This window comes from Chiloscyllium plagiosum, unplaced genomic scaffold (genome assembly GCF_037043375.1).
Source record: "Chiloscyllium plagiosum isolate Xiang-an unplaced genomic scaffold, Cpla_swu_hap1 HiC_scaffold_11, whole genome shotgun sequence".
NCBI lineage: Eukaryota > Metazoa > Chordata > Chondrichthyes > Orectolobiformes > Hemiscylliidae > Chiloscyllium > Chiloscyllium plagiosum.
In genome coordinates, this window is record NW_028270149.1 from 87058908 (window position 1) to 87546494 (window position 487587).

The window sequence follows — 487587 nt, forward strand, 5'->3', positions numbered from 1 at the left end:
AGTATATGTACCCAATGGAGGAGGCCAAATTGATGAATATAGCCCATGATATTGGAATTTTAAGAAAAAGCAATGTTTTTAGGGGATGAGACCATCGCTGGCAAGACCAAAATTTACTCCCCATCCTTTTCGCATACAGGCTGTCGAATCTATAATATGCAGAAGGAGTCTATTTGGTTCATGAAGTCTACACTGACCTTCTCAAGAGCATTCCACCCAGTCCCTCCCTCTTACCCCATCCCTTTAATCCTGCATTTCCCATGGCCAATCCACCTATGCTGCACATCCTTGGACTGTGTGAGAAAGCTGGAGCACGCGGAGGAAACCCACGCAGACACAGGGAGAATGTGCAAACTCCACACAGACAGGTGCCCCAGGTTGGAACTAACCTCAGGTTCTTGTTGCTGTGAGGCAGCAGTGCTAACCATGAACCACCACACCACCCTTTTAAATTACAACCAACCCCCTGCAATAAACCGCTAGAAAACCTGTGAACCCGGGTTACAATAAAGCCCATGTGCCTGATGTGTAGAAGATTAAATTGGGTAGACACAATCTATGATGGGGAATGGGTACATGGTTTGCATGGTGACACTAACCTTCATAAGATTCTGTTAGCTAATGTTGAAGCTCTTGGAATTGAAGCTATTCACTAGATTAAAATAGGTTGAGCAGCAGGAGACAAAGTAAAAGAATGGTGGATGCTCTCAGTGTCAAAATGTGATAAGTACTCTGCAAGGGTATGTGTTGGCGACTTCAATTCACACCATTTTTTTAAAGACTTAGGAGATTGGATAGAAAACCACATTTCAGGTTTACCAATTACACAAAAATCAGTAGCATTGTGGATGGAAGCATAAAATTACAAGGTGTTATGGCTAAGTGGGGGTCAGTTGGCTCAGTTGACATGTGATTCAGAATATCACTAACAGTAAGAGTTCAATTCAGGTTTTAGCTGAGGGAGACTAGGGTCCTTTCTCCTCTACCTGTCCTTGAGAGTGGAAGGAGTTGGCCAGCCACTGCTGACAGAAATTCCCAGAAGGACATCCCTAGAGGAAGCATCAGCAGAAAGTGAGGCAAGGAACCATCTTCAGGTCAAACACAGATATATGAATGAATGAGTTAATAAATAAATGAATGGGTCAAATCAGCATAATTAATTCCATTTCGTGGGCTAGAATACATAGGGGGTGGTGGTCACACTTCTGCTACACAAGCCCTGATTTGTCCGCACTTGGAGTTCTGTAAGCAGTTCTAGACATGCATCTCACGAAAGATTTATTAATCTTGAGAAGAGCATAGCATAGATTCACCAATAATATCTGCCTTCAAGCTTTAAATTACAAGCAGAGATTGCACAAAGCATTCTCTGGAGATTTGACAGTTCAAGATAATTTCATTGAAATTTTCAAGATATAAAGTTGACTTGATGGGATGGGTAGAGACAGCTATGTTTATTGATTATAGAATCGCAACAGTCCCAATGGTGCAATTTTCAAAAGTCCCTTCTCAACTAAGTAACCAAAAATATTCCTGTTCACAGTTAGAACAGAAAAGTACAGCACAGTACAGGCCCTTTCGCCCTTGATGATGTGTCAACCTTTTATCATAATCTGAGATCAAACTAACCTATGTATTAGGAACGGCGAATCGATGTTTTGGGCATAAGCCCTTCTTCCTGAAGAAGGGCTTATGCCCGAAACGTCGATTCTCCTGTTCCCTGGATGCTGCCTGACCTGCTGCGCTTTTCCAGCAACACATTTTCAGCTCTGATCTCCAGCTTCTGCAGACCTCACTTTCTCCTATGTATTAGGAAGATGTGTTGGGTAGGCTAGAAGTTATTAAGGTGGACAAATCCCCAGGACCGGTTGGAATCTAGCCCAGGTTACTGAAGGAGATGAGAGAGGAAATAGCTGGGGCCCTGACAGATATCTTTGTGGCATCCTTAAATACAGGTGAGGTGCTGGAGGACTGGAAGGTTGCTCATGTTGTCCCCCTGTACAAGAAGGGTAGTAGAGGTATTCCGGGTAACTACAGACCAGTGAGCCTGATGTTAGTGGTGGGAAAGGTACTGAGAGATAGGATCTATTTATATTTAGAAAAGAATGGCTTATCAGTGAAAGGCAACATGATTTTGTGCGGGGGAAATCATGCCTTACCAACTTAATAGAGTTCTTTGAGGAAGTGACCAAATTGATAGATGAAGAAAGGGCTGTTGATGTCATATACATGGACTTTAGTAAGGCATTTGATAAGGTTCCCCATGGTAGACTAATGGAGATAGTGAAGTCACATGGTGTGCAGGGTGTTCTAGCTCGGTGGATAAGGAACTGGTTGAGCAACAGGAGACAGAGAGTAGTAGTTGAAGGGAGTTTCTCGAAATGGAGAAAAGTGACCAGTGGTGTTCCACAGGGGTCAGTGTTGGGGCCACTGTTTGTAATATACATAAATGATTTGGAAGAGGGCACTGCAGGTATGATCAGCAAGTTTGTAGATGACACGAAGATTGGTGGAGTAGCAGAAAGCATAATGGACTGTCAGAGAATACAGGAGAATATAGATAGACTGGAGAGTTGGGCGGATAAATGGCAGATGGTTTTCAATCCAGACAAATGTGAGGTGATGCATTTAGGCAAGACTAATTCTAGAGTGAATTATACAATGAATAGAAGATCCTTGGGAAAAGTTGATGGGCAGAGGGATCTCGGAGTGCAGGTCCATTATACCCTGAAGGTGGATAGGGTGGTCAAGAAGGCATATAGTATGCTTGGATGGGGTATTGAGTATAAGAGCTGGCAAGTCATGTTAAAATTGTACAAGCCATTGGTTCGGATACATTTAGAATACTGTGTACAGAACTGGTCGCCACATTACCAAAAGGATGTGGACACTTTGGAGAGGGTGCAGAGAAGGTTTACGAGGATGTTGCCTGGTATGAAAGGTGCTAGCTATGAGGAGAGGTTGAGTAGGTTAGGTTTGTTTTCATTAGAAAAAAGGAGATTGAGGGAGGACCTGATTGAGGCTTACAAAATCATGAAGGGTATAGACAAGATGGATCGAGACAAGCTTTTTCCCAGGGTGAAGGATTCAACAATGAGAGGTCATGCATTCAAGGTGAGAGATGGAAAGTTTAAGGGGGATACACGCGGTAAGTACTTCACACAGAGGATGCTGGTCATTTGGAATGCGTTGCCAGCAGAGGTGGTAGAGGCAGGCATGGTAGATTCATTTAAGATGCGTCTAGACAAATGCAGAGTAGATGGGGAGCTGAGGGATACAGATGCTCAGGAATTGACCGACAGATTTGGATCAGCTCAGGCTTGGAGGGCCGAAGGGCCTGTTCTTGGGCTGTAAATTGTCTTTGTTCTTCTTCTTTGTTCTACATACCCTACATTTTACTATCATCCACATGCCTATCCAAGAGTCGCTTAAATGTTCCTAATGTATCTGACTCTACTATCACCACTGGCAGTGCATTCCATGTACCACCTGTCTCTGTAAAGAACCAAATGTCTGACATCTCCCCTCAACCTTCCTTCAATCACCTTAAAATTATGCCCCCTTGTGATAGCCATTTCTGCCCTGGGAAAAAGTCTCTGATTATTCATTCTATCCATGCCTCTCATCATCTTGTACACCTCTATCAAGTCACCTCTCGTTCTTCATCACTCCAAGTCACCTCTCATTCTTAGTTATAGTGCATCTGCTATTTTCCCACAGCTTTCCACATGTTAGACCTTTCTGGTCAACTTACATAGACGTCCAATAGCTCTTATCTCCTTTCCTTTGACAAAAACAGAAAACTGACCACTTCCTGAGAGTGTTTTGTTTCTTCTCACAAGAATTCTGTGTGTTCCTCTTTCTGACTATGCTTTCTGTTTGAGTCTATAATTTTTGCTGGTCACATACTCCCTGCTGCTCTCCTATCTTCAATCTTGTCCGTGTGTAGCAACATTGTTTTCACATCCTATAGTTGCTGACTTGGCAGGTCACATGGACCAGTATTTCTTATTATAAGAAAACTATAATTGTTACTTTTCCTAATCAATACAAAATCTTAAAAATCCTTTTCAGCCATTCTTAAAAACAGTTCTGTCTTATTAATTCAAGAAGCTGGCTGTATCAGTGTTTTTTGCCAATCCTGAGTCACCCTTGAGAAGGTGTTGGTAAGCTGTCTTCCTGAACCGCTCCAGTCCATGTGCTATAGATAGACCCACAATTCCCAGGGACAGTGAAGGAGCGGCAATAAATTTCCAAGTCAGGATGGTGAGTGGCTTAGAGGGGAGCTTGCAGATGGTAAGTTTCCCATGTATCTGCCAATCTTGTCCTTTCAGATGGGAGTATTGTTGATTTGGAAGGTGTTGTCTGAGGAGGCATGGCTGCAATGCTGCAGTCATTTATAATCTTGAATGTGACTCTTGCTGGCAAGTGGAAACACAGGCTGAGGTTTGCATCTTGAAGTCAAAGAGTCAAAGAGAAGTACAGCATGGAAGCAGACTCTTTAAACCAACTTGTACATGCCAACCAGATATCCTAAACTAATCTAGTCCCATTTTGCCAGCATTTGGCCCATACTCCTCTAAACACTTCTGTTGAATATGGTTGATGGTCTCACATATGCCAATGCCCAGGTTGGACTATCCCACCTGATCAAATGCTTCTTTTGTTGTTGTCGATGCAAGTATGATGCTGAGTGGCAAATCATGTAGACAGTGAGCCAGAGGTTCTCACAATGGGTGGGGTCTTCCGGGATTGAAGGCTCTAGTGACATAGTTAAAAGTCAGGCTGACCCCATCACTTCAAATGTTGCAAACCAGCAGCCACTTCCTTCGCCTCTGCTAGTATCCCCATGAAGCCATGAAATGGTTCCCAAGGAATCAAAGTCAGCTTCCAGCTGCACCAATTACACTTCTGGATGGGAAGATATGTGTGAGACAGAGTACGCAGTCTTAGTAAGGGGATTCTTTAACCATGACATCCTTTCCCATGAAGCTCCAGGTTATGACTTAAAAAGTGTTGTTATACCTAGCTAAAGCCCCAGGGAACACACACTCCATTTGATCCAGCGTTTGTGAAGAGCACAGCACCTTGCCACCCACCTCATTGCAGCTTGTAGATACATACAACTACAAGATTAACATCAGGCTGACAATTAACCTTCCCACGGACATTAATCATTCATGTAAAGTAGCCTAAAGAGGTGTCTAATTGGATTGGATGAGCTCCTTGGCCAAATCCTCCAACACGATCCCCATCCTCACAATGTGTGAAGCTGCAAATGGCTAACAATCCAAGAAACCATGCACCTTGGCCACTGAGGAAGGTGAGCTACTGACTGAATGTGCATTGCTCCATTGACTTTAAAATACCAACAGAGGCATACTGTCCTCTTAATCAATGAGCTGAGATCAGAATGGGATGGAAATATTCTATAACAAATCTGATCTGTTGTGTTATAATGCACCTCCGGGGCAGATAAGACTTGAAGTTGAAACTTCCAGCATTCTGTTGAACTGTGAGCGGGAGACCCATGGGGTAATACTGGGTAATCATTGGAATCCTGCAGTAATGTTTCAGGAGGCTTCATATTTCAGCCCTGAAAATCACACCCTTTTAGCAATTTTTGAGAAGGCTTGTAGCTCAGGTTGATGATAAGTATGTAAGTTAACTCGCTGAGATTGAAGGTTTATTTTCAGATGTTTCGTCACCATACTAGCTAACATCATCAATGAGCGTCTCCAGTGAAACTAAGGTCTTGGTTTCTTAAGGCAAATGATGTCATTTCCGGTTCTTTTTTTCAAGGGAGTACAGATAGGATCTAAATTGATGCGTTTATTGATAGAGTTCCGGCTAGAACGCCCTTTTGATACCTTGCTTACTCTCCCCACTTTGGATGATACTTTGCTGATATCACAAGCTGATTGGGAGTAGTTCATTTTGAAATCAATATAGTGAGGTGTTGACTTTGCCTGTATCTCATGAGGTGACTCCCACTCCTTTTTCGTGTTAACCTATTGAGTTGCATTTGCTGTGCCCCCAATGACAGCCCCCACCCCTCTCCCCCATTCTGATGCTACACCTCCTCCCCATGTTGAGGCCTGAGTGGCCATGACCTATTCAGACCCTCAATCCTAGACTGTGCAGTTCCTGTCCCTCTCCTACCAGACCCTATCCTACACTATTCAGTTATCCCCTTGGTCTGTGGTTATTCCCTCAGCCACCAAGTATAAGTCAGGCTAGTCCACAAACATGAGCTGCCTGTAACCTCTACAGCACCATGGGCTGACTCTTAAAAACCCCTGGATTATACTTTGACCCCCAACTGATTATGGCCAAGACAGTCCCAATTGATTGTCACCCATCTCCTGGACTCAATTTGAAAGAAAACCCCAAATAGATTTTCAGCATGCCCGGAAATGATTGGCTGCTGGTACTGAGTGTGGTCATTTCCTGGCATGATTTGCTGCTGGTACTGGGGCATGGCCATTTCCAGGACTGATTAATTGCTGGTACTGAGCGTGGTCGTTTCCTGGACTGATTGGCTACTGGTACTGGGCGTGGCCATTTCCTGGGCTGATTGGCTACTGGTACTGGGCGTGGCCATTTCCTGGGCTGATTGGCTACTGGTACTGGGCATGCCCATTTCCTGGACTGCAATGTCTATGATCACCAGACTTTGGTGGGATCTGACTAGTTGTGGTCAACCCCCTTCTCCCCCCCCATCACAGGCTGTGGGCCAGCCCCTGGACTGATTACTGCTGTACCCCTGATTGACACAAACATTTTCTCCTTTACCCATTCCCATGCTTCACAACCACACGCAGTGTGCTTGACATGTAAGATGTCGGCACATGCACCACCCTGAAGTTGACAATGTGGCCATCCAGTGACATGCACCCACCTTTACAGTGTTGATACTTCACTGTCTCCTAAAGCTCCTTTCTGTGCTAAAGTGCCAACTGAGAAGTGGACATTGGCAAGTTGCCAATCGCCAATTGGGGAGAAGTGATGATCCAGGGACACCATCATGCCTTGGTCAACATGGAGGTGCCTGCTGTAGTTGTAGAGGTTCCAATGAAAGTGAAGGGAGAGTGGGATGTAGAATGGATGCCACCCAGAATGGGCTGTCTGTTGTGTACATATTGCTGTGTTTCCTTCAGTGCCTAAGCTCCAATAGGTCTTTAATTAGCAGTCCAGGGCTTCAGGACAGCCGGCAGGAGTTTGTAAACCCATGTCTCATTTTGATCTTTATTGATATAGCCTTGATACTGACACACTTCAGCTTATGTGGGCAAGTGTTTAATCTCCGCACTATCATCCATCATCTCATTGGAAGCATCATTTATCAGAAACAAGGCAACTCCAACAAATTAAATAAATCTGTGCAGTGATGCAGAACAGGGCAAAACACAAACCACGACCTCCCTCCAATCCTCCCCTCCCAGCAGCCTTTAGTAATGCAAATACTGGATTGGCCTTCTCCAAAAGACAGAAAAATCCACTTTGCTGATAGTCAGCATTTTCCGCATAAAACATAGGCAGAATTTTGAGCTCCTGAAAACTGATTCTGAAGATGGAGCCTTTGTGATTCGGTACTGAGCTCGTTCAGTCATTGTGTTCTGGCAGATATTTTTGCAGGAGGCTCTTCATGATTGTTTCTTCTTAATGGCATTTCATTTTTGTCCTTGTCATGAAAGAGAAATCTGCAGACTCAATTAATCATTTCGATATTGCTTGCAGTGACAGCTGGCTGCTCATTCTAGAAACACATAAATCACAACTATCCGATCATTTCCACAGAATTTAAGCACAGTTCAAGCAGTTTAACTGCCGAAATCAGCTCTTCACCTCCCTCCAAACACTAACAAATCATTTTAAATTAGCGGTAACGTTTCACATGGGACGCTGAGAGAGGTAATTACATTTTACACAGATCCAAAAGATCTAAGAACCCCATTAAATTAGTATCAATCTCTAACAGCAGTCTCATTTAATACTCCTCTTATCCCCCTGTTTATCTCAAACATTGTCCATTCCGGGTGCTGAAGAGGATTATAGGAATGAGCCCAGGGATGAGTAGGGACTTCAGTGAATGTGGAGAGGCTGGGGGATCTGGGGTAGTTCTCCTTCAGTCAGAGAAGATGTTCAAAATTAGGGAGGTTTTAGGCAATAGTTCAGAGAAGAGAATGACAGTGAGAGGTCAGTCAACAGAAGACACAGATTGAAGAGAACTGGCAAAAAGAACCATAGGAGAAGAATAAGTGTTCCTGTTTCTTGCAAGTGAGTTGTAACGGATCCAGAATGTGCTGCCAAAAATCTAGGCTATGGAAGAGGCACAGTGGTTAGCACTGCTGCCTCACAGCGCCAGAGACCCGGGTTCAATTCCCGCCTCAGGGGACTGTCTGTGTGGGGTTTGCACATTCTCCCCGTGTCTGCGTGGGTTTTCTCCGGGTGCTCCGGTTTCCTCCCACAGTCCAAAAATGTGCAGGTTAGGTGAATTGGCCATGCTAAATTGCCCGTACTGTTCGGTGTAGGGGAAAATGTAAGAGAATGGGTCTGGGTGGGTTGCGCTTCGGCGGGTCGGTTTGGACTTGTTGGGCCGAAGGGCTTGTTTCCACACTGTAAGTAATCTAAAATCTAAATCTAAAATTCAGTAATAACGAGGAGTTGAGGTTAGAGTGACTGTCCTGAGCATCAAGGCCAGATTTGATTCAACATGACATCAAGGAGTCCAAGCAAAAAAACTGCAATTACCAAGGAATCAGAGGGAGTCATACCTGGCACATGGGAAGATAGTTGTGGATGTTAGAGGTCAGTCATCTCAGTTTCAAGACATTTCTGTAGGACTTCCTCAGGGTAGTATCCTAAGCACAAGCATCTTCAGTTACTTCATCAATGACCTTATCTCCATCATAAGGTCAGAAGTTGGTACGTTCCCTGATGATTGCCCAATGTTCAAAACCATTCGCTACGCCTCAGATACTGAAGCAGTCCATTTGCAGTCATAGCTAGATAATATCCATGCTAAGGCTAATTAATGACAAGTAACTTTCCCTACACACACATGCCAGACAACATTCATCTCCAATGAGAGAGATTACCCTTTGATATTAAATGACATTTCCAACACTGAATTGACTATTAATCTTGGGGCTACCATTGACCAGGAACTGAACTGGATCATAAATAATGTGCCTACAAGAGCAAGTCTGAGGATAACAATCGGTGGCATGTCCTGACTCCTCTGTCTACTATCTATAAGGCACAAGTCAGGAATGTGACAGATTCTCCCCTCTTACCTGGATGGGCACAGCTCCAACAATACTCAAGAATCTCAACACAATCCAGGTTAAAGTAACCTAATTAATTGACGCCTTATCCAATACCTTCAATATTTACTCGCTTAACACAAATGCACAGTGGCGGTAATGACTGCTATCTACAAGATGCACTGCGGTAACTCACCAAAGATCCTTAGACAGCATCTTCTAAATCTACAGCCTCTGCCACCGAGAAAGATAAGGGCAGCACATGCATGGGAGCACCACCACCTGCAAGTTCTTTCCAAGCCATTCACCATCCTAACTTGGAAATGTATTGCCATTCCTTCAATGTTAGAGTCAAAATTCTAGAGTTTTCTTCTTAATACCCTGAAGTTGCACCTGTTCAGGACAAAGTACATGGTCTTTGGAAACCTGGAGATTACAAAGACTGAAGGGCAAGAAAGTGGACTTGAAGAGTGTCAGATCAGCCATGTTCCTATTGAACTGTGGAGCATGTTTGAGGGGCCGAATAGACTACTCCTATTCCTATTTCTTATGGTCTTAATTTGCATACAGTATATGCTCACAGCTTATAGTCTTTGGAGTTGAAGGACTACTGACAGATGTCCAGCTAAATAACACTGGAGGTACTTGGTGAACCAAGATTTGGTGCAATGACAGAACAGCAGCCATCACATCCAAGGGGGTAACAGAGGGTCTCTGCCCAGGTACAAAAGGCGGAGCCCTGACTCAAGAATTACAGGAGGCCACAGCCAAAATCCATTGGCAACAAAGGACAGTGGGCCAGCTACAGGACTTCAGTTATTGCCTCCAGGTGTAACACCTGAACAATGCACAACGATATGACCATTACTTGAATGGTCAATGCCAGTTGTTGGTGTGAAGGAGTCTTGACCACTCACACCAATCTGAGCAATTCTTGTTCGTAGGACCGTTGGTTTGTGAAGTCCATGCTGTGACAGACAAACATAGAAATGCCTTTATTCTCTTTTGGATCTGAATGTAATGGTAATATCATTGGCATCAAAACACGTATAGTGTGCGTTGTTCAAGTGTTACACCTGGAGGCAATAACTGAAGTCCTGTAGCTGGCGCACTGTCCTTTGTTGCCAATGGATTTTGGCTGTGGCCTCCTGTAATTCTTGAGTCAGGGCTCCGCCTTCTGTACCTGCATCTGTGGATTAGTTGATTAATCCACAGGGATATTGCTCTTGTCTCCAAGTCAGGTGCGACTACTGTTGATGTATGGGGCCTCCCATTCACAGACCACCCTGACACAGAAGAGGGAGATTGTCTCAGGCTGTTTCCCCTGAACAATAGAGAAATCCCAATATGACCTCATCCGTCAGGCTGTGCAGCCATTTTCCCCAGATCTTTACGGTCTGGTGTCTGTTGTGCTTCACGCAAAGACAAAGTGGAGGTTAATTGTACAGATTCATCTCAGCTCTGTGAGAAGCTGGGATTGCTGTTATTGTATTATTATTTTTGGAATAATATCTCTTTAAGATTACAACATATGTATGAGCCAAGTATTCCAGAGTTGCCACATGATCACAGGCTGTCTGCACTGTAACACCCCAGGTATAGGCTGTGTATAAAAATGACTCCATATTGTACAGTTTAGCTGTAAACAAACACGCCCCAGAGGTCTCCAAGTAAATGCAATCCATGTACCTAATTTCAGCTACATTTAGATAGCACCAGAATATTATCACTGACTTACTTGGCAAGAATTTGATTGGGACCTGGCCAGAGTATACAGGGAGATATGATCTGAATGCCTCCTACTGCATGGTAACTGACTCTTCACTCCTCAACTATTCACATTTTTGGAAGGATTCAGGATCAGAGGACATTGATTTAAGATTAGTGGAAGCAATGGCAACATGAGGTAATACTCTTCTACTGAGTGAGTGTTTATGATGTGAATATGCTGCCTGAGAGTGTGTCAAGGCCCTGTCAGTCAAGGCATTCAGAATGGAATTAGGTAAATACCTGGAGAGAGAATAAATTGCAGGGATGTGGAGAAAGAAAAGAGAAATGGGATTTGGTGAATTATTCTTATAGAAAACCAATGTAGACCCAATGGGACAATGCCTTTCAGTCATGCTAAAACCATTCTCTAGATTCTCTGATTGAGTCAGGACTGTAACTCTTCTCCTTGGTGAATAACACCCCACTTGGACATCAGAGCAACCATGAGAAATATACTCGTTTCTGTCTCTCTTTTAGTGGCTCATATATCACCCTTAAGAAGCCCAGGCAATAGAAAAAGAACAAAAAGTTATTAATCTCTGAGAATAAAAAGTTGATATGAGCAGGGAGAGCACAGAATATTATGCTAGCAAGTACTTTCTGGAGATCAGATTGATTATAGGATAAAGTATGTTCACTGTGGAAGAAGGTTAAATGGATGGATGGACAAAGTTTGGGAGAAGATTTGTAGCTCGGGTGCTCGTTGTTGTGGTTCTGTTCGCTGAGCTGGGAATTTGTGTTGCAGATGTTTCGTCCCCTGTCTAGGTGACATCCTCAGTGCTTGGGAGCCTCCTGTGAAGCGCTTCTGTGATGTTTCCTCCGGCATTTATAGCGATTTGTATCTGCCGCTTCCGGTTGTCAGTTCCAGCTGTCCGCTGCAGTGGCCGGTATATTGGGTCGATGTGCTTGTTGATTGAATCAGTGGATGAGTGCCATGCCTCTAGGAATTCCCTGGCTGTTCTCTGTTTGGCTTGTCCTATAATAGTAGTGTTGTCCCAGTCGAACTCATGTTGCTTGTTATCTGAGTGTGTGGCTACTAAGGGTAGCTGGTCATGTCGTTTCATGGCTAGTTGGTGTTCATGGATACGGATCGTTAGCTGTCTTCCTGTTTGTCCTATGTAGTGTTTTGTGCAGTCCTTGCTTGGAATTTTGTACACTACATTGGTTTTGCTCATGCTGGGTATCGGGTCCTTCGTCCTGGTGAGTTGTTGTCTGAGAGTGGCTGTTGGTTTGTGTGCTGTTATGAGTCCTAGTGGTCGCAGTAGTCTGGCTGTCAGTTCAGAAATGTTTTTGATGATGGTAGTGTGGCTAGTCCTTTGGGTTGTGGCATGTCCTCATTCCGTTGTCTTTCCCTTAGGCATCTGTTGACGAAATTGCGGGGGTATCCGTTTTTGGCGAATACATTGTATAGGTGTTCTTCTTCCTCTTTTTGCAGTTCTGGTGTACTGCAGTGTGTTGTGGCCCTTTTGATCAGTGTCTTGATGCAACTTCTTTTGTGTGTGTTGGGGTGGTTGCTTTCATAGGATGGATGGATGGAGTCCAGAAGGTGGAGAGTATATGTAGTCTACGGGAGGAGATTAATAGATTAGTATGGAGAAGGTGGTGGTAGGGTTTTCAGTCCAAACCATCACAGTCCTTGGGGCATAGAGACATCGACAGGGCTAGTTGAAAGGGATTTCCAGGATTTTGATCCTGTGACACTGAAGGAGTGGCAATATATTCCCAAGTCAGGATGGTGAGTGACTTGGAGAGGAATAGTGTTCCCATGGACCTGATGCCTTTGTCCATCTAGGAGATAGTGTCTGTGATGTCGTCAAAGGAGATTTGGTAAATTTCTGCATTACATTATGTTGATGGCATTCACTGTTGCTACTGGGTATTGGTTATAGAGAGGGCGGCACGGTGGCACAGTGGTTAGCACTGCTGCCTCACAGGCCAGAGACCCGGGGTCAGTTCCCGCCTCAGGCAACTGACTGTGTGGAGTTTGCACATTCTCCCAGTGTCTGCGTGGGTTTCCTCCGGCTGCTCCGGTTTCCTCCCACAGTCCAAAGATGTGCAGGTTAGGTGAATTGCCCTTAGTGTTAGGTGAAGGGGTAAATGTTGGGGAATGGGTCTGGGTGGGTTGCTCTTCGGAAGGTCGGTGTGGACACGTTGGGCTGAAGGGCCTGTTTCCACACTGTAAGTAATCTAATCTAATCAAATGTTTTAGACGTGGTGCCAATTGAGCAGAATGCTTTGTCCTGGATAGTGTCAAGTGTCTTGAGTGTTGTTGGAGCTGCACTCATCCAGGCAAGTGGGGAGTATTCCATCTCACTCCTGACTTGTGTTTAATAACTGTTGAATAGACTTTGGGGAGTCTGGAGGTGAACTACTCACCACAGAAATTCCATTCTCTGACCTGCTCCTATAATCATATTTACATGGTGGGACCATATCAGTCTCCTGTCAATAGATAGTCCTAGGATGGTGGCAAAGAAAGAGTCTGTGACTGGAAAACCAAGGGACTATGATTAGATTCCCTCTTATTGGAGATGGCCATTGCCTGGCACTTATGTGGTATGAATGCTAATTGTCACTCATCACCCCAGGCTTGGAAATTGTCCAGGTCTTGCTGCATTAGGAACACAGTACGTTTCAGTATCTGATGAATCATGAATGGTGCTGAACATCGTGCAATCATCAGTGAACATCCCCACTTCTGACCTTATGATGGAGGGAGGGTCACTGATGAAACAGCTGAAGATGTTTGGTCCCAGGCCTAAACCCTAAGGAACTCCTGCAGAGATGACTTGGAGCTGAGATGTCAGACCTCCAACAATCTCAACCCTCTTCCTATGTGCCAGGTATGACTCCAATCAGGGAGAGATATTCCCCTGATTCCCATTGACTCCAGTTTTGCTAGGAATCCTTGATGCCACACTCAGTCAAATGGGGCCTTGATGTCAAGGGCTGTCACTCTCACTTCACCTTTGGAATTCAGCTCTTTTCTCCATGTTTGAACCAAGGCTGTAATGAGGGCAGGAGCTGAGTGGTCCTGGTAGACCCCAACTGGGCGTCACTGAGCAGGCTACTGCTGAGCAGGTGCTGCTGGATAGCACTGTTGATGACACCTTCCATCACTTTACTGATGATTGAGAGTAGATTGATGGGACAGTAATTGGACAGGTGGTATTTGTCCCACTTTCTGTATATAGCACATACCTGAACAATTTTTAATACTGTCGGGAAGATGCCAATGTTGTAGCTGTAGTGTTCCTCAGGAAGGGACTTTTCATTTACACTTTGTAAGCTTGTGGTAAACTGTGTCAGAGTCATTAATCTTTCAGTGTGGATGCTATCAGCAGTCATGTCATGCAACTGCAAACAATGACATCTGCTGGAACACCCACTACAGTCACAAATAACCTCCAGACAGAGAATGCAATGATCCCCACCGGATACATTATATAAACCGAAACTACAATCAGTTTTGTGCCTAAATTCATCAAACTCTAACTTCACTTGAAGTTAGTTTGAACTGGCACAGTTTTCTCTTGTTAAATGGGAATAGCTTTGAGCCACTTGTCCTTTGTAAACTGCTGGTTGTGGTTTCGAGTCCATTTCAAGTACTTGAACACCTAAGGTCAGATGAATAAAGTTTGGGAATTGCATTCCTTCATTTAGAATCATTGAGTCATAGAGATGTACAGCACAGAAACAGACCCTTCAGTCCAACCTGTCCATGCTGACCAGATATCCCAACCCAATCTATTCCCACCTGCCAGCGCCCATCCCATATCCCTCCAAACTCTTCCTGTTTATATACCCATCCAAATGCCTTTTAAATGTTGCAATTTTACCAGCCTCCACCACTTCGCCTAGCAGCTCATTCCATACACGCACCATCCTCTGCGTGAAAATGTTGTCCCTTAGGTCTCTTCTTTATCTTTCCCCTCTCACCCTAAAGCTATGCCCTCTAGTTCTGGACTCCCCTATGCCAGGGAAAAGACCTTGTCTATTTACCCAATCCATGCCATTCATGATTTTATAAACCTCTTTAAGGTCACCCTTCAGCCTCCGATGCTCCAGGGAAAACAGCCCTAGCCTATTCAACCTCGCCCTATAGCTCAAATCCTCCAACCCGGGCAACATCCTTGTAAATCTTTTCTGACCCCTTTCAAGTTTCACAACATCCTTCCGATAGGAAGGAGACCAGAATTGCATGCAATATTCCAAAAATGGCCTAACCGATGTCCTGTACAGCCATAACATGACCTCCCAACTCCTGTACTCAATACTCTAACCAATAAAGGAAAGCATACCAAATGCCTTCTTCACTATCCTATCTACTTGTGACTCTACTTTCAAGGAGCTACGAACCTGCAATCCAACATCTCTTTCTTCAGCAGCACTCCCTAGGACCTTACCATAGGTATATAAGTCCTGCAAAGATTTGCTTTCCCAAAATGCAGAACCTCGCATTTATCTGAATTAAACTCCATCTGCCACTCCTCAGCCCATTGGCCCATCTGATCAAGATCCCATTGTAATCTGAGGTAACCTTCTTCGCTGTCCACAACACCTCCAATTTTAATGTCATCTGCAAATTTACTAATTAACCTTTTTCTCCATTTGTGGCTCAGTATTAATGCTTGTCTAATGCTTCCCCTGAGAAAGATTACTGTATAAAAGAATAATAGGTGAAAACCAAAAGGTGATGTATAAACTGTCTATGTGTACTGAATAGTGCCTGTTAAATGGAAAGCAGGAAGATTTTAAAATGCTTGGTTATTTCTCTGTATCTTATTTCCTTCGGTGGGACAATCTGCATTAAGGGGAGACAATCTTAAATCTAGATCTGCGTGGGAAATCCCAGAGCACATTTTCACATGCGACATGTGCAATTGGCACAAAGCTGGGTGGGAGAGTGAACTATGGGGAGGATGAAGAGATGCCTCATTGTGATTTGGACAAGCTGAGTGAGTGGGCAAATGCATGGCACATAAAGTGGAAAGTAGATAAATGTGAGACTGTCCAAAAACAGGAAGGCGGATGATTATCTGAATGGTGATAGATTGGGAAAGGGGAGACACAACGAGATCATAGAACATAGAACATAGAAGAATACAGCGCAGTACAGGCCCTTCGGCCCTCGATGTTGCGCCGATCCAAGCCCACCTAACCTACACTAGCCCACTATCCTCCATATGCCTATCCAATGCCCGCTTAAATGCCCATAATGAGGGAGAGTCCACCACTGCTACTGGCAGGGCATTCCATGAACTCACGACTCGCTGAGTAAAGAACCTACCCCTAACATCTATCCTATACCTACCACCCCTTAGTTTAAAGCTATGCCCCCTTGTAATAGCTGACTCCATACGTGGAAAAAGATTCTCACTGTCAACCCTATCTAAACCCCTAATCATCTTGTACACCTCTATCAAGTCACCCCTAAACCTTCTTTTCTCCAATGAAAACAACCCCAAGTGCCTCAGCCTTTCCTCATACGATCTTTCTACCATACCAGGCAACATCCTGGTAAACCTCCTCTGCACCCGTTCCAGTGCCTCCACATCCTTCCTATAGTATGGCGACCAAAACTGCACACAATACTCCAGATGCGGCCGCACCAGAGTCTTATACAACTGCAACATGACCTCAGTACTCCGGAACTCAATTCCTCTACCAATAAAAGCCAGTACGCCATATGCCTTCCTCACCGCACTATTTACCTGGGTGGCAACTTTCAAAGATCTGTGTACATGGACACCAAGATCCCTCTGCTCATCCACACTACCAAGTATCCGACCATTAGCCCAGTACCCCATCTTTTTATTTCTCTTACCAAAGTGAATCACCTCACACTTAGCTACATTGAACTCCATTTGGGTGATCTGGGTGTCTTTGTACACCAGTAACTGAAAGTAAGCACATAGGTGCTGCAGGCAGTGAAGAAGGAAAATGGTATGTTGGCCTTTGTAGTGAGAGGATTCAAGTGCAGGAGCAGGAATGTCTTGCTGCAGTTGTATAGGGCCTTGGAGAGATCATACTTGGAGTACTGTGTGCAGTTTTGTTCCTTGATTGGAGGAAACCTGTAAAATTCTAACATTACTAGACAGGATAAATGCAGAAAAGATATTCCTAAAGACTGGGGAACCCAGACCAGGGGTCACAGTCTAAGGATATCGGGTATGGAATTTAGGACCGAGAAGAAGAGAGTGGAAAGCCTGTTTAATTCTCTGTCACAGAAAGCAGTTGAGATCAAACAATTGAATATTTTCAAGAAGGAATTAGATGTCCAGTAGGTCCTAAGGCTAAAGGGATTGGAGGGCGTGGGGAGAAAGCTGGAACAGGGTAATCAGTTGGATGACAAGCTATGTTCATATTGAATGTTGGAAAAGACCTTGAGGCTGAATTCCCTCCTTCTTCTATTTTTTATATTTATATTTCTTGATGGAACTCTTTCCCTCACAAGGCTGTTTCTGGGAGTTGATTGGAATTTTCACATCTGTGTGCTGGATAGATTTTTGTTCGGTAACATAGTGAAAGTTGAGCTGGATAAATGAAGCCAAGGTAGAGCCTGGAGATCCTGAATATCCTCTGCCTACTCCGAGGTATCAGACCAGATGGGCAGAATGACCATCTGCTGCTGCAGTCTAATGTCCAGTTGAAGTCAAGTGGTTCTTTGGTTCCTAAAGGATACATTAAAGCACGCTGTTTTTTTGTCACAGCCATGTGTCAAAATTGAATTGGCCATTTTAATAAAAGCAAGTGGCTGAACTAGGACCACGCTGTAATGGTGACCACACCTCATTGGCTTTGGTGAGTAACCAATTTGAGACATGCCTCCTAATAGTTACCAGATCTGGTTTGGTCCTGTTTTCTGGCAAAGTGATAGGTGCATGGGACAGGTAGTTATGCCTGCCATCTCTCCCCTTCCCTCCTTCCTTAATCCACTTTATCTTTCCATCTTTCTTATCTTCCATTTCCTCTAGAGTATATCTCTCCTCTCTATCTCACAGCCCCTCTTGCCCTCTGAATCTCTCTCACAGTGTGTGTGCATATGTGTGTGTGACTGAGTGTGTGTTTTTGGGGATTGCTGGTGTGGAGTCTGTGAAGTTCTAGTTTTGTGAAACTTCACTGTCTATCTCACCATCGAGAGCAGTCTCTTGCCAAAACATAAAATGTTTAATTTCCCAGCACTGACATCTGTCATTTTGATAAGTGTAAGAACTTTAAACAACTATTGGCAGGAGTTAATTAAAGCACTAATTCAGGTATGCACTCCCACTGACACTCCATTCTTTTGGTTTGTGGCATTGCCAGTACAGAGTAATTGATTAGCTGCCCTGTCGCTCACTAGCAGCCATCCATTACTCTTTACATCCGAGACAGGAGGAAGCAGACAATCCCAGCCTTGCTGTACATGTCAATAGCGAGTTGCAACGTGCTGGTGCAGAGATAACATGATGATTTCAGCCTGGGGTCAAAGTCCCATTCGAATTGTATACTTCAGTGCATTAACAACAAGATTCATATCTCATGTCAACAACCAAAAGGGTATTCCTTTTGTATTACATTGAATCTACACATAGAGAAATGCTCCGAGTGACTATCACCTGTATTTACACTCCACAGAGCCTCCTCTCACTCAAGTTACCTCTCTGCACCTACACCTCAATTCCCTTCTTCTACTTAATGCTTCTCTTTCACCTTTTTGTTTCAAAGTGGCAGTGACTTCCACTTTCTCCTCTCTCCACATGTAAGAAACTCTGCCTTTTTTGACTTAGAGTCAAAGAGCGTGGAAACAGACCTTTCTGCTCAACTTGTCCATGCTAGTCAGGTTTCCTAAACTGAACAAGTTCCATTTGCCAGCATCTGTCGTATCCCTCTAAACCTTTCCTATCCATGGACCTGCCCAAATATCTTTTTAAACGCTGTAATTGTATCTGCTTCTACCACTTCCTTTGGCAGCTTGTTCTATGTCCACACCACTCAATGTTTAAAAAAAAGTTGCCCTTCAGGTCCCTTTTAAATTTTACCCTCTCACCTTAAAATCATGTCCTCTAGTTTTAAATTCCCATATCATGGGAAAAAGACCTTGGCTTTTTAACTTTGTCTCTGCCCCCCATGATTTTATAAATATCTATTAGGTCACCCCTCAGCATCCTATACGCTAGGGAATAAAGTCCTAGCCTAACTAGCCTCTCATTGTCACTCAGACCATTCAGTCTCAGTAATATCCTTGTAAATCCTTTTCACACCCTTTCCAATGTAATAACATTTTTCCTACAACAGGGTAACCAGAATAGTATACAGCACTCCAAATGTGGCCTTACCAATGTCTTATACAGCCATAACATGACATCCCACCTCCCACTCAATGCTCTGACCAAGCGTGCCAAACACCTTTTTCACTACCCTGTCTACCTGTGATACGTTAAAAATCACACAACACCAGGATTATAGTCCAACAGGTTTATTTGGAAGCACTAGTTTTTGGAGCGTTGCTCCTTCATCAGGTGATTGACAACCACCTGATGAAGGAGCAGTGCTCTGAAAGCTAGTGCTTCCAAATAAACCTACTGGACTATAACTTGGTGTTGTGTGATTTTTAAATTGCACACCCCAGTTCAACACCGGCATCTCAAAATCATGACTATGTGTGATGCCATTTTCAAAGAACAATGTACCTGCTCCCCTAGGTCTCTCTGTTTGACAACACTCCCCACAGCTTTACCATTAACAGACTTGTCTGTTGCTATGCTAAATCATATTGTCCAGGGCTCATTCAGGAAAGGATGCAGGTTACCCCTAATAAACCTCTTCATTATTCATTCTGTTCCTGAAGAAGGGCTTATGCCCGAACTGTCGATTCTCCTGTTCCTTGGATGCTGCCTGACCTGCTGCGCTTTTCCAGCAACACATTTTCAGCTCTGATCTCCAGCATCTGCAGTCCTCACTTTCTCCTATTTTGTTAGGTAGGAAAGTTGGCAGCCAATTTGCAATTGGCAAGATCCCATCCTTGATAAAGAGATAACAACCAGATCATCTGTTCTGGTGAGGTTGTTTGAGGAATGAATAACTAATGTGGAAACATGGACAGTTCTCCTTCTGTTCTCCTTCAAGACAGTAACTCAGGAACTTTATTGTTTAACTCAGAGGGCAGAATGGCCACCAGCACCTCATCTAAAACACTGGCACTATGACAGTGTAATACTCCCTCAGGATGGCACTGTCGTTCCCAGAGTGAGGTTCAAACTCACAACAGATTGAGTGGTGAGAGATCTATCCACGGAATCACAGCAGGCAACTGTCCAGGGTGAGTGCTGAAAATCAAGTATTTCCATTCCAGAGCCCATGAAAGAATCAGTCACTCTCAGCAACAGGAACATCACTAGGTTAGATAAAGAATAAATCTCCCTTGACAATGTCCCACTCAAACACTCCCAGGACAGGCACAGCATAAAGTTTGACACAGAGTAAAGCTCCTTTCACACTGTCCCTGCCAAACACTCCTAGGACAGGAAGATACGGAGTAAAGTATTAGGTTAGATACAGGGATACAGGGTGAAGCTCCTTGGAACACTCCATTTGTTCATGGTTGTGATAATGCTTACCTTATTTAATAGATAGTGATAATTATGGACAGACCCAGCCTGCACATCACCCAATCCATACCCAATCCCAGCATCTAGTCTACACCCAATCTCAGCAGACCCAGGACCCAGTCCCCAACCAAACCCAACACACCCAGCACCCAGTCTACACTTTATCCCAGCGTACCCAGCAGCTAGTCACCACCCAACCCCAGCACATCCAGCACCCAATCTCCATGCAATCTCTGAACATCTAGCATCCAATCTCCACTCAATCCCAGCACATCCAACACTCAGTAAACACCCAATCTCTTTGTCAGAACCGAGCAGTTTACGTATTAGATATATCACGTAAGGTGGCACAGTTGCTCAGTGGCTAGCACTGCTACCTCACAACGCCGAGGACCCAGGTTCAATTCCAGCCTCGGGCAGTTGTACAGTGTTTAAGCATTCGCCCAGTGTCTACATGGGTCCCTCTGGATACTCTCACTGCCCCAAGATGTGCAGGCTAGATGGATTAGCCGTGGAAAATGCAGAGTTACAGCAGTAGGATAGGGGGTGGATCTGAGTCAAATGCTCTTAAGAGGGGGAGTGTGGACTTGATGTCCTGCTCCCACACTGTAGGGATTCTATGAAATGAAGGTTTAGATTAGATTAGATTAGATTACAGTGTGGAAACAGGCCCTTCGGCCCAACAAGTCCACACCGGCCCGCCGAAGCGAAACCCACCCATACCCCTACATTTACCCCTTACCTAACACTACGGGCAATTTAGCATGGCCAATTCACCTGACCCTGCACATCTTTGGACTGTGGGAGGAAACCGGAGCACCCGGAGGAAACCCACGCAGACACGGGGAGAACGTGCAAACTCCACACAGTCAGTCGCCTGAGGCGGGAATTGAACCCAGGTCTCTGGCACTGTGAGGCAGCAGTGCTAACCACTGTGCCACCGTGCCGTTACTGGACTTAAATATTAACTCTGTTTCTCTCTCCACAGATACTGCCAGACAAGTTGTGTTTCTCCAGTACAGTCCATTTTTCTTTCAGATTTCTGACATCTGCAGTTCTTCATGTTTATTTATCTGTTGGCAGCAGTCCGCTGTACCTACCTTCACATTAGGCTGAGCACTGAATCAAGTCAATCTCAGAGAGCTCTTCATTATAATTCATATTGTGTCTCTGGAGGAACAACTTTAAGTCAAACCACCTACTTATGGGCCATAATGATATGCGATGCATTTTTTCACCGTTATATAGTCTTGACAGGGTGTTTACCAATTTCCATATCTCAATTGCTAGCTAAAAATTCCCCTTGTCATAAGCTGTAAACTGGTGCCAGCCTCAGTTGATGGGGCCCTTATGCTAAGATATGTGGGGTTAATAATGAATTGTGTGTGCTGTATCTCCATGTATTTCTCACTTTATCACTTCCTACTGCAAGTGGATTTTCAGTTCTGCATTAAACACACCCACAGAAAGTCTGCCAGCCTCCAGCAAGTGATAAGAAACCTTGAACAGCCCAGGTATTTAATCAATCCCAGAATTTTTAAATTACATTCTGTTTTTTTTTGCCGCTTTGTGAGCAATGAGTTTGATTCTGATCAATGTTCCCCTTCCTGCTTTCTCATTTCAAGGCTGAGTATGTCCAGCATGTGCTGCTTTCTTAATGTGTGCTTGGTGTTTAGATACTCCAAGCTGAAATAGCAATGAGCACTAACCAGGAATAAACAATTCCTTCAGTGCAAACAATTAAGAGCAATTAGCAATTCTCTAATGTACGGTGACATGTTAGAATGGAGAGTCCATTCAACCCCTTGAGCCTTTTTCATTCATTTCAATGAAATTGTGTCTTGTCTGTCTCCCAGCTCTCATTAGACGATTGTGATACCTTAACAGAAATCTATTGCTGTCAGTCTTTTCTCCCAGCAGCTGCAGCCTTTAGAGAGACAGTGAGAGTTACAGATTTTCACAACCATTTATGTGAAAAAGTATCTTCAGGTTTCATTCCTGAATGGCCAAGCTCTAGTATTATTTACACTGGAGTCAGTATTAACTCCACATACATTGAGCAAAGCACATTCATTTTAACATGAATTGTAAATGAGTGCTTTCTGTAACAGTGACCAGTAATGAATGTTCCTTCTTAAGTACTCACTTCAACATAAACTAGTGCTCAATGTTCACTGTGATTGTATTTTTCTAAATTTCACTATGATTAATCCATCAAATATTGAAAAGTATTGAGTAGTTACTTCACCATTAGCTAATGATTACTTATACTAACATTATACCTTCAACATTCATTGGAGAGTGTGAATCCCAGCAGAGGGAGGAGAGAGACTTCTACTCCATCACCTATCAGACTTTTCAAATATTGAACAGTCCTGAGCAAACATACTAACATTTGCTGAATCCATTTATTTACTCCAACGTTAATTAATAAGGAGATCCTGTCGCCAAACATTAACTGTAATTGAGAGAAAACAATAAGGATAGTACCATCTACCATTGTTGAAATGCCCAATGTTGAATAATGATAGGCTGGTGGATTGGAGATGTGTGTCTATCTCTCTCGACTGGGATCAACACTGTTCCACTGGAGGGAGAGTTCTGTCTATCTGATCTACATTGGCTGATCCAGCAAAGATCTCTTTCTACCTATGGAATCTACTCTGGGCAGACAGAGAAGTTCTCTCGTTTTCTCTCTCTCTCTCTCCGTGAGATGCTCACTGACTGCTAGAGTGGGAATCTTTCCCTTCGGACATTTTTATTTGATTGTTAAGTTCTAAACTGTGGGGTGTAGAGCTAGCTTCTCTGAGAAGCAGGCACCAGGGAGACATTGCTGGGACTCCCACCTGACCTCATCCAGCTTTCCCACTGCTAGGTCTTTACATCTTTGGGTTTCAATTTATGTGGAATTCCTGACTATTCCTGATTTGTAAATAGAAAGAAAAGAAGGACTTGTAATTGCAAAGGAAAAAAGATCATGATGGGAGTTATTTACAGGCCTCCTAGCAGTAGTCAGGATGTGACAAAGAAAATCAATTAGGAGATTAAAAAGGCATATGAGGAAGGCACTATTACTGCAACCATGGAAGACTTCAATCTGCAGGTAACAGGAAATATCAGGTTGGTAGCAGATCCCAAGGAAAGGAATTAGTGAAATGTCTACGAGATGATTTTTTTTGGAGCAGGCTGGAGTAGATCCACTGGGAGCAGGTAATTCTGGATTTGATGATGTGTAACGAGGCCAAGATCATTAGGGAGCTGAAAGTAAAGAAACCCCTAGGAAGCAGTGAACATAATATCATAGAATTTACCCTGCAGTTTAAGAGTGAGAAGGTGGAACCAGATGTAATGGTATTACAATTTGCAAAAGCATAACTACAAAAGCATGGATGAGGAGTTGGCCAGAGTTGATTGGAAGGAGACTGTAACAGGGAAGATGGTGGATCAGCAATGGCAGGAGTTTCTCGGGTAATTCAAAGTCACAGAAATTCATCTCAAGGAAGAAGAGACATAGTAAGGGGATGACAGAAGGCATTTGACAAGGTGCCGCAGAGGAAGCTGCTAAATAAGATAAGAGCCCATGGTCTTAGGAGCAAGGTATTGACATGGATAGAAGATTGGCTGACTGGCAGAAAGCAGAGAGTGGGGATAAAAGGGTCTTTTTCAGAATGGCAGCTGGTGGAGTCTCACATGGGTCAGTGTTGGGATCACAACTATTCATGTTATATGTTAACAATCTGGACAAAGGAATTGAGAGCATCGTTGCTAAGTTTACAGATGATACAAAGTTAGGTGGAGGGAGAGGTAGTGTTGAAGAAGCAGGAAGACTGCAGAAGCACTTGGATAGGCTAGGTGAGTAGGCAAAGAAGTAGCAGATGGAATATAATGTGGGAAAGTGTGACACTATGCACTTAGGAAGAATAGAGGCTTGGACTATTTTCTAATGGGGAAAGGCTTTGGAAATCTGAAGAACAAAGGGACTTGCCAATCCTAGTTCACGATTCTCTTAAGGTTGACATACAGGTTCAGTTGTCAGTTAGGAAAGCAAATGCAATGTTAGCATTCATTTCAAGAGCAGGGATGTACCGCTGAGGCTATATAAGTCTCTGGTCAGACCGGATTTAGAATATTGTGAGCAATTTTGGGCCCCATATCAAAGGAAGGGTGTGCTGGCTTTGGGGAGGCTCCAGTGGAGGTTCACAAGAATGATCCTGGGGATGAAGGGCTTGCCATATGAATAATAATTGAGGACTCTGGGTCTGTACTTGATAGAGTTTAGAATGATGAGGGAGGATCTGATTGAAACTTACTGAGAGGCCTGGATTGAGTGGATATGGAGAAGATATTTCCACCAGTAGCAGAGACTAGGATGCGAGGGCACAACCTCAGAGTAAAGGGATGACTCTCTAGAACTGAGATGTGGAGGAATCGCTTCAGCCAGAGGGTGGTGAATTTGTGGAACTCATTACTGCAGAGGACTGTGGAGGCCATTGAGTGTATTTAAGACAGAGATAGATACAGGCTTGATTAGTAAGGGGATCAAGGGTTACTGAGAGAAGGCAGGAGAATGGGGTTGAGAAGCATATCAACCATGATCAAATTATGGAGCAGACTTGATGGGCTGAATGGCCAAATTTTGTTCCAGTATCTCATGGTCTCAGGGTATTTGTATAACATCTTTCATGACCTCAGGATGTCACAAAGAGTTCTGGACTGACAAAAGACTTTGGAAAATAAACCCCTCTTCACTGGAGGAAATACATCAGCCACATTATTGACAGCAAGTTCACATGACGAGCATAAAATACAGCATATAGACAGACCCTTTGGCCCAAACTGGTTCGTGCTGAACAAAATGTCCATCCACACTATCTCCATTTCCCTGCACTTGGCCCATTTCCTTCTAAACCTTTCCTATCCATGTATTTGTCTAAATGCCTTTTAAATGTTGTTACTGTACCCGCCTCAATCACTTCTGCTGGCAGCTCATTCCATATGTGTACCACCCTCTGTATAAAAGAGATTCCCTTTTATTCTTTCCCCTCTAACCTTAAACTGATGCCCTCTCGTCCTCACTTCCCCACCCCTGGGAAAAAGACCCTATCCATGCCTCTCATGATCTTATACACTTCTATAAGATCCTCCCTCAGTCTCCTACGCTCTAAAGGGAAAAGTCCTCGCTTGTCCAACCTCTCCCTATAACTCAGGCTGTCAAGTCCTGGCAACATCCTTGCAAATTTCTTCTGCACTCTTTCCAGATTGATAACATCCACAAGGTGACCAAATTTGAACAAAATACTACAAGTGTGGCCTCACCAATGTCCTGTACAACTGCAACATAACTTCCCAACTTCTACACTCAATATCCTGACTGATGAAGGCCATTGTGCCAAAAGCCTTCTTCACTGCCCTGTCTACCTGGGTCTCCACTTTCAGAGAACCGTGCACCTAAACTCCAAGGTCCCTCTGTTCCTCTACACTTCTTAAGGCCCAGCCATTCACCATGAAACACCTACCTTGATTTTACTTTCCAAAACGCAAGACCTCACACTGATCTATATTAAGCTCCATTTGCCATTTCTCGGTCCACATCCCCAGCTGATCAAGGTCCTGCTGCAATTTCTGATAACCATCCTCACTGTTCATGATGCCACCTATTTTAGTGTCATATGTATTAATCGTGCCTTGTACATTCTCATCCAAATTATTGATATCAAAAACAAACAGCAACAAGCCCAGTACCGACCCCTGAGGCACTCCACTAGTCACAGGTCTCCAGTCTGATAAGCATCCTTCCACTCTGCTTCCTACCATCAAGCCAATTGTGTTTCCAATTTGACAGTTCCCGCTGGATTTCATGTGATCTAACCTTCCAAAACAGTTTACCAGGTGAAACCTTATCAAAGTCCTTATTGAAATCCATATAGACTTTGTCTACTGCCCTGTCCTCATCAAACTTCCTGCTCACTTCATCAAAGAACACTAACAAATTTGTGAGGCATGACCTCCCATGCACAAAACCTTGTGGACTATTCCTAATCAAGCTCTGTCTTTCCAAATGCATGTATATCTTATCTCTCAGAATCTTCTCAAGTAACTTACCTGTCACAGATGTTAGGCTCACTGGTCTATAGTTCGCTATCCTTCAGTCTTCCAGGACCTCACAGGTGGCTAACGATGATGCAAAAGTATCAATTTCTTCACTAGCTCTTGGATATATCTGGTCAGGGTCAGGAGATTTATCCATATTCATACATTCTCAAACATCCAACATCTCCTCTACTCTGAAATGGACTGTCCCCATGTTATGACAACTAAGTGTCCAAGGCTTCATGTCTTTCTCCATGTAAACACAGAGGAGAAATATTCATTGAGGATCTCGCCTATCTCTTGTGGTTCTACACATACATGTCCATTTTGGTCCTTGAGGGGTCCTATTCTCTCTCTAGTTATTCCCTCTCCTTTAATCCTTCTCGTTGGATTCACCCTAATCATCTTAGCCAAGGCTATCTCATGACCCCTTTTGACCCTCCTGATTTCCTTCTTTGGTAAACTCCTGTATTCCTTGCATACCTCCAGGGATTCCCTGGATCCCAGCTGCCTGTACCTGAGCTGTGCCTCCTCCTTTTTTCTGGTCAAAACCTCAAGGTTTCTTGTCATCCAGGGTTCCTATTCTTATCAACCATGTCGTTCACCTTTAGAGGAGCATATAGACCTTGAACTCTAGTTATCTCACGTTTAAAGGCCTCCCAAATGCCAGAGGTCCCTTTGCCTGCAAACAAACTACTCCAACTACTCCAAACTACTCCCTGCAAGCTCCTGTCAAAATTCACCTTGCCCCAATTTTAGAACTTGAACCTATGGACCAGTTTTGTCCCTCTCCATAACTATTTTAAAATGAATAGAACTACGGTCACTGGTCCCAAAGTGCTCCCCCACTCTCACCTCAGTCACCTGTCCTACCCTTTTTCCCAAGAGGAGGTTGAATTTTGCCCCTTCCTGAATAGGACCCTCTATATACTGCTTGAGGAAACTTTCCTGAGCGCACTTAACGAATTCCACCGCATCTAAGCCCTTAACACTATGGCAGTCCCAGTCCATGTTAGGAAAAACTAAAATCCCCTATTATAACAACCCTATTGCTCCTGCAAGTCTCCCCAATCTCCCTGCGTATCTGTTCCTCTAATTCCCATTAACTCCCATTTGGGGGCCGATAGTACAACCCCAATAATGTCACCATTCCTTTCTTATTTCTTAGCTCCACCCACAAAGTCTCACTGGATGATCCTTCAGTTATTTCATCTGTGATTACTGCCGTGATACTCGCCGTAATCAAAAATACAACTCCCTTCCCCCTTTCCACAATCTCTGTCCCGCCTAAAGCAGTTGTATCCTGGCACATTAAGTAGCCAGTCCTATCCCTCCATTAGCCATGGTTCTGTAATGGCTATAATATTCTAGTCCCATGTACTTATCCATGCCCTGAGTTCATCGGCCTTACTTGTCAGCTCTCTCGCATTGAAATAGATGCAATTTGATCCAACAGGCATTCCTTGCTCCTTCTCGTGTTCCAGCCTGACCTGTTTCTACAACTTAATATTTCTGATCACTGTGTCTCCTTCCAGCCTTGCACTTGCCTCCCTGCTGTTGGGAATCCCATGCCCCCCACCCCCCCCCCCCCCCCCCCCCCCCCCCGCCCCCCCCCCCCCCCCCCCGCCAATCCAGTTTAAACCCTCCCTTATAGCATTAGCAAACCTGGCCGCCAAAATATTGGTCTCCCTCCAGTTCACATGCAACTTGTCCCTCTTGACCAGGTCACCTCTGCCCCAGAAAAGAACCCAATGATCTAAAAATCTGAATCCCTCCCCCCCTGCACCAATTCTTTAGCCACGTGTTCATTTGCCATATCCTCCTGTTCTTACTCTCACCAGCATATGTCCTCATTTTTAACCTTTTTCCTAGCTCTCCATAACCATTCCGCAGAACCTCATCCCTATTTCTACGTATATCATTTGCGCTAACGTGCTCAATGGCGTCTGGCTGCTCCCCCTCCCCCTCCCCCTTGAGGATGTTATGCAGCCGTTCTGAGACATCCTGGACCCTTGCACCTACGGGGCAACACACCATCCTGGATTTCTATTTGTGGTCACAGAATCTTCTGTCTGTCCCCTTAAATATCAAGTCTCCTATCACAAAGGTCCTATTTATCTTTACCCTTTCCTGCTGTGCCTCAGAGCCAGTCATAGTGCCAATCACCTGGCTGCAGCTGCTTTCCTCTGAACAGCCATTTCCTCCAACAGTATCCAAATCAGTATACTTGTTTTCAATGGGAATGGCCACAGGGGTTTCCTGCACTCTTTGTCTACTCCCTTTGCCTTTTCTGGTGGTAACCCAGCTGCTCTCTGCCTGCACCTCAGGTGTGACCACCTCACTATGAAGCACTCACCATCTTGGATAATCCTGAGTACATCCAGCTCCAGCTTCAACTCCCTAACACAGTCTCCCAGGAGCTGCAGCTGGGTGCATTTCCCACAGGTGTAGGCATCAGGGATGATGGAAGTCTCCCTGAGCTCCCACATCCTGCAGGAGGAACATACAGCTGACCTAACTGCCATCTCAATTGCTGTAAGTCTAAAGAGGAAAGTTAAAAGGACTTTACCTGAGCTTACCTATAGGTTTTGCTGTGCCACTGCTCTCCAAAGCCTCCTGAGCCAAAACCTTACTTTTGTTTTTATAAAACACATTGGTTTATTTATAATGATTGGAGCATGTAAACATTTTTGCACATACAAAACATTTTTCTACTTTGCATCCATTGCCTGTTGCCATGCCCAGAGTTCTTTAATGATCTTTGGGTCTTCCACCTTGAAGCCATTTTTCACAAGTTTTATGAATTTGGACTTCAGTTTGGGCAGACCAACACCTTTTTCCAAAGATGTCTTCAACTTGGTCTTGATTTCTTCTGTGGTCATTGGGACCTTTGGGGTTTTGGGTGTTTTGGATTTACTGCTGGATTCTGGAGTCTTGAGCTGCTTGTTAGCTGGTGTAGATTTGGTGGGTGTTTGGTCATTTTGCTTGGGAGTCCCCTTCGATTCAGGGGTAACCTTGAGTGGAGTTTTCTCAAGAAGCTTTTTTGCTGGGGTCACTGCTCCTTCTTCATCATCATCCTCTTCCTCATCGTCCTCGTTATCATCTTCCTCTTCATCATCATCAGCATCTTCCACTTTCATTTTCTTCTCCTGCATTATTTTGGGTGCACCAGTAGCTGGTCGTTTAACTGCCTGCTTTACTGTGTTCTTCAACGTGCTGACATCCTCATCGTCAGATTCTAAATCATCGTCTGATTCCAAATCTTCATCATCCAATGCAATGAGGTGCTGGCCCAAAGCCTTATTACTCATTCTGCTACCACCAAATTCATTCTCTCTCTCTCTCTCTCTTTCTCGGGAAACACTACAGATCCTTAAGCACTCCTCGATCTATTCTTCCGTGCAGGTGACTGCTCCTAGGCTCTAATGTATGTGCCGAAGTCATGACTCTCTCTCTCTCTCTCTCTCTCCGTGGCCCCCTGCAGTATGTGATTGAAACAATAATCATATCCTAGTGATATCAATTGAGTGGTAAACATTCATCAGGAACAATGGCCATGCTATTTTTCAAAGAGACCTTTAACGTCCACATAAGAATAGTTAGGGCCTTGGTTTAAAGTCCTATCTGAAAGGTAGCACCTCCAGTAGTGCAGCATATTTGAAACAACTTGACAGTGTAGTGCTAATGTTATTGGCTCAGTAATCCAGAGTCCAACAGTTACGATTTCACAATCCCCCACAGAGGCTCTGCGGCGTTAGGTGATTATTAAGTAAATCTGAAAATAAATGCTATTCTTATTTTTCTTCATTTTTATCAATACTAAGCTCGGGGGAGGCGAATGTTCAGGGCAAAATCAAGATGCTTTGGATTGATTTGGACAATTGGGTGAGTGAACAACTGCATTGTGGGTGCACTGTAACACGATGTGTGTGAGATTATTCACTTTTGTAGGAAAAACTGAATGGCAGACTATTATTTACATGATGATAGACTGGGAAATTTTGATGTACAAGGGATCCTGGTGCCCTTTTATACTGGTCACTGATAGCAAATTTGAAGGTGCAGCTTGCAGTTAGGAAGGCATATGATATGTTGGCATTCATTGCAATAGGGTTTGAGTTCAGGAACAAGGAACTGTTACTGTGACTGTATAAGGCCATAGAGAGACCACAACTGTGTGGTTTTAGTTGCCTTATTTAAGAATTCAACGAGGCTGATTCCTGGAATGCCAGTTTTTTCTCATGAACAGAGATTTGGTTGTAGTAATCATGTCATAAAACCATGATGCAGAATTCCAAGCCTGTGTTCTGGGTTATGAGTTCAATTCTCATGATGAAATTTCACTTCCATAAAAAGTATGGAATAGACAGCCAGTCATATAATTGCTGACAGTTGCTGTAAAAGGCAAACTAGTTCACTACTGTCCTGCATGTGTTTCCAGATGCACAATGTGGTTAATTCTCAATTGGCCCTGAAATACTGTGACAAGCTGCTCAGCTGCATTAAGCTGCTACAGAAAAGTTAACTTTGATTATAGATGAACAGACCAGATGACATTCTCTGGTTCTCAAATACCACTCAGTTTGTGGAATTAAACAGAGACTGGTTACAGCATAGAATTAAGCTATTCAGCCTGTTATGTCTGTGCTAGACCTGTGTAAGAGCAACTCACACGGTTCCCCTGCTCTGCTTTTTTACCTTGTAACTGCAATATTTCCTAAATGCTCAAATTCCCTTTTGAATGCTTCAACTGAACCTGCCTAAACCATGCTCTCAGACAGGGCGTTCCTCAGGGTAGTGTCCTAGCCCACACCCCACTCCTGGCACCTTTCCCTGCCACTGCAGGAAGTGCAAAACCTGCACCCACACCACTCCCCTCACCTCCGTCCAATGCCCCAAGGGATCCTTCCACATCCGTCAGAAATTTACCTTCACCTCTCCCAATGTCATCTACTGCATTCGTTGAACCCAGTGTGGTCTCCTCTACATCAGGAAGACAGGACGCCTTCTTGTGGATCGTTTCAGAGAACATTTCTGTGACACCCGCACTCACCAACCCCATTGCCCCGTGGCTGAACACTTCAACTCCCCCTCCCGCTCAGTCAAGGACATGCAGGTCCTGGGCCTCCTCCACCGCCAAACCGTTACCACCCGACGCCTGGAGGAGGAACGCCTCATATTCTGCCTTGGGGCCCTGCAACCACACGGAATCAATGTAGTTTCCTCATTTCCCCTCACTTCACATTATCCCAGTCCCAAGCCTCCCACTCGGCACTGCCCTCCGGATCTGTCTATTACTGCCCCCTCTGACCTATCACCTTCTCCCTCACTTTCATCTATCCCAGCTACCTCGTGACAACCCCACTCCCCTCCCATTTATCTCTTAGCCCCGACCCACAAGCCTCATCCCTGATGAAGGGCTTATGCCCAAAATGTCGGTTCTCCTGCTCCTCAGATGCTGCCTGACCTGGTGTGCTTTTCCAGCAACCCACTCTCGAATCTGATCTCCAGCATCTGCAGTCCCCACTTTCTCCTAGTGTCCTAGGCCCGACGTTCTTCAGCAGCTTCATCAAAGATCTTTCCTCTATCATAAAATCAGAAGTGGGGATGTTTGCCAATGATTGCACAATGTCCAGCATAATTTGTTACTGAAGCAATCTGTGTCCATTTGCAGCAAAACCTGGAAGATATCTCGGTTTGGGCCGACAAGTGGAAACTAACGTGAACTAACATTCATTCCACACAATAGAATCATCTCAAACTACAGAGAATCTAGCAATCACAGCTTTGACATCTAATGGCAATACAATCACTGAATCCTTCACTATCAACATCCTGGGAGTTACCATTGTCCAGAAACTCAACTGGACTCACCATATAAATACAGGTCAGAGAAAGAGATATGCAGAGAATAGAGATATACAGAGAGTGCATCATCTCTTGACTCCCCAAAGCCTGTGCACTGTCTACAAGACACAGGTGAGGAATGTGATGGAATAGTCTCCATGTGCCTGACAAGTGCAACCCCAACAACACTCAGGAGGACTTGACATCATCTCGGACAATGCTTGAATAGTACCCCATCCACCACCTTGAACATTCAGTGATCAGAATTGCTTCCTCAGAGCACCAGAGACCTGGGCTCAATTCCACCCTCAGGCAACTGTCTTTGTGGAGTTTGCGCGTTCCCCCTGTGTCTGTTTGGATTTCCGCTGGGTGCTCCGGTTTCCTCCAACGGTCCAAAGATGTGCAAATTAGGTGGATTGGCCATGCTAAATTTCCCACAGTGTTCAGGGATAGGGAGATTAAGCGCATAGCCATGGGAAATGTAGGGTTACAGGGAAAGGGTAGGAGGATGGGTGTGGGTGGGATAATTTTCGGAGGGTCACTGTGGACTTGTTGAGCCGACTGACTTGTTTCCACACCATAGTGGTTCTATGGAAAACTATTGAAAACAATCACTCCCTCCACCACCAATGTTCAGTAGCAGCAGTGAGTACCACCGATAAGATGCACTGCAGTAACTCACCAAAGCTCCTTCAACAATATATTCCGAACTCATGACTGTTATTACCCAGTAGGACAAGGGCAGAAGATACATGGGAACACCACCACCTGCAAGTTCCCCTCCAAGCCACACACCATTCTGACTTGGAAATAATTTGCCATTCCTTCAGTATCTCTGGGTCAAAATCCTGGAACTACCTTACCAACAGCATTATTGAGTCTACCTATAACAAATCATACACAAAGGCAAATGACTATCATTATCTCTCAGAATCACAAAACTATTTCAGTGCGAACAGAGGCCATTTGGCCCATCATGTTTGCTTTGGCTTCAATGCAGTTTGAAATGCTGGACGAGACAGTACCAAGCATATCCCATGAATGAAAGAAAAACAATTACTGATCCTAACCACTGTCTTTGTTCAGTCTTTACTTCATGCCATGTATTGACATTGCAATTATATACAGTCATAGAGATGTACAGCACGGAATCAGACCCTTCGGTCCAACTTGTCCATGCCGACCAGATATCCCAACCCAATCTAGTCCCACCTGTCAGCACTTGGCCCATATCCCTCCAAACCCTTCCTATTCATATATGCATCTGGATGTTTTTTAAATGTTGTAATTGTACCAACCTCCACCACTCCCTCCGGCAGCTCATTCCATACACGCACCATCCTGTGTGTGAAAACGTTGCCCCTTAGGTCTCTTTTGTATCTTTCCCCTCTCACCTTAAACCTATGCCCTCTAGTTCTGGACTCCCCCACCCCAGGGAAGAGACTTTGTCTATTTATCCTACCCATGCCCCTCATGATTTTATAAACCTCTATAAGGTCATTCCTCAGCCTCCGACGGACCAGGGAAAACAGCCCCAGTCTATTCAACCTCTCCCTGTAGCTCAAATCCTCCAACCCTGGCAACATCCTTGTAAATCTTTCCTGAACCCTTTCAAGTTTCACAACATCCTTCTGCTAGGAAGGAGACCAGAATTGCACGCAATATTCCAAAAGTGGCCTAACCAATGTCCTGTACAGCCACAATATGACCTCCCAACTCCTGTATTCAATACTCGAACCAATAAACGACAGCTAGATGACCACGATTAACATGACTCTCATTATGCCACACTGCGAATAACAAAGACACAGACTGTACACCGAGAATGGTTCGGCAGCTGCACTATTGTCTGAGCTGTTTAAATCCTAAAGGACGTCTACAACCTCATGGTCTGACATATTCCTCAGTCTACCATTACCATCAAGCTAATGGCTCAGCCTAGTTCAATAATGAGTGTAGAAGGGTATGTTATGAACAAATTTTAAAAAGAGATATCAACTTGGTGAAGCTACAACACAGGACTACTTGCATGTCAAACAGCATAAACAGCAACTCATGGACAGGATTACAAATATTAGTTTGGTGGTATAACTTGTGTATTGCTGAAAAAAGACACATTTTGTCATTGCCATTCATCTTGCATTCATCAGGACAGTTCACAAGAATATTAATTTCAGGGGGAAATAAATACTCACTCTGTACAAAATGAGAGTCATGAATAAACTGATTGGTTGTCAAAATGATTGTGATTGTCAGAGGTGTTGCCATGGTGAATACACCAGTAGAAATGATTGACAGTTAATTGCCAAGTGTTGTTTCAAACTAAACCAAGCAGTTTGACTCAGATTGGTCAAAAATCTCCCCTAAGAAATGAACAAGCCAATTGGCTCTCATCTACTTTAAGAAGTTGGAACAGGTTCAGTGTAGGTATGTGTTCTTGATCAGTGATGAACAAAGTCCTGTGTGCTGCTCTGACAACCAACAGATCAGATTAAGTCCTATCAAATGGTAGCAAACAATTAGACTAACTGGAGAAGAAGAGTCCATACCATCCAGAGCTAGTTGTGTCCTTAGTTGTTGAGCTGTCCTCGTGTAGCTAGTACACTGGGGATGGGGGTGCTTCCAGCCTACATTGAGGAAAATTGCCCAGTTATGTCATAACTATAAAAAGCTATATAAATCCAAATAGGGCAGCTCAATAGTTAGCACTGCTGCCTCAGAGCACCTGGGTTTGATTCCAGCCTTTGGTGACTGTGTGGAGTTTGCACATTCTCCCCGTGTCTGCGTGGGTTTCCTCCGGGTGCTCCGGTTTCATCCCACAGTGCAAGGATGTGCAGGTCAGGAGGATTGGCCACGCTAAATTGCCTGTTGTATCCAGGGATTTGCAGGCAAGTTGGGGTTAGCCACTGGAAATATAGGGTTACCGGTGGGAGGGCTGGTTCTGGGTAGGGTGCGCTTCAGAGAGTTGGTGTGGACTTGATGGACTGAATGGCCTCTTTCCTCAGGGTAGGAATTCTATTTAGGACAATTAAAGCCCCATCAGTCCATTCTCAAGCAGCAATAAGGTGATGGAAAGGGCTTTTGCCCAAAATGTCGATTTCCCTGCTCCTTGGATGCTGCCTGACCTGCTGTGCTTTTGCAGCACCACAATCTTGAATCTGATCTCCAGCATCTGCAGTCCTCACTTTCCCCCTGATGGAAAGGGCTGTTGACATTGCTGTGAAGAGACACTTAAAATCCTCTCACTAGTGCTGAGTTTGGTGCTGCTAAAGCAACTCAGCCCCTGACTAAACATATCCTTAACCCAGTTAATGATGAAAGGGTTGAATTCTCAAGGTGAAGTAAGAATGATTGCCATTAACATTAAGGCAATAGTTCACCAAGTGTGGCATCAAGAAGTCCAAGCGAAACTGAAGTCAATGGGAATCAGGGGCAGGTTTATCCTCTGGTTGGAGTCATACTAAGCAAAAAGGAAGATCTCTCTGATTGTTGTGAGTGAATCATCTAAATTCCAGGATACATTTACAGGGGTTTCTCAGAGTTGGGTCTGCTGTATAAGGCAGGTAGTATCTGAAAGTGTTACTGACATCATGAGGCAAGCTCCATCTATTATGATCAGGACGACCTGTCTCTGTGAGCCAGTGAGGTCTTCAGATACTGGAGGTCAGAGTTGAGCATGTGTTGCAGGAAAAGCGCAGCAGGTCAGGCAGCATCTGAGGAGCAGGAGAGTCGATGTTTCGAGCCGGAGCCCTTCATCAGGAACTTTTTCGACGAATCGAGCCAGAGCCCTTCATCAGGAATCTGTGTTCCTGTGACAATAGGAGCACAATCTTGTGTTCCATCCAACAAGAGTTATAATTGTTCAGTCCAAAGGTACAGAGGAACCTCGATTATCCAAAGGATGTGGGCAGGAGTATTTCGGTTGGTTAATCGAATACTGGATAATTGATGCCAGATAACATAGTTAGCAATGCATAGGGACCTTATGATCTTGTTCAGATCATCCGAAATTCAGTTAATCAAATGCTAGATAATTGAGGTTCCTCTGTATACAGGTTAGGTGGATTGGCCATGATAAATGCAGGGTTAAGGGGGTAATGTAGGAAGCTGAGCCTGAGTCAGATGCTCTTTGAAAAGCTGGTACAGACCCAATGGGCCAATTAGCCTCTTTCTGTACTGTTGGGATTCTATGATTCTATGATCCATTGAGTTGTCTCTCAGTTGTGTACCAGAATGTGTCCGATTGAGCCTGATGTCTCACAAGAGATTATCATGTATCTCAGATATAATATTAATGCTAATTAAGCAACTGTAATAAAAAAATTCTATTAATCAGGGCAGCTTAATGCCATCTGATGATGACTTCCTGCAGGCATCCTTCCCCAGTTAGATGGATATGAAGGAGAAGGATTAGTGACAGATCATAGAACACAGTACAGCACAGTACAGGCCCTTTGACTCTTGATGTTATGTCAACCTTTATCTTACTCTAAGGTCAAACTAACCTACGTACCCTTCATTTTACTATCATCCATGTGCTTATCCAAGAGTCACTTAAATGTGCCTAATGCATCTGACTCTACTACCACCACTGGCACTGCATTCCACACACTCACTACTCTCTGTGTAAAGAACCTAGCTCTGAAATCTCCTCTAAACCTTCCTCCAATCACCTTAAAATTATGACCCTTCTGCCCTGGGAAAAAGTGTCTGGCTATCCACTCTATCTATGTCTCTCATCATCTTGTACACCTCTATCAAGTCACCTCTCATCCTACTTCACTCCAATGAGAAAAGCCCTTGTTCCCTCAACCTTTCTTCATAAGACATGCCCTCCAGGCCAGACAGCATCCTGGTAAAGTTCCTCTGAATCTGCTCTAAAGCTTCCACATCCTTCCTACAATGAGATGATCAGAACTGAACACAATATTCCAAGGGTGGTCTAACCAGGGCTTTGTAGAGCTGTAGCATAGCCTCGCATTTCTTAAACTCAATCTCCCTGCTAATGAAAGTCAACACATCATATGCCTTCTTAACAACCCTGTCAACTTGGGTGGCAACTTTGAGGGATCTATGGATGTGGACCCCAAGATCCCTCTGTTCCTCCACACTGCCAAGACTCCTGCCTTTAACCCTGTAATCTGCATTCAAATTCAACCTTCCAAAATGAATCACTTCATACTTTTCCAGGTTGAACTCCATCTGACACTTATCAGCTCAGTTCTGCATTAATGTCTCATTGCAATCTACAACAGCCCTCCACACTATCCACAACTCCACTAATCTTCATGTCATCAGCAAGCTTACTAACCCACCCTTCCACTTCCCCATCCAAGTCATTTATTAAAATCACATGTTCCAGAACAGATCCCCACAGAACACCACTGGTCATAAGCTCCAGACTGAATACTTTCCATCTACCACCACCCTCTGTATTTTATGGGCCAGCCAATTCTGTATCCAGACAGGCAGATTTCCCTGTATCCCATGCATGCTTACTTTCTGAATGAGCCTACCGTGGGAATCCTTATCAAATGCCTTGCTAAAATCCATGTACACCATATCCACTGCTCTACCTTCATCAACATATTTTGTCACCTCTTCCAAGAATTCAATAAGGCTTGTGAGGCACGACCTGCCCATCTCAAAGCCATGCTGATTATCACTAACCAAGCTATGTTTTTCCAAATAATCATAAATCCTGAGTCTCAGAATCCTTTCCAATAATTTGCCCACCACCAATGTAAGATTGATTGATTTGTAATTTCCAAAGTTATCCCTATTCCCTTTCTAGAACATCCGTTTAAGGTATCCTTAAAGGTTCCAGTGAATGAGTGCGACGCTGTAAGAGGGAATCATTGGTGGTCACTGAGAGTTAGCCATATCATTATAACAGTGCCCTAGGCTCAAACATCCTCAGCTACTTCATCAATGACCTTCCCTCAGGGTCAGAACTGGGGATGTTCGCTGATGTTTACACAATTTTCAGCACCATTTGCAATCCTCAATTACTAAAGCATTCAATGTTCATATGTAGCAAAACCTGGATGATATCCAGGCTTGGGATGACAAAAAAGTGGTAAGTAACATTTGTACCACACAAGTGGCAGACACATCTCCGGACTGTGAAGCTGCACTGCACAATTAATTGCCTTATCACAAGGTTGCATAGAGAATCACATGTTGCTCATGAATCAGATTTTTGTTCACCAGTAACTTTCAATCTAATTCACTCGATTAGTTTGAATATCACTACATTTCAGAAAGCCTTACTCCTGCTTAAGTGGATTTCATTTTTCAAAACTGCATTACTTATCACAAGCTTCATTACAACTCGATTGCTGATGACAGATTTCATTCAGTAGGCAGCATTTATGTCTCTGTTTGGATGTTGTGGGTTCAAGCCATACTCTAGAGCACATAAGCTAACCAATCTGATGTTTGCTGAATAGTGTGTGTTCTTTCCAATACATTGATGGATGCCACTGGCTTGGCCAGTATTTATTGTTCATCCATAATTGACCTTGCCACCTTCTTGAGCTATTGTGGCCAATGAGTGGGGTGTGGTTTGTAGGTACATTCACAGCACTGTAGGGAAGAGAGCTCATAGTATTTTGATTGAGAGACAATGAAATATATTTCCAAGTCTGGATGGTGAGTGGCTTGCGACGGAATCTTGTCAGTGATGATATTCCATGTATCTGCTGCCCTTGTCTTTCCAGATGGTAAAAGATATAGAATTGGAAGGTCTTAGGCGAGGTGTTAGGGTTAGGGTTAACATTACTTGTAGATGGTAAATGCTGCCACCACTGTGTGTCAGTTGTGAAGATAGTAAATGTTGAAGGATGGATAGAATGTTGGTCAAGTGGACTGTTTTGTCCTGGATGGTGTCAAGCATCTGGAGTGTTGTTGGAACCACACACAGCCAGGCCAGTGGGAAGTATTTCATTCACTGTCCTGACTTGTTCCATTGCAGATGATTGACAGGCTTTCTGGGTCAGGAGCTGAGCTACTCTCTCAGGTTTCTAGCCTCTGACCTGCTCTTGTAGCCATAGTAATGATAATGTTGATGGTTGTGGATTCAGTGATGGTAATTCCATTGAATTTCAAAGGGTGATGGTTATATTCTTTATTGTTGGAGAATATTAGCCTGAATCTAACTTTCTTGTTTGTCATTATTGTGCACTGAGTGAATATCTTCATTTCTTTTAATGAGCTTAGAATTGACTCAAACATTAAAAAAATTTATGCAATTGACAAATGGACTGAATTAAGTTCGGATACTACATAATAACGTGCATTTGTGAAGTTTGCATGCTTTAGGTATGCGTTTTTTTCATGAAAAGAAGTTTTTTGATTGCAATGAGAATGACCCATGAAGTGAATCATCTGTTTCCCTATTGTCTAGAGCTGGGATAGATTGAGACACATAGCAATTCTGTCAGGAAGGATTTATGGCCACGTTGTGACCAAAATTGAAATTCCAAGGTCTGTTAAACTGAAAGGTGATGAATGATTTCCTTTGACATGTTTTATGGGACTGCACCTTGGCGACGAATATTTGGACACAGGGATTTCACCGCTGCATGAAAAGCTCAAATCATTTCTTCCACTGTCGACATTGTTGACAGCCATCATTCACATCCAGAACCTTTATTTACCCTCAATCCTTCTCCTCTTGCTGGTCTCGCTAACACTGACAATATTTGATGGGTCTGTGAAGATGGAGCTTTATCCAGGCATGACTACCACAATCAATCACTCAAAGATGTGGATTGGTGGAAAGTGAGAGCAGAGGTGATTCTCAGGATGTAGCCATAAAAAGGGACACAAGTAAGAATACAGCCTTCAAGTATTTGATTTTGTTCTAAACTTCATTATCCTACCTACCTTCCAGAATCTGCACACCTATAAATCCTTGATACCCTGCTTGATCAAAATTAAGAAACACATCTGTTTTTGGAGACAGGGCATACTGAGACAATTTTCTGCATTGCCAGGTAGATATCAGGGTTGTAGCTATATAAGAATAGCTTGGCTAATTCTGGTATTCTCAGTAATACAGCTATATTTTCAGAGTCAATAACCATTCTTGTTTTCAAGGCTTCAGCTCCATCTTGATAACATGTACAGTGAAGTGAATCAGCTGAAAACTGGCATCTGTGCTCATATCCTTGATCGTAAGACCAGAAGACATTGGCGCAGAAATTAGGCCATTCAGCCCATCGAGTCTGCTCCACCATTCAATCATGGCTGATAAGTTTCTCAACCCCATTCTCTTTCTTTCTCCCTGTAACCGTTGATTCCCTTGATATTCAAGAACCTATCAATCTCAGTCTTAAATATCCATAATAAGCTGGCCTCCACAGCCTTCTGTGACAATGAATTCCATAGATTCAACACTCTCTGGCTGAAGAAATGTCTTCTTTGCTCTGTTCTAAAGGGTCTTCCCTTTACTCTAAGGCTGCACCCTTGGGTCCTAGTTCCTCCTACCAATGGAAACATCTTCTCAACATCTACTCTGTCCACATGATACATCTTTCTGCAGGCACTTGCAACGACTTCAGTCTTCACAAAGGATAACATATTTGGGGGACCTCCTCTTCCCATTAGTTTAATTGTTTACCATTATTCATAACTGAATTAGGGAGAATTGCTGACCTTTGACCTTATATACTGGTTATGGAGCTACTTAGCCATGTATTTTACATGCTTCTGCTGAAGTTTGGTATGCAAATTGTCCTGTGTTGTAATTTCACCAGGTTGACACCTCATTTTGCTTGGTACTGCTCGCGGTATGTCCTCCTGCAATCTTCACTGAGTCAGGCTTGGTCTCCTGGTTTGATGGTCATGGTAGGATGGGAGACATGTTGGGCCATGATGTAACAGAATGTAATTTTGTTGCTGCTAATGGTCCACAGTAAGCAAAGTGAAAGCAAGAAGTGAGGAAAATGGATGAACAATGAATGGGAAGAAGTCCAAGACAACACTGATAAGCAGAGATCTAATCCATGAAGTGGAAATTGAGGTAAGTGGACAAGTCTGAGAAAAGTGAAGAGGTACACATTCCTTGGGCAGATTATCACAAATATTGGGCGATATAATTGTCGTATTCAAACATGAATTGAGATAAGCAAAACTGACTTTGTCAGAATGAAAGAGGCGTTGATACAAAAGAAACTGAGCCTGAATCTTAGGGGGAAGAATGCTGTAGTATTAAGTTTGTCATCTGGGTCATATACCTGAAAAACAAGGGCAACAACAAAAATACTGTTGTTAAGTTGAATGCATTTGAGATGTAGACATAGAGGAGAATAGTCCACAGAATAGTACAAAGATGTGCAAGTCAGGTGAATTGGCCATGCTAAATTGCCCGTAGTGTTAGGTAAAGGGGTAAATGTAGGGGTATGGGTGGGTTACGCTTCGGCGGGTCGGTGTGGACTTGTTGGGCCGAAGGGCCTGTTTCCACACTGTAAGTAATCTAAAAAAAAAAAAAAATCCTACATGGACAGAAAGACTAATGGTGAAATGCTGGACACAGTTGGATGAAAAGAGGAAATTAATACACAGAACCAATGAATGAGAGGTCACAATCTTTTTGTTCTCATCAGTGGAGAGGTGGTGACAAAGATACCTATTGAAAGGAAAGATTGACAGAAAATGTAGGAGGGGGAAGCAGAAAAGAAAATGATGATGGATGTAAAGCACTGAGTGCAATTGACCCATGGGAAATGTGTTCAGGCAGGACAGGACAGACAGTCAGAGAAATCCATAGCAGAAAACCTCCTGGGAAGAAGGGGTCACCATAAAATGATTGAACAATAGTCCACAGCTTCATGGATGGTCAATTCTGAGCAACTAGAGTCATAGAGCCATAGAGGTGTACAACACGGAAACTGACCCTTCGGTCCAACTCATCTTTGCTGACCAGATATCCTAAACTAATCTAATGCCATTTGCCAGCATTTCCTATATCCCTCTAAACCTTTCCTATTCATATACTCATTCAGATGTCTTTTAAATGTTGTAGCTGCACCAACCTCTATCAGTTCCTCTGGCAGCTCATTCGATACACGCACCACTTGCAGTGTGAAAAAGTTGCCCCTTAGGTCCCTTTTACATTTTTCCTATCTCACCCTAAACCTATGCCCTCTAGTTCTGGACTTCCCCACCCAGGGAAAAAACCTTGTCTATTTACCCTATCTGATTTGACTATCCCTATCCCATTGGCACTGCTATTGATTTCTGTATTTCTTTCAATTTGTTACACTATACTTTCTGCATACCTTCTCTCAATGGGTTACCAAATGCAAATTAGGTGACCACTTTGTGGAAAACCTTCATTCAGTCTATAATGTGTGACCCTGATCTTCCAATTAACGCTCAGTTGAATTCTCTGCCCCACTCCCCCTCTGACCTTTCTGTCTTCCATCCTGGACTCTTCCAATGAAGCTCAATGTAATGTCAAGGAATAACACTTCATCCTTTTATGTGCAAGTTATAGCCTTCAAAATTCAACACTGAGTTCGACAATTTCAAATCCTGTCCTTTGATCCTTTTTTTCCTCAGTAGGAGTTGCTGGTGATATCTCTGCTGTTATTTTCCAAACTTCCTCGAGACACACACTCTGTTCCTTGTCATGTCCCAATATCATCACCCTTTCTGTCATTCATTTTGTCATTCAATCTCTCCTGATTTCCACCTCATTGTTGACTTGTTCAGCTCTAAATTTTGATATCTCAGTCATTGGTTAAAAACCTTATGACGTTACTGGGCTTGACCAATTTTGGCTGAAGGTCATGAACTGGAATGGAAGCCCTAGTTTTGGTCTCCATTTTAAAGCTATATTGAACGCACATTGCCATGATTAGCGAGCTCAATGCTCAAATAAACATTAACTTAACTAGAATGTGCGAAGATATAGGGAAGAAACACTAGAGGGAGGTGCAACTAAAGATTTGCAAAATAATTTGAATGTGTTCTGCAACTGAACAAATCAATTTTAACACAACCACAATACCAAGAAGTAGGGAGCTCTCAATATTCACCAAGTAATGAATGATTAGTATGGAACAGGATTAGCTTTAGGGCACTGAAGTAGAATAGACACATTTGTACTAAAATTCTGAGAAGGTGGAAAAGCAATAAATGTAGCAAATAGACTGCTAGATCACTCCCTTCCTGGACCTCTCCATCTCCATTATTGACGACCGACTTGACACTGACATTTTTTACAAACCCACCGACTCCCACAGCTACCTGGAATACACCTCTTCCCACCCTACCTCTTGCAAAAATGCCATCCCTAATTCCCAATTCCTCTGCCTCCGCCGTATCTGCTCCCAGGAGGACCATTTCCACCACAGAACACACCAGATGGCCTCCTTCTTTAGAGACCGCAATTTCCCTTCCCACGTGGATAAAGATGCCCTCCGACTCATTTCGTCCACATCCCGCACCTCCGCCCTCAGACCCCATCCCTCCAACCGTAACAAGGACAGAACGCCCCTGGTGCTCACCTTCCACCCTACCAACCTTCGCATAAACCAAATCATCCGCCGACATTTCCGCCACCTCCAAAAAGACCCCACCACCAGTGATATATTTCCCTCCGCACCCCTTTCCGCCTTCCGCAAAGACAATTCCTTCCGTGGCTACCTGGTTAGGTCCATGCCCCCCTACAACCCACCCTCCCATCCGGGCACTTTCCCCTGCTACTGCAGGAACTGTAAAACCTGCGCCCACACCTCCTCCCTCACCTCTATCCAAGGCCCTAAAGGAGCCTTCCACATCCATCAAAGTTTTACTTGCACATCCACTAATATCATTTATTGTATCCGTTGCTCCCAATGCGGTCTCCTTTACATTGGGGAGACTGGGCGCCTCCTAGCAGAGCGCTTTAGGGAACATCTCCGGGACACCCGCACCAATCAACCACACCGCTCCATGGCCCAACATTTCAACTCCCCCTCCCACTCTGCCGAGGACATGGAGGTCCTGGGCCTCCTTCACCGCCGCTCCCTCACCACCAGACGCCTGGAGGAAGAACGCCTCATCTTCCGCCTCGGAACACTTCAACCCCAGGGCATCAATGTGGACTTCAACAGTTTCCTCATTTCCCCTTCCCCCACCTCACCCTAGTTCCAAACTTCCAGCTCAGCACTGTCCCCATGACTTGTCCGGACTTGTCCTACCTGCCTTTCTCCTTTTCCACCTATTCACTCCACCCTCTCCTCCCTGACCTATCACCTTCATCTCCTCCCCCACTCACCCATTGTACTCTATGCTACTTTCTCCCCACCCCCACCCTCCTCGAGCTTATCTCTCCACGCTTCAGGCTCACTGCCTTTATTCCTGATGAAGAGCTTTTGCCTGAAACGTCGATTTCGCTGCTCCTTGGATGCTGCCTGGACTGCTGTGCTCTTCCAGCCGCACTAATCCAGAATCTGGTTTCCAGCATCTGCAGTCATTGTTTTTACCTGCTAGATCACTGTGCTGAAGTTGGGTTGATGTTGTTGGTGAAAAGATGTGGGTTGGTTCAGGGTTGAGAATGGTGTATGGTTTGGAGTTTTAGAAAAGATACACAATTTCATAACATTGCAAGCAGTTTGTCAAAAACCTGCTACGATCCCTTTGAAAGAATTACTGTATACATAGGAACCGGAATAGGCCACGCAGCCCCTTGAGCCTGTTCCACCATTCAGCTAGATCATGATGATCTCTTAAAATGTGAACTTCAACCTTTTAGAGCTCACCTTACTGTTCAGGCATGATATTTCTGAGAAATAATAAATACTCAACACCGATATTAAATGTTAATGCTTCCATTAGTTTTGTAGAAATATCAGTTAACACAATTCAATTCTTTCAATTTTCCCCTTGGCGGGTGCTGAGAAGAGCAAGTAATTGGATAAGTCGGTCTTGGAGAGATTTGCGCTCCATCTTGCCGTCTCAGTAATTAAGTGCTGATTGGAAAGATCCATTGGTGGCGTCCTTAACATGATGTCAGTTAAGGCCTTTTATTGATCAATTAATGGACATTGAAAGGCCTCAACTTGCCATCTCCCCAACAATGTGCCGCCTTGGTGGATGAGAAAAGATGCTGCTTCCCCTTACTGGGAAACCATGGCAACCTGCTTGCAAAATTCAATCCATTTGTCCTGGTCAGTGGCAGAGATGGGTGGCAAGTAATTGGTTTCTGATAGCTATCACCCTACTCTTGCTCTTGTCCTTGACGCCACCAAGCTTGGTCCTTACACTACCACCCCTGCTCCTCCCAGTCAGGGAAACATGCAAGAGAACAGCCTACCTCTTCAACATTGGATTCCTGAAGACTAAGCCTCTGATGCTGATCTCTTGGACTCAGAAGCCATTGACCTTTGATTGGTTGGCAGTTTCTGGTGAGCCAGGTGTGCAACACTGAGGCCAGTGATTTGTCAAGAATCTACCTGATTGGACATCGATCATGTGAGCTTTCTCATTGGTGAGGACAGAGTCAATCACCACTGAGCACGTCCATTCTTATGTTTAGTGCTTTGAGCATTAAATATATCTGCTAGCAATCATCCCTTAGTCACGAAACAGTCACATGGGGTCATAAGCATGGTTACACATTGAGTGGTCATAGCGATCATATTCTCCTGTCATTGATCACATTGCTCAGTCACGGTGCCTAGTCATCCATGACAGAGAGTTTTTTTACATCTTCCTTTCTAAGGTGAGCAGAGTGTTTCATTGCTAAAACCATAGAGTCCTCCAAAAAATCAGCTTGTGCTACAGTTGTCAGACAGGTGTCTTACTTCTTGATCAAAGTACAAGGTAAGAGTCTATCCTGATGCTTCATCATCTTAGATGCCACAAATGCCCGTGGATTATCAGCACAGACAATGACAGCTTCTATGTGAGACCTCTGGGTGTGTGATTAGGGAGCCCACTACCGCATGTAAACTTGAGAGAGCAAAGCATGATATGAGATGGGCTACTTGAGAAGGTCTGCTGCCTTGGTTCCCAGTTTTGTCCATTCTTGTTGCCTTTGTGGCCATTAGCTTCACCTCCTCAAACCCCACCTCTCTACAAGGCTTTGTTTAAATTTTAAATTTTAAATCGGGCAAGTTAACTCTGACTGGTCAGAATATGGCCCTTGGAAATGAGCCAGCAAATGTCTCTCAATTATTTTGTTGTGATGCAACAGGCACTGAGTGTGTACATGTTATTTATGTCTATAACGGACCCTGTGTATTAATATATGCAGCATCCAGTATACTAAAGTGCACCGGACAGTTACCTGTAAATTGTCATAAACTGGTAGATTTTTCATAGCAACATCTGTACCTTTCAGAGTCCACTTACCAACCAATCAGCATTTGTCTTTTTTCATCAATATTCTAAAGTTTAGAGACTAGACAACTGAAGACTTGGCAGCTAATGTTGCAAGAATTAGGATCAGAGATACACAAGTGATCAGAGCACAGATGTGATTTAAGATTGTGGGTTTTGGGGGAGATTGCAGTGATAAGGAGTGGTTAAGCTATGAGTGAACTTGAAAGTAAAGGATAAAAATGATCAATTTAGACATTAGCAATTAGGAGTTAGTGTGAATTAAGATATGGCAAGTTCAGCAGATGTTTTAGAAGATACAATGTTGGGGGGGTTGGTCAGGAGGACTTTCGAAAACCCAATATCCTTGCCAATAGAATACACACTGGCCAAAGCGAAATACACACTGGCTGATGCCAACACTGTCGAGATTTTCAGGGAAAGGTGGGCACTGCAGGGAGTGGAGTGTAATATTTCCCCCTCCAACTCTATTTTGATTTAATCCCTGCTCTCCCCTTCACTCTTTGATCACGCAGCATTGCCCTTTGATGTGAAGGACTCTGCTTGTCACTGGCCACTCGGGTGTTTCCTTTCTTCCTGGTGGTGGAATATAAATAAAGATTTACACATCTTGTTGTCTTTCACTGTGTTTGACACCTACACACACACATCATGGATGCTGGGGAAAGGTAAGCACTACCGCTGTCAGGCAGTAGTGTGGGAATAAGAAAGAGGGAAAAAAAGAATACAACCGAGAGATTTAGAATCGCCTCAGTTGAGGTGACTGACTCTGAGCTGACTGGCCACAGCCAGTGTACTGTGCATAAGTAAATAATGGGTGACTTAACAGGAGACCAGCCTCTGTGCAGTTCACCAACAGTTAAATATGCATTGGCTAATAATGTAATATATACTGGCTGACAATGAAATATCTACTGGCCAACAATGAAATATACATTTGTTAATAATGGAATATACACTGGTTGGCAATGGATAGACATGGATGGCAGTGGATTACAAACAGCTCGCATGGGGGGCACACTGATCCCTGATGGAACATACACTGGCTCACAGTAGAACACATGCTACCACCAAGTGGAACACAGACTGTGCCCCAGTGGACCCCACAATGAGTCCCAGTGGAATGTGCATTGGTCTGCATCTTGGACTGTTCCAAATGCGTTTCTATAAAATAGTGATCACTTTGTTCAGTGTTCAGAATCTGATCCTGCACTGGCAATGAGAAAAATGTCTCTTTTGAGCCATCTCCATGACCCTCAATATCAAAGAAATTCTAACTTCCCGACAAAATCATGAATGGGAGAGAAATAAAGGGACAAGGAGGACTAAAGATTAAAAACAGGGAAAATAGAAAACAATGTTGGTTAAATCATAAAAGAGAAAAGGGGAAAGGTGCTGCACGGGGAGAAATGACATGCAGGTTTAATAAAAATCCATTTGTTGAGGGTGTCCAGTGGTGAATCGATCTCTGGAGTTTGAGGATGTTTGTTATGTAATGACACAGATTCTCTATATTTCATTTTCACAGAGACTGTGATTGTGTTCCACCCAGTAGCTGTGGACTGCAGAAGTTTACATTTCCACCCCTCCTGTAATAGGAAAGATAATAGAATCTTTACTCAACAGCGCAATAGAGAAACATCATGAAACTGAGACTATAATAAAGAGGAGGCAACAGGGATTTCAAAGCAGAAGGTCATGCTTCATCAACCTCATTTGAAAACGTACCAGAAAGAGCAGACAGAGACAATGCAGTGGGTGTGATAAATGTGGATTGTCAAAAAGCCTTGAACAAAGTACCACAGAGCAGGCTCATGAATAAGGTCAGAGCAAGTGGAATTATGGAGTACGTGGCAGACTGGATCAGAATCTGGTTACAAAACAGAAGACAAAGCAGGGTTAAAGGGAATTGTTCAGACTAGTGTAAGGTGCGAAGAGGCATTCCTTAGGGACTGTTTTTATATGTGTTTGTCTATTCAGATGAACCCAACCCTAACCTCAAGGTGTTTCTTCAAACACTATTTAGTTTCACTATGTATAGGGTATTCCTGCAGGATATACCTCTGTCCGAAGCTGCTCCAGTTCCAACCGGCTCGTAGAGTCTCTCCCACAAGATTCTGATGTGACAGTTGCATCAGTATACCATATTTGCATATCTCATAAACCCTATCTCTGCATCTCTCACCAAGTATGTTCATTGTTTTCAACATTATTAGCTGGAAGTATTTCTGTAACTTTATTGAATGAAAATTATAGCAGAAAGTGTTTCCACACCGCAGTCTGGTGTTCAGGTTTCTACCACAGTGACAACTCTCCTGTTGAAAATTAGGGTTCTCTTTAAATGAGTTACTTTAGTATTTCATATTTACTGTTCTCTGTGTGGCCTGAGACAAGAACTAGCCTTCTACCAATAAAAACAGATCTCAGGAAAGTCATAAGACCACTGAGGTCATACCGATGTTAAAGTTTTATTGGGTGCCATGGTACAGTATTATCGATGCATTGTTTTTGAAATTAAGACACATTTATCCTAAGAAAGAAAGGTAAACTAACACTCAGATGAAGGTGAGCAAAAGGACAAGGGTTATCATGAGTAACTGCCCTTGGTCATTGGCTGAGAGTTCAGGGAGGGGATTGAAAAGGGGGTGAGGGGAGGGGAAAAGAACAGTTTTTTCTATCAAAGACTGTGTGACATCAGAGACATACACTCCACCATTACAAACCACAGAGGTCCATTGGTCCTGCCCATCCATTCTACAGAATGCATCAGGAGCAACAAAGTGTTCTTATCTGACACAGATTGTATACTTCCTTCGTCTCATTCATTAATGTATCATGCGCAGACTTCTGTTTCTTAAACTAAGCTTTCTGAAAATCACATATAAATTGTTGATTGCCTATATTAGGCAGCTGTAATTGCCAGCCCTCTAAAATCAACACTCAGTCCTCCCTAATTTTGCTGTGGGAAATGCAGAAAGTGATGGATGGCTAACATTGAATATATTTTTAGTACGTGAAGCCAGTGTGGTAGGCTTAGTAACATTGTCCCAGCCTTCATAATGCTCTGAAGTAATCATAGTTGAGTCTAGCAGAATGAACACTGCACTGTTATTTCTGAAATATAGGACATTGGTTAAGCTGTTTGAGATTTATCCTGAAGCCTATCTCCAATGGGATCACGATTGTCCGCACGAAATCAGAGCAACAATATCAAAGGATGTGGACAACACCAACTTAAAGGTATAATGACCGCTAAGGAAGAGTGTAACACGATACAGAATGGAGCCTTATTGGGACATCATGGGTCACAACAGTCAGTGGGAGTCTCATGCTGCCTCTTTCAGGGATGATATATCTACTCACACATCAATTCGGCAAAGCCAAGGCCACTGGCAGACTTTCCCTTGGAATGGAGATAAAGTCCTGCCTGATAAGAGTTAATCAAATGCTGAAGGATCCAACACTTGGCAGAACCATGAATGGGTTTATGGCTTTGGGTGGAAGAGCAGACCCAAATTGCCAAGATTGTGGAGGACCCAAGGCTAAAAATAAATGATTTCAGGGAAGGTGGGGTTGTTCTGGGTTCAAGATTATGAGGAGGGTGTTGGTGGCAAGGGACTCAGAAGTAAGGGCTGAGGCATAAGCCGCATCCAGGAATGAGCCTGATGAAGGGCTTATGCCCAAAATGCCAATTCTCCTGCTCCACGGATGCTGCCTGACCTGCTGTGCTTTTCCAGCACCACACTTTTGACTCTGGTCCCCAGCATCTGCAGTCTTCACTTCCACCTTGCAATGTTAGACTATGTTAAAAGTACTAGATAAGTGCAGGGTGTTGTTATTGTTGTAGACTAGAAGCTTTAGCTTATTTATTTAGCTTGTCCCACAAAGACATCTCCACAGTAACTGAAAGGAGTGTGAGGTGAGATTCCACAAGCTAATGTAGAACTGCGCACTTGGGGATCTGGACTGATTCTATAGGCCCCATGAGAAACATCTTGGACTCATTGCCCCAGCCGCCCAAAATTCGCCTCAAAACCCCTCACTATATAATCCCCTTCCTCTATCAACTCATCAGGTTACCATCCTCAGACTGTCACAGTAGCTGACCAGTGAACTGTGGATGAGGTCTTGTTGCTAATGCTAAATGGTATTCCCAATTTTTAATAGATTCCAAGTTCATCCCTCCTCTCTTCCCCACTAAGAATTATAATTCCACTGTGACCGGAAAGCATTTCAGAAGTGCTGAGTACTGGAAAGGTTGCTACCATTCTTTAGTCCCACTATCCATGACCAACATGCTCCACATCCTGTGTGTGAGTGGCTTGCAAAACATACTCCATCACAAACCTGAGACGAGTGATGACTGAGGTCAATCAAGGCTGTGACACTGCACCATATTCCTCTCCATTTGTTTCACTGCGCAATTGCTGCACCTCACCCACAAGCGTGAAGATAATTTGCAGAACAGACGAGAAACTTTCTCCCTGATTCCCATTTATTCCAAATCACAAGGCCTGACATAAGCCGTGTACTCTGAGCACCATTGATGACAAACAGTTACCAGGAGGGCAGGGAAAATGTTTCAAAAACCTCCACAGAGCCCTGTGGAAGAAGTGCAATATCCCTAGGCCTTGCGAGAATCTGTAAAGGTGTCAATCATCTTGCACATCTCCAACATGCCTAGGTGTAGGCAAAGAACAAGCAGCAGAGGGAGGTGTGAACAACTTATCCACCCATCGCTTCAAATGTAACCTGCCCCAGTTGGGGTAGTGTGCATGAATCCAGCATTGGGCTGTCTAGTCGCCAGTGGACACCCAACTCTGGTGTGCGTGAAGGTTATTATCGGTTTCAAGGAGCCGCCTAAGATTAAATTCATAATCTTTAAATCATGCTTGTTTCCCTTTGGTAAGTGTATATGTTGTCATAAGCTCTTCGTGTGGCATCTGCTTGTTCCTCCAGGGACTGCAATTTCCATGGCAAGTTCTGTTGATGAGATTAATGTTACTGCTAATTCATTTATGATCCTGAGGAACTGTGGACCTGTGGAAATGATGATCATTCTGTTATCTGCATAGGTGGTGTGACCCCTTCTTCCTGATTCATTGCTGGCAGTGAATGAATAGCTTTTCTAGCTGTACATATATTTCTGATTTGGAGGTGCTGGTGTTGAACTGGGGTGTAGAAAGTTAAAAAACACACAACACCAGGTTATAGTCCTAAGATTTATTTGGAAGTACTAGCTTTCGGAGCACTGCTTCTTCAGCAGCGTTTGTTGGACTACAACCTGGTGTTGTGTGATCTTTAACTATACATATTCCAGTGGTTACACCTGAACTGTTGACTTCTCCACCTCCTGATGCTTCCTGGGTTGCTGTGTTCTTCCAGCCTCCTGCTTGGCTACCTAGGATTCTAGCATCTGCAGTTTTTCAGTCTCTAAGGATATTTAGAGTCTGGAAATGTATTCTTCATATCATAAATAAGGAATTTGGTTTTCTGGCATTTCATTATGGGTTTTTTTACTTACTCTTGTTGCGTCTTCTGATTTCTGTAAGTTTTTGTAAATTGGAAGAGCAGTTTGCATATCGCATGTCATTAGTAGCTGGATTGGACTAATCCTAACCTTAACCCTATCACCTTTGGTAGATTTGTTTGTTTAACTAAGGAATGCCTTCTAAAATCTGTGCTGAAATTACTCAATTTCTTTAAAGTTCCTTTGGCAATTTTGACTGCCGCCTCAGACTTTCCATTTGACAGGTTTAGCAGGGAGATGATTTATGTTATTGAATTTCCTAATCATGTGAGAAGTCACTGTGAATTTTTCACTTGTGAACTGTGGGCTATAGCTGCTCACCAGTAACGGGGATTCTTGTAATGACCTAACTGTGTTTTCAGGACCATCCCACCATAGTCCTTGACATCAGCTGGTCTACCTCTCAGGCACCAGAATAGCAGTTGCAACTGACAGAATAATCAGTTTCCGCAAGACTGAAGAGGTCTACTCCCAAGCTTCATCTATGATTTGTTTGGGATATTATGTGTCATCAGCTGCTCTCTAGCTTCCTTAGCTTGGTACTCATTCCCAGTCCTGAGCTGGCTGATGGAATCCTTGACTTTGCCAGTAGAGCACATGTCTTGCCTTCCTCAATCTTGATTCAGTTCCTTGGTAGCTTGCAAAGGTGTGCTTCAGCATCTCTTTAGAGATAATGATCCATTTCTTTTATGGAAGATGACACCTTGCGAAACCACCTCCTGACTCCTCAAAGCCTGTCCACCATCTCCAAGACACAAGAGTGTGATGGAATACTCCCCACTTGCCTGGATGAGTGCAGCTCCAAGAACACTCAAGAAACTTGACACCATCCAGGACAATGCAGCCTGCTTGATTGGCACTATACCCACAAGTCCCACTCCTTCCACCACCAAAGCTCAGTCGCAGCAATGTGTACTAGCTACAAGATGCACAGCAGAAGTTCACCAAAAATTCTCAGACAGTACCTTCTAAACCCATGAGGAGAAAGTGAGGTCTGCAGATGCTTGAACCTCCTTCTTCAAGGACCGCAATTCCCCCCCCGACGTGGTCGACGATGCCCTCCACCGCATCTCTTCCACTTCCCGATCCTCCGCCCTTGAGCCCCGCCCCTCCAACCGCCACCAGGACAGAACCCCACTGGTCCTCACCTACCACCCCACCAATCTCCATGTACAGCACATCATCCGCCGTCATTTCCGCCACCTCCAAACGGACCCCACCACGAAGGATATATTTCCCTCCCCTCCCCTATCAGCATTCCGTAAAGACCACTCCCTCCGTGACTCCCTCGTCAGGTCCACACCCCCCACCAACCCAACCTCCACTCCCGGCACCTTCCCCTGCAACCGCAGGAGGTGCAAGACTTGCGCCCACACCTCCCCCTTCACCTCCCTCCAAGGCCCCAAAGGAAACTTCCATATCCACCACAGATTCACCTGCACCTCCACACACATCATCTATTGCATCCTCTGCACCCGATGTGGCCTCCTCTATATTGGGGAGACAGGCCGGCTACTTGCGGAGCATTTCAGAGAACACCTCTGGGACACCCGGACCAACCAACCCAACCACCCTGTGGCTCAACACTTCAACTCCCCCTCCCACTCCACCAAGGATATGCAGGTCTTTGGACTCCTCCATCGCCAGACCACAACAAAACGACGGCTGGAGGAAGAACGCCTCATCTTCCGCCTAGGAACCCTCCAACCACAAGGGATGAACTCGGATTTCACCAGTTTCCTCATTCCCCCTCCCCCCACCTTGTCTCAGTCAAATCCATCGAATTCAGCACCACCTTCCTAACCCGCAATCTTCTTCCTGACCTCTCCGCCCCCACCCCAGTCTGACCTATCACCCTCACCTTGACCTCCCTCCACCTATCACATTTCCGACGCCCCTCCCCCAAGTCCCTCCTCCCTACCTTTTATCTTAGCCTGCTGGACAAACTTTCCTCATTCCTGAAGAAGGGCTTATGCCCGAAACGCCGATTCTCCTGTTCCTTGGATGCTGCCTGACCTGCTGCGCTTTTCCAGCAACACATTTTCAGCCCTTCTAAACCCATGACCTCTTCCATCTAGGAGGACAAATGCAGCAGATATATGGTAACACCACCACCTTGAAGTTCCCCTCTAAGCCACTCACCATCCTGATATGGAAATAAACCACTGTTCCTTCATTGTCATTGGGTCAAAATCCTGGAATTCCCTCACTAATGGCATTGTGGGTCAGCCCACAGCAGGTGGACTGCAGCAGTTCAAGAAGGCAGTTCACTACCACCTTCTCAAGGGAAACTACGGATGGGCAATAAATGCTGGCCATCCAGCAATGCCTACATCCCACAAATAAGAAAAAAAAATGCTACCTCTGTATGTCCACAAATCTCTTTTAATAATGTGTCCTTCGAGCTTAAGGCCATAATTTCATCCTTTCATCACTTCGTCCTGCAGCATTTAGAAAGTTGCCGTTTGTTGCGCTTGGTTTTGATTTGAGCAAGATGATTGTCTTTCAGATTCAACATTTCTGCTGGATTGATGACTTCTGGAGTATATTGACTTATTGCTTCTCATTCAGTCTGGAAGATTTCACACTCTGTCATAGCATTCACCTATTTTTGTCATTGGGAATGCCATTTTTGACAGCATGTCAGCAATGTACCCTGCTTCCCTAGCTTGTGTGTGAAGAGAAATATCCTTTGCCAAGTCTTTGGAGCAGAAAGAAGCAGTTGAGGAAGATGCTTTGAAGTGACTTACGGTCAGAATCTACACCCACTTAGTATCTCTCAAATCAGTAATGATTAAAGTGCTCCCGGGTGTAACGTTGTTCAGTTTGTGTTAATGCCCTGGATGCAAATGCAACTGGTTGTCCTTGTTTTTCACTGTTACCATACTGCTAACCTAATTGGTAGGAACTGTCACTTTCTTTATTACTCCCTTCCTTTATATCTCTTGTCCCACTCCTTTCAAAATAGATTTGAGATCAGCAGAAACTTTCCTTTGCAGACATTGCATTAGTCTCACGCTCTCAAATGCTTCAAGATGATATTCATTAGGAAGATATCTCACACCGAAATAAACATCTTTTGTAATCTTTTGTTTCATTCAGCAGTCAATGGTTTACTGACCAGTGTAATACTACAGATCTCCATTAATATGTGTAGGGTTATTAGTCCAAGCTTTAGACTTGCTTCAGCTGAGGTGAATGGATTTTAAATAACCTTTGCTTAATATCTGAAACTTCAGAACTCCATTTTCCCATTACATTGGGCTCTCAGCTTTATTTTCACTGTGTGGATGAGAATTGTTCCATCATATCCTCAATCTCATAACAGAGATTTCATCTTCAGGTCACCCTCTTGAGCCACTTTGCACAGGTCACTGAAGCTCAGGGTGTTACATGAAGCACCAATGTCTACCTGACACTCCACATTCATTTGGTGTTCTCCTTCTGTAGCTATCACATACCATTGATCACCTTTCGACCTCATAATTGTTTTGAATGATATGGAATCATTAAACAGAACCATCGTTCTACATCACTCCAGCACCATCTTTAAAGCCTTGCTTTGCTTCTTTGCTGCTGAATACTTGTATGGAAATTGATGCAGCTTCTTGCAGTTAGAGCACTGCTTTCCCCATTTTGGACCTTCTCCCTTTTCCTTTGGGATATGTCCACCATAATAGTTACATCCTCTGGTTTTGATTTTTCTGCTGCTATTCTGGAAATGCTTTTTCATGTTTTTTCCATCTCATTATTCTCATTCAACCTTAAGTCCCTCAACATAATGCAGACCCTTGTCTGTTCTCCTGTCAATATGTCGTCGCTGATGATTGAATCAGAGAATCTCGGAGATGTACTCTCAAAGCAGTATCTCTCTTTCTGGCAAATCTATCTCCAATGAGAATGATCTTTCCAACATTCAGACTCAGGATTCACTGCCATGTATATCAATACGATCGGACTGATCAGCAGTTTCCATCTTCTCCAAGATCTAACATTGAACAAACACCATAACATTAATGTGAAATTAGAAGTGTATTTTTTAAAGCTCTGCAAAACCTCTGTCATCTGGCTTTTCCAACTCCCAGTGGAATGTGAGCTGCAATACAAGTTGTTATATTCTTTTACCCGAACAAATAGCTCCAATCTGTAAATTCCCATTTTGTCTCTTATCTCCTTTTCTGCTGGCAGCAGCTTGGAGTGGAAAATGAACAGCCAATTTACTCACCCAGTACTTCAAAGTTGCAGTCTACGTTTTTATAATTACTTTTCAAAGTTTTATTTGCTTTTTTCTCCACCCAGTGGCTGTCTCTCTTAGAGCTCTGAAGACCCACACATTCGCAGCTACACCATTCCCCGATGCCATGTTTCAAGTCATAGAATCCCTACAGTGTGGACGCAGGCCATTTGACTCATCGACACCACACCAATCCTCTGAAAAGCATCCCGCCCAGACACATTCCCCCTGCCCTATCCCTGCATTTCCTATGGCTAATCCACCTTTTCTACACATCCTTGGGATACTGTGGGAAATTTAGCATGGCCCATCTAACCTAACCTGCACATCTTTGGACTGTGGGAAGAAATGCACACAGACACAGGGAGAACGTGCAAACTCCACACACACAGTCATCCAAGGGAGGAATCAAAGCCAGGTCCCCGGCACTGTGAGGCAGCAGTGCTAACCACTGAGACACCATACCAACCTTCATGCATGTTTAGTGGCTGCCGCAGATGGCACTTACAGCAGAACTAGAGGTTACATAACTATAGCAAGTCAGCCAGGGCACTAAGTACAATTGACTCTGTCTAAACATTCTCTCTGCCTTTTAGACTGTTTCCTTTCCCCTCCTCCCTCTCACTGAATCTACAGTTTTCTTTCTTTCCTTGTTCCTTTAAATTGGTCCCCCCTCAACTTTCCCTCTCTCTGGCTCTTGGTCTCATGGTGACTGTCTTTGCTCATTTTACACACAACACAGTGCCAGCTTAACCAGGATTGATGGATCTGCACTGCTGAGTGATTGAGAGAGGAAAGGCCTGCTCATTAACTTTATGTAACCTTGAGGCAATGAAAGGGTGACAAAGTGTTGTATGCTGTAAATTGGGGTGGGAATGACACCCAGCACCAATTGACAGGTAAGAGAGCTTGAGGAAGAGAATGTTGCTCTGGTCTGCTTGACAGTAATAAGGGGGTGTGGATCTGTCAAATTACACAGTTGAATACTTAAGTGTGTTTCAGGTCTTAAAACAGTCTTTGCCATTAAATTCCTGTCTCATTATTGCAGCTGTAGGTTAAAAGCAGTTACATTATCACAGACTCATTCCTACATGGAAATGACTCCAGTATGTATAAAGTGAGGGTAGAATATTGAATGCATTCATCTCACATCTCTGAAACTTTAGTAGAAGTGGAACCTACTTACTTTTACAGGAGATAAGACTTCAGTTATGGGCTACAGGGATGGTGCAGGAGGGAGGGTTTCGGGCTTTTGGATAATTGGAGCTCTTTCTGGGGTAGGTGGGACCTCTACAAGCAGGATGGTCTTCATCTAAACCAGAGGAGTGCCAATCTCCTGGGTGGGAAATTCGCTAAAGCTATTAAGGTGGATTTAAACTAATACAGCAGGGGGATGGGAACCAAAATTGTAGGACAGGTACAGAAGAGGATGAGAGTAGGGAGTTCCAAAATCAAGTATCTGACACTGGCAAGCGAGAACCTGGATTGAAGTGTGTGTACTTCAACTCGAGGAGCATCAGAAATAAAGTGGGTGAACTGGCAGCGTGGGTTGGTACCTGGGACTTCGATGTTGTGGTCATTACGGAGACATGGATAGAGCAGGGACAGGAATGGATGTTCCAGGTTCCGGGATTCAGATGTTTCACTAAGAACAGAGAAGATGGTAAAAGAGGGGGAGGTGTGGCATTGTTGATCAGGGACAATATTACAGTTGTAGAAAGGATGTTTGGGGACTTGTTAACTGAGGTAGTATGGGCTGAGGTTAGAAACAGGGAAGGAGAAGTCACCATGCTGGGAGTTTTCTTTAGGCCTCTGAATAGTCCCAGAAATGTAGAGGAAAGGATAGCAAAGATGATTCTCGATAGGAGTGAGAGAGGCAGGGTAGTTGTCATGGGGGACTTCAACTATCCAAATATTGACTGGGATCACTACAGTACAAGTATTATAGATGGGTCAGTTTTTGTCCAGTGTGTGCAGGAGGGGTTCCTGACACAGTATGTAGACAGGCCTACAAGGGGCGAAGCCACTTTAGATTTAGTACTGGGTAACGAGCCTGGCCAGGTGTTAGATTTGGAAGTAGGTGAGCACTTTGGAGACAGCGATCACAATTCTGCCAGGTTTACTTCAGTGATGGAAAGGGATAGGTGTACTCCACCGAGCAAGAGTTACAGCTGGGGAAAGGGAAATTACGATGCAATTAGGAAAGATTTAGGAAGCGTAGAATGGGGAAGGAAACTGCAGGGGATGAGCACATTAAAAATGTGGAGCTTATTCAAGGAAAAGCGCCTTTGTGTCCTAGATAAATATGTACCTGTCAGGCAGGGAGGAAGATATAGAACGTATGAGCCGTGGTTTACTAAGGAAGTGGAATCCCTGGTGAAGAAGAAGAAGAAGGCTTGTGTTAGGACAAAATGTGAAAACTCAGTTAGGGCGCTTGAGGGTTACAAGAAAGTCAGGAAAGACCTAAAAAGAAAGCTCAGAAGAGCCAGGAGGAGACATGAGAAGTTGTTGGCGGATAGGATCAGGGTTAACCCTAAGGCTTTCCATAGGTATGTCAGGAATAAAAGAATGATGAGAGTTAAATTAGGGCCAATCAAGGATAATAGTGGGAAGTTGTGTGTGGAGTCAGAGAAGATAGGGGAAGCACTAAATAAATATTTTTTGACAGTGTTCACTATAGAAAATTAAAATGTTGGCGAGGAAGATACAGACATACTTGCATCTAGACTGGAAGAGATTGAGGTTCACAAGGAAGAGGTATTAGAAATACTGCAGAGTGTGAAAATAGACAAGTCCCCTGGGCCGGATGGGATCTATCCTAGGATCCTATTGGAAGCAAGGGAAGAGATTGCCGAGTCTTTGGCATTGATCTTCAAATCATCATTGTCTATAGGAATAGTGCCTGAGGACTGGAGGATAGCAGTTCAAAGGTTCCCTTGTTCAAAAAGGGTAGTAGAGACAACACTGGTAATTACAGACCAGTGAGTCTCACTTCAGTTGTTGGTAAAGTGTTGGAAAAGGTTATAAGAGATAGGATTTATAACCATCTAGAAAAGAATAATCTGATCAGGGACAGTCAGCACGGTTTTGTGAAGGGTAGGTCGTGCCTAACGAATCTTATTGAGTTTTTTGACAAAGTGACCAAACAGGTAGATGAGAGTAAACCGGTTGATGTGGTGTATATGGATTTCGGCAAGGCATTCGATAAGGTTCCCCACAGTTGGCTATTATACAAAATGCGGAGGAATGGGATTGTGGGAGACATAGCAGTTTGGATCAGTAATTGGCTTGCTGAAAGAAAACAGATGGAACATGTTTATCTTGGTATCCAGTTACTAGCGGTGTACCGCAAGGGTCGGTGTTGGGTCCACTGCTGTTCGTCATTTTTATAAATGACCTGGATGAGGGCTTAGAAGGGTGGGTTATTAAATTTGTGGTTGACACTAAGGTCGATGAAGTTGTGGATAGTGACGAAGGATGTAGTAGGTTGCAGAGAGACATAGATAGGATGCAGAGCTGGGCTGAGAGGTGGCAAATGGAGTTTAATGTGGACAAGTGTGAGGTGATGCACTTTGGACGGAGTAATCGAAATGCAAAGTACTGGGCTAATGGTAAGATTCTTGGGAGTGCAGATGAACAGAACGATCTCAGTGTTCATGTACACAGATCCCTGAAAGTTGCCACCCAGATTGACAGGGTTGTTAAGAAGGCATACAGTGTTTTGGCCTTTATTAATAGAGGGATTGAGTTCCGGAACCAGGAGGTTATGCTGCAGCTGTACAAAGTTCTGGTACGGCCGCACTTGGAGTATTGTGTACAGTTCAGGTCACCGCATTATAAGAAGGATGTGGAAGCTTTGGAAAGGGTCCAGAGGAGATTTACTAGGATCTTACCTGGTATGGAGGGATGGTCTTACGCGGAAAGGCTGAGGGCCTTGAGGCTGTTCTCGTTAGATAGAAGAAGGTTGAGAGATTACTTAATAGAGACATACAAGATAATCAGAGGGTTAGATAGGGTGGACAGGGAGAGCCTTTTTCCAAGTATGGGGACGGCAAACATGAGGGGACACAACTTTAAAGTGAGGGGAGATAGGTATAAGACAGATGTCAGAGGTAGTTTCTTTACTCAGAGAGTAGTAAGGGGTTGCCTGCAACGGTAGTAGATTCGCCAAGTTTAAGTGCATTTAAGTCGTCATTGGACAGACATATGGAATAGTGTAGGTGGGATGGGCTTTAGATTAGTATGACAGGACGGTGCAACATCGAGAGCCAAAGGGCCTGTACTGCACTGTAATGTTCTATGTTCTATGTGGAGAGCATGTGGTTGTTTGTATAGCTCCCTTTCAAGCAATGGTTTCATCAAAAAAATGCTGCAAACGATGAAGTGTTTGTGTAGACCAAATGGAAGTGAAAGTGTTTGCACTGACAGGAGGAGGGCACAGGACCCAGGTTAACAATAAGCAGCAACAAAATGAGATGGGAGATGTGGAGCCGCTGTGTTTTTAACACAGGAAGTTGTTATGAATTGGGGCACTCTGACAGAAAGGACAGGGGATGCAGATTAACTGAGAAATCTAAAAAGGAAACTGGTCTAAAGCATAAAATGGAAAAGAAATGTCAGGTCACAAGGCAAGAGCAGTGTGGTAGGTCTTTCAAAGCTTGCACAAACAAAATGGGCTGAATGGCCTCCCTCTATTACGTTATTCCAGTATCAGTGAGAATTATAGTTATTTATTTAAAAACAATGCACTGCAGATGCACTCAGCGGTGTCTCTCCAGTACTTTCTGTTTTTATTTCACATTTATTCACTTAACAAGTAATTCTGTGGATACATCCTTGGAATGAATAATTTTGCAAATGATTGTCAACATGGCCAGAATCAGAGAGTATTATGTATTTGTTATTGCTCCCACTGCATGGAGGAAGAATGTGATGATTAGTTCACTGTAACTGGCTGTAGCTCTCCAGGGTAGCAACCAGTAAACAGAGTGGGAACAAGCAATAATGAATATAGCTGCTAGCTGAACCGCCCCAAGTGAAACAGCAACAACAGGCTGACTGCTGCTGAGGTGTTGGCATTGTGTCAGAGGTTAAAGTTCAAGGATCTCTTAAAAGAAGCCAACCTCAGACTCACCACTTCCTGTTTTAAAAGAAGAAAGCGAAGTAACGTGACAAATCAACTCAAAGAAAGTAATGTGAATATTTAAATATTATGATGAAGTTGCACGGCTGGAACAGTCTTTCAACCTGATTGGGCTTCAGGAAACCCAACAGGTGAACAAAGTGAATAATGGTTGAACCCATGAGCTAAGCACCTTGATAATACTGCTTGTGGAGTGCGATGTACAAGACAGCAAGCGAGAGTCTTTTTTTATATTTGTAAGATATAAGATCATTCTACGATCTATCTTCCTCCACAATAATAGCCTCACCACAAACCACCATCTGATCTTGCCCATCCTCAGAACACCAACGTGCACACTATTGCTTTTTCACACTCTGTTTACTAAATACACATACTTCAACCACGTAATGAAGGAGCAGCACTCTGAAAGCTAGTGCTTCCAATTGAACCTGTTGGATTATAACCTGGTGTTGTGTGATTTTTAACTTTGTCCAACACCGGCATCTCCAAATCATGACTATTGCAATCCAGGATCCTTACTTCCCATAATCTCTAATACTACCACTACTTGATCTTCCTCCTCTTCTCAGATTGTGGCCTTGTGTTGTAAGCTTCTCCACCTGACTAGCCTCCTGTTTGTCAATAAAGTTGCTGTAGGAGGAAAAGATTGACAGAAAGAATTTTAAAAGAACTCTGTAATGAAAATGACAGTATCTTCAGCAGAACCATCTTTCCTGGTTCCCTGATCTTCCATTGTCATCCTCTTCCTCAACAATCTCCTCAGAAAATACTCAGAACAAGTTAAAACACAGATTAATATGTCTGTACTCAGACACACAAATGAAAGACATAGAACATGTCATGATTTCTTAGAGATAGTGAGCCGTAATCCAGAAAGTTATTGATGAAGATTAAACCCGCTGAAATTGCCAAAGAATTGACTGTTCTTGCTTCTGAGTTGTATGATGCATGCCCTGTTTTAATAACAACAAGCATAACTTAAAGTATTCAAAAGCTTTCAAAAATAATTTCTGACTACATGAACCCGAGTTTTACTGGTTTGAGAACAGGAGAAGCAATTATAGTCTGTCCACTGCAACCTGGAAAATAATCTAATTCGCTATGGGATTCAAACCCACATCCAGCCTCGGATTCATTGCACTGCCCACAATTAATAACAGTGCCTGCCACAAGTCTCCACCTAGGCACAAAAATGGGGAATGGCCACTTGGGCAAGTTGTTCTCCGGTTGTCAGCCTAACATCGTGCAGTATTGTTCGGAGAGCTGAGGGGACAGTGGGCAGAATATTAGGAAGACAAATTAGACCAGCCAGGCTGAGTGGGCTCACAATCAATCAGAATCTCCTAACCCTAGAAACGAGCAGTGATGTGAATTGAGGATTTACTGAGTAACTGTCACAGGACTAATTGCTGGTGAGTCTGTCAGAGCTGACAGACTCACAGCTCAGCAGCTTAGAGGCCAGCAGAGCTTGCTGAGAACATTCCTTACCAATTATTTAATAAGAATGATTGACCGTGTCAAGGTGCTGACTCTTGCAATTCTGTGAAACAGGAAGCTGGCACCTCGGGGAGAGAGCTTCTGTCGAACAGCAACATTCAGAGGTGAACTCTTTGAATCGAGAGAGGCTTGCAGAGAGGTTGCTAAGTAAAAGACCTCATCATATCCCCAGGGCACTGCAAAGCACTTCGCAGCCAATGGGTGGCTGAACTAAAGCACAGCAACTGTTTTTTTCATAGGGAAATAACAGCAGTTGGGTTGTGCACTGAAAGATCCTGTAATGAAGCAATTCAGATAAGTGAATCTGATGATCTGTTTTTAACTGTGTTGGTTTGATCATATATGAGATTTTCAATATTTCCACCCAACCTTTCCACAACCACTGACACCAACTCCTCTCTCCCTGTACCAACTTCCCACATAACTGTAGAAGGTGCAACATTTCCTCAGTTACCTCCTCCCTGCTCACCATCCAAGGGCCTAAACAGTTTTTCCAGGTCAAGCAGTGTTTCACATGTACCTCCTTCGATCTTGTGTATTGTATGTGCTGCACCCGATGTGGCCTACTCTACATTGGAGAAAACAAATGCAGACTGGGTGACTGTTTCGCGGAACATCGCCAGCCCGTACACAAACATGACCCCAACCTTCCTGTAGCTGGTCATTTTAACGTAACGTCCTGCTCATATGCCCATGTGTCTGTCCTCAGCATGCCACAGTGAGTCAGAGTGCAAACTGGAGGAACAATATCTCATCTTCAGACTGGACACTGTATAGCCTTCTGGGCTTAACATTGAGTTGAGCACCTTCAAATTGTGAACTAATTCCCATTTCTGGCCTTTCTTTTAGCTTGTTCCATTCTGATATCATACCCTCTCTCTCCTTCCCCCATCTCAGTGGGACTATCTGTCCTTTCAAGTCTGGTAGGTGACACATCATTGTTCTGTCATTCTTACATTCTGATCACTTAATCTGAACTATCAACATCTTTTCTCCACCAGCACTCTATACCCACTGCCTTCACACCTCCCTAAACCAAAGCATAAATGCTGTCTATCCATACTTCATTTCAAGCTGTGATTTGGAGTCATTGAGACTTGAAATATTAGCTTACTCTCTCTCCATGAATGCTGTCTGACCCGTTGTAATCTCCAGCATTCGATGTTTTCAGTTCACTTTGATTTGGCCTTCTATGCAAATAATGGTGCCTTATCCCAACAACCCCTCCATACAGTCTCAGAACAGACTGGACAAATGGCATAAATGGATCACCATTACCAGAGGTGGTATTTACTAGAATACCACCTATTATGTATTGATCTGGACAATTATCTGATCATATTGTGAGATCTTGCTGTGTGCAAATTGGCTCCTGTGTTTTCTATATTACCAACAATAACTACACTTCAAAAGGACTTCATTGACTGCACAGCACTTCGTTGTGTCCTGAGAAAAGAACTTTTCTGAAAATGCTTCCTTCAAAAAACATTGTCAGAGATAAAGAGCAAAGAGAATTTCCTACTGAGCGGTTACTGCTCATTAATTCTCCAAGGTTAGATAAAGGGCAAAACCATCCAGATATAGTCTGTCCTGCCATTGCCAATATTAAAGGATGCCAGCAAGAGAAATAAATGCAAACTGAACAAATAGCCCCTCCATATAACACTTAACACAAAGGGAATAGAAAATATCTGTTTATATGCGAGTTTATTCTTATAATGATGTACATATGGATTTTTTGTGTTTGTGTGTTTTTATTTATATATATATGTGTATAAATATATGTATGTGTGCGCATGTATGAGAGAGAACAATACCAATGTGTATGTTTCCCTTTCTGCCAAATAAACATATGCAGAAGCACGCACACAGACAAATAACTACAAATACATGTATGTATGTAGTTTATAAATATGTACACATACAGGGTGGCAGGGTGGCTCAGTGGTTATCACTGCTGCCTCACAGTCCCAGGAACCTGGGTTCGATGCCTGCCTCAGGTGACTGTCTGTGTGGAATTTGCACATTCTCCCTGTGTCTGTGTGGGTTGCCTCCTGCAGTCTGAAGATGTGCAGGTTAGGTGAATTGGCCATGCTAAATTGCCCATAGTGTTTAGGGATGTGTAAGTTAGCTGCATTAGTCAGGGGTAAATGTAGAGTAATAGGGGAGGGGTCAGGGTGGGTTACTCAGCAGGGTCAGTGTGGACATGTTTGACCAAAATGGCCTGTTTCCACGCCATAAGGATTCTCTGAAGTAGTTTTTTCTGAAGATGTGACAGATAACGGTAATGAAGGTTAAAGGAATAGGAAGACATGTGACATTTGGAGTTTACAGTAGAGTTGCCAAGCTCATAAAGTATGGAAACAGATCCTTTGGACTACTCATCTGTGCTGACCAGGTTTTCTAAACTAAACTAACCCCATTTGCCTGCATCTAGCCCAAAGTCCCAGAGGATTACTCTCTCATTCGCAAGATGTGACTGGTGGTGGTTTACTTTTAGGGTCCCATACCTCAAGCATGGGGAGAGGTTGAGAAGACAGGAATTTCATGGTAAGCTCAGCCAGTGTGAGAATTGAACAGCTTGCATCACAAACCAGCCAACTCAGCTAACTGACACCTACTTTTTATAAAGCAGAATGAGGTGATGTCCTTTGATGGAAGGGCTAAGAGGAAACAATATAATGGCACAGACATGAACAGTATGCAGGGGCAGATTGACCTAGGACTTCCTATGAATAGGCCTTTGATGGTGACAGGACGTTCTGAAAGTGCTCTTAGCCGAGTGTGTAGAATTTTGTTCTTTATAAATATGCTGTGAGTGGGTGGAATTCATGATGATGTTTGTATTGCACTATTCTGAGGTAGCAAGATTTCTAGACCCTTGGTTTTTTTTAAAAAATAGTTTGTTACTTACACGGTACTGTGTATATACATTCTGACACTTCTCAAATCCGTATTATTCATATTCTAAGTTTTCCTCATTAGCGCGTTGATCATATGGTCGTGACAATATCACCGACATAGTTTCCCATGTACATGTTCAGGATTTAACCTTTCATTCTGCTATAAATAGAGGTAATGAGAAGAAAACCAGGGATACTATGCTGAACCTTTAATAGACCACGAATCAAGTCTCTTAAAATACTTTTTTGCAGTCCTCTCCTGGGAAATACTTCAAATCCACATCATTATTGCTTTAGAGACCACTTACCACAAAGGCCAACTTTCTAGAAGTGAGCATTTTGGAAAAAATAATTCTATAAAACACACTGAAATTGCGATATAAAGCCCAGGGCGATGCAGTTAATTGTGAGTTCCTTGTGTGACCAATCATAACAAATGGTTGTAGCAGTTTTGCAGAATCAGCCCACCATGATCTCCATACAACAAAATTAATCATCATGCTGGAAACCTGAAATACAAATGGAAAATGAGAGAAGTGCTCAGTAGTTCAGGCAATGTGTGGATGGCAAGAAAATATTTTTGCTTGCACTTTTCAGGGTCAAAGGTTATGGCACTATATTTAGATACAACATGAGCAACAGGGTACCTTCACTGTCCTTATGTCCATCCTCTGGCTCCCATCCCAGGAGATAGATTTGGGCAGCACTGTGGCTCAGTGGTTAGCACTGCTGCCTCCCAGTGCCAGGGAACAGGGTTCAATTCCAGCCTTGGGCAACTGTCTGTGTAGAGTTTGCATGTTCTCCCTGTGTCTGCATGCGTTTCCTCAAGTGCTCCAGTTTCCTCCCACAATCTAAAGATGTGCAGGTTAGGTGAATTGGCCATGCTAAATTGCCTATAGTGTTCATGGATGTGCAGGTTAGGTGCATTAGTCAGGGGTAAATGTTGAGTAGTAGGGGAATGGGTCTGTGTGGGTTACTTTTCCAAGGGTTGGTATGTACCTGTTGGATCAAATAGCCTGTTTCCACACTGTAGGGATTTTATGAGCTCTATATTGGTTAAGTATCAATAAGCATAACTGTGCTTCACAGACCCTGACCGAACCTGGCTCCAGGCTGCATGGGGCCACCTGGTAAACCCTGTTCCCCTCTGATGGGCCAAAGGAGCCCTCCCATCAGAGTCAGGCAGCCTGGGCCCTCGTTGCAGGGGAGGGCTGTGCCTCCAGCTGGTGTCAGGGGCCAGGACAGGAAGTAGATGAGCAATCACCTGGTTTCCATAAGGCAACATACCATAATGTTCTCACTGCAGCCTCACACACATGAGGCCATCACTCAGTCTAACATTACCAATATACAGCCAGGCCACATCAGCATGTCAACCTTACCGTCACCTGTGTGATGATCATTGAAGGAGTCAGCCTTATCTCATGCTGCTAATCCACTAATGTACCCCAGACAATGCCCAACCTACTGACTTACTTGGTAGACCTATACATACTCATCAGATATTCGTACACCCACTCCCCTTACACTCAAATCTCTCTCTCTCTCCTCTCTCTCTCAGTGTAGGGCAAGCTGCACAATGTGGAAGAAAAGGCCCAGACTGGCAAGGGGCCTTCCTGACCCATCATCTTTGAGTTCAGTTAATGGGTGGCGAACCAAGGCTGGTCCCATGTTGATGGAGAGATCAGAATGTCAGGGAAGATAAGGATATCATTTTGGGAATCTATGTGACGTGGCCAGACAAACAGGTTTCTCATTGACCATCATATTGCCAGCTTTTGCCCATCATTCCTGGGAGAGTGCGTCATCTTGCAATGTTTCTACACTCTCTCCTGATCAGCCTTTCCTCCAGCTATTTTGTGTTCCAAGGGTAGCTGCCTCCTTGGTGGCTTCGGAGGCCGGTTCCTTGCAAGTACCATGACAAACCTCTGTGACAGCAGGCATTACCTGGATTACTGAGAACATGCCAGCCCACCCTCGAATGCGCAATGGTTAGTTTGCTTCGGGGAGGTTGAACCTGTCACAGGGTTTGATGGCTCTGCCACCCATGGCCCCCTACCCTGCTCCCTCCCCCCCAAACTGAATCTTACCGCTGTCCTAATTAAAGCAACCTGCACCTTGAGGCTCCTTAACTCCCCAACCTTCCACAAAATGAACATGGTCCCCCATCCAAGTGACCATTTACTCCACTTCACCAGGTGTCAAATGAGTCCCAGATTGACTGTCAGACCATGAATTGGCCTCAGTAGTGCTGAGGTGCTGGACAGACCCTGCAAACACCCAGGCTGACTGGAGATTCCCACCCTGTCAGGCTGACTGGCAGCCCACATCCTCCGGCTGATTGGAGACTCCACAGCCCTCAGACTGACTGACAGCCCCACCTCTCAGACTGACTGACAGTCCACACCCCTGACTGACAACCTACACACTCAGGTTGCCTGACACCCCCAGACCCCCAGACTGACTCACAGCCCCAAGCCCTCAGGCTGACTGACATGGCCAAGCACCCCATATTGACTGACACCTTCACTCGCTTGGACTGACTCACAGCCGCAAGCCCTCAGGCTGACTGGAACCCACCATTACCCACACACCCCCTAACCACCGGTCTGTCCCTTCCCTACTCCACACCCCACTGTATTGACTGGAGCCAGTGCCAGAAATCAGAGGCTCCAGTGCAACTCTTGCAATGTCCTTACCACATCCCCCTCCACTACCCTGCTACTGAGCTAGGTGCAGAGATCTTTGAGAACTCTGGGCCCCTGTTGGGTTCTCAGTCACCATTAGTATGCAACATACCTTTAAGAGACATGCTTATGATATTGTCATCGTATCATGGCCTATGACCTTGGGTATAAAGCTTTCCCTCCGAAAGATCTTAGTGCATCTCTCTCCTACTGCAATGCCCTGGTCATCTCCTCCACCCTGAACTTCTTCAACCACATCCTGAAGAGTCATGATGAAAGATTCTGACCTGAAATGTCAACACCCCCCTGTTCCTTTGATGCTGCTTGAACTGCCATGCTTTTTTCCAGCTCTATGCTTTATCTTCTATAAAGTCATGATTTGGATGGAGTATGATGCTCAACTCATCGACCACCAGTTCCGATGTGCCACAGCAAGGAACCGCAATGACCTCCTCAGGAGACAGACACGTGCTGCAACCAACAGGGTACCCTTCGTCGTCCAGTACCTCCCAGGAGCTGAAAAACTACGCCATGTCCTCCGCGATCTGCAACACATTGTCAATGAGCATGAGCACCTCGCCAAGACCTTCCCCACACCTCCACTGCTCACCTTTAAGCAACCACCGAACCTCAAACAGATCATTGTTCGCAGCAAATTGCCTGACTTTCAGGACAATACCATACAATCCTGTCACGGTAGGCGCTGCAAAACTTGTCAGAGTGTGGACACGGATACCACCATTACGCATGGGGACACCTTCCACCATGTATGTGGCAGGTACTTATGTAACTTAGCTGAAAATGTGTTGCTGGAAAAGCGCAGCAGGTCAGGCAGCATCCAAGGAACAGGAGAATCGACGTTTCGGGCATAAGCCCTTCTTCCTGAAGAAGGGCTTATGCCCGAAACGTCGATTCTCCTGTTCCTTGGATGCTGCCTGACCTGCTGCGCTTTTCCAGCAACACATTTTCAGCTCTGATCTCCAGCATCTGCAGCCCTCACTTTCTACTCATGTGACTTAGCTAACGTTGTCTATCTCATACGTTGCAGGCAAGGATGCCTGGAGGCATGGTACATTGGGGAAACCGAGCAAAGTCTACGACAACGGATGAATGGGCACCGCACAACAATCAACAGACAGGAGGGTTCCCTCCCAGTTGGGGAACACTTCAGTGGTCCAGGACATTCGACCTCGGACCTTCGGGTGACCATCCTCCAAGGCGGACTTCGGGACAGGCAGCAGCAAAAAGTGGCCGAGCAGAGGCTGATAGCTAAGTTTGGTACGCATAGGGAGGGCTTCAACAGGGACCTTGGGTTCATGTCACATTACAGGTGACCACCTTTGCACTATACACACCCGGGCACTCTGACACACACACACACTCCTACACGTACACATACACACAGATACATTTATACACAGGCACGCACACAGACATTCACACACACTCCTACAGACACATACATTCCCACACTCACACATGCACCCTCTCACAGACTTAGACCCCTTTACGCTCACACACACACACACTCTCTCTCACAGACACTCACATACTTTGCTCAAAAACTGCATGAATCCATGTAAGACTGTTAACTCATTTTTTAGATTAGAATCAGTCTAAACATCATGGCACAGACAGAGACCACAGGGGGCTAACACCTTCAACATCTTATCTGGGCTGACACCAATTGTTACAATTAACCTGAGAATGTATCTTTTAATTTAAAAAATTTGGTTTACGTATGAAAGATGTGAAACAAACATAGTCATTCTAACGGATGAGAGACTTAACAATCAAGGTATTCTTCAATGTATAATTTCAGTGACATCACACTGTAAACTTTTGCTATAAATTTCTGTGTCTTATAATTGTGCCCTCCACAACCATCTGATGAAGGAGAGGTGCTCTGAAAGCTAGTGCTTCCAATTAAACCTGGTGGACTATAACCTGGTGTTGTGTGATTTTTAACTTCGACTATAAAGCTCTCAGTCTCCATCTTACTGGGTCCATTTGCAGCATTACATGCTTAGGGAGGCATGTAACACTTGTAACCAAATTGCTCAGTGCTATCATTATCATTGACGGTTCCTCACAGATGAGGATGACTCTCTTCTAGTCTCAGGATCATGCTGTAGGCGGCTGTACAGTCCAACGTCGATACTGCAGGCTGTGTTATACTTGAGGCAGAGCGTGGTTATGGGAAAGGGTGGGTCGGCATTGCTGTGGTAGTGCGTTCTTTATGCTATTTTCACCTGGCATCTACTTCCTCCTGAAGGCAAGTCCCCCTGGATGGTCCTCCTCCACTTTGGATGGCCTTGGGCCAATGATTCCCAGGTGCCGGTGGGAATGCCAGTGTGGCTTGAGAACATCACCAAAGTGCTTCCTCTGTCCACCTGGGGCTCGCTTGCTGTTTCACAGCCTGGATTACAGCACTTGCTTGGGGAGTCACATGTCGGTCATGCAGATGACGTGCCCAGCCCATCGCAGCCCACCAAGGGTGGTCAGTGCCTTGATGCTGGGAATGTTGGCCTGGTCAAGGATGCTGATGCTGTGTGTCTTTCTTCCCATTGGATTCGCAGGATTTTGCACAGGCAGTGCTGATGGTACTACTCCAGCACCTTGAGGTGTCCACTGTGGACAGTCCACATCTCAGAGCCATGTAGGAGGGCAGGACCACCACAGCTTTGTTACCATGAGCTTGGTGTTGGATCTGATGTGGTTGTCCTCAAACACCCTTTTCATCAGGCTGTTCCGAAGGCTGAGCTGGCATGTTGGAGGCACTGTTGGATCTCTTCATCAATAGCTACTTTGGCCGATAGGACAATTCTGAAATATTGGATGTGATCAATGTTCTCTGAGGCCTCCTCGTGGAATGTGATAATTGGGGGTTGGTGGAGGACTTTTGTCTTGTGGATCTTCAGGGTGTTTGGATATACCCTTTGTCGCACACACTGTAGTCAGCCCTTGTGCCTGAGGCTGCCCCGTTTGCTGTGTTCCAGATGGACTTGAAGATGGCCCAGGGAGACAGTCTCCACAGACTCATTACCTGTACCTTGAGCAGTGACACTTCAAGCACCTGTGAGCACCCCATTTAAAGCTGTAACACTGTAAGATCCTGCCTCTCTTCCAACCTAGTTTACTGCATCAGGTGATCCAGATGTGGTCTTCTCTACATCGGGGAGACTGAACGTGATCTTAGGAAACGGTTCACTGAACATCGCAGCTGGGTCCACAGGGGCTGACCAGACCTCCCAATCACCGCCCATTTCAATTCCCACAACTACTCCCTTTCCAACATGGCCATCCTTGGCTTCCTCCATTGCCACGACAAACCAAACCACAAATTGGAGGAACAACACCTCATCTTCTGCCTTGGCAGCCTACAGCCCGGAGGACTCAACACTGAGTTCTCCAATTTCAAATTTGTGGGCGGCACGGTGGCACAGTGGTTAGCACTGCTGCCTCACAGCACCTGAGACCCGGGTTCAATTCCCGCCTCAGGCGACTGACTGTGTGGAGTTTGCACGTTCTCCCCGTGTCTGCGTGGGTTTCCTCCGGGTGCTCCGGTTTCCTCCCACAGTCCAAAAGATGTGCAGGGTCAGGTGAATTGGCCATGCTAAATTGCCCGTAGTGTTAGGTAAGGGGTAAATGTAGGGGTATGGGTGGGTTTCGCTTCGGCGGGTCGGTGTGGACTTGTTGGGCCGAAGGGCCTGTTTCCACACTGTAATGTAATGTAATCTAATGTAATCTAATCTAATCAAATACCCTCCCTTCCTATCCAGCGACTCCCTCCCCAGCACCTTGCCCTCCCTTTGCTGCTCCCTGCCACCAACTGGATTCATTCCTCCCATTGACCAACCAGATCGTGCCCTCTACCTGTCTTCACCTCTCCCCACTTCACCACCCTGCCCCGCCACCCCCTTTATCTACAGCTCCTCCTACACCCACCCCTAGTCCTGAAGAAGGGTTATACCTGAAACATTGACTTCTCCACCTCCTGATGCTGCCTGGCTTGCTGTGTTCTTCCAGCCTCCAGCCTGTGAGGACAAAGCAGCAAATACACACCCCAAGGTGAGGAAGAAGTGCCAGTCACCACACAGTTGTGTTTTGCTGGTGAAATTCTGAAGGGTTGATAGAGTTGAACTATTTGATCAGGCGAAGTTAATTCTCGCAGGTTGTGGCATTAGTGAGATGCTAACGCATGCGGCTACACCTCTCACTACCTGCTGGTGAGACACTCGACCTGCCACTTGAAGGGGGCAGAATTTAATTACTGAGGCCTAACCCAATAGCATGAAGCTGATTTTTTTCACCTCTCGTCTAATTAAGCTCACCCGCCCACCATTATTAATTCTGTGTTTCCTTTGAACCAAAACAATGGCTTGCAGTCTGTTCATTGTTGCAGGATCCAGAGAGAATCTAATTCCCTTTTCAGACTATAACTGGGTGAAATTCTTCATGTTATTCATCAGGGAAAATTTATTGGAACAAGACAAGCTAAGATTGCTGTAAATACCATCGAGGGTTTAAATTGGAGCTGGTTATTGGAGCAGAAAGACTTGCATTAATCCTGAGAGCAATTGGACATCATCAGCAGTGCTGTGTGCAATTCACTGATAAATGCCAGATCCTCAGAGCCTAATAGAAGCTAGATAAATAACGATGAAAGTGAGTGCATGTGATTTTACAATATTTCATGTAGCTCTGTAGTAAACTATAGCTGAAAATGTGTTGCTGGAAAAGCGCAGCAGGTCAGGCAGCATCCAAGGAACAGGAGAATCGACGTTTCGGGCGTAAGCCCTTCTTCAGGAATGAGGAAAGTGTGTCCAGCAGGCTAAGATAAAAGGTAGGGAGGAGGGACTTGGGGGAGGGGCGTTGGAAATGCGATAGGTGGAGGGAGGTCAAGGTGAGGGTGATAGGCCGGAGTGGGGTGGGGGCGGAGAGGTCAGGAAGAAGATTGCAGGTTAGGAAGGCGGTGCTGAGTTTGAGGGATTTGACTGAGACAAGGTGGGGGGAGGGGAAATGAGTAAACTGGAGAAATCTGAGTTCATCCCTTGTGGTTGGAGGGTTCCCAGGCAGAAGATGAGGCGCTCTTCCTCCAACCGTCGTGTTGCCATGGTCTGGCGATGAAGGAGTCCAAGGACCTGCATGTCCTTGGTGGAGTGGGACGGGGAGTTAAAGTGTTGGGCTATGGGGTGGTTGGGTTGGTTGGTCCAGGTGTCCCAGAGGTGTTCTCTGAAACGTTCCGCAAGTAGGCGGCCTGTCTCCCCAATATAGAGGTGGCCACATCGGGTGCAGCGGATGCAATAGATGATGTGTGTGGAGGTGCAGGTGAATCTGTGGTGGATATGGAAGTATCCCTTGGGGCCTTGGAGGGAAGTAAGGGGAGAGGTGTGGGCGCAAGTTTTGCATTTCTTGCGGTTGCAGGGGAAGGTGCCGAGAGTGGAGGTTGGGTTGGTGGGGAGTGTGGACCTGACGAGGGAGTCACGGAGGGAGTGGTTCTTTTGGAACGCTGATATGGGAGGGGAGGGAAATATATCCCTGGTGGTGGGGTCCGTTTGGAGGTGGCGGAAATGACGGCGGATGATACGTTGTACATGGAGGTTGGTGGGGTGGTAGGTGAGGACCAGTGGGGTTCCGTCCTGGTGGCGGTTGGAGGGGCGGGACTCAAGGGCGGAGGAGCGGGAAGTAGAAGAGATGCGGTGGAGGGCATCGTCGACCACGTCGGGGGGGGGGAAATTGCGGTCCTTGAAGAAGGAGGCCATCTGGGTTGTACGGTTTTGGAACTGGTCCTCCTGGGAGCAGATGCAGCGGAGATGAAGGAATTGGGAATATGGGATGGCGTTTTTACAGGGGGCAGGGTGGGAGGAGGTGTAGTCTAGGTAGCTGTGGGAGTCGGTCGGTTTATAGTAAATGTCCATGTCGATTCGGTCACCCGCGATAGAAATGGAAAGGTCTAGGAAGGGGAGGGAGGAGTCTGAGATTGTCCAGGTGAATTTGAGGTCGGGGTGGAAGGTGTTGGTAAAGTGGATGAACTGTTCAACCTCCTTGTGGGAACACGAGGCAGCGCCGATACAGTCATCGATGTAGCGGAGGAAAAGGTGGGGGTGGGGGGTGCCAGTGTAGCTGCGGAAGATGGACTGTTCCACATATCCGACGAAGAGGCAGGCATAGCTGGGGCCCATGCGGGTGCCCATGGCTACTCCTTTGGTTTGGAGGAAGTGGGAGGATTGGAAAGAGAAGTTGTTCAGGGTGAGGACCAGTTCAGTCAGTCGAAGGAGGGGGTCAGTGGAAGGGTACTGGTTGGTACAGCGGGAAAGGAAGAAGCAGAGGGCTTTGAGGCCTTCGTGATGGGGGATGGAGGTGTACAGGGACTGGATGTCCATGGTGAAGATAAGGCGTTGGGGACCGGGGAAGCGAAAATCATGGAGGAGATGGAGGGCGTGGGTGGTGTCCCGAACGTAGGTGGGGAGTTCTTGAACTAAGGGGGACAGGACCGTGTCGAGGTATGCAGAGCTGGGTTCGGTGGGGCAGGAGCAGGCTGAGACAATGGGTCGGCCGGGGCAGTCAGGCTTGTGGATTTTGGGCAGGAGGTAGAAACGGGCGGTGCAGGGTTGTGGGACTATGAGGTTGGAGGCGGTGGATGGGAGGTCCCCTGAGGTGATGAGGTTCTGGATGGTCTGGGAGATGATGGTTTGGTGGTGGGAGGTGGGGTCATGGTCAAGGGGGCAGTAGGAGGAGGTGTTCGCGAGCTGGCATTTAGCCTCAGCGGTGTAAAGGTCGGTGTGCCAAACTACTACTGTGCCCCCTTGTCTGCTGGTTTGATAGTGAGGTTGGGGTTGGAACGGAGGGAGTGGAGGGCTGCACGTTCCGAGGGTGAGAGGTTGGAGTGGGTGAGAGGGGTGGAGAAGTTGAGATGGTTAACGTCGCGGCGGCAGTTGGCTATGAAGTTGGCCAACACTTTAACTCCCCCTCCTACTCCACCAAGGACATGCAGGTCCTTGGACTCCTTCATCGCCAGACCATGGCAACACGACGGTTGGAGGAAGAGCGCCTCATCTTCTGCCTGGGAACCCTCCAACCACAAGGGATGAACTCAGATTTCTCCAGTTTACTCATTTCCCCTCCCCCCACCCTGTCTCAGTCAAATCCCTCGAATTTAGCACCGCCTTCCTAACCTGCAATCTTCTTCCTGACCTCTCCGCCCCCACCCCACTCCGGCCTATCACCCTCACCTTGACCTCCCTCCACCTATCGCATTTCCAACGCCCCTCCCCCAAGTCCCTCCTCCCTACCTTTTATCTTAGCCTGCTGGACACACTTTCCTCATTCCTGAAGAAGGGCTTATGCCCGAAACGTCAATTCTCCTGTTCCTTGGATGCTGCCTGACCTGCTGCGCTTTTCCAGCAACACATTTTCAGCTCTGATCTCCAGCATCTGCAGTCCTCACTTTCTCCTGTAGTAAACTATTCAATATTTATATAATCATATCTCTCTCTATTGTTGAATTGTCATACTGTCTTACTCACACATTCCATGCCTCATGAACCTATTTCTTTCTCAGTTATTTGACACTCTACCAAATTTGTCAAAATGTTTAAAAAATTAGACTTTTAGAAAATCATAGTTTGTATCGAAATGCAATCATGTACAACTGCCCTAACATGCCATAGTCATGTGACATAAACAGGGAACATCTTGCATTTTACTTTAATAAAGTACATATGTCGTACATACATGGCTGTTGCTCACACACTTGATACACACAGGTAGGTGTTCAGAGCTGAAATAGACAGAACACAGGTGCAGAGCTTTGAGCTGTAACTGGAAAAGAAAATTGAATTGAATTTATTGTCACATGGACTGAGGCAATACTGTGAACAATACAGGCAGGTCGCAGTTACATAGCATAGATAAGTAAATAATAGGTAAACAGCAGCAAAAACTAAAACACAGGTACAGGAGAATGTTAAGAGTTTGTGAGTCCATTCAATATTCTAACAACAGTAGGGTAGAAACTGTTTCGAAACCGGCTGGTGGGTGTGTTCAGGCTGATAGTACCTTCTCCCTGATGGTAGAAATTGTAGAAAAATTGTATAAATGACCTGGAAGAGGGGTTAGAAGGTTGGGTGAGCAAGTTTGCGGATGATACGAAAGTCGGAGGAGTTGTTGACAGTGAGGAAGGATGTGGCAGGTTACAGCAGGATATAGAGAAGCTGCAGAGCTGGGCAGAAAGGTGGCAAATGGAATTCAATGTAGCTAAGTGTGAGGTGATTCACTTTGGGAAGAATAACAAAAAGATGGGGTACTGGGCTAATGGTCGGATACTTGGTAGTGTGGATGAGCAGAGGGATCTTGGTGTCCATGTACACAGATCTCTGAAAGTTGCCACCCAGGTAAATAGTGCGGTGAGGAAGGCATATGGCGTACTGGCTTTTACTGGTAGAGGAATTGAGTTCCGGAGTCCTGAGGTCATGATGCAGTTGTATAAACCTCTGGTGCGGCTGCATCTGGAATATTGTGTGCAGTTTTGGTCGCCATACTATAGGAAGGATGTGGAGGCACTGGAACGGGTGCAGAGGAGGTTTACCAGGATGTTGCCTGGTATGGAAGGAAGATCGTATGAGGAAAGACTGAGACACTGTTTTCATTAGAGAAAAGAAGGTTTAGGGGTGACTTGATTGAGGTGTACAAGATGATTAGGGGGTTAGATAGGGTTGACAGTGTGAACCTTTTCCCGCGTATGGAGTCGGGTATTACAAGGGGGCATAGCTTTAAATTAAGGGGGGGTAGATATAGGACTGAAGTTAGGGGTAGGTTCTTCACTCAGCGAGTCGTAAGTTCATGGAATGCCCTGCCAGTAGCAGTGGTGGACTCTCCCTCTTTATGGGCATTTAAGCGGGCATTGGATAGGTATATGGAGGATAGTGGGTTAGTATAGGTTAGGTGGGCTTGGATCGGCGCAACATCGAGGGCCAAAGGGCCTGTACTGCGCTGTATTCTTCTATGTTCTATGTTCTATAAAAACATTGCCAAGGTGAGATAGAACATAGAACATAGAACATAGAAAAGTACAGCACAGAACAGGCCCTTTGGCCCATGATGTTGTGCCGATGTTTAATCCTAATGTAAAATATAATAACATGGGTTAAATGCACTCTTCAACTCAGTGCTCTCCATGTGCATGTCCAGCAGTCGCTTAAATGTCCCTAATGACTCTGCTTCCACCACCACAACTGGCAACGCATTCCATGCATTCACAACTCTCTGTGAAATGAACCTACCTCTGACGTCTCCTCTACACTTTTCCCCTAATATCTTAAAACTATGACCCCTCGCACCCGTCAATGCTGCCCTAGGGAAGAGTCTCTGGCTAGAGATGGATCTTTGAGAATGCTGGCGGCCTTTTCTTGACGGCGGGCCTGGTAGATGGATTCTACAGATGGGAGGTTGGCCTTTGCAATTGTCCAGGCTGAGTTCTGATCTAGAATGGTACAGTTGCCATAAACGTCTCCGATCTAGAATGGTACAGTTGCCATACCAGGTAGTGATATATCCAGACAGAATGCTCTCAATGGCACACCTATGAAAGTTGGCAAGGGTATTCGCCGTCTTGTCACATTTCCTCAGCTGCCTGAGGAAAAAGAGACGTTGTTGGGCCTTTGTAACCAATGTGTCCACATGAAGAGTCTAAGAGAGCTTGTTGTGGATGACCACTCCCAGGAGCTTAACACTCTCCACTCGTTCTACCTCTGTGCTGTTACTGTGTAGGGAGACATGAAAAAAACAAAGATCAATAAAAGTACTGAGAGAACTTTGCTGCTGTGTCTCCCACAGCAGTTCCTGTTCAAATGATTCGGATTATGAAGCAAAACTGGGAGAATTCTTCCATGAACAATGTTAAAAATCACACAACACTAGATTATAGTCTAACAGCTTTATTTGGAAGCACTTGCTTTCAGAGCACTGCTCCTTCATCAGGTCGCTGCGGAGCAGGACCATGAGACACAGAATTTATAGCAAAAGATTATAGTGTCATACAACTGAAACGATATATTGAATGAACCGAGATTTCTGTTAAGTCTTTCATCTTTTAGAATGGGTTGCAGGTTTTAGTTCGTTAATATGTAAATCCCAGAACTTCTTTTAAGTCACATTCTCGAGATAATTTAAGGTTTTATATAAAACAAAGGTGACATCGCAGCTCACGCAATGTATTAAAGGTGTGAGGTTCGAGTCTGTCTGTATCCCAGTCTTGAGTCAGACTGGCTCTATTTCCAAAGTGGGAATTTATAAAATATGGAATGGATTGTCTGCATTGACTGCCTGGAGATTGAGCACTTTCTCAGCAAGACAGAATGTATCTGCAAATATAATTTTGTAAATGTAAATTCACCCCATAGACTTATATGTTGTGTGGGTGCATGGGAGAGAAAGTGTGAGTGTGTGCATGTGAGTGTGAGTGTGCGTGAGATTGTGATGGAATATAATCCTGTGAAAGGGTATGTGCGTAGGTGTGAGTGTGAGACTCTTTGTGTGTGTGTGTATGGGAGAGTACATGTGTATGAGAGAGGGTCTGCATGAGTGTGGGAGCATGTAAGGGTGTGCGTGTGCATGTGTGCTTGTTTGAGAGACTGTATAGTGCAGTGGGTCACCTGTAGTGTGACATGAACCCAAGATCCCAGTTAAGGCCATCCTCATGGGTTCCGAACTTGGGGGCTGTCAGCCTCTGCTCGTTGTTGCGTATGCCAAAATCTGCCTTGGAGGACGGTCACCCGAAGGTGTGAGGCTGAATGTTCCCAACCGCTGAAATGTTCCCCGACTGGGAGAGAATATCCCTGTCTGTTGATTGTTGCATGGTGAAAGTGAGGACTGCAGATGCTGGAGATCAGAAAGGCTGAAGAAGGGCTCATGCCCGAAACGTCGATTCTCCTGCTCCTTGGATGCTGCCTGACCTGCTGATTCCTGAAGAAGGGCTCATGCCCGAAACATTGATTCTCCTGCTCCTTGGATGCTGCCTGACCTGCTGCGCTTTTCCAGCAACACATTTTCAGCTCTGATCTCCAGCATCTGCAGTCCTCACTTTCTCCCTGGAGATCAGAGTCTAGATTAGAGTGTTGCTGGAAAAACACAGCAGGTCAGGCAGCATCCGAGGAGCAGAAAAATCGACGTTTCGGACAAAAACCCTTCATCAGGAATGAGGCTTGGAGCCTCCAGGATGGAAAGATAAACGGGAGGTGGGTGGGGCTGGGGAGAAGGTAGCTAAGAGTGTAATAGGTGAATGGAGGTGGGGATGAAGGTGATAGGTCAGAGAGGAGGGTGGAGCAGATAAGTGGGAAGGGAGATTGGCAGGTAGGACAGGTCATGAGGATGGTGCTGAGCTGGAAGATTGGAGCTGGGGTAAGGTGGGGTGGAGGGGAAATGAAGAAACTGGTGAAGTCCACATTGATGCCCTGAAGTTGAATTGTTCCGAGGCGGAAGGTGAGGCGTTCTTCCTCCAGGCGTCGAGTGGTGAGGGAGCGGCAGTGGACAAGGCCCAGAACCTGCATGTCCTTGACAGAGTGGGAGGGGGAGTTGAAATGTTGGGCCACAGGATGGTGTGGTTGCTGGCGTAGGTGTCTCAGAGATGTTCTCTAAAGCGCTCTGAGAGAAGGCATCCAGTCTCCCCAATGTAAAGGAAACTTCATTGGGAGCAACGGATGCAATAAATGACATTTGTGGATGTGCAGGTGAAACTTTGATGGATGTGGAAGGCTCCTTTGGGGCCTTGGATAGAGGTGAGGGAGGAGGTGTAGGCGCTGGTTTTGCAGTTCCTGCAATGGCAGGGGAGGGTGCCAGGATGGGAGGGTGGGTTGTAGGGGGGCGTGGACCTGACCAGGTAGTCACGGAGGGAACAGTCTTTGTGTAAAGCAGAAAGGGGTGGGGACGGAAATATTATCCCTGGTGGTGGGGTCCGTTTGGTGGTGGTGGAAATGTCGGCGGATGATGCGGTTTATGTGGAGGTCGGTAGGGTGGAAGGTGAGGACCAGGGAGGTTCTGTCCTTATTGCGGTTGGAGGGGTGGGGTTTGAGGGCGGAGGTGCAGGATGTGGACGAGATGTGTTGGAGGCACCTTCAACCACGTGAGAAGAGAAATTAAGGTCGTTAAAGAAGGAGGTCATCTGGTGTGTTTTTTTAGATTAGATTCCCTACAATGTGGAAACAGGCCCTTCAGCCCAACAAGTCCACACTGACCCTCCGAAAAGTAGCCCATCCAGACCCATTTTCCTCTGACTAACTCACCGAACACAATGGGCAATTTAGCATGGCCAATTCACCTGACCTGCACATATTTGGACTCTGGGAGGAAATTGGAGCACCTGGAGGAAACCCACGCAGACACGGGGAGAATGTGCAAACTCCCCACAGACAGTCCCCAAGGCTGGAATCGAAGCTGTTCTGTGGTGGAACTGGTCCTCCTGGGAGCAGATACGGCGGAGGCGAAAGAATTGTGAATTTGGGAGAGCATTTTTGCAGGAGGTAGAGTGGAAGAAGTGTAATTCAGGTAGCTGTGTGAGTCAGTGGGTCTTCCTTCCCACCTATCCGCTCCACCCTCATCTCTGACCTATCACCTTCATCCCCACCTCCATCCACCTATTGTACTCTTGGCTACTTTCTCCCCAGCCCCACCCCCCTCCCATTTATCTCTCCACCCCAGAGGATCCCTGATTGTTGCATGGTGTCTATTCATCCATTGTTGTAGCGTCTGCTTGGTTTAGCCAATATATCACGCCTCAGGGCATCCTTGCCTGCAACTCATTGGCTGAGTCACATGAGTACCTCTCGCATACATGGTTGATGGTGTCCCACTTGTAATGGTGGTATTCATGTCGACACTGACACATCTTGCAGTAGTTGCCATGACGGTTTTATGGTGTTATGGTCGATGTTGTGCTGAAGGCTGGACAGTTTCCTGCGAGCAATAGTCTGTTTAAGGTTTAGCAGTTGTTTAAAGGTGAGAAGTGGAGGCATAGGGAATGTCTTGGCAAGGTGTTCATCCTCATCGATAACATAATGCGAAGAACATGGCATAGTTTCTCCACTCCATGGAAGTACTGGACAATGAAGGGTACCCTTTCAGGTGCAGCTCGTATCTGCCTCCTGAGGAGGTCATTAAGGTTTCTCACTGTGAAAAGTCAAAACCAGTGATTGATGAACTGAAAATGGCAGACTTATGCAGTTGTTAGAGATCTATTGAGTAAACCATAACAGCTGCAAGTCACTGCACTTTTATCACTTTTGGGAAGAGATTGTTTCACAACATGTTCCAATCTTGCGAGCAGAAAAAAGCACCCGGCAGAAGTTTTGAAGGCTTGTGTTGAGGCCCAAGTGAACATTATGAATACATAATGTTCATAATTAATACTGAAGAATTAAGTGAGAAAGAGTCCAATCCATCTTTAACTCAGCTTGCAGAAACCTGTGTATTTGAGCCATTAAAATTTGAGGCTTATGAGAAACAGGATTGTGTTAGGAATTCAGGATCTAAAAGTGAAAGCACAACAACTGAGATAAGACAAACTCACATTGAGGAGACCAACAGGAATGCCTGAGTGAATTAATAACAACAGCATATTGATGGCAGAGTATTTTGCTGATAAATAAACCAACCTCAAATGACAAAACAATCTCAAACACTGGGCAGTATATAAATAGTGCAGTGAACATCTTGTAAAACGGAAGAAAGACATGTCCAACAATGGGGAAACCTATGTTCTTTCTACAAAGAGCTGAATCATGTTACACAGCAGTGTCTGTTTAAAAGGAAACACATCAAGCAGATGGAATGGTCCCTGGAGGGACAACAGCTAAACATTCTGTTGAATCACTATACGTCAAACAACAGGTTGGTTCAGTCATCATGAGACATGGTTGTGAACCTTAGGATGAGGACTGAAGAAGGTCAATATAAAGTGCCAGACTGATCCCGATGTATTTTTCAATGTCATGATCTTCATAGACCTGTGTGAACTGGCTAAGCTTGATGACTGAATATTGAAGCCCTTGAAAGAAATGTTGATGCTATGTGATGGCACCATTCTTATGCCAAGAGGACAGAGGATTTTATGAGCTAAGTGCAATAACAGCAATCAAATCTGTTGTTCCAGTCATAGATGGCAAGAAAATGCATCACATCTCATCCAGAGTAAGTCTACAGCTTGGTCTGGTGACCCTCAGATGCCAAAAGAGATTTGCAAAATGTCACAGCACAATTAATCCTTGAACAGATCCTAGAGGTGATCGAAGATGTGTTTACAGGATGCCTTCCGGGACAATATCTTCATAAAGCAGATGACAATGCAAGACCAGCGCAGCATCTGTCGAGGAGAGTGCCAGCTGCTCTTAAGGCCAACCTGGATGACAAGATAGAGGGAGACAAGAAAGGACTAATCAAGAAAGGGATGATTCCTATTGAATGAATTAGCAGCACGGCAGCAGTGAAACACATGGAAAGCTGAGTACCTAGTGACCCAAAAATCTATAAATAAAGCACTGAAGGGATCTCACTACCTCTGCCAACAATGGAAGGAATTTTGCCACTTCTTGCAAAGGTAAAAATCTTCGATACCTAGATACAGAGCGTGGTTGTTGCCAAGTGAAGCTGGATGAAGTCAGCTACTTTCATTCTGGATGCCCTTTGGGTGGTTTAGCATTTCTACTGCTCTTGAAAGAATATAAACACTAGCATAAGATAGTTCATGATCTTTCTGAAGTAGAAGCTATAGTGGATGATCTGCTAGTTTATGGTTGTGAAAATACAATGGAAGAAGTTATTGCTGTTCTTGATCAAAATCTAGTATGAAATAGCTCACCAGGTGAAACAGATGCTAATCAAGAAGAAAATTTACAATTAAAAATCTCTGAAAAATCCCTAAAAATCCAAGAGCATATGTATTGTATTGACAGTAAAAGGAACTCCACTGGATTCTGAAAAGATGAGAGCTGTAGTAGCAATACACTAGCCAACATTTGTAAAAGCTGTGCACTGATTTGTTGGATTCGTCAACTATTCAAGTCTCACCAGAAGTCACTTCAAAGCATTTTTCTCGAGCTTCTGCTACCTGCTCCAAAACTTCTGTAAATAATATTACTTTAGCTACAGACATATCATCTGGATTTTACAAACAACTGAAGGAATCAGATACATATTGGAAACATGCTGTCAAGTGCACCATTCCTGATGAAGAAAGTGGAGGATGTTCTAACAGAGCATGAAATGCTAATTCAGCAGAGACAGTGAATGTTACAGATACGCATCTTACTCAAATCCAAGCAAAATACCATATAGATGCAGATCACCAAGTGCTGCAAGAAACAGTAATTAAAAGGATGACCAGAGATCATTAAGGATAGACTGTTGCTATAAGAGCATAATGGGAATCGAGAGATGAACTGAGAGTTCAAGATGGCATATTGTACAAAGAAAATTGAATCATTATCCCAAGGAGCTGAGAGGAGGTATGCTAAAGCATATCCATGTAAGCCACCAAAGAATTGACTCAAGACCAAGAAAGGCAAGTGATTTGCTCTACTAGGTAGAGCAACAAAATCAGGGAGCTGATCAACCAGTGTACTGTTTATGATAAATACCAAGCTAAGAAAGCACGAAAGCAACTGAACACACACATCATTGAGGCAGACAATGCATAATCTGGCAGTAGACCACTTCATTATCACAGAAATTGATTATCTTGTCACCATCAACCAATATTCTGACTGCAGGAAGTTAGACCAGATCATTTCAGAGACTACCATTGAGATTGTTGAATGCCTGAATGCACACTTTATCCATTCCTCACTTTGTGGTGAAAAATAATGGCCCTCAGGTCCTGATTAAAGAATTCAATTTGCTTCATAAACAATTGGGAAATCCAACACCATACATCACCTGCACACTGTCCCCAGTTGAATGGAAAAGCTGAGGAGACAGTGAAATTCATCAAAGAAATTCTAAAGAAATTGAGCCAGTCTCGCACAGATTACATGCAAGGCAATCTTCGAGTGGAGAAACACATTTACTGAAGGCATAGAAATTAAACCTGCACAAAGACCAAGACCATGCGAACACACAAACCAATCTTCAAGTAGTAGAAAAAGCTACTGAAACCAGAAGTTGTAACAAGTATGAGTGACAAAATCTAAGTGAAATACAGAAAGACCAATTTCAATCAGACTGCTAAACTATTGCAAAAGTGAAGACTGCAGATTAGAGTCGAGAGTGTGGTGCTGGAAAAGCACAGCAGGTTAGGCAGCATCCAAGGAGCAGGAAAATCGACATTTCGGGCAAAAGCCCTTCATCAGAAACTAAACCACTGCCACAGTTGAGCACTTGAAAGCAAATTAAGGTATTTACCTTCAATGGTCTCAACAGGAGTCAACCTAAGTGACAGCATTGGGCCTGTTAGGAGCAGTTGTCACTTTCATCATTTGTGATGGACATGAATATTAAGATTATACCATCGCAATATTAGGCAAATAAATCCAACTGGGTAAATTGTTCCTCAACTGCAAGTGACTGGTCAAGAAGAGGTGAACACACGCCAACACAAAATACGTATCAACACAGAACACATATCAACTATCACACCCAGAGTCGGAAAGGGTGACACTGGAAAAGCACAGCGTGTCCAATGCCCCCCTTTTACCTCTGACTTCTGCAGCATCTGCAGTCCTCACTTTCTCCTAGTTGTGAAAACTCACACCCAGGGGTCCACAGTAACCTGACAACAGCAACAACAAATGACACGAGAATGGCACTCTCTGGTAAAACAACATAACCCTGAAGAATGGTGAATGACAATAATACACATGCATACCATTAAGAGACGAGTGCAGTTTAAATTTGCAATGCATACAGAGACTGATGGACATGTATGAGGATAGTACTTGTATATAGTTTATAATTTGGGTAACTGAAAATGTATATGATAATCTTTCCTTCTTTTTGTAACAATACGAGAATATTTGTCTTTCTGGATGTATCACTACCTGGTATGACAACTGTACCATTCAAGATCGGAGACGGTTACAGAGAGTGGTGAACTTGGCTCGGACAATCACAAAGGCCAACCTCCCATCTATAGAATCCATCTACCAGGCCCACTGTCAGGGAAAGGCTGCCAGCATTCTCAAAGATCCATCCCACCCTGGCAATGTTCTTTAACAAGCTCTACCATCGGGGAGAAGGCGCAGAAGCCTGAAGACAAGCACCAGCCGGTTCATAACAGTTTTTACCCTACTGTTGTTAGAATACTGAATGGGCTCACAAACTCTTAACATTTTCCAGTACCTGTATTTTTGTTTTTGCCACTGTTTACCTATTATTTACTTACCTATGCTACTTAACCCTGTGATCTGCCTTTATTGCTCGCAAGGCAAATTTTTTCATTGTGCCTCGGCACACGTGACAATAAATTCAATTCAACTCAATTCAATTCAATATTTGAATTGAAATGCATGTACAAAGATGTTTCCTACACCGCTGTACTCATGTGACTTGGAACACAGGCAGGCAGACACCTTCACATCAGTAAAGTCTTCATACTGAACACAGTCCTCTGTGCACACTCATTTACTCTATCTCTCTTTTTATATCGCTTTGTCTCCCTGTTCCTGTTTACACTGTACCTTGATATTTCTTTTATCCTTTTGTCTTTTCCAATTTTTTTTGGTGCAGCTGAGGCAGGTAAGGAATCTGATCGAAATGGAGAGGCGTGACAAGACCCAAGGTGACAGTTACCAAGGGCATGCATGGAGTGCTTTCTGATCTCCTCCCAGCACAGCGCCTTTGCTGCAAGAAAGGCAAAGGACATCATTGCGAGACACCGCTGAGAGATGAAAAGAGAGGCTGATACAATGTGAGACCACAGCAGCAGGTAAACTCCCCCTCACAGCAGACACATGCACAGATGAAACAGTCCTGCTCCACATCCACAGACAAGATCCTGTCACTATTGAAGTGAGATATCAGCTCAGCTGTTATCAAAGCTATACCAGGTTCCTCACCAAAAGCAACATGAATACCCTGCAGAGAGCAAGCGCCACTAGACAGGATATCAGCATCTCTGTGATGTGCTTATAGAGAGGAGAACTGTAAAAAAAAGTGATATTTTTAGAATGATAACACAAAAGAGTTTGTCAAAGAGATGTGTCTCAGTGAAAACTTCCTTCCCCAGGACCTATAATCTCAAATAAAGAATAGGAAAACCCCTTTTGAAAATTTCTCAGCTGTACTCATGGCAGGGAGATCTTGTCTTTCTGGAAGATGCTGTGACAGAGGAAGTTGATGAATGACACCATGAGCACCATGAATCTTGGAGTCACAGTACCTGTCTGTGGACGAAGTTCAAACTCTGATTGCTGAGCTGTATAACCTGCCATACGGGACTGAGGCACACAGTGCAGAGTTAGTCTGATATCATTTCTCTACTTCAATATAGCCACCAAGGACCAAGCTCTGGAGGCAACAGGGCATTTGGTATCTGCTGAACTGTTCAATCCCTAATAGGAACAATAGAAACATCAAGTGGGCCTCCAGGTGACAATTGCTAGGTCCAAGTGCATAGATATCAACAGTCACAAGATTGTACTGAGATACCATGTGAATATAGGATTTGGGGGCAGGAGTAGGCCATTCAGCTCGACAAGCCAGCTCCACCACCTGATCAAATTGTGATTATTGCCATATCTTTTTCACAAAGTTCACAGACCAGTGAGTGAATGGGAGGGGGAGGTTTATGCCAAATGTGGACACATGACAGACTCATTAGTTTATTGGACTTCTGAATGGGTTCAAATCTGCTCTTTCTCTGTTAAAATAGTAGCCACAGCAATGGCAGAACTTTACATTTGACCAGTAAGAAGTACATCCTGCCCAAGGTACTCACAATGTGGATCAGTGATAATGACTTTGGAGAGGAAATATTGATAGCAAAGGGCACTGCTCACAATACAAATAGCAGAATAATTCTAAGGGATTAGAATTATTCTGCTAGCTAGCTGAAAGATGACAGAGGGTGGTGGTTGATGGGAAATGTTCATCCTGGAGTTCATTTACTAGTTGGGTACTGCAAGGATCTGTTTTGGGTCCTCTGTTGTTTGTCATTTATACAAATGGCCTAGATAAGGGCATAGAAGGATGGGTTAGTAAATTTATGGACGACACTAAGGTTGGTAGAGCTGTGGATAGTGATGAAGGATGTTGTAGATTACAGAGAGTCATAGATAAGCTGCAGAGCTGGGCTGAGAGGTGGCAAATGGAACTTAGTGTGGAAATGTGTGAGGTGATTCACTTTGGAAAGAGTAACAGGAATGCACACAACTGGGCTAATGGTAATATTCTTGGTAATGTAGATGAATAGAGAGATCTTGGTGTCCAGGTAAATAGATCTTTGAAAGTTGCTACCCAGGTTGATAGGGTCGATACGGTGTGTTAGCTTTTATTGGTAGAGGGACTGAGTTTCAAAACCATGAGATCATGCTGCAGCTGTACAAAACTCTAGTGTGGCCACATTTAGAGTATTGTGTATAGTTCTGGTCACCGCCTTATAGGAAGGATGTGGAAACTTTGGAAATGGTTCAGAGGAGATTTACTCAGACGTTGCCCTGATATGGGGGAAAGGTCTTATGAGGAAAGGCTAAGGGACTTGAGGCTGTTTTTGTTAGAGAGAAGAAGATTGAGAGGCGACTTAATTGAGACATATAAGATAATCAGAGGATTAAATAGGGTGGACAGTGAGAGCCTTTTTCCTCGGATGGCGATGGCTAGCGTGAGGGGACATAGCTTTAAATTGAGGGGTGATAGATATCAGAGGCAGTTTCTTTACTCAGAGAGTAGTTGAGGTATGGAACACACTGCCTGCAACAGTAGTACACTTGCCACTTTAAGGGCATTTAAATGGTCATTAAATAGGCATATGGACGAGAATGTGCAGGTTAGATGGGCTTCAGATTGGTTCCACAGATCGGTGCAACATCAAGCACCGAAGGGCCTGTACTACGCTGTAATGTTCTATGTTTTATGATGAGTCAGCCAAAACAAAACAACTGGAAACATCTGCTGTAAAATACTTCAACCATCCCCCAACTAATATTGATTTGCATAGTGGAGAGCAAGGGACAGGTCCACAACCATTTGGTGAGGGTGTGCAATTAGACTTTATATCTTATGTATAATCAAAATGATGAACACAACTTGGATAATACCAATTTCCTCAGTTAGTTGCCAGAAATGAAAAGCGATGTCTGGATGAACTGTTTACAATATTCTACTTTAGTGACCTTTACTCCCATGGAAATCAAACACTGGATACCTTATGGTCATTAATTCTGGCCTTACTAATTGAAGGACAGTCAATGCAATTTTGCAACAAATTTCTAGCATTACAGGTAAGCTCAGAATTCTCTATGCAACTTTGCCATGGCACCTTGACTGGAATGGAGATATCTGAAATCGTGAACATAAAACAAAGTCAAATCTGTCCTTCAAAACTTCTGGGGATTTTCCATCAGGGAATAAGGGAATCATAGTTCTGCATTATTTCAAGACTTCACCCCAGAGAAAAACAAGTGTAACAAAGAGCTTCTTTAATCATGAGATCTGAATGCACGCTACTTATATATTCACAATCAATTCTTCAGCGTGTGTATGCAGCTGTCTGAATGTGAGTGGGTGAACAGCTGCATATATTTGGCTGCTGAACAATCAACATTTATCTTTCTTTCAAAACTTACGAGAAAATCTGCAATTTATGTGTTCCTGTCATTGTAGCACTTGGAAATAAAACAACATTTTTTTAAAAGCATATTGCTTTTGATCAGTTGAGAGTTGAAAAAGGAGGGGACATATCAGCGACCATCTCTCCCCCTGTCTTTAATAGCATGAGCGTAAAGAGGACATATATTACTTGGAAAATAAGAGTCTAAATGGGATAGAAGTTGAAAATGCAACTGATAGCACAAACAATCACCACAAAAAGGCAGCAGTGCAGGTTAAAAAGATAATAAAAATGCAAATCAAATACTAGGGTTTATTTTCAGGGTATAGAAGTAAGAAGTAGAGAAGTCATGTTAAACCTATATTAAATCTTACTTAGGATTCATTTGCTACAGCATTGTGCAGAGTTATGGTGGGATGGGGATGATCAGTTTATTTAGGTACCAGCACGGTACAGTGGGCGGCACGGTGGCACAGTGGTTAGCACTGTTGCCTCACAGCGCCAGAGACCCGGGTTCAATTCCCGCCTCAGGCGACTGACTGTGTGGAGTTTGCACATTCTCCCCGTGTCTGCGTGGGTTTCCTCCGGGTGCTCCGGTTTCCTCCCACAGTCCAAAGATGTGCAGGTCAGGTGAATTGGCCATGCTAAATTGCCCATAGTGTTAGGTAAAGGGGTAAATGTAGGGGTATGGGTGGGTTACACTTCAGCGGGTCGGTGTGGACTTGTTGGGCCGAAGGGCCTGTTTCCACACTGTAAGTAATCTAATCTAGCATCATAAATAGGACAAGGAAAGATATTTTGCATAGTCAATATGAAGATTTTAAAAGTATAACTTCAAATATAATAATCTACGGATTATTACTACAGACATGTGCAAATTGACACAGGGTATGTGGTTTAAAGACTGATGCAGAGCTGAAAATGTGTTGCTGGAAAAGCGCAGCAGGTCAGGCAGCATCCAAGGAGCAGGAGAATCAATGTTTCGGGCATAAGCCCTTCTTCAGGAATGAGGAAAGTGTGTCCAGCAGGCTAAGATAAAAGGTAGGGAGGAGGCACTTGGGGGAGGGGCGTTGGAAATGCGATAGGTGGAAGGAAGTCAAGGTGAGGGTGATAGGCCGGAATGGGGGTGGGGGCGGAGAGGTCAGGAAGAAGATTGCAGGTTAGGAAGGCGGTGCTGAGTTCGAGGGATTTGACTGAGACAAAGTGGGGGGAGGGGAAATGAGTAAACTGGAGAAATCTGAGTTCATCCCTTGTGGTTGGAGGGTTCCTAGGTGGAAGATGAGGTGCTCTTCCTCCAACACCTTCCACCTAGGAACCCTCCAACCACAAGGGATGAACTCAGATTTCTCCAGTTTACTCATTTCCCCTCCCCCCACCTTGTCTCAGTCAAATCCCTTGAACTCAGCACCGCCTTCCTAACCTGCAATCTTCTTCCTGACCTCTCCGCCCCCACCCCCATTCCGGCCTATCACCCACACCTTGACCTCCTTCCACCTATCGCATTCCCAACGCCCCTCCCCCAAGTCCCTCCTCCCTACCTTTTATCTTAGCCTGCTGGACACACTTTCCTCATTCTTGAAGAAAGGCTTATGCCCGAAACATCGATTCTCCTGTTCCTTGGATGCTGCCTGACCTGCTGCACTTTTCCAGCAACACATTTTCAGCTCTGATCTGCAGCATCTGCAGTCCTCACTTTCTCCTTAAAGACTGATACTCTCAAATTCACACCAACTGCTGCAGTGGATCATTGTCAGAGGTTAAAAAAAGTGTGTTAGTGTAAATAATATCTGCAAGAAAATTTACTGGGCAAAACTACAGACCTAAATTTGACAAATCCCCAGGAGCAGATGGTGTATATCCTTGGACTTTAAATAATGCAGAGCTAGTGAACCCACTGGTTATGATTTTCCAAAGCTGTCTCGATTCTCAAACAGTCCCAGTGGATGCCAAGTTTGCAAATGTAACATCGCTATTTAATAAAGGCCACAAGTTTGCCTCGCATTAATCATCAAGAAGGTATTGAAATCCAGTTTAAAAGATGTTTCATTTCGAATTATTGATTTAGAAAATCATCGACCATTAAATTTGAACACAGACATCCAGATAAGATACTAAATCCTGAGGGACCTTGACAAGGCAGATGTAAAGGGGATGCTTCCTCTCATTGGAGAATTCAGAACAAGAGGACATTATTTAAAAATCAGGGGTCACCCATTTTAAGCAGAGGTTAGGCAATACATTTTCTCTCAGCGGGTTTATGGGTATTTTAAACACTTCTTGAAAAGGTCGTGGAAGTGGAATCCTTGAATACATTTAAGGCAGAAATAGATAGATCTTCCTAAGCAAAGTGGCCAGGAGGATGGAGATTTGATGTTACAATCGGATTAGCCATAATTTTGTTAAATATCAGAGCCAGCTGTATGGGCTGAATGACCTATTCCTGCTCCTAATTTGTATGAAATCACATAACACCACATTATAGTCCAACAGTTTTAATAGAAAGTACAAGCTTTGGAGCACTAGCCGACGAAAGACTGTAACCTGGTATTATATGATTTTTAACTTTGTGCACCCCAGTCCAACGCTGGCACCTCCATATCATACCTAATTTGCTTGTTCATAGAAATAACTTGTCTAGATCAATACCATTTGGACACTCTCTCTCATCACAGTTGCATGAATTGAAAAACCTATTGGAAGGCCTCACCGCTGTAAGCAGAGAGTTTTGAAAAGGGAATTTGAAATCTATACCACTGTCTCCAGAGAAATGAAATTTGCCAGCCATAACTGATTCAGGAAGACTCCCAGTGTTAGCAATTTCTACGCCAAATGACTTTGGCTATAGGCCACTATTTGGACAACACATGAATGATTCTTCTGTCTGTATTTTTAATTGCTAGTGGGGCAAAGTACTTTTGAGATAAACCCTGCAGAAACTTACATTTTCCAGAGACTTAGAGGTTGTTTTATTGCTCATTTTCATGATGGGCAGTTAAATATGTTTGCACAAAATTAACCTTTGCTTAAATATGTTTTTATTGCATGAACTGGTTATTTATTGGTTCCTTGAGAAATTTGGCTGACTTGTTTCTGATACTGAGCTACATACAAAGAAAGCAATTAGTTCACGTCCCCTAATTTAGTTGCAACACCATTATTAAGAAAGGCTCTTGCAATTGGATTGAGGGCTAGGTGTAAAGGGTTAGAGTTTAGACTGGAGTTAGGAAAGTCTGTGGTAACTTTTTGATAACTTTTTTTGAGATCTCAGGCTCTTAACATTGCGGCTCTAGCAATCCCTAAGCTTTTATTATATGAAAGAGAACATTTGGACAAGTGAAGAATATGCTAGCATTGAATTGAATGGGGGTGGGTTGTGCAGGTTAGACTAGCAAAATGGCCTCCTCCTGTTTTCATACTTGTTTCAAGCTTTCTTAATTTCCCTTTCAAAGAATTTTGCATGTATTTATTAATTACGAATTAGGATGGCAAATAATCAGCCATTATAAAACTGCATTGATATGCAATTACAATTTGTCTATTTTCCACATATTACGTTTTATGAAGCTGTAATCATAGTGTTACACATTCGTTTATCATAAATGGCATTGATTATTAATGTTTGTCTGAGAAGTCTCCAAGAGGGAACACTGTATACAAAAGATTAATTACACAAAAATGAGCTCAGCAAAATGCAAACTAAGAGACTGTGATACCGCCAGCTACAAGACAGCACAATTTGCTAATTAAATAAATATTCAAATGGAGAAAGTGTTAGAATTGAGTGGGAAGTCTGGTTAAGGACAATTGATTAATGGGCAGGGGAAAGGGAGATGCTGTACAATCAGATAGTTCAATATCCTGATTTTGGATGTGAATATTGGAGGAATGGCTAGTAATGGTTTACACATGACACCAAAGTTAGTGGTGTAGTGGACAGTGAAAAAGGTTATCTCAGACTACAATGGGACCTTGATCAGATGAACCAATGGGCTGAGGGGTGACAGATGGAATTGAATTTAAATAGATGTGAGGTATTGCATTTTGGAAAGGCATATAGGGGTAGCTGAAAATGTGTTGCTGGTAAAGCGCAGCAGGTCAGGCAGCATCCAAGGAACAGGAGTCCAAGGACTCCAGCATCTGCAGTCCTCACTTTCTCCCCATATAGGGGTAGGACTTGTATAACTAATGGGAGGATTCCAGGGAGTGTTGCCTAACAAGAGACCTTGGAGTGCATGTTCACAGTTCCTTGAAGATAGAGTTACAGGGTAATGAAGAAGGTGTCTGGTAAACTTGCCTTGTATAGGAGGTGGGATGGTCATGGTGTGGCTGTACAGGACATTGGTTAGGTTGGCTTTGGAATTCTGCATTCAATTCTGGTCTTCCTGCTATATGAAAGATAGAACGTAGAGCACAGAACTTACAGCACACGAATGGGCCCTTCAACCCATGATGTTGTGCCAAACATGATGCCAAATTAAACTAATCCATTCGACCTGCCCTAGGGCCATATCCCAACATTCCTTGCATGTTCATCTGCTTATCCAAAAGTCCCTTAAATATCCCTATCGTATCTGCCACCAGCATCACCTTGTACGCATTCCAGAATCCTACCACTCTCTGTGTAAAAAATCTGCCCCTCACATCTTCTTTGAACTTGCCCCCTCACCTTACATGCGTGCTCCCTAGTATTAGATATTTCATTTCTGGGAAAAAGATTCTGACTGTCAAACCTGTCTATGCATCTCATAATTTTATAGACTTCTATCAAGTCTCCCCTCACCCTCTGCCATTCCAGGGAAAACAACTCAGGTTTTTCTAGCCTCTCCTGAAAGCTTATTTCCTCTAATGCAGGCAGCATCCTACTAAACCTCTCCTGCACCCTTTCCAAAGCCTCCACATCCTTCCTGTAATGTGGTGATCAGAATTGAATGCCATACTGTATGTGTGGCCGAACCAAAGTCTTACGAAGCTGCAACATGACATCCTGACTGTTGTACTAAATTCCCTAACCAGTAAAAGCAAACATGCCATATGCCTTCTTTACCATCCTATCTACTTGTGTGACCACTTTCAGGGAGCTATGGACTTGAACACTAAGGTCCCGCTGTACAAAATGTTGTTGAGGATCCTGCCACTAACTGTATACTTTTCTTTAATATATGATCTCCCAAAGTGCAGCACCTCACACTTACCCAGATTAAACTCCTTCTGCCATTTCTCCATGCATATCTGCAACTGATCTATATCCCGTTGTATCCTTTGACAATCCTCTACGTGATCCATAACTGCACCGATCTTTGTATCATCTGCAAACTTACTAAACCACCCATCTACAATTCATCCAAGTCATTTATATATATTAAAGGTCCCAGTATGGATCCCTGCAAAACACCACTAGGCATGGACATCTAGCCTGAAAGACAGCCTTCCACCACTATCCACTGCCTTCTATGGCCAAGCCAATTCTGAATCCATGTGGCCAAGTCCCCATGGATCTCATGCATCTTAATCTTCTGGATGAGCCAACCATGAGGGACCTTGTCGAAAACCTTGCTAAACTCCATGTAGACAACATTCATTGATCTACCCTCATCGATCATCTTTGTCACCTACTTGAAAAATAACAATCAAGTTAGTAAGACATGACCTCCCCTGCACAAAGTCATGCTGACTGTTCCTAGTGAAGCCTCACTTTCCCAAATGCACATGAATCCTATCCTGAAGAATTCTCTCCAATAGCTTCTAAACCACCGAGGTGAGGCTCACTGGTCTATAGTATCCTGGATTATTCCTATTTCCCTTTTTGAGTAGAGGAGCAATAGCAACTCACCAGTCCTCTGGCACCTTCCCAGTGGTTAGCGAGGAGACAAAGATCTTGGTCAAGACCCCAGCAATCTCCTCTCTTTCTTCTCTCAATAACCTGGAGAGATACCATTGGACCCTGAGGACTCAGCCACACTAATGCTCTTCAAAAGATCCAACACCACTTCTTTCATGATCTCAAAATGCCCTAGCATATTAGAGTGCTCCACATAAATATCACTATCCTCCATATCTTTCTCTTGGAGAATACCAATGCAAAGTATTCATGTAAGATCTCACCCACATCCTCTGCCTCCAAGCACAAGTTCCTCCCTATATCCTTGAGTGGTCCTACCTTCTCCCTACTCATAGAATATAGAACATAGAACATAGAACAGTACAGAACAGTATAGGCCTTTGACCCTCGATGTTGTGCCGACCTTTTATCCTACTCGAAGATCAAACTCACCAACCTACTATACATTTTACTATCATCCATATGCCTTGCGACTCTTAAACTCAATCCCCCTGCTAATGAAACCCAATATACCATATGCTTTCTTAACAATCCTAACAACTTGGGTGACAACTTGGAGGTATCTATGGACATGGACCTCAAGATCCCTCTGTTCCCCCACACTGCCAAGAATCCTGCCTTTAATCCTGCAATCTGTATTCAAACTCAATCTTCCAAAATGAATCACTTCACACTTTTCCAGGTTGAACTTCATCTGGCACTTCTCAGCCCAGCTCTGCATCCTGCCAATGACCAGCTGTAACCTTACAGAACTCCACACTATCCACAACTTCGCCAACCTTCGTGGCATCAGCAAACTTACCAACCCACCCTTCCACTTCCTTATCCAACTAATTTATAAAAATCACAAAGAACAGAGATCCCAGAACCAATCCCTGCAGAACACCACTGTTCACCAAGCTCCAAGCTGAATACTTTCCATCTACCACCACCCTCTGTCTTCCATGGGCCAGCCAATTCTGTATCCAGACAGGCAGGTATTCCATGCCTCTTTACTTTCTGAATAAACCTACCACACGGAATCTTATCAAATGCCTTGCTAAAATCCATATACACCACATCCACTGCTCAACCTTCATCAATGTGTTTTGTCACATCTTCAAAGAATTCAGTAAGATTTATGAGGCATGAACTGCCTCTTACAAAGTGATGCTGAGTATCTCTAATCAAATTATGCTTTTCCAACTAATCATAAATACTGTCTCTCAGAATCCGCTCCTATAATTTGCCACCAAAGACGTGAGACTGACTGGTCTGTAATTCCCAGCATTATCATTTATTCCCTTCCTTGAACAAGGGCTGGCATGGTGGCTCAGTGGTTAGCACTGTTGCATCACCGTGCCAGGGGCCCGGATTTGATTCCAGACTCGGGTGACTGTCTGTGTGGAGTTTGCACAGTCTCCCCGTGTCTGCGTGGGTTTCCTCTGGGTGCTCCGGTTTCCTCATGCAGTCCAACAATGTGCAGTTTAGATGAATTAGCCACGCTAAATTGTCCTTAGTGTTCAAGGACGTGTAGGTTAGGTGTGTTAGTCAGGGGAAAATATAGGGGAATGGGTCTGGGTGGGTGACTCTTTGGAGGGTCCTTGTTGACATGTTGAGCCGAAGGGCCTGTTTCCACACAGTAGGGATTCTATGATAACATTTGCTACCCTCCAATCATCTGGTGTCCACCCTCCAGTGGACAGTAAGGAAGCAAAGATCATCACCAAAAGAACAACAATTGATTCCATTCGTAACTATGGGTATATCCCGTCTGGCCCGGGGACCAACTATCCTCATGTTTTTCAATATTCTCTCCTTCTTAACATCAATATTTTCGAGTGAATCATTCTGTTTCATGCAGTCCTCACAAACGACAAGGTCCCTCTCAGTAGTGAATACTGCAGCAAAGTATTTATTAAGGACCTCCCCTATTTCCTCTGACTCCAGGCACAAGTTCCCTCCACTATCTCTGATCAGGCCTACCCTCACTCTGGCCATTCTCTTGTTCCTCACGTAAGCGTAGAATGCCTTGGGGTTTTCCTTAATCCTACCCACCAAGGCTTTTTCATGCCACTTCTAGCTCACCTAAGTGCATTCTTCAGTTCCTCCCTGGCTACCTTGTAACCCTCTGGAGCCCTGTCTGATCCTTGCCTCCTCAACCTAAAGTCAGCTTCCTTCTTCCTCTTGACTAGATGCTACACATCTCTTGTCACCCAAGGTCCTTCACCCCACAATCCTTCCTTACCTCAGTGGGGCAAACCTATCCAACACTTGCAGCAAATACCCCCTAAACAACCTCCACATTTCTGTTGTGCATTTCCCTGAGAATATTTGCTCCACAGTTCCTGTCTAATAGCATTTTACTTCCCCCTTCCCCCATTAAATACTTTCCCATACCATCTGCTCCTATCCCTCTCCAAGACTATAGCAAAGGTCAGGATGTTTTGATCACTCTTAACAAAATGCTCTCCCATCGAGCGATCCGACACCTGACCTGGTTTGTTGCCAAGCATCAAATCCAATATGGCCTTCCCTCTAGTCGGCCGATCTACATATTTGAATCAGGAATCCTTCCTTGTCACACCTGACAAAATCTGCTCCATCCAAACTATTTGTACTAAGGATGTTCCAATCAACATTAGAGAAGTTGAAGCCCCCCATGACAACAACCCTGTTACTTCTGCACTTTTCCAAAATCTCCCTCCCAATCTGCTCCTCCGTGTCTCTGTTGCTGTTGGGGGTTCTATAGAAAACTCTTAACAAAATGACTGCTCCTTTCCTGTTTCTGTATTCCATCCATAGTGACTCTGTAGACAAACCCTCCTCAACGACCTCCCTTTTTTGCAGCTGTGACACTATCCCTCATTAGCAATTCCACTCTCCCACCTCTTTTAGCGCTCATTAGCAGAGGGATTGAATTCAAGAGTCGTGAGGTGATGTTGCAACTGTATAGGATCTTGGTAAGGCCACATTTGGAGAACTGTGTGCAGTTCTGGTTGCTTCATTTTAGGAAAGATGTGGAAGCTTTGGAGAAGGTGCAGAGGAGATTTACCAGGATGTTGCCTGGAATGGAGAATAGGTCGTACGAGGATAGGTTGAGAGTGCTAGGCCTTTTCTCATTGGAACAGCAAAGGATGAGGAGTGACTTGATAGAGGTGTATAAGATGATCGGGGGAATAGATAGAGTAGACAGTCAGAGACTTTTTTCCCCGGGTACAACAGAGTGTTACAAGGGGACATAAATTTAAGGTGAAGGGTGAAAGGTATAGGGGGGATGTCAGGTGTGGGTTCTTTACCCAGAGAATGGTGGGAGCATGGAATGCGCTGCCTGTGGGAGTGGCAGAGTCAGAATCATTGGTGACCTTTAAGCGGCCTTTAAGGTACATGGATGGGTGCTTAAGCTAGGACAAATGTTTGGCACAACATCGTGGGCCGAAGGGCCTGTTCTGTGCTGTATTGTTCTATGTTCTATGTACCTCCTTCTCTATTCCTTTTGAAACATCTAAACCCTGGAACATCCAACAACCATTCCTGCCCCTGTAATATCCAAGTCTCCGTAATGGACACAACATCACCTCAACCCATCACACTGGCTGAAACTTTCTCTAAAAACTGTCTATCCTTCTTCACAGACTCTCTGCAGGCTGTATCTGCCTGTTCACCTGCTCCCCCATCATCTGATCTGTAACTCTGGTTCCCATCCCCCTGCCAAACTAACTTAAACCCTCCCAAAGAGCTCTCGCAAACCTCCCGCCAGGATATTAGTACCTCTCCAGCTCAAGTGCAGCCCGTCCTCCTTGCATAGGTCCCACTTTCCCCAGAAGGTATCCCAATGATCTACATCTCTATAGCCCTCCCTCCTACACAGCTCTGCAACCACGTATTCATCTTCACTCACGCTCTGTTCCTAGTCTCACTAGCCTGTGGCACCAGTAGCAATCCTGGGATTACTAGCGTCCTACCTTCTAGCTTCCAATCTAATTCCCTGTATTCACTTTTCAGGTTCTCATCCCTTTCCCTGGCTATGTCATTTGTACTGATGTGTACGCTGACTTCTGGCTGCTCTCCCTCCTCATGAAGAATCGTGTAGACTCGATCTGAAACATCCCTGACACTGGCACCCGGGAGGTAACATACCATCCAAGAGTCTCATTTGCGACCACAGAATCTCCTGTCTGTTCCTCTAACCATTGAATCTCTTTCAGTATTCGGAAATGTTCTCCCACTGAAAGGTCCATCAACAAGCCAGGCTCATTAACCAACACAAGATCCAGTATGGCCCCTTCTCTAGTTGGACTATCCACAAACGATTCGAGATGTTGTTAAGCTTGAAAGGAAGCAGAGAATATTTACAAGGATGTTGCTGGGGTTAGAGGATTTGAGCTGTGGAGAGAAGCTGAATAGTTTGGACTATTTTGTCTGGAGCATCGGGGACTAAGGAGTGACTTTATAAAATGTTATAAAATCATGAGGCGTATCAATAGGATGAATCTTTTTCCCAGCGTTGTGGAGTTCAAATCTACAAGGCATTGGTTTAATGTGAGAGAGGAAAGATAAAAAGGGGGCTTAAGGGACAACGTTTTCACATGGAGAGTGGCGCATGTTGGCAATGAGCTGCCAGAGGAGGTTGGTAAAATTACAACATTTAAAAGGCATCTGGATGGGTACATGAATAAGAAAGGTGTAGAAGGATATGAGCCAACTGCTGGTAAATGAGACTAGATTAATTTGGGATATCTGGCATTGCTGGGTTGGGCTGAAAGTTCTGTTTCCATGCTGTACAACTTATGACTCTCATAAGCACAATGTGAACATACATCCTCAATGGACTCTGTTGATTGAAAAAAATAATTCAATGCTCTCTTCTCATGGGCATCTAGGACTGGGAAATAAATGCTAACCATATCAGTGATGCTTGCATTGTGAGAGGTTTCAAATAAAAAAATTATCAGTGAGTCTTAGTTTCACTTAAATTGGAGCTGGACTGGCAAAATGCCAAGAAGGCTTTTGTTGCAAAGGGTCCTCAGTCAGTTAGCATTGAGGTCTGGTCTCACATCATAGCCAGACAGAGAGGATGACGACCATTTCTCTCTGGGGACAGATTAATTGATTCTGTAAATTTAGCATGCTTTTTTCAGCTAGGAGGTTTGCTACTTGAAGAACAAGGAATTAATTTCAACTGCATTTGAATGAAAGGCAAATGTAGTGACTGCCATCAGCATAGATACTTCCACCAATGGTGATGAGGAAACTTCTGTTGTCTCTATTTGCTGATTTTGGAGGAAGGAAAAATATTGCCCAGGACACTGAGAGAACTCCCTTCTACCTTCTGACCATTCAGTATCCCAGCAGTCTTTGCATATGTGTCAAATAGCCCGGGACAATGTAGTTTTCTAAATCAGTTGTGATATGTTTTTAACATTGTATCTCACTTACATTATATCTTCACACATTTTGTGCAATTTGTTGCCTTCTCTCTTTCTCTCTTCTTTCAGACACTTTTTCAAATGCTTTGATCAAGTTTTTCGTTATCTATCCTGACATCAGGGTCACCTTTATATTCTTGATGAAGTGCCTTCGGATGTACTGCACTATGTAAATGTAAGCTGTTGTTGAAATGATGATTGTTTAAGTGTGTGTGGAGGTGCATGGCTCTTTCTGAGTTCTGTACTAGGTATTTACAGCGGGGTGATAAGACTCTGCCTTAAATGGAAAGCTTCTCATTTTAATTGATCCTTGAGGGATAGGAATGATGATTTGATTCATCCCACCCAGTCTGCTCAGGGTCTAACAGGCTTGTGAGTCAACTGCTGCTGTTATTCCATCTCACTGTTCAACTTAGGAACACGAAACACTCAGGGACCTGCTTAAGGGAACTCACTGTAAACCTCTCTGGGTCATGGATCAATTGCACTCCTTTAAGGAAAAGGGTTCAGCTGAGCTAGTAATGTTCAGATCCAAATACATCTGTCAGAGACATGAGTTCATAATCCACCATGACACCTGGGAATTTAAATTCAAATAATTAATCCATCTGGATTAAACAGGTAGTCTAATTTGTAATGGTCATGAAATGATTGAATTGTTATAAAAACCTTATCTGGTTCACAAATGTCTTTCAGGAAAAGAAATCTGTTAACCTTATCTACACTAATCTCCAGAACCTAGTAATGTGATTAACTTATAACTTCCCTTTAAAATGATCTAACAACTGGGGCAGCACAGTAGTTAGCACCAGGGACCCTGGTTCGATTCCAGCCTCGGGCGACTCTCTGTGTGGAGTTTGCACATTCTCCCCGTGTCTGTGTGGGTTTCCTCCGGGTGTTCCGATTTCCTCCCACAGTCTAAAGATGTGCGGGTTAGGTGAATTGGTCATGCTAAATTGCCCGCAGTGATCAGTGCATTAGTAGGGAGTAGGTGAATGGGTCGGGGTGGGTTGCTCTTCGGAGGATCGGTGTGGATTTGTTGGGCCAAAGGGCCTGTTTCCACACTATAGATAATCTAATCTAATCACTAATTTGACCAAAATGTGAAAGGAAAACCAAATGAGAATAATGCTTGACTTCTCGGCACTAGAAATGCAAACCTTGCGCTGTGAACCTTGTGAAGTCCTCCTCATGATGTGAGTCAAAATGGGCAGAGCTCTCTCACAGATTAGTGAAGCAACAGTTGTACTCACAGAATCATACGTTACATCCCATGTCTGGACTAGACCATTACCATCCCTGGATATGTCCTGTCCCACTGGCAGGGCAAACTCAGCAGAGGGGGCACCACAGTGTTATACCGTCAGGAGGGAGTTGCCATGAGAACCCTCAACATTGACTCTCGACGCCATAAAGTTTCATGGTATCAGGCCAAACATGGATAAGGAAGCCCCTTGCTGATTCCCACCAATTGCCATACTTCAGCTGATGAATTACTACTCTTCCATGTTGAACACCATTTGGAGGACTGATTTGGAGATGGGGTGTGCAAAGTTACAAATCACACAACACCACCTGATGTGGGAACAGTGCTCCGAAAGCTAGTGCTTCCAATTAAACCTGTTGGACTATAACCTGGTGCTGTGTGATTTGTAACCATTTGGAGGAAACGGTGAGGGTGGCATGAGAATAGAATCTCTTCTGGCTGGGGGATTTCAATGTCCAGTGCCAAGACTGGTGCAGAAGCAATACTACTGATTGAGCTGATTGAGTCCTAAAGAACATAACTGCTCGGCTTGGTAGCTTGTGAGGGAACCAACAAGACAGAAAAATATAATTGACCACACCCTCATCAATCTGATGGCTGCAGATGCATCTGTCAATATACTATCGATAAGAGTGACTACTGCACAGTCCTTGTTGAGACAAAGTCCAGTCTTCACATTGAGGATACCATCAATTGAGTTGTAAAATGACTGTGCTAATGGAAGAGATTTTGTGAGTAGGTGTAGCAACTCAAACCTAGGCAGCATTATCAACAGATTGTAGTGCAATACAATCTGCAACCTGGCCCAGCAAGTCCCCAGTCAACCATTACCATCAAGCCAGGGGCTCAGCGCTGGTTCATTAGAGAGTGCGGGAGGGCAGCACGAGGTGTACTAAACCTGAGGCATCAACTTGGCCAAGCTACAAAACAGGACTTCTGCAGTGGCGCACAGGGGAAGTTGCCTGCCACAGATGAGCTAAGCAATTTCACAGCCAGTGGATCAGATGGAAGCAGTCCTGCCACATCTAGTTGTGAATGGTGGTGGCTGGTTAAACAACTAACAGAGGAAGAGACTCCTCTGCAGTCAAGGTCAGTGCCACTGAAGCCTGCTTTTGTGCTGCAGATTGGGTTCTGGTGTTTGAGAGATGGATTAAATGAGCTTGTCATGTTTTGGTATCGTATTGGATTCGTGAGTGGCTCTAGACAGTATAAAGATTTAAGAGGAAAGGAAACAAGTTGTCAGTATATAATGTGTCACAGTTCGGTGCACATGAGCTGATGACACAACCAAGGAATTCTCCAGTACACAGGAAACTTATGGGAGAAACCAGGAGATTGTGTCTTTCACAAAGATGTGCAGGTCAGGTGAATTGGCCATGATAAACTGCCCATAGTGTTAGGTGCACAGTCAGGAGTAAGTATATGTTAGCGGAATGGGTCTGGGTGGGTTACTCTTCAGAGGGTCGGTGTGGACTTGTTGTGCCAAATGGCCTGTTTCCATACTGTAGAGAATCTAATCTAAAAAAAACCCACAAAGTAGAGGGAAGCATCTGGCACCAGGTTGCAACAGGAATCCCTCCATTGGTGTGCTGGAGATGAACAGGGACAGGTACAGGTATGGGGAAAGGAGCGGGGACAGTGGCAGGGACAAGGACAGGGATAGGTACAGGGGCAGGTACAGGGGCAGGTACAGGGGCAGGTACAGAGACAGGTACAGTGGCAGGGACAGGGGCAGGTACAGGAGCAAGTACAGAGACAGGAACAGGGGCAGGTACAGAGACATGTACAGAGACAGATACAGGTGCAGGTGCAGGGTCAGGTACAGAGACAGGTACAGGGGCAGGTACAGGGACAGGTACAGGGGCAGGTACAGAGACAGGTACAGGGACAGCGACAGGGGCAGGTGCAGAGACAGATACAGAGGCAGGTCCTGGGACAGATACAGAGACAGGTACAGGGGCAGGTACAGAGACAGGTACAGGGGCAGGAACAGGAAAAGGGACAGGTACAGGGGCAGGTACAGAGACAGGTACAGGGGCATTTACAGGGGCAGGTACAGAGACGGGTACAGGGGCAAGTACACGGACAGGTACAGGGGCAGGTGCAGAGACAGGTACAGGGGCAGGTACAGGGGCAGGTACAGGGGCAGGTGCAGAGACAGGTACAGGGGCAGGTACAGGGGCAGGTGCAGAGACAGGTACAGCGGCAGGTAGAGAGGCAGCTAGAGGGAAAGGTACAGGGGCAGGTACAGAGACAGGTACAGGGGCAGGTACAGGAGCAGGTACAGAGACCGGTACAGTGACAGGTACAGGAGCAGGTACAAAGACCGGTACAGAGACAGGTACAGAGGCAGGTACAGAGTCAGGTACAGAGACAGACACAGGGGCAGGTACAAAGACCGGTACAGAGAGAAGTACTGAGACAGGTACAGAGGCAGATACAGGGACAGACACAGAGACAGGTCCAGGAGCAGGTACAGAGACAGGTACAGAGACAGGTACAGGGGCAGGTACAAAGACCGGTACAGAGAGAGGTACTGAGACAGGTACAGAGGCAGATACAGGGACAGACACAGAGACAGGTCCAGGAGCAGGTACAGAGACAGGTACAGAGACAGGTACAGGGGCAGGTACAGAGGCAGATACAGGGACAGACACAGAGACAGGTCCAGGAGCAGGTACAGAGACAGGTACAGAGACAGGTACAGGGGCAGGTACAGAGTCAGGTACAGAGACAGGTACAGAGACAGGTACAGAGGCAGATACAGGGACAGACACAGAGACAGGTACAGAGGCAGGTACTAAGACAGGTACAGAGGCAGATACAGGGACAGACACAGAGACAGGTACAGGAGCAGGTACAGGGGCAGGTACAAAGACCGGTACAGAGAGAGGTACAGAGACAGGTACAGGGGCAGGTACAGGGGCAGGTACAGAGGCAGGTACAGTGGCAGGTACAGGGGCAGGTACAGGAACAGGTACAGAGACAGGTACAGGGGCAGGTACAGGGACCGGTACAGGGGCAGGTACAGAGGCAGGTACAGTGGCAGGTACAGGGGCAGGTACAGGGGCAGGTACAAAGACAGGTACAGAGACAGATACAGGGACCGGTACAGAGACAGGAACAGAGGCAGATACAGGGACAGACACAGAGACAGGTACAGAGGCAGGTACTAAGACAGGTACAGAGGCAGATACAGGGACAGACACAGAGACAGGTACAGGAGCAGGTACAGGGGCAGGTACAAAGACCGGTACAGAGAGAGGTACAGAGACAGGTACAGGGGCAGGTACAGGGGCAGGTACAGAGGCAGGTACAGTGGCAGGTACAGGGGCAGGTACAGGGGCAGGTACAAAGACAGGTACAGAGACAGATACAGGGACCGGTACAGAGACAGGTACAGAGACACGTACAAGGGCTGGTACAGGAACAGGTACAGAGACAGGTACAGGGGCAGGTACAGAGGCACATACAGGTGCAGATACAGTGGTAGGTACAGAGACAGGTACAGGGGCAGGTACAGGGGCAGGTACAGAGACAAGTACAGAGACAGGTACAGGGCCAGGTACAGGTGCAGGTACTGGGACAAGTACAGAGACAGGTACAGGGGCAGGTACAGGGGTAGGCACAGATACAGGTACAGTGACAGGTACAGGGGCAGGTACAGGGACAGGTACAGAGACAGGTTCAGAGACAGCTATAGGGGCAGGTACAGAGACAGGTACAAGGGCCAGGTACAGGAACAGGTACAGAGACAGGTACAGGGGCGGGTACAGGGGCAGGTTCAGAGGCAAGTACAGGTGCAGGTACAGTGGCAGGTACAGAGACAGGTACAGGGGAAGGAACAGGTTCAGGTACAGGTACAGGGGCAGGTACAGAGACAGGTACAGCGGCAGGTACAGGGGCAGGTAACGAGACAGGTACAGGGGCAGGTAAACAGACAGGTACAGGGTCAGATACAGGGACAGGTACAGAGACAGGTACAGGGGCAGGTACAGGGGCAGGCACAGAGACAGGTACAGTGACAGGTACAGGGGCAGGTACAGGGACAGGTACAGAGACAGGTTCAGAGACAGGTATAGGGTGCAGGTACACGGGCATACAGAGACAGGTACAGGGGCAGGTACAGGGGCAGGTACTGGGGCTGGTACAAAGACAGGTACAGAGACAGGTACAGGGCCAGGTACAGGGGCAGGTACTGGGACAAGTACAGAGACAGGTACAGAGACAGGTACAGGGGCAGGTACAGGGGCAGGCACAGAGACAGGTACAGTGACAGGTACAGGGGCAGGTACAGGGACAGGTACAGAGACAGGTTCAGAGACAGGTATAGGGGCAGGTACAGAGACAGGAACAAGGGCAGGTACAGGAACAGGTACAGGGTCGGGTACAGGGGCAGGTTCAGAGGCAAGTACAGGTGCAGGTACAGTGGCAGGTACAGAGACAGGTACAGGGGAAGGAACAGGTTCAGGTACAGGTACAGGGGCAGGTACAGACACAGGTACAGAGACAGGTACAGGGGCAGGTAACGAGACAGGTACAGGGGCAGGTAAACAGACAGGTACAGGGTCAGATACAGGGACAGGTACAGAGACAGGTACAGGGGCAGGTACAGGGGCAGGCACAGAGACAGGTACAGGGGCAGGTACTGGGGCAGGTACAGGGGGAGGTACAGAGACAGGTTCAGAGACAGGTACAGGGGCAGGTACAGAGACAGGTTCAGAGACAGGTACAGGGGCAGGTACAGGGGCAGGTAACGAGACAGGTACAGGGGCAGGTAAACAGACAGGTACAGGGTCAGATACAGGGACAGGTACAGAGACAGGTACAGGGGCAGGTACAGGGGCAGGCACAGAGACAGGTACAGGGGCAGGTACTGGGGCAGGTACAGGGGGAGGTACAGAGACAGGTACAGGGGCAGGTAAAGGGGCAGGTACAGAGACAGGTACAAGGGCAGGAACAGGGATAAGTACAGAGACAGGTACAGGGGCAGGTACAGGGGCAGGTACAGAGACAGGTACAGAGACACGTACAAGGGCAGGAACAGGGGCAAGTACAGAGACAGGTACAGGGGCAGGTACAGGGGCATGTTCAGAGGCGGGTAGGGGGGCAGGTACAGGGGCAGGTACAGGGACAGATACAGGGGCAGTTACAGGGACAAATACAGAGACAGGTACAGAGACAGGTACAGGGGCAGGTACAGAGTCAGTTACAGGGGCAGGTACAGGGGCAGGTACACGACCAGGTACAGAGACAGGTACAGGGGCAGTTATAGGGATAGGTACAGAGGCAGGTACTGAATCAGGTACAGAGGGAGGTACAGGGGCAGGTACAGGGGCAGGTACGGAGACAGATACAGGGGCAACTACAAGGGCAGGTACAGAGACAGGGACAGTGGCAGGTACAGGGCAGGTACAGGGGCAGGTACAGGACAGGTGCAGAGACAGGTACTGGGTCAGGTACAGGGGCAGGTACAGAGACAGGTACTGAGACAGTTATAGGGGTAGGTATAGGGGCAGGTACAGAGACTGCTTCAGAGACAGGTTTAGGGGCAGGTACAGGGGCAGGTACAGGGACAGGTACAGAAACAGGTACAGGGGCAGGTACAGTGGCAGGTACAGAGACATGTACAGGGGCAGGTACAGGGGCAGGTACAGAGACAGGTACAGAGACAGGTACAGGGCCAGGTACAGGGGCAGGTACTGGGACAAGTACAGAGACAGGTACAGAGACAGGTTTAGGGCAGGTACAGAGGCAGGTACAGGGACAGGTACAGAAACAGGTACAGGGGCAGGTACAGAGACTGGTACAGGACTAGGTACAGGGGCAGGTACAGAGACAGGTACAGAGACAGATAGAGGGGCAGGTACAGAGACAAGTAGAGAGACAGGTACAGAGACAGGTTCAGAGACAGGTACAGGGGCAGGATTGGGTTTGGGGATAGCACAAGGTCAGGGACAGGAGCAGGAACGGGGATGGTACAGGGACAGGGTCAGATGCAGGGGGAGGAGCATGGGTCGGAGTAACAACATAGTAGGGAGAGATAAAAGAGTAGGGATGGGGCAGGGCAGGAGCAGGGGCAGGATCAGGTACAGAAACGGGAGCAGGAACAGGGGCATGGACAACAGCAAGTACTGGAACAGGGGCAGGTAGAGGGACATGGTCAGGAGTAGGAACAAGGGCAGGAAGAGGTACAGGAGTAAAAGTGGGATAAAGGTTGGTACAGGGACAGGGACAGGAGTGCGCCAAGGACAGAGACAGGAACAGAGACTGAGGCAGGGGCAAGGACAGGTGCAAGGGCAAGGACAGAGACAGGAGCAGTGGAAAGGACAGGGCTGGGGCAAGGACAGGGCTGGGGCAAGGACAGAGACAGGAGTTTAGACTGAGGCAGGGGCAAGGACAGGGGCAGGGGCAAGGACAGGGGCAGGAGCAGGGGAAAGGACTGGGCTGGGGCAAGGACAGGGCTGGGGCAAGGACAGAGACAGGAGCAGAGACTGAGGCAGGGGCAAGGACAGGGGCAGGGGCAAGGACAGAGACAGGAGCAGGGGAAAGGACTGGGCTGGGGCAAGGACAGGGCTGGGGCAAGGACAGAGACAGGAGCAGAGACTGAGGCAGGGGCAAGGACAGGGGCAGGGGCAAGGACAGGGGCAGGAGCAAGGACAGGGACAGGAGCAGAGACTGGGGCAGGGGCAAGGACAGGGGCAGGGGCAAGGACAGGGGCAGGGGCAAGGACAGGGACAGGAGCAGAGACTGGGGCAGGGGCAAGGACAGGGGCAGGGGCAAGGACAGGGGCAGGGGCAAGGACAGAGACAGGAGCAGAGACTGAGGCAGGGGCAAGGACAGGGGCAGGGGCAAGGACAGGGGCAGGGGCAAGGACAGGGACAGGAGCAGAGACTGAGGCAGGGGCAAGGACAGGGGCAGGGGCAAGGACAGGGGCAGGGGCAAGGACAGGGACAGGAGCAGAGACTGAGGCAGGGGCAAGGACAGGGGCAGGGGCAAGGACAGGGGCAGGGGCAAGGACAGGGACAGGAGCAGAGACTGGGGCAGGGGCAAGGACAGGGGCAGGGGCAAGGACAGGGGCAGGGGCAAGGACAGAGACAGGAGCAGAGACTGAGGCAGGGGCAAGGACAGGGGCAGGGGCAAGGACAGGGGCAGGGGCAAGGACAGGGACAGGAGCAGAGACTGAGGCAGGGGCAAGGACAGGGGCAGGGGCAAGGACAGGGGCAGGGGCAAGGACAGGGACAGGAGCAGAGACTGAGGCAGGGGCAAGGACAGGGGCAGGGGTAAGGACAGGGGCAGGAGCAGAGACTGAGGCAGGGGCAAGGACAGGGGCAGGGGCAAGGACAGGGATAGGAGCAGAGACTGGGGCAGGGGCAAGGACAGGGGCAGGGGCAAGGACAGGGGCAGGGGCAAGGACAGGGGCAGGAGCAGAGACTGAGGCAGGGGCAAGGACAGGGGCAGGGGCAAGGACAGGGATAGGAGCAGAGACTGGGGTAGGGGCAAGGACAGAGACAGGAGCAGAGACTGAGGCAGGGGCAAGGACAGGGGCAGGGGTAAGGACAGGGGCAGGAGCAAGGACAGGGCTGGGGCAAGGACAGGGGCAGGGGTAAGGACAGGGGCAGGGGCAAGGACAGAGACAGGAGCAGGGGCAAGGACAGGGCAAGAACAAGGACAGAGACAGTGCAGGGACAAGGGCACGGGCAGGGACAGGGCAGGGGCAAGGGCAGGGGCAGGGACAGGGCAGGGGCAAGGGCAGGGGCAGGGACAGGGCAGGGGCAAGGGCAGGGGCAGGGACAGGGCAGGGGCAAGGGCAGGGGCAAAGGCAGGGGCAAGGACAGAGGCAGGAGCAGGGACAGAGGCAGGGGCAAGGGCAGGGGCAAGGACAGAGGCAGGAGCAGGGACAGAGGCAGGGACAAGGAGAGAGACAGAGCAGGGACAAGGGTAGGGGCAGGGACAGGGCAGGGGCAAGGACAGGGGCAAGGACAGAGACAGGGTAGGGGCAAGGGTAGGGGCAGGGACAGGGCAGGGACAAGGACAGAGACAGGGTAGGGGCAATAACAGGGTCAAAGGCGGGGACAGGGCAGGGGCAAGGACAGGGGCAAGGACAGAGACAGGACAGGGGCAAGGACAGGGGCAAGGACAGGGGCAAGGACAGAGATAGGGCAGGGGCAAGGACAGGGGCAAGGAAGAGACAGGGCAGGGGCAAGCAAGGGGCAAGGACAGAGACAGGGCAAGGGAAAGGACAGACACAGGGCAGGGGCAAGGACCGGGGCAAGGACAGAGACAGGGCAGGGGCAAGGACAGGGGCAAGGGCAGGGGCAAGGGCAGGAGCAAGGCAGGGGCAAGGATAGGGGCAAGGACAGAGACAGGGCAGGGGCAAGGACAGGGGCAAGGGCAGGGGCAAGGGCAGGAGCAAGGCAGGGGCAAGGATAGGGGCAAGGACAGAGATAGGGCAGGGGCAAGGACAGGGGCAAGGGCAGGGGCAAGGCAGGGGCAAGGATAGGGGCAAGGACAGAGACAGGGCAGGGGCAAGGCCAGGGGCAAGGCAGGGGCAAGGACAGGGGCAAGGACAGAGACAGGGCAGGGGCAAGGACAGGGGCAAGGACAGGGGCAAGGGCAGGGGCAAGGCAGGGGCAAGGACAGAGACAGGGCAGGGGCAAGGACAGGGGCAAGGACAGAGACAGGGCAGGGGCAAGGACAGGGGCAAGGCAGGGGCAAGGACAGGGGCAAGGACAGAGACAGGGCAGGGGCAAGGACAGGGGCAAGGACAGAGACAGGGCAGGGGCAAGGACAGGGGCAAGGACAGAGACAGGGCAGGGGCAAGGACAGGGGCAAGGACAGGGGCAAGGGCAGGGGCAAGGGCAGGAGCAAGGCAGGGGCAAGGACAGGGGCAAGGACAGAGACAGGGCAGGGGCAAGGACAGGGGCAAGGACAGAGACAGGGCAGGGGCAAGGACAGGGGCAAGGACAGAGACAGGGCAGGGGCAAGGACAGACACAGGGCAGGGGCAAGCAAGGGGCAAGACAAGGCAAGGACAGAGACAGGACAGGGGCAAGGACAGGGGCAAGGACAGGGGCAAGGACAGAGACAGGGCAGGGGCAAGGACAGGGGCAAGGAAGAGACAGGGCAGGGGCAAGCAAGGGGAAAGGACAGAGACAGGGCAAGGGAAAGGACAGACACAGGGCAGGGGCAAGGACCGGGGCAAGGACAGAGACAGGGTAGGGGACAAGGATAGGGGCAAGGGCAGGGGCAAGGGCAGGAGCAAGGCAGGGGCAAGGATAGGGGCAAGGACAGAGACAGGGCAGGGGCAAGGACAGGGGCAAGGGCAGGGGCAAGGCAGGGGCAAGGATAGGGGCAAGGACAGAGACAGGGCAGGGGCAAGGCCAGGGGCAAGGCAGGGGCGAGGACAGGGGCAAGGACAGAGACAGGGCAGGGGCAAGGACAGGGGCAAGGACAGGGGCAAGGGCAGGGGCAAGGCAGGGGCAAGGACAGAGACAGGGCAGGGGCAAGGACAGGGGCAAGGACAGAGACAGGGCAGGGGCAAGGACAGGGGCAAGGCAGGGGCAAGGACAGGGGCAAGGACAGAGACAGGGCAGGGGCAAGGACAGGGGCAAGGACAGAGACAGGGCAGGGGCAAGGACAGGGGCAAGGACAGAGACAGGGCAGGGGCAAGGACAGGGGCAAGGACAGGGGCAAGGGCAGGGGCAAGGGCAGGAGCAAAGCAGGGGCAAGGATAGGGGCAAGGACAGAGACAGGGCAGGGACAAGGACAGGGGCAAGGCCAGGGGCAAGGATAGGGGCAAGGACAGAGACAGGGCAGGGGCAAGGCCAGGGGCAAGGCAGGGGCAAGGACAGGGGCAAGGACAGAGACAGGGCAGGGGCATGGACAGGGGCAAGGACAGAGACAGGGCAGGGGCAAGGACAGGGGCAAGGACAGAGACAGGGCAGGGGCAAGGATAGGGGCAAGGACAGGGGCAAGGGCAGGGGCAAGGCAGGGGCAAGGACAGGAGCAAGGCAGGGGCAAGAATAGGGGCAAGGACAGAGTCAGGGCAGGGGCAAGGACAGGGGCAAGGGCAGGGGCAAGGCAGGGGCAAGGATAGGGGCAAGGACAGAGACAGGGCGGGGGCAAGGACAGGGGCAAGGACAGAGACAGGGCAGGGGCAAGGACAGGGGCAAGGACAGAGACAGGGCAGGGGCAAGGACAGCGGCAAGGCAGGGGCAAAGACAGGAGCAAGGACAGAGACATGGCAGGGGCAAGGACAGGGGCAAGGACAGGGGCAAGGGCAGGGGCAAGGACAGGGGCAAGGACAGAGACAGGGCAGGGGCAAGGACAAGGGCAAGGACAGAGACAGGGGAGGGGCAAGGACAGGGGCAAGGGCAGGGGCAAGGCAGGGGCAAGGACAGGAGCAAGGGCAGGGCAAGGCAGGGGCAAGGACAGAGACAGAGCAGGGGCAAGGCCAGGGGCAAGGACAGGGGCAAGGACAGAGACAGGGCAGGGGAAAGGACAGGGGCAAGGACAGAGACAGGGCAGGGGCAAGGACAGGGGCAAGGACAGAGGCAGGGCAGGGGCAAGGACAGGGGCAAGGACAGAGACAGGGCAGGGGCAAGGACAGGGGCAAGGACAGAGACAGGGCAGGTGCAAGGACAGGGGCAAGGACAGAGACAGGTCAGGGGCAAGGATAGGGGCAAGGACAGAGACAGGGCAGGGGCAAAGACAGGGGCAAGGACAGAGACAGGGCAGGGGCAAGGGCAGGGGCAAGGACAGAGACAGGGCAGGGGCAAGGACTGACACAGGGCAGGGGCAAGGCAGGGGCAAGGACAGAGGCAGGGGCAAGGACAGGGGCAAGGACGGGGCAAGGACAGAGACAGGGCAGGGGCAAGGACAGGGTCAATGGTGGGGCATGGCAGGGGCAAGGACAGAGACAGGGCAGGGGCAAGGACAGAGACAGGGCAGGGGCAAGGCAGGGGCAAGGACAGAGGCAGGGGCAAGGACAGGGGCAAGGACGGGGCAAGGACAGAGACAGGGCAGGGGCAAGGACAGGGTCAAGGCCGGGGCAAGGACATAGACAGGGCAGGGGCAAGGACAGGGGTAAGATCAGAGACACGGGCAAGGACATGGCAGGGGCAAAGCAGGGGCAAGGACAGAGGCAGTGCAGGGGCATGGCAGGGGCAAGGACAGACACAGGGCAGGGGCAAGGCAGGGGCAAGGCAGGGGCAAGGACAGACACAGGGCAGGAGCAAGGCAGGGGCAAGGACAGACACAGGGCAGGGGCAAGGCAGGGGCAAGGCAGGGGCAAGGACAGACACAGGGCAGGGGCAAGGACAGAGACAGGACAGGGGCAAGGCAGGGGCAAGGACAGAGGCAGGGGCAAGGACAAGGGCACGGACGGGCAAGGACAGAGATAGGGCAGGGGCAAGGACAGGGATAAGGACAGAGTCACGGGCAAGGACATGGCAGGGGCAAAGCAGGGGCAAGGACAGAGGCAGGGGCAAAGCAGGGGCAAGGACAGAGGCAGAGGAAAGGACAGGGCAGGGGCAAGGCAGGGGCAAGGACAGAGGCAGGGGCAAGTACAGGGCAGGGGCAAGGACAGGGGCAAGGACAGTGACAGGGCAGGGGCAAGGCAGGGGCAAGGACAGAGGCAGGGGCAAGGACAGGGGCAAGGACAGAGACAAGGCAGGGGCAAGGACAGAGACAAGGCAGGGGCAAGGACAGAGACAGGGTAGGAATGATCTGATAATCCTCAACTCCACTTTCCTGCTTTGTCGCCATAATCTTTGATTCTTTTACTATTTGAAAATGTATCTACCTCAGCCCTGAATGCACTTAATGACCCAGCCTTGCTAGCCCTCTGCTGTAAAGAATTGCACAGATTCTCTACCCTCTTAGAGAAATGGCCAGTAGTTGAACTCCATTCACCATGTTCCTTATCCTTCTGCCTGGATCATTTACCTGGAAGTAAATTCCACAGCCTCACACTATTCTCTGTGAAGAAGTTTCACACCCTCTGTTTGAAATCACTCACATTTATTTCTGCATAAATTGCTCCCCAGTCGAGATCTCTCACTAACTAGAAGCTGTCTGTTTCTATTGACCATGATGCTCGACGAACGATTCCATTAGATTCTCTGTAATTTGGTTGCCCTTGTGAAGAAAGACTGAGTTTTCCAGCCACTGTTGGTTTTTGTACATTGTCATACCAGGCAGAAGCCTCTGCAATGCAACCTCTCCGATAATAAAACCAACTTCATTTTCTTCTTTGTTTGCTACTTTAATTTTAAATACTGGAGCCAAGATTTTCCAGGACAGAACCTGCTCCGCCATGGAAAAATTCAGGATGGCATCCAAACTCCTACTTCCCACCCTTGAACCCAGCATTCCCCATTTCCATGGGAGCGAGACTGAAGTTAGACCGTGGATCACTCATAAACAGCTAGCTCATAAACAGATGTCCCTGACATCTGGAGCCTGAAGTGTGGACATCCAACCAGATCCTTCTTAGTGCATTATTTGGATAGCTGTGGTACTCCTATGGAGATGGTCCCAGGATACTTCGGAGGTAGGGATCAGATATCCACTGGAAGTATTCCTCGAGGCATCCTCTGCAGTTGGTATTGTGGAAAATATGATGTGTCAAAGACGCAGAAGTCCCTTGGAGATCCCCAACTTATCAAGAGTTATTAAGAAATGTAAAGATCTGTCAACAGCTGTCAGTGTGATTTAGGAAGATGCATGCTTTGAGCAAGTGAGTATAGTCTGTAATATAGAGCTCTAAATAATACAGCAACATTTTATCTCTACTTGCATGGGACCTTGTGAATACTAGGTGAGTTGCAGGGGAAGGGGAAAGGGTGATGAGTGGAAAAAGATACTTAAGAGTGGCACGGTGGCTCAGCGGTTAGCACTGCTACCTCACAGCACCCGGTTCAAGGCAGCACCAGCAGGGTCCCAGGTTCAATTCCAGCCTCGGGCTGTGTGGAGTTTCCTCCGGGCGGTCTGGTTTCCTCCCACAGTCCAAAGATGTGCAGGTCAGCTGAATTGGCCATGCTCAATTGCATATAGTGTTAGGTGCATTAGTCAGAGGGAAATGGGTCTGGATGGGTTACTCTTCGGAGGGTCAGTGTGGACTGGTTGGGCCGAAGGGCCTGTTTCCACACTGCAGAGAATCTAATCTAATCTAAACAAAAGTAGTACAGGGAGCATATTAAGTGTATAAATCCAGCTAAGATTTGCTTTCCCAAAATACAGCACCTCATATTTATCTGAATTAAACTCTATCTGCCACTTTTCAGCCCATTGGCCCATCTGATCAAGATCCCATTGTAATCTGAGGTAACCTTCTTTGCTCTCCACTACACTTCCAATTGTAGTGTCATCTGTGAGGATGTGAATATATGAGGACATGTGGGGGCATACAGAAGCATGGGGACATGAGGGTCCATTGGAGTTGAGTAAATGAGGGTCCAGTGCATAGAGGTTATGAGAAACCACAAGATTGAAGTCTTTAAATATTATGGATTAGCATTGATGGGACGTGGGAAGTGTGTAGGTGAGGAATGAAAGTGTGAGGACTGAGAATATTTTACATTCTTCTTTTAGTTAAATCTTTTGTTACAATGTGGAAACTCGAGGCAGCCATGGTGCCTGGCCCACCTCGGGAATGGGCTGTCTCCTCAATTCTTCCTGGGCCACCCAGCCCAACCCCAATTCCAGCCAGGCCCCATAGACTGAAGCTGGGACAGCAGTATATCGATAGTAAAGGTCACGTTGGCAGAACTGCGATTTCTCCTGCCCCTGCCCACCTGACCTGGGAATATAAACTCATTTCACTCATCTCGCTCATGGGGGCAGCACGGTGGCTCAGTGGTTAGCACTGTTGCCTCACAGCGCCAGGGACTCTGGTTCAATTCCCACCTCGGGCAACTGTCTGTGTGGAGTTTGCACATTCTCCCTGTGTCTACGTGGGTTTCCTCCGGGTGCTCCGGTTTCCTCCCACAGTTCAAAGATGTGCAGGTCAGGTGAATTAGCCATGCTAAGTTGCCCGTAGTGTTAGGTGCATTAGTCAGGGCTAAATATAGGATGGGGGCCTGGGTGTAGGTGGGTTACTCTTCGGAGGGCCGGTGTAGACTAGTTGGGCCTAAGGGCCTGTTTACATACTGTACGGAATCCACTCTAACTATCTCCATTTACTCAGTCAAGGAGGGCTATCAGTTCAACTGGGATAACGTAACCAACTTGGGACAAGTTAAACAAAGACATGTATGAGAATTTCTAGAGGCCTAGTTCTCAACCCAAAATGCTATCATCAGACAGGTAGAAATGGATCCTATATAAGAGCCACTGAGGAACAGGACTGGAAAGGACACAACCCACCAGAACAGACTGATAAATAATGAGCAGAGCAGTATAACAATGCTTCATTGGAAGGCGCACTGATGATGTTACCTAGCAGGGTGGCAAAACATCTGCATGCAAACCGACCAGCTTGGGGGGTAACCAACAATCACAATGTAAAGTGAGTCCAGGATGTTTGCTATGACGGTGTGGTCACTAGCAATGTTCTACATGGTCAGTGAGCAATTTAAGACATCCTAAAAATGGCCAATGTCCTATTCCTGAGGACACAGTTCTGAATCTGACTGCCAGTTTTATTAGGCGGAAATGGGTACTGCAGATGCTGGAGTTCAGAGTCAAGATTAGTGTGGTGCTGGAAAAGCACAGCAGGTCAGGCAGCATCCAAGGAGCAGGAAAATCGATATTTCAAGCAAAAACCCTTCATCAGGGATGGTGAAGGGCTTTTGCCTGAAACATTGATTTTCCTGCTCCTGGATGCTGCCTGACCTGCTGTGCTTTTCCAGCACCACTCTAATCTTGCCAGTGCTTCTTGACAGTTTGATGCCAATGTCCATTCTGGACCTGAAAGATGGCAATATGTAACTAGCAGTGGGTAGACATTTTATAGTAATGTAATTTTTTTGGTGGTAGTGGTGGCTGGACTGATCTCTCATCTCCATTCTCAAACAGCACTAAGGTGATGGAAAGGGCTTTTGTCTGAAACATCAATTCTCCTGCTCCTCAGATGCTGCCTGACCTGCTGTGCTTTTCCAGCACCACATTCTTGACTCTAATCTCCAGCATTTGCAGTCCTCACTTTCTCCTTCTTCCTGAGAGTGATTTGCTTCTGTGTCTGCCTGAATTCTCTGGGTTGAAAATATGTTGCTGGAAAAGCACAGCAGGTCAGGCAGCATCCAAGGAGCAGGAGAATTGACGTTTCGGGCATGAGCCCTTCTTTCAGCTCTGATCTCCAGCATCTGCAGTCCTCACTTTTTCCTCGAAGATTTTAACCTACTGCGAATCCTCTTGCAAGGATGCCTTCCTTGAAGAAGCTCTTCAGCTCTGATCTCCAGCATCTGCAGTCCTCACTTTCTCCCTGAATTCTCTAGGTGTTCACCATCCAGCTCCTCTGCTTGTAGCTATCCTATCTATTTGTTGCTCCTCTTTGTCCCTGGCCACATGGAATCTGTTTTTTTAAACTTCTTTCATTTTGGTACTTTCTCCTGGTCAAGTTTTGTCAGGTTACCTGGATAAATCTGTCTGCCTTGTCTCTTCTCCTGTCTTCGTTTCCTTGCTGTACCGATTCACCGTCAAAGGTTGCTGCACTATTTAGTTTTGTGCCTAACATTGTGGAGACAGCAATGCCACAAGAAGTTCCAAAAAGACAGCCCAGCATCGCAATGTCCTCAGGGTAACCACAGAACGGCAATAAACACCCACTTTGCTGAAAAAGATGAAAAAATGAATCATGGGTTTAATTTGGAAGATACAGAAGAAACTTTTAAATAGTTTCTCGAGGTGATGGGAGAGGTGGGGTCCAATTTCTATCAGTCTATTGCAGGAAGCAGACATGCCAGACAAAGTCACATTTTCCCACACGATCTAAATGGATGGTACTTGTAATTAAACTATGTTCAAAAGGTCTGCTTTGTATTTATCTATGAATGCTATCAACAGATTCACAGCTTAGAAGGTGGCCCATCATGTCCACATTGACCAACACTGAGATATTCAGCCTGATCTTACTTTCCAGTTTTTAGTCTGGAGTCTTACAGGCAATGCCATTTCTCATGCATAGGGTAGTAATTTTTAAAATTTGATAAGGCTTCTGTGTCTATCATCCTTTCAGGCAGCGAGTTCAAGAGTCCCACCAAACTCTGAGTGAATAAAATCTCTCCTTGAGCTACTACCTCTTTCCTGGCTATGGACCTCTCAGCGGTGAAGGAGGAAAATGACATTGCTCCCCATCATGGGGCAGCACAGTGGCTCAGTGGTTAGCGCGGCTGCCTCACAGTGCCAAGGACCTGGGTTCAATTCCAGCCTCGGGTGACTGTCTGTCTGGAGCTTGCATATTCTCCCTGTGTCTGTGTGGGTTTCCTCCCACAGTTCAAAGATGTGTAGATTAGGTGAATTGGCCATGCTAAATTGCACATAGTATTCAGGGATTTATAACTTAGGTACATTAGTCAGGGGAAATGTAAAATAATAGTGTAGGGGAATGGGTCTGGTTGGGATACTCTTTGGAGGGTCAGTGTGGACTTGTTGGGCCAAATAGGGATTCTATGAACTATTCATAGTGAGAGGGTATGAATGCCAGAACAAGAATGGCTTCTTATAATTGCACAGGGTCCTGTGAAATGACATCTAGACTATTGTGGACAATTCTGGTCTCTTTATATGAGGAAAGATGTTCGAGAATGGAGGAATTGCAATGAAGTTTTACCAGACTGATTTCTGGGATAGCAGGACAGATATATGAACAGAAACTGAATTGGCTAGGACTATATTCACCAGAGCTTAGAATAATCAGGGATAATGAAATTCTAAGAGAAGAAACCTGTGTGGGGGAGCCCACAGCAGGGGAGCAGCTAAATGGCTAGTTTCAAAGCGTAATCTTGCTGGGTGTTTTTTTGGTAAATCTACAATAGAGAGTACACTGGATTCTTTTTTGATTACATGTTTTTATTAAGACCTGTCTCTTGATTGAACACTAAGGTACAAAACAAAGGTACTATGTGAGCCCGCAGCAGTGTTTTCAGAGCAGTAAGACTTTGCTATTTCTGGGTCTGTAGATTGTTAAGGAGCATAGATGGCCTTCAGTATAGTGATGCGCTCTTCCTGTTGGATGTGGGAGATTAGCGAGTTTCCATATTACTGATGCTTTTGTCTGCAGGAAGTGTGTTTGATTGCGAATCCTATTGGATCGCATGGTGCTGCAGATGGAGGCAATGAAGAATTTACAGGAGCGAGGGGGTGTGACAGATGGCAGTTATAAGAAGGGAACAAAACCACAGATATGGTCAGGTAAATGGGCGGCACGGTGGCACAGTGGTTAGCACTGCTGCCTCACAGCGCTAGGGAGCCGGGTTCAATTCCCGCCTCAGGCGACTGACTGTGTGGAGTTTGCACGTTCTCCCCGTGTCTGCGTGGGTTTCCTCCGGGTGCTCCGGTTTCCTCCCACCGTCCAAAGATGTGCAGGGTCAGGTGAATTGGCCATACTAAATTGCCTGTAGTGTTAGGTAAGGGGTAAATGTAGGGGTATGGGTGGGTTTCGCTTCGGCGGGTCGGTGTGGACTTGTTGGGCCGAAGGGCCTGTTTCCACACTGTAATCTAATCTAATCTAATCTAAATGGGTTAGCTTCAGGAAAGGTAATGCAGGGGTCTCCTGTGGCTATCCTCATATCAAACAAGTGAACTGTTTTGGAAAATGTAGGGGGGGTCGGTGATGAACTCTCAGGGGAATGTAGCACTGTCAGGCAGGATTCTGGTACCAAGACTGGCTCTAACGTAATGAGGAGTATGTCAGGTTCCAAGTGATTGATTATGATAGGGGCTCTCTAGCCAAAGGCACAGACAAGCATTTCTGTGTTTGCCAACAAGACATCAGAATGGTGTGTTGTCTCTTTGGAGCCAGGATCAAGAATATTTTTGAGAGGGTACAGTATATTCTCAAAGGGGAGAGGGACCAGCAGGAGGTCATTGCAAATATTGGAACTGATGACATAGGTAGAGAAAAGGATGAGATTCTGAGGAGAGAATATAGGACATTAGGCAGGAATTTAAAATGTAAGTCCTCAAGGATAGTAATATTTGGATTAGGTCATAGAATCATACAGAGGTACAGGCACTTCAGTCCAATCTGAAGATATCCTAACCTAATCTAATCCCATTTGCCAGCAATTGGCCCATATCCTTCTAAATTCTTCCTTTTCTTACACCTATCCAGATGCCTTTTAAATGTTGTATTTGTACCACCCTCCACTACATCCTCTGGCAGCTTATTCCATACATGCACCATCCTCTGTGTGAAAAAGTTGCCCCCTAGGTCCCTTTTAAATGTTTCCCCTCTCACCCTAAACCTATGCTGTCTAGTTCTGGACTCCCCCACCCAAGGGAAAAGAGCTTGTCTGCTTACCCTTTCCATGTCCCTCAGGACCTTATAAACCTCTACGATCACCCCTCAGCCTCTGATGCTCCAGGGAAAACAGTCCCAGCCTATTCAGCCTCAAATCCTCCAACCCTGGCAACATCCTTTTGAGAGGAGGAAGACCAGAACTGCACACAATATTCCAAAAGTGGCCTAACCAATGTCCCGGACAGTTGCAACCTGACCTCCCAACTCCTATACTCAATGCTCTGACCAATAAAGGAAAGTATACCAAATGTCTTCTTCACTATCCTATCTACCCTTGACTCCACTTTCAAGGAACTAATAACCTGCACTCTAAGGTCTCTTTGTTCAGCAACACTCTGTAGGACCTTACCATTAAGTGTACAAGTCCTGCCCTGATTTGCCTTTCCAAAATGCAGTACCTTGCATTTATGTAAATTAAACTCCATCTGCCACTCCTCAGCCCATTGGCCCATCTGATCAAGATCCTGTTGTAATCTGAGGTAACCTTCATCGCTGTCCACTACATCTCTAATTTTGGTGTCAGGTGCCAATAGCTTGTGAGGATAGGAATAGGAGGATAGAGCAGATGAATCTGTGGCTGAGGAGCTGGTGCAGAGGAGAAGGATTCATAGTTTTGGATCATTGGAATATCTTCTGGGATATAAGTGACCTGTATAACAAGGACCAATTGCACCTGAATTGGAAGGGGACTAATATACTGGCAGGAAGATTTGCGAGAGCTACTTGGGAGGATTTAAACCAAGAAGCAGGAAGGGGTGGGATCCAGAGAGATAGTGACAAAAGAGATCAGTCTGAGACTGATACAGTTGGAAAAAGGAGCAAGTTAAACTGTTGGGGCTGGAAGAAATAAAACAGAGAATGAGGTAGGACTGATAAATTAAACTACATTTATTGCCATGCAAGAGGCCTAACAGGGAAGGGGAATGAACTCAGGACATGGTTAGGATCATGGGACTGGGGTATCTAGAGATTACAGAGTCATGGCTCTGAGATGGACAGGATTGGCAACTTAATGTTCCAGGGTATAAATGCTATAGAAAAGGGGGCGTGAGAGGTGGGGGAATGGGCATTTTTGGTAAGGGGTGATATTATGGCTGTACTTAGGGAAGGATATTCCTGGGAAGTTATTTGGTGGAACTGAAAAACAAGAAAGGGATGGTCACCTTATTGGATTGTATTATAGTCAGGTGGAAATTGAAAAACAAATTTGTAAGGAGATCTCAGTTATATGTAAGAATAATAGGGTGGTTATGGGTAGGGAATTTTAACTTTCCAAGCATAAACTAGGATTGTCAGAGTGTTAAGGGCTTGAATAGAGAAGAATTTGTTAAGTGCATACAAGAAAATGTTCTGATTCAGTATGTGAATGAACCTATTAGAGAAGGTGCAAAGCTTGACCTACTCTTGGGAAATAAGGCAGGGCAGGCGACCGAGTTGTCAGTGGGGGAGCATTTTGGGGCCCGTGATCATAATTCTATTAGTTTTAAAATAGTGATGCTAAAGAATCTAAAAGTTAAAGCTCTAAATTAGAGGAAAGCCAATTTTGATGGTATTAGGCAAGAACTTTCAAACATGGATTGGGGGGGGTAGATGTTCGCAGGTAAAGGAACGGCTGGAAAATGGGAAGCCTTAAAAAATGAAACAGCTAGAGTCCAGAGACAGTATGTTCCTGGTAGGCATAGGGAATGCTGGATGACTAGAGAAATTGAGGTTTCAGTCAAAAATAAGAAGGATGGTACAGACAGCAGAAATCAAGTGAATCCCTAAAAGAGTATTAAGGCAGTAGGAGTATACATAAGAGGGAAATCAGGAGGGCAAGATGGGATTAAGGAAACTCCCAAGGGATTCTACAAATACATTAAGAATAAAAGGATAACTAGGGAGAGAATAGGGCCCCTTAGATATCAGCAAGGCTGTCTATATGTGGAACCGCAGAAGATGGGGGAGATACTAAATGAGTTTTTGGCATCAGTGCTTACTATGGAGGAAGGTATGGAAGATGGAGAACTTGGGGGAAATAAATAGTGTCATCTTGTAAAACGTCCATATTGCAGAGGAGGAGAAGCTGGATGTTTTAAATGGCATAAAGGTAGATAAATCCCCGGGGACTTTATCAGATGCACTATAGGACTCTGTGGGAAGCTAAGGAAGTGATTGCTGGGCCCATTGCTGAGATATTTGTATCATTGATAGTGCAGGGGAGGTGCCGGAAGACGGGAGGTTAGCTATCATGCCAGTATTTAAGAAAAGTGGTAAGAAAAGTCCAGAAAATTGTAGACCGGTGAGCCTGACATTGGTGGTAGGTAAGTTGTTGGAGGCAATCCTGAGGAACAGGATTTACATGTATTTAGAAAGACAGGGACTGATTAGAGATAGTCAATATGGCTTTGTGTGTGGGAAATCACATCTTACTAAATTGACTGAGTTTTTTGAAGAAGTAAAAGATGAGGATTGATGAGGGCAGAGCAATAAACGTGATTTAAATGGACTTCAATAAGGCGTTCAACAAGATTCCTCATGGTAGACTGGTTAGTAAGGTTGGACCAGGAAGAACTGGCCATTTGGATACAGAACTGGCTCGAAGGCAGGAGACAAATGCTGGTTGAGGAAGGTTGCTTTTCAGGCTGGAGGCCTGTGAACAGTAGTGTACACGAGGATCAGTGCTGGGTCAACTGCTTTTCATCATTTATAGAAATGATTTGGATATGAACATAAGAGATATGGTTAGTAAGTTTGCAGATGACACCAAAAGTAGAGGTGCAGTGGACAACAAAGAAGATTAACTCAGTGGTTAGCACTGCTGCCTTACAGTGCTGGGGATCTGGGTTCTATTCCAGCCTCAGGCGACTGTCTATATGGGGTTTGCACATCCTCCCTGTGTCTGCATGAGTTTCCTCCAGATGCATCCGGTTACCTCCCACAATCCAATGCAGGGTAGGTGAATTGGCCATGCTAAATTGCTCATAGCGTTCAGGGATGTGTCAGTTAGTTGCATTAGTCAGGGTTGATGTAGAACAATATGGTAGTGTAGGGGAGTAGGGCTAGGTGGATTACTCTTTGGAGGGTGGTGTGGACTTGTTGGACCAAATAGCCTGTTTCTGCAATGTAGGGATTCTAAGATGGGCCAATGGACTGAGGGGTGGCTGATGGAGTTTAATTTAGATAGCTGTGCGGTGCTGCATTTTGGAAAATTAAATCAGGACAGGACTTGTACACTTAGTGGTAAGGTCCTGGGAAGTGTTGCTGAACAAGGAGACCTTGGAGTGCAGGTTCATAGTTCCTTGAAAGTGAAGCCACAGTTGGAAAGGATAGTGAAGAAGCTATTTGGTATGCTTGCCTTTATTGGTCAGTTCATTGAGTACAGGAGTTGTGTGTGTAAAATGAGCTGCCAGAAGTGGTGGATGCTAGTACTGCTACAACATTTATGGATGGGTTTATGAGAATGAAGTGTTTAGGGGAATATGGGCCAAATGCTGGCAAATGGTATTAGATTAGGTTAGGATACCTGGTCGGCATGGATATGTTGGACTGGAGGGTCTGTTTCCATGCTGTACAGCTCTGTGACTCTATGAGGGTGGGGAGGATCACAGTCTAAGAATATGGGGTAGGCCCTTTGGGACTGAGATGAGGAGAATTTATTTTTCACTCAGTGAGTGTCGGGCCTGTGGAACGCACTGTTATAAATAGTGGTTGAGGCTAAAACATTGAATACTTTCAAGAAGGAGATGGATATAATTCTTAGGTCTAAAGGGATCAGAGTAAGAGGAGAAAGAGGGAACATGGCTACTGGGTGGATAATCATGACCATTCTGAATGATGGGTCAGGTTCAAAGGCCCAAATAGCTCCTATTTTCTATGCTTCTATGTTTCATCCCTGTGCATAAAGTTGAGAGAAAGCATTTTGGGGATTCTGAATGATTTCCCTCTGGTCCCATATTAGTAAGAGGTTGAAATTAGTTATTATCCAGGTAACATAGGACAGTATTGAGTGGAGGAACAGTACGAGGGAAGTTGCAGTGACTGAGAGGTTTTGTGGGGAGAAGGCACTTCCCTTCTCTATATAAGTGTGAGTTAATGGGCCAGATTGAAGATCGTCACAGCAGTGGAGACTGGAGTTGGCCTTTGCGATGAAGCAGACGTCCCATTTCAGTTGACACTATGGGAATTGCTAGGGAAGTTAAAATATCCGATGGGAAATTACCTGGCATCTGAATCCCTCAGAAGGTTCTCCAACTCTGAACTGAATTGGAAGCTTCAGGTGATTAAAGCAATTTTCACTTGATAGCTTCCCAGGAAAAGTGAGAGGATATGAAAACTGATGTTTCAGTATTTCTCCAGGGTGACAGCTTTGAGAGTGAGAGACTTCTTTATTAAGGTGAAAACAATTTGAGATTCACAAGCTGTAGATTAAGCAGTCAGGTGTGAGCCAGGCTTCCACAATAGTGCAATCTTTTATTCATGGACCATCTGAGGCCCCAGTTCTGGTGTTTCATTGGTTGGCAGAATGATGAATGATTCACTAGCCTGGTTGAGGCGTTAATGATGCTAATAAAATATACAAACAAGACGATAAAATTTTATACTGTTGATGCACATTTGTGACATCTGTCTATCTATGAAAAGGAAGGGCACGCCACATTTTTAAAGGGGTCTGTTTGATAATCCAAGCAGTTTCCAACCAGTGCATTGTTTACAGTAATGCTTTCTGGCATTAAAAGAAAAGGTGAACCGAGGTGAACCGATCTGGCATCAATCTCCTCTAACTGCAGACAGGTCAAATTTAAAATATCCACATTTTAGACCTCTATCTTTTCACCTCCAGTATAATTGCAAACGACAGAGGTGGCTTCAGATTAAGTTGTTTCTCAGGAACCATATTCACAATCTGTGAAACAATTCTTCGATTAAACAGTTTCTCCTTCATTACTTTTGCTGAAGTGCAACAAAGGACTTTGTGGAATTACTGCACAAATTGTGAAATAGGCTGTGTCAATTCCATGGTAAATCCAACAGGAGAACTGAATATAGCAAAAAAAAGGTCCCTGAGAATAGCAGAATGCCATTTGAGGAGAAACTGAGGACTGCAGATGCTGGAGATCAGCGTCGAGAGTGGGGTGCTGGAAAAGCACAGCAGATCAGGCAGTATCCGAGGAGCAGGAGAATTGACATTTCAGGCATAAGCTCTTCATCAGGAATGCCTTATGCCCAAAACATTGATTCTCCTGCTCCTCAGATACTGCCTGACCTGCTGTGCATTTCCAGCACCCCACTCTCGACTCAGAATACCAGATGACTGCTATTACTTGCTAGAAGAAAACATTCATTTTCTAAGTTATTTTGTGCTTGGTTTAACTGTATTTGTGTCAATAACATTGGCTGGGATGTTGATAGGAGGCATTTAGAGATGATAATTTTTAAATTCATTCACAAATGTGGGCATCACTGGCCAGGCCAGCATTTATTGCCCATGCCTAATTGTCCAAAGGACATTTAAAAGTCACCCACATCACTATGGGTCTAGAGTTCCATGTCGGCCAGACAGGTGAGGATGGCAGACTTGAACTCGGTTTCACCAGTTTCCTCATTTCCCCTCCCCCCACCCTGTCTCAGTCAAATCCATCGAATTCAGCACCGCCTTCCTAACCTGCAATCTTCTTCCCGACCTCTCCGCCCCACCCCAGTCTGACCTATCACCCTCACCTTGACCTCTTTCCACCTATCACATTTCCGACGCCCCTCCCCCAAGTCCCTCCTCCCTACCTTTTATCTTAGCCTGCTGGACAAACTTTCCTCATTCCTGAAGAAGGGCTTATGCCCGAAACGTCGATTCTCCTGTTCCCTGGATGCTGCCTGACCTGCTGCGCTTTTCCAGCAACACATTTCCAGCTTCCTTCCCTAAAGGACATTAATGTACCAAATGGGTTTTCCAACTGTCTCATGGTCATCATGAGGTTATTAATTCCAGATATTTTTAAAAAATTGAATTTGTATTCCACAATCGGGTAGACTTTGACCCTGGCCCTCTAGAGCATTACCTGGGCTACTGGATTAATAGTCTAGTGATAATTCACTAGGCCATCACCTTCTCAATGCCATTCACTGTCATTGAATGTCAAGGGGTGTTGGTTTGATTCTTTCTGGTTGGTCATTGCCTGGCACACATACATTGCAATTTCCCAAATCTGAATTGTGTCCAGATCTTTTTAAATACAGACACGTGTTGCTTCATAATCAGAGGATTCGTGGATAAACAGTATACACATGGAGGAAGTTCCCTAGCTGTAACCCATTGGAGAACAACAAACAAGATTTCCTTGCTGGCTTTGAGACCCCGATGTCAAGATCAACCAGGACTCCTGAGCCTGAATTTCCCTGAAGCCAGGCTGGCTTGTGGTGCTGTCCTATTATGGATAGCTTGGTGGACTCATGACAGTGCCCACTTAGTTAGCTCTAGAACCTTACAATGGAGGCAGCCTCAGATTAAATGGAATGAAAAGCTCAGTGTGGCCTCGAAAGTTTTTAAGTAGCTGTATGAGCCTCCGAGGTCCAGGTGTGGCTTTGATTTCTGGATTTGAAGGTCAGTACCACGATTAGAGTGTTGACACCAATCACCCTGGTATGGGACATCAGAGCAGCGCATCCTAGAGGGAACATTGGAGAAAACCCTGGCAGTGAGGGGGATGCTCCTCCAAATTCAATATTTGGTCCCTAAGATACTGCGTTTTCACCCCGATGTCAGCTTGATCCTGACATTGGGGTCTTTAGGAGGTGAAATCGCCACCTCTGGTGGCTCATTGGCTGACCTTTGAGCTATCACCTCCATGAAACTGGTGGCCAGCACACATGGCATGGAGATGCTAAACCCTGGCAAAATGCTCAGTCTTTGTGTGACTTTTACCTGGGGCTTTAATTACTTAAACTGGCTGCCAGTGGAGCAGTCACTTGGTCCCTGCCTGCTCCTGGGAAATTCCTTGGGCATTCTCCACCCTTCAACATCCAGTTGGTGTCTGGCCATGTACATAGCGTCAAGCACAAAAAGAAGACTTGTGTCTGTCTAACACCTCTCATGGTTATGAGGCAAATTACAGCCAATGAAGTGCTCTTGCAGTCTAGCTCGTGTCCAACAAACTTCCATAAACAGTAATGTGGTAATGGGCAGATAATCTGTATCTTGTGACAGCAATACGTCTGACAATGCACATCTTCAACACTACGCTGGATTTTTGTGCGCAAACTTTGCGTGTGGGATTTGGGACTCAGACCAATGCCTGGTATTGTGGCTTCAAGCTTGAGTGGTTGCTGGGCGAGAAGGGCCATCCACTGACCATATAGATCATAACTCTAGTGAGTGTGGATGGGCAGTCTGAATCAAGTGAAAACCAAGCTGCCACTCAAAGTGATATCAAGCAGCTCATTAAATTGCTTGAAGAACTCTTCTGCAGCTGCACAGTTCAGGAGGAATCCTGCAGTACCTGGCAGAGGGTACATCCCCAATTCTGGTGTCTGCAGCATGTGACTTAACCTCACCATCAAGTGACAGCACAGCATTTGCCATTTGCTGTGCGATTATCAACACAGAAGGGGAATGAGGAGAAGGATTGGGATTAACAGAAACTTCCCATCATTAAATATTTACTACGTGTCAGTCTATTGATTAGACTGAAGTTATTGCTTTGGTCAGCTCTCCAAAGTCCATTTCCTAACTGTCGTTGACTCAAGGTCCTTTGAAATGACCAGGCAAGCCATTCAGTTCTATCAAAGTGTTTATCAATGGTTAATTAAGAGTAAAATTCGATGAATTGCCTGGCATTGCATGGGGCACCAAAAACAGCAAAAACAGCCCAGCCCACCCTACAAAGTCCTCCTTTTCAAAATCAGAGGGCTTGTGTCAAAATTGAGAGCTATCTCACAGACCAGTCAAGCAACAGCCTAACATAGTCATACTCACAGGATCATAGCTTATAGTCAACGTTCATCAACATCACTCACTATAGTCACCAGGGACAGAAAGACCCAGCAGAAGTTGCAACACCATGGTATACAATCAGGAGAGGGTGGCACTGGGAGTCCTCAATATTGACTCTGGACACCATGAGGTCTCTTAACATCAGGTTAAACATGGGGAAGGAAACCTTCTGCATCTAATTGACAGAGTGAAGCAATCCTATATCCAGCGGTGAATGATGGTCTGAAAAATGTGTTGCTGGAAAAGCACAGCAGGTCAGGCAGCATCCAAGGAGCAGGAGAATCGACGTCTCAGGACGTTTCGGTGAATGATGGTCGACAATATAAAGACTCACAGTGTCAGAGATGCCAGTCTTCAGCTCCAGTTCACCCCAGATGATACAAAGAAATAGTTGAAGGCATTGGACAATGCAAAGAATATGAGCTAAGCAACATCTTAGCTATAGTATTAATGATTTGTGCTCTAGAATTAGCTATGTTCTATGTCAAGCTGTTCCAGAGCTTCTAAAACTCCGAAAATATCTGACAAAGTGGAAAATTCCCAAAGAGAAGGAAAATCAATTTGGCCAATTGTTAGATGATCAGGCTACCTTGGAATATGAGCAAACTCGTCGAAAGCGTCATTGGCTATTCAATCAAGTGGAACTGACTCATCGCTAACCTGTTCATTGACACTCAGTTTGGGTTCCTGACCTCATTGCAGCCTTGTTTCAAACACCAACACTGCACTTGATCAAGTGGCAACACCAAGCCCTAGCAAAACTGGAGCCAATGATAATCAGGGAGAAAACTCTTCAATGGTTGAAGTTGTAACTTGCACAAAGGAAAGTATCTGTGTCAATCATCTCAGCTCTAGGACACCTCTGTAGCATTTCCTCAGATTAGTGCCTTAGGCCCAACTACCTTCAGCTGCTTCATCAATGATCTACTTTACTGGTTGTCTTTCTAGGTTTTTCATGTACTAGCAAAATGAATATTATACTCTCTCTGCAATGTGATTACCTCTTTTGTCTCTTCACTTTAATCCATATTGCATCATTTGATGACTTCTTTAGTATAGCCTCCAGCCTCTCAGCATTGTTTGGGTCTTTAACTAATGTTGCAATGACCCCCGTTTTACTCACCTTGCTTAAAATCCTGATGAAGGGCGTATGCCTGAAACGTCAACTTTCCTGCTCCTTGGATGCTGCCTGACCTGCTGTGCTTTACCAGCACCACACTCTCGACTCTGATCTCCAGCATCTGCAGTCGTCACTTTCTCCTAACACCCCGTGACTGGAAGGCTGCAGCTACCAATCCTGCCTCTTTAAACCACGTCTCAGTAATAACTACCTCATCATTCTTCCAAACATTTACCCACGGTCTCGGCTCATCTGCCTTCTTTAGTTTGCTTGCGTTGAAGCATTTGCAATTCATAACTGAATAGCTTTGATGTTTCTCTTCACCTTTGTTTCCTCTCTCTTTCGCACTTGCTTAATGAGTTCCTGCCTTGCATTTATAACATGTGGCTCTTCATTCTAAATTTGCATTCGAGTTCACATTCCTCTGTCAAACTGTTTTAAACGCCCACAATACAGCACCATCTTTCACCTGGTAACACACACAACACTCAGATTCTCCTCCTCACTCTCACAAAGCTCCCAATGCTGCCAGTCTCACACCCACCTCTCACTGCTTCTATGTACTTTGAGTGTTTAGTTATAACAAGGACATTGTCCAACCGCAGTGGGACACATCTGCTCCCATTCTACACTAAGCCAAGGTGATCATTGTAGAAAGTGCCCAGTACAGAACAGACAGGAGACAAGGACAACTCTACTTCCTGGGCCTTCCAGAGTAATAAACGTGGAACGAAAAACATAGAGTGTTCATAGATTGCAAACATTACAGTCTCCTGGCATCCAATGGGATTGAGAATATTCAGGGTGATGGTATATTCCTGCCTTCTGCCTCTTCTAACCTCCCAACCCACCCACTTCTTGTTGTGGGTATGATGCACAAACTGCTGATGGCATCGTCACACTGGCCCTCCTGCCCCTTGCCTCAGCCACCTTTCCTCTCTGGATTTTATTGCTCACAATTTCAAATTCAGAGCCAGGCAGGGCACATACCTCAAAGACTTAGAGTCAAAGAGTCATAGAGATGTACAGCACGGAAACAGACCCTTTGGTCCAACCTGTCTATGCCGACCAGATTCCCAACCCAAGCTAGTCCCACCTACCATCCCCGGCCTATATCCCTCTGAGCCTTTCCTACTCATATACCCATCCAGATGCCTTTTAAATGTTGCAATTGTATCAGCCTCCACCACTTCCTCTGGCAGCTCATTCCATACATGCATCACCCTCTGTGTGAAAAGTTGACCCTTAGGTCCCTTTTAAATTTTTCCCCTCTCACCCTAAACCTATACCCTCTAGTTCTGGACTCTCCACCCTAGGGAAAAGAGCTTGTCTGTGTACCCATCCATGCCCCTCATGATTTTATAAACCTCTATAACATCCAGGGAAAGCGGCCTCAGCCTATTCAGCCTCTCCCTGTAGCTCAAACCCTCCATCCCTGGCAACATCCTTGTAAATCTTTTCTGATTCCTTTCAAGTTTCACAACATCCTTGTGATAGCAGGGAGACCATAATTGCACACAATATTCCAAAAGTGGCCTAACCAATGTCCTGTCCAGCTGCAACATCACCTCCCAACTCCTATACTCAATGCTCTGAACAATAAAGGACATATATGCAATTGGGGTGTACACAAGATGATTCATCCAGTTGTAAGCAGGTAGCAGGTAGGTAAGCGATAAGCCAGGTTTATCTGCCAGGTCACCAAATGGCAAAGTTGCAAATAAGTTCTGCTGCAAGGGTCTGCGATGATCTCCTTAGTGGAATAGTCTATAGGACAACACTGATGGGCATGCACACTGGGATGCTGGGTATATTAGCACATCACGTCCGCCAGAAAGCTTCTTGTCGCTCTCAAGGTGCTGGAGGTTTTGGGCACAAGTTGGCCTAAGACATGGCACAGACACGCCTATGTCTTGCTGCAGAAATGATACTTGCCCAATGATCTTCTAACTCAGAGGGAAAAGTACTACCACTCACTTTGACATATCACCAAAGCAGAGATCAGCTGACTCATACTGAACAGGGCAAGTGGTTGGTATGTTGCATCATTCTCTGACTGAAACACACACTAAGGTCCTGAAGAAACCTTTTGCTTGTTTCTCCATATATCAGGGATCATTTTAATCAGCATTTCCACAGTGTAGGTATTTCCCAAATCACTGTTCTAATCAGCACACAGCATGCCTGTTTCAATCACTAAATATTCACTAATTTGATTTCTCACTCCCAAAGATCTTAAAAGTTAATTCCAATTTCTGTCACCTTGCACAGGTTGGTACATAATGTGATGCTCTTTCATGCTTTTTTGTTGTTCATTAGATATTCTGCTCACTATTTCAAATTTCTGTAGACTCGGTTTTGTAAATATCTGTCTGCAGAAGTTGCTGGAAAAGCTCAGCAGGTTTGGTAGAGAACATTTTGGGTCTGGTGACCCTTCCACAGAATAGAGTTAGGGGGTGAAATGGCAGAGAGCATGTAATCTGGGCAAGTGTGAGGTGGTGCATTTTGGGAGGTCAAATGCAAGGGGAAAGTATACAGTAAAATGGCAGGACCCCTGAGGAGCATTGACATACATAGGTTTCTTTGGGTCCAAGTCCACAGCTCTCTGGAAGTACCAAAACAAGCAGTATAGATAGTAGCGAAGAGGTATGGCTTGCTTGCTTTCATTTGTTGGGGCATTGAGTAAAAAAGTTAGCAAATCAAGTTGTAACTGTTTAAGATTTTAGTTCGGCCACATTTAGAGTACTGTATGCAATTCTGGACATTACACTATAGGAAAGATGTGGAGGTTTAGAAAGGCTGCAAAAGTGGTTTACCAGGATGTTGTCTGGATTGGAGCGCATTAGGTATAAGGAGAGGCTGAGTTGTTTTTGCTACGGCATTGGAGGCTGAGGAGCAACCTGTATAGAAGGACATAATAATATTATGAGACACATGGATGAGGTGGATAGTCAGAGTCTCTTCACGAGAATGGAAATGTCAAAAACTAGATGGCATAGATTTAAGGTGAGAGGGGGAAGGTTTAAAGGAGATGTGCTAGGAAAATGTTTTACACAGAGTGTGATAAATACCTGGAATGCACTGCCATTGGAGGCAGATCTGATAGTAATGTTTAAGAGGCATTTAGACAGATAAATGAACAGGCAGGGAATAGAAGGATACAGACCACATGCAGGTAAATGGGATATGTTTCAAATAGCATCATGATTGACACAGACATGGCAGGCCTATGAGCCTATTCCTGTGCTGTCCTGTTCTATGTTCTATTTGCTATCCTATTACCTGCTGATCCTGGATGCTAGTTTTTTTTTGTGTTTCATCTCAGCATTAGAGTGTGGGAAGGACATTGATGAACTGCTGTGTTTATGGAATCTTATCCTAGTAATACTTAAAATCTTCCATCAAAATACTGCACAGAGCCTGGCCATTCAGCCTCCTGAATCAAATCCCACATTTGTGCTCCACATGAACCAGCTTTCACTCGACTTCATATCATCCTGGCAGCATCACCTTCCACTCCTTCCTCCCTCATTTCTCCCTCACGCATTTTTCTAATTTCCTCATTATTATTTCTTTCTTCCTCAACCACAATAATGAGCTCCACATTTTCAACACTCCTTGACCAAACAAGCTTTTCTAAATTATTTATAGGATTTATTATTGTTTTATTTTGCTGGTCCTTCTCTTTTGACAGGAAGTGGACCATGTTTAGTGTGTGGGCTGTTATCTGTCAATCAGTTTTGCCTGTCTTTATTTAAATCTTAAACCAAGTGGGTTGATTCTGACTTTCAGAGCAACGAAACCCTGAAAAATGAGTTGAGTTGAAACATGCACAGGGCACGAAAGAATGCAGCAGTTAACTGTCAATTGTTATTGAATGATGCATTCTCCACAGTAACATATCTACCAATCAGAGTCCACTTGCTAACCAATCAGCAATCTCCTCCCATACAGCATAAATGCTGGTTTTCCTGTTGAACTGTTGTTCTTTCAAATTCTCCTGATAAATACAAAATGAACAGTTTTAACAAACGGTGTCCTTTTTCAACAATACGCTACTTACATACTTTTGAAATCTAAAAGTCATCCCCTGAAATGATGGTGGACCTAAAATATGATATTAAAATTTGACAATCTGTTGGTGCAGTGGTTACATTTGATAGCCTGGTTTGGTTCCATTGCTGCTTTTAATGCTCCATGAGTAAGTGTGTATATGGAATGAGCTGCCGGAGAAAGTGGTAGAGGCAGGTACAATTACAGCGTTTAAAAGTCATTTGGAGAGGTACATGTGAAGGAAAGGTTTAGAGGGATATGAGCAAAAAGACTGGTAAATGGCACGAGTTCGGTTTAGAAAACTTGGTCAGCATGTATGAGTTGGGTGGAAGGGCCTGTTTCCATGCTATATGATTCTAAATTCTTATGAGTCTATATTTCCAAGGTCCCAGTGCTTATCTACCCATTAGAGATTCTTACTTTTCATGAGTCTATATCTCCTCGTTCGAAATCATTTCATTATTTAGAAATTTATTCTGCTCAGTTGATAAACCCTTTTGTATACTTTATCTCCCTCAGTATTAAATATATTGCCAAGTTGGTGGCGCCTACGCATCATGATATTGTTATTCTGATTTCTGTGTAAATAAAAGTCCTTATGGAATGTCACTTTCTACCTTCCCAATTCCCTTTAACCCTGGCTTCGTGTTTTGGTTTGTAACCAGATTCGTATCCACTCTGCTACATCCCCCATAATTTCACATGGTTTGATCTTATTTATGAGCCTGTTCTGTGGTAAATTATTGAAGGGTTTTTGACACTCCATGTTTATCACGTTTATCACATCGTCTCTGTCTGCTCTCTCTGCTACATTTTCAAATAAGGATTGTGAAGCAAAATATTCTGCTTTGAAGCCCGTGTTTTGCTTATTCTTTATTATAGTCTCAGTTTCATGATGCTTCTCTATTGCACTGTTGAGTAAAGATTCTATTATCTTTCCTATTACAAGAGGGATGAAAATAGAAACTTCCACAGTTCACAGCTATTGGGTGGAACACAATCACAGTCTCTGTAAAAATGAAATATCAAGAATCTGTGTCATTACATAACAAACATCCTCAAACACCAATGATCGATTCATTTCTGGATATTTCTGTTAAACCTTTATCCAACAGATTTTTATTAAACCTGCATGTCATTTCTCTCTGTGCAGCACCTTTCTTTTTTCTCTTTTATGGGGTAACCATAATTTTTGTTGTCACTTTAAAAAAACTTTATCTATTAAATCCTAGCAGTAATGGCTGGTGTGGAAAAAATAGTCATGAAGTTGTTGTTATCCAGCTTCACTGGATGCCAATGGGGGTTCCACTGTCAGCTAGTATGTATTTCACTGTCAGTCAGTGCGTATTTCTCTGTCAGTGAGTGTGTACTTCACTGTCAGCCAGTGTGTACTTCACTGTCATTCAGTGTGTATTTCACAGTCAGTGTGTATTTCACAGTCAGTGTGTATTTCACTGTCAGCTGATGTGCATTCATTGCAGGATAGACTGTGTTCTACTCTTCTCATGATTGACCTCTCACATTCAAAATCTTTTTACCCTCATTTTATCCAAAGCTCAGTTGCACAAATCTGAACTCATACAGACTCCTGTTCACCTACCACCCGTTTGCTCACCTGCAGTTCAGTATTTGTCAGTTTGCTGAATACTCAAATGTCTATTTCATCTCAGGACAGTGCTGATGTGGTAATGGTTCCATTATTACAGCAGGTACATTCACATTACTTTAAATTATCTCAGAACCCAAAGGATTTCAACATCCATTTGATCTCAACCAGAACTCAGGTCTTCTCTCTGGATGCTTTACAGTTTAATTAACTCATTATCCTTCACATTTAAACATAATGTTCTGTTACCTAGCAGACTAATGGAAAGAAGCTCACATCAGCCAAAAGTATTGAACAGTCCACATTCTCCTCACTCCTTTAACTATTATTTTAAAAATGTATTTGCAAACAATGTCATTATTTCTTAGAGTTCGGCTTGTCTGATTGCTCTAAAGACAGTAATGGTCCTTATGTTATGAAAGTCTCTTTGACTGACAAGTAGGTCCACAAGTTTAACACAGTGCTGTGCAAAATTGATTGAGAAGTATGACCTACATAAGCCATCAGGAAAGGAAATGGATCCTCATCATCATTTCCCTTGAAAAGATCGCTGTCAAATATCTAAACACTTGGTGTTTTCCATCTGAGTGTTCGTACTAAGCAACAATCTGCTCCTGATGGAGATGATGCAACTTATGGTTGTGATTTGAATATTTGATGTGAACCCAATCACTGACTCCATCTTGAGATTTATTTTTGCACTTGCCTGTTTGTCAAAATGTGGAGATGCCGGTGCTGGACTGAGGTGTACGAAGTTAAAAATCACACAACACCAGGTTATAGTCCAACAGGTTTAATTGGATGCACTAGCTTTCAAAGCGCTGCTCCTTCATCTGATGAAGGAGCGGCCCTCTGAAAGCTCGTGCCTACCTGTTGGACTATAACCTGGTGTTGTGTGATTTTTAACTCTGTTTGTCAAAATGTGCTTTGCTTTGCCTTGTTAATTTGTAGCTTCTTCTGCTTTTATTCTGATATTTTTATTGACTGGTGGTGACAGCTTAAGAATGGAAAGGGCATACAAAAGTTGTGTCCTATCATAATTTGGGTTGGTGTCTTTCCAGTCAGGGACCATGGGGTGCAGTGAAATATGTAGAGTAGAAAATGAATGGATTTTTCGATGTTTTCAGGCTGTCCTGGATCATATGCTGAATTGTTCAGTGCCAACATTCAATTGCAAGTTGCATGGTGATGCCAGATGGCACTGAGTTCCTTAACTTTGAATTACGAGAACTGATTAGAAATAAACTGGGGTCAATTGTCTGTCATTTTAGTCTGTGTAAGCCCCATTCTGTGAACAAAGTGTCTGAAGTGCCACTTTTGAAATGGTTGTTCTGGAATATGTTGGAATAATTTCCAACCAAGTAAATGAACAACGAATATAAAATGTTAAGTGCTAGGAGCTACTTGCACTTTCCCAAGAATGTCTCCCACAATGGGTAATTTCATTTTGCCTTTTGGGACTATAAACTGAAGTGGAAATCAAAACGCTACGTAGTCCAGTATCTGGATCTGGAGAGATTTGCAAGTCGTGCACATTTTTAACTGTGAAAGTCAATGTGGCTGTTGGAGCAGTGAGATTGATACATTATTGAATCAGAGCAGTGCCAGGAGTTTTTGAGTGAAGGGAAGGCTCCTGGATGATAGCCTTTGGATTGATACAGCAGCGGTTTGTTACAGACCCAGGTTCAATTCTACCATCAGGCTACTGTCTGTGTGGAGTTTGCGCATTCTCTGTGGGTTTCCTCCGGATGTTCCGGTTTCCTTCCACAGTCCAAAGGATGTGCAGGTGAATTGGCCATGGGAAATTGCCCACAGTGTTAGGTGCATTAGTCAGGGGTAAATGTAGGGAAATGAGTCCGGGTGAGTTACTCTTTGGAGGGTCAGTGTGGACTTGTTGGGCCGAAGGTCCTGTTTCCACACTGTAGCAAATCTAATCTAATCTGGAAGAGCAGAACAGTTGGAGACCTCCATAGCCAGCAACAGAAACTATTCGTCTTTCCTTTCTCTGAGTGTAAGGGAGAAAACAAGAAAGTTTAAAAGGGAGAATTCTAAAAAGAAGAGATGTTGTTGACCTGGAAAAGCGCAGAGGGTCAGGCAGCATCAAAGGAACAGGAGAATTGACATTTTGGGCAAAAGCCCTTCTTCAGGAATGAGGAGGGTGTGCCAAGCAGGCTAAGATAAAAGGTAGGGAGGAGGGACTTGGGGGAGGGGCGTTGGGAATGCGATAGATGGAAGGATGTTAAGGTGAGGGTGATAGGCCGGAACTGGGGGTGGGGGCGGAGAGGTCGGGAAGAAGATTGCAGCTCAAGAAGGCGATGCTGAGTCCGAGGGTTGGGACTGAGAAAAGGTGGGGGGAGGGGAAATGAGTAAACTGGAGAAATCTGCATTCATCCCTTGTGGTTGGAGAGTTCCTAGGCGGAAGATGAGGCACTATTCCTCCAGGCATCGTGTTGCCATGGTCTGGCGATGGAGGAGGCCAAGGACCTGCATGTCCTTGGCAGAGTGGGAGGGGAGTTAAAGTGTTCAGCCATGGGGTGGTTGGGTTGGTTGATCTGGGTGTCCCAGAGGTGTTCTCTGAAATGTTCCGCAAGTAGGTAGCCTGTCTCCCCAATATAGAGGAGGCCACATCGGGTGCAGCGGATGCAGATCCTTCCATATCTGCCAGAAATTCACCTGCACCTCCACACACATCATTTGCTACATTTATCTTAGCCTGCTTGGCACACCCTCCTCATTCCTGAAGAAGGGTTTATGCCAGAAACGTTGATTCTCCTGTTCCTTTGATGCTGCCTGACCTGCTGTGCTTTTCCAGCAACACATTTTTAAGCTCTTATCTCCAGCATCTGCAGTCCTCACTTTCTCCTATGTTGTTGACCTGGTCAACCATGGAACTGATTTGATTTGATTGGCTTTATATATTTGAGATACAGTGAAATGTACTGTTTTGCATGGTATACAGGCAAATCATACCTTACATAAGTACTTCAAGGTAATAGACAGAATGCAGGATATAGTGTTGTAGGGAAGAGTGATCAATGTTTTGGAGAGAACAGCGTGTCATCATTGCTAACATCAAAAGAAACTGAGAAACAATTTAACACGAATTGAACCAATGGGTCTGTTTCTCTGCTGTATATCTCTATGACTCTATGTAAGAAAAGAGGTGTTGGGCATTTTAAAAAGCATTAAGGTAGTCAAATCCCCAGGACCAGTTGGGATCTATCCTAGAATATCACGGGAAGCAGGTAAGGAAATTGCTGGGCCTTGTATGATTTCTTCGTCTTCTCTCTCATCACAGGAAAGGTCCCAGCTGACAGGAGATTAACCAACGCTGTCCCTTTGTTTACGAAGGACTAAAGGGGAAATTACAGGCTGGTGAGCCATACATCAGAAATTCTTGGAGAAGATTCTTAGGGAGAATTCACATTTGGAAAAATACGGCGATAATCAGCATGGCTTTGAGTGGGGAAGGTTATGTCTCAGAAACTCAATTGAAATTTTTGAGGAAGTGACACAAATGATTGATGAGGGATGATGAGGGTTGTTGTCTAAATGGACTTTCATGTGGAGGTGCCAGTGTTGGACTGGTGTGGACAAGGTCGGAAGTCACATGACACCAGTTGTAGTCCAACTGGTTTATCATAACACCTGATAAGATGTGACTTCTACCCAAAATGGACTTTAGCAAGGCCTTTGACAAGGTACCACATGTCAGGCTATTACAAAAAGTGAAATCACATAGTGGTGAGCCTATAAAATAAATGCAGGACTGGCTGAGTTATAAAAGACAGAAAGTAACAATGGGAGGATGTTTTTCTGATTGATGTTCCACAGAGATCGATTTTGGGACCGCTATTGCTTGTAATGTATATAAATGATTTGGACGAGAATATAGGTGGCCTAATTAGTGAGTTTGTGGACAACACAGATTGGGGAAGCTGCAGATAGTGAGAATGATTGCCACAGGATACAGCAGGGTATAGATAGGCTAGAGACTTGGGCAGAGAAATGGCAGATGGAGTTTAAACTGGACAAATGTGAAGTGAGGCACTTTGGAAGATCTAATGCAGGTGGGAAGCATGCAGTAAATGGAAGAACCCTTACTATCAGCAACATGCAGAGCAACGTAGGTGTACAGGCCCACAGCTTGCTGCAAGTCACAACACAAGTGGACAAGGTGGCCAAGAAGGATTGTAGCTTGCTTGCCTTCATTAGTCATTGCATAGAGTATAAAAATTTGCAAGTCATGTTGCAGTTGTACAGAACTTTAGTTCGGCCACGTTTAGAGTATTGTGTACAGTTCTGGTCGCCACATGACAAGAAGGTTATGGAGAGGATACAGAAACAGTTTGCCAGGATGTTGCCTCGTTTGGAGGGTATTAACTATCAAGAGAGATTAGACAAACTTAGTTTGCTTTCACTTGGACATCAAAGGATGAGGGGTGACCTGAAACAAGTTTACAAAATTAGGAGAGGCATGGATAGAATGGATAGCTGAAGTCTTTTTCCCAGGGTAGAAATTTCAATTACTCAGAGGTAAAAGGGAGTCAGTTTAAAGGAGATGTGAATGGAAAGTTTTTTCAACAGAGGGTGGTATGTGCAGAGGAGGTGATGGAGGCAGATACAATAGCAACAATGCAAGAGGTATCTCAACAGATGTATGACTAGGCAGGGAATAGAGAGATATGGACCATGTTGAGGCAAAATATTTTTAGTCTTTTAGTTAAGAAAGGCATCATGTGTCAGCACAGTCTTGGTGGACTGAAGAGCCTGTTCTTGCACTGTACTGTTCTTTGTTCTTTGTGTGTGTTGGTGTACTTGGGGGAATCAGAGGAGTATAGTTTAACTCACATCAGAATAGTTTAGTAATCCCTTCTTTCCTCTGCCATCTGTTAAAATTATGGATGTTCACAGTAGAATTATTTTCTGTGAATGTTGAAACCTGGTATGGATTGTTTTCGCCCTGTAAAGCAGTCAGACAAGTTAGTCTTCTTGATGATCCCATGAGGATAATATACATTTTGGGAGATCTTGGGGAAACTAGGGCATGATTATCAGTGCACTCTTCCCAGTTAAGTCATGGCAGTACTTTGAGTTGTTGCCATTGTTTTGTTAGTCATGGGGTTGGTTGTAGCAGTGCAGAACATGGTTAAACTGATCTCCCACTGAGTATATTAGCTGTGGTTTCCAATAAACTCTGTTATTCAGCAAACGACAGCTAGTCACCAGACTGCTTCCATCGTCACATCACCCACGTATCCTTTTTTTGCAAGAATCAATATGCGTTGCTGCAGCACTTTCAGGATAACTCCTGAAACTCCACGTGAGATACAGTAATCACCAAATAATGCAAGTTCATTGCATACTCTGTGGTAGGGACTACTTTATCCACTATTCCAAAATCCACTTCGTTTTATGCTCTTGGCTTATTTGCTGATTCTGCCTTCAGTTCATTCTCATCGAACAGGATTTGTAATTGTTTGCAAAATCACTGCAGCTTTGTAGTCTTCAATATCACAAATTACATTGTCATTGTTCAAACTGTCTTTGATAATAGCATGACTCAGTCTGTCAGCTGCTCAGTTGCATGAACTTGTGAGATTTTCTACCTCAATGTTGTATTGATGACTACAATCTCAACATCAATAGATCTGGAGAGGTTGATGACCAGATCCTGACATGGTTAACAATGTAGGCAGTACTTGCTGATTAATGCAGAATGATTTTTCTAACGAAGAAATGTGCACAAGAGTGGATGCAGCGATATTCCCATTCTCCTGCTGAATATTTGTGTTTGGTTTCTGCCAATGTGTGCAATCCATCAGCAGTCATTCAATTCCTTTAATGTACTATAAGAGGACAGCGACAATCAAATTTTCTGCCACATCTGTTGTGACACCCCTTTCTCGGTTTGGGCTGAACAATGAGAGGACTGGTGGAGATGCTATCTTTTAACATTTCAAACACTGTTTACGAAATGAATTGCCCTCCCCATTGTGTTGTAGCTTCTGAAGTGGCCCCATAATCACTGCATGGTTAGGCGCAAGTTAGTAATAAACATAGGAGGTACTGAGGAACAATTATATGTGGTTGGAAGTGCATGAACAAACTTGATGTTGTCTTGTATTGGTTTTACTCCAGCTACTGATGTTCTGCACTCAGGAAGCTAACCGTAGGTGCTGCCGGTGTGCATTAATCATTGTTGATGGAAAATGTGATTTACCAATTGAGGAAGCTCCGCTGATAACCACAGATCAAATTCTGCTTTGTCCCCTCCATGAACAATGATATCATCAAGTTGTTGAACATGCCCTCAAATTCTGACAAGGCTGAGGAAATGATTTTCTGGAATGTGCTAGTTGCTAAACCTAGTCCATAAGGCATTCAGAGTTACTGAAACACACTACCATATATCACAGAAGCTGTATGATACTTGAGTTTACACTTCGAGAGATATCTGAAGATAACTTCGTTACATATCAAGATTTGTGAAAATTGTCTAATTGTGAAATTATGCTGAAGCAGATGCATGTCTAGAATTACAGCTTTTGGGACCACCTTAAAGTTGACAGTGCTCGTTCATCAATTGCATTGTGTAATGACTGAGGTATTTGCAGAGATGAACTGAGTCCTCAATGATGCCATCAGTCTGTAGGCATTTCAGTTGCTGCAACACTCCATCATAATAGGAAATGGAAGCCATTTCAAATTTAGTGTATCTGCTGGACTTGGCATGTCAGCTGAGAGGCAAGAGAGTATCTCTTGATCTCCTTAAATCCAGTAAATAAGGAAGAATGCTGGTGTATATAGATTGCACAATCAATCATGTTAATGTGAGCTCCAGTGGGGTCTTCAAGTTGAATCCAGGACTGGAAGTGGTTGACTACCAAAGATTTTGGTCTTTGGTTGCACAGCATGTGAACCTGTCTAAGGTACAGTTTTTACAGCAGACTGGAATATGATCGTTCCTGAAACTGGAACAGACTTGGAGATTTGCCGAGGTGACAGAAAATTATGGATAATATTGATGGCAGAGGTTATCACTGAATATAAGTGCCTGCACACCAACATGGATTAGGAAAGACACTGAGGAACTACCAATCTTGACTGAGCACTGAGGGGTGACCTTATTAAGGTTTACAAGATCATGAAGAGCATTGATAAGGTGATCAGCCAAGGTCTTTTCCCTCAGGTGGCAGAGTTCAAAACTAGGGGACATATTTTTAAGGTGAGAGGGGAAAGATTTAAAAAGGACTTAAAGGACAACTTTTTCATACAGAGGGTGGCTCGTACTTGGAGGAAGTGGTAGATGCAGATATAGTTACAACATTTAACAGATATTTGAATAGGTACATGAATAGGAAAGGTTTAGAGAGACATGGGCCAAATGCAGGTAAGTGGGATTAGTTTAGTTTGAGAAAGTTGGTCAGCATGGACATGTTAGGTTGAAGGGTCTGTTTCCATGCTGCATGACTCTGTGACTCAAAATAAGTTTTGCTTCTTTTACTAATTATTTTAAATCTGCACCTTTTCATTCTCAATCGTTTTACAAAGGGAAACATTTACCTTGATTTACTCAGTCCAGATGCCTCATAAATTTGAACACTTTTATCAAATCTCCAGTCAGCCTACTCTTCTCCAAGGAAAACAGTTCCAGCATTTTGAATTTATCTTCTGAACTGAATTTCCTCATCCCTGACACCATCCTCATTAATCTCTCCAATACCTTCACATCTTTGCTAAAGTGTGCTGCCTAATACTGAATATAATACTCCAACTATGAACAGATCAGCATCTTATTATTTCGTTGTTCTTGTACTCAGTGTCCCAATGGTAAAACCTAATAAACCATAATGGGCACATGTTAATGAGACTGCCAAGGCCTCCTTGTCTGTAGTCCTTGCAGTGGAACTGGTTGAGCAAACTGTGTCCGCAAGCCAGTGTCAATGAGTGCATTTCTGTGTAACCACTTTAAATTGAACATGGCAGATTTGATTTGAATTGCTGAGACTGTGAATTTTTTTCAATGTTCAGTCATATAGTCATAGAAATGTATGGCATGGAAACAGACCCTTCAGTTCAACTCATCCATGCGGACCAGATAGCCTAACCTATTCTAGTCCCATTTGCCAGCACTTGGCCGATATCCCTCCAAACCGTTCCTATTCAAATACCCAGATGTCTCTTAAATGTTGCAATTGTACCAGCCTGCATCATTTCCTCTGGCAGCTCATTCCATACATGTACCACCCTCTGCATGAAAAAGTTGCCCCTTAGGTGTCTTTTATATCTTTCCCTTCTCACCCTAAACCTATGCCCTCTAGTTCTGGACTCCCTCACCCCATGGAAAAGATCTTGTCTATTTATCCTATCCATGCCTCTCATGTATAAACCTCTATAAGGTCACCCCTCAGCCTTCGGCTCTCCAGGGAAAATAGCCCCAACCTATTCAGCCTCTCTCTGTAGCTCAAGTCCTCCAAACCTGGTAACTTCCTTGAAAATCTTCTCTGAACTCTTTTCAAGTTTCACAACATCCTTCTGGTAGGAAGGGGGCCAGAATTGCACGCAATATTCCAAAATTGGCCTGGCCAATGTCCTGTACAGCAGCAACATGATCTCCCAATTCCTGTACTCAATGCTCTGACCAACAAAGGAAAGCATACCAAATGCCTTCTTCACTATCCTATCTCCCTGCGACTCCACTTTCAAGAAACTATGAACTTGCACTCCAAGGTCTCTTAGTTCAGCAACACTCCCTAGGACCTTACCATTAAGTGTATAAGTCCTGCTCTGATTTGCAGTACCTCACATTTATCTAAACTGAACTCCATCTTCTGGTCCTCAGCCCATTGGCCCATTTGATCAAGATCCTGTTGTAATCTGAGGTAACCTTCTGTCTGCTCCATTTCCAATTTTGGTGTTATCTGCAAACTTACCAATTATGTGCCAGCCACATTTCAGAGACTAACCAATGAGGTAATTGATGAATTACCCAACTGTGTCATATATATTGATGACCTGGTGATTTTTAGTTACAAATGGAAGGAACATTTACAATATTTATCAGACTCATTCGATTGACTTCGGAATGCTGGATTTGGTGATAAACCTGGCTAAAGGTGAATTTTGCCAGAGCCCAAGTCACTTTCCTGGGCCATGTTATTGGATATGGACAAATGGCCCCACGGGATGCAAAAACGTAGGTAACTGGGGAGTTTCCCACACCATCAACAAAAAAGAGCAGTACTATGGTTCCTGGGATTGAATGGATTTCATCAAAAATTTGTACAAAACTTTAACAGTGTGGCTGCTCCACTCACTGAATTGATAAAGAAAAGCAAGAAGTTTCAGTGGACAGCAGACTATCAGAAAGCATTTGACAGCTTGAAAGTTGTATTAATCACTGCCCCTGTATTAACCACTCCGATTTATGCAAAGTCATTCAGAATGGCTATCGATACAAGTGATATGGGTGTCGGTGCTGTGCTCTTGCAAAAAGACGACGAGAAGATAGAAAGACCTATTGAGTATTTCTCCAGGAGCCATGTCTCCCTTGTGGAAGTGAAGTCAATTTGATTTGATTTGATTTAATTTATTATTGTCACATGTACCTTGAAAGTTGTTTTGAGTGCAGTACAGGCAGATCAAACCATACAAAGTGCATTAGGGTAATAGAACAGAGCAAGGAATACAATGTTACAGCTGCAGAGCGGGTACATGAAAAGCAAGGTCAACATTAAATGTGAAATTTGAGCGATCCATTCAAAAGTCTAATAACAGCGGGGAAAAGCTGTCTTGAATCTTTTGGTCCCTTATGTTTAAGCTTTTTTATCTTCTCTCTGATGGAAGAGGTTGGAAGAGATTATACCTGGAGTGGGAGGGGTCTTTGATTCCAGGGGCAGCAAGAAGTCTAGATGGAATCAATGGATGGAAGGTCAGCTTGTGTGACAGAGTGGGCTGTGTTCACAATTCTTTGTAGTTTCTTACAAAGCAGTTACAATACCAAACTGTGATGTACCCAGATAGAATGATTTCAATGGTGCATTTACAAAAATTGGTAAGAGTCTTTAATGATATGCCAAATTTCCTTAGCCTCCTGAAAATGTGGAGGCACTGCTGTACTTTCTTGACTGTCGCATCAATGTGGGTGGTCCAAGGCAGATTATTGGTGATTGTCACTCCAAGGAACCCGATGCTCTCGAACATCCACAGCCATCTACTCCCACCACTGATGCTCAGTAGCAGCTGTGTGAACTATCTACACGTTGCACTGCAGAAATTCACCAAAGATATGGATGGCACAGTGGTACAGTGGTTAGCACTGCTGTCTCACAGCGCCAGAGACCCAGGTTCAATTCCCGCCTCAGGCGACCGTCTGTGTGGAGTTTGCACGTTCTCCCCGTGTCTGCGTGGGTTACCTCCGGGTGCTCCGGTTTCCTCCCGCAGACACAAAAATGTGCAGGTCAGGTGAATTAGCCATGCTAAATTGCCCGTAGTGTTAGGTGAAGGCGTAAATGTAGGGGAATGGGTCTGGGTGGATTGCGCTTCGGCGGGTTGGTGTGGACTTGTTGGGCCGAAGGGCCTGTTTCCACACTGTAAGTAATCTAATATCCACCTCAGCATTGATGTAGATAGGGGCATGCCCTCAACCTTGCATCCTGAATGGAAGTCTTTTGGCCAACTCTTTCGTTTTGCTGACATTGAGGGACAGATTGTTATCTTTACACCAAGCCACCAAGCACTCTGTCTCTTTCCTGTATTCCATCTTGTCGTTGAGATCCGGCCTACAATAATGGTATTGTTACCGAACTTGTAGATGTAGCTAGGACAACAATTGGCCACAGAGTCATGAGTGAAAAGGGAGTGCGGTAAGGGGCTGAGTGCACATTACTGTGGAGTACCAGTGTTGAGGATTGTCGTGGAGGAGATCATAAAATCACAGAACCCCTACAGTGTTGAAACAGGCTATTTGGCCCAACAAGTCCACACCAACCCTCCAAAGAGTATCCAACCCAGACTCATTCCTCTACTCTATATTTCCCTAACTAATGGACCTAGCCTACACATCTCTGAACACTCTGGGCAATTTAGCATGGCCAATTCACCTAAACCGCACATCTTTTGGACTGTGGGAGGAAACTGGAGCACACCCATGCAGAAACGGAGAGAATGTGCAAACTCCACACAGACATTTGCCCGAGGTGGGAATTGAACCAAGGTTCTTGGTGCAGTCAGGCAGCAGTGTAAACAACTGAGCCACTGTGATGATGTTGTTGTCTATCCTCACTGATTGCGGTCTGTGGGTCAGGAAGTTGAGGATCCACTTGGAGAGGACGGAGTAGAGGTCTAGGTCTTGGAGTCTGAAGATAGCTTGGTTGGAAGTATAGTGTTGAAGGAGGAGCTGTGGTCAATAAGTAGCATCCTGACGTTGGTATCCTGGTTATGAAGATATTCCAGGGATGAGTGTAGGGCCAGGGAGATGGCATCTGCTGTGGACCTGTTGATACAGTAGGCGAATTGCAAGGGATCATGGTAGGCTGAGAGGCTAGAGTTGATATGAACCATGACTCGAAGCATTTCATAATTGTGGAGGTCAGAACCAATTTAATTGGTTATGAGCTGACTCATTAGTTAGGGCACCAAATTTACACATGATGCTGTAATGCTGCCTGCATTATTTTTTGGGCTCACTGTTTTGTTGGGATCGCTGATGGAATATAAATGGCTCTATCATCACACTTTTCTAGGCCCAATGTACTCTTTGAAAGTGCCTAAGACTGTATCAACTGTACAGGTATCATGTGAGAACTGTTTGGATCTTCCACCAGGCTTCTGCTCCAAAGCAATGTTTTAATATTGTAATCTTGAATGCCAAAGTCCATCAGGCCTACAAAATGGGAGGGTCTTATGGCAATGGATAATAAATTGCTCTGAATCTGATAAAGTTAAACTTTTCTCAACCATCTTTGTAGTCAAGTTTTGTTATGTATCCATTGGTTTACTTAGATTTCTGATTAATTGCAGAAATTGCAGAGCTTATAATGATTACAAATAAAGTTTTATTGCTATTATTTTAAAACATCTTAGAACCTACAAAATTTTAATATATACCTGGTCTGAGCCAGAACCCAGGTCTTCCCTCTGGGATATCCTCTGTTTAATTTGTATTCCGGCTTTGATGCATAGTCTTAAACCATCAAAAACAGTGATAAAGAGCAGCAATCTAACTAACATAATCAAACACACATCAATCCAACCATTGAACAAGCCTTGATTAATGCCTGAATTCGACACCCTTTAGCTTTGTTTTTCAAATTACTTCAGGGTCTTCCCCTTCCTATCTTTGTAATCTATAAATATATAAGCAAACAAGTTAGAAGCAAGGGTAGGTCATTAACTTCATCAGCCTGTGCTGATATTCAATAAGATCATAGAGTCATAGAATGCCTACAGCGTGAAAGAAAGCCATTTCGCACATCGAGCCCTCCGAAGATCATCCCCCTCTAGACCCAGCCCTCTGATTAGTCCCATGGCTGAACTGATTGCAGCATCAGCTCCAGATTCCTGCCTAACTTTGGCAACCCTTGAATTCCTCTTAATCAGGAATCTGTAATTACAAAGGGCCAACATTGCAATCTCTTCCAGCTTCACAATCCCTGAGAAACCAAGTCTTCTGAAGAGTTAACTGTATTCACTATTGAGCTTGTGAGTAAGGAGCTATGCCAGATCATATGAGGCTGAAACAAGATGGAAGGAGGCACCAGTGAAGTTCTGCTCTATTATGGTTCTGTGTGTAATTTGTGTGCAATAAATGTTAACATCCTGTGCTCATCCATCCTGAGTCTCAAGATCCTCAAAGGCACAAATAATATTTCTACAGCAGTGACCACTTTAAAATCCTTGTTTACAGATTCCAGATTCCAAGATCTGGAATCCTCTCTCTACACCTCTCTGTCTCTCTATCTTGCTTCCTTCTTGTTTTTCCTTTTAAAGATTACCTAATTGACTGAGATTTTGCCCTAATATCTTCTATTTGATTACATTCCCGTGAAGAGCCTCTGGCTCATCAAAGATGCTATTTCAGTGCAAATTGTTGTTGCTTGGCTCCATTATTAGACTCATGCATTCACATGGGTTAAAAACCCAGCTTATTTTCACACTCAATATTTTATTGAATTTTCTTTGTAACTATTCGCTTGGGGAATGGAGTGCATCTGTGTGTAATGTACCATTTCAAGCAGATTCAGTTGAAATGCAAATTCTCAGTGGGTGAGTGTAAGAGCGAGGTGGGAAGGATGGGGGAGGGTACATGTTAATGTAGCTGAAAACTCAATTAGCTTGGCACCCCGGGTTGTTGTTGCAGCTGAGTGAGACTGAAGGTTTCTTTTGTGTTGAGGCATCGGCACAAAGATGATGAGCCGATTACTTTGGTTTCTATAGGAACTGTAGAACTAAATGTCAAGGGGCTGCAGAGTTAAGTGTGAACATTGAATCAATTGAAAGTGAGGTAAATTGATTCTTTAAAACTGATTTTGCATCTAGAATAGGCTGATTGGACTATCATGTGACAGAGCCACTATAAATGTATGAATATTTATGATAACAATAAAGAAAGACTTGTATTTCTATCACGTCTCTCAAGACCTTATTTCACTCCAAAGTACATTACAGTCAATAAAATATTTTTTGATCTGTGTAAAGTTGGAAACTCAGTAACCATTTTGTACACAGAAAGATCCCACAAATAGTTTCTTCTCTTTTGGGTCAATAAACTACTTATAGCTTCAACGCTTGTAGATTCTTTAGCGACTTGCATGGTCTAGTGCGTTTGAAGGCAGGGGTGGCACTGTGGTTAGCACTGCTGCCTCACAGCACCAGGGATCTGGATTCGATTCCTGCCTCGGGCAGCTGTCTGTGTGGAGCTTGGACACTCTCCTTGTGTTTGTGTGGGTTTCCTCCAGGTGCTCTGGTTTCCTCCCACAATCCAAAGATCTACATTGTGAGGTGCATTGGTTGGGGGTAAATGGGGGATAGGGGAATGAGTCTGGGTGGGTTGATCTTCAGAGGGTTGGTGTGGACTTGTTAGGCTGAAGGGCCTGTTTCCATACATAGGGATTCTAATCAAGCCACCATTTGTTTTTCCTTAATTCATAAGATATGGGCATCGCTGGCTAGCCAGCATTTATAGGTGGTCCCGAGTCACCCTTGAGAAGTAGGTGGTAAACTGCTTTCTTGAACCATTGCAGTTCATGTGCTGTAGATAAACTTACAATGTCCCAAAGGAGGTGATTCCAGGATTTTGACCCAGCGACACTGAAGGAATTATGATTTATTTCAAAGTCAGAATGGTGAGTGGCTTGGATAGGATTTTGCAGGTGGTGGTATTCCTACGTATCAGCTACCATTATCCTATTAGATGAAAGTGGTCATGGGTTTGGAAGATGCTGTCTGAGGATCCCTGGGGTGTGGATATGTCTAATTCAGGGTTACACTATGTGTGTAAATGCAAGGTGTGGAGTTAATAAAAGGGTCACAGGTGCAGATTGCCTTGTGGGATCATGATACTGTGGTGATAACAGAAACCTCTTTCAAGAAATTGCAAGTCTGGATGTTAAATATTCCTGGCCACAAGGTGTTCAGAAAAAAATAGGAAGGGGAAAATAGGATGTGGCATTTTATTTAAACTCAACACTGCAGTGCTGGAGAAAGTGAGTGGTTCAGAATGTTCAAGGGCAGAATCAATTTGGCTAGACCAAAGACATAAGAAGACTGCAATTACATTGCTTGGTGGAGTCTAAAGACCACCAAACTAGCAGGATTGATATAGAGGAGGAATTCAGTAAGGGTATTACTGGGAAGTGTAAATATCATTGAGTTCTTATAATGGAGATGTTAACTACCCTAATATCGACTGAGACAGTAGTCTTTTAAGGGGCAGCGAGGGAGAAAAGTTCAGGGCAGTTTCCTACAGCGATATGTATGTTCAGTCCAACAAGAATGGAGGCATTTCTAGACTGAGCTCTAGGGAATGCAAGTAGCTCAAATGATAATGGTGGTCCAGTTCGGTTACAGCGAAACATTATATCATTTCAGTCAGGATGATGGTGGAAAATGTCATTGGTCAATCCAGACTAAGAAAAATCAACTGATGGAAGAGTGTACTTCAGTGAGGCAGGATCAGTGATGGGGGAGGACACAGATGTGGGAGGGGTTTAAATGGGCGGGTAGTATGACTGATGGGAGAGGTTGTGCATGGGAGAGTGTTGAATGGGAGGGTGGAGTCCTTGATAAAATCGGTTGTAGATGAGTTGTGGAAAAGTTAAACTAACTTAGATAAATTGTTGTTGCATTAATTATTTCTTCATGTTGGTTGAACTGGAATTGTCCTTACTCATTGATGTTTTGGCCAAAGATTCCTAATGAAGGGCTTACACCCGAAATGACGATTCTTCTGATCCTCGGATGTTGTGTGACCTGCTGTGCTTTTCCAGCACCACATTCTCGACTCTGATCTCCAGCATCTGCCGTCCTCACTTTCTCCTCATTGATGTTTTGGTCTTACTCAGCATTTACTCTGGTCTGAAGTACACTTGAGCTGAATTCATAACCTCTGGCAAAGCTTTGATGTGGAACTTGTCAGTGTGTGTTCACGCATCAGCAAACTCCTTGAGCTTCAAAGGCATTTTGTTCAATAAAGGCTCCTTCTATCTGATCCATAGGAGTAAGGTTTCATTCTGCAGTTGTGATAGAGTGATATCTTTTCTATTTAATTATTTAATTAAATAATTTAATTTAAAGAAAATGCATAAATTTAGTCTGCAGACACAGCAAGGTATTAAGAAGGCAAATGGAATTTTGTTGATTATTGCAAGTGGAGTGGAATATAAAAGTCAGGATGTTTTACTTTTGTTATGTAGGCTGACAGTGAGGCTATATCTGAAATAATAATGTATTGTTTGGATCTCGTTATTTAGGAAAGGATATAAATGCATTAGGAGCAGTTCAGAATAGGTTCACTCAAATAATTCTTGGAATGAGGAGCTTACTTTACGAGGTAAGGTTTGACAGGCAAGAGATTAGCAGAATGAGTGGTCATCTTATTGAGTGAGACCAATTGGATATGGCAGGGTAGATTAGAGTGGTGCTGGAAAAGCACAGCAGGTCAGGCAGCATCCGAGGAGCAGGAAAAAAATCGACATTTTGGGCAAAAGCCCATCATCAGGAAGGCTGATAAAAGGCTTTTGCCCGAAATGTCGATTTTTCCTGCTCCTCAGATGCTGCCTGACCTGCTGTGCTTTCCCAGCACCATACTCTAAACTTGACTCCAATCTCCAGCATCTTCAGTATCCACTTCTGCCACGGCAGGGTAGATGTTGAGGGGATACTTCTCCTTGTGGGAGACATTAGAGCTAGGAGGGGACACAATTTTAAGATAAAAATATATCCCTCTTCAGATAAATAAGGAATAAGTTTTTCTTTGCTTGAGTGTTGTTGCAGAGAGTGGTGGAGGCTGGATCATTCAATGTTTTAAAGCCAGAGATCTTAACAAATCAGAGTTTCAGAGTTTATCAGAGTGTGGCCACAGTTACATCAGCCTTCTTTGTACTGAATGCAAAGGAGGATGGAGGGGCCCTACATCAGACACCATGGCAAACGACAGTATCAATGTGCAGAACACTTAGTTCTTGTTAGAATACAGAAGGTATGAGAAATTAAAAGACACACTCTAGCAGAAGGAGATGTGGCAAGAAATATGGTGCAGACAATGCCCAAAGTGGCAGTTTTGCCTAGCCACTATTACTGAGGGGCATGTGTATCAGAACAGGGGCCTTTTCCAAGAAAAGTCTTTTTTAATGAAGACGACAAGTGACCAAAGGTTTGATGATGCTGAGGACCAGGATATCCAGATATAACGGGTGCTCCAGAAAGTATTTTAATTTCAGCTGCCCTGGTTATGTTGACATGCAGATAATTTCTATTTAGCTGACACCATTGTTAATGGTGAAGAAACTGAACGTAATTTGGATACAGGAGCTGTAGATTCCATTCTTTCAGCCTCAGTAAGGAAAGAAGAGCCAAGAATAAAAGGTGACCCATCACAACAGGGCACAACAGGAAAGAGCAGCAGAGAATGAAATTGCTGCTGCTGCTGAAGATTTGGTTAAAACAAGGCAAAAATATTAGACACACTGTTTCATTTAAAGAGACAGTAAATAAAGCTGAAATGGTTACAGAACAAGAGTTGCTATTGGACAACAGGGAATTACTCAGAGAAAAGTAGGAGTGCCACTAACAATCCTCTATCCAGGAGCAACCATTGCTAGTTGGAAATTGCCGAATGAAAGAAATGCTTTGATAGTGTAAAAACAATTACTTTTTTACTAAAATACTCAGTGCTTGTAGTGCTTGTGGATTATTAGCCAAGGAAAATATGCTGCTACAGTCTACAAGTAAGAAACTTACATTTAAAAGAACAAGCTTGTGAGGATGGAAAGAGAGATCTGCATTTAAGATTGCTGAAGGCTAGCCTGGAAAAGTAAGCCTTCAACTTCAGAATGTTTATGACTTTTTGAGAAAGGAATTAGAGCAACTGTGAAGGAAAAACATAATTTAAGCCTTCAACATTAAGTCAGTCCAAACATTTTGATGAGATTGAGAACAATAGGAATTGGCAGACTTTGAATGTTCGGCTGTTGTACATTTTTCAGCAAGTTATAATTTAGAGTACTATTGAAAAGGATCTCAGGACTTCCATTCCCAATGAAAGAATCCCAGAAATTCCACCTCAGAGTGCTGACAATGATGTGATCATACTCTTTCCTGGCATTATGGAATTCAATGTGAGCAAATGCGAGGTCTAACACTTCGGAAAAAAGAATATAAGCATGAACTACTTTCTAAACAGTGAGAAAATTCATAAAGCCAAAGTACAAAGGGATCTGGGAGTGCTAGTCGAGGATTCTCTAAAGGTAAACATGCAGGTTGAGTCCGTGATTAAGAAAGCGAATGCGGGGATCCAAGATGGCGGTGACCCAGTAAGACTGAGTCTATAGTGCTCCTCCCAAGACTTGGGCACAGTGGGTCACCTACCCCCTACCAAGCTCACCAAACCATTTATAATAGTTTAGTAACTCAATTAGTTGTGTAATATTACATTTAAACAACTTAATCCTAAGTTAAAATGACTAAAGGGAAGGGAGCCCGCAGCTCTCAGCAAGCAGGAACCCCTCCCCCACACTCTCCAGCTGCAGCAGAGGCGTCCACAGCCGCCCCTGGGGACTTACCAACAGTAACAAGCCTTGCAGAAATGCTTTCCAAGCTTGACTCGAAGATCGATGCTTTTATTGTCGAATCCAGAAACCGTTGGGAGTCGCTTTCGGCCGCGCTGAAGAAGCACGACCGTGAAATTGATGAAATTCAACGCCGAGTCGGAAGGGCGGAGCTAAAGGCCGCGACCTCCGAGACAACCGCTCAATCGGCCGTGGATCAGGTCCGGACTCTCGAGCAGCGAGTCCGGACCTTGGAAAATCATATTGATGACCTCGATAATCGAGGTCGCCGAAAAAATATTCGTTTGCTGGGCCTTCCCGAACGGGAAGAGGAAGGCCAGCTTACAGCATTCCTGGAGCAGTGGCTGCCACAACTTTTAAATCTGCAAGCTGGATCAGGCCAGGTAAGGGTGGAATGGGCCTACCGGGTAGCAATACGCGGGCCCGGCTCGAACCAGCGCCCGCGCCCGGTCCTGTTCCGGCTGCAGAGCTACAGGGAGAGGCAGATACTCCTAGAAGCCTCTAGAAATCTCGGAAAAGACCCCCAAGCTATGATCTACAAAGGATCCAAGATCATGCTATTTCAGGACTTTTCCCCGGCTCTGGTTCGAAAGAGGAAGGCATTCGATGAGGGACTTAAATGTTCAGTACTCCTTACGCTACCCAGCGATGTTACGTTTTAACCATGAAGGATCCGTATATAACTTTGGATCACCAGAAAAGGCTAAGGAATTCTTGGACTCTCTTAGATAAACTGTAGGACATAATGGATGTTGGTTTGCCTTTCCCCCCCACCCCGCTTTGGTTTATATCCCCTCCCTTTTTTTTTCTCTTACCTTACTGCTTAATATTATCATGGGGGGTGGGGAGAGGGATTTGATTTTCTCCCCCCCCCCCCTTGGAGTTGTTTTCTGTTATTATTTTATGTATATATGAGGGATGTATGTATATGTGTGTGTATGTGTGTATGTGTATGTATATATATATATATATATATATATGTGTGTATGTGTATGTATATATATGTATATATATAAGCTGGGGGATTTGGTTAATGTTGGTGGGGGGAGATGGTTACCTTATTCGATTTTACCTCTGTCTTTAGGAGCGGGGTTGTTTTCCCTTCGTTATTTTGTATTATCATATTTAATTATTATTTGTTGAAGTGGTAATTTTATAGTTATATGTTTATATATGGTATTAACATTACCAAATATACCCAGGTGTTGGTATGGGTCGGGGTGGGGTGCTCACTGTTAACTCTAGCTTTGTATTATATTTGAATTCTCCTCATTTTATTGAGGAGTGCCTGGGTCAAGGGTGGTGCATTGGTTGGGAGAGGATATGAGGGACTTTTGGAGAGGAAGTGACGCCCCCTGGGAACAAGGGGGAAAGTCTCCACTTAGATACGTTTTATATTTTTTTTATTTAGAAATAGTTTTTTACTGTATTGTTGTGGGTGTATTAAAGAGGCTTTATTTTTGTAAATTTTACATGTTCCATGCTCGGGATGTTCTGGATAGGGTTCCCCCTCCCGAGGGGTCTCGGATTGGCCCAGAGGATTATGGTTGATCAGTCGGTTAAGTGGTGCACCTGGATTGTCAAGGGGAGTAATTCGCCACTCAAAAGGAAGAAAATATTATCAAATCTTAAGAAGGAAAGAGTTGATATAGCTCTCCTACAGGAGACACACCTGTCAGATAAAGAACACTTGAAATTACGACAGGGCGGATTCGATCAGGCCTTTTTTTCTTCTTTTAGCTCAAAAAGCAGGGGAGTTGTTATTCTTGTTCGGAAGAATTTCCCTTTCAAAATCCTAAAGCAGATAAAAGACGAATCTGGACGATATATCTTGATTAAAGCCCTCATAAATGGAGAGGAATATGGGATTTTAAATTTGTACTGCCCCCCGGCACACCCCTTTAAATTTATAACGGAAGCCTTTTCAAAATTGATGGCTTTTGATGCCCGTCATATAATTATAGGGGGAGACTTTAATTGTATTATGGATCCGGAAATAGACAGGATTCCCAAGAGTACTGCAGGAGTATCTCCCAGATCTAGACAATTGATGGATCTGAATAAAGAATTAGGATTAGCAGATATATGGAGATGTCTTCATCCACAGGGTAGAGATTTTTCTTTCTACTCTAATCCACATAAATGTCATACCAGAATTGATATGTTTTTTGCCCCCTCGATTTTTTTAAATTCCATATCATCCTGTAAAATAGGTAATATAGCAATTTCTGACCACGCTACTGTATATATGGAAACTAAGGCGAGGAACAGTGGGACATCCCCTCGGCATTGGCGTATGGACCCCTTCTTAATGAAAGATAGTAAATTTGTAAAGTACTTCTCTCAAGAATTTAAAACTTTTTTAGAAATTAATTCAGGTACAGCTAGCAACCCGTCAATGATGTGGGAGACCATCAAAGCTTACACGCGAGGCTTGATCATCTCCTACTCAGCGACCCAGAAGAAATTAAAGGGAGAACAACAGCGTCTGCTTGAAGCCCGCTTAAAAGCGGCTGAAACAGCATACACTGATAGACCTTCTATTATTAAATTGCAAAGGATTACAGCTCTTAGGACAGCTCTAAACACTACGCTTACTCAATCGGCTAAGAGGGAAATATTATTTGCAAAGCAAAGGTTATATGAATATGGCGATAAACCGTGAAGATACTTAGCATTTCTTGCAAAGAAAAAAAGGCCCCTCAGACTATTATGTCTATCAAGGAAAGTACGGGTATTTTGACTCATGATCATAAAAAGATTAATGCGACCTTTAGAGAATTCTATTCTGAGTTATATAAATCACAGGATTGTGAAGATAGGACGAAGAGGATGCAATCATTTTTTAAAAATTTGACTTTTCCAGACCTAACTCCGGAACAAGTATCGGTCCTAAATGCTCCTCTTACACCCCAAGAAATAGTTGATGCAATTACGCACCTTCAAAATGGTAAGGCGCCGGGCCCAGATGGCTTTCAAGCTGAATTCTATAAAGAATTTACAGAAATACTGGCTGGTCCACTTATGGACATGTATAACTATGCATATAGTCAGGGCTGTATCCCGCCTTCGCTGAAAGAGGCAAATATCTCTCTTATCCTTAAAAAAGGAAAGGACCCAGAAGATTGTACATCATACAGACCAATATCCTTGCTAAATGTAGATTTTAAAATCCTCTCTAAAACGTTAGCACTGAGACTAGAAAGGATACTGCCACATATTATAAAGGAGGATCAGACGGGGTTTATTAAGGGCCGTAGATCATCCAATAACGTTATAAGGGCTCTGAATATGATTCAAGCTTGTCATCAGGGAAAGATACCAGGAGTAGTGGTTTCATTAGACGCGGAAAAGGCATTTGATAGGGCCGAATGGTCATATTTGTTTTACACATTGGAGAGGTTTGGTGTTGGACAGGTGTTTACCAAATGGATCTCAACATTGTATAATGATCCCAAAGCAGTTGTGGTTACCAATGGATTAGGCTCGGATAGCTTCAGTGTGGGTAGGGGCTGCCATCAGGGATGTCCCCTCTCGCCATTGTTATTCACGCTAATAATTGAACCACTAGCAGAAGCTATACGAGCTGATCCTAATATAATGGCCCCAAGGATTGGTACAGGTAAACATAAAATTACCCTTTATGCAGATGATGTTCTTCTATTCCTCAGTAACCCTTTGATGTCCATACCTCGCTTAATCCAAGTTATTAATACATTTAGTGCATCCTCAGGCTATAAAATTAATTTTTCAAAATCGGAGGCTATGCCAATGGGTGGCCTTGCTATGATACCCCGCTTAGCGGACGGTTCCCTTTTTCCCTTTCGCTGGTCCCTGGAGGGTTTCTTATATTTAGGCATTTTTATTACTCCAGTATTTGGTCAGTTGTATAAGGCTAATTTTGTGTATTTATTGGAAAGGATAAGGCAGGACCTCCAGCGATGGGGAGACCTGCCAATTTCCTGGTTGGGTAGAATAGCATTAAAAAAAATGAATATCCTGCCCCGTCTCCTATATCCTATGAGAATGCTTCCGGTGATGCTGCCGAGGACGGCTTTATGTAAATTATACGGCTGTATCCTTATCTGGAATTATAGGCGGCCCCTCATTAAGCTGAAGAAGCTACAGCTTCCACAGGCAAGGGGTGGATTGGACTTCCCAGATTTTAGGAAATATCAATTAAGTTCCCTATTAAGTTACATAGCTGATTGGGTCTTGTCTGATCCACAATCAATCTGGTTGGACATTGAGGCTTCTCAAGTAAAATACCCACTTATTAACCTTTTATTCTCAGACAAGAGGAAAATCATTACAGATCACTGTAAAAACCCTATAATACTAAATACAATCAAGGCTTGGAATATAATGCGGCAAAATGAGGGTAATTCACATAAAACATCCCCCTATGCACCGATAGTGGGAGCATGGGGATTCCAACCGGGGTTAACAGATGCCACTTTTAAACTCTGGAGATCCAGGGGTATCTCATGTCTCGGGGATTTATTTAAAGATGGGGTCCTGATGTCTTTCGAACAGCTGCGTCAGAAATTCGGATTACCCAATGGAGACCTCTTTCGATACTTCCAAATTCGAGATTTTATACAGAAGAAGACTACGTTATTAGATAGTCTTTATAAATCCGATAGAGAATGTAGTGTTCTACGACCAGTGGGGGTATCTTCCGTCAGTAATATTTATCATTTACTACATGATGAAGTATCGGGAGATATGGATAATCTGCTTAAAACATGGGATCAGGATCTGGGACTAGAAATCTCCACAGGAACGTGGAATGATATCTGGGAAAATGCTAGAAGAATTACTATTTGTAACAGAACCCAGGCTATCCAGCTGAAGATACTTCATAGGGCCCATATAGCACCGGTTCGATTGGCAAAATTTAAGGCAGGAGCATCTCCAATGTGTCCTAAATGCAAAATAGAGGTGGGCACTCTTGTACATTGCTTATGGACCTGTCATAAGATCCGTAGATATTGGACTAAAGTAGCAAGTACCCTGACAGAAATTTTAGGAACGGAAATAAAAGTGGACCCCGTATCTCTCCTCTTGGGCTTTTCGAACTTTCCCTCCCTGGACACGTATGGGAAGAGACTATTTTCTATTCTTTCTTTCTGTGCAAGGAAAAATATTTTGGTGAACTGTGCGGCGGAGGGCCCCCCTGGACTTTCAAATTGGCACAGACTAATTATGGAATGTATTCCCCTTGACTTCCTTACAAATATGGTGCACCGAAAGACCGAATTATTTTATAAAATATGGCAGCCCTTTTTGAATTACATAAATACAGATATTTCGGCTATCCTAACAAGGGCTTTTATTTAATTGAGATTACAAACCTGGCTGGTCCGCAGCCCCTTGGGGGAGGAATCCCGCACGAATACGGGTTTTATTATATCTGATGCTAACACATCCCGAGCATGTAAGAGACTTAAATATACACCCTGGTTAGTTGTAGGTTAGATTAGTAGATAGTTGAGTTTTGTTTGTTTGTTTTTTTTTCTTTTCGGTTTTTTTTGTTGTTTTGTTTTTTTTGTCAAATTTTGGCTATTGTATATTTGAGCTAATTGTATATCAATGTTTATATCTGAGAGTTTTGTTTATTTTTATAAACTTGTAAAAATGTTCATTTTTTAAAATAAAAATATCTATTAAAAGGCAAAAAAAAAGAAAAAGAAAGCGAATGCAATGTTGTCATTTATCTCAAGAGGGTTGGAATATAAAAGCACTGTTGTGCTACTGAGACTTTAGAAAGCTCTAGTTAGGCCCCATTTGGAGTACTGTGTCCTGTTTTGGTCCCCACACCTCAGGAAGGATATACTGGCACTGGAGCGAGTCCAGTGGAGATTCGCACGGATGATCCCTGGAATGGTAGGTCTAACATACGAGGAACGGCTGAGGATCCTGGGATTGTATTCATTGGAGTTTAGAAGATTAAGGGGAGATCTAATAGAAACTTACAAGATAATACGTGGCTTGGAAAGGGTAGACGCTAGGAAATTGTTTCTGTTAGGTGAGGAGACTAGGACCCGTGGACACAGCCTTAGAATTAGAGGGTGTAAATTCAGAACAGAAATGCGGAGACATTTCTTCAGCCAGATAGTGGTGGGCCTGTGGAATTCATTGCCGCAGAGTGCAGTGGAGGCCAGGACACTAAATGTCTTCAAGGCAGAGATTGATAAATTCTTGATGTCACAAGGAATTAAGGGCTACGGGGAGAATGCAGGTAAGTGGAGTTGAAATGCCCATCAGCCATGATTGAATGGCGGAGTGGACTCGATGGGCCGAATGGCCTTACTTCCACTCCTATCTCTTATGGTCTTATCCCAGAAACCATGTCCAGATAGAGGAATGACTAACCGGTGAATCATGTGAGGTAGCGAAGGAATGGACAATTCCCACCAAAGATCCAAAGATTTTTGTCCAGACCAGTCTCAAGTTTACATTCAGATCATCATTAGAGAGTAGAATGCCAATCTGTGAGACATTCCCCTCCCAAGGACAACCATACAGAGCTCAGTTGCACCCATCCTGAAAAGGTGCTGAAGAATTGGTGCTGAGCCCTCTACTTTTTGGGCGGCACGGTGGCACAGTGGTCAGCACTGCTGCCTCACAGCGCCGGAGACCCGGGTTCAATTCCCGCCTCAGGCGACTGACTGTGTGGAGTTTGCACGTTCTCCCCGTGTCTGCGTGGGTTTCCTCCGGGTGCTCCGGTTTCCTCCCACAGTCCAAAGATGTGCAGGTCATGTGAATTGGCCATGCTAAATTGTCCATAGTGTTAGGTAAGGGGTAAATGCAGGGGTATGGGTGGGTTGCGCTTCGTGGGGCGGTGTGGACTTGTTGGGCCGAAGGGCCTGTTTCCACACTGTAAGTAATCTAATCTAATCTAATGTGATTGGAAATAAAGGGAAAGAAACTTTGGAAATAATGGATAATGCAAATAGTTTAATGTTAAGTGTTAAATAGTCATCGTTAAATGTTAACAAAGAAATCTAGAGACACAGAAAATAGGAGTTGATTTGGGCTATTCAGGCCATTGACCAACTCAATACCCTGTTCCCATTTTTTCCTCATAGCCTTTGATCTCTTTAGCCCTAAGAGTTATATCTAACTCCTTCTTGAAAACATTCAATGTTTAGGCCTCAACTGCTTTCTGTGGCAGAGAATTACATAGACTCACCACTCACTGGGTGAAGAAATTTCTCCTCCTCTCAGTCCTAAAGGCCTACCCATATTCTTTATCTATGAGTCCCGGTTTGGGACTTCCTGGTCTTTGGGAACATCTTTCCTGCATTTATCCTGGCTTACCCTGTTAGAATTAGATCCCCCCTCATTCTTCCAAACTCTTGTGAATATAGTCCTAACTGATCCAGTGTCTCTTCATACATTATTCCTGCCATCCCAGGAGTCAGTCTGGTAAACCTTTGTTGCGCTCCCTCCTTAAGCTAAAAATAAACCCTTCCTCAGATTACGAGATCAAAACTGCACAGGTGTGGTCTTACCAAGGCTCTGTATAATTGTAGCAAAACATCTCTGCTCCTGTACTTAAATCCTCTCACTATGATGGCCAACATACCATTTGTCTTCTTCATTGCCTGCTGCACCGACATGTTTACTTCTAGTGACTGGTGTACAAGGACACCTAGGTCTTGTTGCACCTTCCCATTTCTCAATCTAACATCAATTAGCCAATAATCTACCTTCCTGTTTTTGCTATCAAAGTAGATAACTTCAGGTTTATCCACATTGTACTGCATCTGCCATGCATTTGCTCAGCCTGTTCCAATCACACAGAAGCATCTCTGCATCCTCCTCGCAGCTCACCCTCCCATCCAGCTTTGTGTTATCTGCAAACTTGGAGATATTATATTTAGTTCTGTCATCTCTTCCTCCCTCAGTTTGAATGTTTGAAAGGGGTACAGTGGAAGACTTGTGAGGCATTGGTGTGGACATCTACTAAAATGGATTATTTTGATAGTTGAGAAATACATAATCAAAGGCATCATGATGATATCAGAACAAGAAGCAATCAAGAACCAAGTGTACAATTTAAGGACTGTCCTCACCCCTCTCCCTTTATCTGACTGAACTAAATCTGTTGCTGTTGAGTGCCAAGCTGATTTTGATACAGACCAAGGAGAGATGGCACAAAAGGATGGAGGTGTAAGGAGAGACAACTGAAAAAGACAAGCAATTTATGAACAAATTAGGATGCATAAAGAACAAGAAATGATGTTGGCTACCACCAATCAGCAATTGAAAGTGATTGGGTGGCCAAGCGTAGCTTCATTCATACTGTTACAACCACTAGACATGTTCACAGCATTGTCTATGAACTGTGAATTAATACACAGTGGTTAGTTCCATTTTTGTTTAATGTTCCACTTTAAATTAAAAACATCAACAAAACTTTAGTTTTGAACACAACAAGGGAGAGAATAGGGCCTCTCAAAGATCAGCAAGGTGGCCTTTGTGTAGAGCCGCAGAAAATGGGGGAGATACTAAACGAGTATTTTGCATTGGCATTTATTGTGGAAAAGGATATGGAAGATATAGAATGTAGGGAAATAGATGGTGACACCTTGAAAATTGTCCTTATTACAGAGGAGGAAGTGCTCGATATCTTGAAATACATAAAGGTGGATAAATCCCCAGGACCTGATCAAATGTACCCTAGAACTATGTGGAAAGCTAGAGAAGTGATTGCTGGGCCTCTTGCTGAGATATTTGTATCATCGATAGCCACAGGTGAGGTGCCGGAAGATTGGAGGTTGGGTAACGTAGTGCCACAGTTTAAGAAGGGTGGTACGGATAAGCCAGGGAACTATAGACCAGTGAGCCTGACCTCGGTGGTGGGCAAGTTGTTGGAGGGAATCCTGAGGGACAGGATCTACATGTATTTGGAAAGGCAAGGACTGATTAGGGATAGTCAACATGGCTTTGTGTGTGGGAAATCATGTCTCACAAACTTGATTGAGTTTTTTGAAGAAGTAACAAGAGGACTGATGAGGGCAGATGTGATCTATATGGACTTCAGTAAGGCGTTTGACAAGGTTCCCCATTGGAGACTGGTTAGCAAGGTTAGATCTCATGGAATACAGGGAGAACTATCCATTTGGATACAGAACTGACTCAAAGGTAGAAGACAGAGGGTGGTGGTGGAGGGTTGTTTTTCAGACTGGAGGCCTGTGACCAGTAGAGTGCCACAAGGATTGGTGCTGAGCCCTCTACTTTTTGTCATTTATATAAATGACTTGGATGTGAGCATAAGAGGTATAGTTAGTAAGTTTGCAGATGACACCAAAATTGGAGGTGTAGTGGACAGTGAAGAAGATTACCTCAGATTACAACAGAATCTTGACCCGATTGGCCAATGGGCTGAGAAGTGGCAGATGGAGTTTAATTCAGATAAATGCGAGGTGCTGCATTTTGAGAGGGCAAATCTAAGCAGGACTTATGCACTTAATGGTAAGGTCCTAGGGAGTGTTGCTGAGCAAAGAGACCTTGGAGTGCAGGTTCATAGCTCCTTGAAAGTGGAGGCGCAGGTAGATAGGGTAGTGAAGAAGGCATTTGGTATGCTTTCCTTTATTGGCCAGAGTATTGAGTACAGGAATTGGGAGGTCATGTTGAGGCTGTACAGGACATTGGTTAGACCACTGTTGGAATATCGCTTGCAATTCTGGTCTTCTTCCTATTGGAAAGATGTTGTGAAGCTTGAAAGGGTTCAGAAAAGATTTACACGGATGTTGCCAGGGTTGGAGGATTTGAGCTATAGGGAGAGGCTGAACAGACTAGGGCTGTTTTCCCTGGAGCATTGGAGGCTGAGGGGTAACCTTATAGAGTTTTACAAAATTATGAGGATAGGATAAATAGACAGTCTTTTTCCTGGGGTGGGGGAGTGACCACCCAACTAGAAGGCATAGGTTTAGGGTTAGAGGGGAAAGATATAAAAGAGACCTATGGGGGCAACTTTTTCACACAGCGGGTGGTACGTGTATGGAATGAGCTGCCAGAGGAAGTGGTGGAGGCTGGTACAATTACAACATCTATAAGGCATTTGGATGGGTATATGAATAGGAAGGGTTTTGGAGGGATATGGGCTGGGTGCTGGCATGAGGGACTAGATTGGTTTGGGATATCTGATCGGCATGAACGGGTTGGACCGAAAGGTCTGTTTCCATGCGGTACATCTCTATGATTCTATGATGACTGTTTTTAAAACCTACAAAGTAAAACCTTACTTTAAAATTAAATATTAAATATTAAAACATTATTACTAAGGAAAATAGTTATTAGATAAAATACAGGTACAAAGATTAAAAACAGACACAGATAAAAGCACCTTGTAAAGATGCCGTTCAATTCAATCTATTATCACCGCAGGCCTGTTCACTTCTTTGAAGATTTTTCTTTCCAAATTGAAGGATTTTGTAAACATAGGAGTCATAATTAGCAATTGCAATGGCTTCTGAATGGTTAGGGGTTCCTTTGACAGGGAGATTCAATAATTAGAGTAGGTTTGAGAAAGAGAAGGATTCTGCTTTCTCATTAGCTTTGTAGGTAGGATAGCTGCAGGTGTCCAAATTGCTTGCATGTTTTTGGAGGTCCATAGTAAGCCATTCCTTTCAGTTCCAATCTCCATAGAGCTCACATTTAAGATGGCTACTCTCTTAACATTTGATAAGCAGTTGTCCACAAAGCAAAGTTAATTATCCTGAAATTCTGTGTTGGGGTTTCCTTCAAGACTTGTGTCAGAATTTGTGAATGTTCATACCTTCAAGGACCCACTGTGTTGTCTGATGGGTTAATTCAGTTCCAAAGGTGTCCCCCTGTGACTGATGTTGAGTTTAAATGCCAAACTTGTCTTATTTTGGCTGGGAATGAATTAACAGGGATATTTATTTGTTTTCTGTTCACTTTTTCTATGTGTTGTGCTCATTACTTAAAAAAACACAAACAATCCTTCTTGATAAACGAGACAAGACTATAACATAGAAAACATAGAACAGTACAGCACAGTACAGGCCCTTCAGCCCTCGACGTAGCAACCTACAATCCTACCCTAAGATCAAACTAACCTACATACACTACATTTTACTGACATCGATGTGCCTATCCAAGAGTTGCTTACATGTCCCTGATGTATCTGACTGTACTACTACTGCTAGCAGTACATTCCACACGGCTACACTCTGTGTGTAAAGAACCTACCTCTGACATCTCCCCTAAACTTTCCTCTAGTCACCTTAAAATTATGTCCCCTCTTGATAACATTTCTGCCCTGGAAAAATGTCTCTGGCTATCCACTCTATCTATGCCTCTCATCACCTTGTACATCTCTATATCACCTCTCATCCTTCTCTGCTCCCAATGAGAAAAGTACTAGCTCCCTCAACCTTTCTTCATAAGAAATGCCCTCCAGTCGAGGCAGCATCCTGGTAAATCTCCTCTGCACCCTCTCTAAAGCTTCCACATCCTTCCTATAATGAGGCAATCTGAACTGAACACAATATTCCAAGTGTGGTGTAACCAGGGCTCTATAGAGCTGCAGCATAACCTCACAGCTCTTAAACTCAATCCCCCAGCTAATGAAAACCAACACACCACACGACTTCTAAAACACCCTATCAACTTGGGTGGTAACTTTGAGGGATCCTTGGACATGGATCCCAAGATCCCTCTGTTCCTCCACATGGCCAAGAATCCTGCCTTTAACCCTATAATCTGCATTCAAATTTGACCTTCCAAAATGAATCACTTCACACTTTTACAGGTTGAAATACATCTGCCACTTCTCAGTCCAGCTCTGCATCCATTGCAACCTACAACAGCCCTCCACACTATCCACAACTCTACCAACCTTTGTGTCATCAGCAAACTTACTAATCCACCCTTCCACTTGCTCATCCAATTCATTTATAAAATTACAAAGAACAGAGGTCTCAGAACAGATCCCTGCAGGAAACCACTGATCACTGAGCTCCAGGGTGAATACTTTTCATCTACCACCACCTTCTATCTTCTATGAGCTCGCCAATTCTGTATCCACATAGGCCGGTTTCCCTGTATCCCATGCCTCCTTACTTTCTGAATGAACCTATCCTGGGGAACCTTATCAAACACCTTGCTAAAATCCATATCCACCACATCCATTGCTCTACCTTCATCAATGCGTTTTGTCACATCCTCAAAGAATTCAATAAGGCATGACCTACTTCTCACAAAACCATGCTGACTATCTCTGATCAAACTGTGCTTTTCCAAATCATCATAAATCCTGTCTCTCAGAATCCTCTCCAATACTTTGCCACCACTGACATAATTCTGACTGGTCTGTAATTCCCAGGATTATCCATATTCCCTTTCTAGAACAAGGGAATAACATTTGCCACCCGCTAATCACCTGGTACTACTCCAGTGGACAGTGAGGATGCAAAGATCATTGCCAAAGAAGCAGCAATTTCTTCCCTCACTTCCTGTAGTAACGTTGGGTATGTCCCCTTGGGCCCAGGGGACTTCTCTATCCTCATGTTTTTAAAATTCCAGTAAATTCTCCTTCTTAACATCAAACTGTTCAAGCCTATCAACCTGTTTCATGCTGTGCTCACAAATGACAAGGTCCCTCTCACTAGTAATAACTGAAGCAAAGTATTCATTAAGGACCTTCCCTGCCACCTCTGACTCCAGGCACAAGTGTCCTCCACTATCCCTGATTGGCCATATCTTCACTCTGGCCATCCTCTTGTTCCTCACATAAGTATAGAACACCTTGGAGTTTTCCTTAATCCTAGCCGCCAAAGCTTTTCCATGCCCCCTTCTAGCTCCCCTAAGTCCATTCTTCAGTTCACCACCCCACGGCCGTGACAATGCTTTGATCACTTTGGGGATTTTAATGGCACTGAGGTCATGTGATGAGTCCAGGTTGGGCTACGGGTATAAGGCTGTCAGCAGACAATGGACAAAACAGGTGAAAATAAGGAAAAATAAAAATTACATTTGTGCAGCATCTCTCACCGCCTCAGGCTGTCTGTATTACTTCCCAGATGGGGAAGGACTTTCAGAATGCAGTTGCTGTTGTAATGCAGGCATTTGTAACAAGCAATGTTCACACAACAGCAATGTGATCATGGCCAGATCTGCTGATTGTGTGATGTTGGTTCAGGGAACACCGCAGGGAAATCTCCACTGCTGCTCTTGTGGAAAAATTGAATTTTTTACATCCGCCTTAGAGGCCAAGCAGTGCTTTGGCTTAAAACCTCATTTAAAACCCCAACAGTGTCTCACTCCTTCAGTATTTTACTGCAGTGGCAACTGAAATTACATGTTAGAATTCCTGGAGTGACACTTGAAACTACAATCTGCTGAGTACTATCATTTGAACAGCAGCTAGGAGCATTTCAGTATCAGCCACAGTTTATTAGTACACTGTGCAATCCCAGAGTTCCCACAGAAATATTGCTTAGCAATCACGGGATTGGGCACAACATATGTTGGTGAAGTGCAAATAACTGCAAGCTAAAGTGGACAAGTGCTTGATAACACTATTATAAGACAGGACAACCCAGCTTGGATATAAGGAGTGCGTTACAGAATCCAGAAATTGTTTGGTCTAGTGAATAGATTCTCCAGTCTTCTGCACAACGACTGCAGACATTTTGACTTGCATCTTCTCCAATTTATTGGTGGCATTAACAGATAGAAGCTTTAATGCATTTGCAAGTCAATCTTTGGCACTTTAAACTGATTTCTTTGTACCAGCTGAAGTTCTATAGTCAGCAATCAGCCCTGTCAAATAGGTCTAATTGAGGCATTAATTAAACCTTTAGACATTAGGTAGCTGGATTTTTTGACAAGTTAAGTCAACATAATCTTACCAGGCCATAGCGCTGCTCTTTCATGATACAGAGACAAGTGGTGATGATTTTAACCTAAGGACCACCATCCCTCAGGCAAGGGGAGAAGTTGAGAGAAGATTTGTCTCACTTGTGAAACCCACTTGAATCATTAATCCCCAATCTTTACACGTCTTTCTGCAATGACGTGTAAAAGTCTGAAATTGCAATGCCAAACCAGGGCTGCATTTTATAGCGTACACTCAATCAATGTCCAACCTGTTTGAATATTTATTCTCCATCCCTTTGCTCAATTCATCTAACTCAATGAAAGCATGTACTTGTAAGAATTCATTTGCAGCAAGTCTAACATGTGTCTCATTTTGTAAAAAAAACTGTTTTGGGTTTTTGAAGGTCCTGTGGGAGGCAAACCTGCAGAATACAAGAGATCAAATTAAATGTAAAGGGCATCACAATGAATAATAGATCAGGCCTTGTAGGAAATAACTTCAGTGAAACAATAAGAGAAGGATTGAAGGAAGTGCATTCAGACAGCACTTCTCACATTCTCTGGCTGTCTAAAGACACTCTGAGACGGTGAAGTAGGGTGATAGACTACAGCACAGAAAAAGGCCCTTCGGTCCAACTCGTCCATGCTGATCAGATATCCTAAATGAATCTAGTTCCATTTGCCAGCATTTGGCCAAATCCCTCCAAACCCTTCCTATTCATATACCCAGCCTTTTAAATGCTGTAATTGTACCAGCCTCCACCACTTCCTCTGGCAGCTCATTCCATACACGCACCGCCCTCTGTGTGAAAAGGTTGCCCCTTTCATCTCTTTTAAATCTTTTCCTTGTCACCTTAAACTTATGACTTTTAGTTTTGGAACTACCTTCCCCTGAGAAAAAGACCTTGGCTATTCACTTTACCCTATGATTTTATAAACCTCTACAAGATCATCCCTCAGCCACCAATGTTCCAGAAAAATAGCCCCAGCCTATTCAGACTCTCCTTGTAGCTCAAACCCTCCAACTTTGGAAATATCCTTGTAAATCCTTTCTAAACTCGTTGAAGTTTCACAACATCTTTCCTATAAGAGGGAGAGAAGAATCGAACACAGTATTCCAAAAGTGGCTTAACCATTTTCTTGTACAGACACCATGTGACATCCCAATTTCTAAACTCAGTGCACTGACCAATAAAGGCAAGTATACTGGACATCTTCTTCACTACCTTATCTACCTGCGACTCCACTTTCAAGGAACTATAAACCTGCACTCCAAGATCTCTTTGTTCGGCAACACTCCCCAGGTTTCTACCATTAAATGTTCAAGTCCTGCCCTGATTTGCCTTAACAAATGCAAAATCTCCCATTTATCTAAAGTAAACTCCATTTCGAACTCCTTGACCCATCTGATCAAGGCCCTGTTGTACTCTGAGATAATCAGTAGATACATCCACATACTATATAAAGAAATTTTCTTTTACATACTTAACACATTTCCCTCCATCCAAGCCCCTCACACTATGGCATTCCCAGTTTATTTTTGTAAAGTTAAAATTCCCTACCATTACAACCCCCTATTAATCTTCCAGTTAACTTACAAATTTGCTTCTCAATTTCCTGGGGACTACTGGGGGCCTTTCTTATTTCTCAGTTCCACCCAATTAAATGCACTAAATGTACTCCCAGGGATTGCGAGTGTGGCGCTGGAAAAGCACAGCAGATCAGGCTGCTTCCGAGGAGCAGGAAAATTGATGTTATGGCTCCTGATGAAAGGCTTTTGCCTGAACAGTCAATTTTTCTGCTCCTCGGATGCTGTCTGACCTGTTGTGCTTTTCCAGCACTACACTCTCAACTCTGCTTTCCAGCATCTTCAGTCCTCACTTTCTCCTAATTGATTTTAACCTGTACCCCCAGGAATACCTTCCCTGAGTGCAGCAGTAATATTATCCATAACCAAAAATACCATTCCTCCTTCTCTCTTGCTCCCCCTTTCTATCCATCTATAACCCAGAACATTAAACTGCCAGTCCTGCACTCCCTGCCTACCTCTCCTACCTTTCCTAGAGGTAATGCCTGACTCTCTCTGCGGTTTTTCTACATTCCTGAAACTACTATCCATCACACCATCCCTGAACCATGTCTGTAATAGCTATGATATTCTAGTCCCATGTTCCCAACTATACCCTGGTCTGTTCCCTGTTAGGCCTCTTGCACTGAAGTAAACGCAATTCAATTGATCAGTGTTACCTCATTTTCTGCCTTGCCCTTGCCTGCCTTGTCTATTTGACTTGCTCATCTTCCCAAGTATACTAGCCTCAGACTTATCTCTGTTCTCACTATCTCTTTGGTTCCCTCCCCTCAGTGTACTAGTTTAAAGCCTCCAATGAAGCACTAGAAAATCATTCTGTCAGGATGTTGGGCCCTATCAAATTCAGGTGCAGCCATCCTTATACAGGTCAGAAAAGATTTCAACGATCCAAAAATGAGAATCCTTGCCCCCTCCACCAGCTCCTCAGCCACACATTCTATCCTCTTATTCCTACTCTCATGAACAGCTGACACTGAGGTATAATCCAGATACATGCTTATCCTCAAAAACCTACTTCTTAACCTCCTGCCCAATCTCCTATATTCTCTCCTCAGACCCTTGTTCTTTTCTTCTCCTATGTTGTTAGATCCAATGTGTACAACAACCTCCTGCTGGTCACTCTCCCCTATGAGAATATTCTGCACCATCTCCGAGACATCTTTGACTCTGGCACCAGGGAGGCAACACACCATTCTGATGTTTCGTAGTTAACCGCAGCAAAGTCTATCTGTGCTCCTGACTAGACATATTGCAATTGATCGCTTGGAACCTGACATACCCCACATTACAGTAGAGTTCATCTCAGTACCAGAAACCTGGACGCCAGTGCTACACTCCCCTGGGAGTCTATCATCCCCTATATTTTCTAATGTATCATATTTGTTTGAGATGGGATAGCGACAGGAGACTCGTGCACAACCTGCCTGCCTCTGCTACCTTTCCTAGAGGTAATGTCTGACTCTATTTCAGGTTTTTCTACCATCTTGAAATTACAATCCATCACATCCCTGGTTCCTGTAAATTCCACATTGCTCCAGCCAATCCATGTGATCCAAAAGGATAAACCCACATCCTGCAGATATAATGATCAGGAACATTGAAATTCTCCCTAACCTCCCACATCTGAAAAGCACAAGGCCATCTCTGCATTTGAAACAATCTACAGACCTAGAAATTTACACAATCTTACTGCTCTAAAAACACTGCTCCAGGATAATTTAACATCTACTTCATAATAGATAATATTAAATTTCATCAAAACGTTTAATCAAGAGACAGATCTCAGTAAAGCATTAAAAAAACCCACACTCTATTCACGTTTATACATGAGTGGTTTTGAGTCATCATCATTGTTGTAATACTAGGAATACACTACTGATTTGTGCACACTAAGACCTCTTGAATAACTGTAACAATGTCTAGATGGTGCGATATTATTATTGAAGAGGATACTGAAGTGAGCACCTTCTCTGAGCAGCATAATGGGCTCTTTTACATTCACCTTATTCTGCATGATTTGCTTTGAAAGCCATTTGAGGAACAGTCCAGCTCAACATTTGCAATTTTGCCATCATTATCTTTAAACCCTTTTTCTTGGATGCCTGCAATTTCCCAATGAGAGGCTTCAGCACTTGTTCAGACCTGTACTTGAGTTAGTTTCAGTTAGACATATGGTCAGGCACTTTGCCTGCCTTCAGGGTCTGCAAGCGTCTTTTAATTCATTCATGGAACATAGGCATTGCTGTCTGGTAGAGAAGGTGGTGATGAGCTCCCTTCCTAAACTGCTGTGGGTTGACCCACATTGCCATTAGGGATGTAATTCCAGAATATTGACCCAGCAACAGTGAAGGAACGGCGAGATATTTCCAAGTCAGGATGGTGAGTGAAAGGGGGGGGGGGGGGGGGAATCGTGCAGGTGGTGGTGTTCCCATGTATCTGCCACCCTTGCCCTTCCACATGTAAGTCATTGCGGGTTTGGAAGGAGCTGTCTGAGGTGAATTTCTGCAATTCGTGTTGTAGATAGTACACACAGCTGCTACTGAGCCTCAGTGATGGTGGGAGTAAGGGCTGTGGATGTGGTGCTGATCTAGTGGGCTGCTTTGACCTGGATGGTGTCAAGCCTTTTGAGTGTTGTTGGAGCTGCACTAATCCAGGCAAGTAGGGAGAATTATATTGCAGTCCTGATTTGTACCTTGTAGATGATGGACAGGCTTTGGGGAGTCAGGAGGTGAGTTAATCACTGCCATATTCTTAGTCTCTGAACTGCTTTTGGAGCCGCTGTGTTTGTGTAATGAGTCCATTTGAGCTTCTGGTCAATGGTAACTCCCAAGATGTTGATAGTGGGGTATCAATGATGGTAACACCATTGAATATCAAGAGGTGCTGTTTAAATTGTCACTTATTGGAGATGGTCATTGTCTGGTATTTGTGTGGCCTGAATAGTACTTGCCACTTGTCAGCCCAAGCCTGGACATTGTCCAGACCTTGTTGCAGTTGAAGACGGACTGCTTTAGTATCTGAGTTGACTAAGTTGGCATGAAGGACTTACAGCTAAACTCCAATCAGTGGATATTGTGGTAAGCTCTTTGTTGATTGTAAACATACATGGCACAGAGGAAGATAGTTGTGGTTTTTGGAGTCAGTGATCTCAGCTCCAGGACTCCTCAGTATCTGATGAGTCAGGAATAGTGCTGAATATTATGCAAACATTGGTGAACTTCCCCATTTCTGACCTTGTGATGGAGGGAAGGTCATTGAAGTTGCTGAAGATGTTGGGCCCAGTACACTACCCTAAGGAATTCCTGCAGAGATGTTCTGGAGTTGAGATGACTGGTCCCCAGCAACCATAACCATTTCCCTATGTTCCATATATCTTTATAATAAGCAGAGAGCTTGCCCTGACACCCACCAATTAGAGTTTAGATAGAAATCCTTCATGCCAATTTAGTTAACTGCAATCTCGAAGTCAAGGGTTGTCTCTCTCACCTACCTCTGGAATTCAGTTATTCTGTTTATGTTTGAACCAAGGCTGCAATGAGGTCAGGAACTGAGTGGTCCTGGTGGAACCCAAACTAGGCATCACTGCGCAGGTTACTGCTGAGCAGGTGCTCTTGATAGCAGTGACATCTCCATTAATTTATTGATGATCGAGAGCAGACTGATAGGGTAGTAGCTGACTGAATTGGACTTAAGCTGCTTTTTGTGTATAGGACAAACCTGGGCAATTTTCCACATTGTCAGGTAAATGCCAGTGTTGTAACTGTACTGGAAGAGCTTGGCCAAGGTAGTGGCAAGTTCTGGAGCACAAGTCTTCAGTACTATTGTTGCAATGTTGACAGGGCCCATATCCTTTGCAGTATCTAGAACCTCCAACTGATATCACGTAGAGTGAATCGAGGTAGCTAAAGACTTGTATTTGTTATGATGGGGAGCACTGGAGGAGGCCAAGATGGATCATCCACTTGTCATTTCTGGATGATAGTTGCTGTAAATACTTCAGCCTTATCTTTTTCACAGATGTATTGGGCTCTTCCATCATTGAGGATGGAGATATTTGTGGAGCCTCTTTCTCCAATGAGTTGTGAGAGGTGAGAGAGAGATGCAGAGGACCGCTGGGAAGGAGCAGCAGAGGGAGGGACCACAACGAGGAACAGGGGACTGCTGGGTAGATATTTGGGCACCAGCTGAATCCTGAGACACTACACTTGTCCTCCTTCTCTAACCAAAAAAAAGGGACTCTTGTGTGTTGCTAATTCATGCATTTCAATTTATAGTTCTTGTATATCGTGTGATAGATTAAACGTTTACTATTAGTTGGTTAGTTGAATAAGACCACAGAGAAGTAACAAAATGATTTAACTCATAAATCTGTATAAATTAATTAAATAAGCAGAGATAGCTGGGCAGGTGATGTGCTGTATGATGTGGGAGCTGGCTGATCCCATTGTGAATGGCAGTGACCACATCTGCAGCAAGTGTTGGTTGCTGGAAGAACTCCGGCTCAGAGTTGATGATCTGGAATCTGAGCTTCAAACACTGCGGCACATCCGGGAGGGGGGAGAGGTACCTGGACGCTTTGTTGCAGGAGACAGTCACACCCGGTAGATTAAGTAATTCAAACTCAGTTAATGATCAGGGACAACAGAGTGTGACTGTAAGTGAGGCAGGTAGGGGGATTCTGAGTTCAGGAGTGGAGGACCCTCAGCCCTTGAACTTGTCCAACAGGTATGAGATTCTTGCTCCCTGTATGGATGAGGAAAAGGGCTCTGGACAGGATGAGCCAGCCGACCACGGCACCATGGTGCAGAAGGCCATTCAAGAGGGGGGAGCAAAAAGACAAGTAGATGTTATAGGGGATTCTATATTTAGGGGGATAGATAGTATTCTTTGCCAGCCGGATGTGTTGCATGCCTGATGCCAGGGTGCAGGACATCTCCGACCGGTTTGAAAGGATATTGGAGCGTGTAGGGGAGGATCCAGTTGTTGTGGTCCACATTGACACTAACAACACAGGCAAAGCTAGGGTGGAGAACCTGCTTGGAGATTATCAAGCACTAGGAAGGAAATTGAAGAACAGGTCCTCAAGGGTTATAATCTCTGGATTACTGCCTGAGCCACGTGCCAATTGGCATAAGGATAAGAAAATTAAGGAAGTAAACATGTGGCTAAGAGATTGGTGTGGGAAAGAGGGATTCCATTTCATGGGACATTGGCATCAGTTTTGGAACCATGGGGATCTGTATTGTTGGGATGGTCTCCACCTGAACCGATCTGGAACCAGTGTTCTGGTGAAAAGGATAACTAGGGAGAACTTTAAACATCTGAGTCCAGTGTAAGGGAAAGGGAAAGCAGCAGTGAGTATGGAGTCAAGTAGAAGGATAAGCAGCAGGTTAGCACTTGTGCAGCATTTAAGTTCAAGGCAGGCTAGGAATGAAGCAAAAAGGAAGGATAACTTAGGACATATTACTAGAGATGTTGGAAGTCATGAAGATAAGAAAATTAGCATTAAGGTGTTTTATCTAAATGCTCGTAGTATTCGTAACAAAGCAGATGAATTAACGGCACAAATCATTGTGAATGATTATAATGTGGTAGACACCACAAGTAGCGGGGGTTCAGGACTGGCAGTTAAACATTCGAGGATTTACAACTTATCTTAGAACTTACCTTAGGGTTACCCTTAATCCTGCCCACTAAAGCTTTTTCACGATCCCTTCTAGCTCTTCTAAATGCATTCTTCAGTTCCTTCCTGGCTACCTTTTAACCCTCCTGAGAGCTCAGTCTGATCCTTGCCTCGTCAACCTTATATAAGCTTCCTTCTTCCCCTTGACTAGATGTTCCACATCTGAAAATGTGTTGCTGGAAAAGCGCAGCAGGTCAGGCAGCATCCAAGGAACAGGAGAATCGACGTTTCGGGCATAAGCCCTTCTTCAGGAATGGTTTCCATTCCTGAAGAAGGGCTTATGCCCTAAACGTCGATTCTCCTGTTCCTTGGATGCTGCCTGACCTGCTGCACTCTTCCAGCAACACATTTTAAGCTCTGATCTCCAGCATCTGCAGTCCTCACTTTCTCCTAGATGTTCCACATCCCTTGTCACGCAAGGTTCTTTCAACTTCCCATCTCTTCCTTGCCTCAGTGGGACAAACCTGTCCAGCACTATCAGCAAGTGCTTCCTAAACAATCTCCACATTTCTGTGGTGCATTTCCCTGGGAACATCTGTTCCCAATTTAGGGGCACCCGTTCCTGCTTAATAGCATTGTAATTCCCTCTCCCCAAATTAAATACTTTTCCATATCATCTGCTCCTATCCCTCTCCATGAGTATAGTAAAGATCAGAGAGTTATGATCACTATCAATGAAATGCTCTTCCACTGAGAGATCTGACCTCTGGCATTTTTCGTTGCTAAGCGCCAAACCGAATATGGCCTCCCCTCTACATATTGCATCAGGAACCTTTCCTGGACACACCTGACAAAACTGCTCCATCCAAATTATTTGAACTAAGTTGGTTCCAATCAATATAAGGGACATGAAGGTTACCCATGACAAAAACTCCATCCAAAATCATTCCAAACTCTGCTCCTCCGTGTCGCTGTTGCTATTGGGGGGGCCTGTAGAAAACTCTCAATAAAGTGACTGCTCCTTTCCTGTTTGACTTCCACCCATAGTGATTCTATAGACAAACCCTCTGCGATGACCTCCCTTTCTGCAGCTGTGATACTATCCCTGATTAGCAATTCCACTCTCCCACCTCTTTTACCTCCTTCTCTATTCCTTTTGAAACATCTAAACCCTGGAACATTCAACAACCATTCCTGCCCCTGTGATATCCATGTATCCGTAATGGACACAACATCATAGTTCCAAGTACTGATCCATGCTCTGAGTTTGTCACCCTTATACAGCTGTACAGGACTTTGGTTAGGCCACATTTGGAGTACTGTGTGCAGTTCTGGTCGCCTCACTTTAGGAAAGATGTGGAAGGTTTGGAGAGGGTGCAGAGAAGATTTACCAGGATGTTGCCTGGAATGGAGAATAGGTCGTACGAGGATAGGTTGAGCGTGCTAGGCCTTTTCTCATTGGAACGGAGAAGGATGAGGGGTGACTTGATAGAGGTGTATAAGATGATCAGGGGAATAGATAGAGTAGACAATCAGAAACTTTTTCCCCGGGTACAACAGAGTGTTACAAGGGGACATAAATTTAAGGTGAAGGGTGGAAGGTATAGGGGAGATGTCAGGGGTAGGTTCTTTACCCAGAGAGTGGTGGGGGCATGGAATGCGCTGCCTGTGGGAGTGGCAGAGTCAGAATCATTGGCGAACTTTAAGTGGCAATTGGATAGGTACATGGATAGGTGCTTAAGCTAGGACAAATGTTCGGCACAACATCGTGGGCCGAAGGGCCTGTTCTGTGCTGTATTGTTCTATGTTCTATGTTCTATCACTACCTACTCCATCATCTGATCTGTAGATCAGGTTCCCACCGCCCCCACCAATCTAGTTTAAACTCTCGCGAAGAGCTCTAGCAAACCTCCCACCCAATATATTGGTGCCCCTCCAGTTCAGGTGCAACCTGTCCTTCTTTTACAGGTCACACCTTCCCCAAAAGGTATCCCAATGATCCACATACCTGAAGCCCTGCCTCCTTCACCAGCCCTTCAGCTACGTGTTCACCTGCACTCTTTGTTCCTAGCCTCACTAGCTCGTGGCACTGGTCACACATGTCTCCACAAGGACTGTGAAGTGGCCAAACTTGCCTATACTGTCATGGACAGGTGCATCTCCAGGCTGGAAGGTTAGTAAAGAAGGGGTTCAGTATGTATTTCCCTCTTGCTGACTCCCTCACCACCTGCTGGAGACTCAGTCTTGCATCCATGACCTTTAGGACCTGACCAGCTCGATCAGTAGTGCTGTTGCTAAGTCTCTCTTAGTGATGGGCATTGAAATGCTTCACCGAGAGTACATTTTACATTGTTATCATCTTCAGTACTTCCTCCAAGTGTTGCTTTACATGGAGGTGTACCGATTCATTAGCCAAGGGATAATGGTGTGTGGTAATCAGCAGGAGGTTCCATGCCCATATTCAATCTGAAGCCCCGTGAGAATGGCTATGTCATGCTCTTGCTGTTTTCCAACTTAGTCCCCAGAACATTAGCTGAACTGGATTGGGCTGAAGGGCCTGTTTCTACACTGTAGGGAGTCTAATCTAATCTAATCTAATCTAATCTAATCTAATCTAATCTAATCTAATGGTCTGGTGATAATGTCACTGGGCCATCACCCCAGCCTCCTCGCTTAAAATACCATAGGCACCCAACTTTGTATATATCTCCAACTTACACTCAGATTTCAACAATGTCACTAGGGTAAAATTGAAAAGAATCATCGAATTTTATAGCATAAGAGGAGATCCTTTGAGCCAGTGTGCAGGTTCTTGATCTTTGAAAGAGTTGCTCATGAGTGGCACTACCCTGCTATTTTGCCATAGTTCTGCATTTTATTTTCCTTTTTTAGTATTTAGCTTCATTTGACCATTTCTTGCCTTTTCAATTTCATAATGTGATTATGCTTTGAACATACCTGAACGTTTCCTTCCACATTAATCCCTATCAAATTCAGTGACAGGCATTTCATTTATAATAGGTAGATGATGGGTGCAAGATCTACCTGATGTATCGGTGCTTCAGTACTCGAGCAAATGTCATGGAAAGAGAAAACAAAAGACCAACAATTACAACCAGGGTAAAAAAAACAACCTCAGAATGTCCTGCAGATACCTTAGATGAGAGTACCAAAACGGAATGGTCCCTACATTTGCCAATGACACCAAGATAGGTGGGAATGTAAATTGTCAAACGGAGGTAAAGAATCTATAGAGGGATATCAATAGGTTGTTCGAGTGAACAAAAGTCTGCGAGATGGAATGCACTGTGGCAAGGTATGAGCTTGTCAAATTTAGCAGCAAGGATAGAAAAAAAATTCAATATTTAAATGGAGAGAGATTGCCAACGTCAGTGTTGCCATGGAATCTGTTGTCTGAGCCATGATACAGAAGTAATTAGGAAGGTAAATTAAATGTTGGAGTTTATTGCAAGGGAGTTGAAATGTATAGGTAGGGATCTTGTGTTCTAGCTCCACGGGGCCTTGGTGAGACCACAGCTGGATATTGCGTAGTCTGGGTCTCCTTATTTGAAAAGGAATATACAGTGTTATTGCACTAAGAACAAGTTCAGAGAAAAGGTTGAGTCAACTTGTTCTTGGAATGAAGGGTTACCTTCTGAAGAAGGGTTGCCTGTACCCATCGGAGTTTGGAAGAATGAGAGGTGATCTTATTGAAACCTGTCAGCTCCCATGAGGATTTGTTAGGATCGATATGTGTAAGAAGTTTCCTCTTGCGAGAGACCCTAGAAATAGAAGGTACAGTTTAAGAGTAAGGGATCTCCCTTTTAAAGAGAAGAGATTTCTTTTCTTTCACAGGTCTACAATCTGGAGAACGTTTTCTATCCAAAGCAGTGGAGGCTGGGCCATTGAATTCATTCATGCTGAATTGGATAGATTTTTGATTAACAAAGGACTCAAGCTGTGGGAATGCATCAGAAAAGTGAAATCGAGACCACAATCAGATCAGCCGTGATCTTAGTGAGTTACAGGAGCAGACCTAAGGAGCCAAATAGCCTCCACTTAGTCTATGTTCCCATTCCAGAGTACTCCAGAATGAAAGAAGAGCTTGTGAGGAAGAGTCATTGCTGCACATAAAGGAAACTTGACTGCCAATTGACATGCACAATCTCACAAACTTAAATAGTATTTATTACATTTTTTAGATATTATTTACTGTACAGAAGTATATTTTATGACCCAACATCCTAAATTAGTATAAAAATAGACATTGTTGGAGAAACTCAGCAGACCTTGCAGTATCTGTGGGAAGAAAGTAGAGTTAGCGTTTTGAATCCTGGGGCCCTTCATCAGAACTATTAGCAAAATCTGCTATTTAGACTGAAGCTGAGGTGAGCAGCAGCTCATACAGCATAGAGAGGTGGCTTGCCCATACAAGTGCTGCTACTATTTCCTTTATGTGTGGAAATTACAGGGTCTGCATATGGTAGACGGAAACCACTTGCTGATCTAACTAGAAGAGTTTATTACATGATAATAACTAGTCACAGGCCATACCAATGTACACAGCATTATTACACAAACTGGGACAGTTATTCTGATGGTCAGATGGCAGTGATTCCACTGAAATTAATAGTTGCACATCGGGACCATGCAGAATCCCCATCATAGTATACTTGAAAGGAATTGTCTGAGAAACTGAATTTTCCATTAGGAATGTTCTCTATGCCTTGAACCTTCCAAACGCCAGCTTTTAAATCAGAGAACACAATGTTGTGCCAATTGTGATGCCGAATCAAACTAATCCCGTCTGCCTGCCCTTGATCCGTATCCCTGGGTTTCTTGCTTATTCTGTGCTTATCTAAAAGACTCTTAAATGCCCCTTTCGGATCTGCCGCAATCACCACCCCTGGCAGTGCATTTCACACTCATACCACAATCTGTGTTAAAAGTTTTGCTCCTCACATCTCCTTTGAACATTCCCGCTCTCAACTTAAATGTTTTAGACATTTCATTTCTGGGAAAAAGATTCTGACTGTCAAACCTGTCTATGCATCTCATTATTTTATAGACTTCTATCAAGTCTCCCCTCATCCTCCGCCGTTCCAGAGAAAACAACCATAGTTTTTCCAGCCTCTCCTTATATCTCATGCCCTTTTATCCAGGCAGCATCCTGATAAACCTCTTCTGCACCCTCTCCAAACCTTCACATCCTTCCTGTGATGTGGTGACCAGAATTGAATGCAGTATTCTAAATGTAGCCTAACCAAAGTCTTATAAAGCTGCAGGATGACATGCTGACTCCTGTAAGATGAGGCAAAATCCCAATCAGATACCCTGGACTAAAACCCTCTGAGTCGAGAGTGTGGTGCTGGAAAAGCGCAGTAGGTCAGGCAGCATCTGAGGACCAGGAGTATCAATGTTTCGGGCATAAGCCCTTCATCAGGAATAAGGCTTGTGGGCCGGGGGAATCTGAGAAATAAATGGGAGGAGGGTGGGGCTGGGGGGAAGGTAGCTGGGAATGTGATAGGTAGATGAAGGTGGGGTGAAAGTGATAGGTCGGAGATGAGGAGGAGCAGATAGGTGGGAAGGAAGATGGACAAGTCAAGAGGACAGTATTGAGTTGGAGGCTTGGGACTGGAATAAGGTGGGGGGAGGGGAAATGAGGAAACTAGTGAAATCCACATTAATCCCATGTAGTTGCAGTGTCCCAAGGAGGAAGATGAGACATTCTTCCTCCAGGCATCAGATGGTTAGGGTTTGGCGAAGGAGGAGACCCAGGATCTGTATGTCCTTGGTAGAGTAGGAGAGGGAGTTGAAGTGTTCAGCCACAGGTCGGTGATGTTGGTTGGTGCGAGTATCCCAGCGGTATTCTCTGAAATGATCTGCAAGTTGGCGTTCTCTCTCCCCGATGTAGAGGAGACCACATCAGGTACAACAGATACAGTAGATGACATGGGTGGAGGTACAAGTAAATTTCTGGCGGATGTGGAAGGCTCCTCTGGGGCCTTGGTCGGAGGTAGGGGTGATGTGAGGGTGCAAGTTTTGCAATTCCTGCAATGGCAGGGGAATGTGCTGGGAGTGGGATGTGTGCTGGTGGGGGGTGCGTGAATCTGACAAGGGAGTCGCAGAGGGAATGGTCGCTCCGAAAGCGGGTGGGGAGGGATATATATATCCCTACTGATGGGGTCTGTTTGTAGGTGGCGGAAGTGGCAGAGGATGATGCGATGTATACTGAGGTTGGTGGGGTGGAAGGTGAGGACCAGGGGTGTTCTGTCTTTGTTGTGTTGGGAGGGGTGGGGTTCAAGGGCAGAGGTGCGGGAAGTGGAGGAGGTGCGCTGGAGGCCATCATCAACCATGTGGGAGGGGAATCTGTGGTCTTTGAAGAAGGAGGTCATTTGGGATTTTCTGTGGTGGAATTGGTCATCCTGGGTACAAATGCGGTTTAGGCAGAGGAGTTCAGAATAAGGGATAGTGTTTTTACAGGAAGCAAGGTGGGAGGAGCTGTAGTCCAGGTAGCTGTGGGATTTGGCAGGTTTGTAGTAGATGTCCATGGTTAGTCGGGCACTGGAGATGGAGATGGAGAGGTTCAGGAAGGGGAGGGACATGTCCGAGATAGTCCAGGTGAATTTGAGGTCGGGGTGGAATGTGTCGGTGAATTTGATAGGAGCATGATGTAGTGCTGATACAGTCATCGATGTAGTGGGGGAAAAGATGAAGAATGGTGCCGGTGTAGGTGTGGAAGAGGGATCGGTCCACGTACCCGACAAAGAGGCAGGCACAGCTGGGGCACATGCGGGTGCCTCCTAACCCCCACCCCCAACTCCCATTTATCTCTCAGCTCCCCCCTGACCCATAAGCCTTATTCCTGATGAAGGGCTTCTGCCCAAACCATTGAGTCTCCTGCTCCTCGGATGGTGTCTGACCTGCCGTGCTTTCCCAGCACCACACTCTGATCTCCAGTATCTGCAGTCCTCACTTTCTCCTAAAACCCTCTGAACTTGGGACATGAGTTTTGTGGAATTCACATTTGGACTAAGATTCCCTGAGCTGTCTGGCTGAGGCAATATACAAGCCTAGGGACAGCTGTCTGGAACAGGGACTTCACAAAGCTAAAGGAAGAACCCCACAAAGCCTTAGCTTAAGACAATGAACACCAGCCTGCAGAGCAAACAACTGAGACATTCTGGAACCTACAAAAGTACAAAACCATTCAACTTCGAATCAGTTTGCTCAGAGACACAGATTCCACACCATCGTGCTACATTCAAACTTCTTTGCCACTGAATGTGACGGACTCACACTATCAGTAAAACTTTAACCGACATCCATCCAAGAGAACTACTGGACATTCAAAACTATCGGAAACCCCTTTCACTTTTTAATCAGAGCACCATTCACACCTCATCCAGTCACCAGGAAGCTCAGTTGGAGAGGAGGAACTGCAACTCAGTAATCAAACACTGGGTTGAGAGGAGATGACAGGGCACACAGTCTGTATAACTGCTAGCCCTGATCTGGGAGAGGGTGAGCCTTTTCCAACATCAAGCTCCTGCAGAAATAGTTTCCCCACAAGCTGTGGCCCCAACAAGCAGTTTTGGAACCAAGAACCACAGAGGCAGAACCAAGCAGCTGAATCGGGATATCAAACCAAGAACACCATCGCAATAAAAAGAACATCCAAGAGGGTAGGAAGCTAACCAAGCACTATCTGAATAAGAGCTTCCAGACATGGGCTTGTTCCAAGCCAAGAGAACCGACAGCAAGAATTTCAGCACCTTAAAACTGTGCTTTCCCCAGTGGTGAGCTGAAACTCCCGAGACCCCAGAGTTTCCAATCTAGCTAGCAGGGAGGGGAAGGCAGGTGGTGACAGTGCAGGGACCCCAAGGGTAGGAGAGTTGAAGTAAGTGCTTGTGATTAAAACTGCTGTTTAATTTGATAGTGTAATTAATTACTGGCCTCTTGATAATTGTATCAATTTCATTGTTTGATGCATTTACCTTTTTTTATTTCTTGTATTATACTTACCTTTTGTAATTAAATAAAAGAGATTATTTTTCCCGAGACATCTTCTACTGCTGTCCTCGTTTCACATTCCCTAAATAAGCCCAGTGTCGGAACAGGGATCTGGTTCGTGGAATGCACTGCCTGCAACAGCAGTAGACACACCAACTTTAAGGGCATTTAAATGATCATTGGATCGGCATATGGATGAGAATGGAATAGTAGGTTAGATGGGCTTTAGATTGGTTCCCCAGGTCGGTGCAACATTGAGGGCCGTAGGGCACTGTAATATTCTATGTTCTGTCTGGGGGTGATTCGAACCACTTAAAAATCAACAAATTACTGATCATAAAAACCCTACATTCTTGTACTCAATTCGCTGACTAATAAAGGCAAGCATGCCATACGTATTCTTTATCAGCCTATCTACATGTGTGGCCACTTTCAGGGAGCAATAGACTTGAATCCCAAGATCCCTCTATACATTAATGCTATTCAGGGTCCTATCCTTAATTGTATACTTTTCTTGATCTCCCAAAGAGCTTTTATGGATTAAATTCCATCTGTCATTTCTCTGCCCATATCTGCAACTGGACAATACTCCGCTGTGTTCCTTGACAATCTTCTACACTATCCACAACTCCACTGATCTTAGTATCATCTGCAAACTTACTAAACCATCCATCTACATTTTCATCCAAGTCATTTATATAAATCACAAACAGCTGGCTGAGTCACTGTGGATCCCATGCATCTTAATCTTCTGGACGAGCTGGCCATGAGGGACCTTGTCGAAAGCCTTGCTAAACTCAATGTAGACAACATCCAGCCTCATCGATCACCTTTGTCACCTCCTCAAAAAATTCAATCAAGTTAGTAAGACATGACCTCCCCTGCACAAAGTCATGCTGACTGTTCCTAGTTAGGCCTTGCTTTCCCAAATGTGCATAAAAACCATCCCTAAGAATTCTCTCCAGTAGCTTCCCAAACACCAATATGAGTGTCACCAGTCTGTGGTTTTCTGGATTATCTCTATTCTACTTCTTGAACAGAGGAACAACATGAGCTACTCACCAATCCACGGACCGCTCAGTGGTTAGTGAGGATACAAATTAGGATTATTTTCATTCGAAATTTGAAGGTTGAGGGGGGATTTAGCGAGGATACAAATTCTAATGAAAATAATCCTAATCTACTCAACCTCTCTTCATAGCCAGTACCCTCCATGCCAGGAAACATCCTGGTGAACCTCCTCTGCACCCTCTCCAAAGCATCCACATCCTTCTGGTAATGTGGCGACCAGAACTGTACACAGTACTCCAAATGTAGCTGAACCAAAGTCCTATACAACTGTAACATGACCTGCCGACTCTTGTATTCAATATCCCATCTGATGAAAAAAAGCATGCCATGTGCCTTCTTGATCACTCTATAGACCTGCGTTGCCACCTTCAGGGAACAATGTACCTGAACATCCAGATCTCTCTGTACATCAATTTTCCTCAGGGTTATTCCATTTATCATATTGTTCACTCTTGAATTGGATCTTCCAAAATGCATCACCTTGCATTTGCCCAGATTGAACTCCATCCTACATTTCTCTGCCCAACTCTCCAATCTATCTATATTCTGCTCTATTCTCTGACAGTACCCTTCACTATCAATCTTTGTGTCACCTGCAAACTTGCTAATCAGACCACCTATAATCTTCCTCCAGATCATTTATGTATATCACAAACAACAGTGGTCCCAGCACGGATCCCTGTGGAACACCAATGGTCACAAGTCCTCCCTTTTGAGAAACTCCCTTCCACTACTACTCTGTCTCCTGCTGCCCAGCCAGTTCTTTATCCATCCAGCTAGTACACCCTAGATTCCATGCAACTTCACTTTCTCCATCAGCCTACCATGGGGAACCTTATCAAACACCTTACTGTAGTCCATGTATATGACATCTACAACCCTTCCTGCATCAATCCAACTTTATCACATTCTATTAAGTTGGCAAGACATCACCTTCCCTGCACAAAACCATGCTGTCGGTCACTGATAAGCCCATTTTCTTCCAAATGTAAATAGATCCTATCCCTTAGTATCTTCTCCAGCAGCTTCCCTCACACTGACATCCGACTCATCGGTCTGTAATTACCTGGATTATCCCTGCTACCCTTCTTAAACAAGGGGACAACACGCATAACTTACCCCTTTGTCCTTGAGTGAGCCAACTCTTTCTCTAGTTGCCCTCTTGCTCCTTATAAATGAATAAAAGGTTTTGGGATTTTCCTTAACCCTGTTTGTTAAATATATTTCATGACCCCTTTTAGCCCTCTTCATTCCTCATTTCAGATTGGTCCTACATTCCCAATATTCTTCCAAAGCTTCATCTGTCTTCAGTCGCCTAGATCTTATGTATGCTTTCTATTTCCTTTTAGCTTGTCTCACAATTTCACCTGTTGTCCATGGTTCCCTAATGTTGCCATTTCTATCCCTCATTTTAACTCTGATTAACCTCTCTTTAAAAGCCTCCCATGTATCAACTGTGGATTTACCCTCAAACAGCTGCTCCCAATCCACATTCCTCAACTCCTGTCAAATTTTGCTATAGTTGCCCTCCCCCAATTTAGCACTCTTCCTTTAGGACCACTCTCTTTGTCCATGAGTATTCTAAAACTTCCAGAGTTGGAGGAAAGTTGGTATTTTCCTTTAAGAGAGACTAACTGTCCTGACCCCATGGTCAGCTTCCCCATTTTACTGTAGCTATCTCAGTGAGCTTGTAATTTGTTCATCTCCAGAGCTGGTTGCAAGTTGGCTCAAGAACTCAAGAACAAACTGTGTCCCATTGTCTAAAGCAATTACATCAGGGGTACTATGCATTGTAAATAACATGTAAAACTGGGATAACTACACTGCATTCAAGAGATGCAATTCATTAACCTTGATTCATGGGGAATATTAATTCCTGATATTGAAACAAACAACTCCGTCAAAACAAATTGATCCATGCCCACATGTTCTAAGGATCTGGTGGGTAATATGATGGGTATCAATGGTTCTCATTGCTCTGGTCTAAAGATGGCATTGGCCTCACTGCCAGTGATGGCATTCTCAATGTCCTTGGACATCACAGATCACCACCATAGACTGAGCTCTAGCTCTGCATTGGGTAATTCCCCAGTGTTGCAGGTATTATTTCCTTAGTTCATCTCCCTAAGTGAAGCTGGAATGACCCAGTGTCATGGACACTGAATCAACCACATGGACAAACACAAATTGGAGAACCATGGGCCCGATACATGGGATGAAGCTTTTATGAAGTTTTCACAATAACCTCTCCTAATTGACTTATCTTTTTCCATCACCATTTGTTTTATTTATTACACAATTCCAGAACATAGAACATAGAACATAGAACATTGAACATTATAGCGCAGTACAGGCCCATTGATCCTCGGTGTTGCGCCAACCTGTGGAACCAATCTAAAGCCTATCTATCCAGTACTACTCCATTTTCATCCATATTTTTATCCAATGACCATTTAAATGCCCTTAAAGTTGGCGAGTCTACGACTGTTGCCTACTACTCTGAGTAAAGAAACTTCTTCTGTCATCTGTCCAATATCTATCTCCCCTTAATTTAAAGCTATGTCCCCTCATGCTAGCCATCACTATCCAAGGAAAAAGCCTCTCACTGTCCACCCTATCTAATCCTCTGATTATCTTATATGTCTCAATTCTAGGAATACAATGATAGAAATTCTTAAAATCACTAAATGTTAGCCCAAAATTCCTCCTTTTTCCTGAGCTGTCACCTAAACCTGACTGAGCAGACAAAAGGTTAATAGTGGGGGTTAGATATTGCTTAATATAGGAGAGAAGGACGGTATACTCAGTGTATATGAGTCTCAGGCTAACAGTTGCGATCTCAATGTGCTAAACCCCTCTGAGTAAATCTAAGACAGTTCGGTGAAGAAAGAGCTGAAACTTCAAAGTTTGTGAGAAGATTTGTAGCTCGGTGAAGAAAGAGCTGAAACCTTTGAAAGAATTACTGAATTGAATTGGTTCCTTCTTCTGGACAGTTTTCCCATGGTCAACTGGACACTCCAGAAATGGCTCCTCACTGAAGATGGTCTGTTCCAGTCACAGTTACCTGCAGTGTCCCTGTGGTTCCCTACCATGCATACACTCATGGTGTGTCTCCTCTCCAAGAGCAATCCTTTCTCAGACCTCACTGCTCAAGTTCTAGCCAAAGACTCTTCACACAGGGCTTTCTGTGGCATTGGGCAGTCAATCCTGATGCATGCTGATCCCTGCTTTTCCTGAGGTCAGTTCCTCAGAGTGGGATGGGGTGGGAAGGTTAAACAGTCTTTTCGGATAAAATGTTCTGAAAACTTAATGTTAGATTAGAAACTAATTATAGAAGGAAAAGTTACAAAGAACAGATAGGCTTATAACAAGGGGCAGTCTAACGTTATTTCTGATCACTTGCTTCTTCTTAATGTCATAGTCACTAAGTTTACCTTTGTTTTGATATCCTTTGTTTTGCTCTTTTCATACTTGCTTTTTCAACATTTTGTGATCTACTTTGCTGCCCTTGTACTTATCCCATTTGCAAGGATTTCTGCTTCTTTTTCCTTATTTGCATGTGTGTCATCTCTTCCCTTTTTACTTGTTCATGGGTGTCCATTTTGGCAGGTATAGTACTTGATGCTTGGGCCAAAGAGCTAGTTCTGGATTGTATCAAATGTTTTGAATTTCTCCAAAAACCAACCTCCACTGATCTTCAGTAGTTTCTCCCTTTAAATTGTTTTTCCTAGCTTATTATGAACAGTTTCTGTCTCTTCCCTTTGAAGTCATCCTCACTGATGGCCTCTTCAAAGTCTTTATACCCCTCTCTTTCGAATTCAATTTTGAACTTAAACATATTGAACTGACGATTTGATCAATGTCTATGTGTCATTAGACTATTATGACTGAGTTGAGGTAATTATTCATTACAAAATCTAATATGACATTCCTCCTATTAGCTCGAGGAAATGTCGCTACAGAAAATGATCCAAGACACACAGTCAAGCAAATTACTAGTGTTCTGACAAGTTCTAGTCTGTTTAACTCAATTCAAAATGAAGGGTAAAATCCCTCATCAAAACCACTTGGCTTTTCTCCATGGTGATCTCATCTCTGCACTTGTACAATCCATCTCTTCACAGCTCATTCTAGAATGCCTGTACACAGCTACATCTGTAGTCTTAAATTGACTTATATTTTTTAAATTTCTACCCACTATAACAAATTGAAATTTTTTCTGAACCCTTTCAAGTTTCACAACATGGCAGCACGGTGGTACAGTGGCACAGTGGTTAGCACTGCTACCTCACAGCGTCAGAGACCTGGGTTCAATTCCCACCTCAGGTAACTGTCTGTGTGGAGTTTGCACATTCTCCCCGTGTCTGCGTAGGTTTCCTCTGGGTGCTGCGGTTTCCTCCCACAGACCAAAAATGTGCAGATTAGGTGAATTGGCCATGCTAAATTGCCCGTAGTGTTAGGTGAAGGGGTAAATGTAGGGGAATGGGTCTGGGTGGGTTACTCTTCAGAGGGTTGATGTGGACTTGTTGGGCCGAAGGGCCTGTTTCCCCACTGTAAATAATCTCATCTAATCTTAACAGCCTTATGGCCTGACATGTACTTGATGAAAGATTCCATTGTATCAGCAACCTTACTTTAGTCCCATTGAATGAAGTACAAATGTGCGAGAAAGACATGGAATCTGCCATGTCCACCTAAGAGGGCTGGCGCTACCCCAGTGTAACCCACCTGCATATTTGTGCTTGAATGGGGCTTGATCACGCAACTTTGGATTTTGACATGGGAATGCTAACTACAGCTAGCAACTGTGCTGCTCTATAGAGTAGCAGATGTGATTTGAGATGCATTGATGGGGAAGTATTATACAGCTGCATTACTTTAAGTTTTTAAGTTCGGGCATTCCTTCCTGAAGAAGGGCTTATGCCTGAAACGTCGATTCTCCTGTTCCCTGGATGCTGCCTGACCTGCTGCGCTTTTCCAGCAACACATTTCCAGCTCTTACTTTAAGTTTACCCAAGGGAGTGGTTTATTTGCACGACAAACTCCATCTGATCCATTGAAAACGGATGTACTGGTGTACTGAGGGCTGTAGCTAATGCAATGACCAACTATTTCATGTATTCTCCATTCTCTCCAATTCCTGTCCATCCCAATGGTTAATGTCTCACCAAAGGCTGAGATTATGAATAAAAGCAAGAATGTAAACAACAATTAAAAAAAATGTTACACAGAGATGTGCTACCAATGAATGGTAGTAAAAAAGTTCAACATTACCAACTGAGCTGCTCATGAGTCAAAGACCATATCCACCTCCCTTGGCTGACTGTTTTTGTTAGCCCAGGGCATGGTACACAAAGAAACTCACACCAATATTGCAATGATAAACTTACTCAAAAGGCAGAAACATACTCATTACCCTAACCAAATATTAGTATTATTTGGAAAGAAGGGTCACTGGACTTGAAATTCCTTTTTCTCAGCATAGATGCTGCCAGACCAACCAAATTTCTCCTACAATTTCTAATTTAGCTGCAAATCTCCCCTAGGATCAGCAGTTTTTTGTTGAATTCTAGTACTATAGTAATATGGCTTCAAAACCATCAGGGTTCCATCCAGTACTGGATAATAATTTCATGCCATTATATCTAATATCTGTTCAAACATAAATTTAAGCTTAAATTCAACATTATACGCTCTCCAACTTTCTTAGGTTCTTGTCCCAATTTCCACCATTCTGTCGCCTTTTCTATTCTGCATGTGTTTAATAGTATTTAACACTAGATTTACATTTCCCATTAAATCTATCTATACATTCCCTAAGAATCCTTTCTCATCTAACATCTCAAGTGTGAAATCCTTTCATGTGTTATGATTTTTCTATCTCTGGTGTCACAGTGTCCATTTAGGGCATGACATCTTAGATTTTTATTAAATAACAAATGTTAGGCAGGCAAAGTTCCTTGGGAATTGCATGTTGTTAAAAGACAGATATTATTAAACTGGAGAGCATGAGATATAAAAACAGACTGAAAAGGATGAGACCTTTTTCTCTAGAGCATAGGAGATTGAGGGGTGGCCTTATTGAGGTTCATAAGATCATGAGGGTATAGATAAGGTAAATGATAAGGGTCTTTTTGGGTGGGTGAGTTCAAAACAAGGGGACATATTTTTATGGTGAGTGGAGAAAGATTTAAAAAGGGCATGAGGAGGTGACTTCATTACACAGAGAGTGATAGCATGTGGAATGAACTGCCAGAGGAAATGATGGATGCCAGTACAGTTGCAATGTTTAAAGGCATTTGGATAAGTTCATGATTAGGAAAGATTGGGGGGGGGGGATATGGGACAAGTACAGGCAGGTGGGACTAGTTTAGCTTTGGAACATGGTTAGTATGGACTGGTTGGACCGAAGGGTCTATGTCCGTGCTGTATGACTCTTTGGTTCACTTTATATTCTGGAGACTTCAGCCCTATAATCCTGAGAGCTATATAAAAAGTGCAGAGGTTACTAGAAACAACAATTAAGACAGCAAAGAGGGGCCTCTAAGAAACACTAGCAGGTGAAATAAAGGAAAATCCAAAGGTGTTTTGTAAGTATATTAGAGGCAAAAGCATAATCATGGTGAACAGGACCCATTGGGGTCCAAAGTGGAAATCAGTGTGTGAGGCTTGAAGATGTAGCTGTGGCTTTAAATGATTACTTTGCATCTGTTTTCACTATCGAGAATGATGTTGATCCAGACATCATCCAGACATCATGCTTGTACAAATTACAATTCAGAAGAATGGGATATTAATAGTTTGAGTGGGTGTAAAATTAAATAAATCCACAGGCCACATGAGATGTTTCCCAGGCTGCTTTGGGAGACAAGGGAAGAGATTGCTAGGCTCAGATATTAATTTTCAATTCTGTCTAGTCAAAGGAAAGGTGCCAGAGGACTGGAAGACATTTAATATGGTCCCATTATTCAAGAAGGTTGGTTAGGATAAATTAGGAAATTACAGACCTAGATCAAATATCATCAGTAGAGAGACTTCTGCAAGCAAATCTGAGGGACAGACTTTATCTCCACCTAAAGAGACAAAGATCAATCAGGACAGAAAATGCTGGAGAGGGTCGACTGGTCTGACAATATCTTTGGAGAGAGAAACAGCATTAATGTTCAAAATTCAAGATGACTCTTCTTTGGATAGTCTGTACTGAGGGACCATTGCATTGCCACTGCCTCAGGTTAAACTCACCACCAGTCATCTCTCTCCAATGAGAGAACAGCCAGGTCTAGTAAGACAATGGGCGGCACGGTGGCACAGTGGTTAGTACTGCTGCCTCACAGTGCCAGAGACCCGGGTTCAATTCCTGCCTCAGGCAACTGTCTGTGTGGAGTTTGTACATTCTCCCCATGTCTGCGTGGGTTTCCTCCAGGTGCTCTGGTTTCCTCCCACAGTCTAATAATGTGCAAGTTAGGTGAATTGGCCATGCTAAATTGTCCGTAGTGTTAGGTGAAGGGGTAAATGTAGGGGAATGGGTCTGGGTGGGTTGCTCTTTGGAGGGTCAGTGTGGACTTGTTGGGCCAAAGGGTCTGTTTCCACACTGTAAGTAATCTAATCTAAAAAACAGATAATGGCGATCTTACCTTTACTGAGTGAGCAACACACTGCCAGTGGAACAGTATTGAGGGAGTGCTGCTCTATCATGGTGCTGTGTATTAATTCAAGGCCTGTTGATCTTTGGAGGATGTAGAGTACCACACGACACTATTTCATAGGAAAGCCAGTAATCTGGCCAATACGCATTCATCACAAAAACAAGTTACTACATCATTACTGTTTCAATATTTATGGAGATCTGCTGCAAAATGGCTATTGTGTTTCCTGCGTTGGAAAAAGGTCTATGCTTCAAAGTTCTTCATTTCTTCATCTCTGTGGTTATGGTGGGCGCTATATAAATGCTACTATTTCATTTGTTTCGAGGTTTCTTCACAAGCTTCCTCTGAAGGTACTGTCCAGTAAAGATAGAGGAACATTCTGGGATATTGACCCCTTCTCCCCCCCTCCCCCTGGCTGGATTTACAATAGATTAGAAGGTCATGCTTGTAAAATTGATTGACTTTGATCATAAAGATCAAGATGATGATGTTGGACAAATTAATCCAGGAAGAGATATAAATCTCTTTATTTCTCCAGAGCATGACACGAATTAAGAAAAAAGAAAAGTGTGCATTTATGTTGAGCTTTTACTTAGTTTAGGATATGTTCAAACTCCTTACAGCTGAAAGCCTCTGAAGTTATCCCCTGTGCTGTAAAACACCAATTTGTACACAGCAAGCTCTCACAAGCAGCAATATTATCAATGATCAGATTATCTGCTGTTGGGATCTTGAATGATAAATATTTTTTGGGAAAATTAGGCTAACTGCTGTTCTCTTAATCAAACCTGTGACCATGAAATATTTAGCATCTGCCTGAGAGAGCAGACAGGGTTTTAATTTAATATTATACTTAAAAGATGGCACCTCTGAAAACCGTGCTCCCTATTCACTGCCACAAAGTGTTGTCCTAGATGCTATGTATAAAGCATCTGGAGTGAATCTTAAACCTGCAAGCCTCAAAATGCCAAGTTGAAAGCAAGAGCTTGGGCAATAGCTCTCAGCATCAGCAACTATCACCACAGTCCTGGAAGGGTTAACCACCAGAAACAGAGACGTCAAACTTTAAACTTAACATGGCTGCTTTTTTGCAACATTTGAGAACAAAAGAATTAAGACCAGGAGTTGGCAATTCAGCCCTTTGAGCCTATTCCACCATTTAATATGATAATGGCTGATCTCATCTTGGCCTGAACTCCATTTACCTGTCTGCTCTCCATAATCCTTTAACCTGTTACTAATTAAAAATCTGCCTACCTCCTCTTTAAATTCCAGAGATTTGTGATCCTTTGAGAGAAGTAATTCCTCTGCATCTGTTTTAAATTTGATACTCCTCAGCCTAAACCTATTACTTCTCATTCTAGATTGCCTCACAAGGGGAAATATCCACTCTATGTATATTTTGTCAATCTCCTTTAGCTTCTTAGATATCTCAATTAAATCTGCTCTCATTCTAGCGGGTATAGGCCCAAACTCGTCAATCTCTCCTCATAAAACAAGCTGTAATTAATTTAAACAACCTTCTCTGAAATATCTCCAGTTTAAGGGGACCAAAACTGTACACAGTACTCCAGATATGGTCTCATAAACACAGCTGCAACAGCACTTCCTTGTTGTTTACAAATATGTTAAGGAACTTTGCATTCTTTCCAACTACGTTACGAATTATTGATTCATTTGGCCTCTTCTGTTCATGCATTAAAACAATGGGAACCAAAATATTATGGTGCAAGCATCTATCCAGACGTCATTGCAGCTCGGCAAGTGAGTGTTTAAAATAGTGATAAGTTAAATTTAATGTTGCACCCATGAAAGGAATAGCAGACAATTTCTGGAATGATCTGGATGCTGAATGGCCTTGCAGCATCATAATGTTTCTATCTCATAGCATGGAGTCAGAATGCTACCTTTATTACCTCTGGAGATTTGCAATTCACTGCAAATTATCAGGAGATTGGACAAAAATAAAAGAGTTCCAAAGAGATGTGAAAAAAAATTGGTACCGTTTTCAGCAACAAATAAGCAGTGTTTCTAGGTAAATGATAAATTGAACCGAGAAGCCCGGCTGTCACCGGGGTGATGGTGTAGGCTGACCAAATAACCCACTGTGGCCTGTGCTCTGTATCCATTGCAAACTCTCTGCAGTTTCTGGCAGAGCTTGAGTTCAGTTGTTGCTTGGGGTCATAGAAGCTCCTTTGAAAAATCAAGATATGTCCTCAATACACAGCAACTTGCAAAGCCCAGACATCAGGCATTTATGTTTTTTTCATATATATAGAAAAAGCAAAGCCATCAGAAGCTGCTGTTCAGACCAGATTCCCCCAAAGGCACAGTCCTATATATAGCACTCAGCTGCTCCCTATAGCATTAACCCAGATTCCTGTCTGGCCTGTTAATTCCATTTACTCTCGCTTAAAGGGATATGGCAGTCCCTTTCCTCAAAGGTTCAGCATTCAAAAAATTTATCACTGAATTAAAAGGATATAATGAAAATAAAAGGTAGGCATAGATGTCATGCCTGTCGTACCTTAAGACTCAAGCCATTAACTATAAAGAAGCAACACATGTAGCCCAATTACTCCATGCTGATATTTTTTGCTCCATCAGAGGCCTTTCCCATTTTCTCCTTATGAACAAAATGCTTCATTTTCCTTCTCCCTGATATGCTTGTCTCACTTTCCTCTAAATCCCACGACACTATTTGCCTCAGTCATTCACTGTGGTAGTGAGTTCTACCTTCTCATTGTTCTCTAGTTGCTTGGTTTTTTTCTATTTTACCTTGTTGGTGGCTGATTAACCTTTTGCCAACAAACATGAAGGTGAGTTCTTTGGAGTTGTAATAACTCTGGAGTCAATTTCAGGAATCTCACCTCTGTTCCTGGTTCCCTGATAAGACTGTAGGCAATGAATTCACACTGAGCTTGACCTGGATAGCTACTTTGTAGGAGTAAGCTTACATGAATTGTCATGCAGCCAACACAGCTACTCCCTGAGCCACTGTTCACAGCCTCTCACAAGAATGATGAACCATTTGTGAAACTCCTGAAAGATGTGTTGCGTGGTTTTGCATTTGTATCCTATTCCCCTCCATGTCAATGCATGGCCATTTTCTTTAATATTCTTAATTCCAGATTTTTTATTTATTGAATTCAAATTCCACCATCTATCATGGCAAGATTTGAACCCAGGTCCCCATAGCAATAACCGAGCTTCTGGATTAATTCTCGAGTGATAGTACCACTAGGTTCCCTTGAGCCCATTTTCACTCAACCACACCCATTATTTCCATGTCATTAGCAACTCCATGTCAACATATAGTATTTTCAAGGAGAAAGTGAGGTCTGCAGATGCTGGAGATCAGAGCTGAAAATGTGTTGCTGGAAAAGCGCAGCAGGTCAGGCAGCATTCAGGGAACAGGAGAATCGACATTTCGGGCATAAGCCCTTCTTCAGGAATGAGGAAAGTGTGTCCAGCAGGCTAAGATAAAAGGTAGGGAGGAGGGACTTGGGGGAGGGGCGTCGGAAATGCAATAGGTGGAAAGAGGTCAAGGTGAGGGTGATAGATCAGACTGGGGTGGGGGCGGAGAGGTCAGGAAGAAGATTGCAGGTTAGGAAGGCGGTGCTGAGTTCGATGGAACCCTCCAACCACAAGGGATGAACTCGGATTTCACCAGTTTCCTCATTTCCCCTCCCCCCACCTTGTCTCAGTCAAATCCATCGAACTCAGCACCGCCTTCCTAACCTGCAATCTTCTTCCTGACCTCTCCGCCCCCACCCCCACTCCGCCTATCACCCTCACCTTGACCTCTTTCCACCTATCGCATTTCCGACGCCCCTCCTCCAAGTCCCTCCTCCCTACCTTTTATCTTAGCCTGCTGGACAAACTTTCCTCATTCCTGAAGAAGGGCTCATGCCCGAAACGTCGATTCTCCTGCTCCTTGAATGCTGCCTGACCTGCTGCGCTTTTCCAGCAACACATTTTCAGCAAAGTTAAAAATCACCCAACATCAGGTCATAGTCTAACAGGTTTATTTGGAAGTACTAGCTTTCGGAGCTGCTCCTTCATCAGGTAGTTGTCATAAGCAAAGTATTCCCTTCTGATATATGCTGACTGCTAGTTATGTTTTGGTTTCAATTTTTTTATTTCTCCACTAATAGGGATTCTATTATTGTTTCAACAGCTAAAATAAAGTTGACTGTTCCATAAATGTTTTACCTCTCTTCCTAAATATAATGTTCTACAATGTTAGCTTCACACCAGTCCTCTGGCACGACAATATTTTCAATGCCTCTTCCTTAGATTCTTTGAAAACGCACCAGGGCAAGCCTTCAAATCTAAAGTTTTTATCTTCCATGTTTGATCAATTTATTCAATATTGCAACCCATTGCTGGTCAGAAAGTTCACCCCACAGATGGAGAACATTTGGCCCATTGTAACTGTGTCGGATGAAAGGAGATGAATTTAGACTAATCCCATTTACCAGCTCATGGTTCATTGCCCTGCAGTTGAAACATTTCAGGTGTATGCCCAAGGCTTTTTAAAAATATGTTGAGGGTTTCTGCCTCAATTATCGTTTCAGATTTCCACTACCCTCTGAGTGAAACAAATGGTCTATCCTACAGAGTAGATGGTGGCTTAGGGGTAAAATCCTTGTAATATTAATCCAGAACCCTGGCTATTGTTCTAGGGACATAGGTGCGCATCAAACCATAGCAGATGGTGTAACTTTAATTAATTAAAATCTAGAATTAAAAAGTTAGCTTAAAGGGCATCTTGTAACCACTGTTTTAATGAAAAAGAAGACATTTTTCTCTGGTCCTTTGGAAAAATAAAATCCCGCCCTCTCAGATCCTATGTACTTCCATTGGGATGTCTTCGTGCCATAAAGCTTTGGCTGGCTGGCCTATAATTACTCGGTCCATCCTTTCCACCCTGAATAAAGAATGGCCCGGCTTTATCGTGTTCCTGCAGACGCCTGGTACCATGCCCGCAGCCAGAGAGGTTTAGTCAGAGCGGTCATTATTTCCTTTCTTGCTCCTTTAAACACCCCTGGAAGCTTTTCATCCAGGCTTGCAAATTCAGTGATTCGAAAGATTCTAGAGTTCATTTAATATTTCCCCCCTCGCCGTTTAATGATGCTCCTTAAGTTCACTCTCTCAGCGGAGCAGGTAACGGCTGTTTGGCAGTGGCTGCTTGAAGGCTCGGTGACATTTGTTTAACGGTTTATATTTGAAAGTTTTTTTTAAAAAAAAGCGAGGAGCGGACCCGGAAGCTGGTGTAGCTCGAGCTTACCTGGGTAGGTTTTTTTCCCTATAGAAGTGCCTCTGGCACGGTGCCTGTCCCCGTTACTCAGAAGGGAAGGGTGGAGAAGAGCAGAGCAATAGTAATTGGGGACTCGATAGTTCGGGGCACAGATAGGCGGCTTTGTGGGGGCGACAGAGACACACGTTTGGTATGTTGCCTCCCAGGTGCAAGGGTGCGTGACGTCTCTGATCGTGTTTTCCGGGTCCTTAAGGGGAAGGGGGAGCAGCCCGAAGTCGTGGTCCACATTGGCACCAACGACATAGGTAGGAAGAGGGCTGAGGATGTTAGGCAGGCTTTCAGGGAGCTAGGTTGGAAGCTCAGAGTTAGAACAAACAGAGTTGTTGTCTCTGGTTTGTTACCCGTGCCATGTGATAGAGAGTCGAGGAATAGGGAGAGAGAACAATTAAATGCGTGGCTACAGGGATGGTGCAGGAGGGAGGGATTCCGGTATTTGGATAACTGGGGTTCTTTCTGGGGAAGGTGGGACCTCTATAAACAGGATGGTCTGCACCTGAACCTGAGGGGCACCAGTATCCTTGGCAGGAGGTTTGCTAGTGCTCTTGGGGGGGGGGTTAAACTAACTCTGCAGGGGCATGGGAACCCAGACTGTAGCTTTAGGGTGCAGGACCTGGAGTGTAGGGAGGTTAGGAACCTGGCATCAATTTCAAAGGAGGGTGCCTGTAAACAGGAAAGTGGCTTGAAGTGTGTATACTTCAATGCAAGAAGTATACGAAATAAGGTAGGTGAACTTGCAGTGTGGGTTGGTACCTGGGATTTCGATGTTGTGGCTATTACGGAGACATGGGTAGAACAGGGACAGGGTTGGCTGTTGCAGGTTCCAGGGTTTAAATCTTTTAGTAGGGTCAGAGTTGGGGGTAAAAGAGGGGAAGGTGTGGCATTGCTTGTCAAAGATAGTATTACAGCGGTGGAAAGGACGATGGATGAAGACTCGCCATCTGAGGTAGTTTAGGCTGAGGTTAGGAATAGGAAAGGTGAGGTCACCCTGTTAGGAGTTTTCTAAAGGCCTCCTAATAGTCCTAGAGATGTAGAAGAAAGGATTGGGAGGATGATTCAGGAGAAGAGTGAAAGTAATAGGGTGGTTGTTATGGGGGACTTTAACTTTCCAGATATTGACTGGGAAAGCTACAGCTCGAGTTTGTTAGATGGGTCGGTGTTTGTCCAATGTGTGCAGGAGGGTTTCCTGACACAATATGTAGATAGGCCAACAAGAGGTGAGGCCATACTGGATTTGGTTCTGGGTAACGAACCAGGCCAGGTGTTAGAATTGGAGGTAGGTGAGCACTTTGGGAACAGTGACCACAATTCAGTGACTTTTACTCTAGTGATGGAGAGGGATAAGTGTGCACTGCAGGGCAAGAGTTATAGCTGGGGGCAGGGAAATTATGATGCGGTGAGGCACGACTTAGGATGCGTGGCTTGGAAAAGTAGGCTTCAAGGGAAGGGCGCAATTGATATGTAGAGCTTGTTCAAGGAGCAACTATTGAGTGTCCTTGATAAGTATGTACCTGTCAGGCAGGGAGGAAAGGGTCGTGTGAGGGAGCCGTGGTTTAATAAGGAATTGGAATCCCTTGTTAAAGGGAAGAGGGCGGCCTATGTAAAGATGAAGCGTGAAGGTTCAATTGGGGCGATTGAGAGTTATAAGGTAGACAGGAAGAGAGAGCTAAGAGCAGCAAGGAGGGGACATGAAAAGTCCTTAGTTCGTAGGATTAGGGAAAACCCAAAGGCTTTCTATAGGTATGTCAGGAATAAAAGAATGACTAGGGTAGGAATAGGTCCAGTCAAGGATAGTAGTGGGAAGTTACGTGTGGAGGCTGAAGAGATTGGGGAGACACTGAATGAATACTTTTCATCAGTATTCACTCAGGAACAGGACATTGTTGCCGATGTGAATACTGAGTCACAATTAATTAGAATGGACAGCTTTGAGGTATGTAGGGAAGAGGTGTTGGAAATTCTGGAAAGGGTGAAGATAAATAAGTCCCCTGGGCCTGATGGCATTTATCCTAAGATTCTCTGGGAAGCAAGGGAGGAGATTGCAGAGCCATTGGCCTTGATTTTTATGTCCTCGTTGTCTACAGGAGTAGTGCCAGAAGACTGGAGGATAGCAAATGTGGTTCCCTTGTTCAAGAAGGGGAGTAGGGATAACCCTAGTAACTATAGGCCAGTGAGTCTCACTTCTTTTGTGGGCAAAGTCTTAGAGAGAATTGTAAGGGATAGGATTTATGAACATCTGGATAGGATTAATGTGATCAAGGATAGTCAGCATGGTTTTGTGAAGGGCAGGTCGTGCCTCACAAACCTTATTGAATTCTTTGAGAAGGTGACTAAGGAGGTGGACGAGGGTAAAGCGGTAGATGTGGTGTATATGGATTTTAGTAAGGCGTTTGATAAGGTTCCCCATGGTAGGCTACTGCAAAAAATACGGAGGTATGGCATTGAGGGTGAGTTGGAGGTTTGGATTAGGAATTGGCTGGATGGAAGAAGACAGAGGGTAGTAGTTGATGGTAAAGGTTCTTCTTGGAGTGCAGTTACTAGCAGTGTTCCGCAAGGATCTGTTTTGGGACCATTGCTGTTTGTCATTTTTATAAATGACCTGGAGGAGGGGCTAGAAGGTTGGGTGAGCAAGTTTGCGGATGATACGAAAGTCGGTGGAGTTATTGGCAGTGAGGAAGGATGTGGCAGGTTACAGCGGGATATAGATAAGCTGCAGAGCTGGGCAGAAAGGTGGCAAATGGAGTTCAATGTAGGTAAGTGTGAGGGGATTCACTTTGATAAGAGTAACAAAAAGATGGGGTACTGGGATAATGGTCGAATACTTGGTAGTGTGGATGAGCAGAGGGATCTTGGTGTCCATGTACACAGATCTTTGAAAGTTGCCACCCAGGTAAATAGTGCGGTGAAGAAGGCATATGGCGTACTGGCTTTTATTGGTAGAGGAATTGAGTTCCGGAGTCCTGAGGTCATGTTGCAGTTGTATAAGACTTTGGTGCGGCCGTATCTGGAGTATTGTGTGCAGTTTTGGTCGCCATACTATAGGAAGGATGTGGAGGCACTGGAACGGGTGCAGAGGAGGTTTACCAGGATGTTGCTTGGTATGGTAGAAAGATCGTATGAGGAAAGGCTGAGGCACTTGGGGCTGTTTTCATTGGAGAAAAGAAGGTTTAGGGGTGACTTGATAGAGGTGTACAAGATGATTAGGGGTTTAGATAGGGTTGACCATGAGAACCCTTTTCCACATATGGAGTCAGCTATTACAAGGGGGCATAGCTTTAAATTAAGGGGTGGTAGGTTTGGACAGATGTTAGGGGTAGATTCTTTACTCTGCGAGTCATGAGTTCATGGAATGCCCTGCCAGTAGCAGTGGTGGACTCTCCCTCTTTATGGGCATTTAAGCGGGCATTGGATAGGCATATGGAGGTTAGTGGGCTAGTGTAGGTTAGGTGGGCTTGGATCGGCGCAACATCGAGGGCCAAAGGGCCTGTACTGCGCTGTATTTTTTTCTATGTTTTCTATGTTTCTATTAAGTACAATGTCTATGCTGTCCTCCTCCACCTCATTTGCGAGAAATGCAAGCTATTCATTAAGCCTCATTCACATCTCCCACCTCAACACGAGTTACCTTCTACCGTCTCTAGTTACCTCCACACCTTCTGAGTCACTCTTTCGTTACTTATGTATTGATAAAGTGGGTTTTGGCTTTTATTGATCTTACTAACCAATAACCTTCATACACTTGCTTTGCTTTCCTAATTTTTATTTCACCCTTATACTCTATATATTTTCAGAATCTCAAAATTGGGATATAACATCGAAGGAGGCCATTTGGCCAATCATGTCTGCATTGAGTCTCCACCAAGTATTGACTTAATGGCATTTGCCTGTCTTTTCCCATCGGCTTGCATGGTGCTTCCATGTAAATAACCATCCAATGCCCTCTTGAATGCCTCAATTGATCCTGCATCCATCACATTTTCAGGCAGTGCACTCCAGACTAGAACGTGTAAAATATATTTTTCACTCACGTTTCATTCTCTTTATTTGCAAATCACTTTAAATATATATCCAGTCATTCTTAATTATTTTATGAGCAGGAACAGTTTCGCCCTAACAACTTTAATCAGACCTGTCATGATATTAAAACCTTCTATCGGATTTCTCTTTAGCCTACTCTTCTCCAAGGAGAACAGTCCCAATTTCTTTAAACTGTCCTCATAAATGAAATTTCTCATCCCTGTATCATTCTTGCAAAACTCCTCTGCACTCTCTCCAGTGCTTTTTCTGCATTCTTACCATGTAATGTTCAGAACTGTACACAGTACTTCAGCTGAGGTCTAGCAAGTGTCTTATTGAAGTTCAGCATTGTCCCCTTGTTCTTGAACCATTTTGAAAAAGTCCAGGAGGGTGAACATTTTAATAACTGCTCTTTCCATCTGCTCTGACCCCCTTCAGTGATCTACTGACATATCATGTGGCTCTGCTCCTACAGCCCCTCCATACAGTATTGTTTATTTCATCCTGCCTCTTTAATGTCCTTGGGACCAAAATGCATCACCTCTGTGTTAAAACTCATCTAATACTTAGATACTAATGGCACAAATTCATCAATACCTTTTAAAATTCTATACTTTCCTCTTTACAGTTTATAATTCTTCCAGATTTCATATCATGCACAGATTTTGAATCATCCCCTGCATACTTCATTTCACGTACATCAGGGAAAGCAAAGATCCCCGATACTGATCCCTGGGGAACTCCACTGTTCCTCCAAAAATATCCTTTGACCATTGCTCTGTTTTCTATCACTCAGACAATTTTGCATTTGTATCTTCAGCTATTTGGCAACATTGATTTCATAATATCTGATGCAGATTCCTTTTTATTTGTCTTTTCTACCTCTGCGTGTTCTTTGCCATCTGTAAAGCGGAGCTGCATTGCGCATTGAGGATTAGGAATTGTGAGTTGAGAGTTGGGGCAGTATGGCGTTTGATACTTGTGAATTCCAATCTATATTTCCTCTAAGTGATCTCGATCTGCACTTTGAGTGCCTTCCACTGATACCAATTTATCTTCAAAGAGTCATTTACAAGCTATTTTCTATGCCAGTCACACCCCAGTTTAGTGAAATTGACATGCCAGGGACTTGGGTTTGATTCCGGCCTCAGGTGGAGTTTGCACATTCTGTCTGCGTCTGCGTGGGTTTCCTCTGGCTGCTTCAGTTTCCTTCTACACTCCAAAGATATGCAGGTGAATTGGCCAAGCTAAATTGCCCACAGTGTTCAGGGATGTGTGGGTTAGGTGCATGTACAGTAATAGGTTAGGGGAATGAGTCTGGGTGGGTTGCTCTTCGAAGGGTCAATGTGGACTTGTTGGGCTGAAGGGCCTGTTTCCACACTGTAAGGATTCTATGTCTATGATTTGATAAGGTAATTCAGTCCTGAAAAGGTTACCTGATATCACAAAATAAGCTTTGTCCATTTGGATTCAAAAACACTGTTCCTAGAAAAAGCTAAGCACTGTCCTAATTAGTTTTTAAGTTGTCCTTGTGTTAACAGCTAAAGTTGTGATGTGTACTTATTCTTAAATTTGGCCTGATGTGTCTCAAGAGGCAAACATGTCTGTTCGATGTTGCGTAACTAGCTATTAAATGATATGATAGAGCTATTCACAGTTATCAAGACCTGAGCCTTCTTTTGTCTATGGTATGGTATGGGTATGCTTCCCCATATAGCACCAGTTGCCTAGTTAACACTGGCAAGTCAAAATCCCTGTAATACAGATAGAGGTCTGCACCAACCCTCCAAACAGCATCCCACTGCTCCCCCCCACCCCGCTTAACCAACATAACTTGCACAACCCTGTACTTTACAGGCCAATTTAGTATGGCCAAACCCGAGACAGCTTTGGTCTGTGGGAGGAAGCATAAGCACCCAGAGGGAACCCACACAGGCAATCACCTCAGGCTGGAATTGAACCCAGGTCCCCAGTACTTAGAAGGCAGCAGTGCTAACCACTGTGCCACCCATGAAGTCATCCAGGTCATAAATGATATTGAAACATTATTCTCGGTCTTTTTTTATTCTTATCTATAACTACTCTGAATCAAGTTGAATTAGATTTGCTGAAATCTTTTCCATTGAGTTTTCTTCTATTTGTCCAGATTTGTTTCCAAAATGAAATTCAGAGATGCCCCTTTCTCTTACAAAACCCAAATACTACAAATGCTCTAGGGCTGAATAAAACAGTAAACACTCAGCAAGCCAGTCAGCAGGAACAGAGTTTGGATTGTAGGTTAGTGACCCATCATAGAATTCTACTTGGATTTAGTAAGTATGGTTTAAATTTGTTATCCTGAATTCATTTTTAAAAATTCTGCATCCATGGTACCTATCATACAGGTATTTTTCTAATTAGTATTTGTTTAATGAAATTTGAAATCCTCTCCCAGTACTGCTGTATCGGTTCTGCCCTTCTGAATTATTTGTTCACTTCTCTTCCTCTGATTTATGGTTTATTGTTTACCCAGAGTAGTTGCCCCATTTTCATCCTCAGTTTATTAACCATGACTTCATTTGATCATCTTTCCAACACAATCTTCCTGTTCATAGCTAAATAAATAAATAAATAACATTTACCAATAATCACCCCCCTCCTCTCATCTGAAAACCCTATGACCAGGAATATCAAGCTGTCATTTCTACCCTTCTGTAAATCATGTTGCATGGCTATCTATGAAGTCATATTTCCAAATATATCTTTGCTCTCAGCTTATCTACATTACTCACTAGACTCCGTGCACTGAAGTGTATATCATTCATTACTGAACAACTCCCTTGTTCTGTTGTCTAACCTTGTTCTGTCTTTATTCCACACTCTCTCAGTAAAGTCCTGCTTTCAGTCTCCAGCTTTGCTTTGCTCCCTGCTGAATCCATTCTCAGGTACCTATGGATATAATAATTATAACCCTTCCCCACTGGCAATAGCATATCTCCCAGACATGGTACTATATCCAGATTTATTGAGGGTTTACCCATTTGGCTAGTACATGTCCCATCTCCTACTGCCCCAGGAATCTAAAGCACCATTCTGCATCATTTCTCCAACCACATTTTCTCTATCCTTTGTTCCTGCATTCACTGGCACACGATACTGGGAGTAATCTGGAGATTGTATACTGTTATTTTAAAGCCTACTTTCAGTTTCTTTCCCATGATCCCTCAGACCTGACCAAAGTTTTAATGATATGAAGGGGATCAGACCATGCCATTAGAAAAAAGCTATTCTGTGTAGTCAGGGAGTTGAGGATTGGAGAAATTGTCTAAAGTTTAAAATCAGTAATTTTAAAGGTGAAGTGAGGCAAGATTTCGACACAAGGAGAGTGGTAGACGTTTGAAATTTTTGCTCTCAAATGATAATTGAAGCTCAATCAATTATTAATTTTAAAACCAAGATTGATAGAACAACATGAACTAAAGAGGGATTATGGGGCAAAGTCAGGTATTTAGTATTAGACCACTGATCCAGGCACAATCTCAACTCATTGTTAAACCAGCATAATGGCCTTGTTCTGGACCCTATATTCATCCACCACCTATTCTTCATTAATCCCACATTCATCTGTCTCCCAACCCCACACTTCTTCACCCACTCTCACCAAACACCATTCAATCCCACCTCACCCCCCACTCTCCCCCACTCAAAAGCAACCACTATCACTGGACACCAGCCATCCTCATCCACCTAGACTCATTTCCACACAATTGTGTCTCACTCACATGATGGAGTTTTTTTGAAGAATTGACAATGAAGATTAATGCAGGCAGAGTAATGGACATTGTCTATCCATATAGATTTCAGCAAGGAGTTCAACAAGGTTCAGCAAGGCTAGATCATATGGAATCCATGGAGAGCTAGCCATTTGGATACAAAATTGGCTTGAAGGTAGGAGAAAAATGGTGATAGTGAAGGGTTGTATCACAGACTGGAGGCCCGTGACCAGCAGTGTGCCGCAAGGATCAGTGCTGAGTCCAGTGCCTTTTGTCATTTATATAAATGATTTGGATGTGAACATAGGTGGTATGGTTAGTAAGTTTGCAGATGGCACCAAAATTGGTGATGCAGTGATCAGTGAGGTAGGTTATCAGAGTACAATGGGATCTTAACCAGATGGGATAATGGACCAAGGAGCGGCTGATGGAGTTCGATTTAAATAATATAGCATTCTGGTAAGGCAAATCAGGGCAGAACTTATACACTTAATGTTAGGGTCTTGGGGAGTATTGTCAAACTGAGACCTTGGGTTGCAGGTTCATAGTTCCTTGAAAGTGGAGTCGCAGATAGGCAGGATAGTGAAGAAGGTGTTTGGTATGCTTGCCTTTATTAGTCAGTGCATTGAGTATAAGAGTTGGCACATCATGTTCAGGCTGTACAGAACATTGATTAGGCCACTTGTGGAATACTGTGTTCAATTCTGGTCTCCCCGTTATAAGAAATATGTTAGTAAACTTGAAAGGGTTCAGAAAAGATTTGCAAGGATGTCGCCAGGGTTTGAGGATTTGAGTTGTAAGGAGAGGCTTAAAAGGCTGGAACTATTCCAAAACTAAAGGTCATAGGTTTATGGTGAGAAGGGAAAGATTTAAAAGGGACCTAAGGGGCAATATTTTCACAAAGAGGGTGCTGCATGTATGAATGAGCTGCCAAGGGAGTTGGTGAAGGTGGCTAAAATGGATGCATACATGAATAGGAATGGGCTAAATGCTAGCAAATGGGACTAGATCAGTTTAGGATATCTGGTTGGCATGGATAAAAGGCCTGTTTTTGTGCTGTTGGACTGAAAGGTTTGTTTGTGTGCTGTACTATTCTATGACTCTAGGACTCTAATAAAACTATCATCACTCAACAAACTCATTATTGGCCAAAACCAGTCATAGAACATAGGACATAGAAGAATACAGCGCAGTACAGGCCCTTCGGCCCTCGATGTTGCGCCGATCCAAGCCCACCTAACCTACACTAGCCCACGATCCTCCATATGCCTATCCAATGCCCGCTTAAATGCCCATAATGAGGGAGAGTCCACCACTGCTACTGGCAGGGCATTCCATGAACTCACGACTCGCTGAGTAAAGAACCTACCCCTAACATCTGTCCTATACCTACCACCCCTTAATTTAAAGCTATGCCCCCTTGTAATAGCTGACTCCATACGTGGAAAAAGATTCTCACTGTCAACCTATCTAAACCCCTAATCATCTTGTACATCTCTATCAAGTCACCCCTAAACCTTCTTTTCTCCAATGATAACAACCCCAAGTGCCTCAGCCTTTCCTCATACGATCTTCGTACCATACCAGGCAACATCCTGGTAAACCTCCTCTGCACCTGTTCCAGTGCCTCCACATCCTTCCTATAGTATGGCGACCAAAACTGCACACAATACTCCAGATGCGGCCGCACCAGCGTCTTATACAACTGCAACATGACCTCAGGACTCCGGAACTCAATTCCTCTACCAATAAAAGCCAGTACGCCATATGCCTTCTTCACCGCACTATTTACCTGGGTGGCAACTTTCAGAGATCTGTGTACATGGACACCAAGATCCCTCTGCTCATCCACACTACCAAGTATCCGACCATTATCCCAGTACCCCATCTTTTTGTTACTCTTACCAAAGTGAATCACCTCACAATTAGCTACATTGAACTCCTTTTGCCACCTTTCTGCCCAGCTCTGCAGCTTATCTATATCCCGCTGTAACCTGCCACATCCTTCCTCACTGTCTATAACTCCTCTGACTTTCGTATCATCCGCAAACTTGCTCACCCAACCTTCTAGCCCCTCCTCCAGGTCATTTATAAAAATGACAAACAGCAATGGTCCCAAAACAGATCCTTGCGGAACACCGCTAGTGACGGCACTCCAAGATGAACCTTTGCCATCAACTACTACCCTCTGTCTTCTTCCAGCCAGCCAACTCCTAATCCAAACCTCCAACTCACCCTCAATGCCATACCTCTGTATTTTTTGCAGTAGCCTACCATGGGGAACCTTATCAAACGCCTTACTAAAATCCATATACACCACATCTACCGCTTTCCCCTCGTCCACCTCCTTAGTCACCTTCTCAAAGAATTCAATAAGGTTTGTGAGGCACGACCTGCCCTTCACAAAACCATGCTGACTATACTTGATCACATTATTCCTATCCAGATGTTCATAAATCCTATCCCTTACAATTCTCTCTAAGACTTTGCCCACAACAGAAGTGAGACTCACCGGCCTATAGTTACTAGGGTTATCCCTACTCCCCTTCTTGAACAAGGGAACCACATTTGCTATCCTCCAATCTTCTGGCACTACTCCTGTAGACAATGAGGACATAAAAATCAAGGCCAATGGCTCTGCAATCTCCTCCCTTGTTTCCCAGTGAATCCTAGGATAAATGCCATCAGGCCCAGGGGACTTATCTATTTTCACCCTTTCCAGAATTTCCAACACCTCTTCTCTACATACCTCAAAGCCATCCATTTTACTTAATTGTGACTCAGTATTCACATCGACAACACAGTCCTGTTCCTGAGTGAATACTGACGAAAAGCATTCATTCAGTGTCTCCCCAATCTCTTCAGCCTCCACATGCAACTTCCCACTACTATCCTTGACTGGACCTATTCCTACCCTAGTCATTCATTTATTCCTGACATACCTATACAAAGCCTTAGGATTTTCCCTAATCCTACCAACTAAGGACCTTTCATGTCCCCTCCTTGCTGCTCTTAGCTCTCTCTTCAGGTCCTTCCTGGCTACCTTATAACTCTCAATCGCCCCAATTGAACCTTCACGCCTCATTTTTACATTTAACAAGAGATTCCAATTCCTTATTAAACCACGGCTCCCTCACACGACCCTTTCCGCCCTGCCTGACGGGTACATACTTATCAAGGACACTCAATAGTTGCTCCTTGAACAATCTCCACATATCAATTACGCCCTTGCCTTGAAGCTTACTTTTCCAAGCCACACATCCTAAGTCATGCCTCACCGCATCATATTTCCCTGCCCCCAGCTATAACTCTTCCCTGTAGTGCACACTTATCCCTCTCCATCACTAGAGTAAAAGTCACCGAATTGTGGTCACTGTCCCCAAGTGCTCACCTACCTCTAATTCTAACACCTGGCCTGGTTCGTTACCCAGAACCAAATCCAATATGGCCTCACCTCTTGTTGGCCTATCTACATATTGTGTTAGGAAACCCTCCTGCACACATTGGACAAACACTGACCCATCTAACGAACTTGAGCTATAGCTTTCCCAATCAATATCAGGAAAGTTAAAGTCCCCCATAACAACCACCCTATTACTTTCACTCTTCTCTTGAATCATCCTCGCAATCCTTTCTTCTAGGATTCTAGGACTATTAGGAGGCCTGTAAAAGACTCCTAACAGGGTGACCTCACCTTTCCTATTCCTAACCTCAGCCTAAACTACCTCAGATGGCGAGTCTTCATTCATCGTCCTTTCCACCGCTGTAATACGATCTTTGACAAGCAATGCCACACCTCCCCCTCTTTTACCCCCACCTCTGACCCTACTAAAACATTTAAATCCTGGGACCTGCAACAGCCAATCCTGTCCCGGTTCTACCCATGTCTCCGTAATAGCCACAACATCGAAGTCCCAGGTACCAACCCACACTGCAAGTTCACCTACCTTATTTCGTATACTTCTTGCATTGAAGTATACACACTTCAAGCCACTTTCCTGTTTACAGGCACCCTCCTTTGAAATTGATGCCAGGTTCCTAACCTCCCTACACTCCAGGTCCTGCACTCTAAAGCTACAGTCTGGGTTCCCATGCCCCTGCAGAGTTAGTTTAACCCCCCCCCCCCCCCCCAAGAGCACTAGCAAACTTCCCACCAAGCATACTGGTGCTCCTCAGGTTCAGGTGCAGACCATCCTGTTTATAGAGGTCCCACCGTCCCCAGAAAGAACCCCAGTTATCCAAATACCGGAACCCCTACTCCTGCACCATCCCTGTAGCCACGCATTTAATTGTTCTCTCTCCCTATTCCTCGACTCTCTATCACATGGCACGGGTAACAAACCAGAGACAACAACTCTGTTTGTTCTAACTCTGAGCTTCCAACCTAGCTCCCTGAAAGCCTGCCTAACATCCTCAGCCCTCTTCCTACCTATGTCGTTGGTGCCAATGTGGACCACGACTTCGGGCTGCTCCCCCTCCCCCTTAATGACCCGGAAAACACGATCAGAGACGTCACGTACCCTTGCACCTGGGAGGCAACATACCAAACGTGAGTCTCTCTCGCCCCCACAAAACCGCCTATCTGTGCCCTGAACTATCGAGTCCCCAATTACTATTGCTCTGCTTTTCTCCACCCTTCCCTTCTGAGTAACGGGGACAGGCTCCGTGCGAGAGGCCTGAGCCCGTTACTTACCCCTGGTAAGTCCCCCCCCCCCCCCACAAGTATCCAAAACGGTATATTTGCTCTTGAGGGGAACGGCCGCAGGGGGTCCCTGCACTGGCTGCTTCCTCCCAGTCCCCCTCACTGTCACCCATCTGTCTGCAATCTTTGGCGTTACTACTTCCCTAAAGCTCTGATCTATGACCCCCTCTGCCTCCCGAATGATCCTAAGTTCATCCAACTCCAGCTCCAGTTCCCTAACACGGTCTTGGAGGAGCTGGAGATGGGTGCACTTCCTGCAAGTGTAATCAGCAGGGACGTCCATGGCATCCCTCACCTCAAACATGTTGCAAAAGGAACATTGCACTGCCTTCACTGCCATCCCTCTGATAGTAACCTTTTTTAAAAAAACTGGGTCTGAAGAATACAACAAGCAAAATGCAGCACTTACCTACTTACCACAACGGGTCTTATTATTTAGGTTAGAGGAGGAGGGCGGGTGGGAGACACTACCTCTGTAGTGCCTCGGGTTCTTCTCTTGCGCGCTTTTAAAGGGAAAAAACCTACCCAGGTAAGCTTACGCTCTACCTTCTTCCGGGTCCCGGCTGCCCCTCTGGTCTTCGTCACTTCCCCCTGCTGCTCCCGCTCTTTCTGTGAAGAGAAAAAAAAAACACCGCTGCCCGCTACCGGTAAGTAATTTTAAAACAAACTATCTTACCTTAGCTGCTGCTCGCACTCATCTCCATCCAACACCACCCATCCCCAACCAACACAATCCACCCCCACCCAACATAGTCATCATCGTCACCCAGCACAACCCCTCCCCCAACCATTGCAACCCATCCCCATCCATCATTGCCCAACACCACCCATCCTGGTCCAACACCAGCTATCCCCACTCAATGCAACCTCAAAAACCAATTCTCACTCAGCACCACCCATCATCACGCAACACAACCCATACTTGCCCAACCACCCACCACAGCCATCTCGACCCAACACTACCCATTCCCACCTAATGCAGCACACCCCCACACAACACCACCCATTCCCACTGAGCACATCATATTCCCATTTCAGAGGGATCCGAAAGGTTGGAATGCGTAAGGGAGGTAGAGAAATTAAGGCGACCAATATCACTTTGATAAATCTCAATGACCAGGTCAAGTGCAGGTAAAAGACCAGAGGGAGGGGTCCAGGTAGAGGGGGAGTATTGAAGCTGGATGAAGGGGTCTGTGGGATGGGGAGAGGCCCCTTGTCCACAGAAATGGGCACGGAGGCAAAGGCAACAGAAGAAAAGTTCAATGTCATGCCGTGCCCGAATTTCATTAAGGTGGGGATGCAGAGGGATAAAACTGAGACTTTTCCTGTCTAAAGAACGCTCAGCATCAGAGACCATGAGATCAGAGGGGATAGCAAATATCTGACAAGAGATAGGGTTGTGAGAGGAGATGGAGTCAGAGAGAAGGGGGGAGGTTTCACTGGGGTGTAAGTATCTTGGAGTTGTTGCATCTTGAGCTCCTTAATGTCTGAAAGGAAGAGAAAAAGCGTCTTGTGGAACGTTGAATGAACTGGGGGATGAAGTTGACCTGGGGTCAGGGCTGTTCTGAGGCAGCATGAGGCAATGCTGATGGACAGAGAAGTGGAGAGTGTGCATATGACAATGCATGGTACCTAGTGTGGATCTCAGGATGCCATGAGAACAGCCGTCTCAGGAGCATTGTACATTACAGAGATACCTGTGATCCTGGATGGATTCGAAGGAATCCATGTGGGGTGGGGGTCTGAGCGGAGGTAGTCACTGAGGAATGTAATGTAGTTGTGGAAGTGAGTTTTGACAAATACTTTGTCAGAGACCAAAGGAGCAACAACAAAAGTAACTATAGTGAGCAAGGAGGAAAAAGATTAGAACCAGAAATCCTGTTGGAGAGCCACGAGAAATTACATTCGAGACAAAAAATGCAGATGTTGGAATCCAGTTACGACATAGGGTAAACTCTCCTGCTTAATTTAAACCAGCAACACAGAAAAGTTTTATTCCATGCAGTAGTCTGCGAAAATCTGAGAGGCCAAGAGCTATTTAAAGTACAACTTAACAACCTTATTTCTTAAAGTGCAACAGAGAATAGTTAACTAACAACTATTTACAACTCCTTCGTCTAATCTACCTTTTACTTTCCCTTCTAGAATACTAGTCCGATAAAATCCTTGATTAAGATTTACCAAAAATACAAGTTTTCTAAAACCAGCTAGCAGTCAAATCTTCTATTTGGATCTTCCTGTGTCTTCTTTTCTTCTTCTTAAGGATTATGCTTCACAATTCACAGATCGATAAAGGTACCTTTAAGAGAGGTATTTTTGGGCAAGCTCTACATGCTGGTGGCATGGCAGTTCTCCTCTCAAATGTTCAATTTTCCCATGTTTTATACCCCCAAAGCATCGGAATGTCTCATTGGCTTTTAAAATTGTCAATATACTAAATTCAAACTTAATTGGCATTTGGTATTTTTGTGGTGGGGTGGGGGGATAATTTAAACTGATTGGCCTAATTTGAATCTGGTTTTTGTCTTCAGGCAACCAGCTACCTTAGCTACCCTAGTAGCTGGACCACATGTTAATTGTATCTTTTTGAGAACACTTGGTGCAGTCAGGTAGTTCTGCTAGCTTTTAACTCTCTTGAATGTACATCTTCATAACTCTCTTGAACCCACATAACAATCCAAAGCAGACAGGCAGGTTCTTCCAGCCTCCTGCTTGTGTACGAGAAATAATGTAGCTGCAGTTGGCAACTCTGCATAAATGTTTCAGAGAAGTCGAGCTAATCTTCCAAAGAGTTGTGCAGCCTACCAGGGAGAAAAATGAAAAAAGGCATTTCTTTTTTAAAAAGAGTGTTAATCAGTGACAGTTAGCAAAGTGGTAATGAGAATCAGAGCAGCATTAGTCAGGGAGATAACAAAACGGGTAATTAAAATGCAGTCTGCACTGTTCATTGGGGAAAAGAATTCCAGTGTGAGTTTGCTTCCAACAGGGTGGTTTTTGTCTAAAGCTACAAGGTTAAAGTTATCCCCCAAAGCACAGGAATCTGAGCATGGATGCTGCTGTTTTGAGGAATCCAACAGAGGTTTATTGCAACAAACTGATGTACAAACATTATGAGATGATTTTCCAGTGTCACATTATCAGAGTACATCTATGCAGAAGAGCTTAGAGGATGTGACCACATTTAAAAGGTTTCTGCAATATCTTTAGTGTTGGGGCTTTATGACTCTGGAATGATTATATGGATTTAAAGGGCTACCGGTCAAATTGATATAAAGTTGTCAACTCAATTTCCAAAATTGAGTTGAAGATATTTTAATAGGTCTTTTATTATGTGGCCGAAGAGAAGCTCAGAAAGTTGTAACTACTAGTGTTGTTTTAAAAGCTCAGTTAAAAAATGTTAAAATGTCATTTGGATAGCAGCAAGCGTGTTTGAGAAGTGAAAATGTTAGAGATTTCGCAACAGTTTAAGGAAGTTCAGTTATTTCTGACCTCAAAAAGCCTTAATGTCTTACGGAGATCCTGTGTGTTCTGTGAGATAGCATGGTAGATGTGAATTTGTAATGCATTTCTTTTAATAGTGTTTCAAATACAGATCAGCAAGAAGTTTGAAGGGAAAATTCCAAAGAAGTGGAAAAGGATGTGATGCTACTTGCAAATATTCTGCTAAATTGCTAAGATGGAAATGGAACGTAATGTCTCACTTTGGACAGGTCATTACTGAATCCTTTTAAGCATGGATACCAGCTCCTGCAGCATGTGTGATGTCTTCTTCTGTGTGATTGAATCTTCAATTGTCAAAACAATATCACTTTTCTTGAAGCCATGATGTGGAGGTGCCGGTGTTGGACTGGGGTGGACCAAGTTAAAAATCACACAACACCAGTTTATAGTCCAACAAGTTATTTGGAAGCACTAGCTTTCAAAGCGCTGCTCCTTCATAAGTTGGCTGGTGGACGGTCATAGGACACAGGATTTATAGCAAAAGATCATAATATCATGCAATTGATGCGATGTATTGAACAAACCTAGATTAACTCTTTGCAGATACATTCTATTTTGTTCAAAAAGCACACAATCTGTAAGCAGTCATTTTATAATTGCGACATTTTATAAATTCCCACTTTGGAAATAGAACCAATCTGACTCAAGATTGGAATACATACAGACTCTAACCTCATATCTTTAAGCTGAGATGTCATTTTTTAAATATAAAACCTTAAGTTTTCTTGGAAATGTGACTTGAAAGATGTTCTGAGATTTGCATATTAATGAATCAAAACCTGCAATTCATTGTAAAAGATGAAAACCTTCACAGCAAGCTAACCTTGTTCAATATATTACACCAGTTGTATGACACTATGATCTTTTGCTTTAAATTATGTGTTTTATGATCCTGCTTCACATGATGAAGGAGCAGTGCTCTGAAAGCTTGTGCTTCCTAATGAACCTGTTGGGCTGTAACCTGGTGTTGTATGATTTTTAACTTTTCCTGAAAGCATGATGCAGATGCAGGGATCATTGGAGGACACTCCGCTATGCCTTATCACAGGGTGGCTTCTGGGTGACAAAGGGGACACATTGAAAATACAGCTCATGACACCCTTTTCCAGAACTACCACTGAGGCACAGGAACGATACAACATTTGCTCAGCAATGTCCCAGGTAGTGGAGAGGAGAATTGGAGCCTTCCGTTCACACTTCTGTTTAAAATGGTAAAGGGTACCTTACAGTCCTCACCGATGGCAGTGGCCAAGATTGTGGCTATACGCTGTGCACTGCACACCTTTACTGTCCAACACTGATACTGTCCATTCTTAACTTTGGCGAGGAACTGAAAAAGGAAATGGATGAAATACACAAATAGCACATGGAGATTGATGCAGAGATGTATCTTGGAGATTGTGAGGTGGAAAAGCTTCTGCCACTGCACGGCAGTGAGAAAACGCCTGGTTACCAAAGCCTGTGCTCCTTAAATCTGCCAGAAAGCTGCATCTCCAGCCCTCTCTAACTCACTCCCTCTCTGTGTATCTCCCTCCCTCAGAATCTCCCTCCCTCCTGTATATCTTCCTCACTGCCTCAATATCTACATCCCTCCCTTGCTTCCTCTCTGTGCTTCTCCCTGTGCAGATCCCTCCCTGTATATCTTTCTCCCTCTCTGTGAATAGCTCTATCCAGCCTGTGTCTCTTCCCACCAGCAATGCATCTTGCTCTCCCCCACACCGCATTTCTCTCTCGCCGTACATCTCCCTCCCTTCCTGCACGTTTCTCCCCTTCCCTGTGTATCTCTCTCACTCCTTCTGTTTTTTTTTTAGATTAGATTACTTTACAGTGTGGAAACAGGCCCTTCGGCCCAACAAGTCCACACCGACCCGCCGAAGCGTAACCCACCCATACCCCTACATTTACCCCTTACCTAACACTATGGGCAATTTAGCATGGCCAATTCACCTGACCTGCACATCTTTGGACTGTGGGAGGAAACCGGAGCACCCGGAGGAAACTCACGCAGACACGGGGAGAACGTGCAAACTCCACACAGTCAGTCGCCTGAGGCGGGAATTGAACCCAGGTCTCTGGCGCTGCGAGGCAGCAGTGCTAACCACTGTGCCACCGTGCCACCGTTTTTCTCCCTCCTTCCCTGCATATCTTTCTCACTTCATCTCTCTGTCAGCAACTCTCTCTCCCAGAGTGAGTAGGAGACAGATGATAATATGTAAACACGGAATAGAAATTTTCTGACATGGTCATGTTGTATATCTTGTCTTACCCATTCTGTTTATTTAACAGCGCTGGTGTTAATTAAAAATATTGATTAGACTTTACAAAGCAGTGAAAAAAATGTCATTAACATTTGAACTCATGACTGAAATACAGCAATGCAGACTTATTTTACACTAACATCAGATAACATACAACAAACAACAATGGAAATGGAGTGCTCACCTCAGCAACACATAGACTAAAATAAACTGAAACCATACAGAGAAAATTAGCATTGTCCCTGTACAAGGATGACATGCAAATTCATGAAGTTTCTTTTCTCTCTTTCAGATCAGGGAGGGGGAGAGTTACCTGGATGCTGTGTTTCAGGAAGTAGTCACACCCCTTAGATTGACTACCTCAAATTTGGTTAATGGACAGGGATAGAAGAGTGTGACTCTCAACAGGGAAGAAGAGGGATCCAGGAGGCAGTACTGAAGGAGTCTCATGTTTGAGCTTATCTAGCAGGTTTGAGATTCTTGCTCCCTGTGTAGATGAGAGTGGGACTGGAGCGAAGATGAGCAAACTGACCATAGCACTGTGGTAAAGGGAGCCATCCAAGAAGGTGGAGAAAAAGAGAAATGTAATTGTAAATAGGGATAGTGTAGTTAGGGGAATAGGCACTATTGTCTGTAGCCAAGATCAAACATCCTGCCTAGTGCCTGGTTCAGGATGTCTCATCTGGGCTGCAGAGAAACTTCGAGTGCAAGGGGAAAGAACTAATTATAATGGTCCTTACATAGGGATACCAACGATATGGGTAGAAAGAGGAAAGAGGTTCTGCTAAGAAATACAAGTAGCTAGGGGCTAAATTAAGAAGCAGAAACAAAACAGTAGTAACTTCGGGATTACCGGTTGAGCAATAAGCAAATTAGCACAGGGTCAACAATATTAGAGAGGTAAACAGGTGGCTCAGAGATTAGTGTGAGAGAAACAGTTCTGATACCTGGGCACCAGTACAAGGGAAGGTAGGAGCTGTTCCAAAGCGAATGAGTCCTGGCAAATCATATAACCAGGGTTATAGATAGGGCTTGAAACTAAATAGTGTAGAGGGGTGTGGAATTCAGTTGCATGGAAAATTATGAAAAAAGTTAACCGGGGTGGGGGGGTGGGGGGGGGATGTCGCAGACTCAGCAGAGGTTATTAAAGTTTCCAGAATGAATAAAAGGGTCAGGAATCTAACTTGGAGCACAGCAGATAAGGGGTCAGCTATGAGAAACAGGGCAGTCAACACAGGACTGAGGGCATTGTACTTAAATGCATGCAGGTGATGAAATAAGGCAAAGGAGCTTGTAATATAGATGGTAGTTGGTGGGTACGATGTTGTGGGTATCAGTGTGACTGCAAGGAGGTCAGAGCTGGAAATAAAATATCCAAGGATATGCACCCTATCGAAAGGACAGGCAGAGGGGCAGAGAGGGAGAATATGAAGAAGTGATATGTTGAGTCAGAAGGCATAGAATCTGTGAGGGTCGAGATGAGGAACTGCAAAGAGAATAGACCCTGATGGGAGTTAGTCAATGTGGGGAAGAAGATCTATCAAGAGATAGAGGAGATCTCAATTATCTGTAAGAATAATAGGGTGGTTATGGTAGGGGATTTTAACTTTCCAAATGTAGACAGGGACTGCCATAGTGTTAAGGGTTTAGATGGAGAGGAATTTGTTAAGTGTGTACAAGAAAATTTTCTGATTCAGTATGTGGAAGTAGCTACTAGAGAAGGTGCAAAACTTCGGTGTCAGTGGGGGAGCACTTTGGGGCCAGCGACTATAATTCTATTAGTATTAAAATAGTAATGGAAAAGAATATACGTTCTAAATTGGAGGAAGACCAATTTTGATGGTATTAGGCATGAATTTTCAAAAGCTGACTGGGAGCAGATGTTCATAGGTAAAGGGAAGGCTGAAAAATGGGAAGCCTTCAGAAATGAGATAATGAGAGCCCAGAGAAAGTATGTTCCTGTTCGGGTTAAAGGAGAGGCTGGTAGGTTTAGGAAATTCTGGAAAGACTAGAGAAATTGAGGTTTGTTTAAGAAAAAGAAAGAAGCATATGTCAGGTATGTACAGGAGAGATTGAGAGAATCCTTAGAACAGCATAAAGACAGTAGGAGTATACTTAAGAAGGAAATCAGGAGGGCAAAAAGGGGACACGAGATAACTTTGGCAAATAGGGTTAAGGATAATCCAAAGAGTTTTTATAAATACATTAAGGACAAAAGGGTAAGAAGGGAGAGAATAGGGCCTCTCAAAGATCAGCAAGGCAGCCTTTGTGTGGAGCTGTAGGAGTTGGGGTAGGTACTAAATGAGTATTTTGCATTAGTGTTTACTGTGGAGAAGCACATGGAAGATATAGAATGGAGGGGAATAGATCTTGAAAAAAGTTCATATTTCAGAGGAGGAGGTGTTGGATGTCTTGAAACACATAAAAGTGGATAAATCCCTAGGACCTGATCAGGTGTACCCTAGAACTCTGTGGGAAACTAGAGGAGTGATTGCTGGGCCTCTTACTGAGATATTTGCATCATTTATAGTCACAGGTGAAGTGCCGGATTACTGGAGGTTGGCTAATGTGATACCACTATTTAAGAAAGGTGGTAAAGACAAGCTAGGGAACCTGACCAGTGAGCCTGACATCAGTGGTGGGCAAGTTATTGGAGGGAATCCTGAGGGACAGGATTTACATGTATTTGGAAAGGCAAGGACTGATTAGGGATAGTCAGCATGGCTGTGTGTGTGGGAAATCATGTCTCACAAACTTGATTGAGTTTTCTGAAGAAGATTGATGAAAGAGGGCAGAGTGGTAGATGGATCTATATGGACTTCAGTAAGGCGTTCGACAAGGTTCCCCATTGAAGACTGGTTAGGAAGGTTAGATCTCATGGAATACAGGGAGAACTAGCCATTTGGATACAGAACTGGCTCAAAGGTAGAAGACAAAGGTGGTGGTGGAGGGTTGTTTTTTAGACTGGAGGCCTGTGACCAGTGGAGTGCCACACAAGGATTGGTGCTGGGTCCTCTACTTTTCATCTTGTATATAAATGATTTGAATGTGAATATAGGAGGTGTAGTTAGTAAGTTTGCAGATGACACCAAAATTGGAGGTGTAGTGGACAACGAAGAAGGTTACCTTAGATTACAACAGGATCTTGATCAGATAGGCCAATGGGCTGAGGTGGCAGATCGAGTTTAATTCAGATAAATGTGAGGTGCTGCATTTTGGGAAAGCAAATCTTTGCAGGACTTATACACTGAATGATAAAGTCCTAGGGAATGTTGCTGACCAAAGGGACCTTGGAATGCAGGTTCATAGCTCTTTGAAAGTGGAGTTGCTGGTAGATAGGATAGTGAAGAAGGCGTTTGGTATGCTTTCCTTTATTGGTCAGAGTATTGAGTACAGGAGTTGGGAGGTCATGTTGCAGCTGTACAGGACATTGGTTAGGCCACTTTTGGAATATTGCATGCAATTCTGGTTTCCTTCCTGTCAGGAGGGTGTTTTAGATTAGAATAGATTAGATTCCCTACAGTGTGGAAACAGGTCCTTCGACCCACCAAGTCCACACCGACCCTCCGAAGAGCAACCCACTCAGACCCATTCCCCTGCATGTATCCCTGCGCCTAACACTACTCGCAATTTAGCATGGCCAATTCACCTATCCTGCACATTTTTGGACTGTGGGAGGAAGCCAGAGCACCCAGAGGAAACCCACACAGATATGGGGAGAATGTGCAAACTCCCAGGTGTGAAACTTGAAAGGGTTCCGAAAAGATTTACAAGCATGTTGCCAGAGTGGGAGGATTTGAGCGATAGGGAGAGGTTGAATAGTCTGGGGCTGTTTTCCCTGGAGCGTCGGAGGCTGAGGGGTGATCTTATAGAGGTTTACAAAATAATGAGGGGCATGGATAGGATAAATAGACAAAGTCTTTTCCCTGGGATCGGGGAGTCCAGAACTAGAGGGCATAGGTTTAGGGTGAGAGGGGTAAGATATAAAAGAGACCTAAGGGGCAACGTTTTCACACAGTATGTGTATCGAATGAGCTGCCAGAGGAAGTGGTGGAGGCTGGTACAATTGCAGCATTTAAAAGGCATCTGGGTGGATATATGAATAGGAAATATTTAGAGGGATATGGGCCAAGTGCTGGGAAATGGGAATAAATTGGTTGGCATGGACGATTTGGACTGAAGGCTCTGTTTCCATACTGAACATCTCTATGACTTTATGACTCTGCAGTAAAGACACTATAACAATAATCATGCGGCATTTCAATATGTAGGTGGACTGGAAAAATCAGGTTGGTAGCGGAACTCAAGAAAACTAATTCATGGAAAGTCTGTGAGATAATTTTATTGGAACAGCTTGTGGTTGAGCCCTCTAAGGAACAGTCAGTTCTGGATTTGGTGATTCTTTAATATTTTTAGCTAGCTTCTTATCATATTTCATCTTCTGTCCCTTACTTTTTTTTAGTTATCATCTGCTGCAGTTTAAAGACATCCCAATCCTCTGGCTTCTCTCTAATCCTCGCCACTTTGTATGCTCTATCTTTTGCTTTAATGCTGTCCCTTGACTTCTTTTGTCAGCTATAGTTGCTTCATCACCCTTTTAGTATTTTCCTTCTTCCTTTGGTTAAGCGTCTGCTGTACTTCCTGAATTACCCCCAAAAACACCTGCCATTGCTGCTCCACCATCTTCCCTGCTAGACTTCCCTTCTCTTCTCTGTGATGGGGGTGTCCAGAATTAGAAGGCATAAATTTAGGTTGAGAGGGAAAGATAAAAAAAGAGACCTAAGTGGCAACTCTTTCATGCAGAAGGTGGTGCATGTACAGAGGAAGTGGTGGAGCCTGGTACAATTGCAACATTTAAGAGGCATTTGGATGGGTATATGAATAGGAAGGGTTTAGAGGGATTTGGGCCGGGTGCTGGCAGGTGGGACTAGATTGGGTTGGGATATCTGGTAGGCCTGGATGGGTTGGACCGAAGGGTCTGTTTCCATGCTATACATCTCTATAACTCTCTGACTCTAAGTGTAGAAATTAGACTACTGCAGAGGCAGTAATAGGGAACAAAGCCATGGCAGAGGAACTGAACAGATACTCTGCATCTGTTTTCACAGTGGAAGACACCAACTGCAGACCAGAGCTTCAAGGGAGTCTGTGGACATCACTGAGGAGAAGGTGCTGGAGAAGCTGCAAGTGAAAATGTGGATAAAGCACGCAGATCAGATTGACCATTTCCCAGAGTTCTGAAGATGATACCTTAGGAGATTGTAGAGGCATTGGTGGTGATCGTTCAGGAAAGTCTTTCAAGAGTCAAGGAGGGTCCCAGAGATCTGGAAAATGTCTAATGGTTGTGAAGAGAGGGAGGCAGAAGACACAAAAATATAAGCCAGTTAACCTAATCCTGGTCATTGGTTGTATTTTAGAGACTATTCTTAAGGATGAGATTGTGGAGTAATTGGAAGTGCAAGGTAAAATAGAGGTGATTCAGCATGTGTTAATCAAAGCTGGTCATGCTTGACAAATCTGTTAAAACCATTTGAGGAGGTAAAAGTAAGTTATCAGTGGATGTGATCTATTTAGATTTCCAGAAGGCCTTTGACAAGATGCCACACAGGAGGCTGCTGAATAAAATAAGAGCCCGAGGTGCTTAGGGATGAGGTACTGTATGGATTGAGGATTGCCTGACTGGCAGAAGACAGAAAGTGGGGATTAAAGGGTCTTTTTCAGGATGGCAGATGGTGAATAGTGAAGTTCTGTCTGGGATCGTGTTGGGATCACAATTATTCATGTTCTATGTTAGTGACCTGGGAGAAAGGAACTGAGGGCATTGTTGCTAAGTTTGCAGATGACACAAAAATACTTGGAGGGTCAGATAGTATTGGGGAAGCAGGGAAGCCACAGAAGGACTTGGACAGGCTAGGAGAGTGTGCAATGAAGTGCCAGATGGAATGTAATCTGTGAAAGTGTGTGTTTATGCACTTAGTAGGAAGAATAGAGGCATAGACTATTTTCTAACTGAAGGAAAGATTTTGGAAATCTGAAGCACAAAGGGACTTGAGAGCCCTCGTTCAGGATTGTCTTGAGCTTGAAATGCAGGATCAGTTGGCAGTTAGGAAGGCTCATGCAATGTTAGCATTCATATCAAGAGGGCTATAATACAAGAGCAGAGGTGGACTATTGAGGCTGTAGAAGGCTCTGCTCAGACTGCATTTGGAATATTGTGAGCAGTTTTGGGCCCTGTATCTAAGGAGACATGCACTGGCATTGGAAGGGGTCCACGGGAGGTTTACTACAGGAGGTTTATCAAGTGGTTTTCAAGCACATTTCAAATCTCCGTTTCCGCCTGATGTACCTTCTCTGGGCTTGAACAATAAGATATTATTTTATCAATGTTGATTTTCCTACAGCCATATCATGCCTGGATGATGTAGTGCATCCAGGTGTACCTCTATCCATGACCTTGTACTTATAGAATCATAGAGTCATAGAGATGTACAGGATGGAAACAGACCCTTCAGTCCAACTCGTCCATGCTGATCAGATATCCCAAACCAATCTAATCCCACCTGCCAGCACCCAGCCCATATCCCTCCAAACCCTTCCTATTCATATACCCATCCAAATGCCTCTTAAATGTTGCAATTGTATCAGCCTCCACAACTTCCTCTGGCAGCTCATTCCATACACGCACCACCCTTTGCGTGAAACACGCTCCTTCTTTTGCCCCTCCCCTAAATATGGGAATACATTGTCTAACTGTCTCAGTATTCCTGTATTAGCCAGTCAAATTACAGGAGGTTTCCTTTGAGAACTGTTTACAATCCTTCTACCTGACTCTTGTTGTCTCTGACATCCTCTATTACTCTTCTCAGCCTAAACACTTGCTCCTCCTTATCCTCTTCCCTAACATGATATTGTTTCAACATGTTTATGAGACCATAAGACAATACGACATTGGGGCAGAAATTAAGCCATTCAGCTCATCGAGTCCATGTAATCATTGCTGATAGGTTCTCAACCCCAGTCTCCTGCTTTCTCCCTGTAACCCTTGATCCCCTTGTCAATCAAGAACCAAACTATCTCCGTCTCAAATATACTCAATGATCTGGCCTCCACAGCCTTCTGTGACAGTGAATTATGTGATATAACTGATTTTCTTTCTATGATCTGTCAGCTAAGTCACTTTACTAACCATTCTAACTTGTTTGTATGGATTACTGAATTTCATTTTCAGAAGTTCACCTTGCAAAGGCATCAATACCATCTGCCACTTGAAATATTCTGGTTGTTGAATGATCTGACTATGAACATTCTGTGTCCTCTTTTATTGTCGGCCATGAGAATTTTAAATACCCTTGTACAACTTTGCATGTTGCTCTGAATCTTTTCAGTTTTATGGACACATAATTCAATATTGATTATTTGTCATTTTGTGTGAAGAACTTTTCTTTAATCAATTTTAATAGATTTCTAATCTCATTACCATAAATTTCAAATGGACTGAAACCCAATAGAATCTCTGGCAACAAACAGAAAGAAATCTAGTGCTGTGTTCTACACCTGTAGGCATCCATGACAATGTGTCTTCATCATGTTTTTGAGAGATTAATGGCATATCTCCAAAGCTCCCTGTTTTTACAGATGATATACGGTTGACTGCAATTATTTTAGATCTAAACTTGTGCTGATATCCTGCTAAACTTTGGATTTCAAATTAGAATGCTGTTGAGACTGTTGGTAATCCATAATGAGAAAAAAAAAACAGACTTCGCCATTACTACTCAAAATGTATTCATCTGTAGAGGAAATAAATGTCTGGGAATCAGGTTGCTATTTCCATAATTGTAAGGATACACTGATATCCCACTTTCATTTCTGGTAATGGTCCTACACAATCCATTAACACTAGACAGAATGTTTTTTGGAAAACTGGTACACGTATCAAAGGTGCTGGTCTGATTACATGTTGGGATTTTCCAACCATCGAACAAGAAAGGCATGCTTTACAGAACTGAACTATGTCTTTATGAAATCCTGGCCATATATAAAAAAAATCATCGATGCCTGCATTTTCTGAATTCTATACAGCCTACTCTAGAAATGTCATGTGCCACTCACAATGTCTTCTTGCGATATCTGGGTGGTACCATAATTTGATGAACAGCTATCCATTCTCCATCCCAGGGTGTTTGGGGATGTCTCTACTTCTTCATCAGAATTCCATTTTTAGAATATAGCACTGCTGAACTCCTTTAGCCTCAGTATCAGTGTGAGCTGTTTGTGCCAACTTAATTAACCCTGGATGTGCTTCCTGAGCCTAAGTTAAGAAAAACATGCCTAATTCCTGTAATAAAACAAAGAACTGCTGATACTGGAAATCTGAAACAAAATCCAAAATTGCTGCATCTGTAGAGAGAGAAAGAGTTAACATTTCGAGTTCAGTGACCCTTATTCAGACCCACTCCATCCCATCCCTTGTCATCAAGATTAGTTCGATTTTTTTCCTGATTCCTGCATCTGTTCTGCCTCTTTAACTACAACTGGACTTTCCATGATATTAGGCAAAACAATAGCTTTCACTCCTGCTAAATCATTTCCCAGGAGTAAATCAACTCTATCCACAGGTAATTTCTTAACCTCACCAATTACCACTAGTCCAGACAACAAGTCATACTCCAATAGGAACTTACACAATGGAACTGGGGTATACCTTCATTAACACAATCCATTAACACTAGACAGAATGTTTTTTGGAAAACTGGTACGCGTATCAAAGGTGCTAACACTTTAATCATCAATTAACGTTCTGGAAGGAACACAAATCCAACTCCAGGAGGGGAGTTTGAATAACACTTGCATCACTTAGTTTTGTTATAGGCTTGGCTGCACATTTTGAAGAGCAAGAGCTTATCATAATTTTAGACAAATTTTCTTTACATGTCATGTCCACATTATTGACCTTTCCTGTCTCACAGCAATGTTTACCTCCAGTTTCTTAGCTGTAGGTACAATTATGAATTGATCCTTTTGAATTCCCTTTACAGTCTCATTCTTATGAACTCAATAAATGCCATTAGTTTCGCTTTCAACTTTCAATGTTTTGAACGAATGTGACTCACTTTATTCCAAAGGATACACATCAGTCTTTGATTTTCACCTCTCCGTCTGTACTTCCATTTCTGATCTGAGAAAGAGACTTTGGAACACTTGCAGTTATTCATTTATTACTCTGGATACTTGTTGACCTTTCTCTCTCCCACGTTTTATTACTCTTATGTGGGTGATGGAAAATGGTTCAGCTTTACAGATTAGTTTGTAATTTTCATCCATTACTGAAAACTGTTTAGCAGTTGCAACAATTTGGTATCAACACGGGTTCCTATTTCGGAAGGTCATGAGCATTTTAAATTTCTCTGTAAGAATGATCTTTCTTTTTATGTGATCTCAGCTTCTAATGCTTATATTAATCTGGCAAAACGACCTTGTGTAAACCTTTGAAGTTTAATATAATGATATGACCTTGTTTCTTGCTCAAAACATTCTTCTTCAAGATTTTAATTGGGCAGTGACATGATAATGGGGCTCTCTGAGGGTTCCTCTTTGAAAAGCACATGCTCATGCCCTTTTACAGACCATCCAAACAAACTTATCAACAGATTGTTAGGATGATTACTTGCGTGGCATAATTTGGAATCTGTTATTTCTGAAGTAAATGCTCACCTTAAGCTGGTCCTCAGGCACCTTCCTTTTCTGGATGTTTGTGATATTCTATGTTAAGACCAGATGTGTTAATTCTGCAGATCTATTCTTTGTTAACTGCAAGCAATGTGCTTAGAGCTCTCTTCTTGGGGAAAATCTATCGTAAGTTAGAACTGTGTAAATAGGTTGCAAAGTTGCGATTCAATAAAAATGTCAGTGGATGTCCAATCCACATTGAGGTTTCTGCTATTCAAGATTTTGCCTGAAAAATATTGCATTGTACCAACTTAGGTCACAGGTCACTGATATACAGTCAGTGTAAATTAAAATGACTTCTTCTAATAGCAAAGAGTTTGAAACTGTATTTTTGAAAGATTGTTACTTATACAATTCCGTGTTTCTATGATGTATTACTTAATAGTAGTAAAGCCATCCAGCTTTTACAACTGAGATGCATTGGCCTTGTCAGCCTTTTTTGCAATTAAGTCAATCAGAAATTCATTTTATCTTGAGAGAACTCACATTCCAATCAAAAGAAATTAGCTGCATTTACTTGGTCATTCATGCTCTTATTTAATTAGTTATCCACAGGTGCGTAAAGCTGTCTAAACTAAAAGAAAATGACATATGGTGGTGGGAAACAATTCCTTTTTCTGAATTTTCTGCTATCCAAGTTGTTGTCTTGTTAATATTCAATTAGTTTTTCAAATATTTGCTCCCAAGATTTTGGAGTTACCCACCACTGCTACCACGGTGTGAGTTTATCCTGAGCATCGTGTTGCAGAAGAAGTTTCGTGTAGATATTTTATTATTGAAGAAGCTAACAGACATTTATTCTAACTAAGCATATGCATAAATGCTGTATTGTTCAGGCACATAGGTGTCTGGGCTAATACAAGGTTTATTTTAATCACTCATGAAATGAGGGCATTGCTCACTCAGTTAGACTTTATTGCCTACCCAGACAAGAGTTAAAGGTCAACCACATTGCTGTTACTTTGGAGTTATACATAGTACAGATTGGGTAAAGATGGTAGTTTCCTTCCCTAAAGCACATTAGTAAATCAGATATGTTTTATGATAATCAACAATGGTCATCATTAGAATTTTAATTCTAGATTTTCAGTGAATTCAAATTCCACCAGCTGCCATGGCTGGATTCGAACCTGGGTCCCCAGAATATTACCTAGGTCTCTAGATTAACAATTCATTGATAATATCCAACGAGATATACCTAAGATTATAATGCGAAACGGGGGAAGAGATTGCTGCGTCTTTGGCGATGATCTTCACGTCCTCACTGTCCACAGAGGTAGTGCCAGATGATTGGAGGGTGGCAAATGTTACTCCCTTGTTCAAGAAAGGAAATAGGAATAATCCTGGGAATTACAGACCAGTCAGTCTTATGTTGGTGGTGGGCAAAGTATTGAAGAGGATTCTGAGAGACAGGATTTATGATGATTTGGAAAAGCATGGTTTGATTACAAGCAGGCAGCAGTGATGGGCAGGTCATGCCTCACAACCTTATTGAATTCTTTGAGGATGTGACAAAACATGTTGATGAAGGTAGAACAGTGGAAATGATGTATATGGATATTATAAAGGCATTTGATAAGGTTCCCCATAGGAGGCTCATTCAGAAAGGAGGGAGGCATGGGATATAGGGGACCTGCCTGTCTGGATACAGAATTGGCTGACCCATGGAAGACAGAGACTGGTGGTAGATGGAAAGTATTCAGCCTGGAGCTTGGTGAACAGTGGTGTTCCACAGAGATCAGTTCTGGGACCTCTGCTCTTTGTGGTTTTTTTATAAATGACTTGGATGAGGAAGTGGAAGGATGGGTTAGTATGTTTGCTGATGACACGGTGGTTGGTGGAGTTGTGTATAGTGTGGAGGGCTGTTGTAGGTTGCAAAGGGACATTGTCAGGATGTAGAACTGGGCTGAGAAGTGGCAGATGGAGTTCAACTTAGATAAATGCAAAGTGATTCATTTTGGAAGGTTGAATTTGATTGCTGAATACAGGGTTAAAGGCAGGAGTCTTTGCAGTCTGGAGGAACAGAGGGATCTTGGGGTCCTCCCCTGTAGAGCCCTGGTTAGACCACACTTGGAATATTGTGTTCAGTTCTTGTTGCCTCATTTAGAGAGGGTGCAGAGTAGATTTACCGAGATACTGCCTGGTCTAGAGGGCATGTTTTATGAAAATAAGTTGAGGGAGTGAAGAAGGATGAGAGGTGGCTTGATAGAGGTGTACAAGATGATGAGGGGCATAGATAGATTGGGTAGCAAAAGACATTTTCCCACAGCGGAAATGGCTATCACAAGGGGGCATGATTTTAAAATGATTGGAGGAAGGCTTAGGGGAGATGTCAGAGGTAGGTTATTTACGTAGAGTGGTGGGTGTGTGGAATGCATTGCCAGCGGTGGTAGTGGAGTCAAGTACAATAGGGACATTTAAGCGACTCTTGGATAGGCATCTGGATGATAGTAAAATGTAGGCTATACAGGTGAATTTGATCTTAGAGTAGGATAAAAGGTTGCAACAACATTAAGGGCCGAAGGGCCTGTACTGTGCTAGACTGTCTATGCTCTATGTTCTATGTTCTAAATTATTTTTTTGCTGTGTCCCCTATTTGTAATCATCCCACAGGGGAAACATCAGCATTAAGAGTGCCAAATCGCCTCAGGATTTTATATCTGTCAATAAGGTTACCTCTTATATTTCTAACCTCTGGATACTTAACCACCCTCTTTAACCAGTCATCATAAAATGGCCCTCCTATCCCAGCTACCAGTAAAATTCACCTTAGAGTCATGGATTCATCGAGTCGCACAACCTGGAAACAGACAGCAAAAACAGAAATTGCTGGAAAAGCTCAGCTGATCTGGCAGCATGTGTGAAGAGAAATCAGCATTAATATTTGGGGCCTGGCAACCCTTCCTCAGAAGGGAACAGACTCTTAAGTTCGATACATTCTTGCCGATCAGATATCCTAATCCCATTTGCCAGCATTTGGCCCATATCCCTCTAAACCCTTCCCATTCATGGACTCATCTAGGATGCTTTTAAATGTTTTCCTTGTACTAGCTTCCACTGCTTCCTCTGACAGCTCATTCCACACACATACCACACTCTGGGTGAAATATTTGCTTCTTAGGTTCCTTTTAAATCTTTGCCCTTTCACTTTCAATCTATGGCTTTGCACTTCCCCACCCTGAAAAAAGACCTTGTCTATTTACCCTATCCCTGATTTTGTAAATCACAATAAGGGCACCCCTCAGTCTCTGACCCTCCACGGAAAATAATCCCAGCCGATTCACCTTCTCCCTACAGCTCAAACACATCCAACCCTGGCAACATCCTTGTTAATCTTTTCTGCATCCTTTCAAGTTTCACAACATCCTTGCTACAGCAGGCGACCAGAACTGAATGCAGTATTCCAAAGCTTGCCTAACCAATGTCCTGCACAGCCACAACATGACATCCTAACTCCCATACTTGATGTACTGACCAATAAAAGCAAACATAGCAAAAGCCTTCTTCATTACCCTGTCAACCTGTGACTCCATTTTCAAGGAACTATGAACCTGTACTTCATGAGTACTTTGTGTCACTATTAATGGAGGAGCGGGACATGATGGATGCTAAGGTTAGGGTTTAATTATTCTCAGGGAGAAAGTGAGGTCTGCAGACGCTGGAGATCAAAGTTGAAACTTTATTGCTGGAACAGCACAGCAGGTCAGGCAGCATCCAGGGAACAGGAGATTCGACGTTTCGGGCACATGCCCTTCTTCAGGAAGAAGGGCATGTGCCCGAAACGTCGAATCTCCTGTTCCCTGGATGCTGCCTGACCTGCTGTGCTGTTCCAGCAATAAAGTTTCAACTTTAATTATTCTCAGTCAAGTTGGCATAGGGAATGAGGAAATGTTGGTATTCTAAAAGACATTAAGATGGACAAGTCCCCAGGTCCGGATGGCTTCTTTGTTCGGCAACATGCCCCAGGACCCCACTATTGAGTGTTTAAGTCATAGCCTGATTTGCCTTAGCAAAATGCAACACCTCAAATGTACCTAAATTAAACTTCATCTGCCACTCCCCAGCCCAAAGGTCTTATCTGACCAAGGTCCCATTGTACTCTGAGGTAATATTTTTCACTGTCACTACACCACAAAGTTTGGTGTTACCTGAAAACTTACAAACATTCCACATAGATTCACATCCAAATCATTTATATAAATGACAAAACACAATAGACCCAGCATAGATCTTTGAGGCACACGCTGATCACAGGTCTCCATTCCGAAAAATAACCCTCTACCATTACCCTCTGTCCCCTACCTTCGAGTCAATTTTGTATCCTAATGGATAGTTCTCCCTGAATTCCATGTGATCTAATCTTGCTAACTGATCTACCATGTGGCATCTTGTCAAACACCTTAGTAAAGTCTATACAGACGTCCATCATTCTGCCTTCATCAATCCTCTTTATTCAAAAAACTCAATCAAGTTTGTGAGACAGGTTTTCTCATGCACATGGCCATGTTGACTGTCCCTAATCCATCCTTGCCTTTCCAAATGCGTGTAAGTCCTGTCCCTCAGAATCTCTTCCACCAAATTACCACCACTAATATTAGCTTCACCAGACTATAGTTCCTGGCTTTTTCTTACCACCTTTCTTAAATAATAGCACCATATCAGCCACCCTCCAGTCTTCCGGCATCTCACCTGTGGCTATTGATTGTACAGATATCTCATCATGGGGCCAGCAATCACTTCCCTAAATTCCCGTAGAGTTCTGGAATGCACCAAATCAGGTACTGCAGGTTTATTCACCTTTAAGCATTTTAAGGCACCCAGCACCACCTCCTCTGTAATATGGACACTTTTCAAAATATCACGATTAATTTCTCCAAGTTGTCTAGCTTCCAAATCCTTCTCCGAGGTTTCTTTGATCTTCTTTAAATGCTTTTACATCCTTTCTCAAATAGGCTGACCTAAACACCCGTGATGCCCACATGCGGCAATAATTGAAATGTATGCCATCAGGAGAGGGGGAGATAAAAGGGGTGGAGAAGTTGCATTACTGATCAGAGAGGATATCACAGCTGTGCTGAAGGAGGGCACTATGGAGGACTCGAGCTGTGAGGCAATATGGGTACAGCTCAGAATTAGGAACAATGCGGTAGATTAGATTCCCTACAGTGTGGAAACAGCCCCTTCGACCCAACTAGTCTACACCAACCCTCTGAAGAGTAACCCACCCAGACCCATCCCCCTTAACTAATGCACCTAGCTCTACGGGCAATTTAGCATGACCAATTCACCTGACCTGCACGTCTTTGGACTGTGGGAGGAAACCGGAGCACCCGGAGGAAACCCACACAGACACGGGGAGAATGTGCAAACTCCACACAGACAGTTGCCTGAGACTGGAATCGAACACGGGTTCCTGGCACTGTGCTAACCACTGAGTCACCATGCCATGGTAACTATGTTGAAATTGTACTACAGGCCTCCTAACAGTGTATCTGAGATAGAGGTACAAATACATATACAGATTATAGAAAGCTGTCAGAGCAACAGGGTGGTGGTGACAGGAGATTTTAATTTTCCCAAATTGACTGGGATTCACTGTGTGTTAGAGGTCTAGATGAAGCAGAATTTGTAAGGGGCATCGAGAAGGGTTTTCTAGAGCAGTATGTAAATAGTCTAACTCAGGAAGGGGCCTTACTGGACCTGGTGTTGGGGAATGAGCCCAGCAAGGTAGTTGAAGTTTCAATAGGGGATTACTTTAGGAATAGTGATCACAATTCCGGCAGTTTTGGAATACTCATGGACAAAGATGAGAGTGGTCCTAAAGGAAGAGTGCTAAATTGGGGGAAGGCCAACTATAGCAAAATTCGGCAGGAGCTGGTGAATGTAGATTGGGAGCAGCTGTTTGAGGGTAAATCTATATTTGATATCTGGGAGGCTTTTAAAGAAAGTTTGATGAGAGTGCAGGACAGACATGTCCCTATGAAAATGAGGGATAGAAATGGCAAGATTAGGGAACCATGGATGACAGGTGAAATTGTGAGATGAGCTAAGAGGAAGAAGGAAGCACACATAAAGTCTAGGCGACTGAAGACAGACGAAACTTTGGAAGAAAATCGGGAATGTAGGACCAATCTGAAATTAAGAGGGTTAAAAAGAGTCATGAAATGTTTTTTGTAAATAGGGTTAAGGAAATTCCCAAAGCCTTTTATTCATATATAAGGAGCAAGAGGGTAACTAGGGAAAGGGTTGGCCCACTCAAGGGCAAAGGAGGAAAGCTAAGCGTGGAGTCAGAGAAAATGGGTGAGATTCTTAGTGAGAACTTTGTGCTGCTATTAATGGAGGAAAGGGACATGATGGATGTTAAGGTTAAGTTTAATTACTCTCGGTCAAGTCAGCATAAGGAGGGAGGAAGTGTTTGGTATTCTAAAAGACATTAAAGTGGACAAGTCCCCAGGTCTGGATGCGATCTATCCCAGGTTACTGAGGGAAGTGAGAGAGAAAATAGCTGGGGTCTTAACAGATATCTTTGCAGCAGGTGAGGTCACAGAGGACTGGAGCATTACTAGTGCTGTCTCGTTATTTAAGAAGGGTAGCAGGGATAATCCAGGTAATTATAAACTGGTGAGCCTGACGTCAGTGGAAGCTGCTGGAAAAGATACTGAGGGATAGGACCTATTCCTATTTGGAAGAAAATGAGCTTATCAGTGATAGGCAACATGGGAAGGTGATGTCTTACCAACTTAATAGAATTCTTTGAGGAAGTGACAAAGTTGATTGATGAGGGAAGATGTCATATACTTGGACTTCAGTAAGGCATTTGATAGAGTTCCCCATAGTAGGCTGATGGAGAAAGTGAAGTTGCATGGTGTCTAGGGTGTACCAGCTAGATGGATAGAGAACTGGCTGGGCAGCAGGAGACAGAGTAGTAGTGGAAGGGAGTTTCTTAAAATGGAGACCTGTGACCAGTGGTGTTCCACAGGGATCCGTGCTGGGACCACTGTTGTTTGTGATATACATAAATGATCTGGAGGAAAGTATAGGTGGTCGGATTAGCAACTTTGCAGATGACACTAAGATTGGTGGAGTAGCAGATAGTGAAAGGGACTGTCAGAGAATGCAGCAGAATATAGATAGATTGAGAGTTGGGTGGAGAAATAGCAGATGGAGTTCAACCTGAGCAAATGTGAGATGAAACATTTTGGAAGATCCAATTCAAGAGCGAACTATACTGTAAAAGGAAAACTCCTGGGGAAGATTGTTGCATAGAGAGATCTGGGAGTTCAGGTCCATTTGTACCCTGAAGGTGGTAACGCAGGACTATAGAGTGGCCAAGAAGGCATACGGCATGCTTTCCTTCATTGGACAAGATATTGAGTACAAGAGTTGGCAGGTCATGTAACAGTTGTATAGGATTTTGGTTTGGACACATTTGGAATACTGCATACAGTTCTGGTCACCACATTACCAAAAGGATGTGGATGCTTTGGAGAGAGTGCAGAAGAGGTTCATCAAGATGTTGCCTAGTATGGAGGTTGAATAGATTAGGATTATTTTCATTCGAAAGATGAAGCTTGAAGGTGGACCAGATTGAGGTCCATAAAATCATGAGAGGTATAGACAGGTTGGATTGCAAGAAGCATTTTCCCAGAGTGGGGGACTCAATTAGCAGGGGACATGAGCTCAAGGTGAGAGGAGAAAAGTTTAAGGGAAATACACATGGAAAGTTCTTTATACAGAGGGTCATGGGTGCCTGGAACGCATTGCCAGTGGAGGTGGTAGTGGTGGGCACGATAGTGCAATTTAAGATGGATCTGGGCAAGCACCTGAATGGGTAGAGAACAAAGGGATGCAGATCCTTAGAAAATAAGTGACAGGTTTAGATAGAGGATATGGATCAGTACTGGCTTGGAGGCCCGAAGAGCCTGTTCCTGTGCTGTAATTTTCTTTGTTCTTTGTTCATGGCTCAGGCACTTGCAGGTTTAGTTCTAACAATGTTTTTTTTTATTAGATTACTTACAGTGTGGAAACAGGTCCTTCGGCCCAACAAGTCCACACCGACGCGCTGAAGAGCAACCCACCCAGACCCATTCCGCTACACCTAACACTACAGGCAATTTAGCATGGCCAATTCACCGAACCTGCACATCTTTGGACTGTGGGAGGAAACCGGAGCACCTGGAGGAAACCCACGCAGACACGAGGCGGGAATTGAACCTGGGTCTCTGGCATTGTGAGGCAGCAGTGCTAACCACCATGACACCGCACCATCCATGTTCTCAGTATCCTTTACTTGGTCAACTTTCCTCATCACCTCTCTATTTACAACAATGTATGGAATATTTGTTGTGTCTTCTACAGGGAAGACAGGTATAAAATTTAGTTCAATACTTCCACCGTTTTCTTATTCTCGATTGTTAATTCCCTCGTGTATTATCTACAGCACTGACCCTGAATGTAATCACGGGTTAAAAATTAATTACTGAAACTCTACCTTCCATTTTTATTTGTCTAGCTAGCTTTCTTTCATTCTCTACTCCCTCTCTCCTTGGTTGTTTTTTTAGTCACTCTATGCACATTTTAAAATTTTGTTCAATTTCTGACCTCCCAGTAACCTTCACCGAAATGTGTGCTATCTTTTTCAAATGGATGCAGTCTTAAACTTGCTTAGTTAGTCAAGGATGATGCACCCTTCTCCTTGAATCTTTCCTTTCCAATTCTTTCTTTACTAAGTGTTATGGAATATCTCATAAAATATCTGGCATTTTCATTTCTGCTGATGTAACACTGAATTTCCCAGTTCATCCAATTTGACGTCATACTGTTTGTAATTGTTATTATTTAAGTTTAAAATGCGAGTCTTGAACTCAGTTTCCCGCAAATTGTAACTAGAAAATTAGTTGGCCCACTCAAGGACAAATGAGGGAAGATATGTGTGTTGTCCCCTTGTTATGGTTATTGTCAACAGAATTTCCTTTACTGATTAGTCCTGGTCTTGTACACTTTACCAAGCCTGCTCTTTGGTTGACTCTAGAACATAATTTGCTTGAATAAATTGTATATAGACACCTCCTAAATCTTGCAAGCTGCCTTTGCCAATCTGATTCAGTCAATTTATTGATAACTTATAATTGTCTTTGATAATTGCAGTGTCTTCCGTATAAACCCCTAACCTGCTGGGTCATTATTATTCGAAGATTGATATGCCACATCCATAATTGACACCTCTATGCAAAATGGCGCTGGATATAGTTGACTCCTTGCGACCTCCTGCGTGCACTCTTAAGTTTCCTATTTCCTACAATCATTCTACACTCTTTAAACTTAACAGCATTTATTTTTGCTGCTGTTTACCTATTATTTACTTATCTATGCGACTTAACTCTGTGATCTGCCTGTATTGCTCATAAGACAAAGCTTTTCACTGTGCCTTGGTACATGTGACAATAAATTCAATTCAATTCAATCTCTACCCATACTGATTCTACATATTGAAATTCTGGGATAATCAGGTACAGCGTTAATGTCTGAAAGTCCACATGGAGTTAGTGAGACTTAGTCAGAGCTGGGTAAATCAGGTAACCAGTTAATCAGAGACATTGCAAGATTCATATTCAAAAATCCCTGCACTCATGGCAAGTGTTGCCTTGCTCCTCATTCTCCACCCTGGCTTTCTCTTATTCCACAGTCCCATTCCATATTATGTTATTCTGAAGACTCCAGTCTGGATGCTGTTACTCCTTGGGCTATATTCCGGATCTTGAGCTATTCCTCAATGCAGACGCTGGAGCAGGATTACACTATTCAATCGCTCGAGGCTGCTTCGCCATTCCATAAGAACACAGCTGATCAGACTGTAACCTCAAATCCACATTCTCACCTTCCCCCCAGGAACCTTTCACCCCCTTTTTTATGAAGAATCCATTCACCTCTGCCTTAAGAATATTCCACCATCATTGCAGGAAGACAACTCCAAAGACTCACAACCTGCTAACAGAGAAAAAAGAAATACCTCAAAAACTGTGTCCTGGTATAGGAAGGATATTATTAAGCTGGAGAGCTTAATAAAGCAGAAGAAAGTTACCAGGCTATTTCCAAGAATGGAGGGTTTGTTTTATAAGGAGAGGCACTGGAGTGTACGAGGTTGAGAGGTGATCTTATAAAATCATGAAGGTGAATGGCAGCTTCTTTCACTTAGGGTAAGGGATTTCAAGATTAGGGGGCATATTTTAAAGATGAGAGGAGAAAGATTTAAAAAAAGACACGAGGGCGATTCTTTTACACAGAGTATGCTTCGTGCGTGGAATGAAATTCCAGAGGAAGTGGTTGTGTGCAGGTACAGTTACAACATTTAAAAGGCATACCTGAATAAGACACGTTTGGGATATGGGCCAAGTGCAGGCGGGTGGGACTGATTTAATTTGGGATTATGGTCAAGAAGTGTGGGGCTGGAAAAACACAGCAGGTCATCCGAGGAGCAGGAAAGTCGATGTCTTAGGTATAGCCCTTCATCAGGAATGTGGGGAGTGGGGGCAGGGGTGTGGAAAGGGGGCTGAGAGATCAATAGGAGGGTGGAGTGGGGGAAAGGTAGGTGGGAAGGTGATATGTAAATTAATGGGGCTTGACTGTGATCGATGGAGAGTGGTGTGGATAGGTGGGAAGGAAGATGGACAGCTAGGACAGTTCAAGAAGGCAGGGGCGAGTTGGAGGGTTGGATCTGGGATGAGGTGGGGGGAGGGGAGATGAGGAAACTGGTGAAGTCAATGTTGATGTCGTGTGGTTGAAGGGTCCCAAGACGGAAGATGAGGCGTTCTTCTTCCAGTTGGCTGGTGGCTTGGATTTGGTGGGGGAGAAGGGCCTGGACTTGCATGTCCTTGAGGGAGTAAGACGGGGAGTTGAAGTGGTCGGCCACATACGGTGGAGTTGTTTGGTGAGTGTGGCTTGGAAATGTTCCTCGAAATGTTCTGCAAGTTGGCGTCTTGTCTCCCCAACGTAGAGGAGACCACATCGAGAGCAATGGACACCATAGATGAGGTATTTGGATCTGCAGGATGTGAAAAATCCTTTGGGGCCTTGGACAGAGGTGAGGTGGGAGTGCGGGTGCAGGTTTTACATGTCTTGCGGTGGCAACGGAAGGTGCTGAGTGTGGAAGGTGGGTTGGTGAGGGGTGTGAACCTAATGAGAGAGTCATGGAGGGAATGGTCTCTTCAAAACACAGATAGGGGTGGAGAAGGAAATATATTTCTGGTGGTAGGGTCTGACTGTAGGTGGTGAAATGGCAGAGGATGATTCATTGTATCCGAACATTGGTGGGATGCAAGGTGAGGACCAGGGAGTATTATCCTTGTTGCGGTTGGAGGGGTGGGATTCAAGGGCAGAGGTGTGAGAAGTGGAGGAGATGCGTGGGGGGAGGGGGGCATTGTTGATCACAAGGGGAAATTGCGGTCCTTGAAATAGAAGGCCATCGGGGATGTCCTGGAATGGAATTGCTCCTCCTGAGAACAGATACAGCAGAAACAGAGGAATTGGGAGTAAGAGATCACAGGAGGGGGAGTGGGAAGAGGTGTAGTCCAGGTAGCTGTGGGATTCAATGGGCTTGAAATAGATGTCTGTGTTGAGTCGGTCACCAGAGATGAAGATGGACAGGTCCAGGAAGGGGAGGGAGGTGTCCAAAATGGTGCTAATATAATCATCAATGCAGAAGAGGAAAGGGTGGGGGATGGTGCCAGTGTAACTGTGGAAGAATGGACTGTTCCACATATCTTCCGAAGAGGCAGGTATAGTTGGGACCCATGTGGGCACCCATGCCTACCTCTTTGGTCTGAAGGAAGAGGGATGATTCGAAGGAGAAGCTGTTGAAGGTGAGGACCAGTTCCGCTAATCAAATGACTGTGTCGGTGGAGGTTTACTGGTTGGGTCCGGCGAGAGAGGAAGAAATGGAGGACTTCATCATGGTGGATGGACATTTATTGGGACTGGATGTCCATGGTGAAGATAAGGCATTGGGCGCCAGGGAAACAAACATCATGGAGGAGGTGGAGGGTGTGATTCGAGTCCCCCAAATGTATTTGGGGAGTTCCTACACCAAGGGGGACAGGACGGTGTTGAGATATGAGGAGATACATTTGGTGGGGCAGGAACAAGTGGAGGCAATATGTTTACTGGAGCAGTCAGGTTTGTGGATTTTGGGTAGGAGTTTGAACTGGGCCATGTGAGGTTCCAGGACTATGAGAATGGAGGCTGTGAATGGGAGATCCCCTGAGGTGATGAGGTTGTGGATGGTCTGGGAGATGATGGTTTGCTGATGGGAGGTCAGGTCATTTTTGAGGGGGCAATAGGGGGAGGTGTCGGTAAATTGGCACCTGGCATTAGCGGTGGAGAGGTTGGTGCACCAAACTACCACTGCACTTCCCTTGTCTGCTGGTTTGATGACGACGTTGGGGTTGGAGCCATGGGAGTGGATCATGGTCAGCATGGTCTGGTTGGACCAAAGGGTCTGTTTCTGTGCTATGTGACTCTATGACTCCATCTCTGTTTTAAAAGGGTAATCCCTAAATTTTAATTAGTGACCCCCTAGTTCTAGATTCTTCCATAGGAAAAAACATCATCTCCACATCCATCCAGTCAAGGCCTCTCAGGGTCTTATATGTTTCAGTCACGACACCTTGTAATCTTCTAAACTCCAGTGGGTACAATCCTACTCAGATGTCATTATTACCTAATCTCCACTCTGGACGTTATTATTTCTCTGTCCTTATCTACACCAGAACAGAGTAAAATAATGGTCATGTTGAATCACTTCAGATCATGGCCTCTCCCCCTCCCCCCACTCCTCTCCGCCCCCTCACCTTCCAACCATTGATTCTATGAGCTGAACTTTAGGCTGTTGTGGTTTTGAATGAAAACCTGTAAGATCACAGGGAATTCACACCACACTGTTGATCAGAAAGCAAAGGTCTATCTGACATCGAGTCACCTTGATCTGAGGGTGACACTGGCTTTGCTGCTCTGAATTGTATCACTGGGGTGTTCAGTGGTAGGGGAAATAGATCAAGATTTGCTGATTATCAGCCAGTGATCCCCACCTGGGAGCTGCCCTTGAATGGGGTATCTGATAAAGCACAGAACAATATGAGGTGATAATGTGGTGTAACCCTTTACCACTCACTGACCATCATCAGTAGGGAGGAGGAGGGCATTGGGAGGGTTTACAAGTGATTATCTCCAACCAAGTGTGCACAGTGCAGGGGAGAGCAAGTCCTCGTGGGGAAAGAACAACATTGAGCATCTGCAGCCCCATGGCTTAAGAAGGACTGTAATGTTTAACAGTTAACTTTATTTCTTTATATTTCTACTTTACACTAAGGAGGACTGCAATGTTGAACTTTTTAACTTGTTTCTTAATTTTCTATTTGTGTACCTAAGATTTTGTACTTAGGTACCTTTGTACTAAGGATGGTGCTGGGAATGGTGAGGTTGTGCACTTTTCGCTGTACTCCTCTTCCCCTTGAGTACATGTGACAATAAAACTTAATTTTAATTCTAATTCCAGAAAACATAAGAACAGAAATATGCTATTCATCCCAACTGGTGAATGCTTGTGTCCATACTGGACTACATTCCATTGGCCTTCACCTATGCTAACAGCCTATTAATTTATTCTCCTCTCCTTCATTCACTTCCCCAACTTTCTGAGGGAGGAACTGTAAAAAGACACTGGAGTCAAACCTTCAGGGGAAGATCCTTTATTGTTGGATTCATTTACAGCAAATGAATGAGTCACAGGTAGAGGTATGAGATCCAGTAAATGAGATTGAAGAGTAGAAAGGCTGTGGGGAAGAAGACCCGGGAGTAGGCATCCAGCCTGGAGATGTGGATGCGGATGCGGCCCCGGCGCCACGTGCCAGTCTGGCAATCCTCGATACAGCAGAAGAATGAGCGGCAATCCTTACCCTCTAGACAGTCATCAGGCAACTCCCCCTCTGGCTCCTGCCACTGTGCCAGGTTGTTCATAGTGATGGTGGTGAAGCAGGGTTCTGCACCTGGAGCACTGGCTTCCTACAGAAGGAACAAAATCAGAAAGTTCATCGACTTGGGGAGAGGGCAGAGAGTGTGGAATCAAGGACTGGCTACCCAATATGGCCTGACCCTGATTAACCCCATGCAGACGGTCCCTGATTAACCTTGTGATGCCTGACCCTGATTAGCTCCATGCTGTCTGTCCCTGATCCAGTGCTGACAGTCCCTGATTAACCCCCTACTGCCTGCATTTATTAACCCCGTGATGCATGTCCTGACTAACCTTGTACTGACAGTCCAAATTAACTCCACCCTGACGGTCCCTGATTAACCCTATGCTGACAGTCGTTGATTAACCCTGTGCTCCCTTGATCAGTGCTGCATCAACTATGATTACCCCTGTTTTTTTACTCATCAGTGATACACCACTTGCAACCCCATTCCCCCCAACATTCAATGGGCAACTCGCCATCCTTCTCTCATCAACACAATTAATTCCACAGAGAATACACTTTGGTACAAGGATGGCATTAGGCTCCAGGGAATGTCAGTTATAGAGTGTCAAATATCCAAAATTTTACCTGTCCTGACTCTTTAATTACCTTGCCATGCCTGATAAATGCATGAAAACGAGCAACTATTTCAGTGACTGAATTTGCTATTTTTGAGCTGAGTTGATTGTGGGATCAATCACTGATTGACCAATGGAATGCTCTCGCTCCAGCTTGCAGCAGAATTTGTCAAAGTTGCTGGATCCATTTCTGAAGATTCTCTAAAGTCCCCTTGTATATGCAAGAGTCAGGCCTAAGGCCTGTTGGTGAACTCTTTGCTGCATTTCTGTGGCTCTGAATGCAGCAAAATCCAGCAGCAATAAAAAGGTTATGTTTGTGAAAATAGAACCATTAGGACTGTTTACCTACCTCCCTACAACCTCACCCTGCAACTCAACAACACTCACAATCCCCCTCCCTTCTCTCCCGATAACCTCACTCTGCACTCAACAACACTCACAGTCCCCCTCCCTTCTCTCCCTACAACCTCACCCTGCAACTCAACAACACTCACAATCCCCCTCCCTTCTCTCCCGATAACCTCACTCTGCACTCAACAACAATCACAATCCCCTCCCCTCCCTTGAATTGTTAATTCCCCAACACACCTCTCTCACAACCAGGAGCTTATCTCCAGTCCAGTGCCACAAAGGTTAGGAGTTCAATATTTTGACAGTGATTGAGCCATTGTACATAGCCACAAAGGTCCGATATAAAGCCTCAGCTTGACTAAGCAGTAGTAATGAGGCCCATGATTCAATTGTATGTTCAGATTAATGTCCTCCTTGTGTTTCTAACTGGACCATGAACAACTGCTACTATTACCTGTGCTTAGTAAAGGATCGTCCATTTTCAGGGCAGATATTGTACCAGGAAACACTTTGAAATTAAGAACTGTTAAAGGTTGATCTTCTGAAACAAAGGATTTTCTGGCCTTAGAGGTGAAAAATGACAAAAGTAGTGATGAATTGGGCCTCTTAAGCTTGTTTACAGTGGTAGAATCATAGAGATCTACAGCGCACAGGAAAGGTCCTTCAGCCTATCACATCTGTGCAGGTAATAAACAACATCCTAAACTATTCTAATCCCGAGCATTTAGATAATAGCTCTGTATGCCGTGGCATTGCAAGTGTGCACCTAAATACTTCATAAAAGTTATGAGGGTTTCTGTCTTTACCACCTTTACAGCTAACAAACTCCAGATTCCCACCACCCTCTGAGTGAAAACATTTTTCCTCAGACCTCCCCTAAACCTCCTGCCCTAATCTATATTGCTGCTCATCGAATCCCTCCACCAAAGGAGAAATGTTTATTCCTTTCTTTGGCTCTCATAATTTTATTACATATCTCAATCAAGTTCCCTCATAATCTCCTCTGCTCGGAGGAAAACGACCCCAGTCTATCCAATCTCTCTCCACACCTGAATTCTCTAGCCCCAGCAACATCCTGGAAAATCTCCAGGACAGTCACATGCCTCATATATTGTGAATTCCAGAACTGCATACAGTTCTCTAGCCATCGCTTGTCCAACATTTTATATAATTCCAGCATTATCTCCTTGTTCTTAAAATCAATGTCTTGGTTAATAAATACAAGTATACCATAGGCTCAGTGGTTAGCAGTGCTGCCTCACAGTGCCAGGGACCCAGGTTCGATTCCCGTCTCGGGCAACTGTCTGTGTGGAGTTTGCACATTCTCCCCGTGTCTGCATGGGTTTCTTCCCACAATCCAACATTGTGCAGGTCAGGTGAATTGGCCATGCTAAATTACCCATAGTGTTCAGGGATGTGTCGGCTAGGTGCATCATTCAGGGGAAATGTAGAGTAATAGGGCAGGTGAATAGATCTTGGTGGGTTATTCTTCGGACCATTGGTGTGAACTTGTTGGGCCAAAGGGCCTGTTTCCACACTGTAAGGAATCTATAATATGCCTTCTTAACCATGCATCCTGTTACCTTAAGTGTGGCAGTCACTCAGTCCTGAAAACCCTCAGTGTGGCATTCCCTCAGCATTGACCCTCTGATAGTGCAGCACTCCCTCAGTACTGACCCTCTGATAGTATGATACCACCTCAGCATTGCCCTTTTAACAATGTGGCACTCGCACAGCACTGACCCTCTGACAGTGCGGCACTCCCTCAGTACTCACCCTCTGACAGTGCGACACTCCCTCAGTACTGACGCTCTGACAGTGTGGCACTCCCTCAGTACTCACCCTCTGACAGTGCGACACTCCCTCAGTACTGACGCTCTGACAGTGTGGCACTCCCTCAGTACTCACCCTCTGACAGTGCGACACTCCCTCAGCACTGACGCTCTGACAGTGCAGCACTCTCTCTCAGTGCTGACCCTCTGACAGAGCAGCCATCTCGCAGTCCTGACCCTCAGACATTGCAGCACTCTCTCTCAGTGCTGACCCTCAGACAGTGCAGCATTCTCTCTCAGGGCTGACCCTCTGACAGAGCAGCACTCTCACACTCCTGACCCTCAGACAGTGCAGTACTGCCTCAGTACTCTTCAGAGCATCGGTGTAGACTTATTGGGCCAAAGGGCCTGTTTCCATACTGTAGGGAATCTACATTACGCCTTCTTAACTATGCATCCTGTTACCTTAAGTGTGGCAGTTACTCAGTCCTGAAAACCCCTCAGTGCAGCACTCCCTCAGCATTGACCTTCTGACGGTGCAGCACTCCTTCAGTCCTGACCCTCTGATAGTGTGGTACAGTATCAGCACTGACCCTCTGACAGTCCATCACTCTCTCAGCATTGACCTTCTGACAGTGCGGCACTCCCTCAGCACTGACCCTCTAAGAGTGTGGCACTCTGTCAGTACTGACACTCTGACAGTGCGGCACTCCCTCAGTACTGACCGTCCGACAGTGTGGTACCCTTTCAGCGCCGATCCTCTGACAGCGCAGCGCTCCCTCAGTACTGACCCTCTGACAGCGTAGCACTCCCTCAGTACTGACCCTCTCACAGTGCGGCACTCTGTCATTGCTGACCCTCTGACAAGAGCAACACTCGCAGTCCTGACCCTCTGACAGCACGTACTCCCTAGTACTGACTCTCTGACAGTGCGGCACTACCTCAGTACTGACCCTCCGACAGTGCGGCACTCTCTCAGCACTGACCCTCTGACAGCGCAGCGCTCCCTCAGTACTGACCCTCTGACAGCATAGCACTCCCTCAGTACTGACCCTCTCACAGTGTGGCACTTTATCAGTGCTGACCCTCCGACAAGAGCAACACTCGCAGTCCTGACCCTCTGACAATGTAGCACTTCCCCAGTACTGACCCTCTGACAGCACGTACTCCCTCAGTACTGACTCTCTGACAGTGCGGCACTCCCTCAGTACAGACCCTCCGATAGTGCGGTACTCCCTCAGCACTGACCTTCTGACAGTGCAGCACTCCCTCAGTACTGATCCTCTGAAAGCGCAGCATTCCCTCAGTACTGACCATCTCACAGTGCAGCACTCTGTCAGTGCTGACCCTCCGCCAAGAGCAACACTCGCAGTCCTGACCCTCAGACAGTGCTGCACATTCTGAACTGATGCTCCCACAACACAGCACACTATTAGTACTGACCCTCTGACAGTGCAGCACTTCCCCAGTACTGACCCCCTGACAGCACGCTACTCACTCAGCACTGACATTCTGGCAGTGTGGCACTCCATCAGCGCTGATCCTCTGACAGTGCAGCAGTCCCTCAGTACTGACCCTCTGACAGCACAGCACTCCCTCAGTACTGACCCTCTGACAGCGCAGCATTCCCTCAGTACTGACCCTTCGACAGAACAGCTCTCCCTCTGTACTGATCCTCTGACAGTGCAGGACTCCCTCTGTACTGACCGTCAGACAGTGCAGCACTTCCACAGTATGGACCTGTCGACAGTGCAGCACACCCTCAATACTGACTCTTTGACAGTGCGGCACTCCCCCAGCACTGACCCTCTGACAGTGCGGCACTCTATCTCAGTGCTGACCCTTAGACAGTGCAGCACTCTCTCTCAGGGCTGACACACTGACAGAGCAGCACTCTCACAGTCCTGACCCTCAGAGAGTGCAGCACTCTCTCTCAGTGCTGACCCTCTGACAGAGCAGAACACTCACAGTCCTGACCCTCAGACAGTGCAGTACTGCCTCAGTACTCTTTGGAGAATCAGTGTGGACTTATTGGGCCAAAGGGCCTGTTTCCACTGTGGGGGATCTACATTATGCCTTCTTAACCATGCATCATGTTACCTTAAGTGTAGCTGTTACTCAGTTCTGAAAACCCCTCAGTGCAGCACTCCCTCAGCATTGACCCTCTGACAGTGCAGCACTCCCTCAGTACTGACCCTCTGACAGTGTGGTACAGTGTCAGCATTGACTCTCTGACAGTGCAGCACTCTCTCAGCATTGACCTCTGACAGTGCGACACTCTCAGTACTGGCCCTCCTACAGTGTGGCACACCCTCAGTACTGACCCTCTGACAATGTGGCACTCCCTCAGTACTGACCCTCTGACAGTGTGGTACAATGTCAGCATTGACTCTCTGACAGTGCAGCACTCTCTCAGCATTGACCCTCTGACAGTGCGGTATTCTCAGTACTGACCCTCTGACAGTGCGGCACACCCTCAGTATTGACCCTATGACAGTGCGGCACTCCCTCAGTACTGACCCTCTGACAGTGCAGCACTCCCTCAGTACTGACCCTCTGACAGTGCAGCACTCCCTCAGTACTGACCCTCTGACAGTGCGGCACTTTCTCAGTATGACCCTCCGACAGTGTGGCACACCCTCAGTACTGACACTCGAACAGTGTGGCACTCTCTCAGTACTGACACTCTGACAGTGAGGCACACCCTCGGCACTAATGCTCTGACAGTGCAGCACTCCTTCAGCGCTGATCCTCTAAGAGTACGGCACTCTATCAGTACTGACCCTCTGACAGTGTGGCACTCCCTCAGTACTGACATTCTGACAGAGCGCACTCTCTCTCAGTGCTGACCCTCTGACAGCGCAGCACTCGCTCAGTGCTGACCCTCTAAGAGTGCGGCACTCTGTCAGTACTGACATTCTGACAGTGCAGCACTCCCTCAATACTGACCCTCTGACAGCGCAGCACTCCCTCAGTACTGACCCTCCGACAGCACGTTACTCCCTCAGTACCGACCCTTTGACAGTGCAGCACTCCCTCAGTACTGACCTTCTGACAGTGCAGCACTCCCTCAGTACTGACCCTCTGACAGTGCGGCACTCCCTCAGTACCGACCCTTTGACAGTGCAGCACTCCCTCAGTACTGACCCTCTCACAGTGCGGCACTCTGTCAGTGCTGACTCCCCAATTAAAGCAACACTTGCAGTCCTGACCCACAGACAGTGCTGCACATTCTGAACTGATGCTCCCACAGCGCTGCACACTGTCAGTACTAACCCTCTGACATCACAGCACCAGGTGTGATGTTATCCTAGCTCATCACTTTTATTCCTCTAACAGCACAGCCCTTCCCCAGTACTGACCATCTGACAGCACGCTACTCCCTCAGTACTGACCCTCTGACAGTGTGGCAGTCCGTCAGCGCTGATCCTCTAACAGCGCAGCACTCCCTCAGTACTGACCCTCTGACAGCGCAGCACTCCCTCTGTACTGACCCTCTGACAGCACGCTACTCCCTCAGTACTGACCCTTTGACAGTGCGGCACTCCCTCATACTGACTCTATGACAGTGCGGCAGTCCCTCAGTACTGACCCTCTGACAGCATGCTACTCCCTCAGTACTGACTCTGACAGTGCGGCACTCCCTCATACTGACTCTCTGACAGTGCGGCAGTCCCTCAGTACTGACCCTCTGACAGCATGCTACTCCCTCAGTACTGACTCTCTGACAGTGCGGCACTCCCTCATACTGACTCTCTGACAGTGCGGCAGTCCCTCAGTACTGACCCTCTGACAGCATGCTACTCCCTCAGTACTGACTCTGACAGTGCGGCACTCCCTCAGCACTGACCATTTGACAGTGTGGCACTCCCTCAGCGCTGACCCTCTGACAGCGCAACACTCCCTCTGTACTGACCCTCTGACAGCACACTACTCCCTCAGTACTGACTCTCTGACAGCACAGCACTCCCTCAGTACTGATCCTCTGACAGTGCAACACTCCCTCAGTGTTGACCCTCTAACAGTGTGGCACTCTCTCAGTCCTGATCCTCAGACAGTGCAGCACATTCTGAACTGAGCCTCCGACAGTGCAGCACTCCGTCAGTACTGACTATCCGACAGTGCAGCACTCTCTCAGTACTAACCCATTAACAGCATACATGCAAACCAAGGCCCCTCTGATCCTGTGTGCATCCCGGGATCCTACCGTTCATCATATATTCCCTTGACTTGATTGTCCTGCCCAAGTGCATCACATCACATTTATCTAGACTGGATGCTAGAAGTTTGTTTTGCGACCAAGAACCATACGCAAAATCTTAACTTCTCATGGTCCATCATAAAGAACTACATCCACTGAGTTTGTAGGGTTATGATGCAAGATAACACAAAGACAAATACAGAAACTTGAACCAGGAACTCCTCAGCTCTTAATAGTATTACAAAGTCTTCAGAATGTAGGACAGGGTGGGAATGAAGCTTACTGATTGATGAAAAGACAGGACTTCTGAAAAGGGAATACTGCCTCGGTCATATCCCCATGACAGTGCGGCACTCCCTCAGTACTGACCTGTCGACGGTGCAACACTCCCTCAGCACTGACCCTCTGACAGTGCAGCACTCTCTCAGCACTGACCCTCTGACAGTGCAGCACTCCCTCAGCACTGACCCTCTGACAGTGTGGCACCCTGTCAGCGCTGATCCTCTGACAGCACAGCATTCCCTCAGTACTGACCCTCTCAAAGTGCGGCACTCTGTCAGTGCTGACCCTCCGCCAAGAGCAACACTCGCAGTCCTGACCCTCAGACAGTGCTGCACATTCTGAACTGATGCTCCCACAACACAGCACACTGTCAGTACTGACCCTCTGACAGTGCAGCACTTCCCCAGTACTGACCCTCTGACAGCACGCTACTCCCTCAGCACTGACATTCTGGCAGTGTGGCAATCCCTCAGCGCTGATCCTCTGACAGCGCAGCATTCCCTCAGTACTGACCCTTCGACAGCGCAGCTCTCCCTCAGTACTGATCCTCTGACAGTGCAGGACTCCCTCTGTACTGACTGTCAGACAGTGCAGCACTCCCACAGTATGGACCTGTCGACGGTGCAGCACTCCCTCAGTAGTGACCCTCCGACAGTGTGGCACTCCCTCTGTACAGACCCTTTGACAGTGCGGCAATCCTTCAGTACCCATCCTCTGACAATGCTGCACTCTCTCAGTACAGACCCTTTGACAGTGCGGCAATCCTTCAGTACTGACCATCAGACACTGCAGCATTTCCTTAGTACTAACTCACTGACTGTGCAGCACTCTTTCAGAATTAATCCTCCAACAGTGCAACACTCCTTCGATACTGACCCTCTGACAATGCAGCACACCCTCAGCACTGTGACCCTTCAAAAGCGCAGCACTCCCTCAGTACTGACCTTCTGACAGTGCAGCACTCCCTCAGTACTGACCCTTTGACAGTGCAATCCTCCCTCAGCACTTTCCTCTGAGAGTGTAGCATTCCCTCTGTACTGATCCTCTGACAGTGCAACTACCTCAGCACTGACCCTATGACAGTGCAGCACTCCCTCGATACTGACCTTCTGATAGTCCACAGTACTGGCCATGTGACAGTGCAACATGCCCTTCGTACTGACTCTCTGACAGTGCAGCACTTCTTCAGTACTAACCGTCCAATAGTGCACCATTTCCTCAGTACCTGCCCTCTGGCAGTGCAACACACCTTCAGTTCTGAATGTCTGACAGCGCAGCATTCCCTCATCATTGGCCCTCTAACAGTGCAGCACTCCATAAGTCCTAACCCTCTGACAATGCAGCACTCCCTCATTGCTGATGTACTGACAGTGCAGCAATCCCTCAGTATGGACCCTCCAACAGTGCATCAGTCCCACAGTACCCACCCTCTAACAATGCTGCACTCCCTCAGCACTGACCTTCTGAGAGTGTGCACTCCCTCAGCAATGACCCTCCGACAGCGCAGCATTTTCTCAGTACTGAATGTCTGACAATGCAGCACTGCATCAGTATTGACCCTCTGATAGCGCAGCATTCCCTCAGTACTGGCCCTCTGACAGTGTGTTACTCCTTTAGTACTGATCCTGTTCAGTTTAGCACTGACACTATGACAGTGCAGCATTGCCTTAGTACTGACCCTCTGACAGTGTGACACTCCCTCAGTCTTGACCCTCTCACAGTGTGGCATTCTAAGTATTGACCTCCTAACAATGCAGCACTGCCTCAGTACCAACCTTCTGACAGTATGACACTCCCTCAGCACTGACCTTCTGACAGTGCAGCACTCCCTCAGTACTCATCCTCTGATTGTTCAGTACTCCCTGAATACTGACCCTTTGACAGTGTGGTACTCCCTCAGTATTGATCCTCCGATAGTGCAGCATTCTCTCAGTACTGACCATAGGACATTGCAGCAAACCCTCGGTACTGATTCTCTGACAGTGCAGCACTCCCTCAGTGCTGACCCTCCAACAGCACAGCATTCCCTCAGTACTGACTGTCCGACAGTGTAGCACTCTCTCAGTACTGACTCTCTGATAGTGCAGCATTCCCTCAGTACTGATTGTCTAACAGTACAGCACTTCCTCAGTACTGACCCTCTTACAATTTATTCCCTCAGCCTTCTGACAGGACAACACTCCATCAATACTGATTGTCTGATAGTGCAGCACTTCCTCAGTACTGATTGTCTAACAGTACAGCACTCCCTCAGTACTGACCCTCTTACAATTTATTACCCCTTCAGTACTGATCCTCTACCAGTGTGGCACTCCTGTAGTACTGATGCTGTGACAGTGCAGCGCCCTCTCAGACTGACTCTGTGACAGTGCAGCACACTCTCAGACTGGCCATCTGACAGTGCAGCACTCCTTCCCTAAATCATTGAATGAGGATTTCATGATTATTCTTATCCATAAGATCATAAGACATAGGAGTGGAAGTAAGGCCATTCGGACCATCGATCACCAGATGCTAAGTCAACAACTTGATAATTCCCTCCACTAAATTCTGTATTCCTTTTCAAACATGGGAATCACGTTCGCAGAATGACAATCTCGGGCGCTGTTCATTTTTTGAAATTTTTTAATAAAAATGTAAGACCATCTCTACTTTCTCTCGCCACGAGATAGCGAGGCGAGGAACAGAGAGTGGGCGCAGCTTAACACATGGCTGCGTAGCTGGTGTAGGAGGGAGGGATTCAGATATGTAGATAATTGGGATGCCTTCTGGGGAAGGTGGGACCTGTACATGAAGAACGGGTTGCACCTGAACTGGAAGGGGACCAATGTCCTGGGTGGAAGGTTTGCTCAAGTGGTTCAGGAGGGTTTAAACTAGTATGGCAGGGGGGTGGGAACCTGAGCTGTATACTGGCGGTGAGAGTTGATGCAGATGAGGCAATAGCAAGAGGTAGCGCAGCCAGTGGGAAGGAATTTACTGGGAAAGAACCAAGGGATTGGTTAAAGTGTGTTTACTTTAATGTAAGGAGTATCAGGAATAAAAGTGATGAGCTAGGATAACATCTCACCTGGTGCTGTGATGTTGTGGCCATAACAGAGATGTGGGTTTCTCAGGGGCAGGAATGGTTGCTGGATGTTCCAGGGTTTAGAACATTGAAAAAGAATAGGGAGGGGGGAAAAAGAGGAGGGGGTGTAGCAATGCAAATAGGAGAGGGTATCACAGCTACAGAAGTTACCATTGTTGAGGAGGGTCTGCCTACTGAGTCAGTATGGGTGGAAATTAGGAACAGCAAGGGAGCAGTCACCTCATTAGGGGTTTACTACAGGCTCCCCAATAGCAGCAGGGAAATGGGAAGAAAGCATAGATCGGCAGATTTTGGAAAAGTGTGAATGTAGTAGGGTTGTTGTAATGGGTGACTTTAACTTTCCCAATATTGATTGGAACCTCCTTCGAGCAGATGGTTTGGAAGGAGCTGTTTTTGTAAGGTGTGTTCAGAAGGGTTTCCTAACTCAGTATGTTGACAGGCCAACGAGGGGAGAGGCCATTTTGGATTTGGTGCTCGGCAATGAGCCGGGGCAGGTGTCAGATCTTGCGGTGGGAGAGCATTTTGGTGATAGTGACCACAACTACCTCACATTCTACATAGCTATGGAGAAGGAGAGAAGCAGGCACAATGGGAGGATATTTAATTGGGGAAAAGGAAACTATGATGCTATCAGACGTGAGTTGGAAAGCATGGACTGGGAGCAATTGTTCCTTGGAAAGGGCACTATAGACATGTGGAGACGGTTTAAAGATCAGTTGTTGCGAGTGATGCACAAATGTGTTCCTCTGAGACAGGCAAGAAGGGGTAAGATAAAGGAACCTTGGATGACGAGAGCGGAGGAGCTTCTCGTCAAAAGAAAGAAGACAGCTTACGTAAGGTGGAGGAAACTAGGGTCAAGCTCAGCTCTAGAGGATTACAGGCAGGCGAGGAAGGAGCTCAAAAATGGTCTGAGGAGATCCAGGAGGGGGCAAAAAAAAGGCTTGGCAGGAAGGATTAGGGAGAATCCAAAGGCATTTTACACGTATGTGAGGAATAAGAGAATGATCAAAGAAAGAGTAGGGCTGATCAGGAATAGCATAGGGAACTTGTGTATAAAGTCTGAGAAGGCAGGGGAAGCCCTAAATGAGTTTTTTGCTTCTGTCTTTACTAACGAAAAGGACCTTGTAGTGAATGAAACCATTGAGGAGCAGGTAAGCATGCTGGAACAGATAGAGAGTGAGGAAGCTGATGTGCTGAAAATTTTGTCAAACATTAAGATTGACAAGTCGCCAGGGCCAGACCAGATTTGTCCTCGGCTGCTTTGGGAAGCGAGAAATGTGATTGCTTCACCGCTTGTGAATATCTTTGCATCCTCGCTCTCCACCGGAGTCGAACCTGAGGACTGGAGAGAGGCAAATGTAATTCCTCTCTTCAAGAAAGTACATAGGGAAATCCCCGGCAATTACAGACCAGTCAGTCTCACGTCTGTCGTCTGCAAGGTGTTGGAAAGGATTCTGAGGGATAGGATTTATGACCATCTGGAAGAGCATGACTTGATTAAATGCAGTCAGCACGGCTCTGTGAGGGGCAGGTCATGCCTCACAAATCTTATTTAGTTCTTTGAGGATGTTATTAGACAAGTTGATGAGGATCGAGCGATGGATGTGGTGTATATGGACTTCAGCAAGGCATTTGATCAGGTCCGCCATGGTAGGCTCTTTCAGAAGGTCAGGGGGAATGGGATACAGGGGAACTTAGCTGTCTGGATACAGAATTGGCTGGTCGACAGAAGACAGCGAGTGGTAGTGGAAGGAAAGTATTCTGCCTGGAAGTCCACTGAGTGAGTGGTGTTCCACAGGGCTCTGTTCTTGGGCCTCTACTCTTTGTAATTTCTATTAATGACTTGGATGAGGAGATTGAAGGATGGGTTAGCAAGTTTGCAGACAATACAAAGGTTGGAGGTGTCATTGACAGTATAGAGGACTGTTGTAGGCTGCAGTGTGACATTGACAGGATGCAGAGATGGGCTGAGAGGTGGCAGATGGAGTTCAACCTGGATAAATGCAAAGTGATGCATTTTGGAAGGTTGAACCTGAAATTTGAGTACAGAATTAAAGACAGGATTCTTGGCAGTGTGGAGGAACAGTGGGATCTTGGTGTGCAGGTACATAGATCCCTTAAAATGGCCACCCAAGTGGACAGGGTTGTTAAGAAAGCATTTGGTGTTTTGGCTTTCATTAACAGGGGGATTGAGTTTAAGAGCCATGAGATCTTGTTGCAACTCTATAAAACTTTGGTTAGGCCGCACTTGGAATACTGTGTCCAGTTCTGGTCGCCCTATTATAGGAAAGATGTGGATGCTTTGGAGAGCGTTCAGAGGAGGTTTACCAGGATGCTGCCTGGAATGGAGGGCTTATCGTACGAAGAGAGGTTGACTGAGTTCGGACTTTTCTCATTGGAAAAAAGAAGGAAGAGAGGAGACCCAATTGAGGTATACAAGATAATGAGAGGCATAGATAGAGTCGATAGCCAGAGACTTTTTCCCAGGGCAGAAATTGTTAACATGAGGGATCATAGTTTTAAGCTGTTTGGCGGAAAGAATAGAGGGGATGTCAGAGGCGGGTTCTTTACACAGAGAGTTGTGAGAGCATGGATTGCGTTGCCAGTATCAGTTGTGGAAGCGAGGTCACTGGGGATATTTAAGAGACTGCTGGACATGCATATGGTCACAGAAATTTGAGGGTTCGTACATTAGGTTTACCTTACATGAGGATCAATGGTCGGCACAACATCGTGGGCTGAGGGGCCTGTTCTGTGCCATACTGTTCTATGTTCTAAGTAATCAGCTATGATCCATCATTATCTCTGCCCATTAGAGGGAGGCAAGCAGTTGGACAGTTTAAGGGGCATCACTCCACATCAGTTATGGGGCAAGGTGAGGAAACAGATCTTTCGGATTTACCCCACAGTGGTTGCAGTGATTAAAACCACACTATTAGCATAACTCTACACCACACTGTAATCAGGTATCCAACCGAGCTCAATCACTATAATTTTAATATAAACAGACAATCTATCCAGGATTTTATTGTGTTCAATTATAACTTAGCTTCTCCAATTCTATCTTAAACACATTTATTCTTTTGTTTAAAATTTTTTTTGCCAAACAGCAGGTCCTCACCATAAATCTCCCAGGTAAATCCTGAGGCAAAATTGTGGATCTATAGTTCATCCATTTTTGCTGTCAGTTCCTGCAATGGTATCATGTTTCTTCTTAAGTGACCCTAATGCTAATTTAGTTCTTTTCATGTGTTATTTATGTGACTGCAGAATACGTTATTATTCCTTCTTGAAATCCTTGATAATTTATTTTCGAGTTCATTTCTTTGCTTTCCTAATCAATGTTTTGTTTATTTCCTGCTTCATATTTCATTTTGTCACCTGCACTTTTATTGTCCATGTATTTGGTGTATACTTTTTCTGCTAGCTATATGTTTTACTCTTCTCTTTGAATTCATTTGTAGTTTTTAAAAAAAATTCATTCATGGGATGAGGCTGTCACTGGCTAGGCCAACATTTATTGCCCATACTTAATTGCCCAGAGGGCAGTTAAGAGTAAACCACATTGCTGTGGGTCTGGAGTCATAGATCGGTTAAGGATGGTAATTTCCTTCCCTAAAGGACATTAGTGAGCCAGATGGGCATTTCTGACAATTGATAATAATTCCATAGAATCCCTACAGTGTGGGAGCAGGACATTTGGCCCATTAAGTCCACACCAACATCCCGAAAAGCATTCCAACCAGAGCCCCTCCCGCATCAGCAGTGGACTCTTAATTCTTGATTTTTAATTCAATTCAAATTCTACCATCAGCTGTGGTGGGATTGCCCCCAGAACATTACCCAGAACTCTAGACTAACAGTCCAGCAAGAATACCTTAGGCCATCGATTCAATTCATTATTAGCTAGTTACAGAGTCATATAGTTGTTCATGCCGACCAGATATCCCAACCCAATCTAGTCCCACCTGCCAGCACCCGGCCCATATCCCTCCAAACCCTTCCTATTCATATACCCAGCCTGATGCCTTTTAAATGTTGCAATTGTACCAGCCCCCACCACATCCTCTGGCAGCTCATTCCATACACGTACCAACTTCTGCATGAAAAAGATGCCCTGTAGGTCTCTTTTATATCTTTCCCCTCTCACCCTAAACCTATACCCTCTAGTTCTGGACTCCCCCAACCCCATGGAAAAGACTTTCTCTATTTATCCTATTGTATAAACCTCTATAAGGTTACCTCTTAGCCTCCGATGCTCCAGGGAAAACAACCTGAGTCTACTCAACTTCTCCCCAAAGCTCGAATGCTCCAACCCAAGCAACGTCCTTGTAAATCTTTTCTGAACCTTTTCAAGTTTCACAACATCTTTCCAATAGGAAGGAGACCAGAGTTGCATGCAATATTCTAATAGTAACCTAACCGATGTCCTGTATAGCCGCAACATGACCTCCCAACTCCTGTACTCAATACTCTGACCAATAAAGGGAAGCATACCAAACACCTTCTTCACTATCCTATCTACCTGCGACTCCACTTTCAAGGAGCTATGAACCTGCACTCCAAGGTCTCTTTGTTCAGCAACACTCCCTAGGACCTTACCATTAAGTGTATAAGTCCTGCTAAGATTTCCTTTTCCAAAATGCAGCACCTCGCATTTATCTGAATTAAACTCCATCTGCCACTTCTCAGCCTATTCGCCCATCTGATCAAGATCCTGTTGTAATCTGAGTTAACCTTCTTTGCTGGCCACTACACCTCCAATTTTGGTGTCATCTGCAAACTTACTAACTATACCTCTTATGCTCACATCCAAGTCATTTATATAATTGTTCTTTTTTAAGAATATATTTCTTCTGCATAATGTTGCTTATCTTAAATTTGTCTGCTTGCTGATTCATCTCTTTGTCTCCTGCTCACCTTCACCAGTCCAATTCCCATCCCTCCTTTATCCCAATCTATTACTTTGGTCTTTACCTTACTTACTCACATTTTATCTTACTCTTTGTTATAATATGATCATTATTGCTGAGGTAGTTCCTATACTCACTTTCCAAGATTCTTACAGCTAATCTTTACCAACCATTTTGATGTGTTGATATGCCTCTTGAACAAGACATGAACCTGCGCCATCTGGTCCTGAGGTAGGGGCACTACCACCATACTATAAAAGCTCTTATGTACTTGGTAAAATTGAACACTAATTTTATTCCTGCTTCCCCTTTCCCTCTCACGTCTTGCCAGTTTGTTTGTATGTAGTTGAAATCTCCCATAATTATGAAGAGAACTTCTTTTGCCTATCTAGTGACGTTTTCTACATAGTTTCCCCCTCCACATTCCTTATTAGGTGATGTATAGAATTAAACCATTAGCAGCTTAAAAAGATAGTCAGATTACGTGTTTCTTTGCCTAACTCCATTATCTGCACATACATTCACAAAGAAATGTGCTATCAGGACTATTCTTCCACCCAATGTTGCCTGTCCTGTGAATGCTACTGTGTGTCTCATGATTGATTTCACCTGTGGTCAGTTTCTTTATACTTTAGTAGCTTTCCCACTCAAGTGAAGGCTGCTCTGTATTTGAAATTCTACATTTACAAAACATGAACCCCACAAGTTACAGCGAAACAGAGAAGTATTACTAAAGCTCCAAATTAATGTTCTGCTTTGGATTGTATCTTATCCTTCATTGCATTCTATAAACCTTCTGTGCAAATCTTAATATCAGCTAAGCCCCTTTCTATAATGTTATTTCTAATTAGTATAGTCACCTCACCTTTTGCCTTTCACTAAGCTTTCTAAACATGTTAGATGCCGCAATATTTAATATCCATTCCTGCTCTTCATGTAACCATGGTTCACGAGGAAATCTGGCTCTTCCCTGTGAATTATTGCCTTGAGTTCCCCTGTTTTGATTCCAAGGCAATGCGATTTATTTCATTGTTTATTAATTGTTCCACACTATTGATAATTTGAGGTCTAGCTATGTTCCATAGTTCTACCTGTTCCCTGATCTTGTAGGTTAATTTCTTTTCCGTTACCTGACCATCAATCCCATTTCATATTTATATTATCTTCATGTCGATGTTACTTTACAAAAATCCCTTACCCCATCTCCAATTCTTATTAGTCTTAACTACTGCCCTACTGATTCTCTCTGCTCAGACACATGTCCTAATCTGGTCCATGTAGAACCTATTTAATTACAAGAGTTGAGTGCTAATGTCCTATGAAGTTAACTCCTTTCTTGCTCACACTGGTTTTTCAGTCACATATTCAGTTTACTGATCTGCTTACCAGGTGGCTCACTAGTAATCCCGAGATGATTGTCCCTGAGATCCTGCTAATTTAGTTTCTAACCTCCAATATTGTCTTAGCAGAAACTGCCCCATTCTTTTCCTTATAGAGTGAAAGACTGGTACAATACGGAAACAGACCCTTCGGTCCAACTTGTCCATGCCGACCAGATGTCCTAAATAAATCCAATCCCATTTGAAAGCATTTGGCCCATATCCCTCCAAACCCTTCCTGTTCATATACCCATCCAGATGCCTTTTAATTGTTGAAGTTGTACCAGCCTCCGCCATTTCCTCTGGCAGCTCATTCTATACACGCACCACCCTCTGCGTGAAAAAAAATCCCCCTTAGGTCCCTTTTATAACTTTCTCCTCTCATCTTAAGCTTATGCCCTCTAGTTTTGAACTTCCCCACACCATGCAAAAGACCATGGCTCATCACCCTATCCATGCCTCTCATGATTTTACAAATCTCTATAAGTTCACCTCTCAGCCTATGATGCTTCAGGGAAAACAGCCCTAGCCTATTCAGTTTCTTCCTCTAGCTCGAACCTTCCAATCCTGGCAACACCCTTGTAAATGGTTTATGGGTGGGATGGTGGCACAGTGGTTAGCACTGCTGCCTCACAGCACCAGAGACCCGGGTTCAATTCCCCACTCAGACGACTGACTGTGTGGAGTTTGCACATTCTCCCCGTGACTGCGTGGGTTTCCTCCGGGTGCTCCGGTTTCCTCCCATAGTCCAAAGATGTGCAGGTCAGGTGAATTGGCCATGCTAAATTGCTGGCTGTGTTAGGTAAAGGGGTAAATGTAGGGGAATGGGTGGGTGGCGGGTCGGTGTGGACTTGTTGGGCCGAAGGGCCTGTTTCCACACTGTAAGTAATCTAATCTAATCTAATTAAAATCTTTTGTGAATCCTTTCAAGTATTGATAGTAGGGAGACCAGTATTGCAGCCAGTATTCCAAAAGAGGCCTAACCAATGTCTCACACAGCTGTAACATGACCTTCCAACACTTATACACAATGCTCTGACAAATAAGTGCAAATATACCAAGCGCCTTCTTCATTGTTCTGTCCACCTAGGACTCCACTTTCAAGGAACTAAGAACCTCCAAAGTCTCTTTATAGAGCAACACAACCCAAGACCTTGCCATAAGTGCATAAGTTCTACCCAGATTTGCCTTCCAAAATGTAGCCCCTAGCATTTATTTAAATTAATCTTCGCGGCAACTCCTCGAGTTATCGGCTCATCTGATCAATATCTTGTTGTATTCTGAGGTAACCTTCTTCGCTATCCACTACATCTCCAATTTTGGTGTCATCTGGAAACTTACTAACCATACCTCATATAAATGATGAAAAACAGTGGACCCAGCACTGATCCTTGTGGCACATCACTGGTCACAGGCCTCCAGTCTGAAAAGCAACCAGCCACCCCCATCCCTTGTTTCCTACTTTCGAGCCAACTCTGTATCCAAATGGCTAGTTCTCCCTGTATTCCATGTGGTCTAAGCTTATTAAGCAGCCTACCTTGTGGAATCTTGATGTGGAGGAACTGCTGTTGGACTGGAGTGGACAAGGTTAAAAATCATACAACACCAAGTCCAACAGTGTCATTGGAAGCATTAGCTTTCGGAGCACTGCTCCTTCTTCAGGTGGTTGTGAAGCAGGATCATAAGACACAGAATTTTTAGCAAAAGATTACAATGCCATGCAACTGAAATGATATATTGAACAAGCCTAGCTTGTTGTTAAGTTTTTCATCTTTCAGAATGGGTTGCAGGTTTTGGTTCATTAATATGTAAATCTCAGAACTTCTTTTAAGTCACTGGATAAAAGCAAATTACTGCGAATGCTGGAATCTGAAACCAAAAGAGAAAATGCTGGAAAATCTCAGTAGGTCTGGCAGCATCTGTAAAGAGAGAAAAGAGCTGACGTTTTGAGTCTAACTGACCCTTTGTCAAAGGGCTTTGACAAAGGGTCAGTTAGACTCGAAATGTCAGCTCTCTTCTCTCTTTACAGATGCTGCCAGACCTGCTGAGATGTTCCAGCATTTTCTCTTTTGGTTTCTTTTAAGTCACATTCTTGAGATAACTTAAGGTTTTATAAAAAAAACTCAGACAATGCATTAAAGATGTGAGGTCAGAGTCTGTCTATATCCCAATCAGATATTGAGTCAGACTGGTTCTGTTTCCAAAGTGGAATTTACAAAATATGGTGTTTTTATAAAACCTTAAGTTATCTTGTGAATGTGACTTAAAAGAAGTTCTGGGATTTACATATTAATGAACCAAAACCAGCAAATCCATTCTAAAAGATGAAAGACTTCACAATCCAGATTTGTTCAATACATCATTTCAGTTGCAAGACACTGTAATCTTTTGCTATAAATTCTGTGTCTTATGCTCCACAAACACCTGATGAAGGAGCAGCGCTCCGAAAGTTAGTACTTCCAAATAAACCTGTTGGACTATAACCTGGTCTTGTGTGATTTGTAACCTTGTTGAATGTCTTATTGAAATCCATATAGATCACATCCACAGCTCTGTCGTCATCAATCCTCTTCATTACTTCTTCAAAAAAACTCAGTCAAATTAGTGAAACACAATTTCCTATGCAAAACGTCATGTTGACTATCCCGAATCAGTCCCTGTCTTTCCAAATACGCTCAATTTCTGACCTTCGGGATTCTCTCCAACAACTTGCCCACCACTGATTACTGGTTACTGGTCTATAGTTACCTGGCTTGTCTTTGCCACCTTTCTTAAGTAGCCATTTTAACCAACATCCAGTCTTCTAGCACCTCACCTGTGGCTATTGATGACACAAATATCTCAGCCATGGGGTCCGCAATCACTTCCCTAGCTTCCTACAGAGTTCTAAGACACATCTGATCAGCTTCTGGGGATTTATTCACCTTTGTGCATTTTAAGACTCCAGCACCTTCTCCCCTCCAATATGGACATTTTTTAAGATGTCGCTATTTACATCCATTCTCTATCTTCCACATCCTTCTCCACAGTAACTATTGATGCACAATTTTCATGTAGTATCGCCCCCATCTCCTGCAGTGCCACACCTTGGTGACCTTGCTGATCTTTAACATTGTTGGTCCTGACATACGTCCAACAATTAAATCTGACCCTCGCTTTCCAGACTCCTTTCTACTGAGATAACCTTTACTCCTTGACACCCAAAGGTAGACTGATCAAGCAAGGTATAGGAAGGACAGGACACAGCTGTAAAGGGGAAAAGAATGCAAAGAAAACTGATGAATATGAATGATTAGTGACATGAAATCTTTTAAAAAACATATAATTAGTAAAGAAATATGGGGCAAAAGAGTGATGAGAATGTGGAAGTGGACATTGCCTGAAGTGTATGAATGCCCTCCATCCGATGTTGCTAGGCAGGAAGAGATTGCTTGTCTCACAGTAAAGGAGCCACTAAAATAGAAACTGATGGATAAAAATAGACAAAGAGCTGGAACGTAAAAAATCCAGTACGCTCAGAGTCGAAGAGCTCTCTCTCATCCAAACACATTCCATGGCTCATGAGAGAAGAAAGAGCATGCACAGATGCTCCACGTCACATCTCCACGTGACCCCAATCTGCAGTTACATGGCTGACCCTTAACTAGCCTCTCAAATGGGTAAAAACAATGACTGCAGATGCTGGAAACCAGATTCTGGATTAGTGGTGCTGGAAGAGCACAACAGTTCAGGCAGCATCCGAGGAGCAGTGAAATTGACGTTTTGGGCAAAAGCCCTTCATCAGGAATAAAGGTAAACAGCCTGAAGCGTGGAGAGATAAGCTAGAGGAGGGTGGGGGTGGGGAGAAAGTAGCATAGAGTACAATTGGCGAGTGGGGGAGAGAGATGACCTTCATCCCCTCCCCCACTCACCCATTGTACTCTATGCTACTTTCTCCCCACCCCCACCCTCCTCTAGTTTATCTCTCCACGCTTCAGGCTCACTGCCTTTATTCCTGATGAAGGGCTTTTGCCCGAAACGTCGATTTCACTGCTCCTCGGATGCTGCCTAAACTGCTGTACTCTTCCAGCACCACTAATCCAGAATCTAGCCTCTCAAATGGCCTAGCACACCATTAAGTTTTAATAAACTACCTTGAAAAAGAATTGCTGTACATCCTGTAGTTGTTCAAGGAGGTGGCTCACTCTTGCTTCCTCAGGGTAATTAGGGATTGCGAGTGAATGCTAACCCTGTTGGCAGTGGCCACATCCCATGCATAAAAATACAAGTGTGCAGTGAAAGAGGAGTGCAGGACTGCTAACACTTCATCCCTGTTGAAAAATAGGAGGGTTAATTGTAGCAAAGACTGATAATGGTCAAAATGTGGATAAAGGGCGATAATCTGAGACAAATTTAACTGTTCCTAGAAAGCTACAGATTAATAAATGATGGTGAGAATGGGTTAGTTAAGGGTAAGTGGTGTTTGACAAACATGATTGAGTTCTTTAATAAAGTCACCAGATGGTTGATAAATGTATTGTGGTTCATGTTGTACTTGTGGATTTTCAATAAATGTTTCAGTAAGTGCCACAGAATAAACCTGTTAGCAAAATTGAAGCACGAGGTTTCAAAGGCACAGTGGCTACATGAATCTATATTTATCTATGAGACAGAAAACGGAAAGAAGTGGGGAAGCAAACACAGAGAATGCTGGAGAAACTCAGCATCTGTGAGAGTCAACATTCTTGCATTACTCTTTTTCAGGACCCATTCTCCTTTTATAGGAGTAGTGGTGAAAGGCTATTTCGAACACAAGAGGGAAGTACTAATCTGATATTTGGATAATCGAATGCCAGATAATCGAGTTCCTTTGTATATGGTGATCTCCCTCAGGAGTCTGCACCAAGTTCAGTTAGTCATTTTGGTGTATTTTAAATGGCCTGGGTATTGGAAGTACAGGCACAAATTTGCAGACGATACAAACTACAAATTGTTGTAAACAGTGAGGAGGGTAGTAACAGATATTAAAAAAAATCTAAATTTAACATACAGAAGTATGAGGTGATGCATATATAAATGGAAGAATATAACTGTAAGAGGTAACAGAACAGAGAGACTGAGAGACCACATAAACAAGGTGCACAAGTTGAGAAGCTTATTTAAAAGGCCTATAGGATCTTTGGTGTTATTAGCAGAGTGTAAAACGAATGATCTTATGTAAAACCTCAGCTGATTATCTCAAAAAGCTGATTTGCCATGCTGAGTAACACCAACAGTGTGGGTTCAATTCCTGTACCAGCTCAGATTACCATGAAAAACTCTCTCTCTCAATCTCAATCTCTTCCATTGCCTCAGGTTAAGCCACCACCAGTTATCACTCTCCAATGAGACAGCAGCCCTATGCTCTGGTAAGACTATGGCAACTTTACCTTTACTCTCAGCTGCAGTAATGTGTTGAAGTCCTGATAGAACACATTAGAAAGTGCTAGAAGAGGTTTACTGAGCTGAGGGATTTTCGTGATGTGGAGAGACTAGAGAAGCTGCATGTACTCCTTACAGCAGGGATAAATTGAGGGGATTTGATAGCTGACTGGACCGATTGAATAGTGAGGAACTGATTTGATTGATAGGAGTGCAAATAAGAAAATGACACCACATTAAGATAATTGTCAAAAAAAAAGAAGAATGGGAATGAGGAATTTTTTTTGCTGCCTGAAAGGACAGTGAAAGCCAACTCAGTGTGAGTTGCGTGTGTGTGTGTCCACATATGTGCTAATCAACGTCTAAGTGTGTGCATACTAGAATCCGTTCTGTCTGCAGCCACAGAATCTTCCACTCCCAAGCCAACCAACGTCAACTTGGTCACTCATAATTCATAAGCGTTCTTCAAGTACAGATCTATCAATCCACTTGCTGACAGAAATGATTTGGCAACAATACGCTGTTTGGGGATGATGAAGAAATCAGACGGCAGATCAATAGGAACGTACAGGTTTGAGTTTGCGTTTTGTGGGGTTGGGTCTCTTGGTCCCTACGAGATAGTTGAGGGTGGCGTACTCCATGAGTGCCGCGAAGACAAAGATGAAACAGACGGACACGAAGAGGTCCATGGCAGTAATATAGGAGACCTTCGGCAATGCTTTCCTGGAAATAGTGCTCAGTGTGGTCATGGTCAGCACAGTGGTGATCCCTAAAAAATGAAAGACAAAACAGACTTTTTAAAGAGCTAGCCTTTTCAGGAAGGTTTTACACCAATCCCCTGGTTGCCTGTTCTCAAAAGCATCAGTCCCACGTACAGCACCCATCCACTGGGAAGATCCACATTCTAGTTGGAACCATTGTACTTTGCCTCATCATGCCTTGTCCAACCCACCTTCCATTAGTGCCTGATAGAGAGCAACCTTCCTAAGCTCAATCTGCCAGGAGATGACTTTCGGATCAAGGAATGGGAGACAGAGGAAGTCACTAACAAGTTCCTGTCACATCAGTCAAATGGTAGACTTTGAATGACCACAGTGAAAGCAGTTCTTGGTGAACAGGTCCAGGACTAAGCCAGGAACCTTATGCAGCTCAACCCCTTCCACTGGGGTCTCACAGTGTAGTCAAATACAATATGCCAATGATGGCAAAGATATGACTCTGGCAACAGCAGAGCAGAGAGAGATTGGAGTAGATAAGAATTGGTAAAGGAACGGGTCACAGACACTACACTAAAGAATAGTGTTTATTATTCTAGGGTAGTGATGCTAGGGATCCAGAGGAGAGGCAACCTTGTAAATCCTGCAGCCCTGAGACCATAGGAACAGGATGCTCAGCTTGGTGACACTACAAAAAAACTGTATAAAACATGTAAAGGAGAAACAGAAATAGAAATTGCTGGAAAAGCTCAGCAGGTCTGGCAGCATCTGTGAAGAGAAATCAGAGTTAACGTTTCGGATCCGGTCACCCTTCTGCAGTAAAGGAGACTGTGGGCTGAATCTCAGACGGGGGAGACTGTAACTGAAGTCTCAGAAAGGGGGAGATTGTGGGTGGAGAGTCAGACAGGGGAAACTGTGGGTGGAGTCTCAGACGGGGGGAAACTGTGGGTAGAGTCTCAGATGGAGGAGATTGTGGGTTGAGTCTCAGACAGGGGGAGACTGTGGGTTGAGTCTCAGACAGGGGGAGACTGTGGGTTGAGTCTCAGACAGGGGAGACTGTGGGTTGAGTCTCAGACAGTGGAGACTGTGGGTGGAGAGTCAGACAGGGGAGACTGTGGGTGGAGTCTCAGACAGGATGAGTCTCGGGGTATGAATGGTATCCTGGATAAGCAGAGAACATTGTGATATCTTTGTGTATGCTTTTCCAAGTGAGACATCTAATTTCAGAGAGCTACCCTTTGATTCTTTTGAACTTCCATACATTGATTAATATAATGTACTGTTCCAAGCAGCTTCCCTGCAGTTGTGACATTCCTATCAGGAAGTTTTTCATGAGGAATGAAATGGAATGTCAGTGAAGACAGTTTCAGTGGAGTAGAACAATTAACTTTTCTGTACATTGACATCTATCTGTGAATATCAGTAAAGGCAGAATCAGAACACTGAAACAATAGCTTGATGTTTTATTTGAAATAGCTAGGGTATGGTTTGAACGGGGCATTTCCTGCCACCTGCAGTGCTTAAAGCACAAGTTGTTAATGAACTGATGGAGAGATTTCATATCCATATGCATTGTCATAATATGGCTATAGCTAACAGAAGGGCATTAGTTTTATATTTTCTCACGTACTCTTGAGAAGATAGTATTGGGCCTTCTTGAACGACTACACTCGATGTGCTGTAAGCCAGATAGTTTCAGCATTGTGACTCAGTGAGAATAAGATTACACTGATATATTTCCAAGTTAAGATGATGCATGCATTTTGGAGGGGAACTTGCAGGTGGTGATGTAATCACGCTATTGCTGTTCTTGTCCTTTAGAGCTCATTGATATGAAGGCTCACTGAAACAATGGCTTGGGAGTTGCTACAGAGCAACTTTGTAGATGGTACACAGCTGTGAGTATTCACTAATGGATGGAGTGAATGTTTGTGAATGTGGTACCTATTCAGCAGGCTGCTTTGTCCTGGATGGTGTTGAGCTTCTTAAGTATTGTTGGAGCTGCACCCATCCAGGCAGATGGGGAGTATTCCATCACACTTCTGACTTGGGCCTATGGTGAGTCAAGTGGTGAGTTACTCACTGTAGGATTCCCAGCCTGTGACCTGCTCTTGTAGACACAGTGTTTATGTGGCTGGTCCAATTCAGTTTCTGGTCAACAGAAAATGAGGGATTCAGCAATGATATGCCATTGAAAGTCACAGAGAGCTAATTAAAATCTCCCTTGTTGGAGATGCTCATTATCACACACTTATTTGATGTGAACATTACTTGCCACTCATTGGCCCAAGTTTGGATATTGTCCAGGACTTGCTCTATACATTCAGCATCTGTGGAGGTTTTCAATTGAAATGAATCCAGTGCAATTGTCAGAGAAAAAAGCCTGGAATGTCAACACCGTTTAAATGAGGCCAGAAATGAGAGTTCACCAAAGGGATAGGAAAATCTGAAAGTACCACATTCCCAATAAGAAAAGCCAAAAACCTGAAGAATAACTGAAATCTCAGCCAAATAAAGAGAAGTAAAGATAAGTAAATTATTGACAGTCTAACCCCATTTGATATTGATTCAATTCTGTTTGTTTTTAAACATTGTATACTGATGGACAGAGTTCAGATAGATGATTCAAATTGGAAAATATATGCACTTAAATCAAACTTAACCTGAACTTAGTGGGTTTCAGGTATAAACAACAGTAAACAAGTAAGACCAGCCAGAACTTTTATAAAGTCAAGTGAGAAGGTGGTGTATTTGACTAATACACTCAGTGCACCACTGGGTCATTAATCATTCAGGGACCTGTGGTAATAGTCTATTTAAATATTTGCTGAAGCTGTGCGGAAACACAGCCACATAAATCAGGCTCACTGTTGACGAGATGTTACATGAGCAAACTTTAGTAATGTGGTACATCGGGATTCAACAAGCATTCTCATCTCATCTTTTCACCCGCCTCTTGGAAAACTAAGGAATAAACATCCTCATTAGATCATACATATAATCTTTTGAATGGGTTCACCAATGGAATCTGACACATAATATGGGTGGCACAGTGGCACAGTGGTTAGCACTGCTGCCTCACAGCGCCAGAGACCTGGGTTCAATTCCCGCCTCAGGCGACTGACTGTGTGGAGTTTGCACGTTCTCCCCGTGTCTGCGTGGGTTTCCTCCGGGTGCTCCGGTTTACTCCCACAGTCCAAAGATGTGCAGGGCCAGGTGAATTGGCCATGCTAAATTGCCTGTAGTGTTAGGTAAGGGGTAAATGTAGGGGTATGGGTGGATTTCGCTTCGGCGGGTCGGTGTGGACTTGTTGGGCCGAAGGGCCTGTTTCCACACTGTAATGTAATCTAATCTAAATAATAGGAAAGGTAATCCAGACAGTTACACTATGTTTTACTGAACAAGTTTTGTACTTTCAATGAGGAAGCAAAATAACCAGAGACACAACATTTTGCTAAACATTTATAACAAAACTTGGTTCTACCCTTGACCTAAATGTGAAGTTGAGCCGTACCTACACAATCTTCAACCCTTACCTACACAATCTCCGACCCGTACCTACACAATCTCCGACCCTGACCTACACAATCTCCGACCCTTACCTACACAATCTCCGATCCTAACCTACACAATCTCCGACCTGTACCTACACAATCTCCGACCTGTACCTACACAATCTCCGACCTGTACCTACACAATCTCCGACCCTGACCTACACAATCTCCGATCCTAACCTACACAATCTCCGACCCTTACCTACACAATCTCCGACCCGTACCTACACAATCTCCGACCCTGACCTACACAATCTCCGACCCTGACCTACACAATCTCCGACCCTGACCTACACAATCTCCGACCCTGACCTACACAATCTCCGATCCTAACCTACACAATCTCCGACCTGTACCTACACAATCTCCGACCCTGACCTACACAATCTCCGACCCTTACCTACACAATCTCCGATCCTAACCTACACAATCTCCGACCTGTACCTACACAATCTCCGACCTGTACCTACACAATCTCCGACCCTGACCTACACAATCTCCGATCCTAACCTACACAATCTCCGACCCTTACCTACACAATCTCCGACCCGTACCTACACAATCTCCGACCCTGACCTACACAATCTCCGACCCTGACCTACACAATCTCCGACCCTGACCTACACAATCTCCGACCCTGACCTACACAATCTCCGATCCTAACCTACACAATCTCCGACCTGTACCTACACAATCTCCGATCCTAACCTACACAATCTCCGACCTGTACCTACACAATCTCCGATCCTAACCTACACAATCTCCGACCTGTACCTACACAATCTCCGACCTGTACCTACACAATCTCCGACCCTTACCTACACAATCTCCGATCCTGACCTACACAATCTCCGACCTGTACCTACACAATCTCCGACCTGTACCTACACAATCTCCGACCCATACCTACACAATCTCCGACCCTGACCTACACAATCTCCGACCCTTACCTACACAATCTCCGACCTGTACCTACACAATCTCCGACCTGTACCTACACAATCTCCGACCCTGACCTACACAATCTCCGACCCTTACCTACACAATCTCCGACCTGTACCTACACAATCTCCGACCCTGACCTACACAATCTCCGATCCTTACCTACGCAATCTCCGACCCTTACCTACACAATCTCCGACCCTTACCTACACAATCTCCGACCCTGACCTACACAATCTCCGACCCTGACCTACACAATCTCCGATCCGTACCTACACAATCTCCGACCCTTACCTACACAATCTCCGACCCTGACCTACACAATCTCCGACCCTGACCTACGCAATCTCCGATCCGTACCTACACAATCTCCGATCCTTACCTACACAATCTCCGACCCTGACCTACGCAATCTCCGACCCTGACCTACACAATCTCCGACCCTTACCTACAGAATCTCTGATCCTTACCTACGCAATCTCCGATCCGTACCTACACAATCTCTGACCCTTACCTACACAATCTCCGACCCTTACCTACACAATCTCCGACCCTGACCTACACAATCTCTGACCTGTACCTACACAATCTCCGACCTGTACCTACACAATCTCCGATCCTTACCTACAGAATCTCAGACCCTTACCTACACAATCTCCGACCCTTACCTACAGAATCTCTGATCCTTACCTACGCAATCTCCGATCCTTACCTACACAATCTCCGACCCGTACCTACACAATCTCCGACCCATACCTACCTTCAAGTTACATAGGTCACAATCAGCTTCCAGCCAACTTGAGGAAGTTGCAGAGAACATCTCTTAGACACATGCACTAAACAACCCCACCGGCCTGTGGCCGAACACTTTAACGCCTCTTCCCATTCCGCCAAGGACATGCAAGTCCTGGGCGTCCTCCACTGCCACCCGACGTCTGAAGGAAGAACGCCTCAACGCACCTTGAGACCCTCCAACCAAATGGGATCAATGTTGATTTCACCAGTTTCCTCATCTCCCCTCCCTCCAACTTATCACAGATCCTACCTTCCAACTTGGCACTGCCCTCTTGAACTGTCCCATCTTTCCATTTTACTTCCTACCTATCTGCTCCACCCTCCACTCCAACCTATTACCATCATCCCCCAACCACCTTCATCTACCTATGACATTCTCAGCTACCTCCCCCCCAGCCCCACCCCCTTCCATTTCTCTCTCAACCTCTTTGGGCCTCCCCCACATTCCTGATGAAGAGCTTATGCTTAAAACGTCGACTCTCCTGCTCCTTGGATGTTGCCTGACCTGCTGTGCTTTTCCAGCAGCACTCTGATCTCCAGCATCTGCTGTGCTGACTTTCTCCTAGATCATTATTGGCCAGGACAGACAGGTAACTTTCCTGTTCTTTCTCAAAGTAGTTCCATGAGATCTTTTCCATCTATTTATCTGAGAGGAACTTGATTGCGTTTTTCAGCAGAAAGGTAACGAATCGCCTGAATTTTGTGCTGAGTCTCCATGAGCAGGCATTTGAAATGATAACATGTGGATTCAGAAGTGGGAGCTCTCTAAATGTCCACTGACACTCAACCCTGAGCTGTTCTATTCCTGACCAAGAATGGTTATCCTTCTCTGCATACTCCCCTTTGTCAAGAGTATGTTGCCTAGAATGGTACACATTGCCCCATTAAGGATCAGACTATTGCACTGCTCTCTATTCCTCCAGCTAAAGAGCCCAAGTTCCAATCAATCTCTATACTTTAGCTACACAATTCCTCTGCTGACTCCCTTTATCTATCCAGTAGTATTCCAAAACCATCTCTCGTGTTGCATCATCTACTTTGCTCTGTTTGCTGTTTATTATCTTTTCACATTTGTCCACATTAAACCCACATCTCTCTTTGTTATTAGCTCAGATTCACAGCCAATCCAGGTCTTTCTGTATTCAGTGAATTTGTGCCCAGCTCCTTTCAGTCTCTTCTGGCTTGGTAACTTCTGAAAACTTAGAGAGTTTTGTTTCTGAACCAATATTGAAATCAGCTGTACTTATTGTGAAGAACTGCAGCTCCAACACTGATCCATCAGTAACTTTGCAAGTTCCCCTCCGAGCCACTCATCATCCTGGCTTGGAAATACATCACCGTTCCTTCAGTGTTGAAGTCCAGAGTCAAAAGCCTGGACCTCTGTTCCCAACAGCATTGTGAGTGTCCCTATACCACATATAATGCCACGGTTCAAGAATGCAGATTACCACCACCTTCGCAAGGGCAAATGGAAATGTGCAATAAAATCCTTGATCCTTGTTGATCAAACTCCTTGGAAGGTCAGGCTGCTCTGCCAAGACATAATACACTTTGAAAGAGTTCCAATAATTGTATAGCTCACAACCAATTTGATTAATCCTTTACATGGCCCTACATTAAAGTAATTGTCACATTTATTGCACTTCTAATTAGAAGGATGAATGTCAACATGAAATTGTCAGAAACTCTTAGAAATTAAGGCTGGTTGCCAATCCATCAGAATAAAAAAATCTATTGACTCTTTAACATCATCTAATGGAAGGGTTTCTCCTTTGCTGACACCCACCAGGTCAATACCTTCCTTTATGATTACCATTTCCTTCTCAATGCCTTATGCTTACCGAGTGTGGTTCTGGCAGGAGTTGAATCTCTCTTGATCCAAAATGAGACCCATGATAGGACTACAGTCAGTATACAGGGGATATAGGTCTGTATTGCAAAATATCCCATTCTGCGACTTAAATCAAAGTAAACTATCATCAAAGTGTAGTCTCCTGTTGAACAAAAAGCAGACATGAAGGTTTGAAAATTGATTAACATGTTCTTTGTTAAAAAGACCTAGACAAACCACTTGGTGCCAGTAATCTGTACGATTGTGATCATATAACGAGTTTGCATGTTATGAGTTTCAACAAGTTTTTGAATTAAATTGCTGAAGTCCAAATCAATCAGAATGAATGAAGACCTATCAGATCTAGCTCATTCTCTCTCAATAATTCCAGGTTCTGGAACTTAACATTACTGTCATCTTCCTTGTCCTCCTACAAGCAATGAGCTCTCAAATTCCAATTCTCGAGTCACAGGGGACATTTTCCTGATTTAATTTCCCTACTCCGGTCATATTTTTGACACCCTGGACTATAAAACCTTGCTCAGTGTTCACTCAGTTAAAGGTTTGATTTACAATCTGATTTGATGCTGGAGCAAAACTGACCAGGTAGAACTGCAGTTCCACTGAAGAGAGTCAATCCAGAATACAGTGACCCTGACAGGTGTACACTGACCCAGAATACAGTGACCCTGACAGGTGTACACTGACCCAGAATACAGTGTCCCTGACAGGTGTACACTGACCCTGAATACAGTGACCCTGACAGGTGTACACTGACCCTGAATACAGTGGTCCTGACAGATATACATTGACCCTAAATACAGTGGTCCTGACAGGTATACACTGATCCTGACAGGTGCACACAGACCCTGAATACAGTGGTCCTGACAGGTATACACTGACCCTGAGAGGTATATACTGACCTGGACAGATAGACAGTGACCCTGACAGGTGCACACTGACCCTGACAGGTATATACTGACCTGGACAGATAGACAGTGACCCCGACAGGTGTATACTGACCCGGAATACAGTGGTCCTGACAGGTATACATATTGGTTTTGTGCGAGGGAGATCATGCCTTACCAACTTAATAGAGTTCTTCGAGGAAGTGACCAAGTTGTTAGATGAAGGAAGGGCTGTTGATGTCATATACAAGGACTTTAGTAAGGCGTTTGATAAGATTCCCCATTGTAGACTAATGGAGAAAGTGAAGTCACATGGTGTGCAGGGTGTTCTAGCTCGGTGGATAAAGAACTGATTGAGCAACAGGAGACAGAGAGTAGTAGTTGAAGGGAGTTTCTCGAAATGGAGAAAGGTGACCAGTGATGTTCCACAGAGATCAGTGCTGGGGCCACTGTTGTTTGTAATATACATAAATGATCTAGAAGAGGGCACTGTTGGTATGATCAGCAAGTTTGCAGATGACATAAAGATTGGTGGAGTAGCAGAAAGCATAAGGGACTGTCAGAGATTACAGGAGAATATAGATAGACTGGAGAGTTGGGCGGAAAAGTGGCAGATGGCTTTTAATCCAGACAAATGTGAAGTGATGCATTTGGGCAAGACTAATTCTAGAGCAAATTATACAATGAAATGCACAGCAGATCAGGCAGCATCCAGGGAACAGGAGAATCGACGTTTCGGGCATAAGCCCTTCTTCAGGAATGAGGAAAGTTTGTCCAGCAGGCTAAGATAAAAGGTAGGGAGGAGGGACTTGGGGGAGGAGCGGGAAGTGGAAGAGATGCGGTGGAGGGCATCGTCGACCACGTCATCGATGTAGCGGAGGAAAAGGTGGGGGGTGGGGCCACCTTTTCCTCCGCTACATCGATGACTGTATCGGTGCCGCCTCGTGCTCCCACGAGGAGGTTGAACAGTTCATTCACTTCACCAACACCTTCCACCCCGACCTCAAATTCACCAGGACTGTCTCAGACTCCTCCCTCCCCTTCCTCGACCTTTCTATTTCTATCTCAGGCGACCATATCAACACGGACATCTACTACAAACCGACCGACTCCCACAGCTACCTGGACTACAATTCCTCCCATCCTGCCCCCTGTAAAAACGCCATCCCATTCTCCCAATTCCTTCGACACCGCCGCATCTGCTCCGAGGAGGATCAGTTCCAAAAACGCACAACCCAGATGGCCTCCTTCTTCAAGGACCGCAATTTCCCCCCCAACGTGGTCGACGATGCCCTCCACCGCATCTCTTCCACTTCCCACTCCTCCGCCCTTGAGCCCCGCCCCTCCAACCGCCACCAGGACAGAACCCCACTGGTCCTCACCTACCACACCACCAATCTCCATGTTCAGCGCATCATCCGCCGTCATTTCCGCCACCTCCAAACGGACCCCACCACCAAGGATATATTTCCCTCCCCTCCCCTATCAGCATTCCGTAAAGACCACTCCCTCCATGACTCCCTCGTCAGGTCCACACCCCCCACCAACCCAACCTCCACTTCCGGCACCTTCCCCTGCAACCGCAGGAGGTGCAAGACTTGCGCCCACACCCCTCCCCTCACCTCCCTCCAAGGCCCCAAAGGAAACTTCCATATCCGCCACAGATTCACCTGCACCTCCACACACATCATCTATTACATCCTCTGCACCCGATGTGGCCTCCTCTATATTGGGGAGACAGGCCGGCTACTTGCGGAGCACTTCAGAGAACACCTCTGGGACACCCGGACCAACCAACCCAACCACCCTGTGGCTCAACATTTCAATTCCCCCTCCCACTCCACCAAGGATATGCAGGTCTTTGGACTCCTCCATCGCCAGACCACAACAAAACGACGGTTGGAGGAAGAGCGCCTCATCTTCCGCCTAGGAACCCTCCAACCACAAGGGATGAACTCGGATTTCACCAGTTTCCTCATTTCCCCTCCCCCCACCTTGTCTCAGTCTAATCCATCGAATTCAGCACCGCCTTTCTAACCTGCAATCTTCTTCCCGACCTCTCCGCCCCCACCCCAGTCTGACCTATCACCCTCACCTTGACCTCTTTCCACCTATCACATTTCCGACGCCCCTCCCCCAAGTCCCTCCTCCCTACCTTTTATCTTAGCCTGCTGGATAAACTTTCCTCATTCCTGAAGAAGGGCTTATGCCCGAAACGTCGATTCTCCTGTTCCCTGGATGCTGCCTGACCTGCTGCGCTTTTCCAGCAACACATTTTCAGCTATTGAGTATAAGAGCTGGCAAGTCATGTTAAAATTGTACAAGACATTGGTTCGGCCGCATTTAGAATATTGTGTACAGTTCTGGTCGCCACATTACCAAAAGGATGTGGACACTTTGGAGAGGATGCAGAGAAGGTTTACAAGGATGTTGCCTGGTATGGAAGGTGGTAGCTATGAAGAGAGGCTTAGTAAATTAGGTTTGTGTTCACTAGACAAAAGGAGATTGAGGGGGGACCTGATTGAGATTTACAAAATCATGAAGGGTATCAACAGGGTGGACAGAGACAAGCCTTTTCCCAGGGTGAAGGATTCAATAACGAGAGGTCAGGCTTTCAAGGTGAGAGGTGGAAAGTTTAAGGAGGACACACACGGCAAGTACTTCACACAGAGTGGTGGGTGTTTGGAATGCGTTGCCAGCAGAGGTGGTCGAGGCAGGCACGGTAGATTCATTTAAGATGCGCCTGGACAGATGCATGAGTAGGTGGGGAGCAGAGGGATACAAATGCTTAGGAATTGACCGACAGGTTTAGACAGTAGATTTGGATCGGCTCAGGCTTGGAGGGCTGAAGGGCATGTTCCTGGGCTGTAAATTTTCTTTGTTCTTATACACTGACCCTGACAGGTGGACAGATAGACAGTGACCCTGACAGATAAACAGTGATCCTGAATACAATGATCCTGACAGGTGTACCCTGACCCTGAATACAGTGAACCTGACAGGTACACTCTGACCCTGACAGGTATATACTGACCTGGATAGATAGATAGTGACCCTGACAGGTAAACAGTGACCTTGGTACATAGACTGATCCTTACAGGTGTACACTGACCCTGAAAGGTGTACAATAACCTGAATACACAAAACCTGAAGTAATTGGATTTTTAAATATCTATCCTTGTCTACTTTGATGAGGACAACTCGCAATGTTCCACAGCTAATGAAATATTTCAGAAGTGTAAATATTATTATAATATATGAAACACATGGGAGGTTTTTTTTGCACAGCGAACTCCCTCAGCAAAAAATATTCTAATTTCCTGTCAGCCCTGTTGGCAATGTTGTTTGTGAAGGAAATATTTGCCTTCATACTGAGGAAAACTTACCTGCTGTTTTTCAAATAGGGCCATGGTGTCTCTTATCCCCATGTGAGAGGGTAGAAAGAAAGTAATTTCTCATCTGACTGATTGTGTTTCTGACAGTGATAGTGCAGGGATGAATGAACAGAAATACATCGAGACAAAGTGCAAATTAAATGAAAAAGTTCTCCTTTTCTTTAATCTAGCACTCCTGGAACATTGATAACTCTTAGGCCAGAATTGCCCATACCAAGATTTTCAAGAGAAATGCAACCTCTAACCAAAGTGCGGTGGGCACCTGAGACACAGAGATATTTCAGTATCTGTACCATTTACAATGTTATCAAGGTTATTTTTATTTACCTCCATTGAGAGACACGACAGAGCAGTATTTATAGATTGCCTTGGCATTAGCCATCTATTCTGGGATCACAGTCATTTGTAGGCTTGAAGCTGCTAGGAACAGAATGTCTCCTTCTCAAAGGACATCGATGGAGGAGTTAGTTCTCTGACAATGCAGCATTTTCACAGTTACTGTATCTGGGTCCTACCACTAATCATCTGATTTATTGAGCTCATGCGCCCACTTCTTTGTTCAGAATTGAACTCAATACTAGCTGGCTCATTACTCCAGTACTATATGCAACTGTGTCAATAAATGCTCTATTGTTGCCAATTACCAATTGATTTAACAGGGAGGAGGCTCGAATTGGCAGCTTTGCCAGCAGAAACCTCAGGGCAGACAATCAGGTGGATGTTTTCAAATTAAAGAGCTGGTTGGTACATGAGAGTAGCCCAGCAATGCTGTGCAGCATCGTACAGTGTTGGAGACAGTCTGACCAACAAGAGCCAGTAGGACTCGGGAAGGCTGAGCCAGCCGAGCTTCCATGGGTCACAGGATAAGTAGAGATCTCTACACAAAACAGTCAGAATATTCACATTTGCCAATGGTTCAAGCCAAAAGGGCTTTACCTTCAAAAAAAGAGTCACATCCATGTCATGATGCCTGGGAGCAAACCCTCAGATCACCAACTGCATAGCTCAGCACCAACCGTGTGATCAAGGATAGTTGCCTGGTAAAGTCTCAATGTCTGAGCACCCCCCCCCCCCCCCCCCCCCAGAGTCACTGATCCAGGCTGGTAAAGTGATTTGGATGCGAACATAAGAGGTACAGTTAGTAAGTTTGCAGATGACACCAAAATTGGAGGTGTAGTAGACAGCGAAGAAGGTTACCTCAGATTACAACATGATCTGAACCAGATGGGCCAATGGGCTGAGAAGTGGCAGATGGAGTTTAATTCAGATAAATGCGAGGTGCTGCATTTTGGGAAAGCAAATCTTAGCAGGACTTATACACTTAATGGTAAGGTCTTAGGGAGTGTTGCTGAACAAAGAGACCTTGGAGTGCGGGTTCATAGCTCCTTGAAAGTGGATTTGCAGGTAGATAGGGTAGTGAAGAAGGCGTTTGGTATGCTTTCCTTTATTGGTCAGAGTATTGAGTATAGGAGTTGGGAGGTCATGTTGTGGCTGTACAGGACATCGGTTAGGCCACTTTTGGAATATTGCGTGCAATTCTGGTCTCCTTCCTATCGGAAAGATGTTGTGAAACTTGAAAGGGTTCAGAAAAGATTTACAAGAATGTTGCCAGGGTTGGAGGATCTGAGCTACAGGGAGAGGCTGAACAGGCTGGGGCTGTTTTCCCTGGAGTGCGGAGGCTGAGGGGTGACCTTATAGAGTTTACAAAATTATGAGGGGCATGGATAGGATAAATAGACAAAGTCCTTTCCCGGGTTCGGGAAGTCCAGAACTAGAGGGCATAGGTTTAGGGTGAGAGGAAAAAGATATAAAAGAGACCTCAGGGGCAACTGTTTCACGTAGAGGGTGGAACGTGTATGGAATGAGCTGCCAGAGGATGTGGTGGAGGCTGGTACAATTGCAACATTTAAGAAGTATTTGGATGGGTATATGAATAGGAAGGGTTTGGAGGGATATGGGCCGGGTGCTGGCAGATGGGACTAGATTGGGTTGGGATATCTGGTCGGCATGGACGGGTTGGACCGAAGGGTCTGTTTCCATGCTGTACATCGCTATGACTCTACAACTCTATCTGAAGATTTAGCATAGGAAAAAGCTGCTGTTTGTTTTAATGTTGGTTTCGATCTGTGATTTATTGTGTAGATTTGCTATCACCAATTGTTTTTGCAAATATTAGTACAGGTTACTAATACCAAGTGGAGAAGGATGTTCGCACCACTCCCTAGGCAGGAGATAGGTTCAATCTTCTTCAGGAACCATTCAGTTTATTCCAGATTGCTTAAAAGCTAGATGACGTTTCTCTCAAGGTACATAATTGTCTCAAAAGTCATTAGGCACAATGCAACTTTGGTATTTTAGCTCCACGCTGCTGATGCTAAGAACAGGTGCTTGTGAACTGGTGAGCTTCTGCCTGGGTGGAGCCTATCATGTGTTTTCACTTAACCCCTTCAGGCGGTAACTGAACATTATACAACATCTTCCCCCAAGCATGATTTTGATGTGAACATAGGAAGTATGGTTAGTAAATTTGCAGATGACGCCAAAATTGAAAGTGTAGTGGATAGTGAGGGAGGTTACCTCAGAATTCAGCAGGATCTTGATCAGATGGGCTAACAGGCTGAGGAGTGGCAGATGGAGTTTAATTTGAATAAATGCGAGGTGCTGTAATTTGGAAAGGCAAATCAGGGCAGGACTTATACATTTAATGGTAAGGTCCTAGAGAACGTTGCTAAAAAAGAGACCTTGGAGTGCAGGTTCATAGTTCCTTGAAAGTGGAATCACAGTTAGACAGGATAGTGAAGAAGGCATTTGGTAAGCTTGCCTTTATTAATCAGTGCATTGTGTTTAGGAATTAGGAGGTCATGTTATGGGTGTACAGGACATAGGTTCAGCCACTTTTGGAATACTGCGTTCAATTCTGGTCTCCCTGCTGTCGGAAGGATGCTGTAAAACTTGAAAGGAATCAGAAAAGACTTACAAGGATGCTGCTGGGGTTGGCAGGTTTGAGCTGTAGGAAGAGGCTGAAGAGACTGGGGCTGTTTTCCCTGGAATGCCGGAGGCTGAAGGGTGACCTTGTAGAGGTTTATAAAGTCATGAGGGGCATGGATAGGTTAAATAGCCAAGGTTTAGATTAGATTAGATTAGATTAGATTACTTACAGTGTGGAAACAGGCCCTTCGGCCCAACAAGTCCACACCGACCCGCCGAAGCGAAACCCACCCATACCCCTACATTTACCCCTTACCTAACACTACGGGCAATTTAGCATGGCCAATTCACCTTCCCTGCACATCTTTGGACTGTGGGAGGAAACCGGAGCACCCGGAGGAAACCCACACAGACACGGGGAGAACGTGCAAACTCCACACAGTCAGTCGCCTGAGGCGGGAATTGAACCCGGGGTTCTGGCGCTGTGAGGCAGCAGTGCTAACCACTGTGCCACCGTGCCGCCCACTGTGCCACCGTGCCGCCCACCGGGTGGGGTGGGGTGGGGAGTCTAAATCTACAGGGCACAAATTTAAGGTACGAGGGGAAAGAGGCAACTTTTTCACACAGAGTGTGGTGCGTGTATGGAATGAGCTGCCAGAGGAAGTGGTGGAGGCTGGTACAATAACAACATTTAAAAGGCATCTGGATGGGTATATGAATAGGAAGAGTTTAGAGGGATATGGGCCAAGTGCTGGCAAAATGGGACCATATTAATTTACAATATCTGGTCAACATGGACGAGTTGGACTGAAGGGTTTATGTCTCTATGACTCTATGCCTTTCTCCAGCTGTTAAACACTGAAAACAACTGCTCAGCTGAGTAGAGTAGGTTTATCGCAATCCAACTTCCCCTGCACCCTTAGTCACTGACTTTATAAATGACGGACGATTGGTTGACTTCAAGGTTTACTGTTGGAGACAAAATATTCAGGTGCAGTTCAATGCCACACCAGAAATTTGGCGAATTATTGATTTTCTGAATGTCTTTTACAAAAGACACATTCTGGTGAATGTAACTGTTGGATATTATTTCCTTTAGAAGGAGTCTAGTTTTCACAAACCATGTTGGAGAAGACAGTTGTGTTTCTGATAGAAAGAAAATTCTCCCCTTTGGCCTGTGATTATTTGATTCCCTTATGGCAATGGAGATTTAATTGAGGCATTCCAGATCATGTGAGGGTTTTATTCATATAAATAATGAGAAACAGCTTGCATTGGAATGCCAGTGATGCCAGTTAGAGAATACCAGTCAGGGAAGAGTAAGAGCAAAAGCAAATTACTGCGGATGCTGGAATCTGAAACCAAAAGAGAAAATGCTGGAAAATCTCAGCAGGTCTGGCAGCGTCTGTAAGGAGAGAAAAGAGCTGACGTTTCAAGTCTAACTGACCCTTTGTCAAAGCTAAAAAATGGGGAGAAATAGGGAGGCATTTATATGAGGCTGAGGATGGCTCCAGAAGCAAAGGTAGCAGTAAAGAGGTGATAATGACCGTGCATAGAGAGATTATAGGGAGATTAGGAGCTGTGAATGACCAAGGCTGAAGCCAGTGCTGTGTGACAAAATATGTGGGGGGTGGGGGGGATGGCTGAAGCAGATGCAAAATGGAAAACAGGGCAGAAGGGTAGTAAAGGGGGAAGAAGAGAGGAAAAAGGTGAAATGTCGACTCTCCTGCTCCTCAGATGCTGCCTGACCAGCTGTGCTTTTCCAACACCATACTTTTTGACTCTGAAGCACTTGCAGCAATCATCAGTCAGAAATGTCAAGTGGATGATCCATCTTAGCCTCCTTCATTGGACCAGCATCATAGATACTCGTCTTCAACCAATTCAATTCACTCCACACAATATCAAGAAATAGTTGGAGGCACTGGATTTTGCAAAGGCTATGGGCCTCGACAACGTTCCAGCAATAGGACACTGAAGACTTGTGCTCTAGAACTTGCCGCTCCCCTGCCAAGCTTTCCCAGTACAGTTACAACACTGACCTCTACCTGTTAATGTGGAAAATTGGCCAAATATGTCCATAAAAAGCAGGACAAATCCAACTTGGCCACTTACCATCCCGTCAATCTACTCTTGATCATCTGTAAAGTGATGGAAGGTGTCAGTAATCATGTTAGCAAGCAGCATCTGTTCAGATGGTGGCACAATGGTTAGTGCAGCTGCTTCACTATGACAAGGACCTGGGTTCAAATCCAGCCTTGGGTGACTGTCTGTGTGGATTTGCATGGTCTCTCTGGGTCTGTGTGGGTTTCAGCTGGGTGCTCCAGTTTCCTCCCATTGTCCAAATATGATTAGATGGATTGGCCATGGGAAATTGCCTCATAGTGTCCAGGGATCTGCAGACGAGGTGGGTTAGGCATGTAGGGATAAAGTGAGTGGAGTGAGATGCTGTTCAGAGGGTTGGTGCAGCCTCAATGGGCCAAATGGTCTTGAGCTGCACTGTAGGAATTCTATGAATAACCTGCTCACTGATGCCCAGTTGGGTTCTGGCAGGGCCACTCAGTTCCTGACCTCAATACAGCCTTGGTTCAAACATGGACAAAAGAGCTGAATTTCAGAGGTGAGGGTAGAGTGACAGCTCTAACAAAACTGGAGTCAATGGGTATCAGGGGCCAAACACTCCGCTGGATGGAGTCATACCTGTCACATAGGGAAATGGTTGTGCTTGTTGGACGTCTGCCATTTCAGCTCCAGTAGATCTCTGGATTTCTCAGGGTAGTGTCCTACTCCCAACCATCTTCAGTTACTTCATCAATGGCCTTTCCTCCATCATAAGGTCAGGAAGTGGAGATGTTCGCTGATGATTGCACAATGTTCAGAACCATTTGAGACTTCTCAAATACTGAAGCAGTCCATGAGCAAATACCAGATATATGGAAACACCCACTTGCAAGTTCCCCTCTAGATCACTCACCATCTTCTTTTGGAAACATATCGCTGTTCCTTCACTGTTGCTGGGTCAAAATCCTGGTACTCCCTCCCTAATGGCATTGTGGGTCAATCCAGAGCACATGGACTGCAGCAGTTCAAGAAGACAGCTCAGCACCACCTCTCAAAGGCACAAGAGATGGGCAATAAATGCTGGCCCTGCCAGCAATATCCACATCCCATGAATGAATAAAAGAAAGACCAAAAACAAGAAAATGTTGCTTACTGCTGTCTTCCAGCATGGCCTGAGTGTCAGTGTATGTTGGAGAGGGTTTTTAAAATTCATTCATGGATATGCTAAAAGGCCAGAGAGCAGTTAAGAGTCAACCACATTATTGTAGCTCTGGAGTCACATGTAGACCAGACCTTTCAAGAATAGCAGATTTCCATCCCCAAAGGCCATCAGTGACCCAGATTGAATTTTCTCCATCTGGTGGATAATCACTACATTCTTAAAGCACATTTTTATTGAATTCAAATTCCATCATCTGCCATGGCAGGATTTGAACCCAGGTCTGGAACACATTAGTAGTCAATACTAGGTCATCACCTCCTCTAAGTATCTACCCTTCCTGCTATTATATCATGGTGGAGAGGATAATGGTGAGGTCTCCCCTTCTGAGGCTTGGAACTTTGGGATAAGTTATTAAGGCATTAGATAACTGCTGCCACTAATTCAACATTAGCTCCAGGATTTTGTGCACATTTGCATCGACTTGCTTGTGAGATGTGTTTGTGTTCTATCTGCATGTGCAGAGGTGAAGGAGGTACTATTCTGTCATTTTGGTGATGTTTTGGAAGCCTTTATTTAAAAAAACAGGTGAGTGACAGGGTTTAGTGATTGAGTACTGGTGCCTGTGGCTGCATTGTGTCTGTCTTAGTAACGTTACCATGAAATATAGCATTGACTGCAGACAGAGGGCAATCTTTGTGAAGGTCGAGGAGAAAGGTTTGACATCGATGGTCCTACTCATCAGGAGTGTGGGTGGGATGCTCTTCAGAGGGTTAGTGTGGGGTTGATGGGCTGAATGGCCTGCTTTCACACTGCATGGATAATATGATTTGGGCCATTCCCTGCACAACTCATTGCAGGGTTCAAAGTTCACGGTAGTTTGTTGCATCCTCCACAATTCTATAACCATGATGTTGCAGCCATTGGCTTCCAGGAATGTGTTATCTATTTTGGAGAGAGGAAGAGCATCCTGGATGGGCTTGTCTAACTGTACGTTCAGTAAACTTTGGCATTAACTGCTTCAGAATTAGTCAGTTTTCACATAGCAGCAGGGGTGATGAGACATGAGTGGCTCTTCCTGAAATGAAGTGGGACAATAACCACCAGAGAATTTTCCAGCTGGATGGAGTTGGCCACCACGTCAACACTTCAAAGGGTGCACTCTGGGTTCTGCCTGATGCCTGCTAGGGCTTTGCAGCCAATCTCCTTCATATCCCATGACAACGTGACAGAACCTACCCTGGTTAGGCCCATGAACATTGAACAATCATCAGTGAACATCTGACCTTATGATGGATGGATGATCATAGATGAAATAGCTGAAGATGGTTGGACCTAGGACACCACCTTGAGGAACTACTAGGGGCTCTTCAGGAGCAGTGATAGTGTCCCTTTCTCTGAGTAAAGAGGCCTTAGTTCAGGTCTTAGCTGTCCCAGACTTGTGTCAATTTGAAAATTCAAAAACCTGAGGAACTCCTGCAGAGATGTCCTGGATCTGAAGTAACTGACCTCTAATAACCACAAACATTTACCTATGTGGCAGGTATGACTCCAACCAGAAGATTGATTACTCACGAATACTCACTAATTCCAGTTTTGCCAGGGCTCCTTGATGCCACACTCAGTTGAACATGGCCTCTCTTTCAAGGGCTGTTGCTCTCACCTCACTTCGCCTCTGGAATTCGGCTCTTTTAGCCACGTTTGAACCAAGGCTGCAATGAGGTCAGGAACAGAGTGGCCCGAACTGGTTATCAGTGAGCAGGTCATTGCTGAGCAGGTACTGTTTGATGGCACTGTTGATGACACCTTACTGATGATAGAGATGAGACTGATAGGGTAGTCATTGGCCAGGTTGGACTTGTTCTGCTTTTTATGTACAGTACATACGTGTCAAAAAGTGTGGTGCTGGAAAAGCACAGCCAGTCGGGCAGTGTCCGAAGAGCAGGAGAGTCAACGTTTTGAGCAAAAGCTCTTCATCAGGAATGCTTGGGCAATTTTCCACATTGTCAGGTAGTTGCCTGTTCTGTAACTGCACTCGAACAGCATGGCTAGGGGAGTGGCAAGTTTAGATTAGATTAGATTACTTACAGTGTGGAAACAGGCCCTTCGGCCCAACAAGTCCACACTGACCCGCCGAAGCGTAACCCACCCATACCCCTACATTTACCCCTTTTAACCTAACACTACGGGCAATTTAGCATGGCCAATTCACCTGACCCGCACATCTTTGTGACTGTGGGAGGAAACCGGAGCACCCGGAGGAAACCCACGCAGACACGGGGAGAATGTGCAAACTCCACACAGTCAGTCGCCTGAGTCGGGAATTGAACCCGGGTCTCTGGCGCTGTGAGGCAGCAGTGCTAACCACTGTGCCACCGTGCCGCCCACAAATCTTCAGCACTACAATGATAATGTGGTCATGGCCCATACAGTCTCTAACCATTTCTTGAAGCATATGGAGCAAATCAAATTGGCTGAAGACTGGTATCTGTGACGCTGGGGACCACTGGAGGAGGCCGAGATAGATCATCCACTCGGCACGTCTGGCTGAAGATTGCTTTAAGTGCTTCAGCCTGATCTTTTACACTGATATGCTGGGCTCCTCCATCATTGAGAATGGGGATATGTGTGCAGCCTCTTCCTCAAGTGAGTTGCCATCCTTCCAGCTTTTGGGATCTCTGATTGGACCTGTCACTCAGGAGTCCCCCTAATTCCACAATTCACAATCAGCCAATGAATCTGGTGGTGATTTTCCTACTGGCTGTCTCTGTAAGAATGCAATGTTCTGGTAACAAACTTCTTTGGTTTCTTCCAGCAGGAGAATTTGCAAGTTCATAATGTTCTGGCCTTTGTGTGCTTCCTGCTTGGTGTTGCTATCATGAGTGACTAATATCATAGTCCTCTCAGATATCTGTGCTCCTGTGTCCCACTTAGTCTCTCCCTCAAAAGAAGAGTTTTTTTTAAAATCCCTCCTCCACAATGGACACCTCACATTTCACATTATTGAGTTTCCTTTGTAATTGATCCTTTACAACGGCACATTTTAATTTCCCTGCATTTTGGCACAAACCTTAACACAATTAGTAATACCCCTCATTTAATATCATCTCCAAATTTCACCATGGTATCTCCAAGTTGCTGAGTCCATACCATGTTTGTCTAGGCTGAACTACAGTGATCTCAGGTAACACTCGCCCTGGTTCTTTAAAGTGCCTCAGACTTGTTGCACCAGTTACGCCATACTCTGGAGTGATGGTAATATAGGGTCTCATACCCGGAGATTTATCCCTGCGACCACCTCAGTGAGTTATGTTCAGTGGGTCCATTCCCAACTTGGAGCTGAACTGAGAGAAATCAGAAACACTCACTCCAGCATTCAAAAGATCCTCACCTGCAGTGGTTTTGAGGACTTCTGTTGTATTCCGCAGACGAACAAAATCAAACTGGTATAGTCTCCAGGATCGTTGGTGTGCGACTTCAATTGAGTACTGTCTCCATCTGTAGGTTATTTCATCTTTTGGATATCCATCTAAAGGCAAAACCCAGCAGTGAGTCGCAATGCATATCTTACCAACTGCCCAGAAATATGTAGATCAGCTCTGTAACCATAGCCCAAAGAAAGAGGTCAGATACAGAGGATAGCTCTGTCTACTCTTTTAAATGAGAAGTAGTTTCCTCTACGCTTCTCAATTAGAATCAAAGGTTCCTCCACGTTGGGGCCAGTTACAGCAGGGTTCAGATGCAGAGTAAATGCAGATGCAGATCCCTCTCCATCAAACATCCCAGGCAAAGGAAAGGGTTCGATATAGAGTGAGAATTCCTCTGCACTGTCCCTATCAAATCCTCTCAGGACAGGGACAGCAGGGATTTGGATACAGAGGAAAGCTTCTTCTACTCAGTCAAACTGAAAGTAAAGCTCCCTCCATACTGTCCCCATCAAACATTCCCAGGGCAGGTACAGCAGAGGGTTTGATAGAGAGTAAAGCACAATCTACACCGTCTCCATCAAATACTCCCACGGCTAGTACACAAAGGGTTAGATACAGAATAAAACACTTTCTACTCTGTCCACATCACCCAGTGTCCTCATAATTCCTTCTTTGATGATGAGGGACTCTCCTTCATTGGCTCCCTTTCCTTTGTTTCTCACCTCTAACCTTCTCATGTCTGGGAATTTCAATCTATTCTTGAGGACATGGGTCCTTATTGCGACTTGTCTCTATCTTCAACCACCTTAATGCCATGACCAGTTATTGCCTTCCCTACACTCTGCTGCACTTTCAACACTCACTAGACTGCGCTATGTAACACTGACCGCTTACTGTACATCTGGTCACTGGATGGCACCAGTGTGCACCTTTCAGTTATGGGTTTTATGGGCCTGATTGACTATACGGTGCACCCGTGTCACTGAGCTATCGTCTAACCCGTGACTGGCTGCTGACCGTGTCACTGATCTATCGTCTAACCTGTGACTAGCTGTTGACTGTCACTGATCAATCGTCTAACCCGTGACTGGCTGCTGACCGTGTCACTGATCTATCGTTCAACCCGTGACTAGCTGCTGACCGTGTCACTGATCTATCGTTCAACCCGTGACTAGCTGCTGACCGTGTCACTGATCTATCGTCTATCCCGTGACTGGCTGCTGACCGTGTTACAGATCTATCGTCTAACCCGTGACTGGCTGCTGACCGTGTCACTGATCTATCGTCTAACCCGTGACTGGCTGCTGACCGTGTCACTGATCTATCGTTCAACCCGTGACTAGCTGCTGACCGTGTCACTGATCTATCGTCTATCCCGTGACTGGCTGCTGACCGTGTCACTGATCTATCGTCTATCCCGTGACTGGCTGCTGACCGTGTTACAGATCTATCGTCTAACCCGTGACTGGCTGCTGACCGTGTCACTGATCTATCGTCTATCCCGTGACTGGCTGCTGACCGTGTCACTGATCTATCGTCTAACCCGTGACTAGCTGTTGACTGTCACTGATCTATCGTCTAACCCGTGACTAGCTGTTGACCGTGTTACTGATCTATCGTCTATCCCGTGACTGGCTGCTGACCGTGTCACTGATCTATCGTCTAACCTGTGACTGGCTGCTGACCGTGTCACTGATCTATCGTCTAACCCATGACTAGCTGTTGACTGTCACTGATCTATCGTCTAACCCGTGACTGGCTGCTGACCGTGTCACTGATCTATCGTCTAACCCGTGACTAGCTGTTGACTGTTACTAATCTATTGTCTAACCTGTGACTGGCTGCTGACTGTGTCACTGATCTATCGTCTATCCCGTGACTGGCTGCTGACCGTGTTACTGATCTATCGTCTAACCCGTGACTAGCTGCTGACCGTGTCACTGATCTATCGTGTAACCCGTGACTGGCTGCTGACCGTGTTACTGATCTATCGTCTAACCCGTGACTAGCTGCTGACCGTGTCACTGATCTATCGTCTATCCTGTGACTGGCTGCTGACCGTGTCACTGATCTATCGTCTATCCTGTGACTGGCTGCTGACCGTGTCACTGATCTATCGTCTATCCTGTGACTGGCTGCTGACCGTGTCACTGATCTATCGTGTAACCCGTGACTGGCTGCTGACCGTGTCACTGATCTATCGTCTATCCTGTGACTGGCTGCTGACCGTGTCACTGATCAATCGTCTAACCTGTGACTGGCTGCTGACCGTGTCACTGATCTATTGTCTAACCCGGGACTAGCTGTTGACTGTTACTGATCTATCGTCTAACCTGTAACTGGCTGCTGACCGTGTCACTGATCTATCTTATAACCTGTGTGCCCACTTCAAATGTCCAAATGGGCTGACAACCTGACATGCAGCAAGCTCATGAACAGGGTCCGCTGGTGAAATCTCTGGTTTGGGTTAAATGCAGACTCCTATCTTTTCCCCAGAAGTAAAATTGTTGGTGGTCAGGATGATGATGTTAAAATTGGTCTCCAACCAGTCGAATTAACATGAGTGCCAACTTGCCCAGTTCCATATACTCCCCTGCCCACCACTCCCTTCAGACCCTAACATACTCATCCCATTTATTTAGTACTTTACTGAAGGAATTTTCTTATCAACATGTTCAGTGATGTGATGGCACACCTTTAGGCAGGTGCGACTTGAACCCAGGCCTCCAGCCCCAGAGGTATGGGCACCAGCATTGCATCACAAGAACCCCATCACCTATTGAATGATTGAAAAGACAATTAGCCACATTAGGATTACCAATTAGCCACATGTGATGAGAGGTTCATGTATCGGCCAGTGCCTGGGAGAGAAGTTTTCATTGTTTCTATCTGTGTTTGATTGTCTCGGCATTATGCAGCAGTTTGTTCCTATTGTTTTAATTTTTTTCTCTCAGGCTGTCCCTATTCAAATGATGACTGATTTAATAAATAGATCAATTTACATTGTAGTATTTTGATTACACACGGCCAATGAAAGGAAGCAGTGAATGATCAAACTGAACTGGCACTGTGACATTATGTGCTGATTTGGTTTCAGCTCCTGGGTCATTAACCAGCTGTCCTAATTGGATTGGATGCGGCGCTGTGATTTATAATTTGGTTCAAAGTGATTTTGAAAATATTGTCCTTTTGTTCTGTAACCTTCCAATCTGAGGGCAGCTCTTGTTGTCGATTCACTGCCCTCCCGCTGGGGAACAACTCGACACTTTGCAGCAGCCATACTGGAACTTGCTTGAGTCAGACAAAAACGAAAAGACTGGATGTCAGAAATCTGAAACAAAAACAGCAAAGTGTGGCACCATCTGTGGAGAGGGGATCTGACAAAGTTCATCAACACTGGAACACCAGGAGATAGTGGAATAACTGGTGATGTCATTGGATTAGTAATCCAGCCTCCCATTCCGGGCAATAACACCAGAGAGTGACGGAGTTAATGTTTCAATCCAAAATGACATTTCTTCAGAACTCAATTCAAAACGTTAACTCTATTTCTCTCTCCACAGATCCTGCCGAGTTTCTCCAGCACTTTCTGCTTTACTTCACATTTCTGGCATGCACAGTAATTTGTTTTAATTTTCATTCCTTGGAGACGTGGGTTTGAATCCCATGGTAACATCTGAATTCAATAAAGATCTGGAATGAAAAGCGAGCCCAGTGGTGACCATTGACAATTGCTGACAAAAAACCCATTGTGTTTTTTAATCGTCTTTAGTGAAGGAAACCTGCATTCTTACCCAGCCTGGCCTATATCGAGCTCCAGATGCACAACAACTGGGTGATCCCTGAGAAGTCGGGATGGGCAATAATTGCTGGTCTAGTCAGAAACAAAATTCCATGGACAAGTGGTGGAAGCAGCCTCTACTTCTCTGGACCATAACTCTGGGGGCAACATGCCAATGTGCTTCATATAGGTCGATAGGTGCCAAATCAGGACCATTACTACACTGCAATATTCCCTCTCCACTGTTTTATCAGGACCCCAACAGTACTGCAAATGTGGCTTCTTGTTGGGAGACTGGCCGCTAGGCAGTTGAATTATGGTAGCACTGGGAAGGGCAGGTTTTGGGTAGTCTTCTTGTGGAGGGGGGGGGGGGAGGTGAGCACTATTTTACACCGTGATAACCCTCACCATGCTTGTCACTTTTATCACCACCGAATAGACAGGCTTTTATGAATGCCTGGGTGTTTCTATCTGGCACTGGGCACCTAACTTAGTGCAGAAGCTGTTTGGCCAGGCATGCTGAGTATCCCCTCAATGAACATCTGAGTGGAGGAAGTTCTCTTTATTCATTAGTGCACAGCAAACAAGGAGGCAACCAATTAGGAGAGTGCTTGACAAAAAGTTACATTGGCAGGCACCGCAGTGACAGGGTGGGGGCTGGGGCCTGTGTGTGTGGTTCCCATGCTTGGTTCCTGATAACAATCTCTGTTTCAATGAACAGACTGCTGTAATGATTCTTGAGCCCAGACAGTGGCTATTCTACTGTGAATGCATCACAGATGGTAGTTCTGCTCACACAGTTTTTAAGAATGGTTATCGAAAATATTGGCATTATTCTGGCTCAAAGTGGATCCGGTGGTGGCATTCTTGGTATGAATGAGAAACTGCAATGGTCAAACCCCACTTCAGTGTTGGCTGTGTTTCAGCCAATACATTTTTGCCTCTCTGAGAGGCAAATAAAGCCCACTCCAGGGACTTGAGCACAAACTTTGACACAACAGTGCCGTTGTGAGGGAGTGTAGCACTGTCAAAGGAGATGTCTTTCAAGTGAAACACTAAACTGTGTTGATGATCGTATAGCGCTATTCAAATAAGTTCTCCTCTGTGCCTGACCAATAATTATCCCTCGATTACTGGCCTTCATTTTGTTGCTGGTTGCGGGATTTACAGTGTCCAATTTAGTTGTCTGCTGTGATAGCAACTTTAGAAATACAAGTTATTCCCTCCGTCTTTCTCTGCTAATCGAGCTGCATCAGCTTCACTGTGCCTCAAATTCATTTGCAATCTGAAAGGTATTTTGGAATGGTTCTGAATCTCAATAAGATAAACTATCAATGGGAATCATTCACATGTGATTGCACCTGCAAGTTTATTTATCCATCTGTGTCAGGATTTGTCAGAGTGTTATATTATTCCTCCTTATAAATCGTCTTTTGCCAGAGGGTAGTTAATCTGTGGAACCCATTGCCGCAGAAGATTGTGGAGGCAAAGTCATTGATTGCATTCAAGACTGAGGTAGATAGGTTTTTGATTAGTAAGAGATCAACAATTGTAGGGAGAAGGTGGGAAAATGGAGTTGAGAAATATATCAGACAAGGTTGAATGGCCTAATTCTGCTCCTGTATCTTATAGTTTTCTCTACATCTATCTGAGCATCAAATTAAGCTGAGTTAATAAAGGTGCAATTGATCTTGGGAGGTGTTGTGGTGCAGGAAGAGTGGGAAGTGAAATGGCCGAGATATGAATCACCCACCTGTCTTAGCATCCAGAACAATTTCCCTTTGTTTTGACTATTGGGCATAACTTGCATTGTCAACTCTCAATCATTTCAAGCTGAGTTCACCCCAACAACAATCTCCGACCTTGTTCTGCCAATCCAAGTGCCTCAGTATCCTCTAAACGTGCTCACAGGACCTGGAATTAGTCACTCCCCAGCTGGTGAGGATGGCTGATGATGTCTCTCCAACCCAAAAGAATCCTTTGTAGTTTTCGAAGATGGGAGCAGCCCTGATTATTGTGCCTCAGTTAGTGAAATGAGGCTGTCTTACCTCTGGATGAGGGCCTCTGAAACTCATCACAGCGAGTACAGCTAATGGTCCTGACTGACAAGTATGAGTTATACAGTAACTGTCTCATTAATGTTAACTCCCACTCATGAAATATGGGATACAGGAGATTTGGCTATCTGGATTCAGAATTGGCTGGCTAACAGAAGGCAGAGAGTGGTTGTAGATGGAAAGTATTCTGCCTGGAGGCCAGTGTTGAGTGGGGTCCTGCAGGGCTCTGTACTTGGGCCTCTGCTCTTTGTAGTTTTTATAAATGACTTGGATGAGGAGGTTGAGGGGTGGGATTAATAAATTTGCAGATGACACAAAGGTTGGAGGAGTTGTCGATAGTATCGTGGGCTACTGCAGGCTGCAGCGCAACATAGACAGGATACAGAGCTGGGCTGAGAAATGGCAGATGGAATTCAACCTGGATAAATGCGAAGTGATGCATTTTGGAAGGTCAAACTCGAATGCTGAATATAGGATTAAAAACAGGATTCTTGGCAGAGTGGAGGGACAGAGGGATCTGGGTGTGTAAGTACATAGATCCCTCAAAGTTGCCACCCAAACGCATAGGGTTAAGTAAGAATATGGTGTCTTGGCTTTCATTAACAGGAAGATCGAGTTTAAGAGTCGTGAGTTTTTGCTACAGCTCTATAAGCCCCTTGTGAGACCGCACTTGGAAAATTGTGTCCAGTTGTGGTCGCCCTATTATAGGAAAGATGCAAAGGCTTTGGAGCGGGTGCAAAGAAGGTTTACCAGGATACTGCCTGGAGACCTTGCCTTATGAAGAAAGATTTAAAAAACTCGGACTTTTCTCTCTTTTGAGAAGGAGGAAGAGAGGAGACCTGATCGAGGTATACAAGATAATGAGAGGAATAGAAGAGTCAATAGCCAGAGACTCTTCCCCAGGGCAGGATTGATAGGTACGAGGGGTCATAGTTTTAAGATATTAGGGGAAAGGTATAGAGAAGACGTCAAAGGTATATTCTTTACGCAGAGAGTTGTGAATGCATGGAATGCGTTGCCAGCAGTGGTGGTGAAAGCAGAGTCATTAGGGACATTCAAGCGACTGTTGGACAGGCACATGGATAGCAGTGCGTTGAGGGGTGTGTAGGTTAAGTTATTATGTTTTACATTAGGATTAAACCTTGGCACAACATCGTAGGCCAAAGGGCCTGTTCTGTGCTGCACTTTTCTATGTTCTATGACAGCAACACTGGCTCAGACATAATGCTCTCACCTCTGAGGAGGGAGGTTGTGGGTTTGATTTCAAATCCAGGCAGTTTTGGTGGTCAGAAATCCAAGCTTCTGAACACAGACTGATATCCAGAAGGTACACAGTTGAGCCCATATCACCCCAACCAGAAGTAGCTTGCACCTGTCCTGTACAGGGAGGGTGGCATTGGCTGATGACTTGGCTACAGGGGTAAAAAACCCAAGTCACCATCCTGCTGATTAGAGAGTAATGGCATCTGAGCAGAATCCAACCGGCATTCTGACTTTAATTCAAGAACTAATCAAAAAGTCAATGTTTCACTCACAGCAGAGATAGAAAACTCAACAGTTAATGACTAGAGGCCAGGTGCTAGGACTGAGAATGAGGCTTTGAATGAGTTGCATCACAGACTTACAACTGGAGAAGGTGAGAGGACAGGACTGCTCATCCATGGGAAAGTTCTGCAGATACAGCTGGCATTCCGCCTCGATTGTGAGCCTGTAAAATGGAAAATAAACTCATCTCCATCAAGCATACTACTACTTCTAGAAAGCATTTTCTTCAAGTAAAGATTGGGAAGATTGAAGTCGTTCTCTTTGATTTCCTTCCTTAGCCACTGTTCCTCTCTCAATCATGGGCTCGTTTCACATCCTCACCATTACCCAAAGCCTTATTTTTCTACCTCTGTAACCTTTCCAATCTCTGCCCTATCTCAGTCTTTAGCTGCTGAAACCATCATCAATACCTTTATTACCTCCATGTTAGAGCATTGTGGTATTCTGCAGGTCAGCTGCCCATAGTTTCATAACCTTTGGTTCAACCAAAATTCTGCTGCCCAAGTTCAACTTCACCTCATGGTATAATCACCACAGTGTTAATCCAGAGACCGAGGTAATGTTCTAGGGACTTGGGTTCGAATCCTTCCATGGCAGAATGTGAATTTTTAAAAAAATCAGGAATTGAGAGTCTCATGATATCATGGTTGGTTGTCAGAGAATCCATCTGATTCACTGTCATTCAGGAAAGGAATCTTCCATCCTTACCTGGTCCAATCTACATGTGACTCTACATCCACAGCAATGTACTTGATTCTTATTGGCCTCTGGGTAATTAAGACTGAGCAGTAAAATTGGCCTAGCCAGTGATGCCCACATCTGGTGAAAGAAGAAGTCCTATTCTCCCATTAACTCTTTGCTACAAAATTGCTTCACTTTAAGTACTTCAATAGAATCCCTACAGTACTGTTAAAGACCATTTGGCCCATTAAGTCTGCACTCTCCCTCCCTCCTACCCTATCCCCGTTACTCCGCATTTAGCCACTGTTAATCCAACATGCCTGCATATCACTAGGCAATTTAGCATGGCCAATCCACTTAACCTGCATATCTTCAGAGGAAACTGGAGCACCCGGAGGAAACCCAGACAAATCTGTATGGTTGCTCAGAGGTTAGCTCAGTGGTCAGCGCCAGGGACCTGGGTTCAATTCCTGGTGACTGTGTAGAGTTTGCATGGTCACCCCATGTCTGCGTTGGTTTCCTTCAGATGCTCCAGTTTCCTCCCACTGTCTAAAGATGTACAGGTTAGGTGGATTAGCCATGCTAAGTTGCCCCATAGTGTGCAGGCTAGGTGGGTTAGCCATGGGAAATGCAGGGTTACAGGGATAGAGTCGGGGGATGGGATGCTTGATGAGAGAGTCAGTGTGGATTGATTAGCTGAATGGCCTGCTTCCGCACTGTAGGGGATTCAATGACTCAATGTGCAAACTCTACATAGACAGTTACCCAAGGCTGGAGTCGAACCTGGGTCCCTGGCACTGACAGGCAGCAGGGCTAAACACTGAGCCACATGCTGCCCTGTTCTTCTATTTAAATCCCTCTGTTCTGACGTCTCCTCAATCGCTAAAGCCCTCCAATATAATCTGCATTCATCTCTGCTTTTAACTGCTCCATTGGTGGCCTTCAGTTGCCTTTGGCCTGAGCTCTGGATTCCCCTCTCTACACCTCTCTACCTTTCTCTCCTACTTCAAGATGTTTCTTAAACCTTAATTCTTTGAACAAATTTTTCATTGTCTATTTTGTTATTGACTTATATGATTCATGTTGAAGTTGGGACTATGTGATACTCAGTCAGATCTGATGCACGATGATAAATGGACCCACCGATGTTTCAGACCTTGAACAATTTTATATTGATATTGATATTAGGAAAAATTAATTAGAGAAAGAATGTTGAAATAATTTCTTGCCTTAAATGTTCTTCTGACTTCCTTCTGTTGAACTCTGGTAATTTCCCAATCACATGGAGGAGGTTTCTGCTGCATTCCTTATTAATTTCAATGTCATAATGGCAGAAAGCTGAAGTAAATTCTTTCTTTCATGACTAAAAATATCAACCTCTTTTCGGAGACAGGCCTGACCACATCCAGTTATTGAATAAGTCTAACTTGATACAAGCCTAGTTTAATTTGCAGTTAACATTAAATTGAAATCTGCAGATTACATTCTGTAGTTGCCAATCTTAAGCAGGATTTTAACAAGAGTTCCAGTGAAAGAGCAGCTTATTTAAGAACAAATAGATCCACATTAAGAGAGTCATACAGCTTTTTTATATTCGGAGTAGATCAAACTAGCCAACTGTGTGCGATTTAGCACTTAACATAGAAAAATAGGAGCAAGAGTAGGCCATTTGGCTTCTCAAGCCTGCTCTGCCATTCAATGTGACTTAAGTGCAATTATGTCACAGTTAAGCGACTAAATTAGATAAGGGGAAGAGGAGAAACAGGTGTTCTGGTGCTTTGACTTTTCATAAACTTTTTAACCTTTCAAAATTTATTCTTAAATTGCTATAGACGAAGAAGCTAGTTATTTAGCAAGTATCTGGAAGTGACTAAGGTCTACTTTATTCCTAAAACTCAAAATAACACAGCAACTGGTGGAAAGGTTAATAAAGTATATACAAAAATGCCTAAGTACAACATTGAATGAAATAATTAAGCAACTCTTAGATCACATTAAGAACGGCTGAACAGATGATGTGTCACAGTTACAGCATGTTGATGGGTAAAAGTTTCCTGATGAAGACCTTATGCCCGAAACATCAATTCTCCTGCTCATTGGATGCTGCATGATCCTGCTGTGCTTTTCTAGCACCACACTCTTGACTCTGATCTCCGGCATCTGCAGTCCTCATTTTCTTCTGTGGATAAGAGTTTCACCCAGAATGTACATGCTTGTGGCAAGGATTGAAAATGGATCAGATTCAACTCAGAGGTTTGAGCTAGAGACCAATATGCAGACCTTTATGGAGGGGACCTTTATTGAGGGGAAAGTTACCTTTATTCTTTTTACCACGTCACAGTAATATTGCTTAGAGTTGGATCACCTAATTTGGTGTGTGCAGGGAAAGGACAGTGTACTTGTCAATCCAGAGGGCTGGAGCCTCAGCTTTTGTAGCTGTCTAACAAGTTTGAAACTGTTTCAGTATTGTGTAAGGTGCCATATCAAAATTTACTGCAGATGATAAAAGGTCATGCAGGTGATAGAATATTACCATGGATGCAACATTTGCTAGTTCACAGGAAGTAGAGAATGGGCATAAGTTTTTTTTTAAAGATTAACAAGATATAAAGAATGGTGTGGCTCAGGGATCAGTGCTGGAATCGCAATAATTTATGTAAGTGACTTACCATATACAATCGTGTAAAAGTCAAATTTCTTTACACTGTTTTTTAAGGTTAAATTTATGAGGTCAACTATTACACGGATACTACTTTTGAGGGGCTGAAATTCATGCTACAGCCCAAAATACCATATCATTAGCAGAAGCCCAATTGGTCTATAAACAAAGAAAGAAAAGAAACACAACAAATTACTGTAATTCCACAAGTGCAATAGGGGAACTGAGCTTAGCTGAGCTATACACAAAGGGAGGGTGTCACCTGACTCTGACCTGATGCATCTAAAACTTTCTTGCCAAATTCTTCCAATTCTCTCTGTTTTATCACATTTACTGTTGCTTTAGTTTTTTTGAAACTAACATTTTAAGCTTTGATTTCTGATAAGAACAGTTAGCAGACTCTCATGCAGTCTCATCGATCATGGTAACCATCAGAAATCAACAGCTGCAGGTAGTTATAGTGATGTAATGCATATATGCCTATCTCAGATGGGAAATTATGGTATGATGAACTTTTCATTACACTAATTATATTAATTATATTGCCCGTTTGATAACAAACTTAAGAAATTCGTAGCCTAATGTTGGTGTGAATTGTACATCGAAAAACACTTATTGACATGAAAATGAAAATTCATTTCCTCATCTTAACATTTATGTACAGGATAATACCTTGACTCACAAATGCTTATCTGTTATCTGTGAAGAACTAGAGTCAAGTTTTACTTGAGATATATGGAAAATTTCAGATTTATTTGGCCAAAACTGGGGTTCGACATTTACATGAGATCGACTTTTAATCGAGTATATGAAAGGATGGATGATTTAGCTTCCAAATTTAATGATGACACATGCGGGGTAGCAAAAGTAATTGTGAATCAGAGATGAGGAGGCTACAAAAAAAAGTTATTGACAGGTTAAGTAAATGGGTAATGATCTGTCAAATGGAGTATAATGAGAAAAATGTCAAAATGCTCATTTTGGCAGGAGGAATAAACAAAAGGAATATTATCTAAATGATGAGAACTCTAAAATGCAGAGAGATCTGGGTGATCTAGTGCATAAATTACAGAGTGTTAACATGCAGGCACAGCAAGTAATTAAGCTAATCAAATGTAATCATTTTTCCCAAGTGGAATTTAATTAAAAAGTGGGAGGTTATGCTGCAGTCATACAGGATACTGGTGAGATCACAGCTTGTTTTCATAATGTGCTTTTTCGAGAAACTTGGTTAATAGATTTATTTAATTTAAAACTTGATCTGGATAAGGCATTTATTTGGCTCAGTAACTAGGAAATAGTATTTTTATTTTTATTTGTTGTAACCCATGGAGTAGTGGGATTAGAATGATAGTGCACTCCTTCAAGTTCATAGCTTTATAAATACACATATAGATAGAGACATCACTTTTTTAATATTCATTCATGGGATGAGGGCATAACTGGCTAGGTCTGCATTTATTATCCTTCCCCAATTGTCCAGAAAGCAGATAAGAGTCAATCACATTACTGTGGGTCTGGAGCCACATGTAATCCAGACCAGATAAGAATGGAGTTTCATTTCTTAAGTATACTGGTGAATCAGATGTGTTTTTCCGGACAATCGATTCATGGTCATCATTAGACACTTAGTTCCATTCTTTTATTGAATTCAAATTCCACCATCTGCCATGACAGGATTTGAACCTGGATTCCCAGAACATTCCCAGGGTCTCTGGATTAAAAGTACAGCAATAATACCACCAGGGTGTCACTTCCCCTATGGTTAACTCAGTTGGCTGGACAGCTGATCTGCAATCTAGATTAGAGTGGTGCTGGAAAAGCACAGCAGATCAGGCAGCATTCGAGGTGCAGGATTTTCCTGCTCCTCAGATGCTGCCTGACCTGCTGTGCCTTTCCAGCACCACTCTAATCTAGACTCTGGTTTTCAGCATCTGCAGTCCTTGTTTTTACTGAGCTGATCTGCAATGTAGAATGATGCCAGCATTGCAGATTTGATTCCTAAACCAGCTGAAGTTCTTATGAGGACCCTCCTTCTCAACCTCATTCGTCACCTGGGATGCAATGATTCTCAGGTTAAGCCACCATCTTTGGTCTCTCTGTACTGAGAGAGAAGCCTATGTCTTGGCAACTTGAGCTCCAAAAATATACATGGAAACTTGCTGGAGTTGGAGTGTAAATGTGTTGCTGTCTTCTCTTTGGGGAAACAATGATCTGCAATAGGCCATGAGGTTGGGAGCAGGCATGTGGCAAAGACAAAGGGCTGTCTGAGGAGAGGGGTTTGTGGTGGTGGTGGTGGTGGTGGTGGGGTGGGGGGGGGGGGCGGGGAAGAAAGATGGCTGTTTGAGAGAAGAAGGAAGGGAGGAAGGATTTTTGAGGTAGGGAGTCTGTCTGAGGTGGGGCTGGAGCAGTGGGTAGTCATGTGATGTGATGTCCAGGTCAACAACCTTACCTCAGAGTATAGAGGATCTTGCCATCATTCCAAATTCTCAGTAGTTGATTGGGTGTGGTGATCCAATGAGAATCAGCCCGCTTTGAGTTTCGGAATATGGTATCTGGGATCCAGATGCGCCCCACCATGTTACTGTTCAATGTCAGGACTTTCAGTGTGCTGTTAAAACGCAGCCTTCTGTCATACCATGTTTGTGCGAAGAAGATATCGATGGTGTACTCCTGCAACATAAGACAGTATTTTTTTCATACACAAGACCTCATTTGTAAAATCACCAATCTCAGACTTGTCACAATCTCTTTGGACTCTACGTTCAAGACAATGGTCACTTTATAAGTGTAACTGAGAATCAGGGTGAGAATCTGAGGGTGAGGGAGATAGTTTGCAATTCACCCTGGCGAGTAGGTTTGAAGTGACAGCACCTATAGTAAGATAAACAGGGTCAGGATCAGGGCATTTCACTGTATCTGCCATTGATTTAACATGCTCAAGAACCCTTCAGCTCAAACAAAAGGTTTTGCCCATTAAATACTGGAAGTATGAACTGGTAACAGTACAATGAGGGAAAGAGGGCACCAAGCACTGGAACAGTGTAAGAACCAGGCCTCTAAAAGAAAATCTGAAGGAATGAGGCTCCACATTGGTAGTAGTCTGTGTTCAGTGCCGAAGAAGTTGACTGTCAGTAATTAGTACTTAACTCCATTATTAAAAAGATATTTAAACATAATGATGTAACTTCACTGTCTGTGGTGAGCTTAATGGATAATTATAGAATCCCTACAGTGTGGAAACAGGCCCTTCAGCCCAACAAGTCCACACTGACCCTCTGAAGAGTAAACCATGCAGATCCATTCCCCCTACTCTATATTTACCCCTGACTAATCCACCCAACCTAACATTCCTCCTGGACACTATGGAAAATTTAGCATGGCCAATTCAACTAAGATGCACATCTTTAGACTGTGGGAGGAAACCGGAGCACCCGGAGGAAGCCCATGCAGACGCAGGGAGATTGTACAAACTCCACACGGACAGTTGCCTGAGGCTGGAATCGAACCTGGGTCCCTCGTGCTGTGAGGCAGCAGTATTAACCACTGGGCGACTGTCCTGCTACTAATGGACAAATGTTGAGAATCCCAGATTGAAAGTGGAACTAGCAATGGAACAATGTAACCTGTGAACACTTGAGCTTCAACATCCATTGCCAGTTCCTGAAAGATGCTGTGTATTTTACCCATAACTAAAGAAAAGAACAATTATTCTTGTCGTTAAGTGTATAGCAAATTCAGGGTTATTGTTCCAACATCTCAAAAACTGGTGGATTATGGTTGGGTGGGAAAGGTAAAAAGTTTAAATCTGAAATAGAAACCTCATCCATCTCAGATCAGCCTGTTTCTTATGTCAGCAGAGTCTGTGAAAGGTTAGGTCAACTATTTAGTAGGTTGTGCATTAAAACCTTTTAAGAAGGTCACCTCCCACTAATTTAGAGGTGATTTATCTTAACCACTGTTGGCAATATTTCCTGTACATGGAATACACAGCAAGTAAAAGAAAGTGAGTAGGACAGGTTTCTACAAGGGAAGTGGTTTTACAGCACTGTCTGAGGGCCAGGAAATTGTTCAGTTTCCCCAAATCACCCACAAATCCCCACCACTGATATCCATCATAATCATTTTGTAAGACCCTCTCAATTATTAAAACTCAACCCCCACAATGACTGGTATAACACTGCTCCCAATCGCTGTGCATGATCTTGCAACACTCCCAACACTATCATCCCCCAAACCTCATATACTCATCCATTCCCTCCTCCAACCTTCCTGATGAAGGGCTGATGCCCAAAACATCGACTCTCCTGCTTATCGAATGCTATCTGACTTTTCCAGCACCACTCTTTATAACTCAGATGTCCACCATCTGAAGTCCTCACTTTCTCCTCCACCAACCTCACAAGCTCCACCTGTGCAGCACAGTATTACTTGCTCCTGGGTCACAACACTGTCTGTGGCTGTCCCTGTACTACAGGGGTCTATGCCTGTCATCATACGAGCTTCAGGGGTTGTTAAACAAAAGTAGAAGTACCTTCCCATTTTAATTGCAGCAAAGGCGAGGAGAATAAGGACTGGGGACTGCCGGGAAAGTAAGCAAACCATTTAAAAAGCTAACTTCGGGAGTCGGCGGCCTCCATTTTAATTGCAGCGAGAGAACGAGTACCAGGGAACTGCCGGGAAGGTAAGCAAACCGTTTAAAAAGCTGATATATTTGGACAGTGGTGGAACCCGAGACACTACCTGTGTAGTGTCTCCTACCCACCCTCCTCCTCTAACTGAAGAAAAAAGGATTCTGTGGTGTGTTGTTAAGGTAAGGACTTTCTGTTCTTTTTTATATTTTCTCATGTGATTGGTTAAAAAAAACTTCTCTTTCGTTTTTCGTAACTTTAGTCTCAACTTAGATAAAGCTTAAGATTAAAAATGGCAGGAGATCCCAGAGCAGTGTTATGGTCCTTTTATTCAATGTGGGAGCTCAGGGACACGGCTGATATCCCTGACTCCTTCACCTGCAGGAAGTGTGTCCAGTTGCAGCTCTTGTTAGACCGCATGACAGCTCTGGAGCTGCGGATGGACTCACTTTGGAGCATACACAATGCTGAAGGGTTCATAGATAGCACATTTAGTGAATTGGTCACACCGCAGATTAGGATTGCTGAGGGAGAAAGGGAATGGGTGACCAAAACACAGAGAAAGAGCAGGAAGGCAGTGAAGGTGTCCCCTGCGGTCATCTCTCTCCAAAACAGGTAGATCGTTTTGGATACTGTTGGGGGAGATGGCTCACCAGGGGAAGGCAGCAGTAGCCAGGTTCATGGCACCATGGCTGGCTTTGCTGTACTGAAGGGCAGGAAAAAGAGTGGAAGGGCTATGGTCACAGAGGATCCAATTGTAAGGGGCATAGATAGGTGGGTCTGTGGTCAAAAATGAGACTCCCAAATGGCATGTTGCCTCCCAGATGCACGAGTCAGGGATGTCTCAGATCGATTGCAGGAAATTCTCAAGGGCGGGTGAATAACCAGTTGTCGTGGAGCATATAGACACCAATGATTAGATTAGATTAGATTACATTACATTACAGTGTGGAAACAGGCCCTTCGGCCCAACAAGTCCACACCGATCCGCCGAAGCGCAACCCACCCATACGCCTATATTTACCCCTTACCTACTACTATGGGCAATTTAGCATGGCCAATTCACCTGACCTGCACATCTTTGGACTGTGGGGGGAAACCGGAGCACCCGGAGGAATCCCACACAGACATGGGGAGAACGTGCAAACTCCACACAGTCAGTCGCCTGAGGTGGGAATTGAACCCGGGTCTCAGGCGCTGTGAGGCAGCAGTGCTAACTGCTGTGCCACCGTGCCGCCTACTTCTCACGGTAAAAAAACAGGATGAGGTCCTACACAAAGAATTCAGGGAGTTAGGAACCAAGTTAAAGAGTAGGACCTCAGAGGTAGTAATCCCAGGATTGTTACCAGTGCCACTTGCTAGTCAGAGTAGGAATAGTGGAATATTCAGGATGAATGCGTGGCTTGAGAGATGGCACAGAAGGAAGGGGTTCAGATCTTTGGGACATTGGGACCAATTCTGGGGGAGGTGGGACTATTACAAGTTGGATGGTCTACATCTGGGCCAGACTGAACCAATGTCCTTGGGGGTGCTTTTGCTAACGCTGTTAGGGATGGTTTAAACTAACGTGGCAGGGGAGTGGGAACCAAATGAGGAGGTTAATGGACAATAAGGAGGTAGTAACTAAAGCCTGTAAGGAACTAGATAACAAAGTCAGAGTGACTAAGGAGAAGAGTAGGAAGGAAGTGGAGGATGAACGCAGAGGGACTGGTGGTCTGAGGTGCATTTGTTTTAATGTGAGAAGTATAGAAGGTAAAGGAGATGAACTTAGGGCTTGGATTAATTCCTGGGAGTATGATGTTATTGCTATTACTGAGACTTGGTTGAGGGGACATGATTGGCAACTAATTATCTGAGGATATAGATGCTTCAGGCAGGATAGAGAGGGAGGTAAAAAGGGGTTGCATTACTGGTCAGAGAGGATAACACAGCTGTGCTGAAGGATGGCACTATGGAGGACTCAAGCAATGAGGCAATATGGGCAGACCTCAGATATAGGAAGGGTGCGGTAACAATGTTGGGGCTGTACTACAGGCCTCTCAACAGCGAACGTGAGATAAAGGTACAAATCTGTAAACAGATTCTGGAAAAATGTAGGAGCAACAGGGTGGTGGTGATAGGAGATTTTAATTTTCCCAACAATGACTTGGATTCACTTCGTGTTAGCGGTCTGAATGGAGCAGAACTTTTAAGGACCACCCAGGAGGGTTTTCTAGAGCAGTATGTAAGTAGTCCAACTCAGGAAGGGGCCATACTGAACTTGGTGTTGGGGAATGAGCCCGGCCAGGTGATTGAAGTTTAAGTAGGGGATTACTTTGGGAATAGTGATCACAATTCTATAAGTTTTAGAATACTCATGGACAAAGACGAAAGCGGTCCTAAAGGCAAAGCGCTAAACTGGGGGAAGGCCAACGATACCAACATTTGGCAGGAGCTGGGGAATGAAGATCGGGAGCAGCTGTTTGAAGGTAAATCCACATTTGATAAGTGGGAGGCTTTCAAAGAGAAGTTGATTTCGAGTTCAGGAGAGATATGTTCCTGTGAAAATGAGGGATAGAAATGGCAAGATTAAGGAATCATGGATGACAGGTAAAATTATGAGACTAGCTAAGAGGAAAAAGCATGCATACAAAAGATCTGGGTGACTGTAGATAGATGTAGCTTTAGATGAATACCGAGAATGTAGGACCAATCTGAAACGAGGAATTAAGAGGGCTAAAAGGGGTCATGAGATATCCTTAGCGAGCAGGATGAAAGAAAACCTCAAAGCCTTTTATTTATATATAAGGAGCAAAAGGGTAACTACGGAAAGGGTTGGCCCACTCAAGGACAAAGGAGGAAAATTATGCGTGGAGTCAGAGTAAATGGGTGAGATTCTTAATGAGTACTTTGCATCGGTATTCACCGAGGAGAGGAATATGACGGATGCTGAGGTTAAGGATAGATCTTTGATTACTCTCGGTCAAGTTGGCATAAGGAGGGTGGAAGTGTTGGGTATTCCAAAAGGCATTAAAATGGACAAGTCCCCAGGTCTGGTGGCACAGTGGTTAGCACTGCTGCCTCACAGCGCCAGAACCCCGGGTTCATTTCCCGCCTCAGGCGACTGACTGTGTGGAGTTTGCACGTTCTCCCCGTGTCTGCGTGGGTCTTCTCTGGATGGTCCGGTTTCCTCCCACAGTCGGAAAATGTGCAGGTCAGGTGAATTGGCCATGCTAAATTGCCCGTAGTGTTAGGTAGGGGGTAAATGCAGGGGTATGGGTGGGTTGCGCTTAGGTGGGTCGGTGTGGACTTGTTGGGCCGAAGGGCCTGTTTCCACACTGTACGCAATCTAATCTAATCTAAGGATCTGTCCCAGGTGACAGAGGGAAGCAAGAGAGGAAATAGCAACATATCTTTATAGCATCCTTGAAAACAAGGGAGGTTCCCAGAAGACTGGAGAATTGCAAATGTTGTCCCCTTGTTGAAGAAGAGTAGCAGAGATAATCCAGAGACCTGTTACCAGATGTCAGCGATAGGGAAGCTACTGGAGAAAATACTAAGCGATAGGATATGTACCCATTTGGAAGCAAATGGGCTTATCAGTGATAGTCAGCATGGTTTTGTGCAGGGAAGGTCATGTCTTACAAACCTATTAGAATTCTTTGAAAAGGTGATAAAGTTGATTGATGACGGAAGGGATGTGGATGTCATATACATGGACTTCAATAAGGCGTTTGGTAAGGTTCCTCATGATAGACTGATGAAGAAGGTGAAGTCTCATGGGGTCCAGGGTGTTCTAGCTAGATGGATAGAGAACTGGTTGGGCACAAGAACCCAGCGAGTAGTCGTGGAAGGGAGCTTCTCAAAATGGAGTCTGTGACCAGTGGTGTTCCACAGGGATCCATGCTGTGGCCAGAGTTGAAGGATCTGAGCTACACGGAGAGGCTGAACAGGCTAGGGCTGTTTTCCCTGGAGCATCGGACGCTCAGGGGTGACCTTATAGAGGTTTACAAAATTATGAGGGGCATGGATAGGATAAGACCCCAGTCTTTTCCCTGGGGTCAGGGAGTCTAGAACTAGAGGGCATAGATTTAGGGTGAGAGGGGAAAGATATAAAAGAGACCTAAGGGGCAATTTTTTCACGCAGAGGGTGGTATGTGTATGGAATGAGCTGCCAGAGGATGTGGTGGAGACTGGTACAATTGCAACATTTAAGTGGCATTTGGATGGATATATGAATAGGAAGGGTTTGGAGGGATATGGGCCAGGTACTGGCAGGTGGGACTAGATTGGGTTGGGATATCTGGTCGGCATGGACGGGTTGGACCGAAGGGTCTGTTTCCATGCTGTGCATTTCTATGACTCTATGACTCTATGACCACTGTTGTTTGTGGTATTCATAAACGATTTGGAAGAAGGTGTAGGTTGCCTCATTAGCAAGTTTGCAGATGACCCTAAGATTGGTGGGATAGCAGATAGTGAAAGAGACTGTCAGAGAATAGAGCAGAATATAGATAGATTGGAGAGGTAGGCAGAGAAATGGCAGATGGAGTTCAATCTGGACAAATGCAAGGTGACACATTTTGGAAGATGCATTTCTAAAGCAAACTATACAGTAAATGGAAAAGTCCTGGGGAAAGTTGATGTACAGAGAGATCTGGGTGTTCAGGTCCATTGTTCCCTGAAGGTGGCAATGCAGGTCAATAGAGTGATCAAGACTGCCTTGAGTAGAGACTTGCCAACTCTAGTACTCTACTATTGAGTACTAGAGTTGGCAGGTCATGTTACATTGTATAACCAAAGTCATTGTATAAGACTTTGGTTCGGCTACATTTGGAATACTACATACAGTTCTGGTCACTACATTATCAAAAGGATGTGGATGCTTTAGAGAGGGTTCAGTGGAGTTTCACCAGGATGTTGCCAGGTATGGATGGTGTTAACTATGAGGAGGGATTGAGTAGATTAGGGTTATTTTAATTGGAAATACACTGCGCTGTATTCTTCTATGTTGGAAGGGGGGGGGGGGGGGGGGGGGAGCCTGATTGAGGCCGACAAAATCCTGAAAGGTGTAGACAGGGTGGATAGCAAGAAGCTTTGTCCCAGAGTGGAGGACACAATTACTTGGGGTAATGAGTTCAAGTGAGAGGGGAAGAATTTAGGTGAGATATACGTGGAAAGGTCTTCATACAGAGATTGGTGGGTACCTGGGATGTGCTGCCAGCGGAGGTGGTAGAGGCGGGCACAATAGTGTCATTTACGATGGATCTGGACAAATACATGAATGGGCAGGGAGCAAAGGGATACAGATCCTTAGAAAATAGGCGAGAGGTTTAGATGGAGGATCTGGATCGGCACAGATTTGGAGGGCTGAAAAGCCTGTTCCTGTGCTGTAATTTTCTTTGTTCTTTTTTCATGCATAATCATTTGGGGAAAGGGGAGGTTCAGACTATTGCTATATGGGGGAGGGAAGTTTGGACTGTAGGTGTGTGAGAAAGGGAGGTTTGGACTGTAGTTATGGGGATGATTGGGACTGGAGTTGTGTGGGGAAGGGCGATTGGGACAGTAGCTGTGCGGAGAAGGGAGATTGGGACAGTAGCTGTGCGGGGAAGGGAGATTGGGACTGTAGCTGTGCGGGGAAGGGAGATTGGGACAGTAGCTGTGCGGGGAAGGGAGATTGGGACTGTAGCTATGCGGGGAAGGGAGATAGGGACTGTAGCTGTGCGGGGAAGGGAGACTGGACTATAGCTGTGTGGGGAAGGGAAACTGGGACTGTAGCTGTGTGGGGAAGGGAGATTGGGACTGTAGCTGTGCGGAGAAGGGAACTGGGACTGTAGCTGTGTGGGAAAGGGAAACTGGGACTGTAGCTGTGTGGGGAAGGGAGATTGGGACTGTAGCTGTGCGGGAAAGGGAGATTGGGACTGTAGCTGTGCGGGGAAGGGAGACTGGGACAGTAGCTGTGCGGGGAAGGGAGATTGGGACAGTAGCTGTGCGGGGAAGGGAGACTGGGACAGTAGCTGTGTGGGGAAGGGAGATTGGGACTGTAGCTGTGCGGGGAAGGAGATTGGGACAGTAGCTGTGCGGGGAAGGGAGACTGGACTGTAGCTGTGTTGGAGAGGGAGATTGGGACTGTAGCTGTGTGGGGAAGGGAGATTGGGACTGTAGCTGTGTGGGAGAGGGAGATTGGGACTGTAGCTGTGCGGGGAAGGGAGACTGGGACTGTAGCTGTGCGGGGAAGGGAGACTGGGACAGTAGCTGTGTGGGGAAGGGAGATTGGAACTATAGATGTGTGGGAGAGGGAGATTGGGACTGTAACAGTGTGGGAGAGGGAGATTGGGACTGTAGCCGTGTGGGGGAGGGAGACTGGGACTGTAACTGTGGGAGAGGGAGATTGGGACTGTAACTGTGTGGAAGAGGGAGATTGGGATTGTAGCTGTGTGGGAGAGGGAGATTGGGACTGTAGCTGTGTGGGAGAGGGAGATTGGGACTGTAGCTATGGAAGAGGGAGATTGGGACTGTAACTGTGTGGGCGAGGGAGATTGGGACTGTAGCTGTGTGGGGGAGGGAGATTGGGACTGTAGCTGTGTGGGAGAGGGAGATTGGGACTGTAGCTGTGTGGGAGAGGGAGATTGGGACTGTAGCTCTGTGGGAGAGGGCGATTGGGACTGTAGCTGTGGGAGAGGGAGATTAGGACCGTAACTGTGTGGGAGAGGGAGATTAGGACTAGCTGTGTGAGAGAGGGAGATTGGAACTGTAACTGTGTGGGAGAGGGAGATTGGGATGGTAACTGTGTGGGGGAGGGAGATTGGGACTATAACTGTTGGAGAGGGAGATTGGGACTGTAGCTATGTGGCAGAGGGAGATTGGGACTGTAACTGTGTGGGAGAGGGAGATTGGGACTGTAGCTGTGTGGGAGAGGGAGATTGGGACTGTGGCTGTGTGGGAGAGGGAGATTGGAACTGTAACTGTGTGGCAGAGGGAGATTAGGACTGTAGCTGTGTGGGAGAGGGAGTTTGGGACTGTAGCTGTGTGTGAGAGGGAGATTGGGCCTGTAAGTCCGTGGGAGAGGGAGATTGGGACTGTAGCAGTGTGGGGAAGGGAGATTGGGACAGTAGCTGTGTGGGGAAGGGAGATTGGAACTATAGATGTGTGGGAGAGGGAGATTGGGACTGTAACAGTGTGGGAGAGGGAGATTGGGACTGTAGCCGCGTGGGGGAGGGAGATTGGGACTGTAACTGTGGGAGAGGGAGATTGGGACTGTAACTGTGTGGAAGAGGGAGATTGGGATTGTAGCTGTGTGGGCGAGGGAGATTGGGACTGTAGCTGTGTGGGAGAGGGAGATTGGGACTGTAGCTGTGTGGGAGAGGGAGATTGGGACTGTAGCTCTGTGGGAGAGGGCGATTGGGACTGTAGCTGTGGGAGAGGGAGATTAGGACTGTAACTGTGTGGGAGAGGGAGATTAGGACTAGCTGTGTGAGAGAGGGAGATTGGAACTGTAACTGTGTGGGAGAGGGAGATTGGGATGGTAACTGTGTGGGGGTGGGAGATTGGGACTATAACTGTTGGAGAGGGAGATTGGGACTGTAGCTATGTGGCAGAGGGAGATTGTGACTGTAACTGTGTGGGAGAGGGAGATTGGGACTGTAGCTGTGTGGGAGAGGGAGATTGGAACTGTAACTGTGTGGCAGAGGGAGATTAGGACTGTAGCTGTGTGGGAGAGGGAGTTTGGGACTGTAGCTGTGTGTGAGAGGGAGATTGAGCCTGTAAGTCCATGGGAGAGGGAGATTGGGACTGTAGCTGTGTGGGAGAGGGAGATTGGGACTGTAGCTGTGTGGGAGAGGGAGATTGGAACTGTAACTGTGTGGCAGAGGGAGATTAGGACTGTAGCTGTGTGGGAGAGGGAGTTTGGGACTGTAGCTGTGTGTGAGAGGGAAATTGGGCCTGTAAGTCCGTGGGAGAGGGAGATTGGGACTGTAACTGTGTGGGGGAGGGAGATTGGGACTATAGTTGTGTGGGAGAGAGAAATTGGGAGTGAAACTGTGTGGAAGAGGGAGATTGGGACTGTAGCTGTGTGGGAGAGGGAGATTGTGCCTGTAGGTGTGTGGGAGAGGGAGCTTGGGACTGTAGCTGTGTGGAGGAGGGAGATTGGGACTGTAACTGTGTGGGGGAGGGAGATTGCGACTGTAGCTGCGTGGGAAAGGGAAATTGGGACAGTAGTTGTGCGGGAGTGAGAGATTGGGACTGTAACTGTGTGGGAGAGGGAGATTGGGATTGTAGCTGTGTAGGAGAGAGAGATTGGGACTGTAGCTGTGTGGGAGAGGGAGATTGGGACTGTTGCTGTGTGGGAGAGGGAGATTGCGACAGTAGCTGTGTGGAAGAGGGAGATTGGGACTGTTGCTGTGTGGGAGAGGGAGATTGCGACAGTAGCTGTGGGAGAGGGAGATTGGGACTGTAGCTGTGGGAGACGGAGATTGGGACTGTAGCTGTGTGGAAGAGGGAGATTGGGACTGTTGCTGTGTGGGAGAGGGAATTTTGGACAGTAGCTGTGTGGGAGAGGGAGATTGGGACTGTAACTGTGTGGGAGAGGGAGATTGGCACTGTGTGTGGGGGAGGGATTGGGACTATAGCTGTGTGGGGGAGGGAGATTGAGACTGTAACTCTGTGTGGGAGGAAGATTGCGATTTTAACTGTGTGGGAGAGAGAGATTGGGACTGTAACTGTGAGGGGGAGGGAGATTGGGACTGTAACTGTGTGGGGGAGGGAGATTGGGACTGTAACTGTGTGGGGGAGGGAGATTGGGACTGTAACTGTGTGGGAGAGGGAGATTGGGACTGTAACTGTGTGGGGGAGGGAGATTGGGACTGTAACTATGTGGGAGAGGGAGATTGGGACTGTAACTGTGTGGTAGAGGGTGATTGGGACTGAGGTTGTGGGAGAGGGAGATTGGGACTGTAGCTGTTGGAGAGGGAGATTGAGACTGTAGCTGTGTGGGAGAGGGAGATTGGGACTGTAACTGTGTGGGAGAGGGAGATTGGGACTGTAACTGTGTGGTAGAGGGTGATTGGGACTGAGATTGTGGGAGAGGGAGATTGGGACTGTAGCTGTTGGAGAGGGAGATTGAGACTGTAGCTGTGTGGGAGAGGGAGATTGGGACTGTAACTGTGTGGGAGAGGGAGATTGGGACTGTAACTGTGCGGGGAGGGAGATTGGGACTGTAGCTGTGGGAGAGGGGGATTGACTCTAGCAGAATGGGAAGTGAGATTGGAACTGTTGCTATGCGGGGGAAGGGTTGGCTCAGAGTGTCCCTGTATTAGATTAGATTAGATTAGATTACAGTGTGGAAACAGGCCCTTCGGCCCAACAAGTCCACACTGACCCGCCGAAGCGCAACCCACCCATACCCCTACATTTACCCCTTACCTAACACTACGGGCAACTTAGCATGGCTAATTCACCTGACCTGCACATCTTTGGACTGTGGGAGGAAACCGGAGCACCCGGAGGAAACCCACGCAGACACGGGGAGAACGTGCAAACTCCACACAGTCAGTCGCCTGAGTCGGGAATTGAACCCGGGTCTCTGGCGCTGTGAGGCAGCAGTGCTAACCACTGTGCCACCGTGCCGCGAAACTGTGCAAGTTTCTCACAGTCCCTCTCACTGAATTCCATACAATTGTTCTCCTTTTCCGGGGTGAAAACTGAAGAGAAGTCTTTTCAATGTCCTGCAGCTTCAACACAGGTTGCCTCCTTGGTCCCCAATAGGCCTCACTCAGTCCGTGGTTAACCTTTAACTCTTTAATCTATTTATAAAATATCTTAGGATTGTCCCTAATCCTGTTCACAAGTCTTTTTCTCATGCCCTCTTTTTGCTCTTCTAATTGCTTTCAATTAGAACGTTCAACTTTCAACAATCCGTGACATCGATTCTCCTGCTCCTCGGATGCTGCCTGGCCTGCTGTGCTTTTCCAGCACCACACTCTCGACTCTGATGTCCAGCATCTGCAGTCCATACTTTCTCCTCTGCTTTCTGTCAACCTGGGTCTGAAAGTCACCTAAATTGGGGAATCTTTGTGAACTTTATAAAGATTATTAATTCATGTGATAACTTCAACAATAGCAGGACTCGATTTCCAGAACACTACCTCAGTGAGAGGTAACAGTGATGTAAAAGCTACACTATCAGCAGGACATTGTCAGTCTTGGATAAATAAGGAAAATGTCAATAATAGACTGCAGGGAGAAAAAAAGCCGATAATGTACGACACCTAGACAGAAATGCGGGAATTGTAATAGGAAAGTTGCAGTGTTTTCTATAAATATTAAATTTATCTGTAAACACAGGGCAGTGAGTTTTTACACTTCACAGTGATGAGGCTGGCTCTCCCCACATACATCACCTGATTTCCTGAGTCCCCTTATCAATTTGTTGTGTTGTCTGAAAGATAATATTTCTCTTGTGCACAATTTGGGGAAGTGGCAGCAGTGTAGTGATGTCATTGGACAATTAATCTAAAACCTCAGGGTAATTTTCAAAGGATATGGCTTTCAATCTTGTCGTGGCAGTTGATGAAATCTGGATTCAAAAAGCAATCTGGTCTAATGATCAATTGTAAAAACCCATCTAGCTTAGAAATTCTCTTCAAGCAACATGAAGGTCCAGGTTTTCTAGCAATTAATGGCCATAAATCCCACATCTTATCTCCCTCAAAACTTTATTTTTCCTTCTCCTAAGTCTGTTCACTTCGTATGAACAGTAGGCAAACTAACTCACACATTAAATTGTTGGATTCATTTCCAAGAAGATATACTGTGAACCCATTCCAATCTGGAAAATGTTCAATTAAAAATGTTCCAGTTTTTTCACGTAGTTCTGAATTACAAATATGTTTTCCTAACAGTACGTTTCCCAACATGTACAATTTTCTTCATTCATTCCAGGAATCAGACAGGCAAACATTCTCTGAACTGCTTCCAATGCAATTATATTGTGCCCTTAAGTAAGGAGACCAACATTGTGCCCGGCATTCCAGATGTGCCTCACCAAAGCCCTGTACAATTGTGGCAAAATTTCAAGATTTTTATGCTCGACCCTTTTGCAATCAATGCCAACATCCAATCTGCATGTTAACTTTCAATGTTCATGTAAACATGCAAGTACAGAAAATAGGACCAGGAGTAGCCCATTCAGCCCGTTGAGCCTACTTCATCATTCAATATGATCATGGCTGATCATCCAACTCAGTGCCTTGTTCCTGCTTTCTCCCCATACTCTAAGAGTACTCTAAGCCCTAAGAGTTACATAGAATCATATCATAGAATCCATATCATTCTGCCCAGCAAGTCCACACCAACCTTCCAAAGAACACCCCCCCCCCCCACTGATGCATCCCCTTAACTCTATCCCTGTAACCCTGCATTTCCCATTACTAACTAACACACCCCTGAACACTATGGGCAATTTAGCATGACCAATCCACCTAACTGGCACATCTTTGAACTGGAGCACCTGGTGGAAAACCACGCAGACATGGGGAGAACATGCAAACTCCACACAGATAGTCACACAAGGGTGCAATTGAATCTAGTCCCTTCGTAAAAGTGCCACGGGCACATGTACAAAGACATACACTCCTCTGTACCACTGCATTATGCACTCTCTCTATTTAAATTGTATTTAACTTTTCAATTCTTCCCGTCAAAGTGTGTAACCTAATATTTTATCACATTGTACTCCATCTGTTTTTTTTTGCTAAGTCATTTATCTTGTCCCTTTGCAATCACATTTTAAGCTCGTAAGAAGTTCTTTTCCTATCTTTCCTGGTAACAACAGCCAATTGGCTGCAATATATTTAACATCTTCATCTAAATTAATAACATTAATCATACAGAGCTGAAGTCCTAGCACTGATCTTCACTAGTTTCAGTTTGCCAAATTGAAAAAGACTCCCTGTTCATTAGCCAATCCTTATATACCCAAATCATGAGATCTTAGATGTGTAGTTACATTTTATATGACATGTTACTTAGTACATTTCCAGAATCCAAATATACAACAGCTACTAGTTCCCATTTATCCATCCTGTTTGTTAGAACTGAAATACATTTGTCAATACATTTGTCCTTTCACAAAACCATGTTGACTCTGCCTGATTGCAATCCAGTTTTCTAAATGTCCTGCTGCCATTTCCTTAATAATGAGTCCTCGTAAGAGATGTCAGATTAACTGGCCTAAGGTCTACTACTTTCTTTCCTTCTCCGTTATTGAATAAAGGTATTTCATTTGTGATTTTCCAATTAGCTACAACCTTTCCAGATCTAGGGAGTTTTGAAAAAAACATGACCAACTACCTCCTCAGTGATTTCTTTTAATATTGTCAGATACTGAAATAATTTTCTGGATTAGTGGTGCTGGAAAAGCACAGCAGTTCAGGCAGCATCCGAGGAGCAGTAACATCGACATTTCGGGCAAAAGCCCTTAATCAGGAATGCAGGCAGAGTGCCTGAAGGGTGGAGAGATAAATGAGAGGACGGTGAGGGTGGGGAGAATGTAGCATCGAGTACAATAGGTGAGTGGGGGAGGGGATGAAGGTGATAGGTCAGGGAGGAGGGTGGAGTGGATAGATGGAAAAGAAGATAGGCAGGTAGGACAAGTCATGGGGACAGTGCTGTTGCAGTGGGAGAGGGACTCCCTGAGATTCTTGTAGAGAGAGGAGGAAAACATCAAGGCAGGCATCCTTGCATGAGGATTCGCAGTAGATTTAAAATCAACTATGACTGCAGATGCGGCACAGTGGCACAGTGGTTAGCACTGCTGCCTCACAGCGCCGGAGACCCGGGTTCAACTCCTGCCTCAGGCGACTGACTGTGTGGAGTTTGCACGTTCTCCCCGTGTCTGCGTGGGTTTCCTCCGGGTGCTCCGGTTTCCTCCCACAAGTCCAAAGATGTGCAGGTTAGGTGAATTGGCCATGCTAAATTGCCTGTAGTGTTAGGTAAGGGGCAAATGTAGGAGTATGGGTGGGTTGCGCTTCGGCAGGTCGGTGTGGACTTGTTGGGCCAAAGGGCCTGTTTCCACGCTGTAATGTAATCTAATCTAATGCTGGAAACCAGATTCTGGATTAGTGGTGCTGGAAAAGCACAGCAGTTCAGGCAGCATCCGAGAAGCAGGAAAATCGACATTTCGGGCAAAAGCCCTTCATCAGGAATACAGGCAGAGTGCTTGAAGGGTGGAGAGATAAATGAAAGGAGGGTGGGGGTGGGGAGAAAGTAGCATAGAGTACAATAGGTGAGTGGGGGATGAAGGTACTGAAATAAACCAATGTTGAAATGCAGTGAGTCCTGATCAACATCCAGGTTTGGGTTAACAAGTGACTACGCACATTCACATCATCCAAATGCCAGCCAATGGCAATCTCAATCAAGACAAATCTGACCATCGTCGCTTGGCATTTAACGGTGTTACCATCACTTAGTCTCCAATGATCAACATCCTTGGTGTTACCACTGACCAGAAACTCAACTGGAGACACCACATAAACACGGTGGCTACAACAGCAAGTCAGGGGCTAAAAGCACTCCTAAATAACTCACCTCCTGACTCCCCAAAGCCTGTCCATCATCTACAAGGCACAAGTCAGGAGTGCGATAGAATACTTCCCACTTGCCCAGATAAATACAGCTCCAACCACAGTCAAGAAGCTTGACACCATCTAGGCCCTTTGAGGTCAGGCCCTTTCATCAGCAGATTCACCAGGACGATGGCCAGGCTTAAGGATAACATCATGTTGAGGGCACTAAAGTGCTTGTATTCCCTGAGATTAGGTGATTCAGAGCTGACTCTGATCAAACTGTCAGAAATCTTCAAGATAGAGAAATGTCCTTCAGATGTGGGAATTAAGAATGTGGAACATGACATACAATGAAGAGCAGGAATAGACCATTTGGTGTCATGAGTCAACTCTATCATTTAAAAAGATTTTAACTGATCTCAAATCCAGATTCCCATCTACTCCTGGCAACTTTCCAAACCCATGCTTAACAATGATCTATTTACTACTGCCTTAAAAATATGACTGGACCTTGTATCCTTAACCTTTTGGGAAGGGCGTACCACAAACTCATGATCCTCTATGACCATGTTTTAAATGGACAATCCCTCATTTTTAAACAGTGACCCCCTAGTTCTAGAATGCGTGATTAGAAATGTGCAATTTATACACCTGTTATAGCATTTGGGTTTCAAAATAGTGGCATATGGGTTTTGGTTACTAACGAAGATTTTAATTTTAAAAAACAAGGTCAGAAAATCTTTCCAGAACAATGACCGTATGCAGAACTTATCAAGGTTGTGTGTTCATTTTCATTCCCATTTACCTATCTAACATTTGGTAAAATTGAATGGCTTTCTGGTCATTTCAGTGCGTCTGCAGCAACATTTAGACTGGATCAGGTAAGAATGATAGCTTCATTCCCGAAAGGGAAATCATGAATGAGATTGGGGGTGGGGTGGCTTCTTCCAACATCAACACGGTCAGCGCTAGATTATAAATTGCTGACTGCACATTCCACTTATCCATCATAGTGGGATTTGAGCCCAGGTCCCCATAACATCACTTGGGTCTTGACATTAGAATCCTTAGAAGAGTATAAAGAAAGTAGGAGTATACTTAAGAGGGAAATCAGGATGGCAAAACGGGGACATGAGATAGCTTTGGCAAATAGAATTAAGGAGAATCCAAAGGGCTTTTACAAATATATTAAGGACAAAAGGGTAACTAGGGAGAGAATAGGGCCCCTCAAACATCAGCAAGGCGGCCTTTGGGTGGAGCCACAGAAAATGGGGGAGATACTAAATGAATATTTTGCATCAGTATTTACTGTGGAAAAGGATATGGAAGACATAGACGGTAGGGAAATAGATGGTGACATCTTGCAAAATGTCCAGATTACAGAGGAAGAAGTGCTGGATGTCTTGAAACGGTTAAAGGTGGATAAATCCCCAGGACCCAATCAGGTGTACCCAAGAACTCTGTGGGAAGCTAGAGAAGTGATCGCTGGGCCTCTTGCTGAGATATTTGTATCATCGATAGTCACAGGTGAGGTGCCGGAAGATTGGAGGTTGGCAAACGTGGTGCCACTGTTTAAGAAGGGTGGTAAAGACAAGCCAGGGAACTATAGACCAGTGAGCCTGACCTCGGTGGTAGGCAAGTTATTGGAGGGAATCCTGAGGGACAGGATGTATATGTATTTGGAAAGGCAAGGACTGATTCGGGATAGTCAACATGGCTTTGTGCATGGGAAATCATGTCTCACAAACTTGATTGAGTTTTTTGAAGAAGTGACAAAGAAGATTGATGAGGGCAGAGCAGTAGATGTGAGCTATATGGACTTCAGTAAGGCGTTCAACAAGGTTCCCCATGGAAGACTGATAAGCAAGGTTAGATATCATGGAATACAGGGAGAACTAGCCATTTGGATACAGAACTGGCTCAAAGGTAGAAGACAGAGGGTGGTGATGGAGGGTTGTTTTTCAGACTGGAGGCCTGTGACCAGTGGAGTGCAACAAGGATCAGTGCTGGGTCCTCTACTTTTTGTCATTTACATAAATGATTTGGATGCGAGCATAAGAGGTACAGTTAGTAAGTTTGCAGGTGACACCAAAATTGGAGGTGTAGTGGACAGCGAAGAGGGTTACCTCAGATTACAACAGGATCTTGACCAGATGGGCCAATGGGCTGAGAAGTGGCAGATGGAGTTTAATTCAGATAAATGCGAGGTGCTGCATTTTGGGAAAGCAAATCTTAGCAGGACTTATACACTTAATGGTAAGGTCCTAGGGAGTGTTGCTGAACAAAGAGACCTTGGAGTCCAGGTTCATAGCTCCTTGAAAGTGCAGTCGCAGGTAGATAGGATAGTGAAGAAGGCGTTTGGTATGCTTTCCTTTATTGGTCAGAGTATTGAATACAGGAGTTGGGAGGTCATGTTGCGGCTGTACAGGACATCAGTTAGGCCACTTTTGGAATATTGCATGCAATTCTGGTCTCCTTCCTATCGGAAAGATATTGTGAAACTTGAAAGGATTCAGAAAAGATTTACAAGGGTTGGAGGTTCTGAGCTGCAGGGAGAGGCTGAACAGGCTGGGGCTGTTTTCCCTGGAGCATCGGAGGCTGAGGGGTGACCTTATAGAGGTTTACAAAATTATGAGGGGCATGGATAGGAAAAATAGACAAAGTCTTTTCACTGGGGTTGGAGAATCCAGAACTAGAGGGCATTGGTTTCGGGTGAGAGGGGAAAGATATAAAAGAGACCTAAGGGGCAACATTTTCACGCAGAGGGTGGTACGTGTATGGAATGAGCTGCCAGAGGATTTGGTAGAGGCTGGTACAATTGCAACAGTTAAGAGCATTTGGATGGCTATATGAATAGGAAGGGTTTGGAGGGATATGGGCCGCGAGCTGGCAGGTGGGACCAGATTGGGTTGGGATATCTGGTCGGCATAGACGGGTTCGACCGAAAGGTCTGTTTCCATGCTGTACATCTCTATGACTCTATGACTCTATTAACAGTCAAATGATAATGCCCTTTGGCCTTTGACTCAGTCACTCAGTAGAGAAATCAGGAAGCACTTTTCAGATAGAGCGTCAGAGAAATCTGCTATAGTGACTCATACAAGAGGAATTAGACAAACAAGTATAAAAAAACCCTCAAATTTGACAAGATTCAAAGGATAATGAATGTGACCAAATGCAAGATAATAAAATAAGGGAGGAAAAGTAAGCCCCCCAAAAAAGTCATTAGCTGCATGAGGTAGCTCAGGAGAAAATCTTGGGTATTCATAATGAACTTATTGAAACAGTGCGGACAGCTAATTCAGATCCTGCAGTGTAGAGTCTGAATGACCTTGAAGAAAGGCCAAGTGATGGCATTCACCAGAATTGATGCAGTATGGGATCTGGCCATTATAGGATAGGGCAAAAACACTGAAGTTTATACTGGAAAGAGAAGATGTGGGAGTTAATATCTAGGAATGATTGCAAGCTCGTTAAAGGTTTTCATGGTGCATTCTGTCATTATGCACTGGACCTTTATAAGGGAATTCAACACATGAATGCTATCTTACAGACTGCCCGTTCCTTGATCCCAGCGCATGCAACATTGACAAAAGAAAGTGCCTGAACTCAGCACAATCTGGACAATGCTTAGCAAGACCATAGTCATTAGGAATTGGGTTAATTAAGCTTTGATTTTATTCATGCAGGCTCTTCTTCATGAGAGAAAATGGCTTCAAATCTCGGACCACATTAAGCTTTGGATGAAGCACAGGGCTCCTTTACCCATATTATCCAAGGATGTGTGGGTTTGGTGTGTTAACCATGGGAAATGCAGGGTTATAGGGCTGTAGGGTCGGGGGGTGGAGTCTGGGATGTTCTCCATAGAGTCAGTGTGGACTTGTTGGGCCAAATGTCCTGTTTCCACACTGTAGGAATACTTTTAGGGATTTTTCAGAAGCCAGAACCCTCGGGCCCATTCACTGTGCTGCTGGACCACAGACTGGGGATTCAGATTGGGATTAAAAGTTGAATGTGAGCTATTCAGCCCGTCATGTTCTCAGAGTTATAGAGTCACACAGTCATACAGTATGGACAAAGATCTCTCAGTCCAATTCATCCATGCTGACCAGGTTTCCCAAACTAAACTAGTCCCAGTTGCTACCATTTGGTCCATATCGCTCTAAACCGTTCCTATTCATGTACCTGTCCAAATGTCATTTAAATGTTGTAATTGTACCTGCAACTCATTCTATATATGCATCATCCTCTTTGTGAAAAAGTTATCCCAATTAGGAGCAACTTAGCTAATCCCATTCCCCTAGCTTCTCGCTTAACCCTTTTGTTTTCTCTTCAGGTAATGATCCAATTCATCTGTGAAAGCTTGGATTGAATGGAGTTCTCACTCTCAGGCAGCTCATTCCACATTCTAATCAGCTGGGTATAAAATGATTTCCTCATTTACCCTTTGCTTCCTTGACCATTCACCTACATCAGGTCAGGACCCTACTGCAAAGGGGGGAGGGGGGAGTGTAGCTTCTTCTATTCAATTTGTCTAGCCCCTGCATAACTGTGAACATCTCTATCAAATCTCATCTCAATCTTCTCCTCTTAAAAATTAAGTAATGCGCCTTCCCCCAATCTATCCATTTAATCAAATACCCATATTCCTGCAATAATTATTACCCTCTTTAAAGTTTTCATTGTTTTATTAAGATGTGGTATCCAAAACTGCAAACAAATTATTTTCTTTTTATTTTAACTTACTCTCTATAAAGCCCCCAATTCACTTTGCTTTCTTTTAAATCATTTTCTCAGCCTGTCCTGTCACCTTCAATGATCTTTGCACATATACCCTCAGTCCCTCTGTTCCTGTATCCCTTTTGGAATTGAATCTTTTGCTTTATGTTGCCTCTCCTCGTTCTCCCTATCAACCTGTATGACATCATGCTCCTCCGGGTTAAAGTTCATCCAGCATGCATCAGGTCATCGTGCACAGATCCTACTGAAGCCTGTACCCTGGTTTGTCTTCCCAGACTGTGTCAAAAGCACTGCATTATACTATTGGCACCCACCAGACCCACTAGTTCTCAAGTGCTGTCTGACTGATATCAGCTTGAGTCTGATCCAGAGGCTGAGGCAGGGTGGGGGGGGGGGGGGGGGGGGGGGTGTTGGGAGGGAGAGCAATTTTTGGAATCCTGTGTTCAGTTCTGGATGCCTCATTGTAGGAAGGATGTGGAAGCTTTACAGAGGGTGCAGAAGAGATATACCAAGATGCTGCCTGGACTGGAAGACATATCTTTTGAAGAAAGGTTGAGGGAGCAAGGGCTTTTCTCATTGGAATGAAGAAAGATGAGAGATGTGTCCACATCTTAACTGCATTTCCATGCCTTGGCTCCACAGTCCTTAATACTGTTAATACAACAATCCTCATTCAGAATTTTTCAATTGAGTCCTTAGTCCCAGCATCTTCTGTGATGAGAAAGTTCCATTTGTTCCTCCCCTTTGTGCTTGCTAACATCGCCTATCTTTAAGATTGCCTCCTCTTACTAGAGGGAAAAGAATAACTCTCTCAACCCTACCAATTTCATTGTTCATTTGACACTTCATTTAGATTACCCCCTTAAATCTTTTATATTCCTTCATATTTAACAAAATTCTCAGTGGAGTACTGCCAGATGAGTGGAGGGTGGCAACTGTTGTTCCCTGGTTCAAGAAAGGGAATAGGGATAATTCTGGGAATTATAGACCAGTCAGTCTTACGTCTGTGGTGGGCAAAGTATTGGAGAGGATTCTGAGAGCCATGATTTATGATTACTTGGAAAACCATAGATTGATTAGAAATAGTCAGCATGGCTTTGTAAGGGGCAGGTCATGTCTCACAAACCTGATTGAATTCTTTGAGGATGTGACAAAACACATTGATGAAGGTAGAGCAGTGGGTGTGGTGTACATGTAATTTATCAAGGTGTTTGATAAGATTCCCTGTGGTAGACTCATTCAGAAAGTAAGGAGGCATATGTGATACATGAAAATTTGGCTGTCTGGATACAGAATTGGCTGACCCATAGAAGACAGAGGGCGATGGTAGATGGAAATTATTCAGCCTGGAGCTCAGTGATCAGTGGTCTTCCACAGGGATCTGTTCTGGGTCCTCTGCTCTTTGTGATTTTTATAAATGACTTGGATGAGGAAGTGGAATGGTGCATTAGTAAGTTTGCCACTGACATGAAGGTTGGTGGAGTTGTGGATAGTGTGGAGGGCTGTTGTAAGTTGCAACGGGACATTGACAGGATGCAGAACAACGCTGATTAGTGGCTGATGGAGTTCAACTTGGTAAAGTGTGAAGTTATTCATTTTAGAGGTCAAATATGAATACAGAATACATGGTAAAAGGCAGAATTCTTGGCAATGTGGAGGAACATAGATCCCGCAGAGCTGTTATTTAAGTTGATAGGGTTGTTAAGAAGGTGTATAGTGTGTTGGCTTTCATTAGCAGGGGGATTGAGTTTAAGAGCCATGAGGTTCTGCTGAAGCTCTGTAGAGCCCAGGTTAGACAACACTTGAAATATTGTGTTCAGTTCTGGTCGCCTTATTATTGGAAGGATGTGGATGTGCACTCTTAGAAAGAGTGCAGAAGAGATTTACCAGGATGCTGCCTGGACTGGAAGACAGGTTTAATGAAGAAAGGTTGAGGGAGCTAGAGCTTTTCTGATGGGAGTGAAGAAGTATGATAGATGACTTGATAGAGGTGTACAAGATAATAATGGATAGAGTGGTAGCCAGAGTCTTTTTCCCAGGACAGAAATGGCTATCACAAGGGGACATAATTTTAAGGTGATTGGTGGGATAGGGGAGATATCAAGGGTAGGTACATCCTTCGTATAATGAGGTGACCAGAACTTGACACAATATTCCAAATGTGGTCTAACCAGGGTTTTATAGAGCTGCAGCAAAACCTTGCAGCTCTTAAACTCAATGCCCCTGTTAATGAAAGCCAAATCACCCTATGCCTTCTTAACAACCCTACCAACTTGGATCAAGATTACAGTGGTGATGGAAAAGCGCAGCAGGTCAGGCAGCATCCGAGGAAAAGGAAAATCGATGTTTCAGGCAGGACCCCTTCATCAGGAAGGACTGATGAAGGGCTCCTGCCTGAAACATCGTTTTTCCTTCTCCTCGGATGCTGCCTGACCTGTTGTGCTTTTCCAGTACCATTCTAATCTTGACTCTGATCTCCAGCATCCTCACTTTCGTCTATCAACTTCGGTGGCAACTTTGAGGGATCTGTGTACATGGAACCTAAGATCCCGTTGTTCCTCCACACTGCTAAGAACCCTGTCTTTAAACCTGCCTTCAGCATTCAAATTCAACCTCCCAAAATGAATCACTTTGCATTTACTCTCAACTGAACCCCAAACTGAATCTGCACTGGAATTGTTTGAGGCAGACAGCATAAACAGCTCTCTACTCTATACCTGTCCTGAGAGGTTTTGATGGGGACAATGGGAGCTTCAGTCTTTAACTAACATTCTACTTTACTGATCCAGGGACTGTTTGATAGAGATAGTGTACAGGGAGCATTATGCTGCTGTAGTTGTCAGGGGAGTTTGAAGAAGACAATGTAGAGGAAGCTGTACTCTGTAGCTATCTCCATGTTGTCCCTGTCCTGGGAGTGTTTGATGGGGACAGTGAGATAAAAGACAGTACTGTATTTGCTTTTTGGATTGAGTGTTGTATCTGACTATCAGCTTTTCATGTTTTCTGTATTTGCACCACTATGTTTTTCTCAGCCTCCACAATTTCTAGCATTTCACCGAGTCAATACTACATTTATCTGAATTGTATTCAAAATTGACATCCTCACACATCCTCAGATTATCTGCTGTTGATTGGTGCTAGGTGCTAGGGTATGTTCAAGACAATTGTTAGATCTCAGCTGGAGTACTGTATGCAGCTCTAGGTTACATATTATAGGAAAGATGTGAATGCATTGGAGAGTGCACAAAGGGATGAGAATGCAAAGGGATGTACAAAAGAAGCAAGAAGGAAATGAGGAAAAAGATTTTCACCCAGTGAGTAGTTAGGATATGGAATGCTCTGCCTGGGAATGTAATGGTGGCAGGTTCAATTGAGGCATTCAAGAGGGGATTGGATAGTTATGTGGATAAAAATAACGTGCAATTTGTATGGGGAGAAAGCCGGAGATTGGCAGTTGGTAATGATGTTCATTTAATAAGCCACTTCAATGTGCCGAATGACCTGCTTCTGGGCCATCACAGTTCTGTGATATAAAGGGTCTGTTCGAGTGTTTAGTATATTCACAAGTGCCAATGTACTTCAAATATAATAATATTCAAGGATATGGGACAAGTACAGGAAATTGGAATTAGCACACATTTAGTCATGGTTATGTTGGTGCAGACTTAATGGGTCAAAGGGCCTTTTCTGCCCCATATGAATCTATGCTTCATATACACGTGAGCTCTCCACAAGTCTATCAACTTACAGCTGCCAGCTGTTGGTACACAGAGGTGAGAGAAAGGAAACGTGGATGTAATCAGAGATGTCGAATGCTACCTTCACCGAAATCAAAGTCAAACTGACGGCATGAATGATGGAGCTTGCCAAGTGTTTGGGGAAAACAGCTGAAGCTTTGACATTGAACTTAGCATGAATCTGAATTGATGCTTTCATCCTAGAGCCAAACAGTTTAATTCAGAAACATCTTTGAGGTCTGTTATGAGGCTAATCTTTCATTTGCTGTCAAAAATATCAGCCTAACTTCAGTTCTACAGAAATACATCCCATCAAATCACTCTGACCTGAATGATATACAAGTTTTCTGACATCTCTCCCTCAAACAAATGGATATTCTTTCACAAGGTCAACTTTAAGCAGCAAATTCCATTGGTGAATTAGTTCACAAGCACTCTGGAGTCAAGCCAGAATGGTGGTGTCTGTAAACTTGTGGGGACAAAAGATTCTGACCAGTAGTTCTGCTGCATAAATGTTCAGATTGGACTTTGTGCATTTATGTGCAGCAGTGAGATAAAAATCCAGTATTTCTTCTATTAACCATCATCCAATGATCCTACTGCCAGGAAAGTGAGTTGGATGATATTTGAAGTCAGTATTGGGCTCAGATTTGATGAGTTTGTTTATTAAACCACCTGATACTCCTCACTGTTGAGGATTATCACAATATGTAAAAGTCTCTAGTACATCACTATCATTTTCTAAGGATTTCAAATTAGTGGTAAAATAGTTGCTTGTTTCCGTAATGTGTGATAATTTTTCTTTAAAGAGGCCAGAAAGTCATTTGGAACAGCGAATACAGGTGACTTCAGTTATATGCTTAGAAGAACTCGTATATTGTTAACTGATGAAGGGTTTACAAAGAGGGGATATGTAAACTAAACACATCAAGGACAACTAGGCTTCTCTTTTTGTGCAGTTCAAAAGAATCAACTATTTCAGTTTAAAAGCTCAGCTTCATTCTCACAGAAAGGTTTTAGTTTGTTAATTCTCCAAGCTGGAAGAGTTTGTTTCCAAGGTTTCAAGCTGTCTGAACTGAGATGAGGTTTAGATTACCGGAATTGGAAATATGTCTTTCGGCTTTTAAACCTAGAAAGAGTTAGTTAAGTAAGAAATTAAATAAAGTTCAGAATGGTACTATCCTGAGATTGAGTATCTGCAAAGGATACTTCTGGAGAACAGAATGTAATTTTATTTTTGCTGTTCATGCTAAAATATGTCTAAACTGTTAGATATGTATTGCTTTTTTTTCATTTTCTATAATAAAGCTGTGGTCATTTATTAAACAATATTGAGTGTCTCATGTGAATATGTTCAAGGTGATATGGGCATTGCTGGCTAGGCCTGCATTTATTTCTTATCACTAATGGCTCAGGGCAGATAAGAATGAACCATATTGCTATGAGTTTAGAGTCACAAGCTGGCCACTCCAGGTTCCTACAGCAGATTTCCTTCAATAAAGAATATCCATGAGCCAGACGGGGTTTCTTATCGCAATCGATAATGGCTCATTGGTTATCTTAATTCCAGATTTTTCGTAATGAATTTAAATTCCACCATTTCTCATGGAAGGATTCAAATCCATCCCCAGAACATTACTTGGACCTCTCTGAATGATTAGTTTAGTGATAATGCCACAAGGCCATTGTCTACCCTAACCAACATGGTAAACATCTATAAAATGAAATTTATGATCCATCAAGCCAGGTTTTATCTTGGGATCCAGATTTCATTGGCTAGTATCACAACAATATAAAGAATGATTCTTGGATAACATAGCCATGGATCTGAATGGACAGTTACATGTTCATATAATGTTGTTGAAATAGATGCTGACCCAGAAACATCACAAAGGTACCCAATATAAAATCTTTCCCAGCATTTCTGCATTAAACCAACAAAAGCAGCCTATTACATCCTTAATTGTCATTGCATTGTCTAATTTCCCAGATAGCAGGCTCGCCTGAAGCTGTAATTTACCGCATCATTCATGAAACAGATTAAATTCCTTTCCCTGGTCAGCACCAGTGAACACAAACAAAAAGTCTCCAAGGAATCTAACAGAACTCTAATCAAACATTATTAACTCCTCAGAGGCAAGAAGACTTCCAAGAAATTATTTCAGTTAAAATGTTTTCAAGTTTCTAGGAAGGCAAACACAGAAAACATACAACAGCATAAAAAACAATCCTGATGACTTCCACAAATTTGTAGCTGATTGGAAAGATTGGAAGCCGTGAATTGATGAGGTTACTGGTTCTCAATAAAGAAGTTAATTACTGTTATTAATGAGATCTCCCAATGTGAACTGACCATACTCACTATCAATGGCAAGTTTGCTCATTGTTAATTGTAAAATTACTCACACTCACTAATGAAATTACTCACTCTCTTTCAAAAGGTTACTCACTCTTAATAGGGTTACTAATACTCAATGATAAAATTACTCACTGTCAATGGTGAGATTACGCTCAACGAAGAGATTGCTCATTCTCAATGATGGGGTTACAACTGTTACAGTTGTCTGAATAAGAGTCATGCTAGACTTGAATCTATTTCACTTTCCATTGATTCTGCCAGATTTGCTGAGTTTCTCCAACTTTTTAGTGTTTACTTCGGGTGTCAGCATCAGTGGTATTTTGCTTTTATACAAATTGTCAATGATGTGATTACACCGTGTCAACATTGAGGATGCTCACACTCAATTTATAATTTTTCTTCATCCATTCATGGGACGCAGGCTTCCTTGTTTGGTTTAAGATTTGTTACTTATAAATACTTCCACTTGAAATTGTGTGGTGAGCTATCTTATCTAAACACTGCAGTTCATTTGGTGTAAATTCTTCCACAATGTTATTAGGGAGGGAGTTCCATGATTTTGATCCAGTAACACTGATGGAATGGTGATATATTTCCAAGTTAGAATGGTAAGTGGCTTGATAAGTGTTAATTTTCACTTGTCAGCTCAAAGCTGGGTAGTGATTAAATCTTGCTGCATTGGGATATGGACTGCTTCAGTACCTGAGCAATTGAAAATGGTTCTGAACTTAGTGGAATAATCAGTGAACATCTCCACTTCTGACCTTATGTTGGAGGGAAGGTCACTGATAAAGATAGTTATCATAGGACACCATTCTGAGGAACTCCTACAGAGATGTCCTGGAACTGAGATGACTGACCTCCAACAACCATAACCATCATCCCATAGGCCAGTTGTGATTCCAACCAATAGAGACATTTTCCCCAATTTCCATTGACTTCAGTCTTTCTTGGTTCCACACTTGGTCAAATGCTGGGTTGTTATCAAGGGTAGTTACTCTCACCTCATCTCTGGAATTCAGCTCTTTTGTCCATGTTTGAACCAAAGCTGTAATGAGGCCAGGAGTTGAGTAATTCTGGTATACCCCAAACTGGGTCTCAGTGACTAGGTTATTGCTGAATGTGACACTTGGCGACAACTTCCAGTACACTACTGATGATCAAATGGGACTGTAACTTTTAAAGGATTTACCTTTTTTTTGTAAACTAGACACATTTGGGCAATTTTCCCCATTGTTGGGTAGATGCTAGTGTTGTAGCTGTACTGGAACAGCTATACTTGTTGTATGGTAAGTTTTGAAGCACGAGTCTTCACTACCATTTCTATAATAGTGTTAGGGCCCATAGCCTTGTAGTATCTGCCAATTACAACTTGTTATTGATATTGCTTAATGTCAATCAGCTAAACACTGGAACTGGGGACCTCTGGAGGAGGCCAGTATGGCTGATGATGAAATAGAGTCGTAGTCATAGAGATGTATAGCATGGAAACAGACCCTTCGGTCCAATCCGTCCATGCCGACCAGATATCCCAACCCAATCTAGACCCACCTGCCAGCATCCGGCCCATATCCCTCCAAACCCTTCCTATTCATATACCCATCCAAATGCCTCTTAAATGTTGCAATTGTACCAGCCTCCACCACATCCTCTGGCAACTCATTCCATATATGTACCACCCACTGTGTGAAAAGGTTGCCCCTTAGGTCTCTTTTATATCTTTCCCCTCTCACCCTAAACCTATGCCCTCTAGTTCTGGACTCCCTGAACCCAGGGAAAAGACTTTGCCTATTTATCCTATCCATGCCCCTCATAATTTTGTAAACCTCTACAAGGTCACCCCTCATGCTTCGATACTCCAGGGAAAACAGCCCCAGCCTGTTCAGCCTCTCCCTATAGATCAAATCCTACAACCCTGGCAGCATCCGTGTAAATCTTTTCTGAACCCTTTCAAGTTTCACAACATCCTTCCGATAGGAAGAAGACCAGAATTGTATGCAATATTCCAACAGTGGCCTAACCAATGTCCTGTACAGCTGCAACATGACCTCCCAACTCCTGTACTCAACACTCTGACCAATAAAGGAAAGCATACCAAACGCCTTCTTTACGATCCGATCTAGCTGCAGCTCTAATTGCAAGGAGCTATGAACCTGCACTCCAAGGTCTCTTTGTTCAGCAATACTCCCTGGGACCTTACCATTAGGTGTATAAATCCTGCTAAGATTTGCTTTCCCAAAATGCAGCACCTCACATTTATTTGAATTAAACTCCATCTGCCACTTCCCAGCCTATTCTGTAAATGAACATTTTTTCACTGTCAAATTGTGGATACTCAGTGTTAATGATATTCCAAACCAAGAATCACTTCCAGCTCGAAGGACAAGGACAGATGCATGGAACACTACCACCTGCAAGTTCCTCTCCAAGTCCCTCATTATCCTGACTTGGAAATACATTTCCTCAGTGTTCCAGGGTCAAAAATCCTGGAACTCCCTTCCTAGCAGCATTGTGGGTCTACGTATAACACATGGACTGCAGTGGTTCAAGCAGGCAGCTCACCACTACATTCTCAAGGGCAATCAGGGACCGGTATTAGATATTGGCCCAGCCAGCGATAACCATGTCTCATGACCAAATAAAATAAAAGGCAATTTAGATAAGTCTTAACATGAACAGCAGAAAGAAAAATGTCAGCCCTTTTCCCACCAAGCCTGTTAACAATGATCAACTCCACTACCACACACACCTTAACTCTTCCATTTCATTGTTAACTAATGAGGCTGTAAACATTTCCTTCACATTCACTAAGCGTCAATCTCTCTGTTACTATCCCTACGTAAACTTAAAGAATGACTGACTAACTCTTTCCAATGAGTCACAAGAGATGCTCAGAGTTCTTTTCTAGCCCCTTTTCCTTGGACTGCTATAAAATCTAAAGTGATCTTTCTAGTCTGGAGGCACCACAAGCTCACTGTCCTTCTATTGATATGACTGTTCTTCTGAGCTGATTCCAGTCTCTGACCACCTGTCTCTCTGAAGTTGTAAAAGTCTCACTTTGTGTACATTAATGTATACATTTTGTGTACATTATACATGCATCTGATTGAATCTTTTAACCTGTCTTTATAATCTTTATACTTTCTTGCAAAAGCTCTTTGTAATTCACTGCTAGAAATGACTTTCCAATGCTTGTTGTGGGGGGGGGGGGGGGGGGGGGGGTGGGGGAAGGCGAACTTTATAGAAATGAAAAGTAAAATCTATTATCTAACACATTTGAAACTAAAGTACAAAATGGTTACACTGTACTAAAAACTATGTCACAGCTAAGGAAGTTATTCACTGTGAACGATGAAGTTACTCATTGTTGGAGTACCTATTATTATTGATTTTCCTGAATGTCTGTATCAAGCTCAATATTCAGAATCCAATCCTTGTTATCCTGAAGTCAAGCCTCTGTAATGCCTACCAGATCATATCTATTTCCTTCAACGTGTGTGATCAAATCATTCACTTTGTTTTGAATGCGACATGAATTCAGATTCAGACCTCTTAGCTTTGTCTCTGCTTGCTATTCTCAATTGTTTTTTTTACTTCCTTCCAGTCCAAAGATGTGCAGGTTAGGTGAATTGGCCATGCTAAATTACCCGTAGTGTTAGGTGAAGGGGTAAATGGAGGGGAATGGATCTGGGTGGGTTGCTCTTTGGAGGGTCGGTGTGGACTTGTTGGGTCGAAGGACTTGTTGGGACTTCCACACTGTAAGTAATCTAAAAAACAATTTTGCATCCAGCTTGGTTTCCAGTTGTATTTTGTACTTGGTACAATAAACATATTTCTTCTACTTTAGCTTAGTTTTTATCTTCAATTTCATTTAGAAAGAAATTTCTGACCCTTCAGCATCTTCAGTCCCCACTTTCTCCTATGTCCAAACTATCTCTTCTTTGAAGGTAGTCCTTTGTTTAACTATAAGTTTTGCCATTTCTCTTTGCTTCTAGTTTGTCTCAACTCCATTTTTGCTGCATTATTCACTTTCTACCTTGACACTGTCCTGACCCCCTTAGTCCAGGAACTCCCCACCTATGCTCATGACACCACCCACGCCCTTCACCCCCTCCAAGATTTTTGTTTCCCCAGCCTCCAACACCTCATCTTCACCTTGGACATCCAGTCCCTGTACACATGGATCCGCTATGACGAAGGTCTCCAAGCCCTCCGTTTCTTCCTTTAATGCCATCCCAACCAGTATCCTTCCACCAACACCCTCATCTGCCGGGCTGAATTGGTCCTCACCCTCAAGAAGATCTCCTTCCAATCCTACCACTTCCTCCAAACTAAAGGGGTACTCTTAGGCACCCACATGGGACCCAGCTATGCCTGCCTAATTGTCTGATACATGGAATAGTCCATCTTCCACAGTTACACTGGCACCACCCCCACAGCTACATAAACTACACCTCCTCCTAGTCCATCTCCTCTAAAAACCCCATCCCTATTTCCCAATTCCTCCCCTCCGCTGCATTTGTTCCCAGGATGACCAATTCCACCTCAGAAAGTCCCAGTTGGCTCCTTCGTGGTTGACGATGTCCTCCAGCGCATCTCCTCCATTTCACGCACCACCACCCTTGAAACCCTCCCAGTGCAACAAGGACAGAACACCCCATGGTCCTCACCTTCCACCCACCAACCTCCGCATAGATTGCAACATCCTCCGCCAAGTCTACCACCTCCAAATGGACCCCACCACTAGAGATGTATTTCCTTCCCTATCCTTATCAGCGTTCCAGAGAGACCATTCCCTTCATGACTCCCTCGTCATGTTCACACACACCACCTCCTCCTCTCCCCCCTACCCTTCGGCTTATGCTCAAAACATCGATTCTCCTGCTTCTCGGATGCTGCCTGACCTGCTGTGCTTGCCCAGCAACACAGTCTCAACTCTATTATTCACTGTCAAGCTTAAAGTTCCTCACCATAATGTGTTTACTTGCTGCTAATGTCAAGCTTATGTTTAATCATTGGGCAGATTCCTTATCATCAGACATTTTGTCCCTCACTCTGTAATCTTCCCTGGCTATTTTTGTCACCAAGTCTGTCTACTTCACAGCATTAGCATTTTCTGATTTTCAGTGAACCTCAGAAGATATGCTTATTAAACCCTCTTCCATGTCTATGTTTCTCAACACTTGACTTTTCCAATAGTGTCCAATTTGCCCTAAAGAGACATGGCTTCATCAAATGCTTTTCTGAAGACCTACTATTTACATTTGCACTCACCCACACCCACTCCCAGCATTGAAAAGGCTAGATTGGATTAATTATCTTAAACCTATAATGTAATCATGCTGTAAATACATGTTTTCTCTTGGTATTATTGCTCTCCCCTTCTTCCCTTTCTGTATGAATCTCTTAGGTAAAAACAATGACTGCAGATGCTGGAAACCAGAGTCCAGATTAGAGTGGTGCTGGAAAAGCACAGCACTTCAGGCAGCATCCGAGGAGCAGCAATATCGACGTTTCCAGCAAAAGCCCTTCATCAGGAATAAAGGCAGAGTGCCTGAAGGGTGGAGAGATAAGCTAGAGGAGGGTGGGGGTGGGGAGACGGCAACATAGAGTACAATAGGTGGGTGGGGGAGGGGAAGAAGGTCAGGGGGGAGGGGGGAGTGGATAGGTGGAAAAGAAGATAGGTAGGTAGGACAAGTCATGGGGACAGTGCTGAGCTGGAAGTTTGGAACTGAGGTAAGGTGGGGGAAGGGGAAATGAGGAAACTGTTGAAGTCCACATTGAGGCCCTGGGGTTGACGTGTTCTGAGGCAGAAGTTGAGGCGTTCTTCCTCCTGGCGTTTGGTGGTGAGGGAGTGGCAGTGAAGGAGGCCCAGGACCTCCATGTCCTTGGCAGAATGGGAGGGGGAGTTGAAATATGGGAATACAGGGCGGTGTGGTTGATTGGCGTGGGTGTCCCGGAGGTGTTCCCTAAAGCGCTCTGCTAGGAGGCGTCCAGTCTCCCCAATGTAGAGGAGAACGCATCGGGAGCAACGGATACAATAAATGATATTAGTGGATGTGCAGCTAAAACTTTGATGGATGTTGGATGGGGGTGAGGGAGGAGGTGTGAGCGCAGGTTTTGCAATTCCTGTGGTGGCAGGGGAAGGTGCCAGGATGGGAGGGTGGGTTGTAGGGGGGGGCGTGGACCTGACCAGGTAGTCACGGAGGGAACGGTTTTTGCGGAAGGCGGAAAGGCGTGGGGAGAGAAATATATCCCTGGTGGTGGGGTCTGTTTGGAGGTGGCAGAAATGTCGGCAGATGATTTGATTTATGCGAAGGTTGGTAGAGTGGAAGGTGAGCACCAGGGGCGTTCTGTCCTTGTTACGGTTGGAGGGATGGGGTCTGAGGGCAGAGATGCGGGACGTGGACGAGATGCGTTGGAGGGCATCTTTAACCAAGTGGGGAGGGAAATTGCCATCTGGTGTGTTCTGTGGTAGAACTGGTCCTCCTGGGAGCAGATACGGCAGAGGCGGAGGAATTGGAAATACGGGATGGCATTTTTGCAAGAGGTAGGGTGGGAAGAGGTGTACTCCAGGTAGCTGTGGGAGTCGGTGGGTTTGTAAAAAATGTCGGTGTCAAGTCGGTCGTCATTAATGGAGATGGAGAGATCCAGGAAGGGGAGGGAGGTGTCAGAGATGGTCCAGGTAAATTTAAGGTCAGGGTGAAATGTGTTGGTGAAGTTGATGAATTGCTCAACCTTTATGAATCTCTTACCCTCTTAGATAGCCTGTGTTGCGGTTATGGTTCTCCCTTCCACTGACTTTTTCTCCAGTTCCAATTCTCATGTGTTTTCTCTTCCTACTTTCTCATCCCTTCAATTCTCTTTTCCAACCTTTCTTCCCCATAACCTCACTCTAGTTGTGTGAAAGTAATGAGAGTGAATGAGTCACTAACTCATTGATCTCTTCCTGCTGGCCAATTTATTTCACAAGTTGTGACATTAAGAAATGACTGAAACAATTGATGTAGAGAAGTTGATGGGCCTTGACAACATTCTGGTAACAGCACTGAGATTTTTGCTAACCACGATATTCCAGTAAAATACTGAAGTGGCTTGTACTCAGCAAATAGAAGATCGCCCAGTTACGTACTATCCAACAAAAACTGATATAGCCTGTTATAACCAGTTACCACACCATCAGTCTACTTGATTATCAGTAAATTGATAGAAGGTGACATGAACTCTACTATCAAACCGAACTTACTTCGCAATAACCTGCTCAGTCATACTCAGTTTAGGTTCCTCCAGGACCACTCAGCTCCTGACCTCATTATAGCCTTGGTTCAAACATGGATTTTTGTAGTATGGTAATGTGGCTAGTCCTTTGGGTTGTGGCATGTCCTCATTCTGTTGTCTTTCCCTCAGGCATCTGTTGATGAAATTGCGGGGGTATCCGTTTTTGGCGAATACATTGGAGAAGTGTTCTTCTTCCTCTTTTTGCAGTTCTGGTGTACTGCAGTGTGTTGTGGCCCTTTTGAACAGTGTCTTGATGCAACTTCTTTTGTGTGTGTTGGGGTGGTTGCTTTCGTAGTTTAGAACTTGGTCTGTGTGTGTGGCTTTTCTGTATACCTTTGGGGTGAATTCTCCGTTCGGTGTTCTCTGTACCATCACGTCTAGCCACATTATCATACATCAAGAACATTTCTGAAATGACAGCCAGACAACTACGACCATGATATTCCAGTAAAGTACTGAAGTGGCTTATACTCAGCAAGATAGAAAATCGCCCAGTTACGTACTATCCAACAAAAACTGATATAGCCTGTTATAACCAGTTACCACACCATCAGTCATAACTGGGACTCATAACAGCAGACAAACCAACAGCCACTCTCAGACAACAACTCACCAGAACGAAGGACCCGATACCCAGCATGAGCAAAAACCAACGTAGCGTACAAAATCCCATGCAAGGACTGCACAAAACACTACAGGAAGACAGCTAACGATCCGTATCCATGAACACCAACTAGCCACGAAACAACACGACCAGCTATCCTTAGTAGCCACACAAAAAGATGACAAGCAACATGAATTCGACTGGGACAACACTACTATTATAGGATAAGCCAAACAGATTACAGCCAGGGAATTCCTAGAGGCATGGCACTCATCCACAGATTCTATCAACAAACACATCGACCTGGACCCAATATACCGGCCACTGCAGCGGACAGCTGGAACTGACACCCGGAAGCGGCAGAGACAAACCACTATAAATGCCAGAGGAAACAACACAGAAGCGCTTCCCAGGAGGCTCCCAAGCACTGAGGATGTCACCTAGACAGGGGACGAAATGTCCGCAACACAAATTCCCAGCTCGGCGAACAGAACCACAACAACGAGCACCCGAGTTACAAATCTTCTCACAAACTTTGAACTAAGGGCAATTTAGCATGGCCAATTCACCTCTTCTGCACATCTTTGGATTGTGGGAGGAAACCAGAGCACCCGGAGGAAACCCATGTAGACACGGGGAGAATGTGCGAACTCCATGTAGCTTGAGGCTGGAATTGAACCTGGGTCCCTGGTACTGTAAGGCAACAGTACTAACCACTGAGCCAATGTGCCGCCCCAAATTAACCAAATTAATTTGGTTAATTGGCCAACTGATCTTGTTATTGAGCTTGTTGTCAGTTCTTCGTGGCCTGGTTTGGAATTTTTTGACGTAATGCATAAGTTCAATGATGGATCAGGAACAATCCCAGATGGAAGGAAGTAGCAACATAACTGTGGATCAATTATGGTCATTCCATTCAATTATATGAATCCAAGGCTCCACTCAGACATTGGCACAGCATATTAACAGTCATCATTGAGATTTAGACCAAGGCACATGTACTTTGTTTTTGCAGAAAGAGTTCATCAATTTTCTCAGTCTCAATCTCTCACCTCTTGCAAACAAGGACAATTTTTTTTTCAATTGAGTATTTCCTTAACCAGGAATCAGTCTAAAGTAGGGAATGCAAAGGTAGAAGAGAAGCAAGACTTTGCGCAAATTATGATCAGGACATCTTGATTTTGAATGACCTCATATTTAAAAAGGGATCCAAAGCAAACTTTTGTAATGGCCTGTGATGGAACAGTCAATTCCCAAGTAAAGGCTAGAATGATAGTTTCACCAGCAGCTGAGCAGTGTCAGCTATTTTATTGAGATGGAGACTGGTAACCTTCATGACAGCACAATAAGAATTTAATCTCAGAGTCAAATGCAATGCCAAGACTGGTCCAGCTTCAGACAGTTGCCATGAAAAAAACAGGGATTAGAGTTTATGGAGGAAACCTTTGTTCATCCAGTCATGGATATCAGGGATAATGCAGATCAACCAAGGCTGACAGTGGTGATAATGTCAGAGTTGGTGGTGAGGTAGCGATGGGTATGGTTTCAAGTTGTATTGCTGAGAAACGGTATTGAAGAAGTTGAGTAATATATGTGTTGGCAGTAGGTAATCGAGCATCTGAAGGTGCTGTATGGAGTCACATTACTGTTTGCCTTATTGAGCCAATAGCTTGTGACATGAAGAAGCTATTTCAAATTTAAAATGACTTAAGTTGTTTACACAGCAGACATTTCTGCTGGAGGTCGTATGGTTTCTGGCTCTCCTAACTTTGGAATAGTCACACTTTTAGCTGGAGCTTCATCAAGTGTTTCAAAGAATTGTGCAAAAAGAAGTGAGCATGATGAGAGAATAATTTTTTTTAACAAGCAGCAAGTAATTAGAGTCTGGAATGCACTGCCTGGAAATGTGATGGAGGGAGGTTCAATGGAGGCGTTCAAGAGGGGCACTAGATGATTATTTGGATAGAAATGGTATGCAGGAATTTGGGAAAAAAGGCAGGAGACTCACACTGGATTATAGAACTGGTGCAAGCACAATGGGACGCATGGCCTCCTTGCACTGTAACAATTCTGCAACTCTATGTATATCATACAGCCCTTCACATGGACTAATGCATTGTAAGTCCGTATATGTCTGCATTGCAACAATGAATGTCATACCCTGGATGTACATTTGCTTTAAAATGAGCTCCTAATTTTGTATGAATGCTGTAATGTGAAAATGTAACATTCTTAGAAGCCAGAATGCGTCAAAATCTTGGACCTTTCCCAGAAATCCGAGTCTTGAGTTTGAGTCGTTCACAGCAGCATTCTCACTCAGGTGAACACACCTATCAAACTAGCAGGATACTGCTGCCAGCGCTTATCTGTGTGTACAGCAGATTTAATTTCTAGAAGTATTAAAACAAGTCAGCATCAAGAATTGCCAACATTTGTTCCTTTCAGGCTTTGCTCCCTTTTCTGTACTGATAGAAATTACTGAACATTGGAAAATCTCAGGGAAATCAATTTAAAGAACAATAAAAGTAATTGGAATTTTTTCAGCCAAGGTCATCAAAAAAAACACAAACTCCAATGTTTTCTGAAATTAGTTTGAGAAGAAAAACATTGCTTTATGATGTACAAACAGTTCTTTGAAATGAAAACTGTTGGTCAGGCCAACCAATCTGTTTTGGTCTTGTAATTCTAAGTAATTCCCAGCTACAATCAGCATGTTCAGCTTGAGTGCTGAACAACTGACGATAGCTAGGGCTTTGGGGAGACTTTCTATTCTTTAAAACACGTCCCAAATGCACCAGCTCTATTACTTTACGTATCCTTCTCTCAGAACACAAACTACCAGGGGAGTAAACTGTTTCTCTCATGTCCCAGACAATGTTTCCCAGTCGACCAGTGTTACTAAATAGGCGAATGACCTAGTCAGTTATCACGTTGTTGTTTATTGGATCTTGCTGTGGTTAAGCCACTTAAGGACAGAGATGATGAGAAGTTGCTCCACCCAGTGAGTGGTGAGCATGTGGAATTCTCTGCCACAGAAAACTGAGGCAAAAACACCCAATGTTTTCAAGAAGGAGTTAATTTCATTCTGAGTGCTAAAGAGATCAAAGAGTATGGGAAGAAAGCAAAGGCAGGAGAGAGTTGGATGGTCAGCCGAGATCATTTGAAGGATGGAACTGTTTCAAAGGGCCAAAAGCCCTACTCCTGCTCCTATTTTCTAAGCCTTCCATGTAAATTGGCTGACTCTTTTCCTGGATTGTAATACTTCTGAACTATTCATTGGCTACAAAGAACCTTGTATATCCCGATGATTGTGATAGAAATGCAGGTTCTTGTTTTCTCGTTGTATATAGGCACTACAGAACAGTCACATCTGATGGGCACTGATGATTGACACTGGAGGTGAAGAAAGCGGGGATCAGAATTTCACTCAGGATGATGTTAGGCAGGAACAGTGTGAGGTGAAGGATTGGGTACAACTTAAACGGATAAGAGTCTTTTGTCTTGTTTGTGGGTAAGTTGGTTAACCCTGATTAGACAATGAGTAATCACTGAGTTGCCAGCAACATTTTAAATTTACTAAAGGCCCTGACACCAGATTGGACATCTCATTTACAGAGAAGGTTGTTCTGTATCACACAGCATGATGGAACAGGCAAAAGCATTGCCTATAGAGCAGATCATGATATACTAGCAGATTTTATTTAATTCATTTACTCACAGGATGTGAAATCACTGGCTGGATTAACATTTATTACACATCCCTAGCTGTCCTTGGGAAGGATAGATAGATAGATAGATAGATAGATAGATAGATAGATAGATAGATAGATAGATAGATAGATAGATAGATAGATAGATAGATAGATAGATAGAACGAACGAACGAACGAACGAACGAACGAACGCAATGTGGAATAACTTGCAGAAGACAGCTAAGGGTCAATATTACTGTGGGTCCGGAATCACATGTAGGCCATGTAAGGATGGCATATTTCCCTCCCCTGCAGGACATCAGTGACCCATATGGGGTTTTATGACAATTGATTCCTTCTCAACATTGCTGGGACTTGAGGTACTGGAGGAGATTGTCAGTGTACTCATTAGAAATGCCTCCATCAGGAAATGACAACCATTATAGAAACATGAAGCAAGAGTAAGCCAGTCAGTACTGTTGAGTCCACCCCATCATTCAACAAGATCAAATCTGAACCTCTATCTCAAATGTCATTATCCCACTTGTTTCCCCATATTCCTCAATATCTTCAGTATCTAAAAATTGATCAATCTCTTGATCAAGACCTCCATAACCTTATGTCTAAGAGAATTCCGCAGGTTCATTACCTTCTGGGTGAAAAGAATTTCCACATCTCAGTTGTGAATGGTCTACCCTATATACTGAGACTGTGTCCCCTCGTTCTAGACCCCCCAATCAAAAGAAGAATCCTCCCTGCATCTAGTCTGTCCAGCCCTATTTGAACTTTAAAATTCCAGGCATGATCTCTCCAAGGCCTTGTCTAATCTCCCTCCCTTTCCTGGACCTTTTGGACTCCATCTCTGGCGACCGACTCAACATGGACATCTATTTCAAATGCACTGACTCCCACAGCCACCTGGACTACACTTCCTTCCACCCCCTCTTGCAAAAATGTGATCCCTTACTCCCAATTCCTCTGCCTCCGCTGTATCTGCTCCCTGGAAGAGCAGTATGACTCCAGAACATCCCAGATGGTGTCCAATTTCAAAGACAGTGATTCCCCTCCCACATAATCAACAACATCCTTCAGCACATCTCCTTCACTTCCCAGCCCTCCGCCCTTGGATCCCACTCCTCCAACCATCAAAGGTTAGAACCCTCCTGGTCCTCACCTCCAACGCACTAATCTCTGGATACTGCGCATAATTCTCTACCACCTAGAATCAGACCCCACCACAGAGATATATTTTCCTTCCCACCGCTATCTGCGTACCACAGAGACCGTTCTCTCCACGACTCCCTCGTTAGGTCCTATGCACCCCTCCAACCCACCCTCCACACCTGGCACCTTCTCTTCCTGCCGCAAGACCTGTGCCCACACTTCCTCCCTCCCCTCTGTTCAAGGCCCCAAAGGATCTTTTCACATCCAGCAGAGAATTTCCTGCACATCCACCAATCTCATCTCCTATACCTGTTGGTCTTGATGTGATCTCCTCTACAGCAGGGAGACAAGACACCAACCCGCAAAGTCTTTCAAAGAATCCCTCTTGGATACAGACACCAAACATTCCCAGTGCTCTGTGGCCAACCACTTCAACTGCCCCTCCCACTCCCCAAGGACATGCAAGTCCTGGGCCTCCTCCACCACGAAATCCAAGCCATCCAGCGACTGGAGGAAGAACGCCTCATCTTCTGTCTTGGGATCCTTCAACCACACGGCATCAACATCAATTTCACTAGTTTCCAAATCTCCCCTCCCCCCACTTCATCCCAGATCCAACCCTCCAACTCTTGACCTATCATCCCTATCGATCTTCCTTCTCACCCTATCTGCTCCACCCTACCCACCGATCTATCACAATTACCTCCCACCCTCATCCACCTATCGCCTTCCCAGCTATCTTCCCCCAGCCCCAGCCCCACCCTATTTATCTCTCGGCCCCCTCCCCACACCCCCTCCCACCCCTATCCCACATTTCTGATGAAGGGCTTATGCCCAAAACATCGACTTTCCTGCTCCTCGGATGCTGTCTGACCTGCTGTGCTTTTCCAGGGCTACACTTTTCGACCCTATCTAACTGCAGTAATACAATTCCTTCAAGTTTCTGAACTAAAGCATGGAGATGTTGGAGAGATCAGGGACACGCAGTACAACAGAAATGGGATCAATGCAGTCAGGAAGCAAACCTCCCAACTATCAAAGTGCTGCTCCATCACGTACATCCTATTCAGAGCATGAAGACAATTTCCAGTTATACATCGGACACTGGTCATTGGCCATCGAGAACATGACTTGCACAACTTCATTGGAGCAAATGACAAGGTGGAAGGAAAGGATTGAGTAATTCAGTTAACTCCTGGCAGAGTATGTGTTCATAAAACAATTTCCACTGGAGAATGAACTGTCATATTTCTAGTAATGGTTCCAACTTCCAGGAATGACAACAACCATTCAATTGAGATGAAGAGTGGCAAAGCAAAACACAAAGGGGTGCACTCCCATACTGGTTTTCCACAAAGGTGTCCTGGATTGGGAATGCTCTGATTTCACATTTCATGCAGGAACCCTCCTCCAAGGGGTGTTTTGGAGTCACCAGCCTGTCTCTGGCAGATTCACCAGTTACACTGTAAAAGTGAAGATTAAAGATCGGCACGGAAGATTAAAGTGGTTAGCACTGCTGCCTCACAGCACCAGGGTCCCAGGTTCGATTCCACTTTGGACGACTGTCTGTGTGGAGTTTGCACATTCTCCCCGTGTCTGCGTGGGTTTCCTCCGGATGCTCCGGTTACCTCCCACAGTCCAAAGATGTGCAGGTCAGGTGAATTGGCCACGCTAAATTGCCCGTAGTGTTAGGTGCATTAGTCAGAGGGAAATGGGTCTGGGTGGGTTACTCTTCAGAGGGTCGGTGATGGAGATGCCTGTTAGCAAGGAGTACATACCTCTGTCACAGGATAGTGGTTCTATATGCTGCTACAGCTTCTCAATTCAGGTACATGGACTTATCTGCAGAGTGAGCTCTTCTCCGACATGTTGTGGTCATTCACAGGAGCTGAGGCCCAGCCAAGGTCCCTCAGTAAGCAGCAGCACGGGACGATGAAAGACATTGTACATTAGCTACATGAGATCTGTCGTGCAGTGGAGCAGCAAGTTTCCAGCAAAGAGTGGGCTTGCTGTGACACCTGATCCACAAATTGGGGACAAGGATCATCAGGCTAGAAGGAGTATCGTGGCGAATGCATTAAGCCTTGGATCATGTTGCATAATTGACAGTGTCTCAGATGAAATACATTTCATCTGCTCCAACTGATCCTACTGTCTTGAGCTGTTGGAGGAAAACCTGCTTCTCCCCAATTTTAACCACCTGTGAAGTGCATTGGGGCACTTCAGTTTATTAAATACACAATGCCTTTTCATTGTTGGAAGGAAGTGAAGCCGCTGAATTTTGTATTGCAAAAGGCAGTAAAATCATTTTATTTTGATTCCAATGTCTTTTCAGTAACTATCTGTTATAATATCTATTTTTCTCCCATTTTACATTGCTCCAGCACCATGCTTGTCCCTTTTCAGACTCTGCATTCTCAAGCTCAACAAAATTCTGCATAACTAATTTTCTTCTCATTCCTTCCTGGAACTTTTTTTCTTATTATTTTCCCCGAAAGACACCTGGTTTAGTGGAGAAATATCCTGACCAGTTCGAGGTACCATTTACAGACTGGGGAGTGGAAACAATACATGGTTTTACTGCATGAATTACACAGACATAGCTCAATAGATCTCCATTAGAGGCTTCGTCTCTCTTTTCCCAGCTCCATATGATCTGGCATCACTGGCATCTCTAGTTGTTAGTATAACAGTGATTAACCCTTTATACTACAACTACCAAGCACCTTGTCAATTGGAGGCAATTCTACACCACTGACTTTATCAAAACCTCTCTTTGTATTGAACTCCTCTATCAAATCACTGCTAAGCCTTCACTTCTACAAGGGGAACAATCCCAACACTTCCCAGTATTGGGATTACTGGTGGCATGATGGGTCAGTGGTTAGCACTGCTGCCTGATGGTGCGAGGGACCCAGGTTTGATTCCAGTCTTTTGTGACTGTGTGGAGTTTACACATTCTCCCAGTGTCTGTGTGGATTTTTTCCTGGTGCTCTGTTTCTTCCCACAGTCTAAAAATGTGCAGTTAGGCGAAGGCCTTTTGCCTGAAACGTCAATATTCCTGTTCCTTGGATGCTGCCTGACCTGCTGTGCTTTTCCAGCACCATGCTAATCCAGACTCGGGTTTCCAGCATCTGCAGTCCTTGTTTTTACCTAGTTAGATGAATTGGCCATGCTAAATTGCCCATCGTGTTCAGAGATGTGTTGACTAGGTGCTTAGTCAGGGGAAATGTAGAGTAATAGGGTAGGGGAATGGGTCCGGGTGGGATATTCGTCAGAGGGTCAGTGTGGATTTGTTGGGCCAAATGGCCTGTTTCCACACTGTGGGATTCTATGATTCCTCTCTCTTGTTCACATTTTACAAAAATGTGATGCCAAGAATTGCCCCTAATATCCAGCTATTTATGTTTTACCTGGGAGTTCTCCCAATCTTCTTCATCTCATCCTGTCATGTGCTTATCTACTCCTTAAAGCCATTTTTACTATGAATTTTAATTACTTCATGTGGTAGCAAAGTCAAATTCTAACCATTCTCTGGTAGAGATGCTCCTTCTGAATTTCTAACTGGATTAGTGATCATCTTATGTTTCTGGTTTCTAGTTGTGTTCTCCATGCCTACCTGCACAAATCCTTCTGTAATCTTATGGGGCATCTAGCTGGCATTATCCCAGTCTGCTTTATTTTACATCTCTCCTCATTTTTACTCCATTATCTAATTCTATGCCACCCAGCCAGCTTTGAGATTACACCATCCATAGCCAAGCTCATATCATTAATTCATTTCTTACATTTATAGTCCAAATCCCTGAGGAACACTACTGATTTTTTTCCATTTACTTGTTCACCACTATGCTCTGTTTTCTGACTTAGCCAATACACTGCATCACTGACCCTTTAATCTCATGGGCTCCAGTTTTGCCAACAAGTCTACTATGTGACACTTTATCAAATACCTTTTGAAAGACTGTTCAGCCCTCATCTACACTCACTGTTGTTTCATCAAATCAAGCTTGCCAGACATATTTTGCTTTTAGTAAATCCACATTGGCTGTCATTTTGTTTAATAACCAACATTCTTCCAAGTGATAATTAATTTTGTTCAGGATTATAAATTCTTAGAATTTCTCCACATTGTCTCTGTAGTTGGCAGGTTAATCTGGCAGGCCTTTTTCCATCCTTTGATCATTGGATCAAATCCAATAGCTTTCTGGCTTTGATCCCATATCCAAGGGAAAGAATATGGTCAAAATGATTTAAAAATTTACTTTCCTCAGTGACTTGTGATTTATCTTCATCAGGCTGAGGGAGATTGAGGGTGCTATGTTTACTTGAAGTATCGTCGACCAACAAAGTACATCCCTCTAATCAGTTCTCCCCTTCCTCTGACTAACCTTTTACTTGTTACATGTTGATTAAAAAAAACCCTTTAATTCCCTATTATCTTAGCACAGATCAATCTAATGGACTCATTTTGCACCTATTTCCTTTTGACAGTTCTGCTCCGTAATTTCTGTATTCATCTGTTATCGACTAAATTATGAAGTTAATGTTATTTCTTTAGTTTGTCTCTGAGTCAGACCGAAGTGTAAAATGAGCAAGTTGTGGGAGTTGGTACTGTTTGATTAGATTGGGACTGGGAAGAGCCACTGGCAGAGGCTGCAAGTCTCATCTATAGGAGTTATTTAAGCACACAGTGTATGACAGCCATTTCTTTAATGCTGTTGTGTAGTGCTGCAGATTGTAACTTTACAGACAGTATAGAGCTTGGGTGTGGGGGTCCAATGGTCTAGACCTGGTGAAAATTGGACACCGTGTGAGATAGAAGATGCAGGACCATGCTGGTGCTAGAAGAGTTATCTGGTTAAGTTGTTACATAGAATAACAGGCTGGTTGGCCCAGTTAATCCATGCCAGTGTCTGTCCTGTGCCTAAACAATTCCCTGCTCACACGTTGCCATGCTTTCTTCACATTCCTTCAATAAGATATTGAACCAATATTGACATGGTCTCTCATTGTATCACAGTTTACTCCAAGAGTTCCTCAACATTATAATTCTTTCTGTAATAAAACTCTATAATTAATGAGCTGTGCAGTGAAGGACAGTCTTAGGTTCCAATCAAAGATGGAGCAGAGCAGCAACGGAGTAATGGGGGTCATGGGAGCGGCGTTGGAATAAAAAAGACGGAACAGGTTGAAAAATTAGTGGAGATTTTGGCAGTCAGTCAGATTGGAGAGGAGTAATACTCATTTGTTAAAAGCAACCTGAACAATAAACCACAATAAGAATTCAACATCCATATGTTTCCTGTTATCATGAGAAAGCTTTGCTAAATATTCAAAATGAACATTTTGCACCTGCGAAAAAATTCAGGAAGGAGAGATTTGGACGTGCTCCCATCCAGGGAGAGAGTTTTGTATATAATAAATTCAGCTATGATTACGTGTGGCAGAGAAGTATAGCACAGAAAATATGGGGCAGGAGATGTGATTACAAGTATTATAGAAATATTTTTTAAAAACTCAAATCCATATGGAATGTATCTAAGTGAATAGATGGAGAGTTTTGAATACTGGGCTACGGAATTGCCTTGATTGAATAATGCCAGCAGATTGCAGTTGAGGTGCTCACTTACACCCGGTACCATTCCATTAATATAAAGGGAGACAATGAACAACATTTTAGACAAGTGAGTTTAACTCAAATAATGTTGCGAGGAATTTGGGCTAAACCTTGTTGGACAGAGGGAGCACCGAGTGATTTCAATATTGAAGGTTAAAGATTTCAAATTTTTTAAAGGAACCAAAAGGAAGACATTAAGCGATAAGTGTATCTACCATGAGTTTAGTCATTTTGTTTTGCTTCACCTAACCACACCCTGACCTTTTGAGAGAGGTGATGGCCGAGTGGTATTATCACTAGACTATTAACCAAGAGATCTCAGTAATGTTCTGGGGACCCACGTTCAAATTCCATCATGGCAGATGGTAGAATTTGAATTCAATAAAGCATTTCAAATTAAGAGTTTAATGATGACAATGAAACAACTCTTGGTTGTTAGAAAACCTTCACCTTAGGATAAGGGGTAGCAATTTTAAAACAGAGTTGAAGAGAAACTACTCCTTCCAAAGGGTTGTGAATCTGTGGAATTTGTACTCCAAAATGCAGTGAGTAAATTTAAGGAAGAGTTAGACAGATTTTAATTGGAAATAGGTTGAAGGGTTATGGAGAGAAGGCAGGAAAATGGGGGTGGAGGAGAACATCAGCCATGATTGAGTGACGGAGCAGACTTGATGGGCAGAATGGCCTAATTCTGTTCCTATAGCTTATGATCTACATCAAAAATACCTTGATTCAGGCAGCATCCGAAGACAGGCAAAATCGACGTTTCGGGCAAAAGCCCTTCATCAGGAATAAAGGCAGACAGCCTGAAGCATGGAGAGATAAGCTAGAGGAGGGTGGGGGTGGGGAGAGAGTAGCATAGAGTACAATAGGTCAGTGGGGAAGGAGATGAAGGTGATAGGTCAGGGAGGAGAGGGTGGAGTGGATAGGTGGAAAAGGAGCTGGGCAGGCCGGACAAGTCCGGACAAGTCAGGGGATCGAGTTGCTGGAGGTTAGAAACTAGGATGAGGTGGGGGAAGGGGAAATGAGGAAACTGTTGAAATCCACATTGATGCCCTGGGGTTGAAGTGTTCCGAGGCGGAAGATGAGGCGTACTTCCTCCAGGTGTCTGGTGGTGAGGGAGCGGCGGTGGAGGAGGCCCAGCACCTCCATATCCTCGGCAGAGAGGGAGGGGGAGTTTAAATGTTGAGCCACGGGGCGATTTGGTTGATTGGTGCGGGTGTCTCGGAGATGTTCCCTAAAGCGCTCTGCTAGGAGGCGCCCAGTCTCCCCAATGTAGAGGAGACCGCATCAGGAGCAACGGATACAATAGATGATATTAGTGGATGTGGAGGTAAAACTTTGATGGATGTGGAAGGCTCCTTTAGGGCCTTGGATGGAGGTGAGGGAGGAGATGTGGGCACAGGTTTTACAGTTCCTGCGGTGGCAGGGGAAAGTGCCAGGATGGGTCGTAGGGGGGCGTGGACCTGACCAGGTAGTCACGGAGGGAACGGTCTTTGCGGAAGGCGGAGAGGGATGGGGAGGGAAATATATCCCTGGTGGTGGGGTCTGTTTGGAGGTGGCGGAAATGTCGGCGGATGATTTGGTTTATGCGAAGGTTGGTAGGGTGGAAGGTGAGCACCAGGGGCGTTCTGTCCTTGTTGCGGTTGGAGGGGTTGGGTCTGAGGGCGGAGGTGTGGGATGTGGGTGAGATGCGTTGGAGGGCATCTTTAACCACGTGGGAAGGGAAATTGTGGTCTCTAAAGAAGGAGGCCATCTGGTGTGTTCTGTGGTGGAACTGCTCCTCCTGGGAGCAGATACGGCGGAGGCGGAGGAATTGGGAATACGGGATGGCATTTTTGCAAGAGGTAGGGTGGGAAGAGGTGTAATCCAGGTAGCTGTGGGAGTCGGTGGGTTTGTAGAAAATGTCAGTGTCAAGTCGGTCGTCACTGATGGAGATGGAGAGGTCCAGGAAGGGGAGGGAGGTGTCAGAGATGGTCCAGGTAAATTTAAGGTCAGGGTGGAATGTGTTGGTGAAGTTGATGAATTGCTCAACCTCCTCGCGGGAGCACGAGGTGGCGCCAATGCAGTCATCAATGTAGCGGAGGAAGAGGTGGGGAGTGGTGCCGGTGTAATTACGGAAGATCAAACTGCTCTACGTAGCCAACAAAGAGACAGGCATAGCTTGGGCCCATACGTGTGCCCATGGCTACTCCTTTGGTCTGGAGGAAGTGGGAGGATTCAAAAGAGAAATTGTTAAGGGTGAGGACCAGTTCGGCCAAACGAATGAGAGTGTCGGTGGAGGGGTACTGTTGGGAACGTCTGGAGAGGAAAAAACGGAGGGCTTGGAGGCCCTGGTCATGGCGGATGGAGGTATAGAGGGATTGGATATCCATGGTGAAGATGAGGCGTTGGGGGCCGGGGAAACGGAAGTCTTGGAGGAGGTGGAGGGCGTTGGTGGTGTCTCGAACGTATGTGGGGAGTTCCTGGACTAGGGGGGATAGGACAGTGTTGAGGTAGGTAGAGATGAGTTCAGTGGGGCAGGAGCATGCTGAGACAATGGGTCGGCCAGGGTGGTCAGGCTTGTGGATCTTGGGAAGGAGGTAGAACCGGGCAGTGCGGGGTTCCCGGACTATGAGGTTGGAAGCTATGGGTGGGAGATCTCCTGAGGTGATGAGGTTCTGTATGGTCTGGGAGATGATGGTTTGGTGATGGGGGGTGGGGTCATGGTCAAGGAGGCGGTAGGAAGAGGTGTCCTCGAGTTGGCGTTTGGCTTCAGCGATGTAGAGGTCAGTGCGCCAGACTACCACTGCGCCCCCTTTGTCCGCTGGCTTGATGGTGAGGTAAGGATTGGAGCAGAGGGATTGGAGGTCTGCGCGTTGTGAGGGTGAGAGGTTGGATTGAGGGAGGGGGGTCGACAGGTTGAGGCGGTTAATGTCCCGGCAGCAGTTGGAAATGAAGAGGTTGAGGGCAGGTAATAGGCCAGCGCGGGGTGTCCAGGTGGATGCAGTGTGTTGGAGGTGGGCGAAGGGGTCCTCGGAAGGTGGGCGGGAGTCCTGATTGTGAAAGTAAGCTGGGAGGCAGAGGCGGCAGAAGAATTGTTCGATGTCACGGCGTGTATTAAATTTCTCCTTTGAATCCTCCCACTTCCTCCAGACCAAAGGGGTAGCCATGGGCACACGTATGGGCCCCAGCTATGCCTGTCTCTTTGTTGGCTACGTAGAGCAGTTTGATCTTCCGTAATTACACCGGCACCACTCCCCACCTCTTCCTCCGCTACATTGATGACTGCATTGGCGCCACCTCGCGCTCCCGCGAGGAGGTTGAGCAATTCATCAACTTCACCAACACATTCCACCCTGACCTTAAATTTACCTGGACCATCTCTGACACCTCCCTCCCCTTCCTGGACCTCTCCATCTCCATCAGTGACGACCGACTTGACACTGACATTTTCTACAAACCCACCGACTCCCACAGCTACCTGGATTACACCTCTTCCCACCCTACCTCTTGCAAAAATGCCATCCCGTATTCCCAATTCCTCCGCCTCCGCCGTATCTGCTCCCAGGAGGAGCAGTTCCACCACAGGACACACCAGATGGCCTCCTTCTTTAGAGACCGCAATTTCCCTTCCCACGTGGTTAAAGATGCCCTCCAACACATCTCATCCACATCCCGCACCTCCGCCCTCACACCCAACCCCTCCAACCGCAACAAGGACAGAACGCCCCTGGTGCTCACCTTCCACCCTACCAACCTTCGCATAAACCAAATCATCCGCCGACATTTCCGCCACCTCCAAACAGACCCCACCACCAGGGATATATTTCCCTCCCCACCCCTTTCCGCCTTCCGCAAAGACCGTTCCCTCCGTGACTACCTGGTCAGGTCCACGCCCCCCTACGACCCATCCTGGCACTTTCCCCTGCCACCACAGGAACTGTAAAACCTGTGCCCACACCTCCTCCCTCACCTCCATCCAAGGCCCTAAAGGAGCCTTCCACATCCATCAAAGTTTTACCTGCACATCCACTAATATCATCTATTGTATCCGTTGCTTCCGATGCGGTCTCCTCTACATTGGGGAGACTGGGCGCCTCCTAGCAGAGCACTTTAGGGAACATCTCTGAGACACCCGCACCAATCAACCAAATCGCCCCGTGGCTCAACATTTCAACTCCCCCTCCCACTCTGCCGAGGATATGGAGGTGATGGGCCTCCTCCACCGCCGCTCCCTCACCACCAGACGCCTGGAGGAAGAACGCCTCATCTTCCGCCTCGGAACACTTCAACTCCAGGGCATCAATGTGGATTTCAACAGTTTCCTCATTTCCCCTTCCCCCACCTCATCCTAGTTTCTAACCTCCAGCAACTCGATCCCCTGACTTGTCCGGACTTGTCCGGCCTGCCCAGCTCCCTTTCCACCTATCCACTCCACCCTCTCCTCCCTGACCTATCACCTTCATCTCCTTCCCCACTGACCTATTGTACTCTATGCTACTCTCTCCCCACCCCCACCCTCCTCTAGCTTATCTCTCCACGCTTCAGGCTCTCTGCCTTTATTCCTGATGAAGGGCTTTTGCCCGAAACGTCGATTTTGCCTGTCCTCGGATGCTGCCTGAATTGCTGTGCTCTTCCAGCACCACTGATCCAGAATCTGGTTTCCAGCATCTGCAGTCATTGTTTTTACATCAAAATACCTTACCTAGTACTATACACTGGTAGAGATAGCAAATGCTACAAGGTAATAGCAATGGTTATCTGGAAGAATGTCATATGGCTGCAGCATTGCAGATCTATCCCCTACCATAAGGAGAAGAAATCCAGAAGACCCAGAAGAAAAGAAAAAAAATGAAGCAAGTAAATTTGTCACCTTAAAATGATTTCCTCTTTAAGAAACAAAACAGTCATTCAGCAGCTGAAATGTGATTACCAACAGAGAAAGAGAGGGGAGAGAGGGAAAAACAATCTCAGCACACTATAGGTAAAACATCATTCAGAAGCTGATAAGAAGCACTGGGCCAAGAGTATGGGCGAAGAAAGGAGCAAAAAGCCTTTCCCACCTCGCAAATTCAGTGGTCTTAGAAAAGGAGGTCTGCAAGTCGCAACAGAAAACTCCGGAAGGTACAGTTAGTAATTCCCTAAGGAAAAAGGGAATAAATTACGATAAATCGTGCAAAGACTAAAAAGTGGTAGGACAGCACAATGGCTCAGTGGTTAGCACTGCTGCCTCACAATGCTAGGGACCTGAGTTCGATTCCAGCCTCGGATGACTTCCGTGTGGAGTTTGCACGTTCTCCCCGTGTCTGTGTGGGTTTTCTCCGGGTGCTCCGGTTTCCGCCCCCAACAATCCAAAGATGTGCAGGTTAGGTGAATTGACCATGCTAAATTGCCCATAGTGTTCAGGGATGTGTAGTTTAGGTGCATTAGTCAGGGGAAATGTAGAGTAACACAGTAGGGGAATGGGTCTGGGTGGGATACTCTTCAGAGGATCAATGTGGACTTGTTGGGCCAAATGGCCTGTTTCCGCACTGGAGGGATTCTAAAGTGAAAAGAAGGAAATATAGGACAGCATTCTTACTTCTCACAATGAGTATCATCCTAAACAATATTAGGCTCAATGAGTCAATGTCACAAGGACCAGTGAAAGGGCTGGAAAAGACCTTTGAAAAAATCTCAGGACTTATTTAATCTGGAAAAAGCAAATTTATAGAAATCTATTCAAATAGTCATCAGAAGAACGAGAATCAGAAAATAAAATTATAAAGAAACTGATTTAAGAAGCTTGAAAGCAGTAAATCCATACAGAACAGATAGTTAATAGTATTTAAAGCTTTATTGAAGAATTTATACACTATTAATCCAATGCAGACTTTAACGAAATGGCTCAGATAGGATATGTAGCAAGCTCTACCACCAATTTAATACAAGCATTGGTGGGTAGAAGAATATAAAATTTAAAGAAATTAAGATTTAAAAGTGTACTGAAATAATGCAGGTTAAAAAGACTTTTCAATAAAAAGTGAAGAACTCTCCAGAACACAAGATTGGACATTGTTGATCCAACAGTTTCCAATTACAGCATTGTTTCAAATGAACCATGAAGTGCAGAAGTAGGACACAGCTACAGAGCTGCAGAAAAGGTTATAGAAACAAATAGATTAATCTGCTAGACCAACCTTCTTTAGAAAAGATAATTGAGGCATTCATTCTGGAAATTTGTAATTCTAATGGCTCAGGTTTCACAGAACTTGCTTACATCAATGGAGATTCTGTTGTTTTTCAGCTGGTTACCATTGCTGAGGTCACTATCTACCAGACCATATACCATGGATGAATAAGCAAAAGCACTAGTCTACAGAGATGAGACTATTTGATATAAGTAGAATAACAGTGAAAGAATAGGAATGCTGTAAAGTACAAGGAGCATAAGAGAATTCAAAATGTTAGTGTCCTTCGCAATCAATAATCTTCACCTTTGAGTCTCTTAACCTTGGGCAAAAAGGAGGGCTTTGACCACCTTCGTGATTTAGTCTAGATTCAAATTCCAGAATGAAAGCATAGTGTACACCAGTTAAAGGTCAACCAGTTAAAGGTTTCACTGGGCTTCCTTGACTCATGGCAGAATGAGCAAAGAGTAATGGCATAACAGGAATGCTTTATTTGGTCAAAGAAAACTTGTGGCCAAAAAAATCAAATGAGATTCAACGAAATTTGACAAGACTAAGTGAGTGACCAAGATTACATTACAATTTACGAGTACATTGCTGACCGATGACCAGGTGACAATTAGTATAACTCAAAACGTTAACTCTGTTTCTCTCTGGAAAGATGTTGCCAGACATGCCGAATTTCTGTTTATATTTCAGATTTCCAGCCTCCACAGTATTTAGCTTTTATCACCTTTAAGACTCATTCTAGTTTTTAAAGAACCATCTGCAATAGATTGTGCAGGACTAGTATGAGTATGTCTTTACATTTATGGATATGACAACTCCATTTCCAAGAAGCTATTCCTCTAACAACCATTACAGCTAAGGTAGTAGCGAAAGAAACCAAAGCATTGTTTAAATTGTTACACTACCAATAAAATCTGATTAAAATTTAAACTTAATGTCTGAAGTTTTCCAGGACATGATCACCAGTTTGGATTTCAAATAATTGAAACCAACCACATTTCATCCTCAAACACAGGTAGCTTTGAAGAGACACCACCATTCTCTCAAAATTAAGACATATTGTCATGAATACTCACATAATTGGAACAAAGGATTGAATTTCTTGCTATCTGCTGTCAGAGATCCCCAAATGAATCTACTGGATTTAGTCAATCTCAATTAATCGACGGCCCTGAGACAAGAGGTCTATTAAAATTGATTAATGTAAAGCTCTTCAAACAGAAGGAAAGTCCTCGATATTGAATTATGTGTCCATGTTCTAGAAAGACTCACAAGAGATGTAAAGTAGCACAAAGGCAATTTAAAAACTTCACAAGCAAAAGTGAAAGAATTGGCACACAAACATGCTCTAAGTAGATCATGCAGAAGATAAAATGTTAGTATTATTACCTTTGCAGGGTGAACCTCTGAAAGTGAAATTCAGTGGGCCATTCAAGATGGTTAAGAGGATTAATAAAGTCACTTACTTGATAGATACACCTGATTGCAGGAAGAAAAGTCAATTGTGTGAACGTGTTGAATCAATATCATCAGAGGCTAAAAATGGGAAAAGGCAGGGCCATCTGCTAGTAAGAGTGGTGGAGGATACCAGAGACTGTAAGAGTGAGGCAGATAGAGAAGTAAACAATTCATCAAATGGAACAAACACGGAGAATCCTGGGGAACCTCAGCAGGTCTGGCAGCATCAGTGGAAAGAGACACAGAGTAAATGTTTCAAACCCAGAGAGCTTGTTTCGCTCCCCACAGATGCTGCCAGGCCTGTTGATTGTCTCCAGCATTCTGTAATATTTTGCTTTTAGTTCATAAAGTGAAGCACTTACATTTCGACTAACTAATACCGAAGTGGGACAGATGGATACTGTGATTTAGGATTAAGAGGAGGAAAACAGGAAGAGGTTGTAAGGTTATTTGAGAAAAATAAGGAAATGTGTAGAGATACCCCTGGATGTTCAATGCTAGCTAGATATGATGTGGATGTAAGAGACTATGTGCCAATAAAATAATATCCTTATTGGTTAGCCCAGAAAAACAAATAAAAGCAAACACAGAGATTCATTCTGTATAAGCATGTGATTGAACTTAGCAAAAGCTGCTGGAATTGCTTCTCATACACACATATAAACACACAATTCCAATTTTTAAGAAACTTACATGGTTTATAGGAAATTTATGTCTAGCTCAGCACACTATACCTTCAACAAATGTGTTATGGAAACAGACAAAAGTGGTAAAGTCAGAAAAATGTCAAGCAGCTTTTGTAATGTCATCAGCAATTCTAACCAATGAATGTGGTGTGGTAGGATAGAATCATAGAATCCTGACAATGTTAAGCAGGCCATTCAATGTTAAGTTGGCCACCCCTGACATCATAATACCTTCTAAGGAGACAATTTAGACTGCTGATTTCGGGGTGGGTGCAGTCTTATTGCAAGATGATTAATTCAGAATTGAGAAGCTTAATGGGAACTTGTGCAAGAAATTATATCAATACCACAGGAGACACTCTACTGTGGAAAAGGAAACTTTAGGATTATTGTTGGCTCTTCAACACTTTGAAGTCTATGTCCAATGCATTTGGAATGAGGCATTAATGAAACAATATATAACCAAGGGTGCCAATTTTACACTGAGATGATAGGAATTTCTTTTCTCAGTGTTGAGAGTCTTTGGAACTCCTTGCCACAGAGAGCAGTGGGGCAGATTCCTTGTGTATATTTAAGACTGAATTAGATAGATTCTTGATCAGTAGGGGAAGAAATCAATGAAGAAGTAAGTTAAAAATTTAAGAGATGATGGAAGATTCTATGAGATTTGTAAAATGGGTGTAGAATGGACGTAAGTCTTGTAATTTGTTGTCTGGGTATTATGTACCATGTGGTGAAACTCCTCCTTGAAACGGTATTTCATTTTTCATTTAAAGACCACATCATTTTGTTCCTTACTTTTCAGCTGTGGACTATAAACATAAAATACTCCTTTAAATCAAGGAAATTGTGCAAATCTATGCGGTTTTAAAAATCATGTTGCTCAAGCACATTAGGAGTTGTATAAAATGGTGTCCCCCCACCCCTCATGGACAGACATAGCAAAATCACACACCACAGAATCAATAGGTTTTTCAACTCCGGTGAAATTGCTTGGCTATAACATTTCAGTTGGTTCCTTAACAGGAGGTCATGGCTTGATGCAGTGGAGAGCTACCAATTTGCAAAGAGAAAGCATGAAATAACTCTCTTTGTCTCTCTCTCTCTCCCCTGTCTAAAGATATCCGGAAGTCTCAACTAACAGCTAACTGCCTTCTACTCACCTTCCTCTGCAAATCCGTTGTTGAAGGAGGAACAAAAATGTCTTCAAAGACAGTGAAAGGGCAAATTTTCAATGAGTGAATGAAAGTAAGTATCGGCAGACAACGCCATAAGTCAACATGAAATAACTAAAAGGAATTGGAAGATACCAAAAATAAACTTAACTACTCCTGTAGCCCAGGTTGGTGCTGTTGGACTGTTTCCCTGATTCTTTTCCTGACCCTTAATATCCATTTCTTGTCAGTCTTTGTGTGTCTGTTTGTGAGAGAATTTAAGAAGGGGTAGAGTTTAAGTTGTAAAAGTATTAAGTTAGCAATTCATATCTCCTGGTTGGTTGATGACAAGTTGTTTGCAATAACTTTGTATTAAATACCAAAACCTGCTGATTGTTTTATTTTGACCTGAGTTTATCAGTCTGGTAAATTGTCAACTTTGCACAGTTTGATTCCTTCATATTCCTGACAACTCCAGGAATAGAGGGCTTTGAAATTCAGCATGCTGCCTCGTGGTAAAGTTGTAGAATAAGAAGCCTCATTTAGAGATGGGGAGATATGGACTTCATGTTTCATATTTGTTCAGATAATATAGCCTGGATTTGTGCTTCTGAGGTAGGTATACCAATTTGGGAGATTTTCCAACACCCCACACCTCCCTAAGAAAAATATACCTCAAGTGGTGAGATTGTTAAAAACTGGCCGAATGTGTAGGCTAGAATCAGGCCTGCTGGTGCTGGACATGGACAGGAGAAGCTAGCAAATCCTCTGAGTTCTAAGACATGTTGCTGAAAATGTGCACCATGGTTCTCATAGAATGTTGAATCTTAAAACCAATTAGTCCACGCCCATTGCACCTCCCACCCATTCCCCATGCCACTACATGCTAACTCATGCTAAACCACGTTTCCCACTCAATCCCACTGACCCCTTATAGTGCCATGCCAAATTACTACAATCCCATGCCCCCTTCATTCCCTTTTGACCTTACAGCATCCATGCCAAATCACCTGGAATCCACAATGTGCAGATCTCAGGGACCATGGTAAGATGAAATCAAACAAGGTTCTATATATCTACTGTAACCTTCACTTGGGGAGAAAAGAAGCTTCATTTGTGAATGTGAATTTTAGGAACTTAATCCCATTATAGAAACAAACATTTGTATTTGTTGCATCACAACAAAGACTGTTAATCCTTTTAACAGCCGCATTGTCAATCAAACTATAATCTAACAGCCCGTCCCACAGCTGTATGAAATTACCAGACTTTTTTCAACTCCCACAGGCAGGCAGTTTTTCCCCCTCATTTTTGATTAACATGAAAACATAACAGTTCCACATACCTTATCCATCTTCAATCTTCTCTAAAGATTCCAAACCGCACACTGTGGGATAAGGCTTTTGTTCGAGCCAAAATGTGGTCTATTTGATCTCATGACAGTTGACCCCATTGATTTGGGGTTTTCCATATGTGGGAATGGCATATCGACTTACCAACATCCCAATGACTAAAGTGAAAGTGATTTTTGTCTAGTATTGAGGTGGGATCTCCCAGTTAGGGATCTGTCCACCATTTTGGATATGCAAATCCCCAAAGATTCAGGTCTTCATATTTAAACAGGAAGTATAGACATACAGATGTTTGTTTTGTATATTTCATTCCATTGGCTGTAATTGAAATGAACATTATGTTCTGTGCATATAGAATGAAAGGATACAATAAAAATTGATTTGGGTTGACATGATAGTGTGATCTGCCAGAACTTTCTATTTAAATTGCTCACCTAAAGATTGTAGATATATTTTGCGTGTCCTGGTGAATGTTTATGCCTTAGTCAGCATCACAAAAATGAAAACAGATTATCTTTTCATTATTGTATTGCTCTTTCAAACATTACAACAGCCACCACACTTCAAAAAAATACTTTATTGGCTGTAAAAAGCTTTTAAATGCCCTGGTTTCAACAGGCGCTTTATAATAAAAGCTCTCCTTTTAAGTAAAGATGCCAGGACTGACTGACTATTAATGCTGAAGTGGACTGGAGCTCAGTTGTGGGAAACGTGGTGGAACATTGTCACATTTGGCATTTGAAAACAAGCAGAATGTGAGAATAGGAGTGGGGCAAATTTATAGCTTGGGGATCAAGGGAAATAATGGTTTGGAGTTTGAGGTCAGATAATAAGCATGGAAGACACAAAGTGTGTCCAGACTCATCAAGAAGAGTGCACCAATAATTGAGCACCACTATTTCACAAGTTGTCACAAATTTATAAATACCCAATTAAACCACCAAAATGATCAATTTGCCTGACTGACTGCTACTCAGGACAAAAATAATTCGCACCTGGTTTCATCATGAGAATGGTGGCTCAGTGGTTGGCACTGCTGTCTCACAGCACCAGGAAGCTGGGTTCAATTCCAGTCTCGGATGACTGTCTTTATGGAGTTTGCACATTCTCCCGTGTCTGCGTGGGTTTCCTCCAGGTGCTCCAGTTTCCTCCCACAATCCAAAGTTATGCAGGGTAGGTGAATTGGCCATGCTAAATTGCCTATAGCGTTCAGGGATGTGAAGGTTAGGTACGTCAGTTAGGGGTAAATATAGGATAGGGGAATGGACCTGGGTGGGTTACTCTTCGGAGAGGAGAAAGTGAGGTCTGCAGATGCTGGAGATCAGAGCTGGAAATGTGTTGCTGGAAAAGCGCAGCAGGTCAGACAGCATCCAAGGAACAGAAGAATCGACGTTTCGGGCATAAGCCCTTCATCAGGAAGGGCTTATGCCCGAAACGTCGATTCTCCTGTTCCCTGGATGCTGCCTGACCTGCTGCGCTTTTCCAGCAATACATTTCCTACTCTTCGGAGAGTCAATATAGACTTGTTGGGCTGATGGGCCTGTTTCCACACTGTAGGGATTCTATGAAAATAACTAGTTATTATCAATAAATGTACTCTTTGATTAAATGGGTTACCAATTTACTACTATGTGACTTTAGCAGTGACCCTTTAAAGCCCTCAAGTTCACATAAAGATTCACAAAAAGATATACAAAAGAGACACAAAGATTATCGGTGGAAAAATGTGGATAGGGAAAACAAAATCTGTGGTTAAAGTCCAAACTGCATGTGCGTAAAAAGTTTTTCTCTTGATTTTCAGTGATGACGACATGATGTTGTCTGCAGAGTGATGGTCAATGTTTGATTCAATAGCCGATCAGATGGACCTAGGTACTTTCTTATGTAAAGTCTGCATTTTTGTTTATTTTTCTGTGTTTTTAATTGTGGACTGAAATGGGAAAATGATTGGTTTAAAAGCCAAGGATTGGTTCAGTTTTTTTAAAAGCAAGTAATCTAACACCCATTGTAGGTGCTATTAAAAAGCAGGAGTGAGATGTCTAGTTACAGATGAGGTTGGAGCACAGGGACTATAAACTCGTGGAGATTTGGTCAGCAATATATAACTGATTGGTCTTTGGAGTAGTGACAAGTTATTGACAATAGAATCCCCCTGCCTGCGAATGATGATCTGATTAGAACCCAGGCAGCTTAGACGTAATTATACCTCCAGAAGGAAGAAGGTTGTGTTGCTGCTCTGCATTAAAAAGCATCCCGAGCCTGAAGATAGTCAGTTTATTATTCCCTCTGGTTGTTGTAACCCTGTGTTTTTTTTTAAACCGGTAAGTCAGAGCACTTTCTAAGTGCAAACTAGCTTCTCTGTGACTTCCACATGCAAGTGAAAGCATCTGAAGAACAATCAAATAGCAGCATGACCTCACAAGCCAAGAGGACCATCTCAGCATTCTCTGTGAACAAGGGGCAGTGAACTATCTTCTTTCTGCCCATAACATGTGGTGTGTATGGATTTCAGTAAGGCATTTGATAAGATAGGCTATTGCACAAAATATGGAGGCATGAGATTGTGGGTGATGTAGCAGTTTGATCAGAAATTGGCTAGCTGAAAGAAGGCAGAGGATGGTGGTTGTTGGGAAATGTTCATTCTGGAGTTCAGCAACTAGCGGTGTATCGCAAGGATCTGTATTGAGTCCACTGTTGTTTGTCATTTTTTATAAATGACCTGGATGACGGCGTAGAAGGATGGGTTAGTAAATTTGTGGATGACACTAAGGTCGGTGGAGTTTTGGATAGTGCCAAAGGATGTTGCAGGCCACAGAGGGACATAGATAAGCTGCAGATCTGGGCTGAGAGGTGGCAAATGGAGTTTAATGCAGAAACGTGTGAGCTGATTCACTTTAGGAGGAGCAATAGGAATGCAGAGTACTGGGCTAATGATAAGATTCTTGGCAGTGCAGATGAGCAGAGAGCTCTCTGTGTCCATGTACATAGATCCCTGAAAGTTGCCACTCAGGTTGATAGGGTTGTTAAGAAGGCTTACAGTGTGTTAGGTTTTATTGACAGAGGGATTGAGTTTCGGAGCCATGAGATCATGCTGCAGGTGTACAAAACTCCGGTGCGGTCCCACTTGGAGTATTGTGTCAAGTTCTGATCACCGCATTATAGGAAGGATGTGGAAGCTTTGGAAAAGATTCAGAGGAGATTTACTAGGATGCTGCCTGGTATGGAGGGAAGGTCTTATGAGGAAAGACTGAGGGACTTGATGCTGTTTTCATGAGACAGAACAAAGTTGAGAGGTGACTTAATTGAGACATATAAGTTAATCAGAGGGTTAGATAGGATGGACAGTGAGAGCCTTTTTCCTCAATGGTGATGGCTAGCATGAGGGGATATAGCTTTAAATTGAGGGGCGATTGACATAGGACAGATTTCAGAGGTAGCTTCTTTACTCAGAGAGTAATATGGGTGTGGAACACACTGCCTGCAACAGTATGGTCATTGGATAGACATATGGATGATCATGAAATAGTGGAGGTTAGTTGGGCTTCAGATTGGTTTCACAGGGCAGTGCAACATCGAGGGCCGAAGAGCCTGTACTATGCTTAATGTTCTGTGATCTAACACTCATATTTTTTGCCTTATCTGTTAAAGGGGTACTTTATAATGAGGTTAGAGTTATACCAACCAGAGCTTTATGTCATCAACAGTTCATAAGTGTATTGGTTGTCAAGATTAGATCACATGGAATCCAGGTGAAATTAGCCAATTGGATACAAATTTGGTTTGAAGGTAGGAGAACAGATGGTGTGGTAGAGCATTGGTGTTTGGATTGGAGAACTGTGACCAGCAATGTGCCTCAAGAATCGGTGCTGGGTCTGCTGCTTTTCATCGTTCATATAAATGATTTTGATGTGAATATAGGAAGTTTGCTTAGCAAGTTTGCAGATGAAACCAAAATAGGTGGTGCAGTGGACAGTGAGGAAGGTTATCTCAGAGTACAATGGGACCTTGATCAGATGTGCTATTGAGCCCAGGAATGGCAGTTGGATTTTAATTTAGATAAATGTGAGGTGTTGCATTTTAGTAAGGCCATCCAGGGCAGGACTTACCCAATTAATGGTAGGGCACTGGGGAGTGTTGCTGAACAAAGAGACCTAGGTGCAGATGCATAGTTCCTTGAAAGTAGAGTCGCAGGTAGACAGGACGGTGTGGTGTTTGGTACGTTTGCCTTCAATGGTCTGTGCATGGAGTACAGGAGTTGGGACGCCATGTTGCAGCTATACAGGACATTGGTGAGGCCACTTTTAGAATAGAAGACATGTTCTTAAATTTGAAAGGCTTCAGAAAAGATTCACAAGGATGTTGGCAGGAATGGAGACTTTTGAATTATAATGAGAGGCTGACCAAGCTAGGGCTTTTTTTCCCCTGGAGTGACGGAGGCTGAGGAATGACCTCATAGAAGTTTATAAAATCATGAGGGCACGGTTAGAGTGAACAGCCAAAACCTTTTATCCCGTGTAGGGGAGTCCAAAACTAGAGAGAATAGGTTTAAGATGAGATGGGAAAGATTTAAAAGGGACCGGGGGAGAATGTTTTTGAGCAAAGGGTGGTGTGTGTATGGAACAAGCTGCCAGAGGTGGTGATGGATCATGAATGGGAAAACTTAAGATGGATATGGGAAAAATGCTGGCAAATAGGACTAGATCAATTTAGAATATCTGGATGGCTTGGACATGTTGGACCGAAGGGTCTGTTGCTGTGCTGTATGATTCTATGACACCATAAGCATCATCATCTGTAGCTAGGATCTATTTATTTGTAAAACTGTAATTAGTCATTACTGCAGAAACCTGGTCTGTGTTTTCTGTCAACCTGAGTCTGAGACACAGGCAAACTGGGGCGGTATGCATTCTTTTTAAATTCTTTAACTTTTGTGCTGACTCTGAGTTCCTTATTTTTAGAGTCGGAGTGTTCTTTTCTCACTCACAATGAGAAGGGAAAGAGAGGGTGATGTTTCTTGTCTAGAGACTTCCAGTGTCTGGGTGCACTGTCTGACATGTATGTGTAAAGTCCCATTTTATGAAGCTATCCAAAACACTGTCACAAAGCAGTTATTCATTGGTGTGAAGACTCCTTGTGCCAGCCTGTCTCAAAGTATCCACTTCACTGCTCCAGTCAGTAGCATAATCATATGTAGCTAAAGTGTATTTGATACAATCCCATTTGATCTTCAAATCACAAAAAGCTTTCCTTGTAGCTGTATAGACGTATCCAACTTCCAATTTCTAGCTTATATTCAAATGGAAAATAAAAATAAACAATAGAGTGAAGACAAACTTCAAAGCAGTCAACCTAAACATAGACTAACATGTAAAATCTGGTTGCTATTTCAGGTTTGCTACGAACTGTGACATTGCATTGCAATTCATAGATGGAGCGTTTGCAGAAGCTATATGCTCTACAGGTGAAAGCCTCACCTCATACGGTGTCAATGTGTCAGTTCTCATTTCCAGCAAATCCCTGCTGTGTTCTTATGGCCAATTGGCAAACCCAAGGGAGCCCTAAACACGTGCATAAGAGCAGCTTGGCTGTTCCAGATTAATTCAAATTGAGATGTTCTTCATAAAGCACATCATTGTGCTGAGGGCTGCTTCAAATTGATTGCTCTTAATTATGGTAAGAAGTGATTAAAGCAGCAACAAGTCCCAGTAAAAAAAGATGCCATTAAGTCTCTGGGAATAGACCGTGATGTGGTTCCAGAATTACATGTATTAAAACTGCAATATGCTTTCACTTGCAAATTTAAATTGCAACTTTATGAAAAACTACACATCAGTAATAATTTTAAACGTGTCTGAGTTTTCACTGGCTTCTTTATTGATTATTCTTTAAAATTGAGAAGCAAAGGAGAAAGGCTGTGGTCTCCAGTGAGGGGCTAGGATCTACAGTAAGTATCAATGATGTTCAGTGATGGGCTGACTCCCAGTGACGAACTAGGAACCTCAGACAGCAGCTGTGATCTCCATTGGGAAGAGTTGGGTTGGGGGTTAGAGATGGGCGAGAGTAGCAGGGCAGTAGACTAATAGCGTGATCAGTTTCATTTTAGCACACAATTGTCAGGCTTTGAGCTAGAAGCCATACAACAGTCACGGAGGAATTCATGCCATCACTTTAGTGAAGGGTTTAAGAAAAAGTGATCAACAACCAGAAACTGACAACATATAATGTGGACAGAGTGGTGAATATATGTCTCAAACTATCAATCTAGTGGAAAATATCAAGGGGTTCTGAAGAGAAGTCATACTGGATCAAAGTGTTACAGTCAGAATCACAGATGTCTACAGCACAGAAAAAGGCCTTCAGCCCATCAAATATACGCTGGTCAAAAACAATCTCCTCACTATCCTAATCCCATTTTCCTGCCCTTGGTCCATAGCCTTGTATGCTTTGGCATTCCAAATGCACATCTAAATACTTCTCAAATACTCTGAGGGTTTATGCCTCTACTACCCTTACAGACAATAAGTTCCACATTCCCACCATCCTCTGGGTGAAAATATTTCTCCTCACATCTCTCCTAAACATTCTTCCCTTTACTTTAAATCAGTGCTGCATGGTCATTGATCCATCCATCAAATGGGGACTTTTCTTCCTGCCTACCTTAACTATGCCCCTCATAAATTTTGTATATCTCAATCATGTTCTCTCTCAATCTCTTCTGCTCTAAGGAAAACAACCCAGCCTGTTCAATCTCTCTTCATAACTGAAACCCTCTGGACCAGGCAACATCCCAGTAAATCTGCACTACATCCCTGTCCAGTGCTATCACATCCCTCCTATAACCTGGATTCCAGAACTGCACACAATACTCCAGATGTAATTTAACCAACATTTTATACAGCTCCATCACTAACTCCCTTCTCTTAGACTCTACGCATCAGCTAATCAATGCAAGTACACCATATGCCTTCTTTCACACTTTATTCATTTGTCCTGAAACCTTAGGGGCTGGTTAGCACGCACACCAAGGTCCCTCTGATCATTGGTGCTTTCCAGTGTCCTACCATTCATCATGTATTCTCTTGCCTTGTTTGTGCATCACTTAGGAGGAGAAAGTGAGGACTGCAGATGCTGGAGATCAGAGCTGAAAATGTGTTGCTGGAAAAGCGCAGCAGGTCAGGCAGCATCCAGGGAACAGGAGAATCGACGTTTCGGGCAAAAGCCCTTCTTCAGGAATGAGGAAAGTTTGTCCAGCAGGCTAAGATAAAAGGTAGGGAGGAGGCACTTGGGGGAGGGGCGTTGGAAATGCGATAGGTGGAAGGAGGTCAAGGTGAGGGTGATAGGCCGGAGTGGGGTGGGGGCGAAGAGGTCAGGAAGAAGATTGCAGGTTAGAAAGGCGGTGCTGAGTTCGAAGGATTTGACTGAGACAAGGTGGGGGGAGGGGAAATGAGGAAACTGGAGAAATCTGAGTTCATCCCTTGTGGTTGAAGGGTTCCTAGGCGGAAGATGAGGTGCTCTTCCTCCAACCATCGTGTTGCCATGGTCTGGCGATGGAGGAGTCCAAGGACCTGATTTTGGGCAGGAGGTAGAAGCGGGAGGTGCGGGGTTGTGGGACTATGAGGTTGGAGGCGGTGGATGGGAGATCTCCTGAGGTGATGAGGTTATGGATGGTCTGGGAGATGATGGTTTGGTGGTGGAAGGTGGGGGTCATGGTCAGGGGGGCAGTAGGAGGAGGTGTCCGCGAGCTGCCATTTAGCCTCAGCGGTGTAAAGGTCGATGCGCCAAACTACTACTGCGCCTCCCTTGTCAGCTGGTTTGATAGTGAGGTTGGGGTTGGAGCGGAGGGAGTGGAAGGCTGAACATTCCGAGAGTGAGAGGTTGGAGTAGGTAAGAGGGGTGGAGAAGTTGAGGCGGTTAATGTCGTAGCGGCAGTTGGCTATGAAGAGATCGAGGGTGGGTAAAAGGCCAGCACGGGGTGTCCAGGTGGATGGGGTGTGTTGGAGGCAGGAGAAGGGGTCGTCAGAGGGTGGGCGAGAATCTTGGTTGAAGAAGTGGGCACGGAGGCGAAGGCGGCGGAAGAATTGTTCGATGTCACGCCGTGTGTTGAACTCATTAATCCGGGAGCGTAGGGGGATGAAGGTGAGGCCTCTGCTGAGGACTGATCTTTCATCCTCAGGGACGGGTAGGTCTGGAGGGATGGTGAAAACACGGCAGGGCTGGGAGCTAGGACCTGGCGTGGGGCTGGAGGTGGGAGTGGGGGCGGGGTTGGGTGTGGGGGCAGGGATGGAGATCGGCGTGGGGGCGGAGTTAGACATGGTGACGGAGATCGGCGTGGGGCGGGGTTAGGCGTGGTGACGGAGATCGGCGGGGTGGTCCCACAGGTTAGTGATGTCACTGGGGGCGGAAGTGGCTGTGGCGACGGCAACCCAGTGGGGGGGAAAAGTGGCTGTGGCGACGACAGAAACGGTGTAATTCCCAATAGCCGTGGAGGCCGCGAATCTGTCGGCGATGGTCTTCCTGGCGATCGCGAAGGCGGTTGTCTGGGCGGCGATCGCGGAGGCGGTTGTCTGGGTGGCGATCGCGGAGGCTGCGAGGTCGGTGGGGGCGGAAGTGACGTCATGGTCCGCGGCGGCGGTTGTTGCTGCGGGCGCTGTAGCGGCTGCGTGGTTAATGGTGACAGATTTCGGAGGCCGATGGAAGATTCTGGAACAGTTGAGGAACCCAGATTGTGGGGGTAAGTACATGAAAGTTTTTGGTACTTACTGTCTTTAATTTCCGATATGGCTAGGAAGAACTGTTTGTTTAGTGTATGGATTCTTCTGTGGATGAAGAACAGTAGAGGTCCTTTGCAGGTCTGTGAGAGTGTTGTCCTGAGCTGGGGTAGGGCTGACTGCAGGGAATGTAGGTAGCGGCTCATGGCTGCAAGCTTGGAGCGGAGGATCCGGGGGGAGGTCTGTTGCTGGAGGCTTCGGATTTGTTGTAGGTACTGGTTGTCCTGGTTGGGTCCAAATTTTGTTGGTCAGAACGTAGTCCGGAGTCCGTGCGGGGTCAGTCGGTTCCGTAGGCAGGTGCTGAGGAAGGAGATGTAGCTGTGGTAGCGAGTCTGTTTGAGAACGTGGCTGAAGAGCTTCTGGGGTGTGCAGTGAGAGAGGGACTCACTGAGATCCTTGTAGATGGAGGAGGAGAGCTTCTTCAAGAAAGGCATCCTTGCAAGAGGATTCGCAGTAGGTTAAAATCTTCGAGGAGAAAATGAGGACTGCAGATGCTGGAGATCAGAGCTGAAAATGTGTCGCTGGAAAAGCGCAGCAGGTCAGGCAGCATCCAAGGAACAGGAGAATCGACATTTCGGGCATATGCCCTTCTTCAGGAATGAGGAAAGTGTGTCCAGCAGGCTAAGATAAAAGGTAGGGAGGAGGCACTTGGGGGAGGGGCGTTGGAAATGTGATAGGTGGAAAGAGGTCAAGGTGAGGGTGATAGGCCAGACTGGGGTGGGGGCGGAGAGGTCAGGAAGAAGATTGCAGGTTAGGAAGGCGGTGCTGAGTTCAAGGGATTTGACTGAGACAAGGTGGGGGGAGGGGAAATGAAGAAACTGGAGAAATCTGAGTTAATCCCTTGTGGTTGGAGGGTTCCTAGGCGGAAGATGATGCGCTCTTCCTCCAACCGTCGTGTTGCTATGGTCTGGCGATGGAGGAGTCCAAGGACCTGCATGTCCTTGGTGGAGTGGGAGGGGGAGTTGAAGTGTTGAGCCACGGGGTGGTTGGGTTGGTTGGTCCGGGTGTCCCAGAGGTGTTCTCTGAAACGTTCCGCAAGTAGGCGGCCTGTCTCCCCAATATAGAGGAGGCCACATCAGGTGCAGCAGATGCAATAAATGATGTGTGTGGAGGTGCAGGTGAATTTGTGGCGGATATGGAAGTATCCCTTGGGGCCTTGGAGGGAAGTAAGGGGGGAGGTGTGGGCGCAAGTTTTGCATTTCTTGCGGTTGCAGGGGAAGGTGCTGGGAGTGGAGGTTGGGTTGGTGGGGGGTGTGGACCTGACGAGGGAGTCACGGAGGGAGTGGTCTTTTTGGAGCGCTGATAGAGGAAGGGAAGGAAATATATCCCTGGTGGTGGGATCCATTTGGAGGTGGAGGAAATGACGGCGGATGATACGTTGTACATGGAGGTTGGTGGGGTGGTAGGTGAGGACCAGTGGGGTTCTGTCCTGGTGGCGGTTGGAGGGGTGGGGCTCACGGGCGGAGGAGCGGGAAGTGGAGGGCATCATCGACCACGTCTGGGGGGAAATTGCGGTCTTTGAAGAAGGAGGCCATCTGGGTTGTACTGTATTGGAACTGGTCCTCCTGGGAGCAGATGCGGTGGAGACGAAGGAATTGGAAATATGGGATGGTGTTTTTACAGGGGGCAGGGTGGGAGGAGGTGTAGTCTAGGTAGCTGTGGGAGTCGGTCGGTTTATAGTAAATGTCCGTGTTGATTCGGTCGCCCGAGATAGAAATGGAAAGGTCTAGGAAGGGGAGGGAGGAGTCTGAGACAGTCCAGGTGAATTTGAGGTCGGGGTGGAAGGTGTTGGTAAAGTGAATGAACTGTTCAACCTCCTCATGGGAGCACGAGGCGGCGCCGGTACAGTCACTTATCTGGATTGAATTCCATTTGCCACTGATCAACCCATCTGACCAACCTAACTATACCCACTTATGATCTAATGCTATCCTCCTCACTATTTATCACTCCACCAATTTTTGTATCGTCTCTGAACTTAGAGTTCAACCCTCCTAAATTCAAGTCTAAATCAATTGTATAAACCACAAACAGCAAGAGCCACAACATTGACACCTGTGGGACTCTGTGGACATCGGCTTCCAGTCAGAAAATCATCCCTCAGCCATTGCCATCTGTTCCCTGCCCCTCAGCCAATTCTGAATCCAATTAGCCAAATTTCCTTGGATCAATTGGCCTTACTCTCCCATGTAGGACCTTATCAACAGCCTTGCTGAAATCCAAGTAGACCATATCAAAAGCATTGCCCTCATCTACACAATAAATTCAAACTTCACTGATTTGTCCTGGTGAGATTTGAACCTGTGATCCCAGAACAATCTGGGGTTAAGATAGGCTCTTCACTCGCTCACCTCAGGTTTGCTACTTATTTGTTAATTCGGCTTTTCTCTCCACACATGCTGCTCAGTGTCTCCATCACTCTCATAATTTATTGCATGTTTAAAATTGATTAAATAATCTACACTGCTACAGAGACAATGCGAAGGATTGAACATTCGGCGTCACTTCTTCGAACTGTCCACAAGTTCTTCTGAAATCAATATATTGGATGGAGTATTTTGTATTAAACCTTTCACATGTGTCAGCAAGAGAGAGGAAGTGGAGAGGTGGGAAAAGGAGAGCAACAGCTAAAGTGGAATTGTTAGAATGGGAGAGAGAAGTCTGGGCGTGATCAAAAGAAAGAATGGCAATTTTGATTGAGGGAAGGGGAAAGGAGCAGGAGAACTAAAGAGAGAGAACGAGAGTGGACTGTAGCCCGTTACCATTTGAGCCTAAAATTACTGCTGTTTATTGTCATGTCGTCTTTCCTCAGCCGAGAAATTGACGTGTCATAAATTGCAATGTCGAGTACACTGGAGAATTGCAACCTTGTTTTGTTCTGCCAGGAACATAAGAGGCTGTCACAGACCACTGACTCCTGCCTCGCTTACACACAGGAATTTCATTGGGTGATCAAATCACCACGGCCATCCAGCTCAATACTGAAGTCCTCCAGTCAAGCTGCAGTAAGAGGAGCAGTCACTTCTGACATCCTGCTGATTCAGTGTATTTCACAGAATCAAAATCATTACTGCACAATTCTTAACATCTGTTATAATGAGGGAGTCCAAATCCAGTTTTTAGAGTGGCACGGTGCCTCAGTGGTTAGCACAGCTACCTCACAGCACTAGGGAGCCAGGTTCGATTCACCCTCAGGCGACTGTCTGTGGGGAGTTTGCACTTTCTCCCCATGTCTGCGGGGGTTTCCTCTGGGTGCTCCAGTTTCTTCCTACAGTCCAAAGATATGCAAGTTAGGTGACCATGCTAAATTGCCCATGATGTACAGGGATATGCAGGCTAGGTAAAGTAGGGGGATCAGTCCGGGTGGGATGCTCTTCGGAGCGTGTGTGTGGACCCGCTGGGCCGAATGGCCTGTTTCCACACTGTAAGAATTCAATGATTCTATGACATCTTTTTTCTATCTTCATGGGAATTTGATCATTGACATTTCATCACATGGTAATAAATTACTTCTGCATTACTGAATCACATGATAGTCAGTCACATGTCCCATTTCACCCACTGTTCTTGCAATTACCTTAAATACAGTGTTTCAATATCACTGAATCTTGAAATAAAAAAAGTTTATTTTGTTTTGGTGTGAAGTGAGATGAATAGTATCCCTTTTAAATGAAAGAACATAAAATATAATAAGCTTAAAGATGGGTAAATAAAAATTGCTGTAATATTTCAACAGTATCGATCGCAATGCATCAGCAAATACTACTGATTCAACAAAACTTCATTCAGCTCAACTTAAAGTTTGCAGAAAGTTTTATGACTTTCAACCTACACGGCAAGTGATAAAATAATAAATACAACAAAGATCAAACCAAATCCAATTCACCATGTACCATGGCCAGGGAGTTGACACTCAGTCTTCAGGAAGCAGTACTGAGTCTGACCCCCAGGACAAAGTGGATTATACAACATAGGCGCACTCCGGCTCTGCTCTCCACCCTAGTTTGCCACTTGTGGCCCGCAGGCCAGACCTTCTGCAAAGGGCTCGCGGTCAGGATTGGAGGCAGCTGCACCTGTGATTCAGCCTCACTGCTACTTATCTTGAATGAAGACAACATGGATTCTGGTCAGCTGCTTCTCAGGGAATGGTGGTCAGTCAACAAAAGCAAATGTTAAAAGATTCTAAAAGGTCACATTCCCATAAATACTTGCCCGTCTCCCATCCAGTACTTTCAAAACAGTATGGTGCCTCACTGAGTCCTCACCTTAAAATATGATCAAAACTCTCAATCTTTTGAGATGAGACCCTACAAAACGACAAGGCTGAAATATTTGAATCCACCTTCAGCCAAAAGTACTGAGTGGATGCACCATCTAAAGTTCTCAGCATCACAGGGGCCAAGTTTGATTCACTCCACATGACATCAAGAAGTGATTGGTGAAAACAGATGACACTGCAAAAGCTCTGGGCCCTGACGATATTCCAGCAATGTTACCAAAGATGTGCTCCAGAACGAACTGCATTTCTCACTTATTTATTTTAAAGCAGCTATGATGCTGGCAACAACTCAATAAAGTGAAAAATTGTTGAGGTATGTCCTGCACCTAAGAATTCAAAACAATATCAAAGTAAAGGGAATCAAGATTTAGGCTGAATGAGAGGAGAGTGTGGATTGGTAGAGAAGTGGACTCTGGTTGGTAGAGACATTGCCATGGAGAATATTTCTGATTGGTCGTTAACAATGATGTTTAATTAAATTTTAGACCAGGGAGGTTGGCTCCAATTGGTCAGGATCATTTCCTGGTTCATTTCTCATGGCAATGCCCTCTTCAAATTAAAAGCAGTAGGTGTCGACATGAACGAACAGATGGAGCCTCAATTGAAGATCACATCAAGAACATGAGTCTTCTGACAGTGCAGCACTCCATCAGCATGACAACATGACAGGGTGTGGGTGTCATGCCCTGGAGCAGGAATTGAATCTCTGAACTGAGAGGGTCACTACTGAACTGACACTAATGACACACTCATTTTTTTTTTTTGAGTGGGAGCAGCGGCCGAGTTGAGGTGAACCCGGGAGACTACAGCTAAGGTAAGAGTTTTTTTTCAAAATTACTTACCTGTAGCGGGCATCGGTGTTTTGTTTTCTCTCTCCTTCACAGAAAGAGCGGGAGCAGCAGAGGAAGTGACGGCAAGCAGAGGGGCAGCCGAGACCCGGAAGCAGTTAGTGTAAGCTTAGCTGGGTTAGTTTTTTTTTCCCCTTTAAAAGCGTACAGGGGTAAGTAACGGGGCTCAGGTCTCTGGCACGGAGCCTGTCCCCGTTACTCAGAAGGGAAGGGTGAAGAAGAGCAGAGCAGTAGTAATTGGGGACTCGATAGTTCGTGGCACAGATAGGCGGTTTTGTGGGAACGAGAGAGACTCACGTTTGGTATGTTGCCTCCCAGGTGCAAGGGTACGTGATGTCTCTGATCGTGTTTTCCGGGTCCTGGAGGGGGAGGGGGAGCAGCCCGAAGTCGTGGTCCATATTGGCACCAACGACATAGGTAGGAGGAGTGCCGAGGATGTTAGACAGGCTTTCAGGGAGCTAGGTTGGAAGCTCAGAGTTAGAACGAACAGAGTTGTTGTCTCTGGTTTGTTACCCATGCCACGTGATAGAGATTCGAGGAATAGGGAAAGAGAACACTTAAATGCGTGGCTACAGGGATGGTGCAGGAGGGAGGGATTCCGGTTTTTGGATAACTGGGGTTCTTTCTGGGGATGGTGGGACCTCTATAAACAGGATGGTCTACACCTGAACCTGAGGGGCACCAGTATCCTTGGGGGGAGGTTTGCTAGTGCTCTTGGGGGGGGTTTAAACTAACTCTGCAGGGGCATGGGAACCTAGACTGTAGCTTTAGGGTGCAGGACCTGGAGTGTAGGGAGGTTAGGAACATGGCATCAATTTCAAAGGAGGGTGCCTGTAAACAGGGAAGTGGCTTGAAGTGTGTATACTTCAATGCAAGAAGTATACGAAATAAGGTAGGTGAACTTGCAGCGTTGGTTGGTACCTGGGACTTCGATGTTGTGGCTATTACGGAGACATGGCTAGAACAGGGACAGGATTGGCTGTTGCAGGTTCCGGGATTTAAATGTTTTAGTAGGGTCAGAGGTGGGGGTAAAAGAGGGGGAGGTGTGGCATTGCTTGTCAAAGATAGTATTACAGCGGTGGAAAGGACGATGGATGAGGACTTGCCATCTGAGGTGGTTTGGGCTGAGGTTAGGAATAGGAAAGGTGAGGTCACCCTGTTAGGAGTCTTTTACAGGCCTCCTAATAGTCCTAGAATCATTGAAGAAAGGATTGGGAAGGTGATTCAGGAGATGAGTGACAGTAATAGGGTGGTTGTTATGGGGGACTTTAACTTTCCTGATATTGATTGGGAAAGCTATAGCTCAAGTTCGTTAGATGGGTCAGTGTTTGTTCAATGTGTGCAGGAGAGTTTCCTGACACAATATGTAGACAGGCCAACAAGAGGTGAGGCCATACTGGATTTGGTTCTGGGTAACGAACCAGGCCAGGTGTTAGAATTAGAGGTAGGTGAGCACTTTGGGGATAGTGACCATAATTCGGTGATTTTTACACTCGTGATGGAGAGGGATAAGTGTGTACTACAGGGCAAGAATTATAGCTGGGGTAAGGGAAATTATGATGCGGTGAGGCATGACTTAGGATGTGTGGCTTGGAAAAGTAGACTCCAAGGCAAGAGTGTAAATGATATGTGGAACTTGTTCAAGGGGCAACTATTGAGTGTCCTTGATAATTATGTACCTGTCAGGCAGGAAGGAAAGGGTCGTGCGAGGGAGCCGTGGTTTAATAAGGAATTGGAATCCCTTGTTAAATGGAAGAGGGCGGCCTATCTCAAGATGAGACGTGAAGGTTCAATTGGGGCGATTGAGAGTTATAGGGTAGCCAGGAAGGACCTGAAGAGAGAGCTAAAAGCAGCAAGGAGGGGACATGAAAGGTCCTTAGTAGATAGGATTAGGGAAAACCCTAAGGCTTTCTATAGGTATGTTAGGAATAAAAGAATGACTAGGGTAGGAATAGGTCCAGTCAAGGATAGTAGGGGGAAGTTGCGTGTGGAGGCGGAAGAGATTGGGGAGACACTGAATGAATACTTTTCTTCAGTATTCACTCAGGAACAGGGCATTGTTGTCGATGAGAATACTGAGGAACAAATAAGTAGAATGGATGGCTTTGAGGTATGTAGAGAAGAGGTGTTGGAAATCCTGGAAAAGGTGAAAATAGATAAGTCCCCTGGGCCTGATGGCATTTATCCTAGGATTCTCTGGGAAGCAAGGGAGGAGATTGCAGAGCCATTGGCCTTGATTTTTATGTCCTCTTTGTCTACAGGAGTAGTCCCAGAAGACTGGAGGATAGCAAATGTGGTTCCCTTGTTCAAAAAGGGGAGTAGGGATAGCCCTAGTAACTATAGGCCGGTGAGTCTCACTTCTGTTGTGGGCAAAGTCTTAGAGAGAATTGTAAGGGAGAGGATTTATGCACATCTGGATAGGAATAATGTGATCAAGGATAGTCAGCATGGTTTTGTGAAGGGCAAGTCGTGCCTCACAAACCTTATTGAATTCTTTGAAAAGGTGACGAAGGAGGTTGATGAGGGGAAAGCGGTAGATGTGGTATATATGGATTTTAGTAAGGCGTTTGATAAGGTTCCCCATGGTAGGCTACTGCAGAAAATACGGAGATATGGCATTGAGGGTGAGTTGGAGGTTTGGATTAGAAATTGGCTGGATGGAAGAAGACAGAGGGTAGTAGTTGATGGCAAAGTTTCTTCATGGAGTGCCGTCACTAGCGGTGTTCCGCAAGGATCTGTTTTGGGACCATTGCTGTTTGTCATTTTTATAAATGACCTGGAAGAGGGGTTAGAAGGTTGGGTGAGCAAGTTTGCGGATGATACGAAAGTCGGAGGAGTTGTTGACAGTGAGGAAGCATGTGGCAGGTTACAGCAGGATATAGAGAAGCTGCAGAGCTGGGCAGAAAGGTGGCAGATGGAATTCAATGTAGCTAAGTGCGAGGTGATTCACTTTGGGAAGAATAACAAAAAGATGGGGTACTGGGCTAATGGTCGGATACTTGGTAGTGTGGATGAGCAGAGGGATCTTGGTGTCCATGTACACAGATCTCTGAAAGTTGCCACCCAGGTAAATAGTGCGGTGAGGAAGGCATATGGCGTACTGGCTTTTATTGGTAGAGGAATTGAGTTCCGGAGTCCTGAGGTCATGATGCAGTTGTATAAGACTCTGGTACGGCCGCATCTGGAATATTGTGTGCAGTTTTGGTCGCCATACTATAGGAAGGATGTGGAGGCATTGGAACGGGTGCAGAGGAGGTTTACCAGGATGTTGCCTGGTATGGAAGGAAAATCGTATGAGGAAAGACTGAGGCACTTGGGGCTGTTTTCACTAGAGAAAAGAAGGTTTAGGGGTGACTTGATTGAGGTGTACAAGATGATTAGGGGGTTAGATAGGGTCGACAGTATGAACCTTTTCCCGCGTATTGAGTCGGGTATTACAAGGGGGCATAGCTTTAAATTAAGGGGGGGTAGATATAGGACTGATGTTAGGGGTAGGTTCTTCACTCAGCGAGTCGTTAGTTCATGGAATGCCCTGCCAGTAACAGTGGTGGACTCTCCCTCTTTATGGGCATTTAAGAGGGCATTGGATAGGTATATGGAGGATAGTGGGTTAGTGTAGTTTAGGTGGGCTTGGATCGGCGCAACATCGAGGGCCCAAGGGCCTGTACTGCGCTGTATTCTTCTATGTTCTATGTTCTATGTAATGAGGAGGGAGGTCAGTAATCATCATGTGAATTACTGAGAAACTACAGTCTGGACAGGTGATCAAAGGAAAGAGGCCGTGGTCAGGAATAAGAATAACAACATGGTCAGGAGGATCTGGACAAGGTGAAAGCCATGGTGGGGGAGGGGTGGAAGTGAAAGCCAGGTCACGATGGGGTAGCAGGAAGGTGAAGGTGGTAGGCAGCACATAATAGAGGGTAGAGGGCTGGTGGTGGTTGAAAGTTCGGAATTACGGTTTGGGGGAATGGGATGGAGGTGAGAGCCAGGCTGTGATTTGAGGAAGGGATGGGGGGGTGTGGTTTGGGGGGGGGAGGGAAGTGGGGTGTGTGTGGTGGTAGTGGTGGGAACAACATGGGGGTGGTAGTGAGGTGGAAGGAAGGGCGTTATTGGAACATTCAAAAGAGAAAGCGGCTGCAATGAGAGAAATTGGGCTCCCAATTAAAGGTAAAGTCACCACTGCCCTACTCTCTTGTTAGAGAGAGACAACTGGAGGGAGGGTTAACCTGAAGGTTACAGCACCTCAGGTGCAGAGAGAGACTATGGAGGGAGAGCCCCTTATGGAAACCAGTACAGTAATTGAACCCATGCTGGTGGTGTCACACTGCATTGCAAACTACCTGTCCAGCTAACTGACCCCCTACAGCGGGTGATCAAATGAAAATGTTAATAAAGTCTGCTGTCACTGTCTGTATATGATACACAGCGTACTACCTTGTACCCTTTAAAAGTGTAGTGGTATGTGCACCACACTGGAAACATATTCCCAGTCTTATAGGGACCTGAATGGTGTGGCTATGGCAGGACAGAAAACATAGTGGTGTCACACAAGAACTCCAGTGAGATGTATGTTGATGTCAGAAGCAATTTGTTGCATCTTTGAACTAGTTCTAGGTGTTGAGGTGAGATTCTCACTAGGCAGTTGTGAGTTACCTATTTTGGGGGGATTATCATTCATTAATGATACTTACTAAAAACATATTTTGCCTCATTAAAATGTGGCTACCAACTGCTGTGAGCAGGATAGACATTGAGAATTCTTGGCATGGAAGTCAGAGTAGGTACCTAACAACTTCAACTACTGCTCACTGTACAGGAGTTTCAGGTTGAACACAAGGCAAACACAAAGCCAGGATTGTCATCATGGTTTTCAGCAGACTTCAGTCCACTCAAAAGAGGCTATTGCTCAGGCAGTCCCAACACAGTCATTCAAGGACAGCCTCAGATACTGGTCTAGGATTTGGCCCTGACCAGAGTTAGGGTCCTCTGCTCATAAAGGCTGAGAATCATAGACTAGAACCTGATAGTGCAGAAAGAGGCCACTCAGCCCATCAAGTCTGCAGCAAACCTCTGGACGTTGCCTGGTATGGAGCGAAGGTCTTATGAGGAGAGGCTCAGGGGCTTGAGGCTGTTTTTATTGTTAGAAAGAAGAGGTTAAGAGGTGACTTAATTGAGACATGTAAGATAATCAGAGGGTTAGATAGGGTGGACAGTAAGAGCCTTATTCCTCATTTGGTGATGGTCAGTACAACGGGACATGGTTCTAAACTGAGGGGTGATAGATATAGGACAGATGTCAGAGGTAGTTTCTTTGCTTAGAGAGTAGAAGGGGCGTGGAATGCCCTGCCTGCAACAGTAGTGGACTCGCCAACCTTAAGGGCATTTAAATGGTCATTGGATAGACATATGGATGATAATGGAATAGTGTAGGTTAGATGAGCTTCAGATTGGTTTCACAGGTCGGTGCAACATCAAGGGCCAGTACTATTCCATATACAGCATTCACTCAGAGCGACCCCATCCCCATAACCCTTAATGGGTTTTTTATCATGGCCAATCCACCTAACTGCACATCTTTTGACTGTGGGAGGAAAACAGAGCACCGAGAGGACACCCATGCAGACACAGGGCGAATGTGCAAACTCCATGCAGTCACCTGAGGGTAGAATTGAACCTGGGTACCTGGAACAGTGCTAACCATTGAGCCACTGTATGACTCTGAAGAGCCAAGTGTCAGGCAGTCCACCTTCCACTTGACACTTTCTGCTATGTTACAGGGTCTTTTCTTCATGGAATGAGAGAGTGGATGGTATTACAATTGAAAGTGATCGGCATAGTGGTTACAATTGGTGAAGCTGGGGAGGTCTCCACTGTGAGTGACGACGCTGCCCAGAGATATGCAGGGTTAGTGGTTTCAGGGGTTGAGGTGGGTGAGAACAAGTGGGAAGATGTCACTGGCAGCAGTCAGAGTGGTAGAGCATTTGCCTTGGTGGGAGGTGGGTAGAGTAGTAGAGATGGAGCCCAGGTTGGCATGATATCTACTCTCTGATTTATCTCAGTCTTTCTCCAATTCCCGTTAACCTTGGCTCTCTCCTGGATGTTGGGCAATTCCAAACAGTGGCAACAATAATCAAAAGGAGAGGCTGCAGGGAATGATCTAGTAATACCAGAACAGAAAAGCTATTTCACAAATCCTGAGTCTGAGAGGTTTTAATGAAACTGAACTGGTTGACAGCCTTTTGTCTGGAAAAGTGGATCCATTCCATTCACATGATCGGAACTGGGCTTATTGATCTGATCTTTCAAATGAGGAAGGTGTTTGATAGGGTAGCTGTAGGAAAGGGGTGAAGTCCTCCTGCAGTGAAATCTGGATTGGAGTGTGACGGTGGAGATTTAAGAGAGTCACTAATCAACTCAGAAAGGAGTCTGAGAGAACCTATGATGTTCAGACTGAACTGACTGGCACAGAGAGTCATTGAAGTGAATAACATTTGATAGCTTTAAGATGAAACCAGACAGGCAACTGAAGGAGAAAGCAATAGAAGAACATGTTGATGCAGTGAAATGAAGCGAGATGAGGAGCAAATGCAAAATATTCTCATGGAGCACAAACATGAGTATTAACCAGATGGGCCAAGTGGCCTGATGATGTAGTATATATGCCACATCGTTCTGAATAATCTTTATCCTAGGGTTGAGAGACTAACATTCAAAATTCATGTCATGAAGTGAATTCACTGGGAAAACGAAATCTGTGTTTTGTGGTTGCTTTGATGCTGCGTTGATGAAAATTATTTTAATGAAAGAGGAAGAATGATTAAGTCCACTTCTGACTAATCCTATTACTTCGATGCTGCTACTGCTAATCATTCAGAGGCAATTTGCTACCAGTCTGTGCTACTAAATACTGAATGTATTATCTACTTTCATGAAAATGGAATGTTTAATGAGTGGGCTTCAAGATTAATAATAAGAAAAGTCGAACAACCACTTGCACTAACCCTTGCACAAGTTGTCAAGAATGTCTATCACAACATTCCACTACTGAGAATTAGTCTGAATTTAAAACGTTGATACTTACCTGGGAGCAAATCAACCTTTCTGATCTATGAAATCTCTTCAAACTGCGTCCAAACTGCAACACTTGCTTTTCTTTTACACCCATACCCTCCAGGCTTCTAAAACTTCAATCTGAGCTGCACCCTGACCACAATGACCACAATGACGTCCTCTTCTCTGCTACATTTTTCAGCTGCCCCTCTAAACTCTCACTGGATTGAACATGAACCTTCTTGATTTTGCTATAAGCAATTTGAGGCTGGGAGAAATTATCAGGGCTTTAAAATATTTAATGCCATTCCTTCATTTTACTTAACATTTCTGTTTTCATTCAGAGGCTCACTGAAGATGTTACCTAGTATGGTGATGAAACGTCTGAAAATGAACCTTCCAGCTCAGCGAGCAAACCTACATCCAGAATTTCTGTTTATTGGTGGTAATGGTCAACCAGGAAGGCCATGTGGTAATATGCTTATGAATATGTCCACGCAGAGTTGGCAAATCTTGCTGGGAGTATTTAGCTCAAGCAGCAGGAGTGAGAGACAGGATGGGAAGAGAAGGGCTACAAGAGAGGAAAAGTTTGAACAAAGCTTGAAAATCAGGGTAAAAATGCTAATAACAGCACTTGCTGTGAGGTGGGCAAGTAAAAATAGGATTAATATTTGTCCTGGAGCAAGATGCCATTACAAATCTTTATCCAGGACTTAAATCAGAATAAGCTTCTGTGAAATCTTTGGAGCATCGTAAATGGCTATGGACCTAACCTCCATATGTCACCATGTGGATTTCTTAATCCCAATGTTTCAGTCCACATTCAGTGTGTAGATTATTATAGTCCAATAGTCATGTCAATGGGTTTAGATTCAAGTTATGAATACATTTCTAAGTGTTTGGAATCATTATTCAACAATTCAGCTTATGCCACACAATTAATACTAGCTCCACTCTAACCTACCCATGAAGATAAGACAATTGATTACCATAACTCAAGAATCTCTCTGTCAGAAGTTGAGAAGTGTCTCAACTCAGTGTTGAGTGAATGCATTTGCCACAATTCCTTAACTCTTAACTCAATCCCCAAACCTTTGATTCTCAAATGTTCCCACTGATTCCTATTTCCCAATCCCATAATTCCCTGATTGAATTAGGGAATTCAATCCTAATTGAATCCTTCTCACTCCTTAATTCTCCCATTAGAATCCATCCCTCTGTTGCATTTTTCTCCCATTGAATTTTTTACGTCTACTATCCTAGTATTCCCAATGAAAACCATCTTCTAGGTCATTTACACAATGGTAATAAATTACCCTATTCACACAGGGTGTGTATTCTAATCTGTACCATGTTCACTCATCATCCTTTTACACAGAGTCTGCATTGGGTCTCCTCCCAGCTCTAATTTGAATTTAAATATCTTATCCTTTTTTTCAGAACTTTTCCATGTCCCATCCCTATCTCTAATCTCCATCAGAAATACAACCTGTTATTATTCCTGCGACCAAATTGTAAACCAAAACAACCACATTTACTGAATGACCCCCAAGTGAACACACTACAAGTTTCCAATTATTGGTCTTACTTTAATAATATCATGATGTGAAAATTAAACAGAAAGTAACAAAGAAATTACAGTCAGTCAACCCATGAATTATGCATTGATTTGTAGGTAAAATAAAGACTATCTCCTGAAGTTACAGGTATTTGTATCACTACCATATAAATATAGCACCATGTGTAATCTCATCATTTTTTTTACTTTGCCTTCAGAGTGCAGAATCATTCATTTTTTCCACTTAATGGATTTGGTCCTCGAGTCATCTGGAATGATAGTTCCATTCCACGTGATGCCGCTGGACATAGTCTTCACCAAAATCAACACATTCTGCAGAATCTATTTATTCAGGTTGATCAAGGTTTTGATGCCACAGTTTCCTCAGAGACTCCTTAACAAGACTCCTGAAGGAAACCTGATTAAGCAAGCTGTAACAAAGCTGAAATTTGTCCAATTCACATTCAGTGTTCTAACCTGTTTAACTGAATTATATAATCAGCTCCTTGTAAAAGTGTCTTTTTGTTCCCTGCTACAGTTCTCCTTTGCGTCTGTCAGTCACATGGGCTTTGCATGTTAACTTCTGTTTTATTGGTACTGTGTCCAGTTCAATAACTGCCAAATTCCATAGATTAATACGTTTCATGTTCAGGAAAATTCCAATTATTCTCTTCACAGTTGAGATCATCTCTTGAAATTCCTTGTCAAATATTCTTATAGTCAACTATAGAATGCACAGACAAAGGTCAAAAGTCATCACAAACTGCTAGGTATCTGCAGTTATCCTATGCTGATTTTGTGAGAACCCTAATTTTAATTGTTCCACTTATCAGCTCCAAGGATTGTATGGACTCTACCTTTTGGAATTCTATTTCTAAACTTCTTAGTTCCTCTACCTCATTTTCCTCCTTTATAACCCTCATTAAAACCTACCTGCTTAATGATGCTCCCAGTCCCTGACCTTGATTGGTTTGCAGGTTAGTGTCAGAATGTATCTAGTATCCTCTATGAGTTTCCTTGGGATGTAAATGATGCAATGTAAATGCAAAATGCTGCTTAACTCAAAGGGGAGCAATCACATCATAGTCAAGAGGTTATATATTCACAATAACAGTCCAAAGTCCTGAAGACACTTGAGAGAATGCTTGTTAGAGGCCATGACCTTCATATGTGATATTAAACTGAGATTTCATCTGTCTTTGTTGTCAATGTAAAGGATCCATGGCACTTGTGGAAGATGAGCCTTCACCTCTCTGCGAGTGAAATTTGCAGAAACTCTTTTATTAAAAAAAAATCAAGCCTAACAGTCAGACCATCCATCAACCAGCTATCAGCAGCCACACGCTAATTAGATCACGAGAAGATACTCCTGTTTTATTTTTCACCATCCAAATGCAGGGTCACTGACACTAGATACTGCGCTACAATAAATTCAGAGCTAGACATGGTTTATGATACAGATCAGATATCAAATTCAACTCTTTGTCCATCTGTCATCAGTGACTCCAGCATTCATTTAGATCCTAGGCCAATTGTCAATCATTGATAACATTCAGAATTTACAACACTGGTATTTTATTACAATCCAAATCCTTTTGAAAAGGCATTCCACCAATACATCTTTGACCACTGCTAGTTTGGAGTCATATCTGGTTAGAAATACATCCTTATCTGTAGTAAATATTGATGTCTTTTTATATGAAACTTCACAGAGCCTTAATCATCATATCCTATATATTGATAACTTCTAACCCAGAAGGCTGATAAACATATTTAACAAGATACTTGTTTTCCACAACCTTAGGCTTGAATATCACACACATAAACAATCCACAAAAGATTTAGCGTTCCAATGTCTTTTGATCTTTTGCCATCCTTGACTTCTTTGCTTTGTTGTAAACATAACACACACGGGCAAAAACACACATATAAAAGCATATACACAGATATATACACACACATAGAGAAATTACACACACATATTTTCACAGAGGCACAGAGAGAGATAGAGACACACACACACACACACACACACACACACACACACACACACACACACACACACACACACACACACACACACACACACACACACACACACACACACACACTGTCTCAGGTTGTTGACCACTGCTCACGTGATTGCAAGACCTCTCCCAGAAACATAAGGACTTCAACAGTTACAGCGCCCGAAAGTATTCAGCCCATTATGACTGTGCTAGCATGTCTTAGGAGAATTTCACCTCAGACCACCCTCTGCCTTCTCTCTGCATCACTGCATACTCTGTCTTTTCAGATAATGATCCAGTCCCTTCTTGAAAGCTTCAATGGACTCTACCTTCCCCATACTCTCAGTCTGAGCCCGCCAGAACTTAACCACTCACTGGGTGACAAGGCTTCTCTTCATGTCTCATGATGAGGTGGAAAATTAGATTAGATTCCCCACAGTGGGGAAACAGGCCATTTGGCCCAACAAATCCACACCGACCCTCTGAAGAGTAACCCACCCAGACTCACTTCCCTCTGACTAATGCACCTAACACTATAGGCAATTTAGCGTGGCCAATTCACCTGACCTACGCATTTTTGGAACATGGGAGGAAACCCACACAGACACAGGGAGAATGTGCAGATTCCACACAGACAGTCACCTGAGGCTGGAATCAAACCCAGGTCCCTGGTGCTGTGAGGCAGCAGTGCTAACCATTGAGCCATCGTGCCACCCTCAGGTTACTGCACTAAAGAAAAGTGCATGTTGCAGTGCTGTAGAAAACAGTGTGGCTGGAGAAATTGCTAGCTTACAGGAAACATAGCAGACAACAAAGGGCCATTCACTGTTATTTTCAGGTTAGTAAGATGTAACAGCTTTTATGGCAAAGGGATGAGTGCTGGGGCCTCAACTGTTTACAATTTATAATAATGACCGGGCAAAAAGGTTAAAATTATGGGGGAAACATTTATTGATGACACACAGATAGGTTTGAAAGTAAGCTGTGATGAGGTATAAGGAGTTTGCAAAGAGAGGAATATAGGTTGAGTGAGTAGGCAAAAGTTTAGCAGCTGGAATATAATGTGGCAAAATATAAACTTGTCCACTTAAGAAGAGAAAAGCAACATATTATTTGAATGTGGAGAGATTTCAGAACTCAGTGGTACAGTGGAATCTGGGTGTCTGGGACGTGATTAAAAAATGTTAGTACGCTAATTACGTACAGCTAGTATTGTCATTTTGTTTTGATTCATTACATTCCTAGTTAGGTGGTCAGCATTTATTGCCAACCACTACTTATCCTGGAGGAGGCGGCTCAGTGGTTAGCACTGCTGCCTCACAGCACCAGGGACCTGGGTTCAATTCCACCCATGGGCAACTGTCTGTGTGGAGTTTGTATGTTCTCCCCGTGTCTACATGGTTTCATCCTGGTGCTCTGGTTTCCTCCCACAGTCCAAAGATGTACAGATTAGGTGGATTGGCCATGGGGAATTGCCCATCATGTCCAGGGATGAGCAGGCTAGGTGAATTGGCCATGGGAAATCCACAGGGATGGGGGGGGTCTTGGTGGGATGATTTTCAGAGGGTCAGTGTGCACTCGAATGACCTATTTTCACACTATAGGGGATTCTATGATATTTCTCTGAAGTTGTCCTTGAAACATAGCGATCCCCACAGTACTACTGGTGAGGGAATTCCAGGATTTTCATTGTATATAGCCTCAACCTTACTAGATAGCACATTGTAGATGAGAACAAGTGGAGGCCATTTAGCTCCTCAAGCCTGTTACAAAGGAACATGAGGAAGCATCTTGAATTTGCTCCAGCAATTGATGGATGATGGTCAACATATTCCTTTGCTCTTTTACCCCTACCTTATAAAGCTCTTGGTCATTGCTGAAAACTCCAATTGATCTTCAGCATCCAAATCTTTTCAGGGTCTCGAGTTGCAGATTTCTTCTTCTCCTTGTCTGCAGTACATGTGTCCTGATTTCCTGCTCACTATTATTTGTTACTGTTACGTTGAATAAATGCTTGTTAAGTAATGTTGTTACTAACTTAAGGGCGGCACGGTGGCACAGTGGTTACCACTGCTGCCTCACAGCGCCAGAGACCCGGGTTCAATTCCCGACTCAGGCGACTGACTGTGTGGAGTTTGCACGTTCTCTCTGTGTCTGCGTGGGTTTCCTCCGGGTGCTCTGGTTTCCTCCCACAGTCCAAAGATGTGCAGGTCAGGTGAATTGGCCATGCTAAATTGCTTGTAGTGTTAGGTAAAGGGGTAAATGTAGGGAAATGGGTGGGTTGCACTTCGGCGGGTCGGTGTGGACTTTTTGGGCCGAAGGGCCTGTTTCCACACTGTAAGTAATCTAAAACTTACTGAATGGTGATAGTTTCTGCTTGTGTAAATCTCAATTCTTTATTAATCATGACAGCCAACATCTTGTTGTCACACGTGCCTGATAATAGAACTGCTTAAAATTATTGCACCTTTGGGACATGCATTCACCATGTAGCTACAAAGCAGCAAGAACCAATGATACACAGAATGTCATATTTGGGCAATGCATGTGTAAGATCATAATGCAAAAAAATGCCAAGGGCAATACAGCATTAAATCGTGGGATCTTCCTGTGGTCACTAACTGACAATGGCCGCAGCATTAACAAACTGAGGTAAAAGGCCACCTAAACTCTTAACTGAAATACAGAGTGACTGAAATAATGATCCTGGTAAACTAAGTTTGAATCCAAATGAGGAAGTTTAAAGATTTTAATTGTGTTAGAAATAAAAGTGACTATGTAACTGTCAGATGATATAAATGTTTCATTAAAGTTCTTTAGACAAGGAAGGCTTCTCTTTCAATTGAAAAAATTTGATCTTAAATTACATCATTGGCAAATTCTATTCAAGAATGTCTTTGGCTACCTATTGGACCATGCTGTACCGTGGCATTAGTCTCTCCCTTTCATCTGTGAATTGGCCTTGGATTTAGTGATGGATCAACTGTTATCAGTTGTGAAGTAATAGGAGAAAACAGCACTAACATCACAGAGACAGCAGCAGCCAACGGCTTCCACCTTGCTGAGCAGACAGTGAGAGAGTGGGGGCTGGGGGTGGAATCTAACTGCATGGCCGAGATAAGGGGGAGACGGTTGAATGGATTTGTACAGGCATTGTGCTGAAGCTGACAGAATGAGAAATGAGCTTGCTGAGCAAGTTTTCGCAAGGTTCTCACTCAGCGATTTTCTTCACAGAAAGGAGCAATGAGTAATCTGCTGATAACATGGTGAAAGCCAGCTCCCAATAACATCGGGGACAGACGACAAAAATATCTGCCTCACAGCCCGCAGATTCCACATGAAATAGAGATGTGTGGCTTGAATTCCTTTTGGGGTGGTTTGCCACTCCACCACTGGAAGCACAGCAGTGATAGACTGCTGTCTGAACTCAGATGCTGATAGAGGGTAGCAGTGTTCAGACAGGTTTGGGTCCCACGAGAGAGAATTTAATAAAAGACTTCAGGCTGACACTCCTGCACTGAGGGGGCGCTGCTCCATGAGAGGTACTGTCTTCAAATGGAATGTGAAACTGGGGGTCTGAGTTTGAGAAACAAGGTAGGGCAGTTCTCCCCTGTGTCCCTGATGAGGCTTATTGATTTACTGCAGGCTCTGTGACAAACTGAATGAGAAGATGTTGTGCACTTTAAAAACTTAAAATGTATTCTACCCCAAATCTATCCTGTCTTGACAACCTGAGCCCTAGCCTGCTCCAAGTCCTGTTGGAATTCATGTGTAGGACTTTAAGAATATTAAATGCTATCAACATGCACTGATGGCATTCTATAGCTGCCCATACAAGTATGATGCTTCAAGCCTGCTCCACCATTCAATATAATCACGGCTGATTATCCAACTCAGCATCGTGTTCCCAATTTCTCCCTATAGACCTAAGAACTATAGCTCACTCTTTTTGAAAACATTCAAAGTTTTGGCCTCAACTTATTTCTGTAATAGGTAATTCCACAGGTTCACCACTGTCTGAGTGAAGAAATGTCTCATCATCTCAGTCCTAAATGGCCTACCATGTATCCTTAGACAGTGTTATGGACTCCATGCTCATTGGGAACATCCCTCCTGTATTTACCCTGTCTTGTCCTGATAGAATTTTGAGGAGTTCTATGAGATTCCTTCTCAGTCTTCTAAGCTCCAGTAAATATAGTCCTAACTAATCCAATCTCTCTTCAAGCATCAGTCCTGCCATCCCTGGAATAAGTCTGGTAAACCTTTGTTGCGTTCCCTCCCAAAGGCGAGACACTGAATGGAAGATTGCAATTAGATTACTTACAGTGTGGAAACAGCCCCTTCGGCCCAACAAGTCCACACCGACCCGCCGAAGCGTAACCCACCCATACCCCTACATTTACCCCTTTTAACCTAACACTACGGGCAATTTAGCATGGCCAATTCACCTGACCTGCACATTTTTGTGACTGTGGGAGGAAACCGGAGCACCCAGAGGAAACCCACGCAGACACGGGGAGAATGTGCAAACTCCACACAGTCAGTCACCTGAGTCGGGAATTGAACCCGGGTCTCTGGGGCTGTGAGGCAGCAGTGCTAACCACTGTGCCACCGTGCCGCCCACAAATCTTTGTGACTTACAAATGTATCTGTCATTGTTAATGATGTTCATTGTTAATGGTGTATCATGTTTTAGCCAGTTTCCTCTCCTCATTTATCAGCTGGGTTGATGATCCAGAATTGACACCTTTAATGATGAGTTTAATGCTGCTCACCATTATAATGTAATTGGTTCAGTAACATTTTATAAGAAAGAGTACCCTGTGAATCTTTGAATAATTTCCATCGCTCTACTGTTCCACACAGATGAATCAGGAGTAGGCCTCTCAGCCCCTTAAACAAGCTGCTCCATTCAATAAGAACATGGCCAGTTTGACCACTCCACATTCCTTTGATAATTATTCATGTATGCCACTGAACTCATCTGGTCAAGAATAATTACAGCTTATTATTTTCCTTTCTGTCTCTTTTCTTCTATTTGTTAACCAATCTTCCCATCCCTCCATTTCTCTTTGACTCTAATTACCTATCTTTAATGCACTTTTAGTTCTGATGATCTGTCATTCACATTATTCAGCATGGCCCATAGCAGCCTTTATGAAGGTATGACTATCAGCTTTCATTTACGTACAGCACACAGTATAAAAACATTTTCAAGCTGAAAGCCAGAGGCAGAAATGTGAAACCATAGCTGTCCCTGTTTACTGATAACCATGGCAAAAAACGGACACTGTCAGATCTATACAGAGAGCAGAGCAGATGCTGAATGCTGTCTGATCCACACTGATACAAGCAGACGCTGGACACTGACTGATCCACACTGATACAGAGCAGACACTGGACACTGACTGATCTACACTGATACAGAGCAGACACTGGACACTGACTGATCTACACTGATACAGAGCAGACACTGGACACTGACTGATCCACACTAATACTGAGCAAATTGTATGATCCACACTAAGTACAGAATAGATGCTGGATGCTGTCTCTTCTACACTGATACAGAGCAGACGCTGGACACTGACTGATCCACACTGATACAGAGCAGACACTGGACACTGACTGATCCACACTGACACAGAGCAGACACTGGACACTGATTGATGCACACTGAGAAGAGAGGACACTGTGCAAAGTCTGATCCACTGTGTACCAGAGCAGACACTGTGGACTATCTGATCCACAGTGAGAGAAAGTGAGGACTGCAGATGCTGGAGATCAGAGCTGGAAATGTGTTGCTGGAAAAGCGCAGCAGGTCAGGCAGCATCCAAGGACCAGGAGAATCGACGTTTCGGGCATAAGCCCTTCTTCAGGAATGAGGAAACTGTGTCCCACTTTCCTCATTCCTGAAGAAGGACTTATGCCCGAAACGTCGATTCTCCTGTTCCTTGGATGCTGCCTGACCTGCTGCGCTTTTCCAGCAACACATTTTCAGCTCTGATCCACAGTGAGCCAGTCTGAGCACAGGGGCATTCTTTCATAAATAACCTCCTGACACCTTTCCATGAATTACTTACCATCTGGATAACTGATACTGGGCCAATGCTGTTCACATAGATGTCCACGTCAATAACAATTGGCTTTACTGAAAAATAAACAAAAGCACATTATTACAATTAGTAAAAATGAAGATTGTATTTCAAAATTCTGCCACACATCCATTCTAGAAAAGTGCAAGGAAATCATGTCTGATTAAATTTTCAGTCGCAATATTAAATCAAAGCCATATCTACCTTAGGCAGATGCAACCAATTGTTGAAAGGAGAGTTGATGATGTCTAACTGGTCTGCTTGTCCATTTGGCACTAATGGCTTGTCTGATGCATTGATGTGCTGGGTTAAATGTGAGGAAAAGATAATTCTCCTCATCTCTGTCGTAAATGGGCAATCCCTGAGTTTTAAATGAGAAACATCTTTTTCACACCTAACCTGTCACCTATCTTCTCTCCCTACAGTAGGAGGTGATAGCCTAGTGGTATTATCACTGCACAGTTAATCCCAAAACCCAGGCTGTGTTCTGAATTCAAATCCTGCAACAAGACGATGATGGAATCTGGAATTAAGAACCTAATGATGACCATGAATCGATTGTCAGGGGGAAAAAAAAACATCTGGTTTACTAAGCCCCTTTAGGGGAGCGACCTTCAGCTGGTATGGCCTACATGTGACTCCAGGTCCACAGCAATGTGGTTGGCTCTTAACAGTTAGATATGAGCAATAAATATTGGCCTTGCCAGCAATGTTCTCATCCCATGATTGAATATATTAAAAGAAATACCTCTCAGGAATTTTATATGTTTCAATCAAGTCACCTCTTACTCTTCTAAGCTCCAGTGGATACAGGGCTAATTAATCCAAGAGCTCTTCAGAAGATAACCTGCTCATTCTGGATATTAGACTAATGAAGTCTCTGAACTACTTCCAAAGCATAATATCCTTCCTTAAATAAGGAAGCTAATATTGTACACTGTACTCCAGATGTTGTCTTATGAGCATCCTGTATAACTGAAGTATAAACTCCTTGCTTTCATCTGAAATGCCATTGTGATAAAAGATAACATTCTGGTACTTTCCTGATTACTTGCTGTGCCTGCATGCTAACCTTCTGTGAACCATGTACTACGGCACCCAGAACTGTTTACATCTCATAGGTCTGTGATCTTTCCACAATTTAGACAATACACTTTCTTATTTTATTCCTGCCTAAATAAACAATTTTACATTTTCCCACATTACCTCATTTGCCAGTTTTATCAAATGAATATTTTTCAATCAACCTTGCTTTGAGACACTCACTTCATGAGCAATGGAGTGTTTGGATTTTGATGCAGAAGATAGTTCCCTAAAACCTGACAGCTTGCTAGAGTTGAATGCTCAACTGCAGATAACACCCATCAAGTAAGAATAATTATGGTTGCTCAGGAAACTAACTGCAAGCAAGATGCTACTGCCACTAGAAATTTCCTGACATCCTCTCATTGAAGCCAGAAGCCAGCAGGTACCTGGCAGTGATCTCCCAGTGACAGAAGGTGGGGGGTAAATTTCCTTTGTTGATGCCCATAGCCCAGATACATCCAATCCTACAGAATGGCTTCATCAGCACAACCCTGGCCTGTTGGCAGTGGCCATTTCTCATTTTGAAGATTCCCGATAGGTTCAGAGTGCAGCCACTTTAAGACACCCTCACAGTTTCCTCCTGCCTCAGCAGCCCTCACCTTTACCAAGTAGTCTTCCGGCTGTCCAGAGTTTTGAGTCCAATGATTTGGTCTTCTACCTCAGGAACCTCACCCTCACCCCGACACCCCTCATCCTCACCCTGACCTCCACTCATCTTCATGGCAATCCTCACGCTCATTCTGACCCCCCTCAACCCACCCCCATTCTGACCCCCATCCCTACTCTGACCCTCAACCTCCCTTTTCTCTGACCACCACCCTCATTCTGATCCCTTACTGGCCCTTTGACTCTCCTCCTCCTCTTGTTCCATGAGGACTTATATTCTGACTGTTGGGTGTGTCCTACACTGCTTATTTGGTGTGAGACATTTCGAAGGCCATGCAGTAGGCTATGAGGGAGTGAACCTTGGTGTCTGAATCTGATAGTTTAATCTACTCACATTTTGTGGCACTATGGTATACAGAGACCCTTGCACATCTTGTAATTCGTGTCATGTCGATGACTACCACCACTCAGTTTAACAAATAAACCAACATGGACTGGGTGATCCTCAATATCTCAGCACTGCAAGTACGGCACAGTGGCTCAGTGGTTAGCACTGCTGCCTCATAGCGCCAGGGACCCAGGTTTGATCCCACCCTCAGGCGACTGTGTGGAGTTTGCACATTCTCCCTGTGTCTGCTTGTGTTTCCTCCGGGTGCTCACGTTTCCTCCTACAGTCCAAAGATGTGCAGGTTAGGTAAATTGCCCATCATGTTCAGGGGTGTGTAGATTAGGTGCATTAGTAAGGGGAAATGTAGAGTAATAGGGTAGAGGAATGGGTCTGGGTAGGATATTCTTCAGAGGGTCGGTGTGGACTTGTTGGGCCGAATGGCCTATTTTAACATTGTAGGGATTCTATGATAACTGTAGTCTATTGTAATGGTGCAGGTACATCAATTAAATCTTTGCAGCAACACTGCTCTTGCTAAGTTGCCACTGTTGACCACCAGTGGAATGGAATGGTGTTTTACTCATTTGTGAGGCTGATTGCTGGGGAATATCATCGTGCTCTCTGCAACAGTGTAACAGCAGGTCATGAGTTCTCATGTATACATTAATACATTGAATACATTATCCAGACTGACAACGACAGAATGCTGCACTATCTGAGATCCGATCTTCAGAATGAAAATCTACACAAAGAATCTTTGTGTCTCCTCTCAGGTGAATGCAGTAGATCCTACCGCACAAGTGGGTCCAGGCTGACATTTATCCCTCGAGCCTTGTCGCATTCATCAAATGATATGATCACATTCACTGTATGTGGGATCTTACTGTGTGCAAATCATTGCCTTGCTTCCTACATGACAATAGTAACTATACTTCAGATGTTTCTCATTGGTTGAATGGAATTTCAGGATATTCGATGGTTAGGAGTGCAAGTTATTTTTCTCCAGACGTGTGAACAGGACAAGGTTACAACATGAGGATCTTTTTATTGGACTAGAGGTTGGAGTTTGGCAAAATGTCAGTAAACGTTGAGACAGAAGAAATGGTGCATGGGGTCAAAACTGAAAGAGAAGAGGTACCAGAAAGGTTGGCTGTACTTAGGTTAGATATGTCACCTGTTCTGGGTGGCTTGGGTGTTAAGGAAAGTCAAGGGAAGTCAATTCAATTGTTATTACTAAAGGGGTAGTGTTGAGTAAACATGAGGGTCTGAAGGTAGATAAGTCCCCTGGTCCTGATGGAATGCGTCCCAGGGTGCTGGAAATTACAGTAGACCCATCAGTGGTAATTTACTAAATTCATTGGACTCCGGTTAGGTCCAGGTGGACTGAAAGACAGTGTATGTCATGCTACAGTTTAAAAAAAGGTGTAGGCCAAAGGCAGGTAACTATAGACCGGTTAGCTTAACATCTGTCGTCAGGAAAACGCTGGAGGCTATCATTAAAGAAGAAATAGTGAGACATCTGGATGGAAAGGGTTCCTTCAGACTGATGCAGCATGGATTCTAGAAAGGCAGGTCGTGTTTGACAAACTCACTGGAGCTCTTTGAGGATGTAACATGCTCGGTGGATGGAGGGGAGCAGGTGGATGCTCTACACTTGGAGGTTCAGAAGGCGTTCGATAAGGTGTTGCATAAAAGACTCATCCATAAGGTAAGAATGCATGGAGTTGGGGGGAATGTATTAGCATGGATAGAGGACTGGTTAACCAATAGAAAGCAGAGAGTTGGAATAAATGAGTATTTCTCTGGTTGGAGATCAGTGGTGAGTGGGGTGCGGTAGGGGTCAGTGTTGGGCCCGCAACTGTTCATGATATATATAAATGAATGGAAGAGGAGACTGAGTGTAACATATCCAAGTTTGATCATGACATTAAACTGAGTGGAAAGGCAAACTGTGCAGAGGATGTGGAGGGTCTGTAGAGAGATTCAGATAGGTTAAGTGAGTGGGCAAGGGGCTGACAGATGTTTGCAAATATGAAGTTATCCACTTTGAAGGTAAAAATAGTAGGTCAGAGTATTATTGAAATAGTGAAAGATTGAAGCATGCTGTTGTGCAGAGGGACTTAGGAGTGCTCGTACATGAATCACTAAAAGTTGCTTTGCAGGCGTACCAGGTAATCAAGAAGGCATATGGAATATTGGCTTTCATTGCTCGAGGGATTGAATTTAAGAGCAGGGAGGTTCTGCTGCAAGTGTACAAGGTGTTGGTGAGGCCGCACCTGGAGTATTGTGTGAAGGTCTGGTCTCCTTACTTGAGGAAGGATATATTGGCTTTGGAGGTGGTGCAGAGGAGGTTCACCAGATCCAGAGATGACGGGGTTATCCTATGAGGAGAGGTTGAGCCGCCTGGGACTGCATTCACTTGAATTTAGCAGAATGTGAGGGGATTTGGCGTGGCACAGTTGCTCAGTGGTTAGCACCGTTGCCTCACAGCTCCAGGGACCCGGGTTTGATTCCAGCCTCGGGCGACTGTCTGTGTGGAGTTTGCACATTCTCTCCGTGTCCTCCCACAGTCCAAGGATGTGCAGGTCAGCTGATTTTGCCATCCTAAATTATCCATAGTGCTAGGTGCATTAGTCAGAGGGAAATGTATCTGGGTGGGAATGTAATCTTGTCAGAAACACATAGAATTATAGAAGGGATCGATAAAATAGAGGTAGGCAAGTTGTTTCCACTGGTGAATGAGAGTAGGACTAGGGGACATGTCCTCAAGATTAGAGGCATTAAATTTAGGACCTGGATAAGGAGGAACGGCTTTTCCCAGAGACTAGTGAATCTATGGAATTGTCTGCCCAAAGAAGTAGTTGAGGCAGCTTCATTAAATATATTCCAGATTTTTGCATGTAAGGGGGTAATGGGGATAGGTAGGAGGAGCTGAGACAATGGATAGACAGCCATGATCTCAAAGAATGGCAGAGAAAGCTTGATGGGCCAAATGGTCTATTCCTGCTTCTATTACTATGAAGCTAAGATGATAGAAGCAGAGGAAGGATTTGTCAATTACGGGCCAATTTTCTAAGGAGTGGAAATCACAGTCAGATTGGCACTCCAATCCTGTTATTTTTCATTCAGAAAGATCTCCTAATTTCTGGCAAGATGTTCTGATAGCAGCAATTTGAGAAATGCAAAGGATCCAAAAAATTCAACTGTGTCCTTGTTGTGCAAGGTGGCCAGAAGAAGGCAACGTGTGCCCCTTGTAATATTCTGAGATAAATGACTAACAGCACAGACACTTTGATAGGTCCTGTGAAAGGGAAACTCTTGAGGGTTAAATATGATGGTAGGGTGCAAGTGAATAGGTTTCAGGTAGGCAGTTTCCTGAGTGCCAGGTGGGAAGGGTGCCAGGTAAATCGTGCAGTATTTAGGGCAGGTTGGGCTGGGGTAGCATCCAGCCTGGAGGAAGAGGGATGTGGAATCAAGCGCTGGGATAGGGAGAGGGGATATAGGTTTACAGAGAGGTTTTGAGACCTGTCAGGAGGCGAGGGTGACAATCTCAGGGGGAAGGTGAGTGTCAGCTCCTGCCTGAGAGAGCACGTGCTGGGTCTGAGTCTGGGGAGGGGTGTACTGGGGGCGTTGCGATAGGTGAATGTTTGGTTTGTGGAAGAGAATGGTGTAGGTGGGTTCAGAGTCTGTGGTGTAAGGGATCTGGCAGAGGTGTAGTTGGGGGTATGTTTGGTAAGCATTTGGGTCAGTTTTGTAGTTTCCCAGGTGTTAGACTAGGTTTCTAAATATCTAACCTTTCCTGGGTAACTATTAACTGCGACAGAACCCTATGAATTCTTGGATTTCAAGGGATACTCTTGGAGTATCGGGAATTGCTCACTGGAAGCTTCAGTTTCCTGGGCAATTTCCCTTTGAGTCTGTTACAATGGGGATTCTACAGGGTCCTCATGTGCAGCCCCCATCCTCATGATAGTAAAACTATTCAGCAATTAGAGACACCAGACCAACATTTCAATCTTCCTGAGTAACAGGAAAGGTGCTGGAGCCTTGGTGAGTTTTAAATATGATATGTTTGTGCAGGAAGTAGTGTGAAGACATTCCTTGTAACTACAGGGTGATCTTTTTTAGATTACATTACATTAGTGTGGAAACAGGCCCTTCGGCCCAACAAGTCCACACCGACCCGCCGAAGCGCAACCCACCCATACCCCTACATTTACCCCTTACCTAACACTACGGGCAATTTAGCATGACCAATTCACCTGACCTGCACATCTTTGGACTGTGGGAGGAAACCGGAGCACCCAGCGGAAACATACGCAGACACGGGGAGAACGTGCAAACTCCACACAGTCAGTCACCTGAGGCGGGAATTGAACCCGGGTCTCTGGTGCTGTGAGGCAGCAGTGCTAACCACTGTGCCACCGTGCCGCCCACCAATCTGTTTAACATCTGTTTTAAAAAGCACATTTCACTGACTAATCAAACAGAATTTTCTGATAATTAACAATATTAGGAACAATGCATAAGTTTAATTTCATTTTGTATTTTGTACAAGGTTTGTGTAAAAACATAGAACAGTACAGCACAAGATAAGCCCTTCATGCCTTGATGTTGTACCAGTCTTTTATCCTACTCTAAGATCAGACTAACCTTCATACCCTTCATTGTATTATCATCCATGTGCCTATCCAAGAGTCGCTTAAATGTCCCTAATGTATTTGACTCTACTATCACCACTGGAAGTGCATTCCATATACCCACCACTCTCTGTGTAAAGAACCTACCTCTGACATCTCCCCTAAACCTTCCTCCAATTACCTTAAAATTAAGCCCCTTCATGATAGCCATTTTCACCCTGGGAGAAAGTCTCTGGCTTATCCACTCTTTGCCTATCATCATCTTGTACACCTCTATCAGGTCACCTCTCATTCTTCTTCGCTCCAGTGAGAAAAGCCCTAGCTCCCTCAACTTTTCTTCATAAGACATGCCCTCCAGTCCAGGCAGCATCCTGGTAAATCTCCTCTGCACCCTCTCTAAAGCGTCCACATTTTTCCTATAATGAGGTGACCACAATATGCCAATTGTGGTCTAACCAGGGCTCTATAGAGCTGCAGCATAACCTCTCCCAGCAAAACCCAATCCCCCTGTTAATGAAAGCCAACACACTATACACCTTCTCAACAACCCTATCAACTTGGGTGGCAACTTTGTGGGATCTATGTACGTGGACTTCAAGATCCTTCTGCTCTTCGACATTGCCAAGAATCCTGCATGTATTCAGCATTCAAATTCGACCTTCCAAAGTGAATCACTTCACACTTTTCCAGGTTGAACTCCATCTGCCACTTACCAGCCCAGCTCTGCATCCTGTCAATGATGCATTGCAACTACAAAAGCCTTCCACACTATCCACAACTCCACCAATTTTTGTGTCATTGGCAAACTTACTAACCCACCTTTTCACTTCCTCATCCAAGTCATTTATAAAAATCACAAAGAGCAGTGGTTCCAGAACTGACCCCTGCAGAACACCACTTGTCACCAAGCTCCAGGCTGAATAATTTCCATTTACCACCATCCTCTGTCTTCTAAGGCCCTCTTCCTTTTAAACAGACAAAGGCAGCACATGGTGAGGTCAGTGCAGGAGAGAGGGAAAAAAAAATTAATAAAGTTCATGGACAGGTCCCACCTTCCCCAGAAGGCATCCCAATGATCCACATATCTGAAGCCTTCCCCCCTACACCAGCCCTGTAGCCATGTGTTCATCTGCACTCACTCCCTATTCCTCGCCTCACTAGCACATGGCACTGGTAGCAATCCTGAGGTTACTACTCTGCTCATCCTGCCTCCTAGCTCCCAATCTAAATCTATGTACTCTCTTCTCAGGTCCTCCTCCCTTTCTCTACCTATGTCACTGGTACCGATGTGTACCACAACTTCTGGCTGCTGTCCCTTCCCCTTAAGAATCCTGTAGGCTCAATCCAAGACATCCCTGACCCTGGCACCCTGGTGAAGATTTGTAGCTTGGGTGCCGGTTGCTGTAGTTGTGGGTATGCTCACTGAGCTGGGAGGTTGATTTGCAGACATTTTGCCCCTTGTCTAAGTGACATCTTCAGTGCTTTGAGTCCTCCTGTGAAGAGTTGCTGTACTGTGTCTTCCAGAATTTATTTGGTTCCTTCCCTGCTGCTTCTGATGCCTGTTCTGACAGCTCGTTGTCGTGGTCGGTATATTGGGTCTAGGTGTATGTGTTTGTTGATGGAGTCAGTGGACGAGTGCCATGCTTCTAGAAGTTCTCTGGCTGTCCTCTGTTTAGCTTGTCCTGATTGTTGTTGTCCCAGTCGAATTTGTGGTCCTTGTTACCTGTGTGTGGCTACGAGGGACAGCTGATCATGGCGTTCAATGGCTAGTTGGTGTATTTTCTACATCAAGGAGGAGGAGACATGATTTTAGTTTCATTTTTGAGATGTTCTTGGACGTCAAAATGTCTGAGGGCCTGTTTGTAAACATGAATTTTAAATTAGGTTTTACAAGCCTTGAAGTGAAAAGCTGGTGGTTAATAGTTTAGCTCATTAAAAAAAAACTAAAAAATAAATGCATTTTCTCATGACAAGGGCCAGGGACACAGAGACACGTAAAACTCTAGAAGGGAGTCAACCTGTGTGTGTGTGTGCCAGAGAATAGTGGCAGGAATGTTAAATTCTCAAGGAGGAAATCCTGCAAGACTTCTGAAAACTAAAATTAGGGTGAAAGGCTTGAATTTCTTTTTTAGAATTAGAATTCCTACAGTGTGGAAACAGGCCCTTTGGCCCAACAAGGCAACACTGACTCTCTGAAGATTAACCCACCCAAAGCCATTCCCCTACATTTACGTCTGACTAATGTATTTAACCTACACATTCCTTAACACAATGTGCAATTTAGCATGGTCAATTCACCTGACCTGCACATCTTTGGACTGTGGGAGAAAACCAGAGCACCCGGAGGAAATCCACGCAGACACGGGGAGAATGTGCAAACTCCACAGACAGTCACCCAAGGCTGGAATCGCACCTGGCACTGAGGTAGCAGTGCTAACCACTGAGCTACAATGCTGTTAAGGGCTTAAATTTTCAGTCATACTGTTGGAAGAAATGGAAATCTCAGACAGACAGTTGGAAGTGTAGGAGCCATCCTATCATCGAGATAGCATTGGCCTTGAGTAAAATATGACAATGCCTGTGAAAACTGTGGAAAAGCAGTAGGCACGGACAAAGGAAAATGGGAGTTTTAATATGCATATTGCAATGTTTCATATAAAGCTTGGGGTGTCTGTAACCCAGCAGAATTGGTTTGATACTTCATGGTGGGGACTAGTTCTTCTTACATACACATGAATATAAACAATCTTTTGCCTGAGTTCTGAGTCCTCTATCAACTTATCAAGTTGTACGATAACCGAATCTAGCATAGTCAGTTGGTAATAAAAGATATACTTTGGATTAGAACAATTAAAAGTTTGTGAACTAAAATAGAAATAATAAAGAATATCCAAATGCTGGATACAGTTCAAGGGAAAGAGAACTTTGAAAGAAAGTTGAAATGTTGGGTACAGATTAGTACACAATGTAATAATGTACCCAACAGGCTAACAATTACGTAAACAGTAGGCATGTGGAAATTTGGCCTCTAGGGAGGTTAGAACTGTGGGATGCCTTGTTAAACCAATGGAGGATGGCGTTGAGGCTACATCTGGAGTGCTGTGTATAGTTATCGTCCTGTATTTTCAGAAAAGGACATAGGGCATTGGAAGCTGTTCAAAAGAGATTATTAGGCTGATTCCTGAGCTGATGGGTTAATTTATCATGAACAATTAACAGGTTAGGCCTTGTTCATTACTGAAAATTGAAGGGTCATCTATTGAAACATGCAGGATTCTGAGGTGACGACATGAAAGATGTTAAGGTGATGTTTCATCTACTGGGGGGCAGGTGACAGGACTCGAATGAGGGGACACAGTAACAGGATAACAATTATGAACTGAGCCATACCAGTTGATGTAGATTTGATCCAAAGAACATGAAGGAGGACTCAATACAGGAGGCACTGCGAGAGGAAACAGAATCGTACAGGCAGGTGAGTGGGAGGAGACAGATTAAAATCCGCACAAAGAAGTCAGACCCATCAGGGGTTGCTAACAGACCAGGAAAGCCAAAGCCATGTGGTGGGGACATGAGGCCCATGCAAACTCCATGTGGCAGTTCTGAACACGATCCAGTTCGATAGATGTTTTCAAGAGGAGTTGGGTATGGCTGTTGCAGTTAAAGGGATCAAGGGATATGGAGAGAAAGCTGGAGGAGGATACTGAAATTGCATGATCAGCCATGATCATATTGAAAGGTGGAGCAGGCTTGAAGGGCTGAATGGCCTACTCCTGCTACTATTTTCTGTGTTTCTATGTTTAATAAGATGACACTCACTTAAAACTGAGATGTGAAAGAATTTCTTCTCCCAGAGGAAGGTGAATGCCTGGAATTCTCTAACCCAGAGATTGTGAAGGCGACATCACTGCAAGTACTCAAACAGGCAGCAGATAGTTTTTTTGAAAAATTGAGGAGTTGAGGTCTTGGGAAGTCTTGAAGGTCTGAATGGTCTACAACTGCTCCTATTTTCCATGTTCTCGTGAAGCTTATAAGTTGTAGGGAATCCACCAAAATTTTCACATCCTGTACCACCAGCTGAGCTCAGGCATAGTGGAGTGAATCAATAGGACATTAAAGAGAAAGCTATCTAAATCCATCCAGTAGGCAGCACAGCAATGTGCTGATCTGTTGCTTAAGGTATTGATGGAACTTCGGGCTATATGAAATAGATCAACTGGATTATTTCCAGAAGAGTTAGTGTTTGGAAGGATAATGAGATCGCCTGGAGATTTGGTGATTGGACATGAGGAAGTAGGGAGAAGTGGAAGAGATAAGCAAATTGTGAGAAAGCTGTGCAAGAGGCTGAATGGGCTGAGACCAGAAGTTCAGAATCAGTTGGTCATATTCCACAGGGAAGTAGAGGCAGGATTGGAACACGTTAAGTGTCGGAGATATGGTCATGGCAAAGGTCATGTTGGAGGAGCTAGAATTTGCATTACAATTTGCATTATGAGTGACCATAATTTACAAGGTGCACCTGTAAGGTCATTAACTGATTTGCATTCCAGAATAATTAGTTTACAGGAGTAGTTGAACCATGCTAACATGGTAGTGACATGTCTTGTGGGTAAACTGCTTTCTATGTATTTCCTGAGGACCCATAAACAAATGGATGGCTATATGTACAGTGGAAAAACTCACTGCCTGGAGCAAGGGTAAGGATCTAACAATGAATCATCACTTATTATGCATGACTTGTGATAATTTTCTCAGTGCTATGCAAGGGATAAGCAGTGAAGTTGTGTGATATGTTTAAAATTATGACATCAACACGTAATTGTGTACAGTTTGTCTGCACTGCCACCATAGTCATCTACAACTGGGCAGAACCACTTTGGCACTGAGTCTGAAAATGAGCTTCATGCTAAAGTGGCCCAGGGGTAAGATCAACAACACTGGGAATGATAAAGGGAGTGGTCAGTCTGCAACAAATTTACCTCAACTGTGGCAACAACAATGCATAATACAACCAGGGGTTGGTAAGGACTCCAGGATTATAAACTTTCCTACATGTGTTTTGAAACACCTCCAATATTGGTTTGTGATGTTAGTGGAGGACACATGCAACGTAAAACAGATAACACAGGTGATGTGGATTAATATTGGAGGAAGGCGACTGGCTGTACCTATAGTCCAGGAAAATGGCTGACTGAAACACAATTAATTATATAATCATTGTATTCAACACAGAGATTACAGGAATAAAGTCAACTGATTCACCGGCAATGGACTGAAACATTCAGATTTTAAGCTCTCAATTTAAGTAAACTTTGGAAAAGGGACGAGGGTCAAGTTCATACAGCTCAGTATGGGTCGAGATCTGACACAGGTAATTCAGAGCTAGGCTACAGTACTGGACAGTCATTCACAAATTGATCATTGTGCAGGAAAATCTCTCAAATATGTAATCAGAAATTATGTCTGCAGTACCCGTGGGTCATGGATACCCAAGCTAATGAGGGACAGACCTAAGACACATTCATAAGGATGAGGTATCTCAGTGGATAATTGATGTTCACTTGTTTTATCTGTCATGGCACGAGGGGCACAACCTCTCCAGCTGCCAGCTCATGGGTTTAACACATGGTTATAAAACAGATGCAGAATATGTTATACATGATAAAATTTTAATCAGCACTGTTCTGGCAATCCCAGTTTTACACCCACTGAGACATCACGTAGAGTAGAGAATATCAGGGCAATGGGTGGGATAATATATCACAATACACAATAGAGAGAGGAGGAGATACAATAAGCATGATTTTAGATAAATGTAGTGCAGAAGATTTTTCAGTAAATTGTACACATTCAATATCTGATATGTAGAAGCATGGTGCTGATTTAATGCATATGTTAGCTATACAATGGGAATTATACGGGCTGCAATGGAAACAAGCCACATTTCGCATCTAGCTACAGGGAGATTTTGTATTGCAATGGCACAAAAGGTGTAGCGATATAGGAACAATCAACCCTGTCCTTTATCGTTATATGAGAAAGTGAGGACTGTAGATGCTGGAGATCAGAGCTGAAAATGTGTTGCTGGAAAAGCGCAGCAGGTCAGGCAGCATCCAAGGAGCAGAAGAATCGACATTTCGGGGATGAGCTCTTCTTCAGGAATGAGGAAAGTGTGCCAAGCAAGCTAAGATAGAAGGTAGGGAGGGGTGACTTGGGGGAGGGGCATTGGAAATGCAATAGGTGGAAGGAGGTTAAGGTGAGGGTGATAGGTCAGAGTGGGGGTGGGGACGGAGAGGTCAGGAAGAAGATTGTAGGTTACGAAGGTGGTGCTGAGTTCGAGGGTTGAGACTGAGACAAGGTAGGGGGAGGGGAAATGAGGAAACTGGAGAAATCTGAGTTCATCCCTTGTGGTTGGAGGGTTCCCAGGCGGAAGATGAGGCGCTCTTCTTCCAGCTGTCGTGTTGCTATGGTCTGGCGATGGAGGAGTCCAAGGATCTGCATGTCCTTGAAAGAGTGGGAAACGTTCTCTGAAACGCTTTAGAGAACACCTCTGGGACACCCGGACCAACCAACCCAACCACCCCGTGGCTCAACACTTCAACTTCCCCTCCCACTCCACCAAGGACATTCCTGAAGAAGGGCTCATGCCCGAAACGTCGATTCTCCTACTCCTTGGATGCTGCCTGACCTGCTGCACTTTTCCAGCAACACATTTTCAGCTTTATAGTTATATGGTATGTCTGTACTCCCAGGTGGGTAAAGTAGAACTAGTGGAAATTTTCAGGGGAGATAATATGGAAAACCTGACACTATCTGACCAGTTCTAGCATGTAATCTCACAACTGCCTGAACACCTTAAAGATGAAGCATGAATGATGCCATGCAGCAACAAGCCAAATCATTGGGTGATGATGTTAGATAAATAAATACCACTGGTGAAAGGAACTGTGGAATTGGAAATTGAATACGCAGATACACCTACATGGGATCATCTGCCATGTCTCGGTTATCACCCAGTTGTTACCAGTAACTCGTCTACTTGAAAGACACATAACACCAGAAAGACACATAAGAGGTGGCAGGAACATGGAAGCTGGAGAATGCAGGGTCAGAATGCATGAGACATGGGTGCAGAATGTACATTAGCTTCCTTTACAATCCTTTGAGGCTTTGCTCTTTGTAAGATACTGCTGAGATAAAAAAAGGAATTAGTGAGTTTAAATCCTTTCCTGGTGTTTGTAATAAAATTATTGCCATATTTTGTCTAGTGTCATATGGTTCATATTTTCTTTCTTATTGGATACACTTTTCTTTGTTCAAAGTACATTGGAAGATTCTTGAGAAACTCTTCAGTAACTGACCAGCATGACTAAAATAAAAACAAAACTGAAAACAAATTTAGGGTCTATAAAGTCTGGTTTCACTCTGAAATCTGATTTGCCAATATTGGATCATAACAATATCTAAAGCTCTGGTTACACCTTGACTAAAGGATTGTGTCCCGTTCTGGTTACTGCACTCAGGGAATGATGTGAGGATTCTTGAGAGGACACAGAGGAGATTTAGCAGAATGATTTTAGTGATGAGGGGTTTAGTGACATTCAAGATGCTGGTGTTGAGAAGTTGAAGAGAGATTTGGTAGATGTGTACACAATTTGGACAAGTTCAGATAAGGTAGACAAATAAAACTATTCACATTGTTTAATGGTATAAGGGCCAAGAGACGCGGATTTATGAGTTTTAGACAAGAGGAAATCTGAGGAAGAAGTTTTTTGTGCACTGAGTGGTCATTCAGTGGAACTTGCCGACTGGACAGTGAAGAAGATTATCTCAGAGTACAATGGAATCTTGATCAGCTGGGCCATTGAACCAAGGAGTGACAGGTGGAGCTTAATTTAGATAAATGTGAGGTGTTGTATTTTGGTAAGACAAACAAAGGCATGATTTCCACAGTTAATGGTAGTGCCTTGGACAGGGTTGTAGAGCAGAAGGACCTATTGGTTCAGGAACATGTTTGGAATTTGCGTTATATAGAGACAGGGTGGTTAAAAAGGCTTTAACATGCTTGCCTTCATTGCTTAGTCCTTTGAGTACAGGCGTTGGGAAGTCATATTGAGGTAGTATAGGACACTGGTGAGGCCTGTTCTGGAGTACTGTGTCCAATTCTGCTTACCCTGTTATAGGGAGCTGGAGAAAGTTCAGAAGAGATTTACTAGGATGATGCTGGGAATGGAGGGTTTGAGTTATAAGGAGAGCTGGATATAATGGGACTGTATTCACTGGAGTGTAGAAGGTTGAGGCATAACCTTATAGAGATTTATAAAATCATGAGGGACACTGGTAAGGTAAATAGCATAGCCCTGCTCCATTCTTGCAGCGGGAACGGGAGCAGTGAGAGCAAGGACCAGGGGGATGCCAGGAAGGTAAATTAATCGTATAAAAAGCTTATTTCGTGGAGCGCATGCTGAGCAGTAGCAGACACAGGACTGCTGATTAAGTGAGGTTATATATTTGGGCTGTTGTTTTACCTGAAACACCACGTGTACGTAATGTCTCCCACCCATCCTCCTCCTCTAACCGAAAATAAATTCTGTGCACTGTTTTAGTAACGTTACTAGTTTTTTTTTCCAATAGTCTCTTTGGGAATTCAGAACAGTCAGAATGGATGTTAGGGCATCCTCCTTTTGAATGCTCCTCCTGTAGAATGTGGGAGGCAATGGTCACCAGTCACCATGAGTGATCCTGCTGACTTCAACTGCAGGAAATGCACCAAACCCCAGCTCCTCAGAATCCGTGTTATGGAACTGGAGCTGGAACTGAATGACCTTCAGAACATTCAGGAGGCTGAGGAGGTAACTGAGAGGAGTTACAGGGAGGTAGTCATGTCTCAGGTACAGGAAGAAATTAGATGGGTTGCAGTGAGGGGACAGAAAGGGTACGAGCAGGCAGTACAGGGATCCCCTATGGCCGTTCCCCTGAACAACAAATATACTGGATGCTGTTGAGGAGAAACGACTTACCAGGGGTAAGCCATGGGGGTACAGGTCTCTGGCACAAAGCCTGTCCCTGTTGCTCATACGGGAAGGGGGAAGAGGAGCAGAGCAATAGTCATTGGGGACTCAAATAGATAGGGGGACAGATAGGAGATTCTGTGGGAACAAGAGAGACTCATGATTGGTGTGTTGCCTCCTAGGTACCAGGGGTTGTGATGCCTCAGATCTTGTTTACAGGATCCTTGAGGGGGAGAGGGAGCAGCCCCAAAGTGGTCCACAAAGGCACCAATGACATAGGGAGGGAGAGAGATGGGGATTTAAGGCAGAAATTCAAGGAGCTAGGGTGGAAGCTTAGAGCTAGGACAAACAGAGTTGTTGTCTCTGGTTTGTTGCCTGTGCCACATACTAGAGAGGCGAGGAATGTGGAGAGAGAGGAACTGAACATATGGCTACAGGGATGGTGCAGGAGGGAGGGTTTTGGATTCCTGGATAATTGGGGATCTTTCTGGGGTAGGTGTGACCTCTACAAACAGGATGGTCTTCACCTGAACCAGAGGGGTACTAATATCCTGCAGGGGGAGCGGGGTGGGGGGTCGGGGAGGTGGAAGGTTTGCTAATTCTCTTTGGGAGGGTTGAAACTAATTCAGCAAGGTGATGGGAACCTGAATTGTAGCTCCAGTGTCCAGGAGGTGGAGAGTAGTGAGGTCATGAATAAGGTTTCAAGGTCGCAGGAGTGTACCAACAGGCAGGACAGTGGTTTGAAGTGTGTCTGCTTCAATGCCAGGAGCATCTGGAATAAGGGGGGTGAACATTGTTAGTCAAGGATAGTATTACGGTGGCAGAAAGGACTTTTCATGAGGACTCATCTACTGAGGTAGTATGGGCTGAGTTAGAAACAGGAAAGGAGAGGTCACCCTGTTGGGAGTTTTCAATAGGCCTCCGAATTGTTCCAGAGATGTAGAGGAAAGGATAGCGAAGGTGATTCTGGATAGGAGTGAAAGTAACAGGGTAATTGTTATGAGGACTTTAACTTTCCTAATATTGACTGAAAATGCTATAGTTCAAGTGCCTTAGATGAATCAGCTTTTGTCCAATGAGTGCAGGAGGGTTTCCTGATACAGCATATAGATCGACCAACAAGAGGCGAAACCACATTGGATTTGGTACTGGGGAGGAACCAGGGTTCACTTGGCAGGAAGTAATGCTCAAAATAAAAACAAAGTGCTACAGAAACTCAACAGCTCTGGTAGGATTTGTGGAGACAGTAACAGAGTTTAAGGCCTAATCTTTCTGTCCCAAGTATAATACACCCATGGGACCCTCCCAAAGTATTAGTTCAGTTAGGAAACACTCCAAACGTATTTATCCATGAATGGAAAACTCAGCATTGGAATTTCCTGGAAATACTGATGCATTTTTGAAGACCCTTTGTCCCAGTTTCTGAAAAACAGTGTTATCTATCCAGATGAAACTGATATTATTATTGCCCAACACGGTTATTATCACTATCTGGAAGTAGGAATGGCGGCTGTGAGTATTTTCAGACCTACTCCCATTCCATTAAATGAAAATATACTGAAAATGCAGCAGAATCATCATTCAAACATCCAACTAATCAATATTGGAAGTTATTCTGAGAAACTGCAGAAATAAGCTTTAATGAACAAGCAGGTGAGTGGTTGATGTGTGTTATAATGAAACATTGGGCGGCACGGTGGCACGGTGGCACAGTGGTTAGCACTGCTGCCTCACAGTACCAGAGACCCGGGTTCAATTCCCGCCTCAGGCGACTGACTGTGTGGAGTTTGCACGTTCTCCCCGTGTCTGCGTGGGTTTCCTCCGGGTGCTCCGGTTTCCTCCCACAGTCCAAAGATGTGCAGGTCAGGTAAATTGGCCACGCTAAATTGCCCGTAGTGTTGGGTAAGGGGTAAATGTCGGGGTATGGGTGGGTTGCGCTTCGGCGGGTCGGTGTGGACTTGTTGGGCCGAAGGGCCTGTTTCCACACTGTAATCTAATCTAATCTCCCTTGGGGGGAGGTTTGCTAGTGCTCTTGGGGGGGGTTTAAACTAACTCTGCAGGGGCATGGGAACCCAGATTGTAGCTTCAGGGTGCAGGGCCTGGAGTGTAGGGAGGTTAGGAACATGGCATCAATTTCCAAGGAGGGTGCCTGTAAACAGGAAAGTGGCTTGAAGAGTGTATACTTCAATGCAAGAAGTATACGAAATAAGGTAGGTGAACTTGCAGCGTGGGTTGGTACCTGGGACTTTGATGTTGTGGCTATTACGGAGACATGGCTAGAACAGGGACAGGATTGGCTGTTGCAGGTTCCAGGATTTAAATGTTTTAGTAGGGTCAGAGGTGGGGGTAAAAGAGGGGGAGGTGTGGCATTGCTTGTCAAAGATAGTATTACAGTGGTGGAAAGGACGATGGATGAGCACTTGCCATCTGAGGTAGTTTGGGCTGAGGTTAGGAATAGGAAAGGTGAGGTCACCCTGTTAGGAGTCTTTTACAGGCCTCCTAATAGTCCTAGAATCATTGAAGAAAGGATAGGGAAGGTGAATCAGGAGATGAGTGACAGTAATAGGGTGGTTGTTATGGGGGACTTTAACTTTCCTGATATTGATTGGGAAAGCTATAGCTCAAGTTCGTTAGATGGGTCAGTGTTTGTTCAATGTGTGCAGGAGAGTTTCCTGACACAATATGTAAACAGGCCAACAAGAGGTGAGACCATACTGGATTTGGTTCTGGGTAACGAACCAGGCCAGGTGTTAGAATTAGAGGTAGGTGAGCACTTTGGGGATAGTGACCATAATTCGGTGATTTTTACTCTCGTGATGGAGAGGGATAAGTGTGTACTACAGGGCAAGAGTTATAGCTGGGGTCAGGGAAATTATGATGCGGTGAGGCATGACTTAGGATGTGTGGCTTGGAAAAGTAGACTCCAAGGCAAGAGTGTAAATGATATGTGGAGCTTGTTCAAGGAGCAACTATTGAGTGTCCTTGATAATTATGTACCTGTCAGGCAGGAAGGAAAGGGTCGTGCGAGGGAACCGTGGTTTAATAAGGAATTGGAATCCCTTGTTAAATGGAAGAGGGTGGCCTATCTCAAGATGAGACGTGAAGGTTCAATTGTGGCGATTGAGAGGTATAGGGTAGCCAGGAAGGACCTGAAGAGAGAGCTAAGAGCAGCAAGGAGGGGACATGAAAGGTCCTTAGTCGGTAGGATTAGGGAAAACCCTAAGGCTTTCTATAGGTATGTTAGGAATAAAAGAATGACTAGGGTAGGAATAGGTCCAGTCAAGGATAGTAGTGGGAAGTTGCGTGTGGAGGCGGAAGAGATTGGGGAGACACTGAATGAATACTTTTCTTCAGTATTTACTCAGGAACAGGGCATTGTCGTCGATGTGAATACTGAGTCACAAATAAGTAGAATGGATGGCTTTGAGGTATGTAGAGAAGAGGTATTGGAAATCCTGGAAAAGGTGAAAATAGATAAGTCCCCTGGGCCTGATGGCATTTATCCTAGGATTCTCTGGGAAGCAAGGGAGGAGATTGCAGAGCCATTGGCCTTGATTTTTATGTCCTCTTTGTCTACAGGAATAGTGCCAGAAGACTGGAGGATAGCAAATGTGGTTCCCTTGTTCAAAAAGGGGAGTAAGGATAACCCTAGTAACTATAGGCCGGTGAGTCTCACTTCTGTTGTGGGCAAAGTCTTAGAGAGAATTGTAAGGGATAGGATCTATGCACATCTGGATAGGAATAATGTGATCAAGGATAGTCAGCATGGTTTTGTGAAGGGCAGGTCGTGCCTCACAAACCTTATTGAATTCTTTGAAAAGGTGACGAAGGAGGTTGATGAGGGGAAAGCGGTAGATGTGGTATATATGGATTTTAGTAAGGCGTTTGATAAGGTTCCCCATGGTAGGCTACTGCAGAAAATACGGAGATATGGCATTGAGGGTGAGTTGGAGGTTTGGATTAGGAATTGGCTGGATGGAAGAAGACAGAGGGTAGTAGTTGATGGCAAAGTTTCTTCATGGAGTGCCGTCACTAGCGGTGTTCCGCAAGGATCTGTTTTGGGACCATTGCTGTTTGTCATTTTTATAAATGACCTGGAAGAGGGGTTAGAAGGTTGGGTGAGCAAGTTTGCGGATGATACGAAAGTCGGAGGAGTTGTTGACAGTGAGGAAGGATGTGGCAGGTTACAGCAGGATATAGAGAAGCTGCAGAGCTGGGCAGAAAGGTGGCAAATGGAATTCAATGTAGCTAAGTGTGAGGTGATTCACTTTGGGAAGAATAACAAAAAGATGGGGTACTGGGCTAATGGTCGGATACTTGGTAGTGTGGATGAGCAGAGGGGTCTTGGTGTCCATGTACACAGATCTCTGAAAGTTGCCACCCAGGTAAATAGTGCGGTGAGGAAGGCATATGGCGTACTGGCTTTTATTGGTAGAGGAATTGAGTTCCGGAGTCCTGAGGTCATGATGCAGTTGTATAAGACTCTGGTGCGGCCGCATCTGGAATATTGTGTGCAGTTTTGGTCGCCATACTATAGGAAGGATGTGGAGGCACTGGAACGGGTGCAGAGGAGGATGTTGCCTGGTATGGAAGGAAGATCGTATGAGGAAAGACTGAGACACTTGGGGCTGTTTTCATTAGAGAAAAGAAGGTTTAGGGGTGACTTGATTGAGGTGTACAAGATGATTAGGGGGTTAGATAGGGTTGACAGTGTGAACCTTTTCCCGCGTATGGAGTCGGGTATTACAAGGGGGCATAGCTTTAAATTAAGGGGTGGTAGATATAGGACTGAAGTTAGGGGTAGGTTCTTCACTCAGCGAGTTGTAAGTTCATGGAATGCCCTGCCAGTAGCAGTGGTGGACTCTCCCTCTTTATGGGCATTTAAGCGGGCATTGGATAGGTATATGGAGGATAGTGGGTTAGTATAGGTTAGGTGGGCTTGGATCGGCGCAATATCGAGGGCCAAAGGGCCTGTACTGCGCTGTATTGTTCTATGTTCTAATCTAATCTAATTGACTCAGTATGTTGAGGTAGAGATTCTGCTTAAAGGTTGGAACTTGAGTGATGATTGGCAGAGATGGTCACTGTTTAATCACTGATATGGTTGAGGAAACTTGTAGGTCTGATCTGAGCTCAACTCAACTGATGAAGCCATGTAAAACAAGCATTTCCAGGCATAGAGGTCTACAGCACAGGAAAAGGCTGTTTGGTCCATCACGTTTCCACTAGTCAAAAACAATTACCTAATTCAATTCTATTTCCATACTCTTGGCCCATAGCCTTATATGCCTTGGCACTGCAAGTGCACTTCTAAATATTTCTTAAATGTTATGATGGTTTCATCTTCTACCACTCTGACAGGTTGCAAATTCCAGATTCCCACCACACTGGATGAAAAACCTCTAAATCTTCTGCCCCTTACTTTAAATCTATGTCCCTGGTCATTGATCATTCATCGAGAGAGAAGATTTCTTCCTGTCCATCTTATATGTGCCCCTCATAATTTTATATATCTCAATTTCGTCCCATCTCAATCTCCTCTGCTGGAAGGAAAACAATCCTAGTCTGTCCAATCTCTCTTCATTACCGAAACTCTCCAGCCTCGACAACATGCTGATAAATCATCTATGCACCCTTTCCTGCACTGTCACACCCTCCTATAATATGGATTCAGAATTGTACACTATATTCCAGCTGTGACCTCACTAAAATTTTACACAGTTCCAGTATAACCTCCCTGCTCCTAAACTCTGTTCTTCAATTAATATGTCTTCTTAACCACTTTATCCACTTGTCTTGATATCTTAAGGGACTGGTTAAAAAGGTCCTTCTGATCTTCGGTGTTTCCCAGGGGCCTAATATTTATCATGTATTCCCTTACCTTATTTGTCTAGTCCAAGTGCATCACCTCGCACTTATCTGGATTCACTTCTTTTTGCCACAGTTCAGCACATCTGATGAGCCCGCCTATATCCTCTTGTAGTCTAATGCTATCATCTTCACTTTTTATTGCCCCACCAATTTTTGGCATTGTTTGCTATATTACTGATGAGTGAAACTGGATAGAATAGAGAAAGTGTTGCAACTGGCTTAGAATTCATTGTTCACTCTGTTATCTGAAACAAGGGATTTGTACCAACGTGTTGGTGATGGGGAAACCAGCTGGACAATCTAGCCTTTTCTAGGTCATTGGGATGCCCTCAGCTGGAGCTGGATTGTGTTCCACCACAATGGTTAAGCTTCATCCATGACATTTTTTCCACATGACCATGACAACCATGGCCATGGAATGGTTGAGATAACCATCCCTGCCTCAATGAAGATTGCTGGAGGGCATGTCAGGAAGAGCACCAGGCATTCTTAAGACAGAGGTATCAACCTGGTGAAGGTACACTGAAATGGAAGCACGCAGCAGTTGGAACTAAGTGATTTTAGGACCAATGGAACAGGTTAATGCTCCACAACCCTGCCTCCTCCAACTGCGAATGGTGGTGGACAACTGAACAACTAACCTGAGGAGAATGCTCCATTAGGTTTCAACCTGAAATAATTAGTAATGTGATCACAACCTAGTGCCATCATTGTTTTAAAACCTTAGTTAAAATGCTCTAACGTTATATCTGAACGATATAAGTTCAGCTCCTCAAATTATCAAGGCAGCTGAGGTTTTATTTTGAAAGAAAGTAGCATTCATACTCATCGCCCTCTTCTGAAACTTTCATGAAACATCAAAATCATCCTAGTTTGGGAAACTTTGTTCCAGTTTACAATCTATTTTCAGAGCTGAATTCTGATTTTCTTTACACTGTTATAAAAGATCTCAAAGAAGAGGACAAACAGATTAACACAGGCTTACTACCAAAGAGTACCCACACTGACAGAATCAGATCGGTCTGACGATGGCTCAGGAAGTATTGAAGGACTTTGGAGCAATAGCCATCCCTGTTGGAAAGGATATGTGTTGTTGAAGAATTGTCCTACATTGATATTCCCACGACATAGATTTTGCTAGAACAGTTCCTTTTCAACTCCAAAACATTGTCAATGACCACATTTGATATTGCAACAAGGTCACAGTAAGTAAGAGATGCAATAAGGTCACTTGATATATAAATTAAAATGTTTTCAAATATACAATATTTACAGCTTGTAGGCTTTAGAAGATGGGAGGAATGACATGAGGGGGTCTATTTCTGCTCTATGATTTTGGGAAGGAAACAGTATAGAATCTGAGCATAGAAGAAGGAAAATTGTATCATGCAAGGTAGTCTCAAGGGAATGAGACCTGATTTCAGAGGCGTTCTGGCTGTGGAAATATCAATGAAGAGGTGGTTCTCACCAAATGCCCCCTTTTTGAACAGACACTGAGTACCTTGGGCCAACGGAGTGCTCCACCACCTCACCTCACCCTTTCCCCGTGGTGCTGGCCACACTTTTACCTACCATGCACACACCACAGTGACAGGCCCACCAACCCAGTGATGGTAAAATGAAGCCACTAAATTAAGTCAATGATTTAGAACAAAGAACAGTACAGCACAGTACAGGCCCTTTGGCCCACGATGTCGTGCCGAGCATTTATCTTAATCTAAGATCAACCTAACCTTCAATTTAATGCAGTCCATGTGCTTGTCCAGCAGTTGCTTAAATGTCCCTAATGTCTCTGACTCTACTACTACTGCTGGCAGTGCATTCCAAGCACTCACCACTCTGTGTGTAAAGAACCTACCTCTGACATCTCCCCTAAATCTTCTTCCAATCATCTTAAAATTATGACTCCACGTGACAGCCATTCCTGCCCTGGGGAAAAGTCTCTGGCTACTTACTCTACCTGTGCCTCTCTTTACCTTGTACACCTCTATCAAGCCACCTCTATCCCTTCTCTCCAATGTAAAAAGCTCTAGTTCATTCAACCTTTCTTCACAAGACCTCCAATCCAAGCAGCATCCTGATAAATGTCCTGTGGACCCTCTCTAACCCATCTACACACTTCCTATAATGAGGTAACCAGAACTGGACACAATATTGCAAGTGTGGTCTAACCAGGTTTTTAATAGAGCTGCAGTGAAACCTCGCGGCTCTTAAACTCAGTCCCTCTGTTAAGGAAAGTCAAAACACCATATGCCTTCTTAACAACCCTATCAACTTGGGTGGCAACTTTGAGGGATCTATGTACGTGGATCCCAAGATCCCACTGTTTCCCCACACTGCCAAGAATCCTGTCTTTAATTCTGTGTTCAGCATCCAAATGCAACCTTCCAAAATGAATCAATTCACATTTATCCAGGTTGAACTCCATCTTCCACTTCTCAGCCCAGCTCTGCATCCTATCAATGTCTTGTTGAAATCCGTAACAGCCCTCGACACTATCTACAGCATCATCGACCTTTATGTCATTGGCAAACTTATGAACCCACTCTTCTACTTCTTCATCCAAGTCATTTAGAAAAGCTACAAAGAGCAGAGCTCCAAGAACAGATCCCTGTGGGACATCACTGGTCACTGAGCTCCAGGTGGAATGCTTTCCATCCACTACCACTTGCTGTCTTCTTTCAGCCAGCCAATTCTGTATCCTGACAGCCAAATTTCCCTGTATCGCATACCTCCTAACTTCCTGAATGAGCCTACCATGGGGAACAATTAAGTACAGCAGAAATACTATTCCTTATCAAAAATGCCACTCCCCTCTTTCTATCCTTCCTGTAGCATTTGTGTCCTGAAACATTCAGCTGCCAGTCCTGTCCATCCCTGAACCACATTTCTGTAATTGTCATTATATCCCAGTCCCACGTTGTAAACCGTGCCCTGAGTTCATCTGCCTTCTCTATTAGGCCTCTTGTATTGAAGTAATTGCTCTTTAATTTATCAGTCCTACCTTGTTTTCTGCTTTGTCTCTGCCAGCCCTGACTGTTTGACTCGCTCATTTTCCCAGCTGTACCAGACTCAGATTGATCTCTTTCCTCACTATCTCCTTGGGTCCCACTCTTCCCACCTTACTAGTTTAAATCCTCCCAAGTAGCTCCAGCAAAACTCCCTGCCAGTATATTAGTCCCCTTCCAATTCAGGTGCAATCTGTCCTTCTTGTACAGGTCACCTCTACTCTAGAAGAGATTCCAATGATCCAAAAATGTGAATCCTTCTCCCATACACCTGCTCCTCAGCCACACATTCATCTACTCTATCGTCCTATTCCTATCCTCACTAGCTCGTAGTACCGGGAGTTATCCAGATATTAATGCTCTTGAGGACCCCCTTTTTAAATTCCTACCTAGCTTTCTATATTCTCCCTTCAGAATCCCATCCTTTTCCCTTCCAGATCATTGGTTCCAATGTATACAATGACTTCCTGCTGGGCCCTCTCCCCTTTGAGAAAATTCTGCACCCTCTCCAGTATATCCTTGATCCTGGCACCAGGGAGGCAACACACCATTCTGATGTTTTGCTGCTGGTCACAGAAACATCTGCCTGTGCCTCAAACTAGAGAGTCCCCTGACACAATTGATCACTTGGAACTTGACGTACCCCTTTTCAGACTCCAAGCACAAATTTCCTCCAGCATTGGCCCAACCCTCTCTCTGACCATTGTCTTATTCCTCATGTAAGTGTAGAATGCCTTTGAGTTTTTCCTCATCCTGCCCGCCAAGACTTTTTCATGCCCCCTCCTAGCTCTCCTTAATCCATTTTTGAGTTCTTTCCTCGCTATCCTGTAATCCTTCTAAAACGGTGCCACAGGTTGCTTCCTCAACCTTAAGTAAGCTTTCTTCTTCCTCTTAATGAGAGGCTCCTCTTCTCTTGTCATCCAAGGTTCCTTCACGTTACCATTCCTTGCCTGTCTCAGTGGGACAAAGTTATCCAACACTTGCACAAGTGACCTTTCAACAGCCTCCACATTTCTGTTGTGCATTTCCTGTAAAATAATTGTTCCCAATTTATACTCCGCAGCTCCTTCCATGAACTAACCACTTAAGGACCTCGTTAATAGTGGGGCAGGAAATCGCATGCATGACCTTCCCATCCCTAATTTCATTCCGGCAGAGATGGGAAGGTGACCAGGGTTCAAGTTTACCACTATCCAACTTCATTAATTGTCCTCCCTCCCTCTAAGTATGGCATAGGAAATAGCAGACTACTCTGCCCATTAAGTATTTCTCTCTCCCCTGATAGTGTCTATCTGCCCATGCTATTGTTCTGCATAAATGGTTTCAAATCTCTCCAGCAACATATCATGTGTGTTATATCCATCTAAAGAACGATAAATCCAAAGTGATCAATTACTACCATATCAATCAACTCATAAGCATCAGTGGTGATGAAAGGAGTTGATGACAATGTTATTAAGGGATACTCGCTCAGCAATAACCTGAGACTGGTGCTCATTTTTCCAGTCTTGGTTAGAACATGGAACAAGAGTTGAACTCAAACAATTATGTGAGAGTGGTTGCTCTTGACATCAAGGCTGTTTTTCACTGGGTATAACATCAAGATGACCTAGTAAAACTAGAGTTGATGGGAATCAGGGAGAAATCTCTCCGCTAGTCAGAGTCATATTGGGCACATAAGACGATGGTTGTGGTTGTTGGAAGTGAATCATTTCGGTTCCATAGAATTCAGAACATAGAACAATACAACGCACTATGTCTGTGCTGACCATGATTCCATTCTAAACTAATCCTACCTGCCTACACATGATCTGTATCCCTCTATTCTCCACTTGTTCATGTGTCTATCTAAATGCCTCTTCAATGTTGCTATTGTATTGCTTCTAACATCTCCCCTGACAGCATGTTCTAGGAACCTTGCACCCTCTGTGTAAATTTCTTTCCTTGCACATCTCCTTTAAATTTTTTCATTCTCACCTTAAAATAATGCCCAATAGTATTTGACATTTCCACCCTGAGAAAAAAAGACTCCTACTAACCACCCTATCCATGCCCCTCATAATTTTATATCATTACATCAGGTCACCCTTCAGCCTCCAATACTCTAAGTAAAACCAAGTTTGTCCAACCTCTACTTACAGCTAATGTACTCCAATCCAAGCAACATCTTGGTAAACCTCTTTTGCACCCTCTTCAGAACCTCCACATTTTTCTATGGTGTGGCGGCCAGAACTGCACAAAATATTCCAAATGTGGCCAAACTAAAGTTCTTTATGCTTGAAACACAAATTGCCAACTTTCATACTCAATGTCCTGACCGATGAAGGCAAGTTTGCTGTATACCTTCTTCACCATCTTATCCACTTGTGTTGCCACTTTCAGGGAGCTATGGACATGAACCCCAAGATCCCTCTGTGTATCAATGCTTCTTAGGGTCCTCCCATTTACTGCATATTTTTCTATTGCATTTGACCGCCCAAATACAACAGCTCACATTTGTCCAGATTAATCTCCATCTGCCACTTCTCCGCCCAACTTTCCAACTTCTCTTTAACCCTCCTCACTATCCACAACTCCATCAAGTTCCTGTCATCTGCAACCACCTACATTTTCACCCAAATCATTTATATAAATTGCAAACAACACAGGTCCCAGCACTAATTCTTGATGAACAGCACTGATCACACACCTCTTGTCAGAGAAACACCCCTCCACAATTGCGCTCTGTCTTCTATGACCAGGGCAATTTTGTATCCAACTTACCAGTTCCCATGTGGCATAACCTTCTAGATCAGCCTACTATCAAATGCTTAGTAAAGTCCATGTAGACAACATCCACTGCCCTACCCTCATCAATCATTTTTTGTCACTTCAACAAAACACTCAATCAAATTTGTGAGACAAGACCTCCATGCACAAAGCAATGCTGACTACCTTTAATGAGCCCATTCTTTTCCAAATACGAGTAAATCTTGTCCCTAAGAATCTTCTCTCATACTTTCTTTATGTAAGGCTTACCAGCCTGTAATTTCCTGGATTATCCCTGTTACTCTTCTTAAACAAAGGTATACTTCTGGCAATTCTCCAGTCTTCTGGGACCTTGCTGTGACTAAAGAGAATAAAAAGACCTTGTCAAGGTCTCTGCAGGAGTTCCTCAAGGCGGTGTCCTAGGCCCAATCATGTTCATCTGCTTCATCCATGATCTTTCGTCCATCATAAGATCACAAGTGAGGATGTTTGCCAATGTTTGCACAATGTTCAGCACCATTCACAACTCCTCAGATGTTGAAGCATCTTCTGTTCAAATGCAGAAAGCTTTGTATAACATCCAGGCTTGGGCAGATAAATGGCAAAGTATCAGTACCAGGTGATGACTATCTCAAACAAGAGAAAATCTAACTTTTGAAATGTAATGGAATTACCTTTGCAGAATCACCCACTGTTGATTTCTTGAGTGTTACACGTGAGCACAAATTGAACTGGATCAACCATCCAAAGACTATGGCTACAAGAGGCAAAGTCAGTAAAGAGGCTGGAAACTCTGTCGTGAATCACTCTCACCTGACTCCCCAATACTATTCCATCATCTAGAAGGCTCAAGTCATAGAGTCATACAGCACAGAAATAGATCCTATGACTCAACTTGTCCATGCTGACCAGATTTCCTAAACCGAACTAGTCCTATTTGCCTGTGTTTGGCCCATATCTCTCTAAACATTTCCTATCCATCTAACTTTCCAAATGTCTTTTACATTTTGTAATTGTACTCGCCCTTACCAGTTCCTCTGGTCGCTCGTTTCATATACACACCACCCTCTCTGTGAAAAAGTTGTCTTTTTTAAATCTTTCTCTTCTCACCTTAAACCTATGCCCTCTAGTTTTGGACTCCATTACCCCGAGGGAAAAACTTTGGCTGTTTATCCTATCCATGCCCCTCATGATTTTATAAACCTCGATAAGGTCACTCCTCGAACTCCTATGCTCCAGGCAAAATGTCAGGATGTGATGGAATACACTCAATTTACCTGGATGGGTGCTGCTTCAACAACACCATCAGGTAGGTCAGCACCATCCAGGAAAAAGCAGTCATTAGCACTCCTCCATCCACCACCTTTAACATTACTTTATTCACTCTCCATTCAGGGCTGGTACAGTGCCAGCAGTGCGTACCATCTACAAGGTGCACTGCAGTAACTTACCCAAGCTCATTGGGATCTTTTCTGGGGCAGTGGTGACCTGTTTGAGAGGGATGGGTTGCATCTGAACTGGAGGGGGACCAATATCTTGGCGGCTAGGTTTACTAGTGCTACAAGGGAGGGTTTAAACTAGATTGGCAGGAGGGTGGGATTCTCAACAGCAGGAACGCAAGTGCGTGGCTGGGAGGAAATACAGTAATCAGAAATAGTAAAGTGAAGAGACAGGCCAGGCTGGAATGCGATAGGGAGCAAGGAATGCCTGCTGGATTAAATTGCATCTATTTCAATGCAGAAGGCTGACAGGGAAGGTCAATGAACTCAGGGTGTCGGAAGTCACATGGGACTGAGATATTATAGCCATTACAGAAACATGGCTAAGGGAGGAACAGGACTGGCAGCTTAATGAACCAGGGGAGATGCTTCAGGTGGGACAGGAATGGCGGAAAGAAGGGAGGGGGAGTTGCATTTTTGATTAAGGCGAGTATCACTGGCTTTGTGAATGGCAGATCATGCCTCACAAATTTGTTAGAATTCTTTGATGCAGTGACCAGGAAGATTGATGAGGGCAGGGCAGTAGAAGTAGTCTACATGGATTTCAGTAAGGCCTTTGATAAGATTGCACATGGTAGGTTGCTCTGGAAGGTTGGATTGCATAGAATCCAGGGAGAACTGGCAAACTGGATACACAATGGGCTTGATGGTAGGAAGCAGAGGGTAATAATGGAAGGATGCTTGTTGGACCGGAGACGTGTGACTAGTGGAGTGCCTCAGGGGTTGATGCTGGGCCTATTACTGTTTGTCATCTATATCAATAATTTGGATGAAAATGTACAAGGCATGATTATTAAGTTTTTTGGTGACACTAAAGTAGGGTGAAACTTAATGGACAATGAGGAAGGTTATCCGAAATTGCAGCAGGACCTTGATCAACTGAGGAAGTGGGCCGAGAAATAGCAAATGGAATTTAATATAGATAAGTGTGAAGTCTTGCATTTTGGAAAGTCAAATCAAGATAGGATTTTCATGGGGCCTTAAGGAGTGTAGTGGAACAGAGGGTCCTTGGAGTCCAGGTGCACGGTTCTCTGAAAGTAGAGCCACAGTTAGACAGGGCAGTGAAGAAGGCTTTGGCACACTGACCTTCATCAGTCAGGGCACTGAGTGTAGAAGTTGAGAAGTTATTTGTAGTTGTACAAGACATAGGTGAGGCCACATTTGAATTATTGTGTTCAGTATTAGTCACCATGTTATAGGAATGATGTTACTAAACTGGAAGCAGAAAAAATTTACAAGGATGTTGCCTGGACCCCAGGGTCTGAGTTATAGGGAGAGGTTGGACAAGCTAGGACTGTTTTCTTTCGAACGTATGAGACTGAAGGGGATCTGATAGAAGTGTATAAGATCATAAGAGTTATGGATAGGCTGAATGAACTCAGTCTATTTCAAAGGGTTGGGGAATTGAGGGCTAGAGGGCATAAGTTTAAAGTTAGAGGGGAAAGAATAAAAGGGAACCTGAGGGGCAATGTTTTTACACACGAGGATGGTTTTTTTTTAGATTAGATTACTTACAGTGTGGAAACAGGCCCTTCGGCCCAACAAGTCCACACCGCCCCGCCAAAGCGCAACCCACCCATACCCCTACATTTCCCCCTTACCTCACACTACGGGCAATTTAGCATGGCCAATTCACCTGACCTGCACATCTTTGGACTGTGGGAGGAAACCGGAGCACCGGGAGGAAACCCACGCAGACATGGGGAGAACGTGCAAACTCCACACAGTCAGTCGCCTGAGGCTGGAAATGAACCCGGGTCTCTGGCGCTGTGAGGCAGCAGTGCTAACCACTGTGCCACCGTGCCATGCATTTGGAATGAGCTGCCAGCAGAAGTGGTTGAGGTGGGTACATTAACAACATTTAAAAAGCATTTGGTCAAATACATGGATGGAAAGGTTTAGAAGGATATGGGCAAAGTGCAAAGAAATGGGTTAGTGAGGATGGATAGTTTGGGCCAAAGGGCCATCTCTGTACTATAGGACTCTATGACTCCTATAGCAGCACTTGCCACACCTCTACTGGCTAGAAGGTCAAGGTAACTGATGCATGGGAACAACTTTGACTGCCAGTTCCCCTCCAAACCACACACAAGCACTTTCTGAAGGGCAATTAGGCACTGGCAATAAATGTTTGCCCAGCCAATGAAGCCAATATCCCATGAATGCCTTCAAAATAAACTCGATTAGTTGGAGGATTTTCTGCATTTGTTTCAGATTTCCAGAGCTCGCATAGTGTTATCTTTGTCTAGCAGTGACTGAACTAACTATCATTCTATTCATTAAAGCTTTGAAATGCTGAGGGTATTTGGGGGATAGAAGGTAGGAGAGCAGTGTTCTTGGCAGCCAACATATCCATCCTCAGCCTGAAATGTCTCCCATCATTAAATCTATTTCAAGAATATGGTCTGATAAATAGAGGAAGCAGAGAATTCTGAGTGAACAGTATTTGTTGAAATTAAAATGTGGGGTCAAAAGTGACAAATTGCTATCTAAAGAAAATGATAATAATGTGATTCATTATTTTATCCCCATGGGCAAGAACGTATGCAAATCTAAGCTACTTGCCATTTTAAATCGCTGACCAGAGAGACTTTCATCTACATCCAGGTGATTAAATACTTAGCTCCACAATTTGAGCAGAGGAAGGCAATCTCTTCATTGAGATTTTTCAGAGAACAGAAGTGCAGTTATTGAGAATACAGTGACATATAACAGTCAGTGGACTTTTAACTTCACACTTTTTGACCCACCTTGGGTAACTTCCATTCTCAATGCTTTATCTTTATTATTAGATGGACAGATGTTTCTGTTTTGTGGTGACCTTTCCCATCTGAGAATAGATCTTTTGTTTTGTTTGGTCTGGTAAACTGATATTCAACATTTACAAAATAAGCTGGTTACATCACTGGGTGAAACTTTATTGCTGGAACAGCACAGCAGGTCAGGCAGCATCTAGGGAACAGAAGATTCGACGTTTCGGGCACATGCCCTTCTTCAGGAATGAGCAGAGAGTGTTCAGCAGGAGAAGATAAAAGGTAGGGAGGAGGGACTTGGAGGAGGGGCGTTGGAAATGTGATAGGTGGAAAGAGGTCAAGGTGAGGGTGATAGGTCGGAGTAGGGTGGAGGCAGAGAGGTCAAGAAGAAGACTGCAGGTCAGGAAGGCGGTGCCGGGCTGGAGGGATTCGGCTGAGACAAGGTGGGGGGAGGGGGGATGAAGAAACTGGTGAAGTCCAAGTTCATTCCCTGTGGTTGGAGGGTTCCCAGTCGGAAGATAAGACGCTCCTCCTCCGACCGTCGCGTTGTTGTGGTTTGGCGGTGGATGAGTCCAATGACCTGCATATCCTCGGTGGAGTGGGAGGGGGAGTTGAAATGCTGTGCTACAGGGTGATTGGGTTGGTTCGTCCGGGTGGCCCAGAGGTGCTCTCTGAATCGCTCCGCAAGTAGGCGGCCTGTCTCCCCAATATAGAGGAGGCCACACCGGCTGCAGCGGATGCAGTAGATAATGTGGGTGGAGGTGCAGGTGAATCTGTGGCGGATATGGAAGTTTCCTTTGGGGCCTTGGAGAGAAGTGAGGGGGGAGGTGTGGGCGCAAGTGTTGCACCTCCTGCGGTTGCAAGGGAAGGTGCCGGGAGTGGAGGTTGGGTTGGTGGGGGGTATGGATCTGACAAGGGAGTCGCGGAGGGAGTGGTCTCTACGGAAAGCTGATAGAGGAGGGGAGGGAAATATATCCTTGGTGGTGGGGTCCGTTTGGAGGTGGCGGAAGTGACGGCGGATGATGCGCTGTACATGGAGATTGGTGGGGTGGTAGGTGAGGACCAGTGGGGTTCTGTCCTGGTGGCGGTTGGAGGGGTGGCCAATGAGTAAACTTGACTGATTCTTATTTTTTTTAAACCATTACACAAACTTCTCACCCAAAATCACAGACCAAGCCATGATCTGAGTAAAAGGTGCAACAGGCTTGAGGGATGAGTGATTTATTCCCGTTCCAATGTTTCTATGAAACCTTGGGCTGATGAGTGACAAGTAACAGTCACTCCAACACAAATGCCAAGCAATGACTATCTTCAGCAATCATTTCCTCTTGACATTCAATAGAATTGTGATCAGTGGACCCTCCACTATCAACATTTTCACCCATTGATTATAAGCTGAAGTGGTCTAGCCAAAGAAATATGGTGGCTCAGTGGTTAGCACTGCTGCCTTACAGCCTTACGGACCTGGGTTTAGTCCCAGCCTCGGGACTTTTGTGTGGACATAGAACAGGGGGAAGTGACGACAACCAGAGGGGCAGCCGGGAAGGAAAGCAGTGAGTATAAATACTCACCCTTCGACGCCAACGGTCATTTTGAGTGCGAGCAGCAGCTGAGTTTAAACGAAACCGGAAGGCTACAGCTAAGGTAAGACAGTTTGTTTTAAAATTACATACCGGTAGCGGGTAGCAGTGTTTTTTTTTCTCTTCACAGAAAGAGCGGGAGCAGCAGGGGGAAGTGAGGACGACCAGAGGGGCAGCCGGGAAGGAAAGCAGTGAGTATATAAATCAGGAAGGGGACAGATAGTATCCTTTGCAAGCCGGATCGGGAGTCTCACATGGTGTGTTGCCTACCCGGTGCCAGTGTTCAGGACATCTCTGACCGGCTTGAAAGGATATTGGAGCGGGAGGGGGAGGATTCAGTTGTTGTGGTCCACGTTGGGACCAACAATATAGGCAAAGCTAGGGTGGAGGACCTGTTTGGGGATTATTGAACACTAGGGAGGAAAATGAAGTACAGGTCCTCAAGGGTCATAATCTCCGGATTACTGCCCGAGCCATGTGCCAATTGGCATAGGGATAAGAAAATTAGGGAAGTAAATACGTGGCTAAGGGATTGGTGTGGGAAAGAGGGATTCCACTTCATGGGGCATTAGCATCAGTTTTGGAACTGGGGGGATCTGTACCGTTGGGACGGTCTCCACCTGAACCGATCAGGTACCAATGTTCTAGCGAAGAGGATAAATCGGCTGGTCAGTAGGACTTTAAACTTCTGAGTTGGGAGGAAGGGAAAGTGAAAGCGACAGGGAGTATGGAGTTAAATGGAAAGATAAGCGGCAGGATAGCATATGTGCAGGCAGATTTAAACTTGAGACAGACTGGGAATGCACCAAAAAGGAAGGACAACTTAGGACATCTTATGACTTCCAATATCTCTAATGATATTGGAAGTCATAAATGAATGCTACAAGCATTCAATACCTGAATGCTTGTAGCATTCATAACAAAGCAGATGAACTAATGGCACAGATCATCGTGAATGATTATGATGTGGTAGGCATCATGGAGACGTGGTTACAGGGGGGTCAGGACTGGCAGTTAAACATCCAAGGGTTTTCAACTTATCGAAAAGCTGAAAAGTTTTTTCAGGGAGATGGGCAGAGGGGTTGGGGTTGTCTTGTTAGTTAAGAACAAAATTAAATCTATGGTGCTGAATGACATAGCGTCGGATGACATGGAATCTGTGTGGGTGGAATTGAGGAACCACAAAGGCAAAAAAACCATAGTGGGAGTTATGTACAGACCTCCTAACAGTGGTCAGGACCAGGGGCGCAACATGTACCGGGAAATAGAGAAGGCATGTCAGAAAGGCAAGGTCACGGTGATCATGGGAGACTTCAATATGCAGGTGGACTGGGTAAATAATGTTGCCAGTGGATCCAAAGAAAGGGAATTCATGGAATGCTTACAGGATGGCTTTTTGGAACAGCTTGTCATGGAGCCCACAAGGGAGCAGGCTATTCTGGACCTCGTGCTATGTAATGAACCAGACTTTATAAAAGATCTTAAAGTAAGGGAACACTTAGGAAGCAGTGATCATAATATGGTAGCGTTCAGTCTGCAGTTTGAAAGAGAGAAGGCAAAATCGGATGTAATGGTGTTACAGTTAAATGAAGGTAATTATGAGGGCATGAGAGAGGAACTGACGAAAATAGACTGGAAGCAGAGCCTAGCAGGGAAGACAGTAGAGCAAAAATGGCAGGAGTTTGTGGGTAAAATTGAGGACACTGTACAGAGGTTCATCCCCAAGAAGAGAAAGATTATCCGGCAAACGATTAGACAGCCATGGCTGACAAAGGAAGTCAGGAAATCTATCAAAGAAAAAGAGAGAGCCTATAAAGTGGCCAAGAGCACTGGGAAATCAGAAGATTGGGAAGGCTACAAAAACAAACAGAGGATAACAAAGAGAGAAATAAGGAAGGAGAGGATCAAATATGAAGGTAGGCTAGCCAGTAATATTAGAAATGATAGTAAAAGTTTCTTTCAATATGTAAGAAACAAACGACAGGCAAAAGTAGACATTGGGCCACTTCAAACTGATGCTGGAAGCCTAGTGATGGGAGATAAGGAAATAGCAGGAGAACTTAATAAGTACTTTGCATCAGTCTTCACAGTGGAAGACATGAGTAATATCCCAACAATTAAAGGGAGTCAGGGGGCTGAGTTGAGTTTGGTTGCCATTACAAAAGAGAAAGTGCTAGAAAAGCTAAAAGGTCTTAAAATTGATAAATCTCCTGGCCCTGATGGGTTACATCCTAGAGTTCTGAGGGAGGTGGCTGAGGAAATAGCGGAGGCGTTGGTTGAGATCTTTCAAAAGTCACTGGAGTCAGGGAAAGTCGCAGATGATTAGAAGATCGCTTTGTAACCGCCTTGTTCAAGAAAGGATCAAGGCAAAAGATGGAAAATTATAACCTCGGTTGTTGGTAAAATTCTAGAATCCACCATTAAGGATGAGGTTTCTAAATTCTTGGAAGAGCAGGGTCAGATTAGAACATGTCAACATGGATTTAGTAAGGGGAGGTTGTGCCTGACAAACCTGTTGGAGTTCTTTGAAGAGGTGACAAGTAGGTTAGACCAGGGAAACCCAGTGGATGTCGTCTACCTAGACTTCCAAAAGGCCTTTGATAAGGTGCCACACGGGAGGCTGCTGAGTAAGGTGAGGGCCCATGGTGTTCGAGGTGAGCTACTGGTATGGATTGAGGATTGGCTGTCTGACAGAAGGCAGAGAGTTGGGATAAAAGGTTCTTTTTCGGAATGGCAGCCGGTGACAAGCGGTGTCCCGCAGGATTCAGTGTGGGGGCCGCCGCTGTTCACATTATATATTAATGATCTGGATGAAGGGACTGGGGGCATTCTAGCGAAGTTTGCCGATGATACAAAGTTAGGTGGACAGGCAGGTCGTACTGAAGAAGTGGGGAGGCTGCGGAAGGATCTAGACAGTTTGGAGGAGTGGTCCAGGAAATGGCTGATGGAATTCAATGTGAGCAAATGCGAGGTCTTGCACTTTGGAAAAAAGTATAGAAGCATGGATTACTTTCTAAACGGTGAGAAAATTCGTAAAGCCAAAGTACAGAAGGATCTGGGAGTGCTAGTTGAGGATTCTCTAAAGGTAAACATGCAGGTTGAGTCCGTGATTAAGAAAGCGAATGCAATGTTGTCAATTATCTCAAGAGGGTTGGAATATAAAAGCACCGTTGTGCTACTGAGACTTTATAAAGCTCTGGTTAGGCCCCATTTGGAGTACTGTGTCCAGTTTTGGTCCCCACACCTCAGGAAGGACATACTGACACTGGAGCGTGTCCAGCGGAGATTCACACGGATGATCCCTGTAATGGTAGGTCTAATATGAGGAACGGCTGAGGATCCTGGAATTGTATTCATTGGAGTTTAGAAGATTAAGGAGAGATCTAATAGAAACTTACAAGATAATACATGGCTTGGAGAGGGTGGACGCTAGGAAATTGTTTCTGTAAGGCGAGGAGACTAGGACCCGTGGACACAGCCTTAGAATTAGAGGGGGTAAATTCAGAACAGAAATGAGGAGACATTTCTTCAGCCAGAGAGTGGTGGGCCTGTGGAATTCATTGCCGCAGAGTGCAGTGGAGGCTGGGATGCTAAATGTCTTCAAGGCAGAAATTGATAAATTCTTGATGTCACAAGGAATTAAGGGCTACGGGGAGAATGTGGGTAAGTGGAGTTGAAATGCCCATCAGCCATGATTGAATGGCGAAGTGGACTCGATGGGCCGAATGGCCTTACGTCCGCTCCTATGTCTTATGGCCTTATGGTCTAACATATAAAAGTACAGCACAGAACAGGCCCTTTGGCCCATGATGCTGTGCCGAGAGTTAATCCTAATGTAAAATATAGTAACTTAACCTACGCACCCCTCAACTCACTGCTATCCATGTGCATGTCTCACAGTTGCTTAAATAGCCCCAATGACTCTGCTTCCACCACCACAGCTGGCAACGTCTTCCATGCATTCACAACTCTCTGTGTAAAGAACCTATCTCTGATGTCTCCTTTATACCTTCCTCCTAATATCTTCAACTATGACTCTCGCACCAGTCAATCCTGCCCTTGGGAAAAGTCTCTGGCTATTGACTCTATCTATTCCACTTATTATTTTGTGCACCTCGATCAGGTCTCCTCTCTTCTTCCTCCTTCTCTCCAGAGAGAAAAGTCCGAGTTTATTCAACCTTTTTTCATAAGGCAAGCCCTCCAGTCCCAGGCAGCATCCTGGTAAACCTTCTCTGCACCCTCTCCAAAGCCTCTGTATCTTTCCTATAGTAGGGCGACCAGAACTGGACACAATATTCCAAGTATGGTCTCACCAGGGACTTGTCGAGCTGTCGCAAAACCTCATGGCTCTTAAACTCGATCCCCCTGTTAATGAAAGCCAAAACACCATATGCTTTCTTAACAACCCTATCCACTTGGGTGGCAACTTTGAGGGATCTATGTACTTACATAACCAGATCCCTCTGTTCCTCCACACTGCCAAGAATCCTGTCTTTAATCCTATATTCAGCATTCGAGTTTGACCTTCCAAAATGCATCACTTCGCATTTATTCAGCCATTTCTCAGCCCAGCTCTGCATCCTGTCTATGTCATGCTGCAGCCTGCAGTAGCCCTCTATACTATCGATATCACCTCCAACCTTTGTGTCATCGGCAAATTTACTAACCCACCCCTCAACCTCCTCATCCAAGTCATTTATAAAACCTACAAAGAGCAGAGGCCTACGGCCAGAGCCCTGTGGGACACCACTCAACACTGACCTCCAGGCAGAATACTTTCCATCTACAACCACTCTCTTCCTTCTGTCAGCCAGCCAATTCTGAATCCAGATAGCCAAATCTCTCTGTATCCCATACTTCCTAACTTTATGAATGAGCCTACATGGGGAACCTTATCATATGCCTTGCTGAAATTCATATACACCACATCCATTGCTCAACCATCGTCGACCCGTCTTGACACCTCCTCAAAGAACTCAATAAGATTTCTGAGGCATTAACTGCCCCTCGCAAAGCCATGCTGACTGCCTTTAATCACACTATGCTTTGCCAAATAGTCATAAATCCTATCCCTCAGAATTCTTTCCAAAACTTTGCTGATCACAGACATCAGACTGACTGGTCTGTAATTGCCAGGGATTTCCCTATTACCCTTCTTGAAAAGAGGAACAACATTCGCCTCCTTCCAATCCTCCGGTATGACTCCTGTGGAGAGTGAAGAGGCAAATATCCTCGACAGCAGCTTAGCAACCTCCTTTCTCACTTTCTGGAGCAGCCTCGGATAAATCTGGTCTGGCCCTGGAGACTTATCAATCTTAATGTTTTCAAAAATCTCTAGCACATCAACGTCATCAATCTTGATCTGGTCAAGACTGTATCCCAGCTCACTAAGTTTTCATTTACAACAAGTTCCCTTTCCTTGGTGAAAACCGAAGCAAAAAACTCATTTAGGGCTTCCCCTATCTGCTCAGGCTCCACACACAAGTTCCCTCCGCTATTTCTGATCGGCCCTAACTTCTCTCTGATCATTCTCTTATTCCTCATGTATAAGTAAAATGCCTTTGGGTTCTCCATAATCCTTCTTGCCAAGCCTTTTCCGTGCCCCCCTCCTGGCTCTCCTCAGTCCATTCCTGAGCTCCGTTCTAGCAAGCCTGTAATCCTCTAAAGCTGTGCTAGATACTTGCTTCCTCCACCTTACATAAGTTGCCTTCTTCCTTTTGACGAGAAGTTCCTGTGTTCTCGTCATCCAAGGTTCCTTAATCTTACTGTCTTCTTACTGTCTCAGAGGGACAAATTCGTGCATCACTCGCAACAACTGCTCCTTAAATAGTCTCCACATGTCTGCTGTGCCCTTTCTGTGGAACAATTGCTCCCATTTTGTACTTCCCAACTCCCATCTGATAGTGTCATAATTACCTTTTCCCCAGTTAAATATCTTCCCTCGGTAACTGCTCCTTTCCCTCTCCAAGGCTATGCTAAGTGTGAGGCAGTTGCGATCACTGTCACCAAAGTGTTCTACCACCACAGGATCTGACACCTGTCCTGGCTCGTTGCCAAGCACCAAATCCAAAATGGCCTCTCCCCTCATCGGTCTGTCTACATACTGAGTAAGGAAACCCTCCTGAACACACCTGACAAAAACAGCTCCATCTAAACCATCTGCAGTTGGAAGGATGCACATTCTCTCCATGGCCATGTGAGTTTCCTCCCACAGTCCAAAGAGTTGCAGGTAAAGTGAATTGGCCATGCTAAGTCGCCCCTAGGGTCCATGAATGTGTCGGCGAGGTGGATTAGTTTAGCTTCCCTACAGTGTGGAAACAGGCCCTTTGGCCCAACCAGTCCACACTGACCCTCCGAAGAGTAACCCACCCAGGCCCATTTCCCTCTGACTAATGCACCTCACACTATGGACAATTTAGCCTGGCCAATTCACCTGACCTGCACATCTTTAGATTGTGGGAGGAAACCATAACATCCGGAGCAGACACGGGGAGAATGTGCAAAACTCCAGACAGACAGTCATCAAAGGCTGGAATCGAACCTGGGTCCCTGGTGCTGTGAGTTAGCACTGAGCCACTGTGCCACCCCATTAGCCATGGGAAATGTGGGGTTACAGGGATAGGTCTGGGTGAGATGCTTTTCATAGAGTCGAGTCAGTGTGGACTGATAGGCCATATGGCCTGCTTCCAAGCTGTGGGGGTTCTACGATCTAAGGTCTGCAAAATATATTGAATACAAGAACAGGTCACAGGCTACAAGTTCTGCAGAGAGCATCTCACTTCCTGACTCCACAAATTCCATCCACTATCTACAAGGAACAGGTCAGGATTATCCATATTTGCCTGGATGGGTGCAGCTCCAAATACACCCGAGAAGATCGATACCATTCACAAAGGAGCTGCCTGTTGATTGACACCTTGTCCTTCGAGGTGGTGACAGTCTTAGATTTGGACAGTGATGTCAAAGGAGGTTTGATGAGTTGCTGTTATGTATCAGCAAAACCGCTTTCTCATTGGGATGAAATTCAACACACCACAACAAGTGTGTTTTTTTTAATATTGTAATCTGTCACTATTTGACATGAAGGAGGAACAATAAATATTGTTAAAGCAGTCAATGTGTATTAAGGCAAGTTGTAGATAAAGCATATCAGAGGGAGTGCATTATATATTAATCTGTTTCAATATTCAACCAATCTTGGTTTAAAAAAAACCCCTGGATTCAACACTCCTTGAGCATTACGTAATTATTTAATACTACATTGTCATTTGTGAAATTTCTCTTGTTTCTATTAAGTACTGATGTTTCTGCTTGGTGGATAGATTCTAAATATAATCTTCTATGTTCCCATTCTTACAGCTATTGTCCGTTTTTCTTCATGTTCCTATTTTCTCCTGTTCAAGTTGTATGAAGTAAGGATGTCAATTTGATAATGTACTTTGGTCAAAGCAGATGTGTGCGTCAGTACCGTTCTCTCTTTGATCACTATAGTTTTATTTCCGTGGTCACAATACTCAGTTTGATTTCTTACTTGTTAGCCTTTGCTGAGCCATTCATTTGCAGTGGTTTATTTAACATCAGTATGAGAGGGAGGCCTTTTCCTTCTACATGGCTCGACTGGAAACCAGATGCTCACATCCGTGACTCTGAGGCAAAACCCTGCTCCAACCTAATGAGGGCTGGCTACAGGGAGATGTCTTGTTTGACATTTATTCATCATTATAGCTGTGGCAAGCTGTCAAGCATAACATCCAACACCTCAGGACTGTACAGTTAAGAGCAGGATAAAGATGCTTCCACGGAAGTGTGCATCATTTCAAACTTCAAGGACTGAATGAAAAGGATTTGAGGCTTGGAGCCATTCGGATATTAAAGGTTCAGAAACAACTCGCCCTCCATATATCAGCATCTACTTCAAGAGATGATTCTTATTTGAAGACGTCAAACCTAATTAGGTTTGAAAATCCAAAGTCACAACTAGGTTAGAGCTCCCCAAAGCTCTATTCAAGTAGCTTGCATCTAAACTCATTTTGTTTTTGCAATTACCATGAAAATAATATATTTTAAAATGCTTTGCATTGCATCCGAAAGATAACAGCTCTCTCTGACCTGGTTTAACTTTCACCTTCGTTAAGTTCCATCATGGCAATTCAACACCTTTTTATCCCTTCACGGGATGTGTGCATCACTGACAAGGTGATAATTTCTTGTCTGTCCTCACATGCACTTGACTGAGTGGCTTGTGAGGCCACCTCAGAAGGTTGTTAAAGGTCAACCACATTGTTGTGTGTCTGGAGTTGTAGGTATGCCAGGCCATTCCCTCCAGGATATTAATGCACCAATTGTGATGCTACAATATTGGTCACCATTAATGAGATTATATTAGTTTATATTCCACACTTTTTATGAATTGAATGACAGATTTCAGCAGTACCCATACTTTCTACAACTCACGGCAACTCTTTGTGTCGAAATTAACAGCATTCTCCTCATTAAACATTACTGTTACTCAGCAAATTAATTAGACATTGTTTTCCCTTAGGAAACCTATGCTGATTCTCTTTAATTAATTTGCCCATGTACCAGTAATTATATCCAGAGTTTGTGTTTCTGGGATCTTTCCCACCACAGAAGTGATTGATCTATAATTATGGAAGTTATCCTAACAACCTTTTTTTTAAACAAGGACATAGTTTCTGTAATTCTCCAGTCCTCTGTCATCTCCCTAAACTTAGCGAAGACTGTAAGATTGTTGTTAGTACTTCTGCAAATTCCACTTTCACTTCTTTTAACATCCGCGGATGCACCTCCTCCAGTCCTGGTCCTTGTTAACTAGTAATACCAGCATTTTATCAAATCTAAATTGGTGGTTCAGTGGTCAGCACTCCTGCCTCACAGCACCAGGGACCCGGGCTCTATTCCAGCCTCCGGCAATTGTCTATGTGTTGTTTGCACATCCATCCAATATCTGTGTGGGTTTCCTCTGGGTGCTCTGGTTTCCTACCATAGTCCAAAGATGTGGAGGTTAGGTGGATCGGTCATAGTACATTGTCTGCAGTATCCAGGGACGTACAGGCTAGGTGGATTAGCCATGGTGAATGTGGGGTTACAGGGATGGAAGGGCATGCTGGGTCTGGGTGGGATGCTCCAAAAGTTGGTGCAGACCCGATGGGCTGATTGGCCTCTTTCCAAACTGTAGAGATTCTATGAATAGGTGTTCCTCTTTTCAATCAGCTTCCTTGAAAAAGACAGATGTGAGACAGAGGTTCACTTGACACCTCAATTGTACCTCTTGTCCCCATGTGTAAATCCCCTTTTTAGTCTCCCAGTCAGTCCAAACCCTCCTTTTACCATGATTAACATTTTGAGATTTTATTTCCCTAACGCTCTTTGCATTTCATATTGGACTTTTCATCTCCCTTCCAAACCTTCTGTATTCCTCTTAGTTCTCAACTGCTACGTACAGTTAAATACATTCTTTTCTTTAACTTAATTTCTGTCTCCTTTGTCATCTAGGGAGCTCTAGATTTGTTGGCCCTAAACTTCTCTTTTGAGGGAGTATATTGACAGTAGCCAAACCATCTCTTCTTTGAAGGAAGCCTCTTTTTACCACTTTTACCTCCTTTTACTGTTTTTCTCACCAACCTTTGGCTCCAGTCTAGCCATCCCAACTCTATTCTTGCCCCACTGAGGTCCAATCTCCTCCAGGTGTGATTTGTTCATTATCCCTTTCAACCACCATCCTGAACCTTACAATACAATTACCTCTGTCTCCTAAATGTTCCTCCACTGATACCTGATCTACTTGATCCATATCATTGCCAAGGACCAGGTCTAACAATGTATCCTTTCTTGTTGGACTGGTCATATGCTGCTGTAGGAAACTCTCCTGCACACAATCCAGGAACATCTACTCCCTTTTGCCCCTTACACTACCAGTACCCTAGTCTAGATTTGGGTAATTGAAGTCCCCCATTATAACTATGCTATAATGCCAGTATCTCTCTGCAATGTCCTTGCATATTTATTCCTCTACATCGCCCTCACTAGTTGCTGGACCAAGGACTACACTGAGCAATGTAACTGCACCTTTTTTAGTCCTCACTTCTAGCCAAATCGATTCCATTGTCAAACCTTTTGGGATGTTAACTCCTCATCATGCTGCAATGCCATTCCTAAAAGATACTGCCACCCCACCTCCTTATCTTCCTTTCCCATCTCTTCTCTTTGGACTGAGTCTATTGCTTGAGCCAGCTCTCGATTATTGCCATAGCGTCATAGTTCCACGTGGGCGGCACGGTGGCACAGTGGTTAGCACCGCTGCCTCACAGCGCCAGAGACCCGCCTCAGGCGACTGTCTGTGTGGAGTTTGCACATTCTCCCCGTGTCTGCGTGGGTTTCCTCCGGGTGCTCCAGTTTCCTCCCACAGTCCAAAGATGTGCAGGTCAGCTGAATTGGCCATGCTAAATTGCCCGTAGTGTTAGGTATAGGGGTAAATGTAGGGGTATGGGTGGGTTGCGCTTCGGCGGGTCGGTGTGGACTTGTTGGGCCGAAGGGCCTGTTTCTACACTGTAATGTAATCTAATCATGTAATCTAATCTAAAATGGCATACTGCACCAGTAACCCCCCAACCTTGTTTGCTGTACATGGATTCATGTACATGCACAGTCTTCTGCTTTAGAATGTTTTAATATCTCCCGTTCTGACTCTACCAATTAACTCACTGTTCCCTGTTTTGATGACGTATGGCTCTTCTGGTGTTTTGTGCATTGTGATGTTATTCTCTAATATTCCTTCCTGTGTGCCACAATACTACTGATTCAATTTAAACACTCCCCAACAGCACTGGCAAAATGCTCCACAGAGACCTCAGCCCGGCTCTATTCAGGTGCAAACTCATCTAAACTTGTTCATGTGTCATCTTCCCCAGAGCCAGTCTCAGCAACCCAAGAATCTAAACCCCCTCCCCTCCTGCATCATCTTTCCAGCCACTCTATACTTTCACCTGCACCTTTGAGGTCTTGGTGCTAACTTTTCAACAACCTGTTTCAATTCTGATTGCAGAACCACATCTCCCTTCCTATCCAAGTAATCGGTACCAACATGGGCCATGACATTTGCCTCACACTCCCAAGAGGATGTTCTGTAGCAACTCTGTGACACCTTGGCCTTGGTATATATGATCTTGGAGTCGTGTCTATGACCACAGGGATGCTGATCTGCTCCCCTAACAAACAGATGCTTTGTCATGACTGTACTTCCTTGCTTCTTCCTCCTCTGCTGTACAGCTGAACCACCTGCAATACCATGGACATTCCTTTCTCTACACTCTTCTCAGGAACCAAGATCCTCATTAGTACCCAGAATGCAAACCAATCAGAAAGCCGCTGCTGAAAATGTGTTGCTGGAAAAGCGCAGCAGGTCAGGCAGCATCCAAGGAACAGGAGAATCAACGTTTCGGGCATAAGCCCTTCTTCAGGAATGGTTTCCATTCCTGAAGAAGGGCTTATGCCCGAAACGTCGATTCTCCTGTTCCTTGGATGCTGCCTGACCTGCTGCACTTTTCCAGAAACACATTTTCAGCTCTGATCTCCAGCATCTGCAGTCCTCACTTTCTCCTCCAATCAGAAAGCCAAATGACTCGGGAAAGTACTGCATAGTGAGCAGCAGCAGGTTTCACAACAGATGACAAAAGATGAAAGGCTTTAATTATCCACTAGATAGATAACCAATTAGAAGATGCTTTTGACTTCAAGGTACCTGTGTTGGACTGGTGTGGACAAAGTTAAAAATCACACAACACCAGGCTATAGTCCAACAGGTTTATTTGGAAGCACCAGCTTTTGAAGCGTTGTCTCTTCATCACCTGAAGCTAGTGCTTCCAAATAAACCTGTTGGATTACAACCTGGTGTTGTGTGACTTTTAAAGAGATTTTTGAGAACTAATCAATGAATAAAAAAATGCACTGACAAGCTATTTCACAGCTAAAGAAAATGCAGTGTACCAAAATGTCAATTCTGGAGTTAAGAATCTCATGAAAATGAAACAAAAGCTAATCATTGGAAAAACCTATTTTGTTCACTAGTGTCCTGAGGGAATGTGCCATCCTTACCTAGTATAAACACAGTGCAATAGGGTAGGGGAATAGGTCAGTGTTGGGCCAGTTGACCTGTTTGCACACTGTAGGGGTTTGAACATTCAAACTATATGTGACCCCAGAGCCACAGCAATGTGGTTGACTCTCAAATGTCCTCTGAAATGACCTAGCAAGCTCCTGAGTTGTAATAATCACTACAAAGTGTCAACAAAGAAATGTCACTATCACCTTCCCAAGGGCAACTGTGGACGGGCAATAAATGCTGGCCCAGACAGTGACGTTCGCTTTCCACAATAAATGAAAAAAAACAACAGCACGTTGGCTCAGTGGTTAATCCTGCTGCCTCACAGTGCCAGAGACATGGGTTCGATCCAGACCCTGGCGACTGTCTGCGTGGAGTTTGCACATTCTCCCCATGCCTGGGCAGGTTTCCTCCAGGTGCTCTGGTTACCTCTCATAATCCAAAGATGTGCAGTTTAGGTGAATTGGCCATCCTAAATTGCCCGTAGTGTTCAGGGATGTATAGGTTAGGGGCATGAGTCAGGGGTAAATGTAGAGTAATAGGGTAAGGGTATGTGTCTGGATGGATTACTCTTTGGAAGGTTGGGGTGGACTTGTTGGGTCAAATGGTCTGTTTGCACACTGTAGGAACTCTATGATTCTTTCATTGGCTAAGCAAGAACCAGATAAAAGGACTCCCCAAACATTCATGTATTTCAGGTTATTAGCAATCCAATGTGACTTTGGTGATGTTGAACAGGTCAAAAGGAAAATTAATACACAGACAATTGAAGGTTGTCTCTCCAGTAAGTTATGCAAAAGGCAGTCGAGAATGACAGAAAACCAACAGAGCAGTTGGAGTTAGTAAAATCTATTGTTACATTCAGAGTTCAGAGCAGAACATCTGGAGTAAGCAGACCCAGTGCGCTGTTAAGGAGGAAGTTCCAGGAACTAATGTAACAGCAATCCCTCACCACACACCACTGTGAATGTGTTGGGGCAGCACGGTGGGTCAACGGTTAGCACTGCTGCCTCACGGCACCAGGGTCCCAGGTTCGATTCCACCTCCGGCGACTGTCTCATTCTCCCCGTGTCTGTGCGGGTTTACTCCGAGTGCTCTGGTTTCCTCCGACAGCCCAAAGATGGGCAGGTCAGATGAATTGGCCATGCTAAATTGCCCATAGCGCTTGGTGCATTAGTCAGAGGGGAGTGGGTTACTCTTCGGAGGGTCGGTGTGGACTGGTTGAGCTGAAGGGCCTGTTTCTACACTGTAGGGAATCTAATCTAATCAAACTTATGCAAAGCATGTTTCCACTGGTTATCAACACCAAACAAAAGGTCAATGCTGCAGGCAAACAATGTAAAGTGAGTGGACAACTCAATCACTTTGATCATAATTACTAAGTACCACCAGAAGGCTGTAATGCTTGTGTCACAGCAAAAGGATGACAGAATGTACTCAACATAAAGGCAGATGACTGAATATATTAATTTGTGACTTCAGACACCAAAACCAGCCACGTGTGCCAACATTGGGGAAATTTAAATTTGGTAAAGGCCTGAAATTAAAATTAAATATGACGATGTAATCAGTCGGTTGTCACACAGACCTATCTGGCTCACTAAGGTCCTCTAGGGAAGATAATCTGTTATCTCTACGTGATCTGATCTAAATGTGAAGCCACAGCAATGTGATTGACTCTTAACTGCCCTCTGGGCAATTAGGGATGGATAATAAATGCTGGCCTAGCAGGTGATGCCCGCATGAACAAATAAATTTTGAAACCTGGCAGTTTGTCAGTAAATCTTCACATAAAAACAGGAAACAAAACATTATTCAAATCTTAGGATCATGACATTCTTTGCAAATGCTTTTCCTTACAGCAGTAGTGAAGTATTGAAAGGTCTTAGGATTTTTGAATGCAATGTGACTTACAGACACTCAAGCAAATGCTGGAACTTATGAGGTTTCTGGAAAATGTGATACCCCCATCAGTTTCCACATAAGGATGTGTCATAACATTCAAGGCTATGGGTCTACTGTGGGAATGTAAGACTGGTGTAGATGGCATAATTTTGGGAGTACAGACTCGATGGGCTGATTGGCCTCTTCTACACTGAATGATTCTATGATTGCTGTTACAAACATGATAACAACATATAGCAACAAGTACTTGTTCGGTTCGATCAGAATCAAATTGTTCAGTTCAATCAGAATCAAATTGTTCAGTTTGATTAGAATCAAATTGTTCAGTCATGTATTCAGTTGTGAAGGAGTATGAAATGGAAAGTTGAGGTTTTTGCAAACAGTGTGGATCCTATAAAGGTGCAGGCAGTCTAGAGTTGGCTATGATACTGCGGTTGTTTCATTCCCGATCTTGCTATGCTATTTGCCTCCTTGGATGATCTGACAAAACAGATGAGGGTTAGCAGTTTTAAATCTAATGTAAAAGGATCCAGAGATCAATGGGTTAGTCAGTTGGTGTGTTCCAGAGATGATTGCTGAAAAAGGAATTCGGGGAACTCATATCATTGCTCTGAAGTTAAACTAACAGTGAGTTTGGTTTGTAGTTTGTTTTAGGGATTCTCAAGGAGAGCTACCAGCTGAAGAAGAAAGCGTCAAGTGAATTTACAGAAATTCAATGGACAGAACCTGTAGCAGCTTTGCCAGGCTAAGCTAGATGCACTACTGAGATATAGCAGCAAAACAGTGCTGTAATTTGGTTCTTGTGCGGATATTGTTGGGATAAAAGGAATAATGAGAGTTTGGTTCACCTTCTGGTGTTTATAATGAAATTTTTCCAGTCTTTTTGTTTAGTGGAATATTATTTAGTAAATCTTTTATTCTGAGTGGTTAAAGTAAACATGTCTACACACATGAATGTGTTCAGGAACTGACCTCCATGGTTAAAGAAGGTTAAGATTTATCAACACAGTTATCAATATGGGATTAACTTGACCAGTGTTAACATCAGAGGATTCAGTGCTTAGCACTGCTGCCTCACAGCGCCAGGGATCCAGGTTCGATTCCAGCCTTGAGCAACTGTTTGTGTGGAGTTTGCACATTCTCCCTGTGTCTGCTCAGGTTTCCTCCAGGTGTTCCAGTTTCCTCCCATAATTCAAAGATGTGCAAGGTGAATTGGCCATGCTAAATTTCCCATAGTGTTCAGGAATATGTAGGTTAGGTGCATTAGTCAGGGTAAATATAGGATAATAGGTTAGGGGAATGGGTCTGCGTGGGTTACTCTTCGGAGAGTTAGTGTGGATTTGTTGGGCTGAAGGGCCTATTGCCACAGTGTAGGGATTCTATGATATGTGCAGGTTAGGTGAATTGGCCTATGCTAAATTGCCCATAGTGTTCAGGGATGTGTACATTAGGTGCATTAGTCAGGAGTAAAAGTAGAGTAATAGGGTAGGGAAATGGATCTGGGTGGTTTACTCTTCAGAGCGTTGGTATGGACTTGTTGGGCCAAATGGCCTTTTTTCACACTGTAGGGAGTCTATGATCAGCTCGGATCATAACACATCTCTGTTTCAAAATGATGTGGAATTGGATACGCACACTACAAGAGTCCAATATACATGTTGAGAATTGGGCAAGCAATTCATCACAATAAACTGTCCACTACAACATCTATTGTCAAAAGTCAGCTTTACTTTAAGTTTATTTGTTCGCGGCACGAGGGTATCACTGGTTGCCCAGCATTTATTGCCCTTGAGAAGCTGCTACTCAAGGAGCCTTGGTGAATTTCTGCAATGTATCTTGTGGATAGTACACACTGCTGCTACTGAGCATTGGTGGTAGAGGGACTGTGGAAATAGTGCCAGTTAAGCGGGCTGCTTTGTCCTGGATGGTGTCAAGCTTCTTGAGTGTTGTTGGAGCTGCATCAATCCAGGCAAGTGGGCAGCATTCCATGACATTTCTGACTTGGGCAGTGTAGGTGGTAGACAGGCTTTGGAGAGTCAGTAGATGAGTTTTTACTGCAGTATTCTTAACCTTTGACCTACCTTTGTAGCCACTGTCTTTATGTAGCAAGTCTACTTGGGTGTCTGGCCATTTTTAACACTAAGGATGTTGTTACTGGGTTATTCAGAGACAGTAATACCGTTAAGTGACAAGGGGCAGTGGATAGATGGAGATGGTTATTGCCTGGCATTTGTGTGATTCAAATGTTACTTGCGACTTGTCAGCCCAAACCTGGATATTGTTGATGCTACACTCGGTCGAATACAGTCTTGATGTCAAGGGCTGCCAGTCTCGCCTCACTTCTGGAATTCAGTTCTTTTGTTCAGGTTTGAATCAAGGCTGTAATGAGGTCAGGAGGGGAGTGGGCCCAGTGGAACCTGACCTGGGCATCACTGAACAGGGTATTGCTGAGCAGGTGCTGCTCGATAGCACTGTTGATGACACCTTCCATCTTTTATTGATATCGAGTGTCGACTGATTAATGTGTTCCCAAAGAACTGAAGGAGCAAATAAGAGCATACATTTATCACACTAAAACTTATGTTTGTGAAATGGGATGGTCCGCATTCATTGTGACTGACACAGAAGGAGCAGTGATCACTCACAAGAGCAGTTGAAAAAGCATTTTCTAGGAATAAATAAATGAAGCAATAGCCAAAAACAGATAGCAAGACATCCCTTACTGTATTGCCCTTCACATCCGCAGGGAGTCACAAAGTGCTTCACAATCAATAATTTCTTTTGACGTCCAGTCAGTGCTGCAAGGTTTGAAACTGTGGGGTCAAATTTGGACAAAGCAAGATCCCATAAACACGGACGCTATAATTCCTGACCATCTGTTTTCTACATTAGTTGAACAGGACACTGTAGAGAATACACCTCCAAACATACAGTTCTGGTTTGGAGTGTGACATGCTGCTCAGGGAAAGCCAAGGGGTTTCCTTGATAGACCGATCAATCGCTTTCCAGAATGTCACTCAAAGCCATTATCATGCGTCTGTCAATGTCACAGCAGCTGATTGGGAGAACCCTCAAGACAATTCCCAGCAGAACTCTCCACATGTCACAAAATGTGAGCAACACAATTTAGATGTCACTCTAAATAAAATGTGGCAGAGTTAAGAATGAGTAGTTAGTTTCTTAGTCTGAAAATGAACCTTAGACAAATCCCTAGCCATTGTGTGTACAACTTGAATTTAATAAGAAACATGCTTGTGGTTTAAATAAAATGAGCTTCCGCAGGACTGATTTACTTATCCCCCCAGAGTGAAATATCTTAGTCTGCCTAATGTACGAGGTTGGGTGGGGTGGGGGTTACTCATTTGTTTCTTCCAGTAAAGTGTAATGATTATCTCTGGCCACATGAGCTTATGACCAAAACAGGGAATGAGGAATTGTATGATTAAATCCACTTTATCCAAACTGACAAGTTTTTGCTATGTGAATCTTGCAGTACAAACACTCTCCTGCATCTTTTAATATCTCAACCAGTCTAATCACACTCATCCCCTCAATCTCTGCGCACGTTAATATCCCAACTAGCCTCATCCCACTGTCCTCTCACTCCTGCACTCTTTAACAGCCCACACGGTGTAATTCCACTAACCCATCACTCTACACCCTTTAATATTCCACCTAGTCTAATCCCACTCTCCCATCTCTCCCTGCACCCTTTAACACCCCACCCAGTCTAACACCATTCTTTGTTATGCTTCCCACATACTAATACCACCTAATGTAATCACACTCTCATTTTTCTCGATTCTTCTTTTCTATGTGATTATCTAATTTTCTTTTACAGTCTCCCCATAAGAAGCTGCTTATTAATATGAATGCTACATCACAATCACTTTCTGTATAACCTAACTCATTCTCACTTCCTCTCTAATGTTTCTTTGTGATAATGCATAATTTGTGCCCATTAGCAACGTCTACACATGCTTTCACTGACTACCTGATCATAATCCTTGGCAGCTTGGGTGATCTCTCTCAGTTCAGTCCTGAACCAATTTCAATAAACAGAATCTCTAATTCTCATAACTCACTCACAATTTGAAATTACTCCTGCTCTATTCATATTTGCACCGAGCATAACTTCGAATTGTGTACTGTAACAGGAAACATGTGCCTGCAAGGGCTGGGATTTCTGTGGTGAGTAACTCACCTCCTGACTTCCCAAAGTATGTCCACTCATCTACAAGGCCCAAATCAGGAGTGTGGTGGAATACTCTGCACTTGCCCAGATGGGTGCAGCTCCAACAACACTTAGGAAGCTTGACACCATCCAGGGCAAAGCAGCCATTTCAAATGGCACCACAATAAGTATAAAAGTCTAAGTGAACTTGTGACAGTACAGGAGTGTAACAACTGCATCTAAAACAATTCGAAAGACCATCAGATAAAAGAGTTGACTACAAAGTAAATTCCTGAAAAGGTACTGACACTAGCTGTCCTTTCAATTATCAATGAGCCTTTTTTTTAGGAAATGCCTGATGCTAGTTTTGAAGCAAGTCTGGAGATCAGAGTAAAGAGCAGGAACTTCCTCTTGACCACAACCCTAATGCAGACAAATACGTGGATGTAACTTCCTCGAATCTTCAAGTTTATTCCATTGTTGAAGAAGGTGTACTCCTGCTCTCTGATGGAGATAACCCGAGCTGTCATTACCTACAGTGTAACAACCTCGAGCTGAAGAGAGTGAATGGGGCACCACCTACATAAAGAGAAAGTCCTACCCTCATTTTGGCAACTCAGTGCTTTAACCTTGCCTCAGAGTGTAATGCAGGAGAAGGTGAGGATGAGAATTTCAGATGGTTGTCCTTCTCTTCAAGGAGGGGGTGACGGTTCAGGATCTGGAGGCTGGTCTCTTGAACCAGCTTTCCCTTGATTGCAGTGGCAATGCAGATCAGTCAGGACATCAGGAGTGTCACAGCCCAGGAATGAGCTGTACTCTGAAACTGCAATCCCACTCCAACACGGAAGTGATCAGGGAGCATAGAAAGACTACATACTCTGCCAGAAAACCAGGAAGAGAACCAGACACTGAGGCATCTTGTGAAATAAAATATTGCAGAGGAGTAGGTAGAAATTGTAATGAGTTTATCAGGTTATCAGTTTATGGGAGAAGAGATCTTGATGGGAGATGTAAAGAATGAATTGTACCAATACTAACTGGCTAACTAATGGCGTTGGGACATGGCGGCATTTTTTTGGGCAGAACCTGTGACTAGTGGAGTGGCACAGTAATCAGTGCTGGAGCCACAATTATTTAGAATATATATGAATAATTTGGAAGAGGAAAGTGAATGTATTATTACCAAGTTTGTTCATGACACAAAAATAGGTAAAAAGGATCTGCAGAGGGATATAGAGAGGTTAAGTTAGCAGCAGCAAATTTGGCAGGTGGAATACAATGTGACAACATATTCGGTTTATGTACTTCAGCAGGAAGAATGGAGGAGCTGAATTATATTTAACATGGATATTTAAATGGAGAAAGACTGCAGAAAGCTGCACCACAGAAGGGCTTGGGGACCACGTGCATAAAAGCTCACGTCCACATTCAGCTGGGGAAGGCAAAATAGAATGCTGGCTTTTATTTCAAAATTTATGGAGAAAAAGGCATGAAAGTGGAGTTGAAGATTACCAGATCAGCCATGTCATTGAATGACAAAGCAACATCGACGGGCTGAATGGTCTACTTCTGTTCTTACATCTAATAGTCATATAGTCTTCAAAGGGAATGAAGTATAAAAATATGGAGGTCTTATAAAAACTACATAAAGCACTAGTCACACCACAGCTGGAACAGTGCGAACAGTTTCAGGTCCTTTATTTAAGGATGGATACATTGGCATCGGAGGCAGTCCAGAGAAGGGTGAGTAGTCTGAAACCAGGTTTGGAAGGGCTATCAGAAAGATGTTGTGAAACTTGAAAGAGTTCAGAAAGGATTTACAAGGGTGTTGCCAGGGTTGGAGGATTTGAGCTATAGGAAGAGGCTGAACAGGCTGGGGCTGTTTTCCCTGGAGCGTCGGAGGCTGAGGGGTGACCTTATAGAGGTTTACAAAATTATGAGGGGCATGGATAGGATAAATAGACAAAGTCTTTTCCCTGGGGTGGGGGAGGGGTGGGGGGTCCAGAACTAGAAGGCATAGGTTTAGGGTGAGAGGGGAAAGATATAAAAGAGACCTAAGGGGCAACATTTTCACGCAGAGGGTGGTACGTGTATGGAATGAGCTGCCAGAGGAAGTGATGGAAGCTGGTACAATTGCAACATTTAAGAGGCATTTGGATGGGTATATGAATAGGAAGGGTTTGGAGGGATATAGACCGGGTCCTGGCAGGTGGGACTAGATTGGGTTGGGATATCTGGTCAGCATGGATGGGTTGGACCAAAGGGTCTGTTTCCATGCTGTGCATCTCTATGACTCTATGACTGTCTTATGAGGAGGCATGAGTGATTAGATCTTATACTCATTGGAATTTCAAGGAAGAAAAAGCGACCTGATTGAACAATATAAGACTCTTGGGGCTTGACAAGGTAGATGTGGTGAAGTTGTTTCCCTGTGTGTGATGGTCTAATACCAACAGGTATGATATCAGAGGAAAGGGATGGCCTCTTAAGACAGAGGTGAGGAGGAGGATTTTCTTCTTTTGGAGAGTGTTGAATCTTTGACATTCTTTAACATACATTTGGTTATGATAGTTCCGTTATCATGTGATCTCATCACGCAATAGTCGCGCCATTTAAACTAATGGAGCCAAAATCACGTTTAGCCAATACAGGTAAGGAACGTTCATGCTCTACAAATAACTGCCTAAATTCTTCAATTGCGTTAAAGCCAACTCGCATTGAAGAAACATGCATTATCGCAGAACCAACTGTATAGGTTTACCCATACTCTATTTAAATCAGTGATTATGATGATAATGCACTTGTTCCTGGATGTCAGCAGCTGCAGCCTTCTGTATATAGCTTTCAGACAATAAATGTGTACAGGTTACACACCCCTTGTGTTCAGTCCTTGTAGGTCTTGAGCTCCGAGAAGCTCCGAACAACATGCCTATAAATTGCTGTCAAATCTGACTAAAGACAATCAAATGCTTCAATGGTCCCAGTCTCTCAGTATAAATACTGCTCCTCGTCACACTGGAGAATTCACATACAATTAAAACCTGATCATCTCTTCTAACAAATCTGACACTTACTTCCAACGTCTGGCCTCAATTTGTTGTCGTAGCCGCTCAACAGTGAATTCAGTATGTGTGTCGCATCCGCATCTTGAGACTTGGGAGCGAGAACCCATGTCTTATTCAGACCAACATCATCATCATCTTCATCCTCAATTCTGCTGCTGTGAAAAGAAATTCAATTTAATACTATAGCTAATCATTCTTTGGAAATTGAAGAGCTTTCGCAGTGTAAATACCTGCTGACTGTCACAGCTTCAGGTTGAGAGCAGCCCTATTGCTTCAGTTAATTTTTTTTACTTTTGCCTAATTGACTGGAACAATTTTAAGGCAGACTCCAAGTATTAATTTCCCAGAATCTGGACTGTTCCAGAGCAGAAGCTTGTTGCTGAGGACAATTGTTTTCACAGGGATAATCTTGAATATTTGGTATTCCTTTCCTCAAAATGTGGTGGAAGCAGTACATTTGAATATCTTTATGAAATGGATAGATTCTTGATAAGCCAGAGGTGAAAGGTTTGAGAGAAGGGGAGTTAGGCAAGAACGCAGAGTAATTAGATCAACTATGATCTTATTGAATGGGAAAACAGTCTCAAGGGGCTGAATGGCCTACTGCTTCTCCTAATTCATATTTGTTTTATCCAGGTCAACCCTCTATGGGCAACTCAGCTCATCCCCGTTCCTTTGTCTTCTCCCTGAAGCCCTGTCAATTCTCTCCCTTCTGATAATTACCCGATTCTCCTTTGAAAGCTATGATTGAATCTGTGATTTAGCTGCATTTACATCTTGTGTGTTACAAATCCTTGCCGTTCCCTGCAGGAGAGAGCCTTTCCGCATATTGGCAATGGTCACCTTGCTAATCACCTTAAATCTGTACCCTCTGGGTCTTGCGCTTTCTATTTATGTAAAGTAATGGTCCTAAAGGGGTTAATGTCCTTGTTATATGGGTTCTACCCATTCTACTGATGCCACGCCCTACTCTCGATTTCTATCTGTACCAGTTCCTTAAGGTCCTAGTAAATAAACCCAACCCAATGTAGTTGTACATATTGCTAAAGGGTAAAGCTGCCACAGTCTTATTGGATCTCTCTCTCATTAGGGATCTCTCTCTCATTAGAGAGAGATGGCAAGTAGTGAATTTAACCGGAGAATCACCACACCTCAGGTCAGGGGAAGACGTTGACAAGGAGTGTTACAGAATCCCTACAGTGCAGAAAGAAGGCCATTTAACCTATTGAGTCTGCACTGATTCTCTGATGACCATCCCACCAAGACCCAGACCCCAACCATATGGGCAGCACGGTGCCCATATGGAACTGTACCAGTAAGGAACTGGTACAGATAGAAATCGAAAGTTGGGTGTGGCATCAGTAGAATGGGTAGAACTGCTGCCTCACAGCGCCAGGGACCCATGTTCGATACCAGCCTCAGACTACTGTCTGTGTGGAGTTTGTACATTCTCCCAGTGTCTGCGTGGGTTTTCTCCCAGTGCAAAGTTGTGCAGGTTAGTTGGCCATGCTAAGTTGCCCATAGTGTTCAGGGACATGTAGGTTAGGTGCATTAGTCAGGGTAAATGTAAAGTAATAGGATAGGGAAATGGGTCTGGGTAGGTTACTCTTCAGAGGGTCGGTTTGGATTTTGTTGGGCTGAGGGGCCTGTTTTCACACTATAGGGATTCAATGATCCATGATCTATGATCTCCATAATCCAGCATCTACCAGAGCAAACCCATCCAACCTAGATATTTCTGGACACTACAGACAATTTAGCATGGACAATCCACGTTACTTGCACATCTTTGGGCTGTGGGAGGAAACCTGCATAGACATAGGGAGAACGTGCAAACTTTACACAGACAATCGCTCAAGTCTGGAATCGAAAACAGGTCCCTAGCGCTGTGGGGCAGCAGTGCTCAGCATTATCATCTTTCAATCAAACCTCAGCCAGTGCATGAGTTGAGGCCACATGTTTGGTTAGCTCAGTGGGCTGTGTGACTGGCTTGTAATGTAAGGTGATCTCACCAGCTTGGATTCACTTCCTGTGCTGACTGAGAATACCATAAAGAACCCTCCTTCTAAACCTTCCTCCTTGCCTATGGTGTGGTGATGTTCAGGTTAAACCATCTCCAGTTGTCTCTGTAGAGTCATAGAGTCATAGAGATGTATAGCATGGAAACAGACCCTTCGGTCCAACCCATCCATGCTGACCAGATATCTCAACCCAATCTAGTCCTACCTGCCAGCACCCGGCCCATATCCCTCCATACCTTTCCTATTCATATACCCATCCAAATGCCCTTTAAATGTTGCAATTGTACCAGCCTCCACCACTTCCTCTGGCAGCTCATACCCCTCTGTGTGCAAAAGTTGCCCCTTAGGTCCCTTTTATATCTTTCCCCTCTCACCCTAAACCTATGCCCTCTAGTTCTGGACTCCCGACCCCAGGGAAAAGACTTTGTCTATTTATCCTATCCATGCCCTTCATCATTTTTTAAACCTCTATAAGGTCACCCTTCAGCCTCTGACACTCCAGAGAAAACAGCCCCAGCCTCAGCCTCTTCCTATAGCTCAAATCCTCCAACCCTGGCAGCATCCTTGTAAATCTTTTCTGAACCCTTTCAAGTTTCACAACATCTTTCCGATAGGAAGGAGACCAGAATTGCATGCAATATTACAACAGTGGCCTAACCAATGCCCTGTTCAGCTGCAACATGACCTCCCAACTCCTGTACTCAATACTCTGACCAATAAAGGAAAGCAGACCAAACACTTTCTTCACTATCCTATCTACCTGCGACTGCACTTTCAAGAACCTGCAGTCCAAGGTCTCTTTGTTCAACAACCAATAAGTGTATAAGTCCTGCTAAGATTTGCTTTCCCAAAGTGCAGCACCTCGCAATTGTCTGAATTAAACTCCATCTGCCACTTCTCAGCCCATTGGCCCATTTGGTCCAGATCCTGTTGTAATCTTAGGTAACCCTCTTCGCTGTTCACTACACCTCCAATTTTGGTGTCATCTGCAAACTTACTAACTGTACCTCTTACGCTCGCATCCAAATCATTTATGTAAATGACAAAAAGTAGAGGGCCCAGCACCGATCCCTGTGGCACTCCACTGGTCACAGGTCTCCAGTCTGAAAAACAACCCTCCACCACCACCTTCTGTCTTCTACCTTTGAGCCAGTTCTGTATCCAAATGGATAGTTCTCCCTGTATTCTGTGAGATCAGTAACCCTAACGTCCAGTAGGAGTATGGTGACTTTGCCTTTACCTATTCCTATCATGCAATAAACCTTCTTGTTATCAAACAACAGTTTCTTTTACAGATGCTCTATACAGGTGTACCTTCTGCCACTAATCATTAGGTATACCCAAGAGAGAGAAGGACTAGCAGCAAAGAATTATCTCAAATAACCCTTACCCAGTTCTTCACAACAACTGGTGTATGATCAAGGAATGATGGACAAACTGAATGAGTGAGGTATTGAAAAAGGAAGCAAGTGAGTGACTAAATATGTCAGGATGATAAAGGATAAACTGGGGAATGTTAAGGATAAAGGGTTGAGCTTATGATTAGTTGGAGGTCTTTGGGGGCCGGGGGGAGGGTGATGGAGCAAGTGAAGTGACTGAAAGGTGGAGGCATGAAAGTCAAAAAAGTAGGAGCCTGATGTGGGGGTGATGGAATGATTCTGAGGGGCTGGAGTGAGTGAGGAATGAAGGTGTTATTGGAGGAAACAGATTAGTAATTTAATAGTCATATGGCCCATCATAGATTAATAAAGAGTGAGGCCCGTTCAGAAGCAAAATTGAAAGTCAGTATGAATATATTAACAACAAATTGGGTTTGGCTAATACAAAGGTACTATGTTTCATGTGCATATGGACTTGCAATGGCATTTGGTAAAAGTATTACATTATAGACTTGTTAACAAAATAGAAATCCCTGAAGCTAGAGGGATAGTGGTAGCAGTGATCTAAAATTGGTGAAGGGACAAGAAGCAAAGGGTAATGGTGAGTAGTTGTTTGATGAATGGAAGGGAAGGGTTGCATCTGTTTCCTAGAGATCAATATTGGACTTTGATAATGTTAATGACCTGGACCTGGGGACTGGGTATACAGGGGATCATTCAAAGTTTGCAGATGAGACTAAATGCAGAAACACAGTGGAAATGGAGGCAGACAGCAATAGGCTTCAGGAGGTTATTGACTGATCATAGAAGAAAACATGTGATAATTGGAATCTGAGACAGTGAGAAATAGGAAGAAGAATGAGAAGAATAAAGATATTAAATAAATGGCATAATTTTATAACAAAGTGCAGGAATAGAGACCAGGGTGTATATATAAAGTGTTTGAAGGTGAGGAGAGAAATTGATAAAGCAGCTTTAAGAAAAAAATGCACCTGAGCTTTTCATATTGAAGCACTGAATTCATAAGAGAAGAATTAATACATTAAAAATTTTGGAAATCCTGGCTAGGTCCCAGTTGGAATTCTTATATCCAATTCTGGGAACTACTCTTCAAGGTTGATGTCAAGGCATTAGGGAGCATGAGCGGAAACTTACTAAAATGATAATAGAAGCTCCATTTAGTTGCAGAGACTGAAACAAAACAAAAAACTAGGTTATTATCTCCCTAGTGGAGAGAGTTAAGGTTATATAGCTTTGCCTAAATTCAGGAAGGGTTTTGATAGAGTAACTAAGAACCTTCAGGGTATGTTACTCCAGGTTGGATATAGACTACATTTGCATATTCATGATCACTGAATCAATAACACTGAATTACACCCTCCATAGTTTACATCTCTTCTGTTTCTTTTCCTCTCTATTACTCAGTTTCTCCATATGTGTCAAATTTATTGTATCAATTGTATTTTTCTTCCAATCTCTCTATTTATCAGTGATATTATTTAACTATCACATGCTCCATCTCTGGGGCTTATCTTCCAATGCTGTTTAATCAGGAATTCTTTTCAACAATTAATCTGGACCAATTTATCTTTGACCCAGCTGAACAATTCTGTCTAAATTCTGGTCACACTGGAAAATGAGCAGTAGTTACTGTTGTAATATGCAGAAAGCAGTAACCAACTTAAACACATCAGGCTCCCTCACACAGCAACAAAATAAATAACCATACAATCTGCTCAGTGATACTCGTCGAGGAATAAATATTAGCCAGGATGCCAAGCAGATCTCCATGCTCCTCTTCAACTAGTGGTGAAAGAACTTTGATATCCATCAGAGAGAGAACAGGTCAGATCTCTGTCTAAAGTCTCATCAGAAAACCATGACCCCTGACTGTGTCACCTTCCCTCAACACTGCGTCAAATTGCCTGCCTATATTTTGTGGTCAGGGCTTTTGGGTGAGACTTGAGAAGGGTGTGACACCACTTGAGCCACTACTAATACTTACTAGCATCTCTCTCTCCAGATGAGTGCTAAAATATGCAACCAGATCCCACTGTATAATTCAAGGAGCAGTAGGATTAACCCAAGCTGTGCTGAGTGAATACAGGGGTTACACAGGAACTGATCACAGTCACACTGGTTATCATCTGATTTATAGGTTCGAGAATCTTATATTACAGGATGCCACACCTTCCATCATACTAACTGAGCTATCCTATAACTTAACTCATCTGCTATTTCCCTATGGCCCTGTAAACTTTCTCTCCTTCAACTTTGTTCCAGTCTCCTCTTGGCTTATTATTGAATCCGCTTCCGCTGCTGTGCTTTTTCATTCAACAAATGACATTTTGTGCTGTCAAGTTATAGAATATTCATTAAGCCACACTTTATTGGATTGACAGACCCACACTCTGAGCTCCCCACTGAGGCAGCAGCTGCTGCTCCTAGGATTTATAAACGTAGATTCAAGATGAAGAGTTTGTTCCTAGTTCACACTGGCGTCTAAATTAGACTGTCACACCTTCAGTTGCTAAAACACCCACTGCAAATTGGAAGTAAACTATATGATCAAGATTGACACTGAAAACTCTTGGGCAAAAGAAAGTTCATCCTTAAAAGATTGGATATTTCAGAAGGAGGGGACCCAAGGTGTTTTTTTTCTTATTTATTCATGGGATGCGGGCATCGCAGGCTAGGCCAGCATTGATTGCCTATCCCTAAATGCCGAGTGGGTAACTGTGAGTCAAACACATTACTGTGGGTCTGGAGTCACACGTAGGCTAGACCAGGTAAAGACAGCAGTTTCCTTCCCTAAAGACCATTTGTGAACCAGATGGGTTTTTGCAATAATCGGCAACAGCTTTAGACTCTTATTTCCTCAGATTTGTATTTAATTCATATTCCACCATACGGAGTGGTGGGATTTGAACTTAGGTCCGCAAAATATTACCTGAGTCTCTGAATTAATAGCTGGCAATAATACCACTAGGGCCACCCCCTCCCCCACGTGTACTGACTTGTTGTGAGAGCAACCTCAGACTAAACTCACTGCACTTATCTCTCTGCAAAACTCTGCAGTTTCCAAATTAATCTAATAGCACACTTTCATCCCATCACTCTCTGTCAACTCCAAACTAATCTTACTGCATCACCTGCACAAGACCTGCTACCCAGTCTTTCCTCAACCTCTCAGGCTATATTTACGATGACCTCACTGATTTCCCCTGTTATCCTTCATCACGCTTTCTCCCACTTCTTTCTGTCAGGATACCATTCCATTCTGCCAGTTACTCTGTTTCCATTGCAACTTTTGCGATGATGGCATTGCCGACAGCAGCATCTCTGTATGTCTCCTTTTTTGTTATTTCAAGCTGTTGCCCCCAGCCCCATAATTGCATGCCTCCCAATCTTGAGTGTACTAATTTTCACTTTTCTGCATTCACCCCTTCCCATCCCTCCCACAGCCATGGTATTCCCTCCACCCTCACCTTCTACCCCATGATCTCCATATTCAGTGCATGAACTTCCGCCGTTTATGAGACCTCCAGTGTAATGATGTCACCAAACACATCCTCCCTTCCCTCCCCTGTCAGTATTCCAATGGAGCAACACTCTAATCCATTCCTCAGTCACCTTCAACTCCCAGTTCCTCTAGCCATGGCATTTTGCTATGCAAGCACAGTAAATGTATCTTCTCCTTTGTCACCATCCAAAGCCCGACAAACCCCTTCCAGGCGAAGCAGCGATTAACGTGTACTTTGTCAATTTTATCTACTGTTTTCACTGCTCAGAATGTAGTCTGCTGGGGTGACTGAATTAAGACTGGATGACTGATTTTTTAGATCAGCTCCTGAAATATCTCCCTGTGCTTCTTGTCACCTGTCGGTTTAATTCCCCAGTTTGCTGTAACACTGACCGGTCTGTGCTGAGTCTCCTGCAGTGTCCAATTGGAAAGTTTGGGTCAGAGCTCCTGACTAGGCACTTCACAACCTTCTGCATTCAATTGTGAGTTCAACCATTTCAGTTACATTCCTTTTCCTTTGCAGGTTTCCGTTTCACTCTAGATTTTCTCTTGTTTTAACAATGCTGCTGTTTGTGTCTCCCAAGGATCTATTCTTGGGCCCCTCCTATTTCTCACTTACTCACTTTCACTTAACAATATCATCTGAAAAGGTGTTACTTATTTACAAATGGATATGAATGACTCCCACCCCTACCTCGCCAGAACTTCTCTCGCTTGACCCCACTGTTGCTAAATTATCAACATTCCATACTGCATGCAGCAAACATTTTCTCTGATAAATTATCAAAAAGACTAAATCCATTGTTTTTGGTGTGTGCTCAAAGCTCCATTGCCTAGCTAATGACCTTATCCTCCTCTCTGGCAGCAGTCTGAGATTAAACCAGTCCGTTTACAACCTTGGTGTTATGCTAGATCCCAAGATAAGCTTCTGAGCTCATTTATAAACCATCACTAAGCCCACTTTGATTAGATTACTTACAGTGTGGAAACAGGCCCTTCGGCCCAACAAGTCCACACTGACCCTCCAAAGAGCAACCCACCCAGACCCATTCCCCTACATTTCCCCCTTTGCTTAACACTACGGGCAATTTAGCATGGCCAATTCACCTAACCTGCACATGTTTGGACTGTGGGAGGAAACCGAAGCACCTGGAAGAAACCCACACAGACACAGGGAGAATGTGCAAACTCCACACAGACAGTTGCCTGAGGCAGGAATTGAACCCGGGTCTCTGGCGCTGTGAGGCAGCAGTGCTAACCATGGTGCCGCCCTAATTTGCAGTTCTGTAACATCATCCATCTTCAGCCCGTCTCAGCCAGTTTGAGATCTTCATTCATGACTTGGTTACTTCTGGACTTGACTATTTTAGCTGCTGGCCTTCTATATACCTCTGTAAGCTTAAGGAGCATTCAAAACTCTTCCATTAGTAACTTGACCTGCACTGATTCATGTTCCCCTCTTTGCCCTCATTGACTTACCTTGGATCTTTGCAATGCAACTAATCTCCCCATCGCATCACCTTCCCTATCATCTTCTCCAGCCCCACAACCCTTTGGAATACCTATACTCCTCCAATTCTGTTCGCTCAAACCCCCCTGATTTTAATCGCTCAATATTCAGTTGCAAAGGCCCCAAGCTCTGGAATTCACTCTAACTCTCCTTCTGCTTTCCCACCTCACCTTCCACCTTTAACAGGCTGCATAAAACTTGTCTCTTTGGTGAAACTTTTGGTCACTAAATATCTCCTAATATGGCTAAATTGGTGTCATATTTTGTTTTATAATGCTCCTGTTGAGTACCTTGGAATGGTTTGTAACAATAAAGGCTCTCTATAAATTTAAGTTGCTGTTTTGAATGGAAACTCTTCACCATCGTGTCACCTCTTTTGAACATTGTCTTCTCTCTTTGCTGTTTGGTCAGTTACTAGCTCATTTCTTTTTCCCGACACAGATCATTTCTTTTGTTCTTTCGCCATCCTCCCCCATTCGACCTACTTAAAAGCTATTACATTTTATAACATTTCTGTGTTCCAACGAAAGATCATTGACCTGACATGTTTGATTACTTCCAGCATTTTCTCTTTTTAATTCAAATTTCCACCATCCGCAGCATTTTCATTTTGCATTGGTGTTTAATTCACAGACCTCAGAAATGTTCACCTTGAAAACGTTCTGCCCTTCTCCCTTACCCTGCTCGGTCTTTATTTCTTTTGACTTCCTTACAAGTATTTAATCTGGTGTCTCCCGAACTACTCCACAGTGAAAGTTTCATCCTCAGTAACGGATTCCGACCCATCCCATGAGGAATCCAGCCTTTATCTTCTCAATCGATTTAAAATCATTGACATTTCCTAAAGGTATTTTCTTTCTCAAAGTGCAGTCTTACAGCATGCAGAGATCTACATGCACTGTGTCATGCATGTTCTCAAACTCTCCGATAAGCCAAACCGACTCCGTCTATCTCTGAGCTTTCCTGTAGGGTCCTCTGTTGCATCCCTTATCTCATTCCACACTTTATCTCCTTTCCCTATGTGGCAGGATCACAAACTCCAACAACTTATGGACCCAAATGCACCTCTAGATTCCTCTTCCCCAATTTTTCCTTCTGGCCTTATCCCTCTTTAAAAGCTCAGCCCTTGCTGTGTATATTTACAATCCCCTGAGAGTTACTCCTGTCTCACTCTGAATGAGTTGCCCACAGCAAGTACCTAAGCTCCATTCTGGCATAACTCCTCCTCAATTTGCATTGGGTTTGGTGTGATCCTGAACTTAGAATCATAGAATCCCTACAGTGAGGAAGGACGCCATTTTGCCTATTGAGTCTGCACCAACCATCCAAAGAGCATCCTACACAGACCTAGCCCCTGACCCTATCTCCATAACGCTAGCATTTCCCATGGCTAATCCACCTAGCTTGCACATCTTTTGACTGTGGAAGGAAGCCACAGCACTCAGCAGAAACCCAAAAAGACACAGAGAGAACTTGCAAACTCAACACAGACAGTCAATTGAGGTAGGAATTGAACTTGAATCCCTGGCACTGTGAGGCAGAAGTGCTAACCACCGCACCACCATGCCATCTTTTTTTCACTTTAGTTTCCGTACTGAACTCTTACGCCAGCCATTCCTGTGCCCACACCCCACCTCCCACCCTCACCCTCTCCACACATATACACAGTGGACCATTTTTGTGTTTTATCTGCTTTGTGTTTTTTCATTGACAACGATCATCTGTCTCAATTTCTGTTTTCGTCACTTGCCATAACCTGCTCCGAACGGTCTTTCGTTCTCTCGACAAACAGTAAGACTGTCAACAAACCTGCCATGATGGACAAAGTGGAGGATGGGGGTGAATTTTAAATTATGATTGATTTGCCCTCTTCAGCCAGGAAAGCAGTATATTGTTTGATGTAATTTTCCCTTTTCTATCACATCCTTTACTTAAGTAGATTGAGGTATATTACCCAAACCCTGTTTTGCCTTGTCTTTCAATCTTAGAAATAAACATACAGCCAAATACTTTAAAATGATACCAAAGACACGGTCAATTGACACAACATTCAAACTGCTAGGAATTGCTTCACTTCTTCATTCACACTCAAAAGCATACAAGGCAGATGGAAAGAGTAAGGGATGGAAGGAAGTTTCTCATTATGAATGTATTTTTTTTAAATGAGAGAGAGAGAGAGAGCACAGCTTCTAACTACTAAGCTTTGGAATTGAACTTCTTTCAATGACAAACAGCAACTGAAGTCAGAAGTCAACATTATTCATTGATCCTTTGTGACATGGTCTTCATGGGAGTCAGGATGTTTTGAGGCAGCTTATATTCACAATATGGAAGGGGGCTAGGTCTCCAGGAGTTAAAGGTGGTATTAGTGGTCAAGCCGTCATTGTCATGCAGAAGGTGCTGGAGGGCTCTGGCTACTTCCAGACACGTGATTATAGCTGCCACCTTTCAACAAAGTTTCCAGTTTTACACAAAGTGATTTCACAGGACTAATAGATTAGATTACTTTAGATTAGATTACTTAGAAAAGATTACCACAAAATTAAAAGTGTAGTTTTCCCTCTGTACCTTCTAGTCATTACACTGATGACAAAGGGTGAGTGCTGAGTTGGAAGTGAAGAGTGGGGAGTGCAGAGTGTGGGGGATACAGTCTTCCACATTAACCTCAATCCTGCAAAAGTTGAACTTCAACTCTCAAACACTTGAGGCTCAGTGGTTACCAGTGCTGCCTCACAGAGCCAGGGACCCGTGTTCCATTCCAGCCTCGGGCAACCCTCTGTGTGGAGTTTGCACATTCTCTCTGTGTCTGCGTGGGTTTTCTCCGGGTGCTCCAGTTTCCTCCCATAATCCAAAGATGGGCAGGTTAGGTGAATTGGCCATGCTAAATTGCCGTTATTAGATTTCAAGAGAATTGGACAAGACACAGAAACACTGTATTTCAGTGGAGTTGCCAAAGCTCTAGTGTGGTCCTGGGCATTGAAAACACTAGCAATAACCTTTAGGACAAAGCAATAGGAAAATACAGTTTTATGGTCTGGGAAAAATTGGATGTTTATTTCATGGACTTTGCAAACTGAACTGTTCATGCAAATATTGTCCATGAAATCAAAGGACGCTTGACTGTTCGGGTGCTATTGAAGACAGGAAGTCAGCCAGAAGTAACGAGTGGATGATCTATCTCCAATTCTTCAAGAATTCCCCACCGTCTCAAATGTCAATCTCCAGCTAACTCGGTTCACATCACACTATATTAAGAAATGGTTGGAGGAACTAGATTCTTCAAAGGCTTTGGGCCCACACAACATCCAGCATTTGTATTGAAGACTTGTACTGCAAGTCTAGTCAAGACTTGTACAAGAAAGTTGTTCTAGTACAGCACTGGCATCTACCTGATAATGTGAAAAATTGCCAGGTATGTCTTATACACAGAAAGCAGGACAAATTCAACCTAGCCAATTATCGCCCACCAGTCTACTCTCGGTCATCAGTAACATGATGGAAGGTGACATCAACAGTGCTGTCAAGCAGAACCTGCTCGGCAACAAACTGCTCAGTGATGCCCGGTTTGTGTGGGATGCTGTTCTGAGGTTCAGTACAGACTTGACAGGCTGAATGGCCTTTATTTGCACTGTAGGATTCTATGAAAAGAAGAGAATAGATTCTAGAGCCTGAGATTCAGGCAGTGGAAAGCATGGTCAATGATGGTGCAGTGATTAAAACTTGAGAAGAGACTAGAATTTGAGAATCACAGGTATGTCACAGGGTTGGGTGACAGGAGGAAATGACAAAGACAGGAAGGTGTGAGGCCATGCAGCAATTTGAAAACAAAGAGGAGAATCTTGGAATGCTTGACCGGGGGTCAACGTAGTTCAGTAAGCACAGAGGCAATAGCACAACTGTACTGACTACATGTTCAATCATGGGCAGAAGAATGTTGAATGACCTGAAAAACATTGACAGCATCCAGGATAAATCAGCCTCTAAATTGGCAGCCTATTCACCATCTTAAACATTCAGTCCTTCCACTACCAATGCTCAGTAACAACAGTGTGCACCATCCTTAACATGCACTGCAGAAATTTACTCATACAGTCATGGGGTCATAGAGATGTACAGCATGGAAACAGACCCTTCGGTCCAACCCGTCCATGCTGACCAGATATCCCAACCCAATCTAGTCCCACCTGCCAGCACCTGGTCCATATCCTTCCAAACCCTTCCTATTCATATACCCATCCAAATGCTCTTAAATGTTGCAATTGTACCAGCCTCCACCACTTCCTCTGGCAGCTCATTCCATACACGTACCACCCTCTGTGTGAAAAAGTTGCCCTGTAGGTCTTTTATATCTTTCCCCTCTCACACTAACCTATGCCCTCTAGTTCTGGACTCCCCGCCCTAGGGAAAAGACTTTGCCTATTTACCCTATCAATGCCCCTCATAATTTTGTAAACCTCTATAAGGTCACCCCTCAGCCTCTGACACTCCAGGGAAAACAGCCCCAGCCTGTTCAGCCTCTCATTATAGCTCAAATCCTCTAACCCTGGCAACATCCTTGTAAATCTTTTATTCCTTAAACAACATGTGCCACCAAAAAATAAATGGGCCTCAGATACATAGGAACACCACCATCAGCAAGTTTCCCTCTAAGCCATTCACCACCCTGACCTGGAAATATATCACTGTGCCTTCACTATCACTGGGTGAAAATCCTGGAATTTCCTCTCTAACATACTTGCCTATCTCGAGCACAGGGACTGCAGTGATTTTAGGGGAGATTGGGAATGGGTAATAAATGATAACTGGACTACTTTTAAATCAGCAATGCTCACATCCCATGAATTAATTTTTTTTAAACATCAATGAGCTTTTGATATTGTCTACAAAACACTCCTCCTTGAATGAAATTTTCTCCAATTGCTGCAAGAAACAGGAGGAGAAATGTGAAAGCATGAGACCTTTAAGAAAAGGAAGGGAAACCAGTCCTTGTTCTGTGTGAATTAACAGTGAATAATTTAGCAATTTTTTTATTTTGCTTGTGAGATGATGCTGAATCACGTCAAGCTTTAATTATTTTGAATGAAGTGATGGAAATACAATGCCACATCCAACTACTTGCCAGGGATGTTCAAAAAAATGAGTTGATCTCAATTCAAGCTGACTGGTAGGTTGCTCATGTTGGATTTCCTGAAGAAGGGCCTGTGCCCGAAACGTCGAATCTCCTGTTCCCTGGATGCTGCCTGACCTGCTGTGCTGTTCCAGCAATAAAGTTTCAACACTGGTCATGTTGGATTAACCTACAAACTCAACATATAATGCCATCTCACTTTGCAGGTCCACTGAGGGATTCCTGGTATGCGCTTTTAATCCAAGTGTTTGGAATGTACTGCTTGGGAACAGGCTCAGACCCATTTTCTCTCTCTCCCTCTCTCTTAATAGTCTCATATGATAAAAGCAAACAAGATTATTTCAACCCTGCTTCAGTGGAAACAGTCTTGCCTCGCACTTTGGAACTTGTGAATTCAGATTCCACTCCAGAGGTTTTGAATACCATCATGACTCACAGGGGATAGTGCGCTGCAAATCAAACTGCATGTGATCACAAATCTGAAAAACCCAATTAAATCACCAAATTGCCCAATTCTACCTGACTGTCTAACTCAGTTAAATGGATATACATACCAGGTTTTCTTTCTGCCCATTAACAAGAAAATAATCAAACGTTTTAATCAAGGCAAAAGGTCAACAAATTGAATTAATAATGTATAACTGTATACATTAAACTTTTAAAAATTCTCATTCACATATGCAGACAGACACAAAGATGAACAACAACACATGAATATTGACAAAAGTAAATAACCAGAGAATCACATTTTAATAGCACCACTTTAGATTGTAGACTGCGATGAGTTGTTTGATTTTGGTTCCTTTCAATTCCTGCTGATGACAGAAGTTACACCAATTCTCAGTCTTTCGTTCACTGGTTGAGAATCTGCCCTTTCAAAGTATCTTTCTCCTTTAAATAGGGGATTTACAGATGGAGTAGCTCACAGAGAAAAGCTAGCTGCTCGAGATTGTCTTTAACTTCTCCACACAAAAAGAAAAGAGAGATACAGATGCTTTTGCTATATTGTTCACAAACAAGGATATAGCCACCTATCCAGGAACCAGTCAAGAGGCTGTTATCATGTTACATTCACCTGAACCCAAAACAACTGGGGCCAATTGAAAAGCCAATTAACGTCTGGGCAGAATTACCTTGAATACAAACAGACGTACAGTGTCAATTTTTCTGGATCTCACCCTCTCTGCTTCAATAAGGTAACTTTGAAAATATAACTTACAATATGCTCCAGTAACTTATTTTTCAAACTACAAACATTTTCTTTCCTCCAATAGCTGGACGGCTGCATTGCGATACAGAGTGATACCAACAGTTGGGCTCAATTCCCACAGGGGCTGACATTACCATGGAGAACTCTCCTTCTCAACCTCTCCCCTCACCTGAGGTCTGGTGACACTCAGGTTAAACCACCACCAGTCATCTCCGTCAAATGAGAGAGGAGCCCTGTTGTCTGTTAGGACTATGGCACCTTGACACAGTTTCCTTGAATTCAAAGCAGCACTTTTCCCATTTTTAATCCATGGTTGAAAATAAAAGTGGACATTACAGTACATGGTCCAGATGGATCCTCCACAGTACTACTAATAGACAACAGCACTGTCACAGGTAGTCTTACAGACTCAAGGCCCGATCTGCTTTCCAAGTGACACCATTCAAAGAAAAGGAAGGATATTCTCTGTGTTATCCTGGCTATAGTTATCCCTCAATGACCATCTCTTCGAGCAGCTTATGGACTCATTGTTCCACATGAGAGGCTTCAGGGAACAAATTGGAAGGTACATCAGAGACTATGCTTCAAAAATTGGAGAAAGGTTATTTTTAGGGTTAAAAAGGCACTACATAAATTTAAGTTCTTTCGTTTGTCACAATAGGTGGTGAGATGTACAGTCCTGAAGGTGATAGCTCTCTGCGTATTACAGGGAGAAGGAGAAAGTGAGGTCAAGGTAGAAGCGGAAGAAGGAACATCAGATGCTGGATAACATCGTGGACTAGGGGATGTTTAAAGAAAGCCAAAGAGGAAGCTTTACAATGTGAAAGATTCCACTGAGTTAATGGTGACTACAAGTGAATGAGATTTGTAAGTTTGGACTGACATAACGATCTTAGAGAGCTGTAAGGCTGAGGGAAGTTATAGATGTGCAAAAGGAAAAAAAGGAGTCTAAAGCCAAAACTGAAATAAAAAGAACCTCAGAAGCCATTCCCAGAAACTAATGAGAAACATGGAATGATCATTGATAAAATCACTGTATTAAACAGGCAACCTTGAACATTATAGCGGATAGACTAAGCCTGCAGAATGATGAGGGCTTGGTCAGTTGATGTAACTCCCAACTCCAAGAGAAATCACTGAAAAATACAAGGAGATCGTTTCTATCATGCTTGGCACCTCAATGGTGGCAGGACTTGCTCACACAAAATCTGGAACTGATGTTGAAACATGCATGGGTGCAAGAGATGCCCTCCTGAATTTGCGGTCCACCCTCCTGCCATTGAGCTGCATCGCAAAAACAGGACAGTCAGAATCAATCGAGAGAATGAGAGCTGCCACAGAGGCTGCAAATGCCTCATCACAAACCAGTGGCTGTTCAGAATCTTAGGTTCTGAACTCGAATGGGGAACCTGTCTGTGATCACAAATGACACCGTGACAATAACTCACGGTGACACGGCTCTCCTGTTGCCTGTATCTCGGTGTCTCGCCTCTGCAATTCATTCTCAAATGAAGCAACAAACAAGGCAAAAGAATAGGAAATCAGTTGCCAGCTGGGATCTGGCTGTAGGTGTCAAAAGCACTTCCTGCACAGCTTTGTGCGCCACAGCTTGGAAATAAAAAATAAAACTGGTTTCAAAATTTTGGGTTGTTGATCAAGTTGTCAGGCTTTATTAAGAGTAACACTCACTGGGCTCAACATAAATGAAAGTTTTTTTAATAACGATTGTCATTGTGTATCTCATACATTAATTTGTTTTGTCATTGTTGCTGTTTATTAAGGTTCCAAGTCATAAAAATGCATGGGCTCAGAACAGTGATTTGTATCATTAATAATAGATGTCAGGTTTTACAGCCTCTTCGCTGATTCTCCATTCTCATACCCATTAACTGTTTCAGTACTGTGCTCAGACACAGTGCTGAGGCTCTGCAGCCAGAGCCTCTCCCCAATGTTGCGGCGACATTCAGAACATGTCCAAAAGAGTTAGTCCACCCTGATCCTTCGGGAGGCTTCTGGCTGACCGTTGGCGATCTGCCTGGCTGTTGGGTTTCCACCAGTCTCTCTTTCTTCTGTCCAAACTGAATGTAACGATAACGATGGTGTCCGCATCCACTTGCCAGGAGTAGTCCTGTGATGGCCATTTTCAGAACAGCCTAGCATTGTGGATTCTGCCCCATCACCGCTGGGAAAAATGGATGCTGCCGCAACTGCAGCTGGGTCTGTGAAGGTGGTTTCAAAATGAAGGGTGGGCATTTGTTGCTCACCAAGGGTATTCCTTGACAGTAAGGGATGCAGGGGCTCTCTAAGGAGCGCTGGGTACCTGCTCAGAAGATACCCGCTCAACTCCTTCAACTCCCACTGTGCCCAGCCTCTAGCTTTTACTGGGTGGGCTCCTCACAGGACACAGGGCACCCAATGGCAGTGGAATAAGGTTGTAAAGTAGCCATTATTTTCAATTGAAGAGACTCAATTAACCATCAGGCAGTAAGGGTGGCTCCACTTTCCCCTTATTTATATTCCCATTCACTTCATCCTTCCCAAAGACCAATCAAAACAACTCCCTATCTGCATCCACCTATCACCATTCTACCTACTCTTTCCCCAGCAGCACCCTCCACACAAGCCCACCCCTCCCAATATACTCCTGGGCTTCCTCCCCCTCCCCAGTCCTGTTGAAGCATTTAGGCCCGAAACACTGACATTCCTGCTCCTCGGATGCTGTCTGACCTGTTGTGTTTTTCAGCTTCACATCTATTTATTCTGGCTTCCAGCATCTGCAGTCCTTACTGTCTCCTGGCCTATAATTCATTTATTTTGCTTTGCCTCCTTTCTTGAACATAATTTTGGAACTTGCATTACACTGAGATCATTTTCAAAATTTGGAAAATTGTTGTCAATGTTTCCACTATCTCAGCATCTATCTCTTCGAGAACAATCAAACATAAGCCATTGTACTGTGGGGTTATCAGTCTTTAGTTCCATTGCATTCTCTAGTATATTCCCTTCATGGATATTAATTATTTGATGTACCACACTTGCACTAATCCATTTGTTTCCCAATGTTCCTGCTATGATTTCTTTACTAAGAAACAGAGGTCTTTTTTTCCTTCCCTTGGAATCCTCTTTAGGTTTTCTCAAGGGTTTTATTTTCATTTTCCTTTTCAGTTTTCAGGGGCTCCTTTATTTCATCCTCAGTAACTCATTCACTAAGTGATGCAGTCATGCAGTTCCATTGCCTTCTATGTCTATGTTTATGCGAGTGGTAATTAGACTGCCATAGAAACAGAACTCGAAGAAATCAGTACCCTCAATAATAATCAATTTTCCACTGAACTCAAATTCACAACATATGAGGCAAGCTTGAATTTCCTGACACAACAGTTGTTAAATTAATACTGGACAACAGGTATGGATTAATAACAAAGGTGCATTCAAAATAACTTAAACACATTTCTACAGATAAAGGTATCGCTGCAAATATACATAGCTAATGCGTTTCCATCACACAGGCACAAAGCTGAAACATTTCAGTGAGGTAGTATTTTACTCTTTATATTGCCTTTCAGTTCTACATCTCAGATTCAAACTTAACAATTAACAGTCTTTACAGTGTTCATTAGTGTATACTTTTTTGCTGCATTCTTTCTAAGTACAGTCACTCCTAATCTTCCAGTCTTAAATTTGAGATTCCTTGAGATTCCATTTCTTTGCAAAAACTACATGATTGCAATGGGTTACAGTTTTCCTTTTGTCGTGGTTAGCTGAGTATTCCTCTGTTTGCAGGTTTAAAGTTGTTCTCTTTTCATTGTACCTCACCCCCCCTTTACCCCTCACACCCATCTTACAACACCTTCTCCCCTACATCTTTCGTGCAGTCCCCTTCTCCAGTCACACCCATTGTGCAGTTCTCTTATCCCCCAACCTACAGCACCTTCTCCCCTTATATCTATATGCAGCCCTCTTCCGCCACCTCCTCCCATACCCATCACAGTAGATGACCTCACCTCAGACCAGGCAGATAGTTGTCCCATTCCTACAAAAGGATAGCCCTGGTCCTAGCATTAGCTAGGGATTCCTGCTGGTTCTCTCACTGCTATCATTGATGTCCGTAAGTGCCCACTTCTCTGCCATTTAACAGGCTTCCTGGTGAGACAAGCAACCTAACAGTAATAGGCCTGGCTGAGAACACGTCTATGAAAGGAGTAGCAGCTCATCAACTGGTTTCTTCCATTTTATTTATGGGAGAGGTAGTTTCCTCTGATTGGCGGTTCAGTGATTGAAATGTTTGAGCTGATTTGGGGGACTGTCGAGGATGGATTCACCCACCAACTCAGTGTAAACTGACCATCAGTCCTCACACTGACTCTCCTTGGCTTGTTTACCAATGACCTCCTTCCCACTCTACACATTCATGAATGACTCAGCCTTGGCTCTTCCTGAAATTTGGGAAAGCATTCACTCAAGGACTGTGTTCTGTAGAAATGTACTTTACAAAATTGAGACTTCACCTTGGCAATGCCCAATCTAATTTTAGCCTGAAAATCTTGAAAGCCAGGGAGGAGATTCATATCTGGTTTTGTTACTGACTACTCACTCATAATATAACACTAAGTGACTCTGGTATCCATCGTGACCATTCATTGAACTACCAGCAACACCTCTACAATGCTTGAGCTAAAGTTAAAGAGAATGCAAATCTCATATCCTGGGGGAGCAGAGGAACACTTGCTTCCTTTGATCCAGCCATACCAACACCACTGATTAACCAGACCTAGGAGCCAAGAGATGGGCCATATATCCACCTCCTGGAAACTAGAAAGATAATTTCTGAAGTGTTGAGAATAACAGCTTAAGTAGCTTCCTGTATTAGCACACCTTAAACATCCTTATAGAGTCATAGAATTGTATAGCATGGAAACAGACCCTTCAGTCCAGCTTGTCCGGACGCAATCTAATCCAACTTGCCTGCACCCAGCCCATATCTCTCCAAACCCTTCCTCTTCATATACCCATCCAGATGCCTTTTAAATGTTGTAATTGTACCACTTCCTCTGGCAGCTCATTCCATACACGCACCATCTTCTTTGAGAAAAAGTTCCCCCTTAGGTCTCTTTAATATCTTTCCCCTCTCACCCTAAACCTATGCCCACTAGTTCTGGACTCCCCCACCCCAGGGAAAAGACTTTCTCTATTTATCCTATCGATGCCCCTCACAATTTTATAACCTCTACAAAAGTCACCCCTCAGCCTTCGACGCTTCAGGGAAAACAGCCCCAGCCTGTTCAGCCCCTCCCTATAGCTCAAATCCTACAACCCTGGCAACATCCTTGTAAATCTTTTCTGAACCCTTTCAAGTTTCACAACATCTTTTTGATAGGAAGGAGACCAGAATTGCATGCAATATTCCAACAGTAGCCTAACCAATGTTTTATACAGCCACAATATGACCTCCCAGCTCCTGTATTCAATACTCTGACCAATAAAGGAAAGCATACCAAACGCCTTCTTCACTATCCTATCTACCTGCGGCTCCACTTTCAAGGAACTATGAACTTGCACTCCAAGGTCTCTTTGTTCAGCAACACTCCCTAGGACCTTACCATTAAGTGTATAAGTCCTGCCATGATTTGCTTTTCCAAAATGCAGCACCTCACATTTATTTAAAGTCCATCTGCCACTCCTCAGTCACAGGTCTCCAGTCTGAAAGCAACTCTCCACCACCACCCTTAGTCTTCTACCTTTGAGCCAGCTCTGTATCCAAATGGCTAGTTCTCCCTGTATACCATGTGATCTAACCTCGTTAACCAATTTCCCAAGGGGAACCTTGTAGAACACCTTACTGAAGTCCATATAGATCACGTCTACCGCTCTGCCCTCATCAATTCTCTTTGTTACTTTTTCAAACAAGTAAGATATGATTTCCCACAGACAAAGCCATGTTGACTATCCCTAACCAGTCCTTGCCTTTCCAAATACATGTGCATCCTATCCCTCATGATTCCCTCCAACAACTTGCCACTACTGATGTCAGGCTCACCGGTCTATAGTTCTCTGCTTTTCCTTACCAGCTTTCTTAAATAGTGGTATCACATTAGCCAACCTCCAGTTGCATCAGAAGCTGTATCAGAACACTATTCCAACGAGCCACCACACACTGCAGCACAGACAAACTTTGGAGAACCACCTATACAACATATTTGAGAAGAACGGATACTCAAAAAATACAGTCCGCAGATTCCTCAAGAACAAACCACGACAAGCAGACCAAACACAGCCAGAAACCCTAACCACCTTACCATACATCAAAGAAATTTCAGAAATGACAGCCAGACTACTAAGACCCCTCAGAATCCTAGTAGCACACAAACCCACCAACACTCTCAAACAAAAACTAACAAACTTAAAAGACCCAGTACAACCCATGGATAAAACCAACGTCATCTACAAAATTCCATGCAAGGACTGCCACAAACACTATGTAGGACAAACAGGGAGAAAGTTTGCCACCAGGATACACGAACACCAGCTAGCCACAAAAAGACACGACCCTCTCCCTCGTAGCCCTACCACGGATGAAAAAAAAAATCCACCAATTTGACTGGGACAGCACATCTATCCTGGGACAGGCTAAGCAAAGACATGCCAGAGAATTCCTAGAGGTCTGGCACTCCAACCACAACGCCATAAACAAACACATAGATCTAGATACCATCTATCAACCCCTCAGAAAACGAACAGGAAATGACCTGACCACAAACCCCAGGAACCCCATCCAGGACAAACATATAAATAGAAAGCAGGAGACAACAGCTTCACTTCACTTGGAGGTCACCACTGATGATGTTACCTCGCCAGGTAATGAAACGTCTGGATATCAAACCTACAGCTCAGCGAGCAAACCTATACCTTCAACCTCCAGTCTTCTGGCACCTCACCTGTGACTATCAATGATACAGTGTCTCAGCAAGTGGCCCAGCAATCACTTTCCTAGCTTCCCACAGAGTTCTCGAGTACGCCTGATCAGGTCCGGGTGATTTATCCACTTTTTCACGTTTCAAGACATCCAGCACCTCCTCCTCTGTAATATGGACATTTTTCAAAATGTCACCATCTATTTCCCTACATTCTCTAGCTTCCATGTCCTTCTCCACAATAAACACTGATACAAAATACTCATTTAGTATCTCCCCATCTCCTGCGCCTCCACACAAAGGCCACCTTGCTGATCTTTGAGGGGCCCTAATCTCTCCCTAGTTACCTTTTTGTCCTTAATGTATTTATAAAAAACCCTTTAGATTATCCTTAACCCTATTTGCCAAAGCTATCTCATGTCCCCTTTTTGCCCTCCTGATTTCCCTCTTAAATATATTCCTACTGCCTTTATACTCTTCTGAGGATTCTCTCAATCTCTCCTGTCTACATCTGACATATACCTCAGAACATATTGTGCTGTGCCACTGGAAAGACACAGTCCATTTCATTTGCAGGGGAGAGAAAAACTTTGCTTTTTCAATAGTTTAATAGTTTTTAAGTAATTAAGGTTTCAACAATCTACTGAAACTGTCGAAAATTACTATTTATTATTAGCTCCTGAATTTGCTTAATTCCAGTGCTATGCTATCCTTGATAGAAGCATCAATTCCATCATTTAGAAAATAAACCTGAAAAACATAACTTCACTTCTTTTCAGTTGACTACGCACCAATACGTGAATAGGGTAAATAATAACTTCTTATTCTGAAATAATTTTTTATCTTTAATCTTCTTTTCTTGGGAATGCTGCTTCATACACATTACCCTATTAAATGACTTGTAAGCATTTTAGAACTTGACCTGTACTTCTTTCTCAAATATCTTACCAACACAGAGTAAAAGTAAAAAGTTCAATTCTGGAAAGATCATCCTCTAAACTTGCAAGGCTCCCTAGGAACTCTAGGTAACTTCCACTCATTTGGAATTATGGGTATTGTGATACGTAACAGCTAATTGTTAATTCCAAACATGTAACCAAACCCAAATAATTTATAATGCCTGGAATCCAAAATTACAGCAACCTATACAAAACTATATATATTATGTATATAAATTTAACATATAAAAACATAGATATTTCATAGTTAAAAATCACAGCCACAACCACCTGATGAAGGAACAGCACTCCGAAAGCTAGTGCTTCCAAATAAACATGATGGACTATAACCTGGTGCCGTATGATTTTTAACTTTGTTCACTCCAGTCCAACATTAGCACCTCCAAATCATAAGATATTTCACAGTTTCATCGCACTCATGCTGACACAGGGCTTTGTTAAAACTAAAAATCCTGTAGCCACAGTCCGAACATATTCTACATTCTATTGGCTAGCACCAGCCACAAATTATGATGGCTTAATTCCTGGCTGGATGCAAGCATCACTAACCAAACACAAGTGACTGACCTCAGTGGTGAAATCCTAAGTTCCAACTTCGAGCATAGAACTATACAGTGCAGGAACGGATCCTTCGGCCCCAACAGTGTGTCGAACATGGAGCCAAATTAAACATTTCTCTTCTGCCTGCCCTTGGTCCATATCCCTCTATTCTGGGAACTTGGGTTCATGTCACACTATAGGTGACCCTCATTGCACTATGCATACACACAGATAGATGCACACAAACACACACACACTCTCCTACAGAAACATACACTCCCACACGCACACTCCACAGACTTATACCCCTTTACACTCACACTCACACACATATACAAACTCTCTCACAGACACTCATAACCACCCTGCCCCCCGGCCCCCTCTCGGCATACACACACATATAAGTTTGTGGGGTGAATTTGTACTTGCAGAATTACATTTTACTTTGGTCAAAAACTGCATGAATCCATGTGAGATTCTGTAAATCCGTTTTTTACATTAGAATCAGTCTGCCCATTGTGGCACAGACAGCCTCACACAGGGCACCTCACACCTTCAATGCATTATCTGGGCCGACATGACACCAATTGTTGAAGTTCATTTGACAATGTAACTTTTAAAAACGTTTTGAGATTTACGTATGAAAGAACTGAAACCACCATGGTCATTCTAAAAGATAAGAGACTTAACAAACAATCCAGGTCTTTTTCAATATATAATTTCAGTTACATCACACTGTAAATTGCTGCCATAAATTCCGTGCCTGACAATCCTGCTTCATAACCACCTGATGAAGTAACAGTGCTCCGAAAGCTAGTGCTTCCAAATAAACCTGTTGGACTATAGCCTGGTGTTGTGTGATTTTTAACCTCCATTCTTTATATTCATGTGTTACCTAAATGACATTTTCCCATGGTGGAAGTGTCTATCATGAATGGGCATAATTTTAAGGCAATTGGTGGAAGATTTATGGGAGATGTCTGAAGTAGGTTGTTTACTCAGAGAGTGGTGGGTGCATGGAATGCACTGCCAGTAGTAGTGGCAGTGTCAGAGACATTAGGGACATTTAAGCGACTCTTGGATAGGCACATGCAAGATAGTACAATGAAGGGTATGAAGGTTAGTAGCAGGATAGAAGGCCTGCACAACATCAAGGGCCAAAGGGCCTGTATTGTGCTGTACTGTTCTATAACGTATCTGCCTTCACCACCATTCCTGTCAGTGCATTCCAGATTGCTACCACTCTCTGTAAAAACCACGCCCCCTCACATTTCCTTTGGACTTCTCCCCCTCACTTTAAATGTATAGCCCCCAGTATTAGACATTTTAACACTGAGAAAGAGATGCTGACTGTCTATCGTATCTATTCACCTCATAATTTTGTAGACTTCTATCAAGTCTCCTCTCAATCTCTGCCGCTCTAGAGAAAACAACCCAAGTTTTTCTAACCTCTCCTTATAGCTCAAACCCTCTAATCCAGGCAGCATCCTGATAACCCTCTTTTGCACCCTTTCCAAAGCCTCCACACCCTTCCTGTAGTGTGGTGATCAGAATGAACGCAATACTCTCATTGTGACCTAACCAAAGTCTTATAAAACTGCAACATGGCACCCTGAATCCTGTACAGGATTCCTCAAGCATGCCATACGCCTTCTTTACCATCCTATCTCCTTGAGTGGCCACTTTCAAGCTATCACATATCTGCAACTGATCTATATTCTATTGTATCCTTTGACAGCCTTCTACATTATCCACACCTATCTTTGTATTGTTTGCAAACTTACTAACCGACACATCTACATTTTCATCCAAATCATTTATATATATATCACAAACAGCAGAGGGTCCATTATGGACCCCTACAGAACACCACCATGAAAGAAGCCAGAAAAACACACACTCCACCACTACCCTCTGCCTTCAATGAGCAAGCCAATTTTGAATCCGTGTGGCCAAGTCCCCATGGATCACATGCATCTTAACCTTCTGGGTTATGTTATCACAGGTGACCTTATCAAAAGCCTTACTTAAATCCACGTGGACAACATCCATTGCTCTACTCTGATCGATTACCTTTGACACCTCCTCAAAAAATTCAATGAGGCCATGCTGGTTGTCCCTAATTAGGCTATGCTTTTCCAAATGTGTGTAAACTCTATCCCTAAGAATTCTCTCCAATGGCTTCCCAACAACCGATGTGATACTGGATTTGAAACTGATATAGTTTCCTGGATTATCCCTATTTCCCTTCTTGGTCCATGAACGATGTGGTCAGTTGTTCTACCAGTAGGACTTGAAGAGCAGCTCATATTGTGACTGTTGCTATCAAACACAGACCCTCACCCACCCACTGAACCCCTACTCTGAGAGATTGATACCTGATGGCATCACAACCATTGTGTCAGCTCAAGTCTTTGACTGGATTATGTGCCTAGATAGTAAACTATCACTGTTTCCCCAGCTACACTCATAATTATTCAATCTCCTGATCTTCTGGCCCAGGATTATGGCTTACTGTAGTTAATGTTTTGGGTCCAGTGACCTTTCTTCAGAACTGAAGCAGTTTCTGAAGAAAGTTCACTGGATACAAAATGTGTATCTGTATTCTCTCCATAGATGCTACCAGACCTGCTGACCTTTTCCAGAAATTTCTGTTTTTGTTTTCAACATCCACAGTTTTTTGATATTTCCAACTTGCTATTATCCTTTGCAATTTTTTATTAATTATCTCTCTCCTCTTTTTTTATTCTGCTTACATTTCTGAAATAACAAATACCTGAGAGAGGAAAGATTTAAAAGGGAACTAAGGGGCAACCTTTTCATGCAGAGGATGGTGACTGTATGGAATGAGCAGCCAGAGGAAGTGGTGAAGGTTAGTACAATTACAACATTTAAAAGGCTTCTATTTGGGTATAGGAATTGGAAGGGTTTACAGGGATATGAGCCGATTTGCTGAACAATGGGACTGGATCTATTTGAGATATCTGGTTGGCATGGATGAGTTGGACTGAAGGGTCTGTTGCTGTGCTGTACATCTCAATGACTCCCTCTTGTTTCCAACATTTAGTCAGATTGCAAAAATGTCTCTTTAATGGCTATTGGATGAAACAATTTATCTCTATTTGTGCCAATGAATTGTCTTTCATTAAATGGCTGTCACTGAGTAGTAAGCATATATTGCCCATTGCTACTTGCCATAGAGAAGATGATGGTGCGCTGTCTTCTTGAATGGGTTCAGTTTGGGGAATGTAGGGAGATCCACAGAGTCATTAGGGAGGGAGTTTCGGCATTTTGACTCAGTGACACTGAAGGAATGGCAATATATTACTAAGTCAAGATGGTATGGTGAGTGACTTGGAGGGTAAGTGTGGGTGATGGTGTATCCATGTATCTACTGTTCAAAGTTTGGGTGAAGATTTGTAGCTTGGGTGCTCGTTGTTGTGGTTCTGTTCGCCGAGCTGGAAATTTTTGTTGCAAACCGGAAGCGGCAGGGACAGGCCACTATAAATGCCGGAGGAAACATCACAGAAGCGCTTCACAGGAGGCTCCCAAGCACTGAGGATGTCACCTAGACAGGGGACGAAACATTTGCAACAAAAATTTCCAGCTTGGCGAACAGAACCACAACAACATGTATCTACTGTACTTGTGCTTTGGTGCGATAGATGCTGTTTGTTTGCATGGTGCTGTAGAAAGAGGCTGTTTCTTGTAGATGGGACACACGGTTGTCACTGTGCATCAATAATGGGGAACATGATGGTGGCTGGAATGCCTATCAAGCCAAGCTTAGTTCTGGATGGAGTATAGTTGGTGCTGCCTTCAAAGTGGAGAGTATTCCTTCATAGGAATGACGAGTACATTTGTCGATGACACAAAGACTGGGGAATCTGCAGATAGTGAGAAGGATTGCCAGAAGGTAGAGCAAGATATAAATAGGTGGAGCCTTGGGGTCAAAGAAATGACAGATGGAATTTAATCCAGCCAAATTAGAGGTGATACATTTTGGAAGGTCTAATGAAGGAGGGAAGTACACAGTAAATAGCAGTACCCAATTAAGAAATAACATACAGAAGGATCTAGGTGTACAGGTCCACAGTTCCCTGAAAGTGGCAACACATATGGATAAGGTGGTCAAGAAGGCATATGGCATGCTTGCTTTCATCGGTTGTGGCATAGAGCATAAAAATTGGCAAGTCATGTTATAACTGTATCCATTTGCCTACATTTGGAATACAGTTCTCATTGTCATACTACCAGAAGAAGGTGGAAGCTTTGGAGAGGATATCGAAGAGGCTTGCCTGGGTTAAAGGGTATTGGTTATCAGGAGTGATTGGACAAACTTGGATTTGTTTTTACTTGACTATCAGAGGCTGAGGGGTGACTCAGATAGAGATTTGCAAAATAATGAGAGGCATGGATAAAATGGATAGTTGGAATCTTTTTTCCCAGATTAGAAATGTCAATTACCAGGGGACATTGATTTAAGGCAAAAGGGGGAAAGTTTAAAGGAGATATGAGAGGCAAGTTTTCTATATACAGAGAGTAGTAAGTTCCTGGAATGCGCTGCCAGAGAAGGTGGTGGAGGTGGATACAACAGCAACGTTTAGAGACATCTTGACAGATATATCAATAGTCAGGGAATACAGGGTTATGGCTGCAATGAGGCAAAAGGTTTTTAGTTTAGAAAGGAATTATGCGTTGGCTCAGTTTTGGAGGGCTGAAGGGCCTATTCTGTGCTGTACTGTTCTTTGTTCTTTGAATGACTTGTGCCTTGTAGATGGTGGACAGACTTTGGAAAGATAGGGGGTAATCGGGACTACTGTAGGATTCCAAGCCTCTGACCTTCTCTTGTTATCACTGTAATTATATGGCTGCTGCAAAGTACAATAGAAACTCTCAGGAAGTTCAGAGTTGGTAATGCCACCAAATGTTGAGAGATGATGGTTAGATTCTCTCTTGTTGGAAATGGTAATTGAATCACACTATGGAGGTGCAAATGTCGCTTGCCATTTACAGCCCAATCCCCAAATGATGTCCAGATCTTGTTGCATTTGAACATAGAACATAGAACAATACAGCGCAGAACACGCCCTTTGGCCCTGGATGTTGTGCCGACCTGTGAACTATTCTCAGCTTGTCCTCCTACACTATCCCAAAATCATCCATGTGCTTATCTAAAGATTGTTTAAATTCCCCTAATGTGGCTGAGTTGACTACATTAGCAGGTAGGGCATTCCACACCCTTATCACTCTCTGAGTAAAGAACCTGTCTCTGACATCTGTCTGAAATCTATCACCCCTCAATTTGTAGTTATGCCCCCTCGTACAAGCTGACGTCATCATCCTAGGAAAGACTGTCCACCCTATGTAATCCTCTGATCATCTTGCATGTCTCTATCAAATCCCCCCTTAGCCTTCTTCTTTCCAATGAGAACAGACCCAAGTCTCTCAGTCTTTCCTCATAAGACCTTCCTTTCAGACCAGGCAACATCCTGGTAAATCTCCTCTGCACCTTTTACCAATGCTTCCACATCCTTCCCGAAATACGGGGACGAGAACTGTACACAATATTCCAAGTCTGGCTGCACCAGCATTTTGTATAGTTGCAACATGGACTTCTTCAGTATCTAAGAGTCACAGATGGTGCTGACTACATTTGAACATTGTGCAATCATTAGCTAACATCCCAACTTCTGAAGTTATGATGGAGAGAAGATCACTGATGAAGCAGCTGAAGATGATTGAATCTGGGGCACTTCTCCAGAGCTGAGATGACTGACCTCCAACCGGCACAACCATTTTACAATGTGCCAAGTGTAACTTTCAAGCACTGGAGATTTTTTTTTCATCACCATTGACTAGTTTTTCTAAGGCTCTTCAGTTAAATGTTGCCTTAATATCACAAGCAGCTATTCACACCCCACTTCTGAAGGTCATGTTTGGACCCAAGTTGTAATGAAATCAGGAGCTGAGTGATCCTGTTTGAATCCAAACTTGGTGTCAATGAGCAGGTAGAGTGGGGAATATGCCAAGCTATGAGGTTGTAGATTGTGTTGGAGTACAATTCTGCTGCTGTTGATAGCCCACAGTGCCTCATGGATGCCCAGTCTTGGGTTGTTAGATCTGTTCAAAGTCTGTCCTATTTATCACAATGACAATGCCACACAACACTATAGAGGGTATCTTCTACATGAAGATAAGTTTGATTAATCTCTGCACTTCTGCCCTCATCTTTCACCTCCCTCCTAAAACAATGGTAGGGTTCCCTTGCCATCATTATCCACTCCACCAGTCTTCCTCTGCCATTTTTGTCACCTCCAGGAAGGTATCACCACCAAACACATCTTCCCCTTCACTCAACTGTTGGTTTTCCGCAGAACAATTCCTTCCATGACACCCTGGTCCACTTCTCCATCACTCTAATGCCTCCTCACTCCCGCATGTCACCTTATAATGCAGAATTTCTCACACTTGCCCATTCACCTCCTCCACTCTGACTGTCCAAGGCCCCAACTGTACCCTCCAGGTGAAGTCGTGCTTCATTTGTACTTGATTCAATCCTGTCCATTATATTTGCTGCTCATAATGCGGTGTCCTTTACATTACTAAACTCAGAAACCGCTTTGTGGAACACCTCCGGTCTGTCTGTAGAAATGTCCCCAACCTCCCAGTTACTTGCCATTTCAATAAACCACCTTGGTCTCACGCTATAATATATCTGTCCTGGGCCTACTGCATTGTTCCAATGAAGCACTACACAAGCTCGAGGAATGACACCTCATTTTCCACTTAGGCACTTGACATTTTCATGGACTCAATATTGAGCTCCACAACCTTTGTCCTCCATTTTGTTTCCACCCATCAATCTTCCCCAGCTATGGCTTGTGCTTTGTTTTGTCTTGTTTGCTTTGCTCTCAGTAGAGTGGACCCATTTTCACTTTTCCACATCATTGTTTACATGCAGTTTTCATCCTTATTGACCTTTACCACCATCATCTCTCTTTTTGTCTCTTGCTCTGAGTACATTCACAATCGATTCCACTTGCTCGTCCCCCTCTTTCTTTCAACATAAAAAAAACACACTTTTCTAGCCCCTTTCAGTTTTGAACGGTCAGATTAGACTCCAAAATGGTAACTCTGTTTCTGTCTCCCCAGATGTTGCTAGGCCTACTGTATTTCTCCAGCATTTTCTGTTTTTATTACTGAAGATTAGACTTGGTCTCCACAAGAACAGTGAGATGGTCACTTCTACCAACAGTGTCACTGTTAAGTGCATCTGCAACAGGTGTCTGGTGAGGATCGGGTCATTTTTTTTTTCTTTTCTGTGTTAGTTCCCTCATGACCTGCTGCAAATCTGGTCTAGCAGCTATGCCCTTTAGGACCTGACCAGCTCAATCAGTAGTGATGCTGATGAGCTACTGTTGATGATGGACTTTGAAATCCCCCATCCAGAGTATGTTTTGCACCCTTGCCACACTCAGCACTTCCTCCAATTGCTGCACAATGTGGAGGAATACCGACTTGGATGAGCTGAAGAGTGGAGGATGGTGGGGAGGGAGAGAACATAGTTTTGGGCGTAACTGGTCACCAGTCAGAGATTTCCTTTCCCATAGATAATCTGCTGTCTGAAGTGACAACTCTATCATGGCAATACTTGGAGTAAATCTCTTCTAAATGGTCCTGAATGATGAGGCCTTAACTTTAAGGCTTTTTTTTTTGCTTTTGGTTCTGTACCAAAGCTAATCTCAATCTACTTAAACTTATATTAACATTTTAAACACCTCACACTGATCACTCTCAATCTTGATGACAAATCAATATAAAGATTGCTGCACAGTGGTTTTGCAATGGGCTAAAATAGGCTGTAATATTTCTACATAATGTCAGATGCTGAGTCGGAGCTGGACCTGACCCAATAGCTAAGGAATGCCTGGAGGATTAACGTTGAATAGTCTGTGACTTTATGAGTTATGAGTGAATTGGTTGTTTTCGTCACGTGGGACAGAATGCACTTGTCCTACACATTCACAGCTGAACCTTATCACATGAAGCAAGAAGAGAATAACCTGTCCACTAAGGTTCATATCATTCACAGATTGACAAAAATCTCACATATTGCTACAATACTGATTACTTGGGGTCTTGGACCATCATAAAACCCAATTCAAACTGAACTCTATTTCTATTCACTGAGCAGTCATCACAAGCACCACAGACCATTCACAAATCACTGCTCATTAATGATCTTGCCCCATCAGTGATCCTGTCATTAATCAGGCTTGCACCATTACAGAGCTCTGATCGCATCGTTACGGCGCTCTGATTACAAGCTTCTCCCACCATCAAAAAGCCCTGACAGCAAGTGGCTTGTTCCATTACAGAACCTTGATTAAAACTCTCAGTCGAACACAAGTGGACTTGTGCCTTTACAACTCCTTGATCACGCATCTTTCCAGATTACAGAGGTCTGGTCACAGTATGATATGTAACTACACACAAACATATCCATACAATGTACGAAGATCAGCTCTATAATGGTGTAAGTGAACATGAGCAGGCTTGATTGAATATAACAATATACAAATGATAGTAAAAGACACCTCTCTGACACTCCACATATTCAGGCTCCAGATTCATGGAATCAGATGTCACAGTGGTATAGCTCCTTAGGTATATGCTCACTCTTGATTCCCTTTACTTCCACATGGAGAAAGTGAGGACTGCAGACGCTGGAGATCAGAGTCGATGAGTGTGGTGCTGGAAAAGCACAGCCAGTCAGGCAGCATCCAAGGAGCAGGAGAGTCGATGTTTTGAGCTGAAACTCTTCGTTTATGCTCGAATCATTGATTCTCCTGTTCCTCGGATGCTGCCTGACCAACTGTTTCCAGTGCCACACTTTTTGACCCTTTATTCCACATCTCCACCAAGATCTTTCACTGTACCTTGCTTCAATGCCAAATTAAGCAACGGTTCACTTGCACATTTCGCGCACACAGCCACCACCACCCTGACACCCTCCCAGTGCGGAACCTGCAAGTCTCTTTCGCTTGAGACATTCATCTCTAACAGTATTCTCAGCTCTCTCTTTGAGGAATTGTATGAGTTGTGAGCTCCTTTATCATCATCCTTGAACGCGATTGCAATATGTAGACTGGGATGGCAGCTGCTTGTCACAGCGAGCTCCTGGGGTTGAACAGCAGATTAGATTCCCTATAGTGTGGAAACAGGCCATTTTGGCCCAACAAGTCCACTGAAGAGTCACCCACCCAGACCTATTTCCCTCTGACTAATGCACCTAACACTACGCGCAATTTAGTATGGCCAGTCCACCTGACTTACACATCTTTGGATTGTGGGAGGAAACCAGAGCACCCGGAAGAAGCCCACGCAGATATGGGGAGAATGCACAAACACCACACAAGACAGTCACCCAAGGTGGGAATGAAACCCTGGGCCCTGGTGCTAAGAGGCAGCAGTGCTAACCACTGACCCACCATGCTGTCCCAAATGCTAATGAGGTAACACTGCAGCACTGGGACTCTCACAACTCCCCAAAAATGATGAGTGGAAATTCTCCATCTCCCATCCATCTGTGGCTCATTCTGAACTGGGAATGAATCTGGTGGATAAGAAAGGAAAAATGAAGTCCAGTCCGAAGACAGATCTGGAGATCAGAGAATGAGGGATTCCCCAATTCTGATGGGTGGGAATTTTCTCCTAACAAAGATGATAGTATCAGTTGCTCACTTGACTCAGTGCGAGGCCACTCATCTACAGACAAGAAAATCTCATGGACTCCATCAGACAGTCACCTCGTATCATGGAAGCAAACTTACCAGCATCATTGGGACACCCTTGAGTGGCACTGTGGCCTGCCATCTGGCCATCAATGTAACGTCAATCCCCTTCAAGTTGAAAGCAAACTGACTTTGCAAGAGACTGCAGTGTCATTACTCAATATGCATCAATTCTAAATGCAAGACCTTGGCATGTCCTCGAACATTGTTGAAACAAACTTCATACATCAACAGAGAACTGTTAATACAAATAGTCCATCTCCCATACATATTGATAGAGAGACCTTGGAATATGTGAAAACTTGGCAATTATCTTTCTCAAAAGACCATCAATGATGAGGAGATCAAACAGTGGATTAGTTGCACTAGCTCATCCTTCCACAAACTGAGATAATCAATGTTTGGCAACAGAAATTTCCACAAATCAGCACACGTCTGAATGTATGGAGCAGTTGTTGTCACCACATTTCTGTACTGCAGTGAGACCTGGACTATACATCAGTGATACAGAAAACCACTGGAGAAATTCCACCAACAAAGTCTCTGCCACATCCAGGTTCAATGGACGGACTTTCAAACAAATGTTATTGTTGTTCTTGATATCAGCCCTTTTAGATACTTCTCCAAGGTTGTCCATATCTCTGGAAACTCCATAGTTTGGAGTTTTATTTGTTTATTAACAAAATAAGATGCATTTGTCCTATATCTATTACCCCTCAATGTAAAGCTATGTCCCCTCGAACTAACCATCAGCATCCGAGGAAAAAGCTCTCACTGTCCACCCTATCTAACCCTCTGATTTTCTTATATGTCTCTATTAAGTCACCTCTCAACCTTCTTCTCTCCAATGAAAACAGCCTCAAGTCCCTCAGCCTTTCCTCGTAAGACCTTCCCTCCTTACCAGGCAACATCCTAGTAAATCTCCTCTGAACCCTTTCCAAAGCTTTCCAAATCCTTCCAATATTGCCGGGACAAGTGGAAGCAATACTCCAAGTGCAGCCGCACCAGAGATTTGTACAGCTGCAGCATGACCTCATGGTTTCCGAAACTCAATCCCTCTACCAATAAAAGCTATCACACTGGATGCCTTCTTAACAACCCTATCAACCTGGGTGGCAACTTTCAGGGATCTATGCACATGGACACCGAGATGTCTCTGCTCATCTACCCTACCAAGAATCTTACCACTAGCCCAGCAATCTGCATTCCTGTTACTCCTTCAAAAGTGAATCACCTCAGACTTTTCTACATTAAAGTCCATTTGCCAACTCTCAGCCAAGTTCTGCAGCTTATCTATGTCCCTCTGTAACCTGCAACATCCTTCTGTACTATTTACAACTCAACCAACCTTAGCGTCATCCACAAATCTGCAAATCCTTTTATGCCCTCATCCAGGTCATTTATAAAAATGACAAACAGCGTGGACCCAAGACAGATCCTTGTGGTACACCACCAGTAACTGAACTCCAGGATGAATATTTCCCATCAACCATCATCCTCTGTCTTCCTTCAGCTAGCCAATTTCTGATCCAAACCGCTGAATCACCCTCAATCCCATGCCTCCATATTTTGTGCAATAGCCTACCGTGGGGAACCTTATCAAATGCCTTATTGAAATCCATATACACCACATCAACCACTTTACCCTCATCCACCTGTTTAAGCACCTTCTCAAAGAACTCCATAAGGTTTGTGAGGCTCAACCTACCCTTCACAAAACCGTGTTGACTATCCCTAATCAACTTATTCCTTTCTAGATCATTATAAATCCTATCTTGTATAACATTTTCCAACACTTTACCAACAAGCAAACTAAGGCTCACTGGTCTATAATTACCACAGTGGTCTCTACTCCCCTTTTTGAACAAGGGAACAACATTTGCTATCCTCCAGCCTTCTGGCACTACTCCTGTAGACAGTGACGACATAAAGATCAAAGCCATAGGCTCGTCAATCCGCTTCCTGGCTTCCAAGAGAATCCTAGGATAAATCCCATTCAGCCGAGGGGACTTATCTATTTTCACACTTTCCAGAATTGCTAACATCGCCTCCTTGTGAATCTCAATTCCTTCTAGTCTAATAGCCTGTATCTCTTTTTCCAGTGTGAATACTGATGAAAAATATTCATTTAGTGCTTCCTCTGACTCCACGCACAACTTCCCACTACTATCCTTGATTGGCCCTAACTTATGCTAGCCAATCATTTATTACTGATATACCTAGAGAAAACTTTAGTGTTTTCCTTGATCCTATCCTCCAATGGCTTCTCATGTCCCCTTCTGGCTCTTCTTAGCTCTCTCTTTCGGTCTTTCCTGGCTAACCTGTAACTCTCAAGTGCCCTAACTGAACCTTCACATCTCATCCTAACATAAGCCTTCTTCTTCGTCTTGACAAGAGATTTAACTTCCTTTGTAAACAATGGCTCCCACGCTTGACAACTTCCTCCCTGCCTGACCAGTACAGACTCATCAAGGGCACGCAGTAGCTATTCCTTGAATAAGCTCCACATTTCAATTGTGTCCATCCCTGCATTTACTTTCCGCATCCTATGCATCCTAACTCTTTACTAATTGCATCATAATTGCCTTTCCCCCAGCTATAACACTTGCCCTGCAATATATACCTATCCCTTTCCATCGTTAAAGTAAATTTAACCAAATTGTGGTCACTATCACCAAAGTGCTCACCTACCTCCAAATTTAACACCTGGCCGGGTTCATTACCCAGTACCAAATCTAAAGTGGTCTCGCCCTTTATGTTGGCCTGTCTACATACTGTGTCAGGAAATCATCCTGAACACATTGGACAAAAACTGACCCATCTGAAATATTTGAATTGTAGTATTCCCAGTCAATGTTTGGAAAGTTAAAGTCCCCCGTAACAACTACCCTGTTACTTTTGCTCCTATCGCGAATCATCTTTGCTTTCTTTTCTCTACATCTCTGGAACTATTCGGAAGCCTATAAGAAACTCCCAACAGGGTGATCACTCTTTTCCTTTTTCTAACCTCAGTCCATACTACCTCAGTAGATGAGTCTTCAAAGGTCCTTTCTGCAACCCTAGTACTGACCTTCACTAACAATCCCACACCCTATCTTCTCTGTTCTTACTGATACTTCTAAATCCTGGAACCTGCAACAACTATTCCTGTCCCTTGTTTATCTATGTCTCCGAAATGGTCACAACATGAAATGCCAGGTACCAACCCATGCTGCAAGTTCACCCACCTTATTCTGGATGCTCCTGGCATTGAATTAGACACACTTCAAACCAACTTCTTGTTTGCCAGTGCCCTCTTGTGACTTTGAAACTCTATTTCGGACCTCACTACTCTCAACATCTTATATACTTGAACTACAATTTGGGTTCCCATCACCCTGCTGAATTAGTTTAAACACACCCGAAAAGCATTAGCAAGTGTCTCCCCCCCCGCCCCCCCCACCAGGATACTGGTAACCCCTCTGGTTCAGGTGAAGGCCATCGTATTTGTGGAGGTCCCACCTATCATAGAAGTTGCCCTTTGGATTGTGGGAGGAAACCAATGCAGACAGGGGAGAATGTGCAAACTCCACTCAGTCGCTCCAGGCTGGAATCGAACCCAGGTCCCTGGCACTGTCAGGCAGCAGTGCTAACCACTGAGCCACCGTGCCACCAACATTGCTTGTTGGATAGAGCCCATTTGAACTTTATCCTTTGCCATTGATAGGTTTATATTCGCTACTTCTAATTGTTGACTTATTGCTTGATGGGCTGATGGTTTCTGGGACTTAAATGGGTCAGGTTTGTGTTGGCATTCCTCACATATGGTCATCATAAGTGGTCACATACTGTTGCCTTCTGCGAATAAAGATGGTGAACTATCCAGCTTGCCTGAAGCTTCAGTCTTCATGGATCTATGTCAAAACCCCAAGAACACATCAATGCATGCTTGTGGTTCCCTTTCTAGGTCTCTAATTCAATATATGTCCAAAACTGTAGCTGGCTGGAGGTAATACTGAAACTTGTGACAATGCTGTTACTATAACAATGTTATTTTGCCTTTGGGCTTTTTTTAAGAGGTGATAAAGAGGTGCTGGGGGGTGGTGGTTAGAAAGAGCCTAGTTTAACAATGGCAGGGCAATGACTAATTCTCCCACTTCAGTTTTTTTTTCTAGTTTGGCTTAGTTGCGGCAGTCACAAGGGGCTGGAATACAGGAAGCTTCAGAAAGTGATTCCTTACCGACTTTCTCTCTGAAATCTCTTAGAATGTTGTTCCATCCTGCGTGTAAGAATCTGTGTTTTCATTTACCTTTTTGCCAAGGGGTGTGTTTATGGGATGTTACTGGATTGGAACAGTTCTTTAGTTAAGTTGCTGTATCGGGTCGGTTAAAGCTTCCAATAGTTAAGTTATTCTAAGTTCAGTTTTCTTTTGTTCGTGTTTCAACTGTTTAAATAAATTCTGTTTTGCTTAAAGCTGAGTGGTTTGACCATTTGCAACACACCTGGAATATTCTCTTCACATCTGACTTTAAAATCAGAGAAGTTAGGGTCTAGGCGATCATTTTAAAATATTTTGAGGGCGTCTGGTCTGGTCCACAAAAACTCCATTGTGTTTATTTGTGATTGAACTAGTATCAACACTTCTTCAGCTGTGGGCCCTTCAAGTGTTTTTAATCGACCACTGGCAACACTGGCAGCTCCTTTACCCTTAGCTATGTAGCCCGCAACTTTGCCAAGTTCCCATTCATCTCTCATGGGGGCAGAGATGCAGCCTACAGCAGCTGTTGATTAGCCTCAAAAGGGACAGTAGAAACTTCACAATGAGTGCCATCTGAAGCATACAGGGAGGTCAAGGACTTCTACTTCCATTAAATCAGTAGGTTATTCTCTGCCTCTATGGGCTGAAAGAACAGATGAAGGTCTAGAATGCTCTTTTGTTGGCTGGTCATCTTTGTCTTTGATGCCTTTTATTTCCTACCAGTTGCTACCTCTTTTTTGAGAGGAGTGAAGGGTCCTATTGTCAGATGGATGTGACTGCTAGATGAAGAATATTGAAAGTCACAACACCACTTGCAGTTAATAAAGGGAAGTGATGATGAGGAATGACTTACAAAGTTTCTGTGATCTCATTTCCATTGAGTCAAAGTGTACATACAAACATATGAATTATGAACCGGAAAAAGCCATTCAGTCCCTCAAGCCTGGTCTGCCATTCAATAAGATCATTGTTGGCCTGATTGCAATCTCAAAATGTTATGCCTGCCTACCCCTTATAGCCTTTCACCTCTTTACTTCACAAGAATTTATCTACAGCTGCCTAAAAATATTCAACGACTCTGCTTCCAACATCTTTTCCAGAAGAGATTTCCAAAGTCTTATGATCATCTTTTGAGGAAAAAAAAGAAGCACCTAATCGCTGTATTAAATGGATGACAAATGACGTGTTAAAATGCAACACCTCGCACCCCCGCCAGTTTTAGATTCTCCTATAGGAGAAACATTGTGTCCACATCAGCCTATTGGGATGTCTCAGGATTTTACATGTGGCAGTAAAGGCATCTCTTAATCTTCTAACCTTAAATAGATACAAGCTGAACTAGTTCAATCTTGCCTCATTACCTCTTTTCCAGGTATCTGTCTTGTCAACATTCTCTGAACTGCCTGCAAGCTAGTTGCAACTTTTCTTAAATAAGATGACCAATACTGTGCACAGCAATTCTTCCCAACGCCCTGTACAGCTGAGGAACAACTACCCCACTTTTGTTTTCAATTCCCCTCGCAATGCATGATAATATGCTATTAGCTTTCTTAATTACTTGCTGTGCCTCCATGCTAACCTTTTGTGATCATGCATCAACATATGCAGATACCTCTGCATCTTAGTGGCCTGAAACCTCTCACAATAGAGATAATATGCTTTTTAAAAAATTCTTCCTGCCAACATAGAAAATTTCACATCTTTCCACATTAAGCTCCATTTCTTACAAGTTTGACCATACACTTGACCTAAATAAAGCTTTTTGCCACCTCAATATGTCCTTTTTGCAACCCAATTTTCTACCTGTCTGTTTCATCACCAGGAAATTTGGCTACCACACTTTCTGCTCCTTTCATCTAAAACATTAGACGAATAATAAACAGTTGATCTCTCAGCACCAAATCCTGTGACATACGAATCATGACATCACAAAGAATCATGTCAGCCAAAAAAAATTAATTTTTTCCTACACTCTGCATCCTGTTATCCAGCTAATCGTCTATCCATGCCATTACATTACTCCCTACACCATGATCTTTATTTTCTGCAATAACCTTTCATGGAGAACCTTATCAAATGTCTCCTGGAAATCTCAATAAAGTTCCCCTTTATCAGTAGCATGTATTACCTCCTCAAAGTACTCCAATTGAGCGTTTGAACATGATTTCCCTTTCACAAGATAATGTTAACTTTGCCTGATTGCCTTGAAATTTTCCAGGTGCCAAGCTTTCAGTTCTTTCATTATGTCGTCTCGCCTCTTCCCTCTGCCAGATGTTAGGCTAACTGCTATAGATTATTGCCATCTGTCTCCCTTTCTTCTTGCATCATGGAGTTACATTCTCTATCTGTGTCAATCTAATGAGAATGTCCCAAAGCAAAGAATATTGGAAAATCAAAAACCAATATATCAAATGTCTGACTGGTCACTGTTATGGACCAGACCATACCCCTCAATATATATTATGAAGACTGTAACTTTTTCTTATATCAAAGGTAAGTGTATGGTGTTATGTTCCAGCTGCAATTCAATTGGTCAAACTACTCAATTTTAATCAAAGCACACTTTATTTTTACGCCACAGTTAAAATACAGGCAAAAAAAAGAATTAGCTTGACTGTTACTCTATCGAAATGCTTAAGAGAATTGTATATCATTAAGTATTACTGATTAACTGTTCCAATATAGTAACAAACCATAAACACATAATTGGCAAAAGCAGATTCAGTAAAATAGATTAGATCACATGCAATCGAGCACCAGGAAGAGAGCCCCAGCTTTTAGCTGTAACAGAGAGAGAAGATTAAGAGGTTTCACATCCAGCTTCAAGACCACAGCAACTGCAGAAAGCTAAAACTCAAAATCCTTGCTCTTTGGGAGTTTGACCGCACCCATTCAGGCTGCTTCTATTGTTCCAACTTTTAAAAAAAAACCAAGGCCTTACAAGCTGTTTATTGGCTTTGTGCAGACTGTCTCAACCTTTCTTCATAAAACATACCAGGACAAAATACACCTCTTAAAGGTCTCATTTCATCACAGTCAGAGATGGGCTCAAGTGTGTATACTTCAACGCAAGGAGTATCAGAAATAAGGTGGGTGAACTTAAGGCGTGGATCGGTACTTGGGACTACGATGTTGTGGCCATCACGGAAACGTGGATAGAAGAGGGGCAGGAATGGTTGTTGGAAGTTCCTGGTTACAGATGTTTCAGTAAGATTGGGGGGGTGGTAAAAAAGGAGGAGGGGTGGCTTTGTTAATTAGAAATGGTATAACGGCTGCAGTAAGGCAGTTCGAGGGGGATCTGCCTTTGGAGGTAGTATGGGCTGAAGTCAGAAATAGGAAAGGAGCAGTCACCTTGTTGGCTGATTGATTGGAAGGGGCAGTGTTTGTGCAGTGTGTCCAGGAAGCTTTTCTAACTCAGTATGTAGATTGTCTGACCAGAGGGGAGGCCATATTGGATTTGGTACTTGGTAACGAACCGGGATAAGTGATGGGCTTGTTAGTGGGTGAGCATTTTGGTGATGGTGACCATAATTCTGTGACTTTCACCTTGTTTATGGAGAGAGATGGGTGTGTGCAACAGGGCAGGTTTTACAATTGGGAGAAGGGTAAATACAATGCTGTAAGACAGGATCTGAGGAGCATAAACTGGGAGCACAGGCTGTCAGGAAAGGATGTCGTTGAAATGTGGAACTTTTTCAAGGAACAGATACGATGTGTCCTTGATATGGATGTTCCTGTCAGGCAGGAAAGAGATGGTCGTGTGAGGGAACCTTGGTTGATGAGGGAGGTTGAATGTCTTGTAAGGAGGAAGAAGGAGGCTTACATAAGGTTGAGGAAACAAGGTTCAGACAGAGCATTGGAGGGATACAGGATAGCCAGGAGGGAGCTGAAGAAAGGGATTAGGAGAGCTAAGAGAGGGCATGAAAAATCTTTGCCGGTAGGATCAAAAATCTTTATGCGTATGTGAGAAACATGAGAATGATGAGAACGAGGGTAGGTCCGATCAAGGACAGTAGTGGGAGACTGTGTATTGAGTCAGAAGAGATAGGAGAGGTCTTCAACAAGTACTTCTCTTCAGTATTTACAAATGAGAGGGACCATATTGTTGAAGAGGAGAGTATGAAACGGACTGGTAAGCTAGAGGAGAGACTTGTTAGGAAGGAAGATGTGTTGGGCATTTTGAAAAACTTGAGGATAGACAAGTACCCCGGGCCTGACGGGATATATCCTAGGATTATGTGGGAAGCAAGAGAGGAAATTGCAGTACCGTTGGCAATGATCTTTTCGTCTTCACTGTCAACGGGGGTGGTACCAGGAGACTGGAGAGTGGCGAATGTTGTGCCCCTGTTCAAAAAAGGGAATAGGGATAACCCCTGGAATTACAAGCCAGTTAGTCTTACTTCGGTGGCAGGCAAAGTAATGGAAAGGGTACTGAGGGATAGGATTTATGAGTATCTGGAAAGACACTGCTTGAGTAGGGATAGCCAGCATGGATTTGTGAGGGGTAGGTCTTGCCTTACAAGTCTTATTGAATTCTTCGAGGAGGTGACCAAGCATGTGGATGAGGGTAGAGCAGTGGATGTAGTGTACATGGATTTTAGTAAGCCATTTGTTAAGGTTCCCCATGGTAGGCTTATGCGGAAAGTCAGGAGGCATGGGATAGTGGGAAATTTAGCCAGTTGTATAGAGAACCGGCTAACCGGTCGAAGTCAGAGAGTGGTGGTAGATGGTAAATATTCAGCCTGGATCCTTGTTACAAGTGGAGTTCCGCAGGGATCAGTTCTGGGTCCTCTGCTGTTTATAATTTTTATTAATGACTTGGAAGAGGGAGTCGAAGGGTGGGTCAGTAAATTTGCAGACGATACGAAGATTGGTGGAGTTGTGGATAGTGAGGAGGGCTGTTGTCGGCTGCAAAGAAACTTAGATATGATGCAGAGCTGGGCTGAGGAGTGGCAGATGGAGTTCAACCCTGTCAAGTGTGAGGTTGTCCATTTTGGAAGGACAAATAAGAATGCGGAATACAGGGTTAACGGTAGGGTTCTTAGTAAGGTGGAGGAGCAAAGGGATCTTGGGGTCTATGTTCATAGATCTTTGAAAGTTGCCACTCAGGTGGATAGAGCTTGTAAGAAGGCCTATGGTGTATTAGCGTTCATTAGCAGAGGAATTGAATTCAAGAGTCGTGAGGTGATGTTGCAGCTGTACAGGACCTTGGTAAGGCCACATTTGGAGTACTGTGTGCAGTTCTGGTCGCCTCACTTTAGGAAAGATGTGGAAGCTTTGGAGAGGGTGCAGAGGAGATTTACCAGGATGTTCCCTGGAATGGAGAATAGGTCGTACGAGGATAGGTTGAGATTGCTAGGCCTTTTCTCATTGGGACGGCGAAGGATGAAGGGTGACTTGATAGAGGTTTATAAGATGATCAGGGGTATAGATAGAGTAGACAGTCAGAGACTTTTTCCCCGGGTACAACAGAGTGTTACAAGGGGACATAAATTTAAGGTGAAGGGTGGAAGGTATAGGGGGGATGTCAGGGGTAGGTTCTTTACCCAGAGAGTGGTGGGGGCATGGAATGCACTGCCTGTGGGAGTGGCAGAGTCAGAATCATTGGTGACCTTTAAGCGGCAATTGGATAGGTACATGGATGGGTGCTTAAGCTAGGACAAATGTTCGGCACAACATCGTGGGCCGAAGGGCCTGTTCTGTGCTGTATTGTTCTATATTCTATGTTCAGTCACTTCTTTTAAGGATGAAGGATGAAATCCACCAGGAACCCCAGCAAATCGTCAACACATAGCTCCAACAATTTATTAGTACCACTTCACTGGTGACTTTGATTTTCTCATGTTCCTCTATCTCTTCCATTTCCTGAATGGTCCTTATAGACCCTAAAGTATATATTGGTACAAAATGGTTCATCTACTATTTCCTTATTTTCCAATAATTATCCAGTCTGACACTTATATTAAAGTTTACTTTGTTTAGTTTATTTATTCATCAAATATTTAAAGAAGGTCTTACTATCTGTGTTTTATATTCTGGTAGCCTTCTCTAATATGTTCATTTGTAATTTCTTTGTGTACCATGTGTGCACTCTCTCCGATTTTAACACTTCCACTGCTTCAAAGTAGCATGAAAGGTAGTCTGATATCTTATGGTCTGAACCATGGCACTGCCTCCAAAAGATTTCTTGCCATTAACCATGGTACCTGCTTACTGGAACATACCTTGTGGGTCTGACAAGTCAGGACAGCTTAAATCCTGCTGTGCAGATCTCGCAACATGAAGTCATCCTTTGTTTATACACTTGAAGGATGGGGGTGTCACTGGTTGGGCCAACATTTATCACCCATTAATTATTACCTCACAGGCAGTTAACAGTCAACCATACTGATGGCACGCTGGTTCAGTGGTTCGCACTGCTGCCTCACAGCGCCAGAGACCTGGGTTCAATTTCAGCCTTGGGCGACTGTCAGTAGAGTTTGCACATCCTCCATGGGTCTGTGTTGGTTTTCGCCAGGTGATCTGGTTTCCTCCCACAATCTGAAGATGTGCAAGTTAGGTGAATTGGCCATGCTAAATTGCCCATCGTGTTCAGGGGTGTGTAGGTTAGGTGCATTAATCAGGGGAAATATAGAGTAATAGAGTAGGGGACTGGGTTTATGTGAGTCACTCTTCAGTGGTTCGGTGTGGACTTGTTGGACCAAATGGCCTGCTTCCACACTGTAGGGATTCTCTGATATTGCTTTAGGTTAGGATGCGAGTTTCCTTCCATAAAGGATATTAGTGAAGCAGATGGGTTTTTCTGACAATTGACAAGGTTTTGTGGTCATCATTAGACTCTTAATTCTAGATCTTTAGTCTCTAGATTACTAATTCTAGCTTCTACCTAATGAGCATTGATAATGGAGAGAGTGAAAACTTGCGGATATGGTGCTGTGCAAGTGGGCTGTTTTGTCCTGAATGGTATCAAGTCTCTTGGCTGTAGTTGGAGCTGCACCCATCCAAGCAATTGGGAAAGTATTCCATCACATTCCTGACTTGCTGCTTGTAAACAGTGGGCAAGCTTTGGAGAATCAGGACTTGAGTTACTTGCCGCAGTAATCCTAGCCTCTGACCAGCTCCTTAGCATCTTCTAAAGCTTGACCACTTGCAGATCACTGTCATCTGTTTGGAATTTTCTATGCCACTGATCCAGCACTGAAATGATCCCTTTCTTGGCACTTATGTCTCAAGGATACCAGTCCTAAAGGAGGGTTACACCGAAACATTGACTTGGCCACCTCCTAATGCTGCCTGGCTTGTTATGTTCTTCCAGCCTCCTGCTTGTCTATCAAGAATACTAAAGCAGAGCTCCCTGGCATTGGCTGCATCCTGTTTCATCGTGCACATTCTGCTGGCAGACATTCTGAATGCTCCTTCTTTTCCCATCTCTGTAAGGTGCCAATCTACAGAAATTTATTGCTCACCTTGGGTGACTGATTTTCTTGCAGCTTGCTGAGTCCCCTGCTGTTGGCTTTTCCAACACTTTCACAGCACTGCGCAGGATTTACCTGTCTGCAGTGGGCTGCCTAAGCAGATCTTGTATCATAGGTCTTTGCCCATTGCCTTGTCCTGTTTCTGGGTCCACTTCAAGAGTCCTCAGCCTTTCTGCAATCAGATCTGAGCTCCTTCTTTACCGGGATCACTGGGCAACAGCTTTATGGGTCTCGCCACCGTTCCCACCATGTAGTAAGATAAGGTCTACACTGAGGTGAGTGAACATCAATAGGCTTTATCAAAGATAATTGAGTGTAAAGAATTTTAAGAGAGGCCATTATCTGGAACCAGGCTTAGTTCCAGGTCATCTGATGTCACCATGACACAGGTCCTTACGTTTTGCTCAGTAACTATTTCAAAATAAATGCTTAATTCCATTTGCAGTGCCTCCGCCCAGACACACACACATACACTTGCATGTACAATATACACAAGCACATGCATGGATACTTACACTTGCACACATATATACATACACACACAAACATGTAGTCAAACACTAATGCTCACATCATACACACACATCACACACAGTCATACACTAACAAGAAACACCTCACCAAATACATGAATAGAAAGGAAAAAAAGAGATACAGATCCTGTAAGTGAAGACAATTTTAACATGGAAGAGCATTTTAAAATGTTTCAGCTCAAGGCTTGGAGGTCTGAATGGCCTGTTCCTGTGCTGTATTCTTTATTCTATCACGTGCATACACATGCATATATACACACTCACACACTCGCACCACATGCACACACACTCGCATCACATGCACACACACTCGCATCACATGCACACACACTCGCATCACATGCGCACACACTCGCATCACATGCACACACACTTGCATCTCTCTCTCACACACATGCCATTTAAGATTGTTTAGTAAAACAACTTGAATCATCAGAGTCCTCCACTATCCTAACATTACGGAGCCCTGATCACAAGAGATCTCCCATCATCATTGATCATAAGCATCTCTCTCTTGTGTTATCAATGAGTTCTGATCACAAAGTATTCAAATGATTCCAGGAATTCAGGTGTCACTGGATTAGTTTCGAGCCCTAGTGCTGTTCCATGGCAGCGTGTTGAATTTTGAATCCAACTAATAAATCTGGAATATAAAGCTAACTTCATTGATGATCACCATGAAACCATCATCAGAAAAACTGATCTGGTTCATTAATGTCACTTTGGGAAGGAAATCTGCCGTCTTTCTTGGTCTGGCCTATAAGAGTGACCTCAGACCCTCAGCAATGTGATTGAATCTTAGCTGATCTCTGAAATGACCTAATAAGCTACTCAATCCAAGGGCAATTAGGGATGGATAACAAATCCTGATCTTGCCAACTATGTTCACATTCCATGAAAGATTAAGAGAAATCCCTGAATGTAAGTCATTCTTTGTCCAAAATCATTCAAACCTGACACTCATTAAGCTTTAAGCTGCAGAGTGATGAATGAGGGAACACAAGCTGGTGAGCTCACACTGCGAGCAGACTACACTTTATAATAGGTACATCACATCACTGATAAATTGAGGGATGATTTCTGAGTGGAAGTGGTTAAGGAGGGATTTACTGGAGATGTTCAAAACTGAGAGGTGTTTTTGACAGTGAATGATGAGAGCCTATTCCCACGGCAGAAGACAAAGGGCACAGACAGTAGGTGCTAAATAACAAATCTAGAGGGCAGATTGGTAGCATTTGATATCGAGTGAGTTGTTATAATGTGGAATACACTGCCTGAGAGGGCAGATTCAATAGTAATGATGAAAAAGGAACTGGATATCTCATTGAAAGGGAAAGAATTGCAGGGAAATGGAGGAAGGGCAGGTGTAGTGTGACCAATTGGGTAGCTCTTTCGAAGACAAATCACTGCCACATTCTTGATTTAGCACTTTTCTATGATTTTATCTTCCTCCAGATTCTCACAGCCAAGAAGCATAGACGTCCTGAAGTTCCTGAAATTGGTTGACACGGCCATTATAATCACACCTCAGCTAGGCTCAAGGATTCAAATTAGAGTTTAGTCGCTCCAGAGCCATTAAATTATTGGCTGGGTTTTATTGCTCCATTTAAGTGAAGAGCTCAACATTGCTGAAGGGAGGGCAGACAGCGCAGGTCTGCAGACTTCAACCTGCACTCCACCGACCCTCGGCTGACCCTGTAGAGGTGCCTGCACCTTTAAGAGCTCCATCCCTTGAAGTGGAGCAGCCCGCCGCCTCTATGAAGGTTCTTCGACATTAGATTCCGGGAAATCACACAGGAACGTGGCACCCAGAGAGAGAGAGAGGGGGGAATGAGGCTTGGAGACTCAAGACACGATCACAATATTCAGGGAAAGTTCGACGAATGGGAAGGGGATCAGGGAACAGGATAAGACTGACGGACACCTTGCACATGCACCAGGATAACTCACCTCGCGTGGATGGCCGACTGGAGGAAAAGGAGGACGAAAAGTTTCGAGGACATCTCTGACCTGGTCCACGGGCCGGCACGCATTCCTTGGAGTCTCAACAAGTGAGAGGAGCCTGGGGGCAGCTCCAAGTTCAGAGCAGACAACACCTGGAGATGCCAGCCACCACAGTCCCTGCCACAGCACTGCTCACCCTTCAGTATTCACCAGAGAAAACAGGTTTCCCTCAGTAGCAGAAGCAGCAATGTGGGATTTCTTCCTGCAAACATCACTTAGAGTCACAGATGCCGCTCGGCTTTGAAATGTTGGAATCTCAGTGTCACACTTCAAATAATGTCATTTTTTTTTCTGAATTCCCAGTTGCCCTTAATTCTTGCCTTGATCCCAGGTACTTCCCACTTCTAATCCCCAGCTCACTCTGTCCCCCCCTTTCTATATGAGGACCCAAGGCTCCACGCCTCTCCGTTCTCTGCATTTCTCCGCCTGACGTTGTCTGGTGTGTATACGTTTTTTTTTTAAATGTCGCGATCCCGTCACTGAGATGCTTCCAGAAAATTCAGAGGGTTCATGTTTTTTTTGGGTGGGTGAAGCCTGTCCTGGAGTGTAGCCTCTCTCTGAGCTGCAGCTCGGCTCCCGGAGCTACAGGCTCCTGACACTGTCTCTTTCAGGTGCATTTTGCGGCTTCGCTGTGACTATTTGCCTGCTGAAATAATCCCTTCAACCAAAACCCTTCCGCGTGGAGTGTCCGAGCCAGGACTGCCCAGCTCTGCTCAGTGGGAGACTCACGCCGCAGCCCTCAGCGTGTCCGCTGAAGTTATGTTATCTGAACATTATTTAAACAAAAATAGCCAGCAAATCGTGGACCACGAGGCAAACACATTTCCAAATAGATGTTCAAGTGGGCGAGATTCCCTCCTGGGAGAGCATTCATTGTCAAGCCAGCAATGTGAGAATGGTCTTTTATATTAAACAAAAAAAAATCACCTCATTTCTTCTACAGGGCTTCAAGATGAGAACTCTCTTATGCAATAACAATGTCTCATATCACACACAGGTAGCACTCATATCAGCCTTTTTCGTGGTAACAAGAATAATTCACACAGTTTATATTAATACAACATATTGCTTCAACAAATTAGCACAATGTAATATCATGCTGATTTTATATAATAAAAAATGGAAGGCATATCAAACTGTATATACAATACTCTGACACATAATCAGTTTTGACAAAGTGTCACTGGACCCAAAACGTTAATTCTGATTTCTCTCCACAGGTGTTCCCAGACCTGCTGAGCTTTTCCAGTAATTTCTATTTTAGACTCTGGTAGATAACACTGCTATAACATGCAACACACCATTTCATCACACTACTTCAATTAAAAAAAGGTATATTTCATCTGTTCCATTTGCAGCATGTAACTCTGTTACATCACACTGCATCAATACACAACAGTGTTACATCAAATGGCTTCAACATATCGAAGATTCAATTGTTAGAGGAACCGATAGGAGATTCTGTGGTTGTGAACGAGATTTCTGGATGGTAAGTTGCCTCCCGGGTGCCTCAGATCGAGTCTACAGGATTCTTAAGAGAGAGGGGGAGCAGCCAGGAATACGTATCAGTATCAATGACATAGATAGGACAAGTGATGAGGACCTGAAAGTGAATATAGGGAGTTAGATTGGAAGCTAAAAGGCAAGACGTGCAGAATAGTAATCTTAGGATTTGTACTGGTGCTACGTGCTAGTGAAGCTAGAGATAGAGAGTGAGTGCAGCTGAACACGTGGCTGCAAGGCTGATGTAGGAGGGAGGGCTTCAGATATGTGGATCATTGGGATACCTTCTCCGGAAGGTGGGACCTGTACAGGGGGGATGGGTTGCACCTGAACTGAGGGGCATCAATATCGTGGGCAGGAGGTTTGCCTGAGCTCTTTGGGAAGGTTTAAAGTAGTTTGGCAGGGGCATGGGAACCACAGCTATGGATCAGAGGATGGGGTAGCTGGTAAACAGGAAAATACAGTGTGCAAAGAGTGTGCGAGGAAGGATAGACAGTGAAAGGACAAAGTTACAGCCAGTGTGATGCGATGAAGTGTGTCTATTTTAACGCAAGAAGTGTCAGGAATAAGGGTGATGAATTTAGAGCATGGATCAGTACTTGGAGCTACGATGTTGTGTGGCCATTATGGAGACTTGGCTATCATAGGGACAAGAATAGCTACTGGATGTTCCGGGGTTTAAATGTTTCAAAAGGAATAGGGAGGGAAGTAAAAGGGGTAGGGGAGTGGCATTGCTGATCAGGGATAGTATCACAGCTGCAAAAAAGGGAGGTTGTCGAGGAGGTTTTGTCTACTGAGTTCTTATGGGTGGAAGTCAGAAACAGGAAAGAAACAGTCACTTTATTGTGAGCTTTTCATAGAACTCCCCCCCCCACCCCCATACACATACACAAACACACAATAGCAACAGAGACATGGAGGAGCAGATCGGAAGGCAGATTTTGGAAAGGTATAGAAGTAACAGGGTTGTTGTCGTGGGTGACTTCAACTTCCTAATATTGATTGGAACCTCCTCAGTGCAAATACTTTGGATGGAGCAGATTTTGTCAGGTGGGTCCAGGAAGGATTCCTGACTCAATATGTAGATAGGCTGACTAAAGGGGAGGCCATGTTGGATTTGGTGATTGGCAACGAACCAGGTCTGGTGTCAGATCTCTAAGTGGGAGAGCATTAGATGATAGTGATCACAACTCCCTGACCTTTACTATAGTCATGTAGAGGGATAGGAGCAGACGGTATGGGAAAATATTTAATTGGGGGAGGGGGAATTACAATGCTATTAGGCAGGAACTGTGGAGCATAAATTGGAGACACATATTCTCAGGGAATTTGGAAGTTGTTAGGGGAGCACTTGTTGCAAGTGCTGGATAGGTTTGTCCACTGAGACAAGGAAGGCATAATAGGGTGATCAAATCTTGGATGACAAGAGATGTGGAACATCTAGTCAAGAGGAAGAGGAAGCTTACTTAAGGTGAGGAAGCAAGGATCACACAGGCCTATAGACGGTTAAAAGGTAGCCAGGAAGGAACTGAAGAATAGACTTAGAAGAGCTAGCAGGGGGCATGAAGAAGCCTTAGCAGGAAAACCACAAGCAGATCTGATTGAGGATAAGGCTGATCAGGGATAGTGGAGGGAACTTGTGCCTGGAGTTGGAGGAGGTAGGGAATGTCCTTAATGAATACTTTGCTTCAGTATTCATAAATAAGAGGGTCCTTGCCATTTGTGAGGACAGTGTGAAACAGGCTGATACGCTCAGAGTCTGGATTAGAGTGGTGCTGAAAAAGCACAGCAAGTCAGGCAGCATCTGAGGAGCAGGAAAATCGATGTTTCAGGCAAAAGCCCTTCATCAGGAATGAAGACAGGGAGCCTCAGTGGTGGAGAGATAAATGGGAGTGGGGTGGGGCTGGGGAGAAGGTAGCCAATGAGGAAACTGGTGAAGTCCACATTGATGCCCTAGTGTTAAGTGTTCCAAGGCGCTTTAGGGAACATCTCTGGGACACCCGCACCAATCAACCCCACCACCCCAAGGCCCAACATTTCAACTCCCCATCACAGCGCCAGAGATCCGGGTTCAATTCCCGCCTCAGGTAACTGTCTGTGTGGAGTTTGCACATTCTCCCCGTGTCTGCATGGGTTTCCTCCGGGTGTTCCGGTTTCCTCCCACAGTCCAAAAAAAAAGTGCAGATTTGGTGAATTGGCCATGCTGAATAGCCCATAATGTTAGGTGTAGGGGAATGGGTCTGGGTGGTTTGCTTCTCGGAGTGTCGGTGTTGACTTGTTGGGCTGAAGGGCCTGTTTCCACATTGTAAGTAATCATTTCTTCTGACTAATGCACCCCACCTACACATCCCTGAACTCTAAGGGCAATTTAGCATGGTCAATTCACCTAACCTGCATACCTTTGGACTGTGTGAGAAAACCGGAACACCCGCCAGCATGGGGAGAATGTGCAAA

General features: G+C 44.3%; 1 protein-coding gene and 1 non-coding gene across 3 annotated transcripts; one reads left to right on the plus strand and one right to left on the minus strand.

The window, feature by feature from the left end:
- Positions 1 to 215199: 215199 nt before the first annotated feature.
- Positions 215200 to 215310, plus strand: LOC122557572 (U6 spliceosomal RNA). Its single transcript, XR_006313874.2, has one exon. It is a non-coding gene; the product is annotated as a U6 spliceosomal RNA (small nuclear RNA).
- Positions 215311 to 238478: 23168 nt separating this feature from the next.
- On the minus strand, positions 238479 to 484608 carry LOC122557047 (gamma-aminobutyric acid receptor subunit gamma-4-like). Of its 2 annotated transcripts, none has more exons than XM_043704290.2 (9): positions 483577 to 484608; positions 436413 to 436555; positions 381937 to 382004; positions 295615 to 295835; positions 289903 to 289985; positions 282403 to 282540; positions 268571 to 268723; positions 261292 to 261491; positions 238479 to 238807 (listed from the first exon to the last, which is right to left on the minus strand). In XM_043704290.2, the coding sequence occupies exons 1-9, from the start codon at positions 483657 to 483659 to the stop codon at positions 238529 to 238531; spliced, it is 1368 nt and encodes a 455-aa protein (XP_043560225.1). In that variant the 5' UTR covers positions 483660 to 484608; the 3' UTR covers positions 238479 to 238528. The 2 variants fall into 2 exon arrangements, with proteins under 2 accessions (XP_043560225.1, XP_043560224.1); XM_043704289.2 differs by having other exon boundaries at positions 436413 to 436558; positions 483577 to 484601.
- Positions 484609 to 487587: the final 2979 nt, after the last annotated feature.

Bases quoted from the DNA above. Each gene is read 5' to 3' on its own strand.
- LOC122557047 (XM_043704289.2), bottom strand. From the start codon at position 483,659: ATGCGTGCCGGCCCGTGGACCAGGTCAGAGATGTCCTCGAAACTTTTC. The intron at 289,986-295,614 runs GTAAGGTTGTTG...TCCATTTTACAG, and splicing joins AAGATCCTCTATACTCTGAG to GCTCACAATCGAGGCGGAAT. The intron at 261,492-268,570 runs GTAAGCATAAGG...TTCATTTTTTAG, and splicing joins TCCTGCCAGAACCACACTCG to GGATCACCACTGTGCTGACC.